The following is a 568,936-nucleotide window of genomic DNA, read 5'->3' on the forward strand; positions in this document are numbered from 1 at the left end:
TAGTTGTTAAGCACATACTATGTGCAAAGTACTGTTCTAAGCGCTGGGGGGATACAACATGATCAGGTTGTCCCACGTGGGGCTCACAGTCTTAATCCCCATTTTACAGATGAGGGAACTGAGGCACAGAGAAGTGAAGTGACTTGCCCAAAGTCACACAGCTGTCAAGGGGTGGAGCCGGGATTAGAACCCATGACCTCTGATTCCCAAGCCCGAGCTCTTTTCCACTGAGCCACGCTGCTTCTCACAAGCGCTTAGTACAGTGTTCTGCACATAGTAAGTGCTCAATAAATAATACTGAATGAATTCACCACAGCACTCCCCAACCCCTCTGTGCTTATGCACCTCTCCATAATTGATGTATTTATGTTAATATCTGTCTTTTCCTCTAGACTGTAAGCTCCCTGTGGGCAGGGAATATGTCTTTCTTATTCTACTCTCCCAAATGGTTAGTACAGTGCTCTGCACACAGTAAGCACTCAATAAATATAATTGATTGACTGATTAAAGCCCTCCAGACATTTTGCTCTTCTAATGCAGATTTTGGGGCACCCTGCTCAGTCCTCCCCAAATTCCTGCACCCCTATTCCTGCCACCAACCTAAAACTAAAGCCCAGGTCCCTCCTCGAAGGCACTGGGATCATCGAGGACTAGCCAACTAGTCCAGAGTTGGAATAACAGCCTATAGAAGCAGCGAGGCTTAGTGGCAAGAGCCCGGGCTTGGGAGTCAGAGGACGTGCGTTCTAATCCCAGCTCCGCCACCTGTCTTGCTCTGTGATCTTGGGCAAGCCACTTCACTTCTCATGCCTCAGTTACCTCATCTGCAAAATGGGGATTAAGATTCCAAGCCCCAGGTGGGACAACCTGATTACCTTGCAATTACCCCAGAGTTTAGAACAGTGCTTGGCACATAGTGAAAGCTTAACAAACACCATAATGATAAACTCTGCTTGGAGAGGTAGCTTGGGGCAGTGGAACATGTGCTGGTCTGGGAGTCAGAGAACCTGGATTCTAGTCCTGGCTCTGCTGCTTTCCGGCTGCGTGACTTTGGGCAAATCATTTTCCCTCTTCCTATCCTTACCTCCCAGGGATGCTGTAAAGACAAAAATGACTTCAGAAATTAAATTTGAAAGTGCTTTGGAAATAAGAAGTGTTGTCTAAAATCAAGGTCCCCCTAAGGGATCCCCCAACCCCCTTTCCCTACAGCCCTTAAGTTGACATCTTTTTACTCGGTTCTCCCCTTCCTGTGATTTATTTTCATATTGCTCTCCCTAGCTAGATTATAAACTCCTCGAGGGCAGGGATACTAGCTCTGTTGTACTTTCCCAAGCACTTAGCACAATGCTGTGCACAGAGTAAGCCCTTGATAAATACAACTGTTTGCCAATTTCTGTATCCTAGAAATTGGATTTATTGCTGGGCACTTCTATAATAATATAATCATTCTTTGACACACCAATGAAATCTGTTTTTGCAAGAAATTACTACATATTATATAAAACTATAAATTATTTATTTATATTGATGTCTGCTTTCCCCTCTAGAATGCAAGCTCGTTGTGGGCTGGGACTAAAACTAACCGACAAAGACTGAGTCCCCCCCTTTCCCTATGCTCCCCTTCCCCTCCCCATCACCCCGACTTGCTCCCTTTGCTCTACCCCCTTCCCCCGCACAGTGCTTGTGTATATATGTACATATTTATAATTCTATTTACATTAATGATGTGTATACATCTACAATTCTATTTATTTATATTGATGCTATTGATGCCAGTTTTCTTGTTTTGATGCCTGCCTCTCCCCTTCTAGACCGTGAGCCCATTGGGGGCGGGGATTGTCGCTATTTGTTGCTGAACTGTACTTTCCGAGCACTTACTATAAGTGCTCTGCACATAGTGCTCAATAAATACAACTGAATGAATGAATGACCTCTATTGTACTGTACTCTCTCAAGTGCTTAATACTGTGCTCGAAACTCAAATACCACTAATTGAAGACTCAGGCAACACACAAATGCTAAAATTGGGCATCAAGTAAACAAGGAGTGGCCTTTATAGGATTGGGGATACTATCCAAGACGGGGGCCAGCAACCCATGGCTCTCGAGCCCTAGTGGCTCTTCCCGATCCCAGATACGGCTCTTGAGCCAGGCACCCATGGGACCACCGCCTCGAGAGGAGGTGCTGGAAGTGGCTGGCTCACACCGCCCCTTCAACCCAGAAAGGGGCAATTGGAGCCGAGAGGGCTCCACTCCGGGACGCTCACCATCCAGTGTGGGGACCTGTGGGGTTCCCGTCGTCCTCACCAGTAGGCCGGTAGAGTGGGAGCTGCCTTCACCTCACCCTCACTGTCCCAGCACCTGGGCAAGAACAGCCCCCAAGTGCTGGGCTTAACCAGGGCAGCAGTTTTGTTACAGGCGTCAAAACAAGTAAACTGGCATCAACAGCATCACTATAAATAAACAGAATTGTAGCTGTATACAAATCGTTACTATAAATAAATAGAATTATAAATACGTACAAATATACACAAGTGCTATGCGGGGGAGGGGGTAGAGCAGAGGGAGCGAGTCAGGGTGATGGGGAGGGGAAGGGGAGCAAAGGGAAAGAGGGGTTTAGTCTTCATTGGTAGGTCTTTGTCCCAGTCCACAATTTGCTACTGGCTGGAAAGATCCACTTTCTATGTGCACCGCAGTGGCACAGGAAATTTGGGGAGGGGGAAGGATGAGATGGCAGGCACAACTCTGATACGCACCCTCCCCATTCTCAAATGAAAAGAACTAGGAATTCTTCCCTTCCCTTTTTCACCTCTTCCATGGCCCCTTCTGTTTAAATAGTATGAATGGCTCTTTGCACATCAGATGCTCAAATATTTCATTTTGTTTGGCTCTTCTGCACAAAAAGGTTGCCAGACTTTGATCTAAAGTAATAAAGGTAAGTTGGGCCAAACCACTTTAACTTCCCTCTATGGTAAAGAGGTAGGTCATATATATAGCTCCTCAGGGTCACGCCTTAAGGGTTTCCAGTGCTCTCCCAGTCTCGACTACGGGAGAATCAGGCAGAGGCCTACCCATTCCATTCCTAGCTTGGGCAGCAACTAGGAAGTTGCAGGCAATCTGCTACAAGTCAAAACTCACCTGTGCCGGGCAGCAGCAGCAGGGAAGAGAGACGAGGGCACAGACTCGTTTACTGCGTGGAAGGAGCCGATGGAAAACCAATTCCATATTTTTACCAAGAAAACTCTCTGGATCCACTCCCGGAACGACGGCAGATGGAGGTGGGGCACTCTGGGAGAGATGTGTCCAAGGCGTCGCCATGGGTCGGACACGACTTGACAGTGTAAGACGACAACAACATATATAAAAGGGAAAAGCAATAGAAGGAATTTATCTAGATTTCAGTCAGGCTTTTTGATTTGGGACATGACAGACTTACCCACGAGTCTCTTTAGTGCAGGCCATCTTTAGTGCGTGCCCGTTTATGTCTATACATCCTCAGCACCCATGTACACATATGTTCATTTGAGCACCGTATTATCCGTGTCCATGCTCGTAACCATTTTTAGGTCTGGCTCCCCTGTTAGAGTGGAAGTTGCTTGTGGGCGGTGAACTCATTTTGTTCTAGAGAAACAGCATGGTTTAGTGGATAGAACACATGCCTAGGAGTCCAAAGGACCTGGGTTCTAATCCTGGCTCCACCCCATGTCTGCTGTGCGTCCTTGGGCAAGTCGTTTAACTTCCTGGGCCTTAGGTACCTCATCTGTAAAACGAGGACTAAGACTGTGAGCCCCACGTGGTCACGGACTGTGTCTACCTGATTAGCTTGTATCTACCCTAGTGCTTAGAACAGTGCTTGGCACACAGCAAGCGCTTAGCAAGTACCATAATTATTATTATTAGGCGTACAATTCAAAGCACTGGGTAGGTGCTCAATGAATACCATCATGACAACTAATGTATTATTCATTCAATTCATTCAAGCTTATTTTATTGAGTGCTTACCGTGTGCAAAGCGCTGTACTAAGCACTTGGGAAAGTACAGTGGAGTATACAGTATTACTGGTATTACAACTGAAGTATGCTTTAGACCAGATGGTTTCTCACTGCTGGGCTAGTCCCCAAGGAGGAAGGAGAGAGAGAAGGGCCCAAAACATGTGCCATCCCCTAAGAGGTAACCCGCCATCACTCTCACTTCCAGGTCCACACCACTACACCTCCTCCTCCAGTTTTCCACTCAATTAAATTTGTTCAGTCGTATTTATTGAGCGCTTACTGTGCACAGAGCACAGTACTAAGCGCTTGGTACCACTGACTGATGGATGTCCTGAAATCCCCACGCAGGGGCAGGGGCAGGCGGACAGGAAGAGTGCTGGAGGGGCTCAAAGTTGGAAAAAAAAAAAGGACTCCAGGGTCACAGCTCTGAACCGGAAATAGCTCCACCAGGTCCAGAAATCTTAAATATTGTCAATCAATTCCATCCCTGCACCGTTAATAGAAAAGAGCATTAAAGAAATATGAGTTTTGCCTCACATGACTTTGCCTCACTGGCAAAACTATCTGTCCTGCGTGATCTATAGAATCAACTTGGAAAAGGGTCTGGAAGAACCATCTAGAAGATGGGCTAATTCCTCTGATCCCATTTTGGTTTTCCAAAATACAAGCACTTTCACCTCCAAGAGATGATTCTCTTCCAAATGGTTCTACCGCCTTGGTAAACGTTTATTCTTCACCAATTTAAAATAAGAGGGACCTCAAATCTACTTTCAGAGAGTTGAAATCGTATCCTTTTTGTCATTCCCCAACAAGTTTAATTTTGTAAATTTTATGGATCACCTGGGATATACTGGCTGCTTTGTATGGTGAGGGTGGCAAATGAACCAAAAATAAAATTAGAAAAAAATTGATTTATTAAGTGATTGACAAGAACCAAATGATTTGATAAATAATACAATTAAGAGTGCAGGAAAAAGCATTCGCATTGTTACAGAAACAAGTAACCACATTGGCTTAAAGACATCGGTCTCTTTAGAAAGACCTCAGGTGTGCTCCTTTCAGAACATGACACAAATACTGGCAAATCTTATTTCCCCATTTCTACAGATACATGATTCTTCCGAATATACAAAGTATCAAATATAATCGTACATGTAGCAAGAAATTAAACTGAGATCCCTCTCAGAGAAAAATCAACAGCATTAATTAGGATGACCTCATAGTGAGGTATCGATCCAAACTAAAAGCAGCCTCAAACATAAACCCTTGAAAAACATCACGTTAAGTGATTCCACAAATGCGTGCCGAGCCCGGTGTCGCTATACCTCCTTCTTCTTCAATATTAGCGGACCCACGTTGTCTCCTGTCAATTCATTGTGTTTGTTGTGCGAACCGTCGCAGGCAGGAAACTGGAGGGTGAAAAAGATCTGAATGGTTATGTCAATCATGGGATCTAGTACACTGTCAGTTCTGCTAGCCATTCTGTTTCCAGAAAGCCACCGGTAGGGTAATTCTCTGAAAGATGGCATCAGATGCAAAGCAAGGATCTGTGAGCCAACCTTCACTGCACTCAGATGCGAAATCTGTTTCTGCCACTCTCTCAGAGGCCCCCTTTCCAATCACCAATAAAACCAAAGCAATTGCATGGCAAGGTTTTTGACTTGAGGCCTCAAATAGTCATGTGACGTCGACTACAACAAGGGGACGGTGGAGGCTGAGTTACTGCACTTCTTCGTCTTTGGAGAAGCAATGGCAAATACCGAGGGTTTACCTGGAGCAAATGCACTGCGCTAAATACTTGGAAAAGTAAAGCAGAAGAAAAACACATTTCCCCTGGCCTCGAGTAGTTTCCACGTGGCACAGAGTGTGACGGGAGAGGGGAATCCGTGGCTTTCCACTCTTTTTTTAATCAATTCAGAGTTGCTCCCTGGGGAGTTTCTGGATCAAAAGGTTGGCCCAGGGAAGACTGCCAAGAAGTAACTTCAAATTTAGCAAAAAGGCTTGGAATGTTCTGGGCCCTCCACTAAGGGAGCCTCCAGAAAAATGTGGGTCATTCTTCTGGCTGAGATGAATTCTCAGGCACCCATGGCCTCTAAGGTACGGCCTCTAACCGACATGTGGCTAGGATTTGTCTACTATGTGCATATGTGTCTAGGATGTGTTGTGTGTCTGGGAATCACAAAACCTGGGTTCCAATCCCAGCTGTCAATCACCTGCTGTGTGATTTTAGCAAGTCACTTAACTGCTCTGTGCCTCAGTTTCCTCACCTGTCAAAAGGGATTAAATATCTCTTCTCCTGCCTACTTAGCCCTATGTCAGACAGGGACTGTAGCCGATCTGAGCAGTATGGTCTAGTGGAAAGAGCACGTGCCTGAGAGTCAGAGGATCTGAGGTTTAATTCCGGCTCTGCCACGCCCCTGCTGTGTGACCTTGAACAACTCAACTTCTCTGTCCCTCAGTTACCCTCCTACTTAGACTGTGAGCCATGTGTAGGACAGGAATGGTCCGATCTGTTATATTGAATCTTCCCCAGGGGACAGAGTAAGTGCATAACAAACACCACAATTATCATCTCCTAACCCCCCGCACTTAGAATACTGTTTAACATACAGCAAACACTTAAATGTAATAATAATAATACGGTGGATTTCCGAGCAAGTCATGCGGTAACCGGAACTCAGAGAAGCTGGGAGATCCCGGCTCAGATTGCTCTGGGCAGGAAACAATGACAGTTCGCATAGGGACACAGCAAAATATTTCCAAAGTGTAGCTTTGACAGCTCACAAAAGAGCAAGGGCAAAGCATGTGTAGCATGCTACGAGTTTAGATGCATGTGTTTCCAAAGAAAGAAAGAAAGCATAATGACTATATCATGGAATAGGCATTTTATAGTGACATGGTAATCCCATATTTTTAGGTTTCTGGCCAGTCAGACATTGCCGGACTTGCCTGCCCTTGCTATACTCTTTTGGATTTCATTCATTCATTCAATCTTATTTACTGAGCGCTTACTGTGTGCACAGCACTGTACTAAGCACTTGGAATGTACAATTCGGCATCAGATAGAGACCATCCCTGCCCAACATGGGGCTCACAGTCTAAATGGGGGAGACAGACAACAAAAGAAAACAAGTAGTCCAGTGTAGATATCATCAAGATAAACAGAATCATAGATATATACACATCATTAACAAAATAAATAGGGTAATCAATAACATATACAAATATGTACAGTGCTGTGGGGAGGAAAAGGGGGAAGAGCAGAGGGTGGGAGAGACTCAATCAATCAACAAATCATATTTATTGAGCACTCACTGAATGCTGAACACCACACTAAGCCCTTGGGAGAGTACAATCAATGAAAATATCAATGTGGAGTGGCCTAATGGAAAGAGCACGGACCTGGAAACTGGGTTCCAATACCAGGTCTGCCAATTGCTTGCTGTGTGACCTTGGGCAAGTCGCTTAACTTCTCCGTGCCTCAGTTTCCTCAAATGTAAAAGCAGGATAACTGTTCTCCCTCCTACTTAGACTGTGGACCCCATGAGGGACAGGGACTGTATCTGACTTAACTTGTTCCTAGCACAGCAGTTATAACAGTGTCTGACACATAGTAAGTGTTTAACAAATACCATAAAAAACAAATTTCCTCCCATTCTTCTATTTTGACTGAGAAATTTATTTTGGGCACTTTACATTCCCATTTATTTCTGGTCTAAGTATCTAATGTTTAAGAAAAAAACTAATCAACTGTAATTCTAAAGAACTAAAAAATACAAATGTGCAATTTTTCTATCCTCTTTTATAGACTGTAAGCCCCGATTAGACTGTAAGGCCGTCGATGGGCACGGATTGTCTCTATCTGTTGCCAAACTGGACATTCCAAGCGCTTAGTACAGTGCGTGCAAATAGTAAGCGGTCAATAAATACTATTGAATGAATGAATGAATACAAAAGGGTCCAGGCCAAAGAGAAAACCTTGTGAAACATATATTAAAAATAAACTCTTAGTTTTCCTTGATTTAGATAAAGGCCAAAATATAAAGTAGCTATAAAGGTGGCTAGTAAAAAAAATACGTGGGCCTGGGAGTCAGAGGACCATTAGTGCTGGTTCTGACATTTGCCTGCGGGGTGACCTCGAGTAAGTCACTTAACTTCTCGGTGCCTCAGTTCACTTATCTGTAAAATGGGGATTCAGTTCCTGTTCTTCCTATTTAGACTCTGAGCCCTTGTGTTTCCCCTTCTGGGAGTGTCTTCTTGCCCCAGGGGCAAGAAGGAGGTCCCCTTTCCCCATATGTCAACCACTGATTGACTGTACTATTTCCATTTGAAATTTTTCGAATACGAGTTCCTCAGTTTACTTCCACTTTGATGAAGAGAACGGAGTTTCGGCCACCAAGGGCCAGTTATAATACTTTATAGCTAAGTCCCATCCTTGTGGACATCCATTCAACCAGAAAATATCAAACAATTCCAAGTATTTACCGAGGCATTTATTGTGTGCAGAACACTGGACTAAGCACGTAGGCGAGTACAGCATAACAAGAGTTGGTAGACACGTTGTCTGCCCACAGTGAGCTTACAGTCTAGAGGGGGAAGCATATATTAAATCTGAGAGAAAGAAGAAAGCACAGGGTAAGGATATGTCCATAAGAGCTGTGGGGCTAAGGGTAGGGTAAATCTCAACAGTTTAGAGGGAGAAGCAGCGTGGCTCAGTGGAAAGAGCCCGGGCTTGCGAGTCATAGGTCATGGGTTCGAATCCCAGCTCTGCTACTTGTCAGCTGTGTGACTGTGGGCAAGTCATTTAACTTCTCTGTGCCTCAGTTACCTCATCTATAAAATGGGGATTAAGACTGTGAGCCTCACGTGAGACATCCTGATTACCCTGTATCTACCCCAGCGCTTAGAACAGTGCTCTGCACATAGTAAGCGCTTAACAAATACCAACATTATTATTATTATCAAGATGGGCTATGGCAAAGGTTTGTACCACTGTGATAGCAGATTCGATGGAAAAGCAGGGCTGGATTCCAGAGATGTTCTGAAGGCAGAACCAACAAGATTTAGTGACAGACTGAGTGGGTTGAATGAGAGAGATGAGTGTACGATAAGGCCAAGGTTCCGGGCTAGTGAGTAAAGGGAGGACAGTGGTGGTGTTTACAGGAATAGGAAAATCAGGTGGGAAGATAAGGAGTTCTGTTTGGGACATGCTAAGTTTGAGGTGACGACCGGACCTTAAGTAGAGAAGGCCTGAAGGCAGGAGGAACTGCGAGACGCAGAGAGGGAGAGAGGTCACTGGCTGGAGCTACAGACTTGCAAATCGTCCCCACAGAGCTGGTAGTTGAAGCCATGACAGTGAGTGAGTTCTCCAAGGGAGCGGGTGTAGATGGAGAAGAGAAGGAGACCCGGAACTGAGCCTCGAGGGCCTCCCACAGATGGAGGGTGAGAGGCAGAGGAGCCTGGGGATGAGTGGCCCGAGGCATAGGAGAACCAAGAGAGAAAAGTATCAGAGAACCAAGGAGATGTTTCCAGAAGCTACTGAGAGCTCACCTCCTCCAAGAGGCCTTCCCAGACTAAGCTTCCCCTTTTCCCTCTGCTCCCTCTCTGCCCCCCATTCATCTCCCCTCAGCTAAGCCCCCTTTTACCCCTTTCCCTCTGCTCCTCCTCCCTCCCTTCCCCTCCCCTCAGCACTGTGCTCATTTGTATATATTTTTATTACCCTATTTATTTTGTTAATGAGATGTACATCCCCTTGATTCTATTTATTGCTTTTGTTTTAATATGTACATCCCCTTAATTCTATTTATTGCTATTGTTTTTGTCTGTCTCCCCCAATTAGATTGTAAGCCCGTCAATGGGCAGGTATTGTCTCTATCTGTTGCCGAATTGTACATTCCAAGCGCTAAGTACAGTGCTCTGCACATAGTAAGCGCTCAATAAATACTATTGAATGAATGGAATTTATTGAGCACTTATTGGGTGCAGAGCATTGTACTGAGTGCTTGGGAGAGTTGGTAGGCATGTTCCCTGTGTCCAAGTAGCTTACACTGTTACAGTGTAGACAGGGAGATAGATATCAAAATAAATAAATAAATTATAGGTATTTCCTCAGTGTCATAGGCAGCTGAGAGGGCAAGGAGGGTTAGGGTGGAATAGGGGGGTCACAGGGGCAAGGAGGAGGGCCCTTATTCCCCCGGGCCACGATTTTCTTTTGCTTAGAAAACGTTGCTCGACTTCCTGTCCAATAAAAATCCTCCCTAGATTCAGAGACTAACGTGGAGCCAGCCCTACAGGAGTTTCAGGCGATTTGAGATCCGATGGAAGAAATGGGTCTGAGTTCTCTACGGGCTGCCAACGTTGCCAACCCGAAACGGCTTCAAGATTCACAGAGGTTCAGATGTGATGCTCTCCCACCGTCTTAGACTGGGGAGCCCTGTGTGGGGCTGAGACTGTGTCCGATCTGATCGTTATGTGTCCTTCCCAGCCCTCAGTATGACGATCAGCCTGTACTAAAGGGCGTAATAAATACCATCATCCAGAAAATCTCTCACTACAGGGAACGACACCAAGGGATTCGGGGTTGCAGTTTAGCCCGCATAGCCTAGAATTTCAACATTCGCACGTGGAAAATGACCTCTTACCGTTTTAGAACGCCAACACCTGCAGTAGGCCGCTTTAGTGAGACACAGATCCTCAATGTTGATTTCATTCACTACTTTGGGGTTTTCCTTCTGGATCTTGAGATTAATCAAGCTGTCTTTCTGTTGCTTCTTCTTGGGGAGGAACGGACGGACCGCGAGATAGCCCAGCAGTGCAAGTACGCCCAGGAACGGCAGTAACCGCAACCATTCTGAAACTAAGCACGTATGGAGACATTAGGGTTTACCTCGCTCTGGATGGGACGCAGAGAAAAACAAAGAGCCTCAGCTCCCCCTCGGTCTTATCATCACTGCGATCACGATACTTGCTTACTGTGTGCCAAGCGCTGAACTAAGCGCCAGGGTAGATACGGGATAATCGGGACGGATACGGTCCCCGTCCCACGTGAGGTTTGCAGTCTAACTTTAAACTTGGCCCCGAAGCTGGACAAGGAATACTATTCCCCTGACTTTTCCGTTCAAGTGACTCATGAGTCAGACTTGTAGTAAAGAAACCTAAAATAAAACATATAGGACCGCTGGTTCCATCTGGGACTCGTCACAGATAAAAAGGCACAATAAAATAGCAAGTATTACCTTAACCTACTGAATACAAATTACTCCCCTCCCCTCATTCCTGCTTTCAATTCTCTGATTCCTTTGAGGATCAAGTTACCCTGACTTTAAATTCAATTCTGGAATGGGTCTGGCTCTATTACTTGCTAGCGCTGATGTGAGGAATTTGAGAGAAATATTACACCCGGGGCCAGTCGAAGGCTCTGGCGAATCCTGAGTAATGGGGTCGCAAGGCCGGATCCATCGGTCAATAAGCAGAGGTCTTCGTTGAGTGCTTACTGCGGTCAGAACACAGAACTAAACATTTAGGAAAGCGCAATACAACAGAGTTGGCAGGCACAAACTCAAACTCTGCACCTCTTGACAGGCGGGTGTGTTGGTTTCCTTAGCCTTAAGTGGATACTTAAGAGGGCAATTTTAGACAGGGAAGGCGATGGATAGAGGGGAAGCGGCAAGGTGTAGTGGATAGAGCACGAACCTGGAATCAGAAGGTCATGGGTTCTGATTCCGGCTCCGCCATCTCTCTGTTGCATGGCCCTGGGCAAGTCACTTCACTTCTCTGTGCCTCAGTCACCTCATCTGTAAAGTGAGGATTGGAGACCGTGTCCCCCATGTGGGACAAGGACTATGGCTCAGTGGAAAGAGCCCGAGGTTGGAAGTCAGAGGTCATGGGTTCGAATCCTGGCTCTGCCACTTGTCAGCTGTGTGACTGTGGGCAAGTCACTTAACTTCTCTGTGCCTCAGTTACCTCATCTGTAAAATGGGGATTAACTGTGAGCCTCACGTGGAACAACCTGATCACCCTGTATCTACCCCAGCACTTAGAACAGTGCTCTGCACATAGCAAGCACTTAACAAATACCAACATTATTATTATGTCCTTGTACCCACTCCAGCGCTTAGTACAGTGTCTGGCACATAATAAGCGCTTAACAAATACCACAATTATTATTATTATTATAGAGCAAAGGCGGGAGCCAAGAACCAAGTTAAGGTAAAGTCATGTTAGCACAAACAAACAAACCACAGTTTTAAATTCCTCTGGAGACCAGCTCTGGGGTCAGTGGGGCTCATGACCTAGTGGCTAGAGCACAGGCCTGGGAGTCAGAAGGCCATGGGTTCTAATCCCGGCTCCGCCATCTGTCTGCTCTGCGACCTTGGACAGGTCACTTCACTTCTCTGGGCCTAACTTCCCTGTTCTGTAAAATGGGCATGAAGACTATGAACCCTGTGTGGGAACAGAGACTGTGTCCAACCTATCTTGTATCTACACCAGCACTCAGAACAGTGCCTGGCACATAGTAGGCGCTTAAAAAATACCACTATTATTACTAGGATGATGATGATAACAATAAGAATGATAATGTGGTTTTTGTTAAGCATTCACTATGAGCCAGGCAGTCTACTGACAGCTGGGATAGGTCCCACCTAGGCTCAGAATCAAAGGAGGAGGAGAGGTACTGAATCCCCATTTTGCAGATGAGGAAACAGAGGCACTGAGAAGTTAAGTGACTTGCCCAAGGTCACACCGCAGGCAAGTAGCAGAGTCGGCATTAGAACCCAGGTCCTCTGACTCCTGGATCCAGGCCCTTTTCCCTAGGCTACACTGCTTTTCAGTCAAACAGTGGAATTTATTGAATGCCTTCTGTGTGCAGAGCACGGGACTGGGCACTTAGGAAAGGCCGACACAACAGAGTTGGAAGGCAAGATCTATGCCCTCAGAGAGTTTACAATCTAGCCAAGTGATAGATATTAAAATAAATTATGGGCAGAGGGGAAGCAACATAGTATAAAGATAGACAAAAAAGTGCTGTAGGGGTGGGGATGAGTATCCCAATATTGAGGGGGTAAGTGGTCTCACCTCTCTGGCTTCCAAAATAGTCCAAGAAGAGAATGAAAGGAGATAAAAACTAGATGCTTTTATGAAGCTTTTCAACTCTCCTCCTTCATGATAACAGTAATAACTGTGGCATTCGTTAAGCACTTACTGAGTGCCAGGCACTGTACTAAGCACTGGGGTAGATACCAGATAATCAGGTTGGTCGCAGTCCCTGTCCCACCCAGGGCTCACAGTTTAAGTACGTGGAGGAACAGGTATGGAATTTCCATTTTTTGGATGAGGAAACTGAAACATGAGAGAAGTTAACTGACCCCTCCATGTTCACGGAGCAGGTGAGGGACAGAGCTGGAATTAGAACCCAAGTCCTCTGACTCCCAGGCCCCTGCTCTTTTCATTAGGCCTTACCTAGTACTCCCAGAATCACACACGCTTGTCTCTAAAATTGTCAATGCGGCTATTTTTGGTATAGAGTTGACCGAAATCTACAGATCAACTGGATCAATCAATCAGCTGTATTTAATAAGGATTTCCTCTGTGCTGGAAGTTTCCGGGGGGATCAGAGATGCAGTGCATGGCTCCTACGCTTCCTGAAGAAGGGGAAAAAACGATGCATTCAGATGAAGGTTTGCAAAATAGTAGTTGTTTTTGTATACCTTCACTTAAGCATCTCCCTCAATTATCTGAAAATAAGTATCATTATGGCTGGTATCATTTTTTCCGGCTGAGCTCTCAAAAATTCCTTCAGTCATCCACCAAGATGCACACCTGGCAGATTGGGGCCCAGAGGCACGGTACTTTTCTTTCTCTTGAGTCTGATCAAAGAGCCAAGGGTTTCCCAAACCTCCTTGATAATTCCCAACCCTGAGACCCAAGGAAGGTCTTCCATTTCTTGACCAGTCCGACAATTTAAATTTTTTAATTAACAGGCTACACATCACTGCTGCACGTCAATAAAACAATCAGGTGACCCCTATGCGCGAATGGATTTCCGGTCATGTGGCACCCATAGAGAAAAAGCAAACAAACTTGATTTATTCTGATTCCGCTGCTTGTGAATATTTCGGTCTCTCCTGTTGGGGGGTATGCTGCTGTGGACAGGGAACGGGTCTTTTGCTTCTCTTCCACCGTTCCTCCTGTAGACTTTTCATGGGTAGGGATCGTGTCTGCCAGCTCCCAGATGCTTAGCCCCCAACACAGTAAGCCCTTGATAAATTCCGATGACGGATGGATTACTTCCCAAATGAGTGCTTAGCACAGTGCTCTTGCATTCGCTAGGAGGTCAGCACTACTCCATCCAATGGGTTCGATAAACCCAGAAACCAAATCTGAGTATTCTGTTCCAATTTTTCTACAGAGTGGCTAACCTAGCTTCCATGACCACAAAGTAAAATTACTGTTTTCAAAATGATTTCAGCAATTGCTAGGCTGCAGATAAACTTGGGATCCCTTTGCATAACGAGTCTATAATGTTATTCCAAAGTCATTCAATAAGGAGAAGCACCATTATCTGTTCCAACAAAGTGATAATTTAGAAAATAGCTGCCTTAGGCGGGCTATTTTTAAGAGGAACTAGTCGTCAAGTCCAGCTTAATAACGTAAGATCTTTGAGGGAGGAACTATTCATCTTATGAACTCGGCACCTGATGGGCCACAACTAATTTAAATTGGTGTTTGGTTGTATTTGATTTATCTCAGCGCTGGCTTGCAGTGGCCGTGAAATGGCGAGATAAAAAACAGGAAAAGAAAGAGGATTTAAGATGGAAATTTACAAGGTTTTCTGAGTAGATGTGAGTCTATCCTTTAATAACAAAATAAATGTACTTCTCAAGTCGCTATGGAAGCACTTATTTGATGTATGCACAAGTTGCTGAGGAAAAATATTTATGTTGATAATTTCTGCATGATAGGTTTAAATCTTATGCAAACGTAGTTTTTAAAATGAATTTCCGTTCCCATTTAAAAAAAATAAATTTCCAAGCAGTAAATGTATAACAGAGGTACTAAATGCTGAGGTTGGTCGATGAATATGAACAATACTCATTGAATAATCCTCCATTAATATACCGAGGCAATTACAATCAAACGCTTCGATAGTTACTAACAAATCAGAGAAAACGATCTTGACAATATGGGCCCCCAAACAGTATCAGCTTCTGATAAAATTCTACCAAGATGTCTTGAGTTTCATGAAACGCTGTTCTAGTTGATGAAAAATCTTTCACTGCATATGACCTTCTCAGTCCACGAGGCTTTATGATAATAAGCTCTTAAAGACTATCTGTTGTCTATTATCCCCGACTCCTTCTAAATAAGTAACGGGTTCATAGATTCTGAGCCTCTTCATAGATTGTGAGTCTCTTGAGAGACAGGATCTGTGTTTAACTCGGTCAATCGGATTTATCGAGCATTTACTGTGTGCTAAGCACTGTACTAAGCACTTGGGAGAGTATGATACACAGAGTTGGTAAACCCCATTCCCTGCCCACAATGACCTGATAGTCTAGGGGAGAGTCTTAATTTCCACCTGTATACTCTTTCCCTATGTTTTCTGCGCATAGTAAGTGCTAATAAATAATATTACCACTTACTAAAACAAACAGCTTATGAAATGTTAATGTGCTCCAAAGTATATTTGGTATCACTTTGGTTTCTGCCGTTCAATGTTACAAAAAAAATCCAATCCAAAAGAATTCTGAAGCAGATACAAATTTGGCAGCTGATTGGGAAACGAATAAGCATTTCCCATGAGAAAATGAGAATTAGTGGGAAGGGGCTGAAACTGTAAAACCCTATCAGGTAAGCGCTTGAGGGGCTCCCTCTCCCCTGTGCTCTGAACAGAGAGAACACCCAAAAATAAAATAATAGACATGGAAGAGAGCTCGGGAAACCCTACTGACTTAGAAGAAAGCTGTGATGTCTGGAGGAGAGCTTCTGTAAAGTCAAAATATTAGCTACACCAAGCTCCTAAAAGATGATGCCACATTCTCCCATTCTGCCTCATCCTTACTGAGGAAAACTATTTGACTTTTAGCAAAGATAAAGAAAAGCTGTTCTTTAGACTAGATAAAGATCATCTCTACACTCAAACACAGTTGGAAATCATGCCCGGCAGTGAATGCAGAGTCACCATGACAGAGTACGTTTCCGGAAAACCACTCTTTCTAAATAAGGAAGGAAAGGACTTATGTGGCAACAACATTACCATGACAAGGGAAAGAAAAAAAACTGGTGTAGCCAGAATTTTCACGTTCTAATTTTAATTGATTCCTTCCATACACTTGGACTTTGCAAACCCAAATCTAGTTTCGTGACTGCAGGATAGGTTTTAATGCCCATGTACTGCCAGCCGCCTGTTCAAGGGGGTAAAACAAAAGCAAAACTTAAAATTTTCAATTCTCAAATAATTAGTTTTTGGCCCCGGAGTCATGATGACTTGCTTTCTAAAAACTGCAAAGTTAAGAGTAGAAACTATTCGAAAAGACTTAGCCTGAGTACAGATTGTTCTATTTGGAAGACTCAAATCTATCTTCAGAAAGAGAAAAGGCTTACAAAGAAGCAGTGTGGCCCAGTGGAAAGATCGTGGGCTTGGGAGTGGGAAGACCTGAGTTCTAATCCCAGTTCAACCGTTCACTGCTGTGTGACCTTCACTTCACTGTGCCTCAGTCTCCTCATCCGTAAACCTCCTGTGGGACAGGGACTGCTTCCAACCTGATTATCCCGTACAGTATCTGGCACATAAAAGGTGCTTATCAAATGCCATTAAAAAAATAGTTTTTGCACCTTTTACCAATTTATTGAGTCCAGAGTATACTGGTCACTTTCCCAAAGTTGAGGAGCACTAAAACTCCTAGATTTGTTAGATCGTGCCTTTATATTAAGGGTTGTTTTACCTATTTTTACCTATTACAAATAATATAAAATCTGTATATATTTAAAAGACATATGAGTTTGGCTAGTTATAGTTTCGATATTTAATCTTTACATGTTATCGTTCTGTCATGCCTACCCTGCTCTCCTGTAACACTTGTTTCATTAGTTTGGGCTAATTTTAGTTATTCCTCCTGCCACATCAGTCTATTTTGGTATAACAGGTTACAAAAAATAGCGTATGTAGATTTAGAGGAGGAAGAAACAGTTCCAGCCTCTGCCTCAGTCTTACGGTATTATACTAAACACACGTTCCACACTGTGTGAGTTATTGACACCTTACAGAATTCAGTGCGATAAAAACAGCAATGAGTGGTAAAGGTGTAAAGCATTCTATTTGTGAAGTTCTGTTGGAATCGGTTTCCTAAAACAATTTTTCCACAGCACAAGGTCCTGCAAAAACACAACCCTTATATTAGAGTACTCCTTGTATATAACAAATCCTGCGTTTATTTTTCCAATGCTACTATGGAAACATGCAGTTAAGGAACTAAGACATTAGACTCCCCTCAAAAGGAAACTTCAACATAAGGATTCTATCATTTGAATATTCAAAATGCATTACTACAACCTTAAATAAATCTGTAATGTATTTTCATGTCTGTTTCCCTAGATAGATTGTAAACTCCTTGGGGTCAGCGATTGTGTCTGCTAACTCTATTGTTCTGTACTCACCCAAGTGCTTAGTTTTCAGTGCTCTGCACTCAATAAATGGTTCAATAAATACCACTGATTGATTAATGTTAAACGAATAACTTTTTTCATGTGTAACAGTGCAGACAGCTTTATTTACGGTACATCTCCTCCAAAAGGTGTTCCCTGACTCAGCTCTCATTTCCTTTCTTCCACTTCCTTCTGTGTTGCCCAGATTTGCTCCTTTTATTCACCCCTTCTTCAGCCCCACAGCACTTATATGTCTGTAATTTATTTATTTATATTACTGTCTGTCTCCCCCTCTGTTGTATCGTTACATTGTACTCTCCCAAGTGTTTAATACAGTGTTCCGCACACAGTAAGCACTCAAAAAATGTGACTGATGGGACAGACTTGAAAGCTAATATCCCCGGAAGCCCAAGATCGCAAACCTAGATGAAGAAATTGATTTCAAGTGGTCTGTGTCATGCTTCTCTACGCTCTCATCCCTCCCAGTCATTACCCTGCTAATGTTCTGTCCTGGAAAATGAAGATACTGAGTAATAGATTTTCTAAAACTTTAGCGAAATGTAATAAAGTAAACTCGATGAGCCCTATCATCCACCTGATTGGGGTGGGAGCTAACGTAAAGGTCCATAAGGTGAGCCTCCAGAGACAGGGGAGAAAATCGCCATCCTCCCATCCCCCATACGCGCTGAGCTCAGGCCGGGATGTTCAAGCATCACGAGCCACAGTTGGGAATAGGCCACAAGGACCCGAATTGCCAGGGAGGGGCCACCAAAAGCTTAGCTCGGAAGTTTCTGCCACCCAGCGGTTATTTTTTCTGGCAGCTGGACAGAAAAATAAAAAGTTCCAATTATTTCTCGTCAGTTGTTGCTTTCCTCTGCCTCAGCGGCCACGGATTTCATACAGTTATTTTAGTTTCGGGGGTGGGCCGAGAACTGAGATGAGCAGAAGCCTAAAGGGCCCAGCTAACAACCCTCCCATTAACAAAGAGGGGAGAAAACCCCATGACTGCAATCCGTTTCTCCAATATGGCTGATGGATTTAGACAGAGAGATTTTTCAAAATAATAATAAAAAGGGACAAATATGATTCGGTGAGTTTGTTCACTTTGGCATTCAGTCATAGCTGTATTTATCAAAAATGGGCAAGAAAGCTACAGCTGAGGACCACCAAAACAATGGTAAAGGAATTTATGCTTCAGGCACTTTTGCAGCTCCTGAGTCAAGAGACAAGCACCCCTAAAACAATGAGAGTAGTCATTGCCAAATGATGGCGCTCAGGGAATTCGCAGAGACAAAATCCTTTCTGCAAAACTGAAGGCAGAATATATTTTTGTTAGCTCTTGTACGCTTTGACTGGAAGCTCCACTGCTAGAGGATGAGGCAATGCATTGATAATTCTCCTTGTAATTTCTACTTCCGCAGCACAGAACTTATTTGCTTGATGCTGTGGAAAACTTGCTGTTAAACAGCAGCGTGAACTGTACAAGGAGGTGCCCATCTCGATAGCTGTTAGACACTCCCTGGGGAGTTTAGGCAGATTGCAATTAATATTTCGTTGGATATTTAAAGGAATTCTATCTTGGGGAAAATGCCAATAATTACTACACGAAATTTTGGCAGGGAGAGATTTCACATTTTTAGGGCTTAGGCTTCCAAAAGTGTTTCCCTTTCCTCAGGCTGAGAGTTTCCAAACTTCCAAAACCTGTTACTCACCCTCTCCTACCTATCTCTGCCACCAAAAAACCCTCATATGAGAAAAGGGGTGATTGGTTCTCCTGACTCTTTTGAAGAGACAAGAGTAATCACCTGCCCTTGAGATCCAGATGGACAGGCAAACTGAGAGGGCCAGGAAGGAAATGAGATGAGCCAGGGGAGGTCCTGGGAGGGAGGCCAGCAGGAGATGGCATGAGAGCTGTAGCCATCGTGGGGAAGGTACCAGCCTCTGCCTTAAATTTATGCCTAAAAGTTTTCCTTTACAGTGAGCCTTTGTGGGAGATCGTAGGTAAAGAGGAAGCACTCCTGCAGACACAAATCAAACCATAATTGGGTTGGATAACGAAAGATCTACCCTGATGAAGGGGTTTTTATCACAATTAATACTATTTATCATGATCATTATTATTATTACTTTTTAATGGCATTCATTAAGCACCGTGTCCCAAGCACCAGGGTAGATACAAGTTAATCGGGTCAGAGACAAAGCATTCCCTCAGACACAAATAGAACTGAAATCAGGTGAATAATGAAAGATCTATCTGGTCAAGGGGCTTTTATTCATTCATTCGTATTTACTGAGTGCTCACTGTGTGCAGAGCACTGTACTAAGTGATTGGAAAGTACAATTCAGGAATACAATCCCTCCCCACACCGGGCTTACAGTCTATTATTATTACTTTTTAATGGTATTCGTTAAGTGCTGTGTCCTAAGCAGTGGGGTAGATACAGGTTGATCAGTTTGGAAACAGTTCCTGTCCCACATACCTTCTCAAAGGTCACCAATTTTCTCCTTTTTGCCCAATCCCATGGCCTCTACTCTATCCCAGTCCTCTTCAACCTCTCAGCTGCCTTCAGCGTTGTCAACTTCCCCCTTCTCCTCGCAACATTATCCAACTTTGGCTTCACTGACACCGTCCACTCCTAGTTTTGCTCCTCTCGCTCTGGCCGCTCATTCTCAGTCTCTTTTGCGGGCTCCTCCTCTGCCTCCAACCCCCTAACTGTGGGAGTCTCTCAGGGTTCAGTTCTGGGTCCCCTTCTATTCTCCATCTACAACTCATTTCAATGGAGAACCCATTCACTCTCACCATCTCTATGGGGATGATTCCCCGACCAACATCTCTGGCCCTGATCTCTCCTTCTCTGCAGTCTACCATTTCCTCCTGCCTTCAGGACATCTCCAACTGGATGTCCCGACAACATCTCCAACGTAACATGTCCAAAATAGAACTGGTTTTTTTTTAATGCTATTTGTTAAGCATTTACTACGTACCAGACACTTTACTAAGCGCTGGGGGAGATACAAGCTAATCAGGTTGGACATAGTCCCTGTCTCACATGGGGCTCAGAGGCTTAATCCTCATTTTACAGATGAGGTAGCATCTCTCACTCTAGGCTTCAAGGCTCTCCATCACCTTGCCCCTTCCTACCTCTCCTCCCTTCTCTCTTTCTACCGCCCACCCCGCACGCTCCGCTCCTCTGCCGCCCACCTCCTCGCCGTCCCTCGGTCTCGCCTATCCCGCCGTCGACCCCTGGGTCACGTCCTCCCGCGGTCCTGGAACGCCCTCCCTCCTCACCTCCGCCAAACTGATTCTCTTTCCCTCTTCAAAACCTTACTTAAAAATCACCTCCTCCAAGAGGCCTTCCCAGACTGAGCTCCTCTTCCCCCTCTACTCCCTCTGCCATCCCCCCTTTACCTCTCCGCAGCTAAAGCCTCATTTTCCCCTTTTCCCTCTGCTCCTCCACCTCTCCCTTCCCATCCCCACAGCACTGTACTCGTCCGCTCAACTGTATATATTTTCGTTACCCTATTTATTTTGTTAATGAATTGTACATCGCCTTGATTCTATTTAGTTGCCATTGTTTTTACGAGATGTTCTTCCCCTTGACGCTGTTTAGTGCCATTGTTCTTGTCTGTCCGTCTCCCCCGATTAGACTGTAAGCCCGTCAAACGGCAGGGACTGTCTCTATCTGTTGCCGACTTGTTCATCCCAAGTGCTTAGTACAGTGCTCTGCACATAGTAAGCGCTCAATAAATACTATTGAATGAACAGCATGGCTCAGTTGAAAGACCACGGGCTTAAAAGTCAGGGGTCATGGGATGTGATTCTGGCTCCGCTACCTGTCAGCTGCGTGACTTTAGGCAAGTCACTTCACTTCTCGGTGCCTCCGTTCCCTCATCTGTAAAATGGGGGTGAAGACTGAGCCTCACGTGGGACAACCTGATTACCCTATATCTACCCCAGCGCTTAGAACAGTGCTCGGCACATAGTAAACACTTAACCAATACCATCATTATTATTATTATGAGGTAACTGAGGCACAGAGAAGTGACTTGCACAAGGTCACACAGTAGACAAGCGGCGGACCTGGGATTAGAACCCAGGTCCTTCTGATTCCCAGGCCCAAGCTCTCTCCACTAGGCCACACTGCTTCTCTACTTATTTTCCCACCCAAACCCCGTCCTCTCCGACTTTCCCAACACTATCGACAGCATCACCATCCTCCCGGCCTCAGAAGCCCGTAACCTTGGTGTCATTCTTGATTCACCTCTCTCTTTCGACCCACATATTCAATCTATTCCCAAATCCTGTCGGTTCAACTGTCCCGACATTGCTAAAATTGCTAAAACATTGAGCAGCAGTGTGGCTCAGTAGAAAGAGCCCGGGCTCGGGAGTCAGAGGTCATGGGTTCAAATCCCGACTCAGCCGCTTGTCAGCTGTGTGACTTTGGGCAAGTCCCTTCACTTCTCCGTGCCTCAGTTCCCTCGTCTGTCAAATGAGAATGAAGACTGTGAGCCCCACGTGGGACAACCTGATCACCTTGTACCCTCTCCAGTGCTTTGCACATAGTAAGCGCTTAACAAATGCCATCATTATTATTAAAAACCCGCCCTTTCCTCTCTGTCCAAACTGCTACTTCGTTAAACCAAGCACTTGCCCTAGCCCACCTTGATTACTGCATCAGCCTCCTCACTGACCTCCCAGCCTCCTGTCCCTCCCCGTTCCAGTCTACCCTTCCCTCGGCTGTCCGGATTAATTTTGTACAAAACCGTTCAGTCCGTGATTCCCAACTCCTCAAGAACTTCCAGTGCTGCCATTCCAAAGCCACAGCAACAGTAACTCCTTAACAGCAGCTTTAAAGCACTCAATCACCTTGCCCCATCCTACCTCTACCTCCCCGATTACCTACTACAACCCACCCCACACACTTCACCTACTCTCTGTACCTCTATCTCGCCACCAACCTCTTGACCGCTTCCTGCCTCTGGCCTGGAACGCCCTCCCTCTTCATACAGGACAAATCGCCCTCCCCATCTTCAAAACCATATTACAAGCACATCTCCTCTTAGAGGCCTTCCTCGACAAGGTCCTCATTTCCCCTTCTCCCACTCCCTTCTGTGTTGCCCTTGCACTTGAATTTGCACCCTTTATTCACCCCTTCCTCAGCCCCACAGCACTTAGACTGTGGGCAGAGGATACGTCTGTTATATTGTTGTGTTGTGCTCTCCTGATCATTTAGTACAGTGCCCTGCACGCAGTAAGCACTCAATAAATTTGAATGATTATGTATATATTGGCAATTTATTTATATTAATGCCTGTCTCCCTCTCTAGTCTGTAAGCTCACTGTGGTCAGGGAACGTGTCTACCAATTCTGTTGTACTGTACTCTCCCAAGCACTTAGTACAGTGCTCTGCACCCAGTAATCACTCAATAAACGTGACCGATCGATGAGGCTCACGGCCTAATAGGAGAGAGAACTGGCATTGAAAGCCCATTTTGCAGGGGAAGAAACTGAGGCACAGGGAAGCTAAGCGACTTTTTATTTATTATTATCGTTAATCACATTTATTGAGCACTGTACTAAGCGCTTGGGAGAGTACAATATAACAAACATTTCCTGCTCACAATCTAGAGAGGAAGACAGACTAATATAAATGAATAAATAGATAAATTACAGATATTTACAGATTATATATATGTATATATATGTGTGCCATGGGGAAGGGAGGATGAATGAAGGAGCAAGTATGAGCGGCACAGAAGGGAGTGGTGGAAGAGGAAAGGAGGGCTCAGGCAGGGAAGGCTTCCTGGAAGAGATGTGCCTTCAATAAGGCTTTGAAGTGGGGGAAAGCAATTATCTGTCTAATATGAGGAGGGAGGGCGTTCCAGGCCAGAGGTAGGATGTGGCTCAGTGGTCGGCGTCGAGCTAGACGAAATCGAGGTACGGTGAGAAGGTTAGCACCAGATGAACGAAGTGTGCGGGCTGGGTTGTAGGAGGAGAGCAGGGAGGTGAGGTAGGAAGTGGCAAGGTGGTTAAGTGTTTTAAAGCCAGCGTTGCGGAGTTCCTGCTTGATGCGGAGGTGGACGGGCAACCACTGGAGTTTCTTGAGGAGTGGGGAAACACGGTCTGAACGTTTCTGAAGGAAAGTGTTCCAGGCAGCAGAATGGAGCGTGGACTGGAGTGGAAAGAGACAGGAGTCAGGAGAGTCAGCAAGGAAGCTAGTACGCTAATCGAGGCGGGATTAGATAAGTGCTTGCATTAATGTGATTGCAGTAGCCCAACATCACACCTGCCCCAAGTCACGCAGCAGAACGCAGCAGGGCTTCTAATCCCCAGGCCTTCGGATTCCCATGCCAGTGCTCTTTAATAATCATCACGGCATTTGTTTCGTGCTCACTCTGTGCTAGGCACTGTACTAAGCTGTGGGGTGGATACAAGCAAATCGGGGTGGACCCAGTCCCTGTCCCACGTGGGGCTCACAGTTTCCATCCCCATTTTACAGATGAGGAAGCCGAGGCCCAGAAAAGTGAAGTGACCTGCCCAAGGTCACCCAGCAGACAAGAGGCAGAGCCGGGATAATAATAATAGCAATGGTATTTGTTAAGCACTTGCTATGTGCCGAGCACTGTTCTAAGTGCTGGGGATTAGAACTCGTGACCTCCGCTAAGCTATGCGGCTCCTCAAATAGGATGGAAAATGAGCCTGGAACTGTCAGCAGAGGATGGGGTGGCTCCAGGAATGTCAAGCTGCCCCTTTCCCTCTTTCTCCTTCTGCTGGTCCCTCTCTGACCTGCCCCTCATCTGGCCTCGGTCCTCTTGAGGCCAGCGGCAGACGAAGAAGGCGCCAGAGTGGGGAAGGGGGCCGCCCATCAGTTCCACTTGGTCAGAGTCTCAGGAAACGGCAAGGGCCGGAGTGTCTGGGGAGAGGGACAGAGACGGGAGATATCTGCTGCGGCAGAGGAGCGTCTCCACACCTCCTCCGGGCTTAGAGTCACCCCGTACGCAGCTCCGGCTCGGCTGAGCCTGGCATCTCGCCTGAAATGTGCATCCCCAAGGGAAACCAAGGACAACCCCAGACCCAGACTGGATGTAGTGATGCCACGGGATCGGGCCCATAGCCACTCCAGCTGGGACTAGACAGTAACGCCCATGCTCCGCCACGCCTGGGATCCTCCCCACACCCTTCCACATCTGGCCCCGCTCATCACTCTTTGCCTTTTCCTCCATTTTCTCCTTCTGCCTCTGCTGACCCGGGTCTCAAGTGGTCAGTGAAAAAACCCACCATGGCTTAACAGCAGGCTCCGCCCTTCACGCACCTGCTGGTCCTCTTGCCCTAAGAGGGAGACAGACCCCGGACATGGGAGGATTGTCAACAAGGAACTGCCGGTCAATTTTATAAACAACATTTCTATTTAACATCTGTCTGTGGATTTCAGGGAATCTGTGGGTAGTGGTATGCAGTACACTACCATTAATAATAATAATAATGTTGGTATTTGTTAAGCGCTTACTATGTGCAGAGCACTGTTCTAAGCGCTGGGGTAGACACAGGGGAATCAGGTTGTCCCACGTGGGGCTCACAGTCTTAATCCCCATTTTACAGATGAGGGAACTGAGGCACAGAGAAGTTAAGTGACTTGCCCACAGTCACACAGCTGACAAGTGGCAGATCTGGGATTCGAACTCATGAGCCCTGACTCCAAAGCCCATGCTCTTTCCACTGCGCCACGCTACATTTCTTGATTTGCTGGACTTTTCACTTAATTATTTAATGTAACATAAACGCATTCATGTGCTCATCTGTAATGGATTGAGCACACAATTTGGGTAATCTGGCTAAAAAATAGGATAACTGGCTTTGATTCCTGAACAATCTCCCATTTATAACATTGTTTTTATTAGAAAATTGGTTTTTGCTTTTATAACATTTCTACTTAAGATGCAGCTAAATCGTAAACTTCTTGTGGGCAGGGATGTACCTACCAACCCTGTTGACTCTCCCAAGCACCCAGTACTGTGCTCGGCACACAGTAATCACTCAATAAATACCACTGATTGAAAAACTCATCGATCACATCCAAGGCCTTCCCGTACACCTTTTCGCAGAGCCCAAGGGCAGAAAAATATTGAGAAAAGACAACACGCAGACAAAAAACAAACTCATATCCAGGCAGTTCTCACAGGAAAAGAGAAGCTGACAAGTGGTACTTTGGTTTGATTGAGCCCTGAATAGTCACACATACATGTGTGACTAGCATGTAAAGTATATTTATTGAAATTTTTTAGAGAAAGCCAAAGAAGGGGCTGTTCTGACACTTGGATTTACTTTAAACTCTATAAGTAAACTCAGAGGACAGGTTAACTATGGGACTAGGTGTCAGCAACAATTTTTCAGATAAAACTGAAAGATAAAATAATTTCATATGTATTCCTAAAATAAATTAAATTCATCATTATCGAGCACGCACAGTGCACCTGGGTCTGAACAAGTGGTTATGTTTTGGGGTGGTTTTTTTTGGTGTGGTACTTTAGCGCTTATGTGTGGCAAGCTCTATATTAACCACTGGGGTAGATATAAGATAATCGGGTTGGAAATAATAATGATGGTATTTGTTAAGCCCTTACAATGTGCCAAGCACTGTTCTAAGCGCTAGGGTAGATACAAGGTATTCAGGTTGCCCCACGTGGGGCTCACGGTCTTAATCCTCATTTGACAGATGAGGGAACTGAGGCACAGAGAAGTGACTTGCCCAAAGTCACAAAGCTGATTAGTGGCGGAGCCGGGATTAGAACCCACAACCTCTATCAACCTCGTGCTCCTTCTACTAAACCACGCCACTTCTCTTGTAGTCCCTATCCCATGTGGGGCTCCCAATGGGGGAGGGAGAAGGGGAATTTTATCCCCATTTTACAGATGAGGAAACTGAGGCCCAAAGAAATCAAGTAACTTGCCCAAGGACACACCACTGGCAAGATTGGGCAAGCTAGGATTAGAACTCAGGTGACCTGATTCCCGGCCCCAAGCTCTTTCCATTAGGCCATGCTGCTTCGCTGATATATCTGGATTTGCTGACGAGGTTTTTCCAGACCCAGAAGGGGAGTGGTGTAGGGAATCCAGAGGTGCTTGGCTGAGGTGGGGCCTGGTTGGCTGGCGGCTGCTGCAGAGCAAAGAGCCTAGGGATTGGAGTTGGCTGCAAACTGGAAGCGCAATGAGACTTGAACCCCCTGGGCTGGGCTGTTCCCATCTCCCTGCCCCGTCCAAATCCTTCTCCTCTCTCCCTCCTCACCAGGTTCAATCAATCAATCAAGGGTATTTATTGAGCGCTCACTGTGTGCAGAGGACGGTACTAAGCACTTGGGAGAGTACAATAAAACAGAGTTAGTATTCCTTGCCCACAATGGGCCTACAGACAATAATATAAATAAATCCATTACAGATACGTACTTAAGGGCTCTGGGGCCCAGCGAGGGGTAAATAATGGGTAAATAAATCCAAGGCTCCTATAAAACCACTCCCTCCACCTTTTGAGTAAATGTCCTTCTTAAATGGTGATTAGAAGGAGATTTTGAAGAGAGAATACCTTAGCCTTATTCAAAGATATATGGCCTAGTGGCAAGAGCAGGGGCTTGGGAGTCAGAGGCTGTGGCTTCTAATCTCAGCTCTGCCACTTGTCTGCTGTGTGACCTTGGGCAAGTCACTTAACTTCTCTGTGCCTCAGTTACCTCATCTGTTAAAAAAATTGGAGATTGAGTCTGTGAGCCCCACAATGGACAACCTGATTACCCTGTTATCTACCCCAGCACTTAAAATAGTGCTTGGCACATAGTAAGCACTTAGCAAATACCATAATCATTATTATTCCTCACTCATTTCTGTTTATTTCCACCCATCCTTCCTTTCTTGAGATGTAGAATGAGACACTGAAAAATGACAAGAGTAAATAAGTGGGTCTCCACCACTGAAGTACGAATGCTCACATCAGTGGGACTCAACAAACTCCATGATGGGTCATGAACATAGTTTCCTTTTTATATCAACACATTATAAGGAACATCATCCCCATACCCACTCTTAGCACATAGGTATTTTATTTATTTCTATCCTCAGTAGTTACATATAGGTGAATATTTTTAATTGGACTCCTATCTGTAAATTAAATTATTCATTCTATTTCACCTTGATATACTTGGATTACTTCCTGTTTTATCCTCCTCTGCACATTAATTTGGGCCTATTGGTGAAACTGTGAACTCCATGATGGGTCAGAATATCTTTTGCTTCTGTTCTACTCTCCCAAGTGCCCAAGTCCAGTGCTTTGTACTCAGAAAGCATTCGCTATACATCCACAGTTGATGGATACTGGGAAATGGTTCATTATTTTGGAACCCACTTTTGACGTCAACAGTCAAGGACTACAAAACAGTTCGCTGCAATTAGAAATGAATAAATTCCAAGGATCATGACACCTGCTGGCTTCCTTAGTTCAAGTGCTCGCTGAAGATTATAAATGAAAAAGTGAAGTCTAATCGTCATAAGCAGTAGAAAGGAAAATTCACTCGAAAAAACTACTAGCAATGTGAACCTTCCTTTTGCAAAGTCACCTCCTTCACCAGAGTGGGCGGATTTGCAAACCAGAAACCAGCAAACAGAAAGGGTGACATGGGGCTTATCTTGATCCATGTAGCAGTTGTCAGGTCCTCCACAAATTTAACTCTAAACAGGGTTCAAAAGCTATGAAACTGTTTCATCATCATCAGTGGTACTTATTGAGCACTTACTATGTGCACGGCACTGTACTAAGCTCTTGGGAGAATACAATAAAGCTTCACCGTGGGCTTTAAAGCACTCAATCTCCTTGCTCCTCTCCCACAAGCCAGCCGGCACACTTTACTCCGCTAATGCCAACCTTCTCACTCTACCTCCAGGGACTATCTGGCCACCAACTGCTGGCCCGTATCCTGCCTCTGACCTGAAATGCCCTCCCCACCTCATATCTGACAATTACTACTTCCCCCTTCAAAGCCTTACTGAAGGCACATCTTCTCCAAGAGGGCTTCCCTAAGGACTTAACTGTCCTTTCCTCTTCTCCCACTCTCTTCAGTGCCGCCCCGACTTGCTCCCTTTATTCATCCCCCCTCCCAGTCCCAGAGCACATCTGTACATATCTGTTCTTTATTTATTTAATGTCTGTTTCCTCCTTTAGACTGTAAGGTCACTGTGGGCAGGGAATGTGTCTGATATGTTGTACTCTCCCAAGTGCTTAATACAGTGCTCTGCATATAGTAACTGGCAGATACATTCCCTCCCACACCAAGCTTATAGTCTAGAGAGGGAGACTGTCATTAATATGAATAATTTATAGATGCTTGAAGGTTGAGTCTCAAATTCAGGGAAGAATAAGAGCTATGTCCTCGCAAACTGATGCGCCTCTAATAACTTGGCCTTGGTGGGTCTCTATGAGGCAGAAGAGATTTTCTTCCCCTTTCCTTACCCCCACCTATCACCTCCTCTCCTTTAGTACTTTTGGTGACATATAGTGGCATTCAACAGAGGATTTAGGGAAGCAGTGTCTGCTGTATCGGCACTCAAATCCATTGATTAGGGACTGCCTTCATTTATTCACTCGTTCAATGGTATAAATTGAGCGCTGTGTACAAAGCAGTGTACTAAACGCTTGGGAGAGTAAAATACAGCAACAAGCACAATCCCTGCCCATGACAAATTCACAGTCTAGAGGGGGAGACAGACATTAATATGACTAAAGAAAGAAATTACAGACCTATTCATATGTGCTGTAGGGCGGGGAGGGAGGATGAATGAGGGGAGCAAGTCAGGGCGATGCAGAAGGGAGTGGGAGGAGAGGAGGGCTTAGTCAGGGAAGGCTTCTTGGAGGAGATGTGCCTTCATTAAGGCTTTGAAGTACCGGAAAGCGATTATCTGTCTGATATGAGGGAGGGTGTTCCAGACCGGAGGCAGGATGTGGGTGAAAGGTTGGAGGCAAGATCGAGGTACAGTGAGGTCAGCGTTAAAGGAACTAAGGTGTGCGGGTGAGTTGTAATAGGAGAGTAGCGAGGTGAGGTAGGAGGGGACAAGAGGATTGAGAGCTTTAAAGCCAGTGGTGAGGAGTTTTTGTTTGATGCGGAGGTTGATGGGCAACCACTGGAGTTTCTCGAGGAGGGGTGAAACACAGCCTGAATGTTCTTGAAGAAAAATGATCTGGGCAGCAGAATGGAGTATGGACTGGAGTGGGGAGAGACAGGAGGCAGGGAGGTCCAGCAAGGAGGCTGATACAGTAATCAAGGCAGGATAAAATAAGTGCTTGTATTAATGTGAGTTTGGATGGAGAGGAAGGGGTGGATTTCAGCGATATTGCCAAGGTAAAACGGACAGGACTTAGTGATGACTCGAATACGTGGGTTGAATGACAGAGAGGAGTCAGGGATAATGCCAAATTTACAGGCTTGTGAGAGTGGAAGGACACACAGGAAAGGGAGCGAGAAGATGGAGTTTGGGTGGGAAGATAAGACGTTCAGTTTTATCTATGTTAAATTTGAGGTGACCGGAGGATATCAAGTAGAGATGTCTTGAAGGGAGGACATTGAGAAGCAGCGTGGCGCAGTGGAAAGAGCACGGGCTTTGGAGTCAGGGCTCATGAGTTCAAATCCCAGCTCTGCCACTTGTCAGCTGTGTGACTGTGGGCAAGTCACTTAACTTCTCTGGGCCTCAGTTCCCTCATCTGTAAAATGGGGATTAAGACTGTGCGCCCCACGTGGGACAACCTGATTCCCCTGTGTTTACCCCAGCGCTTAGAACAGTGCTCTGCACATAGTAAGCGCTTAACAAATACCAACATTATTAAATGCGAGACTGCAGAGAGGGAGAAAGATCAGGGCTGGAAATGTAGATTTGGGGATCATCCGAATGAGTTCTCCAATGGAATGGGTGTAGACGGAGAATAGAAGGCCACCCGGAACTGAAACTTGAGGGACCCCCACCATTAGGGGATGAGTTGGAGAAGGAGCCCATAAAAAGAGACCGAGAATAAGCGAGATAGGAGGAGAACCAGGAGAGTACAGCCTCAGTGAAGCCGAGTACGGATAACGTTTCCAGGAGAAAGGGGTAGTGGACTGTGTCAAAGGCAGCTGAGTGGTCGAGAAGGATTAGGATGCAGCAGAGCCCACTGTACATTCTGCACCTCAACTCACTTCTCTCCTTCTACAACCCGGCCAATGTACTTCGCTCCTTTAGTGCTAATCTTCTCAATGGGCCTCCATCTCGACTGTCTCGCCCCCGACCCCTGGCCCACATCCTGCCTCTGGCCTAGAACGCCCTCCCTCCTCAAATAATAATAATAATGATGATGGTATTTGTTATGCGCTTGCTATGTAGAAGCGCTTGAGAAGCTAGAGAAGCGCGTGGCTCAGTGGAAAGAGCATGGGCTTTGGAGTCAGAGGTCATGGGTTTGAATCCCGGCTCTGCCGCTTGTCAGCTGTGTGACTGTAGGCAAGTCACTTAACTTCTCTGTGCCTCAGTTACCTCATCTGTAAAATGGGGATTAAGACTGTGAGCCCCATGTGGGACAATTCCCTTGTGTCTATCCCAGCGCTTAAAACAGTGCTCTGCACAGAGTAAGCACTTAACAAATACCAACATTATTATTATGTACGATGCACTGTTCTAAGCGCTAGGAGGGTGGGGGGAATACAAAGTAATCAGGTTTTCCCATGTGGGGCTCACAGCCTCAATCCCCATTTTACAGATGAGGTCACTGAGGACCAGAGAAGCAAAGTGACCTGCCCAAAGTCACACAGCTGAAAAATGGCCAAGCCAGGATTAGAACCCATGACCTCTGACTCCCAAGCCCGGGCTCCTTCCATTGAGCCATGCTGCCAATGACACTCCCCCCTCTTCAAAGCCTTACTGAAGGCCCATCTCCTCCAAGAGGCCTTCCCAGCCAGCCTTACTTTTCCTCATCTTTCACCCCCTTCTGCGTCACCCCAACTTGCTCCCTTTGCCCTTCCCCGGCCTCCTGGCCACTATGTCCGTATTAGCATTTTATTTCTTTGTATTGATGTCTTGATCGATGTATTGACTGAGAAGTAGCGTGGCTCAGTGGAAAGAGCCTGGGCTTGGGAGTCAGAGGTCATGGGTTCTAATTCTGGCTCTGCTGCTTGGGCATTTTTCTGGTCCTCAGTGACCTCATCTGTAAAATGGGGATTATGACTGTGAGCCCCACGTGGGACAACCTGATCACCTGGTATTATCCCAGCGCTTAAAACAGTGCTCGGCACAAAGTGCTTAATAAATACCAATGTTATTATGTCTGTCTCCCCCCACTCTAGACTGTGATCTCACCGCGGGCAGGGGATGTGTGTTGTCCACAGGAACCGACCGACCGGCAGCCAGGCCTACAGGAGCGGAATGGACAAGGGTGACTCCATCTTGGCGAGTCCGGGCCTTCCTTCCATTTTACGATCCCCTCCAGTTTGTGAAATGAAGATAACCACCACATCCTTTTGAGTCCCACGTGAAGAATCCGTGATCACTTCACGCTGTTAACCGCCGACTGCAGCCACTAATTGTCGACTGCACATCTGTTTTCCTCCGCAAAATGGGAACTGAACCCAGAGCCGATGGCCAGCTCCCCCATTCCTCCCTTCCTCACGACCTGGCCGCACGCTTCCATAAAGACAAGGTTCTGAGGGCGGCTGGGGGCTGCACGCCACTCTCCTCCTTCTCTGCATCTTTCGATCTATATGATGTTGGTATTTGTTACGCGCTTACTATGTGCAGAGCACTGTTCTAAGCGCTGGGGAAGATACAGGGTCATCAGATTGTCCCACATCAGGCTCAGTTAATCCCCATTTTACAGATGAGGTAACTGAGGCACAGAGAAGTTGTGACTTGCCCACAGTCACACAGCTGACAAGCTGACACGGCTGATATCACCACATGGGATAATCGATCCCTACGATGGGAATTGCCGATCTTCACTCTGACACTGTCGGGTTATTTTTCGAGGACGACGCGACCGCTTAGCACTGTAATAGGTGTGTCGCCGCACACGGCAAGGGCTTAAGAGAGAAGCAGCGTGGCTCGGTGGAAAGAGGCCGGGCTTGGGAGTCCGAGGTCATGGGTTCGAATCCCCGCTCTGCCACTTGTCATTGGTGTGACTTTGGGCCACTCACTTAACTTCTCTGGGCCTCAGTGACCTCATCTGTAAAACGGGAATTAAAACTGTGAGCCCCACGTGGGACAACCTGATCACCTTGTATCCCCCGGCGCTTAGAACGGTGCTTTGCACGTAGTGAGCGCTTAACAAATACCACCATTTATTTAATAAATCCGCAAGAAGGAGCGGTGTCCGTCAGAGGCGACTGTCTGCAGGCGGCCTGGCGCTCTCCCTCTTCCCCTCCTTCCTCCTCCTCCCCGCGCAGTTCGCAGCGAGGCCGCCGGGCAGGGTCAAAATCCGCTGGCCCCCGGCCCGACGGAGGCTCGGAAGCCGAAGGGAGGCACAATCAGCTAAGCGCTCTGCCGTCTCTCCGGCATGGCCTCCAATCTCCTCAGAAGAGCAGGCCCCGGCCCCTTGGCCAAGGCGTGCTGCGCGCCGGGACGCCGCGTAAGGCCACGTGACGTGACGTGACGTGACGTAGCGACGCGCGCGGAGGCGCCGCTCCCCCTTCCCTGCCTCCCTCCCTCGGGTCAGGGTCGAGCCGGTTGGGGCGGGAAGGCGGGAGAAGGAGCGGGGGCCGGGGCGGGGTGGTTTCCCCCCCGCCCCCGGCCTCATTCCGTTACCTGTAAGCCGGGCGAATCCGGCGATGCTCTCGGGGACCGGGAGCCGCTTGAGGTAGGCGGGGAGTTGGACTTTGACGATGCGGGCCACGCTCTCCAGCACCATGGCGGCCGCGGCCGTTGCTCCGCTCCCGGCCCCTCGGCTCCCCGGCGGCTACGGCGCCTGCGCGCGGCTGCGGCTCGGCGGGGCCACCCGGGGGGGAGGGGGCGGTGTGGAAAGGGAGGGTCGCGGGGCCGCCACCGCGCCCCCCCCCCCCCGCCGTGGGGGATTGGACCTGCCCGCTGCTGATTGGCCGACGGGCGCGTGACGCGAGGAGGCTGAGCTCGCGCCGACCGCGCCTTTTTCTCCGACTTTCTTTCGCCTCCCAATCATTCATTCATTCATTCGTATTTAGTGAGCGCTTACTGCGGGCAGCGCACTGAACTAAGCGCTTGGGAGAGTACGATTCATCCAAGCGCTTAGTACAGTGCTCTGCACATAGTAAGCGCTCACTAAATACTATTGAATGAATGAATGGAGAAGCAACGTGGCTCAGTGGAAAGAGCCTGGGCTTCGGAGTCAGAGGTCATGAGTTCGCCCCCGGCTCTGCCACTTGTCAGCTGGGTGACTGTGGGCAAGTCACTTAACTTCTCTGTGTCTCAGTTCCCTCATCTGTAAAATAGGGATTAAAAGTGTGTGAGCCCCACGTGGGACAACCTGATTACCCTGTATCCCCCCCAGCGCTTAGAACAGTGCTCGGCACCAAGTAAGCGCTTAACAAATACCAACATTATTAATGAATACCTTCAGCGTGGCCCAGTGGGAGTCAAAGGTCATGGGTTCTAATCCTGGCCCCGTCACCTGTCAGTTGTGTGGCTTTGGGCAAGTCACTTCACTTCTCTGGGCCTCAGTTACCTCATCTGGAAAATGGGAATCAAGACTGTGAGCTCCATGTGGGACAACTTAATTACCCTGCATTTACCCCAGCTATTAGAGCAGTGCTCTGCACATAGTAAGGGCTTAACAAATACCAGCATGATTATTATTACTATAATGGTCCTTGGGCAAGCCACTTAACGTCTCTGTGCCTCAGTTCCCTCATCTGGGGATTCAGATCGTGAGCCCCACATGGGGCAATCTGATGACCTGGTATTTACCCTTGTGTTTGGCACATAGTAAGCGCTTAACAAATGCTATAATTATTTAGGCTGTGAACCCGTTGTTGGGCAGGGATTCATTCAGTCGTATTCATTGAGTGCTTACTATGTGGAGAGCACTGAACTAAGTGCTTGGAATGAACAGTTCACCAACAGAAGACACATCTCCTCCATGATGCCTTCCCAGACTAAGCCCCACTTTTCCTCATCTCCCAATCTGTTGCTGAATTGTACATTCCAAGTGCTTAGAACAGAGCTGTGCACATAGTAAGCACTCAAATGCAGTGCAATTCAAATAATAATTGAATGAATTGTTATTATTGCAATCTAGGTGCGGGGAGACAGATGTCAATACAAAGAAATAAAATGACAGATTGCATATAAGTGGTGTGGGGCTGGGAGGGGGGAAGAGCAAAGGGAGCAAGTCAGGGCGACAGAAGGGAGTGGGAGATGAGGAAAAGTGGGGCTTAGTCTGGGAAGGCTCTTTGGAGGAGATGTGCCTTCAATAAGGCTTTAAAGGTGGGGAGTCATTGTAATGAAAACAATATTATTCTAATTATATAATAATAAAGCACATAGTACAGGGATAGCAAATCTGGCACAATCCCTGGCCCGAAGGATGTTTACAATCTAAAAGGGATTGTACTAAGCCCTGTGGTAGAAACAAGCTAACCAGACTGGACACAGCCCGTGTCCCCACATGGGGCTCACGACCTTAATTCCCATTTTACAGATGAGGTAACTGAGGCACAGACAAGTGAATGGTTTGCCCAAAGTCACACAGCAGACCAGTGACGGAGCTGGGATTAGAACCCATGTCCTCTGACTGCCAAGCTCAGGCTCTTTCCACTTAATTGTAGGAAGGGAGCCCCAGGAGGCCCCATGCCAAACCAACCCCTCTCTTACCCTCTTGTGTCCAGGCTTGCCTTATGCAGATTCATTTCTTTTTGAGGAGGACGTGACTTTAATTTTCTGGAGGCGTCAGCTAGACACACTTCGGCCGTGCCCTTCGTCTAACGGTGAGGGTCAAGACCTCTATAAGCGGCCTTCAAACAGCCTGGCGTAGCGGATGGAGCACGGGTCTGGACGTCAGAAGGTCGTGGATTTTAACGTCGCCTCCTCCTCGTGTCTACTGTGTGACCTTGGGCAGGTCATTTCACTTTTCATTGCCTCAGTTACTTCATCTGTAAAATGAGGATTGGGACTGGGAGCCCCATGTGGGACAGGGTATGGGTCCAACCCAATTTGCTTGTACCCACCCCAACGCTTAGCACACAGTAGATGCTTAAATACCTCGATCATTATAAACCTTATCATCTTTCTGCCTAGGTAATACGGAGGTAATTGAGTCTTTTCTGTGGAGACTGCGGTCTAGCCTAGTGTCTGCGGCAGAGGTGACTTGATATTGCCTCTTGCATTACTAAGACTTGTCTCAGTGTGGCATTCTGGTGGATTGCTTAATCTCTTGCGGGTCCCCACGTTTCAGCTATTCAAAACAAACCAGGGCACCCCAAGGAGGGTTTCACCGTCTGCTTGAATGTGTTTGTGACCATAGGACTTTTTAATTTCATACCTTCAGAACTGTGAAGCAATCCTCCCGGTGGTTAATAGTCTTTGTAATGCAAATTAACGATCAGGTACAGGTGACACAATGACCTGATGAAAGGTCTGATTCCGTGAATGTACAGAAAGAGAAAGTTTCTTAGCAAAAAAAAAAACTGGAGTTGTGATAAAAGGACTCTTGTGGTTAATCCACAAGGAAACTGTTTCATCTGTGCATGAAATATTTACACTTTATTGCATCTGTTGGGCATTTTGTATAAGTCATCCTACTAAGCACAGCGGGAAAGTACAGGGATATCAAATCAGGCACAATCCCTGACCCAGAGGAGGTTTACAATCTAAAAGGGATTGGGGGTTGGTGGGGAGGACGGGCAACAGACTTACATGGAAAGCGTCATATAATAAAGTGAAAACATTGTGACGGCAAAAACCACGAAAGCCGTAGTATGTCACTGTAGAAAAATAGGCAGGATCATCGTCACTGGACCAACGGTCCCATCTTAAACAACATTTCTCCAGTCGTGAAGGCATGTTACAGCTGGGTCTTATGCCCTTCCTGCAAGGCACAGGATCCCCACAATGGGTGGGGAAAGGTGGGGTTGTTTGTCAAATCCCAGGGCTCCTACTTTCCGTTTGCTTTTGTATTCAGTGACCTTGACCCTGAATTTTTGCCTCTACCCGTTGCCTGGACCCTTTAAAGCACTTGACAGTCAACACCTCCCACCCCCAGCCTAACAGCACGTTTGTACCTAATTTATATAAATGTCTTCCCCTCAAGACTGTAAACTCCCTATGGGCGGGGGATGTGTCTACCAACTCTCGAGTTGTACTCTCCCAAGCATTTAGTACTGTGCTCTGCACAGAGTGAGTGCTTAATAAATACCATTGATTGACACCCCTAATAAATAATAACATTGTCCCTAATAAACCTGATTTCCTACTGCAGCCCAGATGTCACACTCTGCTCCTCTAGCACCAGCTTGCTCACTGCACCTTCTTTTTGTCTTTTTCACCGCCGACCCCTTTCCCGCATCCCCGCTCTGGCCTGGAACTCCCTCCCCCTTCATAAACAAAAGACTACCAATCTCACCACATTCAAAGCCTTATTAAAATCACATTTCCTCCCCAATTAAGCCCTCTTTTCCCTTACTCCTACTCCCTTCTGCATCACTTATACACTGAAATCTGTACCCTTTCACCCCTGCCCTTCAGCTCCATAAGATATGTTAATGTCTGTCTCCCCCTCTAAGCCTGTAAACTCGTGGGCGGGGAATATGTCCATCAAGTTTGCTATATTCCCAAGCGCTTAGTACCATGCTCTGCAGTCAGTCGTATTTATTGAGCGCTTTCTGACTGTGTACAGAGCCCTGTTCTAAGTGCTTGGGAGACTATAGTACAACAGAGTTGATAGGCCCGTTCCCCTTCCCATGATGAGCTTACAGTGTAGAGGGGGAGAGAGGCATTAATATAAAAAAATAACTTATGGATGTTAATTTAAGTGCATTGGGGCTGAGGTTGGGGTGAATACCAACTGGCTAATACTAAGTGCATAGATAACACAGAAGGGAGAGAGAGTCAGGGAAAAGAGGGCCTAATCGGGAAAGACCCTCTAGGAGATGTGACCTTTAGAAGGCTTTGAAGGTGGGGAGAGTGGTGGTTTGGCATATATGCATAAAGTAAGCTCTCGATAAATACCGTTGACTGATTAACGCACCTCCCCTTTTCACAACTTCTCCCTCACTGTCACCCTAATCCCCGAGGCCTGTAAGCTTGAATTCTTCTTCAACTTCTTTCTCCGTAACCTCCTTCCCAGATGCCACTTCCTCTCCCCATTCCCACAACTCTAGGTCCTAATCATGGTGCACCTGGACTACAACAGATTCTCCCAACTCTCCCCTTTCCAATCTCTTCTTCTGCCCCCAGCAACAAGACTAATCTTCCTTCTGAGCTGTTCTGATCACGCTTTCGCAGAACCTCACAGTGGCCTCCGCTTGCCGCAAATCGAGTCAAAAACTCCCGCGAGGAGCTTCATCCATCCACTGCTCTGCTCTTTATAATAATTGCTATCTGCTCTTTTTTATAATTTGTTAAGCACTTACTATGTGCCAAACACTAAGTCCCTTCATCTCTCATCTTTTGCCTCGGAGCCACCATACTACTTTTTTACTCATTTCCATCAATTAGATCTATTGTATGCTCCCAGGTGCTTAATACAGTGATTTGATGATGATGATGATGGTATTTGTTAAGCACTTACTATGTGCCAAGCACTGTTCTATGCACTGAGGTAAATGCCCACATGGGGCTCAGTCTCAATCCCCATTTTCCAGATGAGGGAACTGAGGCGCCGAGAAGTGAAGTGACTTGCCCAAAGTCACACAGCTGATAGGTGGCGGAGCCAGGATTAGAACCCACAACCTCTGACTTCCAAGCCCGTGTTCCTTCCGCTAAGCCACGCTGCTTCTGCTTCTGCGATCTGCACACAGTACGTGTTCAATATTGCATTGCTTGATTAAGCACAGGTTGTCTTCAAAATTCTACTCAAGACTTAAGAAGCCTGCCCACACTGACCCCGTCTAATTGCCGTCATTACAAACACTTCACCAAACCCTTCAGAATTCATAGCTGCCCATGTTGAGGTGCAGTTCGTTCCGTCCTCTGGATTTATATGTCAATAAATACTAATGGTGTTCAAGAGTACTGTTCAGGTTGCATTTTGCCCTCCCACCTCCCCCACACCTCCCTCTTCCTGAACCATCAAGATCTTCCCATGGGGTTCGGGGACCATCTGATGGTCAGAATGGAGAACTAAAATGACATTTATGCGATCATTGGTCCGCTGGCAGTCAGGAGACCTGGGTTCTAATCCCGGCTCCACCACATGCCTGCTCTGTGACCTCGGGCGAGTCACTTAACTTCTCTGTGCCTCAGATTCCTCGCGGGGGTGAAGTCCCTGTTGTCCGTCCCATTTAAGAGGGTGAGCCCCACATGGTACATGGACTATGCTGGACCTGATGATTTTGTATCTACCCCAGTACTCAACATAATGCTTGGAGTATCTGGCACACAGTAAACGCCTAACAGATTCCACAATTAGTCGAGATGAGGAGAAAAGGCCCAGAAGCTTCTAGAATGGAGAAACAACTCAGTTCTCCCAGAGGGAAAGCTCTTCGGTATGGATGCCGTTCACCTAATGCCCTCAGTTGGAGCACAGCCGATTATGGGGAGGATTCGAATAAGGAGGAGGGGGATAAGAAAACGGGAGGAAACCCAGAGAGCCACGAAAAGACAGGCGTCTGGAAAGCAGATGTCTGCAGGAAAAGCTAGGAGGCAGCCGGGAGATGGGCCAGGAAAGATCCTGTTCTCTTTCTGGCCACAGAAGAACTACTAAGGGGTATAATAGGAGTGGGTTCAGAGGGTTGGCAATCCCTAGGTGGAAGTTAGGAACATGTATATTAGTCCAGGGAGAGCCCCTGATGAAGCAGCGTGGCTCAGTGGAAAGAGCACGGGCTTGGGAGTCAGAGGTCATGCGTTCGAATTCTGGCTCTACCACTTAGCTGTCACTGATAAGTCACTTAACTTCTCTGTGCCTCAGTGACCTTATCTGTAAAATGGGGATTAACTGTGCCCCCCCCCCCCCGGTGGGACAACCTGATTACCCTGTATCTACCCCAGTGCTTAGAACGGTGCTCTGCACATAGTAAGCGCTTAACAAATACCAACATCATTATTATTATCTAGTTTAAGATTCTGTTGTAAAGTTACTGTTTCAACCTTTAGCAACATAAATACCGACTGTCTGTTTGTAACCAGAGTGAGCCTGAGCCATCTGTGCATGGAACCCACAATATTGCAAACTTGCTATCACAAGGGCATCTGTGGGACGTCCGACATTCCTCCCAGCTTCAGCAGCCGCCCAGCTGGTCAGTCGGACAGGCCAGCTGAACCTCAGATGCTCCCTGGGCCGTTTCGGGGTCCCACCTTTAAGATGGGAGGGTGAGCATTCTTGGGGTGCACTGGTTCCTCCCCTAGCTGGCAATTGCTGGGGGCCCAAGGACCCTGGCTCTATGATGACCTCAAAAGTAATGGAAATAACCGAAGGATATAGCAAGCATTTGAACGGTAAACCCCTTTTACATTAGAGACCAACACTTACCTAAAACACACATGAAAGAGAACAGATTATGCTTTTCCTTTTCTAGTGAAGCAGGTATTTCAATGGCCTTAAACCACATGTCAGTAGCTGTTTTGTGAAGTGGGACCAGAGAGACTAGGATCGATGTGTGAAAAAGCGTTGCTGTGTACTCTCGGTTCTTTCAGAATGCACGTTTCCCCGCATTTTGCAGGATGAGCGCGCTCAAGGACTTTGGGAACATCCAACAACATGCACCTTATCTGGTTAGAACACGACGTGATGTCGAAGTGAAACTGGTGGTCTCATGAGGTCAGAGGAGCAGTGTGGCTTAGCGGAAAGAGCCCGGGCTTGGGAGTCAGGTCATGGGTTCTAATCCCGGTTCTGCTGCTTGTCTGTGCAAGCCACTTCTCTGTGCCTCAGTTACCACTTCTGTAAAAGGGGGATTGAGACTGTGAGCCCCACGTGGGACAACCTGATTACCTTGTGTTTACTCCAGTGCTTAGAACAGTGTTTGGCACCTAGTAAGGGCTTAACAAATGCCATTATTATTGCTATGATTGTGGCATCAGTCAACATGAGTTTGACTCACCAACCTGAGGAAATGCATAAACAGAATGAGAAGCAGCGGGGCACAGTCAATAGAGCACAGGTCTGGGAGTCAGAAGGACCTGGGTTCTAATTCTGACTCCACCATTTGTCATCTGTGTGAGCTTGGGCAAATCATTTTACTTCTCTGAGCCTCAGTTACCTCATCTGCAAAACGGGGATTCAAACTGTGAGCACTGTGTGGGACAGGGACTTCAACTGGATTACTGGATTGCCTCAGAATTTAGAACAGTGCCTGGCACTAGTAAGCACCTAGCAAAAACCATGAAAAAATAGAATAGTCCCTTGCTATTTGCAGAGTATTGGTAATACTGGTGGTCTTGATAGTAGTATCCATCTACACTTACTCCCTTGAAGAACTCATTCGCTCCCAAGGCTTCAACTACCATCTCTATGTGGATGACACCCAAATCTGCATCTCCTCCCCTGTTCTCTCTCCCTCCCTCCAGGCTCACATGTCCTCCTGCCTTCAGAAGATCTCTACTCGGATGTCCTCCCACCACCTTAAACTCAACATGTCCAACACAGAGCTCCTTATCTTCCCTCCCAAACCCTGTCATCTCCCGAACTTTCCCGTCACCGTAGACGGCACAGCTCTCCTTCCCGTCTCTCGTGCCCGTCACCACGGTGTCATCCTTGACTCTGCTCTCTCATTCACCCCACACATCCAGTCCGTCACCAAATCCTGCCGGTCCCACCTTCAAGACATCGCCAAGATCTGCCCTTTCCTCTCCATCCAAGCCGGTACCATGTTAGTACAATCACTCATCCTATCCCGCCGATTACTGCATCCCTCCCAACCTCCTGCCTCTCCCCACTTCATCCATACTTCACTCTGCTGCCCAGATTATCCTTCTACAGTAACGCTCAGGTTATGTCAGCCCCCTTCTCAAAACCCTCCAGCAGTTACCTATTTACCTCCGTATCAAACAAAAACCCCTCACTAGTGGTTTTAAAGCCCTCCATCACCTTGCCCCCTCCTACTTCACCTCCCTTCTCTACATCCCAGCCTGCACACTCTGCTTCTCTGGTGCTAACCTTCTCACTGTGCCTCCATCACTTGCCTGTCTTGCCACCGACCACTGGCTCACATCCTACCTTTGGCCAGGAATGCCCTCCCTCCTCAAATCCACCAGACAATCACTCTTCCCCCCTTCAAAGCCCTACTGAAGACACACCTCCTCCAAGAGGTCTTCCCAGACTAAGCCTCTTTTTCCCTCAGCTCCCCCTCCCTTCCACATCTCAACTTGCTGCCTTTGCTCTTTCCCCGTCTCCCTGCCCCACTGCACTTTTGTATGTATACCTATATCTGTAATTCTATTTATGTATGTTGATGCCCGTTGACTTGTATTGACATCTGTCTCCCCCACTGTAGACTGTGAGCCCATTGTGGGCAGGGATTGTCTCTCTTTCTGAATTGTACTTTCCAAGTACATAGTACGGTGCTCTGCACACAGTAAGCACCCAATAAATATGATCGAATGAACGAAATGGTTAGAGAAACTCCTGTGAATGAGGTGAAATGACAGATACCCCATGCACCCGACACATAGTAAGCGCTTAACGAATACCGTCATCATTATTATGATTGTTAGAAAATGTATCCTACAACTCCCAGCCGGCCGGGCTTTCTGGGTGGCTTGGAGAGGTGGCCAGCTGGCCGGCCAGCGGCCAGTGAGGTGGGACTGTGGCTACTGGTGACCGGAAAAAGAGGCCAGGGCCCCTGCTACTTCCAATGCCGGGGGGCTACTGATACGGTAAGTCCCTAAAGGATGGGGTGCTGTCAATCAATCGAGGGTATTTATTGAGCCCTTACTCTGTGCAGAGCATGGTACTGAATGCTTGGGAGAGGACAGTAAAGTTGGTAGACATCATCCCTATCGTCATTAGTAGCAGTAGTATTTATTGTGCATATAATAATAGTAATAATAGTGTTATGTGTTAAGTGCTTACTATGGGGCCAGACACTAAGGTACTGAGCGTTGGGGTGGCTACAAGCAAGTAATAATAATAATGATAGTAATGGTTTTTGTTAAGTGCTTACTATGTGCCGGGTCAGCGCTGGGGTGAGCGCCCGCAAATCAGGTTGGATACAGTCCCTGACCCACAGGGGCTCACACTCTTAATCCCCATTTTACAGATGAAGTAACTGAGGCACAGAGAAGTTTGATGACTTGCCAAAGGTCACACAGCAGACAGGCGGCAGAGCCAGGATGAGAACCCATGACCTTCTGACTCCCAGGCCCATGCTCTATCCACTGTGCCAGCCTGCACCTGTAAAATGGGGATTAAAATGGGGATTAAGAATGTGAGCCCTATGTGAGACACGGACTGTATCCAACCTGATTAGCTTGTATCTGCCCCTCTCTCTTGCTTAACAGGTACTATTATTATCCTTTTTTTCAGTGGCTTGAGCCAAAGTAGCCAACAGCACTTAGGAGGTGCTTGGCCTTCAAATTCTCTGTGTGCAGGGAGAGGCCGTGAGACCTTGTGTGTTGGGGCCAGTGAATATTAAGTGTGGCCACTGACTTTCTCATTTATCTCAGTTCACTAATGTCTGGGGTGGATAAAAGTTCCTTTCACCAGCTAGATAGATTTTCTTCGGTCTCTATTGTTATTTACCTCCTTTCTTCTCTTCCCCTTGTTTTTTTGAAACTGGTGACGTGAGGCTTTATTCTGGCCATACTGCATTCCTGCCAGGCAGACTCCCATTTCAACCAGTTTCTTGCCCAAAACAATATTATCAAGCTGTATGGATTACCCTGTATAAATTATTCTTTGAATAGGAATACAGTAAAGTTGGCAAGAGTCTAGGAAATCTGCACCAAGATTTTTAGCCAAAAATAATTCCCCTCACAATATTAAAATGAGAGAGAGAGAAAAAATGTGTTGTAGGGTTTTGCACTTAACGTCCGGGATATGAAAAATAAAGCTGTCTTGTATGTAATTCCATTAAGTTATGGGAGTCTTCAATAAATCAGAACAGGTTAAAGATTCTAACTTAGGAGGGAATAGGTTTCCTTTACGATGAGTATTTGAATAAATGAGTATGATTCTAGAGAAAGGGCAAAGAGAACAATCACTAGGGAGTGTTTGGGAGAGGGGGGATGGGGTAAGCTTTCATATTATATTTTGTAATGGTGTTTGCTAAATGCTTACTATGTGTCAAACACTGTTATGAGCACTGAGGTACATACAAGTCAATTATGGTATTTGTTAAGTGCTTACTATGTGCCAAGTTCATCAGGCCTAACCCAGTCCCTGTCCCACATGATGCTCACAGTTTAAGCGGGAGGGAGAACAGATATCGAATCCCCATTTTACAGATGAGGAAACTGAGGCACACAGAAGTTGCGACTTGCCCAAAGTCACAGAGCAAACGATTGGCAGCTGCAAACTGGGGAATTAAGACTGAGGGCCCCATGTGGGACATGGACTGTGTCCGATCTGATTGGCTCCTATCTACCCCAGTGCGCAGTTCAGTTCCTGGCACATAGTGAGCACTTAAATACTGTTACAACAAATAGGGCAAGAAGGGCTGGTATAGGTGATGGGGACCAAGAGATGGGAAGTCTCGCGTAGAGTGAAAGGACGGTTTGGGGAGATGGGGAGTATGGGAGAGAAAGCAGGTTAGGTGGTTGTAGTCTGAGAGATTTTTAATGACTCAATCTCCAATGGCTCCTTCCCCTCTGCCTTCAAACATGCCCACTTCTCCCCCATCCTAAAAAAACACACTCTTGACCCCACTTCCCCTTCCGGTTATCGCTCTATCTCCCTACTACCCTTCCTTTCCAAAATCCTAGAACGAGTCGTCTACAATCGATGCTTAGAATTCCTTATCTCCCTTTCTCTCCTGGACCCCCTCCAATCTGGCTTCCGTCCCCTCCACTCTACCGAGACTGCTCTCTCTAAGGTCACCTGTGACCTCCTTCTTGCCAAATCCAATGGCTCCTACTCCATTCTAATCCTCCTTGACCTCTCTGCTGCCTTTGACACTGTCGACCATCCCCTCCTCCTCCATACCTTATCTCACCTTGGCTTCACGGACTCCGTCCTCTCCCGGTTCTCCTCTTATCTCTCTGGCTGGTCATTCTCGGTCTCCTTCGCAGGCGCCTCCTCCCCCTCCCATCCTTTAACTGTTGGAGTTCCTCAAGGGTCAGTTCTTGGCCCTCTTCTGTTCTCCATTTACACTCACTCCCTTGGTGAACTCATCCGCTCTCACGGCTTTGACTACCATCTCTATGCAGATGACACGCAGATCTACATCTCCGCCCCTGTCCTCTCCCCCTCCCTTCAGGCTCGCATCTCCTCCTGCCTCCAGGATGTCTCCACCTGGATGTTGGCGCGCCACCTAAAACTCAACATGAGCAAGACTGAGCTCCTCATCTTCCTTCCCAAGCTCGGTCCTCTACCAGACTTCCCTATCACCGTGGATGGCACGACCATCCTTTCCGTCTCTCGGGCCCGCGATCTCAGTGTCATCCTTGACTCGTCTCTCTCGTTCACCCCGCACATCCTATCCATTACTGAGACCTGCTGGTTTCACCTTTACAATATCTCCAAGATTTGCCCTTTCCTCTCCACACAAACGGCTACCTTACTGCTATGGGCTCTCGTTATATCCCGGCTAGACTACTGTGTCAGCCTTCTCTCTGATCTCCCTTCCTCCTCTCTCGCCCCGCTCCAGTCTATTTTTCACTCCGCTGCCCGGCTTATCTTCCTGCAGAAACGATCTGGGCATGTCACTCCCCTTCTTAAACACCTCCATAAACCTCCGCTCCAAACAAAAACTCACTCTAGGCTTCAAGGCTCTCCATCACCTTGCCCCTTCCTACCTCTCCTCCCTTCTCTCTTTCTACCGCCCACCCCGCACGCTCCGCTGCCGCCCACCTCCTCACCGTCCCTCGGTCTCGCCTATCCCACCGTCAACCCCTGGACCATGTCCTCCCGCGGTCCTGGAACGCCCTCCCTCCTCACCTCCGCCAAACTGATTCTCTTCCCCTCTTCAAAACCCTACTTAAAACTCACCTCCTCCAAGAGGCCTTCCCAGACTGAGCTCCCCTTCTCCCTTTACTACCCCTTTCACCTCTCCGCAGCTTAACCCTCTTTTCCCCCCATTTCCCTCTGCTCCTCCCCCTCTCCCTTCCCATCCCCTCAGCACTGTACTCGTCTGCTCAACTGTATATATTTTCATTACCGTATTTATTTTGTTAATGAAATGTACATCGCCTCGATTCTATTTAGTCGCCATTGTTTTTACAAGATGTGCTTCCCCTTGACTCTATTTATTGCCACTGTTCTCGTCTGTCCGTCTCCCCCGATTAGACTGTAAGCCCGTCAAACGGCAGGGACAGTCTCTATCTGTTGCTGACTTGTTCATTCCAAGCGCTTAGTACAGTGCTCTGCCCATAGTAAGCGCTCAATAAATACTATTGAATGAATGAATGAATGAGAGTGGGATTTCTGATTTCAGCACACTGTGGGTGTTTTTGCAACTAGCTTTGTGGGGTCTTTTCTCCCCGATTTGGGGAGAAGGGGCTGCAGAGAGATCTCAGTCTCATCGGAAAGTGACAGGTGGAAGGGTCAAGATGTTTTGGAAATCCCCAAAATGGATCTTGCATCATCCGTGGAACCGACCAACCGCCATGGAACTGTGGCATAGTGGAAAGACCATGGGCTTGGGAGTCTGAGGATGTGGGTTCTAATCCCGGCTCTGCCACTTAACAGCTGTGTGACTTTGGGCAAGCCAGTTAACTTCTCTGTGCCTCAGTTACCTCATCTGTAAAATGGGGATTAAGACTGTGAGCCCCATGAGGGACAACCTGGTTACCTTGTATCTCCCCCAGCACTTAGAACAATGCTTGGCACATAGTAAGTCCTTAACAAATACCATCATTGTTAACCAACTTGACTTCTCACAAGGGAAATTGAAGTTCTTGGACTTAGCTTGAAATCTGCCCAGGACTTACATTTTCTCTAGAAAGCCTTTAGACTACTTTAGGCTGTTAGCTCCTCCCTCTAGACATTAAGCTCTTTGTGGGCAGGGAATATGTCTACCAACTCTGTAGTACTGTACTCTCCCAAGAGCTCAGCATAATGCTCTGCACACAGCAATTGCTTAATAAATACCTTTGATTGAGTGCTAAAGTTTATTTCGTGGGAGGTTGGGAGAAAATTAGCACTTCACTTATCATTAGCTGTTCAGGGAGCAGTATTTCTGACCATTCCGAAGGGTGGACAAAAGCAGATACTTGGAAAATGAACAGTGCAAAGACATAATGAAGCACAGTCTCCAACAGTGTGGCTCCTGGGAGTCCTGCCCAGCTACCCACCAGCCAGATAGGCAATAATCAGGAGAGGGTGCTTTCCTTGAGCAAAGGCTTTGCCATGTCCAGGATACCAGGAAGCAAACTAAGAAGTGGGAGAAGCCCTGTCCGGACCAAATGGTTTAGTCCAACATGGACCTATCTTCGTGGCAAACAACAGAGAAGGGGACTATTGGTTACATGTCCCTTCTTTTGGCCACACTGAATAGATCTTTCCCTCAGTAGAGTCACCTCCAAAAATGTTGGAAACCAGTGATGTACGTAGGCAGGACCTCGGGAGTTGTCTTGGGGAAGACATTGGATTGCAGCGAGTGCTATCATTCACAAATCCACCTGTGATTGTATGCCACCCCAATGCTTAGAACAGTACTCTGCAAACAGTAGGAAGCACTCAACAAATACTATTCCGTACTAGGAGTAATTGGTGAAATTTGATGACATTGTTCACCTGGCTTGCCCCTGATGACACGGTCTACCCTGCTGCTCTCTCCTTTGGACGTCTCTTCTTCTCCCACTCCCTGGGAGACTCACTGGGAAAGGAGGAGGTGTTGGCTTCCTTCTTGCGCCCCAATGCTGCTTTCACACCATCCCTCCTCCCCCTTCCTTCCCCTCCTTTGAAGCCCATATCACCCTCCTCTACCACCATCTCCAGATTCTTGTAACTGTCATCTACCGCCCCCAGGTCCCCCCCTCTAACTTCCTAAACCATTTTGATCCCTTTCTCACCTTCTCTCTTTTTCCATGCCCACTCTGATCCTTCGAGATTTGAACATCCATATAGATGTACCCGGTGACCCCTATGCCCGCCCTCCTTCTATCAATCCTGAACTCCTCTGACCTCCTGCTCCACCCCACCTCCCTCATCCACCAACTTGGACACATATTCATTCATTCAATCGTATTTATTGAGCACTTACTGTGTGCAGAGCACTGTACTAAGCACTTGGAAAGCTCGGTTCAGCAATAGAGACAATCCCTGTCCAATCCGGGCTTACTGTCTAGAGAGGGGGAGGCAGACATCAAAACAAGTAAACAGGCATTATATAGAATTATATTAATTATATATATGTAACATATATAATTATATGTATATATAATTCTATTGATTTACACATCAAAACAAACAGGCATCAATATAAATAGAATTATACATATATACATCAGTGCTGTGGGGAAGCGGGGAGAGCAAAGGGAGCGAGTCAAGGTGATGCGGAAGGGAGGGTCAGCTGAGGAAAAGGGGGCTTAGTCTGGGAAGTCATCTGGGAAGAGGTGCACTTTCAGTAGGGCTTTAAAGGGGGAAGAGTGATTGTGTGGCAGATTTGAAGAGGGAGGCCATTCCAGGCCAGAGGTAGGACGTGGGCCAGGGGTCAGCAGAGGAATAGGCGAGATCCAGGCACAGTGAGGAGATTAGCAGCAGAGGAGGGGACTGTGTGGGCTGGGCTGTAGAAGGAGAGAAGGAAGGTGTGGTAAGAAGGGGCAAGGTGATGGAGAGCTTTGAAGCCAATAGTGAGGAGTTTTTGCTTGATACAGAGGTCGATAGATAACCACTGGAGATTTTTGAGGGGGGGGTGACATGCTCTGAACGTTTCTGTAGAGAGATAATCTAGGCAGCAGAGTGAAGTATGGCCTGAAGTGGGGAGAGGCAGGAGGTTGGGAGGTGAGTAAGGAGGCTGATGCAGTAACCAGTCGGGAGAGGATGAGTGATTGTACTAACGTGGTAGTGGTTTGGATGGAGAGGAAAGGGTGGATCTCGGCAATGTTGTGAAAGTGAGACCGGCAGGATTTGGTGACAGATTGGATAATTGGGTTGAATGAGAGAGCGGAGTCAAGGATGACACCAAGGTTATGGGCTTGCAAAATGGGAAGGATGTTGTGCCGTCCATAGTGACGGGAAAGTTTGGGAGAGGACAGGATTTGGGAGGGAAGATAAGGAGCTCTGTTGAGTAGGAGGTGGTGGAAGGACATCCAAGTAGAGATGTCCTGAAGGCAGGAGGAGATGCGAGCCTGGGGGGAGGGAGAGAGAACAGGGGAGGAAATGGAGATTTGGGTGTCATCAGCATAGAGAAGTGAGTTCTCCAAGGACTGAATGAGTTCTCCAAGGGAGTGAATGTAGATGGTGAATAAAAGGGGACCAAGAATTGACCCATGAAGAACTCCTACAGTTAGGGGATGGGAGGGGAAGAGGAGCCCACGAAGGAGATTGAGTGAACGGCCAAAGAGATAATAATAATATAAGGTTGGTATTTGTTAAGCGCTTACTATGTGCAGAGCACTGTTCTAAGCGCTGGGGTAGATACAGGGTGATCAGGTTGTCCCACGTGGGGCTCACAGTTTTAATCCCCATTTTACAGATGAGGTAACTGTGGCCCAGAGAAGTGAAGTGACTTGCCCACGGTCACACAGCTGACAAATGGCAGAACTGGGATTCGAACAGCAGGAGAGGACGGAGTCAGTGAAGCCAAGGTTGGATAAGGTGTAGAGGAGAAGGAGAAAGCACTTACCAAGCCTGATCTTCCCTCATCAGAGTTTTGTCTGTAAGGGATGAGATTTCTTTTTTCCATAATATCCTAGTTAATAGGTTAAAAGGAGGGCATTTCCGGAAAACTAAAAGGTAACAGGGTTTGTAGGAATCCAGTGGGCACCTGCATGATTATATCATTTCATTGTTCATTCATTCATGTTGGTTTTTTTTTATCATTTCAGTTCTCTCTCAGAGGAGATTCGAGAGGGATTAAGGTATCTCCCACTCGATCTCATCATCTCTTTCTGCTGCACAATCTCAACCCTCACCAACTCCGAAATCCCTCTCTCAGATCACAACCTTCTCACCGGTCTCACCTTCACAACATCACTAAGATCCACCCTTTCCTCTCCATCCAAACCGCTACCAAGTTAATACAGTCACTCATCCTATCCCGACTGGATTACTGCATCGGCCTCCTTCCTGAGACCCCCCAACCTCCTGCCTCTCCCTACTTCAGTCCACACTTCACTCTGCTGCCTGGATTCTGTCTACAGAAACGTTCAGGGCATGTCACCTGCCTCCTCAAAACCTCCAGTGGTTGCCTACCAACCTCCGTATCAAACAAAAACTCCTCATTGTTGGCTTTAAAGCTCTCCATCACCTTGCCCCTTACTACCTCACCTCCCTTCTCTCCTTTCACATCCCAGCCTGTACACTCCGCTCCTCTGGTGCTAAACTGCTCACTGTGCCTCAATCGTGCCTGTTCCGCCGTTGACCTCTGGCCCACATCCTACCTCTGGCTGAAATGCCCTCCCTCCTCAATACCACCAAACAATCACTCTTCCCCCGCCTCAAAGCCCTACTGAAGGCGCACCTCCTCCAAGAGGCCGTCCCAGACTAAACCTCCTTTTCCTCAGCTCCTCCTCCCTTCCATGTCACCTCGACTCGCTACCTTTGCTCTTCACCCCCTCTCCCCACCCCTACAGCACTGATGTATATATGCATATATCTATAATTCTATTGATTTATATTGATGCCTGTTTCCTTGTTTTGATGTCGGCTTCCCCAGCTCTAGACTGTAAGCCTGTTGTGGGCAAGGATTGTCTCTCTTTATTGCTATATTGAACTTTCCAAGTGCTTAGTATGGTGCTCTGCACCCATTAAGTGCCCAGTATATATGACTGAATGAATGAATGTTCAGCAGTTCTAGACTGAATCTTCATAACTCTTCCACTAGGGAACCAAAAAGCAGCCTTCCTCCATTCCTCAACTTAAAATAAGTGAAATTGACTAGAAACAAAAGTGAAACTTGGGTAAAGCAATTTTACTGTTAAGCTCAGGAAATGAGGTCTGTAAATTTAGAACAGCCATGGCAAAAAAAAAAAGATCACTTTTAATACGATATGGTGCCAACACCTTTGATGTCACACTATTAAGATTACAATCTTAAATTAATTTCTGAATATTTATGTCTTTTCTCTTTCCCAAAGGAAATCATTGACTCTAAAGCAGTAGTAATAAATGATAAAATGTTGAAATGTTCACATTGTTTAAATGCCTAAGAGAACTGAGAAGACATGTCCTCTTATCCCTTAAATGCTTGTCTTAAGAGCTTCTTGAGCAGGAGAGTTGTCACGTCTAGACCACTCGATCCCTTAATGCTGGTTGGGAACAGAGCCTGGGTCTGGGAGTCGGAAGGTCATAGGATCTAATGCCGACTCCGCCACTTGTCTGCTGTGTGACCTTGGGCAAGTCACTTTACTTCTCTGTGCCTCAAGTCCCTCAGCTGGAAAATGGGGATTAAGACCATGAGCCCTATGTGGGTCAGGGACCATGTCCAACCTGGTTATCTTGTTTCTACCTCAGCCCTTAGAACAGTGCCTGGCACATAGTAAGCATTTAACAAAAGCCATTATTATTATTATAACTCAGTGCTAGCCCAAAAGGGCAGCTCAACCTCCAGTTCCCCTCCAACCTCCTCACCGGATATATGTTCTCTTTCAGTGACAGATCCATAAGTAATCAGTCAATTAATTCATCAATCATGTTTATTGAGTGCTTACTGTATGCAGAGCACCGTACTAAGTTGTTAGGATAGTACAGCATAACAGAGTGGGTAGACACAATCCCTTACCGAGATGACCTTACAGTCTAGAGAGGGAGACAGCTATTAATAAGAATAAATAACTACATTAGAGATATGTACTGTGGGGCTAAGGGAGTGGTGAATAAATGGTGCAAATCCCAGTGCAAGGGAGACACAGAAGGGAGTAGGAGAAGAGGAAATGAGGGCCTAGTCAGGGAAGACCTCTTGGAGGAGATGTGTCTTCAGTAAGGCTGTGATGGTGGGTAGAATGATCGTCTGTCAGATACGAAGAGGGAGGGCATTCCAGGCCAGAGGCAGGAAGGTGGCAAGATAGATGAGATCGAGGTACAGTGAGTAAGTTGGCATTAGGAGAAAGAAGTGGGCGGGCTGAGTTATAGTAGGAAATAAAGGAGGCAAGGTAAAAAGGGGGCAAGGGGATTGAGTGCTTTAAAGCCAATGTGAAGGAGGTTCTTGAGCAGTGGGGAAATGTGGCCTGAACTTTTTATAGAAAAATGATCTGGGCAGCAGAGTGAAGTATGGACTAAAGTGGGGAGAGACTGGTCAGCAAGGAGACCGATGCAGTAATCAGGTTGGGTAGGATAAGTGCTCGGATTAATGTGATAACAGTTTGGATGGAGAGGAAAGGGTGGATTTTAGCGATGCCGTGAAAGTTGTACTGACAGGATTCAGTGACAGATTGAATATATGTGGGTTTACGAGGAGTCGAGGATAACACCAAGGTTATGGGCTTGGAGACAGAAAGGATGGTGGTGCTGTCTACAGCGATGGAAAAGTCAAGGGGAGGATAGGGTTTGGGTGAGAAGATAAGGGGTTCTGTTTTAGACATGTTAAATTGGAGATGTCCATGGTACATTCAGTTAGAAATGTCCTGAAGGTAGGAGGAAATGTGAGATTGCAGAGAGGGAGAGAGACCAGGGCTGGAGATGTAGATTTGGGAATCATCCACATAGAGATGGCAGTTGAACCCATGGAAGCAAATGAGTTCTCCAAGGGAGAGGGTGTAGATGGAGAATAGAAGGGGACCAGAACTGAACCTTGAGAGACTTCCTCAGTTAAGGGGTGGGAGGCAAAGGAGGAGCCCGCAAAAGGGGCTGAGAATGAGCAGCCAGAAGGATAGGAGCAGAACCAGGAGGGGAGTGTCATTGAAGTCGAGGTAGGATAATGTTTCCAGGAGAAGGCGGTGGTCCACAGTGTTGAAAGCAGCTGGGAGGTCAAGGAGGATTAGAGTTGAGTAGAGGCTATTGTATTTGGCAAGAAGGAGATCTTTGAAAGGGCAGTTTCTGTGGAAATAAGGGGGTGACAGCCAGATTGGAGAGGATCAGGAGGAGGTGAGGAATTTGAGGCAACTGGTGTAGAAGGCTCGCTCAAGGAGTTTGGAGAGGAAGGGTAGGAGGGAGATGAGGCATTAGCTGGGGGACGGGACAATGAAAGAAGAAGCCATGGGATCAAAGGACCTATTTTTTAGGGTAGGGTAGACGTGAACATGGTTGAAAGCAGTGAGGGAAGAAACCATGGGAGAGAAAACAGTTGAAAGAGAAAGGAGGGGCCAAGGGCTTTAATAAGGCGGGAAGGGATGAGGTTGGAGGTGCAGGTGGAGGGGGTGGATTTTGAGATGAGGCAGATCTCCTCTTGAGATACTGCACTGAAAGATGAAGAAAAGTTGAAGAAGGGTCAGGAGGAGGGAGGGACTGGAGTGGAGCAGGGGAGATTTTAGGGAGCTCACACCTGATGTTTTCAATTTTCTCAAGGCTCATGGCCATGTCATTAGGGGCAAGAGATGGGGAGGCAGGGGAACAGGGCATTTGAAGAGGAAGTTATATGTCTGAAACAACTGGGGAGGGCAGGGGGCTTGGGAGTCAATAAGGATAGAGAAGTAATTTTGCCAGGCAGAGGAGAGGGCAGAGTTAAAGCATGGAAGGATGAACTTAATGTGGACGAGGTCGGCCTGATATCTGGATTTCTGCCAGCAGCGCTAAATGGCTCTTGCACAGGAGTGAAGGAATCGGGCAGTGGAGGTGATCCAGGCCTGTGGGTTAGTGGTACGAGATTGATGAAGGGATTGGGGAGCGAGCAAATTGAGTTCAGTAGAGAGGGTGGTGTTGAGGGTGCCAATTTGGAAGGTAGTTTGGAAATGGAAACTAAATGGGACATGATGACTTGAGAAAATTGGATGGGATCCAGGTCTCTGTGGGGGAACAGGACATTTTTGCGGGGAAGGGGTGTGTGGGGGAGAAGGCAGATGAGGATAGTGAGGAGTTTCTGTTTGATACAGAGATGGATGAGCAACTACCGGAGGTTCTTGAGGAGTGGGGAAGTGTGGACTGCATGTTTCTGTAGAAAAATGACCAAGTCAACAGAGGGAAGTATGGACTGGAGTCAGGAGAGACAGGAGGCAGGGAGGTAGGTGAGGAGGTTGCTGCACTAATCCAGGAGGGATGATTCTTGGATTAATGTGGAGGTAGTTTGGATGGGGAGGAAAGGGTGGATTTTAGTGATGTTTTGAGGGAGCAGTGGAGCCCCACCCCTTCCCCTGACTGCAGAGGGAAGGTGACGGGAAGGGAGAGAGAGAAAGGGGGAAAAGGGTTGGTTTTTCCAAATCTTGCTCTCTCCCTGTATTTCAGATCAGTCTCTTTCATCTTTCTGGATCAGCTCTTGTTTCTCTGTGGGTCTGTCTCACCTGTCTTGTCTCTCTAGACCCTTCTCTCTCCTCTTTTGCTCTGACTCTGTCGCCTTCTAATCTGTTCTGTCTCCAAATGCTCAACTCTGATGGTGTCTCTGCAGTCACTGGGTCTGCCTAGGCCCCAAGGGATCTCTTGGGGAGGGGATTCTTTTCATTTGTTACCCCGGTTCCTCTTAAGCTGAACCTTCTTGCGTGTGTGTCCCCGTCCCTTGGGTTTAAAGATGGCTATAGTGGTGGTGAGAGTCTATCAGTACATCCAAGTGTGACTGATAAAGAGAACAGCGGTCATTTTCATTCAGTCGTACTTACCGTGTGCAGAGCCCTGTACTAAGCGCTTGGGAAATTCCAATCGAGCGATAGCGAGAGATGATCCCTGCCCAAGGTTGCTTTGTCTTGCTGTGGGCCCCAACCATCCTTGTTATGCCACGTCCTCAGAGGTTTTGCCTCACTGTGCTTTAGAAACATTTCCTCTTTCCTTCCTGTTTATAGTTCCACTTTAGATTACCCACAGCAGCTGCTTGGCTGTTTTGTCATCTGTTCCTCGTACGTGTATCATCCAGGGGAAGATGTGATGCAATAAGCATTTCTTAGCTACTGCCGGCCTGACTGAGTCCCATGACCTCATTGTTTGTGTCCTTACCTTGTGGTGGGCAGACCTGATTTTAGGGACAGGCGGCCATGCGGTTCTTCTCTCAGGGACAGGCTTTCGTGGAAGCGTTTGCTGTTTCCGGGCTTCTTTCTTTCCCTTTCCTTCCTCCCTCCTGCCTAGTTTCTTACAGCCCCAGGTGTTTGGTGGCCCAGGGCAAGCTGGGATTTTGTGGCCTCAGTTGCAGGACGTGGTATGTGGGAATTAAAAAAGTAAAACTACCTGCCGCTACGATAGGTCTGCTCCTTAGATCAACCCCCCTCCCCAGACCCAGCCTGGGGTGGTGTTGGACCTCAGAGACAAAGCTTGGGGGCTCAGTTATGAAAAGGGCAACTACTGATATAGTGGATAATTTTGTTATTTAACACCCCATCTGCCTGTGAAGGGAGGGTAAGTGGGCCCGGTTGTTCCTGTTGCTTTAATCAGATAATAATAATAATAATAATAATAATTGTGGTATTTATTATGCACTTATTATATGCCAAGCACCGTACTAAGTGCTGGGGTGGTTACAAGCAAATTGGGTTTCGACACAATCCCTGTCCCATATGGGGTTCACAGTCAGTCCCCAATTTACAGATGAAGTAACTGAGACACAGAGAAGTGAAGTGACTTGCCCAAGGCCATATGTGGCAGAGCCAGGATTAGAATCCAGGTCCTTCTGACTCCCAGGCCCGGGCTCCAGCCACCAGGCCACGCTGCTTCTCAATGCTGGTGCTACATTTTATCTGTAAGTTTCCTAAAGGGCAGATTGCCCTCAGCCCCACAGCACTTAAGTATGTATCTGTTTTATTTTACTGTCTGATTCCTGCTCTAGACTGTAAACTCCTTGTGGACAGGGTGCCTGCCTACCAATTCTGTTATATTGTAGTCTCCCAAGTGCTTGGAGTACAGGGCTTGGCATACAGTAAGTGCTCAATAAATTTTCCAACTCTTCGATATATCACTATACAGTGGCGTCCTAGGTAGCAGATTCCAATGGCACCATCTAGTTGGTGTCACCACTGGAGATCTGTGGCTAGGAATACATAGCTGAGGTATTTTCCAGGAGGATCGTCAGCCTATATCGCTTTGCAGATTCTGACAGTGGCTCATAATCACCCTCATGTCTTTAATGTGTTTTTAAAAAACAGGCATCATTGCATCGGGGCTCCTTTATGATTCATACCGATATGCTGTTGACCCAGGAACTTTACGCTCTTCTCATCTTTTGATAAGTTCGAGTGGTTGGCTTTCATGATCGATCAGTTGATCTGTGACATTTATTTAGCTTTTACTGTAGGCAGAGCACTGTTTTAAGTGCTCAGAAGAGTACAAGAAGACAGGATTAGCAGATATGTTCCCTGCCTCAAATGAATTTACAGTCTGGAGGACGAGCCTACGGTCTAGAGAGGAATTCCATTCCCTTTCTGGTGCTGATACTCTTAGCCTTTTGGATAGAAAGAGTTTCCCAGAGGATCAGAATTATACTGTGACATCAACTAACAAATTCCTTGTTCCTGGCTAGAATAAGATATAGGTCTATTCTCCATCTACACCCACTGCCCTGGAGAAGTTATTCACTCCCATGGCTTCAACTACCTCCTCTATGGGGATGATTCTCAAATCTGTCTCCAGCCCTTGACCTCTCTCCTGTGCTGTCTCTCATATCCCTGTTGCTTTCAAGACATCCCCACTTGGATGTCCTGCCAACACCTCAAACCTAACATGTCTACAACGGAGCTCCTTATCTTCCCACCCAAACCCTGTCCTCCTGATTTCCCCACCACTGTAGATAGCACCACTATTCTTCCTGTCTCACAAGCCCGGAACCTTGGCATCCCTTGACTCCTCTCTTTCATTCAACCCACGTGTTCAATCCATCACTGAATCCTGTCAGTTCAACCTTCACGACATTGCTAAAATCTGCTCTTTCCTCTCCATCCAAATTGGTACCACATTAATCCAACCATTTATCCTCTCCTGCCTGGATTACCGCGTCAACCTCCTTGCTGGCCTCCCACCCTCCTGTCTCTCCCCACTCCAGTTGACACTTCACTCTGCTACCCAGATCATTTTTCTACACAAATGTTCAGTCGATGTTACCCCACTCCTCAAGAACTTTGGGTAGTTGCCCAACCACCTCTGCATACAACAGAAACTTCTTCCCACTACAATCCAGCCCACACACTTGGCTGCTCTAATGCCAACCTTCTCACTGTACCTTGATCCCGTCTATCTCGCCACCGACTCCTCGCCCACCTCCTGCCCCGACCTGGAACACCCCTCCTCCTCGTATCCGACAGGCGATTACTCTCCCCCGCTTCAAAGCCTTACTGAACTGCACATCTCCTCCAAGAGGACTTCCCCCCCTAAGCCCTCATTTGTTCTTCTCCCCTCCTGTTTTTGTCATCCTGATTTGCTCCCTTTTTCACCTCCCCCTTCAGCCCAAAGCACTTACTTACATATCCGTGACTCATTTCTTTATATTAATGTCTGTGTCCCCCCTAGACTGTAAACTTGTTGTGGGCGGCGAACGCATCTACCAACTCTGTTATGTTGTTACATTGTACTCTCCCAAGTGCTTAGAAGAGTGCTCTGCACACAGTAATTGCTGCTCAATAAATATGATTGATCGACTGATAGTTCACAGTCCTTCTCTGCATCCATGGTGGAAGATGGATCCAAAAGAACCCCTCCACAGATGAGTGAGGCAGTTATATCGTCATGGGATCTTGGTAATAGTAATACTAATTACAGCTACTATTACTAATTACTACTAATACTAAGAGAAGCAGCGAGGCTTAGTGGAAAGAGCCCTGGCTTGGGAGTCAGAGGTCCTGGGTTCTAATTCCGACTCCGCCACTTGTCAGCTTGTGTGACCTTGGGCAAGTCACTTCACTTCTCTGGGCCTCAGTTACCTCATCTATCAAATGGGGATTAAGACTGTGAGCCCCACATGGGGCAACCTCATTGCCACGTGCCCACTCCAGCACTTAGAACAGATATTCCATCATTCATTCGTTCAAACGCATTTATTGAGCGCTTACTATGTGCAGAGCACCGTACTGAGCGCTTGGGAAGTTTGATTCGGCAACGGGTACCATCTTCATTATTATCATTACTGATGATATTCTTCGAGCGCCCACTTAGGGGCATCATACTAAGCACTCAATCAGTTCTCCCATTCCTACCTAACCTCATTCCTCTCCCACTGCGACCTGCCTGTGTACTTCACTCCTCTAAACACCAAGCTACCTGCTGGACCTCAGTTTCATCTCTCTTTCTCACTGTCAACCCCCAGCTCATATCCTTCCTCCTGCCTGAAACTCCCTCCCTCTTCACATCTGACGGATCACCACTCTCTCCATCTTCCAAACCCTACTAAAATAATATCTCCTCCAGGAGGCCCTCCCTGACTAACCTCTCATCTCCCCCCGACACTGTCCTTCCCTTCTGTGTTGCCTATAAATTGACTCTTTATGCCCCTAAGCACTTTGATACTCCTCTCCCCACCCACATTACCTATCTAAATATCTCTGTACTCTGCTACTTCTGACTGTAATTTAGTTGTAAAGCCTGCCTCTTTGATAGATTGTAAATTCCTAGAGAGCAGGGATTGGGCCTACCACCTCTATTTTACTCTTTCTAATAATAATGTTGGTATTTGTTAAGCGCTTACTATGTGCAGAGCACTTTTCTAAGCACTGGGTTAGATACAGGGTCATCCGGTTGTCCCACGTGAGGCTCACAGTCTTCATCCCCATTGTACAGATGAGATACCTGAGGCATAGAGAAGTTAAGTGACTTTCCCAGTCACACAACTGACAAGTGGCAGAGCTGGGCTGTGCACACAGTAAGCACTCAAAAAATACCACTGATTGATTGATCGACTCTGCCAAGAACCCTGACCTTACAATGTAATAAGGGAAATAGATCTACAAAGCAGGTTGCCTGTTTACTTGTTTTGATGTCTGTCTCCTGGTGTGGGCAGGGATTGTCTCTATTGCTGAATTGTACTTTCCAAGCGCTTAGTACAGTGCGAGCCCAATAAATGTGATTGACTGAACGGAATGAATGAATGAAGGAAAGTAGGTACAGATAATGGAGGAGTAGGAAGAACAAAAACCAGAAAGAGAACAGAGTGATTATGAAAACTAACCTCCTGAACCTATCAAAAGATGAAAAGAGAGCGAATCAGTCAAACAATTAAAGATATTTATTGGGCACCTAGTATGTGCAGAGCACTGTATTAAGCATCTGGGAGAGTACAACACAACAGAATTAGCCGACGCCTTTCCAGCCCATAACGAGTTAGCCTTTTTGGGTCACCCGGAGGTTCTCCCAGGTCAGGACTCGCTTTGGAAATGGTCCCCAGCTTTCCAAGGGTGTAAGGTAGGGGTTTCTGCCCCCGTCCCCCAGTAGGCACACAGCAGAGCCAGGATGAGAACCCAGGTCCTCCGACTCCCAGATGGGGATTAATGGGGATAATAATGATTTCCAGTGGGCGACACTACATATGCCCTTAAAAATAAGTGCTGAAGATGGGTGAAAGAACCTACCTGGTAGAGGTGTCTTCTGGGCTGATGGGACTCGGGGGGTAGGATAGAATCAGAGGAGTCTCGCCTTCGACCCCTGCTCCGACCCTGGAAGGACTCACACACGAGCAGCACGGTGAGTCTTTCCCAATCCGTCCCTTGGTGGCCGGCTGTGGAGGCCCATGGCATCAGGGAGAAGAAATCCATCTCTTTCCTCTGTGACATCAGGAAATTCATTGGCCCCCGCTCCGTTTCGGGCAGATCTCGCACACCCGCAGCCTACCGTCTCAATTTTCAGACATTGGGAAGGCCATGGCTTTGGCAGCGGCTGGGATTTTTGTGACTCTTGGACTGAGCTGCAGGGAGCCCAAAATCCTGCTCCTCTAGTCACCTACTGCTCTTGCCGTTTTTATCCTCGTCTCCTAGCTTTTTTGTTTTCACCTTTCCATGTTATTATTCCTATGGTAACGTCATTTGTTAAGCCAATTTGTCAAGCGCTGTTCTAAGCACTGGTTAGATCTAAGCGTTTCAGGTTGGATACAGCCCCTGTCCCCCACAGGCCTCGAAGTCTAGTTGGGAGAATGTAGGATTTAATCCCCATTGTACAGATGAGGCACTGAGAAGTTAAGTGACTTGCACAAGGTCACACAGCAGTCAAATGGCAGACCTGGGATTAGAACCCTTGTCTTCTGACTCCCAGGCCCGTGTTATTTTAAGTAGGCCAAGCTGCTTCTCACGTGCGTCTGCTGCCGACCCCTATCCTTCTGGCTTCAAGACTGTGAACATGGAAGTCAGGAACTGTGTCATCTGGGCCCTTTCTTTCCTCAGAGCTTAGTACAATGCTTTGCATACAGAAGGCGCTTAATAAACATTGTTATCACTCTACTACTTCTCTTGCTGAATTTCTCTTCCCTGCCTTTGTGCCTACTCTCCGGCTTTTCCCTATTCCCAGTCAGTCGATACTATTTATTGAACACCTACAGTTTCCAGAACTCTGTATACTAAGCACTTCAGAGAGTGCAATAGAGGTGAAAGACATGCCCCAATAAGGGGGAGGAACATTTACTGGTAGGAGGAAAAAGGAAATGTAAAGTCGATAGGTAAAGAAATGAGTGCTTAAATAGAATCCATAAAGGCTAAGAGAGTCATAAGGCACCTTAAGCGCACCTTAAGCCATAAATGCAAAAACATCAGCACTTTAACCAACTGATGATCCGGTGATAATAACTAAAATGGGGAGAAAAGTCACTAGACTATATAGAATTGGAAAGCAAAGGAACAGTGAACAGTAACTGGGCAAGTCATCTGAAACAGAATATTTTACTGACTAAATAAGAGAAAGACTTCTTCAGTGCATCCAGTATCTCAATAGCAGCACCTTATTGGCTAATCCTGGCTAGATTACTGTGTCAGCCTGCTCTCTGATCTCCCTTCCTCCTCTCTCTTCCCGTTCCAGTCTATTCTTCACTCCACTGCCTGGATCATCTTCCTGCAGAAACACTCTGGGCATGTCACTCCCCTTCTTAAAAACCTCCAGTGGTTGCCTATCAACCTCCGCAGAAAACAAAAACTTCTCACTCTAGGCTTCAAGGCTCTCCATCACCTTGCCCCTTCCTACCTCTCCTTCCTCCTCTCTTTCTACTGCCCACCCCACAAGCTCTGCTCCTCTGCTGCCCACCTCCTCACCGTCCCCTGTTCTCGCCTATCCCGCCGTCGACCCCCGGGCCACGTCCTCCCGCGGTCCTGGAATGCCCTCCCTCCTCACCTCCGCCAAACTAATTCTCTTCCCCTCTTCAAAACCCTACTTACAGCTCACCTCCTCCAAGAGGCCTTCCCAGACTGAGCTCCCCTTTTCCCTCTGCTCCCTCTACCCCCCCTTCACCTCTCAGCAGCTAAACCCTCTTCTCCCGCCTCTCCCTCTGCTCCTCCCCCTCTCCCGACCCATCTCCTCAGCACTGTACTCATCCGCTCAACTGTATATATCTTCATCACCCTATTTGTTAATGAGATGTACATCACCTTGATTCTATTTATTTGCTATTATTTTAATGAGATGTTCTTCCCCTCGATTCTATTTATTGCCATTGTTCTTGTCTGTCCGTCTCCCCCAATTAGACTGTAAACCCGTCAAAGGGCAGGGACTATCTCTATCTGTTACCGATTTGTACATTCCAAGCGCTTAGTACAGTGCTCTGCACATTGTAAGCGCTCAATAAATACTGTGTATCAGTGGTGATCATCGATAGTATTTATTGAGCACTTGCTTTATGGAGAGCACTGTGGTAAGCATTTGGGAGAGTACAGTAGAGTCAGCAGATATGATCCCTGTCCTCAAGGAGTTTACCCTCTAGGGAGGGGGAAACAGACTCCAAAATAAATAGCGAGATTTATTTATGCTCTAACGGATGCAAAATTTTACTCCTGTGGGTGGTGCTTAGTGCTGGATGGACAATTTTGTGATATTTTCCTGCCTGCGTCTTTCATTCATTCATGGTCGTATTTACTGAGCGCTTACTGAGTGCAGAGCCCTGTCCTAAATGCTTGGAAAGTACGATTCAGCAACACATAGAGAATTCCTGCCCACAGCGGTTGCAAAGAAGGTCTGGGTTACGATGATGATTAGGATGATGATGATGATGATGGAATCTCTAGTCAGAGCAATGAATGAGCCTCCATCCTGTGTCCTCAAGGCCAAGAACTGGCATGGAGGATTTATCAGAGTGTTAGTGGTTTGCGCAATGCCGTCTACACTCTCTTTTTCCCGCCAGGCATCCTCCCGCTGGGACATGGGGCACATCGTGCAAAGAGGCCCCCCTTTCCCAGACTAAGATCCTCTTTTCCTCTGCTCCCACTCCCCTCCCCATCGCCCTGACTCACTCCCTTTGCTCTACCGCCCCCCCCAACCTGCCCGCAGTAAGCGCTCGGTAAATACAATTGAATGAGTTAATGATAAAACTGATATATCCCGAAGTGCCATCTGAACTCATCTGATAGTGGAGTGAAACTCTGGGGGAACAAAGACCCTGTGGAAGAAACTTCACAACAACATCAAAGCAAGAAGCGGCATTATCTGGTGAATAGAGGCATAGGCCTGGGAGTCAGGAGGACCTGGGTTCTAATCCCAGTTCTGCCACTTGCCTGCTGTGTGACCTTGGGCAAGTCACTTCCTTTCTCTGTGCCTCAGTCACCTCACTGGGCTTCATATGGGATGTGGACTGGATATCTATGCCAGGGCTTAGAAGACCTAGCAAGTGCTTAACAAATACCTTAACAAAAAAAAAAAAAATCAGAAACCTTTCGTCTCTACAGGGGATAATGTCCCTCGGGGAGTTCTCTGGCATCGTGCCTACTTGACAGCCAATAAGAATATGGGCAGTGCTAGCAGACGGTATTACAGGACTAGTTGGAGTAAAATTGGCAGACCATAAATAGTATTATGGGGTCTGTGGTTTCCTCTCCTCCCTCTCCCTTTCGGCCACCCAGGGGAGATTAGAACCTGACATAATGGGCTTAAAGCGAGGGGAGCCCCTACTGTCAGATACACTCCACAAATCCAGAGCCACTTGATTCAACTCTGAGCATCTGAGAATGTTCCATACCCAATTTTTCTCAATTTTTCTAATTCTGGTTGATGGCAGTTAAATGGTGTATTCCTGTATTTCCTGCCTTGACCTCAAGTGTTTTCCACCTACCCAGCTCAGGTCGTGCCCCTTGACGGTAAGCTCTTCTGGCATTTCCCTCCTATTTAGACTATGAGTCTCATGTGGGCCAGGGAATGTGTCCACCTGACTAACCCGTATCTACCCCAGCGCTTAATTCAGTCCTTGGCACTTAGTAAGCACTTAAATACCACAATGCCATCCTGACGGGATGCTTGGGGCGGCACTTCTCTGTGACTTCTGAATTTTTTTTTAATGATGTCTAAGTGCTTAATCTGTTGCCAGGCACCGTACTAAGCACTGGGGTGGTTACAAGATAATCAGGTTGGACAAAGTCCACATCCCACATGGAGCTCACAGTCTCAACCCCTATTTTTATAGATGAGATAACTGAGGCCCAGAGAGGTTAACTGACTTGCCCAAGGTAACACAGCAGACAAGTGATGGAGCTGGGATTAGAACCCAGGTCCTCTGACTCCCAGGCCTGTGCTCGTTCCACTAGGCCATGCCGCTTCGCTCTACGTCAATCAGTGGTATTTATTGAGCTCCTACCGAGCGCTGAGCTAAGCGCTTCGGAGAGCACAACAATAGCAAGACCCTTATCTCCTGCCTCCAAATGTACAATCTACTGGTGGGGAAACAAACATTTTCTTTTTTCACAGATAGAGTGAAAGTTGAAAGAAGAACGAGTATAAGCAGGACACAGGACCTACACTTCGGACAGAAACAGAAGTGGATGGACAGATAAATATATATTATATAAATGATTAAAACGCATGGGCATACAAGTGATGAGGCTGTGATTAAAGTATGGAAGTAGAAAGGGAGAGCGTCGGTCTTTTGAAAGTAGGGTGTCAGGGAAGCCTTCCTGGAAAAGGTGGGCTTTTAAGGATGCAAAGAGCTGTGGCCTGGTTGATTTAGTGTGGTCATCGACATCATTATCAGTGATGTTTATTGAGCACTTGCTCAATGTGGAGCACCGTTCTAAGTGCTTGGGAGAGTACAGCAGAGTTAGCGGACACGCTTCCTGCCCACAGTGAGCTTATAGTCTAGATGGGGAGATAGACATTAACAGAAATAAATACATTTCTGGCAGATTTAAGACCTGTTAGCTTTTTTATAGTCACTTAACTTCTCTGTGCCTGAGTTACCTCATCTGTAAAATGGGGACGAAGACTGGGAGCCCTACGTGGGACAACCTAATTACCTTATATCTACCGCGGTGCTTAGAACAGTGCTTGGCACATAGCAAGTGCTTAACAAATACCATCAGTATTATTATTATCATTATTGCAGATGTCTTAATGCATCTGTGTCAATCTGTGGGGATTCTTCTCCTACACATGCCTCATCCAGGTTTTAAGGATGATCTTCTCATGCTCTTTAAACTTTTTGGGGGGACACTTTATGTCACTGAAAAATACATAATAGGCTAATTGATTATAAGACTCAAATATCCCTATGGAGGCCCACTGGATGCTGCCAGGAGCCACAAAAACTGTTCTTTACCTGACTGGGAACCAGCCACCCTGTACCCCATATAAGAAACTTCCTTGAATTTTCAAAATTTGAAGTATGCTTCGACTAGGAAAAATACAGGTTTTTGATTATCTACAACACATTAAAAAATAAATGAAATGATTAAAGGGACAAAAAAAATCCCCAGCGTAATGTTGCCGGAGTCAACAACGATGGAATACGTTTTTTGGTTCGAGTAGTTAAATAGCTAGTCACCGCCAGCTCAGATCTAAATTATCAGTGCTCACTAAACATTTCATTTTCATTAAAGCAATCACCAGCTGTGCTCATCCCCGCAAAGATTATATCTGTAAGGGACAGGAAGTGCTATAAAGGGACGGTCAGGAGACAGGAAGAAAATGACTAAGGTGGAGACAAAGGCAGAATCAGAAAATATAGGACGAGGCAGAGTAAGAAAAAATAAACTAGCTATTGTGGGACCTAGAAATGGGTGATTCTAGACCAAACCCTTCACTCCTACCTCCTCGTTACAGATTTGGCTAGTCATATGCATGATGAACAAAAGCTGTTTTTATTTTCCGATTGGGAATTCGGCATACTCTTAGTTCATGTCTTGGTATACAAGTACTAAATTATTGCCTGATTCATTCAATCACATTTATTGAGTACTTACTCTGTGCAGACACTGTACTAAGCACTAGGGAGAGTACAGTACAACAATAAACAGATACATTCCCTGTCCGCAATGAGCTTAAAGTCTCCTACTATCATCGCAGTTGACCCTAAGCGACCGCTTAACAAAGGCCGTCAGCTGAATAACTCCCCAACCGGCTCAGACTTAAAGTTATTAGTAGGGTAAGGGAGCTGAGCAGACAGTAAAGAAGCTCGCTTGCTACGGTTATGGTGAGGTTAAAAATATAGTTTTCTTGTATCAGCGATCTTACACAAATATTAAGGCAAAATTATTAAAAGGCATAAAGAGATTGTGTGAGTGTGTGAATAAAATTGTCCGTTGCCGTAGACGAAAGCTCCACTGATGGTGAAATTTAGCAAGGAACGTGCATGAGATTGAAAATCCCAGTCGATGCAGGATCAGTAGTCCTGGCCACAGTATGGGCATACAACAGCTGTTCCTGATTGCGTGCTCATGCCTGATGTTTGCAGCATCTGGTGCTGTTTTGCTTTTTACCTCCTTATCTCTCGCTCCTTACTTTTACTCCAAAAAGAACTGCTGCTTTCTTGAGAGCAGTGCATCGGGCTGTTCGATCCTTGGCAGTTGGCTCCCAGTTTCCAACTGGGATGCAGGATTGTCTGAAGCTTTGTTTTACTGTGTCCTTGAAATGTTTCCTATCAACCAATAAGTTGTATTTACCGAGCGCTTACTGTGTGCAAAGCGCTGTTCCGAGCGCTTGGGAGAGTACGCTACAACTCGATTCGGTTTTCTACTTCCGCGTCCATCATTGTGTTGGGGCTGCCCAGGGAACAGAATCTTGCCACGGTGGGTTGCTGATGTGAATTTTTGGTTGAATATAGGGGTTCAGTGGTGCAGTTTTTCTTTTGATTGACCGACAGTCCACACCAGGGAGTGGATTGGACGTCGCTCAGTGGAAAGAGCCCGGGCTTGGGAATCAGAGGTCATGGGTTTGAATCCCGGCTCCGCCACTTGTCAGCTGTGTGACTTTGGGCAAGTCACTTCACTTCTCGGTGCCTCAGTCTGTAAAATGGGAATTAACTGTGAGCCTCATGTGGGACAACCTGATCACCCTGTATCTACTCCAGCGCTTAGAACAGTGCTCTGCACATAGTAAGCTTTTAACAAAAACCAACATTATTATTGGACGGGGCATCCTGGGCCCCGCCCCGGCCGGTCGGCCAGTCGGCAAGTCAGCCAGGCCATCTCATAGTAGTATTCCCAGAATCTTGATGAAGCTTCCAAGGCAGCCAGATTTGCCGAGTAATTTCCAGAGCCTACGATTACCGACGGTATCAGATGCCTTCATTGGATCTGCGGCAATCTTAGAGAGATCTCGGGCCTGCTCTCTGTACTTCTCCTGGAATGACGATGTCCCCTGGGATGTGATGTAGATGTAGATCTCCACAAATAAACCACTGCGTCCTGGGGCTTTTCCATTTTTCCCAGCCCTGTCTGCTGGGATAACTTCCCCACCGGCGGGACGGTGCCGTGTCTTCACATACCCAAAGGTTTTGCGTGTTTTGTGGGGCTTTGTCTTCGGAAGCAGAACGTGTGTAGAGGTGAACGATGAGCTGTTCTTGCTGTCTCTTCAAGAGTCTTTTCTAATCTGTGATGAGACTGGACCTGGCTTGGCACATAGTAAGCGCTTAACAAATGCCATCATTATTATTATTATTCCCTCTTCGGAGGCACTGTGCTACTGCGCTAGTCTACCGGGCCACGTAACGTCTCGTAATAATATGTAGAAGTTTTTGGTTTCGTGGCAAGTCATGACACGGGTTTCTGAAAACCTCACTCCTGTGGGAATTCTCAGATGCTGCTCGTACAGTTAGATCGATCGATCAATCAATGGTATTTATTCATTCAGTCTATTGAGCGCTTACAGTGTGCAGAGCACTGTATGAAGCACTTGGGAAAGAACAATAAATGGTGAAATCATGCTTACTATTTGTGGAGCACCGTTCTAAGCCCTTGGGAGAGTACAACAGAGTTAGCAGACGTGCTCCCTGCCTGTGATGAGCTTACGGTCTTGATGTTTCACATCGTTTATCAAGATAAACAAGGATCGTAAGCTCCTTGAAGGCAGGGATTGTGTCTACCAACTCTACTGTATATTTTCCCAAATGCCTCGTGTGGGACGTAGACAGTGTCCCACCTGATTAGCTCATATCCACCCCAGCACTTAGTAAGTACTTAACAGGTCTCGTCTTATGCCGTCGAGTCGTGTCCGACCCATAGCGACGCCGTGGGCACTTCTCTCCCAGAAAGCCCCAACTCCATCTGCGATCGTTTTGGTAGCGGATCCATGGAGTTTTCTTGGTAAAAATATGGAATTGGTTTACCGTTGCTTCCTTCCGCACAGTAAACTCTAGTCTCCGCTCTCGACTGTCTCCCGTGCCGCCGCTGCCTGGCACAGGTGAGTTTTGACTTGTAGCAGGTGGCCTTCCACTCGCTAGCCACTGCCCAAGCTAAGAATGGAATGGCTATGCCTCTGCTTGGCTCTCCCTCCCATAGTCGAGACTGGTAGGGGACAGGAAACACTGCAGGTTCGACCCTGAGAGGAAACCTAACCAGTACCATAAAAAAATACAGAAGCCACAGAGAAGTAGGGACTCGAGAGATTAGTCAGGGAAGGCTTCGTGGAGCAGCTGTGACCTTAGTTGGTCTTCGAAGATGGGGAGAGTGATGGTTTGTCAGATATGAAGGAGGAGGCCCTCCTTCCAGGCAGGAGGGAAGGAGGGCTTGGAACTTCGACATCTCTTCACGGTTATCGGTCTGGCTGCCACCTCAACCTCAGAATGTCTAAAATTGAACTCATCTTTGTTTCCAAGCCCTCTTCTCCAGCTAACTTTCCCATCCCAGTTGACCATAACACAACCTTTCCCATCTCTGTAGCCCGTCGACTTGGCCGTACCCTTGACTCTCAGATTCAGGCTACCAACAAATCCCAGTGTCTTTTCCTCCACGACCTTTCCAGAATCCACCCCTCCTTTCCCATAGAAACTGCCACGAAGCTGGTCCAAGCACTTGTCATCTCCCAGCTTCTTTACTGTCGCCATCTCATTGCTAACCTCCCTGCCTGCAACAGACCAAAACCCTCCCGTGCTACTTCTGTACTTTAATCATAATACTTGGATTCATATACATTTTATTCTTTTATAGGATAGTTGTATATTTACCCATCCATCCAGTTCTGTTTCTGCCTCCTGCTTATATCAGTTCTTCCTCCAACTTCAGTCTTATCTGTAAAAGACTTTTGGTCTGTTTGCCCCAGTTGATGCTGGGAACAAAGGCTTTCCGATTGTTGCGCTCTCCAAAGTGCTTTGCCTAGTGCTTAGTAGGTGCTCGATAAATGCCACTGATTGATTGATTGACCTGTGCTCTGTCCCCTAGGCCAGACCGCTTCTCTACCTAAAAGGTAACGGTGTGATTTCAGGCAGTGTGAAAAGGAAGTAGGATGGCATTCTGCCCCCTTCAAACTAATCTGTGATGAGACCGAACCTGTCTTCCCTCTTCAGAGATATCGTGTTGGTGTCCCAGGCCACGAGCTGTCTCATAATCATGTGTAGAAGTTTTTGGTTTCATGGCAAGTCGTGACAGAGGTTTCTGAAAATCTCACTCCTGTGGGAATTCTGTCCGGCTCTTCTCAAAGATGGCGCCACAGCTTCTCTCCCAGATGACAGGTCTCTGTGCTGCTCCAAGATGAAGGCCGGATGGAAGTTATCTATTAGCAGGCAGAGGGTGGGGCCTCAAGGGGGCTCGCTCAAGGAGGGGTGGTGGTGGCGAAGCACTCTTCGGCCACAGGTCGGGGTGCTGTCACTGTTCCGTTGAGCGAGCACATCGCGAGCCGTGACGGTGCCGTGTGGAATGTGTCGAGGGGTAGCTGTCTGGCCCTGTCTCACAAGCCGGCCCCGCTCGTAGCCTCTACCTCTTTCCACCAACCCTGTCATACGGTACTCTCCCAGTAAGTGCTCAATAAGTACAATTGATTGATTGATGTCTTTCCCCACTCTGTTAGCGTCCTGCTGGGGCCATCCTCTCCCTCTTTTTTCTTTTCCACTGTGTCCTCTCTCCCCGTCCTTTGTGCCCTTCCCTCCGCATACCCCCCGGCTCACCCCACCCCTGCTCTCCGAGCCCCCATTCAGTCAATCATTGACTGAATGATTTTGGCGAGGCAGGAGGGGTGAAGTTAGGAATTATTTCTAGCCCGGTCCTGGTCCCGGATCTTCGGTTCAACCTGGCTGCGGTCCCGGTCTGCGCCGATCCATCCGAGGGAGGCAGCCGTCCGATTAGGGTCCCGTTGGATCGGGGAAGCGGCCCAGGCTTCACTTGTAGGGAAGCGTACGCAAGCGTACACGGTTGTTCTCCTGGGCCAACTGGACCCACCACCCAGATACGAATCTCTTGCCCATGCGGAGAAGGGTTCCGGCCTCCCTGCCCCGACCCTTCGGCAAACCCAGGGACCACCGTGTGCATGCAGATACACGATCTAGCAACGCACCTTCGCAGAATAAGGGCGCGGAGTGACATCGATCAACCAACCAATCAGTGGTATTTAATGAGCACTTCCTGTGAGCAGTGCCCCATTTACAAATATAACACTGTGTTACCACCCAGACTGATTGACTTCTCCCATTTGAGTTTGTTAAACGGAAACTCCAGAATGGCCTCGAACAGCTTTGGCAATAAAAAGTCCTCTAGACCGTGAGCTCATTATGGGCAGGGAATGTGTCTGCAAATTCTGTTGGAACGTACTCTCCCCAGCGTTTAATACAGTGCGTTGCCCGCAGTGAGCGCTCAATAAATGTGATCGAATGAATGAACGAATTGCTGTGTAACCTTGGGCAAGTCACTTAACTTTTCTGTGCCTCAGTTTTAAATCCTACTCCCTCCTACTTAGACCGTGAGCCCCGTCTGGGTGAGCCCCTCCTAGACTGTAAGGTCGTTGTGAGCAGGGGATGTGTCTGTTTATCATTGTAGTGCACTCTCCCAAGCATTTAGTACAGTGCTCTGCACATCATACATGCTCAAAAAATACAACCGACTGATCGGCTGACCGAGGTTGAGTCCAACCTGATAGACGTGTATCTATCCCAGCGCTTAGAACGGTGTTTGACACACAGTAAGCACTTAGACCATTAAAAAAAGGGGGTGGGGGGAATTTGTCTGACCAATTTATCTACCCCAGCACCTAGTAAGCGCTTAACAAACACCACCATTAATATTATTACTCATGAAGAAGAACTCCAGTTTTGCCATTGGTGAGGAATAGACTGGTGGTCAACCGTCTACGCAGAGGAAGGGAAAATAGCAATGGAGAAATGCCTGTGAAAAAGATCTCACTTGGAGAACATATTTTCTAAAATGAATTTTACAAAACCTATTTTCCAATCTGTTGTCCTGCCCTCCCCCAGATTCTCACCTAACTCTCCTCTTACTCTCTTGCTCTCTACTTGCCAATAGCAGAGGTGGTCTTGAGCTAGATACAAGGAAAGTATCTCGGAAGAGCCCGGGCCTGGAAGTCAGAAGGCTGTGGGTTCTCATCCCGGCTCCGCTACTTGCCTGCTGTGTGGTCTTGGGCAAGGCGCTTCACTTCTCTGCGCCTCAGTTACCTCATCTGGAAAATGGGGAGTAAGACCGTGAGCCCCATGGGGGACAGGGACCCTGTCCGACCCGATTTGCTTGTATCTGCCCCGGCGCTTAGTACGGCGCCTGACACAAAGTAAGTACTTAACCATTATTTTATTTTTTTTTTTAATGAATTGTATCATTCCAGCCTGTCTCCCTCTTTTAGACTGTGAGCCTGTCATCGGGCAGGGATGGTCTCTATCTGTTGCCGAATTGTACATTCCAAGTGCTTAGTACAGTGCTCTGCACACAGTAAGCGCTCAATAAATACAGTCGAATGAATGAACGAATGAATTGGTGAAGCAATGATATTCTGTTAGCCACCGTGGTCTTCGCTTGCCCACGTTGGCCAGCTGTTTTTCAGGATTCAATCAGTCAATCTGTGGTACTTATTGAGCGCTTACTATGTGCAGAACACTGTACTAAGTGCTCAGGAGAGGATGATCCAACAGAATTAGCAGAAACATTCCCTGCCCATAACAAGCTCACTGTCTAGAAGGGGAGGCAGACCTTCATAGGAATAAGTAATTTATAAGACATAATTTAAAGATACGTTCATTTGCGCTGTGGGGTGGGAGGTGAGGTGAATATCAGATGCCCAAAAGGTCACAGATCCAAGCGGGTAGATGATGCAGCAGGGAGAGAGAACCGGGAGACAGATGGGCGGCCACTGAGGGAGATGATGATGATGATGATGATGGTATTTGTTAGGTGCTTCCTGTGTGCCGAGCACTGTTCTAAGCCCCAGAGTAGATACAAGGTGATCGAGTTGTCCCTCATGGGGCCCGCCGTCTTAATCCCCATTATACAGATGAGATAACCGAGGCCCAGAGAAGTTAAGTGACTTGCTGACAAGTGGCCACACTGGGATTAGAACCCACGATCCTTGACTCCCAAGCCTGTGCTCTGTCCACTAAGCCCCGCTGCTTAGGAGTGGGGAGACCGTGGACTGAATTTGTTTTAGAAAAATGATCCATACAACAGAGTGAAGTAGGGACTGGAGTGGGGAGAGGGAGGAGGCCGGGAGGTCAGTGAGCGGGCTGATGCAGCAGTGAGGGTGAGAGAGGATCAGCGGGGTAGCCATTTGGATGGAGATGAAAGGGCAGTTTTGAAGGTAGAACCAAAATTAAATGCGGTGGGGGGGGGGGAGAGGAACGAGAGAGATTAAGGCGAGGACGACGCCAAGGTTATGGGCTTGCGAGACAGGGAGGATAGTGGTATTGTCTATGGTGATAGGAAAGAGAGGGGGAGGACAGGGTTTGGGTGGGAAGATAAGGAGGTCAGTTTTAGACATGTCTAATTGGAGGTGCGGGTGGGACATCCAGATAGAGATTGCCAGGAAGGAGAGAGGTCGGGACTGGAGATGCAGGTTGGGAATCTTCTGCGAAGAGATGGTAGTTGAAGCCGCGGGAGCTGACGAGTCTTCCGAGGGAGTGGGTGTGGACAGAGAAGAGCAGGGGACCCGGGCCTGAACCTTGAGGGCCGCCCACTGAGGGCCGCCCACTGTCAGAGGGCGGGAGGCAGAGGAGGAGAGAAGGAGCAGTCGGAGAAATGGGAGAACCAAGAGAGGACGGTGTCAGTGAATCCAAGGTTGGATAGAGTTTCAAGGAGGAGGGCGTGGTCCGTAGTGTCGTAGCTAAGAGGTCTAGGAGGATTAGGGTAGAGTAGAGGGCGGGTGAGATTGGGATAGAGTAGAGTAGATAGATGGCAAGAAGAAGTCACCGGTTCCCTTAGAGAAGGCTCTTTCTGCGGAATGAAGTGGGCGGAGATGAACTTGGACAGTTTCCACGAACCACCTCATCTCGGCTCACCTCAATGGGGCCCTCCCTCCGGCACTGGTGGCTTCGAAACCCGTCACTCTCCTTCCCCTCACCCAGTCTTCCCTCTAGACTGTAAACGTCTGGTGGGCAGGGAGAGCATCTGTCAATTCAGGTGTACTGGACTCTCCCAAGAGCTCAGTACAGTCCAAGCGCCCAATAAATACCGCCGACGGAGCGATCGAAAGAAAGGCCAAGTCTGTAGAGCCGATCGGCGTGTCCCCAGACCCATCGGGGCGCGCATCCGAAACCCAACTTGCTCACTGAACAACAGGCACAGGTGGGCAGACAGAACCTGGGCTCTGGTAATACGTAATATAACAGAGCAGAGAAGGGAAGCGGCGTGGCCTGGTGGAAGGAGTCTGGGCTCGGGAGTCAGAGGACGTGAGTTTGAATCCCGGCTCCGCTGCTTGCCTGCTGTGTGACCCTTGGGCAAGTCACCTCACATCTCTGGGCCTCAGTTCCCTCATCTGGAAAATGGGGATTAAAGCTGTGAGCCCCAAGTGGGACAACCTGATTACCTTCTATCTACCCCAGTGCTTAGAACAGGGCTTGGCACCTAGTAAGCGCTTAACAAATACAATCATTATTATCAGCGTGATATACTGCCCTCGAGCCGGTGAGATGCTCCATCTGCTCCCTTTTTTGAAAAAGCGACATTTTTCATACATCCCCTTGGTGGGGTTTAAGAGGAAATAGAAACGTTATCATCAGTCGCAAAGAGCCAGCTTTCTAATGACAAAAAAACGCTCTCTGAAACGTGTTATACTGGACCCTGGGATTTGACAAGTATGTGAACGCTTGAAGTCATAATCCGAAGGTTCTAATCCCATCTCCGCCCTCGTTTGCTGGGTGACCTTCTCTGGGCCTCAGTTTCCTCATCTGTTAAGTGGAGATTCAATACCTGTTCTCTTTCCTACCTAGACTGGGAGCCCCCTGTGGGACAGGGACTGTGTCCCCCCAATAAACTTGTATCTACCCCAGGGTTTAGAACAGTGATCGACACAGAGTAGGCGCTTAAAGTGTTTAATCTGACACATGGCAAATGCTTAACAGATGCCATCATTATTATTAATTTTATTATTAATACCGGGTAACCTCCCAGAACCCCGTGGTTGCATTTTGAGACGGTGCTCGTAACGTGAAACTGCAATCTGAGTCATCAGAGGAACTAAAATTAAGGGATTAGGTTCTCTAAAGTCTCACATTTTTCATAATTAAAAAAAAAATCGGGCAAATAGTCCAGGACAATCTGTACTGAAAATGGATGTCATTTAGGTGTTTATCTGGGCCTGCTTGCCAGCTTCCATATCTGTGCGGATTCCAGACAAATGGTTACTTGGGGAACAGCAACCACAATCCATTGGCCCTAGGGGGAAGGAAACCTGCGGGGAGGGGGAGGGTGGGTGTTTTCTAAATTTCAAAATGACCGCTCCAAGATTTTTCTGTCCTTCCGGGTGTGTATCTTTATCTCTCTTTGCCTTTTGTCTGTCCGAAGGTATGAGTCTTCCTCAACATCTGGGGGCTCCATCTCCACGTGCTGAGTTTAGTCTCGCCTTTCTGGCATCGCCACCCTTCACTCGATCGATCGATCGGTGGTATTTTTCGAATGCCTACTCCGTGCAGAACCTCTTACCAAGCTTTTGGAAAAGTTCAACCGAGAGGTATTGCCAGACCCGTTCCCTGCCCGAAAGGAGCTTGCCCGTATGTTCTCCTCCTGGGTCCCCCGCCCGACCTGGAGGCCGGATCCGAATCGCGGATCTTGGTGGAGGGAGTCTCGGCGCTGGAGAAAAACTGACACCAGCGCCTGGGACCGGATCGGTACTAGACAGGGGACAGACCAGCTGTTGTAAAACTGGACGACCGGCTAGTCTGTGACCTCCTCTTCCTTCCTCCCTCCCTCCGTCACCCTGGTGCCCTGCCATTCTGCGGGGTGGACACGAATCATTGTTTACGGAGGCTCTTCTTCGCCACGGTATGGAGGAGGCGGAGTCTCCCGCTTGCGATCAAACCCGACTTCCTTTCGGAAGTTTACGGACAGATCGAGACCGTGCCTTTTTTGAAAGCATCCCCCTGATCCTCGAGAAGTTTCCGTGAAAGAGTACCGTGTACATTTTCTCTGTGGATGTCTTCCACTCGCACCAGCGCGATGCCGGATTAAATATCGCCCTAAAAATCAGCACCGGCTCCCCGATGGAGGGGCTACAAAGTCTTCGGCGGGTACCGCTGCCCGGAATAAAAGAGACGACGACCCGACCGCATCATCGCTACGACGTTTCTCTAGGCCATCCGTGCTCGGCGGCGCCGTCCTGCATCCGGCCCGCCACTCGAGCGTGCAGGTGCCCTTCCGATCGCGGTCCGACGGGACGCGTCTATGACACGGTTAAATATTTCAAACGTCTGCAGCCCCGAACGTCCGAAGGAGTATGGACTCATCCTCTTACTCACCTCTAGGATCCCGCCCGACCCGACGTGCGGGACTTTACCGGGCCCGGTCACCTCGTTCGTCCGGGTGACCCCGGACGAGCCGCCTAACCCCTCCGATCCCATTTCCATACCCTTAAATCGGAGACGGTCATTCTCACCGACCTCCAAGGCGTGTTATGAGAATCGGTTAACGCTCGTAAAACTCTTTGAAGAGGAAAACAACCCCCGCCATTAAGTCACCACACCAAAGAGTTGTGCACAACGTCATTTTAGCAGTGATCTCACCCTCCAAATCCGGGGTGGTCCATTTGGAAAGGGTCTCATTTCAAGGAGGGGAGACACCGGGGGCCCGCGAGTCGACCGGACGGGGATCGGAGAGGGAGGGGGGCGGCGTGTGCTTCGGCAACTAAAGTAGAGGGTGGACGAGTTGTGTACGGACGCACGTCCGAAGGCTTCCCCGGTGGCTCGGGGAATCGTCGGCGGTTTCATCCCGTCCGCGGCCCGGCGGGCGAAGGCGGTGCGGCAGAGTGGCGGGGCCCCGGCCTTCCCCCGGTCCTGTGGGTCTGAAGGGCCCGGGGGGCCGGGCAGGAGCCGTTTGGGCGGGCCCGGCCCACCTTGCTCTTCACGCCGGTTCTACGTTAGGGCCTGCGGACCGAGGTCCGCCCGGGGGTCAGAGGTCAGGGGTTTCAGCCTTGGCGCGCTTGGCGAAGTGATCACCCATTCATGCATTCGATCGTATTTATTGAGCGCTCACTATGTGCCGGGCACCGTACTGAGCGCTTGGAATGGACGACCTAGCCCAAGGGTTCCCGACCCCCCACCCTCCCGCTGGGCGCGGAGGGCTTCCGGGCCGGCTCCGTTGGGCCGGGGCCGGTCCTGTCCGGCCGGGCGCACGTGCCCCGGGAGGAGGTGGAGGAGGAGGAGGAGGAGGCGGCGGCGGCGCCCCCGCCCCTTCCCGGCCGCTCCCGAAAGCTCGCGAGAGGCGGGAGGATCCCGCGGCCCTAAAGGGCCTCGATCGGCCGCCCCCCCCCCCCCACCCCACCCCCCGCCCCTCCGTCGATGCGGAGCGGCCGCCATTGCCTGCCAGCCGCCCACCCACATCTCGCGAGAAGCCATCTTCCTCCTCCTCCTCCTCCTCCTCCTCCACCACCACCACCGGCACCACCAAGTGAGACATAGAGGGGGCCGCTGGGCCGCCTCCCTCCTTCCCTCCCTCCCTCCGTCCCTCGCTCCGTGCCGCCGCCCTTCCCCGACCGGGGCCTCCTTGCGCCGGTGGCTGGTGGTTTGGGCCTAGCGGCCGTCGCCCCCGTCGTCCTCCCCGGGCCGCCCAGTAAGGAGGCCGCCGCCGCCCGCTCCTCGGCCTTCTCGCGGCCCCGTTGGCGTTGGCGGAGGGATACGCGGCGGGGCTGGGGCCGGGCCGCGGGCGGGAGGGAGGGAGGGGGGAAGGGAGGGAGGGAGGAGCGTAACGTGGCCGCTGGCAGTAGTTGGGAACGGGCGGACATCTTGTGGCTGAGTGGTGCGGGAGCCCCGTAGGGCCGGGGAGCCGCCAGCCGCCGCGCGGGGAGGAGGCCCAGCCCGCAGCTCCACAGAGGCCCCGGCCCCTCGGTGTAGGTGGGAGGGATCGGGGAGGCCGGCGGGACGGACGGACGGACGGACGGCCGGAGGGAAGGACGGACGACAGACCCGGCCGGTGGGGGGAGGCCCAGCGGGGCTGGGGGAAGGACCGGCCCGGTCCGGCCGGGTGGGGTCGGGGACGGGGAAGGGCGGGCGGGGCTCCGGGGAGGGGGAGATGATGGGGAGGAGGATGATGATGGCGGCGGCGGGGGCTTCGCGGAGAAACCCCGGGGGCGGCCGAGGCGGCGGCGGCGGCGGCGGGCTGCGGGCCTGGCCCCGGGGCCCTTCTCCCTCCCCCTGGCCGCCGCCCGGTCCCGGGGGCGGAGGGGCCGGTGGGTCGGGGCGGGGGGTCCCCTCGGTCGGGGGGCGGGCGGGGGGGGCCGTTGGGCGGCGCGGCCGCTCTGACCCGCTCCGTTTCTGCGCAAGGCGGCTGTGTCGGGCGGAGCCGGTGAGCGGCGCGGAGCCGAGCCGAGCCCCCGGGGAGGAAGCCCCCCCCCACCGCCCGCCCCGCCGGATAATCCCACTTGGGCCCGGCCCGCCCCCCTCCCCCCACCCGGCGCCACTCAGCGGAGCCGAACGGAAGACCACCGACCATGGCGCTCAAGCGGATTAATAAGGTAACGGGGGCGGGGGGGGAGGAAGAAGGGGAGGGGGGGGCAAATCTAGGGCTCGGCCTGGTCCGGCCTCGGGCCTCCCGGGGGAGGGAGGGAGGGAGGGAGAGAGGGAAGGAAGGCCTTGTTGTTTTTAGGGGGGGAAGGGAGGGGAATGGCGGGCGGCTGGGGGCCGAGGCCGGGAGGGAGGGAGAGGAGGGGCGGCGCAGGGGGGTGACCGGGACCCGCTGGGGAAGGTCTGAAAACCGGGGGAGGGGAGGGGAGGGGAGAGGAAGACCGCTTGGCACAATGTAGCCCCCGCCGCCGGGGGTCGATGGGGGGCACCGATGGGCGGGGGCGGGGGGAATCGGGGTGGCCCGCCGGGGGGTCGCCCGCTCCCATCATTTTCTTGCCTGGAACTTGTCTCCCGCATTGTAAGATGGCGGCGGCTGGGCCCGGTCGAGCTTCTTTCCGGGAATCCCTTTGGGCCGATGACACCGGGGATCGGACGGGGAGGGGGTATGGGGATGTGTATTTAGATACACACACGTGTATATATATATATATATACACATGTATATACACGCACATATGTGTATATGTTATATGCATATTATATGTATATATGCTCGCACCCCATCGTTAGCCCTCGTCAGGCTCCTCGCCGAGCCCGGGCCTTTCGGGAGACTTCCCGAGCCCAGGAAAATCGCCATCTCGCTCCCCCCCTTCCTTTTCTTCTTCTTCTTCTTCTTTTTTTTTTTTTTTTTAACTTGTCCGTGCGTGTGTGCCGCGCTCAGTATTCGGTTCTTGCACAATGGAGCAGGGTGGAGTATTTACAGCTAACGTGCAAAAAATGTCACAGCGATGGACTTAGTCTTCCCAGAAACTAGGCGGCCAGAAAAAGGGGGCCGGAGAGAAGTTTGGACCGGATTTTGATTTCTTTTTTGCGGGGGGGGGGGGGGGGGGCAGCCTTGGGCGAAACAAGGAATTAGAAAACAGAGCCGTGGCAGTCCGTCGAAATCTAACGTTCTGGATCCCGACAGGGACGTTTGAAGGAGAATCATCCGACTCTAGGCCGTGCGGGATCCACGCCGTTAGGTTTTGAGATTGTGAGCCCCGTGAGGGGCGGGTATCTCGGGTGGGTACCGAGCCCTCGGGACGGCCCTCGGCCCGAGATTCGCCACCTTGGCGCCGTCGACGGACCCGCTCTTTCCGGGGGCCGGTGGGTTGGGCGACTCTGACCCTCCGTCGTTCCCCGTCCGATTCTGTCCCGGACGGAGAAGGGGGCCGTGCTCAAGTGCGGCAAGGCCTTCTTTCCGGGGTGCTCGAGGGAGAGACCCGGTGTCACCGTTTTTTCATAACGTTGAAACGATTCCTCCGGAATTAGCGGTTGAGTGCCGTCGACCCCGGGAGAAGAAAAGTTCAGATCCTTGAGCGGAGGGAGGCGTCGATGGAAATATAACTCTGGTGGACGACGTCCCCGATCCGCCCACCTTTTAGTGGTCCTCCGGACCCCGTGAGCGGGGAACGGGTCTGCCGATGCCGCCGTGACGCTCCCGGGAGCTTCAAACGGCGCTCTGCGTGTAGCGAGCGCTCGACGAGTCCGCCCGATCGATTGGGCTTTCTAACTTTGTGTCTTGGAAATAAAGAAAAATAGGCCGCAGCATATCGACGCTTGCTTGCATGAGGGAAGCGTTGTAGTTTGTGATTCCCTTTGTGAACAGTACCTGTGATATTTGGGTTTTTTATGATGGCCTTGAACCGATATTGGAAAAGGCCCCACTTTTCCTAATAACTCTAACACACTTATTCACAATTAACAATTCAATGCTGGAAAGTATGCCACGTGTTGCAGGCCGTGAAGTCAACTGCAGAACTGTGAAGCTCGATTTTTTTTTTTTTTTTTTTGAGCAAATCACTTTTGAAGTAGTTTAAAATGTGAAATGGGTGAGGGCGACGGCTCATCTTTTTATGGCATTAAAGTGCTTACTATGTACCGGGCACTGTATTAATCACTGGGGCAGATAGAAGAAAATAAGTCCAACCCACTCCATGTGTCATGGGAGGCTCTGGCTCACTCTCTACACAGCAGATAAGCGGTAGAACCAGGATGAGAACCCAGATCCTGACTCCCAGACCTGTGCCCTCTCCAGTAGGATATGCTGTGTTCTGTATTATATAAGAAGCTGTGGTTCACACAAATATATTTTCAAACTGGGCACTTAATAACTTAACTCCTTACTTTGTCTAACTTGAAGAGATCTACTACATTCTTTTCAGTGCTGTTTCATTAGGTACCTTTGTGTCTTTTGTGTTGTGTAAAAATATTCCTTTTTGGGGTTTTTTTCTTAGACCTCTCTATGTATCTTCTCCTCTGGTGAATGCAAGCCTTTAATTGACCTCCTGTACAATTGTGTTACCACCATGACTTTGAAACTTCTGCCCCAAATTTGCCCATATTACCCCTACCACTTGTTTCCCCAACTTTTGACTCAGCAGGAAGTACGTACTCATCTCCCTTAGTTTTGATTGAGAAGCGTAGTCTTCTGGGAAAGCCTTTGGGCTGAAATCAGAAACTCCTGAATATGTTTTTAGCCCCATTACCTTGAATTTATGCCATTTTTTTGCCTATTTCCCTGCTTCAGGTTTTTTTTCATAAATAAAATTGGGATGTGCTTTTTAAAAAAAAAACAACACAAAACAAAACCAAAACGAAGTAGCGAGGGGAATGTAATAGGCAACTTTTACGTGAAGGGCCTTTGTTGTTTTAAGGCAACTTTTACGTGAAGGGCCTTTGTTGTTTTAAGTGCCGAAACCAGTTATCTCGGGTGTAGCTTTAAAACCTTTGTGGGTCCCTCTGCCTTCCTGGTGGGAGGCTGTGAAAGTTGATCTCAGGGGTGAGCATTATCTAGAATGTTGTGCCCCTTTTTTCCCCCTCCCTGTAGAAAACAATCTGCACGCTCTTCTTCTGTGCACGTTCAGCTTTACGTTATGCAACGTGTACTGATCATTTGAGACCATGTTTAATGAAACACCAATTTTTCTTAGTAGAGGGAGCTTATGGAATTTTTGTTGAGGTGACTTTGTACTGCTATCTCTTTAGGTGGAAAAAGAAGAAAATAATTCCATCAACAGCTTTTCCTCTTACCGTTGTTTAGGATTTGTGGCGTGAGCAAATGACAAGATCTTAGATTTACACACTTGCAGACCTAAAGCTTATAACTCTAAGGTTACCAGTATAATAGTGCCGTGTTTTAACCAGAAAGTGTGTTTCTAATGTTTATCATTTTTCAGTCAGACATCCTGGAAGTGGGAACTATAAAAAAGAAAACTTTCTTTCATGGTTTTAATTAGGAAGAAACCCTATCAACAGGAACACTCATTTTAGTAGGGTCAGTGATTTAAATGTTACAAATAGAAATCCATTGACATATTAGCTACTTGCGATCCTTTGGAAGCTAAATGGAAAAAAAAATTCTTGCCTCACCAAAATGCTGCCCAGCTGTTGAGTGGCAGTCAGGTTCTTGCAAAACCCGAGTTAAGGGCCAGCCACATCGTAGGACTCGTCTTTTCCGCGTGTGTTCTCGCAAACCATTTCTTCCGACACGCAGCCGAATCCAAACGCTCAAGCTGCTGGATGGACGTGCCTCGTTTCTCTGACAAGGCTCTAGCAAAAATGGGCAGTTAAAATGCCTGTTAAGGGGAATCGAGTGTAGAAGGTTGCGCGTTTTAAGGGGTAGTCTGGTGTTCGTTTTAAAACACGCTACAATTGGTGTGTGTTTCAAAGACCTCTTCGTAAAACCACTTAGGCAAAAATGGCTGCCTCCGGGGACCATTCTCTAAAATCCACTCCACATTAAATGTGCTAATTCTGTGAAATGAATTTTTTTAAATTCGACACAATTCATGCAAGCTTTTTTTCTTTCTTTTTGATCATGGTTCTGTGCACCCGTCGGGTGCCACGCACCTGTACTAAGAACTTCGGGCAATTATACAGCAGAAGCGAGGCAGTCCCTGCTCTCCAGGAGTTTATACTCCAATGGCGGGTTGACCTGCAGGTGGGAAGCCAAGGGGATAACTGTCGTTTTTATCGAAATCGAGGCAGTTTACTGGGAATTTGCTCTTTATGTTCAACTTCAGGGCCCAGTTTTAATGGAGGATTGATTTGCCCGGATAAAAAGTTCATGCAAAAAAGTTAAATAAATAAATTTACATCCCGATCATTAATGGAATTTGAGGACCCGCTTAGGCAGAGCGTTGTATTCAAACTTTAGGGTATTCCAGAAGCAAAAGACACGGTCCCTGTCCCCTTTTTGCAATCTTAATCTAATCATTACACCCTTTTCTTCTCTCTGGTAACCTTTTCGAGGCTTTCCTCTTGTGTGCCTTTTTTCCTACTCACTCTATATCGTTCCGGCTCTCTTCCCTATTTCCTGTGTAAACTTCTCCAGCCTGAACTTTGTGTTTTGACCCTTCAGAATCCAGTTTGTACTCCCTTCACTTGAGACTGCGCCCACCAAGATCTTCCAAAGCCTCCGATGATCTCTTCTCCATATAATCTTTCTTGACCTCTAGGGCCTTGGCCGTTGTTGGGCCATTTCAACTTTTTAGGCCTTGGTTTCAGGCCAGTTCTATCCTGCGCCTTCTACGTATTCTGACTGCCCTTTTGCCAGCTTGTCGCCTTGGCCTTTAAAACTGAATTCAGGGTCTCTTAGCTTTGCCTGACCCTCTTTGGGAAACTCATCTCCCGGAGTGGTCTAAACTCCCACCACTGTGGAAGACCCCTAAGTCCTTTACTCCTGACCTCTGCTTTCCAGGCTTCAATTTCTCCTGCCTCTGGCAGCCCGAACTGAAGTCTTTCTCCCTTCTAAATTCTCCCCGCGCTCTCATCTTACCACGTTAACAGCATCACCGCCTTTCCCAGCTCCACTCGGGTGGTTTTTTTTTTTGACTCCTCTCTCCTGCTCCTCCCCTCCAACCCATTACTAAATCTTGACAAGTGTGGTCCCGTAAAACTGTGTCGGTCTGTCCGTTTCTTTCCCGTCAAGGCTCTACACTCCATCCTATCTTCCCTGCGAGATTACTTCAGCAGCTTCCTTGCTGGACTCCCTGCGCTTTCCGGAGTTCTGTCCTCTGGTCTGGGGAAAGAGCACCGCTCAGGAAACCTAGGTTCTAGTCCCAGTTCTACCTGTGGCTGGCAAATGTGGACGAAGATGACAAATGAACTTCATGATGTGCTGCATCCCTGCCCGCCTCCTCGCTCTGAGCCCTAGCAGGGAAGAGAGGGGCCGTGGTGCCATACGAGCCATGCTTAGCACTAGGAGCAATTCCTCTGCACGGTCCCGAGACCTCGGGACTCGGGAGTCAACCATCTTTCCTCCCGGCAGACTCCCACCATCCCTTACCCAGGGAGGATCACCCTTATGCAATGTTGATCGTATCACACCACTCCCCTCAGCCCAGCTTGGTTCCATAGTTAGGATGGACCTGGACTGGATCTCCAAATCCGGTCTAAAGCCGTGTCTCTGGGCAGGCAAATAACTAGATCCTGTGAAGGTCAGGGGACTGTCTAGTCTTAAAGATCTCAGGTATTGAAAACTCTCTGACGTCTTGGTAGCCTGTGGTTTCAGGGTTTCATCACCCTTGATAGAATGCTCCAACAAGAACTCTCCTGATTTCCTCTTAGTGTAATAAAGGGAGAATTGGTCAGCATCTTCCTTATAAAGAAAATCCCGGCTGTCTTCTCGACCTGGGTCTTTCGAAAGTGCAGTGACTGACACTGGACAAATTATTCAAAGCCTTGACAGAGCGTACTCTTGTGTTTTTACTTCAGACATTTTGTAACTATGCATGTTCAGTATTTTACCCGTATGACTTCTGGCTCTTTTTTTTTGTAACAAATTCTCAACCGTCGACTTCTAGCCTCGCCAGCTGGCCTCTGCTGCTTGGTTCTCTTTGAGCTAACCTTCTGGCTGCCTCAGTCAACTCGTGCATTTTTGTCTGTAGCTGTTTTTTTATTATCGCTGTTATTAATTATTATTGTCTTGCTCTTCACAACCAAAAAGAAAAGTTTCCCTGGCTCCAGCCCTGGAAAGCAGTAGCTTACCAGATGGATGAGGATAGAGCGATTTGGTGCTACGACCGTAGACTGCACCCATTCTCCCTGCCAGATGTCTGGGAGTGTGTGCCGCTGGGCACGGGGAGGGGGACTGAGGGTGGAGGGTGGCTCGGGGCAAGCCGTCGCTTCTCCTGCCAAAGGGTGACCTAAGCGCACGGTCCGCCGACGGGAGGCCATACTTCTCCCGTTAACCCTCGATGCTCGAGCAGAGCTCGCCAAAATGGCAAGGGGACAGAGAAGGTTCACTACGTCTGTTCTTGGACGTTGTGTGCAAGAGTTGCAGAGAGATGACCTATCAGCAGGGACGTCCGCTACATTCTTTGGCTTAGCAAGGTCACCCACTCAGTTTTTGCCATACTACGTTTTTCCCCCGTTATACTCGGGCTAAACCCTATCAGGAAATCGGGAAACGTTCCTCTGACGAGGTGAGCCCATTTGGTCCTGACCGTGCTGTGTTAGTGGGAGAGAAACTAACTGTGCACCTGCGTGGTGTCCCACTGGGAGAGCGCTCCAGCGCATGGTTTTGCAAGAGCTCAGCTCTTACCCTGTAGCTGAACTGGATGTATTTATCATTCCCCTTAGCGCACAAAGAAGGCACCAAGTTAATACGGTTCCTTTGTTTCTAATTCTGTGAGCGTTTCTATAATTACAATGGAGCATTTTCCACACCAGGGCCTTAACAGCAATTTTCTTTTTTATTTTGGAGCCTTTTGCTCTGGCGGTATTAGGTAGAAGAGAAATTAATATTAAGTCTTGGAGTAAAGCATCGTGTCTTGTAGGAAAGGCAGAGAGGGATACTTGAAGGTGGAAAAGAGTATAAGCTTGGCATCGGCAAGGTTTGATGATTGTATTTTTAAGGAAGGATGATGTTGTTTTTTTTTAAAAAAAAAGTTTATATAAATAAGATTGAGTGACTCAAACACTCTAAAGTGCAGTGAGCCTCAGATGTTGAGCAGGAACTGAATAATGCCGTTGTCTTCCTACCCTCTTGCTTGTTGGGCGTGTCGTCTCCTGATCCCTGGTGTGGCAAGTGTCATTCAGAGCCATCCTGGCAACAATTGGAGCTGGGATTTCGCAAAATGGCACTTTAGCCAACTCAGGTTTTCCGAGGCCTGGTTGGGGATTTGGGTGATCTGACCCCTTGTTTCTCTCGGCAGCCTGCTTTTTAAAAGTGCTCGTGCACACTAGAGATTGAGCAGAGACTAACTCCGATTCAATCAGCCGTTTGGGAACTCTGGCAAAAAGTTGGAGGGATAAGGCCGTTAGCATGCTTTGTTATGTTGCTATCCACAGTATCTGGGAACTGATCGGCCTTCCTACTTTGTACCCTTTGTAATATATAATCTATTTTTTTTATATCTAGTATATATATTATATATTTGAAAGTCCTCCCTCCCCCTATTCAGGAAGTGTTTTTGTTCTGGTGGTGCTTGACTAAATGAGTTTATTTTGCCCTGATGCTCTTTCCGGTGCTCTGTTAGGACGTAGATATAATGGCCCTTCTGAATAAAGCTGGGGGGGAGGGGACAGGGTTCAGATGGAGCATCACCCTGATCTCTCTCTCCTCTTTTCCCAGCAGAATCTCAAGAGATCTGTCTCATATCAAAATCCATCCCCTCCACCTGTACTGCTCACTTGTCCCGTCACTTCTTCCCTCCCTGATGGCCATTTTCCGCTGTTCACTCTGCAGTGGCTTGTCGTGTCGTGGCCCCCCCCCCCCCCGCTTTCAAACATGGTCGTGTCTTCGGTATCCTTAAAAAAAAAAAAAGAACAAAGCAAAAACTAAAAAACCCTCCCTTGACCCCACGACTCCCTCCAGTTGTCGCCCCATGCCTCTCCTGTTCCTCTCCAAATTCCCTGAGTGAGTCGTCTGCCCCCACTGTTTCCACTTCCTCTCCAATCTGGCTTCTTTCTCCTCACTCCACAGGAAGTGCTCTCTAAGAGGTCACCTGCGACGGGCCAAATCCAACAGCCTTTACTCTATCCTAATCCTCCTCAACCCTTCAGCGCTGAGGAATGCTCCCTCCTGGACACGCTCTGCGACCTTGGCTTCCCTGACACTGCCCTCTGTGGTCCTTCTATCTCTCTGGCCACTCTCTCTCCTTCACAGGCCCATCATCTGCCTCCCATCCCCAAACCAGAAGACCCTCGAGGGTCAGTTTCTGCATCCCCTTCTGTTTTCCCATCTGCATTCACCTCCACAGCTTCCAACTACCACCTCGATGCGGATGATTCCCAATGCTACAGATTCAGCCCTGATCTGTCTCTTCTGCGGTCTCACATTTCCTCCTGTCTTCAAGAAATCTCTACTTGGATGTCCCGCCAACCCCTCAAACTGAACATGTCCAAAACAGAAATCCTCATCTTTCGTATCCAAGCCACATCCTCCCCTTGACTTTCCCATCAGAGTAGACAAAACTACCTTCCTTTTTGTCTCTCAAGCCCATAATCTTGGTGTTATCCTTGACATTCAACCCGCATATTCAGTGTCACCCACTCGGCTGCATTTGAGTGCTTACTCTGTACAGAACACAGTTCTAAGTACTTGGGAGACTACAGTATCAGAGAGTTGGTGGACACGTTCCCTTGCCACAGTGACTTCCTGTCTGTTCAGCCTTCCAAAATTGCTGAAGTCTTGCCTTTCCTCACCATTCAAGCTGCTACCAAATTAATCCAAGCACTTAGATCCTATCCCTCCTTGAAGACTGCATTAGCCTTCCCACTGACTCCCTTCTCTCCCGTCTTTCCCCATTCCAGTCCCATACTTAACTCTGCTGCCCGGGTCGGCTTTCTACAGAACCGTTCCCTCCGTGATTCTCCACTCGCTAGCCTCCAGTGGTTGCCCATCCACCTCCCCATCAGACAGAAACTCCTTAGCGTTGGTTTTAGAGCCTTAAATCACTTTCTCCCCTCCTACCTTACCTCCCTGATTTCCTATTACAAACCAGCCCGCACACTTGGCTTCCTTCTCCCAATCTTGCCTATCTCGCTGCCAGCTCCTTGCGCGTGTCCTGCCTGTGGCCTGGAACGTCCTCCCTCTTCGTATCTGACGATAAATCTCCCCGCCTTCAAAGCCTTATTAAAAGCACAACTCATCCGAGAGGCCTCCCCCTGACTAAGCCCTCATTTCCTCTTTTCCCACTCCCTTCTGCGTCACCCTTCCCTCAGCCCCACACCATCTAAGTACATATCCCTAATTTATTTGATTTCTGTTTGCCTCCCCCTCTAGACCCTAACCTCTTTGTGAGCAGGGAACGTCTCTACCCACTCTGTTGACCTGCACCTTGTAAGTGCTCAGTACAGTGAGCACCCAGTAAGCTCTCAATAAATACGATTGATCCCTTGTAGTCTCCGGATTGAGACTCACCGATAAGAGCTTTACCTCAGGTGAGGTGGTTGTTTCTCTTTCCGTGGTCAGAAATGGGATCTAGGTATCGCCTCTGCACTGTAGAGGTTTTTTGATTTGTCTAATGCTCGCTTCCTACGCGGGGCGAGACAGCTGATGGAAGAGGAGGAATGCCTGGGCCCTGTTTTTAGATCCCTGGGTGACCTACCTCAAAGTTGGGAATGGGACCTGGGTCATCTCCGAGTTTGGGCGACCATGTCAGTGGAAACCCTGTGAGTAACATGAATGTACTTGAGGTGGAAGATCCCGAATTTTCACGTGTCTTATCTCCTTCCGTTCCTCTTTCAGGGTTTATTCCCCAGAAGTGCCTGGAAGTGTCAGATGAAGTAGTACCCTGGAGTGGCCTGCCAAATTTAGCTCACAAATTCTCGCTAACCTCTGACGAGAGTCTCTCGGTAGTTGAAAGACTCTGGGTTCCCAGGGAGGTAGGGAAGGGAAACGACATTCCTCTTCCTTAGGACTCCTGGCTCTGCCTCAAGCCTTGCTCCCTGAAGTATGCAGGGAATTAGGAAGATGATGACCCTGGAGGCATAGTCTTGCTACGGGGTTTGCAGATTTCTCTCTTGTTTGCTCCGCTGTGGTCACTCACTGCCAGTTGTAAGCTACAGAAGTGCTGATGCCGTGCTAGTTTTCTACAGCAGGCCTTCCAGCCTTGCTTCAATCCTTTTCAGAACTCAACAGGTGCAGTAAGTCGACTTGACCGTCGTAGCAGAGTTGACTGATTACGTGCTTTGCCCAACTTAACGGAAATCTTAACGCCTCCCCTTCAGTTGGGAATATGTCAGCTGGTTTCTTCCAAATGTCCTGAACCCCTTCTTGTATGGGTATTGTGTTTTGGAGCACCTCCAGCAGAAAAACCTGGAGAGTTCAGTTAGGAGTGTGCCGAATTTAAAAAGTTTGATCTAAATAGCTCCTTTGATTGGATTGTCCTATAGTATTAGATCTCTTTTCTTCTATAGTTCCAGACTCCCACCCTCTTTTTTCCCCTTCCTTGCCCCTTGACTGTCACAGGAGTCTTTTGAAGTTCAGACCAGAGATACGTAGAGTTGATGGAAAGTTCAGTGTTTTGAGGTTGTGAAGGATTTCTCTGTGCCTAGTTCTTCCCTTTTATTTCTATTCTGTTTTAATTTTAATGTTTAATGTATAGGAAATAGAGGTTTGGCGTCTGTGACAGATAATAATAATAATTATGGTGTCTGTTGGGGAAGCTGCGTGGCTCAGTGGAAACAGCCTGGGCTTCGGAGTCAGAGGTCATGGGTTTGACTCCCGGCTCTGCCATTTGTCAGCTGTGTGACTGTGGGCAAGTCACTTCACTTCTCTGGGCCTCAGTTACCTCATCTGTAAAATAGGGATTAACTGTGAGCCTCACGTGGGTCAACCTGATTACCCTGTATCTAACCCAGCGCTTAGAACAGTGCTCTGCACATAGTAAGCGCTTAACAAATACCAACATTATTAAGCACTTACTATGTGCCAAGCACTGTTCTGAGCAGTGGGGTAGATAGAGTAATGATCAGGTTGTCCCACGTGGGGCTCACAGTTTTAATGCCCGCTTTACAGACGAGGTAACTCAGGCACAGAGAAGTTAAGTGGCTTGCCCGAGCTCACAAAGCAGACAGGTGACGCAACAGGAATTCAAACCCACATCCTCCGACTCCCGAGCCCGCCCTCTTCCCACTAAGCAACACTGCTTAAATATTTTCATTATGTAGTTAGCTAGTGTTCATTCTGTTAATGTACACTTCCTATTAGGGTGCAGGTTCCTGTGTTTAAAACGAAACTCCTGGAAATAATGTCAAGGTAAAAAGTGAGATCTTCCAAACTGGGAAATGGAAGGAATGGGTAAAATACATGTTTCTGTCCTTGGTGACATCCTCTAGTCTGTCAGCTTGTTGTGGGCAGGAAATGTGTTTGTTATATTGTTGTGGTGTACTCCTCCAAGTGCTTAGTCCAGCGCCCTGCACACAGTAAGTGCTCAGTGAATGTGACTGATTATCTTTCAGTGCCGAAGAAACATCTATCCTTTTTTGAAAGGCCTACAAGCAGGGAGCGCTGCAGGAGGTTCAAAACGCTCTGCTCAGAATTTAAATGAGAATTCCCTCCAGAAAATCTTTGTGAATGGGTTCAGTCTTGGTCTATTGGAGTACTTGTAATTAATTCCAATAATAATAACTATGGTATTTAAATGCTTACTTATGTGCCAGGCACTGGGTTAGGCACCAGGTAATCAGGTTGGGCCCAGTCCCTGTCCCATGTGGGGCTCACAGTCCAAGGAGGAGGGAAAACAGCTATTGAATCTCATTTTATAGATAGGAAACTGAGGCACAAAGTGAAGTGACTCTTTTGGCCCAGGTCCCATGACAGGCAGGTGGTGGAAAGGGGATCAGAACCCAAGTCCCCCAATTTGCGTGCCTGTGCTCTTTCCATTGGGCCATGCTGCTTTCCATGATTCTGTCTAAATTGCTGTATTTTAAAATTCCCCGCCTTTAGCAACTTAAGCTCTAGGCTGAAGAACATGAAGTGCACTCTGCCTTTGGGAATTAGCTTGCCTGTTTTATGGGGTAACTATTTCCCTCTTGCCCCAGAGTTGGACTCAGTTTTGCTTGAAGTCCACTCTGAGGATTAAATCCTTCAAATACTCCTGCTTTTGATGGTGAAAATGAATCCCTCCAAAATGTATAAACCCTCACATGCCCAGAATATCATCCTGTGTGTTCAGAGGAAAACTACAGCAGTCCTACGTAAAGCTTTCAAATAGTAACGGCTCATCTGATCAATTGTTAGTAGGTTCTGCTAAATGCAGCTGAAGACTCGTCCTAGCTATGAAGAGGGAAAGTGCTTACTTTGGGGAGTCCGCATTCTCTTGGGAGACCAATATCGTATGTGTAGAGAATTGGGAAAATTAAATGCAACTACAGTGGCCTAAAAAGCAACGGGAAGCACTTACTCCCTTCTCGGTGGTAGAAATCAGTCTGTGGAACCCACCTTGGTCATTAGGCCTTGAGAAACCCGCTCTTTTCCTAGAAGAGAAGCTCGGTTCCCCGTTCTCTGCTCTCCTGGGGCTTTTAGACTCAGGGACCTCTGCCAAGACCAGCACAGCCAGGTGGGGTGTGGGGGAGAGCAAGGAAGAGAAGTGGGGGCGGGAGTCTCCCCGCTGCCCTCAGTGACTCGTGAGTCCTGTAGCTTTAGACTGGGCCCCTCGACCCTTTGCCCTGGCTCTTTTAAGGGCATCCAAGGGAGCTTCAACCCACTTTGAGGATTACAATTCCATGAGGCATCTATATTTTTAAGGTGTGTGTGTGTGGAGGGGTGGGTGCTATCTTTTTATTTTCTACGTTCAGAAATGAATAATACTGTTCCCAAAGGTCGAGGGAAGAATTTTACACCAGTTGTCCAAAACATGACTTGATGGGGAATGACGTATTTGCAGATGGCATTAGAATAGCGTTTGGATACACTTTTGGGGGAAATTTTAGTTCTAAAGACAATCCTGTTTTTCCAATACTAGATACTCATTAACTAGCAACCTGCACATATATCGAAGGCTTCCACACCTGTCCTTCTTGAACCAAGTGTGGTTTATACGTGGATGTCAATCTTTGAATCAACTATTTATTGAGCGCTTGTTGCCTGCAGAGCACTGTACTAAGCGCTTAGCAGAGTGCACTATAACAGAGTGGGGAGACACGTTCACTGTCCGCAACCAGCATACAGTCTAGAGGGATGTCTGTATAAACGTCTGGTTTTCAGCCCTTCAGACATTAGGCTTTATCCAGAAGTATCTACTCAGAATGCTCGGCCGATAACTTATCAGTTCCACCGTAGCATTATAGGGTAGGACAGACTAGAGTCAAAATGATAAATCCTGGTTTCGTGTGTAGAAGTTTCACTTATTTCCAGGTCTCTAACCTTCAGATTCCATCGGAAAGGAATCGAGTTTTATATGTTAACTGTACTTTGACCTCACTGACCCAGTGACTCGCCTCTTCTCCTTTACTCGATTTTCCAAACCTTCATGTTCAGGGCCCTTGGAGCATCTGTATACGATAAGGTTCGGCAGACTTGAAAGAGCATCCTGTTTGGGTCTGGTGTGGCACGTGGTGGCACGTGGCATGTTGAGGCTTGACTTGGATGCATGGACATCTTTTCCACCCAAAACGATCAACTTATCAACTGGTTCTCATTCTGGTTCAGAATGGGATTTGTGGCTTCTTTGTACCCTCTCGGTTGTTTTAACTAGGTCTATTCCGAAATTCTTCATTTGATGGTTTTAATTTGGAAGCCTGGGATACTTGTAATTGCATGAACAATCCAGAGGAAGTAGAAGGAGGGGAGTTATCAATTTTTTTTTTTTAAGTCATTTGGGGGGAAATTGCTTGCACTTTTTATAGTCAGTGGTCAATTACATCCAGCCCAATCCAAGCTGAGCCCTGGGTCAGAAATACGTGGCAGCCCAGCTTAGTTATCCATTAGGATTGTGCCACCTTCTGTGTGGGATGCCTTGGGTCTCTTAAGTGGTGTTGAAGGAAGCAACTGCCCATCTGCATCAGTGAGGCACTGCTCCATCTCTCCAGCCCTCTAAATGGGACAGGCAAGAGGGTGCTGGGTGGGGGAAGGAGGAGATGCTGAACTGACCTTATCGAAAATAAGCTCTCTTAAAGGGAAATCCTGAGGGGAGGGGGCTAATGACATTCAAAGACCTGAAGAAATAATAATAATTGTATTTAAGTGTTTACTCTGTGCCAGGTATGGTACTAAGCACTGCGTTGAGTACAGGCAAATCGGGTTGGACACAGTCTCTGTCCCACATGGGGCTCAAAGTCGTCACAGAGCAGATAAGGGGCAGTGCAGGGCTTGCAAGTACATATATGTATATATTTTTTTCTTTCTGACTCCTGTGCCCAGGCTCTATCTACCAGGCCACACTGCTTCTCAGAGCAGGAAAGTAGGGGCACGCGCAGAGTGCCGTTGGAATTGAAGCAAAAGTCCTAGAAGAGCTGTGAGAGTGGGGTTGAGGATTAGCGTGGAATGGGAAAACTAGGAACAAGCACAACAGCATTAGTGTTTGAGAAATTTAAGAGGAGTGGTGTGAGGTTCCCTTCAGTGGGGCCAGGAACGACAGTTAGGAGCACAGGCTAGAACAAGGAATAGTGCAGGGGCTAGGAGGGCTTTGAGGCTAGCAGTAACCAGGCTGATGTCCTAAAGCAGTAACTGTTGGGTTAATAATAATGTTGGTATTTGTTAAGTGCTTACTATGTGCAGAGCACTGTTCTAAGCGCTGGGGTAGATATAGGGTCATCAGGTTCTCCCACGTGAGGTTGGGTTCTGGGTCTAATGAAAAATACGGTTTCTGACCAGAAGGGAACTGCCCCAAATCTTTTTTTTCCCTTCTTCACGTACCCAGAATTGGGGGAGAGCAGAGTGTGGTCCTAAGAATCCATCTATATCTCGAAATCAATCAATGGATGCATTATGGGTGGTACAGTAAAATCATTCTGATAGGAAATCTTCACCGGTGTTATTTGAGGAACGGATTCAGGCTGTGACTTAGAGAGGTGCTTTTTAGATACGATCTTAACTATCAGGGCCCTCTAGTATTCATGTCGGTCAGTGGGTTCGTTTGTGCATTTTCTTAATGTCTTCAAGAAGTCCTCCTCCAACAGCGAGTTGGATGGAGGAGCTGCGTTTGGTTTCGGAGGGGACGTTGAAGTGTGTTTCGGGCTCTTAGTAGGTGGGGAGGGGTGGAGTAATACCGGGGGATGAACATTCCAAGGAAGGGTGGGGAGGAGTTCTTGGTTTGTCTCCAGCCTTCTTTCCTGTCCTTTTAATAATCTAGATATATCCTAAGCACTTAAATGTATCCAGCACTGTTCTAAGCACTGGAGTAGGTACAAATTAATCATGTCTCTGTCCCACAGGGGCTCATTTTGCTTGTGCTTACTTTTTGTCTGCATTACAGTGCAGGGCTTTCGTGTGTGTGTGTGTGTGTATATATATATATATTTAATTTGAGTCCTGTGGTCTTGTTTAATCTACATATCATCTCCTTTCTTCAATACATAAAATAGAACCAAGCCATTCCTGGGCTGGCAAGAGCCAGCCCTTGAATGTCTCAAAGCCTGAGGTGCTGGGGCCTCCAGCCCTCTCACCCCCATCTGATCCCGTTGTCAGTGCTGTGAAGTGGTGACAGTCTCTATTCTAACACAGTCGGCACAACACTGCACGTTTTGGCTAGAACACGTAGGGAACGTTCACCCGACAACACAAGCGTGTTTGGCTACAGCTTGCCGCGGTGTCGGAACAAATGGCTTGCGCTCGTGTGGGTGGTGTTAGGCACGGTCGATTCTTACAGTGCCAGGTGTCCTTAACCCAGGGCTCTAAAGTCATATAGGAAGAGTGGGGATATTAGAACCTGTAGATTAAAGGGTAAATTTTGAAGTAATTCAAAAATGCTAACTACTGTCTGTTTCTCTTCCATTAACCCACACAAGCAATAACAGCATAGTCATCAAGAGCTATTCATGTCGCCTCCATAATTAAAATTGCTAAAACGAACCCCAGTGGCCCAAATAACCCCCTGCTTCCCCTCCCCTTACCCCCGAAGGACAGGTGGTAATTGCACCCTAGCAGTTGGGCCCAATGGTAAGTCTTTTACTTCCTAGTTTTTCCGGTAGTATCGTAGATAAATCAAGTGCAGCTTTAATGCAGTGTTCTCTCCCTAGCCTATAATACTCAAATTTAGAGCCAGATGCTTACAGAGTGGAGTTTCCAGAATAAGCTCTTTTCGGGACAGTTTTCATTAAATAAGTTCTTCAGAAATTAAATCGTCAGAACTATTCTGAATTTAGTTCGGAGTTTCGAAAATAAAGTCGCTGCTCTGTTCATTGACTCTTGACCATTTAGATCACTGTGGAAAAAACATTCCCACTGGCATAGTGGGTGTCGTCTATACGTGACAGTAAGTTACGGTGGAGTACCTGTTTTAAAGGAATGTGGAGAGTGAAGGTGGGGAGCCCATTTTTGAAAGGAGGACAAGGAGGGTCAAGTGCTCCCACAGCTGGGGGGCGACGGGTCAAGGAAGAGCTCAGTAAGGAGAGCCAGCGTTGTCAGTATTTGAGCACCTACAGAGCGTGCCGAGCGGTGACCTAGTTGCATTGGGCTGTGCCACGGAAAACAAGGTCCCTGGGGTTTTTTTGAGGAGTTTCAGAGAGGTAAGCTGAAATAACTAGTGGATGTGAGATTGACGGCTTAAATGGTTCCGATTTAAAAGGAAAGTAGACTCTGACAGGTATGCCCACGAGGACAAAAGGGTAGACCAGAATCGGGGGCAAGGTGGAATTCACCTTAAACTGTACAATACGGTTTGAGGAGTGGGGACTCCTACAAGCCTCTCACCCCCAGGTTAGTGGGGCAGACTGTGAAGAATCCTTTGACCCCACCATGGCCAGGGAGGAAATTCCACGTTGTGCTCTCCCCCGCTAATCCCGCCAAGCATGTCGAGGCCTGCGAGGCTCCACAGGACAACCACCGGACTCTATGCCAGGACTCTCCTAATTGAGGGCCTTAGTAGATGTTGCTTCCAGGACTGTTTTAGAAACGGGGCGGTCTCACACTGCACCATCCCTGTTTTTAAATGGCTCTGGCAGAGAGGGCTGCTCTTCTATAAGTGGCATCCTTTAGACTGTAAGCTCGTTGTGGATGGAAAATGCATCTGCTAATTGTGTTGTATTTTACTTTCCCAAGCGCTTAGTCTAGTGGCCTGCACATAGTAAGTGCTCAATAAATACCACTGGGGGGCACACTGTCATTGATGGTATTTAAGCACTTACTGTGGGCAGAGCACCGTTCTGGTAGAGAATTTACAAGTGGAATTTAAACCTGGTCCCTGACCCTTCCGGATGCTCTCCTCTATCAGCCGAGGAGGGAGAGAGGGGCGACCCGGACCGGGCCGGAGGGAGGCTTAGAGGGGAGTCGTTGCTACACACATTCACTGTGGGGAGCAGAGGTCTGAGACTGACTCTTCGCTCCTGGTCTCCACTTATTCTTGGGCCTGTTTCCCAGAGACGTGGGCTGAGGGAATGTAATATTTAGCTCCCGTCTCCAGTTCTCGTGTTGTGTTCCCGAGCTCCCGTGATGGCTGCATTTTTTTTGATGGAGTGCTCGGTTAATCAGTGGTATTTATTGGACGCTTAGTGGGGCAGAGGACTGTACTGAGGGCTTGAAAGAGTACAATACAACACAATGGGTAGGCACATTGCCTGCCTATGTGCAAGGAGCTATCGGGAAAGACTGATTATCTGAGCCAGTTGGGGCTGAGGATCATTCATTCATCATCATTCATGAGGATGGCAACTTTTGGATGAACAAATTCCAGTGGAGTTTGGTTATCCAAAGCCGGCGGGATCTGACTTTAGATTGAACAGTTCTTTTAACTATCAAAATGAGCCTTGGATTGGCTTTTCTCCCTATTGTCAACTTATCTTTTTAGTCCTGGGTTCCTCCCTTTTTGTCTGGTTCCACTCCCACTCCATCAGTACAGTGCTCTGCACATAGTAAGTGCTCGGTAAATACTGTTGAATGAATGGGTGAATCAGGAATAGCAGCATGACCTAGTAGAAAGAGCACGGGCCTGGGCGACCGAGGATCTGGGTTTGAGTCTTGGCTCTGCTACTTACCTGATGTGTGACCTTGGGCAAGTCACTTAACTTCTCTGTGCCTCAGTTCCCTCATCTGCAAAATGGGGATTCAGTATTCTCCTTCCTAGTAGACTGTGAGCCCCAGGGGGGACCTGATTATATTTTATCTATCCCAGTGCTTAGTACAGTGCATGGCACATAGTAAGATGAACAAATTCCACTTCGAATTCTTGCTGTTACTACTTCCCTTTCCCAGACCCCCACATTCTCCACCGCTGATGTCCACGTGGTCCTTGGCCCCCTTCTGGAATCAGTCAGTGATCAAATGCTTGATGTGCAGGACATTCAGTAGTATTTATTGAGCGCTTACTACGCACTGTACTAAGCACTTGGGGAGTACAGCATAACAATAAACAGACACATTCTCTGCCCACAAGAAGCTGACAGTTTAGAGCCTTTGACAAAGCACGTGGGAGAGCGCAATACAATAACAGAGTAGGTAGACGGGATCGCTGCCCAGAAAGAGCTTATGGACTAGAGAAACAAGTTAGTTCACTTATTTTTTTTTTCCCCTGGCCGGCAGTATATATTAAGATTGTCTAACGAGTTATTTCTTTTTCTTGATAGGAACTTAGTGATTTGGCCCGTGATCCCCCAGCACAGTGTTCTGCAGGTCCAGTTGGGGATGATAGTAAGTGTTTTCCAAACTGAATTTACTTTTTTGTTTAAAAATCAACTAGTGCATTTTCAGATAACCAGAGTTGTTCCCCCCCCCCCTTTTTTTTCAGTGTTTCATTGGCAAGCCACGATTATGGGACCCGTGAGTATTGTGAATCTTTTTAAATGCTAACTTTAATTTGAAATCAAATATTGGTTCGGCTAAAATGCTTTATGCCTGCCTAATTCTTGGTGTCAGTGCAGTCGTCGTGTCACCCGTACAGTTAAGCGATGGTCATATTAGTCCTGAAAGAAACAGGAAATAATTTGGAAACTTCATCATGGGATTTTTGATTCCGTATTTATGAGTGTCATCGGTTGCTAGGGTGTGTCACCTGGATGAATGACACATCTCTCCACCTGAATCCAAATGACCTTTAATGCATTGCAAAGCCACAGGGCCACCTGGTATTTATAGCAATGCAAATTATTTTAATGGTTTGGGTCCAATTCAGGTGAGTCAGGTGTTGCTCAAAGAAGTGACTCCATTCCATTACTTAGTAGCCATCCCAAATTGAGGTTACAGGCAGGTTTGGATAAATCTTTACTGCCTTTAGTTTAATACAGAAACACTGCATCAGGTATATTGCAGGTGACTTTTGGAAGGATTGTCTGCATTCTAAAATTCATTTTAGCAGCAGTCTGAAAAGTGACTGGTGAACTCTTAAAGCCCAGTTCAAAGGAAAAAGTCTGTTTAAGCTGGGGGCTGAGGGAAATGGGATGGTCGCCGTATCTGGGCTCTTCCGGCTAGCCCTCTACCTTTTGAGTAACAAAGGCACATGGGGTGAGTAGCTAAGATTCCTGTTGGAGACTAGCCGATGACACTGTTAATTCTTAATCTATTTTGGATGTTGCAAATTATGCAAAAACACTCGGTTCTTCCACAGTGCGTGTCTTCATTGTGCATTCTGGACAGATTGCTGGTAGGAAGTTAGGAAAACTTGATCCGACATGGGTCTGTCTAGGTAGAACGCACTGTTGTGCCCCAAGGAAACGGTTGACAACAGGCACGTGGTGTATGCCCTGGCGAGAGCTCTACAACCCCATTTTCCCCCAGTGTTGGATCTGTCAAGACTGCAGCTCCCTCATTAGGGGAAAACTGAGGGTATTAAATACTATAAGGACGACAAACGTCTGCCTTCTTAAGAAGAAGGTAAAATATAGTCAGGGCACAAACTCAGCCGAAAGTACTGATGATGAATCAGCTTCGTCCCCAGAATGAAGATTTGGCAGCTCTCCTTGACCATGCCATCCTACCGCCGGACAAAAACCGAACCATGTAGCCGACTTGGGCAGAGCTTGGGGAGGGAAGGTGCACGAGGACGATGAGGAACAGGGTGGTAGAGACGTCTGATGGAAGGGAAAAACAGTGTGCCTTAGCCAGGCAGGGGACTGACTAGATTGGAATGAGATAGTAGAAATAACATTAATTGTGGGCCGGGAAAGGAGAACACAAGTATGTGACACGAAGAGCTTTCGTTCTCGGAGGCCTGTCCCTGGGAGGAGGAATGGAGCGTTCCTATTCGGTTCCTATCTCCTACTACCCGGGTTCTGTTTCCAAGCACCCTTGGGAGCTGCATTTCCTTTGGAGTGCCATAAATGCGAAAGATGGCTGGTGAATTTTTATGACCTGTGTTCCTGGGAATTAATTTGGGAAAGGCATGTCAGAAGAGGTGTGTTATCAGGAAAGTTGTGAGCGTGGGGAGGGTTGAGGTCTCTTAGATTTGGGGAGAGGGAGATTAATGTGTGCCAAGCACTGGGGTAAGTGAAAGATAATCGGTTTGGACACGGTCCCTGACCCACATGGAGCTCACGGTTGCATACTAAGATTGGAAAGCTTGGCTGGAAAAAGACAAGGCTGAATCTGTCAAGCAGAGACTGAGATCAGATAAAAATGAGCTTGAGAGATGAAAATGAATTTGATTAAATCCCCCTATCAAAACTTTACTCAATGCCACAGTCTTTTTCTCCTAAAGCAGCGACAGTGACACAGTCTTTTGATGCAAATGACACAAAAGGATTCCTCAAACGATCTCTCTTGGAGAGAGCTCAGTGCCAGAGCCCACTCCAGGGGTGGCCAAGGTCCAAAAATGTATGGTAGAGCATGTGTCTACCAACTCTGTTAGTGTAGTCTCCCAAGTGCTTAGTACAGTGCTCTGCACATAGTAAGGGGCTGCTTGGGCCAGTCACTCTGGAGGCAAAGGCACTGCTGCAGCCCTCTCCGTGAAAGACGGTTTTAGGAATCTTTGTCTTTCCTTGGCACTAAATGACTGCCCCGTCACTGCTTTAGGAGAAGACTGGCATTGAGTAAACTCGTGATACAGGGATTTCATCAAATTCATTTTCCGTATCTCAAAACTTGTTTTTATCTGTGATGATCTCGACGTGGGCTTCACTGATTCAGGGTGTTCTTTGTCTTTGCCAGCCAAGCTTTCCAGTTGGCAACCTCAAGGCTTAAACCTGTGCACCCCACGTGGGGCAGGGACTATGTCCAAACTGATTACGTTGTATCTATCCCAGCGCTTAGTACAGTGCTTGGCATAAAGTAAGCACTTACCAAATGCCAGGAAAAGCACAGTAATAAAAGTGCCATTTTAAAAAGCGTAGTTTCTTAGAGCTCCGACCCAAATCACTCTCTCCTGGAGGTTTGCCTTGAAACCCTGCCATGAGTCTCCTCTTGGAAAACATCTCTGGTCCACCTTCACTTCTCCGGTTCAGTCCTAGCGCCAGGTTACACACTGTGCCCCGATCTCATCTATTTCACTGCTGACCCCTTGCCCTAATCCTTCCTCTGGCCTGGAACTCTCCCCTGCCTCCAGTCCACAACACGCCTGACCTCACCTCACCTTCAAAGCACATCTCCAAGAGTACTTCCATGATTTCCCCATCCCCCTTTTCTTTCCTAATCATCTATGCACCATAGAATCATCCATACCCTTTGGGCATTTGGTATTCACACCACCCTCAGCCCCCCAGCACTTAGGTACATACCTGTAAATTATACTAAAGTCTGTCTCCCCTTCTAAGACTCCAAGCTCATTGTGGGCAGGGAAAGTTTCTACCCATTTTGTGGTATTGCACTCCCAAGCACTTAGGGCAGTGCTCTGCACATAGTAAGTGCTCAGTAGATATTATTGATGGACTAACAAGTACTGTGGGAGGTGGGGGGAGGCCTCAGCAAGGAAGTTTTCTGGAATCAGGGAAATCATATCATATTGTTTAGCTTTCATTTTTTCACATTTAGCGTGCCCACAGCTATTTCACCAACGGTGGCCTAGTCAACTGTGAATAAATCTCCCGAGCAAAGGATATGCAGAGAGACTTCATTCCTGTGGGAGGGGATAGATTGATTCAAAACTCTTATCTCCAGTTAGGTGTCACTGCATATGAAAGGTCAAATTGCAACTGGTAGTCATTCACTGGGTTTAGAGCCCATCCGTCCCCCCACCCCCACCTTGGAGTGTTTCTTGAATAGAATGAACCTGGCTGTTCCACCAAATGAACTCAAAATGCCTGACAGTTTTTTGAAATAACATTGAATTCCACATTTTAAAAAAGAGCATCAACAATGCACAGCCACATTGCTTGTGCTGTAGTCAGAATCCATTTATATTTGGGAATATTATTGGTTTCAGTTGCTTTTTTCAGGAACCATTACTTCAGTGCATGCACTCTTTAGTCCAAGTAATATCTATCAGTGGTATTTATTGAGCACTACGAATGTGCAGAGCATTGTAGTAAGCACTTGGCAGACCTGTTCCCTGCCCACAAGGAGCTTGTACTAGAATGGAAGAGTAATAGAATTAGCAGTGCTCTGGACTTTTCTCTTTCAATTTAGCAACACTGATTATTATTTTTGTGAAAGCAAGCTAGTGAGTTGCAGAACCAGAAGATGCATGTAGTTGTGACGAATCAAGTGTGCACGTCCTCAAATTCAGATTTTTGGTACCAAGCTTTGGACCTAGCATTTTTATTAAGATCAGACCAGTCTTTCATTATCCAGAGCAAGCCAAGGATAATTTTCCCAATTACAGTGATTGAGGGAAGTACATCATCTCCTTCCTGCCTCTACATTTTGGTGCTTTAGCTTTTCCTGAATTGGAAGCAGAACTAGTGGAAAGGGAATGGAAATGGAGTAAGGTGGGGGGATCGTCCAGGAATGCAGCTCCCCCTAAGAATTTTTTTTTTAATTGGAGTAGTGCAATTAAGTGAAGGTCCTTCCCCTAGGGGGGGAAACAGTCTGCTTTCTTTACAGGGATTTTGGCTCCTGTAAAGGGAACAACATTCCACTTGACTCCAAGGATTCAGTAGTTTTAAGATATGCATTTTTGAGTCCCCCCCAGTTTTTGCCCCTCAAATTTTCTTCTCGTTTTTAAAAATTCTAAATGAAAACAGATGCTCTGTTCCCAGAGATCCCTGTAGTTATGATCTAATTTTGTTTACTGATATTTGTTCCCTGCGCTCTCCCTCCACCTTGGGTAAGCCTCACTCTTCTCTTGCCTAAAATAAACCCAACTTAGCTCACTCTTCTTTTGCCTAAACTAAACCCAGCTTTTAATTTTTTTTTAATTTAAAGCATTTAATTTTAAAAGAAAGCCTGCTCTCCCAAATAAGTTTTTGTTTTAAAGCCCTACAAATCCATAGTGTTCCATATCTTGTATAGTCCATTTGGGCTCTCCCTGCCCCTTCCCCTACAAAAAAACCTTAATAGTGTTAGATGTGATTTTCCTTTTTTTCTACAAATGTGCAGTATTCCCATTTGTGGTATATGGCTTGTATCTAAAGGAAAATCTATCTCTAGAATTTGTAGCTTTACCAAGTTTTCTCTTTGAAACCTTGGAGCTGCCTTTTTCAACAAAAGGAAAGGGGGACTCTGCCAAAGTGCTACCCACTAAGTGGCCATTGTTCAAAAGCAGCCAACCATAACACTCGATAATATGCCATGCAGAACCAAGTTATCTCATACCACAGTGTTTAAAATTTAGCCTTTATCATGACTGAAGTAATTCCTGTCCAAGGCTGAAGCCTAAAAAGATGCTGATTTGTATGGTGTCATTAATCTGATATTGATTACGCACATATTGATTGAAGCAACTGCTAATAAACTTGTTGAATAATCCTTAGTTATTTCAAAATCCTCCTTTTCCTTTCATTTTTAATCATCCGGGCTTTTATTATAAAAAATAATTTTCAGCCCTCTACAGTAGTAGTCTTATGTTTATTTTATTAAAAAACCTTGGATTGAAAAGGGCCATGGCCTCAAACATGTTTTAATGTTTTCTTTCACAAGTGTTACTGGTAATTCTGTTTCAAGATGCCAAAAGATGATATTTCATTCATTCAATAGTATTTATTGAGCGCTTACTATGTGCAGAGCACTGTACTAAGCGCTTGGGATGAACAAGTCGGCAACAGATAGAGACAGTCCCTGCCGTTTGACGGGCTTACGGTCTAATCGGGGGAGACGGACAGACGAGAACAATGGCAATAAATAGAGTCAAGGGGAAGAACATCTCGTAAAAACAATGGCGACTAAATAGAATCGAGGTGATGTACAATTCATTAACAAAATAAATAGGGTAACGAAAATATATACAGTTGAGCGGACGAGTACAGTGCTGTGGGGATGGGAAGGGAGAGGTGGAGGAGCAGAGGGAGAAGGGGAAAAAGAGGGTTAAGCTGCGGAGAGGTAAAGGGGGGATGGCAGAGGGAGTAGAGGGAGAAGAGGAGCTCAGTCTGGGAACGCCTCTTGGAGGAGGTGAGTTTTAAGTAGGGTTTTGAAGAGGGGAAGAGAATCAGTTTGGCGGAGGTGAGGAGGGAGGGCGTTCCAGGACCGCGGGAGGACGTGGCCCGGGGGTCGACGGCGGGATAGGCGAGACCGAGGGAGGGTGAGGAGGTGGGCGGCGGAGGAGCGGAGCATGCGGGGTGGGTGGTAGAAAGAGAGAAGGGAGGAGAGGTAGGAAGGGGCAAGGTGATGGACAGCCTCGAAGCCTAGAGTGAGGAGTTTTTGTTTGGAGCGGAGGTCGATAGGCAACCACTGGAGTTGTTTAAGAAGGGGAGTGACAGGCCCAGATCGTTTCTGCAGGAAGATGAGCCGGGCAGCGGAGTGAAGAATAGACTGGAGCGGGGTGAGAGAGGAGGAAGGGAGGTCAGAGAGAAGGCTGATACAGTAGTCTAGCCGGGATATAACGAGAGCCTGTAACAGTAAGGTAGCCGTTTGGGTGGAGAGGAAAGGGCGGATCTTGGCGATATTGTAGAGGTGAAACCAGCAGGTCTCGGTAACGGATAGGATGTGTGGGGTGAACGAGAGAGACGAGTCAAGGATGACACCGAGATTGCGGGCCCGAGAGACGGGAAGGATGGTCGTGCCATCCACGGTGATAGAGAAGTCTGGGAGAGGAGCGGGTTTGGGAGGGAAGATGAGGAGCTCAGTCTTGCTCATGTTGAGTTTTAGGTGGCGCGCCAACATCCAGGTGGAGACATCCCGGAGGCAGGAGGAGATGCGAGCCTGAAGGGAGGGGGAGAGGACAGGGGCGGAGATGTAGATCTGCGTGTCATCTGCATAGAGATGGTAGTCAAAGCCGTGAGAGCGGATGAGTTCACCAAGGGAGTGAGTGTAAATGGAGAACAGAAGAGGGCCGAGAACTGACCCTTGAGGAACTCCAACAGTTAAAGGATGGGAGGGGGAGGAGGCTCCAGAGAAGGAGACCGAGAATGACCGGCCAGAGAGGTAAGAGGAGAACCAGGAGAGGACAGAGTCCGTGAAACCAAGGTGAGATAAGGTATGGAGGAGGAGGGGATGGTCGACAGTGTCAAAGGCAGCAGAGAGGTCAAGGAGGATCAGAATGGAGTAGGAGCCATTGGATTTGGCAAGAAGGAGGTCATGGGTGACCTTAGAGAGAGCAGTCTCGGTAGAGTGTAGGGGACGGAAGCCAGATATTTGGGAAGCGAGGGTTGTTTTAGGAAGTTGACTGGGTTGAATTTTTTTTTTCTAGTTTCAAAGTAGTTTCTCATCCAGGTTCTACTTATTACGTATTTTGTATCTTGAAGTGTTTCTCCATAGGCATTTGGGAGAACTTGGTCTGTCAACATGATAGTCTGAAATATTGAGAAACGGGAGTGTGGATGACATAAACACAAACCCACAAATTATTTTTAGCCAATAATTTAACCTCCTATCCCTACATCTCTTACCAGAAGAATTCAGCCTCTGAATATTGTCTGAGGATTAACTTTCCCGTGTCAGCCATTCCCTTTTTATCTATTTTAAATTAGCTTCTGATGCAAGTACTTTTACCAGAATTTAAAAAAACCAAACCCTAAAATAGCTAGATTTGTTTTGTTTTGATTTTTTCATTTTTTTCAAATTAGCTGCTAGGTGACACATTACTTCATTGGTCTCCAGCCCTAAACTTGGTTTTTACTAGGTAAAATAGGATTCCATCGTTGGTGGGTGAAATTTAGTCAGTGAAAGAATTTCATCATGACACTTGACTTTGTTAGTCTAACCAGCTTTGCCTAAATCTGTTCAAGGGAACACAAATGGTGCGGTAGACATTTTTGTGAATCCCTGACACATCACATACTGGGATACCCAGAAGCAGCTCCATCCACAATATGACTAGTGCTGACATTTCTTGATCTGCTGCAGTTGTGTCTAGAGGCTTATATTACAATTTCCAGTCTTTCCCCTCTCCCCCCACCAACACACAAGTGCCTTTGTAACAGAAATAAGGGCAGACAGGTTAAGTCTCGACAGGATTCCTACCTCTCCCAAAGAGGCTGTCTCTACAGAAGCCAAAGGCAAGAATGCCAAATAAAACAGCTTGGCATGTAAATCTGGTACGAGTGCCAGAGATTGTTGATCCTCTACAGGCTAAAACTTAGGTGTATTTGTGCCATTTCTAGGAATAGGATAGAGTTGTCTTGAGAAGCACAAAAAATTGGACTAAAGAACTTTACACAGACCTGCCCCCTGACCCAGGGAGAATAGTGCTGCCTTCCACGCAAAGTCTGCGTGCGGAGACGGTTTGGATACTTCTGTAGGCCAACCACGAAAGCATGGCTTTCCCCCATTCCTCTTGGAAAGAGGCAGGCTTGGCAGGGTTTCACACCAGATTCCAACCCACACACAGGTCAACGTAGGTTCCGTGTCACTAGCGTGGAACACGCAGAGGTTTTTACACTGCCGATCTGGGGAAGACCTAGGAGGAAATGAGTGAGGCTCTCCATAGGACTGTTACCACTCTTACAAGTGAACTAATACCAGATAATTGTTGGGTTTAAGGGGTCAGGGAGCAGGCTGGGGCCTAAAGGACTCTGGAAGTAGACAGAAGTCACTGGGGACCTGAGATAGGTCTCGCTGAGTGGTAGCTACAAGATGGTGTACTGTCGAGGTAATATGCATGCCAGTTCATCTAGAATTAAAATATATTCAACGTAATGGCTTTTAAGACTAGTCAAAGGATCCCAGCCCACAGCTACCGGAGAAAGGCACCTTAGATTCATTACGGCTGACAAGCCGTGGCTAGGTTTCTTCTTCATTCCCCGTGCCACTCTTCCATTCACCTCGTTACTCTACTCCAACCCAGCCCACACACTTTGCTTCTCTAATGCTCACCTTCTCGCTGTACTTTGATCTTCTCTGTCTTGCCACCGACCCCTTGCCCACATCCTATCTCTGTCCTGGAACGCCCTCCCTCCTCAAATCCAGCAGAAAATCCTTCCTCTCTTCAAAGCCTGATTAAAGGCACATCTCCAAGAGGACTTGTCTGACTTCCCTCTTCTCCCACTCACTTCTGCGTTGCCCTGTCTTGCTCCCTTTATTCATCTCTTTCCCTCCCCCGCCCCCCACCACCACCGCCAGCCCCACAGCACTAATGTACATATCTGTACTTTATATTAATGTATTTCTCCCCCTCTTGACTGTAGGCTTTTTATGGGCAGGGAATGTGTGTGCTTATTGTTATGTTGTACTCTCCCAAGTGCTTAATACAGTGCTCGGTACCTGATTCCATGCTGTTGAGGCTGACTTTCCCCGTTCTTAGCTTTTGTGAGGACCAGAGATTGTTTGTTGACTTCCCTGAGCTTCCACCAAAGCTTCTCAGCTTCTTTCCCCAATCTGTCAGCGCTTGGATTGAGAGTATTGGAGAAAGGGAGGAAGCCGGAAAGCAATTACACTATCGTGGCTTTGAGCCTAATAGACCATTTTGGCCCAGAGAGCGACCCCATTGTGGTAATTACTGAGCCCTTAGTATGTGTGGAGCACTGTATTAAGCGCTTGGGAGAGTACAGTACAGCAGAATAGCAGTCACGTTTCCTGCCTCTAACGAGCTTACAGTGTAGAGGGGGTTTGCTTTATTACTTCCAAAAGCTGGAAGCCTCCAACGGTGACAAAGAGCCAGTGGAGCAATGTTGGCTCTGAACCTTGAACCGTCAAGGTGCTGATCATTTGAATTCTTTGGGGGTTTTGGCTTAAAAAAAATGGCAGTGTCCAGAAAACTGATTTTTTAGTTTGGCACTACTAATTTGTTTTGGCAGGAATAGCATCTTGAGGTACGTTAATGTAAAGGAAAAAATGTAGCGTTTGGTTAGGCTGCTCGTATTGGACTTTTGATATGGAGTAGTTTTGAATGCTTAAAATTGAGGTTAAGAAATGGGCATATTCTCAGCTCAGCCGTCATACCTGCTTTTGCTAGGAACTTTGGCTAGAGTTTTTTGAGGATTAGGGTACACTCATCTTGGCAAGCCCGTTTGAACACATGTGTATAGCATTAGTTCCAGCGAGTACTGAAACATGATTTATGAGGATGTACATATTTGTTGCTCATTAAAACTGTTTGAAATTTAACTGTTAATTTTTTTTTTAACAGAATGACAGCCCATACCAAGGCGGTGTATTCTTTTTGACAATTCATTTTCCCACAGACTACCCCTTCAAACCACCTAAGGCAAGTGTCTTTCTAGACTCTCAGCTGTCATGTTTCATTTGTTTGCGCTTATAAGGCAGATTTGGGAGAATCACCCCTCTGTGTATATTTGAGTGTTTCTAAAACCTTTTCAGGTCTTGGTCTCAATGTTCTGCACTAGATTCGTGCAAAGTGATGTCATTTAAGGTTCAAAAGAATCTGGGGTGATTTTAACTCTTTGTTTTGAAATAAACATTTGGGATAGTGGGGACATGAACATTAATTAGCGTGCCTGGAGACAGCAGGTAAAGTGGTTAGATGTGAGCATTAGGTCAGCCCTTCTTCCCCCACTGCTCTCCAAGCCAGAGGTCCCCTGCGTGCTGTCTGTGAACTGGGAACTTGCGATGAAGTGGACAGCAACATTCGTTTGATTGTTCATACTCATTTAGAAGCCTCGAACAGCCTGTCTACCCTGGGGGGGGCGGTCGGAGAAGGTGTTTGGTTCCCCATTCTCTATATAGTTATCTCTACAGATATGCCCGTGTGGATGGGGGTGTATATTCAAAGATGTGCACCTGTCACTGTGCAGCCCAGAAAACAATCTACCTGCTTGGATACGGTCTAGCATTACTGAGTTCCGTGGGCCGAGAACAGATCTTTAACAGAGAACAGTTAAAATGCTTATAGTGCATTGTCCCAGGCACTTAGAGCAGTGCTCTGCACAAAGTAAGCATTCGATAAATGCAGTTGATTGAATAGAAAAATTAGTCAAGTGGATAAAGTGGTTAAAGTGTGTAAAGATTTTGGCCGCATGTGCAAATGACGTCTCTTATTTTTAGAGTGAATATTACGTGGACTAGCATTCACACAGATTCTCTTTGAGCCAAGATCTTAAAGTAGTCTTTTGGGTAGGTCCAAAAAAAAAAAAACCTACAAAGTTTTCCAAACCCCTCCCGTGTTTACCATGGTCACTGATAGCAAGGAGCATCTGTAGCCAGGAGGAGTACAGTGTAGTGGAGCAAATCTACCATGCTTCTTTTCATTATTAAGAATTCCAAGTTCAGTTCAGCTGGGGAATTTCAGGCCCTGGGCAATTTGCAGATGCGCCCGAAAGGCATTCCTGTTGAGAGGACTAAGAGGTTTTACTTGCTTTAAAAACTGTTAAAATTGAAGGGTTTGTTGTAAACCTAGTTTTAAAAATCTAAATGCGTTTTCATTTAAAATCTGTCTGAGGATTAGAAGTGAACTTGCTTACTTTTTCTAATTTGTTGTAGGTGGCATTTACAACAAGAATCTATCATCCAAATATTAACAGTAATGGCAGCATTTGTCTCGATATTCTAAGATCACAATGGTCTCCTGCTTTAACTATTTCTAAAGGTAAAAAAGTAAAAAAAAAAAAAAAAGCTACACGTTCGTTTTTTCTCTGTACTGCTCTTGGGGTTTTTTGTTTTGTTTTTTGGTTTGTATTTGAGCTGTAGTCTAAATTGAACAGATCATCAGATGTGAAGACTAATCTGGCTTCTCACTTTATCCTGCTTTCCCTCCTGGCTAGAACTTTGCATGAGCTGGAAATTTGGATTTTAACCTGGGTCTCTTGCCAGTGATCCTATCCTGTCTTGGTCCTGCTGTGTCGTCCCCTAGCTCTGAGCACAAGAGGCGTTTTTGGGGTCTCGGTTTGAATTTTAACAGGCTTGATGGTTCAAAGTCTGACCTGCCAGAATCTTGAATTTGAGACCTTCCCAGCCATCAAGGGACATTGATGTTTCGGCTTCAAATGTGGCTACTGCTTTATTTTCAGGTCCCTGCGTGTTTTTGACAGATTGTAATTTTACTGGCTCTGTCAGATCACATGCCTTCCCAGCAGGGCCCAGAGCTCAGACAGGTTGCCCTGGGATGGGAGGAGGGAGAGCATAAGACCACCGATTCCCTGGACAGCCCCTGCTAATTTGGGGTGAGCAGACAAACGGGAACACGATCCATGGCGAGAAATGTTTTTCTATGCGTGATTGGGGCTGAATTGCAACAAAAGGGTAACTGGGGCATTGGCTACCTTAAGCCAAGTTATTGAATCAGATATTAACACAGGCTGTATTGCCACCCTTCAGAAGCAACAAGTTCTGTGGTTTCTAAGGCCCACATTCTCTGCCACCCAAGCAGTGAACGAGGGGCCATAGTGGTGGTAAGTATCGAGAGGCAGTGGCACGGATGTTGCTGAAACCCAGCAAATCCCGAGAATCATGAGTTGCCTGGTGTGCCTCCTACCCTTTGGCATGGAGGCCAAGCCAGCCAGCCCAGTACTGCTCTTATACTGCTCATGGTCGCTAGGCAGAACTTAGGGGAGGCTTGAGAGTTCATTTCACATGTACTAGTTAGGAAACCCTCCCTTGACCCCGCAGCTCCCTTCAGTTACCACCCCACCTCCCCTCTACCATTCCTCTCCAGACATCTTGAGGGAACTGTTCCCACCCACTGCCTCTCCTCCTTGACCCCTTCCGGTTGAGCTTCACTTTGCTGAAACTGCCCTCTCAGAGGTCACCATTGATCTCCTCCTTGCCGAACCACACAGCCTCTACTTCATCCTAATCCTCCTCGACCTCTCAGCTGCCTTAAATGCTGCGGACCACCCCTTCTGGAAACATTACCCGACCTTGGCTCCGCTGACCCTGTCCTCTCCTGGTTCTCTCTAGCCTCTCATTCTCAATCTATTTTGCAGGCTCTTGCTCCACCTCCCACCTCTTAACTGGGAGATCCTCAAGGCTCAGTAGTGGGTTCCCTTCTAATTCTCCATCTACACCCACTACCTTGGAGAACTCATTTGCTCCCATGGCTTCAACTATCATCTCTTTTGTGGGTGATTACCAATCTTCATGATGCTAAAATCCACCCTTTCTTCTCCATTCAAACTGCTCCTGCACTTATCCAGTCCCTGCTTGACGAATGCACCAGCCTTTTGCTGACCTCCCTATCTCGTTTCTTCCCCACTCCAGGTCATACTTCACTCGGCTGATCATTCTTCTAAAAAAAAAAAAAATTCAGTCTGGGTTTCCCTACTCCTCAAAAACCTCCGGTGGCTTTCCATCCACCTCCGCGTCAGAGATCAAACTCCTTACCATTGGCTTTAAGGCCCTCCGTCACCTTACCCCCTCCTGTCTTATCTTGCTGGTTTCCAAGCCAGGGTCACCCAGCTGACAGTCCTAGCACCTACCTTCTCATCGTACCTCAATCCCGTCTAGCGCACCACCACTCTCTTGCCAGGAAATACCTCCCCCTTCATATCTGGCAGACCATCACTCTCCTTACATTTGAGGCCATGTTAAAATCACCTCTCTCCCAAGAGGTCTTCCCAAATAAGGGAAGACCTTATTCCCCGTTTCCCCATCTCCCTCTATGTTCGGCATCACCGCTGCACTTGAATTTGTACCCTTAATTCATCCCACGCTCGCCCCACAGCAATTACACATCTGTAATTCATTTTAACGTGTCTCCTGCCCCCTCTAGACTGTAAGCTTCATTTGGGCAGGGAACGGGTCTACCAACCCTGTAATATTGAACTCTGCCAAGTGCTTAGTACAGGACTGTACATATAGTAAATGCTCAATAAATACCATTGATTGAAAGAGAGGATCATAGAGGTAAGTTCTTCGGGCAGTCTCATTTCTCCTGGCTTGGAGTGAAATAAATTAAAAACGCCATTCCCAGAGCCACAGTCTTAAGGGTAATCAAAGGAAAATCTGCGTAATCAATCAGTAGTATTTACTGAGCACTAACTCTGGAGAGCCACAGTATACTATGTCACTGTTTTCTTCAAAGGAGGTTGCTTGAAATTGGAACACTTGAGAGAATAAGGAGTCGGAAGCATTTTCTTAATGAATTTTGGTTTTATCTGACTGTCAAATGAAAAATAGTATTATTGGTAAAAGAGAACTGAAGGTATTTTTATAGTTAACCAGTAGAACTACCCCGTCGGGTTTCCTTCCTGGAATTGATAAATTCACGAGCAGCTTTCAGAATGTAGTCTTTTGAATAGACAAGTATAGGAGGGTATTATGCAGTTTTTTTTTTATTCCAGTCTCTAACACAGTGACTACTACTACTGGTTTTAGAGAGGTGCTGTATTCAAAGACAAGAGTGTTTAACTTTTATGTTCTGTCTCTGCGTCATTTGTGACTACAGCTGTGGGGTCTTCAATCTCTGAATCCTAAAAGTCTAACCTGTAATTTTTCCTATATCCCGATGCTTGCAGGTTCGGTTTACATTTGAAAACACTGTCTTATTTTTGTTGTCTTGTAGTTCTTTTATCCATTTGTTCACTGCTATGTGATCCAAACCCAGATGACCCCCTAGTGCCAGAGATTGCACGGATCTATAAAACAGACAGAGACAAGTAAGTGTGAAGTGGTGTGAGGACAATAAACTTGTACATTTTCGGTGTAAAATGATTTTGTTAGTGGTGAGTCGTTACGGTCACCATCTGCCACAAGGACATGATTCTGGCATTGGAAAAATCACAACTGGTACGTGCAGGACTCTTGCAATGAAATGGAATTTTTATAAGGTCTTTCTGGAATCTTTTAGCCTCGTTGCAGCAATGTGTTTTTTTCCAGCAGGGTGAAATTTAGCCGTTCATGTTACCATCCACTAATGATAACCTAATTTTTTAATTTTTATTTTAAGGACGTAGGGATTAGATAAAAAAAAATAGTAACATGTTTAGTAGATCACCTGTTTACATAGGTGGTATCCTTATAATTAGTTTTTGCGTTTTGTTTAGGGAATTCAAGTTATCACCAGTGTGTGTTTTGCTACAATTAATAAAAGTATACTTGTTCAATTAGGTACAATAGGTTAGCAAGAGAGTGGACAGAGAAATACGCTATGCTGTAGGGTAAGCGTATCTTGCACTCTATTGTGCATTTTAACAATGGGAACTGCCAGCACTTGAGTGCTGCATGCTTTAAGGCACTGAATTAACTAACAAAAGATAATGGATGCAGCAGTTACTGAACCTGAACATTTAACAGCTTGATCTGGGTTTAGTGTGAAAGCATATGGGGTAGTCATTGATCGCTTGCAAATATCCTTGCATGGCAAAACAAATATAGAGCAGCAGTATTTCCTTCGGTATGGATGTTTTATGTAGCTTTTTATCAAACTGGTAAGTTTTCCAGAGCTGCAGTGGTTTCGCCCTTCTTAAGTCCAGAGTTTTAACAGATTAAAAAGTGCAATACGAAGCTCATTCCCAGGCAAGAATTAGATTTAGTTTTATGTACGGAAGAAATTAAAAGTGTGTAATTAAACTGAATTTTCATTACTGACAAGCATGCGTTAGTGTAAATTGTATGGGCCTCTCTACTTGTGTACCAGTATGTCTTAAAAAGTTACTTTTAAAAAATAGTGCTGATGTAGTTATTCTAAATCATTTTGAAGTTTGGAAAATTAGTTGGACTACACATTTCCGTTTTAAGGTCATCACAGTGTAGTAGGAGGTTTATCGCATCTGCAGAATCCTATCGACCTAAGACCTTTTACAGCCAGTTCGTAGTACGGTAGGGTGATTTTGGCTGAACTTCCTTGGAGTCGAATGGGTTCAGGGTATTTAGTGTTCCTAGAACGAGTGAATTATATCCCCCCCATGAAGGCACATCTTAAATGGTTTTGCTCCTGATAAATGAGGGAGAAATCACATGCGCACAAAAACATACATCTGAAGCTGTCCTCTAAGGGTCAAAGAGGACATTAGATGACGGGGTGTGTGTGTCGGTCTGGTAATAACAATTGGTGAATTTTGCTGCATGTCAGGTTGAGAAATACAGGGAACAACAGAAAGACCGAAATGTTGTTTCTGAAGTCCCGCAACACTTGTCATGATGTCTTAGGTCCCGCAGTTACGTAACGTATTGCTAGTGGCCAGCTGTCCCCTTTCTAGGGAAGCTAATATGGTTCAGAAAAATACTCCTTTTGGAATTTTGCTTATTTCAGGGGTGTCCTGTCCCCCCTCCCCCCCCAAGAATGGACCACTTGAATTAGAGCATATTACTTCATTCCCAGTATGGGTTTTGCCAGACCCACCGAATAATAATGATGATGGCATTTAAGTGCTTACTATGTGCCAAGCACTGTTGTGAGCGCTGGGATAGATACAAGGTAATGAGGTTGTCCCACGTGGGGCTCGTAGTCTTAATCCCCGTTTTCCAGACGAGGTGACCGAGGCACAGAGAAGTGAAGCGACTTGCCCAAAGTCTCGCAGCTGACAAGTGGTGGAACTGGGGTTCGAACCCTCAACCTCTTGACTCCCAAGCCCGGGCTCTTTCCACTAAGCCACACTGCTTTCTCCTGTGTGGGAGGAGTAAATCTAATTTCATCATTTGGAGAAAGCGGACACTTTTCCTGCCGCCCAAGTAATTTAAATAATTTTTTTTTTAGAATTTTGCCAAGTGGGAACTTCTCAAATAAAATTCTTCTACATTATTTACAGGTACAACAGAATATCTCGGGAATGGACTCAGAAGTATGCCATGTGATGCTACCTTAAAGTCAGAATAACCTGCATTATAGCTGGAATAAACTTTAAATTACTGTTCCTTTTTTGATTTTCTTATCCGGCTGCTCCCCTATGAGACCTCATCTTTTTTAATTTTATTTTTTTTTTTTGTTTCGTTTTGTTTACCTCCCTCCATTCATGCACATGCTCATCTGAGAAGACCTAAGTTCTTCCAGCTTTGGACAATAACTGCTTTTAGAAACTGTCAAGTAGTTACGAGAGACCAGTTGCCCACGATTCAGAATTTTTAAAAACGGAGCATGTGTTAATTATGTGGCCAATGTCTTCACTCTAATTTGGTTATGAGACTAAAACCATTCCTCACTACTCTAACAAAAGCTGAAGATACCATCTGAGGGGAAGGGAATAGACGCTCAGTTGTCACTTCCAGAGAAGCAACATTTCTGTACCCCGCATCCATCTCGTTTAAGCCTTCCAGTGTTAGAGATTTGAGGCCCTTTGAAATACTTTACACTCATAACTGATAATGGCTGGAGAATTGGTACTGAATTTATAGCATCAGCAGAACAGAAAAACGTGATGTATTTTATGCATGTCAATAAAGGAATGACCTGTTCTTGTTCTACAGAGAATGGAAATTGGAAGTCAAACACCCCTTGTATTCCAAAATAGGGTCTTGAACATTTTTGTAATTTTCATTTAAATTTTGTTAGGAGGCTTGGAGCTATTAGTTAATCTATCTTCCACTACACTGTTTAATATAGCACTGATTAAAATGATGCAAGTTGTCAATGGATGAGTGATCAACTAATAGCTCTTGCTAGTAATTGATTTATTTTTCTTCAATAAAGTTGCATAAACCAATGAGTTTAGCTGCCTGGAGTAATCAATATGGGAAACAAAATCTTTTGTAAATGCAAAGCTGTTTTTTTTGTATATACTGTTGGGATTTGCCTCATTGTTTGACATCAAATAATGATGTAAAGTTCAATAGAGTGACTATTTTGCCATGTTCAGTTAAAATGCTCAGTCTGTTGCAGGCTGACACATTGATCAGCCTGGTGTATGCAGAATTAATAAGCTAATCTGGTAGCGTAGCTTTTTAGTATGCTGCACCTGACCCTACGGGCCCAAAGTTTGGGGATGGACCTGGGCTTTTGTGGGTGCTGAATTGGGTGCATTGTGGGGGTGCTAGATGGCCAGGTGTGCTCTGTTTGCTGACTGAGAAGTTTTACTTCACCTTGTACCCTTGAGAGCTAAAAGATCTTAACGTGGGAGAAATAATGGGGCAAAAATTGCAAAATAAAGTACTGTTTTGGTGTGGGAGTTGTCCTGAGGCTGTGTTGAAGTGACTTTACTATGTGGGATATTCAGTATCCATCGAAAAGGATTTGTTCTGCTATTTACATTAGTAAGCATTTTTAATGCATCAAATATATCTCTCATTTCAGGTGACTTTAACGTGAATGAATAAAGAAATTGCTATTGGATATATATATATTTTTTTCTTTTGGTTTGACAAATGCTGTCTATGCCAGTTTAACTTCTGTAGCAACCAGGGCATTATCAGTTGTCATTCTCTCCACCATCCCTCCTGATTTCCAACATGTAGTTTTACTTGTTTTTTTATCCCTCCAATTTTTTTTGATGTCCACTGCTTTAATGGTCCTGTACTATCACCTACAGTGCATCTGTGACTTCTCCAGCACCACATTTTGCACTGCTTACAGTTATGTGCAATCTGATTCCTTGTCTGAACACAGATGTGGAAAGCTAGATGTAAAATAAATGTTAAACCTTAATTTTTATAAAAATTTGAATATGTAGTTTGGATATGGTTTATTTATTAAGGTTTTTTAAAATGGAAGTGAAAAGCATGTTTTCGAACAGTCTCTAGTTTGCTAATTCTGTAGGAAGCATGATTTTGGAAGATCCCTCATCTTAAAATGGAACCGTTTACCGGTCTTGTCTCCGTTTACCATGCTGTAGATTGCAATTCTAAATTTGTAGCTTTATCTGGCAGTATTTCAAAAACTAAGAGAAATCTAGGTGTTCCTTCTTTTTTTAAAGAATGAATATCCTCGATCAGTGAGTTCAAGCATTTGCGAAGCTAAGTCGCAAAACCCGGCTTGTAAGAAACCGCCTTATTTTTAAAATGGCAAGTGCTTGGTGTAAGATGTCAGACCTTATTCAGGACATTTTTTCCATGTGATTGTGAAGAGCTAATTTGATTCCCCCCCCCCCAACCCCGTGCCAAAAAAAAATCTCAAATTTTTGTATTCTTGTGGTTGGTGTATTTCCGGGCTATCGGAAAATAGTGGTAGACCCATGTGCTGGCACCAAAAAATGGCACCTTCCCCCCTTTATGGTGCTGTGCCTCTCTCAAGGTATCATCTCTCCCCTCCCCACCTATTCCCCACTGGCTTGAATTAGTTCACTTAAACATCAGTCACTCCTTAAAGAATCCATATAAGATTTATGTAGCATCTCTTTTTCAAGTAGATCATAGAAGGGACTGGCTGGAAGGAATCCTAAGAGGTCAGTCAGTATTTAGTGCTTACTGGGTGTAGAGCACTGTTCTAAGCACTTGGGAGAGTACAATATCACAATATAACACATTCCCTGCCCACAATGAGCTTACAGTCTAGAGAGCATTTACTCTGACTCCCTGCCTTTAGGCAGATCAATAATTGCAAGTGGACAGTTTCTCAGTAGTAAAAATGAGCATGGTGGGGTGTGTGCACACCCGTTTAGAAATACCATGTACTCTCAGCTGGGATCTAGACAACTTTCACATCCACTAACCCTAGGGCATTGATTTATCTTCTCTGCTCTAGTTGTGTGTGTTGAGGGACAGTTGTGATCTTTAGTGATTGCTAAAACCAGTGTTTGTGGAATAAATTCACTTTTCTTCATTTGAACACCTCTAGAAGTAGACCCCGTACTTGAGTAGCTCATTTCCCACAAACGCACGATCTGAAAGTAGTGACACGTTTTGCTATTTTCTTCATTTCTTTGCTCTTAAACACCAACTGGTGGTGCGAATGCCAGGTGGAAATCTGAGGTAAATGTGAAATAAACTCACTCAATAGCTTTTCTTATATGCAATATACTAAGAATAAGGGTTTTGTGGCATACTGATTATAGTTTGTTTTCCTAAAAATTGAGATCAGAATATTTTAAAGATGCTATCGTGCTTCATACGGGAATTCTGTTCCAACTGGTCTTTGTCACTAATTCTAATTCAGTTTAAAATGGTTTCGTGACTTTACTTCCCATTTTGGCTCCATGGAAAGTCTGGAGTGAGCTAAACAGATGAGAAAAATCATTGGGTGTACCCAAAACTGAAAGTCTGAATCATGTTTACTAATGGTCTCAGGAGTAATGAAACTGTTTTTGGCATCAATACCACACATTGTTATCTAAAAGTACAAGCACTGTAAATGCTGCGTTATTCATTTTGAAGTATGACTCAAAATTAGATTTGTTTTGTTAATGGACACAAAATAGGGTTTCTCAATCTCTGCTAAAAGACTCTTTATATTACATTTTGAGTCAATATTTGCTTTTACCTGATTTTATGAAGGACTAACAGCAATCATCAAAACCTTGTCTTGAGAGTAGTGCCTGCAGAATTGTAACCGAGTTGATCTTAAAAGGAATTGTGACTATCATTAAAACAACATCCTTGAAAACAGACACCTGTCTTGCGCAGTAATTCCATCTGACAGATGGAACCCAGAATTGGACAAAGTTCACAAGTTCATTAATCAGTGAAGAAAGTGAAACTGGACTTGTACTCGTTTTGAAGCGTTCAAGCCTTTTGGTGTTAAAAACTTGCTTTTCCTTTGTTTCACAGTAACAGTACCTATTAAATCTGCTTTCCTGGGAGAATATACGTGGGTGAGAATTACACAGTCCCTGGTGTCCCCAAAGGACTCCATCTAAGGAAACGTAGGGTAATTATATAGCAGCTGTATTAAACCTTCTTTGCTGGCTACATTTCGTCTGTAGTGTTACTTTTGTTTAGCATCTACCAAAGTGGGTGTCTGATATTCAGTGTTTCTAAACGGTTATCACAACTCAGCTGTAATTGTGAAATGAAGTGGAACTGAAATATTATCATTGGGAGAATACGGTTTTTTCCAACGTGGGAATCGTAAACGGACCCATTCATTCAGCCCGTTAAAGACAGGTTTTAGGGAGAACTTGATCCCGCACGATGGTCGCTGGCATTTACGGAAATTAAATAGACTCGGATGTGATTAAATTTAGGAAAATTGGCTTTTTACGTGAAGCAGCAGGGAATGAACTTTCAAATCCCTTTGGAATGGATATTTTGGGGGAAGGAGTTGTAGTTGGAGACACTGACATTCACGTATGGATCCATGTACTCCACCACTGAAGTGGAGAATTTACACTTCCCCAAAGCAAAAACTGAGGTGATGGCCCATTTCCATGTGTTAAGACTTTTTATAACTGGTATCCAATAACTTCAGGTATTTTATTTCAAACAAATACGTAGTTTAAGATTCCCATGGAAGAAATCCTTCACCTAGGAATTGTCAATCTAAGACTTGTATTATGATGTGCAGAGCACTTGGGAGAGAGTACTGTACAACAGAATTAGCAGATACATTCCCTGCCCGTAAGGAGCTTAATCAGATTTGTCAGATCAGTAAAGTGTCTAGATTCATGAGTTCTTGCTACTAATAAATAAAAAATACACTATATCCTACTTTGGTTTGCTTCCTCTCCCTCCCCTATGGGTTTTTTTTTCTTTTTTAAAAAAAGGGCTAGGGTTAGTAGAACTAAAAATAACCGCTCTTTGAGCTGCCTTCCAAATCGCCACTTTCGAGAAGGAGCGTGGCTTAGGGAAAAGAACAGAGGCTTGGTTGCTCTACCACTTGCCTGCCGTGTGACCCGGGGCAAGTCACGTAACTTTTGTGCCTCGGTTTTCTCATCTGTAAAATGGAGTTTTAATACCTCAGTTTTCTTCCTTCTTAAGTTGTGAGTCCCATGTGGGCCTGGGACTGTCCAACCTGATAAATTTGTATCTGGCCTAGCACCTAGAACAGTGACACATTAAGCGCTTAAATACCATAATTAGTATTAATATTTATGGGCAGTGTGGAGACATAGGCAATAAAAGATGCCTCTTACTGGTAGAATCAGCCCTGGTTTCGAGGTCAGGGAGCTTTGTTTGATGGCCTGGTACCTGGCTTTGCACCCAGTAGGTTGTTAGTGCTGTAGATTGAACCCTTGGCCTCAAACCAGTGCTTACTGGGAGAAGGGCAAGGAGATAAGTTAAAAAAAAAAAAAAGCCAGCCACAGCTCCCTGGCTTCAAACAAATCACCTGAGGGGAAAAAATGAGGCTCTCAACCTGTTCCCCCTCCTCATCTCACTCTTAAAGGAGCTATGACTGCTTATCGGACAGCCCCCTTCTTTGGGTCATAGGAAGGGTTGGTGGGTGAGGGTTGTGGAAGGGTCTTGGGTTTTGTTCCAGGAAGAGGACTCAGGTCGTCATAAAATAGGCTCCAGAAGGTGTCACATGAAGATGTGGGAGCAGCAGACCAGGTGGTGCTTACGGCTGCCAGCCTACTCCCACCTCCTGCCTCCCCACCAGGTGGAGAGGGTATTTTGTTCATTCCAGGTGGTGGTCTGGGGAATCTTTAAGTGCACTGTGGGGCAAAAAAGCAAGATGAGCACTCCACTTGGTAATTAACAGAGCTCTTTCCCACTGCACGAGGATCCACTAGATTGGTACACAAGCTGCCCTTCCCCAACACCCATGTGTGTTGCCCTCGTGCCAGAGAGAGTTACGATGGTCACAGTGTTCCTCTTTTCCTTCCTCCTTTTTTATGATATTGGAGAGCTTACTATGTGCCAGGCACTGAAGTAGACACAAGATAATCAGGTTGGACCCAGTCCCTCCTACACCTCCTGATCTTTATCCCCATTTTATAGATGAGGTAACTGAGGCAACAGAGAAGTTAAATGACTTGTCCAAGGTCACATGGTGGAACCAAGATGAAAATTCAGGTCCTTATGAGTCCATCCCTACCCTGCTAATATTTTGACGTGCTTCTGGACTGCAGTTACCAGTGGCACCGTTTGTCTCTTAACATGCGGAGAGACTCTTAAAGGCTTAGTACCTGTGGGTAATCTCACCCTTAAGGCAACAATAAACATGCATAAATTCTCCTTTATAAGTAAAAAAGGCTGGTGCTTCCTACACAGTGTCCTGATGACTGTTACCAGGAGCCTGAAACAATATGAATTTTAACTCAAAGATTTTTTTATTGTCACTATTCTACTTTCTTTATACTACTAGCCCTTTTTCCCCCATTTGTTTAGTTGCCTTAAAGCCTCAGAGTGATTCAGTTTTTGGGGGGGTATGTAAGTGCTTACTATGCGCCAGACACCCGGCTCTGCCACTTGTCAGCTGTGTGACTGTGGGCAAATCACTTAACTTCTCTGTGCCTCAGTTACCTCAGCTGTAAAATGGGGATTAACTGTGAGCCTCACGTGGGACAACCTGATTACCCTGTATTTACCCCAGCGCTTAGAACAGTGCTCTGCACATAGTAAGCGCTTAAATAACATTATTATACAAGATAATCAGGTTGGACACAGTTCACATCCCACATGGGGCGCTCAACCTCACTCCCCATTTTCCAGAGGCACGGAGAAGTGACTTGCCCAAGGTCGTACTGCAGACAAGCAGGGGAACAGGACTTAGAACCCAGGTGCTCCTGACCTCAAGGCCCATGCTCTATCCACTAGGCCACTCTGCTTCAAATCTTGGTGGTATACTCAAGTCCCACTGGCGGTGCTCGAAACCATCTTTTCTGAATTACAGAACAGGGCGTGTGCATCGAACTTCACGCCTAGGGACCTGACATGCTCAGATGAACTCAAACTAGCTCCGAAGTTATCCACATACAGAACGTCTCTTCTCCCCGCACACCTGATGGGCACATGAATTTTACCTTTTTTCTTTCCAAGCTTGTAGTCTGCCTTGGATCTGCACACCTGGGGATCTGAACAGGCTGTTGCACAGGCAGCCCAGCAGTCTTCAGCCCTGTTGAGTGTGAGGAAGTGCAGTGTGGTGGACAGGGTGCCACTGAACCAGAATGGCCCTTGGCTTCAGTGCCATAGTATGCTGGAGGTCACCTTGGGGTGACCTTAACCATGTTGCACCTTCTCTCCCTGCCCATTGACCCTGATCTGGCTTCAGTTTGGTTTGGGGAGGCTCGATTCCAGACCTGGAGCAGGTGCAGGAGTCTCCATCATTTAGCCTCTCACGTCCATCTTACTCCTTAATTCCATTTATCCTCTAGGCAGCGTTTGTTAGAAAGTAACAGCATATGACAGGAGTGAAATGTGATATGGCCACAGGCCTCCGAGCCCTTTCGTTCTGCTCTTGTGGGATCCAGAGAGAAACCAGTGGGAAAGGTTTCTTGGAAATTGATTCTGGAAGTTAAACTCCAAGCCCCTGGATTACTACACTAGTTTGGCAAACTGAAGCATGCATCTAGAAGCCTATTAGCAAGGTAAAGTCTAGTTAATTTATTCATCAGGGGCAGTATGGTTTCTTTTACATGTCCTGGTTCTAAAAAACAGATATGTTATCTGGCCTGTCAGGGTCTGAACTGGAGGAGTCTAGAGAAATTTAAGAGGCCAATGAAGAGGGCTTGGGGGTTGTTTTGGCCCAGCCCCATTTCTCCCCCTGCTCATAATAATAATGTTGGTATCTGTTAAGCGCTTACTATGTGCAGAGCACTTGGGTAGATACGGGGTAATCAGATTGTCCCACGTGAGGCTCACAGTCTTATTCCCCATTTTTACAGATGAGGTAACTGAGGCACAGAGAAGTTAAGTGACTTGCCCACAGTCACACAGCTGACAAGTGGCGGAGCGGAGATTCGAACCCATGACCTCTGACTCCCAAGCCCGTACTCTTTCCACTGAGCCACGCTGCTTCCCAATCTCAGGCTGCTTAGATCTCACTGCAGGAAGGAAGTGAACGCTTACATGGAGTCCATTCCTGAGCTGGTGTTAGGCTGCCCTTCTGCATTGAGGTCTCTACTTACTATGGTGCTCTGTGGGTCATGTCAGTCAATTGTATATGTGTGCTTACTGTGTGCAGAGCACTGTACTAAGCACTTGGAGGAGTACGTTATAACAGATTCCCTGTCCCCAACTAGTTTACAGTCTGTGAATATTGGATGTGTAAAATTTGGAAAGGCCAAATGCTAAGACACTGCGGATATCTCGTATTCTGACTTGGGCTCCCTACTCCTCTCTCTTTTGTGCTGACTCTCTAACTCACCCAACTAGGAGGATGCCTCTCAAATCAATCCCAACTCTGGTCCACCATCCTGCCTTTTTTCTTGGCTCCAGGACACTTCCAGGTAGATTTTTTTGCCAACCCCCGAAACTCACCATGGCTAAAACCGGAACTTTTCTTCTTTCCACCTAAACCTACCCCCCTCTTAACTTTCCCATTATACTTTTTAACACTCTCAGCCTCCCTTTCCCAAAAGCTCACAATCTTGAAGTGATTTTTTACTCCTTGCTGTCTTTTAATCAGTGGGTATTTAAGAGCTCACTATGTGCAAAGCACTGTGTTGAGGTACCTACAGTACAATGAGATCAGACAGTACCTCCCCCACATGAGGTTTGCCATCTAATGGGGAAGGAGAATAGGTCCTGAATAACCATTTTAAAGATGAGGAAACAGGCACAGAGAAGTTAAATGACGCCCAAGGTCACATAGCAGACAAGTGATACTGCAGGGATTCATTCATTCATTCAATAGTATTTATTGAGCGCTTACTATGTGCAGAGCACTGTACTAAGCGCTTGGGATGAACAAGTCAGCAACAGATAGAGACAGTCCCTGCTGTTTGACGGGCTTACAGTCTAATTGGGGGAGATGGACAGACAAGAACAATGGCAATAAATAGAGTCAAGGGATTAGAACCTAGGTTTCTTGACTTCCAGGCCTGTGGTTTTTCCACCTAGCCCTGCTCAATTCTCCACATTCATTCATTCAATAGTATTTATTGAGCAGTTATTATTTATTCAATAGTATTTATTGAGCACTTATACGCAGGGCACTGTACTAAGCACTTGGAATGTACAATTCAGCAACACAGAGAGACAATCCCTGCCCAATGACGGGCTCACAATCTAATCGGGGGAGACAGACGGCAGAGCGAAACAGAATGAAACAGATCTATGCCCAGATCTATGCCTTCCTCCCCAGCCAAATGGACATCACCCTGGTTCTAGCTCTCACCACCTCCTAACTAAACTCCTGTACCACCTCCTCTCTGGTCTCCCGGCCTCCATCCATTCCCCGCTTCGGGTTGTCTTTCTAAAAGGTTGCTCGGTTCATGCCTCTAATAGTGACCATCTGCCGTACTAACAAACCTCTCTGCTCGCAACCTCCTTAAATGCCTGCTCTTTTCACCCACTCCTCTCCAGCTCACATTTTCCCCACTTCCCAAACTCACCTCTCCATCTCCTGCTCTTGCCTCTTCCCACCTCTGGCCCCTTGATCATTCGCTCCTCAAGCCTGGAACTCCCTCCCCATTCAAATACTCCAGATCATAACTCTTCCCAGCTAAAAAGCCCTCCTGAAACGCTACCTCCTCCAGGAAACATTCCCTCATCAGTCACTCTTTTATTGAGCGTTTTTACTGTGTGCAGAGAAGTGCTTGGGAGAGTACAACACAATATAACAGATATACTCTCGCTGAACTTCACCTCCTCCTGTCATGTTATTTCCAACATCCAATTTAGCGCTTAGGTTTAAAAATAATGGTGGCGTTTTACATTAAGCACTTACTGTGTGTTAAGCACTAGGCTAAGTGCGAAGGTAGATACAATATAATCAGTTCAGATACAGTCTGTCCCACAAGGAGCTCCCAGACCAGATATTTAATCCTTATTTTACAGATGAAGATACTGAGGCACAGATCAGTTGAGTGTATTCACCAATCTAAGTGCTCTACCCAGGTAGCCTCCAAACTACCAAGCAGCTAAATATCAAGCTCCTGGAGAACAAAGACAGCCGCAAGAAACTCTGCAGCCATAAAATATAGTCCTGTCGGAACAAGAAACAACCCCTTGCCTAATATAAACAAGGAATGGGCATTTCTTGGTGATACTGTCTACCAGCCACCTGGCAAGAGAATGGCCAGCCCAAGTTTCCAAGACTGGGTCAGTACAGATGTCTCTGAGATTGAACTTGGTCTACTTACCGCACACCAACAACTGCATCTACGCTACCTTGCTGCATTTATAGAAAAGGGAGGCTTTCGGGAGCCTGTACTTTGCCATGCAAACAAGCTGAGGAACATGTGGGACAGGTGCTGGGATGCCAAAGAGGAAGAGAGAAGAGGCTGTGCAGACCATTATGAAACCAAGAACTTAAATATATTGTGAAGGATGTCATATGACCATGACTGTGCTATTATGGCACTTCTGAAGATTGCAGCTGGCTCCGGCCTAACCCTGAACCTTTCTCCTAGCTCAATCCCAGTTATATTGTGACAAAGTTTGAAGTCGGGCCGGGAGACCCCTCCCACCTCCACTGGGAGTGATTCTTCCCGGCCTTTACAATTTTAAAAGTTGCACTCTCTCAGGACCAGTGTGACAACCGGTTCCACTGGCCCCCCTTCAGGAGAGAGAGAAGGCCAGAAGAGTCACTGGGTGATGCCATTCCCTGAAGCAAATGGCAAACCAAACAAAGAGAAGGATTGGGGAGGAGGTAGAGGCAGGTTGGGAAGTAGAAAGAGACCCTTGGCCACGTTGGGGTGAGGGGAAGTGAAGCCCGTGGGGCTGGGAGAACACAGGAAGCGAATGGGGCATGGGGAAGGATTGGAGAGGATTCCTGGAGGGTTGGAGTCTAATCAGTCAATCAATCAATGACATTTATTGAGGGCAGAACACTGTACTAATTGCTTGGGAGAGTACAATGCAACAATCAGCAGAAACATTCCTTTCCCATAATGAGCTTAGAGTTTAGAGGGGGAGACAGACATTAATATGAAAAAATTCATAATATATAATTTAAAGATATGTCCATACGTGCTGTGGGGTTCGGGGGGTGGGGCAAATATCAAGCATGCAAAAGTCACTGATCCAACTGCAAAGACGATACAGAATGGAGAGCAAGCTGGAGAAAAGAGGGCTTAATTGGGGAAGGCCTCTTGGAGGAGATGGGATCTTAATAATGATTTGATGGCGGAGAGAGGGACAGATTGATTGGTGGTCTGCCGTACACGTAGGGGGAAGGGGTTCCAGGCTAGGGGGAGGATGTGGGAAAGGGGTTGGCAGCAAGATAGACAAGACTGGGGCATAGGGAGTAAGTGGGCACTAGAAGAATGGAGAGTGCAGGCTGGGCTAGGCTGTAGCACATCAGTGAGATGAGTTGAGGTAATAATAATAATAATGTTGGTATTTGTTAAGTGCTTACTATATGCAGAGCACTGTTCTAAGCACTGGGGTAGATACAGGGTATTCAGATTGTCCCAAGTGAGGCTCACAGTCTTAATCCCCATTTTCCAGATGAGGTCACTGAGGCAGAGAAGTTAAGTGACTTGCCCACAGTCACACAGCTGACAAGTGGCAGAGCTGAGATTCGAACCCATGCCCTCTGACTCCCAAGCCCGTGCTCTTTCCACTTAGCCACAGGCTGCGGGGAGCTAACTGACTGAGTGGTTTAAAGTCAATGATAAGGGTTTTCTGACCAGCCTGAGGGGGATAAGAATGAGGGCCCTAGGACACCTACAGAGGGTCCTGGAGGAGGGAAAAGTTTTAGATCCAGGGATAGCTGGTTACCTTATTAAGAATGTATTCAATATTTTAGAGATTCCAGATCTTGGGGGTCTGCCCGCGGTAGGGACTGGGGCAGAAGCACCAGGGGCCAGGAAGACAGGTGATATGGGGAGGTGTTGGCCTGCTTCTTGCCCCACGATACCATTTTTGCACCTTCTGCTCCCTCCATCCTGCTTTCTCTTCCTTTGAAGCCGATGTCATCTGCCGCTGCCCCTCACTTCAATTACCAGTTGTTGTCATCTGTCAATCATTGGCAATTACTGAGCACTTGCTCTGACAGGGGACTGTACTAAGCTTGGGAGAGTACGATACTGTTGGTAGACAAGATCCCTGCCCCCAGGGAGCTTATGGTCTAGTGAAGACAGACACTGAAATAAATTCTAGGTAAGGGAAGCGACCTAGTAAAATGAGAGGTACTTAAATGCGGTGGGGGTGGGGAGAATACTTAAGTGCTTAAGCGGTGGGACGAAGTGCAGGAGTAAGACAGTAGGAAGGGAAAATAGGGTGGAGGGGCTGTGATGAGCATTTAGTCAGAGAAGGCTTCATGGAGGAAGTACAATCTGCCCCACGGGGCCCCTCCTCCATATCCAAGTGAGTCTGAAAGTTTTTCTCACCTTTCTTCTCTCCTCCTTGGGGACTTCGGTAAATCCACTTGAGTCTCCCAGACTCCCACTCTCCAGTGGCTCCTTCCCCACTGCATTGAAACACGCCCGGCGCCAACCATCACCACTACCATATAAACAACTCAGATGCACGTCCCGCCGGGGGTAGGACGTCCCCCTCCCCGCCTAACTGTTAAGGTCTAAGCACTGCCCAGCCGAACGGCATGGGGACAGAAATGGCACAGTACTGTATTTCCTCAGATAAAGCGGAAGTGAGCAAGACAGTCTCTCTCAAAGACTCACGGATGCAGTCTCCCCGTCGGCAGCACCGTCTTCGAACCTGGAGGTGGAAGTCTCGGGCATGGACGTGCGTGCGGCTGCATCAGGGGACGGGCGGCAGGAGCTGCCTTTCCTGCCGCACCGGAGAGGCCATCTAGTTGCCTCTGGATGGGCTGTACGGATGGCTGGGTGCCTCCTCTGCCTACGTGCCTCTGTTTCTCTTTTCCTCCTCTCTCTCTGCCTCTCCCCGTTTCCCCCGCCCCCGTTATCTGGACCAGTGGCTTTGCCCTTTCCCAATCTGAGCCCCAGAAACCACGACGACACCAGTCATGGCGTCGGTCAAGCACGTATCGAGTGAGCGCTTAGCTACGTACAAGCTACGGATTGGACCCCATCCGTGTCTCCCACGGGGCTCCCCCATCAGAGGCGGAGGGAGAACGCATATTCGATCCCCGTTTTACAGGTGAGGAAACTGAGGCTTAGATACATTTAGTGCCCTAAGGTCACAGAGTTGCCGAGCGGTAGGGCCGGGCTTCAGATCCACACCCCTTTACTCAGGCCCGCGGCCTTTCCGCTAGGCCGCGCCGCTCCTTTGGGGATAGAGTCGACCCGCAGCTGAAGAGCGCTTGGCCCAGTGCTCTGAACGTAGTAGGCGCTCAAGAGAGACTATTGAATGAGTGAGGGGAATTAACAACGTGTCCCGATCTTCGTCCAAATCATCTGAAAGGTGGGAGACGGAGCATGGGGGGCGGGGGGAATGAACAACACAGGGGAGGGTGTTGGGCCCTACTTCCTGACCTTGGTGAAGGCCACGGAGGTGAGGCGGAGGGAGGGCCTTTCCCCACCGGCCGCCATTCCCTTCGCTTTTCAAATAAGGGAGGGCGAGGCCCCTTCGCTTTTCAAATAAGGGAGGGCGAGGCCCCTGACGTGGGGCCGCCCTCGGGGGCCTCACGAGGCGACGAGGCCCGTCGCCCGCCTCGGGAGCCCACGTGACGGGCCGCGCGCGCAGGCGCACGTGATGGGGGGAAGGGGGAGGAGGAGGAGGAGGGGCTGGCCGCGCGTGCGCAGGCGCACGTGATGGGGGAAGGGGGAGGAGGAGGAGGAGGAGGGGCTGGCCGCGCGTGCGCAGTCCGAGGCCCTCCGGCCCGAAGCGGCGCTTGATTGGCAGGGCGGGAGCCGGGCATGCGGTTGCTGGCGCTGCTGGTCCTGGGGGTCTTGGGGGTCCTGGGGGTCCTGGGGGACCCGGGCCCCCCCCCCCAGCTCCAGCCTGCGGGGCAGCTGGCACCTGAGGAACGCCAACGGCTCGGTGGGCCTGGGCGGGGAGGTCCCCGGCTGCGTGCACACCGCCTTATCCCGGCAGGGCCTCCTCCAGGTACCGTATCCGCCACCCGAGGCCAGTCCGCCCCCTTCTCGTCATAATGCCGTGTGTTGAGCGCTCACTCTGTGCCAAGCGCTGCTCCTTCATCCAGTCAGTGGGATTTGGTGAACCCTTCCGCTGTGCGGAGCGCTGGACCAAGCACTTGGAAGGGACAGTTCGGCAACCGGGGCGATCCCTGCCCAGCCAAGGACTGGCACTCTGTTCTAAGCGCTGGGGTAGTAATAATAACGTTGGTATTTGTTAAGCGCTTGCTATGTGCAGAGCGCTGTTGTAAGGGCTGGGGGTAGATACAGGGTCATCAGGTTGTCCCACGTCAGGCTCACAGTTAATCCCCATTTTACAGATGAGGTAACTGAGGCACAGAGAAGTTAAGTGACTTGCCCACGGTCACCCAGCTGACAAGTGGCAGAGCCGGGAGTCGAACCCATGACCTCTGACTCCGAAGCCCAGGCTCTTTCCATGAGCCACGCTGCTTCCCCATTTTGAAGGAGAAGGGTAGATTGAAGGTCATCAGGTTGGCTCCAACCCCATTTGATAGATGAGGTCGCTGAGGCCCAGAGAGGAATCATAATAATGTTGGTACTTGTTAAGCACTTACTGTGTGCTGAGCGCTGTTCCAAGCGCTGGGGCAGATACAGGGTAATCAGGTTGTCTCACAGGCTCCATCCCCATGTAACAGATGAGGTCACTGAGGCTCAGAGAGGAATCATAATAATGTTGGTACTTCTTAAGCACTTACTATGTGCCGAGTGTTGTTCTAAGCGCTGGGGTAGGTACAGGGTAATCAGCTTGTCCCACGTGAGGCTCATAGGCTCCATCCCCATTTGACAGATGAGGTCACTGAGGCACAGAGAAGCAGCGTGGCTCAGTGGAAAGAGCCCGCGCTTGGGAGTCAGGGGTCATGGGTTCTAATCCTGGCTCTGCCACTTGTTAGCTGTGTGACTTTGGGCAAGTCACTTCACTTCTCTGGGCCTCAGTGACGTCATCTGTAAAATGGCGATTAAGACTGTGAGCCCCACATAGGACAACCTGATTACCTTGTATCCCCCCAGTGCTTAGAACAGTGTTTGGCACATAGTAAGTGCTTAACAGATACCATTATTATTATTATGAGTGACTTGGCCAAGGTCGCACAGCAGAAAAGTGGCGGAACCAGGATTAGAACCCTCGACCTGATTTCCGAGCCTGGGCTCTGGCCACTAGGCCATGGTGCTTCTCAGCCTTCTCTCTCCTCAGCCTGGCTTAGCGGCTAGAGCCCAGGCTTGGGAGTCAGGGGTCGTGGGTTCTAATCCCGACTCCGCCTCTTGTCAGCTGTGTTGCTTTGGGCAAGTGCTTAGAGAAGTAGCGTGGCTCTGTGGAAAGAGCATGGGCTTTGGAGTCAGGGCTCATGAGTTCGAATCCCAGCTCTGCCACTTGTCGGCTGTGTGACTGTGGGCAAGTCACTTAACTTCTCTGTGCCTCAGTTCCCTCATCTGTAAAATGGGGATTAAGACTGTGAGCCCCACGTGGGACAACCTGATTCCCCTATGTCTACCCCAGCGCTTAGAACAGTGCTCGGCACATAGTAAGCGCTTAACAAATACCAACATTATTAAGTCACTTCACTTTTCTGGGCCTCAGTTGCTCCATCTGTAAAATGGGGATTAAAACTGTGAGCCCCACAGGAGACAACCTGACTACCTTGTATCTACCCCAGCACTTAGAGCAGCACTTGACACATAGTAAGTGTTTAACAAATATTGTAATTATTATTATTATATGTAGAGTGGGGATTGAGACTGCGAGCCCCACGTGGGACAACCTGATAACCTTATATCTACCCCAGCATTTAGAGCAGTGCTTATTATTATTGTATTTGTAACGCGCTTATTATGTGTCAAGCACGTGTCTAAGCGCTGGGGTAGATACAGCGTAATCTGGTTGTCCCACGTGGGGCTCACAGTCTTAATCCCCATTTTACAGATGAGGTAACTGAGGCACAGAGCCGTTAAGTGATTTGCCCAGAGTCACTCTTGGCACATAGTAAGCGCTTAACAAATACCATCATCATCATTATTATCTGCCTGCCCTCCCCTCCTCCAGCAGTTGACAGTTTCACGAAGATTGACTTCTTTTCAAGGAGTTATCAACCAGTCAGTCAACGGTATTGATTGAGCAAGAACCCGTGTCAGAAGTCACAGGTTCTGATTCCGGCTCTGCCACTTGTTTGCTGTGTGACCTTAGGCGAGTCAGTTTACTTCTCTATGTACCCTATGTACACTGTGTACCCTCCCAAGAGCTGTCTGCTCTTCACTAGAACTCGGCTGACACTACATCTTATAAGGAGTTTTAGTCACCCGATTTGCTGTTCTGGCTTCCTAATTGGTTAGTGGCCAAAATCCCCTCCAGGAAAGTGATAAACACCTGCTACTAGTTCCTGGTCCAAGTCCCACACTCACCATTGGTATTCCTTCCCCTCCTCACCTTAGAAAACCACTGCTATATTTATTAAGAACTCTAATCATGCCAAGCACTGAACTAGGTATTGGTTGGATACAAAATAATCAGATGTAACAGAGTTCCTGCCCCATATGGAGCTCACAGCCTAAAGGAGGGAGAGAACGGGTATCTAATCGCGGCTCCGCCACTTGTTAGCTGTGTGACTTTGGGCAAGTCACTTCACTTCTCTGGGCCTCAGTGACATCATCTGTAAAATGGGGATTAAGACTGTGAGCCCCACATAGGACAACCTGATTACCTTGTATCCCCCCAGTGCTTAGAACAGTGTTTGGCACATAGTAAGCCTTAACAAATACCATTTTTATTATTATGAGTGACTTGGCCAAGGTCGCACAGCAGACAAGTGGCAGAACCAGGATTAGAACCCCCGACCTTCTGCCTGCTTTCTGCCTCCCAAATACTAGTGGCAGCAGAAAAATTTTCCTTTTTGCCTTTGTTACTTTTGCTTTATGGCATTTATTTTAAGAACTTTGTGCTAAGTGCTGGAGTAGATACAAGGTACTGTGACTCTGCCCAGTTCCGTTTGGGGCACACAATCTATTTAAATCCCATTTTACAGAGGCTGAGAGAGGTTAAATGCCTTGCCTCAGGTCACACAGGCCCCCAGAGGGGGGCCTGGAGGCCAAAGAGCACTTTGGTTTCCCCTGTGCCCCTCACTTTTGCTTCAGGAACAATCAATCAATCAATCAGTTGCATTTATTAAGCACTGACTGTGTGCCGAGCACCGTACTAAGCATTTGGGAGGGTTCAATATGCAGGGTAGGGTATAATAGAACAGCCAGGTAAGGTAGGAGGAGGCAAAGTGATGGTGCTTTAAAGCCAGTGAAGTTTCTGTTTGATGTGGAGGGGGAGGGCAACCACCGGAGGTTCTTGAGGAGTGTGGCCTGAACGTTTTTTAGCAAATGATCTGGGCAGCAGCGTGAAGTATGGACTGGAGTGTGATTTGAATCCTACCGGTAGACCAGCTGGTAGAATTGGGAAGAAATGAAAGCAGGTGATGAGAAGCAGAGTGGCCGAGAAAGAGCACGGGGGTCTGGGAGACAGGAGACCCATTCTGGTTCTGCATTCGCCCAGGCTGACGGAAGTGGATTCGGATTTGGAGCAGCCGTAAGGAGTTGAGGAGAGTAGCTCTGGTGTCTCTCTTGGAGCAATCAAAAATCAGCAATCCATCAGTCACATTTACTGAGGGCTTACTGTGTGCGGAGCACTGTACTAGCTGTTTGGGAGAGAGAAGTGCAAAAGAGTAGGTAGACACAGTCCCTGCCCTCGAGGAGCTTCCAGTCTAGCTGCCGTAACTGAGACACTCCTGAGGTACAGCCTGCTCTGGTGAGAGTCTTGTGCTCAAAGCACAAGCTGTCACAACTGTCTATTTGTAGCTGAATTGTGCCTTTCAAGCGCTTAGAACAGTGCTCTGCACACAATAAGTGCTCAGTAAATACGACTGAATGAATGAAGAAGTGGCAGCCGCTGGCCAAGAAGCCTTCATGTTAACGCCGTGCTCCTTTTCTCCTCCCTCCTTTTCCCTCATCTCTGTAAAGGCTTCCTCCTCCTCCTGCGTATACGTTCAGTCAGTGATTTTATGTATTTACTGTTTGCAGAGCACAATACTAAGCACTTGGGAAAATGCAGTTAAATATAGTTAGATACATTCATTCATTCAGTCGTATTTATTGAGTGCTTACTATGTGCAGAGCACTCTACTAAGCCCTTGGAATGTACAATTCGGCAACAGATAGAGACAGTCCCTGCCCAATGACGGGCTCACAGTCTACCTGCTCCTGTGGAGCTTAGAGTCTAATAACATTCATTCATTCATATTTATTGAGTGCTTACTGTGTGCAGAGCACTGTGCGAAGTGCTTGGAAAGTACAGTTCAGCAGTAGAGAGAATCCCTGCCCACAGCAGGCTTACAGCACCGAAGGGAGGAAACACACAGCAAAACAAGTAAACAGGAATCAATATCAATAGAATTATAGCTATATACACATCAAAACAAGTAAATAGGCATTAGTATAAATAGAATTATGGATATGTACATATATACACAAGTGCTATTTGTGCTATGGGGTGGGGAAAGAGGGGTAGAGCAAAGGGAGCCAGTTGGGGTGACATGGAGGGGAGAGGGAGCTGAGGAAAACGGGGGCTTAGTCTGGGAGGGCCTCTTGGAGGAGGTGCGCCTTCCATAGGGCTTTGAAAGGGGGGTAGTGTGATTGGTGGATTTGAGGAGGGAGGTAGGCTATGGGCCAGGTATCGACGGGTAGGATAAGCGAGAACGAGGCCCAGTGAGGAGGTTAACACCAGAGGAGCGGAGTGTGCGGGCTGGGATGTAGAAGGAGAGAAGGGAGGTGAGGTAAGGTGGGGCAAGGTGATGGAGAGCTTCGAAGCCAAGAGTGAGCAGTTTTTGCTTTGATAACATTTATAATAATATTTAAGTGCTTACTATGTGAGTGCCAGAGGTCAGCAGGCACCTTACAGGGCTTACTGTGTTCCTGAGAGTCAGAGGACCTCAGTCAGGGAAGTGTGGCCTGGTGGATAGAGCATGGGCCTGGGAGTCAGAGGGACCTGGGTTCTAATCCTTCCTTTGCCATTTGTTTGCCGTGTGACCTTGGATAAGTGCTTAACAGGTACTATTATTATTATTATTGTTATCTTTTGTACTGTAGTATTTCATTGTGTGCTTAGAACAGTGCTCTGCATGCAGTAAGGGTAAAGTATGGCAAGCTCATTAATCAAGTGTTCTTCAGAATATATTTTCTTGGCCTTTCTTGGCTTCACGGACTCCGTCCTCTCCTGGTTCTCTTCTTATCTCTCTGGTCGTTCATTCTCAGTCTCCTTTGTGGGCTCCTCCTCCCCCTCCCATCCTCTAACTGTTGGGGTTCCTCAAGGGTCAGTTCTTGGCCCTCTTCTGTTCTCCATATACACTCACTCCCTCGGTGAACTCATCCGCTCTCACGGCTTCAACTATCATCTCTATGCAGATGACACACAGATCTACATCTCTGCCCCGTCCTCTCCCCCTCCCTACAGGCTCGTATCTCCTCCTGCCTCCAAGACGTCTCTACCTGGATGTCTGCCCACCACCTAAAACTCAATATGGCCAAAACTGAGCTCCTCATCTTCCCTCCCAAGCCCTGTCCTCTTCCTGACTTCCCTATCACTGTGGATGGCACGACCATCCGTCCCGTCTCCCAGGCCCGCAACCTCGGTGTCATCTTTGACTCAGCTCTCTCGTTCACCCCACACATCCAATCCGTCACCAAGACCTGGCGATCTCACCTTTATAATATTGCCAAGATCCGCCCTTTCCTCTCCACCCAAATGGCTATCTTACTGTTACAGACTCTCGTAATATCCCGGCTGGATTATTGTGTCAGCCTTCTCTCTGATCTCCCTTCCTCCTCTTTCTCCCCGCTCCAGTCTGTTCTTCACTCCGCTGCCCGGCTCATCTTCCTGCAGAAATGCTCTGGGCATGTCACTCCCCCACTTAAAAACCTCCATTGGTTGCCTATCAACCTCCACACGAAACAGAAACTTTTCACTCTTCAAGGCTCTCCATCACCTTGCCCCCTCCTCCCTCTCCTCCCTTCTTTCTTTCTTCTGCCCACCCCGCACGCTCCGCTCCTCTGCCGCCCACCTCCTCACCTTCCCCTGTTCTTGCCTATCCCTCCGTCGACCCCGGGCCACGTCCTCCCGCTGTCCTGGAATGCCCTCCCTCCTCACCTACGCCAAACTAATTCTCTTCCCCTCTTCAAAACCCTACTTAGAGCTCATCTCCTCCAAGAGGCCTTCCCAGACTGAGCTTCCCCTTTGCCCTCTGCTCCCTCTGCTCCCCCTCTATCCCCTCTTCACCTCCCCTCAGCTAAGCCCTCTTTTCCCCCCTTTCCCTCTGCTCCCCCCCTTTTCCCCTCCCCTCAGCACTGTGCTCATTCTCCCAATTGTATATATTTTCATTACACTATTTATTTCGTTAATGAGATGTACATCACCTTGATTCTATTTATTGCTATTGTTTTAATGAGATGTTCATCCGCTTGATTCTATTTATTGCTATTGTTTTTGTCTGTCTGTCTCCCCCAATTAGATTGTAAGCCCGTCATTGGGCAGGGACTGTCTCTATCTGTTGCCGATTTGTACATTCCAAGCGCTTAGTACAATGCTCTGCACATAGTAAGTGCTCAATGAATACTATTGAATGAATGAATGTAATAATTCTTTGCATTTGCTTTCTGGTTTTTTGTTTTTTGTTTTTTTTAAAATTTTGCCTCATTCATGTACTCAGAATGTAAGCTCCTGAAGCAGGAGGAATGGTTTGTTTTGAGTCACTTCATCTCATTTCTAACAGGGCATTCGTGCCAGGCTACTTAAACATTCTATGATAATGAATGTCAGACCGATTCAAGTTGATAAGGAAGTGTGCAGTAGTGTAAGAAAAAGAGGATGAAAAGCAACGTATAGGTGGGGAGACTTAATGAAAAGTGAAGACCCAACAGTGAGAATGTCCACCGGAAGATTCTTTGGGATCAGTTAGCTTGTCATCGAAAGATGAAGACTGTAAAGGGGCAGAAGGAATTGATAATACAGGAGGGGATGAAAAAAATCGTGACTCTGTGGCACCCATTTCAGGGAAAAGATCTCTCTTCCCAGGCCTCCACTCTAGCTGCTGAGTATTTGTGGAAGGAAATGTGTTCAGCTGTGAAACTGCTGGGTGAAGTTTTAGATCATTACTAAATCTCCAATTTCCCCTCCCTCTTCTCCCCCATCAGGCAATCATTTCCATTTAGATGAGATTATGTGAATTTATGTTGAAATGAAAAACCCACCTTCTTGCTGCAAAGTAGTCACCAAAATTAAAATTTTTATCCACGAGCCTACTTAATTTCTTTTCTCTCCAAGCCAGACTAATACACTTATCAGCATTCAGTAAGATGAAATCTGCAGAGATTTTAGTGAGGATGGGCCCTTTTGGTAATTTTCAAGATTCATTATTCAGAGAATTCATGCTGACTTCCCTGTACATTCCAAGAATCACTGAGCCCTGATCAGCCTCCCGGGGGAATATGCATTTAGTTGTATTTATTGAGCGCTTACTGTGTGCAGAGCACTGTACTAAACACTTGGGGAAGTACAAGACAGTAATAAAGAGAGACAATCCCTGCATAGACATCAATACATGTAAACAGACATCGATAGAAAATAAAATTACAGATATAGTCCCCAAAGACTTTAAACTCCCTGTAGGCGGGAATCATGTCTACCAACTATTGTACTTTCCCAAACACATTGTACAGTGTCCTGCACACATGAAGGGTGCAGTAAATTTCATTGGTTATGCAATTCAGTTGTGGTCATTGTGTAATTTGAAGAAGATGATGCTCTTTTTTGCTGTTGGTTGCTCTTGTTTCTGTAAGAGAGTCTCATTTTCAGTATCTTCTCTTAGTTACTTTCAATTCTCGGTACTCCTGGACCAAAAAAAAGGTGGCAGTCATTAACCTGAGATGCTCTAATGAATCAGTAGTATTTACCGAACACTTAGCACTGTGTAGAGTATTGTATTAAGTGCTTGAGAGAGTATAATAATAATGCTGCTATTTGTTAAGCGCTTACTATGTGCCAAACACTGTTCTAAGTGCTGGGGTAGATAGGAGGTAATTAGGTTGTCTCACTTAGGGCTCCCAGTTTTAATCCCTATTTTGCAGTTGAGAGAATTGAGGCCAAGAGAAGTGAAGTAATTTGCCCAAGGTCACACAGCAGATAAGTGGCGGAGCCGGGATCAGAACCCACGACCTCCGACTGGGAACTCCATGCTCTTCCCACCAAGCCAAGTCGACAAGACTTCTTCTCTCCGAGAATTTCTAGTCTAGAGGTGAAAACAGAGTGAAGTAAACTATGGGAAGGGGGAAATAATAGAATGTAAAGATAGATTCAGCGACGTGGTGGAGTGGGGATGTGAGCCCCCAGGTACTTAGGTGATGCAGAAGTGCCGAAGTGACACTTGGGGGTTGAATAGGATATGGAGTTGAGAGATTGATCAGAAAAGGCCTCCTGGAGGAGATGTGATTTCCGAAGGGCTCTGAAGATGGGGAGAATGGTGGTCTAGCAGATATGAAAGTGGAGAGGGTTCCAGGCAGAAAGAGGGTATCTGGAAGGTGTTAGTCATAGCAGAGAGAACAAGGCACAGTGACTACTTTTTGAGAGGATAGACAATTTTGATCTGGAGTATAGTTGGAGTGGGAGAGGAGTGAGGATAAGTAGAGAAGCAGCGTGGCTTAGTGGGAAGAGCACGGCCTTGAGAGCCAGAGGTCGCGGGTTTGAATCCCGGCTCCGCCGCGTGTCAGCTGTGTGACTCTGGGCAAGTCACTTCACTTCTCTGTGCTTCAGTTCCCTCATCTGTAAAATGGGGATGGAGACCCTGAGCCCCACGTGAGACAATCTGATTACCTTGTGTCTACCCCAGTGCCTGGCACATAAATGCCATCGTTATTAAGTAGAGGGGAGAGAGGCGATTTAGTGCCTCGAGGCCAAAGGTCAGGAGCTTCCGCTTGATGCGGAGAAGGATGGGCAACCATTGGAGGATTTCAGGAGTTGGGAGATGGATCCAGAATGATGTTTTAGGGAAATGGTCTGGGCAGCAGAGTGAAGTATGGACTGGAGAGAGGAGGAATTGGCAGCCGGGAGATCTGAGGAGGCTGATGCAGGAATCGACTTAAGATATGGCAAGCGCTTGGACCAGCGAGGTGGCATTTGGATGGATAGGGCTGGGTGGATTCAGGAGATGCTGTGGAAGAAGAACTGACAGGATGGAAAGGGACAGAGAGAGAGGAGTTGAGGATAATATGATACATTATATTAATTAATGTAATTAGTGCTAATTAGTGAGGAGCCTGATGGAATAGTCTAAGCAGGAAACGATGAGTGATTGGATCAGTGTGTTAGCAGTTTGGATTGAGAGGAAAGGACAGTTGGGACAGTATGTTCTACTCCATCAGCCTCCTCACTAATCTCCCTGCATCCTGTCTCTTCCATCTCCAGTCCGTGCTCCACTCTGCTGCCTGGATCATTTTTCAAAAAAAAAAATGTTCAGTCCCTATCTCCCCAGTCCTCAAAAACCTCGTGCGGTGGCCCATCCACCTCTTCAGCAGCTTTGAGGCACTCAGTCAGCTTTCTCCCTTCCGCCTAACCTCGCTGATTTACTACAACCCACCCACACATTCCACCCTCTGTACCTTGATCCCATCTATCCTGTCACCGACACCTTGCCCAGGTTCTCCCTTGAGCCTGGAACTTCCTCCCCTTTCATATCCACCACTTGTCCCCACCTTCCAAACCTTCCTAAAAATCATACCTCCGTCAAGAGCCCTTTCTTGACTAATCCCTCTATTTCCCCTATAAACCCTCCCCTCTGGGTTAACTACGCAGTCAGATGTACCCCTTAAACATTTTAAGCTCTATGTTGCTTAGGTAAATTATGCTTCCCTTATCCCTAATCTATTTTAATTCTACCTCCCTCTGTAAACTTCCTGTGGGCAGGGATTACATCTACCAACTGTGTCGTACTTTTCCAAATGCTTAGTACAGTGCACACAGCACTCAGTCAATATCACTGACTGATTAATTTGGCAGTGTTGTTGGGGAAGTTATGCGGAGGAGAGGACTTGGGTGGGAACTCCTGTGAGCTTTTAGAGAAATGGGGGACAGAGGAATAGCTGGCAAAAAAGCCTGAGAAAGATCGGCCTAATTTCTAATTCTTCTTTGTTATTTTTACGTATTCAAAAGCAAAGAAAATATTTGAGGGTCATCTTTGGAGAGGCAGCTTGGCAGAGTGAGAGAGCTACGGTCGGAGAAGTTGGAGATCCCGGGTTCTAGTCCCAGTTCTGACACCCTTCCGTTGTATGGCCTTGGGCAAAGCCTCCTCATGCCAAAGTTTCCCCAGCTGTAAATTGGAGACAATAACTGAACCCTACCTCACTGGGATGTTGTGGGGAGTAAATAAAAATAACAAATGTAAGGTGCTTTGGTAATAAAAGCACCAAATAAAACCCTCTTTATTCATATTAACCCTACTTAAAGCTCACCTCCTCCAAGAGGCCTTCCCAGACTGAGCTCCCTTTTCCCTCTGCTCCCTCTACCTCCCACTTCACCTCTCCGCAGCTAAACCCTCTTCTCCCCCCTTTCCCTCTGCTCCTTCCCCTCTCCCGTCCCATCCTCTTAGCACTGTACTCATCCGCTCAACTGTATATATCTTCATTACCCTATTTATTTTGTTAATGAGATGCACATCACCTTGATTCTATTCATCTGCTATTGTTTTAATGAGATGTTCTTCCCCTCGATTCTATTTATTGCTATTGTTCTTGTCTGTCCGCCTCCCCCGATTAGACTATAAGCCCGTCAAAGGGCAGGGACTGTCTCTGTTACCGATTTGTACATTCCAAGCGCTTAGTACAGTGCTCTGCACATAGTAACCGCTCAATAAATACTATTGAATGAATGAATGAATATTAATGTCTGTCTCCCCCTCTGGACTGTTTGATTCATATTAATGTCTTTCTCCCCCTCTAGGCTGTAAGCTCAATATGGGCAGTGATTGTATCTGTTAATTCTGTTGTATTGTTCTCTCCTGTGTGCCTGGTGCTAATCTTCTCACTGTGCCTTTTTCTCACCTGTCCTGCAGCCTCAACCCCTGGTCCATGTCCTACCTCTGACCTGGAACGCCCTCCCTCCTCCAATCCTCCAAACCAGCACACTTCCCCTCTTCAAAGCTCTATTGAAAGCTCACCTCCTCCAGGAGGCCTTCCTGGAGGCCTTCCTCCCCCTTTTCCTGTGCTCCCCCTTCCCTCCCCATCACCCCCACTCGCTCCCTCTGCTCTCCCCCCCAGCTCCACAGCACTTGTGTGTATATGTACATATTTATAATTCTATTTATTAATAATGTGTATCTATAATTCTGTTTATAATAATGTTGGTATTTGTTAAGCGATTACTATATGCCAAGCACTGTTCTAAGCGCTGAGGTAGATACAAGGTAATCAGGTTGTCCCATGTGAGGCTCACAGTTAATCCCCATTTTACAGATGAGGTAACTGAGGCACAGAGAAGTTAAGTGACTTGCCCACAGTCACACAGCTGACAAGTGGCAGAGCCGGGATTCAAACCCATGACCTCTGACTCCAAAGCCCAGGCTCTTTCCACTGAGCCACGCTACTTCCCCTGTTTATATCGATGCTGTTGATGCCTGTTTACTTGTTTTGATGTCTGCCTCCCCCCTTCTAGATTGTGAGCCTGTTGTGGGCAGAGATTGTCTCTCTCTGTTGCTGAACTGTACTTTCCAATCACTTAGTACAGTTCTCTGCACACAGTAAGCGTTCAATAAATAGCATTGAATGAATGAATGCCTAGTACAGTGCTCTGCACATAATAAACGCTAAGTGAATACAATTAATTGACCTCTGTCAACTAAAATTGGTGGGAATGCTTGGTTCATGTTTGTAGGAAGGAAAATGTTTTGTTAGTGACTAGTTATGATAGTAAGCGCTCAATAAATACGATAGAATGAATTTAGTTCTGTGACACTATTTCTGTGTCACGGAACTAAATCCGTTTCTGTGTAAACATCTGCTTCCGCAATAGGGCAAGTGGTGTGGTGACACGGCAAGAGAACCCAGATTGGAGCCCGAGCTGTGCCGTTAGCCTGCCATGTGACCATGGGCGAGTTGCTTAACTTCTCTGTCCCTCAGTTTCCCCATCTGTAAAATGGGGTTAAAAATACCTACCCTGTGTCCCCACCCCACAGGGGTGTTGTGAGGGTTGAAATGAACTAATTAAAGTGAGAGCACTTTGGTAATAAAAGCGCTCTAGGAAACTAAGGTATTCCCTCTAGTGAGCTCGTCGTGGGCAGGGCTGTGTCTGCTTGTTGTTCTTTTGTGCTCTCCCAAGTGCTTAGTACAGTGCTTTGCACACAGCAAGGGCTCATTAAGTATGACTGAATCCTTTCTGTTGACAGGATCCCTACTACCGGTTCAACGATCTGGAATACCGCTGGATCACCTTGGATAACTGGACCTATAGTAAAGTGTTCAAGACTCCTTTTGACATTGGGTATGTAGTGATATGATTTTGAGTCCGAAGTTAAGACATGTTTTCAGCTTGATTATTTTGAGTACAGAATTTAGGAGCCTGGTAGAGTTGCCCATAACTTCAACGTACTTAAAAACCACATCGGACAGCAGAGCACCATTTTGCGCTGAAGTTTCTGTTGCTTTTAAAAGCATGTTTCTCTCTGCCTCCTCCCCTCGCCTCCGTCTGTAATTTACCAGTTATTGCCTTCTCAGTACTAAGAAGGTAGTGACACACGGATGCTTGGTATCGCTGAACTGTTGAGGCTTAACTGCATAGTAATAATAATAGTGTTATTTGTAGAGCTGTGTGTGCCAGACACTGTATTAAGCACTGGGGGTCGGTACGAGTTAGGTCGGACACAGTTCCTGTCTCACGTGGGGTTCACAGTCAGAGTTGGAGGGAGAACAGGTATTGAATCCCCGTTTTTCAGAGAAGTGAAGTGACTTGTCCAGGGTCACACAGCAGACGAGTGGCAGAGCCGGGCTTAGACTCCAGGTTCTCTGACTCTCGCAAACCTGTGCTCTCTCCACTAAGCCATGATACATACTCTAACGTGTGTGTCAGCGGAAAGACCGCCATTCTGGGTATCAGGAGACCTGGGTTCTAGTTGGGTCACTGCCCGCTGGGGCGACCCCAGTGTTGGTGAAAGGGCTTCCGCCGGTAATCACCTGGACTCTCCCAGAAGGTGGATGGGTCCAGGAGGAATCCAGAAAATTAGCTGGCCACCACAGGCGGTGAAAACTGCAACAGCTTCCCAAGCGACCGCCTGCTGGGTTACGGCGCAGACGCCCTCTGAAGTGGTTACTCTGGCCATATAGGAGTCTTGCTTGTTAAAAACAACAACAAAAAACCCCTCGTATGGTCTTCTCGGTGTGTCACCACCTCTCCCGCCTACCTGCTCGTTGTCCTGCAGGAACATAATGGGCAGGGACGAGAGAGGGCGTGGGGCAAGCCCCTAGCAATATAATCGATTCCTCCGCACGGGTTCCTGGTCCTGAAGTCCCAGGATTGAGGCCGACCTGTGTTTCCCGGTGGAAGCCTCCATCCTTGTGATCTGGGTTTGCTGTTCTTTTCATCTGGAGCTGAATGACCCTGACTGGGGTATAACTTCTTTGGAGGTTTATTCAGTCTGTAGAAAAGCTTTCTGGGGTGAATAGTGAGTGTGGTATTTATGCTCTCACTACGTGCTAAGCACAGGGCTAGAGACAATACATTCAGATCAAGTAGTGTGGGGTAGTGGAATCCTGGCTGTACCTCTTGCTTGCTGTGTGACCTTGGGCAAGTCTTTAACTTCTCTGGTCCTCAGTTTCCTCAGCTGCAAAATGGGGATTCAAATACCTGTTCTTCCTCCTTGACTGTGAGCTTCATGTTGGGTAGGGACTGTATTTGGCCTGTTAACTTGTACCACGAGAAGCAGCGTGGCTCAGTGGAAAGAGCACAGGCTTGGGAGTCAGAGGTCATGGGTTCGAATCCCGGCTCTGCCACTTGTCAGCTGTGTGACTGTGGGCAAGTCACTTTGCTTCTCTGGGCCTCAGTTCCCTCATCTGTAGAATGGGGATTACATGTGAGCCTCATGTGGGACAACCTGATTACCCTGTATCTCCCCCAGCGCTTAGAACAGTGCTCTGCACATAGTAAGCGCTTAACAAATACCAACATTATTATTATCTACCCCAGTGCTTAGAAAAGGGCTTGACACAGCAAGTGCTTAACAAATATCATTAAAAAACCCTCAAAATAGCAACACACAGTCTCTGATCCACTTGGGGCTCACAGTCTAAAGAAGGCAATCCTCAACGTAAGACCTCTGGAATGACAGAGAATGGCACTTAAAAACGTTTCTAAATGTACACCGTCTTTTATCTTCTAGACTGTGAGCCTGTGGGCAAGGATTGTCTCTCTCTGTTGCTGAATTGTACTTTCCGAGCGCCTAATTCGTTCTCTGCACACAGTAAGCGCTCAATAAATGCAAAGCTTTGGCTTTACTACACAGCCTCCTTTAATGGCTCCAGGGGTGAGGGAGGATTATGGCCATTTTACTTACGATGAAATGAACCTGGGTATCCTATCTTGGAACCTCTCCCACTCAATGTAGGTGCCTTAATATTGTGAAGCCAATTAAATTGTGTACTCAACTGGTGACTGGTAATATTAATTTACCAAATGCATATTAAAATATAACAATATTACTAATCTATAAATAAGTGCTCAAGTTTGGGTATTCCTGATATAAGTAAAGTATCCGGTCTGGGAACCAATTTCCTTTTTAGGCCCCTATTCTTATGAGAAAATTGATAGTGATTTATGTGTTGACTTGACACATTTTCCAGGAAGCAGTTGTCATCGGGGTGAAGAGCGCCTCTGTCCAGATTATACTCATCATTTTTAATGTTCCTTTACTATGTCCTCAGCAAATGGCAAAAAGTGAATTTGGTTCTTGAGGGCGTCGATACAGTGGCACAAGTCCTGATGAATAATGTCACTATTGGGGAAACGGACAACATGTTCAACAGATACGTAAGTAAATACCGGCTCCCAAACCTGCACCCACGACTCCTGGTGTGCTGGCTGACTGGATCGTGGTCTAAGATGTGCACTGTGAATGGAGAGCTGTCCAAGTATTATTTGATTCTGTAGCCTCTAAACCATATATGCATTCCTTGAGGACAGATCACAAGCCCTTCTCCACATTCATTATTCCTCATCCCACATTTCCCCTATGCAGACTTCAAAGACGACCGGGTCTTCATGGACTAGTGGATGGAGCCTGGGCCTGGGAGTCAGAAAGTCATGGGTTCTAATCCCGGCTCCACCACTTGTCTGCTGTGTGACCTTGGGCAAGTCGTTTCACTTCTCTGGGCCTCAGTGACCTCATTGGTAAAATGGGGATTGAGACTGTGAGCCCCATTTGATTTACTTGTATCCACCCCAACGCTTAGTACAATGCCTGGCATATAGTAAGCGCTCAACAAATACTGTAATTATTATTATTATTGTAATTGAGCTCCTGGCCCTTCCTCTCTTTCTGTGTCCCATCCCCTGCCTTCTGATCTTTCCGATCTGTGTGGTTGTCTTAAGGGACAGAGACAGAGGCGAGAATGTCATAAGGAAAGAGGGAGAAAGATCCCTGTACTCCCCCCATCTTTGACTGCGGGGGACAGAGACAATGTCCAATCTGATTATCCTATATTTCTCCCAGTGCTTAACACAGTACTTGACACTGAGTAAGGGCTTACAAATAATATTAGTAATAATAATAATAATAAAAAGTTGAAAAGTCCCATTCCCTAGTACCTGTATCAGTGCCCTGCATTCTGTAGAATCGTCAGGATAGTTAATTAAATTACCGTTTAAGCTCCACAGCACATATCCTCATTCTCTACCATTTCTCTATGAGTAACTTCTTTTAGTGTCCGTCTCTCCCTCTAGAGTATAAGCGCCTTGTGGGCAAGAAGCATATCTATTAACTCTGCTGTATTGCTCTCTCCCAACTCTATTGTGGTGGTCTCTTCAATGCTTCTTGTACAGTTCTTGTACCCACAGTCAACACTCAATAAATGCTTCTGATTTGAAAAATATCGGTGATCCTTTTAGTTTGATCTTAATTCCCGAGAAACTGCGTGGCCCAATGGATAGAGCATGGGCCTGGGAGTCAGAAGGACCTGGGCTCTGCCTGTGTGACCTCAGGCAAGTCAGAAATGGGCGGGAATCAGGCCTCATGAGACTTGAGTGGCAACAGCTACAGCATCCTCAGGTGCTCTGTCTGCTGTCGAGCGGGAGGGAGAAGTAAGTTGCCCTCTGTGTCTCAGAGCCGCCTTCCCCATCCCCGGGAATCCCTCCCATCCTGTTTCAATCAGCACATCCTCTTTCCGGTACTTTCCTCCTTTTTCCTTTCTGGGTATGCTTCTTTCCCACTCTCTTTTCAACTCACACCAAGCACCTAATTTCTGCCCAGAGTTCAGTGAATACCTGCCTGCCTACCTGTGACCACTAATCCCTTTTGGCCCACTGCCCTGATAACCCAAATCTACAGCTCCCATCTCTCCCTCTCTGCAGTCTCGTATTTCCTCCTGCCTTCAAGACATCTTTACTTGGATGTCCTCCCGTCACCTCAAGCTTAACGTATCTAAAACAGAGCTCCTTATCTTGCCACCCAAACCCTGTCCTCCCCGTGACTTTCCCTTCACTGTAGATGGCATTACCATCCTTCTTGTTTCACAAGTCCTGTTCCACACCACTAACCGAGCCATAACTCACTTATATTAAATGTGTCTCCCCCAACCAGAATGTAAGCTCCTTAAGGGCAGCAAACTGTTGCATTGTACACTCCCAAGCCTTTAATATGCTGCTTTGCACATGGTAAGCGCTCTTTCTCATTCACCTCATATATTTAACCCATCACTAAATCCTGTTGGTCCCACCGTCGCATCATTGCTAAAATCTGCCCTTTCCTTTCCATCCAAATGGCTACCACATTAATTCAATCGCTTTTCGGGTCCCGCCCCCATTATTCTATCAGCCTCCTTGCTGACCTCCCAACCTCCTGTTTCTCCTCACTCTAGTCCATACTTAACTTTGCTGCCCGGATCATTTTTCTGCAGAAACATATAGGACGTTTCCCCACTCCTCAAGAAACTCCAGTGGTTGTCCATCTACTTCTGCTTTAAACAAAAACTCCTCATCATTGGCTTTAAAGCACTCAATCCCCTTGCTCCCTACTACCTCACCTCACTACTCTCCTACAGCAACCCAGCCCGCACACTTTGCTCCTCTAATGCCAACCTTCTCACTGTACCTTGATCTCCTCTATTTCGCCGCCGACCCCTGGCCCACATCCTGCCTAGGGCCTGGAATGCCCTCCCTCCTCAAATCTGACAGACAATTAATCTCTCCCCATTTCAAAGCCTTACTGAAGGCACATCTCCTCCAAGAGGCCTTCCCTGACTAAGCTCCACTTTTCCTCTTCTCCCACTCCCTTCTGCGTCGCTGACTTGCTCCCCTTATTGATCCCCTCCCCTCCCAGCCCCACAGCACTTATGCACATATCTGTAATTTATTTATTTATATTAACATCTGTCTCCCCCTCTAGACTGTAAGCTTGTGGTCAGGGAGTGTATTTATTGTTGTACTCTCCCAAGCGCTTAGTACAGTGCTCTGCACACAGTAAGCACTCAAATTCGATTGAATAAATAAATAAATGAATACACCCATGGCCTCCAATCCTACCCGCCCTCCAGGAACCTCATCCGTCCGACCACAACCCAGAGAAGCAGCACGGCCTAGTGGATAGAGCATGAGCCTAGGCATCAGAAGGACATGGGTTCTAATCCTGGCTCTGCCACCTGTCTGTTTTCTGACTTTGGGCAGGTCTCTTCACTTCTCTGTGCCTCAGTTACCTCATTTCTAGAATAGGGATTAAAGCTGCGAGCTCTGTGTGAGACAGGGATTGGGTCCAACCTGATTAGCTAGCCCTTTTTTGGGCAAGGATTGTCTCTATCTGTTGCCAAATTGTATATTCCAAGCGCTTAGTACAGTACTCTGCACATAGTAAGAGCTCAGTAAATACTATTGAATGAATAATATCTACCCCAGCCTTTAGTACTGTGCCTGGCACATAGTAAGTGCTTAAATGCCATTAATAAATATATAAATCTCTGTGCCTCAGTTACCTCATCTGTAAAATGGGGATTAAGACTGTGAGCCCCAGGTGCCACCTGGACTGTGTCCAACCTGACTACCTCGTATCTACCCCAGCGCTTAGTGCAGTGCCTGGCACACAGTAAAGGCTTAACATACCATTAAAAAAATTGCAGAATTTTAATAATCTTTTCTTTTGTATTTAAAAAGCCTGTTTCCTAATTTTGACATATCCATTTTAGGGTTTTATTGATCAATTAATGTTTTTGGGTTTTTTTGAGTGCTCAATGTTAGTGGTATTGCCAACCTCTTGATTTACTATAGAGCCACCGGCCAAATTTGAAGAGCATCAAGTGACCCCGAAATCTAATAGAAACTAGAAGATGACTTGATTGTACTGTGCCCTATTGCTTTGAAAAGTACCATGTCTGTAATATCTGCTCTCTTCACTTGTTGCTCCCTAACATCTCCCTTCTGCCTCCCACCCTCCCCAAACCTAACTTTGAGATGCACCTCACTCTTGACCCTCTTACCTTCATTTCCTTGCTCTTGCTGTTCCTCCATTTTGGAATAATAATAATAATGCCGGCATTTGCTGAGGGCTTATTATGTACCAAGCACTGTTCTAAGCATTGGGAGAGATACAAGGTAATCAGGTTGTCCCAGGTGGGGCTCACAGTCTCAATCCCCATTTTACAGATGAGGTAACTGAGGCACAGAGAAGTTAAAGTGACTTGCCCAAAGTCACCCAGCTGGAACTCCCCTCCTCTGCGAATCTGACAGCTCCCACTGCTTCTTATGTTCGAAGTCCTCTAGAAAGTCCACCTCCCCCAACTTGCTTTACTTGATTAATTCCCAGCACACCAAGTCATATCAATCAGTGGTAACAGTTGAGCTGCAGTGTTCAGTGCCTTGTTCTAAGCACTGGGGAGAGTCCAATCCAACAGAGTTGGTGAACATATTCCCTGCCTGCGTCGAATTTACAGTCTACAGGGTTGACAGTTATTAATATAAGTAAATAATTTACAAATTATTCAGTCAATTGTATTTATTGAGTGCTTTCTGTGTGCAGACTACTATACTAAGCACGTGGGAGAGAAGGAGCTTGGGGTAGTGGGTAGAGCCCACGCCTGGGAGTCAGAAGGTAGTGGGTTCTAATCCTGCAAGCTACTTCACTTCTCTAGGCCTCAGTTACCTCATCTGTAAAAGCGGGATTGAAACTGTGAGCCTCACTTGGGACAACCTGAATACCTCCTATCTATCCCAGTGCTTAGAACAGTGCTTGGCACAAAGTGCTTAACAAAGACCATTATTATTATTGAGTTCGTAAGAGCTGGAGATGACTGGGTTTTAATATTAATCTCATCTCTTCAGTAATCAATAGTAATTGAGCACCAAGTCAATTGTATTGAGCGTTTACTGTGTATAGAGCACTGTACTAAGCACTTGGGAGAATACAATAATAATAACGATGGTATTTGTTAAGTGCTTATTATGTGCCAAGCACTGTTCTAAGCACTGGATGAGATGCAAGGTAATCAGGTTGTCCCACGTGGGACTCACAGTCTTAATCCCCATTTTACAGATGAGGTAATTGAGGCCTAGAGAAGTGAAGTAGCTTGCCCAAAGTCACACAGCTGACAAGTGGCGGAGACGGGATTAGAACCCACAACCTCTGACTCCTAAGCCTAGGCTGTTTCCACTGAGCCACATCACTTCTCCAATATCATTATACCAGACGCATTCTCTACGCACAACAAACTTACAGACTACAGGGGGAGGCAGACATTAATATAAATAAATTACAGATATATACATAAGGGCTGTGGGGCTGGGAGGGGTTGAATTAAGGGAGTAAGTCAGGGTGAAGCAGAAGGGAGTGGGAGAAGAGGAAAGGAGAGCTTAGAGAAGGCTTATGGAGTGTGGAGCAGCACATATATATTTTGGCCCATTCAGTTTTATCTTTTGATTACTCTAAATTCTTTTCTATTTATCACTCCTATTAGAGTGTGTTCTTGTGTTCGTTGCGGTGCCCCATGTGGGCCGGGGATTTGTCACTGGCCGTTTTGTACTTTTCAAGTATTCAGTACAGTGCATCTGCTCCAAGGGGGTGCTCAATAAATAGTACATTTTATGGTATTTGTTGAGTGCTTACTTTGTGCTGGACACTGTACTAAGCACTGGGGTAGATACAAGCTAATCATGTTGAACTCTGGCCGTGTCCCACATGGGGCTCGCAGTCTAAATCCTCATTTTACAGGTGAGGTAATTGAGGCCCAGAGAAGTTGGAACTTGCTCAAGGTCACACAACAGAGAAGTGGCATAGCCAGGATTAGAACCCAGGTCCTCTGATTCCCAGGCCTGGGCTCTATCCACAAGGCCATGCTGCTTCTCTACCACTATACTACTAGAGATCTCTTGTCACTTTCCCACAGCTCTGTGTGCTTTTCTGATTTATCATTTATCTTCAGAATCCATCTTTTCAGTGACAGAAGTGCAGATTTGCTTGCTTTCTAGGAATTTGACTGAGATCATTATCTTCGTGTGATTTTTGACATTTCCCCCAGTACATTATTACTAGTCCCGAGTATAGGACATGCCCCTTAGGTTGGTCATTTGTAGAGAGCATCATCACCCCGAAAAGAATATACTGAAATTCCATTTTTGCAGGACGTGCATGTACTGGGATGGGAAAAATGAGTCCTGTGGATTTCTGCATGTTTAGTAATCTTTAGAACAGAATTGAGGGAATTCCAGGAACCCACATAGTCATTGGGTTCCACATAGTCACTAACACCAGCTGTGTCTTCCCTGCAACTCACGGCCTTAAGGCATCCAGATAAAATTCACGCATCTTCTTCCCCAACCAACCAAGACAACCAAATTTCGACTTTTGTAGGAACAACTGTCGGAACAACAAGAATTGCCCTCTGGGATTGTTTCCTGCAGATGGGAAAGTTAGTCCAAACATTGAGAGCATTCTATTCAATAAGTGGTGAAATAGATGTGGATGAATCAAGAGTGGATTTACTGAGTGCTTACTGTGTGCAAAGCAGTGTACTAAGCACTTGGGAGAGTACAATATAACAACAGACACATTCCTACCCACAATGAGCTCACAGCCAGAGGGGAAGATGGACATTAATATGAATAAATAAATGGATAAATAAATACAGATATATACATATGTGCTGTGGGGATGGAAGGGAAGATGAATGAAGGAGTAAGAGCATTGTAGAAGGCAGTGGGAGAAGAGGAGAGGAGGGCTTAGTCAGGGAAGGCTTCTTGGAGGAGTTGGGCCTTCAATAAGGTTTTGAAGTGGGGGAGAGCAATTATCTGTCTGATAGGAGAAGGGAGGGCATTCTAGGCCAGAGGTAGGATGTGGGCGAGAGGTCAGCGGCAAGATAGATGAGATAGAGGTACAGTGAGAAGGTGAGCATGAGTGGAACGAAATATGTGGGCTGGGTTTTGCTAGGAAAATAACGAGGTGAATTAAGAGGGGCCAAGGTGATTAAGTGCTTTTTATCCACTGATGAGGAGTTTCTCTTTGATGTGGAGGTGGATGGGCAACCACTGGAGCTTTTTGAGGAGTGGGGAAACTTGGTCTGAACGTTTTTGAAGGAAAATGATTGGGGCAGCAGAATAAGTCAGATAAGTCAGGTCCTTTGGCATAGCAGTCTTTCTCATGTTGCTTTTTTGTTTTCTTTGATGCAGACCTTTGATGTCACCAACGTCATCGGGGACGTCAACCTGATAGAGCTCCGTTTCCAGTCGGCGATTTCCTATGCCGCCCAAAAGAGCAGGGCTCATGCTGGCTACCGCGTGCCCCCAGAGTGTCCACCCCCTGTGCAGAAAGGGGAATGCCATGTTAACTTTGTCCGGAAGGTAATGCTCTCAGTCTCAGACCCTTCTTGGGCTTTCATCCTGGGACCTGGAAGCTCCAGTGACATTTCACTGCTGGGAGCTGGTTTGGCTGCAGTGCAACCTCCACATCAAGCAAAAACTCCTCACTGTTGGCTTCAAAGCTCTCCGTCACCCTGTTCCCTCCTACCTCACTTCCCTTCTCTCCTACATCTCAGCCTGCACACTCTGCTTCTCTGGTGCTAAACTTCTCACTTGCCTCTTTCTCGCCTGTCCCGCTGTAGACCTCTGGCCCACGTCCTACCTCTCCAGATCCTACCTCTGGCTTGGAATGCCCTCCGTCCTCAAACCTGCTAAACAGTCACACTTGCCCCCTTCAGAGCCCTACTGAAGGCTCCCCTCCAAGAGGCCTTCTCAGACTAAGCCCCCCTTTTCCTCAGCTCTCCATCCCCTCCACATCACCCCAACTCTCTCCCTTTGCTCTACCCCCCTTCCCTGCTCCACAGCACTTGTGTATATATGTACATATGTATAATTCTATTTATATTATTACCTGTTTACTTGTTTTGATGTGTATATATCTATAATTCTGTTTATATTTATGCTGTTGATTCCTGTTTACTTGTTTTGATGTGTATATATCTATAATTCTATTTATTTATAATTCTATTTATATTGATGCTGTTGATTCCTGTTTACTTGTTTTGATGTCTCTCTCCACGCTTCTAGACTGTGAATCTGTTGTGGGGAGAAGCAGCGTGGCTCAGTGGAAAGAGCACGGGCTTTGGAGTCAGGGCTCATGAGTTCGAATCCTAGCTCTGCCACTTGTCGGCTGTGTGACTGTGGGCAAGTCACTTAACTTCTCTGTGCCTCAGTTCCCTCATCTGTAAAATGGGGATTAAGACTGTGAGCCCCACGTAGGACAACCTGATTCCCCTATGTCTACCCCAGCGCTTAGAACAGTGCTCGGCACATAGTAAGCGCTTAACAAATACCAACATTATTATTATTATTATTGTCTCTCTCTGATGCTGAATTGTTCTTTCCAAGTGCTTAGTACAGTGTTCTGCACACAGTAAGCGCTCAATAAATACGATTGAATTCATTCAGTCGTATTTATTGAGCGCTTACTGTGTGCAGAGGATTGTACTCAGTGCTTGGGAGTGTACAATACAACAGTAAACATTCACAATCCCTGCCCACAGTGAGATTACAGTCTGGGGGGGGAGATAGACATCAATACGAATAAATGTCAGATATGTACATAAGTGCTCTGGGGCTGGGAGTGGGAAAGAGCAAAGGGAGCGGAAGAAAATGGGAGAAGAGGAAAAGGGGGCTTAGTCTGGGAAGGCCTCTTGGAGGAGATGTGCCTTCAATAAGGCTTTAAAGGGGAGGCGAGTAGTTGTCTGTCAGATTTAAGGAGGGAGGGTGTTTCAGGCCAGAGGCAGGACATAGGCAAGGAGTCGGCGGTGAGACAGGTGAGATCGAAGCACATGGAAAAGGTTAGCTCTAGAAGAGCGAAGTATGCGGGCTGGGTTGTAGAAGGAGAGTAATAATAATAATGTTGGTATTTGTTAAGTGCTTACTATGTACAGACCACTGTTCTAAGCACTGGGATAGATACAGGGTAATCGGGTTGTCCCATGTGGGGCTCACAGTAAATCCCCATTTTACAGATGAGGTAACTGAGGCCCAGAGAAGTGAAGTGACTTGCCCACAGTCACACAGCTGACAAGTGGCAGAGCCGGGATTTGAACCCATGACCTCTGACTCCCAAGCCCGGGCTCTTTCCACTGAGCCACACTGCTTCTCGTATTGAGTAGTGAAGTGAGATAGGAGGGGCAAGGTGGTGGACTGCTTTAAAGCCAATGATGAGGAGTTTTTCTTTGATGTGGAGGTGGATGGGCAACCACTGGAGTTTTTTGAGGAGGGGGTGACATGTTGTCCTGGGGACGGGTTCATTTGGCAATCGGCTTGGCGAGGAAGAGAGAGAGAGAGATCAACCGGGTATGGAATGCCTGAGTTCTATACAAAGTTTATTCCACGAGGAGAATTGAATTACTTGATTATTTAGATGCAGCCAATTGAACTTCCCTTTTGGGAGGAATATGATTATTTGGTGATATTAGAGCTTCCCTAATGGGAGGAATATACTCGTATGTTACTCGCACGTGGCAGACACCCAGGTCTCACTCAGGCGAAATTCACTTACGGGTTGTTCGCACGTGATGAGGCGGCTAGCTCTAATCCACAAGTACTTCCCACTCGGGAGGAATCCACTTACGCGTGATAGGCCCATGGTGAAGTGCCTGGCTTCCAGCCCCCGAATGTTCAGCAGGACGGGACATTCACCCATCCCACGGCTCCTCACTCGGCGCGGGCAGAGCGGGCTTCTCACGCTCTGGACAGAGGCGACCTGCAGCCGACTGCTGCAAGTCTTGATCCTATGCACAGAAGGTTAGGGACTGCAGGTATGTATCACCTGTTCTCTTAGGCCATTCCAGCCTCCAGCCTCAGTTTACCCAATCTCTGCCCTCTCCCTTGCTCCATTCCTAATCTGATTGGCACGGAGATGAGGGGCACCTTCTGTATTCTGGGTTGGGCTGTCAATCTAGCAGTTTTGGTTGTGGGCGCATTATCCCACCCTCACTTCCGAGTTCCGCCTGCTGGCTCAGGAGGTCACGAGATAGCATTTGACCTTGAAGATGGTCAGTACCCCAGAGTCACCTTGGGACACATGTCCTGAACGTTTTTGCGGAAAAATGATCTGGGTAGCAGAGTGAAGAATGGACTGGAGTTGGGGGAGACAGGTGGCTGGGAAGTCAGCAAGGAGGCCAATGCAGAAATCCAGGAGAGATCGGGTGAGTGATTATATTAACAGGTTAGAGTGTGGATGGAGAGGAAAAGGTGGAATTTAGCGATGTTGTGAAGGTGGGACTGACAGCATTTAGTGATGGATTGAATATTAATCATATTTTTTGAATGCTTACTGTGTGCCAAGTACTGTACTAAGTGTTTGGGAGAATACAGAAGCAGTGTGGCCTAGTGGATAGAGCATGGGCCTGGGAGTCGGGAGGTCCTACGTTCTAATCCCGCCTGTGCCACTTGTCTGCTGGGTGACCTTGGACAAGTCGCTTCACTTCTCTGTGCCTCAGTTACCTTGTCGGTAGAATGGGGGTTTACGACTGCGAGCCCGATGTGGGACAGGGACTGTGTCCAACCGATTTGCCGGTATTCCCCCCCAGCACTTAGTACACTGTCTATCACATTGTAAGTGCTTAACAAATGCCATTATTTTTAGAATTGTTATTATTATTATAGTCCCACAGAGTTGGTAGACACGTTCGCTCTCCACAGTGAGGTGCACTCTTGGAAGGACGATAGGTATTAACATAAATAAACTACAGCTCAGTTCATAAGTGCTGTGGGGCTGAAGGAGAGGTGAGTAAAGAGAACAAATCCAGGTGCAAGGGCAACTCAGAAGGGAGAGGGAGAAGAGGAAATGAGGGCCAATTCGGGGAGCCTTTTGAAAGAGATGTGTTTTTAATAAGGTTTTGAAGGTGGGGAGAGTGATCGTCTGTTATATATGAAGAGGAAGGACATTGCAGCCCAAAGGCAGGGCATGGGCAAGAGGTTGGCAGCTAGACTGAGCTCGAAGTAGAGTGAGTAGTTTGGCATTAGAGGACTGAAATGTGTGGAGTGGACAGGAGAGCAGAGAGGTAAAGTACGAGGGGGTAAGATGATTGGGTGCTTTAAATCCGATGGTAAGGAATTTCCATTTGATGCGGCGGTGAATGGGCAACCGCTGGAGGTTATTGAGGAGTGGGGAAATGTGGACTGAATGTTTTTGAAGAAAAATGATCAGGGCAGCAGGTTGAAGTATGGACGGGAGTTGGGAGAGACAGGAGGCAGGGAGGACAGCAAGGTGGCTGATGTAATAGTCAAAGTGTGCTAGCATAAATGGTTGGATTAACATGGTAGAGGTTTGGATGGAGAGGAAAAGGTGGATTTTAGTGGTATTGGTGAAGATTGAATTGACAGGATTTAGTGAGATTGAATATGTGGGTTGAATGAGAGAGATGATTCGAGGATAACGGCAAGGTTATGGGCTTTTGAAACAGGAAGGATGGGGGTGGTGTCTACAGTGAGGGGAAAATCAGGGAGAAAACAGGGTTTGGGGGGGAGGATAAGGAGTTCAGTTTTAGACATGTTAAGTTTGAGGTGTCGGTGGGACATCAAGGGAGAGTCGTGCAGACAGAAGGGGCAGAGAAGGCTTTCTAAAAATTGGTACAGTTTTGAGAGGGCAATTAGAGTCCTTGTTTTTTTCCTTAATATTTTTTTTTCTTTTCTGAGTGTCATGTGGGGAAGAGGACAACCTAAGCAGTAGAAGAAAAATAGGCAGTTTATGCAGCCTTGCAGATCACCCCAAGCATTCCTCAGGCCCATAAAATCTTTCTCAGGCTGTAAAATTTAATAGTAATAGTATAGAAGTAATATATGCAGACCACTGTACTAAGAGCTGGGAGAAAATGCATAGTTGGGAATTGACCACGGTTCCTGGCCTCAAGGGGCTCACAGGCTGAGTTTAAGTAGGGAAAAGGGATTGGAGACGGATACAAGAGGACTGATGGAACATTGACCCACAACATTAACCAAATGACAGAATTGGCTCCACGTCTTGGAGGTCACGGAAGAGTCCGAGAGCACGCGGGAGCGAGCCAGAAGTGGGGACCCTCGAGTGCGGGAGGGAAGGTGGCGGTGACATGCTGCTTTTCTTGGCAGTGATGGAAGAGTCCGAGAGGGCGCCGGAGCAGCTTTTATCCCCGGCCTGGAGGGCGTGGACCAAGCCGGGAGCGGGGCTCTCGGGGACAGGAGGGAAGGCAGAGACAGTTACATGCTGCTTTTCTCGGCAGCGATGGAATAGCGTCTATTTGTGTGCCTACAATTACTTTCCTTCCCTGTCATTTAGTCGTATCAGTCCATCTCCTGCAGTTCCCCATATGGGTAGACAGTTTCCACAAAGCACAGTTTTTTCCCAGGAACTTGACAGGAGAAGCAGAATTTAGCCCTCATTTTGGGCTGACTTCTGTTCAGTTCTGTGTCCCCTTCTATTCTCCATCTACACCCACTCTCTTGGAGAACTCATTTGCTCCCGTGGCTTCAAGTACCACCCCTGTGTGGATGATATCCGATTCTACATCTCCAGCCCTGATCTCTCTCCCTCTCTGCAGTCTCGCATTTCCTCCTGCCTTCAAGACATCTCTACTTGGCTGTCCTCCTGTTACCTCAGGCTTAACGTGTCCAAAATAGAACTCCTTATCTTCCCACCCAAAACCCCGTCCTTCATCTGACTTTCCCATCACTGTAGATGGAACTGCTATCCTTCCTGACTCCCAAGCCCGTAAACTTGGCGTTATCCATGACTCCTCTCTTCCATTCAACCCACATATTCAGTCCATTGCTAAACCTCTCAGTTTGACCTTCAAAACTTCGTTAAAATCTGTCCTTTCCTCCATCCAAACTGCTACCAAGTTAATCCAGTCACTTCTCCTATCCCTCCTATCCCTCTCAGCCTCCTTGCTGACCTCCCAGCTTCCTGTCTCTGCCCACTCCAGACCATACTTGACTCTGCTGCCTGGATCATTTTTCTGATAAACGTTCAGGCCACGTTTCCCCACTCCTCAAGAACCTCCAATGGTCATCCACCCACCTCTGCATCAAACAGAAACTCCTTACCATTGCTTGAAAGCATTCAATCACCTCATCTCTTACCTCACCTCCCCACTCTGCTGTTACATCCCAGCCCGCACTCTTCGTTCCTCTAATGCTAGCCTTCTCACTATTCCTCGATCTCATCTGTCTTGCTGATGACCTCTCGTGCATATCCTGCCACTGTCCTGGAACGCCCTCCCTCCTCAAATCCAACAGACAATTACTCTTCCCCCACTTCAGTAAGGCCCATTTCCTCCAAGAGGCCTTCCTGACTAAGCCCTCTTTTTCTTTTCTTCAGATCCCTTCTGCATCACCTTGACTTGTTCATCTAGCCCCACAGCATTTATGTACATATCTGTATTTATTTATTTTAATGTCTGACTCCTCCTCTTGACTATAAGCTTTTTGTGGGCAGCGAATGTGTTTATTATGTTGTTACATTATGCTCCCCCAAGCGCTTATTACAGTGTTCTGCATGTGGTAAAGTGCTCAATAGAAACAGTTGTTTGATTGACATAGGTGAGTGAGGGATTTTTTTGGGGCCTGGAGCTTGGAGTTGCCGGGTAGACTTTTATGACTTGATTTTGGCTCTTCTCAGCCCCAAACCTTTAACTGTTTTTTGCCCTGCTTGTTGGAAGCCCGGTGTGTACATGAGAAACAGCGTGGCTTAGTGGAAAGAACATGGGCTTGGGAGTCAGAGGTCATGGGTTCTAATCCCGGCTTCGTCACGTCAGCTGTGTGGCCTTTGGCAAGTCACATAACTTCTCTGTGCCTCAGTTCCCTCATCTGTAAAATGGGGAGCCCTACGTGGGACAACCTGCTTACCTTGTATCTACCCCAGCGCTTAGAAAAGTGTGTGGGACATAGTAAGCGCTTAAACAAATAACAACATTATTATTATCACAGGGCTGGAAATTCAGCCAAAGAACTCTTTTGGGGGTAAGAGCACTGACTTTACTCCCACAGCTTGAAACATATAGGGGGCTTCAGCTTCCACGAGCTCAGGGAATTGGCCCCGAGGGGCTTGTATCACGTGAGTCTGAGCCAATTTGCCTTGCTGATTTAATATGATTCTTACGGGGTAATTTTAACAGGAACAACTGGCCTCAGGGTTCATTGTGAGGTTGCAGATGCATCTTGCCAAAACATTCTTCAGTCGAGTGGGAACTGTAGGTGTCTCTAGAATATACCGGTAGCGTCATCAGCTAAAGAAATCCCAGTACTCATTCATTTCTGAGGTGCCGATGAACATGGGCCGCGGAGGTCATTTATAAAGCACACACAGTGCCCAGAAGGGATGAAAAGTTAGAGAGGGTTCTTGGCTCGTGGAAGTCTTTATCCTTCTCCGTTACACCCAGCTGTTAGAGGGCTTGGGGTAATGCCAAGGGGTTACCATCTTGGCAGGAAAAGGCACATAGGGACAAATCGAGAAGCAACTCAGCCTAACGGAGAGGGCACGGGCCTGGGACCTGGGTTCTAATCCCTGCTCTGCCCCTTACCTGCTGGGTCGCCTTGGGCAAGTCACTCCACTTCTCTGATCCTCGGTTTCCTGTAAAATGGGGATTCAGTATCTGTTCTCCCGCTTACTTAGACTGTGATCCCCCTGTTGGGTCTGCATATACTGTATCTGCCCCATCACTTATGTGGTGCTTGGCACGTAGTGCTTAATAAATACTAAGATTATTAAATCCCATCCTTTGAACTTAGCAATCTTTTTCTGAAGCTTAGAGTTTTGGCCTTAAGGACATGATTTTTGATTAAAAGCCTGAAGGGTGCTCTTTTATCTGTTGCCTATCTTTGGCCCCTTAGCTTGATAGCACATCGATTTTTTTTCGCTCTCCTCTAACTACATCCCTCCGCTCTTCAAAATCCTCTTAAAAGACTCCTCCTCCTAGAGACATTCACTGCTGAATTCCCCCACCTTCCTGATCATGCCATCAGATTAACCTCCTGCATTTGTCATTTATTTAACCGCTAATTTGTGTTTTGCACTGTAGCTGTTCTCTTGTTCTTTTACCTAGTAATTATTTGGAAGTTTGGGTCCTCTTGACTTCCCCATTTGATTGTAAGGTCTTTGAAGGACTTCATCTGTATGCTCCCTAATACCTTCTTCAGTGCTCTGCACACAGGCTCTTACCAATTATGACTGATGATGAAAAGAAAGAATGGATGAACATGGTTATTTTCATCACCAGCGGGGCTGTCTCTAGTGGGAGGCAGTATGGTCTATGGAAAGAGTCACGAGACCTAGGTTCTAATCTTGGCTCTTGTCACTTGCCTGCCGCGTGACCTTGGGCAAGTCAATCAATCAGTCGTATTTATTGAGTGCTCACTGAGTGCAGAACACTATACTGAGCAGTTGGGAGAGTACAGTTTAAGGGAGTTAGTAGACACATTCCCTGCCTATGAGGAGCTTACAATCTAGAAGGGGAAGACATATGTTCATATAAATAAATAAATTACCAATATGTACCTAAGTGCTGTAGGGTTCATTCAGACATTCAGTCATAATTATCAAGAGCTTATTATGTGCAGAGTACTTTAATAAGCACTTGGGAGAGTACCATACAAGAATAAAGTCACATTCCCTGCCCACAGAGGGTTTACAGTCTAGAATGGGGGAGACAGACATTAATACAAATATAAAATTAAAGATATGTACAAAAAGTTGTGGGGCTGGGAGGGGGAAAGAACAAAGGGAGAAAGTTGGGGAGTTGTAGAAGGCATTGGGAGAAGAAGAAAGGGGGGCTTAGGGAAGGCATCTTGGAGGCGTTGTGCCTTCAGTAAGACTTTGAAGGAGGGGAGAGTAATTGCCCTTTGGATTTGAGGAAGGGAGGGTGTTGCAGGCCAGAGGCAGGACATGGACAAGGGGTCAGCGGTGAGATAGACGAGATCGAGGCAGAATGAGAAGATTCACATTAGAGGAGTCAATTGTGTGGATTGGGTTGTGGTACGAGAGATGAGTTGAGGATAACGCCAAGGTTACGGACTTGTGAGCCGGAGGATGGTGCCATCTACAGTTGTCACTTAATTCCTCTGTGCTTCGATTCTCTCATCTGTAAAATGGGAAATAAATGCCTGCCTTATCTCCTACTTAGATTATTAACCCCATGTGTGACCAGGGACGGTGTGTGATCTGATTATCCGGTCTCTACTCCAGGGTTTAGTACAGTATGTGGCAAAAACCACAATTATAGTAGGGCCCAGGGGTCAGGGCAAGTCATTTGACACCCGGCTGTTGGCTCAGAGGGTAGCCTATGGAAATCAATTTAAAAAACTGGGATGTCTTTCCAATGGAGTGGTTCCATCACCCTTCCTCCTCCTCCTCCCTCTCCCCCACCCCAGTTCAGCCTTTCAGTTCATTCATTCTAGAGATGATTTGATCCTTCCTTGATTGCCTCCGTCACCCTCTGACATGGGACAGTGCCCTTTAGGTGAGAGATCTGGGCAATTACCCCAATTCACCTTGCCCTAGGATTGGTCCTGATCACCAATATGGTGCTTACTGCATATGCGCAGAACACAGCATTAGGTGGGTGGAGAAAGACAGAAGAATGGTAAGACATCGACCCTGCCCTTGAAGGAGCCTACAATCTAAGCTTTCCCCTGAAGGCTTAAATATGTGGGTTGGGAGTGAAATGCAATTTCCCCCCTTCTTTCTTTCTGAAATTAGTCACATACCATAGTTATCAATCAATCAATCAATGGTATTTATTTAGCACTTATTATCTGCAGAGCACTGTTCTAAGTGCTTGGGAGAGTACAGTACAAAGGAATTAGCAAACATGTACCCTGCCCATAATAAGCTTACAATCTAGGGGGAGGAAGCTGACATTAATATGAATAATTTACAATAAATTATTTAAAGATATGTATGTAAGTGCTGTGGGGTAGGGGCTGGGATGAATATCTAAATGTCCAAAGGTCAGTGATCCAACTGCATAAACAATGCAGAAGGGAGAGTGAACTGGGGAAATAAGGGCTTAAGCAGGGAAGGCCTCTTGGAGATGATGTGACCTTAATTATTCTTTGAAAGTGGAGAGGGTGGTGATCTGGTGTTTATGGAGGAGGAGAAAGTTCCAGGCTAGGGGAAGGATTTGGGAAAGGGGTCGGCAGCAAGATAGTAGCGACAGGGAGTAAGCTGGCCCCAGAGAAGCAGAGTGTGCGGGCTGGGCTGTAGTCGGAGATTAGTGAGGTGAGATAGGATGGGGTGACTGAGTGCTTTAAATCTGATGATAAGGAGTTTAAATTTTATGTGGCGATAGATGGACTGCCTTTGGAAGTTCTTGAGGATTGGGGAGACATGGACTGGACATTTTTACTGTTAGGTGATGTATGCAGCAGAGGCTGGAAATAGTAGATGCAATAGTCAGAGAGGGATAGGATGAGTGCTTGGATCAACATGGTAGTGGTTTGGATGGAGAGGAAAGGGTGGATTTTAGCAATGTTGTGAACCTAGAACCGACAGGATTTGGTGACAGATTGAATATGTAGGTGGAATGAAAAAGGTCCGTCGAGGACAAGGCCAAGGTTATGGGCTTGTGAGACGAAGGGGATAATAGTGTGGTCTACAGTGATGGGAAATACAGGGGGAGGACAGGGTTTGGGTGGGAAGATATGGAGTTCAGTTTTAGACATGTTTAATTTGAGGTGTCAACAGGACATCCAAGTAGATATGTCTTGAAGGCAGGAGGAAATGTGAGATTGCAGGGAAGGAGAGAGGTTGGCGTGGTAGATTTAGATTTGGGAATCATCTGCATAGAGATAGTAATTGAAGCCATGGGAGTTAATGAATTCTCCCAAGAGAGTGGCTGGAAAAAGAGACTAGAAGGAGACCTAGAACTGAGCCTTGAGGGACCCCGTACTGTCAGAGGGTGAGAGGCAAAGGAGGAGCCAGCAAAAGAGACTGAGAAGGAGCCGTCAGAGATAAAGAGGAGAACCAAGAGAGGACATTGGCAGTGAATCCAAGGTTGGATAAAGTTTCAAGGAGAAGAGCGTGGTCTACAGTGTCAAAAGTGGCTGCGAGGTCTAGGAGGATTAGGATGGAGTAGAGGCTTTCAGATTTGGTGAGAAGGAGGTCATCGGTTACCTTAGAGAGGGCTGTTTCTGTGGAGTGAAGGGGCAGAAGCCAGATTGGAGGGGTTCTAGGAGAGAATTGGAGGATAGGAAGTGGAGGCAGGGTGGAAACAACTCTCTCAGAGGTTTGGAGAGAAATGGTAGGAGGGAGATAGGGTGATAATTGGAGGGAATTGGTGGGGTTAAGGGAGGGTTTTTATTAGGATAGGGGATACATAAACATTTTTGAAAGCAGTGACGAAGAAGCCGTTAGAGAGTGAACAGTTGAAGATAGCAGTCAAGGAGGGAAGAAGGGAGGGGGCGAGTGTTTTAAAAAGGGTTGAAGGGTTGGGGATACATAAACATTTTTGAAAGCAGTGACGAAGAAGCCGTTGGAGTGTGAACAGTTGAAGATAGCAGTTAAGGAGGGAAGAAAGGAGGGGGCGAGTGTTTTAAAAAGGGTTGAAGGGTTGGGGTCAGAAGCACAGGTGGAGAGGTTAGATTCAGAGAGAAGATGAGAGATTTCATTTTGAGTGACTGCAGGGAATATAGGAAGAGTTGAGTAGTGGGGAGGAGGAGGGGGGATTGGAGAGGAACAGGGGAGATTTTAGGGAGCTCACATCAGATGGATTCAGTTTTCCCCAGGTCACTGGGGGAAAGAGATGATGGGGATGGGGGGGACAGGAGGTAGGAGTTAATTGTCTGGAGCGGCTAGTGGGGTCAGAGGGTATGGGAGTGAATGAGGAAGCAGAAGTAGTGTCGTCGGGCAGTGGAGAGGGCCGAACTGAAGAAGATAAGAACAAATTTAAGGGGGACAAAGTCAGAGAGAGAGAGAGAGGCTGGATTTCCTCCAACAGCCCTCTGCAGCTCAGGCACAGGAGAGGAGGAAGAGTACTGTGGAGTTGATCCAGGGTTGTGGGTTAGTGGTACGAGACTGGCGGAAGGGCAGAGGAGTAAGAGAGTTCATTTCGGTGGAGTTGAGAGTGTCAGGAGAAGGTAGTTTGGGTATGGAGACAAAATGCCTGTAAAATACTGGAGAACGGAAGTCTCTGTGTAGGGGGAAAGGACAGATTTACTGGGAATTGGTGTATGGGAAAGCAAGCAGGTGAGGAGGATGTTTGTGGATATAGGAACTTCAGAATCAATGAGGGTGGAGATTATACAGTTACTGGAGATTATAAAGGCAAGTGTGTGTCCAAATTGGTGAATGTGTGAGGTGGGGTAGAGCAGGAGGTCCTTGGAGTAGAGGAGTGAGAGGAGGTGAACAGTCGAAGGATCCCTGGGGACATTAATTGAATATTGAAGTCCCTGAGGACCAACGTAGGGAGGGAGAATGGGAGGAATGGGAGAAAGGGATCAAAATGGTTCAGAAAGTTGGAGATGGGGCTTGAGAGGGGCAGTTGCTGACTGTGCCTAGTAGTTGGAGTGGGTGGTAGAGGCAGATGATTTGGGCTTCAAAGGAAGAGAAAGAAAGGGATGGGGGAAGTGGGATGGTGTGAAAGTGGCATGGGAGAATGAGAAGGAAGCCAGCTCCTCCCCTTTCCCAGGATTCTGAGGGAGTGGGAGAAGATGAGGCACCTCCCCCCCCCACCCCCAGAGAGTGGCAGGGGAAGTTGTCATTTGGGGAGAGCCAGGTTTTAGTGATGGTGAAGAGGACAGGTCGATGATGGAAGAAAGCTTCACCATAATAGATCAGGGCTTCCACAGGCCACACTTCGCTGAGACTGTAGGAAGGGTGCATGGGTTGGGGATGGGGTAGGAAGGAGTTGAATTGGGGGTGAGTTGGTGAGGGCCAGTGCGGTGGGAAGGAGGATGAGGGTTGGAGCTGGGACAGGATGACAGGGATGGGAAGGCACAAGGGGAGGGGAGGCGTTGGATGGGAATGCACTGAGGGGGGCTGGCCTTGGGGGCGGGGGATGAGGGTTGTTGGGCTCACAGGGCAGGGGAGGGGAGATGTTGGGACGAGGGCCTAAGAGAAAGAAAGTTCAGAGCTGCAGCAGCCCATCTCTAGACCAAGTGACCCGCGACTCAGCCGCTCCCAGCTGGGGGAGAATCCACAAGTTCCGAACTGCCATTCGGGAGTCATTAAAGCCTCTGCGTGGGTGTGAATGGACAAGCAGTTCTAGCGGTCCGTAGTTATTAATGGGTGACTGTTGATATGCTATCTCCCTCGTGAGTCGCTGTCCTACTTGTTTGGCGGGCATGTGTGCGGAGGGGTGGGGGATGGTGGGGTGAGGCACTGGCGGTTCCTTCCTCCTGCAGTCCCTAGTCCCCAGGGCACAGACTGGGGGAGGGAAGAATGAGGGTGCTGGGGTCCACTCCCTCAGTGTAGGTCTAAACCCCTAGTGTAAAGAGGGGAGAGGTCAAGAAGGACTGGGGTCTCTTAATAATAATAATAATAATAATTGTATTTGTTAAGCACTTACTATGTGCCAAGCACTGTTTTAAGCTCTGGGGAAGATGCAAGGTAATCAGGTTGTCCCACATGGGGCTCACAGTCTTAATCCCCATTTTACAGATGAGATAACTGAGGCCCAGAGAAGTTCAATGACTTGCCCAAAGTCACACAGCTGATCCCTCTGGGCAGTCCCAGGCCTGCAGGGGGCAGGGCTTGGGGGGGCAGGTGATGACCTTCCTCTTAGCTCAGTCCTCAGGCACCCATGGGCAGTGGGTGACCCTTCCCCTCAGGTGCGATCCTAGACCTCTGGGATGAAGGGAGGGGTAGTGGTGCTTAGCATCCCTTCCCTCCGATCCCAGGTTCCCTGCGGTGAAGGGAGAGGCAGGAGGGGGTGGCGGAGACCTTCTCTTGCCTGTTTTTCTTCTATTTTTTGGCCTGTCACTTGCTGAGCAGGCACTGGGGTGGTCGGTAGCCCTCCTTTCAACCTTAAGCCTCCTTTGTGAGGGGCACTGGATGGGGAAGGGCATGGGGGGAGCTGGAGATCCTCCTCTTATTTTAGTTTTTGCCTCCTGATTTACCGAGTGGGCTCTGGGGTGGATGGCGGCCCTTCTCTCTGGCACAGTTTTAGGGGGTGGAACCAAGGGCTCGGCGTCCCTTCCCTCGGAGAGATTCTAGATCGCGGGTCAGGCGATCTAGGGAAACCCTCTCTTTGCTTCAATTTTCGGCCCCGTCTTGCCAAGTGGGTGATCACGGCCCTCCTCTCTGGTATCATTTTAGGCCTCTGAGATGAAGAGAAGGGGGTGGAGGGCTCAGGGACCCTTCCTCCTGGCATGCTTCTAGACCCCCTGAAAGCGGGGAGGAGGCAGCGACTCTTCCCCTTGCGCCTGGCTCTGGAGGGGCTGCCCCGCCTTGGGTCTCTGGTACTGATGCTGCTGTCTTTCACAGTCCGACCGCCATTCCTGCCTTCGTGCACCTTTTATGCCCTGTTATGTAGGGAATTAACAGTAGAATTCACTGGGCACTTCCTGTGTGCAAAGCACTGAATAGAACCCTTGGAAAAATGCGATAATATTAGTATCCCAGAACTCTGCCATCAAGGAGCTTACCACAGAGTTGCAGTGTGGCCTAGTGCAAAGATCACAGGCCTGGGAGTCAGGAGGCCTGGGTTCTAATCCTGGCACTGCCCCCTTGTCTCTTTGTGACTTGGGGCAAATCGCATGACTTCTGGGCCTCAGTGTCCTCTGTTAAATGGGGATTTAAATATCTGAACTCCCTTCTTTTTAGATGTGCGCCCCGTATGGGATAGGGACTGTGTCTAATCTGCGCTTTACGTGGTAGTTGGCACAAAGTTGCCACTTAGCAAATACCAGAGTTAATATCTAAAGGGAATCAAGAGAGTTTTGCTGAAAGTGAGAATCCGGCCTAGGGTAGTGGTTGGGGCAGTTTGTCACACCCTGATATATAGTCAGCCCTTTCCTCAATTTTAGTTTGTTAGTTACCTTTTCTTTTTTTTTCTGAGAGTTGCTAGATTATCCAGTTCTACGGTTCACGGTTATAAATCCAGGAAATTAAAGCTTTCCAAATTGTGTAACACTGGAAGAGATATGTTGTCTCCACTTAGAAATCAATGTTGGAAAAAAGAGGTACATGAACAGCTGTAGACTTATTATAGTGCTGGAATGGCTGCGGGTGACTTTTAGACCATGTCGGACTGTATAACTTAATCCGAGAAGGCTTGTGGAAGTACCCTTTTTTTTCTCTCTGAAAGGAATTAAGCAGTCATGCTTAAAGGTTATTCAATAAAATACTCAAAGTGATTTTCATTCCAGACTCGTGAGTGCTGCATGGAATGGAGAATTTGAACATGAACCAATTTAAACATGGTGATGCTGTATAGCTATTTTGGCTCCCTCTTTTCCCCTGTAATAGAACGCTGTTTATTCATGCCTCGGGATAAATATCCAGTGCAGGGTTGGGGGGTTGGGGGGGGCGAAGAAAAGCCTCAGTCTTTATGGAAACAGAGTTGTCAAAACCAAAATTTCCCAATTTGGATAGGGGTCAGTTGCCTTGGCGGGTTTCTGTCATCTAGTTGGAAATGAGCGAGCCTGTTAATTCAATTTAAAACCAAAAAAACCCCCAAAACAAAGAAGAAACCCTCTTTTCAGGCTAAACGGTTTTCTAAGAACTGGATGTCCCTGCCATTGAACTTGATGTGCCAGGGTTGGTGTCCCAGAAGGAATCCTTGCAACTCGATCAGTCAGTGGATTTCCAGTTAACAGAGGGCTCTCTAGCCCAGCATCGAGTCTGCCTTGCCTCTAGTTTGTCAGTTTCTAAATTTAGAAATGAGGGTCCTTGCAGAAATCGGGACAGAGGGCTGCGGAACTGTCAGTTGTCGAACTCGAGGTTGTGCTCCCAAAGAACCTTCTGTTATAGAAAACTGCATTGCAGTACTCACATGTGACTGATGTTTGTATAAACCATTCAGTGGTATTTGTTAAGAGCTTATTTTGTGGGAAGCACATAGTGAGCACATATCGATAGGACTCAGTCAGATCTGACCCAGTAGTCCCTACCCGACATGGGGCTCACAGTCTCAGGCGGCAGGAGAACAGTCATTTAGATCCTCATTTAACAGTTGAGGAAATTGAGGCCCAGTGAATTTAAGTGACTTGCCCAAGATCAAATAGCAATCGGCAGAGCCGGCATTAGAAGCTAAGTGTCCTGACTCCCTATTCTGTACTCTTTCCACCGGCCCACGCTGAAATCCTTGTATTCGGACAGACCCATATTGTGGGGAAAATGCCTCAGATTCCTTAACAGCTTCTAACTAAAATATATAATGAAAATTCCCTTAATGGCAGAATTGACTATATTTGTAGTAAGGGAAGTGGAAAGTGGTAGAGCCAGGTTTCTCAAACTACTTGGGAATACAGTACCCCGAATTTCTGGGTTTAAAAACAATCTTTGCATTTAAATGTTATAACAATCCAAAATAGGAACAGAGATAATTCAGGATGGAGGGAAGGTAACAGCTGGATTTTTATTTGATTAGCTCCAATTAAGAAACCCAAACAAACTGTAAACTATGGTACAACTCGAGTTTTTCATTGGGACATTCAAGTTATATACAGAAAACATGTGACTTAAAAACATAAACCCTGTTTAAGAAAAACTACATGCCCAGAATTCATTCATTCATTCATTCAGTAGTATTTATTGAGTGCTTACTATGTGCAGAGCGCTGTACTAAGCGCTTGGAATGTACAATCTGGCAACAGATAGAGACAATCCCTGCCCAGTAATGGGCTCACAGTCTAAACGAGGGAGACAGCAAAGTGAAATAGAACAAAACAAAACAAGACAACATCATCAAGATAAATGGAATCATGGAGATATACACCCCATTAACAAAATAAATTGGGTAATAAATAGTATATACAAATATACACAGTGCTGAGGGGAGGGGAAGGGGGAAGAGCAGAGGGTGGGGGGAGGAGAGGAGGAGCAGAGGGAAAGGAGCTCAGTTTGGGAAGGCCTCCTGGAGGAGGTGAGCTCTCAGTAGGGCTTTGAAGAGGGGAAGAGAGTTAGTTTGGTTAGTTAGTCCAAATATTAATTTTTTGTTTTTTGGGATTGCAGGAGCAGTGTTCATTTAGCTGGGACTGGGGTCCTGCCTTTCCCACTCAAGGCATCTGGAAGGATGTTAGGATAGAAGCTTACAATATTTGCAACCTGAAGTACTTGACTTTTACTCCCTTTTACGGTAAGCCAAGAGAATGTTCTATCTTGTTTTCTTCACTGGATGTCCAGACCAATACTTATTATGACTTTGTACTTTTATAGTGATGAACATTCTCTAACCTTCCCGTCTCCTTATCCTTATCCCTACTCATTCGTCGATGAAGAGCTAGCTGACAGTTTTTGTTTCTCGTCTGGAGACCTGAAGTTTTAAGCCTCTTGCTCTAGGCCATGTGAAGACTTGTAAATGGAGGTAGATCTGTCAGTATTTGTTTAGCACCTACTATATAGAAGGGCTGGGGATGATGATGATGGCATTTGTTAAACGCTTACTATGTGTTAAGCACCGTTCTAAGCTTCTAAACTCTGGGGTAGGTACAAGGTAATCAGGTTGTCCCACGTGGGATTTACAATCTTAGTCCACATTTTACAGGTGAGGTAACTGAGCCCCAGGGAAGTTAAGTGACTTGCCCAAAGTCACACAGCTGATAAATGGCAGAGCCGGGATTAGAACCCACAACCTCTGACTCTCAAGCTCGAACTCTTTCCACTAAGCCACGAAAACAGTAAGGGAGTAAACAGTAGGTTTACAGTTAGGATCGGTTTCCCAAATCAGAACTATCAGGCTTACATTTCTACTTCAGGCTAGGTGTCAGAGCTGCTTTCTAAAGAGATGGCTTCCTCTCCATCCAAACTGCTACCTTGCTGGTACAAGCTCTCATACTATCCCAACTGGATTATTGCATCAGCCTCCTTTCTGATCCGCCATCCTCCAGTCTCTCCCCGCTCCAGTCTGTTCTTCATTCCACTGCCGGGATCATCTTTCTACAGAAACATGATGTCACTCTCCTCCTCAAAAACCTCCAGTGGTTGCCTATCAACCTTCGCATGCAACAAAAACTCCTCACTCTTGGCTTCAAACTATCCATCCCCTGGTCCCCTCCTACGTCACCTCCCTTCTCTCCTTCTCCAGCCCACCCCCTACACTCCACTCCTCTGCCGCTAACCTCCTTACGGTGCCTCATTCTTGCCTCTCCCGCTGTCGACCCCTGGCCCATGTCCTACCGCTGACCTGGAATGCCCTCCCTCCTCACAGCTGCTAAACTAACTCTTCCCCTCTTCAAAGCCTTACTGAGAGCTCACTTCCTCCAGGAGGCCTTCCCAGTCTGAGCCCTCCCTTTTCTTCTGCCCCTCCTCCCCTCTCCATTCCCCCTACTCCCTCCCTCTGCTCTACCCCCTTCCCCTCCCCACAGCACTTGTGTATATTTGTAAATGTTATTTATTGCTCTACTTATCTTGATGATACTGATGCTGACTACTTGTTTTGTTGTCTGTCTCCTCCTTTAAGACTGTGAGCCTGTTCTTGGGCAAGGATTGTCTCTATCTGTTGCCAAATTGTACATTCCAAGTGCTTAGTACTGTGATCTGCACACAGTAAGCGCTCAATAAATACGATTGAATGAATGAATGAATTACATGTGGATCTTAGGCTTTCAGGTTCCATATCTGAGAATCCCATGAAATCACCCTTTTGCTTTTCCTTGCCTTACCACATTTAAAGGTGAATTTATTTAGGATATTGTCAGTGTCTTGAGAGCAAGGCTTTTTTTTTCTGTTTTTCAGAAAGAAATAAGGGGAAGTAGGGGAATGAGGTCGTCCTCGCTTTCTTAAGTGTGGATGGCTACTGCAAACCTAATGAAGTGCTGTGATTGAGAGCCAAAGAGCAGGGTTGGTGATAATAACTGTACAAGGGTTGATCGCCTCAAGGAGCAGATTATTAGGGTGATGTTTCTTTCTTGATCTGCTAGCTACATTTTATTTTTGACTTTCCTGGGCCCAGTAATGGTTGTGGTAACTGTCCCCTACACTCTTTTTAACAGGAGTTCAAAAGTTAACACAACCAGGAAAGGCTATGGGTTACCTGGTGTTGTCCTTTCCAACCTCTATCTGTGAATAAAGATATTGTAGTGAACTAAAAATGGAAGCGGGCAGTCATTGGATAGCTTAAGATTTCCAGAAATAGCCTTGCGCCGGAGCCAGAGGGAGCTGGAAGATCTGCAGAAAGCGTTTGTGCTGAGGAGCGGGGCAGAGCCGTCTCGGCCAGCTGTTGGACTCTTGGCTCGCGTCCACACCCGCCAGACCAACATTCTCACCTGGAACTGGGGTCCAGCGTTCCCTAAGGATCGGTTCTGGAAGAGAATAAGCAAACAGTGAGTCAGCAGGACAATCCCTCTAGTCACTTGCCACATGACTGTAGCATTTGACGAACACACACTCCCCCACTCATTCTTTCCCTTCCCCCGTCTCTTTCTTTTCCTCCTCCCCACTCTTCCCCTTAGTCCCGCCTCTCTTCCCCCCTCCTCATCGTCAGTGGTATTTATTGAGCGCTTACTGTGTGCAGAGCAGCGTGGCTCAGTGGAAAGAGCACGGGCTTGGGAGTCAGAGGTCATGAGTTCGAATCCCGCCTCTGCCACTTGTCAGCTGTGTGACTGTGGGCAAGTCACTTAACTTCTCTGTGCCTCAGTGACCCCATCTGTAAAATGGGGATTAACTGTGAGCCTCACGTGGGACAACCTGATGACCCTGTATCTACCCCAGTGCTTAGAACAGTGCTCTGCACATAGTAAGCGCTTAACAAATACCAACATTATTATTAACATTATTAACTAAACATTTGGGAGAGTATAGTGCAATAGAGTTGGTAAGCACGTTCCCTGCCCCACATCTCCTGGGAGTCCAACAGTTAGGATCCTTCTTGGCATTCAGAGCTGCAGAAGGCTTCAGGTTCACAGGGCTATGAACAGGGCCAGGATTAGAACCTAGGTCTCCTGACTCCCCGTATTGCAGCCAATTGCGTGTTCACCCAGCCCACCACCTTCATGATTTGTAGACTTCTCTCGTGACTTTCTCACTCTTCCTTTGTCCAGCCTATCCTCAGACACATAGTCTGCTCCTTCCACCACGGAGGTCATCTTGGTGACCTTCTCTGTAACATCTCCATCTCTGGTCAATCTTGAGATGTGGTGCACGTAACTTCCCAGTAGTCCCGTGGTGTGCTTACCGATGGCAGAACACTTTTGGTTTGGTTCTCCTATCACTGTTGAGGAGATCACTCAGTCAGTCAATCAGTGGTAGTTCATTCATCCATTCAATCGTAATTCATTCATCCAGTCATATTTATTGAGCGCTTACTGTGTGCAAAGCACTGTACTGAGTGCTTGGGAGAGTACAGTACAACAGACGGACACATTCCTGCCTACAACAAGTTCCCAGTCTTGTTGTTGAGCTCTTACTCTGTGCAGAGGTAGGAAGAGCACTGAAAGCTATCTGGGGAGACAGGAATAGAGCTGGTGGGAAATAGTTTGTCTGATAAAGAACAATGTTCTTCCCTCAGATGGGAATAAGTGAAAAGACCTTGGCTGTTGGTATTTGGCTATTGGGAGAGAACTTGTTGTTTAAAAACAGTTTAATGAGACATCTGGAAAATGCACTCTTATGTCAGAGGTCCTTGGCAGAATGATGAATAAGAATTGAGGTATTTGTTGAGATTGTACTATGTGCCAAGCACTGAACTGGTGCTGGGGTAGATAAGTGAAACGGACACAAGTTCTGTCCCATGTGGTGCTCACAGACTAAGGTGGAGGGAGAACGAGTGTCTTAGCCCCATTTTTACAAATGAAGAAACTGGCGCATAGAGGAGTTAAGTGACCCGTGTAAGGTTATATAACAGGCAAATGATGGAACTGCGATTAGAACCCAGGTTTCCTGGCTCCCATGCTGCCTCCCAAAGACAGAACAGACAGGACAGAAGCAGAAGACAAATAGGAATCAGTTATATGTCCATTTCAAAAGGAAAAGATCATCTGCCTACTTTTTTTGTTTACTTTGTTTTATGTTTTGTGTAGTGGTCTGCAAAAACAAAATCAGACCATGGTCCTGGGAGTCAAAGGTTCTAATCCCGGCTTTGCTCCTTGCCTGACTTGTGACCTTGAGCAGATCACTTTTCTGGTCCTCGATTTTCTCACCCACAAAATGGGGATTCAATCTTACTCTCTTCTACCTAGACTGTGAGCCCCATTTTGGACAGGTACTGCATCCAGCTTGATTATCTTGTGTTTATCCCAGTGCTTAGTACACTTCTTGGGACATAGCATACCATAATTATTATTATTGCCAATAATCAGTCTCTTCAGTACAGTGGCAGAGGCGAGGTCAGGCAGGAGTGATTTGTGAAACTTTAGCCTTGGCTTCTGGGATGGTACCTTTATGAATGAGTCCTCTTCTAAGTCAGAGAGGTGGTTTGTGGCTGGTGCAGAAAGCTCCAAGGCAAGAAAAAGCAGTGTCCCTTAAGTGGACCTCAGGGTCTGGGAGAAAAATCTTGAGGTCCATCAAGTGCAGGAGCATTTCTGCTAACACTGGTTGGGTTCTAGACAACGCCCCAGAGAAGTTCTGGGAAGTTCTGTAATCTTCAGCCATGTCTCCGTATAACTCTGATTACGTGATCCTGGTGTATGGTGTTTAAAAATCATTTCCAAATGTGATCTTCATATTTGAAGAAGACCCCATTGATGGTGAAGTTCACCCCTTTGAGTTCATTTATATTTATCGAGCGCTTACTGTGTGCAAAGCACTGGACTCAGTGCTTGGGAGAGTACAGTACAACAATAAACAGACGCAGTCTCTGCCCAGAACGAGCTTACAGTCTAAAGGCAAAGAGACAGGCATTAATATAAATAAATTACAGGTATGTACATAAGTGTTGTGGGCCTGGGAGGGGAGAAGAACTAAAGGAGCAAGTCAATGCGACGCAGAAGGGAATGGGAGAAGAGGAAAGGGGGCTTAATCAGGGAAGGCCTCCTGGAGGAGATGTGCCTTCAATAAGGCTTTGAAGGTGGGGAGAGCAAATATCCGTCGAATTTGAGGAGGGAGGGCGTTCTAGACCAGAGGCAGGACGTGGGCGAAGGGTCAGTGGCGAGATGGAGGCACAGTGAGAAGGTTAGCATTACTGGAGTGAAGTGTGTGGGCTGGGTTGCAGGAAAGTAGCGAGGTGAGGAAGGAGGGGCCAAGGTAATGGTGAGGAGTTAAATGGTGAGGAGTTTTTGTTTGATGTAGAGTGGATGGGCAACAACAGGAGTTTTTTGAGGAGCCAGGTGACGTCTTGAACGTTTTTGTAGAAAAATGATCTGGGCAGCAGAGTGCAGTAGGGACTGGAGTGGGGAGAGGCAGGAGGCTGGAAGGTCTGCAATGGGGCTGATTTGGTAATCCAGGCGGGATAGGATGAGTGACTGTATTTACGGGGTAGCAGTTTGGATGGAGAGGAAAGGGCAGATTTTAGCAATGTTGTGAAGGTGGGGCCGACAGGATTTAGTGATTTATTGAATATGTGGGTTGAATGAGAAAGAGGGGTCATGAATAATGCCAAGGTTACGGGTTTGTGCAACGGGAAGGATGGAGGTGCTGTCTACAGTAATGGGAAAGTCAGAGGGAGGACAGGGTTTGGTAGGAAGATGAGGAATTCGGTTTTGGACATCTTAAGTTTGAGGTGACATGACGACATCCCAGTATAGATGTCTTGAAAGCAGGAGAAATGTGAGCCTGCAGAGAGGGAAAGAGATCAGGGCTAGAGATTGTAGATTTGGGAATCATCTGCATAGAAGTGGTAATTGAAACCAGGGGAGCCAATGACTGCTCCGCGGGAATGGGTGTAGATGGAGAAGAGAAAGGAACCCAGATTTGAATCTTGAGGGACTCCCTCAGTTAAGGGGTGGGAGTCAGATGATGAGCCCACGAAAGAGACAGAGTGAGTGGCCGGAGGGATAGGAGGAAAATCTAGGAGAAGACAGAGTCAGTGAAGCCAAGGTTGGATAATATTTCCAGGAGAAGGGGGTGGTCGACAGTGTGGAAGGCAGCCGAGGGTAGAGGAGGATTAGAATGGAATAGAGGCCATTGAATTTGGTAAGAAGGTGATCATTTGTGGCCTTTGTGAGGGCGCATTGTGTAGAGGGAAGGGGACGGAAACCAGATTGGAGGAGGTCAGGAGAGAATTGAAGAAGAACTTGAGACATTGGGTGTAGACAGTTCACTCAAGGAGTTTGGAGGGGAATGGTAGGAGGGAGATGGGGTGATAACTGGAGGGAGCTGTGGGATATACATGTTTGAAAGCCATGGAGAAGAAGTCGTTGGAGAGTGAGCAGTTGAAGATGGTGGTAAGGGAGGGAAGAAGAAAGGGAGCAAGTGTTTTGATAAGGTGTGAAAGGTTGGGGTTAGATTCACAGGTGGAGTAAGTGGGTTTTGAGAGAAGGAAGATCCCCTCTTGAGATACCACTGTGATAGATTGGAGAGTTGAATGTGCAGGAGGAGGGAGGGACTGGAAAGGAACAGGGGAGATTTTACGGAGATCATACATAATGGTTTCAATTTTCTCAAAGTATGTGACCAGGTAAGGGCAAGAGATTGGGGGGTGGTTGAGGAGGGAGTTAAGCATCTGGAACTGTTGGTGAGACTAATGGTCGTGGGTGTCAATAAGGATAGAGAAATAATTTTGCCAGACAGAGGAAATAGAGTTAAAGCATGCAATGATGAAGATGAGGCTGGCCTGACATCTAGATTTCCGCCGTCAGTGCTCTGCGGCTTGTGTACAATAGAGAAGGAAGTGGGCTACGGAGGTGATCCAGGGATGCAGGTTAGTGGTATATTTGAAGGGACAGGGGAGCGAGTGAGTCGAGTTCGGTAGAGTGGTGTTGAGTGTGTCGATTTGGTCATCGAGAGGAGGAATGGTATGGAGGCTAAGTGGGGCATGATAAAAATGTTGGTATTTGTTAAGCGCTTACTATGTGCAGAGCACTGTTCTAAGCGCTGGGGGAGATACAGGGTCATCAGGTTGTCCCATGTGAGGCTCACAGTTAGTCCCATTTTACAGATGAGGTAACTGAGGCACAGAGAAGTTAAGTGACTTGCCCACAGTCACACAGCTGGCAAGTGGCACAGCTGGGATTCAAACTCATGACCTCTGACTCCCAAGCCCAGGCTCTTTCCACTAAGCCATGCTGCTGATTTGACAAAATTGGACGGGGTCAAAAGATCGGCGGTCTGCGTGGAAGAACAGGACATATTTGCAAGGAGGAGGTGTGTGGGCGAGAAGGCAAGTGAGAAGGTTGTGGTCAGTGGGATTTGGTGAGGGTAGAGATTGTACAGTGACTAGAGATGGTGAGATCAAGTGAGTGTCCAAGTAGGTGAGTTGGTGAGTCCCCAAGTATCAATGTAGGGATGGAGAAAGATGGAATATGAGAGAGAGCAAAATGGTTCAAAAAGCTGGAGGTGGGGCTTGGTGAGGCAGTAAATGACTGTGACTAGTATCTGGAGTTGGGTAAGAAGTGGATGGGGGCTTCGAAGGAAGGGAAAGAAAGGGATGGGGAGGTGGAATGGTGCGGAAGTGGCACCGGGGAACAAGAAGGAAGCCGATTCCTCCCCCTTCCCCAGTGTGTCTGGGGGAATGGTTGAAGATGAGGCCCTCTCTAGAGAGAGCAGCTGGGGAAGCTGTGTCACCTGGGGAGAGCTAGGTTTCAGTGATGGCAAGGAGAAACAGTGAACAGGTAAAGCAAGAAGGGAAGCTTTCTCATGATGGAACGGGCGTTCTGCGGCCTACACTTGGCTGAGGCTGTGGCCAGGGTGGAGGGCAGGGTACAGAGGGAGAGGATGGTATGGAGAGTGAGGAGGGGGATGGGAGTGAGCCGATACGTTGGCGCTGAGAAGAGGGGACAGGGATGGGTTGACTGGAGGGCTGGGACGGGGTTCATGGGGAGGTCAGGGAAGTTTAAGGGTTGTAGATGAGGTTATCAACTGCAATAACTGCCTAATCGGGTGGTTTCCTGAGTGAATTGTTGAACTGTGTGTGGGTCCTTGAGAGTGAAGAGGTGAGAGTTTAAATGTGTGTCCCTGGTAAGGCTTAGTTTGCCAGGAAAGCCACAAGGTCAGAAGAAGCTTTTGTTTTACCCTCAGTGAGTCAGAGAACATGTGAATAGCATTTGACTCTTATCTGCCCCGCTTTGTTTTCTTTCCACCCTCTCTTTTTACCGATAGTGAGCCTTGCCAGGGAATGGAGACTTCTGATAGAGTCTATTTTTGACGTCGTGAGTGCAGAGCCGTTTGGTGGTCAAGTGACTGTGAACATGCCTCAGCTACAGACCCAGCAGACTTACGACATTCAGCTCCGCCCCAGGGAAACCAGTGTGGAGCTGCTCTTGAATGTCAACAAGGTGAGGGGAGCCGGTGGGGTGGAGGCCTGTCCATATTTATAATTTATTCTCTGTCTCCCTTCCATTCTAAACTCCTTGTGGGCAGGGAAGGTTTCTACTAACTCTGTTATATGGTACTCGTCCAAGCGTTTAGAACAGTACTTCACACACACAAATCGCTCAATAGCTACCATTGATCCCTAGCTGCCAAATGATTTATTTTTGGTTTCAAAGGCTGGCGAAGGTGATGCCCCTTCAGGTTTGTTTTCTTCCCCTTTACATCACACCTTCATGGAGATAGGGGAATTGTGCTCTTGCTCCAAATGGATCCTATTGGATCCTATGGATCCTTCAAAGATTAGCAAGAGATGGAGGTAGTGTGAAGAATTTAACAGTCTCTGTATATGGATTCAGAAAACACAATTATCTCTTTAGTTTCCTGTGGCATTGGAGACATGAGCCTCAGTGACTGGAAGATGGGCTGGAAGTATTTTTTTTTTTTTTAAAGAAAAAGGAGTGTTTTTGGTCCTATTTTCATTAGCCTTTACTATACCAATATAAACTTCAGGATTGGGATGAAGAGGTTTTCCTAGAGAGGGATAGGTGGGCAAGACAGGGGCTCTATCTGATCTGACTGTATATCTACCGATCTGCTTGTATCCACCCCAGTGCTTAGTACAGTGCCTGGCACATAGTTAAGTGCTTAACAAATACCATTATTATTATTATTATTACTATCTACCCCAGTGCTTATTAAGCGGCATAATTGCAGCACTTACACTCATCTGTGATTTATATTAATGTCTGTCTTCTTCTCTGTAAGCTTTCTGTGGACAGGGAACAGGTCCAATCCGTCACCAAGACCTGCCGGTCTCACCTTTATAATATCACCAAGATCCACCCTTTCCTCTCCACCCAAACGGCTATTGTTACAGGCTTTCATAATATCCTGGCTGGATTACTGTGTCAGCCTTCTCTCTGATCTCCCTTCCTCCTGTCTCTCCCCGCTCCAGTCTATTCTTCACTCCGCTGCCCGGCTCATCTTCCTGCAGAAACGCTCTGGGCATGTCACTCCTCTTCTTAAAAACCTCCAGTGGTTGCCTATAAACCTCCTCACGAAACAAAAACTTCTCACTCTAGGCTTTAAGGCTCTCCATCACCTTGCCCCCTCATACCTCTCCTCCCTTCTCTCTTTCTACTGCCCACCCCGCACGCTCCACTCCTCTGCCACTCACCTCCTCACCACCCCCCCTTCACGCCTATCTCGCCGTCGACCCCTGGGCCACGTCCTCCCGCTGTCCTGGAATGCCCTCCTTCCTCATCTACGCCAAACTAATTCTCTTCCCCTCTTCAAAACCCTTCAAAACTTAGAGCTCATCTCCTCTAAGAGGCCTTCCCAGACTGAGCTTCCCCTTCTCCCTCTGCTCCCTCTGCTCCCCTTCTACCCCCCACTTCACCTCCCCTCAGCTAAGCCCTCTTTTCCTCCCTTTTCCTCTGCTCCTCCCCCTCTCCCTTCCCCTCCCCTCAGCACTGTGCTGGTTCGCTCAATTGTATATATTTTCATTACCCTATTTATTTTGTTAATGAGATGTACATCACCTTGATTCTATTTATTGCTATTGTTTTAATGAGATGTTTATCCCCTTGATTTTATTGCTATTGTTTTTGTCTGTCTGTCTCCCCCGATTAGACTGTAAGCCCATCAATGGGCAGGGACTGTCTCTATCTGTTGCTGATTTGTACGTTCCAAGCGCTTAGTACAGTGCTCTGCACATAGTAAGCGCTCAATAAATACTATTGAATGCATGAATGAACAGGTCTACCAACTCAGTCGTATTCACTGAACACTTACTGTGTGGAGACCAGTGTACTAAGCGCTTGGGAGAGTACAGTATAACAGAGTTGGTGGATATGTTCCCTGCCCATAACAGGCTTAAAGTCCAGAGGGAAAGACAGACATAGAAATAAATAAATTATGGATATGTACATCAATCAGTGGTACTTAGTGTATGCTTACTGTGTGCAGAGCACTGTTCTAAGCGCTTGGTAGAGTACAGTATAACAGTAAAGTAGACACACCCCTGCACACAACGAATTTACAGTCTAGAGAGGGCTGTTGTATTATAATAATTATGGTACTTGTGAAGTGCTTACTGTGTGCCGAGCATTGGGGTAGATACACAGTAATTATGTTGAACACAGTCCCTGTCCCACAGTGCACTTTCAGTCTAAGTAGGAGGGTGTAGGACTTAATCCCCATGTTACAGATGAGGAAACCAACTTGCCCGAGGTCACATAGCAGACAAGTGTCAGAGCAGGAATTAAAACGCAGGCCCTGTGATTTCCAGGCCCATGCTCTTCCCACCAGGTCACGTGTATAGAACAGTTGCTCTGCATGCAGTAAGTATTCAGTAAATACCATTGATTGATTGATGATGGAAAACCTGGAGACTTTCTCATTGGACCCTGTGGAATAAATCTATAAAGTACAGTGAACAGTGTGATCTGATGAGTGGGTTTTCTTTTGGAGTGAGATTCAGTACCCTGAGCCTAAGGTGAAGGGCTGAGGCAGCCCGTGATATGGCTCCACAGGGGTCACTCAGGCAGTCTTCTCACTCTGCCTCCATCTCATCTGCCTCAACGCTGACCTCTTGCTTACGTCCTCTCACTGGCCTGGAACTCCCACCCCCTTAATACCTGACAGAGAAGTACCCTGCCCTACTTCAAAACCTTAATAAAATCACATCCCCTCTAAGAAGGCTTCCATGACCAAACCACTCCATGTTTACCCCACCCTCATGCCATGGCACTTCCCCTTTCTGAAGTTTATTTTAACATCTGTCTCCCAGTCTAACCTGTAAGGTTCTTGTGGGCAGAGATTGTTTCTACCAACTCTATCATGTAATGCTCTCTGCTCACAGTAAGCACTCAATAAATTGTTGTCTTATGCTGTCGAGTCATCTCCTACCCACAGGGACACCATTAGTTAATTAGTTGTGAGCTACTCCACTTTCTCTTCTTCTCTTTCCTTGTGTCTCTGTTTAGGGTCAAACAAGATTTAGGACATAAATGTCTGATATGTGGCATTCTAGAATCTGGAGACTTGGGGCATTAGTTCCTTTCACTTGTAAAGTTTTATCACTTGTCATTCACGGCTTAACTTGGTATTGTTTTCCTGGGGGCAAAGTTCAAGAACGGCACCCCAGTGTACTCAAACCCCAACAGAAGCACTGTCCTGTCCCCTTCTCTGTCTAGTCCCACCATGACTTTTCCCCAAAGCATGTTGCACAAGTCAGATGAAAGTGCTGTAAACAAAGGGCAGGTGACTTTTTCTGTTTTGAAAATTTACCTAGATCCCATCTTGAGAACAGTCTGTGTGTCTTTTTTTTCCCCCCCGCAGAATGTTTCAGTGGAGTCTTGGTGGCCCAGTGGACACGGAAACCAAACGGGTTACAAAATTTGGGTTGTTTTTAAGCTAGAAGGAGGCTACAGGATTGAAAAGGAGGCTAAGGTAATGGAAGTGTTTTTCATTTATGCAAATGTGTCTTGGGTAAAATTTTGCTTCCCGGGTAAACTTGGTGGCCGTCAGAAGGCCATCAGGAGCTCAGAAGAGGAGCCTGGCTCTTGGCTGGCAAACCGTCCAACTCTTCACGTCTGGAAGGAGCATAAAGCCAGCACCCCAGAAGACCGACCTTTGAATTAAAAAAGGTTTTCATGAAAACTGTAGGAGGTTTTGTGGATAGAAAAAAACAGAACCCCTCCTTAAACATTTTTGTATGTGACTTAATAACCTAATGCCTTACAGACTGAATTGGCTCTGGTCAGTTGGGAGTTCGCTAACACTTCAAGGAATTCTGTTGATAAAAGCATTCTCTAGTTTTTGAAAGAGGTCATTCACTTAAGCTTGCAAACTCCTCATATTTTCTTTCAGGGAAGAAGTCAAACATGAAAAAGCCCCACAATTTAATGGAAAGCCCAAGGCATCAGGTGGTGTAACTTTACCCATCCCAGCGTTCACGGTGGGGAGAGTCCAGAAACACTATGTTTTTGCTTATGCCCAGGAATGTAACTCCTGAGGAATCTTTTAAACCTGTATAATGGCAGAGGCAACCACCTTAGGAGCTGAGCTTTGCATGTCCAGAGGGCTTGAGGCTGGACTGGAGGCTATGTGTAAGGGAGGGCCTGGCAGGACAATTTGCTCTGACAGGCTGAATCATAGGTTGCAGCTTTTTGTCAACAAGTGCAGAGACTGAGAGATGGTGGAGCCAGGCAACAGGCTGGGGTTGTTGGGCCGAGGGGGGGCAGATGGACTTTAAAGAGCTAACCCTGGAGGGTCTGGTTTAGGGTCTTTCAGCTTCATTCAGAAGCTTTTGGGGCTTTAATTAATCCTCCTCCCTCGCCTTAGACTGTGTAGGGCAGGGACTGTGTCCAACCTGATCAGGTTGAAGCTACCCCAGTACTTGGCATGTAGAAGCGCTTGACACATACCGTAATTACTTGCCCGAAGAGCTCTGAAGGCCAAAACAGTGGCTTCATCCCGTGGCTGGAAACCCGAGGGAGCATCGGTTCCTTTGGTGCTGTGTAGATGACACCAGTGGTCTGGTTAGGTGGCATTAGCACTGAGCGCCTCCCTTGACTCTAGAGGAACATCCTCACGGTCGGTCCTGTGTCCCTTAGTGTCACTGTTGCCTCGAATTGCTGCCTGGCCACGGCTTTTCCCCGGAGCAGTGTGCCCCTCCAGCTAGGGGAGTTGGGCCGGAGGAGTGGAAATTCCAACCCGGGGAGAGGGCGGCGGTTTGAAGCTGGCTGTACCAGTGCACTGAAAGTGACATGACAGTTTTGTAACGGTCCCCCGGGCCCCCCACCATGCTTCTTCATCCAGTTCTGGTTAGAGCATTTGGAAGTCAGTGGTCCTTCTGTGTATTAAAGAGGTTGAGGTTTTATTTTACCTTTGCTTTAAATGGTGGTGAATTTAGGACCAGGTTTACCAAGTACGAAGGGAAGCAAAATGTATGCATTATCTGGTCCTGACAGTCGATCCAAAGTCCTCTTCTCTTTCCCCTCAAAACAGTCTGCAGCTTAAATGGTACAGATAATTGCCTCAATGCTTCCATTGAGCTATATTGTACTTTCCCATGTGCTTAGTACAGTACTTTGCACACAGTAAGTGCTTGATAAATACCATTGGTTGTAATAATTGTGACACTTGCCAAGCATTGTACTAAATGTATTTATATTCATGTCTGTCTCCCCCTCTAGAACTGTGAGCTCCATGTGGGCAAGAATGTGTCTTTGTGTTGTTATATTGTACTCCCCAAGCGATTAGTACAGCGCTCTGCATACAGTAAGTGCTCAATAAATACGATTGAATGAATGAATGAATAAATGCTGGGGTAAATAGAGCTCTGCCTGAGAGTGAGAACAGCCATTTCATTCCCATTTTACAGCTGAGAAAACACATCAGAGGTAGGGCAAGTCAATCAATCAATGATATTTATTGAGTGCTTACTGTATGCAGAGCACTGTGCCGAGTTCTTGGGAGAGTACAATACAATGGGGAGACCTGATCCCTGCCCTCGAGGGGTTTAGCAGCCTAATGTGGGAGACAGATTTTAAATTACAGATGAGGGAAATAGCAAAGTATAGGGGTATATACCTAAGGGCTGTGGGGCTGAGGGGTAATATTAAAAGGTTTAAGGGGTATTCGCCCGGGAGCAAGAGTAACCCAGAGGCGAGGGTGAATAGGGTGGGGAGTGGAGAGTTGGTCAGGGAAGGCTTCTTGGAGGAGGTATGATTTTTGTGGGGTTTTGACAATAGGGAGAATGATGGACTGATGGATACTGCAACCCCACACTGTCTAGTGAATTCAACTCTCTTGCTCCCCTGTCTCTCTACCAATCTCATAGCACTAACCAGCAGGGCCGGATCACCTCCGCAATCTGCTTCGTCCACTTCTATGCTCGAGCTGTGGGGCATTCTTGGCAGAAATCCAGGCATACCTGACCTCCTCCAGTTTAAAATCATTTTCACCCGCTTCAGTACAGCCCTCTCTTGTGGCTGACAACAATACTTCTCCTTCCTAATTCAGTCCCCTACCCATTGCCCCCACCAGTTGTTCCAGACATTTAACACCCTCCTCAAACCTCCTGCTTCCCACCCCGCTATCATCTCTTTCCCCTAGTGACCTGGCCACTTACTTCATCAATTTAATTGAAACCATCAGTCATGATCTCCCTAAAAATCTCCCTTGCTTCTCTCCAATCTCCCATCCTCCTTTGCCCTCTTTAACTCTTCCTCTAATCCCAGCAGTATCTCAAGAAGATATTTCTTGTCTTCTCTCTAAATCTAACCCCCATCCTGTGCTTCTAACCCCATCCCTTCGTACCTTATTAAAATACTCACCCCCCTTTCTTCCCTCCTTGACTGCCATCTTCAACCAGTTCACTTTCCAATGGCTTTTCCCCTGGTTCTTTCCATTATGCTTATACAACTCTTATCCTAAAAAAACTCCCTTGACCCCTCCAGTGACCACCCTACCTCTCCCCTACCATTTCTCTCCAAACATGAGAGTATTTTACACCCACTGTCTCTACTTTTCTCCTCTAATTTCCTCCTTCATCCCCTCTAAAATCTGGCTTTCACCTCCTTCACTCCATGGAAAAAGACCTTTCTAAAGTAATCAAAATCTCACCAAAATCTGACAGCCTCTACTTTATCGTAACCCTCTGGACCACCCCTTTCTGAATTTTTTTTATCTAACCTTAGCTTCACTGACTCTCTCCTCTCTTGGTTCTCCTCTTCTCTCTCTGGCCATTAATTCTCAGTCTCCGTTGCGGGCTCCCCCTCCCACCCACTAACTGTGGGGGCCCCTCAAGTTTCAGTTCTCGGTCCCCTTCTATTCTCAATCTACACTCATTCCTTTGAGAACTCAGTCACTCCCATGGCTTCAACAACCATCTCTATGTGGATGATACCCAAATCTACATTTCCTCCCCTGATCTCTCTCCAGGCTCGCATCTCCTCTTGCCTTCAAGGTATCTCTACTTGGATATCCTCCCATTATCTCAAACTTAACATGTCCGAAACAGAGCTCCTTAGCTTCCCTCCCAAACCCTGTCCTCTCCTAGACTTTCCCATCACTGTAGATGGCACATCCATCCTTCCTGTCTCACACGCCCATAACCTTGGCATTATCCTAGTAATAATAATAATAGTGGTATTTGTTAAGTGCTTACTATGTGTCAAGCACTGGGGTAGATACAAGGTAATCAGGTTGCGCCACGTGGGGCTCGCAGTCAATCCCCATTTTACAGATGAGGTAACTGAGGCACAGAGAAGTTAAGTGACTTGCCCAAAGTCACACAGCTGACAGTGGCAGAGCTGAGATTAGAGCCCACAACCTCTGACTCCCAAACCCGTGCTCTTTCCACTAAGCCACGCAGCCGCACATCCAATCCATCACCAAATCCTGTCAGCCTCACCTTCACAACATCACTAAAATCTGCCCTTTCCCCGTCATCCAAACTACTACAATGTTAATACAGTCACTCATCCTATCCCACTTAGATTACTGCATCAGTCTCCTTTCTGACCTCCCAACCTCCTGCCTCTTCCCCCTCCCCACTTCAGTCCATACTTCACTCTGCTGCCTGGAATATCTTTCTACAGAAACATTCAGGACATGTCACCCACCTCCTCAAACATCTTCACTGGTTGCCTCTCTACCTCTTTATCAAACAAAAACTCCTCACCATTGGCTCTAAAGCTCTTCTTGCCCTTGCCCCTCCTACCTCACCTCACTACTCTCCTACAACCCAAGCCACCCACTTTGCTCCTCTGGTGCTAACCTTCTCACTGTACCTCCATCTCACCTGCCTCACTGCCGAACCCTCGCCCACGTCCTACCTCTGGCCTGGAACACCCTCCCTCCTCTAATCCAACAGACCATTACTCTCCCCAGCTTCAAAGCCTCTGATGTCATGGGCACATCTCATCTAAGAGGCCTTCCCAGTCCAAACCCCACTTTTCCTCATCTCCCACTTCCTTCCACATCGCCCTGACTCGTTCCCTTTGTGCTCCCTCCCCTCCCTACTCCTCAACACTTATGTAAATATCTGTAAATTGTATTAATTTATATTGATGTCTGTTTACTTGTATTGATATCGGTCTCTCCCCCTCTAGACCGCGAGCTCATTGTGGGCAGGGAACGTCTTTTTATTGCTGTATTGTACTTCCCCAAGCACTTAGTACAGTGTTCTGCACATAGTACAGAGAAGCAGCGTGGCTCAGTGGAAAGAGCACGGGCCCTAGAATCAGGGCTCATGAGTTCGAATCCCAGCTCTGCCACTTGTCGGCTGTGTGACTGTGGGCAAGTCACTTAACTTCTCTGTGCCTCAGTTCCCTCATCTGTAAAATGGGGATTAAGACTGTGAGCCCCACATGGGACAACCTGACTCCCCTATGTCTACCCCAGCGCTTAGAACAGTGCTCGGCACATAGTAAGCGCTTAACAAATACCAACATTATAGTAAGTGCTCAAGAAATAGAATTGAATGAATGAATAATCCTCCTCAACCTTGTGTCTTCGACACTGTGGATCACCCTCTTCTACTTGATACTGTATCCAATCTTGGCTTCACTGACACAGTCTTCTCTGATTTCACCTCTGACTGCTCATTCTCCATCCCTTTTGCAGGATCCTCTTCTGCCTCCCACCCTCTGACAGTGGGGGGTCCCTCAAGGCTCAGTTCTGCTTCTCCTTCTCTTCTTCATCTTCACCCACTCCCTTGAAGAACTCATTTGCTCCCATGACATCAACTATGTGGATGATTCCCAAATCTATCTCTCTTATTACGAGACCTTTCCTCCGCAGTCTCGCATTTCCACCTGCCTTCAAAACATCTTTACCTGGATGTTTCACTGACACCCCAGACTTAACGTGTCCAAAACAGAACGCCTTATCTTCCCACCCAATCCCTGTCCTCCCCTTGTCTTTCCTGTCATTGAAGACAATTATGCTATCCCTCAGTCTCATAAGCCCTGATCCGGCATTATCCTCAACTCCTCTCTGTCATTCAACCCACATATTCAATCTGTCACCAAATCCTGTCGATTCTATCTTCACAACAGTGCTAAAATTTGCCCTTTCCTCTCCGTCCAAGCTGCTGCCATGCTGATCCGAGCACTTTATTCTTCTGCCTCCCCAGTGACCTCTCTGCCTCCTGAGTCTCTCCCCACTCCAGTCCATACTTCACTCTCCTCCCCAGGTCATTTTTCTAAAACAACATTCAGTCCATGTCTCCCCACTCAACCCCCTGTGGTTGCCCATCCACCTCTCCATCAAACAGGAACTTGTTGCCATTGGATTTAAAGCACTCCATCACCCTGTCCCCTCCAACCTTATCTCACTGACCTGCTACTTCAGCCCGGTCCCTACGTTTTGCTCCTCTAGCGCCAGCTTGCTCCCTGTATCTTGAACTCATCAGTCTCACCGCCCACTTTTCCTCATCCTCCCTCTGGCCTGGAATTCCCTTCCCCTCCATAGATTCCAGGCCACCACTCTCCCCACCTTCAAAGCAATATTGGAGTCACATCTCCAAGTGGCTTTTCCCTATTTAGCCCTCTTTTCCCCAGCCCCCTCTCCCTTCTGTGATGCCTGTGCCCTTGGATCTGGGACCTTTGGGCATTTGCTATTTGCTCCACCCTCAACCCCAAAGCATTTATATGTGTATCTTTAAGTTATGTATAATAAATTATTTATATTGATATGTCTCCTCCTTCCCCTCGTTGTGGGCAGGGAACGTTTCTACCAACTCTGTGTTATTATACTCTCCCAAGTGCTTAGTACAGTGAGAAGCAGCGTGGCTCAGTGGAAAGAGCACTGGCTTTGGAGTCAGGGCTTATGAGTTCGAATCCCAGCTCTGCCACTTGTCGGCTGTGTGACTGTGGGCAAGTCACTTAATTAATTAATTCATTCATTCAATAGTATTCATTGAGCGCTTACTATGTGCAGAGCACTGTACTAAGCGCTTGGGATGAACAAGTCGGCAACAGATAGAGACAGTCCCTGCCGTTTGGCGGGCTTACAGTCTAATCAACTTAACTTCTCTGTGCCTCAGTTCCCTCATCTGTAAAATGGGGATTAAGACTGTGAGCCCCATGTGGGACAACCTGATTCCCCTATGTCTACCCCAGCGCTTAGAACAGTGCTCGGCACATAGTAAGCGCTTAACAAATACCAACATTATTATTATTGCTCTGCACACAGAAAGCACTCAATAAATGCAACGGATTGCAAGTGAAGCAGCGTGGCCTAGTGAATAGAGTAGTGCCCTGGCAGTCAGAAGGTCCTGGGTTCTAATCCTGACTAGATGTGCGACCTTGGGCAAGTCACTTCACTTGTGTCTCAGTTACCACATCTGCAAAATGGGGATTTAGACTGTGAGCCCCATGCAGAACAGGGACTGGGTCCAACCTGATTAATTTGTATCTACCCCATTGCTTAGCACATAGTAGGCACTTAAAAAATACCATTAAAAAATTGACTGCAATCAGATCAGAAACAGTCCCACTTAGGGCTCACATTCTAAGATGGGGGCAAGTACAGGTATTTAATGCCCATTTTACAGATGAAGAAATTGAGACATGAAGATTAGTTCAAGGTCATATAGGAGACAAGTGGCAGAGGGGCAGGATTTGACCTCAGTCCTGTGCTCTTACCACTAGGCCACGCTGACTTTTGCCTGATCTCTAAATCCTGCAGTGTGAAGCTGCAGCAGCTTAAGCATATGATGTTTGTCAAGAGGCGAAGGAGATCATTGAATTTATGGCTTGTTTCTGAAGGGTGAAGTTTGGAGATGGTGGTGCTTGCCTTCTGATTCTGGAGTCATTGCTCTACGTTGTATTCAACAGCAAGAAATCATTAAGATATAGAGAAGCTAGTAGAATCTAAGAGAATATGTCTCTGTGAGGTTCACCAATTGAAAATTAATTTTCAATCCAGGCTGAGACACTTAATGAGATTTTGGTGCATTTAAGTTTGAAACTCTTCTCCGTTATTCACCCCAACCGCCTTCGAGGGAGGAATGAGTTGGGTTTAAAGAGGATTTATTTGGAGAGGACAGCTTACAAGTAACTGTAGATTCATTCTTTTGATGTTTGATTAGGCTAAATCCAAGCGCGCTTTCATTATGAGGGTTTTAAAATCCCATAGAGAAAATGTAGGGACTTTGCAAATGTTAGGTTATTTTTAGGTAAATTTAGAAGAGATGAAAAAACTTCTGCAACAAAAGCTTTCAGAGAAGACAGGTCAAACTTCCAGGTATTTTCTCTAGTTGATTTACAGGATAAACAATAGAAGATAGGTCCCATGGGGAGTCTGGTTTAAATGTTCACTCTACAGTGTGTGTTCTCTTAAGGGTCTATAGGCCTTCCAGGACTGGAAGCTTGGAAGCTTGGTGTGGTTAGATTACTGTGCCCTGTCAGTACAGTGCCCTGCACACAGTAAGCGCTCAATAAATACGATTGAATGAATGAATGAGTTTGACCTGGAGGCCAGGGAGTTTGGTGTGGTTATAGTGGGATCTGCCGGCTCAAAGGCTTGGTGTGGTTAGATTCAAACTGGAGACTGAGGGGCTTGGTGTGGTTAGGCTGGGACTTGGAGACCTGACATAGTTAGATCAAGGACTGGAAGCCTTGGAGATTTTGATGTTCCCAGACTGTTTCCTTCAAGGAGCTTGACCTCCTCCTGCAGTCTCTTTTGCTTACTAGATCCTTAACCCTCCCCTGCTTTGGCTTCTGCTTATTGAGTTTCTTTCCTCCTCTTACCTGGCCTCAGGCCCACTGACACCTGAGAGTCCCCGATGCCCATCACAGCTAGCTCAATCAGCCTGAACAAGGTGCTCAGAAGAGCTCAGTGGTTTTAATGACTTGATTTTTGGGTGGGGGTGACGGAGCAGTGAAGCTGTGAGAGTAAATATTTGGCCCACTGAAAATTTTCCCAGCTACATATTCGTTCATGACATCACTTCAATGTAATTCTTCCTGATGGGATTGCCGGGCTGGCCCTCAGCGGAGAGGTCGGTGCCCTCTTGGGCTTTGTATTGGAGGTGTCCTTCCAGCCCCTGGCAAACAGAAGCTCCTCGATGACTGCTTCAGGGACTTTAACGCTCAGTTTGTTGAGCTGGGAATGTTTCCAGAAGTGTTGGAAGTGTTTAACATTTGGGTTCTTAACGCTCCCATATGGTTGAAAAACTAGATGGAATGAAACTGGGTCAGGCAACAGCTATCAGCCTATTAACTTTTCTGGGCAATCTGTTCTGTTTCCTAAATTCAGTCAAATAATGCTTTGGTTAGGTGGGTGATAGGAGTCTTAATGTTGTTCCAGACATTTCCCTGGGACCTGTCATGGTGTTTGCTGTTTCATACTAGGCCGTCTCCCTCTAGACTCTAAGCTCGTTGTTAGGCAGGGACCATGTCTACCAATTTTTGTGTATTATACTCTCCCAAGTACTTAGTAGTGCTCTGCACCCAGTAAGCACTCAGTAAGTACGATTGATGGATAGATTATGGTTGAGAAGTTGGAAGGCCTGGTTTCCGGTCTCGTGTCTAGTCCCTGTTTGCCTGTGACCTCGGGCAAGTCACTTCACCACTTTGTTTCCCCACACTTCTCTCTTCATACTTCCCTGGGGATGTTGGGGGATAGAGAATGTAAATAATTGTCTTTTAAAAGTTCCTTCGTAGCTTTTTTATTTTGTTGGGCAAGCCGCCTCCGTTTTCCCCACGTCTTACTCAATCCCTCTTGTCATTGCACCATTTTGATGGTCGATTTTGCGGTTAAAATCTCCACTCTGGACAACTCTCTTTGGGGCCCATAAGAGGGACCACTATGTTAAAAAGTTCACAGTCACTTTCTTTAGGTCTGCGGTGCTTAGGTTTATCGACCACAGTTCTTCTCCCAACTTGGGGGCGCACTAAAAGGCACCTCAGGCCAGTTGTCCCCTCTCCTGCTCACTTCAGTATTTGACTTTTTTAAAGAGTGCCCTCAACGTGGGAAGTCAGTGTGGCCCCGTGGAGAGAGCATGGGTCTGGGAGTCAGAAGGACCTGGGTTTTAATCCTGGCTCTGCCAATTGCTCGCTCTGTAACCCTGGGCAAGTTCACTTCACTTCTCTCTACCTCAGTTTCCTCTACTCTAAAACGGTAATACCTATTCTCCCTCCTCCTTAGACTTTGAGCCCATGCGGGACAAGGACTATGTCCTATCTAATTAATTTGTTCCTATGCAGAGTGTTGAAGAGTGTTTGATGCATAATAAGTGCTTAACAAATATCATTTAAAAAACAAACAAACAGGAAACACCTGTCATCCCGGTCCTCCCCAATCAACCACTGGGAAGCAGCCCACACCAACTTTCTGCCTGCCTCACACTTGGATTTCCAAACTTTTTTTTCATCAACAGGACATTCCATTCCTCTTTCCTTGCTTCCCCCTCAAGCTGCGCCCATCGTTCTCTGCATCTAATGCCGCTCCCGGACATTGTAAACTTGCATACTGTAAGCTTGGCTGAATCTATGAGAGGCAGTGATATCTAGTGGAAAGAGCACAGCCCTGGAATTCAGAGGACCTGGGTTCTAGTCCCAGCTCTGCCATTTGTCTGCTGGGGCAAGGTACTTCTCTGCCTCAGTTACCTCATCTGAAAAAATGGGGATTAAGATTGGGAGCCCAGGCTCTTTCCACTAAGCCACGTTGCTTCTCCTCTGCCCCTCTTGCCCTGTATTCCTGAATGTTTCATTCTCCCCCCTCTTCCCTCCTGCCGCCTCCCTCTGCTGGATTTCCTTAATAGGGGCCCCTCTTATGTGTGGCTTTGTCCTCCCATCTAGGTTTTTGCCCTTCTACCTCATAGTAGGGATAGAAAAAACAGTTATTCAATGAATGCCCAGTGGTGCAGTACATTGAACTTCCTTGGAAAATGCAAAACAAGCAATTGACATGTTCCCTGTCCACAAAGAGCTTATACTTCAACGGGGGAGACAGACACAAAAGTATTTTTAGGGGGTTTGAAAATAAAATCATCAATGAACTGGAGTCATCTCTCCGTTCTCCTTCTCGCTTTTGTCTGCGGGTGGGAGATCATCTCTTGAGATGCATGTGGGAAGTCTGCGAGCAAGGATGGGAGACTGAGGAGTTGATGGAGAGCCTTATGGGGGAAATCCCACCTAATGGGTTCAATTTTGTAGATCAAGTAGGTGGCAGGGTGGTCAGCGGCGAGAGTTGATTTCCCTGGACCCACCTCAGAGGGACAGAGAATGCACTACACATTTTAAACCATTGTTTCCCGAGCCACCAACCTATTTCATCTAGTGTGTAAGAAGACCGTGACTGGCCCTTATTGGATGGGACAAAGCTCTTCCTTCATTCATTCAGTCATATTTATTGAGCGCTTACTATGTGCAGAGCACTGTACTAAGCGCTTGGAAAGTACAATTCGGCAACAGCTAGAGACAATCCATACCCAATAATGGGCTTATAGTCTAAAAGGGGAAACAGCAAAACAAGTAGACAGGCATCAGTTGCATCAAAATAGATAAATAGAATTATAGATATATACATATCCTTAATAAAATAGAATAATAAATAGATACAAATATACACAAGTACTGTGGGGCGGGGAAGAGGGTAGAGCAGAAGGAGGGAGTCAGGGCAATGGGGAGGGGAGGAGGAGCAGAGGAAAAGGGGGGGCTCAGTCTGGGAAGGCCTCCTGGAGGAGGTGAGCTCCCAGTAGGGCTTTGAAGGGGGAAGAGAGCTATTTTGGCAGATGTGAGGTTGGGCTCTTCTGAGCCAGCTAGGAGGAACTTGTCAGGATTGGCCAGGACTCTCTCCAAGGATGTCTCTGTTGTGAACAGGACAAATACATAAAGGATACAGGCTTTCCCTGAGTTACAGGCCTTTGCAACCCTACAAAAGTTGGGTTGTCCACTCCATGCTGGGATATAAACCCTCTGAGATCTGGAGAGCTGTAGTGGACTCCAGTGGACTCAAGCGTTTCACAATGTGGAGAATAGAATTGTTGACAGTTAAGCCTAGTGGAAAAATGAGAATAATTTTGGAAGTTGAGGGAACTGAATTCTAATCCCAGCTTTGCCATCAGCTTACTCTGGGACTCTGGGAGGATCGCTTTATCGTGCCTCTGTAAAATAGGGATAATAACTAGCTGTCCCTTCCTTCTAGGGGTGTTCTGGCAATGGAAATAATGGATGGGGAAAATAAAAACTCTTCACAACCTCAAGGTATTATTGTCAATAGGTCTTTTAAAAACTTGGCTTTAAGCCTTGGTTAAATGCACTTTTGAATCGTGCTCTTTGGCACATTGTGAATCTATCCAAGACCACTTATGAGGCACAGTAATGGCTAGTGACTGTGACATAGAGCTTCTTGTTAGTAGGACTTCTGCAGAACACTGGGGACCCTTGACATCAGTCTGCTTCAATGCAGGAAAAGTCAAAAGCAACACAGAATTAGCTCATAAAATCAGACATCAAGGTCTTCAAATGGTTTTCTACCAGCTTATCTGTCACTTCTTTTCTTAAAATCAGAGGTGAAAAGAAGTCGGGAGTATCATCTGGAAAGCTGTTCCAGGAAAGCAGTGCTGGTGTGGACACCCCAATATGAATCATATTAAAGCAGATGTATTTTTGTGTTTTAGCCCCTTCCCCTATGGTGACAGACCTCCCTCTACCAGGTTAAAGGGGCGCTAGCTTGTCTGATGGGAGTCTCTGGCCCGGGGATTCCACGGTGGCATGGGGGCCGGTGTGTCCCTTGCAGGTTTGGGGGCTCTTGTAGTTGCATGTGTGAAGGAAGGAATTGATCCTGATGTGCCCAGTCCTCCATCCGCTGCTGGCATGAGGCCCGGCTGCCATGTGTTGGCGGTGGCCAACATCGCCAGTAAGGTCATCGGCCCCCACAGCCAGCTCAGCTTGTCCCCAGATGGAATGTGGGTGCCAGCTTGGGCTAAGGGACCGGAGAAGGCCGACCGGTGCTTCTGTTCATTGTGTGTGGGGGGGTCAGGAAGTGGGGAAGGGTCAGAGTCACTTCAGGGGACCTTTCAGGGAGGACAGTCAGGGGGGCCAGCCTTCCCCGATGGCAGGGCATGGCTGCCCGTCTTGCCCTGAGTTTGGCTGGAGTTGCTCCGGGGAGGGGCCTCTATTGTCCTCACTGAGCGACAAGTCTTCCCAGAGTGGTTCCAATCCTTGCTCCCCATGCAATGCCCGCTTACCGCTGTAACCGTTTCTAAATAATATTACTTGCACCACTGCTTAAAAATTCACTTGCAGTTTTCTTCTTGAAAACCCCAAGGGTGCCTGGCATTGTTCCACGGCAGGAGAATTGGGTCAAGCTGATTTCTTCCTTTTTTCTGGGCCCGCTTTCCTTGGTTCCAACTGAAGAGCTGGGAGAAAGATCAGAACTGGATGACACGGGTCTCGGAGAGATGGGTTGCTCTCAGCAGCATCCGTTACTCATCGAAGAGGAGAGGGTGAAGGGGACCCTAAGACCACTCCCCAAAGGGTGTTGGCTGGGCTGACAGGCTTCTTTAGCTCTCATATCCGAACCTGGTGAAAAGGTCAAAGCAATAAGAAACACTGGCTCACCTCCTTATATGGTCTATGTGTAGATTCTCCCAACTTTACAAAAAAACTGTAAGCCTTAGTGGAAAGAGCCCTATCCTAGGAGTCTGAGAACCTGGATACTTACCCCCGCTCTGCCATTTGCCTGCTGTGTGACTTTGGCAGGTCACTTAGCTTCTCTGTGCCCCTGTTTCCTCATCTGCAAAATGGGGATTAAATTCCTGTTCTCCCTCCCCACCAGACTTTAAGCCCCATTCAATCAGTCATGTTTATTGAGTGCTTACTGTGTGCACAGCATTGTACTAAACACTTGGGAGTCTGCGTAGGTCAGTGCTCTGCACATAGTAAGCAGTCAATAAATATGAATGAATGAATGATTGTGCGCTATATACCAATGTAACAGACACATTCCCTGCCCACAGTGAGCTTGCAGGCTAGAGAGGGAGAGAGACATTAATATAAATTAATTAGTAATAATAATAATAATGGTATTTGTTAAGCGCTTACTCTGTGCCTAGGACTGTTCTAAACTCTGGGGTCGGTACAGGGTAATCAGGTTGTCCCACGTGGGACTCACAAACTTAATCCCCATTGTGCAGATGAGGGAACGGAGGCACAGATAAGCAAAGTGATTGCCCAGAATCACACAGCTGATAAGTGGCGGTGCCGGGATTAGAACCCACGACCGCTGACTCCCAAGCCCGGGCTGTGCCACTGAGCCACGTTGCTTCTCTAATGCGTAATGATGGATATGTACGTAAATGCCATGGGGCTGAGGAGGCGATGAATGAAGGAAGCAAATCAGAGTGACACAGAAGGGAGAGGGAGAAGAGGAAATCAGGGCTTATTCATGGAAGGCCTCTTGGAGGAGATGTGTCTTCAGTGAGGCTTAGAAGTAGGGAGTGGAACACTATATGAGATTTGTCCATTTTGGGGGTGAGTTATCTAGTCCCAATTTGCTTTTTTTAAAAAAAATCAATGATCATATTCCTTTGCCTGAGTTTTGGACAATCTGACTACCATCTCTACGCAGATGACACGCAGATCTACATCTCGGCCCCTGTCCTCTCCCCCTCCCTTCAGGCTCGCATCTCCTCCCGCCTCCAGGATGTCTCCACCTGGATGTCAGCCCGCCACCTAAAACTCAACATGAGCAAGACTGAGCTCCTCATCTTCCCTCCCAAACCCGGTCCTCTCCCAGACTTCCCTATCACCGTGGATGGCGCGACCATCCTTCCCGTCTCTCGGGCCCGCGATTTCGGTGTCATCCTTGACTCGTCTCTCTCGTTCACCCCACACATCCTATCCGTTACCGAGACCTGCCGGTTTCACCTTTACAATATCGCCAAGATCCGTCCTTTCCCCTCCACCCAAACGGCTACCTTACTGCTACGGGCTCTTGTTATATCCCGGCTAGACTACTGTGTCAGCCTTCTCTCTGATCTCCCTTCCTCCTCTCTCGCCCCGCTCCGGTCTATTCTTCACTCCACTGCCCGGCTCATCTTCCCGCAGAAACGATCTGGGCATGTCACTCCCCTTCTTAAACACCTCCAGTGGTTGCCTATCAACCTCCGCTCCAAACAAAAACTCCTCACTCTAGGCTTCGAGGCTGTCCATCACCTTGCCCCTTCCTACCTCTCCTCCCTCCTCTCTTTCTACCGCCCACCCCGCACACTCCGCTCCTCCGCCGCCCACCTCCTCACCGTCCCTCGGTCTCGCCTGTCCCGCCGTCGACCCCCGGGCCACGTCCTCCCGCGGTCCTGGAACGCCCTCCCTCCTCACCTCCGCCAAACTGATTCTCTTCCCCTCTTCAAAACCCTACTTAAAACTCACCTCCTCCAAGAGGCCTTCCCAGACTGAGCTCACCTTCTCCCTCTACTCCCTCTACCACCTCCCCCTTCACCTCTCCGCAGCTTAACCCTCTTTTCCCCCCATTTTCCTCTGCTCCTCCCCCTCTCCCTTCCCATCCCCTCAGCACTGTACTCGTCTGCTCAACTGTATATATTTTCTTTACCCTATTTATTTTGTTAATGAATTGTACATCGCCTCGATTCTATTTAGTTGCCATTGTTTTTACGAGATGCTCTTCCCCTTGACTCTATTTATTGCCATCGTTCTCGTCTGTCTGTCTCCCCCAATTAGACCGTAAGCCCGTCAAACGGCAGGGACTGTCTCTATCCATTGCTGACTTGTTCATTCCAAGCGCTTAGTACAGTGCTCTGCACATAGTAAGCGCTCAATAAATACTATTCAATGAATGAATGAATGAATGAATGGTAATTTCCCACAGTTGAGAGGCGGGAGCTAGGTAGGTTAGGAATAAAAAATTCCTTGCATCCGGAGCTCACATCACCTGGTTATTCTGCAGAGCAGCTGCTGCTGCTGCAGGGAGAAATTTAAGAATGTTATTTACTTACGAGGCAGGATTCTCTTTTAAACCCTTTTATAATGACAGCCATAAATCCTGTCTGAGAGACTGGGATCAGCTGCTTGGCACTCTGTGGGTTTTTTTTTTCCCTTTTGGTCTTCTCTTTCAGAAATGAAAAATTCAGAAGCTGGTGGAGTGCCTATGTGGCTTGCAAAGACTGTCTTCTGCCCAAATTGTAATAATAATAATATTTGTTAAGCACTTATTTCATGCCTTGCAAGCATTATGCTATACACTGGGGTAGATTCAAGATAATAAGGTCAGATGGTCCCTGCCCCACACGGGGCATTCTGTCTAGTGGAAGAACAGGTTTTGAATCCCCATTTTACAGGTAAGGAAACCTAGGCACAGAGAAGTTAAATAAATGACTGCCAAGGTCACATAGCAGGTAGCTCACACGGCAGAGAAGCAGCATGGCCTAGTGGCTAGCGCACGGGCCTGAGAGGCAGAAGGACTGGGTTCTAATAACGGCTCTGTCACTTGTCTGCTGTGTGACCTAGGGCAGGTCATCTAACTTCTCGGCGTCTTTTACCTCATCTATAAAATGGGGATTATGAGAAGCAGCGTGGCTCAGTGGAAAGAGCCCGGACTTTGGAGTCAGAGGTCATGAGTTCGAATCCCAGCTCTGCCACTTGTCAGCTGTGTGACTGTGGGCAAGTCACTTAACTTCTCTGTGCCTCAGTGACCTCATCTGTAAAATGGGGATTAAGACTGTGAGCCCCACGTGGGACAACCTGATTCCCCTGTGTCTACCCCAGCGCTTAGAACAGTGCTCTGCACATAGTAAGCACTTAACAAATACCAACATTATTATTATTATTAGGACTGTGAGTTCCATGTGGGAGATAGCCTTTGTTCAACCTGATTATCTTATATCTACCCGTGCTTAGGATAGTTCCTGGCATGTAGTAAGCGCTTACATATACCATAAAAAAAGAGCGGTGGAGCTAGGAATAAAACCCAAGTGATTTGATGCCCAGTCTGCCTCTCACAGAAGACCCCTCATTTCATTTAAAACATTCTAATCCAAGTTATTTGTCTCTTTGGAACTTGACCACCTTGTCTGGATATGAGTTCCTTTCAAGTGGCCATTGGTTTCACTGGGGCTGTTGGGCTGCGGGGAAGGGGAATAGGTAAATATTTTTCTAACCAATGTCTTCAACCTAGACTTTGCACCTAGTGGGAGATGAATAGAAATTATTCCTACTTCTACTAATTATAATAATGGAATTTATTAAGCACTTACTATGTGCCAAGCACTCTTCTAAGAGCTGGGGTAGATACAAGGTAATTGGATTCATTCATTCAATAGTATTTATTGAGCATTTACTATGTGCAGAGCACTGTACTAAGCGCTTGGAATATACAAATCGGTAACAGATAGAGTCAGTCCCTGCCCTTTGATGGGCTTACAGTCTAATCGGGGAAGACAGACAGATAAAAACAATAGCAATAAATAGAATCAAGGGGATGAACATCTCATTAAAACAATAGCAAATAAATGAAATCAAGGTGATGTACATCTCATTAACAAAATAAATAGGGTGATGAGAATATATACAGTTGAGTGGACGAGTACAGTGCTGAGGGGAGGGAAAGAGACGGGGGAGGAGCAGAGGGAAAGGGGGGAAAAGAGGGCTTAGCTGAGGGAAGGTGAAGGGGGGGCAGAGGGGGAGCAGAGGGAAAAGGGGGAGCTCAGCCTGGGAAGGCCTCTTGGAGGAGGTGAGCTCTAAGTAGGGATTTGAAGAGGGGAAGAGAATTAGTTTGGCGGAGGTAAGGAGGGAGGGCATTCCAGGACCGCGGGAGGATGTGGCCCAGGGGTCGATGGCAGGATAGGCGAGAACAGGGGACGGTGAGGAGATGGGAGGCAGAGGAGCGGAGCGTGCGAGGTGGGCAGTAGAAAGAGAGAGGGAGGAGAGGTAGGAGGGGGCAAGGTGATCGAGAGCCTAGAAGCCTAGAGTGAGAAGTTTCTGTTTCGTGCAGAGGTTGATAGGCAGCCACTGGAGGTTTTTAAGAAGAGGAATGACGTGCCCAGAGCATTTCTGCAGGAAGATGAGCAGGGCAGCGGAGTGAAGAATAGACTGGAGCGGGGAGAGACAGGAGGAAGGGAGATCAGAGAGAAGGCTGACACAATCCAGCCGGGATATTATGAGAGCCTGTAACAGTAAGATAGCGGTTTGGTGGAGAGGAAAGTGTGGATCTTGGCGGTTGTCCCACGTGGGGCTCACAGTCTTAATCCCCATTTAACCAGTGGCCTTAAGGTACTCTGTCAGCTCACTCCCTTTTTCCTATCCACTGTCTTCTCCTCCTGCACCCCATCCCGTGCTTTCCTTTCCTTCCAAGCTCACTGGGCCTCGTTTTCTACTTTTCCACCTCCGTACTTTTGAATCATACCCTTCCTCCTACTTGGAGCTCTGTCCCCTCTCAAATTTGCCAGACTGTTCTTCTCCCTGTCTTCAGAGCTCTCCTGAAATCTCAATTCCTGCAGCGGGTGTTCTCTGGTTAATTGAGTTTCTTCAGCTTACCTCCTAAAGAGGGTCACACTTCCCCCCATTCAAAGCCCTACTGAAGGCTTCCCAGACTAAGCCCCCCTTTCTCTCTGCTCTCCCTCCCCTCCCCATCGCCCTGACACACTTCCTTTGCTATACCCACCCTCCTTGTCCCATAGCACTTGTGTGTATATGTACATATTGATAATTCTATGCATTTATATTAATGATATGTATATATAATTCTATTTATATTGATGCTCTTGATGCCTGTTTACTTGTTTTGCTCTCTGATTCCCCCCTTCTAGACTGTGAGCCCATTGTGGACAGGGATTGTCTCTCTTCATTGCCAAATTGTACTTTCCAGGTGCTTAGTACAGTGCTCTGCACACAGAGTGCTCCTAAATAACATTGAATGAATGAATAATGGAAAGAGCATAGGTCTGAGCCTCATAAGATTTAGTTTTAGTCCCAGCTCCACCACCTGCTTGTTGTGTGACCTTGGGCAAGTCACTTGATATCTCTGGCCCTCAGTTTTCTCATAATGTTAACTGGGGATAAAATACCTCTTTTCCCTCCCTCCCTCTTAGGTTCTGGGTTTCAGGTGAGACGGGAACTGTACCCGATCTGATTATCTTTTATCAGCCTGAGCACTTAGCACAGTGCTTGGCACATAGTGATTGCTTAATAAATATCATGATTATCATTACATCCTCCCAGCTGTCAACTGAGCGTTCTTGCACCACCTCAGCCCTCTTGCACCTCTGACCTCTCCTTGCATCTTTGTATATATCAATTTACATATCCGCAATTCGAACTCTTCTTTTTACTATTTTGTAAATTATTTCATGTCTCCCTCGTTAAATTGTAAGACCCTCGTGTTCAGGGATTGTGTCTTCTATCTTTATTGCACTTTCCTAAATTTTCTACAATAGATGTTCAAGAAATACAGTTAACTGATTGCTGGGAAGTGCAAGGATCTGGGGGGAGGTTACCATCTGGAAAAAATACCGGTTTTAGGGAAAGGTGCTTGAATGTGGACTTAATTTGCAGCCACTGCTGAAGTGAAGTTGTTAATGTTAAGTTCTTAGTCAGTGGTAATTATTGGGCACTTACTATGGGCAGAATACTGTACTAAGTGCTCGGGAGAGTATGATACAACAGAGGTGGTAGACATATTCCCTCCGCACAAAGAATTTAGCGACTAGAGTGGGAGGTAGGCGTTAATATAATTTCTAGATACGTACATAAGTTCTGTGAGGCAGAGTGCGTGGTGAATACCAAATGTCCGAAGACCCAAGTACATAGGTGATGTAGAAGAGAAAAGGGAGACATATTAATTTCTGGCTCCCCCCAGTAGACTCTAAGCTCATTAAGGGCAGGGAACGTGTTTGCTGATTCTCTTGCAAGCGCTTAGTACAGTATAAGTACATAGTAAGCTCTCGATAAATATGATTGATTGATTAAGGCTTCTTGCAGGAGATGTGTCCTTAATGTGGAGGCAGGGAGAATGGTGGTTTGGTGTATAGAGAGAGGGAGGACATTCCAGGTCAGAAGGAGGATGTGGGAAAGGGATCGGTGGTGAGACGGGCAAGTCTGGGGCACAGTGAGCAAACTGGCACTGGAGGAGCAAGGAGTAGGAGATCAGTTGGGTAAAGTAATAATAATAATAATAATGTTGGTATTTATTAAGCGCTTACTATGTGCCGAGCACTGTTCTAAGCGCTGGGGTAGACACAGGGGAATCAGGTTGTCCCACGTGGGGCTCACAGTCTTAATCCCCATTTTACAGATGAGGGAACTGAGGCACCGAGAAGTTAAGTGACTTGCCCACAGTCACACAGCCGACAAGTGGCAGAGCTGGGATTCGAACTCATGAGCCCTGACTCCAAAGCCCGTGCTCTTTCCACTGAGCCACGCTGCTTCTCCAGTGTAGAAGAGCTTCTACTTCTACTTCTTCTTCTACTACTACTACTACTGCTTCTCCAGTGTAGAAGAGCTTCTACTTCTACTTCTACTACTTCTTCTACTTCTCCAAAGTAGAAGGGGGTGATCTGATTGAGTGCTTTAAAGCCAATGGTAAAGAGTTTCTGTTGGACACAGGGGTGAATGGGCAACCACTGGAGGTTCTTGAGGAGTGGGGAGGCGTGGACTAAACAGGTTTTTAGAAAAGTGATCTGGGCAACGGAATCAAGCGTGGTCTGGAGTGGGGAGAGCTGGGAGCAGGGAGGTCAGTGCAGGGGAAGACGAAGTAGTCAAGGCTGGGTATAAGTGGTTGGATCAGCCAAGTCATTTGGATGAAGAGCATGGATTTTAGTGATGTTGGGAAGATAGTGGTGACAGGTAGAATATGTGGGTTGAATGAGAGAGTGGAAAGAGCACAGGGCTGGCAGTCACAGGTCCTGCTTTCTAATCCCCGCTCCGTCACTTACCTGCTGTGTGACCTCGGGCAAGTCATTGACCTTGCTGACCTTAGTTCCCTCATCTCAGGGATTCAATTTGTATGCAGAGAAGCAGCGTGGCTTAGTGGAAAGAGCAAGGGCTTGGGAGTCAGAGCTCCTGGGTTCTAATCCCATCTCCGCCACTTGTAAACTGTCACTTTGGGCAAGTCACTTAACTTCTCTGTGCCTCAGTTACCTCATCTGGAAAATGGGGATTAAGAGTTTGAGCCTCACGTGAGACAACCTAATTACCTTGTATCTACCCCAGCACTTGGAACAATGCTTGACACATAGTAAGGGCTTAACAAATGCCATCATTATTATTATTCTCCCTCCTATTAGACTGTGAACCTCATGTGGGACCTGATGATCTTGTATCTACCCCGGTATTTAGTACAGTACTTGGCATATGCTAAATGCTTAAAATACTACAACTATTATTATTATTATTACTATAATGCCAGGTTATGGGCCTTTGTGATAGGGAGGACAGTGATGGGAAAGATAGGGAGGACAGAGTTTAGGTGGGAAGATTTTGCACGTGTTCAGTTTTGGATGTGTTTGGTTTGAGGTGTCAGTGAGAGGCTTCAGAGAAAGAGAGGGCAAGGTTGGAGAAGTAAATTTAGGAATCAACCTCCTAGAGATGGCAGTTGAAGTTAGAGGAGTGAATGAGTTCTCCAAGGGAGTGGGTGGAGATAGAGACTAGAAGGGGACCCAGAACTGATCCTTGAGGGACCCCACAGTTAAGAGAGAGAGGCAGTCAGAGGAGGAGCCTGAAAAACAGACTGAGTGGCCAGAGAGATAGGAGGAGAACCAGGAGAGGACAGTGTCGGTGAAGCCAAAGTTAGATAATGGTTCCAGGAGAAGAGGGTAGTCCTCAGTTTGAGAGGTCAATTAGAATGAAGTAGAGGCTGTCTGTTTTGGTAGGAAGAAGGTCATTGATGACCTTAGAGATTGCAGTTTCTGTGGAGTGAAGGGGTTGGAAACCAGATTGGAGGGGGTCAAGGACATAATTGGAGGAGAGTAAGTGGAGGCTGCGGGCGTAGACCACTTTCTCGAGAAGTTTGTATCCCTACCTCAAGAGTCCATCTGGCCCCAGCATGAGAGACATGTCAGCTGCAGACCCCTTATAGCTGGGCAGAGTGGAGGAAGTGAGAGATGGATTTCTCTGGGCTCCAGCAACAGCCGGTCTGGCAAATTGGGCTCCAGACGATTCCCTCGTCCTTGAGATGAGTTCACCTGGAAGTTGACGAAGAGTGGCAAGAGGTTAAACTTACAATGAGCCCTTAAATAAAAATATCATTCCTCAGGAAAACTGAGGGCCGAGGACCCTTGGGGTCTCTCTGGGAAACCGGAGCCTCTTTCAGTGACTTCGGAGTCAATTTCATCTGGGATGGGGGTGGGGAGGACTTCCGAAACGTTCAACTGAGATGTAAAGTGGGTTGTGGGAAAGGGAATATGGTGATACTTTTTTCACCTTGTTCCAGAATTTTGTTCCTGAAGGCGAAGCGTGCATTGTGTCACTGGAGATTTGTTGCAAATTGTTTTTCACGTCAAGTGATGGTAGAAAGGTAAACAACTCTTGGCCATTTTCCAATTAAAGTGGAGGGAAGTATGTCAATAGCTAGTAGTAATACATCGTACCTTGTTCCAGATGTTAGGTGCCTGATATTACTGTCGGAGTTCTTGAAAGCACAATATTTTCATTTACTGCCATTTTCCCAGGCCCAGCTGCCAAATTTAAAGTGGTGACCTTCTGGCTGGGAATGTTGAGACATAGAACATGTGCAAAAATCTTTCTGAGTCATCCTGCATGATCGTCTGAAATCAGTACTAAAGCTTGGGGCACGCATTCTTTTCCACTTCTGGCGGCCCCTCAGACCTTTCAGGGTGGGCTCCTGCACTTTATACTCGTCTCTACCTTCCAGATGCGTGCAAATGCACCTGTGGGAGTTGCTGGTCAACCTTGGCGAGTTACAGCAAGAGAGTGGTCCGTGGGGGAGGTCAAAGAGTTATCCCACAGCTGGGATTTTTCTCGAGTCTGACGGGTCTCTGCCTTTGTCTTGTCCACCGATGGGTTTTAATGTGTCCTGTGTTCTCTCACAATTCTCTGACTGTTCAATTGGTGGATGGGCTAGCAAACCCGGTGGGCTTTTTTCTAGGGGACATAGTGGGGAGATTGTAGGGAGCCCATCCCTACCCCCAGTCCTCCCTCCTCGGTCTGAGTTACCCGATGGGACTGGGAAGATGAAGTGATCTTATCCCAATTTCTGGTCCCCCTGAGACAGAATCTTGACCCCATGATGATTGCTCAGAAAATTGGAGTGACTTGTCAGGGTACATTGACTTTCTTCCTGGTTGCCAAAGACCCAAGGAAAAGGTCTCCCCGTCGCCTAATTCTTGGCAGATGGTGGCCGGGGAAGGGGGGGATATTGAGGTGCAATCTCTGCATTTTCCCTGATACCCTGGGATCTCACTGTCTTCCAGAAATGCCAAGCCACTCCCTTCTCTGTGGGACCTGGCTTACGCCACAGTAAAGTTGGAGCCTCTTTCGGGGCAGCAAGATAACTGTGGGAATTAGACTGTTTATTTGGAAAACTAGAGAAATACTGAGACCGCTGATGAGAAGCAGCATAGGCTAGTGGAAAGAGCACAGGCCTGGGAGTCAGAGAACCTGGGTTCTAATCCTAACTCTGCCACTAGCCTACTGTGTGACCTTGGGCGAATCACTTAAACTTCTCCGTGCCTCCATTTCCTCATCTGTAAAATAGAGCTTAAATACCTGTACTTTCTCCCTCTTTTTTATGTTATTTGTTAAAGGCGTGCTATGTGTCAAACACTGATCTAGGTGCTGGGGTAGGTACAAGTTAATTGGGTCAGACACAGTCTGTCCCACATGGCTCACAGTCTAAGTACGATGGAAAACGGGTAGTTTTTATAGTAGAGAAAAGTGAGGCACAGAGAAGTTCAGTATCTTGCCCAAGGTCACACAGCAGATGTGTCAGAGATGGAGAACTTGGGTTCTCTGACTCCCAGGCCTGTGCTCTTTCCACTTGGCCCTGCTGCATCTCCACATAAGCCCATCAGCTATCTCTTGCACTTCAGTCAATCAAATGTATTTTTTGATTGCTTTCAGTGCGCAGAACACTGTATTAAGGGCTCTGATGATTACAACACAACAATATAACACACATTCCCTGTGCACAGTCAGCTTGCAGTCTAGAGGGGGAGACAGACATCAGTGTAAATAAATAAATACATACATAAGTGTGGGTGGAGGGGAAGGGTGAACTAAGGAGGCAAGTCAAGGCAAGAGAGAGGGAGAAAAGGAGATGAGGGCTTAGTTAGGAAAGGTCTCTTAGAGGAGCTGGGCCTTGAATAAGGGTTTGAAGGTGGGGAAAATAAATGTCAGATATGAAGAGGGAGGGCGTTAGAGGCCAGGGGCAGGAGGTGGGCGAGAGGTCAGTGGTGAGTTAGATGAGATGGAGATAGAGTAGGTTGACACCAGAGGAGTGAAGTGTGCGGGCTGGGTTGTAGAAAGAGAGTAGTAAAATGAGGTAAGAGGGGGCAACGTGATTGAGTGCTTTAAAGCCGATGGTGAGGAGTTTCTGTTTGTTGCAGAGGTGGATTGGCAACCACTGGAGGTTATTGAGGAGTGGGGAAATGTAGCCTGAATGTTTTTATAGAAAAATGATCCAGGCAGCAGAGTGAAGAATGAACTGTAGTGGGGAGAGACAGTAGGCAGGGAGGTCAACAAGGAGGCTGATACAATAATCAAGGTAGGATAGGATTAATGCTTGGATTAACGAGGTAGCATTTTGGATGGATGAATCAATCAGCGATATTTATTGAGGTCTTATTATATGCAGAACACTATTCTAAGTGTTTGGGAGAGTACAGTACAAGAGAATTAGCAGACACATCCCCTGCCCCTAATGATCTTACAGTCTAGAGGGGGTGACAGATATCAATATGAATAACTGATAATAAATAATTTAAAGATATGAACATAAGGGCTGTGAGGTTGGGTATGGGGCGAATATTAAATGTCCAGAGGTCACAGATGCAAATGCATGAACGATGCAGAGAGAAGAGCGAACTGGGGAAAAGAGAGCTTAATCAGGAAGGCCTCATGGAGAAGATGTGACCTTAATTGTACTTTGAAGGTAGAGGGAATGGTGGTCTGGTGTATATGCAGGGAGAGGGTGTGGGGAAGGAGTTGGCGGCGAGTCGGGACACGGTGAGTAAGCTGGCACCAGTGGAGCAGAATGTGCAAGCTGGGCTGTAGTAGGAGATTAGTGAGGTGAGTTAAGATGGGGTGACTGATGGAGTGCTTTAAAGCTGATGGTAAGGAGTTTAAGTTGGGTGCAGAGGTGGATGGGTAGCCATCGGAGGTTCTTAAGGATTGGGGAGACATAGACTGAACATTTTTGTTGATAAATTATCTGTGCAGCAGAGTGAAGTATGGTTTGGAGTGGGGAGAGACAGGAGGCGAGAGGTCAGTGAGGAGGCAGGTGCAGCCCCCCAGCAGCACTTGTGTATATATGTACATATTTATAATTATAATTCTATTTATTTTTGTTAATGAAACGTATATATCTGTAATTCTATTTATAATGATGCTACTGATGCCTTTTACTCGTTTTGATGTCTGTCTCTCCCTTTCTAGACTGTGAGCCCGTTGTGGGTAGGGATTGTCCCTATTCGTTGCTGAATTATACTTCCCAAGCGCTTAGTACAGTGGTCTGCACACAGTGAGCACTCAATAAATACGACTGAACGAATGAACAGTAGGATAGGTTAAGTGCTTGGAGCAGCATGGTAACAATTTGGACGGAGAGGAAAGAGTGGATTTTAGCAGTATTGTGAAGGTAGAACGGACAGGATTTGGTGACAGATTGATTGTGTGGGTGGAATGAGAGAGATGAATCTGGCAATGCCAAGATTATGGGCTTGTGAGACAGGGAGGATAGTAGTTTGTCTACAGTGATGGGAGAGATGGCGTGGACAGGGTTTGGGTGGGAAAGTAAGATGTTCAGTTTTAGGTATAGTCAATCTGAGGTGTCAGACATCCAAGTAGATAATAATAAATAATAATAATGATGGTATTTGTTAAGCGCTTACTATGTGCAAGCACTGTTCTAAGCTCTGGGAGAGATACAAGGTAATCGGGTGGGGCCACGTGGGGCTAACAGTCTTCATCCCCATTTTACAGATGAGGTAACTGAGGCACAGAGACTTTCCCACACAGCTGACAACTGAAGGAGCCGGGATTAGAACCCACGACCGCTGACTCCCAAGCCTGTGCTCTTTCCACTGAGCCACGTTGCTTCTCTAGATGTGTCTTGAAGGCAGGAAGAAATGTGAGATTGGGAAGGAGAGAGGAAAGGGCTGGAGATTTAGATTTGGGAATCATCTGCATACAGGTGGTAATTGAAGCCATGGAAGCGAATGAGTTCTCCAAGGGAGTGGGTGTAGATGGAGAATAGAAGGGGACCCGGAACTAAACTTTGAGAGACCCCACAGTTAGGGGGTGGGAGGCAGAGGAGGAGTTCTCGAAAGAGACTGAGAATGAGTGGTCAGAGAGCTAAGAGAACCAAGAGAGGTCAGTGTCAGTGAATTCATGGTTGGATAAAGTTTCAGGGAGAAAGGGGTGGTTTAGGAGGATTCGGATGGAGTAGAGGCCTTCAGATTTGGTGAGAAGGTCATTGGTTACCTTAGAGAAGGCTATTTTTGTGGAGTGAAGGGGATGTCTCTCTCCCCCTCTAAACGTAAGCTCATTGTGGGCAGGGAATGAGAGTACTAATTGCAAGGGAGAGTAATAATAATAGGATATTTGCTAAGCACTTACTATGTGCCAAGCACTGATCGAAGCACTGGGGGGGGGGGGGGGAATAAATGGTAATCAGGTTGTCACACGTGGGGCTCGCAGTCTTAATCCCCATTTTCCAGATGAGGGAACTGAGGCACAGAGAAGTGAAGTGACTTGCCCAAAGTCACACAGCTGACAAGTGGCGGAACTGGGATTAGAACCCATGACCTCTGACTCCCAAGCCTGTGCTCTTTCCACTGAGCCATGCTGCTTCTCAGAAAGTGGAAGGTGGGGCCTGAGGGGCAGCAGAGGACATGACTAGAAATTGGAGTGGGTGGTAAAGTTGGATGACATGGGCTTCAGAGGAAGGGAGAGGGATGGGGGGGGGGGGGTCTGATAGTGTGAAAGTGGCATTGGGGAGCTAGAAGGAAGCCGACTCCTCCCCCTTTCCCAGTGATTCTGAGAGAGTGGGAGAAGATGAAGCCCCCTCTAGAGAGAGCAGCCGGGGAAGCCGTATCATCTGGGGAGAGCCAGAGTTCAGTGATGTGAGGAGGAGTGGTGATTGGGTCAGGAACAGGTCGGTAAAGAAGGGAAGCTTCCTCATAATGGATCGGGGGTCCACAGGCCACACTTCACTGAGGCTATAGGAAGGGTGTGTGGGGTGAGAGCAGTGGGCAGGGTAGAAAGGGATTGAATTGGGGGTGACCTGGTGGGGGCCTGTGGGGGGATGAGGGGCGGAGCTGGGAGAGGATGACAGGGATGGGGTGGCATAAGGGATGGGGAGGGGTTGGATGGGGAATGCACTGGGGAGGGCCGGCCTAGGGGCAGGAGGGTGAGGAGGAGAAAAGGAAGGCAAATGGTGGGGCAAGGCCTAAGAGAAAGAAAGTCTTGCAGCAGCTGATCTGTAGACCCGATGGATGGCCCATGGCAGGTTTCTCTAAATAGGGGGTGACTCATTGTGAAGGTGTGAATGGGTGAGCAAGTCCTTAGTTGTTGATGGGTGACTGTTGACTCGTTGTTAACCCCCTGGTGAGTACCCGTCCAGCCTCTTGGGCCAGGTCGGGTCGGTGTGCGGAGGAGTGGGGGGTTGGCGATTGCTTTTCCTCCTGCAGCCCCTAGTCCTCGGTGCACAGTTGGGGGTGCAGAGTGGGGAATGAGGATGTTGGGGTCCCCTCCCCAGTGTGGTTCTAGGCCCCTGCTGCACAAGGGGAGGGAGGGGCCCAGGGTCTCTTCCCTCTGGGCAATCCCAGGTCTCCAGGGTTGGGGGCTGAGTGTGGCAACGACCCTCCCCTTAGCTCAGTCCTCAGTCTGCGTGCCCCCATCGACCATGGCTGAGGGGAAGGCTCAGAGGGCTCAGCTTCCCTTCCTTCTGGGGGAACTTCAGGCCCTCGGAAGTGGGGTTGGCGAAGCCCCTCCCCTTGCCTCAATGTTTGTCTCCTGTCTTGCTGGGTGGGCCCTGGGGTGGTCAGTGGTCCTTCTCTCGTGCACCTCCGGGGTGAGGGGCTGGGGGCTCAGCGCCCCTTCTCTAGGATAGATCCTAGATCAATGGTGTGGGGGGAGACAGAGCCTCTCCCCTTGCCTCAGTTTTTGGCCTCCCCCCGGTTTGCCAAGCGGGCCCTGGATAGGTGTGGCCTTTCTCTCTGGAGCCATTTTAGGCCTCCATTGTGAGGGTAGAGGGTGGAGGGCTCAGGGTCCCTTCCCCCCAGGGAGATTCCCAGGTCACCGACCGGAGTGGGACAGAGGCCTTCCCCTTGTCTCAGTCTTCAGCCCCTGGTTCGCCCAGTGGGAGCTGGGTGATTGCGGCCTTTCTGGCATCATCCAGGGTGACGGGGAGGAGGTGGGGGAGCAGGACCCTTCCCCTTTGTGTGTGGCTCTGGAGGGGTTGCCCTCGGCCCTCCGATGGCATCGCTGCCCTTCCGCCTTCGCCTCCATCTTGCCTAGAGAAGGATGGAGAGGAAAGGACGGATTTTAGCGACGTTGTGAAGGTTGACCCAACAGAATTTAGTGATAAATAATAATTATGGTATTTGCTAAATGCTTACTGTGTGCCAGGCACTGTACTAACTACTGGGGTGAATACAAACAAATCGGCTTGGAAACGGTCCCTGTCCCACATGGGGCTCACAGTCTCAATCCCCATTTTACAGATGAGGTAAGTGAGGTACAGAGAAGTGAAGTGACTTGCCTAAATTCCCACAGCAGACAAATGGCAGAGCGGGGATTAGAACCCATGACTTTCTGACTCCCAACCCATGCTCTAGCCACCAGGCCATGCTGCTTCTCTGAATGAATATGATTGATAGGTTGAATATTTGGGTTGAATGAGAGAGACGGGTCAAGTATAACACCAAGATTGTGGGTTTGGGAGACAGGAAGGATGGTGGTGCTGAGATGGGAAAGTCAAGGGTTGGTCAGGGTTTGGATGAGAAGATGAGTTCTGTTTTTGGCATGTTAAACCCTTTTGGACTATGAGCCTCATGTCGGGTGTAGACTGTATCCGACCTGATTATTCTGACTCTTTCCCACCTGTTTATCCTGACTGAATCCCAGGATTTAGTACAGTGCTTGGCATATAGTTTAACCAATACCACAATTATTATTATTTTGAAAGTATTGAGGAAGAAAATAGAATTGCTTATTCCATCCAGAGAGAATTCTATCATAAAACTTGACTGTTTTGAGTCAACAACTGACTACTTGTTTTGTTTTGTTGTTTATCTCCCCCTTTTAGACTGTGAGCCCATTGTTGGGCAGGGATTGTCTCTATCTGTTGCTGAATTGTACACTCCAAGTGCTTAGTACGTTTGCTCTGCACAGAGTAAGAGCTCAGTAAATACGACTGAATGAATGAATGAACAATGAATGAGTAAACTTTATAAACTCTTATTCTATATCGAAAACTGATCCACATCCACTTTGCATGTATGTTTCTACCTTCAAAGGACTTTAGTTTATTCAAAAGATATTCAGTGTGATTGAAAAGCAATTCCCTATTTTTAAAGAATCTTAGAATGTAGTATGGCAGATAAAACAATTCAAATTGTAGTTTCTCCTTAAATTTAAGGTGTCTAGAAACATAGCCTTTTCACATTTTTCCACACATGCCTTCCCTGCAATTTGTGTGTTAGCCCCATCTCCCATTATGCTAACCATGCCATATTGAAAAAATCAAGAAAACAATTAATTGAAGCAGAAGTCTCAACATAAAATATTCTCCGAAATACTAATCAATTAATTTTTTTAAAATCTGATCCATAGCACGTCTTTCTTGTTATTGTACTTGTTCGACATTTACTGTATGCCAGACACTGTACTAAGAGGTGGAATAAATTCAAGATAATCAGGTTGGGCATAGTTCCTCTCCCACATGGGAATCACTGTCTAAAACAGAGGGAGAAAGATTTAATCCCCATTAGATGAGGAAACTGAGACACAGGGAAGTGAAGTGACTTGCCCAGGGTCACACAGCAGATAAGTGACAGAACTGGGGTTAAAACCCAGTCCTCTGAATTCCAGGCCCGGGTTCAAAAACTGGGCCGCGTTTCTTTCCTTCTGATTCTTTCTTTTTTCTGTTTCTTTAAAAACAGTAAGTTTTTTGTCAATTTCGGTTTTTTTTAGCTTTAAATGCTCTGATAATTTTAATTTTGGCTTTGGAATGCTCATTAGCAGTTACTTCAGGTTGATACTAAGCTCACAATCCCACTCTTATTTATATTTTGATTTCAAAATGGTGCTTTGATTAACTTCCAGCTTTCTTTGAACACCAGGTTTATTTTCGGACAGTGGAACTTGTACAGGAACCCATTCCTGGATCTCCTGGTCTCAGCTTTTACTTCAAAATTAATGGGATTCCCATATTCATCAAAGGGTCTAACTGGATTCCAGCTGATTCCTTTCAGGATCGAGTGACCCCCGAAACGTAAGACAATCAGTCAGTCAGTGGAATTTATTGAGCCCAATTGTGTACAGAGCACTGAATTAAATACTTGGGAAAGGACAGTACAACAGAATTGGTAGACATGTTCCCTGGCCACAGCATGCTTGCAGTCTAGACACTGAGACGGACATCAGTATGAATACATTTATATATGCAGATATATACATAGGTGCCGTGAGGCTGAGGGTGGGAGGGATGCCAAAAGACAGAATTCTCCCAGTCTTTTTTCCTCAGAGTATTTACCGAGGGTGTCAGCTTTCCATTTTTGAACATGGCTGGGTGGAACCTGAGAGTGAGGCAGGGAAGAAAAGAGGAAGGGAAGCTGAAATTTAACTTCACGACCATGAACCGAACTTGACCTTTAGTGAATTGATTTTATTCTGGAGAACGAAAGAGGAAGGACCCTCAGAAAGTCGTCATGAAAAGTATTGGAGTAGGCTAAACGAATTGAGAAGTTTGAGCGGAGTGCAGAAACTTCTGCATATCTGCTGTGTTGTGACACTAGGGCACTAGGGTGCAGTCACTTTGGCTGTAATTGGGTCCTGCAAGCTAAAAGGTCTTCATGAAAATTTGGAAGTGTGACTCCCTACCACTGCCCTGCTAATTGCTGGGCCCCACTGGACCCCAGTAGGAACACTATGGGCAGTGAGTAATGCTGTGGAAACCGCAAAAATCGATTCCTCTTTGTAGGTTCTTGGTTCTGAAATCTGCACCAAATCGTGTCCATCATTCTCATTGGGTGCGCCACCATATTTTAGTGCAATCAATGGATCGGTTGCCCTAAACTAGTTTTGGATGATGATGAACATGTGATTGTCCATAGGTTGACCTGGGGAAATCATGTTTTCAAAGTTTAAAGAGGTTTGGGATGTGTTTAGTGTAAACTCGTTGCCATTAGTTGACTTAAATCAACAACTCTGTAATGTACTTTCCCAATGCTTGGTACAATGCTCTGCTCTCGGTAAGTGCTCAATGAATACGATTGATTAATAAGTGCTTTACATTATTTTTTCTAGTAACATATTTATTTTTGTAGTCTCAGGGCTAAAAGATTTGCTCACCAGGTTCTCTGCAGACCCTGGCTTTGGGCTTGAAATGAGGCAGTAATAATAATAATAGAATTTAGTATGGTGATATTCCCACTAAGATCATTTACAGGGCATAATATATTCTTTATGTGCTTACTCTGTACCAAGCTCTGAACAAGAGCTGGCTGGGTTAGGTACAAGATCATCAGGTTCGGCACAGTCCCTGTCCCACATGGGGTTCATAGGAGACGGGAGAACAGGTATCAAATTCACATTGTACGATCGAAGAAACGGAGGCACAGAAAAGTTAAATGACTTGTCCAAGATCCCACAGCAGACAGATGTCAGATTAGAACCCAGGTCCTAGGTCTGCTGTGCTCTTTCAACTAGACCATCCTGCTTTCAAACTACTTCCACACCATCCGTTAGTGAAGTTGGTGTCTCCAACAGAGAGCAACTGGTTTGGGCACCAGATCAACATTTGATTATATTTTTCCTGGGCAACAGCAGGATGCAGAGTGAAGAGGCAGGGAGGAAGGCTGGCGTTATCTATCAATCATCAGTGGTATTTATTGAGTACCTATGCTATGGAGAACACTGTATTACGTGAGAAGCAGCGTGGCTTAGTGGAAAGAGCCCGGGCTTGGGAGTTAGAGGTCATGGGTGCTAATCCTGGCTCTGCCACTTCACTTCTCTGTGCCTCAGTTACCTCATCTGTAATATGGGGATTAAGACCGCGAGCCCCATTTGGGACAAACTGATAACCTTGAATCAATCCCAGTGCTTAGAACAGTGCTCAGCACATAGTAAGTGCTTAACAAATACCGTTATTATTATTATTCTGAAAGTATAATAATAATAATAATGTTGGTATTTAAGCGCTTACTATGTGCAGAGCACTGTTCTAAGCGCTGGGTGAGACACGGGGGAATCAGGTTGTCCCACATGGGGCTCACAGTCTTAATCCCCATTTTACAGATGAGGTAACTGAGGCCCAGAGAAGTTAAGTGACTTGCCCACAGTCACAGCTGACAAGTGGCAGAGCTGGGATTCGAACTCATGATCTCTGACTCCAAAGCCCATGCTCTAAGTACAATGCAATAGAGTTGGTAGACATGGTCGCTGCCTACAAGAAGCTTACAGTGGCGAGAGGGAAGTAAGGGAGATTGGCATTGAAAGAAATTACAGTTGGGCAGAATGACGGAGCATAAGGAAGGTACACAAGTGCTGTGGAGCAAAGGGTGAGGTGAATATCAAGTGCTTAGTGGGTAAAGAGCCAAATGCATCATTATGGCAGAAGGGAGGGAAAGTAAGGGAAATGAGAGCTTAGTTGGGCATTTGGTCCATCAATAAGTAACTCCACATCAAACAGAAACTCCTTGCCATCAGCTTTAAGGCACTCAGTCGGTTCTCCCCCTCCTGCTTTACCTGACTAATCCCTTACTACAACCGTGTGTGCACACTTTGTTCCTCTAATGTCATTCTCCTCGGTGAGCCTTGATTTCCTTCCTCTATCTCGCCACCGCCGCCTTACCCATGTCCTACCTCTGGTGTGGAACTCTCTCCCCCTTCATATCTTACAGATCCTTCAAAGCCTCCCTGAAATCATACCTCCCCTCCACTGGAAGAAAAAAGGATGAGGCCAGGGTAGAAGGGGAAGTAAAGGAATCCAGAAGAATGGAAGGAGAAACATGGAGAAGCAGCATGGCCTAGTGGCAAGATCATGGGTCTGGGAGTCAGGGGACCTGGGTTCTAATCCTGGCTCTGACAATTGCTTCCTTTGTGACCTTGGGCAAGTCACTTAACTTCCATGTGCCTCATTTCTCCTGTTCAGTCATTCATTCAATAGTATTTATTGAGTGCTTACTATGTGCAGAGCACTGTACTAAGCGCTTGGAATGTACAAATTGGTAACAGGTAGAGACAGTCCCTGCCCTTTGACGGGCTTACAGTCTAATTGGGAGAGACAGACAAAAACAAAAGCAATAAATAGAATCAAGGTAAGCCCCATAAAGGACAGGGAATGTGTCCAACCTAACTTGTGTCCACTCCAGCGCGCAGAGCGGTGTTTGAAATATAGTAAGCATTTAATATACCATAAAAAAGGAGAAGGAATAGAGAGTTGTGGGTGGTTGTATTTTTGGGTTGACAGCTAGTTTTTCCACAATATTTCCAATGACTTTCCGTGGTATATTGCGGAGGGTTACAAATTTGTGGGCATTTTCAAGGTTTGCAGTTTTTACCCAGGCTGATGTGTTTCTTTTGAGCTGTCCACTACATGCAGAAGCTCTAGATTTAAGAAGTTGATTGGGTTCTATCTAGTTTTTTTAATCCATTATATTTATTGAGCACTTATCGTGTCAGAGCATTGTACCAAGTCTCGAGAGAGTATAATGCAATATAACTGTATAATGTAACTGCCCACAGTGAGTTTACAGCTTAGAGGGAGATATGGCATATTTTAATGATATAGTAAAAAAAAATGTAGATTAAATATTGTTTGGCCATAACACTACGACATTTACTATGCATTTTGATTAGAATGCTGTTAGAGAATGTTTTACAGACAAAGTGAACCCATTTAGTGTGACTGGGTAGGAAAATAAAGCATCAGACATTGAATGTTACAAGTGTTTCCCTCAACGTGGGGTTTAGCAAAAATGCAGCTCCTGAACAATGAAAGTACTGGTATTCTTGTGAGATGTTTCAGAATCACTTAGCCCCATTCTTACTGAATCCTTTTCTATTATAGGTTACAGCTCCTTTTGAAGTCTGTTGTGGATGCCAACATGAATGCACTGCGAGTCTGGGGAGGCGGTGTTTATGAACAAGACATATTCTATGACATCTGTGATGAACTGGGAATAATGGTATATATGTTTTCTTATGTTGCTCAGGTGACCAATTTACTTTTCGTAAATCTGATACCGTTGCCGATGCTGTGTAATTCGTCCTTTGTTTTGGGTTACCTGACTGATTTTTCTACAGCTGTTTTGTTTGAATGAGGGTGATTAATCTAAGAACACGGTCACGCATATTGGAAAAACATCACATCTATGTGAAGGGAAAGGCTACCGAGACTAACTGCCCTACTGGTTTCAGACTGTGGCAAGAATGGGTGGGAGTAAGTGAATCAGATAGAAGGGTGTGAAAAGGTTTGTGAATTGGCCTGTGCACATCGTTATTGATGAATCTAAAGAAATTCCCAGCAAGTAAATGATCAAAGATGAATAAGGATATTTTTTTCTGTATGAAAATTAAAGTTTATTGATCATCAAAATCAAGCAATACATCGCCGTTAGCCTTAGGCTTATAAATTGAGGATTGGATTTAAGGGGTGGGGAAGAGGGTAGAGGGTTTAGGGTTAGCTAAAAGGTTCAGTGATTGGATTTAGCTGATTCCTGAATAGCAAGATTTCATGTTGGGTTCAAAGTGTCAGTGATTGGGGTTTGCTTGGTGATGACTTGTAGAGGCGCTGGACAAACCTATAGTGTTTGTGAGACAGTTCACCATGTCCTTGGGTGGACTGTCTCCTCCAGTAAAATTCCCGGAGGACATCTATGGATGGATCCCCGCTAGGAAATTTGCCATATGGGTTCCCGAATAAATCCCTCTAGGTATTGGTCTATTTTTGCGGGGTCATCCTCCATTTTATCTTGGAGTCTCTCTGACTTGCCCTCATGCTATCCAGTTCATCCCCCCCACCTTTTATTTTTTTTGTCTTCTAAACGTTGGCCTAGTGGGAAGAGTACCAGTTTGGGCATCAAAAGGCCTGACCCTGCCACTTGTCTGCTAGGTGAACTTGGGCAAGTGATGATGATGATAATGTTGTCTAAGCACTTACTGTGTGCTAAGCGCTGGGCTAAGTACAAGATTATTGGATTGGACACAGTCCCTGTCTCGTGACTCACAGTCCGAGAACTGTTAAGTCACTTAACTCTTCTGTGCCTGTTTCCTTATCTGTAAAATGGGGATTCAGTACCTGTTCTCCTTCCTTCTTTGAAAATGAGCCCTATGTAAAACAGGGACTAGGTTTGGTTATGTTATGATCACCCAGGGCCATTAGTACAGAGCTTGAGTGAATGCCTAACAAAAGCTGCTGTTTTTATTATTATTGTCATTACATTATCTCCTGAAACTTGCAGTGTCCAGCAGTGGACTTAATTACCTGGGCATGTTTTGATCCTGACAGGAGCCTGGGATTAACCCATCCATCTGCCAGTTAGATGTCTGGTGGGTAAACATGTGAGGTGGCTAATTCTGGCCCCTCGTTTCCCTCTCAAAGATGAGGAGAGAGAGAGGAAGAGCCGCTAGCTTCTTTCCCTGCTCACCCCCACAGAGTGGGCCCAACCGGGAATGTGCCTGGCCTCGCCAGAAAATCACCAGGTAGACATTCTTTCTTGAAATGGGCAGATGCAAGTTCTGCCCCGTCTGTGCAGTAAGGTATCTGTGTGATGCTTAGCTCTTTCTCCGAAAATCATTTGTGAAATGTTTGGTTGGAGCCTGGATAACAATAATAATAATAATTATGGTATTTGTTAAGCACTTGCTTTGTGCCAGGCACTGTACTAAGCTCTGGGGTGGATACAAGCAAATTGGGTCAGACACAGTCCCCGTCCCACATGGGGCTCGCAGTCTCAATCTCCATTTTACAGACGAGGTAACTGAGGCACAGAGTAGTGACTTGCCCAAGGTCACACAGCAGACAAGTGGCGGAGCCGGGATTAGAACCCATGACCTTCTGACTCCCAGGCCTGTGCTGTAGCCACCATGCTATACTGCTTCTGCATGGCTAGCCGCTAGCCGTTCATTAAAAACAAAATGTAGCGGGCCAGTGGGTGGGAGAGATCCATTTTCGGGTCTTTCAGCTTCTGGTCTGATTCTCTGTTCTCAGCAGAAGGACTGCTCCATAATTGAACTGTAATTTATGCAGGTGGGTTTTTTTCCGGCAGAACCGAAATCACTCAATCAGTTAATGGTATTTGAGTGTTACTATGTGCAAAGCACTGTACTAAGCCCTTGGGGGAATGCAACACAACAGAATTAGCAACAAGTTCCCTGCCCATAATGTCCTTACATTTTAGAGGAACTCTTGGCTTTAATTTCAGAGGATGATTTCTTAAAAACCATGGCATTTTTATTTTAATTAAATACCGCACTTCTAATGATCAAATTTCAAAAGTTACCAAATCAGTATTCGTAATGAGAACTTGTGAGGAAATTGGGACTCTAGTTGTAATAGGGGACTGATTACAAATCTCAAGTATTGAGAAAAGTCTAGAAGTTCTCTTCCCCAAGCTCAGAGGAAACTCTGACTAAAATTAAACTTTTTTTAAAACTAGGTATTATTATTTTTCTGTCTTCCTTTCCATCCAAATAGCCTCCACCATGCCTGAAGCTCTTGTCATTCATGACAGGACTACTGCGTTGGCCTTCTCATTGGTCTCCTTGCCTCCAACCTCTCTCAATCGGTCAGTGGAATTTGACCACCTACTTTGTGCAGAGCACTGTACTAAGTACAATATACCACCCTGAACGCGCCCGATCTCGGAAGCTAAGCAGAGCCGGGCCTGGTTAGAACTTGGATGGGAGACTGCCTAGGAATACCGGGTGCTGTGTCTTCAGTGCTTAGAACAGTGTTTGGCACATAGTAAGCGCTTAACAAACGCCATCATTATTATCCCCTCTCCTTCAGGCTATACTACATTCTGTGGCTTGGATCACCCCCCATAATGCAGTATAGCACCTGTCTCTCCCCTCAGAAGTCATCACTGATTGCCCATCTCCCTTGGCATCAGACAAAACTCCTGATCATTTCCTCCAACTATCTCCTTCTTACATGTTACCCTCTCTACACGCTTCTCCTCAGCTCGTGCTCTCCCTCTCCTTGGTTCATGCTAAGAGGCAGTGAAGGGGCGATCTATCAAAGAATGGTATCGATTCATTTTTTTTTATCCCCAAGACAAATCCCCATTGCTCTCACCTCAGCACTTTTGCACTGCTTTAGTAATTTGGTTTTTTTAATGACGTTTAAGTGCTTACTGTGTGCCAGATACTGTACTAAGCACTGGAGTAGTTACAAGCTAATCATGTTGGACACAGTCCATGTGCAGTGCTCTTGGGAGAGTGCATTAGAGCAAGTAGACGATGCCTGACCTCAATGAGTTTACAATCTAGTGGGGGAGAGAGTGACTAAAATAAACTACAAGTTTGGGGGAGGCAATCGGCCCATAAAAATATGGATCTCAGTGCTCTGGGGGATGAGCTATGGTCTAGGCCTAAGCACGTAGAGAGGATGGACTCAGGTGCACAGGTGATGCAGGAAGGAGGTGAAGTAGGGTGGGGCGGTGAGAGATTAGTTAGGAAAGGTTTCCTGGCAGAAGTGTGATTTTTAGTAGGGCTTTGAAGATGTAAGTCAAGAACAAGCCACAGTGAGAACATGAGTTTGGGAGGAATGGAGAGTGCGAGTTGGAATAGAGCAGAAGATGGTACAAAAGAGAAATTAAGCTATTGAAGTGCCTCAGAGTCAGTGGTCAGTAGTGTCTTTTAGATTTAAAGATGAATGGAAAACTATTGGAGCGTTCCAAGACAACCCTTGGATCACACGTTTCCTACTGCCCGGACCTCCTTCCCCCTTCCGATCCACCTGACCTTAGTTCTCCCCATCTTCAAAGTCTCTTTGAGTTCCCACCTCCTCCAAGAGGCCTCCCCCAATTCATTTTTTTTTCTCCCCAAGACAAATCCCCATTGCTCTCACCTCAGCACTTTTGCACTGCTTTAGTCATTTGGTTTTTTTAATGACGTTTAAGTGCTTACTGTGTGCCAGATACTGTACTAAGCACTGGAGTGGTTACAAGCTAATCATGTTGAACACAGTCCATGTCGCACATGGGGCTCATGGTATTAATCCCCATTTTACAGATGAGGAAGCTGAGGCACAGAGAAGTTATGTCACTTGCCTGAGTTCACACAGCAGGCAAATGGTGGAGCTGGAATTAGAACCCAGGTCCTTTTGACTCCCAAGCCCATGCTCTCTACTAGGCCACGCTATCTCTTTATATATGCTTTTGCGTACATAAGTTTTACATACTTTACTCTCTGAGCAGTTTTTCCTCAGATATATTCTTTAAAGTGTTTTCCTTATAATAATAATGATGGTATTTGTAAAGTGTTTACTAAGTGTCAAGCACTGTTCTAAGCGCTGGGATAGATACAAGGTAATCAGGTTGTCCCAAATGCGACTCATAGTCTTAATCCCCATTTTATAAATGAGGGAACCGAGGCCCAGAGAAGTGAAGTGACTTGCCCAAGGTCACACAGCAGACAAGGGGGGGAGCTGGGACAAGTGGCAGAGCAGGGATTAGAACCCGTGACCTCTGACTCCCAGGCCCGTGCTCTATCCGCTATGCCATGCTGCTTCTCAAGCATATAAAACTATGCATATAAGTGGTACGATCAGCCGGAGGGTGAGAACCCAAATGTTTGGGTGACACAGAAGTACTGAAGTTTACTTTCCCAAGCTGTCAGTGCAGTAATGTGTAGACAGATGGCTTTCAATAAATATTATTGATTGATAAGACCTCCTGTGGTCTCATGGACTTGGACACTTGATAAAAACTAAACCAAAATCTGTGAATTTTGCTGTGTCTGCGGGCTTTGAAATCTCATTCCTTCCAGAGGGCAACCCTGTTTACCTTCTCGTAGTCCTTCTCTCTTACTTTCTGTCTTCTCTGCTCCATTGCGGTTCTAGCCTTTGAGGATCAGGTGTCGGGAGCAACTGACATGATAAATAAGACCTTCCTCTTCTAAGCCCCTTCAGGATCCATTTGCAGGAGAGAGATTTCCACTGAGCCAGTGTGAAATGAAAGATTATTTAAAGAATTTTTAAATGAACTGAAAAGGAGCTTTTCGATAGTCACTCATCTCTCTCTCTTTCCTTTTAGATATGGCAAGATTTTATGTTTGCCTGCGCTCTGTACCCAACTGACCAGAGTTTCCTGGACTCGGTGAGAGCAGAAGTGACTCACCAGGTATCGTCTGTGTAATCTGCCAAAGAAATCGGATTCTCGTATATTAGTTTTGTCTCTTTATAACTCCCTGGGTCCTGTTGCACTTTCTATTAAAGCTTAAACCTCAGAAATTGACATAACTCATTGTGCAGGCAGGTAACTGCCTTAAGTACAAAAATGTTACATTTCAGATCAATGTTGTGTTCTTGCTTACACTGGTGGTGGATGTGTTTTGTTTGTCGTTTGTTTTTCCTTAAGATCATAAATGCGTTAAAAATATTTTCAACCAGTAAGAGTCGAACAAGGCACATATAGTAGGTTGAAATGGATTACTAAGAGTTTCAGCTCCTTTTTGGCATTGTCGTTTGTGACTACAAATGGGTGTGCAAAGGTGATCTCAGTGAATCATAATTTTACCCCTGACCAACCAGTGTCGCTTTAAAGGAAAAAAAAACCAAACAGGGATGCAAAAACATCACTTAGAAGAATTTTTCTAAAAGGGGTTGCAGGCAAATTCGTAACCATTTTAAAGAATGCACGCTGAAAAGGGTTGAATAGTATTTCTGATGTTGCCGTAGGGCAGGGGTCGGGAAGCCTACAGCTCTTGGACGATTGCAGACATGGCTCTTGGCTGGCTGGCTTGGAACTGTGAGGGTGACACCTTTAATTCTTCCTCGTGGTTTTCTGGAAATGAAGTAGCTTGCCTGCCTCACCCCCTTCGAGCTGGAAAGGAGCCAAGAGGAAGTCAAGATGGCAGCTCCTCTCCTTGGCCTCTGCTGGCAGGAGGTATCCTCTGGTGAGCTAGAGTTGCCCTTGCCCTCCTCTCCTCACCCTCCCTGCCACTCCCACCCCAAGGTTCCGGGCAAGCAGCAGTGTGAAGGCCCTCTGTGGTTTATCAGGCTTGTTGGAGTATCCTTGAAAAAGAAGTCATGTTCAGCCCAGAGCAGTAGGGAAATGAAGTAAGGAAGACGCATAACCTGTAGGATCTGCAGGCAGATGACGGTTTCTGATGGAAGATGCCCGTTAGTGAGAATTCGTGAGAGAAGCAAGCTGCCGAAAGGCCACTTGTCAAATAGAAGAAGGTTGACGTTTCTCTTTTTTTTTTGGTTGATTTTTATTTCTGGAAGATATCTTTTTTTTGTCTTCTATTGAATTTTAGATCAGAAGGTTGAAATCTCACCCATCTATCATCATTTGGAGTGGGAACAATGAGAATGAAGCAGCAATGGCACAGAATTGGTTTTCTCTCCCACCCAGCGAAATGCAGACCTACATCCGAGACTACGTGACGCTTTACGTGAAGAATATTCGGGAGTTAGTCCTGGTGGTAAGGCTGAGCGCGACTTTGGGACTCATTATTGGTAATGGAAATATGCCTCCTGTGATGAGGGGAAGTGGTTAATTTAGAGAGGACATATGCTCCAAGTGGGTGTCCTTGGAGCAAATGGAAGTCAGAGGTCTTCCTTTGAAAGAAAAGGCGGGGTAGGGTGTTATTCCCTTTAAATCATTCGGAAAAGAAACTTGGTTGTTTTGACCCGTAATAAAAATGTCTTATTTATGATATAAACTAGCATTATATAGATAATAGTAATGTAAGCTGTTACTGTGTGTTAAGCACTGTTCCAAGTGCTGGGGTAGGTAGAGGTTTAACAGGTCAGACACAGTCCCTGTCCTGTATAGGGTTTGTGGTCTAAGCAGGAGGGAGAAGAGGTATTGAATTCCCATTTTACAGATGAGAAAACTGAGGCACAGGAAGTTAAGTGACTTGCTCAAGGTCCTACTACAGGCAAGTGGCAGACCTGGGATTAGGGTCTTTTCCCCTTTTCCCTCTGCTCCCTCTGCTCCCTCTGCTGCCTCTCTGCCCCCCCTTCACCTCCCCTCAGCTAAGCCCCCTTTTCCCCCCTTTCCCTCTGCTCCTCCCCCTCTCCCTTCCCCTCAGCACTGTGCTTGTCCACTCATTTGTATATATTTTTATTACCCTATTTATTTTGTTAATGAGATGTACATCCACTTGATTTTATTTACTGCTATTGTTTTTGTCATTCTGTCTCCCCCGATTGGACTGTAAGCCCGTCAATGGGCAGGGATTGTCTCTATCTATTGCCGAATTGTACATTCCAAGCACTTAGTACAGTGCTCTGCACATAGTAAGTGCTCAATAAATACTATTGAATGAATTAGGACCCAGACCCTGACCCCTTTGTTCTTGTTTTAGCCCTCGAGTCGTTTCCGACCCATAGTGACACCACGGACACATCTCTCCCAGAACGCCCCTCTCTCCATCTGCAGTCGTTCTGGTAGTGGATCCATAGAGTTTTCTTGGGAAAAATCTGGAAGTGGGTTTACCATCGCCACCTTCCGCGCAGTAAACTCGAGTCTCCACCTTCCGCGCAGTAAACTCGAGTCTCTGCCCTCGACTCTCTCCCGTGCTGCTGCTGCCCAGCACGGGTGAGTTTTGACTTGTAGCAGATGGCCTTCCGCTCACTAGCCACTGGCCAAGCTAGGAATGGAACTGGTAGGCCTCTGCTTGACTCTCCCTCCTATAGCCGAGACTGGTAGAGGACTGGAAACTCTCCCGGTGCCACCCTGAGAGGGGTCCTGACCCCCAGGCCTACGCTTTTTCCACTAGGCCACATTGCTCCTCATTATTATTATCATTTGTTGAGCAAAGCACTGAATTAGACCCCAGGGAAGGATTCAAGAGGATAATTCAGACAGTCCCTGGTCTACCAGGGACTCAGTCTAAAGGAGGGGCTAGGGAGGAAATGGTGTCAAGTACCCAAGGAAAGGATAATGTGAAAAAAAGAACAAAAACAGTGAATTAGCCTTTGACAGCGTGAGGTGTGGGTGGGGTACATAGCTACTGGCATTCTTTGTTCATTTCCCTTATTTCACCCTCTCCTCTGTGTCGACTGTGTTCTTGGTATGTACCCTTTAAACCCTTCGATACCCCGCCCCTTACAAAAATAACCTTATACTCGATTTCCTTTTTCTCTAATTTATCGTACTACCTCTCTCCTCCTATAGACTATAAGCTCCTTGTGGGCAAGGATCACATCTACAGCTCTATTTTATTATACTTTCCAAGCACTCAGTGCAGTGGTCTGCACACAGTAAGACCTTCTAGACTGTAAGCCCGTTGAGGGCAGGGATTGTCTCTCTTTATTGCTGAATTGTACTTTCCCATTAGTACAGTGCTCTGCACACAGTAAGCACTCAATAAATAATAATAATTATGGGATTTGTTAAGCACCTACTATGTGCCAAGCAGTCTTCTAAGTGCTGGGGTAGAGACAAGGTGCTCAGGTTGTCCCATGTGGGGCTCACAGTCTTAATCCCCATTTGACAGATGAGGTCGCTGAGGCCCAGAGAAGCTAAGTGACTTGCCCAGAGTCACCCAGCTGATAAGTGGCGGAGCCAGGATTACAACCCATGACCTCTGACTCCCAAGCCCGTGCTCTTTCCACTAAGCCACGCTGCTTCTTCAAATTAAATGGGATTGAGTGAATGAATGAATAAATGCCACTGATTGGAAATTTTCAAGTTCTTTCTTCCCCACTGTGTGTGGAGATCCTTAGTTCGACATCCCAGCGTTTCAGATGTCATTTACCAAGTGAATAAAGCACCTACTATTCTGTATCGTACCGTAAATTCTTAACTGTCAGGGAATCAGCCCCGCAGTACTTACGTGCATATCTGCAAATTATTTCTATTAATGTCTGTCTCCCTGTCTAGACTGTAAGTTTGTTGTGGGCAGGGAATGTATCTACCAACTCTGTTGTATTTTCATAGTAGTAGTAAGCGCTTAATATGTGCAAAACACTTTACTGAGTCCTGGAGAAGGATACACAGATGAGAATTAGACATAGTCTGTCCCCCCCACAGCCCCGGGGGCTCTCAATCTTTTGTATTCATTCATTCATTCGATAGTATTTATTGAGCGCTTACTATGTGCAGAGCACTGTACAGATTTACCGATTTGTACTCTTCCAAGTGCTTTGTACAGTGCTCTGCACAGACTAATTGCTCAATAACCTTTGAATAGAGAGATAATGGGAATGATTATTTTGAAAAATAGACTATTCTAAATTATCTGGTTAGTAATTTTCAGAACCGCCAGTAAAAATGTGTACTCATTCAATAGTATTTATTTATTCATTCATTCAATAGTATTTATTGAGCGCTTACTATGTGCAGAGCACTGTACTAAGTGCTTGGGATGAACAAGTCGGCAACAGATAGAGACAGTCCCTGCCGTTTGACAGGCTTACAGTCTAATCGGGGCTAATCGGGGGAAACTCAAGCCACAAAACTTGGGTTTCTTTGTCTGGGTCAGAGCAGCTAAAAAATGCGCAAGGCAAAGAAACTTTACATGTGGAAGAGATTTGAGAAAGGGGCCTCTAAGGTTTTGACTATTTGAGCTTTAACTTCATTCATTCAGTAGTATTTGTTGAGCGCTTACTATGTGCAGAGCACTATACTAAGTCCTCGGAATGTACAATTCGGCAACAGGTAGAGCTATTTAACTTCTAGGTAACAGCTCCCTCTCCATGTGCTACTGACTTCATTTACTTAAAGTCGAGAGAAATCAAGACAATGCAGGGACTAGCTGGGGAAGCAGTATGGTGTAGTGGCTAGAGCACGGGTCTGGGACTCAGAAGGTCATGGGTTCTAATCCTGGCTCCGCCACTTATCTGCTGTGTGACCTTGGGCAAGTCACTTCTCTGTGCCTCAGTTACTTCGTCTGTAAAATGGGGATCGAGACTGTGAGTCCCACCTGGGACAGGGACTGTGTCCGACCAAATTTACATGTATCCACCCCAGCAGTTACAACGGTTCCTGGCACATAGTAAGTACTTAACGGATGCCATAATTTTTATTAGTTTCTGCTTTTCTATGTCCAGTTTCGGGAACTGAAGGGTAGAAAATCTTTCAACTGAGCTCTCCACCTTCCTGGCCCCGGGCTCTGGTCCCCATCAGCATGATGCTTGACTTTGTTTTGAAAATTGGCCGGGAACATTGCAGGAGGGGACTTGAAGTATTTTTTTTTTCTCTTTTAAAACTTATATGAGATCTGACTTTGTTTTACAGCCTATAGTTTTGAAGGTTTAGTAATCTTGTTGAATATTTTCAAATTTATCTCATGCCCTGACATAATCTGTGCTCTCAAGGACACAACTCCGTGTCAGCAGAAGTACCGATGGAGCTCCGGACTGTGCAGAAACCTCAAACCGGTGGCGTTTTCAGACCTAGGTCAAAGAAATAAAAGCACCAGGTTGTTGAGGCAGTGTAATGCCCTGGCTGGGTCACATCTACGGATCGGGGGTGCTCTAGCTTGGAGGAGAGGCTGGTCCCAGTAAACCTAGTGGCCATGGCCCTGTATCATACCATGGCTGAGAGTCCCCTTTGCAGAGTGCAGAGGTTGGACCCCTTTGGGATTCCATCCAGCCCTTAGTTCCCACTGGGATTAAGTTCATGGCTTTCAGCCCATCTGTTCCCTGCCTGCAAGTGGAAGGAAATATTTTTATGTATTACTCTACTAAGTGCTTGGGAAAGTACAATAAAGTTGGTAGACATGATCACTGGCCTCAGTGAGCTCACAGTCTAAGGCTGGTCTGTCTCCAGTCCCCTGTCCCCTCTTAGATTTGCGAATCCTCCCATTCTGAGAGACAGGGACTGTGTCTCATTCCCACCAGCGCTTAGTACGGTGTTCTGCACCCACCCAGTAAGCCTTCATTAAATACTATCACTGCCAGGCCTGGGATGAAAACTTTTAAGCACTGATTTTCCCTTTGCCATAGCCCCCACTGCCAAGGTCTGTATTTCTGCCATAACACTAGAGTTCCTCCCCCTGTAGGAGGAGGACGTTGAGGACTCCAGACCGAGTGTGCGGTCAGGGAGGAGTCTGTAGTCCCCCAGGAGACATACTCTAGATTCCGCCAGAATGGCATTTGTGATATCAATCCATCAGTGGTATTTGTTGAGTGCTTACTGTGTACAGAGCACTGTATTAAGCGCAGTGCAACAGAGTTGGTAGACATGATCATGTGCCCACAAGGAGCTCACAGTCTAGAAAGGGGAGATGGACATTAACATAAATAAATTACGGATATGTACATCAATACTGCGGGATTGAGGGTGGGGGTGAATATCAACTGCTTGAAGGGTACAGATCCAAAAGCATAGGTGACCTCGAAGGAGAGCGAGTCGGGGAAAAGAGGGTTTGTTTGGGGAAAACCTCTTGAAGGACATCAGGCGATCAACTCATGTATTGAATGCTTACCGTATGTGGAGTACAGTACTGAGCACTTGAAAGAGCAGAGTATGACAGAGTTGGAAGACATGTCCCTTTTGCACAATGAACTTACGGTCTAAGAGAGGGAGAGGTGATATTAATGAGGCTTTGAAGGTGGGAGAAGTGGTGGTTTGGCGTATACGGATGAGGCGGAAGGAAGTTCCAGGCCAGAGGGATGACGTGGGCAAGGGGTCAGCAGTGAGATAGATAAGTTCAAGGCACAGTGAGCATCCTGCCGCTCGAGGAGTAAAGTGTGTGAATTGGGCTGAATTAGGGAATCAGTGAGATAAGGTAGGAAGGGGTAAACTATTTGAGTGCTTTAATCGGTTAATCCATCAGTGGTATTAATTGAGTGCTTAGTGTGTGCCAAGCGCTGTATTAAATGCTGGGAAAGTACACTAATAAAATTGGTACATGTGAATCCTGCCCAGCAGGAACCTACAGAGGAGCCTGCAGCCTAGGATTATGCTAGGCCACAGGCCCGGTGTGACATATATGATGTCACGTATGTCATCTTCTTGTCGGGTGTCTGTGAGAGCCATCCAGGGCCTCCACCCTAGCCGAGCCCTACGGCCAGGCCCAGACCACCTTCAGCTGGCTTGGCTCCACCTCAAGGGGAGGGAGTTATGTCGACCTGCCTCTGGGATTGGAGTTCCATTGGGCTTTGCGAGTCATGGACTTCTTGCGCCTCGGTTTCTGCTCTCTAAAATGAGAGTGCTTCTCTAGCACTGTCATTTCCCGCTCCACGTGGAGTGTTCTTCGTTAGAAGGTTTTGATGCCCTTGGCTTGAAGGTAATGGAATTCCTGGTGGCAGAAGAAATAATGCGGATTACCGCTCTGCAAATGCAATGAACCGGGATTTTCATTCTGTGATGTAAATGGGGCAGCCATGTGCTTCTGAATTGTGAACCTAGTCCTGAGCTGAGTTTGGCCATTTCAGGCTTCCTTTTCCCTCTCTGAAGAATGGAAAGTATAACACCCAACTCCAGGGGAGATGATGATATTTATATACCTCTTAAACCTCTTGGTTTGTGTGCTAAAACGAAGGCCACCCAATTGAAATTATTAGTATTTCGAACAGAACGCTAGCTGTCGGAGGTGAAAGACCATAATAATTCCATCCCTGCTCCTTCGTAGTAATAATGACAATTATTTCTCTGCGGCACTGCAAGCCTTCTTTTGTATGATCTTTTTCTCAGGATAATATCATCTAGCCATGTTATCTCCCTGAAAAACATACATGTATGTGAAGTTTTCCCGAGTGGAGGTTCTAGAATGGAGAGGCAACACACAGTTGAGTCAGAAGTCATGAGTTCTAATCTCGGCTCCACCACCTGGCAGCTGGGTGACTTTGGGCAAATCGCTTGACTTCTCGGGGCCTCAGTTACCTCATCTGGAAAATGGGGATTGAGACTGTAAGCCTCACGTGGGACACCCTGATTACTCTGTATCTACCCCAGCACTTAGACAGTGCTCATTATTATTAATTTTAGTTGGGTGAATTATGCCTGATTCCATGACCCATAAACAAGCAGGAAGTGTCCTTAAGGCGGGAGATGATTTTTGATTTTCCGGTGTTCAGGTAAAAGTTAGTTGATTTTTATTTCTCTCTTTCTCCCTCTCTCTCTCTTACTCCTTCTCTCACCTTCTCTTTCTTTCTGTCTCTTTCTCTCTGTCTGTGTCTCTCAGGGAGATAAGAGCCGTCCTTACATCACGTCCAGCCCCACCAATGGAGCAGAATCAGAAGAAGAAGGCTGGCTCTCCAAGAACCCCTATGACACTCATTTTGGGGATACTCATTACTATAACTACAGCAGTGATTGCTGGAATTGGAAAATGTTCCCCAAAACGCGGTTTGCCTCTGAATATGGCTACCAATCCTGGCCATCCTTCAGCACGTTAGAAAAGGTAAGCCGGGACTTCATTAACCAGAGCAGCTTTGTGAACATCTTGGATGACACTTGAGCAGGGAACATTGGACACATGAAAGGCTTATTGTCTATTTAATAATGTTGGTAATTAAGAGCTTACTATATGCCAAGCATGTTCTAAGTGCTGGGGGAGATACAGAGTATTCAGGTTGTCCCACGTGAGGCTCACAGTCTTAATCCCCATTTTACAGATGAGGTCATTGAGGGACAGAGAAGTGAAGTGACTTACCCACAGTCACACCACTGACAAATGGCAGATCTGGGATTCGAACCCATGACCTCTGACTCCCAAGCCCGGGCTCTTTCCACTGAGCCACACTATTTAGTTGGAAGGCGGCAAGTGGTCGTTTTCAGGTACGGTCTGCTCGAGGAAGCTAAGAACTCCTTCCGTCGTAGGAGCTGTGGCTGTGTTGCCTAGTGGAAAGTGCAGGCCTAGGCAGGCAGAGAACCTGGGTTCTAATCCCGCTCTACGACTTGCTTGCTGTGTGACCTTGGGTAAGTCACCAAACTTTCCTGTGCCTCAGTTTCTTCATCTGTAAAATGGAAATTCAATATAATAATAATAATGGTATTTGTTAAGTGCTTACTGTGTGCCAAGCACTTGTTCTGAGAGCTGGGAAAGGGAAGCAGCGTAGCTTAGGGAAAGAGCACGGGCCTGGGAGTCAGAGGTGGTGGGTTCTAATCCCGGCTCCGCCACTTGTCTTCTGTGTAACCTTGGGCAAGTCATTTAACTTCTCTGTGGCTCATTTACCTCATCGGTAAAATGAGGATTAAGACTGTGAGCCCCACATGGGACAACCCGATTAGCTTTATCTACCCCAGCTCTTAGAACAGTGCTTGGCACATAGTAATTGCTTAACAAGTACCTTTGTTTTTATTATTATTATTATTATAGGTAATCAGGTTGTCCCACCTGGGGCTCACAGTCTTACTCCCCATTTTACAGATGAGGTAACTGAGGCACTGAGAAGTTAAGTGACTTGCTGAAGGTCACACTTCCTTCTACTTAGAATATGAGCCCCATGTAGGAGAGGGAGTCTGTTGGACTGATTAACTTGTATCTGCTGCAGGGCTCCACACACAGTAAATGCTTAACAAATATCACAGTTGTTAATTATGGTTATTTGCCTGAACCAAAGAAGCCCAAATCTCTGTTCTTCTAGCCACAGTACAATATGGCTCTTATGTAATTTTATATTTATCCCCATCCTTGTCTTCTGATGTTCTTATGATTTTAATGTTTTCCTTCTGTGTAGCCTGGCAATCTTCTTTCCCCCCTTTTATTCTGAGACGGTGAGTTCCCAAGTTCTTTAAGGGGCCTGGGACCTTGTCTAATTCTCTCTTGTTTATTCTTTCCCAGTTCTTAGTACAGTGCTTTGCCCCCAGTAAGCACTCATGGTCAATCTTCCCTGCTGCAGTCTTGTCATTCTCACATCACCTTCAGAATTGAATAGGTTTCCCCCATTTCCCATTTGACGGTGTGTTTCTGAGCTCCTTAAGTCAAGGAAAAGATCTCGATTGATTGAAGTTCTAAGTCCCAATAGATGCTCAAGCCTGATTTAACCTCCCACCTAAAATACCTACCTCTGATTTCCAGTTTGCTATTAATACCATTTCCTCCTCACGTGGTTTAATCAATACCCTGATGAATCGAGTCCAGTGGTTCCCAAAGACAGAGGGAGGCAATTGAGAGCAGTAAGTGAGTTTTTCTCTTGTATGGTCATGTTCCTGGGATTCCAGTGAGAATTTCTCCTGCCTGCTTTATCGTTTGTGATGGTGTCTTGTGTTCATATATATCCTTTTTCACTCCGACCCTCTGTCCACAAAGATTCTTCCTGAGAGGAATATGCCTTCCCAGTGTTGATACAAAGTGCTGAGAATTTGTTTTTAGTATCACATTCTGACATGTTCCAATGTCATTTACCTTTCAGTGTCAGATTTTTATTACACGGTAAAGATGTGATTTATGACCTAATGTCAAAAGTTGCTGTATGGGAGGTTGTAGGTATTCCATTCAATGTGTTGACGAAACAGTATTCACCCTGAAAGCATTATCACTGTGGGGTCTTATTATATCAGCAAGATGGAAAGAATGCTGCAGTCAACAAAATCAATAGAGTGCATTCATGTCGTCGTCTTTTTTTTTTTTTTAAAAAAAAGAGAAGATAAATTCAGCCCTTCAGTTTTATTAGGGTTTTTTCCATTACCCTATGTCAAGAGTTACTTCTCTTTTGTGAATGTTTTCCGGGGTGGATTCTACAGGCAGACTCACAGTACGTTTTACTGCTGTGGCCAGGTGCTACCAGTAGCATTAGTAAGACTAGGATTGAAGTGGCGGTTAGGAACAATTTTGTATTTTGAAAGGGAAATTAGCTTTTCAGATCCTAGTAACAATAATAATAATAATGTTGGTATTTGTTAAGCGCTTACTATGTGCTCACTGTTCTAAGTGCTGGGGTAATAATAATAATAATGTTGGTATTTGTTAAGCGCTTACTATGTGCCGAGCACTGTCCTAAGCGCTGGGGTAGACATAGGGGAATCAGGTTGTCCCACGTGGGGCTCACAGTCTTAATCCCCATTTTCCAGATGAGGGAACTGAGGCACAGAGAAGTTAAGTGACTTGCCCACAGTCACACAGCCGACAAGTGGCAGAGCTGGGATTCGAACTCATGAGCCCTGACTCCAAAGCCCGTGCTCTTTCCACTGAGCCAGGTTGTCCCACGTGGGGCTGCCAGACCAGCAGGAATCCTGAAAGGTTGCAAGCTAGCTGACTGTACGTGGGCTTCAGTGACTGCAGTGGCTACTAAATCTGTTGGATCTCAGCAGTTTGGCACTATGCCACTTTGGCCATAAATAAAGCTGCCTGTAAGATACCAAAAATTCTTGGAGTCATTCATTCATTCAGTAGTGTTTATTGGGCGCTTACTATGTGCAGAACACTGTACTAAGTGCTTGGAACGGACAGCTCGACAACAGAGACCATCCCTGCCCAGTGACGGACTCACAGTCTAAACGGGGGAGACAGACAGCAAAGCAAAACAGAACAAAACAAAAACAAGACAACATAGAGTAGAGAAGCAGCATGGTGTCGTGGCTAGAGCATGGTCCTGGGAGTCAGAAGGTCATGGGTTCTAATCCTGACTCCGCCACTTGTCCTCTGTGTGACCTTAGGCAAGTCATGTCACGTCTCCATGCCCAAGTTACCTTATCTGAAAAAGGAGGATTAAGACTGTGCGCCTCATGTGGGACGGGGACTGTGTCCAACCTGATTATCTTGTGTCTGCCCCAGTGTTTAGAACAGTGCTTGGCTTAACAAATACAGTAATTATTATTATTATTACATCTTGCAGCAGGCCACGCCCCTGTCCGCTTACTAGCTAGTTGCCCTTTTTGCCTCAGCTGACATAGCACTCAGAGGTGAGAGAATGCTGCCCCTTCTAATCCTCCCCTTCTCTCTTACCCAGCTCTATCCTGCTCTCTCCTCTGCCTCCTCCCCGCCCCCCCGCCCTAGAACCCCACTTTACCAGCGCCACCCCTCTTCCCCCTCCCCCCTTCCCTCTTCCCCACCCACGCCCCATCCCAGTCCTCCTGTCCCACCGCCACCCCTCCCCCCCCCCCCCGTCCAGGGCCCCGCCACCTCCTTCCCATCCAAACCCTCCCCTCCCTCCGCTCTCTCCCCTCCCCCCCTTGCACCCACAGCTACTTTCAAGTTTGGCCTCTGGAACCCCTGCTCCATTACAGGTAAACTACCTTTGATCCATGACCTGTTCCTTTCCCGCTCTCTCCTCCTCACCCTTTCGGAAACTTGGCTCACTCCTGAAGACACGGTCTCCACCGCTGCTCTCTCTAGCGGTGGCCTCTCCTTCTCCCACTCCCCAAGACTCACCATAAAAGGAGGAGGCGTCGGATTCCTCCTCTCACTCCATTACTGCTTCCGCACTATTCCTCCTCCCCCTTCCCTCTCCTTCCCCTCATTCATTCAATAGTATTTATTGAGCGCTTACTATGTGCAGAGCACTGTACTAAGCACTTGGAATGAACAAGTCGGCAACAGATAGAGACAGTCCCTGCCGTTTGACGGGCTTACAGTCTAATCGGGGGAGACGGACAGACAAGAAAAATGCCCTTCAAAGCCCACATCATTCGCCTCTACCACCCCCTCCAGATTCTTGTAGCTGTCATCTACCACCCTCCCGGTCCCACCTCCGACTTCTTCAACCACCTAGACCCCTTTCTCACCTTCCTTCTCTCCTTCTCTCTGCCCACTCTGATCCTCGGAGACTTCAACATCCACATGGATGTACCCGATGACTCCTCTGCCGCCCGCCTGCTATCCCTCCTCCACTCTGCCGACCTCCTGCTCCACCATACCGCGCCCACTCACCGACTCCGTCACACCCTCGATCTCGTCATCTCCTACCGCTGCACTACCTCCTCCCTCACCAACTCTGAAATCCCTCTCTCTGACCATAACCTTCTCACTTGCCTCATCTCTCACACTCCCTCCCCCTGCAATTCTTTGCTACTCCCCCACAGATAGCAGCGTGGCTCAGTGGAAAGAGCACGGGCTTTGGAGTCAGGGCTCATGAGTTCGAATCCCAGCTCTGCCACTTGTCGGCTGTGTGACTGTGGGCAAGTCACTTAACTTCTCTGTGCCTCAGTTCCCTCATCTGGAAAATGGGGATTAAGACTGTGAGCCCCATGTGGGACAACCCAATTCCCCTATGTCTACCCCAGCGCTTAGAACAGTGCTCGGCACATAGTAAGCGCTTAACAAATACCAACATTATTAATGCAGGTGGTACTGTGTAAGCCTCAGTCAATCAGTCATATCCAGAGCTTAGAACATTGCTTGGCACAGAGTAAGCGCTTAACAAGTACCATCATTATTATTATTATTAGATTGAGCGCTTACTGTGTGCAGAGCACTGTATTAAGTGCTTGGCAGAGTACAGTATAACAATAAACAGACCCATTCCTTGCCCATAAGGAGCTTACTGTCTAGAAGGGGAGACAGACATTAATATAAATAAATACATTACGTCTGTACACACAGGTGCTGTGGGGTTAGAAGGGGATTAATAAAGGGAGCAGGTCAGGATGATGCAGAAGGGAGTGGGAGGAGAGGAAAGGAGGGCTTAGTCAGGGAAGGCCTCTTGGAGAAGACGTGTCTTCAATAGGGCTTTCAAGAAGGGGAGAGTGATTATTGGTTGGGTATGAGAAGGGAGGGCGTTCCAGGCTAGAGGCAGGCGTGGGTGAGAGGTCTCAATGAGGTAGACGAGATCGCGGTACAGTAAGAATTCATTCATTCAGTTATATTTATTGAGTACTTACTGTGTGCAGAGCACTGTACCTAAGCGATTAGAAAGTACAGTTCAGCAACAAAGAGAGACAGTCCCTGCCCACAACGGGCTCACAGTCTAGAAGCGGGGAGAGAGACATCAAAACAAGTAAACGGGCATCAATAGCATCAATATAAATGTATAGAATTATAGATATGTATACACATCAAAACAAGTAAACGGGCATTAATATAAATAAATAGAATTATGGATATGTATATATATACACAAATGCTGTGGGACGGGTGGGGAGTAGAGTAAAGGGAGCGAGTTAGGGTCATGGGGAAGGGGGAGCTGAGAAAAGGGGGGGCTTAGTCTGGGAAAGGCCTCCTGGAGGAGGTGAGCCTTCATTAGGGCTTTGAAGAGGGGAAGTGTGATTGTTTGGTGGATTGGAGGAGGGAGGGTGTTCCAGACCAGAGATAGGACGTGGGGCCAGGGGTTGACGGCGGGACAGGCGAGAACAAGGCACCTTGAGGATGTGAGCACCAGGGGAGTGGCGTGTGCGGGCTGGGCTGTAGAAGGAGGGAAGGGAGGTGAGGTAAGAAGGGGTAAGGTGATGGAGAGCTTTGAAGCCAATAGTGAGGAGTTTTTGCTTGATATGGAGGTTGATAGGCAACCACTGGAGATTTTTGAGGAGGGGGTTGACATGCCCAGAACCTTTCTGTAGAAAGATAATCCGGACAGCAGAGTGAAGTATAGACTGAAGCAGGGAGAGGCAGGAGATTGGGAGATCAAAAAGGAAGCTGATGCAGTAATCCAGTCGGGATAGGATGAGTGATTTTACTAACGTAAGTGTGTATGGAGAGGAAAGGGCAGATCTTGGCAATGTCGTGAAGGTGAGACCGGCAGGTTAGAGGAGCGAAGTGTGTGGGTTGGGTTGGAGTAGGAGAGTAGTAAGGTGAAGTAGGAGGGGGCAAGGGGATTGAGTGCTTTGAGTCCTCATCACTTTAGTCAATTCCTCTGAAAGATTCTTGGTAATAATAATGATGATGATAACTGGTATGTAAGTGCTTACTACTTGCCAAGCACTGTATTAAGTGCTGGGGTAGAGTTTGTGCAGATTGGACACAGTCCAAGCAGGAGCGAGAACAGACATTGAATCTCCATTTTATGGATGAAACAAACCTAGAGACTCTAAGGGACTTGCTCAAGGTCACACAGCAGGCAAGCGTTGGAGCCAGGGTGAGAACCCAGGGCCTCTGACTCTCGGGCCCGTGCCCTTTCTTCTACTACGATTACTACTAATTATGGTATTTATTAAGTGCTTACTATGTGCCAAGCACTGTTGTGAGCGCTGGGGTAGATACAAGGTAATGAGGTTGTCCCATGTAGGCCTTACAGACTTAATCCCCACTTTACAGATGAGGTAACTGAGGCACAGAGAAGTTAAGTGACTTGCCCAGGGTCACACAGAAGACAGCGGTGGAGCCGGGATTAGAACCCACTACCTCTGACTCCCAAGTGCTTTTTCCACTAAGCCATGCTGCTTCTCGGTCCTGAGGTCATGAGGGCTCGACGGGGGTGTTCTGTTACCAGTTCCGATGGGGCTGGTGAAGGATCTGGGTGTTAGCCACCTAAAGGTCTCACTCTCAATCCCTGATCTCATGTGGTCCTTTCAAAGAAAATGAAGAAAATGAGGTACCTGAGGCCCAGAGAAGTGAAGCAGTGTGGCTTAGTGGAAAGAGTTCAGGCTTGGGAGTCAGAGGACGTGGGTTCTAATTCCTGCTTCTAATTCCGTGACCTTGGGCAAGCCACTTAACTTCTCTGTGCCTCAATTACTTCATCTGTAAAATGGGGATGAAGACTGTGAGCCCCATATGGGACAACCTGATTACCTGGTACCTACCCCAGTGCTTAGAACAGTGCTTGACTCACAGTAAGCACTTATTATTAGTGTTACTTGCCCAGGATCACACAGCAGACAAGTGGCGGAGCTAGGATGAATAATTATGGTATTTGTTAAGCGCTTGCTATGTGCCGAGCGCTGTTCTAAGCGCTGGGATTAGGACTCATGACTTTCTGACTCCCAGGCCCGTGCTCTATCCACGATGCCGTGCTGCTTCTGTAATCAATCAATCATTTATTGCACACTTACCCTGTGTGAAGCACTGGATCGATCACTTGGTAGATATGTTCCCTGCCCACAATGAGCTTACAGTGAGTTTCTTCACACTGGTTTTCATTTGGCCCTGCAGTCTCAGGATCGGGGCTTCTTGCCATTCTTGGTATTAAGACTTTCTCTCCTCCCTTCTTTTCCCTTCTTCCTTCTTCCTCCATCATCTTCCCCTCCCCCCTTCCTGTAGCATCCTTCCCCCCTTCCTCCCTCTCCCCTTCCCTCATCCTCCTCTGGCGTTCTTCTCCACTCCCTTCCTCCGACATCCTCGCTCTCTCCCTCCCTCCATCTCTCTCTTCTCTTCCTTCCTTTATCATGCGCCCTGCAACACCAAATCTCCAATCCATCATCCTCCTTTCTAGGTTCCTTTGAGTCACAGTACCGGAAAGGCTTTTTACTCTCCAGAAAGATTAATGGAATTGGTCTTGGTGGCCTTTTAGCGTATGTTCACAGGATTGATATATTTCTCATTTTCTAATCACCAGTGGTAGATTTCCCAGTTAACCTGATTGGCTCTGGCCCAGAGGTGCAAAATTTTTCAGAAGTGAAGGTAAAAATCCCCAAAATATTTTAACTGATGCAAAATGCCTCGATGTGTTTTTTCAGGTGCAGATTTGGGCTCTGAGAATTATATGAGCGCATCGCAACATAGCAACCGTTTTTCATATGGCCATAGGGGCATAAAAGTGATTTTTGCCTCATTTGCATGCCATTTAAGAACGAAAGACTTTAGAACCTTCTTATTTTTTAATGAAAGAATAGGTTGAGTAGAGTTCAGAATAAAAAAAGAAAAACTCTATTATTATTACTATTACTATACTTGCTAAGCGCTTACTGTGTGCCAAGTACTGTTTTAAGCACTGGGATAGATAGAAGTTAATGAGTTTGGACACGGTCCCTGTCCCATATGGAGCTCACACACTTAATCCCCATTTTACAGATGAGGTCACTGAGGCCCAGACAAGTTAAGTGACTTGCCCATGTTCACATAATCAATTATCAATCAGCAGTATTTACTGAGTGCTTATTCTGTGAAAAGCACTCTGTTGAGAGCTTGGGAGAATATAGTAAGAGTTAGTAGCTATGATAAGGAAACAGACATTAAAATGAATTATAGGTGGGGGAAGCATACGTGGATGCTAAGAAGGGATGTGAGTAAATTCTTGGGGGACAAGTTAGGTTTCAGTAGGAGCTGGGGAAATATAGAGGAGGAGGGAATGAGCCTTTAATCAAGGAAGACCTCTTGGAGGATCTGGGATTTCAGCCGGACTTTGAAGATGGGGAGAGCAGCGGTCTGCCCAACGTGAAGTGGGATGGAGTTCCAGGCAGAAGGGAGGGTGGGAGCAACAGGTTGGTGGTGAGAGAAATGAGAATGAGGCACAGTGAATAAGATGGCTTGAAAAAGATGGGTTGCCATGGAGTCGTCATCATCGATTTTCTATGACACTGTTGTGTCATTTCAGAAAGGAAGATGAATTTAAGTAAATTCATATTGGAAGGGAACATTTTAAAAATTTACTCAGAAAAATGTAAAGGATGGTAGTAAGGCTAGGTCTATGAGTGGCAAGGGACTAAAATCTGCTAATTGCCCTTTTTTTATTTTGGAACCTGACCTGTAAGGGGTTGACAACACACAATCCCTCCCTATTTCCTCACCGAGTTGGGTGAAGCCTGCCAATCATTGTGCTCTCAATGCTCTGAATTCTAGAGAGACAAACATCTCTTAGCTCCTTGAAGGTCAAGATCACAGCTGTGAATCCTATCCTGTCAGCCATGGGGAGATAGTTTGTGAGCACGTCTGAGGAGCGAGTGGAGAGAGGAGGGAGAGGTGTATTTATCCACCCAAAGTGGGGCAGAAGACATTTTAAGTGTTAATTATAATGTTTTAAATAGACCAGTTAAATACCTTTCTGTAAGCCTATGGCTTCTAGCTTAATTTTCCTGCCAATTTTTAGTGGTGACAGTTTGGAAAATAGATTGGAAACCGAGGAAGAGATGGTGCGTGTGTGGGGAAACAGAATGCTCAGAATCAGTGGGGACGACTCGCAGTTCTTTGGGTGATTTTTGCATTCATCATTCTCTGAATTTTGAACAGTATATTCTGCTGACACCCTCCTGGTTCACTCGACCTCCTCTATTTCCTAAAGGTCTCGATTGCTGAGGACTGGTCTTACAAAAGCAATTTTTCACTCCATCGACAACACCACAAGAATGGTAATGACCAGATGCTCTATCAGGCTGCTCTTCACTTCAAGCTTCCTCGAAACCCAGATCCGTTGCAGAGGTTTCAAGACACCATCTACATCACTCAGGTAAAGCTGCCCCCGCCGTGGAAGAGGCAGGGTCTCGTAGATTATGGTAACAGAAGTCCATTAGAGATGAAATGTGCTCGCTCTTCTTTTCAGGTGATGGTTTTCTTCAACTTCCCAGAAGTTTGATTAACCTAATGGGGGGCCTCAGACTCAAGATAAAATTAAAAATGGAAACTTCTGCCCTCCTCCATCTTCTGTGCAGCAGGGTAAATAGATTCCATTACAGAGTAGCCTGATGGTATCAAAAAGTTAATGAGTTTGTAGTAATAATAATAATTCATCATTATGGTATTTGTTAAACGTTGATCGTGTGCCGGGCACTGAACTAAGCAAATCGGATTGGACGCAGTCCCTGTCTCGCAGGGGCTCACAGTCTCCATCCCCATTTTACAGATGAAGGAACTGAGGCCCAGAGAAGTCAAGTGACTTGCCCAGGGTCATCCAGCAGACAAGTGATGGAGCTGGAATTAGAACCTGTGACCTTCTGTCTCCCAGGCTCATGCTCTGACCACTTCGTCATGCTGCTTCCCTTAGAGGTTTTACCAGCAATACGGTGTCTAGTGGGAGTGAATCCAGTGGTTTGAATCCATTTTGGTTTGAATCCATTTCTATTTTATAACAGTTTTCTTTAGCTGCTAACCCTTCCCTCCCAACTGCTATTCAAGCTCTTGGGTTGGAGGCCTTGACTAATTCGCATTAAACCGGTTTCCTTCAGAAAAGCAGCATGCGTAGTGGCTAGGCCTGAGGCCTGGAACTCAGAAGGTTATGGGTTCTAATCTCAGCTCTGCCACTTGTTTGCTGTGTGACCTTGGGCAAGTCACTTCTTTGTACCTGTGTTACCTCATCTTTCAAAATGGGGTTTGAGACTGTGAGCCCCATGTTGAACAGCGACTGTATCCAACCCGATTTGCTTATATCCACCCCAGTACAGTGCCTGGCACATAATAAAAGCTTAACAAATACCATTATTATTATTATTATCATCATCATCGTCGTCACCTAGCTATTTTCATGCTCAGACTCTGAGAGGTAGTGTAGCATCCAGCGAGGGGGACCAGAATCGTGGCAATTTACTTTTCCATATTCTTTGCTGGGCTTGACCCCTCTGTGTCCATCTCCTGGTGAAACTGGTTTTTCAAAAAAGTACTCAGCCTGAGCTGATCTGAAGTAAGTCTGAGTTTTTCTCGGGGACCAATTGTCCACTCTGCACCTACCTCCTGTCTTCTCACCCCTACAGTCGCCTCTGGATTGAAATTCATTCAGTCGTATTTATTAAGCGCTGACTGTGCGCAGTACTGCGTACTGTGTGGTGAAAGCCACAGTGCTGATCTTTCAGACGGCCAGGAGTCGGTGTTAGTGTAAGTCGTTGGACGGTAGGGTTTGAGAGTGGGATTCCTTTCCTGAAAGGAGGCTAATGAGGTAGAGATGCTCGTCTTTTGCAATTATCTGATGAAAAAGATTTCAAGAAAAAAAAAATTAAAAGTAGTGCTCAAACCTACTGATGTGTTTTAATGGTTCCAAACCCAAACTGGAGATATTAAGAATCATTCGGTAGGTCATTGGTTATATAATTTCTTAATGAAATGACCTATCCCACCTTGATTATTGTATCAACCTCCTTACTGACTGCCCTGCCTCCTTGCTGGCCTCCCTGGCTCCTTTCTCTCCCCACTCCAGTCCTTACTTCACTCGGCTGCCCGGATCATTTTTCTACAAAAATGTTCAGACCATGTTTCCCCACTTCTCAAAAACCTCCAGTGGTTGCCCATCCACTTCCGCATCAGACAGAAACTCCTTACCATCAGCTTTAAAGCACCCTTGCTCCCTCCTACCTCACCTCACTACTCTCCTACTATAGCCCAGCCCTCATACTTCTCTCCGCTAACGCTGACCTTCTTACTGTACCTTAATCTCGTCTAGCTCCCCGCCAACCTCTGGCCCACGTCCTGCCTCTGGCCTGGAACGCCCTCCCTCTTCATATCTGACTGTCCCCTTCTTCAAAGCCTTATTGAAGGCCCATCTCCTCTAAGAGGGCTTCCCTTACTAAACCCTCCTCTCCTCTCCTCCCACTCCCTTTTGCATCTCTTTGACTTGCTCCCTTTATTCATCCCGTCTCCCAGTCCCACAAAAACTTATGTACATATCTGTAATTTCATTCATGTATAGTAATGTCTTTCTTCCCCTCTAGACTGTAAACTCACTGTGGGCAGAGAATGGATCTGTTATAGTGTACTCTCTCAAGTGCTTAGAGTAGCCCTCTGCAGACAGTAAGCGCTCAATAAATACAACTGACTGACCTAATTTTTCACCTGAAGGGTTCTCAGCTCATTCCTTTCTGTTTGAGGGGTGAGGCTGGACAGCTGTTGTTTTGCACCAACAGCTGTCGTTCCTTCTATTACTGGTCCTTTATGATATTCTATACTCTCTCCTCCTATCCCCTTCCCCGCCCCCAGGAATCGACACAAATCACTTCTCTCCTTTTTGTTAATTTCCATTGGGCTACATTATTTGGGAACCGGATTTGCAAAAGGAGTTACGTATAATTTTTAATAGTTTCTCTGTAGAAAATCAGAACTATTGTGAAATGTGTTTTGGCTCTAAACTGGAATTATCCTGGTACAAAATAATGGATGTGAGTTAGAACAGCCCTAATTCAATACCCTGTTTGGTGAATTTTTTAAAAAAACAAACAGTGGGCCTATTTTGACCCTGAGTTCAATTCCGGATGACATGAGCTATTTCAGGCACTAATACTTTGTAGAAACAACATTATTTCATCTGTTTATCAAAAATAGGAGCCTTCCACACCCACCTGTCTATATTGTCAGTAAAATTCTAGGTAAAAGCTTCTACAACCAAACCGATAAGTTCTAGAACATTCAAAATGACAGCTCAGTAATAGTAAAATAATGCATTTAGAAATAATCAGGTCTGTCGTCCCTTTTAAAAGAAATAAACCCAAGAGTTATTTTGTAGGATTGTGATCCAAGTTACTTTGGTAATTTAGTAATTAAAGCAAGCATGAAGATATTTAGTAAATTACAGTTTGTGTTGCATACAGTGGTGAAGGCCCCTGGCTATGCCCAAAGACCATATATTAAGCAGCGTAATTACAATGAGAATGAACAGAACATAAAATTAAAGACCTTTAAATCAAGTTCATGATTTAATTGAAGGGGCTGGCAATGTAGTGAGGAAATTATATAAAGTCCCCACATTGATATTAATCGGTGCTATTTCCTGCGCATTTACTGTGTGCACCGCGTTCTACTAAGCGCTTGGGAGAGTATCCTGCAACAGAGTCAGTAGACGTTCCAGGTTTGTTGGGAGGGGGGAGGGAATACCTCCACTCTAGTAGCACCTATCCATGTTGGAGAAAGAGCAGATTGCCTGGGTTTTTCTTGCCCTTGGTGGGTGTTTGGTGTTCAGGAAATAATCCGGAAAAGTTGTGATGCTATAGCCCAGGATTCTGCTGGTAGGGCAAAGTGTATGCTAGTCCCTGGATACAGTGGCTCCCCCTGGTGGGCCCCGGGGTATCTAGCAATGAGAATCTGGTACCGAATTGTACACTCCAAGCGCTTAGTACAGTGCTCTGCACATAATAAGTGCTCAACAGATAATGTGAACGAATGAATGAATGAACTCCCTGGACCCCAGAGAGAAGGGATCTCTCTCTGCCTCACACTAGGTGGGTGGTTTTCTGGCTCCCAGGAGGTTAGGGACAGGGCCAGTGGAGTGAAGATTGGCCCGCCCGCACTGTGCCCTGCAGGGGTAATAATAATACTATTGATACTTGGTAAGCGTTCACTCTGTGCTCGGCACTGTTCTAAGGGCTGGGGTAGATACGAGTTAGATTGGATACAGTCGCTGTCGTACATGGGGCTCACACTCTTCATCTTACAGATTAGGTAACAGAGGCCTAGAGAAGTGATTTGCCCTAGATCACACAGCAGACTGGTGGCGGAATGGGGATTGGAACTCATGACCTTCCAACTCCCAGGCCCATGCTCTATCCACTACGCCATACTGGTCAGGAAGCCCTTCCTCAGTCCCTCCACCTCCACACTGAGAGCCAACACTCCTCATTGACAGTGGTGCAGGCTATTTAAGCATGATATTTTAGTGCTTACTATGTGCTCAGTGCTGTTCTAAGCGTTGAGGTAGATACAAATTAATCGTGTCGGTCACAGACCCTCTCCCACATGGGGTTCAAAACCTAAATAGAAGAAAGTGGATAGAGCACGGCCCCAGAAGTCAGAAGGACCTTCTAATCCCGGCTCTGTCACTTGGCTGCAGTGTGACCTTGGGTAGATCACTTCAGTTCTCTGTGGCTCAGTTACCCCATCTGTCAAGTGGGGGTTAATAGTGTGAGCCCTGTGTGGGGCAGGGACTGTGTCTAACTTGATTAGCTCCTTTCTACCCCAACGCTTAGTACAGCACCTGGCACATAGTAAGCGCTCAACAAATACCATAAAAAATATAAAGAATGGGTATTGAATCACCCATTTACAGTTGAGGAAACTGAGGCCCAGAGAAGTGAAGGAGCTTGTCCAGGATCATCCAGCAGGCAGGTGGCGGAGCTGGGATTAGAATGCAGGCTCTCTGACTCCCAGATCTGGACTCTTTCCACTAGATCAAGCTGCTTCTGGGGTGAAAGTGACCGTGGGAAGAAAGGGGTGGCTTCAGGTACGTCCGGCAGTCACCCGATCCCAAAAGGTAAATTTATATCATCAATTTGCCAAGTGTCAGTTTGGCACTTATGTGTTCGCGGTACTGTACCGAAGGCTGGGACAGGGTATACAGGTGACAATTCGACCCGGCCCTCAAAGGGCTCACAGTTCATAGCATGTGGTTCAGCCGCTGGAGCTGGAGGCGGAATCAAGGGGAGCTGCTTTCCTGGCCTTCAGCCACAGTAACGCCGCCATGCGCCTTCGGTCTTCTCCACCAACTCAGGTGATGCAGGCCCAGTGCGTGAAGATGGAAACAGAGTTCTACCGGCGCAGCCAAAGCGAGCTAGTGGATGGGGAGGGGCGCACCATGGGAGCGCTCTTCTGGCAACTTAATGACATCTGGCAGGCTCCTTCATGGGCTTCCATAGGTAAGCCTTTCGGGAAGCATGACTGGCCGAAACCAGAGGTGGGCCTCTGGGCACCAGGAGGGGATTAAGACTCTGAGCCCCACTTAGGACAACCTGATTATCTTATATTCATTCCTTCATTCAATATTCATTCATTCATTCAATAGTATTTATTGAGCACTTACTATGTGCAGAGCACTGTACTAATATCTACGCCAGTGCTTAGAACAGTGCTTGGCACATAGTAAGTGCTTAAATACCATAATTATTATTATTGTTATTAGGAGGACCTGACTCTTTTCCTGACTCTTTTCCTCTAAATCTTGCCGGATTTGGAGGCCCTTTGGAAAAGAGGGTACTTCATCTACACGAAGCCTTTTCCCCCTTCCCTCCCTCTCTCCCTCCCTTCGTGCTTTCTGGCCTCCCGAGGCACTCCCGAGGTAAAGGCCGCTTCCTGAGAGGGAAGTGGTGCACTCCGGAATTTGGGGTTGTCGAGGAAGAACTAAGGAATTCTCTGGAGCGGGTGACCCAAACACCCTTCGTCGCCCGAATCGGGGGTGGTCTCTGGGCAGCATCCTCATCCTACGCCTCTCTGTCTGCCTGACATCGGTGAGGGGAAGCAGTCAAGAGTCCCATATGGGTGGACGTCTCATCCTAGCGGTGTCAAGTTATTGTCTTTTGTCTTACTGATTATTTGGTCCATACCTGCCCAAGAAATACTATCTCTGTTCCTTTCTGCAATTACACATTAAAAACCACTTTCAGCCTTGGAAATGAGGGAGGGGGAGTGGACGGGGGCACAGCGTTGATCGATGGGGATGGCGAGGGGTTGTTGGTGCACTAGATTCATTCGTTCATTCAATTGTATTTTTTGAGCGCTTACTGAGTGCAAAGAAAGCACCTGGGAGAGTATACTACAGCAACAAACAGACGCATCCCTGCCCACAACGAGCTCACGTTGTGCTCAAGGTAGAGCAGTGCTTGGGGCTGTGGGGCCTAGCTATAGATGCATGAAGCCCCTTGTCCAGTATGAGGCAAAAATTTACCCTGGCTTCTCTCTTCTCACTCTGGACTTTGTAGACCAGGCTCCAAGGCCAAACTTGAACTCTAGAAAAACTTCTGCTTTTAAAAAATTCCCTAAGTGCATATTTTTAAGCACTTGACAGACTATCGCATATCAAAAAAGGGAAATGGGCTTCTTGTCAGTCATTTCTGGGCAGGTTTCCCGCCCACGTAATCACTTTCTGTGCTGTAATTTCCCCCCCATTTCTTGGGGGAATGGCATTATTTTTCTTAGAAAAAAATCAAAATGCATTAAAAAAAACATTTGCATCAGGTTATCATAAAGGCCGTGGTAAAACTCTGAAAAGAGGTAGTCCCTTGGTTAGGAGAAATTCATCTTAATTTGCATTTGGCCTGGCTTTTAATTATCCCTTCTTTGCAGAGCACTCTGGATTGAAGTAGATGTAAAACTTTGATAAGATGAATAGGACCCATCACGAGATTCTCTTGAAAATGAGAGAAATCAAAGACCCAATTAGATTGAACATTTTAAATTGGGAGGGAAAAACATTTTTTGGTGTGTGAGAGCCGTTTAGTCTCCTTGGGGTGAGTGGCAAGATCAGTCAGTATCAACGGTATTTTTTTAGGGCCTCCATCAGGAACGTCTCCAACACGAGAGGCAGGTATATATGTACACACAGACACACTCTTTATGCAGAATTCCTGCTCTGTTAAGTTCTGTCCAGTGTTAAAAAAAAACAAAAAAAGAGTTCTGTTATTCCCTGAATTTACAAAAAAGGGATGAGTGGTGATTACAAGTTGGAGAGTCGTCATGGCCTAGGAGGTAGAGGCTAAATCTGGCTTTGCTACTTGCCTGTAGGGTGACCTTAGATAAATCACTTCCCTGTCCTCAGTTTCTCATCTGTCACATGGGGATTCCATACCTGTTCTCCCAGCTCCTTAAACTATGAACCCTAATTGGGACAGGGATTGAGGCTGATCTGATTTTTCTGTATCTACTCTAGTGCTTAGCATGTAGTAAGTTCCAAAAAAAAAGAACTTTATTATTATTGTTATTATATTATTATTGTTATGTTTTCCTTCCAGGTCCATAGAGCAGTGTGTGGGAAGCAGTGTGACCTAGTGGTTAAAGCTCAGGTGTAAAAGCCAGAGGACCTGGCTTCTAATCCAGACTCCACCACTTAAATGCTGTGTGACCTTTGGCAAGTCACTTAATTTTTTGGTGCCTCTGTTTTCTCAAAATGCAAAATGGGAATTCAATACCTGTTCTCCCACCTACTTAGACTGTGAGGTCCGTGTGGGATGGGGGCTGAGTCTGACCTAATTAACTAATTATCTAATCAGCACTTAGAAGGGTGCTTAACACATCATAAGCACTTAACAAATACCATAAAACCACTACAGAAAGTTAGGTCCCCTCTTGGCTCCGGCTGCAGCTACCAACAGATAAAGTGGTATGAATTTCATAACCTTGAAAATTTCTTCAAATCCTCATCAGACTGTAGAAGATGTACTTGCCCTCTTTTTTGACTTAAAATGATCAGGTGGGAGTGTCAATGCAAAAACTTAATAGTCTAGATGATCTTTGGATCCAGTGAGTACTCATTACTGGCATTGACCAGAATTTCCGCCTCCACCTTCTACTAAAATCCTCCCTTTCCTCTCACTCCAGATTGCTCCCAGGCTGATCCAAGCACTTCTCTTATCCCACCTTGATTTCCGCATCAGCTTACTTCCTGACCTCCCTTGCTTCCTGTCTCTCCTCGCTCCAGTCCATAGTTCAGTCTGCTCCCCGGATTATTCTTCTACAGAACCGTTCAGTCCATTTTTTCCTACTCCTCAAGGGCCTCCAGTTGTTGCCCATTCAACCTCACATCGAACAGTAACTCCTCACCAAAGACTTTAAAGCACTCAGTAACCTTTCCCCCTCCTACCTCACGTCCGTGATTTCCTACTCCAACCCAGCCCGCTCATTTCACACTTCTAATGCCACCCCGCTCGCTCTACCTCAGTCTCGTCTAACTCGCCCTCGATCCTTTGCCCACGTCCTACCTGTAGCCTGTAACTACCTCCCCTTTCATATGTGGCAGAGCATCCCTCTCTCTACCTTCAGAGCCTTATAAAACTCACCTCCAAGAAACCTTCCCTTCCTTCATTTCCTTTTTTTAAAAATGTTATTTGTTAAGTGCTTACTCTGTGCCTAGAAACAAGCTAATCCGTTTTACCCACTCCCTTCTTTACTGCCGTCGCATTTGGATTTTTGCACACCCCTCCTGCAGCCCTGAAGCACTTCCGTGCAAATATATCATTTATTCATATTAACATTGTCTCGTCCTCTCTAGAAGTTTTTTGTGGGCAGGAAACGTGTCTTCCAACTTTATCATAATGTACTTTCCCAATTCCTTAGTGTAGTGCTCTAGCAGTATCCAGTGTAAATGTCGGTAATTTTGTTTGTGGTATTTGTTAAGCGCTTACTGTGTGCCAGGCAGTATCCAGTGTAAATATCGGTAATTTTTTTTGTGGTATTTGTTAAGCGCTTACTGTGTGCCAGGCACTGTTCTAAGCTCTGGGGTAGGTATAAAGTAATCAGATTGGACACAATCCATGTCCCACGTAGGGCTCACAGAAGCAGTGTGGCTCAGTGGAAAGAACATGGGCTTGGGAGTCAGTGGAAAGAGCCTGGGCTTGGGAGTCAGAGGTCATGGGTTCTAATCCCAGCTCTGCTACTGGTCAGCTGTGTGACTGTGGGCAAATCACTTAACTTCTCGGTGCCTCAGTTACCTCATCTGTAAAATGGGGATTAACTGTGAGCCTCCTGTGGGACAACCTGATGACCCTGTATCTCCCCCAGCGCTTAGAACAGTGCTCTGCACATAGTAAGCGCTTAACAAATACCACCACTAGGTCATGGGTTCTAATCCCAGCTCCGCCACTTGTCAGCTTTGTGACTTTGGGCAAGTCACTGAACTTCTCGGTGCCTCAGTTACCTCATCTGTAAAATGGGAATTAAGACTGTGAGCCTCAAATGGGACAACTTGATTACTTTATATACCCCCCAGCACTTCAGAACAGTGCTTGGCACATAGTAAATGCTAAACGAATACCATTATTATCATTATTATTATTATTATTATTATTATTAATCCCCATTTTTCAGATGAGGGAATGAGTCACAAAGAAGTTAAGTGATTTACCCAAGGTCACGTAGCAGACAAGTGGCAAAGCCAGGACTAGAATACAGGTTCTTCCTATTCCCAGGCCTGTGGCTTATCCACCAGTTTGTTTACATTAATGTCTGACTCCCCATGTAGACTGTAAGCTTTTTGTGAGCAGGTAATGTGTCTACCAACCTTGTGATATTATACTCTCCCAAGTGCTTAAACAGTGCTGTGCAAAAACAGTAAGTGCTCAGTAATAGTAATACTTATATGGTATATGTTAAGTACTTACTGTGTGCAAGGCACTGTACTGAGCACTGGGGTAGATACAGTTCAATCAGGTTGGACACTGTCATAGTCTCAACAAATACGATTGCTTTCAACATGCTAAGCGCTCAATAAATATGAATTGTGACCTCTCAGCTTTCACCTCCACTTCTGGGATTGAGGAGCTCCAACAGGCTTCTCGCATCATCATTCTTGTTATAAGGGGAAGGATTCTGAAGCACAGAGAAGGTCACACCGGGTGACAGAACCAAGAGTTTTCCATCCTTGGCCAGTGCTGAGTTTTGATGCCTTATGAATGTATCCAGGGAGCTGTTGAATTTAAGTAGTAATTTTCCTGCCTCTTTCACAAAGTGAGCATGGGTGTTTAACTCCATTTTGTGCCTTTGGTTTGCCTATTCAACATTACACTTTTCCGGGGACTGACATGGGAGCTACAATAGAAGAAGTTCTGAGTCTCCTTCTATTCTCCATCTATCCCTTCTGCTCTCACGGCTTCAACTGTGCAGATGATTCTCAAATTGATCTCACTAACATCAGCCTCTCTCCCCTACAATCTTGCATCTCCTCCCGCCCCCAGGACACTTGTACATGGATGTTCTACCAACACCTCAAGCTCTGCATGTCCTAAGTGAGCTCCTCACCTTCCCTCTCCGCAACTTTCCCATCACGGTTGACACTGCCACCATCCTCCCTGTCTCACGAGCTGTCAGCCTTGGCATGATCCTTCAATCCCCTGTTTCTTTCAATCCACCTGTCAGTCACCAAATCCTGTCGATTCCCACCTTCACAACATCTCTAGAACCCGCCCCTTCCTCTCCATCCAGACTACCATGCTGGTCCAAGCACTTGTCGTATCTTCTCTCAAGTATTTCATCAGCCTCTTTGCTGACCTTCCTGCCGTCAGCCACTCCCATTTCCTGTCCATTCCTCACTCTGCTTCCTGGATCATTTTTCTAAGACATGGTTTTATACAGGTCTCCTCGAGCCTCAGAATCCTCCAGTGGTTCCTCTTTCCTTTCTTGCATCAAGCCCCTGACCCTTAGCTTTGACACTCAATGAGCTCTCTTCCCCCCTCAGCGCTTAGAACAGTGCTTGGCTCGTAGTAAGTGCTTAACAAATGCCATGTTATTATTATTACTCATCCTTGCTTCTCTCCCATTACTCCTTAGTTCATATGCTTCACTCTACTCAAATCATCCTACTCACTGTGCCTTGTTCTCCTCTCTCCCCTCCCTTGCCTTATGCTCACACCTTTTCTTTTGCCCGCGATCCCCTTCCCATTCACATCCAGCAGAATCCCACCCTCCCCATTTTCAAAGTCCTTCTGAAATCACCCCACTATTGCCGTCCCTTTTGAACCTTCAGCATTTCTCCTATTCATGTCTGCCTCATTTCTTTCCCCTGCCCATCCCACAATAACACCAATGCTTTTATATTCAGACTCTTCGCCTAGCTGTAATTTAGTCAACCGTATTTATTGAACGCTTACTGTGTGGAGACCACTCTACTAAGCTCTCGGGAGAATCTTGTCTCATCTTATGCTGGCTAGTCGTCTCTGACTCGTAGTGGCTCCATGGACACATCACCCCCGGAATGCCCCGCCTCCATTTGAAATCGTTCTGGTAGTGTATCCATAGAGTTTTCTTGGTAAAAATACAGAAGTGGTTTACTATTGCCTTCTTCCGCACCGTAAACTGGATTCTCTGCCCTCGACTCTCTCCTATGCCGCTGCTGCCGGACCCAGTTGAGTTTTGACTTGCAGATTGCCTTCCACTCGCTAGCCACTGGCCAAGCTAGGAATGTAATGGCTAGGCCTCTGCTTGACTCTCCCTCCCACAGCCGAGACTGGTAAAGTACTGGAAACTCGCCAGGTGTAATCCTGAGAGGGGCTGGGAGAATAAACAGAACACACTCCCTGCCCACAATGATCTTAGTCTAGAGGGAGAGACAGATATTAATATAAATGAATGACAGATATGTACCTAAGTGCTGTGGGGTTGTGAGGGGGAATGAAAAAAGAGAGCAGATGAGAGTGATGCAGAAGGGAACGGGAGAAATCTTTTTCCTCCGCTAGGTTGCTAACTCTTTGAGGGCAGGGATCATGTCTACTTAACCCTATTGTACTCTTGAATGGTATTTATTGAGTACTTACTCTCTGCAGAGTATTAAGCACTTAGAAGAGTATTTTAGTGGAGTGCTCTCCCAAGCACTTAGTACAGTTCTCCGCATATAGTAGGCACTCGGTAAGAACCACTGATTGAGATAATTCAAAAGAGTTGGTAGGCAAGGTCCCTGCCCTCAAGGAGCTGACAATTTATTGGAAGAAAGAGACATTGAAATCAATTGCAAATAGTTAAAGGTAGGGGAAAGGGCAGGGTGGAGGGATATATGTATAAGTACTGGGGGGTGGGGGGAGTGTCAGAGTACTTCAGGAGTACAGATGCTAGTACAATTAGTTCAGGTCTGTGCACAGAGTGAGACCTCTAAGTATTTTTTACTGATAGTATTAATATTAGAAGCATTTAATTGAGCATCCACTTAGCGTGGTACACGTACGTACTAGGCACTTGGTAAATATAGGGTAATAAAGTGATAGATTCCCTGCCCACAGGGAGCTTAACGGGGGAGACAAATGTCAAAATATTTCCAATGAGAGCAGTCAGAATCAATAATTGAACACCCATAATAATAATGGTATTTGTTAAGCACTTATTATGTGCCAGGCACTTTACTAAGCTCTGGGGTGGGCACAAGCAAATTAGGTTGGATGCACTCTCCGTCCCACCTGGGGCTCACAGTCTCAATCCCCATTTTACAGATGAGGTAAGCGAGGCATAGAGAAGTGAAGTGACTTGCCCAAGGTCGCACAGCGCGTGGAGCCGTGGTACATACATTCCAGTGGTCTGTGAGGAAGCACTCCAGATTTAATCATTGATGATGGGAAAGTTATCTCCGGAAAAGCCAGGGCTATGGATGCAGCTTTTTGTTTAACGTCAGTTTGTCTGATTTGACTTGGATGCTATATAGACTTGAATTTACATTCCATGATTACGATACTTCTTAAGTACTTGCTGTGTGCTAACCACTGTAGTAAGAACTGGGGTAGATACAAGATAATCGGGTGAGACACGGTACCTGTCCCACATGGGGCTCACCAGTCTAAGTAGGACGGAGGAGGATTTAATCCTTGTTTTTACACGTGAGGGAACTGAGGCACAGAGAAGGTGAGACTCGCCCAAGATCACACAGCAGACAGATGTCAGAGCCAGGATTAGAACCCAGGTCTTCTGACTCAGCCTGGGCTTTTTCTACTGGACTATGCTGCTTCCCTTCAGACAGAGATACGGAGAAGGCTTAGAAGTGTTAACCTTTGAAAATGATCAATCAATCGTATTTATTGAGTACTTACTGCAGGCAGAGCGCTGTTCTAAGCACGTGGGAGAGTACGATGATGCTCGGCATCAAGTAACTTCGAAAACACTCCCCTATCTTGGCAACGTACGCTGTGGCATCTGTGATGAATTTTGCTTCTGCAATTTGGGAGGATTGGAAAGGAAGTTGATGAAATAATCTGCTTTATGCAATAGCTTGCTGCCTCCTGAAAGTGTGAGTAAAAAGTTAGTGAGTCACTTGAATTCTGTGGGAACTGAGCAGCTATGAAAAGGCAATGTGAGGGTTTCAAAGTGAACCTTCAGTGGATCGTGGGATCCTTAAATCCATTTCAGAGTTTCAGGCCCCTCTTTACCATGATGTTGGCTGGAGGGCTTTACCATTCCTGGAGGGCTTTGTGCCCCTTCACTTGTATGCTGCTGACGCCACCCGATTACTCACGATGCACCCAAACCCTGCACACTCGAGGTCCAGAGCTACAGGGCTTCTAAGCAGGAGAGGGTGGTGGGTGGCCCTGAGGCTTCCCCTCCCAGCCACAGTGGGCTCTCTCCCAGGTTGGGCCCCGTGAGGATCGTCTTACATCGGAGCAGATTTCATCGAGCAGGGTGGGGTTTTTTTTTTTCTGTTCTGGTAAAGAATGGAAGAAATCCGCAAAGCAAAATTGCTCGTTCCATCCACATCCGATACTAAATCCTTGCAAATCCTGGTTTTCAGATGGAGCTGGTTTGGGACTTGCGCTAAGTAGGAAAGTATTAGGCTCGAATGCAATTTAAAGATTCACAGACATGAGCAAATGAGGAGAGTTTACCCAGCTTAATTCATCTAGTTCCGTCGGGTTTTCCGACATCTCCTAGGACTACGGCATTGAGTTTTCATTTCTTGTAACTGTCCCTGCTCTCTCTTCCCTGGGTTCACATTCCTCTCTCCCTCCTTTTCAGAATATGGAGGTAAATGGAAAATGCTTCATTATTTTGCCCAGCGTTTCTTCGCCCCGCTGTTGCCGATCGGCTACGAAGATGACAACGTGTTGTACGTCTCGGGCGTGTCTGACCTCCACGAAGACCGCAAGCTGATGCTTACTGTAAGTTTCTCGGCGTCGCTCTCTCAGTTTCACTCTCAGAGAAGGCTCTTCTCTCCGGAAGGATGAGTGAGGCAGACTGGAGCGTGGACCCAGGCCCCCTCCCAGCCTCTGGATAATCACTGGTGCCCTTCCGCCCTGCCCCCCTTACAAAGGGACGCAGGCACATTTTCTTTGAGGCAACTTTTCTGAGTTTTCCCAGGGGTTCATTGAGTCGGCTGGGCACCGGGACTGGCTCTCCCCAGGAAATTAGACTCGGAGAAGATTGGGATGGAATAGATCTGTTAGATTTGGCAAGGGTCATTGGTGACCTGGGGTCAGGCGGTCTCAGTTGAACGGAAGGGGTACGGACCAAATCATAGAGCGTCAAAAAGAGAGTTGAGAAGTGGAAGCAGCGGGTGTTCAAAATGTTTGGACAGGAATGGGTGGGAGCTGGATCCAGAGCAGAGTTTTTAGGCTAGGGGTGAGGTGGAAGTGTTGGAAGGCATGGGGGAAGGACCCTCCTCGGACAGCGAGCGGGTGAAGGTGGCGGTGCGGGAGGGAAGAAGAGTGGGGACAACAGAAGAGGGAACGGGATCGGGGGGTAGATTTTGAAAGCAAGCAGGAGAGCTCCTCTGACGAGCTGGCCGAGAAGGATGAGAGAGTGGCAGTGGGGGTGAGAGGGAACTGGGGAGGCCGGGAGGCTTTGGGGAGCTCTAGCCTGGTGGCTAGATCTTGTCAATAGTTGGCGAGTTCATCAAGGAGAAGGTCTGGAGGTTCAGGATGGAGTTAAAGGGATGGAATAGACTAGTCGATGGGAGTGGGAGTTGGCGAGGGAGAAGTAGCGTTACTGAGAGGAATCGGTCGATCGGTGGTATTTATCGAGCGCTTCCGGTGCGCCGAGCATTGTACTGGATGCTCAGAGAGGAAAGCTTTTCGACAAAGCGGATGAATTTGGCCCAAGTTGGCCTGGTGCCCACATTTATGCCAGCAGCAGCAGCAGTCAGTAGCATTGAGTGCAGGAGGGGAGGACGCATTCCAGGGGACTGACCCGGGGCCGAGGGCTGCAAGACTGACGGAGGGACAGGGGGTGAGGGAGTGGAGTTTGGTGGAGAGGGCCTGGTCGAGGGTGTGGATTTGAGCATCAGGCGAGGGGAGATCGAGTAGAGAACGAGGCAAGATGAGTGGAGCGTGAGTGGAGAGCGGGAGGTCTGGAGGTCTAGACCTCGGAGGTCCCTGGTGAGAAGACGAGGGTAGAAGTTTGTGGTCGGACAGTGGGGGGGGTCATATTTGTTGAGGTTAGAGGTTGTACGCTGACTGTTGATGCTGTGGGACCCAGCACCACCGTGTGTCCACGTTGGCGGAGCAGGAGGTCAGCGGAATTGCAGTGCGAGAGGAAGCGGGCCACCGAGAGGTCGTCAGGAGCCTCCACGCGGTGATCCCTGGGGATTGGTGTAGGAGAGGAATGACCTGATTATTTTGCCCAATTTTTGACTTATCTGGGGTCAGGCCCCACAGAGTGGTCAGCATTAGGCTGGGCCACATCCAGGCATGTGGAATAAGATGGCTCGTGTATAATTCGTGTCATTCCCATATTTGCATTTTCCTAAATAGACCATGCCGTCTAATTGGGAGATTTTCAAGGGAAAATTGGAAGGTTATAATTATTTGAATTATCCCTATCTCTTTGTCTTTTCTCACTTACCTCCATCCCTGATTCCCTGCACTAATATGGGGAGCTCCATGCCCCCCAGGCAGGAGCATTATGTATGTCTTCAAACTCTGTTGCTTCCCCTTGTCTGTAATTTATTTTAGTCTCTCCCCTGCTAGAGTATAAACTCTTGGAGGGGAAGAATTGTATCTATCCAGTCTTTTGTACTCTCCCATGGGTCAGTGTTCCGCAGAGAGTGAGCACTCAATACGTTCTGTTGATTCAGTGAGTGATTGGGGAAAGGTCCACTGTGCCTGAGAATAGTAACAGAGAGCGGCAGCACCATTGCAAGCTTCCTTTGGGAAACAGGAACTCAGAACTCTCCTGTTGCTTGTTTCTCGTGCCTCTCCATGTCTGGAAAGTAGCTAGTATCCATGAAGAATATTATCCTCTCTCTGGCATCTGGGCTGCTGATTTTCAAGATTTATCGGTTACAGGTCTGGTTTTTTTTTTCCATCGCCAGCATCATCACCCTCACCATTTATGATTCTTCAGCTGTAGGTGGAGCACCATTCTGGGTCTTTGGGAGCAGATTGTAAAAGGAGAAAACATGTTACCTGTCCTTGAGGGGCTTTCAGTCCAAAGTGGGAGACAAACAGGCAAGCAAACAATCAGTGGCATTCTTTGAGCACTAACTGTGGGTAGATCTTACGGTGAGAACAAAAGGGACCATGCGGGTAGAAGCGGAGGCAGAAATAAGCTAAAAATGAATAACAGGAAGAAATAAGTTGACATAAATTATTATTATTGGTGGCAGGGTATTTAAGCATGTACTATGTGTCGAGAACTGTACTGGGCACGTGGGAGAACAATTTGATAGAATTAGCAGACACGATGCAAGTTAATCGGGTCCCCCACAGGGCTCACGGTCTGTTAGGAGAGAGAATAGGTATCGAATCCCCATTTTGGAGAGGAGGAAGCATACAGAGGAGTGAAGTGATTGGTCCAAGGTCGCACAGCAGCCGAATGCCGGAGCCAGAACCCAAGTCCTCTGACTTCCAGCTCCGTGCTCTTCCCATCGGGTCACGCTGCTCCCGTGACATGCACGTAATAGAGAAGCAGCCTGGCTCAGTGGAAAGAGCCCAGGCTTGGGAGTCAGAGGTCATGGGGTCTAATCCCGGCTCCGCCACTTGTCAGCTGTGTGACTTGACTTCTCTGTGCCTCAGTTAATTAATGGCTGAATGAATGAATGGCTGAACGAATGAATGAACGAATGAGCGAACGAATGAATGAATGGCTGAATGAATGGCTGAATGAATGACTGAATGACTGACTGGCTGAACGATCTGTAAGATGGGGATTAAGACTGTGAACCCCACGTGGGACAACCTGAATACCTGAAACAGTGCTTGGCATAGAGTAAGGGCTTAACAAATACCATCATTATTATTATTATTATTATTACATAATGGCCAACAGGGATGAATCTGAGGTGGAGACTAATCAAGGACTGTATCCTGGAGGTAGTGGTGTTGAAGATGGGGAGGGACACGGTTGGGTGGTTGGGCTTCTCCAGCAGTCCTTTCTCCAGGCCGCTTTTCCTCTTGCTGAGTTCCGCAGAGGCAGAACCACCTCTCCTCCTCCTGGGTCTTACCCGCTGTAATCTCGGAGCGCGGGGACAATGACGGGCCGTTTCCTCCGCAGGTGAGCGTGCATCGGTGGAGCGGCCTGGAGCCCGTTTGCACGCACACGACGCAGCCCCTCGTGGTCGGGGCTCGGAGCGCCACCCGGCTCTACCGGGAGCCCGTGGCCCGTCTGCTGCAGAGGTGTGGGAACTGCACGCGGGAGAGCTGCGTGGTCTCCTTCTCGCTGGCTGCAGACGGCCAGCAGTCCGGTCCCACCAACCACCACTTCTTGTCCTCCCTGAAAGACGCCGTGGGGCTGGAGAAGCCCCAGCTCAGGGTAAGTCAGCCCAACTGCCGGGGTTCATCTCTAGCGGCTGCCCGCTTGTCACCGGCAGGGACGGGACCTGGGGCACGGGAGGCGGGGAGGTGCCCGGACCCAATCGAGGAGGGGTTTGGCCTCGTGGGTAGAATGCAGGGCTGGGATCGGGAGCCCTGGGTTCTAATCCTGTCTCTTCCACCTGCCTGCTGTGTCACTTCACCACTCTAGGCCTCAGTTACTTCCCCTGAAATACCTGTCTCCCCTTCCCCTTAGACTGCGGATCCAGTCTAAGGACAGGGACTGTTTCCGTATTGATTCTGTCCCAGCGCTTATCTTAGTGCTTGGTCTGTAGTAAGTGCTTAATAAATACCACAATTCTGTAGTTGCTACAGTGTGACTTAGTGGAAAGAGTCCGGGCTTGAGAGTCGGAGCACACGGGTTCTATTCCCAGCTCCGCCACGTGTCTGCTGTGTGACCTTGGGCAAGTCATTTGACTTCTCCGTGCCTCAATTACCTCATCCGTAAAATGGGGATTAAAAGTGATAGCTCCAGCTGGGACAACCTGATCACCCTGTATCTACCCCAGCGCTTAGAACAGTGCTTAGCATATAATAAGCGCTTCACAAATATCATCGTTACTATTATTATTACTACAAGGGCTAGAGATGGAGAATCAGTATTGGAGCTCTGGAAACAAGGATTGCCCTGAATTTCCCCTGTGACTTCAGCCTGTGTCCCCAGTGGAGCCGAGGGGCCCAGAGGGCCAGTGCAGACTCGGTTGCCGGGGTCTCCCGTCCCTCTTTGTTCAGCGTGTGGGCCCCTCGCTCTGCCTTGGCTGCCCCTTGGGCTTTAGCGGACTCTGAATGTTAGGCCCCGATAAGAGGGAAGTTAAATGTGATTTGTGAGATGATAGTAGGTTATTTATTAAGCACTACTACACACCTACTACGTGCTGTGGAAGATGCAGTGTTATCAAATTAGACTTGACCCTCGCACGGGGCCTACGATCTACCTTGTCGCAGTTTTAAAGATGAGGCACCCGAAGCCCAGAGAGGTTAAGGGACTTGTCCACGGTCTCACAGAAGGCCGTTGGTGAAGCTGGGACTTGATCCTGGGCCTCGTGTCCACCCAGTACCGCGCTTTTTTCCCTGGTCCACCCGGCCTTTTCCTGGAGGGTTCTTACTAAACCGGTGCCCGAGGAATTGAAGGTTGTCATCGACCGACAGTTCGCGCAGTGGAAGTCTGAGACAGGATGAGAAGGGTGGCCCTCTCTCCTCACTCACTGCAATTTCCATCTTGCCGCAGGCCACAATAGTCCAGCAAGGTGATGCCTTCGTCTTTGATCTGCAGACCAGTGCCGTGGCCCCGTTCGTTTGGCTGGATGTGGGCGGTATACCGGGGAGATTTAGTGAAAATGGCTTTCTCCTGATCGAGAGGAGGAAAACCGTGCTGTTTCACCCTCGGAAGGCCACCAGCGTCGGAGAACTGGAAAAGTCTCTTCGTCTGATTTCACTGACAGACACCTACTAGTTTCTCTGAAGACGGACGCTAAGAGGGAGTGTGAAAGTCTCCAGAGGAAGGGACTTGGGGAATGGAGAGAGAGAGAGATGGAGGAATCCGGCCCGACAGATGATGGTCCTCTGTCTTTCCGGGTCCTGTCGAGCAGTGACGTTCAAGATCCGGCGTTCACGGACTGGTGGAGAGGCTGGGTCAAACAGATAATGATGATGATAATGATGGTATTTGTTAAGCGTTTACTATATGCCTGGAAAACTACGCATACTGTGTGCCTGTACTAAGCGCTGGGTGCTTGCAAGCAAATTGCTCGTCGTGGGCAGGGATTGATTCTCTTTATTGCTGTATTGTACTTCCCCAAGCGCTTAGTACTGTGCATTGCACACAGTAAGCGCTCAATAAATACGATTGAATAAGTGAATGAATGGATGAAATCGGGTTGGACACAGTCTCTGTCCTGCACGGGGCTCACTGTCTTCATCCCCATTTTTACGGATGAGGGAACTGCGGCACAGAGAAATAAAGTGACTTGCCCAAGGCCACACAGCACACACGTGGTGGAGTCGGGTTCAGAACCCGTGACCTTACGACTCCCAGGCCCGCGCTCCCTCCGTTAAGCCGATGGACGCGTGGTTGGCTGAGGCAGAGTCGTCGTCCGACGGATGCTGAGAAATAATGACCCGGCAGAAATGAGGGAGCCGTTGGGTTCGTGTTTGATTTTCCTCCATGTGATTTGTCCCAATCCCGCAGGCAGACGTGGATGTTTTCTACTGCAGGCCGGGCTCAGAGCTGAAAAGGCCCACGGGATCGCTTTCGGACAAATAATTTCCAAAGCGTTATGAGGTCTCTCAGGGATTCGTCTGTGGTTTAAACTGTTGCTGAGGGAGGGGTGGACCCAAATTGGAGATCTGAGTTTTAAGCACATACTAAGGGACAGTGCTGCAAAGACTGGGCAGCCCAGAATTTAAGTGGCTATGTTTTAATATGTTATGAGCCTTGAAAAATCATCCAGTAAACGAGTGAAGTCTTCTTCGAGCCCAGGTAGCTTTTTTTTTGTATAGTTTTGATATCTCTGTTCAGGGGAAAGCCGAGAAGGGTGCCTTTGGGCCGGAAGGGACCTCAAGAGGTCGTTAGGTCCAGCCCCCTGCCAGCGGATGAACGTCTGGACCGCCGACCCGTTTCTGGTCTCATCTAGATGGCAGTGGGGCATGTGACGAGTTCCGTGGTTCTGCCACCCTCAGCTGGGGCAGCTTTTCTCTATGAAAGCTCGCCGGGAAAGCCTTCTTCCTTGGGGAAGGGGGATCGGGCTCTGTCCTTTAGGAGAGAGTTTGGACACCCTGATCCGGGAGCCCCTTCCTAAAGAAATGCCGTCAACGTTTGAGCTGATTCATTTCCAGGGATCGTGACTTTGGTACTGAATTGAGCGAATTTCCGGGGAATGTCGGGGAAATGTAATGTTGGCTTGTGGTTTCCCAGTCTGCTTGACTCTCGCCTTTGTCCTGTTTCTGAAGCCAATGGGTTTTTTTAATGGTCCTAACCAACCACTTACTCTGCGCCAAGCATTGTACTAAGTGCTAAGGTAGATCCGTGATGATCAGGTTGGATCAAGTCTCCGTCCCTCATGGAGCTCAAGCTGAGAGGGAGTAGGTTTAATCCCCTTTTTACAGATGAGGAAACTGAGGTTCAGAGAAGTGAAGGGCCTCGCCCAAGGTCTTGCAGCAGGTGAGTAGCGGAGTTGGGATTAGAACCCAGGTCCCTCTGCCTTGGAAGCCCGGGGTGGGAAGGGGCTCATGAAAATTCCCGGCCCAGCCTGGGTTTCGCTTCAACTTGCCCCTCTTTTCCGTCACCTTCCTGAGGGTGAATCGGAAGAGTCGGGTGAATCGGGCTAGAAAAGCCGTGTGGCCTAGTGGAGAGATCACGGGCCTGGCCGTTAGAGGTCCCGGGTTCTAATCCTAGCTCCACTACTTGCCGGCTGTATGTCCCGGGGCAAGTCACTTCACTTCTCCTTGCCCCAGTTTTTTCCTCACAAGTGCCCCGCCCGCAGTAAACGCTGAACCATAGCTTTACGTATTATGTGGTGTCTTCCCCCATGCTCAGCACCGAGCTCGGCATACAGTAGAAGCTTAACCGATACCGAAGGTGACTATGAAATCACAGAGACTTAATTATACCCGGGCTACAACCCAGCAGGTTACTCTAGGAGCTGTATGTGTACATAATGGTTTTATTGAGCACTTCTATGTGCCAGACACTGTAATGATACATATGGCATTTGTTAAGGGCTTACTATGTGCCAAGCACCGTTCTAAGCACTGGGGTAGATACAAGATAATCGGGTTGTCCCACGTGGGGCTCCCAGTCTTCATCCCCATTTTCCAGATGAGGTCACTGAGGCACAGAGAAGTGAAGTGGCTTGCCCAAGGTCACATGAGTAAGTGGAAGTGCCGGGATTAGAACCCAGATCCTCCGACTCCCAGACCCGGCCTCTTTCCACCGCTGCTTCCCGGGACGGAAGTCAGCGTTCTTCCGTAAACCGTCGGCAGCGTCGCTGCCTCTGATCGCCATGGATACAGGCGGACAGTCCTGGCACCGATGAAGCCATTTTTCCAAACTGGCTGTGTACAATCCGGCTTTGAGGGGTGACGTGGAGGGAAGGAAAATACATCATCTTAAGAACCGTTGCGAAGAACAAGTCAGCTGCGCAAGGACGAAACCCTGGAAGGAAGCGAGGGGGAAGGGGGAGACGGGGTGTTGTGGAGGGTGGCGTGCGGCTCCCCACCCGCACCCCCAGGTAAAGAGCGAAGGGACTGTGCTACCGGACGCCTCCCGGCGAGCCCCGCGGCTTCAGCCGCCCCGGTCCCATCCCCGGGCTCACGAGACCCGCAGCTTGGGACCCCCGCCTTATGGAGAAGCGTCGGTCTGCGCCGGATCCCGGCCGAGCCCCGGCTCGCCAGCCGGAGAAACGCCAAAGCGTTTGCGAAAAACCAGCGTGGCTTAGTTGGAGAGGACCCGGGCCTGCGAGTCCCACTTGCCTGCTCCGTGACCCTGGACGAGTCACCTCGCTTGGTCAGAGGTTGCGGGTTCTAGTCCCGGCGCCGCCTCTTGTCAGCTGTGTGACTTCGGGCCAGGCACTTAACTTCTCGTTCCCTCATCCGGAAAACGAGGATGAAGACCGTGAGCCCCACGTGGGGCAACCTGATGACCTTGTATCTACCCTGGCGCTTAGAACGGTGCTCGGCATGTAGTAAGCACGTAACGAACACCAACATTATTATTGTTCTCTGTCCTTCAGTTTCCTCAGCGTACAGTGGGGTTTTCAATACCCGTTGTCTCTCCTACTTAGACGGGGTCTGACCTGACTTGTATCTACTCCAGTGCTTAGAGCAGGGCTTCACACATAGTAAGCGTTAACAATTACCACTTTAAAAAAAAAAAAGGCCGTCCCTAACAACGGGTTGTTGCAGACACTTGGTTTGTCGATTTACAGCCCCAAGAGATAAACGAAGCAGTGCGGTTAGAGGAAAAAGCACAGTCCTGGGAGTCGGGAGACTCCGGTCCCAATCCCAACTCCGCTTCCTACCTGCTGTGTGACACCGGGTAAGTCACCGAACTTCTCTGGGCCTCAGTTTCCTCATCTGTAAAATGGAGATTCAAAACTTGCTTTTCCCTCCTACTTAGACTGTGAGTCCCAATGCGGGACGGGGCCTATTTACGATCTGATCATTTCATATCTACCCCTGTGGCTTTTTAGTTCGGCGCTTGGCACAGGATAGGTGCTTAGCAAATAGCAGAATTATTATTACTGCTGCTGCCGGTAAGGCATTGCCAAGAAAGGGGACATGACTTCCCCCCAACTTGTTTTCCCTTCCCATTCTGCCTCACGTAACACCTCGGAAGCTGGTTTACGGGCACGGGCCGGCCAGCGGTGCTGGCGGAGGGGGGCCGGCCCGCGGCCAGCACGGGTTTCGCCGCTGCAGTTGGCGAGGCGGCCCGGGGGCTCCCAGCCGAGCGGGTGGTGCCGAAACTTGTAGCCGACTGGCCGGGGCTGCCTTTGGGCCTGTGGATCGGCAGTTAGTTACCACGGTGACGCTAATCCAGAGGGCTTTCCTTAGTTATAATGATGAAGATGGTGGTGGTGGTATCTGTTCAGCATTTACTATGTGCCAGGCACTGTACTAACCAAATCGGACGCACGGGGCTCAGTCTTCATCCCCAACTGAGGCCCAGTGAAGTGACTCGTCCACGGGCAGGCGGCAGAAAAACGACAGAGGCGGGTTTAGAACTCAGGTCCTTCGGATTCCCTGACCCGTGCTCTAGCCGCTAGGCCCCGCCGCTTCGCTGAATGGTTATAGGATGGGCGGGACGGGGGCGGGCCGGGGCCGGAGGGGTCGAGCCCAGCTCCCCTCTACCGCCAGAACTCCTCCTCTAGCCGGCGAGGAGAGAGACTCCATCGGCGGGATTTATCGAGCACTCAACAGGGGCCCGAGTGGTCCGCTCAGCACTTGGGAGGGTGCAGTGGAGTAGATTGGCACGAGGCAGAGCCACGGGAGTGGGCGGTCCCCTTCGTATGCCACCGCGGGCCACAGACAAAATGGCGACGGCTGTCGGCCGTTCCCCTTGCCTCGAATACCGGGAGAGTCGACCGGTCGGGCCTCGTTCGGGCCCAGTTGACCACCTCAGACCTCGTGCGTGCAGTGCCCCGTCCAGTTGGGATCTCGATGCCCTGCTCCGTTTACATCTCGATCCCCCGCTCTGCTTCCAGTAGTCGTGCCACCCCCGACCCAGCCATGACATCCTTTTTTCACGTCGTGCCTATGCCATTGGATCATCTTGCAGGAATTGACCTAAAGGAACTCAGAGCGTCTGGATGGAGGCTGGTGGCGGTGGCGAGAGGCGTCCTCCACCCGGCGACGCACGGGTACGTTGGGTGGGGGTGGGGGCGAGGGGTGGGAGGGGCAGCGTCTAGGCTGATGTAATAATGATAATTTTAATAATTTAATCACTTTGGCGTTCGTTAAGTACTCACTATGTGTTCTAAGCGCTGGGTAGATCCAAGGGGATCAAGTTGTCCCACGTGGGGCTCACAGTCTCAATCCCCATTTTCCGGATGAGGGAACCGAGGCCCAGAGAAGTGAAGCGACTTGCTCAAGGTCCAACAGCTGATAAGCGGCGGAACCGGGATTAGAACCCACGCCCTCTGACTCCCGAGCCCGGCCTCTTGCCGCTGAGCCACGGTGCTTCTCTACGAGAAGAGTCAGTAGCCGTTAGAGTCCAGGAGGCTGGGGATTTGGGGGCGTGGGGGACTTGGGCCCAGAACCCCGACTCCTCCTCAATGGTCAGGACCGCCCCCCTCCGGTCCCGGTCTGGGTTCGGCGTCTGCAGGTCAAGTGCGAGCAGGGATCGTGGCTGCTTACTCTGTCGGACTCTCCCGGGGTCTCGGTACAGTGCTCTGCACAGCGTAAGCCCCCCCGTAAGCACCGACAGATTGTCATCCAAGTTCACATCTCGTGGCTTTGTCCCCTCAGCAGAGCCTTCGGTGACGCTCCCGGCTCAAAGCGGAGTCACAGAGGCCCCCCGCCACAAGCCCCCGGCGGGAGGGCCCGCCGACTCCCTCGGACGCTCCAGACCTGGCTGTAGGTGTCCGAGGACAGCGAGAGACCGAGAACGAAGCTGCCTCTCTTCCCGCATCCGTCAGGTGGGTTAAATGATTTTGGCATCTGTCAAGGGCTTACTATGTGTCAAGCACTGTTCTAAGCACTGGGGTAGATACAAGGGAATCGGGTGGCCCCACGTGGGGCTCACACTCTTCATCCCCATTTTACGGATGAGGTGACCGAGGCACAGAAGTTTAGCGGCTTGCCCGAGGTCACAGAGCAGACAAGGGGCGGAGCCGGGATCAGAACCCATGGCCTCTGACCCCTATGCCCCGGCTCTTGCCATTAAGCCACACTGCTTCTCACGCTGCTTCTATGTGTTTCTGAATTGTACTTTCCAAGCGCTCGGTACAGTGCTCCGCGCACAGTATGCGCTGAATAAATACGGTCGAATGAATGATGAGGGCACTTGTTCAGTCCTCACTGCGTGCCAACCACCGTATTAAGCACTGAAGTAGGTACACGGTCCCCGTCCCTCACGCGGCTCACAGTCCGAAAAGGAGGGAGAGTAGGTATCGAATCCCCATTTTACAGACGAGGAGGTCGAGGCCCGGAGGTGGTCACAGAGTGGGCAAGTGGCGGAGCCGGGATTAGAGACTTGGGCTTCACTGAAAACATCGGGGTTCCCTCCCACCCGCCCCCTTGAAGTGCCGTTTTTTTTTCCGTCTCGAAAGCGTCTCGACCGAGTCCGCCTCTCGATTCCTGTACCAAGTGGAAGCCGGATGGGCCGCGGGGCCGTCACTCGGCCCGGGCCTCTGTCCCCGGTTCCCCGGGGCTCCCCCCGACTCCCTCCCCTCCCAGGTCTCGGGGCTCCCCGTCCGAAAGAGAAGACGTCGCGGCCAGTGAGAAACGGGATGGCGGACGGGAAGCCGGTAGAGACGCCGGGGAGGCCACGCAAGCCAGTCAAAAGGTTTCTTAAAAAATGTCTTAAGGTGATCTCACGGTCCCGGAACAGGCTGGCCCCCACCTGCCTGGTTCGGGCGGCGGTGGGGTGGCCTCTCCGCTGATGCTGCATCCCCGCCTTTGTGTCAGCTGTTGGGTGGGAGGACCACGCGAGTAGGGGGCGAGGAGGAGGGGCGGCGGATTTCAATAAGAGAGCCTCGTGGTGCTCGCGCGCCACAGTGCGTCACCTGCGTGTGCCGTCTTCTGTCCAAGTTGATGGGGGTTCCGTCCCAGCTGCCGTGGTGGATGTCGAGGAGCTGGACTTTCCTCTAGAGCCCCAGCTGGAGGGCCCGAGGGGGCTTTCTAGGCCCCGGCCGGACCCCTCCTTTCTCTGATGGCAGGGATGGGGGAGAGGGGGACGAGGTGGGACCGAGCTGAGTCGAAGGGCTCGTGGACTGGGCGGGGGAGAAGGGGCCAGAGCTCTTCGGGCGGAACGGCGGCCGGATGAGCTCTCGGCGCCGCCGTCGGCCAGATCGAGGACGCCTTCAGGTGCCCCCGTACTCCACGGATGCCCTGCCCCAGAGACGCACGTCCATCTGTAGCCGCGGAGGTGGGGCCGCAGGGACGCCGGGGGAGCCGGAGGCGAGAGAAGAGAGGCGCTGCGGCTGGCCGACGGGATGCTCGGCCCCCCCGAATGGCCCGGAATCATCGAAGGGGAGAACCTTTTGAGTTTGCTTATTCTTTTATTATAAAAGTAAAATAAAAAATAGCATTTATAAAGCAACCATTTTTCCTTAAAAGATTTTGATCTAAAAAACATTATTTACAATAGTAAAATGCAGAAAGAGGGGAAAAAAGTCCCATTCTCAGCATCGATTATAGCCATGTTTAAATATTCACTGAAATATACATAATCCTCTTCTGAAATCACCGGGACGACGACGGTATCTAGGATCGCGTCTGCCTCGGTCCAGCGGGGAGACCGCGCCGTGGGCGGCCGCCCCGCTCCGGATGCGCCGCGGCGGACCCGGTGGTGGACGGAGGGTTGGGGGCGGCGGAGGGGGCGGCGAGAAGGAGCGGTAGCGGCGGCCGGGGCGGGAGAGCCAGGCCCCCCCCCCCCCCCGGCCTCGGGGACGCGGGCGGAGCCGGGACGGGAACCGCAACGGGCCGAGCCTCGGCGTCCGGAAGGGCGGCGGACCCGGCCGGAGGCCGTCGGCGGGCCCCCCCGCCCCCGGCCCGCTCGGCCCTCACCGTGTCCGCTTAAACGTTGCCTTCGACTCCGCGCTCCTGGCCGAAGTCGCGGGGCCCTTTGCCGAGCGGGAGCGCCGAGCCGCCCCCGCCGCCGTGCAGGGGTTCGGAGCACGTGAAGCTGAGCTTGCGGAAGGAGGTCTCCACCCCGCTGTCACAGACGCTGTCCTCCTGGACCGTCAGGCTGCACAGGGCCCCTGCGGAAGGACAACGCCAGACGGTCACGCGGCGCACCCGGCCTCCGGCTCCTCCGCGTCTGCTCCCGCTTCGCCTCCTACCGACTACTATCGCTGTGTGCCGAACGCCAGACCGGCGCCGCCCTGACCTTACACGGCGCCTTACGCAGACGTTTCGTTTCATCCATCTTACGGATGAGAAAACGGAGACGCGGAGGTGAAGCCGGCCAGTCAGTCGACTGTAGCTGAGTGCCTACTGTGTGCAGAGCACAGCGTGCGGGAGGAATACCATACAGTGGACTAGGTAGACCTGATCCCTGCCCTCTAGGGGCCTTACAGGCTAACCTGAGAGGCGGTTAAAAAATAAATTACAGACGGGGGAAAACGGCAAAATGGGATGAACGGTAAAGTGTTTAAGGAGTTCAGGCCCGAATACATAAGTAACCCAGAAAGCAGGGTGAATAGGGTGGGGAGTCGAGAGGCTAGTCACGGAAGGCTTCTCGGAGGAGGTAGGCTTTCATAAGGCTTTGAGGTATGACGGCGGCCACCCTCAACAGCACCCTCTCCACTGAGATAGACTCCCCCGTCCCCCCGCCGACCTCCCAGAGCTGACCCGCAGCCCCAGCTCGCCTCCACGGTCCGCTTCCCCTTACGCTTCGGCTGCAGGGTGTCGCCGGAGGAAGAAATCCGGACGGCTCTCTGACCTCGTCCACCTTAAATTCGTTTTTCACCTCCTTCGACTCGGCCAACTCCGCTCCCCGCCAAGACCGCTCCTTCCTAATTCGGTCCCGTGTCCGCCGTCCCCGCCAGTCGTTCCGGGCATTGAACACCCTCCTCAAACCAGGAGGGTCCATCTGCCCGCACCATCTCTTTCCCCTACTGACCCGGCCACATACTTCATCAACAAAATTGAAACCGTGACGCTTGCTCTCCCTAAAAATCCAATCCCCCCCCAAATCCTCCTCTGCCGTCTTCGACTTTCCCTCTATGCCCTGCATTATCTCAAGAAGAGATCTCTTGCGTTCTCTCTAAAATCACCCTCCCCCACCCGTTCTTCTAACCACATCCCTTCATACCTTATCAACTGGCCCCCTTGCTTCCCTCCTCGACTGCCACCTTCAACCATTTACTTTCCAATAGCTTGTCCTCTACTTCTTTCAAATATCTTACGTATCTCTTGTCCTAAAAAATCTCCTCCCTTGACATCCCCCCCCCCCCCCCCCCCGGTTATCAACCCATCTCCCTCCTCCCATTCCTCTCCAAACTTCTTGAGAAAGCTGTTTAAACCCGTTGGCTCCACTTCCCTCCTCCAAATCTCTCCTCGATCCCCTCCAATCTGGCTTCCAACCCTTTCACTCCTCAGAGACTGCCTTCTTTACGGTGAGCGATGACCTTCTTCTCACTGCTCTGACAGCCTCTGCTCCATCCTAATCTTCGACACCGTAGACCACCCCGCTTCTCCTTGAAACGTCTTCCAACCTCGGTTTCGCCGGCACTCTTCTCTCTCCGTTCTCCTACCTCTCGGACGGCTCCTCCCCGGTCTCCTCCGCGGGCTCTTCTGCCTCCCGACCTCTGACGCCGGAGGTCCCTCGGGGCTCGGTTTTGGGTCCCCCTTCTATTCTCCATCTCCGCCCGCTCCCTTGGAGAACTCCTTCGCTCCCAAGGCTTCAACTACCGCCCCTGCGCGGACCATTTCCAAACCTACATCTCCAGCCCCGTCCTCCCTCCTCTGCAGTCTCGTATTTCCTCCTTACCTTCAAGACATCCCTACCTGGATGCCCCATTGACGCCTCAAACTTAACACCTCCGAAAGAGAACTCTGTATCTTCCCATCCAAACCCCGTCCTCTCCATCACTGTAGAGAATACCACTATCCTCTCTATCTCGCAAGCCCCTATGTCTGACATTATCCTCGACTCATCTCTCTCATCCAACCCACGCACTCAATCTGTCGCCAAATCCTATCACTTGTATCTTCGCAACAGTGCTAAAATTTGGCCTTTCCTCTCCATCCAAACTGTTACTGACCCATCCTATGCCACCTTGATCACTTCATCTGCCTCCTCGCTGAGCTCCCCGTCTCCTCTCTCTCCCCACTCCAGTCAGTGTCTCCCACTCAATCACCTTGCCCGCCCACCACTGTATCAAACCGAAACTTGCCACTGGTTTTAAAGCACTCAATCAGCTTGTCCCCTCCTACCTTAATAATATTTAATAATAATCATAATAATGGCATTTGTTAAGCGCTTTCTATGTGCCAGGCACTGTACTAAGCGCTGGGGTGGATACAACCCAATTGGGTTGAACACAGTCCCTGTCCCACTTGGTTTCGTTCCCCATTTTACGGACACTTGCTCTATCGAGAAGCGGCATGGCGTAGTGGATAGGAGCACGGTCCTGGGAGAAAAAAGGTCATGGGTTCTGATCCCGGCTCTGCCACTTGTCCCCTGTGTGACCCTGGGTACGTCCCTTCACTTCTCAGGGCCTCAGTTACCTCATCTGTAAAATGGGAATCGAGACTGTGAGCCCCACGTAGGACAGGGACTTGTCCAACCCCATTTGCTTGAATCCACCCCAGTGGTTAGTATAGCGCTTGACACACAGTAAGCATGTAATAAATACCATAATTATCATGATTATTCTTCTATCCACTATGCCATACTGCCTTACCTCACACTGGCATCTTAGTCCAGTCCAGCCTGGACTTTGTTCCTCTGGTTCCAGTTTGCTCACCGTGCCCTGAACTCATCTATCCCACCACCGACCCCTTTCCCACATCCTCCCTCCGGTCCGGACCTCCCTCCCGCTCCGTACAGGCCAGACCTCCACTCTCCCCACCTTCAAAGCATTTCTAAGGCCACATCTCCTCCAAGAGGCCTTACCTGATTAATAATAATGTTGGTATTTGTTAAGCGCTTACTATGTGCACAGCACTGTTCTAAGTGAATAATAATAATAATAATGTTGGTATTTGTTAAGCGCTTACTATGTGCAGAGCACTGTTCTAAGCGCTGGGGTAGACACAGGGGAATCAGGTTGTCCCACGTGGGGCTCACAGTCTTAATCCCCATTTTACAGATGAGGTAACTGAGGCACAGAGAAGTTAAGTGACTTGGTATTTGTTAAGCGCTTACTATGTGCCGAGCACTGTTCTAAGCGCGGGGGTAAACATAGGGGAATCAGGTTGTCCCACGTGGGGCTCACAGTCTTAATCCCCATTTTACAGATGAGGGAACTGAGGCACAGAGAAGTGAAGTGACTTGCCCACAGTCACACAGCCGACAAGTGGCAGAGCTGGGATTCGAACTCATGAGCCCTGACTCCAAAGCCCATGCTCTTTCCACTGAGCCACGCTGCTTCTCAATTGCCCAGAGTCACACAGCTGACAAGTGGCAGAGCCAGGATTCGAACCCATGACCTCTGACTCCAAAGCCCGGGCTCTTTCCACTGAGCCACGAGTGCTGGGGTAGATACAGGGTAATCAGGTTGTCCCACGTGAGGCTCACAGTTAATCCCCATTTAGCCTTCTTTACCTCAGCTTCCTCCCTTCTGTGTTGTCTATGCTAATGTATATATATTAAATTAGGTAATATACATTATTCCTATTAATGTCTATCTCTGTCTCCCTTTCTAGGCTGCAAGCTCAATTTGGGCAGGGAACATGTCTACCAGCTCTGTACCGTACTCTCCCAAAGCTTAGTACAGTGCTTCGCACATAGTAGGTGCTCAACCTAATGCCACCGATGATGACGACTGCCAGATATGAAAGGGGAGGGAAGATGCAGGTAAGGGGTTGGCTGGGAGAGACAAGAGTGAGGCACTGTTGAGGAGTTTGGCAAGTAGAGGGAAATGTGCTGGCCGGGTTGTAGGTGATTAGTGAGGTGGGATGGTGGGTGGGCGGGTGGGTGGGTGTTGTCTCTCTCTCCCTCCCTCCTTCCAGCTCTCCTCAGACTCCCCGTTTCTGTGCCCCCTCCACTAGGCTGCACCAGACTTGAGGACTCGCTCCACTGAGGTGGCCAACACTCTTCTTCCCCTCCTCCCCACATGCACTGGCTCCAGAATCCCAGGAAAACCGAACGGGGGGCAGGAGGAAATGCAGGGGCGAAGGCAGAGACTTGACCCTCCCTTGTCTGGCGAGAAGAGAAGAAATGTTTGGTAGCAGCAGAGGAGGGCAGAGTTTTGATGGGTCGTAGCCCTGTTCCTTTTCCCTAGAGTGGAGTCAGAATAATAATTATGGCACTTCTTAAGTGCTTACTATGTGCCGGGCACTGTCCTAAGCACTGGGGTAGATACAAGAGAAGCAGCGTGGCTTAGTGGAAAGAGCCTGGGCTTGGGAGTCAGAGGTCATGAGTTCGAATCCCAGCTCTTCCACTTGTCAGCTGTGTGACTGTGGGCAAGTCACTTCGCTTCTCTGTGCCTCAGTTACCTCATCTGTAAAATGGGGATTAACTGTGAGCCTCACGTGGGACAACCTGATGACCCCGTATCTACCCCAGCGCTTAGAACAGTGCTCTGCACATAGTAAGCCCTTAACAAATACCAACATTATTACAAGATGATCCCTGTCCCACATAGGGCACTCAGTCTTAATCCCCATTTTACAGACGAGGGAACTGAGGCCCGGAGAAGTTAAGTGATAAGTGGGGGAGCCGGGATTAGGACGCATGACCTTCTGACTCCCAGGCCCGGGCCCTATCCACCAGGCCAGGCTGTTGCTTCTAATCAAGACCGGCCTCTGGCCTCCCTAAGAGGGAAGTGGGGGCAGAGGTGGGCGTGGGGCAGTTTAGGGGCTGTGGGCTCACTACTGGCTCTGCCCTGGGTTGAACCGGGGCCCCGGTCAAGGCCGGCCCAGGGAAACCCCTCCCAAACTGCCACGGGCCTGGAAGTCGGAAGGATCTGGGTTCTAATCCCGTCTCCGCCGCTTGTCTGCTATGTGACTTTGAACAAGTCATTTGACTTCTAGGTGCCTCAGTTACTTCATCCGTAAAATGGGGATTAAGCCTATGAGCTGCATGTGGGACAGGGACTGTGTCCACCGTGATTAGCTCATATCTACCCTAGTGCTTAGAATAGTGCTTGGTACACAGTAAGCGCTTAACGAATGCAGCGTGGCTCAGTGGAAAGAGCACGGGCTTTGGAGTCAGAGGTCATGGGTTCAAATCCCGGCTCGGCCACTTGTCGGCTGTGTGACTTTGGGCAAGTCACTTAACTTCTCAGTGCCTCAGTTACCTCATCTGTAAAATGGGGATTAAGACTGTGAGCCCCACGTGGGACAACCTGATTCCCCTGTGTCTATCCCAGCGCTTAGAACAGTGCTCGGCACATAGTAAGCGCTTAACAAATACCAACATTATTAACGAATGCCATCACCGTCATCCCACCTGCTGCCGGGCAGCTCAGAGCCGTGCGTGAGGGTGAGTGTGTCCACGTGCTCCGCTGCTCCCCGGGCTCTCCCCTGCCATCTCTGATTCCTGATGGGGGTCAGCGGTCCTACCGGGGGCCGACCATCCCAACTAGGGGCAAAAGAACAGGGACTTCTAGGCTTTATTCTGCCCTGGAAATATTTTTGCCACAATGAGTTGGGTATGGATCATTAAAGCAAAATTTTCCCTTCTGAGAGGGGACTGCAAGGATATGAATGAATTTTTTAGTCCATACCTGTCTGCCTTGAGCTGAGCAAGACAGGCGGCGGGAGATGAGCGGTGGACACACTGTGGGCAAAGCACAGTACTAAGAGCATAATTTGAGCCGATGAGAATGGGACCCAGCTCTAGCAAAGTTGGGGGCTTTGAAAAAGGGCCCCTAAGGAAGCAGTGTCACCTGGTAGGCAGATGATCGGAATCAGTGAAGTCACTTCGCTTCTCTCTACCTCAGTTTCCTCATCTGTGAAACGGGCATCAGAAATTTTGTTCTCCCTCCTACTCAAACGGGAGTGGGAGTGTGTACCCCAGCCCTTAATGCTTAATAAGTGTCACAATTATTATCGTTATTGAAATAAGATGCTTTGACTAGCAGCATGACCTAGTGGGAAGAGCCCAGACCTGAATTCTAATCCCACTCTGCCACTCACCCACTCCGTCACCTAGGGCAAGTCCCTTCTATCCCTCAGTTTTCTCATCAGTAACATGGGGGCGAAATGCAGTTCTCCCTCTTGCCGAGACTGTGAGCCCCGTGTGGGACAGGGACCGCGACTAATCGGTCTCAGTTCTATCCTAGGGCTGGGAAGGCTGCTCGCCCCGAAGTACGTGCTTAACAGATACCCCGATTATCATTAGCTGGGTAGGCTCTCCCAGATGCCATTTCACTGCCGCATTTAGTGGAAGGATCATCGGGGTTGGGGGTGAGGAGACAGAGAAGACAGCTGTGGACTCAGGTGAACTGGGAGCTAAATATGACCCAATCGTGGACCGATTTGGATCGTGGACTTACTACTCCCTTTATTCCCTCCCCCAGCCTCGTGGCATTTATGTACATAGCTGTCATTTATTTATATCAGTGTCTGTCTCCCCCTCCGGACTTTAAGCCTGTTGTGGGCAGAGAATGTGTCTGCTTATTATTGTTCTACTGTACTCCCCCAGAGCTTTAGTACGGTGCCCGGCTCACAGTACGCGCTCAATAAATGCGACTGACCCGACTGACCGTTGGCCCCGGAAACCCAGTGGTGAAGTGTAAAGTCTAGGACCTGTGGGGGCAGGGCTAGGCTTGCCTTCCTTGGCTCGGTCACCCCTCCAGAAATGTTTGCTGGAGTTTCCCCTCGCTCCCGAACCCATGCGGTGGTTAGAAACGTGCTCCGTGGCAATGACCGAATTGGGGCCGAGAAGGCTCCCGTGACCGCCCGGCTTCTTACGCTGACCCCCGAGGTGTGGCGATCTAACCCTGGACCCCAGAATGACGGCAAAGGCGGGGAGGCAGCAGGCTGGAGAACGGCTGTGCTCCCCGGGGCCGGAAGGCACGGAGGGGCCTCGGCCCCCACCCACACGTGCCACGGCTGAGCGGTGATGGCAGGGATTTGCTCGTTCCCTGCCGGGACATCCTAGATCAGCTTCCCCCTTCCCCTTACCGATCTGCTCTCTCTCGGCGGTGGAGGCGGGTGGAGGCGTGGCCGGCTCCCGATCCGGGCCGGCGGATGGATCGCTGGCAGCCGAGAAGGCCTTCTGGATGACGGCGACTGCTTCCGTGTAGCCCATTTCTCGGAGAGCATCCACCAGCTCCTTTATCGTGCCCCCGGAGACCTGGGGAGGAGGGAAAACCGGAAGGGCCATCTCTTGGGAGGAGAAAAACCACAGCGCCTACACGACTCCGCTTCCCGAGTACCGGACGGACTGCGTGGCCCCTCATACAAAATGTCGCAAACACCCAGGCTCCTATCAATGCCTCCAAGGACTGTACTTTTGAGACAACTTGACTTCAGTAGCATGTTTTTTCAAACTAGGTGCCATACGCATGCAGAATGGAAGCGTTAGTGAGAATGCCGGGGAAAGGGGTGAATGAGAGTAAGCACACAAACACCCTCTTTGAACTCAATTTCCTGTTTCACCTCAGACCGCTCAGGAAATTCATTGGAGTTCATATACAGAGAAATGCCGAGGCAGCAAGACTCCAATTAGATCGAGGCACTCCCGTGTCTGTTTCCTTTTGCACCTTGAGAGTGTGAGTTGCTGCTGCCTTCCAGCAAGAGGAAATGCTTTCTTGATGCGGCAGGGCAGTCCTGGGTGACCCTGGGTGAGGATTTTCTGGGAACCCGGCCTTAGCTGCCCCCGAAACACACACACACACTCTCTCTCTCTTTTCCTCCCCTCTCCGTCCCCCAAGCAGCTGTCTGACTGATCTTTGCTCATGTGGACACACCCCTAGCCTCACATCTGCCTGGTTTTAAGGGCCGAGAGCAGCAGAGAGCAAACAATCAATCAGTGGTATTTACTGAGTGCTTTCTGTTTGTAAAGCCCTGGACTTAGATTCCTTTGTACATATCTGTAAATTATTTATTTATATGGTCGGTCTCTCCACCCCCGCCCTCCCGGCTCCCTCCCCCCGCCACCAGCCCCCAAGACTGCAAGGAACTTGTCTCCCACTACCGTTGTACTGTACTCTCCCAAGTGCTCAGTACGATGTTCTGCACACAGTTAAGTGCTCATTAAATACCACTGAATGCCTCGAGCAGTTTCTCAGCTGCCCCCGGGGCGGACCACTTTTCAGGCGAACAGTGGTGCCGGCTCTAACGGACAAATACCATCTCTGACAACCTTTAAAATATCTTGCCCAAAAATCACTCTGAAGAAGTTTTCAGGATTTAAGATGCTGAGAGGATACTTTACTAAGTTATAATTTTTTTTTCCAGAGATTATGCCAGTTTTGGGCTTCTCATATAGCGAGAAAGATAATATACATATAAAATATGAAAATATAAACTATATATACATATATTTTAATCAGAATGCCAACCGGGGTGGGGCAGGGGTGGTCTCCCGCAGACTATCAATGATATTCACTGAGCACTTACTGTGTGCACAGCACTGTACTACGCGCTTGGGAGAGTCCGATACAATAAACTGGCACCAATTCTCCCAAGACGTTGGCTGGACTAGGCTGTCGGATGGCTAAGACCGGGCTGCCATATTCCCGCTACCACGCTACCTGCGTCGGGGAAGGGAATCCCCGCTCGGGGCAACCTGGTGTTCTGATTTCTACCCAATGTTCTATGAAACAGTAAAAAGGATCCCAGCAACCTGTGAGAGAGTTTAGTGGTGGCCCAGAGCTCAGGGCGGGTGAGGGAGAGGAGAAGGAGAGCAGTGGTGATATAACCTGCTTCTGATGCTCCTCTCCCCGCCCGTCCCCGACTTTCCCTCCGGCCCCAGGAGAAGCAGGGAGGATCCGCTTGGAGAGGGAGAGCACGCACCCTTCCTCTCCTCAGCAGGGACCCGCTCAGATTGCGGATCCCACGGGGGGGGACAGGGATCTTGTGTAATTCCCACCTGCTTATCTTCTCCCAGCATTTAGTACAGTGCTAAGCACTACACTAATGCCCCCGCCGCTTTCGGCGGTTAAAGGCCGCGCGTTCCTGAGCGTTACCTCGTAGTTGTCCAGTAGCGTTTTGGCGGGAGCAGGACTCAGTCGGAAGGCATTATTAAGTATCCCCAGGCCCAGTTTCTGGGCTAGGGTCGACCAATTTTTGTCTGGATCGGGTATTTCTAATAACGTGTAAAGCTGCAGTTTTACATCTTCCGTTAGCTGTTTCATGTCTCCTGGGGGGAAACGAAGAAGAAAATACGTCAGTCGTGAACCACAGATTCTGCTCTGAATGATTAATTTTTTCATTCCCTTCTCTCTTAAGAGTGAAAGCGATCAGCCCACTGGACTGAAGTGCTCAACCCTGCTGCGCCCCTGCGATGGGAGTTTTGAGCAAAGGAGATCAAATCTGACGCTCTCTGTGTCCTCGTGGATTACAAATCAGAATCGGAGGCTGCAGATTTTTTAACCGTGCCTGAGGGAGTTTTTTTTTCTCTTTCTTTTTCGTTGGGGCGGGGGAGGGGACGTTGAGGGCAGATGTGTATTTTTCACATGAAATGAAAGGAGACAGTGACGGCGAATGACGTCTCTTTCTGGCGCCACTCACCTGGGACCAGTAAATCATCGGCAGTCAGCTTGCTTTCATACGGCTTGCCGTTCAGTATGTCGTAGACCTGTTGAGGGGAGGAGGGGTGTGAGAGTATTCACGTATTAACGGGCCCGTCAGGGCAGAGCTGTTGTTTTTGTGGTTAGACAAGCGGAGCGGTGACTTCCGTTACTCCCCTCTGAGAGAGCCCTTCTCCCGGTAGCCTTAAGGGCCCCGTTTCCGGGGGCGTGGGCAGGGGCCCGGCCGAGCACGGAGTCCACGAAGAGTAGCTCGATCCGGGTCAGAGTCGGGGTGGGCTTGGCAGAGGCGCTTCGAGGGAGACTGTCTGCGGGATGAGGTCAGTCCCTCTGCCCCTCTCGGACACACCTCGGGCCAAGCTCGTCACGAAGGAGTACTCCCGGGAGGCAAGGAGACGCGGGAGTCTGACCACAACCTGCGACGGGGGATGGCACCTCTGGGCGGGCGGGCAGTCCCCCACAGCCACGCGCCACCAGGCTCCACCGCTTCCCTTTGGGGAGCCCAGCTGGATTCTGCCCGTGAGGTGGAAGGGTGGGGCGCGGGCATCGTCACAAGCGGGGCTGCTGGGAGCCCGGTGGGCCTTCACTGCACGGGCAAGATCCCTCTGCTGGGGATCACCATGACCCCAAAAACCCCGTGAGCCTCCGCGGGGCTCCGAGGAACCCACTTCCCCCAGGAAAGCCCGTTCCAAGTGAAAAATGGGGTTCGGGGATTCCAATTTCCCCTTCAACTGGCACCTCCAACTGGGCGCTCTTCTGGTGCTGCTGCTCTTGAGAGGCCCGTGGGAGGGGCCGGGGCCGGAGCTAGCTGATCCGGGAGAGATCGTGCTCAGATCGAAGAGCATGAGGAAGCAAGAGAAAACCCGAAATGTTTCACAATGACGCCAGGAGGGGAAAGTGATTGACTGAAATCCCGCCTGTAGCTTTAAAATCCCCTTCACTACTGCAGAGCAAGCCAGGCCATGAGATTCAACCTCTCCCCGCAAGGCCAGAGACAGGCCCATCTGCTGCTCTAGGCGGGGCTGTTGCCTTCAACTCAGGCCCGCCCTCCCTTCCAGCAGAACACAGTGTCCCCCAGAATCTCGGCAGCCTTGACCCTCGGGGGCAGCTGTGGTTTTTCAAGATGGCACGGTTGTTTACGGCTTGGATTTCTCAACCCAGAAGCGGAAGGTCTCCAGGTTGGGAGGGGCGGCCGGCTGGAAAAATCAGTCCCGCATCCCAGGCGCCGCGGTTCGGCCGCCCAAGACACTTGCCTGCCAGTTGGCCGCCATGTCCAGCGGGGTGGTACCCGGCACTATCCCTTCGTCTTCTCCATCCTCTTCCCCCTGTTCCTCCAGGTCAAAGAGAGGCTCGAAGTTCTCCACAAGAGGGTCTGCGCCTGAGGATGACACGTGGGCTCCGTCAGCTACAGAGCGCCCGGTCCGGACCTCACCACCTGCTACGGCTCCCCGCAGCTCTTGCCGCACCTATAGCTAAAGTGCAGCGCACGGTTCGGCCAGCGGCCCGGGCACCCGAGAGATGGCCGCTCCACTTGGGCCTTATTTGCTAATGGGTTACGGCTATGGAGACCATTTCTGGGAGCCCTTTAACCGGGCGGCTTCCTAACCTCCGCCTGCCTCTGCCCCAGAGAACGCCGGGTTGGAGGTTTCGTTCTCAACGATCCGTTTCCTCTCCCTGACCCGCAAATCCCATTTCAAGTGGTTTCAGGTTTTACTTGCCACACCAGAGAAGCAGCGTGACTCAGTGGAAAGAACCCGGGCTTGGGAGTCAGAGGTCATGGGTTCGAATCCCGGCTCTGCCACTTGTCAGCTGTGTGACTGTGGGCAAGTCACTTTACTTCTCTGTGCCTCAGTTACCTCATCTGTAAAATGGGGATGAAGGTGAGCTCCATGTGGGACAACCTGATTACCCTGTATCTCCCCCAGCGCTTAGAACAGTGCTCTGCACATAGTCAGCACTTAACAAATACCAACATTATTATTATTGATTTGCCCGGTTGGTGCATATTTAACAAACCGATGAAAGGCAATCTGTATTTTTTAATTGACATAGCAAGCACGTCGAGTCACGCGTGTGTCTGTGCCCACCCCCCCACAACACAGGCTCAAAGAAGATGTCACTCAGTAAAATGCACCTATGGCATCTATGGTCCAAGAGAGGCCGGCGTGGCAACTGCAGGCCAAGAGGAGACCCTGACAACTCCACTGGGGCCGCTGGCTTTGCCAGTCCCATGCCCATAAGCCTCTGGCAATGCCAGGGACCCGTGGACCTGAATCAGGATCCCAAGAACCCATTCCAGTCTTGGGGCAGCCTTCCCAAGACTGGGTCAAGCCAGACCTCTAGGTCCAGGAAACACTGGTGGGGGGTGGGGGTGCGGGAGAGAGGCGTGAAGACATTCTGGTTGGTTCTGGCAGGAGATTCGTAACCTCCTACCCACTCCCCTTCCCTCCCGCACCACCTGCTTCCTGGCTGGAGGTCTTTCCGATAGACTCCCACTGATTCCAGGATAGCTCTGAGGCTCAACCGCATTTGCTTTTTTTGGTTGATTTTTTTTGTAGTATTTGCTAAATGCTTTGCTATGTGTCAAACACTGGGAGCCCCATCTGGACAGGGACTGTGTCCAATCTGATAAACTGGAATCTTCAGCATTCAGAAGAGTGCTTGACGGAGAGTTTAACAAATACCATAATAATAATCTTCTTGTGGGAAGCCCACAAGCACCTCAAACTTGGGCGTGGGCCGGGGGAGGCAGAGGATCTGGGTTCTGATCCCAGCTCTGCCAGTTTCCTGCTATGTGACCTTGGGCAAGTCATAAACTTCTCTGTGCCTCAGTTACCTCATCGGTAAAACGGGGATTAGGACTGTGAGCCCTGAGCAAGACAGGGACTGTGTCTAAACTGATTACTTGTATCTACCCTAGCTCTTAGTGTAGTGCCTGGCACATAGTTAAGCGCTTAACAAATAAAATAAAAAAAATTGGCATGTGCAAAACTTGAACTTCTCATCTCCCCCCCCCCACCCCAAACTTTTCTCCTCTGCTCTCATATTTACTGACATCATTAACCTCCCTCTTACTAATGAAGTTTGAAACCTTGCTGTCATCATAGCCTCAATCCATCAATCCATCAGGGGTATTTATTGAGTGCTTACTGTGTGCGGAGCACTGTCATTCTGGTCTCACATCCAATCTACTGCCAAAATGTACCAAATTCTCCTCAGAGACATTTTCCAGCTCTGCCCGTCCCTTTTGATCAATCCATCGAGCAAGGGTATTTACTGAGCGCTTTCTCGGTACAGAGCACGGAACTCAGCACTTGGGAGAGTCCAGTCCAGTGAGTAGACATGATCCCCCACCCTCCAGGAGCCGTCAATCTAGCGATCTGAAGGAAGTTATGGATCCCTCTCCACCCCTCCAGTCAGTAACCTACTCATCATAACCCGACTGTGGACTATTGTATTGGCCTCCTTGTTGCCTCCCGGCTCTTGGTTTCTCCCTGCTTCAATCCATACTCCACCTTGCCACTTGGATCATCTCCCGAATCGTCGCTCGACACACATCTCCCCTCTCCGCAAAACCCTCCAATTGTTGCCTATCTTCCGCATCCAGGACCGGTTTATCAGCCCGAAGGCCCTCTGCATCTTTTGCATCTTTCTCATCGCCTCCCCCTACTCTCTACTCCGCCGTCCATACTACCGGCCCACCTCACTATCCCCTGCTCTTATCTTGTCCGCCTCTGGCTGCTTGCTCACGTGCCTAGGACCTGGAACCGCCTGCCCTCCCTCCCCCCAACCACACCCCGGAGTTCTCCGGCCCCCCACCTCTAAAGCCCTCCTCAAATCCCATCTCCTCCCATGAGACGACCCCATCTGATTATCAGCAACCCGATTCCTATCAACCATCAGTTGGCCTTTAGCTTTACGAACTTATGCCCGTCCTCAGCACTTGTGGACACACATATATTTTTTATACAGACCAAGCTTTTGTGGGTGAGGAGCGGGTCGAATCAACAGTATTTACTGAGCACCTACTGCCTGAGGAGCCCAGAACTGAGCACTTGGGAGAGAACCCCAGAATGAGAAGACAAGCCACCTGCCCTCGAGGGGAACAGACCCTAAAATGAATTACAGATTGAAGGAAGTAACAGCACTATGAGGAGGGGGGTGTGCTCTAGTGCTAAAGTGGCACAGAGGTGCTGAAATGGCAGTTGGGGATAGAAGATGGGGACAGTATGAAACTCCTCAGCACCTGGCTTTAAAGCACTCAATCACCTTGCCACCTCCTACCTCACCTCACTACTCTCCTACTGCAACCCAGCCCGCACACTTCCCTCCTCTAATGCCAACCTTCTCATTGTACCTGAATCTCATCTACCTCACCGCTGACCTCTCGCCCACATCCTGCTTCTGGCCTAGAACACCCTCCCTCCTCAATTCTGACAGACCATTACTCTCCCCCTCTTCAAAGCCTTATTGAGGGCACATCTCCTCCAAGACACCTTCCCTAAACCCTCGTTTCCTCTTCTCCCATTCCCCTCTGCATCGCCCTGACTTGCTCGCTTCATTCATCTCCCCACTCCCAGCTCCAAAGCATTACATACGTATCTGTAATTTACTTATTTATATTAATGCCTGTCCCCGACTCTAGACTGTAAGGTCGTTGTGGGCAGGGAATGTGTCTGTTTATTGTTATACTGTACTCTACCAAGTGCTCTGCACACAACAAGCGCTTAATAAATACAACTGAATGAATTGAAGATGGGGACAAGAGAAGCAGCGTGGCTCAGTGGAAAGAGCATGGGCTTAAGAATCAGAGGTCATGGGTTCTAATCCCGGCTCTGCCACCTGTCAGCTGTGTGACTTTGGGCAAGCCACTTCACTTCTCGGTGCCTCAGTTACCTCATCTGTAAATCAGGGATTAAGACTGTGAGCCTCACGTGGGACAATCTGATTACCCTCTATCTACCCCAGCTCTTAGAGCAGTGCTCAGCACATAGTAAGCGCTTAACAAATACCAACATTATTATTATTATTAATAGGAACTCATCTGGGGAGGAGCTAGGATTTCAGAAGGACTCTGAAGATGGAGATCGCGGTGGTCGGCTACATGTGAAGGGGGAGGGAGTCCTAGGGAATGAGGAGGCTGTGAGCAAGGAGACATTGAGGGGTGAGGATGAGGTACAGTTGCGTAGGCTGGCTTGAGAGGAGTAAAATGTGTGAGCTGGGGTGTAATGGGAGGAGAGTGAGGATAAGCCAGGGGTAGAAAGTGGATTCCTGATGGTCAGGAATTTCTCTTTGAGGTGGCGATGTTTGACCAACCACTGGGGAGGGTTTTTGAGGAGTAGGGAGATGTGTGCAGAATGACATCTTAGAAAAATGATCCAGGCAGCAGAGTCTGGAAGTATGAAGTACGGAAGGCTCACACTTCTGTTGCGACTCTCCGGCACTCAGAGCAGCACCCTGCACATAGTAGGCACTTGATAAAGCCATTACTCCTACTGCATCTATTACCCTTTTGTAGTGACACAATGCCTTCCCCCAAAGCGCTCGAGACAGGGCACGCCAAGCTTTGCTCAGAGTCTGGTCCAGCCCCAGACCCAAGTTTCGGTCGACATAAATCAAGTGATGACCACAGGGGTCTCCGATTACTTGGGATCTAGGCAGCTTCTTTCTCTCTCATTTTCACTCTTCCCTTTAGGCCAAGGACACCTGGCAAAGACTCTTTCCGGGCCATTATGCAGTGTCCTAGGAGACGCACGTTGAGTTTTTGCCCGATCCAAGGCCCTTCCGGGCTCACAAACACCCATGCGGGTGTCCCCCTCTGCTCTTCCCTTCCCTTCGTTCCGCTCGGCGCGCCTAGGGAACGGTGCAGACGGCGGCTCACCTGCTGCTTTGAGGAGAGCGCTCAGCTTGGTGGAACCTCTCCCAGCTGCTATGTGAAGTGGCGTGGTCCCATCGTAGGTTGTGCTGTCCACGTAGGCATCGCCCTAAAATCCCCCCCGGTGGGGAAAGAAAAGGGAAAATGGGGACAAAGCTCTTTCGGGTTCAGGGTCAGTACAGCGAGTCCCGGGACCCTTCCAACAGCCAGAGAGACTCTCGGGGATTATCCGGACCCACCCAAAAAGGTCAAGAGCGGAGTCGCTGGAGAAATCCACCACAGACAGAGCTCCGGAGGGCTGGGGAGCGGGAGGCCTGACGCAGAGTCCCACGTGGAAAAGAACAGGCCCCTGAAGCTACCCCGTCCTGACAGAGATCTCACCTCCAGCAGCAGGCAGCCGGCCAGAGAGACGTTCTCTTGCTCTACGGCCAGATGGAGGGCCGTGCGCCCCGATTTTTGCTCCTGAGCATTGACGTCGGCTCCAGCAGCGATCATCAGTCTGAGGCACGTCATGCTGTTGGTCATCATGGCCAGGTGAATGGCATTCAAACCTTTGGCACAAACAAACCCTGGGTTGCACGCCTGCCCGGCGGTGGCCCCCTCTCCCCCGGGATCGGCTTTTCGCGCAACGGGGCAAGTGGCCGAACAGAAGGGAAGCCCAAAGAAAAGCCTGGTTCCAAATCCGAGGACCGACAGAAACCCCTGCTGCTGCAAATGAGGCTTATAGCCGTTTCCTTTCGCTCTACCCTTAGCGGAGACAGAGAGTGGCCCGTCACCGCTCTGAAGGCCAGCCTTTCGTATTCCTCCAGGCCATAAGGAGTTGATCTCCCAGCCATCTCTTCTCCAGCCAAAGGGGCCACACCCTTAAAAGAACAGCAGGCCTTCAGGAACACCGCCAAAGAGAGCAGCCAGGAAGGGAAACAACTCTCCCTCCGCCCACTTGGCCGGCAGAGACTCCCTTTCTCGCAACTGAATATGGTCATGAAGCGGCAACCAAAAAATGGGTCGCGTCCTACCTTCCCCGTTGAACTGGTTGATGAGTGGTGGTATTTTCTCGTGCTTAAGCAGAATACTCAGAATTTGGTCGTCTCCTTCCTTGGAAGCTAAGTGTAAGGCTGAGTTGCCAAGGCGGTCCAGGAGGCTCACGTCCGCTCCAGCCCACAGCAGGTCCTCCACCACCCCTGCCTGCTTAGTGATCACTGCCAAGTGTAATGGGGTCTGGAAGAGGCAGGGAGAGAGGTGGGGATCGTCTGAATCCAATAGGAGAAAGAAAACCGTCCACCTGACGTTCTCGATGAGGGACAGGGCTGCTGGGCTATATGGCCGGTGTTCCCGAGTCATCTTTGGCAACGCGCAGACCCTTTCTTACTACTTCATTTTTCACCAGGAGCTGATGGGACAACTATTTTTCCTCTTTCGAAAGGGAGAGGGGGAGAAGCGGCTTTTTGACCCAGAAATGGATCAGGCCACACAATCCCTGCACTCGTCTCTCGACTTACCTGGGCTCCCAGTGATTTGGAGGCATATCTAGGACCGGATCTCAGCATCCTAGAACCCGGGAGGGAGCCTGAAACTCCTGGGACCCCTCTGCTTCGAAGAAATTAAAGCGATGACACGTTCGTCGTGCCCTTACAAAATCAGAGGGCAGGTCTGCCTCCTGAGAAATGAAACGCTAATCCCGCAATCAGCTTTCAAAGAATTGAGATCACCAACAAAGGGCAGAAATGTTTTCATTTAAGCCAAATGAGACGATTTCACAGAACCCTAAGAGGGAAACCTAGCCTTGCTCAAGGCTACTATTTGCATACTTTCCACTTCGGTGAGCAAATATTTGCTGTGACACCAAAATGGGGCCAGGGCCACAACATCCTGTTCTACCCAGCGCAGATTAGGCTGCCGGACTGACGACATGGAATGTGTTGCCTTCGGAGGGAAAAATCTGGCTCTGACCATCTAAGGTGGACAGTTCTCTGAGCCGACTGTTCGGACTGATATCCTGGGTGGATATTTTAAATCCCCTCTGTGACGCCAAACAAAACGCTCCGGTTAAAATTCCGTTAAAGCCGGGGGACAATGCAAATGAGTGAAGATGGAAAGGTTGTTTCGATCCCCTTGCGTGGAGCCTTAAGCGTTCGTCAAAGCGGGTTCACCGTGCAACCACATAAAAGCCCTCCGGATGGGTAGGCCTTACATGAACCATCGCTGAAGACGGGTAACCTGAAACCCAACTTTTAAACACCGGGGAGCAAGGACGTTACCGTTCCTGAAACCGATGTATCACGATGCTGCGGGTTCCCCGTATTTCTCGCAGTTCATTAAAGGAATTCAAAGGGAGCTCTGGTTGGGGAAACCTGAAAGCTGGCTTCACCACTGACCTGCTGTAATTTTAGCCAATCCTTCAACTGACCCTGACTTAGCTCTTTCATCCACACCACGTGACACTAGGATGATCAACCCTATCTTTTACTTCTTCGCGGGGATAGCCTGAGGATTAAATGTGCCAAAGGATGTTAAAAGCACTTCTGAGCATCTTCTCGACCATGCGGTGTCAAAACCAAAGGTCTTACTACACTGCCGTGACGTTGTTACCAGTGGTCCAGGGGGCCACTGGGCACACGGGGTGCCGGCTGTGGAATAACACTGGCCCGCCCAGGATGGGCAAGGAAGTTATTTCTGGAACTGGTCGGGGAGAATGATCACACAGACCGGCATCCGAACCAAAGATCTCTCAAGGAAAGGGTTTCTGCCCACTATCAACAGAAGGCGAAGGAATTTCCTCCGTTCACATCAGCACAAGAGGAATTTTCTTTGGGAAGAGATTCCCACAAACGATCATCAAAAGAAAAGAGGAACTTGGAACATTTCTACCAAATCTGTTCTATTATATCAACCAATCATATTTACCTAGCACTTACTGTGTGCAGAGAACTTAACTGAGCACTAGGGAGAGTACACTATAACAGAGTTAATAATAGTGAAAATTAGGGTATTTGTTAAGTGCTTACTATGTGCCAGGCATGGTACTCAAAGTGATTTGGACACAGCCCTTGTCCCACGTGGGGCTCTCAGTCTCAATCCCCATTTTTACAGACAACTGAGGCGCAGAGAAGTGAAATGACTTACCCAAGGTCACAAAGCAGACAAATGTAAGTTCACTGTGGGCAGGGAATGTGTCTGCTTATTGTTGCACTGTATTTTCCCAAGCGCTTGATTTAGTGCGCTGCACACAGTAAGCATTCAATAATTACGACTGAATGAAATACAACTGAATGAATGAAGTGGAAGAGCCAGGATTAGAACCTATGACCACGACCCGTGAGTTGGTAGATACATTCCCTGCCCATAATGAGTTTATGGTCTAGATGAGGAGATTGTACTCTTCCAAGCGCTCACTGCTCTGCACATTACTAAATGCTCAGTAAATACCGCTGATTGAACTTGATCATCCTGAAGGACACTTTGATGGACTGGGAATTAAGGAGAGGAGTCTGGGAAGCATTTGGGAGTTGGAATTTCTTCAGCTATAAAAAAACACAAGGCTTAACTGCCAAGGTGGGCAGCTACCAGATAATGCTGGGATGGGGCACATGAGACCAGAGGGGCGCTTTAAAAAAGGGGATCTGTCATAAACCACGACCCCGGTGTGTGACTCCCTTTGGTAATGGTTACCTAGTGGGCCGGTCCTCTTACCCGAGTGGGTAACAGCTAAGGAGAGGGTAAGACTTATTTTATAGTTGAGTCAGAGACGAGTGAAACGATCCAGCCACTTACACAGAGGCGAGTGACAGTCTGAAAAAAAAAAATCTATTACTTGACAGGCTTCAAGAAGCAGCATGGCCTAGTGGATAGAGCCCAGGCCTGGGAATCAGAAGGATCTGGGTTCTAATCCCAGCACTGCCACTTGTCTGCTGTGTGACCTTGGGCAAGTCACTCTTCTGTGCACCTGTAAAAATTGGGATTAAAATTGTGAGCCCCATGTGGGAAAGGGACCGTGTCCAAGCTGACTGGCTTGAATCCACCGCAGCGCTTGATACGGCGCTTAAAGAAACATCACAATTATTATCATCATCATTATCAGGGCCTGCTTTAAGCAGTAACGAAATCTCTACCATTGGCGATTCATGGGATAGTCCACTCAGAGCCCAGGTCACTGAGCTTCACTGAGTTAGTCTGGGAAACGGCAGAGCCCAGTGCATAGGCTCGGCACCTGCATTCTAAGACCCGCTCTGCCATTTGTCGGCTGGATGGCCTCAGGTTAGTTACTTCAATTTTCTGGGTGCCTCAGTTTCCTCAGCTACAGAATGGGGAATCAATATCTGTTCTCCTTTGTGTTTAGACTGGGAGCCCCAATGGGACTGGGCCTCTACCTGGCCAGATTATCATGTATCTACCCACCCCGTCCCCACCTTGGTATAGCACTTGACATGTGTTAAGAGCTTAATAAATACCATGATTTTTTTACTAATTATTAATATCTTGCTGTAGGAACAGAAATGTTCTCTGATGCAAGTCAATCGAGCTCATCTGCTGATGCTTTTTCCCTGCCTGATTTATTGATGCTTGCGCACTCCTGGGAACAACACTCACTCAAAAGGTACAGAAGCAAAATTCACTGCTCAAAAATATTTTCAACGGAGAGGAGGAATAACCATCACAAGTTGTCATCGAGGCTCCGCAACCGCTCACCACCATTCGGACCCTTTGCTTCTCTTCCTTCCTGCTCCCTACTTTCTGGCCTTTTACCTCTTTGTAAATATTTGCCCTGAAGGACGACTGGGGCAAAGCAATCGATAAAGCAGGGGTACTTATTGAGCGCCTCCTGTGTGCTGAGCACAGTACTGAGCACCTGAGGAAGTAAACTACCATGGAGTTGGTAGACGTGATCTCTACCCGCAGGGAGCTTACAGTCTACAAAAGGAGAGAGACATTCAAGGACATGAGTGATAAGGCCGGGACCTGAACCTTGAAACTGCTGCAGGTATGTCTGCTTAATAAAGAGGGCGAGGACGAGGTAGAAACCCTCCCTAGAAGCTTCCGGCTGCTTGTGCTCGTCGCCGTGGTGGCCCAGGGCCGCCTGCGGGCAGCTGGCATCTGAGGAATGTCAACGGCTCGGTGGGCCTGGGCGGGAAGGTCCCCGACGGCCTTCACGCGCCTTATTCCGGCAGGGCCTCGTCCAGGTACCGTATCCGCAACCCGAGGGAGCCTGCCTGCCCTCTTTTCTCTCTGCTTAGAGGGCAAAGCCACCTCAGCGTGGCTCAGTGGCTAGAGCCGGGGCTTGGGAGTCAGAGGTCATGGGTTCCAATCCTGGCTCCAGCACTTGTCAGCTGTGTGACTTTGGGCAAGTCTCTTAACTTCTCTGTTACTTCGGTTACCTCATCTGTAAAACGGGGATTAAGACTGTGAGCCCACATGGGGCAGCCTCATAACCTTTTATGTACCCCAGTGCTTAGAACACTGCTTGGCACGTAGTAAGCACTTAACAGTTATCATCGTTATCATCATTATTATGATTATCTGCCTCCCCCCAGCAGTAGCTGGCTGTTTCACGAAGAATGACTTAGTTTTAGGAAGTTATCAACCAATCAAAGGTCATGGGTTCTAATCCCAGCTCCGCCACTTGCCTGTTGTGTGATTTTAGGCCAGTGAGTTCACGTCCCTGTGCCTCAGTTACCTCTATAAAATGGGGGTTGAGACTATGAACCCCATGTGGGACAGGGACCGTGTCCAACTTGATTGTGTTGTATCTACCCCAGCGCTCAGAACAGTGCTTGGACACACAGTAAGCACTTAAATACCATTATTATTATTATTACTGGGGAGAGATCACTCTGCTAAGCTCCCTCTAGACCATGAGCTCCCTTTAGACTGTGAGCTCTTTGTGGGCAGGAATGTGTCTGCTTGTTGTTATATTGTACCCTCCCCAGCGCTTAGTACAGTGATCTGCACGCAGCAATAAATACAGTAATAAATAAAGCAGTCAATAAAAACGACTGAATGACTGAACCGGGCCCACACTTGTCAAGGTGTAACTCTGGAAAGTGTTTCTTTATGAAAAATATCTCCATTTCTGAGCAAGATTTGCCTGGGGCAAAACTAAGTCATGATGGCGAGGACTGCACTGGGTAGACCACGCTCATTTTACTAGTCTCATCTCAGAGCCCACGTCAGGTAGTCTGATGCCCAAATTAACAAGGGGATAGAATTTAGGACTAGTTTAATCCCAAACTCTCGCTGCTGCTGCTGTGCAGGGGTGGGAGGGGTTTTGGCGAAGCTCCAGAGAGCAGGCAGGCCACTGGAGGCCTCAGGGAAGCAGCACGTGACAAGCGTCTCCTGGGCCACAGCCTGGGACGGGCACGAGTTTGCATGTTTTCCAACCAACTGGCCCGGAACCCAAACCTCCGAGACTATGATAAAGAAAGTCCTTTACCAACCTCCCCTTGGTCTGAGCAAAGACGGAGCTTTTCACACACGTTTCTATCATTAGGAAGCGAAGGTGTGCATTTTGCACTGAACATACACGGCCATTTTTAATCTTAACCGCTGCATCGCAAAGTCATAGTTCAATGTTTTTCAAGAGGGGCTGAATGGGGAGAAGAAAGGGAGTAGGGGATCTGCTCAAGCAGATGGCCTAACGTAACTTATGCACAATTGGTTGAAAGCATTTTGGCCCAGTCGTTCCCGTTCTAAGACACGAAGACCATTCCCCTGGCACCCTGGGAGTGTTTCATGGATACGGTTAAACACTGTTTCAAAACAAAAATAGAATACCTATTGAATCACCATAGCGAATCCGGGCACAATTGGGCCCCTGACCCTATTTCACAGCGGAAATAAGAGGGGGGGGGGAGGAACTTTTTGAACTCAAACTGCAGGAGCTGAAACGATAAACTACTTGAGAGGAAGGCCGCAAGTAGCGGTGAAATGAATTTCCACAGCAGTGTGATCTAGTGGGAAGAGCACAGGCTCTGCAAGTCCAGAGACCCAGGTCCTTATCCTGGCTCTACTACTTGCCTGCTGTGTGACCTCGGACAAGTCCCTTAACTTCTCAGCGCCTCTATTTCTCCATTAGTACGATGGCACTACGATACCCGTTTTCCCTCTCCCTTAAACCACAAGCCCCATGTGGGTCAGGGAGACTGTCCAACCTGATTACGGTGTATCTCCCGCAGTGTAAACATAACGTTAGCTACACAGCAAAGTGCTCAACAGAGAGATACAGTTCATCTGAAAACGGATCAACATCAGGTCTAAAAGAGAAGTGTACTGGAAAGAGTCAAACGCCTGGTAGTCACGCTCTGACACACTGGCTAGCGTCCAGTTGGTGCACGGGGTCAAGTAAGCAATCCTCCAACGTGGGTTGTAAAGTCAGATTCCAGCATAGCTCCCAGAGTGGGTGAGGGGGGTGGCCCACCTCTCCCATCTCCAGGGTCAGAAGTGACTAATTCCTGGACCTTGGGTAGCCTCTGAGCAATCAGTGGAGTAGGCCAAGGCCCCAAACTCCAGGAGGTGTCCCTAACCAGCTAGAAAGCACACCCCCTTACCTGGTAGAGGTCGTTCCTCATGTTCACGATGTCATCAGAAATCAAACCAGCTATCACTTCTAAGAGGTTCCTCACCAGTTCATCATGAAGGTGAATGATTGCTAAGTGCAAAACACTGAAATTTAAAGATGGTGATTAGTATTAATAATAGTCATTATGATGATTATTATAACAACAATAACAGTGATGGATTGATGAGAAGAGGCTCCCGTGCATTGGTTTTTAGAATCACAAAATTCCAAATCCAGATTTTTGCAGATAATTGAGGGGACCGCTAATCACGCTTTCTTCCCCGCCCCGCCCCCAATGCCCCTCCCCCAGGCCTAAAGCTTGGGGCTTCTCCAGTGGTTCTGTGCTGGGAATGTTCACTATACCTGTGTATGGAGAGTCCTCAGATGAGTCCTGAAGCAGTGTGGATTGGGGGGAAGGGAGAGGGGGGTGAAAGTTGGGAAGTATAAAAGTGAGAAGACAATAAATTTGCACCCTCTAATTTAGCCGGGTTCCTCTGAAAATACATATTCCATTTTGTGAATTAACATGGAGAGATCTAGGAAGACGTAATATGGTGTTGCCTGGAAAAAGGTTTCAAACTGCTGTCGTGGCTCAAAATATTGAACTTTAAGAAGAGGTCTGTACAGGGTTAACGTGTTTGACATTTGGGGGTGGCATGATACATGCACACCACTAAATATGTCATACTTTCAAAAGCTGCCTAAAGAATTTCCATAAGATTCTTTTCAGAAGTAGACTATTTCCCCCCCTGGGGTTTTCCCCATTATCAAAAATTTTGATTTCTTTTCTTCATTGCCATCTAGGCGATGACTAATGAGCCACAGGATTCTGATTGTTAGCTGAAGACGTTCAACTCAAGGAAATTGCCTCCTCGGATATCTGTAACCACCAACAGCTTCCTCTTGTCTAAACCGTTATAGATTTCTCTCTCCCTGACTTCCCCCGAATTCCTCCTCTGAGCTCCAGAATACTACCGAAGAGCCACACCTCTTTGCAAATGTCCAAGACGTGCCTGCCCCTTCTCCGCCCATCTTAAACACAGTTCTGTGAGAAAAATCCACCCAAATCATGCTGCAGTCCAGGGACGTGAGGATGGAGGAAAACACCCTTCAGAGAAATTCCAGCTCCACCAATCAATTGATAGTTTATACTCACTGCTTACTGGGCAGGGAAGGGTACTGAGTGTTTGGGAGAGAAAACAATCCCTGCCCTCAATCAACTGCTAAGATTTAATTGAGAGTTCACTCTGTGTACTGAGTATTTGAGAGAATCAACTGAGTTATTAGACGTGATCCCTGGCCTCAAGGAGCTTACAGTCTAACAGGGGAACGATTTTGGCTGCGCCTCTCTACATCCAGGGCCTAAGCTCCCTCTGCACTTTCCGCCCGCTGCTTTCCCTAAACGAGAGGCACTGTCTTCCACAGCTGCTATTTCTACCTGGCAGAGTTGGGCAGCTCCATGAATTCTGGGTTCCCCTCTCAACATTTCTCCTTCCCAATCAGTCGGGACGCTTTCACCCTTGAAGTTTCAAACTGAATTCGAGTTAATTACTCAATCCTGATTTAAAACATTCCCCTGCATACTCTACACCATGCTACTCAGAAATATTAATAGCTCAGTCAGTTGTATTTATTGAGCGCTCACTGTGTGCACAGCACTCTACTAAGTGCTAGGCGAGCACACCGTAACAGGCCCATTCCCTGCTCACAATGAGCTTACAGTCTAGAGGGATTCATATAGTATATATGAATAGGCTATAAACAGGTGAACTGTTCTGAAGATACATATTTTTTAACTATTTCCTAGAGAGATTTATTTTTCCACTAAAAAAGGATATCTGAAAGAGAACGTGTAGACTGTAAGCTCCTTGTGGCAGGGAACATGTCTAGCGACTATGCTGGATTGTACTGTCATAACTGCTCAGTACAGTCATGGGTTCAAATCCTGGCTCTGCCACTTGGCAGCTGTGTGACTGTGGGCAAGTCACTTCACTTCTCTGTGCCTCAGTTCCCTCATCTGTAAAATGGGGATATAGACTGTGAGCCTCACGTGGGACAACCTGATGACCCTGTATCTACCCCAGCGCTTAAAACAGTGCTCTGCACATAGTAAGCACTTAACAAATACCAACACTATTATCATTATTATTATTACAGTCCTCTGCATACAAGAAGCCCTCAACGACACTGACTGGTTGATCGACTGATTGACGGATGTGCCCGCCGTGGGGTGCTCACTAATGCCAGCTTAGTAGAGTGCCCCGCACCCAATAAGTGCTCAATAAAGACCCTTTATTTAAAGACTGCTGACCATGAAGAAGAGGAACTAAAGAGAAAGAAGAGGACGAAAGACATGGTACGAGTGGGACCTACAGCATGACAGATTTGTCATCTGTACAGGAAGCCAGAAAACTCCAGTGACAGGACTGTAGGAAACTTTTAACAGACTGTTTTTCTGGGGCCACATTTAAGAATTATGTCAGTGATGAGGACGATGAAGTGAAAATCAACAGACTGTAAGTTCCCTGTGGGCAGCGATCGCGTCTACCAACTGTGTTGTACTTTCCCAAAGGCTTAGGACAGTGCTCTGCACCCGTAAGTGCTCATTAAATACCACTGATCGATTGCAAGACAAAAGGTTTCGAGTTAACGCTGAGACCTGTAAATCTACACTTCACCTAACCCGACGGGCAGGTACCCAGGGCAAGACAGAGTTGACGGTTAAGGAGGGGATCAATCGATGGCATTTACTGAGCCCTCGGGAGGGAGCTCACGCTGTGAGCTGTTGGAGACACATTGTGACGCTGGGGTGGGGATGGATGAGGGCCATTAGTGCCAAATTGAATCGCGTGGGGGCTGGGCGTACTGGCCAAGTCTGGGCTGCGGCCTGTCCAGAGGCTTCCCCGATTCTCCTTCCTTTACCCACCTTCTCCTTCAGGTACCCAGACTCCACCTGCCTCTCCAACCTCAACCCAGGTGGTCTTCCTCTCCTCAAGGGATGGAGGACAGGGCGGCAGAGGCCAATGTCCCCACCTGCCGGGACGTATGCCGGATGTGCAGCGGAGACTGGATAAGCTCTGTAGCATCCAGCCCCCCAAAAATCCGATAAATCGTCCATCCCATTCTACCTACGGGTATCCATGAGTGTTGGCAACAAAATGGAAGGTCGAGTCAGGTAAGGAAATGTATTTTCACCGCAGGTACAGAGTGGTGGTCTGCAGGTCTGGGTCACGGTATGTTAAATATTCCCCAAGCCTGCAGACCACCCATCTTGTACCCATCTGGGTACTAAAGATACCCAGCTCCATAGCATGTGCGTGGGAAGGGCTAGCGAATTCACAGCGCGTGAGGTGAATCCGTGAATACCATCTGGGCTCTAGGGTGAAAGTTTGCTAAGTGACGACAGCTGGCTGTGGGGGCCGAAGAGGCGGGGTGGCGACCAGAGAGAGAACAGGCCGTGGGGACCACCGCAGCCCCCAGTGTGGATCCAGCCAATCCTGAGTAGGCCAAATCCTGAACTGTTATACTTGTGCCTGGTGTCCAGGGTAGAATCACCATGGCATTCAACTGAACACAATACAGATTTAGTAACTCTCAATAAAGATCCAGGAATGGACTATCTAAGCAACTGGGACATTTATATATTTCTAACTTCCCCTGGGAGTCAATGATAACGCTAATGCCCCAACCAAATATGACCGCGGCCTCGATCCAGGCCCCGGAAGCAGTAAAGCACATCAATCCCTTCTTCAGTGGGCATACATAGGTGGTGTGCTAGTTATCCGTATTAGCTGAGCACGAAAATCAACTCTTCCTCTAGCTTTGGAATCTCAGGGTCGGGACGAGCCCTCCATTACCACCTGTGGTGTCAGCAGCACCCAGACACTGATCCTCCATCTTTAGATCTCGACCTTCCTCAACTCCCAGCTGGAAACCGGTCCCCCTTGTTCTTCGTTGCCGCAAGCCAGGCTGGACCGCCAGCTGCTGCCATCTCCAGAGCTCGGCTGAGGTTGTGCCTGACAGTATTACCGAGGTACCCGTTAAGCGTCTACTATGTGCCACACACTGGGGGAGATACAAGTTCATCAGTTTGGACACCGCCCCGTCCCCCAAGGGGTTCACTGGCTAAGTCGGAGAGAAGAATCCCTACTTTATAGGTGAGGAAACCGAAGCACAAAGAGGTTGGGTGACTTGCCCAAGGTCAAACAGCAGGCAACTAGTGGATAGAGCACGAGCCTGGGAGTCTGAAGGATCTGGATTTTTTTTCTATTGCTTTATTTTATGGTATTTGTTAAGCACTTACAATGTGCTAGGCACTGTACTAAGCGGTGGGGTAGATACAGGATAATCAGGATAATCAGGTTGGACACAGTCCCCGCTGTCGGGCAAGTCACAATTTCTCTGTGTCTCAGTTTCCTCATCAATGATACTGGGATAAAATTCCTCCTTCCTCTTAGACTGTGAGACCTGTACGGGACAGAGATTGGGTCTGATCTGCTTCTTCTGGGTCAACCCCAGTGTGCGGCCCACATCAATATTATTATTATTATTATTATTACATTCTGCCCGGTGAAACTGTGCTGTTAACTGATTGCATTCCATGTGCAGATATTGGAAGCCCAGTACCATTGATTTCTCTTATTATCGTCCTAAAAACAACATCCAGTTCTACTAAACCATGGAGGCTGCACTCTTGAAATACAGAAATTATGATGTTATTCTTTGACTTCTCCTGAACTGCAAAATCAACTTTTCTATGGTGTTTTTTTTGTGCTTACCACGGGGCAGCATTGGGGAAGATTCAAGCTATTTTGTGGACACTGTCCATGCCCCATGTGGGGCTGACAGTCTCAATCCCCATTTTACAGATGAGGTATCTGAGGCACAGAGAAGTTCCCAAGGTTTCACTGCAGATATGCAGCGGAGTTGGGATTAGAACCCAGATCCTCTGACTCGCAGGCCTGGGATCGAGCCACTAGGCCACAGTGCTTCTCTTTGCTTTGCAGAATCGCACTGCGGTCAGAGAGTAATCCCTTAAGTACAAGGTTCGTCACGTCTTCATCAGCGAACCCCGAACAGGGTTGCCAGGTGCCAAGAAGGATTTTCACCAAAAGTATGACTGTAAATGACTGATTTTCTAACTTTTTTACAGATGCAATTTTATAGCTATTAATTATTATTATTATGGTATTTTTTTAAGCTCTTACTATGGGCCAGGCACTGTTCTAAGTGCTGGGGTGGATACAAGCAAATCAGGTCCCTATCCCACGTGGGGCTCACCGACTCAATTCACATTTTTCAGAACTGAGGTTCGGAGAAGTGGCCTGCCCCAGGTCACACAGCAGACAAGCGGCAGAGCCGGGATTAGAACCCATGACCTTCCGACTCCCGGGGCCAGTGCTCCACCTGCCACGCCATGCTGCTTCTCCACCCAGAGCCGCTGATATCAAGCAGGAAAGAGCCGGTGCTCCTGGGGGAGCAGAGGGGTAGCGGGCGTCCAGCTGGCAGCGGTCAGTCGGACCCACAACCATCTCCGCACTGAGGGACGCGATGCCGTCAATGAGGAGCCGGTGGCAGATCCCCTGGATCCTTCCGGTGGCCATCCCGGTGCGGAAACCTCCCGTATTTACGGACCACTGCAAAATATCTTTGTGGGGTCTATGGACGCGACCAGGGGCAATTCATTTTTATGGATGAGCTATGACTTTTCAGACGGTTGGCAGGTTGGGAACAGGAGGAATCTGGAGAGGGTCCTGCGGGTTCACAACACTGACGGAACCTACTTCGTGCTTTTTACGTCGAGGAGCACAAGCGGCTGCCTAAACCATTCACCCCCTCCCTACTTGTAGAGGATTTCCTCTCGTCTGGCAGGCGGAAAATGACGTCAGTGACAACACAATACGGGCGCTTGGCACACTCGAGCTATTCCTATGCAGTTTTCCAGTTCAGTGAGATTCAGTTATGCTTTTCTCAGCTCTGAAATGCTCAAAAATCATCCTGGCAGATGTCGCTACCACTGTGATGAGCCTGTCTAGATTCTCGTAAAATCTTCCGTTTTTCCCTATGTGGCAGATTCACGGAAGAGAGCGGCATGCTGCTTCTGTTTTAGAACCTGGTACGGGGTCATCAGATGTTCATCAGTGTTTCCAGGGCTCTGAGGCTGACAACCATCAGAAAAGCTTATGCCTAAATGCCATTTCTCTTGAGATGAGACACCTCTTGACTCGAGTAAACACAGTACCTATCTCTAGAAGGAAGGCATCCTTCCTGATGAAGTTCGGTTTTGCTCAGGGCTGTATCACAGACTGATTCTGAGCCGATTATTTATAGGCAGGGCAGGAGAGAGCGCTCCCCTGCAGAGAGAGGATGGAGGAGATGAAGACAGAACCTGTCTGCTACAAATTCTAGGCCAACACACTAGGGACCACGTGGAGTGAGAGAGACAAACGAGAAGAGGATTAAAACACCACAAATCCCTTCTCCCTCCTACCTTACCTTACTGATCTCCTACGACAACTCAAGCCGCACACTCCTCTAATGCCAACTTCCTCAATGCCTTTGATCCTGTCAGTCTCGCCAACTCCTTGCCCACGTACTCTCTCTGGCCTGGAACTCCCTCCCCCATCGTATCCAAGAGAGCACCACGCTCCCCATGTCCAAAGCCCTACTTAAAGCCAAATCTCCTCCTAGAGACCTTCGTTTCCCCATCCTATCTACCCTCCCCTCAGTAATGCTCCTGGGTCTGCATCTCTTAAACACTTTCATACTCACCCCTTCCCTTCCAGCTCCACCTCACTTACGTAAATATCCTCCTACTCTGCTGCTTCCCCTATCTGTAATTTATTTTAAGGTCTGTCTCCCCCTCTAGACTGTTAGCTCCTTGAGGGCAAGGTTCGTGTCTACCAACTCTACTGTACTCTCCCAAGTGCTCAGCTCAGGGCTCTGCACACAGCGAGCATTCGGTAAGTACCACTGACTGATTGATAAGAGCTGCTAGAAGTCTGAAAAGATGAAGAGCAAAGTAAAACTCGGAGTCCAGCTCACTTAAATCCAATGTTCTATGTTTGCTACGTACACGAATCCACCAATCAGTCGCCTCCAGGGAGAAAAACCTCCATTTCCCTCTCTGTCCGGGAGATGAATTTTTCTCAAGCCTCTCTCGACAAGGACTGCCTTTAAAGCAAGCTCTGAGGACTGAGGAAATCTTTGATGTGCAGTGGCGAGGGAGTCACAGTCGACGACCTCATCCATCTGCCTTTCCTCTTCACCTCAACTTTTCTTTCCCAACCCCCTCCTCTTTTAGGCACCTTCTCTGTTCAGCTTCTGCCCAGTCCATCAGTTACGTTACCCTCTTACCTCTCACCGTTCACCTCGTTTACGAAACCTCTGGACTTACTTGTCCCCGTTGTCATCTTGGACGGCTGTGAGATGGCGCTGGACGGCCAACAGCATCTTCACATCTCCCGTCACGGCGTAGTCAAAGAGAGCATTAGCGTGATGCTTGGCCAGTTTCATGGCCTTCTCCCAAAACAAATCACCTGCAGAGCAATCATCCAATTATCCTTAACAACTAGACTGCAGCTGCCTTAACCTACTTTCCAGGCGATGACAAACGCCAACCGGCTTTGCCAACCACCTTATTCTCCGCGCTTTTAAGGGGCACGCCCTTGTAGCTGAAAATGTAGCTTCAAATGTTAGCAGATCATTCATGTTAGAAACAGCAGTCCGGAAACATCCGATACCCGGCCAAATCATTGCGTGTGGGTGGGTGTTTGTGGGTGGGGGGGAGGGGAGATTGCGACTTCTTGCTACCAATCAATACTATTTATTGAGCGCTTGCTGTGTGCAAAGCATTGCAGACAGCAGCATGACCTAGTGGAAAACGCTGGTAGTCAGAGGACCTGGGTTCTAATCCTGGCTCTGCAACTTGCTTCCTATATGTCCTTGGGCAAGTCACACAATTTCTCTGTGCCTCAGTAATCTCATCTACAAAATGGGGATAAAGACTGAGAGCCTCATGCAGGACATGGACTGTGCCCACTCTGATTAGCTTGTATCTAACCCAGCGCTTAGTGCAATGTATGGCCCATAAGCGCTTAACAAATTCCGTAAGAAAAAGAAAAAAGACCGTGAGCCCCATGTGGGAAAGGGACCGTGACCGACCCGATCAACTTGTATCCATTCATTCATTCGATCGTATTTATTGAGCGCTTACTGTGTGCAGAGCGCTGTACTAAGTGCTTGGGAGAGTACAATATTACAATAAACACACATTCCCTGCCCACAGAGAGGTTACAGTATACACCACAGTGCTAGGAAGAGGGTCTGGCACATAGTAAGCCCTTAATAAATACTATAAAAAAAAAAAGCTCTGGGGAAAGTACAATGCAGGGGAGACAGACGTTAAAAGAGATTAGGGATGGGGAAATAGGAGAGTACATGTACACAAATACTGTGGAGCTGGAGTACCAAAATGCTTAGGGAGTACAGAGCCGAATGCACAGGGATGCAGAAGGGAGGGTAGAAAGGGGAGATAAAGGACTTAGTCTGGGAAGGTTTCTTGGAGATGTGATTTTTGGAGGGTTTCGAAGGTGGGGAGAGTGGTGGGCTGTCAAATACGAAGGGGAAGATTGTTGAAGCAATATTTTCCAGAGGAGAAACACAAAGACCGATTAGAGCCAAAGGACTAGGCAGGTCTCAAAGCAGGAAGGCCTGACTGCACAGAGCACTGGCAGGAAGACAGAATGCTCAGGTTCCGGTTCCAGCTCATCCTCTCAACCTCTCTTTAACCTTCCTGAGGGTCCATTTCTCCATCCACGCACTCGTGGGAAGAAAGGCTCAATGACTGCCAGGTGCCATTAAATTACTAACTGTCATTCCAAAGGAGAGTGCCTAACATCCTCCAGACCTACTGCTCCAGAAAGAATATTTAAGTTCCCCAAATCCCCGTATGCACAACTTTGACACAGGGTTAAAAACGAATGGGTCCCAAACACATGAGACGAGGCTCATCCTCCCGGAATCAAAACGCAGACCATGAGGATCATCTCATCCCCAGCCTAGGAGGAGTGGCCTCTGCTTTCTTCCCTCCCTAACAGCCATCTTCAACTGTTTGCCCTCCAATGATGACTTCTCCACTGCTTTCAAACATGCCCATGTCTTCCCTATCCTAAAAAAAACCCTCTATTGACCCCACAGCTTCCTCCAGCTGTCGCCACATCGCCCTCCTACCTTTCCTCTCGAAGCTCCTTGAGCCAATTGCCTATACCCACTCTCAAATTCCTCTCCTCCAATCCTCTCCTTGACTCCCTCCACAGAAACTGTGCCCTCAAAGGTTGCCAATGAACTTCTTGCCAAATCCAACGGCCCCTACACCATCCTAATTCTCCTCGGCCACTCAGCTGCCTTTGATGCTGTGGGCCACCCCCCTTTCCCGGAAACATTATCCAATCTCGGCTTCACTGACTGTCCTCTCCTGGTTCTCCTCCTATCTCTCTGGCCGTTCATTCTCAGTTCCCTTTGCGGGCTTCTCCTCAGTCTCCCCGTCCCGCAACTGTGGAGGTCCCTCAAGGTTCAGTTTTGGGTCCCTTTCTATTCTCCATCTACACTCTTGGACAACTCATTCTTTAACTTTAACTTTAACATCCTTTAACTGTTGGAGTTCCTCAAGGGTCAGTTCTTGGCCCTCTTCTGTTCTCCATTTACACTCACTCCCTCGGTGAACTCATCCGCTCTCACGGCTTTGACTACCATCTCTACGCAGATGACACGCAGATCTACATCTCCGCCCCTGTCCTCTCCCCCTCCCTTCAGGCTCGCATCTCCTCCTGCCTCCGGGACGTCTCCACCTGGATGTCGGCCCGCCACCTAAAACTCAACATGAGCGAGACTGAGCTCCTCATCTTCCCTCCCAAGCCCGGTCCGCTCCCAGACTTCTCCATCACTGTGGATGGCACGACCATCCTTCCCGTCCCGCAGGCCCGCAATCTCGGTGTCATCCTTGACTCGTCCCTCTTGTTCACCCCACACATCCTATCCGTTACCAAGACCTGCCGGTTTCACCTCTACAATATCGCCAAGATCCGCCCTTTCCTCTCCACCCAAACGGCTACCTTACTATTACGGGCTCTCGTTATATCCCGGCTAGACTACTGTGTCAGCCTTCTCTCTGACCTCCCTTCCTCCTCTCTCGCCCTGCTCCGGTCTATTCTTCACTCCGCTGCCCGGCTCATCTTCCCGCAGAAACGATCTGGGCATGTCACTCCCCTTCTTAAACAACTCCAGTGGTTGCCTATCGACCTCCGCTCCAAACAAAAACTCCTCACTCTAGGCTTCAAGGCTCTCCATCACCTTGCCCCTTCCTACCTCTCCTCCCTTCTCTCTTTCTACCGCCCACCCCGCACGCTCCGCTCCTCCGCCGCCCACCTCCTCGCCGTCCCTCGGTCTCGCCTATCCCGCCGTCGACCCCTGGGTCACGTCCTCCCGCGGTCCCGGAACGCCCTCCCTCCTCACCTCCGCCAAACTGATTCTCTTTCCCTCTTCAAAACCTTACTTAAAAATCACCTCCTCCAAGAGGCCTTCCCAGACTGAGCTCCTCTTCCCCTTCTACTCCCTCTGCCATCCCCTTTACCTCTCCGCAGCTAAAGCCTCATTTTCCCCTTTTCCCTCTGCTCCTCCACCTCTCCCTTCCCATCCCCACAGCACTGTACCCGTCCGCTCAACTGTATATATTTTCGTTACCCTATTTATTTTGTTAATGAATTGTACATCGCCTTGATTCTATTTAGTTGCCATTGTTTTTATGAGATGTTCTTCCCCTTGACGCTGTTTAGTGCCATTGTTCTTGTCTGTCCGTCTCCCCCGATTAGACTGTAAGCCCGTCAAACGGCAGGGACTGTCTCTATCTGTTGCTGACTTGTTCATCCCAAGCGCTTAGTACAGTGCTCTGCACATAGTAAGCGCTCAATAAATACTATTGAATGAATGAATGAACTCATTCGCTCACACGGCTTCAATGACCATCTCTATGCGGATGATACCCAAATCTGCATCTCCAGCCCTGACCTCTCTCCCTCTCTGCAGGATCGCATTTCCTCCAGCCTTCAAGACAACTCTACTTCGATGTCACCTCATGTTTAACATGTCCAAACTCCTTATCTTCTCACCCAAACTCTGTCCTCCCCTTGACTTTCCCATCACTGTACATGGCACCATCCTCCTTCCTGTCTCACAGGCCTGTTATCTGGGCATTATCCTTAACTCCTCTCTCTCATTCAACGCACATATTCCATCCATCACTAAATCCTGTCGGTCCCACTTTCACAACATCGGTAAAATCCGCCCTTTCCTCTCCGTCCAAATTGCTACCACATTAATACAGTCACTCATCCTATCCTGCCTGGATCACTGCAGCCTCCTACCTCTCCATACTTCACTCTGCTGCCCGGATCACTTTTCTAGAGAAATATTCAGAATATGTCACCCCATTCCTCAAAAAACTCCAATGGCTCCCCATCTGCCTCTGCAGCAAACAGAAACTCCTTGCCATTGGCTTTAAAGCCCTGCATCACCTTGCCCCCTCTTACCTTACCTCGCTACTCTTCTACTATAATCCAGCCCGCACACTTCGCTCCTCTAATGCCAACCTTCTCATTGTACCTCCATCTCGCCTGTCTCGCCGCCGACTCCTCGCCCACATCCTGCCTCTGGCCTGGAACGCCCTCCCTCCTCAAATCCGACAGATAATTACTCTCCCCCACTTCAAAGCCTTACTGAAGGCACACATCTCCTCCAGAGGGCTTCTCTGACTAAAGCCCCCCATTTCCTCTTTTCCCACTCCCTTCTGCATCACCCTGACTTGGTCCCTTTGTTCTTCTTTCCCAGCCCCGCAGCACTTATGTACATATCCGTAATTTATGTATTTATATTAATGACTGTCTCCCTGCTTCTACACTGCAAGCTCGTTTTGAGCCGGGAATGTGTCTGTTTATTGTTGTACTGTACTCTCCCGAGTACTTAGTACAGTGCACTGCACACAGTAAGCACTCAATAAATTCAACTGACTGAATGAATGAGGGCTTGGCCCTCGGGGTGGGCCCCGGAGGGATTTAAGAAGCAGTGTGGATTCTCATCTGCCTTGGTTAGATTAGCTGTAGCCCTTGAGTCTACCTACTCTGCTATACTGTACTCTCCCAAGTGCTTAGTACAATGTTCTGCACATAGTAAGTGCTCAATAAATACAGCTGATTGACCAACTTTTAGCTCAGTACTTCCCAATCAGGCTGTGACCCAGCTAAGTGTCCAAAGTCACACAGGTGTGTCACAGGGGGGTCCGCAGGTGCCATTTTAGATGCCTACGGGAGGATGTATGGCCAGGCCTGAATACTTCCTGAGCAATTCTTCTACAGTAGTTGAACCCATTACCCCAAATTCATCATGGGGATGGGGATGACAGACAGAGAAGCAGAGGCGGTTAAAAGAGGCTGGATCTGGATTGACACAACCACTCTGACACCAGGAACGGATGACTCCCACACAAGCCTAGGCTCTCCCTCTTTCAGTTAGTGAGATTTTCCCTGCCTTATCTTTATGCATTCAGGTTGGTCGGTGGGGCCTGGGGTAAGGGGTGAGGTTGTGATCTATGAGATCAGCATCCACTTAAGAATTTCCACATGCTGAAAGGTAGAAACAGAGGCACCCGCTTCCTACATGGGCAGCATTTCAAGATGATCTGGCTTTCGGGAACTGTCTCTGGGACCTTTAGCCAGGTTTCAGATCAAAAATGATTCTGCTCTCTGTGCATGGAGACCGTCTACCATGTCGTGTCTACCAACTCTGTCGTCCTGTACTTTCCCAAGTGGTTCCCCAAGTTCAGTGCTCTGCTGACACAGGGATCGCTCACTAAATACCGATGATCGACCGATACACGAATGAGGCTGAAGAGACTAACGTTGAGAAACTAGCAGTCTTTTCCCATTGAACACACTCCAAATGATACATCACCATCTTCACGTTAGAACATCTTAATCATCCTGTTTCTGTAAATTCTTATCCGACACGCCCTATTAAATTTCAGTCGCATTTTAGACCACTCACCTTGTAACCTACAATCCTCTTCCTCTATCCCTACTGTGCACGTCAAAGTCACCTCATCTTCTTCACTGCCCCTGGGTTTATCGTCTTGCTTTGTGGTTTCTCTCGTTTTCCCAGCAAGAGTCACCGCATCTTTTTTGGCTCGCTCTTCACGGCCTTCGTGGTCTTGCTTAGCCGAGGCATCTAACGTTCCTAAAAATGATTGTGAAACACCGATCCTTTCTTAGGATGATCAGATACACAGAATAGAATCTACTCTTTCATTGAGGGCTAGAAAAGGGAGAAGGAAAAATCATTTCAAAACTCTTTTACATTTTTGAAGTTATTTAAAATTTTCAGTTCCTGAAATTTGCAATCCAGATAGCTCTTGAGTGGGAGGAGAGGGGAGTGGGGTCTCTTCTGCTAGAAAGAGGTGGCTGCAAACCACTTTTTGGAGTTCCTGAGTTCTTCACACGGCTCCTTCCCCATTTATAAATTTAAGTCGGGAGAGCAGATGGGGCTTTGATTTTTTTTTTCCCCTCTCACCTGAAGTTGTCGACATGCCATTTCTAATCCCGGGTTTGGGTTCTACCACTGGGTCTATCATGTGCCACTCCCCCCTCAAGTGGGCACGCCAGAAAAGGGGTAGCGAGGATGACCACCTGGCTGGAAAAAGGTTCAGCTGTTGAGCTCTATTCCTCTGTACTGGATTCTAGAGAAACTACGTGGCTTAACGGAAAGAGTTTGGACGCCAGAGGTCGTGGGTTCTAATCTCGGCTCTGCCACTTACCAGCCGTGTGACTTTGGGCAAGTCACCTCACTTCTCTGCGCCTCAGTTACCTCATCTGTAAAATGGGGAATTAGACTGTGCGCCCCACGTGGGACAACCTGATTACCTTGTATCTACCCCAGAGCTGAGAATAGTGCTCGGTACATAGTAAGCCCTTAACAAACACCATCATCATCATTATTATTATTACTGTTATTCTCCTAAGCACTTAGTACAGTGCTCTACACCCAGTAAGCACTCGAGAAATATACCACTGAGTGGACTGCTGAGTTTCTTTCTTCTTTAGCAGAATAAGTACATTCTTAGGAGCCTACCCGTGTGCGAAACAACATCCATACCATGCTTCATCCCGGCACTGGACTTGGTGGCGCCAGGGTGGAATGGAATCCCACCATATGACGGAAAGCCGTACGGAGAGAATCCATATCCTGAAAAAAGGGAAGTGAAATGCAACAGCTGCCGTTATCTTTTTCATGAAAAGCAGCAAAAAAAAAAAGATTCCCCCAAATACCCATAAAGTAAGATGACGAATGTGCTGGGGCAAGGAGACACCGGCAGTTCAACTGGTGTCTGAGCTTCAGATGGCAGAAGCCATTCTCCTTCTCCTCGTGCACTAGCTCCCTATGCTTTAGGGGCAAAGAAGAATCGCTTGTGCCCCACCTCAGTGAACACCAGAAAATCAGTAGTGGGGAACCCACTATCCTCCTCCCTCTCCTCCTCTTCCTCCTCCTCCTGTCCCCGGCATGGAGCCAGAGGTGGAATCCCCATTTAATTCCTGCTATAGTTCCATCCTGGCCTTTCCAGCTCCTGATCGGTGGGGTAGGGTAACTCTGACTTTCCCCCCGGCCAAAAAGCTTTGGGGACGAAGCCCATTCTTTCCCCTCTTGGCATCCATCCCGTGGTGGGCAATTCCCCTTCTGCATCCCTCCTGGCCCAGAACAGACTTGATTTTAGTCTCTGAGCTAACCAAGAGCTAAACAGAGTGTTCTTGGGCAGGCAGTGTGAAGATTTTAATCCAGTTCTGGAATCCATAAGGAGAGACTGGTGGTAGAAAGCAAATCTACTAGCAGCAGTAGTTGAACAGTAGCAGGAATAATGCTATTTATTGAGCATCTTCTCAATGCAAAGCACCCTACTGAGCACTCCAGAATGTACATTTACTCTCCCCATCTTCAAAGCCCTATTGAAGGCACATTTCCTCCAAGAGCCCTTCCTGGACTAAGCCCTCATTTCCTCTTCTCCCACTCCCTTCTGGGTCCGCTCTGACTCACTCGCTTTATTCACCACCTCCGCCCCCGGCCCTGCAGCATTTAGGTACGTATTTATATTAACGTCTGTCTCCCCCTCTAGACTGGAAGCTCGTTGTGGGCAGGGGGTGTGTCTGTTATACTGCATTGTACCCTCCCAAGTGCTTAATACAGTGCTCTGCACACAGAAAGCGCTCCATAAATACAATTGATGGATTGATTACATTCCCTGCCTAGAAGGAGCTTACAGAATGATGGAGGAGAAACACACAATTATATACAAATAGTAGAAGCGGTAGGAAGAACATGCCAGAATGAAATAGCATAATAACTGAACATACAAATGATATATACATAGACGGCCATAAATACATAAGTGATATGGAGGGGCTGATGCAGTGATATGACTCGGGGTGTTGGGAATTCACTGGGAAAGGTTTCCTAAAGGAGGTGAGGCTTTAGAGTGCTTTACGAGAAGCAGCGTGGCTCAGTGGAAAGAGCATGGGCTTTGGAGTCAGAGGTCATGAGTTCGAATTCCAGCTCTGCCACTTGTCTGCTGTGTGATCTTGGGCAAGTCACTTCACTTCTCTGTGCCTCAGTTACCTCATCTGTAAAATGGGGATGAAGACTGTGAGCCCCACGTGGGACAACCTGATTCCCCTGTGTCTACCCCAGCGCTTAGAACAGTGCTCTGCACATAGTAAGCGCTTAACAAATACCAACATTATTATTATTATTCAAAGATGAGGAGGGTTGAAGTCTGGTGGAGTTCAAGGGGGAGAGAAGTCCATGTAGAAAGAAGAGTGGGATTAAAGGATCAGAGGTGGAAGAAATGAGAGCAGGGTACACTTAGGAAGTGAGTTTGGGAGGAAAAGAATGCAAACCAGGGAAGAGCCGGGGAAGAGGACTGATATGTAAGATAGAGAAAGCTGTGGACAGCCTTGAAGCTAACGGTAAGTAGTTTTTGTCTGCTGTGGAACCTTTAGGCACTTGATATTCGTTTCACCCTCAGCTCCACAGAACTTATGCACACAGGCCTGATTTATTTCTTGATATTACCATCACCCGCCCAGACTGTGAACTCCTTGTGGGTAGGGAACTTGGCCACTAACTCTGTTGTATTCTCCCAGGGCTCTGCACACATTAATTGTCAATGGATAGCCCCGACTGATGCGGCAGGAGATGGGCAGGCTTTGTAGGACATATTCAGGCAATGTTTTGGAGGAAAAATCACGAAGATTTAGCAGTTGATCGCATGTGAGAGCTGAAGGACAGTGAGGAGTTGAGGACGGCGCTAGGTTTGAGGGCTTCTGGAACAGGGAGGATGGAGAGGTTATTGAGAGATTTGGGAAAGTTGAGAAGAGGGCAGGATTTATGGAGTGCAATGTCTAGTTCAGCCTGGGACAGGCTGAATTTGGGAGGCCTGTCGTCCAAGTGGAAGGTCACTTGATGCAAGATTGAATAGCAGGAGAGAAGTTGGGGTGAAGAGCGGTGCATTTGGGAGTCATCCGAAGGAACAGCCTTAGCCACACAATCAGATGAGCGTCATGAGAGAGTTGGAGTTGGGTGAGAGTTGGGGCCCTGTGGGGTCCTCCCACCTAAAGGGCAGAGATCGACGCCCGGTATTCATTCCACACCTACTGGGCACTAGACACTGTACTGAATCCTTGGGGGAGTACAAGACAAGCCACCCGATCCCCGACTTGGAGGCGCTTACACAGTAACCACACAAAAATAGCGAAGCCAGCGAATGAAACTGAGACGAGGCAGTTGGGGAGGCAAGAGGAAAATCCCCTATAGAATGGGATCTCTGGGGTGAAAGGCCTCAAGATCTTCTAAGAGAAACGTTCGAAAGGTTGGTTGATTGAACATTCCACAGCTTACCGATTCGACCTCAGCCCGTTCTCTCTGATGCAGGAAAAGGACAATCCACGCAAATCCAAATATTATCGTTCAAATAGATTCTTTTGGAGCTTACCAGGACCCGCACCTCCACTCCCTCCTCCTCCGCCACCTCCATACATTCCGCCGCCTCCAGCTCCGGCACCACTTCCACCACCAAAACTATCGGAAAAATTAGGCATTAGCTTCTGCCGCTTCCTTTGCACTTCCTCTTTATCTGAATTTGGAGGGGGATGGGTGAAGGAGGAAGAAGAGAAACCACAGGGAAAAACGATCGAATCAGTTCCACTCTCAGGCATAAACAGGATTCTGGTCTTGACTGGATTTTTAAAGAGTTTAAAGAGAAACAGAAAGCACTAAAGGAGGAACACCTTATATTTCAAGAAGGGTTATATTCACTCGAAGGGGGATCAAAACCAAAACATGTTCTCAGGGAGACCACAAAAACACCCCCCCACATCCTCCCATCCATCACTGTTACAGAACCGCTGACCTCCCTAACGATCCCCTACGTTCCCATTACACTGCTAAAATTAACGGGAGACTTCGGGGGTAAAATATAAAAGCCACTGGGAAAGAGATAGGGTTTTGGGGGTGTGCTAAAATACTCCTTGAGTCCAACTACTAAAAGGAGCACGGGCCCGGGAGTCAAAGGACCTGGGTTCTAATCCTGACTCCATCGGTTGGCTACTTTGTGACCCTGGGTAAGTCACTTAACTTCTCGGGGCCTCCATTTCCTCATGTGACAACTGGGGATAAAATACTTGTTCTATCTCCCTCTTAGGCTGTGAGCTCCATGCGGGACAGTGACTGTGTCTGATCTGACTGTCTTGTAGCTCTCCGTCACTTAGGGAAGTACGTAGCAGATAGTAAGCATTTAACAAATCTATTATTACTTTCATTATGTTATAATAAATTATAATAATAATTTTAAAATCCAGAATGGTATTCTTAAGACTGCTTGGACTATAAAGGCAGGGTGTCAAAGGAGCAATGGATTCAGTATCACAAGACCCAAAGGTAATGGGTGCTAGATGAAGAAATTTAGGTTAACAACTGAAAAAGTGACAGCTCTATTTTTTTTTTTTTCCAAAGAATAGCCTTTTCCCCACCCCAATCCATATATATTATGACTTAATCAGTCAACTGTATTTATTGAGCACTTACTGTGTGCAGAACATTACACTAAGCACTTGGGAGAATAGAGTATAACGCTGTTCACTGCTCATAATGAGCCTATAGTCTATGCTACCGCCAAAGGTAACAAAATGCAACCAAAATCTGGGGATGGAAAAAAGAAAAAAACCCAGCCCAAATACGATTACCAAATTAGGTCTTTCTCTCTCTCGCAACCTTTGGTCAGATAACTTTCACTGAGTTCAGAAAACGGCAAACAAAACAAAATGAATTTGAGAACGTGTGAAACTTATGAAGTCCACAAAACTGTTGCAAGAAGGAAACACCGAAGGATACGCATGTAAAACAAAGGCAGCACATACTTAATGTGAATTTTATAGAGCAGGCTGCACTTGAAAGCTAAATTCAATATTGTAAACACACCAAAGTAGATGTGATATCTCGGTGGAGAAAGGAGGCTCCTGCTTTAATCAAAAAATGCAGGAAAGTATTGATTATCCAAATCAATTGGCCTCGTAGGTCCTCCAGATAATCAAAGCTTTGAACCCCTGCCTGACCCCCGTGACCTGTCTAGTGAGAGTTCTCTCCCTGCCCCTTGATCCCCAGAACAGATGAAATGCTAACAGGATTAGCAAGTGAACTGTGGCCTAAATCCTTCCCTCCCTTTTCCTTCCCCAAGGAGTGGAGGTTGGTGATAGGGGAAGTTCTTGCGTTGGGCCTGATAGAGATGCTTTATTTGGTCGGTTCGCCTTGGATACAGCCTCCCTTCTCTTGCATTTCCTCTTTCCAATCAATCAGTGGTATCTGTTGAACCCTTACTAAGTGCAAAGCACTGTGCTACGTGCTTGGGAGAGTACAACAGCGTTGGTAGGCACGATACCCGTCCACAGGGAATCTGCAGGCTGGAATGAGAACAGGAAATACCGTTGTGGTCGGTAACCAGCCCACGCTTAGTGGCTTCCTCTGCTGAGCTAGCTGGGCGGGAGATGGTTCAAAGCCGGGACTTGATGGAAGCCAGAAAAGGCCAGGTTTACTGTCTCTGGTGAAATCAGACAGTAAAGCATCGGCCAGTTCGAGGTGTCAGCCTTGAATCCCACTGCCACTCAACTTCACAGTCTGAGCTTTAAGAGGCAGGGATTTCTTTAGCCTACAGAGTAGGAATACTACCATGATTATTACGCCGTACTGGGTACACTCAAAACTATCTTAGTGGCCTAGAAAAGTTAGCATCCCTCCAAGAAGTATGAAATTCCCTGGCTTTCCCAGATGGGATTGGGTCTGTCCCCTCTCTAGGATATAAGCCGCTCTGTGGATTTGGAAAAAAAAAGAGGCACAGAGAGGAAGGGCGCTTCCCACTCCATCATCAGGGCTGGAACTTTAACCCATTTCCGTAGCTTCTCCACTTACTGATAATAATAATAATAATAATAATGATGATGGCACTTGTTAAGCGCTTACTAGGTGCCAAGCACTGTTCTAAGCACTAAGGGGGATGCAAAGTAATCCGGTTGTCCCACGTGGGGCTCACAGTTTTAATTCCCATTTGATAGATGAGGGAAGCACAGAGAAGTTAAGTGACTTGCCCAAAGCCACACAGCTGACAAGTGGCGGACCCGGGATTAGAACCCATGACCTCCGGCTCCCAGCTCTTCGCACTGAGCCGTGCTGCTTCTCTACGTCTTTCCTCTAATTTAAATGACAAGATTAAAAACAGCCATCAACAAAAGGCTCTGAGACAGAAATTGCCAAATCTTGCCAGAAGAGAGAACAAACTAGGATTTCGCTGAATTGTACTTTTCATTAGCTTAGTGAGGTGCTCTGCGTGGAGTAAGCACTCAATAGATACGAATGAATGAATGAATGAATAACAACAACTGTGATATTTGTTAAGCCTAGCACTGAGGTAGATGTGAAATAATCAGGTCCCACATGGGGCTAAAATTCTAACGATCAGGGAGCAGAGGTTTGGAATCCCCATTTTGCACAAGAGAGACCTGAGGCACAGAGAAGTTAGGCCATTTGCCCAAGGTCCCACAGCAGGTAAGTGGCGGAGCCGGGATCAGAAGCCAGGTCCTCTGATTCCAAGGCCCGTGCTCTTTCCACTAGGAACGTCTCACGTTATTTCCCTTGGCAAGTCAGACAGAAGTCCGTTGGTAATAAAGACAGATATTTTGGCAGGTCATCCTTTCCACCACCACAGGGCACTACGTTAAAGATTCGATGACAAAAACTTTACTTGACCTAAAATACTTCAATCAACAGATAATACTTATGGAGCGCTTACCGGGGGCAGAGCATTATACTGAAAGTGTGGAAAAGTAGACACAACCCCTGCCTTGAGGACCTTACAGTCTAGTGGGGGACAGCCTGTCTCGGAGAGGTGATGCTCCCATCACTCTGTGTCGGTTTTGAATCACGGGAGCCTATTGATAACATTTGAGCTAGGCACTGACTCCATATCCAGTTAATAATAACGCTGGTATTTGTTAAGCCCTTACTATGTGCCAAGCACTGTTCTAAGCACTGCAGGAGATACAAGGTAATGAGGTTGTCCCATGAGGGGCTCACAGTCACAATCCCCATTTTACAGATGAGGGAACTGATGCACAGCGAAGTTAAGTGACCAGCTGATAAGTGGCAGAGGCGGATTAGAACCCTCAACCTCTGACTCCCAAGCCCGGGCTCTGTCCACTGAGCCAAGGGGAGAAGAGCAGGCCTCAACTGCTTGTCTGGGGAAGGAGATCCAACATATATTCCCAGCCTTGGGCTTTGCTTAGGAGCTCCAAGGCCAGACTGCGGTCACAGAGCAATTCCACGGAAATGAGCGTCCCAAGTCCTCACAGTATTAGCATTCATTCCCTGTCCACCTCGAGCTTACAGTTTAGAGGGGGAGACAGACATTAAAATAAATACATTATGGCTGTAAGTGCCCTAGGCTGAGGGAGGGGTGAATAAAGGACGCAAATCCAAGTATAAGGGTGATGCAGAAGAGAGAGGGAGAAGAGGAAATGAAGGTCTAGTTGGGGAATAATAATTGTACCTTTTGGCAAGTGCTTACTACGTGCCTAGAACTAAACTAAGCACTGGGGAAAATAATATAATTTGAATATTATAAATAATACAATACAAAATATAGAATAATATAAAATAAAAAATACTATTATGGTACTTGGTAAGCGCTTCCCATGTGCCGAGCACTGTCCCGAGCACAGGATGCAAGGTAAGCAGGTTGTCCCACGTGGGGCTCACAATCTTAATCCCCATTTTCCAGATGAGGTACTCGAGGCCCAGAGAATTTAAGTGGCTTGCCCAAGGTCACACAGCAGACAATTGTACATGCCAAGCGCTTAGTACAGTGCTCTGTGCATAGTAAGCGCTCAATAAATACTACTGAATGAATGACGTGGCGGAGCTGGGAGTAGAAGCCACAGCCCAAGATAATCGGGCCCCGCATGGGACTCACAGTCTAGGTAGGAAGGAGAACAGGTATCGAGTCTCCATTCTGCAGATGAGGGAACTGATGCACAGAGAAGTGAAGTGACTTGCTCAAGGTCACACAGCAGACAAGTGGCAGAGCTGGGATATTATCCCAGGTCCTCTGACCAGGCTTTTTCCATTCTGCCATGCTGCTTCTCATCCAGGATATGTCGAGACTCTTTGTCCTGGGCAGGGACTCTGCCTGTCTGTTGTTATACTGTACTCTCCCAAATGCTTAGTACAGTGCTTTGCACATAGTAAGCGCTCAATAAATACGGTTGAATCGAATGAATGGTGGTAGTGTTGTGATTGCTACTAATCTAGAACCGAGAGGGTTGATAAACCACAGAAACAAAACCCACAGTCTCTTGCCGTTGGGCTGTTTTTGTGATTTCCTTAATTTTTCACTTTTCCAAACTAAAAAAAATCTCTTCAAGAGGCTACCAGAACAGATTCAACACAAGCCTTTCGGCCACATCTCAGACTTTAACACGGGTCTTGGGAGGATCTCTGTTCTGGAGATGCGATTACCCTCAGGAAGTTTTCCTACTTGACCAATTCAAGAAAATGAATTACCTTTGATTTCCGGGTAGTACAGAAAAGGTTTTGGTTCACTGGTTTCCAGATCAGATTTGCGCCGGAGCTGGACAAACACTGAAGCTGGTTTGGTAATATTAACATCTTTGTACTTTGGTGTTTTGAAGACAATGGCGAACTGAAAGATATACACAAAGAGAAAAACTACTTTAGCTGGACTCAATATTTAACGCGACACTGGAATATGTCTATGATTATCTCCAGCTGTACAGCTGGCCTGACACGCACGTCTCATGTCTTTTCCGGCTGGCATGCAGAACCATTATGACCCCCGCCTCGCAGTGTCCTCTCTCCTTGTCCCAAGATGGTCACGGGCCAGCATTCGAAAGGAATGTTTTGCAAAACATTTCAATTAAGGCCTACAAAATGCAGGGCAAGTGGGGCATTTTCTTCATTTTTCAAGGTTTTGACTATTCCCATTCGCTTGGAAAAGGAAGAGAAGCCACAGCTAACACACGGACAGACAGGTTTTCTCCTTCTCGCTAACCTCGATGATTTCTTTCGGAATGCCAATGAAGCTCCTGAATGCCCAGATGCAACGAAAACTGGGTGGAAATCATCCGCTTGGCACAGAGTAAGCGCGCGCAATAAAAACGATTAAATCAATCTGCACGTGACCACCTGTCGAAAATATGCCTTTTCTGTGGAAAACTGATCACTGTCTCCAGAAGATTTCACTGCACCTCCTAGAGGAATACTGTTGTTAATTTGGACACATAAATTTCACAACTGTGTGGGTGTCTCATTTCCTCTTGATCCAGGAAGAGCAGATACGTGAGCCTGGAGGTGGCTGGTTTTGCCACTGAAGTGATGGTGTGCTGACAGATTTCTGGTCTCTGGGAAAATGGTTGAGCTGGTGCTCTGAGTTCTACCGAGCACAGCTAGGGTGGAGAATATTTTTATCTTCTTAGCCACGACACCCAACCCTTGGGAGGCAGTACGGTCAGTTGGAAAGAGCACAGAGGTGGGAGTCAGGAGACTAGCATTCTAGTCCTGGTTCCCCATTCTACTTGCTGTGTGACCCCGGGTAAGTCACTTACCTAATCTGAGCTCTGTTTCCTCATCTGTAAAATGCCCGTTCTTCCCTCATTCCCAGACTGTGAGCCCCATGTGGGAGAGGGACTGTGTTGAAGACTCCGATGACCTTGTATCTGCATCACCGCTCAACTCAGAAGAGTGGCACATGGTAAGCGCCGAACAAATGCCATTATTAATATCATTATAATCCTCATTGAAAAGATACTTCACAAAAAGATGAGGTGTCTTACCCAGGATTGGTTTTCTAGTAGGAGGTGGTAGAATTTCCCATGAGTAACTACCTCTTGGGAACCTACCTGACACCTTCTTGCATAACTCACTGGTCATGGCCTTCTTGGAAAACTTTTATGGTTTCTAGAAACACTTCCTAATGTGGGTTAAATAAACGTTAATGATGTACCAATTTATTACCAGGACAAATCCTAAGGCACAAGACACAAGGCGGAAAATACTGAATGGCAACTAACCTGTCTGTGAACATCTGTGGGAGAAAAGTCTCCAAATCCTTCCCAAATGCCACCATTTTCCTCCTCTTCATAAAAGCGAATTTGGATGTCGTCTACAAAAATGTGATTAAAAAGCAATTTTACGAAAACATGGTCAAATGAAGATTTTATCCAGATCAATCATAGTTATTGAGCACTTACTGTGTGCAGACCACTCTACTGAGTGCTTGAGAGAGTGTAATATAACAGAACAGACAAATTCCCTGCCACTCAACAGGCTTACAGGTGAGAGGGGGAGACAGATAGGAATACAGATACATTTACGGATATGTACGTAAGTGCTGTGGGGCTCGGTGCGGATAAAGGGGACAAATAAGGGAGTGGGAGAAAGGAATTGAGGGTTTGGTCAGGGAAGGCCTCTTGGAGGAGATGTGCCTTCAATAATGCTTTGAAGGTAGGAAAAGTAATCGTCTGTTGGATATAAAGAGGGAGGGCATTTCAGGCCAGAGGCAGGACTCGGGAGAGAGGTCGGTGAGATAGGCGAGATGGAGGGACAGTGATTAGGCTGGCATTAGAGGAGCTGGGCTGAAGCTGAAGGGCAGCACAATGAGGTAGGAGTGGGCCGGGTGATTGTTTCAACTCAGATGTTCCTACCATTCACTTATACTTTTAGACTTTATTACAGAAAAGGAAATCATCTCCCCTATCACTGAGGGATGCTCTGAATCACATCTGCCGTGACCTAGTTAATCCATTAATACTGTCAAAGTTTAATTCGTTCACTCATTCGATCGCATTTATCGAGCGCTTACTGTGTGCACAGCACTGCTTGGAAAGTACAATTCGGCAACAAATAGGGACAATCCCTACCCAACAACGGCCTCGCAGTCTACAAGGAGGGAGACAGACAACAAAACAAGCGGGCAGGCGTCAATATAAATACACAGATTTATAGATCTATACACATCATTAATAAAATAAATAGAATAACGAATATGCACATATATACCCTAGGGCCGTGGGGCCGGGAGGGGGGTAGAGTAGAGGGAGAGAGTTGGCGCGATGGGGAGGGGAGGAGGAGCAGAGGAAAAGGGGGGCTCAGTCTGGGAAGGCCCTCCGGGAGGGCATCAAAAAGCATGTTCTTATTTTAGTACTATTTCCTTTTCTTCCCCTTCCTTCCCTGCTTCTTCCGCACTCTATGCTTTACACATCAGAAATGAAAATCGCACTGGGCAGTGAGAACTCCTGCAGAGAGTTTAATTAAAATCAATTCCATCATATACAAATAATCACTGAAAACAAGATGCAATCGGTGATTTCACTGCTTTCAATTCAACTCTAGAAAAGGGCGCTCCTAAAAACAGGATGGATGTCAGGGAAGGCACACAGGGGTCCTCTGAGCCACCTGCTGTTACTGTCAGAGATCAGAGTTGGGACTGGACGGGTCGCTGGACACATCCAGTAAAGGATACTCTTTAAGAGGGCCTTTATGCATGGGAGCTGGGACACAAGTGATCCAGACTGAGCTCAAGGTGGGCAGGGAACGTGACCAACTCTGTTGTACCGGACTCCCCCGAGTGCCTGGTACTCTGTTCTCCATAAATTCTACGGACTGATTGATTGTTCAGACATAAAAGCCCCCAGCTGTGATTCTTTCTGGGGCACGAGGCAGAAGCAGGCTTGGTACAAGACAAGTGAACAACTGCTCTACAGAATCCACGGTCAGAAGAACACGTCTTGTACTCATGAAATAGCGGCCAACTGCATTTTGCCGTTCTCTACTACTGGCGGATGCCCCCGACTTGTCCCACGGAAGCGGGCAGGGCTCTTACCTTTCTGAACCTTGTCACAAAGAAGGTAGATCTCTTCCCCGCCAGTTACACATCCAGCTGTCCTGTCCATTCTGACAATCTTCAAATTGGAAGCATTGGGGGCTTCTGATGACAGACGGGACAGAACTCGGCATTATAGTTTACCCCGCTGTTAGACTGGATTAAAAAACCACCACCAGAGAACGGAGGCAAAACCCTCTCCAAAGAAAAGTCTAACACATGCTAAGAAGTATTCTGCTAAACAGCTCATTTACTTCTCTGAAGAAACCGGCACTTACGAAGTGTTCAACTGCCTCGGAAAACTCAAAGGACACAACATCAGGGCACTAATTTTCACCAGGGAAGAAAGGACATTAGTTGCTACTGACTCTTTAACACAGAGGAAAGAGACTGACTCTATTCTCAGTCCTACAAGGGGTTGGTTGGGAAAGGCAGGGATAAAAATCAAGCCATCCGATTTTTGAGTCCAGTGCTTCTGGTTTGCCCGGCACACCTCTGATAATGGCAAGAAACGTGGTTGCCGTTCTTAATAAAATGAAAATGGAAATGCTATTTTTACACACGAAATTAGAATTCAGTGTGGTTAGTTGCAATGGAAACAATATGGAGCTTCCTTCTTTGTCCACCAGCTGCGTGATACGGTGTTCTTTAATAAAGGTATTTACAGCTTTTTAGAAACCTCTAGTTTCCCTCAAAAATACACTTAAATCATGAATGACATACTCTTGAGTAATTACTACCAGAGGCTGGAAGTTTTATGTTCAGATTTAAGACCTACAGATTTTCTGGGAGATTTCACCCTCTTTTTTTTTTTTTAAACCAAAAAAGGGTGGTAAATGTTACATTCTTGACCAAAAGTTTCAGTTACTGAAATGCCGAAAAGTATAGTCACATCCTCTCCAATCTCTCGCCTTATTTTTCGAAGAGCACAATATAGTATTTCCAATGAAATATAAGAAAAGCAAAATAATTTAGTAATACTTCTAATAACTTCCTATTTCCGAAGAACATCTGGATGGCTCTTTCATCTTTAGAGGGCAACGACCACCCACCCCACCAAGTTCTTTCCTGGCAGCAGCTGAATTGAAACAAAAAAATGGTAAAAGACCGATAGGAAGATGGTTATGAGAAGCAACCGTGCCTAATGGAAAGAGCATAGGCCTGGGAGTTAGAAGACCTGGGCTCTAATCTCATCAAGACCTCTTAATAATAATAATAATGATAATTATGGTATAGATCCAGGCTCTAATCCCAACAATGCCTCTTATTAATAATAATAATGATAATTACAGTATTTGTTAAGCACTTAATATGTGCCAAGCACTGGGGTAGATACAAGATAATCAGATTATCCCACGTGGGACTCACAATCTTGATCTCCATTTTACAGATGAGGCAACTGAGGAACAGAGAAGTTAAGTGATGTGCCCAAGGTCACACAGCTGACAAGTGGCAGAGCCGGGACTGGAACCCACGTCCCCTGACTCCCAAGCCTGTGATCTTGCCATTAGGCCACACCGCTTCTCTTGCTTGCCCCGTGGCCTCGGGCAAGTCGCTTATCTTCTCTGGGCCTCGGCGTGAAAACGGGGGTTTGTGAGCTCCATAAGGGAAAGGGGCTGCGTCCAGCCTGATTACTCTGTATCGACCCCAGCTCTCAGTATGGTGCTGGGTGAAAAGGGAGCATTTTTCAAATACTCTGACTAACCAAAGTAATAATAATGTTGGGATTTGTTAAGGGCTTACTATGTGCAGAGCACTGTTCTAAGCGCTGGGGTAGATACAGGGTCATCAGGTTGTCCCACGTGAGGCTCACAGTTAATCCCCATTTTACAGATGAGGTAACTGAGGCACAGAGAAATTAAGTGACTTGCCCAAGTCACACAGCTGACAAGTGGCAGAGCTGATATTAGAACTCATGACCTCTGACTCTCAAGCCCAGGCTCTTTCCACTAAGCCAGGCTGCTTCTCTAATCACAAAAGTAATCACCAAAGCCACTCTGGAAAGCATGTACTCACTGCTGTCAAAGATTGCATCTGAAACCACTGGCTCCAACCTTCTTGTGAAGCTGCCCGTGCTGTCCGGAAGAAAGGCGGTGAACATGAGCCGTACCACGCTGAGATCCATTTCTTTGGTCTGCTGGAGGGCAGCTTGGCGGATAATTTCTTTTTCTCGCTCTAGGATCGAAGAGTTCAGCTCATTATTTCCCACACGGTGTTGCCCTGGAAGACCCTGAGGCAGAAGGCTACAAAAGCAACTGTAGGCACGGAAGCAAACTGTTCCCGCTGACCCTTCCTTGAAGTAAAATTTGGATGGTGATTTTTAGCATCCTCAATTTTTAATACCAAACCTACCGGCAATATAGGTTTCATATCTATTTCCCGAAAACTAAAGGGTGCCCACGAAATACTGTAGTCAGCGGACTTTGAAGTATTTATGAACTTGGTATTTCTGACTTCTCCGTTTATGGAGGGAGAAAGCACGACTAGGGAGAATCTGCCAGAACTCACTGTCAATCCACTGGCAAATGACTCAGTGTGCAGAAAGCCAAATGCCTCTTCGGAGCTAGTACTTACCAGTTAATTGCCTTTCTCCTCCACCTTCTGCCGGTAAATAGTTGAGCTCCGGGTGGACTAAGAGACCAGGATTATATCCCCTGATGCAGGCATCTGTCATGCGTGTTTCCAGTGTTTCATAGACCTTCTTCTTTGTCACATGAAGTATACCCAGGTTGGCAAACCTACAAAGAAATACTATGAATGAAAGCCCGACTGGAGGTCGGTGCCTTTGAAGTCAACTGAAATTCTCTTTAACTGACCTTTGTTACAAAGGAATGTAAGAATCATTATACTCCAATTGGAGTGTTTTCTATTTCTAGAACATGCAGAGTTTCAGCCCCAGAAAAGAGATTGCTTGAAAGCCTTCGCCTTCAGTTTGCCCTCATCCATGGTTTCCATCCAATCCGTCTCCAAATCCTGTCGGTCTCACCTTCACGATATCGCTAAAAATCCGCCCTTTCCTCTCCATCCAAAATACTACCACATTAATACAATCACTCATCCTATCCCACCTAGATGACTGCATCAGCCTCCTTTCTGACCTCCCATCTTCCTGCCTCCCCCCAATCCAGTCCGTACTTTACTCCGCTGCCTATGTTATCTTTCCACAGAAACATTCAGGACGTCTACCCCTTCCTCAAAAATCCCCAGTGGTTGCCTATCCACCTCCGTATCAGACAAAAGTTCCTCGCCATTGGCTTTAAAGCAGCCCATCAGCTCGCCCCCTCCTACCTCACCTCGCTTCTCTCCTTTTACAACCCAGCCCACACACTTTGTTCCTCTGGTGCTAACCTTCTCACTGTGCCTCGATTTAGCCTGGCTCGCCCCCGACGCCTGGCCCACGTCCTACCTCTGGCCTGGAACGCCTTCCCTCCTCAAATCTGCCAGACAATTATTCTCCCCTCCTTGAAAGCCTTACTGAAGACCCATCTCCTCCAAAAGGCCTTCCCAGACTAAGCCCCACTTTTCTTCAGCTCCCACTCCCTTCTGCGTCACCCTGACTCTCTCCCTTTGCTCTTCCCCCCTCCCTGCCCCACACTTATTTATATTGATGTTTATTTGTATTGATGTCCGTCTCCCCGACCCCTAGACTGTGAGCTCGTTGTGGGCAGGGATGTCTCTCTTTACTGTTGTATTGTACTCTCCCAAGCACTTATTAAAGAGCTCTGCACACAAGTAAGCGCTCAATAAATATGACTGAACGAATTTACTGAGTGGTGAAGGACCTATTTCAAGACATGCCTTACTTTGAGTTAGTTGTATTAATGCTGTTATTGTTTATGATGACTGGAGCTACCTTCTGCAGGCGGCAAGATCTGAGAATACAGGATTCATACCTATACTGCAATATCTCTCATATTACGGTCCTGAGCAGCCCATTCAATTGTAGCCCTCTCGAGGCCAGGAACCACATAAGCAGCATTTATTATGTGGTCCCCATTACTTAGTACAATATAATAGAGAAGCAGCATAGTTTAGGATAGAGTACTGCCCTGGGAATCTGAAGGACCTGGATTCTAATTACAGCTCTGCCACTTTTTTTTTTTGGTAAATGGTATTTAAGTGCTCATTATGTGCCAGGCACTAAATACTGGGATAAATAATCAGGTATTCAGGTCGGACACAGTCTGTGTCCCACATGGGGCTTAAAATCTTAATCCTCATTTTATGGATGGGGTAACTGAGGCCCAGAGAAGTGACATGATATGCCCGAAGTCACAGAGCAGACAAATGACAGAGGTGGGATTAGAACTCAGGTCTTTCTGACTCCCGGGCCCATGCTCTATCCACCAGGCCACATTGCTTCACCTTGTCTGGCTCAGTATCTTCATCTGTAAAATGGGGATTAAGACTGTGAGCCCCATGTGGGACATGGACTGTGTCTAACCTGATTAACTTGTATCACCCTAAGCGCTTGGTACAGTGTCTGGCACACCATAAGCGCTTAACCAAGTACCATTAAAAAAAAAAAAGAGAAGCAGCATGGCCTAGTGGCAAGAGCACGGACTTGGGAGTCAAAGGACGTGGGTTCTAATCCTGGCTCTGCCACTTGTCTGCTGTGTGACCTTGGGCAAGTCATTTAACTTCGCTGTACCTCAGTTACTTCATCTGTAAAATGGGGATTAAGACTGCGAGCTCCTTGTGGGAAAACTGATTAGCTTGTATCTACCCCAGTGCTTAGAACAGTGCTTGGCATGTCCTAAGCACTTAAATACCATTATTATCATTATTATTATTATTTCACTTCTCGGTGCCTCATTTACCTCATCTTTAAAATCGGGATTAAGACTATGAGCCCTGTGTGGGATGAGGAGTGCGTCCAACCCAATTATCCTATATCTATCCCACACTTAGTGAAGTGCTTGGCATATAATACACACTTAAACACAATTATCATTACGCGATTACTAATAGGTCTCTGTTGCAGAACTGTACATTCCAAGCGCTTAGTACAGTGCTCTGCACATAGTAAGCGCTCAATAAATACTACTGAATGAATGAATAGGCACTCAAATACTGATGATGATGAAGAAGCATCCAGAGGAGGCAGAGGACCCGGCAACTATGAGAGATGACAATTCTGAAAGGAGTAAAGATTATTCATTCATTCATTCATTCAATAGTATTTATTGAGCACTTACTACGTGCAGAGCACTGTACTAAGCGCTTGGAATGTACAATTCGGCAACAGATAGAGACAATCACAATTCTTAGTGGGGAGGGTAGCTTGAGTCTCCCTTTACTGTCAAACCGGTGCACACTCCCCACTAGTTTCGCTAGGACAGGCTCAAACGGCAAAGAGAAAACCAGAAAACAAAAAAGAGAAATAAAAAGACAGAAGTGAAGCTAGCAAAAAAAAAAAAAATCCCAACCACATTGGCTGTGATGTTCCAGCGAGTTGAAAACTTTAATGCATAGATTCCAGCGTGCTTAAAAATGGAAACTAACTCTTCTCATTTCATCATCCATGCTGAGGGAAGGGCGATAAATAGAAATAACAAAAAGAAATATTTTAAGAATTTGAGGGATTACTTCTCATAATTCCCCGATATTTTTTATGCCTGCCACCCCTCAAATGCAGGGCATTTTTCCAAACTCGATTCCCTAGTCTAGAACAGTGCAAGAGTAATCTGACAAATGTTCCACATGTAAAACGGTACACTTGTCAACATGCTGAGGCTAAACAATATTCATCAGCGATAAGAAATGTTTATGGTGAATTTACTCATGGAACTTCAAAGGTTTTGAAATACGAATTTAGTTCTAGTGCAATGTACTGACTAGCATTTCTCTGGAAAAACCTTGACATTATGAAGAAAGATGGGATAGTTTAGAAAAACCGGTTTTTTTAACTGGTTTAGCAAAAATCTAATCCTAAAAGCTAAACCAGAGGGTCGGGGGCAACATAAACACATTAAGGTTTGGATGAAATTCCATCACCACAGCTTGTGATAACTCATTTCTTTTGCAAGAGTTTGCTGCGGAATCAGGAGATACCATTTCCAAAAGATCTTCGGACCGGCTCGATGTGGGGCTCTCTGATACGGAGCTGGAACTGAGATAAAATCATGGCTGGGTGCCCCGCCAGGATCCCTCTGGTGACCGGGAAGAATTTGTTTCGTTAAGTATCCTTGCCCCCAAGGGCTCTCTGCTAAGGTGTCGGCTCCCATTTGGGACTCGGATACGTAAAACCATTAAGTTGTTTGAATAAGGCTACGTTAATTCCTCCAGGGCTTTGAAATTGGAGTATCTAGGGTGCTGGGGTTCTCTTTCTCCAATCTTCCTTCTTTCTCTCTCCCATCCTTCCCTCCTCCTCTTTCCGCCTCTCCTCCCCATAGCTACAAACCCAAGGTGGAGTTAGGGGGAAAATTAAAGACCCAAAGGAAACAGAGTCAAATGGGCCCATGAGAGCACAAGGGAATCTGGAAACCTAGGAAAGAGCCCTGACCCTTAATAATAATAATAATAATAATAATAATGTTGGCATTTGTTAAGCGCTTACTATGTGCCGAGCACTGTTCTAAGCACTGGGGTAGATACTGGGTAATCAGATTGCCCCACGAGAGGCTCACAGTCTTCATCCCCATTTTACAGATGAGGGAACTGAGGCACCGAGAAGTGAAGTGACTTGCCCACAGTCACACAGCTGACAAGTGGCACAGCTGGGATTCAAACCCATCACCTCTGACTCCCAAGGCTGGGCTCTTTCCACTGAGCCATGTTGCTTCTCTATGACCCATGAAGAGCTGTAGTTGGCACCTTGCCTTAACAACTTGTTAAACTAAATGTGCTTTGGATATTGCTTCCTTTGATCCCAACCCAACAGAAGACAGGGTTCTTGCAAAGATAGGCCCCGCAGGGGCCCCAATTGAGATATTTTCTAAGAATGGAATACAAAGGAACTGTAAATTGATAGATGAGAATAATTAGGCGTAAGAAGCTCGATGTAACGATCAACTGGTATAAAAGGTTGGGGGAAATGCCTATCATTATGGGGACACTGAAAGGAAGGCAGTGACAGCCCGGACCCCAGGGACATCTTGGCTCAGAGGGGAGGGAGGACGCCCATGTCAATATGGCCCTTAACGGGACTGATCATCCCGCGACAGGAAAGTCTCATCGCCCGCGGGTTAGAAGTCTTATATGGTGCCAGACATCTCATCACCCCCAGTGGATCCGCTGCGTTTGCTGCTTTTTTGTATGCTATCCATTGTGCTTGATGGCTTTTTCGGCATGTTAATAAATGTTTTCTTACTGTGATAATGAATACTGCGGTTGACTCTGGCAGCAAAGCTGAGGCACGAACCCACCCCCACCACAATGCCCTCCCCTCCCCTCGCCGTCCCTAATTGACCCTATTGAGACATAACACCCCGGCACCCGATTCATTCATCCGTTCATTCAGTCGAATTTTTTGAGCACCTACTATGTGCAGAGCACTGTATGAAGTGCTTGGAAAGTAAAATTTGGCAACAGACAGAGATGATTCCTACCCACCCCCATCCTCTCCCTCTATCTCCCCAACTTGGATTACCAACGGAGGACCTCGGGATACCTAGGACGATGCTCTGCAGCTGTGGTACTTTTAGTACTTTTTGACAGAATGGCTTATCGAACCAAGATTTTTCTGCCCCGCGCCCAGTTGGTCAATCCCTTTCTCTCTTCACAGCACACACCCGGCAGACAGTCTCTTACCCTACAACCATGTCCTTGGGTCCTGCGGTAACTGTGCAAATCCCATCCTCACAGTGTTTACCCACCAAACTGTGGGCATGTAGGTGGACGTTCTTCCCATGCGTGACCAACTGGACGATGACTTTAGCGGGCCCCACGTAGTTGCAGATCTGTATAGGAAACAATTTGCAGACAGTCATATTGGGGGGAAGAGCATTCCCCAATTCTTCCATCACGGGATGTCCAAATCGGGTAACGGATGCCCATGTCTGGTTAATAATAATTATAATTAGGGCATTTATTAAGTGCCTACTATGTGCCAGGCACTGTACATACTTGTGTGTAGCCCCCTCACTAGATTGTAAACTCCTTGAGGACAGGGATCATGCCTAGTAGTAACCCTATTGTACTCTCCTAAGCACTTACTACAGAGCTCTACACACAGTGTAGGGGCTTAATAAATACTACTGACTGATTGCAATCCACCATACTAAGCACTGGAGAAAGTGGAGAGAATGGAAAAGCAAGACAGGTTCCTGCCCAAAAGGAGATGACATGACATCAGGAGAGGCACACTTAAAAATATTTACAGAGAGTGGGACCAGATTGAATAATTTTACGTACAATTGTATACGCATACAAACACACAAGAATCGGGGATGGGTATGAATACGTTCATAGGTATGAGACGCTGGCTGTTGGCGTACTGAGAATTATCGAGGGAAGGCCTGTTGGTGAAGGTGAGCTGTCAGGAGGACTTTGAAGATGGGGAGAGCTGAGGTGTGGGAGATTTTGCCGCAGGAGGAAGGGGCGTCAGAGGTGGGCTACGGGAGGGTGAGCATGGACTGTAGTAAGTAGGGATCACGTCTACAGACTCTACTGAACTTTACTCTCCTAAGCACTCAATTCAGTACTCCGCACAAAGTAAGCTTTGGCCGTTTCTGCGGATGGAGAGGCAGCGGTGAGTGACGTTTTGGGATGATGGTCTAGGCAACAGTAATGAGTATGAACTGAAGAGGGTTGAGTCTGGGGGGCCAGTAAGGAAAATCAGTTATTTGGGTGGCGAGGAGGGGGTGAGCCCTGGAAATGGCTTGGAGGAAAAACTGGCATGACTTAGCAGATGTATGGATGTGGTTGCTGAATGCCTGCTGAGTTGAGCGTGATGCCAAGATTGGGGGCTTTGGGACAAGGAGGTGGCACTGGGCCGCAGGAGAAATGGGCTATCATCTGTGTTGAAAGTGGCTACATGGTTGAGGAGGAGTCACGGAGCACAGCCCGATGAACTTGGCTATGAGGTCACCAGCGACTTTGTAGAGAGTGGTCTCGGTAGCCCGAAGGGAGCGAAAGATTCACTGAAGTGGGGCAAGAATGGGGGTGCAGGAGAGGAACTAAAGGTATGGGCAACCTTCTAAAGGAATCTGGGTAGGAGAGGCGGGAAGGAGATGGGGCAGTCGCTGGAGTCGACATGGGATGCGGAGAGGTGTTTTTTTAATGTAAGTGAGATTTGAAGGCAGAGAGGAAGGCGCAAGCTGAGAATGAAAGGTTGTACACAGGAGGTAAGGAATTGGAGGAGTGACAGCCAGTGATTCCAAGACATGAGAAAGGATGGGGTCAGAGGCACAGGTAGAGGGATAGATTTACTGAGCAGGTAGGAGATCTCCTCTTGAGAGGCAGCTGTAAAGGAGGAAAAAGAGGAGGAGTAAAAAAGCAAAGAAAAGGCGAACAAAAGACTATAGGGATTTTACACCTCAGACTTTAAGCTCCTCCAAGGCAGGAATCACGCCTATCAGCTCTGCTGTATTGTACTCTGCCAAGGTATAGTACAGTGATGATACTAATAATAATGGTATTTATAAACGCTTACTATGTGCCAAGCACTGTACTAAGCGCTGGGGTGGATACAGGTAAATCAGGTTGCACAAAGTTCCTGTCCCGTGCGGGGCTCACCGTCTCAATCTCCATTTCACAGATGAGGTAAATGAAGCACAGAGAAGTGAAGCGATGACCAAGGTCACAGAGCAGACAAGTGACAGACGCAGGATTAGAACCCATGACCCTCTGACTCTCAGGGCCATGCTCTATCCACTGCTCCATGCTGGCCTGCACTCAGCAAGTCCTTGATATATTCCACTGATTGATGATTTCTCATTAACAGGAAAATAGTTAGGGAGGCATCAGGGTTTAGAGAGGGAGGTTTGGGGGGGCTGATTAAAAAATGGTACTTGTTAAGCATTTACTACGTGCCAGGAACTGTATTAAGCGCTGGGGTAGATAAAAATTAATCAGGTTGGACACAGTTCATTCCCATGTGGGGCTCACAGTCTTAACCCCCATTTCACAGATGACGAAACTGAAGCCCAGAGAAGTTAAATGCTTTACCCAAGGTTACACAGCAGACAAGTGGGGAAGCCGGAATTAGAATCCAGAAGAGAGCTAAACTAGTGACATAAGTCGTGGAGGTTTCGGTGAGAGAATCAATGGGAGACGAACGGAGGAGCTGTCGAACACAAGACAGAGTTGAACGGTAATGGTTTGAAGTGAATTTAAATCCCGTTAGCCGGATTTTCACCAGCAGTGTTCAGCTGCACGGGTGCAGGAGTGCAAGCAGCGAAATGCAGGGGTGATCCAGAGTTACAGCTGAGAGGCTCACGAGTGACGGAAGCGCGCGGGACAGAAGGGGTTGAGTTGGGTGGAGAGGTGGGGTTGAGGGCTTGGATTTAGCATCAAAACTTGAGAGAGAGGGCAGGAGGGACGTGTTAGCCTGGGGCAGGTTGAAAGAGCCCATCACCCAAGGCCACAGGGGGGAAAAGGGACAGAATGTGTGGGCGAGGCGGCTGGTCAGAAGGCTGTGGTCCGAAAGGGGTAAATCAGAGTTGGTGAGATTAGAGCACTGTTCCCAGAGAGGGTGAGATCTACTATGAGCTCCCCTTTTAATGGTATTTGTTAAGCACTTACTATGTGCAGCGTCGGGGTAGATACGAGCTAATCGGGTTGAACACGGTCCATGTCCCGCATGGGCTCATGGTCTTAATCCCCAATTTCCAGATGAGAAACTGAGGCGCTGAACGGTGAAGTGACTTGCCCAAGTTCACCCATCAGGCGAGTGGAGGAGCTAGGATTAGAACCCAGGTCCTTCTGATTCCCAGGCCCGTGATCTATCCACTAGGCCACGCTTCTCCTCATGCCTATGTGTGGCAGAAATGTGGTGGACCAAAAGGTCCCAGAGGGTGAGGACACGGGTGGCCGGGAGATAAGGGGGGATCTTTGAGCTAGAGGTCGAAGTCTCCAAGGATCAGAGTAGGGGACTGGAATGAGAGAAGAAATGAGAAAAATCCACCGAAATCGGTGGGAAACGGGGACATATGAGCAGGAAGCTAGTAAGGATAGTGAGCTGCAGTGGGGGCAGAGGTGGATGTTGAGGGATTTAAAGGTAAAGATGAGAGGGGGAGGGGAGACAATGAAGAGACGTTAAAGAGCACAGAGGAGGTGTAATTTAAAGCACTCATCATCTTTAAAGCACTCGATCCCCTTGTCCCTTCTTATATTACCTCACTGATTTCCTTCTGCAATTCAGCACGCTCACTTCACTCCTCTAATACCAACCTACTCACTGTACCTCAATCTTGTCTATCTCAACGCCGACCCCTCTCCGACATCCTGCCTCTGGCCGGGAACTCCTTCCCCTTTCATATCTGACAGACCCTCGTCGACATCCTGCCTCTGGCCGGGAACTCCTTCCCCTTTCATATCTGACAGACCATCACTCTCCCCACCTTCAGAGCCTTATTAAAATCACGTCTCCTCCGAGAGGCCTTCCCTAAGTCCTCATTTTCCCTAATCCCTCTCCCTTCTACATCGCCCTTGTACCTTTTATTCACCCCACCCTCAGCCCCACAGCACTTATATCCAACATGGCTTAGTGGAAAGAACATGAGCTCAGGAGTCAGAATACACGTGTTCTGATCCCGGTTCCGCCACTTGTCTGTTGTGTGACCTTGGGCAAACCACTTCATTTCTCTGTGGCTCAATTATCTCATCTGTAAAATGGGGATGAAGACTGTGAGCCCCATGCGGGTTAACCTGATTAGCTTGTATCTACCCCAGTGCTTAAAACAGTGCTTGACACATACTGAGCACTGAATAAATACCATCATTATTATAGGTCCAGATGCAGACAACTGTAATTTAAATGCCTATCTCCCCCTCTAGACTGTAAACTCCTTGTGAGTACGGAACATGTCAACCAAAACCGTTATATTGTATTCATTCAATCATATTTATTGAGCGCTTACAGTGTGCCGAGCACCGTACTAAGCGCCTGGGAGGTACAATTCAGCAACAGCTAGAGACAATCCCTGCCCAACAACGGGCTCACAGTCTCTCCCAAGTGCTCGGTACAGTGTTCTGCACAAAATAACTCCTGAATAAATACGACTGATTGACTGACTCCTCCCTTCTTTGCCCACGGGATTGGGGATTGGGGGGAGAGGGGAGAATGAGGGGCTTCCGGAAGAGAGTGCGAATGACAGGGGAAATGATGGCATCAAAAGAGAACCAAGTCTGATGGAGGGTGTTGGGGGAAGAGATGGAGGGGAAGGAGGAGGGAAAAGAGGGAGAGGAGGAGGAGCAGGCCAGAAACAGTGATGAAGGGTTATTTGCCCAGGATGCTCGAAATGGAGTTGCCCAGGCCGTAGCGGACTGGAGTAGAGGTATCGATGGCCCTACATACCCTCTGTACACTTAATTTGGCACCCTGCACAGGGCTTGGGTTCAATACCCATTGATTGAAGATGACTTTGGAATTTTGTTGTCCCCAGTGAATCTGTATGTGGTAGCCTCTAAAAAACTCCCCTAATTAGAACGGTAACAACCCAAGGGGCTGATCTCAGGGTGAGGGGAGCGACAGCCGCCAAAGGGTTGGCACGTGGGAAAGAATCCATTTGCTTTGTCCCCAAAGCTCTGGGCGGGGTGGGCAGCCGTAGTTGGCCTGCCCCAACTCTTGGAGCTGGCAAGGGCCCAGAGGTGGAGTCGAGACGGTGGGTACACCCCTTGCCCCCATCCGGCGGGAGGAGGAGGAGGAGACAGGAAGAAGAGGTCACTGCTCCCACAGCTTCTCTGTTCAGCAGCAGTCATTGGGGCTGGAAGCGAAAGGTTTGTCAGGCCCCCGCCGTGAAGCCCCGGGAAGTAATGGCCGTCTACCAGATCCAGCCCGGCCGATCTGCCCAGGAAACCGGTGGACCCAAGGGAGGCGTGGCGTCCCGGGGGTGGGAGGGCACACCCCGTGAGGCGACATAAGCTCGGCCCTACTTTCAGGCCAGGATCCACGGCGGGGCAATGGCGCTGGGGTGCTTCTGCAGCGGGGGTAGAGGCAAGAGAAAGCTCTTGCGGCCAGCCCCAATGCCCACTGAGGACCAGAAGGGCGGCGGGAGTAGTGGCGTCTTCCTCTTCTCCTGCTGGTGGTGGTTCCTGCCCCCAAAGTGCTTGAGCAGCTCCATGGGTTGTGCCCTACTGCCCCCGTGGCTCCGGAACGGTAACCCTCACCCCGCCCACGGGGGATTCCCCGGGGCTGCCTGGGCCCAGAGGGAGGGGGTGAGGAGAGCACTCGGCATTTCCTCAGAGGGCTTGAGGGTGAGAAGGAGAGGAACCTCTGACGTCCAACTGAAGCCCAGAAAAGGACCGATAGAGAAGGAGGAGGAGGAGGGGAAGGAGGTCAAGGGAGAGAGGAAAAGGGAGCAGAGGGGAGAGAGGAAGAGGAGGAGGAAGAGGAGAGGGAGAACAGAGAACAGCATGGGTGAATATCATTCCCTTCCTCTTCCTGCCCCTCTTTCTCTCTGAAGGAAACCTCTTTCCTTCTCCTTCTTCTTCCTTTCTCCTTCCTTCGAAACTGCCTCCTCCCACCTCTTTTCTTATTTTTTTCCCCTCTTAACCTCCCTCTTTCCCCCAATCCTGTCAAAGCTCCACCCCCAAGCATGTTCAGCTCCATGCTCAAAATGAAAAGTTGGCACCCTCAATAACAATTCGGGGGTTTCTTCACTTTTGGAAAGTGGGGAGAAAAGGAGATTTTAATGGTATCGATTAAGCGCTTATTATATGTGAAGCGCTGTTCTAAGCACTGGGGTAGACACAAGTTAACAATTAAGTTGTTCACAGTCTCTGTCCAACATGGGTTTCACAGACTAAGTAGGAGGAAAAACAGGTATTGAATGCCCATTTTACAGAGGAGGAAAAAGAGGCAGAGAGAAGTTAAGTGACCCGCCCGAGGTCACACAGCAGACAAGTGACAGAGCTGGGATTAGAACCCAGATCTTCTAACTCCCAGACCTGAGCTCTTCCCACTGGGTCATGCTGCTTTCCCATTGTATTGGAATGTTTTGGGATGAGGAAGTATTTTATCTTCCTTCATTCCTCAGAAATACTTTCAGCCACACCCTCAGGCATTTTCAATGACAATTTAGGGGATTTATTTTGGAGGTGGTGGTGATAGGAAGAGGAATGATATGTACACATCTGTTCCGGCAACTCGGTCTTCCTCCTGCCCTCCAATTTTGCATCCCCAATTTACAGATTAGGAAACTGAGGCAAAGGGAATAATAATAATAATTCTGGTATTAAAGCGCTTACTGAGTGCCAGGGACTGTACTAAGCGCTGGGGTGGATACAGCACATCGGGTTGGACACAGTCCCTGGCCCATGTGGGGCTCAAAGACTCACCCCCCATTTTACAGACGAGGAAAGTGAGGCTTGCCCAAGGTCACACAGCAGACAAGCGGCAGAGCCGGGATCAGAACCCATAACCTTCTGACTCCCAGGCCCGGGCTCTATCTACTACGTCATGCCGCTACCCATTGAAGTTACCTTCCCAGAGAAGTTAGGTGATTTGCCCAAGGTCAAACTGCAGGCAAGGCAGCAAAGTCAAAATTAGAACTCAGATCTCCTGACTCCTAGGTCAATACTCTTTCCAACGGAATTTGGAATTTTTTTTTGGCTTATTTCCCTATCTAATCCTGACTCAGCGGGGGCAGTCGATTCACTCCCACCTTGGTGAAATGGGCCCGTGAAAACCACGGCAAGGATGACTTGATGGATTTGACATCGGGCAGCCTCTCCATAATACTCTTCAATAAGATCGGCATGAGAATATTTTACATACCGATATCAATCTCTAAGTAGGAGGTATAAACCCTGCTTCATCAGAGATGGGCCACTTTCTATCGAATGAGTCACAAGTTCTGAAGGAAAGCGTTTGTTGGGGTCAAACAAAAACCTCCCCCGAATCACTTTTTTTTAACCATCACTTCTAGATCTGGTGGCAGCAAGAATGAGGAACTGGATCATCTCTGAGGTGGAGAACCTGGAAAGTTTGTCAGTGACTCAATGTGCTGCTTGATCCATTTGAAAGAGTCCAAGGTAGTACAACATCATTTGGTCTTCGCCGGCCAAACCACAGTGAAACTCCATAGAAGGCGACTGGCTTTTGTGGACTTTCCAAAACAATAACTGAAAGCAGAAAGTTGAACTCTAGGGAGAAACATTTTTCATGGTTGTACACACAGTCTTTATACTGTTCGGTGAGGAGGAGGTGGGAGGTTTCTAAAATGTCAGCCGGTCCCACGGATATTTATTAAGCAAAAACGGGGAGGAGACTAGCCACGGTTCTACACTCTGGCCCACATTTTCTCTGGTGTGAATCAAGCATTACGCGGTGGTCATAGAAGTACAAATTTAAGCTTTCAACTCCCTTTCTAAAAGAGAATAACCCTGTCACCTCTTCCTCCAACTGCTCCACTATGCTTTGAGCCTAACGGCGCTTGATATTCACCCCACGACATTTAGTAATTTATCTAAAGGGGTCCGGGGCAGGCTAGAAAAGCATGGGGCCCAGTTAGAAAGGAAGCTTGAGAGGTCCAAAGACTGCAGGCCGGGGAGCAGGGGGCAAAGGGAGCTGATATATAAAATGGCAAGAGATAGGGAAGAGTCTTGAAGCCGACAGCAAGGAGACTGTGGGTCACAGACGAGGAAATGGGCGGCCTTTGAGGGTTTTGATAAGTCAAAAGATGTCTGCCAAGTGATGTTTCAGGAAAATAAACTGTGCTGATGCCGTAGCACATGGATGTAACGTGGGGGAACACACACGGAGAGAGGCTGGAGGTAGGAAGACCAGTGAGGAGGCTTCCTGTTATCCTACCACGACATGCTGAGTGACTGAATAATAATATGGTATTTTTTAAGCGCTTACGGTGTGCCGAGCATCGGGGCAGATAGAAGATAATCAGTTTGGACACAGGCCCCGTCCCACAGGGGCTCACAATCTAAGTAGGAGGGAGGACCGGTGCTGAATCCCTATTTTACGATGAGGAAAATGAGGCACGGAGGAGTTAAGTGACTCACCCAAGGTCACCCTACAGGTCAGTAGCAGAGGCAGGATTAGAACATAGGTCCCCTGACCTCTAATCTTGGGCCGCAATGCTCTTTAACAAGCGCTGTGACTGGGTGGAGACTTAGCAGATGCAGGGAATGTTTTGGAAATGTAGCATTCAGAGGTTGATTCAACGTGAAAACTGACAGACACTGACAAGGTCCCCAAGGATGCGGCTTTCAGGGCCGGGAAGACGATGTCGGCAGAGTTGCTATCGACAGAGATTGGAAGGTTGAGAGGAGGACAGGGCTTGCGGAGGAGAGATGCGAAGTTGGGTTTCAGACAGGTTGAATTTGACGTGCTGCTACGTGAGGTGACGGCGTGGTTAAGAATGGGAAGTTGGTGGACGGGGATGTAGCGAGATGGAACGGAGAGGGCGCAGGAAGAGCCGGCCAAGGGGTTGGGGAGGAAAAGTATCAGGTACTATCTAGGTGCAGCTCTCACAGTACTCTAGTGGATCCGTAGGCTGGAGTTTTCTCCTCCACTCGTAAGAGTTTACTAGAGGCTGGCCCGAGACTTTGCTCAGAGCAAGTACTGGTTAAACGCTGACCATCAGAGATGATGCAACTGAGTTTCCTATTTTCGTGCACCACAGCAATAACCTCAACATGTCATAGTTGCTTCTGCCTAGGTAATGTGTGAGTGAGCATTCTTTGCCGTGGAGGGAATGAAGAAAGAGCACGGGCCCGCAAGTCAGAGGACGTGGGTTCTAATCCCGGCTCTGCCATATGTTCGCTGTGTGACGTTGGGCAAGTCACTTAACTACTATGTGCCTCGGCTACCTCATCTGTATAATGGGGATCAAGACTACGGGACTGTGGGACAGGGACGGTGTCCAACCTAATTACCTTGAATCTACCCCAGCATGTAGAACAGTGCTTGGCAGGCAGTAAGCGCTTAATAAATACCACAATTATTATTATTACTACTACTAATAATAAAATCCTTAAGAAGGATCTCATTTGTTAATTGGCCAGTGGTGGGTGGTGGTCGCGATGACCAGAACGATGGGAAATGATGGGCAAGCCCCAGTCCTGAGGCTTCAGGAACAACAAGTTGCGAGGAGAGAGGGGAAAGTCGAAATGACGTGTCAGACTCCACCTGACCTACATGCAATTTTATTGCAAGACTAAACATTCCACACCACCTTATTTTTTTTTTTACTTTTCTAATACCCCAATCCCTTATATTGTATTTACTATTGTGGGCCATACTTAGCAATGGCTCAGGAAATGTACGAGGGCATAGCAGTGTCTGCTGCTGAGGAGATCTCACAGAGATTTTCAGTTCAGAGACGGCACTCGGGGGGCCGCCCCGGGCCACAGACTTCATACTGCAAAAAGAGCAGTGAAGTGGTGCTGGAGGAGACCAGGTTGAGAAGGGCCAGGGGGTTGAGCGAGGTAACCTCTCTCGTGGAGGTCACCACTCCCGTGTCCACCCTTCTTCAGTCAACTCCAATGCATGCCTTCACCAAGCCCCGTCATGTCATGGGTTCTTTCCCGACATTTATTTATTAAGGACAGTAACAGAAACGACACCGGCAACATTAATAGTTGAGTCTGTGAAGCACTTAAAATGTGTAAAGCATTGTACCGACCACTGGGGTAGGTACGATTCAATCGCATTAGACATAAGGCTCGCAGTCTAAGTACAGATGGAGAATAGGTCCTGAATCTCCGTTCTACAGGGGAAATGAGCCCAGAGAGTTACAGTGACAGTCCTAAGTGACAAAGGAGGGAAGGGTCAGAGCCAGCACTAGAATCCAGGTCCCCTGGTTCGCAGGCCCGTGCTCTTGTTGCTAGGCCGGGTCGCTTCTGCACGCAATGTTCTGCATGCAGTCGGTATTTAGTAATTACTATTACGGTTACAGCCCTCACCCTGCCATAACAAAGCCACTCTCCTTTTTTAAGGAGAATGGACAACACGCCAGCTTACCATGACCCATCATCACTATTAGAGAGACGAATCGAGTCTCGTTCTTCCGATTCTGCCCCATTCTACCGACAGGAGGATAATCTTTCCACCTCCTCTTCCCTAACCCTAACCTACATCGACTGCAGGTCCGTATCAGTCTCTTGGCATCGTCCCTGTGGTCTGAGCAGCCCCTAAATGGTTCACGCCACGTGAACTTGGTGCTAGAAAAAGTGCGCTATTATTCCTGAGTATGAACGGTGAGGAATAGCATATCTTTTCAGAAATTCAGACTCACAGGGATGAAAACCCACTGTAAAGTGTCATTTTCAAACCCAAAAGACCTTTGTGTGTGTGTGTGTGCACATGTGCATACATATTTTAGCAGCCAAGAAATTCTGAGAGACCCCATGCTAAGAATATATTATTCAAATATACACTTATGATGATATATTATTTAAATATATAAATGTTTGTTATATATTTATATAGATATGTACCTATACACATAAATTATATATATATTGATCTATGATTTATTCTTAGTATGGGGTTGCTCAGAATTTCTTGGCTGCCATGACGACCAGCCAGATTCCCTTAGGGGTTTTTGGCCAACACCTTCTGATGAATAACCACATGCTTGATGTAGTTTTCTGAAATAGAAGTAATGGAGATATCAATTAACACCTATGGCCTGGGCCAAAGTGAAATATTTCCCTCGGAGTGAAATAATGATGGCTACTGAGAGAAAGTACATATTCTCCTGAGCCAACAAAAGTGATTATGGATTCTCTGAGGGTAGAGTCTAAAGTTTTCTGTTTTACCCTGTAGATCAAACTGATAAGATTGGGATTGGGCCAAAAGGAGAGTTTGTACCATAAGAGTTTGTAGGCTTCTTGCCGTCAAGAACTCTCTTTTGTACTTTCGTTGCATCCCCCTAGGCCACCGATACAATAATAGACAAGGAAGTAGAAAGCCAAATCAAGATGGCTAGCACATCCTTTTGGGAGATGGTCAAACAAGAGTGTGACAGCACTGTGGAATCAGATTCCAGACCAACCTACAGGTCTTCAGAGATGTGATGTGGTCCAACCCCCTTTCTGGGCCGTGAGACCTGGATCACACACAGGTGTCACCCTATTCTGCTCCGTGAGCAGATCCACCAGCGAAACGCACGGGCCCGACTCGATAGCAAGTGGCAAGATCAGATCACGGGCAATGAAGTCAGTTTCCTAGCACAGTTGGCTCACCTTAACCCAGTTATGCCGGGTGGGGTGTGTGAGGAGAATGAGTGACAGCAGGATAGCCAAACAGCTACTGTATGGAGAGTAGAAATTCGGAAGGCAAAAGAACAAGGAGGGCAGTGGAGGCATTTTAAGGACATGGTAAAAACAAAACCTCAGGCAATGCTACATCGCAGCTGCAAACTGGGAGTCGATTGCGGATGACAGGCCCATGTGGCCAACTGCCATTAGGGAGTGCCTTGGAACAAGAACTTCATGTGGAAAGACAGAAAAGAAGGCAAAAGAGAAAACAGCGTCAGGCACTGCAAATATTAAGCACACCACCACAGTAAGAGACGACCTTTCTGTGTCCTTCCAGCGTGGCCACATTGGCCTTTTCGCCTACACACGCATCCTCATAGGTGATCTCTACTTCACGTATCCCTACAGAAGTTTGCCACGGATTCCGTTGTCCTGCTGGATATCAGTTACGAGAAAAACCTCCTACTGTTTTTTTCAGCCCTGTCAAGTAAAGACAGTGGTTTAGGGCAACTTAGGTCTCTCTGATTTTAAAAGTTATCTCAAATTGCAGGTGTCCATCCTGGGGTTGACTGTGAAAGGACTGTTTTGCAAAAGTACTAAGGCATTTAGGAGTTTGTGAGATCAGAAGACTGGGGAAACATCAACTTTTCCTCAACTGAGGCAGAGTAGTGAAATCTCTCGGTTCTTCAAAAACCCCTGGATGGGTGAAAGTGAACTGAAAGGCAGTAGATTCAGATAAGTCAGAATGATACTGGGTGGCGGGGAGAAAGAAGTCTCTATAAAATAATATGGCCCAATTAGTCTCAACTCCCTTCAATGTGCTTATCATTTGTCCTCAGGCATACTGCAATTTTAGTACAATTTTTCAGGTAGCATCTTGTGGCAGAGTATTTCCCAAAAGCATTTAGGACGTAATACAATGCTCCCACTGAAAGGACACTTCTATTGGCCACTCTATACATTTTAGATCACTAGAATGAACTCTCCTCCTGCCTTCAGGACATCTCTATTTGGATGTCCACCTGCCACCTAAAACTCAGCATGTCCAAGATAGAGCTCCTTATCTTTCCCTCCCAAACCCTGTCCTCTCCCGAACTTTCCCGTCACTGTGGATGGCACAACCATCCTTCCCATCTCATAAGCCCAAAACCGGAGTGTCATCTTTGACTCCGCTCTCTCTGGCTCAGTGGAAAGAGCATGGGCTTTGGAGTCAGGGCTCATGAGTTCGAATCCCAGCTCTGCCACTTGTCGGCTGTGTGACTGTGGGCAAGTCACTTAACTTCTCTGTGCCTCAGTTCCCTCATCTGTAAAATGGAGATTAAGACTGTGAGCCCCACGTGGGACAACCTGATTCCCCTATGTCTACCCCAGCGCTTAGAACAGTGCTCGGCACATAGTAAGTGCTTAACAAATACCAAATACCAATCCGTCACCAAACCCTGCCAGGCTCACCTTCACGACATCACCAAGATCTGCCCTTTCCTCTCCATGCAAACCATTACCACATTAGTACAATCACTCATCCTATCCCGATTGGATTGCCGCATCAGCCTCCTTTCTGACTTCCCAACCTCCGGCCTCTCCTCCAGATTGACTTTCTACAGAAATGTTCAGGGCATGTCAACCCCCTCCTCAAAAATCTCCAGTGGTTGCCCATCAACCCCCATATCAAACAGAAACTCTTCACTATTGGCTTCAAAACTTTCCATCACCTTGCCCCTTCTTACCTCATCTCCCTTCTCTCCTACACCCCAGTCCGCACACTCTGCTCCTCTGGTGCTAACCTCTGCACGGCGCCTCGTTCTCGCCTGCCCCGCCGTCGACCCCCGGCCCACGTCCTACCTCTGGCCTGAAACACCCTCCCTCCTCAAATCCGCCAGACAATCCCTCTTCCCCCCTTCAAAGGCCTACTGAAGGCTCACTTCCTCCAAGAGGCCTTCCCAGACTAAGCTCCGCTTTTCCTCGGCTCCCCCTCCCTTCCGTGTCACCTTGACTCGCTCCCTTTGCTCTTTCCCTCCTCTCCCCGCCCCACAGCACATACGTATATACGTGTATATGTATAATTCTATTTATTTATATTGACGCCTGTTTACTTGTTTTGATGTTTGTCTCCCCCCTTCTAGACCGTAAGCCCACTGTGGGCAGGTATTGTCTCTCTTCGTTATTCAATTGTACTTTCCAAACGCTTAGTACAGTGCTCTGCACAGAATGAACGAACTCTGATGAGGGATCTTTTAGAAGATCAACTAGAACTTACAACTGGCAGAGTTTACCACAGGGAAAGATTTTTTGGGTTCAATCCAGCTTCACCTGGGGCTAGGGAGGCACCGTACAATTTGGGATTTTGCCCAACCAAACCCTTCACTTTTTTTCTTTAACAGCAGTGCTAGTCTGGCAGAACAGACATGTTGACAAGCTTGCTACCCTTCTGAATGGCCTTGGGGCTCTAGACACACGAGCAGCATGCAAAACGTTACTGCAGTACGGCTGGGGTAACATTCACGAGGAAAGCGAGTGCAGGTTTAAATGCTCTCCTCCTGGTGAGCAGTCTTTCTCCCTTTCCTCCTCAATGCCTGCTCACCAGTTGGCACGGGTCCCAGGAAACAGAAGAAGGGCACTGTGTAACTAACTGCCTGAGCTTACCTGAGCCCGGTTCGGCGCCAGCCTGATTCCACCAAGAGGCTCAGGGCCTCAGGGCCCTCTAGGATCCCAGGCAGGACTCAAGCAGCTAGTGCCTGATGAAAGTGAGTGGTTCAAGTACTTGAGACCTAGCAAACCTTGTCCCAGTGATCCATTCCCTACGCCTTTTTAAGAATCGTCAGCCAGCCTGGTACAAACGGTCCTCTGCATGCCACGGTGAGTAATCTACATCAAATAGAGGTGTACCCCATGGGACGACTGTGATGTGTTCTCCGAAAATCTGAATGTGTGGTGAAGAGCTATATTGTGGGGTACATTTTCCCAGAGAATTACATGTTGTAAATTGAAATCTATCAGTCAACAGGATTTTGAGAGCACTTCTCTAAGCACCTGGGAGAGTATAATACAGCAGAGCTAGTAGACACGATCCCAGCCCTCAAGGAATTTGCGGTCTAATGGGGGACACAGACATGAAAATAAACTACAGATGGGCAAAGTAGCAGAGTATAAAGGATAAGGACTTAAAGATCGGGGGTAGAATGTCAAAGTGCTTAAGAGATACAAATCTAACTGCATAGGCAATGCAGAAAGAAGGCCCAAAGGTTGGGAAAATGAGAGGTTTGTCGGGGAGGCTTCTTAGAGGAGATGCGATTTTTGTAGGGATTTGGAGATTGAGTAGTGGTCTGTCACATTAAGGCAGAGGAAATTCCAAGCAGGTGGGAGAATGTGAGCAAGGGGTCGATGATGAGAGAGACAAGATTGATAGAGTGAGTGGTTTGCTGTGAGACGAGCCAAATGTGTGGGCTGGGTTGTAGTGGGAGAGGAGTGAGGTTAAATTGGAGAGGAAGAGCTGACTGTACAGAATTTTAATCTGATTCAGGGATGGGTGGCGCGGGCAAACAATGGACGTTTCTGAGGAGGGGAGAGATATGAGTAGAACAGTCATTTTGAAAAATGATCCGGGCAGCAGAGTGTAATATGGACTAGAGGGTGAAAAGGCTGGAGGCAGGGAGGTCAGTGGGGAGGCTGATGCAGTAGTTGGGGCGGGATACGACGAGGGCTTGGACAGTAGCCGAGAAGTCTGGATGAAGAGGATGGGGTGGATTCTACAGGTAGAACCGACAGGATTGGGTGCCAGACTAAATATGAGGGTTGAATGAGCAAGATGAGTCGAGAACAATGCCAAGATGGTGATGAAGCCATAACTTTTCATCTGTTCTGGTATTTGTGGATTCAGACAATATCTTTCACTCGTCTCTCAGCTTGACAGTAACCTGGGGTAAAGCATCAAGCCCTAATGGCTCTATCTCTGGGTTGGATGAGCCAAAGAGAGACTTTAACCTGGGGCATGCCTGGATGGGCTTTCTGAGATTCTACCTATCCTTGGAGTCCCTGAATAGCTCCGCTCTCTTCATGTGTGCTCATGAAATAAACATGCCAGGTTGAACTATTTTCTTACACAATTTGAAATCAAGACATGAGAGGGAGCGAGTTTTCCCCCATTTAACCAAACTTGAGAGTGGTTGTGGACAACAAAGCTGCAGTAAGCACTTTGTTCAAATGTGAAAAGAGTGGAAGATGTATTGGAATTTTACATTTCTAGAAAATGAAATGTGTCTTGATGTCTGATGTGGCCAAGTCATCGGGTGCCATTTCAGAAAATGAACTGTGAGCGAGGTTGAAAAAAATATGGACCGCAAAATCAGTAAATATTTAGAAACACCTGCATCCGTGCACAGAATACACAGGTCACACTGTTCTGCCTAACTGAAAAAGATACTTTGCAAGGATTACTAAAATAAATCACCAGCACTAAATGCTGGTAAAACCTACTGGCTAGTTTTACTGATCTCTTGTGTGGAGGACACTGAATGCACTGATAACTGAAATCCACAAATTATCCCTAATCATCTTAAAACCTTTTTATTAGTTACTAACAATCAGTAAAATTAACTTGAGTTTCAGCACCTTTTATTTCCTCCTTCTACCTTTAGGTGAATGGGTTAATGAGTTACAAAATAGAGTGCTGACAAAATGCCATTAACAGAGACGAGAAAGGGACTCAGGGAGCCTTCCAAAGCCAGATTGGGTAATCAGACCCTGAAGTAGCAAGCTGATCATATGTACTTCAAAAGAGCGAACTCATTAGATAAAATGACATTTTAAAGAGGTAGGGAGAAAAATGCTTATTCTGAAAATACTTACTGTTACTAGTAAAAAAAAAAAAAATGACTGATACTTTGTTCTTAAAGAGAGAGGAAGAGCTGGGTGGGGGAAATAACTGGAGTGAAAAGGGGTTTGCCCATAATCAGATGTTTGAATTCTGAAGGTTTGAAATGCAAGGTTCTTAATTTGTTCAGAAAAACCAATCCCTAAATTTCACAGTGAAAAGATAACCTTAAGTAAGAGTTCTGGAACAAATACTTTTATCAAAGGCAATAATCTTAAACTGTTTTCATTACAAGGAGCTGAAACACAAAAACCACATCAGTTTCTCTGAAAATAGACTGGGGCTTAAAAAAGAAAGAGGAATGATGGATGAAAAACCTTTTGGATACGATCAAACACCCAACTTTTCCAAAGGCTGGAGATCCTTAGAGAAATGGAAATTTGAGCAAGTGGATCCGTTCCAAACAGGAACAACTCCAGCTGTCAGTCAGTCCATGACTCAGCAGAAGCTTCGGGATCTACGGAACAGCCTTTCACAATGTTCCAAAGAACTCCGGTGATTCCAAGGAGGGGAACTCGCGCTCGCATTCCCTATCAAAATCTTAGAGTAAGAATAAATTCCACCTGATGCTATGATACTCTTATCTGCCTTAGTAATTACGTATTATTATTACAGTATTTGTTGAGCGCTGACCGTGTGCCAAACACTGTTCTAAGCGCTGGGGTCGACACAGGGTAATTGGGTCGTCCCACGCGGGGCTCACAGTTTTAATCCCCATCTTCCAGATGAGGTCACTGAGGCACGGAGAAGTTGAGTGGCGTGCCCAAGGTCACACAGCAGACAAGTGGCGGAGCCAGAATTAGAACCCACGTCCTCTGAATCCCAAGCCCGTGTTCTTAATTCTTTCTTTCTACACTGATCAAGATCTTTAGGGTCGTATTTATTCTAACACTTCATAAGGATCAAATTCGCTGAAAGGAGATGGTAAAAGAACAGTAAACAACGGGAGAACTCCATGATCTATCATCGGCTATGGTATTTACTGACCACCTACTATGTGCAGACCACTGTACTAAGTGCTGGGGAGGGTACAATCTGATACCGGAATGAACACTGGTCCACCAAAACCCGCAGTCTGTTTCCAAAGTAGCAACCCACCAGTCAGAGAAATGGTGGATAGCTGGTGCTCGTGGACACTGATGCTAATGTCAACAAATTCCTAACTCTTCCCTCCAATTAACCAACCTTCTGACATTTCTCTAGCATCCCTAAAATTTCCCAACACCTTATTAGAGCCTTCTCAAACGCTCACTTATCCAAATCCTTCTTGAACCTCTGGAAGTTTTCCCGCCTGCCCAACTTCCCGTGGCAGTGAATGCCACAGGCTTACCACCTGCTGTGTGAGAAGGCTCTCTCTCGAACTGTGTGCTCGACAATATACGAAGAAGATAAAAATGGAAACCAACCCCTGTTGACAAGGAGCTCATGACAAATCGGAAGGTGAATAGCTCTTACAGATAATGTACCGGGGCACCATGTTGGTGTCACTCTCTCATCTCCCTCCTGGTTTCTCCTCCCCAGTTCAGTGACGGGAGAAGCTCAAAGTTCTGAAGGAGCAAAAGGCACCAATTGACCCGTCCTCCCCTCGTCCCGATGGCGCGTGGATCTGGGAGAGAGATGGGGGAAGCCAAGCCTTGGGGTCTCCAAGCAGCCCAGCCCTAGTGATGAGGGGCTCGGGACTGACTCCAAGCTTCACCCACCATTGGCTTCTGTGGGCGTCTCGGGGTCGGGGGGAAGGGAAAAGGTAGGGCCTAGGCTCTGAGACTGTAAACTCCTTGTGAGCAGGGAACATGTCCACCAAACCTGTTGTAGTGTACTCTCCCCCAAGCCCTCAGTACAGTTTTCTACACACAGTAAGCACCCAATAAATACCACTTGATTGATGGAGATGGGTGTCACAATTTCAAACTTAGATCTTTTCAGCTCCTGATGATCTGGAAGTGCTTAGCCGTTTATCGGTCAATGAAAAATCGAGTTTGCATTAAAGACAGTTGCACTTTTTAACAAGGAATCAAGAAGTTTGATTGTCACTGGAAGGCAGCCAATTGACTGTTCCTTTCTTCAGAAGTAAAGTATGAGAATAAAGAGCATTTCAATTATATTCTCCTGAGATTTCCTGTGGAAAACCCCTTCTAAATTAAGAGAATTTCAGATGAGTATAACTGGGAAATTTTCTCTATCTTATATTTTTACCATCCGATCGACTATGTTACAGAAAACCGATAAGGCAAAATAACAAAAGGCTCAGGAGTGTCAGGCTGAAGCTAAATATACCATACCAGCCGTGCAGTAAGATTTTAATGAAAACACAGTGGCGAAATTTCTCAGGAAAAGACAGAGAAGGGAAAAATGCCAGATTTTCTGACATGTTCTAGCACAACTTCACTCCAACCAGCGTTTTTGGAAAATGACATACTTCTTGCCTGAAGCCTCACTTAACAGTGATAACATGCAGCGCCTAGTCTATTCATGTAGATTAGAGTGTGAATGCAGGAAATAAATACCAAAAGAGAGTTTCCATTATTGCTCTTCATTGGCTAGTCACCGCGAGAGAGTAGTTGCTGAGGGTGAGAGTGGATTCTGCACTAAGTGAGGGAACGATTTCCCCCGAGAATTACGAGGGCATCCCTGCTTTTCACTAGCACCGTGGACCCTGGCTGCAAGCCTCACTGGGGGCCCATCTGCTTTCTGTCTTCAGCCACTTCCCTCACAGCTGGACCACTTTCTGCAGTTGGGCGGCCGGGGCTGAAAATAACCCGGGAGGAATCGCGACTCAGCTCCGCCAAAATCCGTGACCCGTGCACGCTTCTTTTCCATTGCCCTTTCGGCCAACAAGGGGTCCAGGCTGGGGAGGGGCGCAGGCCTCTGTCCCCAGACCCTGCTTTCTCTGTCTAGCCCCTCTCCCTCTGCCCTGAGGCTCTGAGCCATTCCCCCTGCCTACCTACTCTTCACCCGTCTTATGCAACGCCTGCTTGCAGACGCCGCCTTCCACCCCCTTCCGGCCTCCTGCGCGATTATCCCTGCTTGCCCGTGCATCCACCTTCCACCTTCTCACTTTCATTCATTCATTCATTCAGTAGTATTTATTGAGCGCTTACTATGTGCAGAGCACTGTACTAAGCACTTGAAATGTACAAATCGGCAACAGAGACAATCCCTGCCCATTGACGGGCTTTACAGTCTAATCCGGGGAGACAGACAAAAACAGTAGCAATAAACAGAATCAAGGGGATGTACATCTCATTAAAACAACAGCAATAAATAGAATCAAGGGGATGTACATCTCATTAACAAAATAAATAGGGTAATAAAAATATATACAAATGAGTGGACGAGCACAGTGCTGAGGGGAGGGGAAGGGAGAAGGGGAGGAGTAGAGGGAAGGGGGGGAAAGGGGGCTTAGCTGAGGGGAGGTGAAGGGGGGGCGGAGAGGCAGCAGAGGGAAAAGGGGAAGCTCAATCTGGGAAGGCCTCTTGGAGGAGGTGAGCTGTCAGTAGGGCTTTGAAGAGGGGAAGAGGAAACCATCGGGCCGGCCGGCCGGAGGCGCCGGGTTGAATCCTGCGGGTGTCAGGAGTATTTACTGAGTGCTTACTATGAGCAGCAAATTGGCCTAGGTGCTTGGGAGGAGAGAAATGAATTAGCAGACGTGATCCCTGCCCTCTGTGAGTTTCCGACCCTGGTAGGGAGGAAAGGCACGGCTAGGAAGAAGCGACACTGTATTACGAAGTGCGTGTAGGAGCTGCGTAACAAACCCATTCACCACAGCTGCTGCTGATAAAGCTTTTTTTTTTTTTTTTAACTTTCACTTACGAAAATAGTCACTGTGTAGATAATCCAAAATCTGCCACATTGTCCCTTCTCAGCCAGCGAACTGGCTTTCAAGGTCAAGGGAACAGAGGCTCTCAGTAACCTTAAAGGTTTTTCAACTTAGTCCCTTCAGTTTGGAACTGCTAACAGAGGAACACGACCAGCTGAAATGGTACTTCCAGTCCCCAAATCTGACAGGAGGGATAATAAATTAGAGCCTAGCCAAAAGACAAGGAGCAGGAAGGAGGAGAATTAACCCGTCCACGAATAACTTTATTATGTATTAGCTCCCGGGAGCCCTAAAATGGATTTTTCTGTCCCTCTCAAAATTTAGGCGAAGAAGAAGTTTTAAATAAAGGTGTCTTGGGCAAACAGAAGCCTGATAAAATACAACTTATTTTTTTATTCCAAAACGATGAAGCTGCCGTACGACTTCCGGGGGGAAATCACCGTTCGGTCCTCAATGTTGTCTGAAACTCCACTTTAGGCCACAACTCAAGGTCTTTATTGGTAGCAACCCCCCGAGTTTGACTCTCCCATATCTGGATGGCTGGGCGGCTTTGTGGGGCTGCCCGGCTGTGAGGGATCTGAGGCTCACAGCCCAAGAACTAGGCTGGCCATCAGTGAAAGGTCCAATCGACCTTCTTGCATGGCAAGAGAAGGCAAAGACACCCTGGGGAGGGAGGTCATTCTTGGAAACACTTGGAAGCAATCCCAAAAATGGTACAGAAGAGCTACTGGGCTCCTGAGCAACAGACTAAGAGAAGCAAGGTGCTGAAGGGTCAGGGGAATTGCTATGGGCATTTGAGGAGGGTTCTAAGTAAATCAGACACCCCCTGAACCAGGTTTGAGAGGTAAGAAGGAGGTTTTGCTCATTGGAGAGGAGATTCGGGGGCAGGGAAGGTGGGCAGGGCAGAATAAGTGTAGGAGCTTTAGCGGTGGTATTCTGGGGGGGTTCAGACTAAAGAGTGGAGAAGGGGGAGCTTCCAAATACCCCACACTAAGGGAGGAAGCAAGAAGAGGGCAGAGAGGGATTAGCAAATCTGCGATCCAGGGGGAGGGTCTACGTGGGGACTGGTGCAGCCTCCTCGAGTCTGGCCCTCCCCCCATGATGTGCGATGCTTCCCATCTCCACGCAGGTTTGTCGGGCTCTGGGAGCACCTGGCGGAGGGTTCGGCTAGGAGACGGCACCCAACGCTGGTGACTCTAGACTCTGTGAGGGCCGGGAGGCAGTGTCCAGAGGAGTGGGAGATGGCCTCGCCCCCCCAGATCTCATGGGGTCAGGCCGCACCCTGCGATCCAGGTCTGGACATGCCGGCACCGTGGAGACCACGGCAATGGGGACACTCGGATTCTACTCTCTAGGGAGAAGGGCAGGAGGAGGGAGCTGTACTCCAGCCCTTTTTCTCTCGAAAACCTAACGGGTGCATTCTGAGGACTCTTTCCTTGTGGGCAGGGAATGTGACTGTTTATTGTTGTACTGTTTATAGTGCTCTGCACAGTATAAGTGCTCAATAAATATGACTGAACGAGTGATTGAACGAAAGTGGGGAGACACCGACTCCTGCTGCTCAGGGCTGAGCAGAAGGACTGGGGCTAATGGCTTGCTTTCCATTCAAGGCAGAGAAGAGAGGGGTCCCTCTAGTCCAGCCAGAGGAGAGTCTTTGGGACCTAAGAGGCAGAGCTTCCTGTTCCTGCTGTTTTGGGGGTGGAGGGAGGGAAGGAGTGGGGGTTGGAGTTTGATGTAATGGTACCATGAGTCTCTTGAGGGAGGGCTCCACAAATTGAAGAGTCCCGGGTCTGTAGGAAACTTAATCTGACCCTACTGGGGACGATGACTGCCAGAAGAAGCGAAAGCTGAAAAGTGTTGTGCAGAGAACGGAAGGGTGTTCCATGTATTTTATGTTCTGAGGATTTTACTCCAGAAAGAGGTGGACGGCCAAGTCGAGGACTGGACAACGGAGAAGATGCTTCCTGAGCTTAAGTCCTGGATCATTACAGCAGGGCACAGTTTGTCATCCACACAAACCATGATAAAGTCTCAGATGATGTCAACTTTGCCTCACACAACCCTAGGTACCTGAAGTTACGTGCTCTTCAAAATACAAAGCAACCAAACTCATTATTATTAGATAACAAAAAAACAACCCAAAAGATCACAGAACTCACAGTCCCTACATTGAACGTGACGGTGATGGAGACTCCCTTTAAAAATGACAGGCAAGTCCAAGAACCTGCACAAAGGAATTGATGATACTAGTGATTTACCCAGTAGGCTCACATCCTCTTGTTCCTATCAGTCATGTTCCCATCCAGTCAGGGAGAGTATTCAAGACACAAGGCAGGTACGGGTGCAGAACATTGTGAGGGGCACCTGAAGATTTTTTTTTTATGCGTCAAGGTGGATCTACAACGAAAGCATCCTCACCACGATGTCAGAGGAGTCCCAGACGGCCGTGAACCAGCAGGCAGTTGCCTTGGCAGCCGCTGCGGTCTCGCCTCCCACGTTACCCAGTTCCCCTTCGGGATTCCTGCTGGGCACATCCACCTCTCAGAATGCCCTGGGTGGTTTTTCGGTCAGAAACCGTCACCATGGATGGCCTAGCCCCAGCAGATAGAACCAGGGCTAGAGTCCGGGTCTCCTGGTTTTCTGAGCTAGGCTCTTTCTACTGGATCAACAGTACGGGACAATCACACTTACAACTCAAGAAACGATTATTCCGGTTCATTTAATGAAGAAGCTGAGGCCCAGAGTAGGTAAGGGGTTTTCCCAAGAAGTCAGCGGCCTGACTACACTGACTCCATGGCTATGTGCTGCGGGCCTGGGTAACTGTACTTGGCCTAGACAGTAGCAAATTCGGGAGGCGAGGCAATATCTATTGGCTTGAATTGATTTTTATTCAGCATTAAATCAGATCGTCGAACCGAAGAATTTAACGACTGCTCACACGCTAATGGTCAAAACCAAATGACTGAAACGGGTCCAGTCCCAAACCAAAGTAAAGGGTTAGGCTTCTTCCTGTGTGCTAGAATAATTTAAGTGTTGTGTGGAATCTACACATTTATCGACTACAGGCTTAGTAGACGTATTCTTAAATACACAGGGAGATAGCTGGATCATTTAGGGTCACTTTAACTTGGAAGTTGGAGAGCCGAGAAAACAAGCCAGGAATGATCGATAGTGAAAAAATGCATTTTCCTTTGGATGAAAAAGGATTGGGCCCCAGCAACCAACATGCAGGTTGCATATAATTCCTCTATCAATTAATAATAATAATGATGATAATAATAATCATTTAAATAATAAGAATGGTATTTGTTAAGCGCTTACTACGTGCCAGGCACTACACTATGCACTGGGTTGGATACCAACTAATTGGGTTGGAGCCAGTCCCCATCCCATGTGGGGCTCACAGTCTCAATCCCCATTTCACGGATGACGTAACTGAGGCACAGAGAAGGGAAGTCACTTGCCCAAGCCCACACAGCAGACGAGTGGCTTCTTCCACATCCCTATCAGCCACACATCGTGTTTCCTGGGAATGCAAATTAAATTCTACGAATTACTACCAAGATTCAGGTATACTGTTAATGAGAATAGCCACAAACAACTATTAGTGTGTGGGTAAATGGGACTAGAGCACAGGTCAGTGTTCTGTACACAGTAAACAATCAATTCCATTAATCGTTTAAGATCGCTGTGAATCATTCTATCCCTTTTCCTATTCTTCCAATTTACATATAATAGAGAAGAAACAGTTGGGACAGCCAACTGTGACTTTATCATCTTATTTTCTTCTACTAAGACTTCACAATCCACTTATCTATTATATCATCTGACAAACATTTCAGATAATGTTGGTATACCACATCTTCCTTACAACTTTTGTCTAATGAAAAATAGCATCTTTGGCATAAAACTCTCTGAGACGTATCAATGAGAAGCACTTGCGGGCTAGTGGATAGCGCACGGGCCAGGAGTCAAAAGGACCCGGGTTCTAATCCCGGCTCCACGACTTGTCTGCTGTGTGACCCTGAGCAAGTCACTTAACTTCTCTGTAGAATGGGGATTAAGACTGAGTCCCATGAGGGACACGGATTGTGCCCAACTCCATTAGCTTGTAGGTACCCCAGGGCTTAGTTCAGTGACTGGAACACAGTAAGTGCTTAACAAATACCCTTCAGAAAATCCTCAAAGAAATTCATCTTTTTGGCATGTAAAGATTTCCTTCTAAATACAGCAACACACACAGTGGGGTCAAAGCCTCAGTGTGTCGCCTGTACATTCAGCAGTTACCCACCACACCACCTTTGACATCTGTAAGAGCCACATTATTGCAGCTGAAAAGTACGAGTACAGAAGGGCCTTTTACCAAAATGGATACAAAGCGCCAGCACCTCAACTCAAATCATTACTAGGAAGCAGATGATCCCACTGAGATCATTCACGCTTCCAAATGACCAGAAAGCAGACCATCTCTCTCTAAGTCGTATGACGTCTGGTTTCACTGGGTTGTCACTGATGACTAACTATTCTGTTTTTTAGTGTCCTCGAGAACTTATGAGTTTCTTTTCTTTTTTTTTAAACAAGAAGGCACTCACGCCACAATTTACTTAGTTCCAACTTAGACAAGGGATCAATCAACTATATTGAGCACTTACTGTGTGCGGGGCACTGTACTAAACACTTGACACAACAATACGACGGACACGTTCCCTGCCCACGATTAAGTCTAGAGGGGGAGACAGATGTAAATATCAATTATGGATATGCTCATAAGTACTGTGGGACTGGGAGCAGTGGTGATGAACACGGGGAGTAAGTCAAGGCGATGCAGAAGGAAAAGAGGAAAGGAGGGCTTCGCAGGGAAGGTCTCTTGGAGGAGATGTACCTTCAAAAGGCTCTGAAGGTGGGGAGAGTGATTATCTGTCAGATATGAAAAGGGAGGGCGTTCCAGGGCAGAGGCAGGATATGGGTGAGAGCTTGGCGGCGAGATGGATGAGATAGAGGTACAGTGAGTAGGTTGGCATTAGAAAAGCGAAGTGCGTGGGCTGGGTTGAGTAGGAGAATAGTGAGAAGAGGAAGGAGGGGGCAAGGTGATTGAATGCTTTGAAGTCAATGGGGAAGGGTTTCTGTTTGATGTGGAGGTGGATGGGCGACCACTGGAGGTCCTTGAGGAGTGGGGAAATGCGGATTGAAAGTTTCTGAAGAGAAATGATCCATGAGGCAGAGTTAAGTAAGGACTGGACGGGGGAGACACAGGAGGCAGGGAGGGGTCAGCAAGGAGGCTGATACAGTAATCAAGGTGGGACAGGAGAAGTGCTTGGATTAAGTTGGTAGTGGTTTGGATGGAGAGGAATGGGTGGACTTTAGAGATTCTGTCAAGGCTGAACCTACAGTAACCAGTGACAGACCGAATACGGGGGTTGAATGAGAGAGGGTCGTCAAGGATGACGTCTGGGTTACGGGCTTGTGAGCCAGGAAGGATGGTGGTGCTTTCTAGAGGGATGGGAAAGTCAGGGGGAGGACAGGATTGGGTGGGAACATAAAGGAATTCTGTTTCGGACGTACGATCCTGAATATGATACGATCCAGGGATAAGATCCTGAATCATGCCCACTCATCCGGAATTCTGATAGTTCCTTATCAACTGGGGAATAGCAATCTGTTTGCCGTTGCCATTTGGGTGGTTTGGCAATTTTCCCAATTGTACAGGGAAGTGGATACTCAGAGATTGGCCCTGCGGGTTGACTCCCAGGGTATCAGTTCCTTGGGGAAAATCCTAAAAACTCACTTATGCTTTGCACCCTGCCGACTTCCCTCTAGACTGTAAGTTTATTGTGGGCAGGGAATGTTCATTCATTCATTCAACTGTATTTATTGAGCACTTATTGTGTGCCAAGCACTGTACTAAATATTTGGGAGACAGAGACAATAGACAGACACATTCCTGCCCACAGTCTAGAAGTGGAGACAGACATTAATATAGATACATTACAGATATATGCAGATATATACATATGTGCTATGGGATGGGAGGGAGGATGAATGAAGGGACAAGCAAGAGCAGCATAGAATGGAGTGGGAGAGAGGAGAGGAGGGTTTAGTCAGGGAAGGCTTCTTGGGAGAAGATGGGTTTTCAATATGGCTTCAAAGTGGGGGAGAGCAATTATCTGTCTGAAATGAGGAGGGAGAGCGTTCCAGGCCAGAGGTAGGACGTGGGCGAGAAGTCAGCAGAGATAGATGAGATTGAGGTACAGAACATGTCTATTGTTATATTGTACTATCCCAAGCGCTTAATACAGTACTCTGCACACGGTAAGGGCTCAATAAATATGATTGAATGAATGAATTCCCTGCTCACTAAATTCACCATGCCTAGAGATGAGAGAACAGGTTGATGCTTCCCAGGAGGCTAATCGGCATGGCCCCAGTCATATTCTACGTGCATTAATGTTCACAATCTGTTTTCGAGCAGGCACTTGGGCAGCAGGTGAAGAGAAGGGGAAGGGTAAGACAAACTTCAGATTCTTAGTAACCGACCTCGAAGTTAAAGGAACAAAATATAATAAAATGGGACACTAAGCCTCTATTATGTTGGCCTCCATATCTGTACTATTTACAAGATCGGTAGATTCAGAGACTTTGGTTCTCCTTTCTCTGCCTATAAACATTGAAAATACCATGACAGGACTTTTTAACACCTGTACGTACTTAATTTGTTCATCTCAAATATGTATTTTATCCATCGATGGTATATTGAGTGAAATACACAGAGCTTGGGAGAGTACAGTATAACAGAGTTGGCTGGGAGAAGCAGCGTGGCTCAGTGGAAAGAGCACGGGCTTTGGAGTCAGGGCTCATGAGTTCGAATCCCAGCTCTGCCACTTGTCGGCTGTGTGACTGTGGGCAAGTCACTTAACTTCTCCGTGCCTCAGTTCCCTCATCTGTAAAATGGGGATTAAGACTGTGAGCCCCACGTGGGACAACCTGATTCCCCTATGTCTACCCCAGCGCTTAGAACAGTGCTCGGCACATAGTAAGCGCTTAACAAATACCAACATTATTATTATTATTATTATACACGTTCCCTGCCCACAACGAATTTACAGTCTAGAGAATTTTTGGTAAGTAATGGTACTTGCGAAGAGCTTTTGGTGGGCAAAGCACTGTTTTAAGTATTGGGAAAGAAAGATATGGTCCCTGGCCCCAAAGGGACTCACAATCCAAGAAGGAGGAGAAGAAATAGACATGTAAGGAAAGGGAGACTTTGTACTTCAGTTGCTATGCCGATCTTGTGGATCACGAAGCATCTTTTCGTTGGCACACAATGTCGATTGATATTTTGCCCTGTTTACCACTGACAGCAATCCAGTAGAGTCAAGAACCTCTTTTCTTCTTCCTGGATAACTATTATCCAGCAATGATGTTTTAACTTTTATTGAAACGGTTCCTTGCTTCTTTTTTCCTCCTCTTCCTGCTGCTGATTCATGACAACATTTTTGGTGGAAGTGGATTTCTTCACCATTTACATGAGTAAGAGCTTCCGGGCAGTCTTCATTTCACAACCATTCACTCTCTAGGTCAACTTCTTTAGGCCGTATCTAGTTCTTGCACTTTCCTTTCCAATTCTGCAGCATAATTAACCAATAGAAGGAGCTCATCCCCAAAGAAGAGGTGCTCAATATCAATACTGATTCCTTCTCTCTTGAATCTGGGGAATGGCAACTCCAGTGAGACTGGGTTGTATTCCCTAACTTTTCCCAACAGGTTTCTTTTCAGGGGTTGAACATTTGAATTCTAGCAACCAACTACCACTCATCTTCCCTAGGCCATCTACGAAAGTCAAATCAACGCTATCCTGTAGTTGACAAATACGAAACCAACTTGAATCTGGTATTCTCAGCATTTTTCTATTAGCTGGCCAAAAGTGGATACTGTAGGAAGCTGAGTTACTGACTAGCATCTGGCTTCTTTTATGCTGGTTCCAAGTCATTCTTCATGTGGTTTGGTACAATTCTCCTGAGGCTTTGCTTATTTAAGAGAGGTGTCACTGGATGGAGGTTTTAGGATTTCAAAAGTTTCTTTTATTTATCAATAACACTGTCTTTGATCTCTTCCTCGCGGCCGAAGCGCACCTGTTCACGATTAATAAACTGAATGTACCATCTCTACGCAGATGACACGCAGATCTACATCTCCGCCCCTGTCCTCTCCCCCTCCCTTCAGGCTCGCATCTCCTCCTGCCTCCGGGACATCTCCACCTGGATGTCGGCCCGCCACCTACAACTCAACATGAGCAAGACTGAGCTCCTCATCTTCCCTCCCAAACCCGGTCCTCTCCCAGACTTCTCTATCACCGTGGATGGCACGACCATCCTTCCCGTCTCTCAGGCCCGCAATCTCGGTGTCATCCTTGACTCATCTCTCTCGTTCACCCCACACATCCTATCCGTTACCGAGACCTGCAGGTTTCACCTCTACAATATCGCCAAGATCCGCCCTTTCCTCTCCACCCAAACGGCTACCTTACTGCTACGGGATCTCGTTATATCCCGGCTAGACTACTGTGTCAGCCTTCTCTCTGACCTCCCTTCCTCCTCTCTCACCCCGCTCCAGCCTATTCTTCACTCCGCTGCCCGGCTCATCTTCCTGCAGAAACGATCTGGGCCTGTCACTCCCCTTCTTAAACAACTCCAGTGGTTGCCTATCGACCTCCGCTCCAAACAAAAACTCCTCACTCTAGGCTTCGAGGCTCTCCATCACCTTGCCCCTTCCTACCTCTCCTCCCTTCTCTCTTTCTACCACCCACCCCGCATGTTCCGCTCCTCCGCCGCCCACCTCCTCACCGTCCCTCGGTCTCGCCTATCCCGCCGTCGACCCCCGGGCCACGTCCTCCCGCGGTCCTGGAACGCCCTCCCTCCTCACCTCCGCCAAACTGATTCTCTTCCCCTCTTCAAAACCCTACTTAAAACTCACCTCCTCCAAGAGGCCTTCCCAGACTGAGCTCCTCTTCCCCTTCTACTCCCTCTGCCATCCCCTTTACCTCTCCGCAGCTAAAGCCTCATTTTCCCCTTTTCCCTCTGCTCCTCCACTTCTCCCTTCCCATCCCCACAGCACTGTACCCGTCCGCTCAACTGTATATATTTTCGTTACCCTATTTATTTTGTTAATGAATTGTACATCGCCTTGATTCTATTTAGTTGCCATTGTTTTTATGAGATGTTCTTCCCCTTGACGCTGTTTAGTGCCATTGTTCTTGTCTGTCCGTCTCCCCCGATTAGACTGTAAGCCCCTCAAACGGCAGGGACCGTCTCTATCTGTTGCCGACTTGTTCATCCCAAGCGCTTAGTCCAGTGCTCTGCACATAGTAAGCGCTCAATAAATACTATTGAATGAATGAATGAATGAATGAATGAATAAATAGACCATCGCTCGCTTTGAGAAATATCAGAAATGACTGCATTCATCATACCCAATCTTGTTTGGACTACCGTGAGACCTTTTCCAGATGCACTGTCAGAGCATCGTTCCTTTCATTATGTTGTTTTCCCAATGAAGAGATAATTATCAGGAAAGCAACTGACTGGGTTCTTCCAAGCTCACCAATACGGCATTTTGGGTCACTCTGTCTCTGTCCTCCGACATTAACGTTCCTCTGTCCGAACTTCTACTTCAGAAAATCCAATAATGTCCTTATCCCCTGAATTTACTTGGGTTTGAACACCTCTCTGTTCAACGTGCTGTGACGTCTAATGGGTCACCACACCGCATCCTAATCCTTGACGATAAATCCCAACGTACAGGTCTGCCTGGGTTGTCCTACTTTACCAAGAAATAGTTTATCAGTTGTTTCCTAATTTTGCATATGCCCATGATACTTGCTTTAAACCTTCTTCCTTTTTTCAATATAGACAACTCAAGCACATCTGATGACGGTTCCTTTACGTGCTATATAGGGTTTGAGTATATACAGATTGCTATACACAGCCCTCCACTCTCTCCCTTTTTAAAGCCCTGCAAAAGTAATATCTCCTGTGAGAAGCCTTCCCTGACTAACCTCTCATTCATTCAGTAGTATTTACTGAATGCTTACTGGGTGCAGAGCACTATACTAAGCTCTTGGAAAGTACAATTCAGCAATTTAGACAATCCCTGCCCACAACAGGCTTACAAGTCTATTTCTCCACCCCTAACTGCCCATTCTTCTGGCACGTGGATCTCTACCCCTTAAACGCTTCGCTTCCCACCCCAACCTCAGCCCCACAGAACTTTCATTCACATTTTTATACTCTACTTCCTCATCTGTAATTTATTTTAATGTCTGTCTCTTCCGACTAGATTGTAAGGTCCTTGAGGGCAGGGACTTTGTCTACTAACTCTCTTGTACCACACTCTCCCACAGTAAGTGATCATGGAATACTACTGACTGATCCTCCAGACTTCATCTGTTTCAGTCCATATAATCCCAGATGATGGGTGTTACTTAGACTGCTGAAGTTTGCTCCTGTTTTCGGAAATTTATGCTACCTGCTCCTGGTGGGGTGCTTTCGGTCAACTTTTTGAAGCCGAACATCTGGGCTGTAAACTCTTGTTCCTTGTGGCTGTAATGCCGCTTCCACTTAAACCAATTTGATCCTTAAATGAAGGTGGAATTACTAAACTCACTACTATCGAGGACCCTCGCTTGACACTCTCATCACTTAGAAGTCACGATCAGAACGTGTACGGGCGAGTACATCCATTCACACCCATACCAACAGTGAGGAAGGGCAGGGGAGAGGGGGTGCTTACTACATTGCTCTGCACACCGTGAGCACTCGATACCCACGACTGACTGACCGGTGTCCTAAGGAATGTCAGCAGAGGGGTGTTATACAAGGGTAAGTAATAATACTAATGATTATGGTATTTGTTATTAATAATAATAATAATAATAATAATAATAATCTTATTTGTTAAGCACTTACTATGTGCAAGGCACTGTACTAAGCACTGGGGTGGATACAAGCAAATTGGGTTAGACACAGGCCCTGTCCTACGTGGGGTTTACAGTCTCAATCCCCACTGTACATATGTCCTAGGCCAGGGTGAATGCCCTCTTAAGGGAGCTGCAAGGACAGGCGTCACAAATCAAAAGACGAAACAAGCACGAGTAGGGGAGCGGGGGTTCTAAAGCAGTGAGGGAAGTGTGTCCCGGGGCCTAACTTTGGACGAGGGTGTCCAATCAGTACAGAAAGAATTGGAGGTGAGACTGTAACCTCCTTGGGGGCAGGAAACCTGTGTCTTGCTACTGCCCTAAGCACTTCATTCAATCGAATTTATTGAGACCCTACTGTGTGCAGAGCACTGTAAAGAGAGACAGTCCCGGCCCATGACGGGTTTACAGTCCAGAGGCATTTAGGGCAATGCAGTGCTTAGGCCTGGGCTTAGCACTCAACGGTCAATAAACCCCATTAGTTGATTGACTTTTTAGACTGTGAGTCTCTTAGGAGCCAGGTACTGTGTCTAATTCTTATCTGTATATTTTTCCCCAATGCTTAGTACAGTGCTTGGCACACGGTAGGCATATAATAAATACAACAACCTTGGCAACTTGGAAAGAAACGGGAGGAGCAAGGGTTGTGCAGAGATTTAGGTGTCTCGGGAGGCGAGTGAATACCCCAGAGCCAAAGAATATACTCTAAAATGAAAGTGTTTGTTTCACAGTGGGGGAGTCTGCAATGGAACAGGATAATTAAGTGCAGAAATACGCTAAATTCCGCTAGATTTTACTACACATTTGGATAGAACACGACAACAGAAATAAGGGACTGGACTTTGGAAAACCTGTGCCCGTCCGGACCGGGTACAATACAGCGTTCAACATGTTGAATGCTGAAGATATTGCAATGCAGGACTTCCTTAAGAAGAGGTTCTGCAAGAAAGGCACCCTGGCATTATAGGAGAATGGAATGTATACCCCTAGGCCTAATTTATCCCGTAGGATTGAGGCAGAAAGCCGAAAGAGGTGGGACTCGAGGTTCAGATTGACTGACTGACCTACATAGGCATCAGCCTAAGAGACAGACTTCAAAAAACCTGAGAGATACAAACAAGCAGATAGCTGGAGAGGAGACTGAGGGAATATATTTTTAAACAACATGAATCTTCCGTGGGATCTGTTAGTTTTTCATCATTGGCCTAGTTCTAAAAAAGTGCGCTGGTGCTGTGAAAATGGGAGAATTATTATCTACATCCAGGTGCTCAATTTCTCTTGAGGATGGTGGTGATCAAGAGTATCATGAAAAATCATTTATTTGAGAAAGTCTTGATTTTATGAAAGATGATTTGGTTTTATTTAGAATGGAACGCTCTCATCCTCCTGCCAAACCAGTGTTTAAGAATTTCAATCTCACAAGAGATTGTCTTTTTTTTCTGGGAAAAAGAAATATTTAAGAAATTTGCCTGAGGAAAGAAAAATCTGAGAAGGTCAGTAGGAAGAGTTTGCCTACGAAAATGAGGTTAAGAAACAGCCTTGCAAATTGGTTGTTTCCAGAAGCCTGCTATACACTTAACTACTTTATACTATCACTTTCAAAGACTTACATTTCTCAGTTTTGATCTATTCTGGAAGACTTCACCAATGGAAGCTCACATCTCCACTTATCCCACTGTAAGGAATTCTTAAAGTTCAGCAGTCGACAAGGCCATGTTAAAAGTCTTCGAAAAAGGATGACATCTTTGCTATAAGCCCACATTTTCACAAAGCCCTCGAGAGCCCCCACCTCCTCCAGGATGTTTTCTCCGATTAATTTTTCTTCTTCCCAGGTCATATCTTCCCAACTACCATTTCAGCACTGATGCGTTCAGAGCTACCTGAAGCACTTCTGAACAAATCAATCTGCATTTTGTATGATTTAAGTGCTTATACACTGATCTAGCCTTTCGTTCTCTTCCTCCCAACTGTAAATCATTTTGTGGCCGCCTATCCCCTTAGACTGTACGCTCCTTGAGAGCAGGGATCAAGTTTTGTACTTCTATGAATTCTTCCAAGCACATAATATAGTGTTCAGCACATAGTAGCGCTCAAATACCAGACAACAGAGTTGTACAGAGATCACAGTTGGAAGACGATGACGCTGACGGTAAGCTCCAGGTCTATTAACTCTATTGCATTTTCCTTTCCCATGAGCTTAGTACAAGGCTCTGCACACAGTAAGTGCTCAATAAAAACCACTGATTGACTGGACTGATTGATGGTGAAACTGCGTCCATGTTCTGAGCGTCTTTGCAAGAAAATCTCTTGCACACTTTGTCCAAGAGTAAATCTTTTCTGGGGACTGATTTATAAACGACGGTATTCAGTTTGTAAATGATACAAGCTCCTTATTTTCTCTTTCTTGTATACACCGCTTGGCTTATGTAATAGGTTGGCAGTATTCTTACCAGAGGACAAGCCATGGAAGAGGCAAAAATTCCACGTCATCGCTTTCAACCTCCAACCCTAAATCTCGCATCATCCACACCTCCCGTACTGAGACTTTGGGGGATATTTCTCTAAACAGAAAGGGTCCCTTCGGACAGAAAAGGTACTTTCACGTATAAGATTTGTACTGATCTCACGGAAAGAGTTTTCTTGGCAAAATGACGATCACAGCTAAATCAATCAATAGTATTGACCAAGTGCCTGTTGTGGGTAGACCACTGAAAGCTTGGAGAGCACAATAGCTAGGACACTGCCCTCAAGTAGCTTCCACTCTAGTAGGGAAGACAGACACAAAATAATATGCAAATAGAACTGGATAGGTAGATGAATTAGAGCTTAAATAGTAAGGTAAGAAAACTGATAAGTACAGAAGCGCTGAAGCAGCAGTTGCGGGGAAGAAGATAATCATGGAAGACTTCCTGGAGGAAACAATTTCACAGGGGCTGCCGGATGCAAAGGGGAAGGAGTTCCCAGCCGACTGAGGGAAGAAGAATGGGCGCGGGTGTTTTTAGAAAATGAGAGGAGATGGCGTCTGCAGCACAGATTGAGTGGGTACACTTGGAAAGCAGGGAGATCTCTTGAGAGACAGATGGAAAGGATGAAACTGGATTGCAGACAGGGTTGAAGAGTGAGGGAGAGATTTCGGGGGAGCTCATGTGACTTTTAACTACTGCACAGCACAGAAAATACAGTAAAGTTGTGCTCTAAAGTATTTGAAATGATCCACTATTACTGCTGTCCATTTTTAAATTATTTAGCATTACGATCACGACATTTGTTAAGTGCTTGCTATGTGTCAAATATTATCCTAAGCGCTAAGATAAACGCAAGTTAATCAGGTCAGACGTAGTCCTTTTCCCACATGGGGCTCCCAGGCTAAGCAGGAGGAAGAACAGGCACTGAATCCCCATTTTACAGATGAGGAAACTGAGGCACACAGCAGGTGACAGTCCGAGCAGGGACTAGAACCCAGGTTCTCTGACTCCCATGCTCATGCACTGCAAAGGATCTCTAATGGAACGTAGGCCACACAGCTCCTCATCTAGATGTTTAACTGGGAATTTTACTGCTCCTGTTGATTATTTCTGGTTTTTCTTATTACCTGAGTAAGAGTGAGTTGTTTACTTGGACCATTACATTAAAAAAGATTGCTACAATCTGAGTTACACATCAACAAAACGTCTGAATTGGACAAGTTTCTACAAGACGGAGAGGTTGTTCAAGGACACAACCTTGGTTATAAGAGATTTCAGGGCAGGCTTTAAGGTTGACCTTGCCGGCATTGAACCACTTGCTATCTCTGAAAGTGGGATTTTTTTTTTTCCTCATCTCAGAAACATCCCGGATGTACCAATCCAAACTTTTCCAATGAATGACCACCGCTCGGCATGAGGAAGCACAAAAATATCTCTGGAAAAGACTGTCTGGAAAAAATAATTTATGCTACGCTAACAAGACAGACAGTCAAATGAACAATCCAGGAAGTGATGAATAAAACTGGATTTCCCAGCATAAATATTACACCTCTGCTTAAAAAGGAAGACATGGAGAATCCCAAACAGGCTCCCATTAGTGAGTCTGTATACTGAGCCCTGAATTTAAAATTACTGCCTCTCATGGAACCAAGCCTTGACACTCATAATTTTTCTCAGTTGACGTGATTATCCGTTCATCCCCTGGACAAACCATCAGAACCAAGATCATGAATTAGATGGGAAGGTTTTTTTGCCCTGCTCAATATGAAACGAGGACAGTGAGGGCTTCTGAAACTCCACTGAATCTCTTCCATCTCAAGATAATTTTCCTTTGAAAAGAGGCGCAGAGTTTGATGAAACTCAGAAAAGACTATGGAGAAAAGAGGCAAGTGAAACATGCCTTTACTGGTATACCTTGTTGAGTCAAAAACAGGCAGGAACTTGTCATGGCCTTGAGGAAGTTCCATGTGTTTCTTTGCCAACCTCTCCCATGAAGGTGTTGCCATCTAGGCATTAGTTCTGAGGAAATACTAGATGCTATTAAAAGGAATGTCCAAGAGAAAAGCTTTACAGGGGGTACTAGATAAAAGATTGAACAGAAAAAGGCTTTCTTTTTAACCATAAGAGAGTAAAGCTAAATATTTTAAATTTAGTTTTCGAAACAGAACCTGTCCGGTGGAATTTTTTGATCGGTAGCAGTTAACTACATGGCATATTGTGCTGGATCACAATATGAGACTCAAGTTGGGGAAAGAAAAGGTCATCAGGTTGAAGGGATCTCTAAAAGAAATGCTTGCTATAAAATAGGTAGGGGGAACTACTAAATGCTAGTGCCGATCGATATCTTAAAAGGCGCAGGGGAAGATCACATAGGCTATTGTCTCTTTCTCTATCAAAAGCCTCCAGGTTTGCTTATGTTCTCTCTCAAAAGTTAGATATGCCTTTCGAGAAAGAGGAAAATTAACTAGAGTTTTCACTCAAGCACCAATAGCTCGAATAAACCCGTAAGATGAATATCTTTGGAAGCATGATCCTGCTTTTTGGATGCAAAGGGTTCAGAGGTCAGTTTTCTGCTAAGATAGAAAACTCTTATTTGATATTGAGCGGCTCGGTTACACCCAGTATCTTGTTCTAGTCAATTAAAACAGATCTGCCATTTCACAAATTCTCAAGAAAAAGCTCACGTATGTGCTCTTTATACCTTTATGTGCACTTTCACTTTCTCTTTTCTTGATAATTTTAACAAAACGCCAAACAGAAACGGTATTGTCAAAGTAACATAGTTGAGATTTCATGTGCGCAAAAGCTTTATGAATAGACACTATAAAGAGAAAGACCCTTTAGATGTCATCAGAAAATCCCAAGTGATAACTGGATTATATTTTTCCCTTTCCTTCTCTCTATCATTACTCAGCGGTCCGATTATCTAACTCATGAGAAGTGAGTTACCAGAGGAAGAGTAGCTGAAATATTAGCCCACAGATCCTCAAAGATATTGCTCCAAAAGTTGGAAAATACAAATATCCAGGAAAAATGAGTTCTAACGCTAAGTAAAGAAGCTGCACCTTTGCAAAAATTGAATATGACGTGGTCTTTAAATGATCGCATACATAACACCTTCATGAAAAGGATAAAGGTAAACGTACCGCAATATGTAATTTCCCCTTTCTTGCGACAAACAAGCACAGTTAAAAGATCAGGGTACTGAGGACACCTTCTATAACATTACTAGAAATGCACTGCCAGAGGGTATCAGAGTTAAATTCACAGAAAAGGCCAGAAGAACCTTGAAACTCATTCAACACCCCAGACTCTGCCACAGGAAAAAGATGATTGAATTTGCCTTTGGGGATAGGAAACTGGGAGCCAGTAACTCCCAAATACTTTCCCATTCCCTCAAAGAGTCCTATATTTAAAATGAAATTGTTTCCTTGAGCTATATTTAAAAATTGCTAGTGCACTCTGTAATAGGAAAATAATAACCGTTTGAATAGTCATTTTAATACACTGCGATTTTCTCCTTTTCTTTATTGTCTAAGATACTAAAACAGCTATCCAATTCTATAGATTACTATGGACATTATTCTGGGAGGTTTAAAAGTCAAATCAAAATGACAAGTTTGGGGAATTATCTTTGGCTCTTCTCTGCGGTCAAATAATTGACAACAACCAGCCTGAGAGAGAAAAATAGACCTATAAAATGAATATTGAGCGATCCTGTCACTTGGTGAGATTGACACTGACAAGAACCATTAATCGATAGTATTTATTGAATACTTACTGCGTGCAGAGTATTGTACTAAGCACGTGGGAAAATACAGTACAACAGAGTCGGCAGACACGATCCCAGCACATAAGGAATTTATAGACAGGAGGGGGAGATGGAACATTAAGCCAAATTACCGATAGGGGAAGTGGCAGGCTATAAGGATATTTACATAAGTACCGTGGGGGTTGGGTGTCAAAGTCTTTATGAGGTACAGATCTAAGAGCCTAGGCATTGTAGAAAGGAGGGAGGGGCGGGGAAGGCCTCTTGGAGCAGAAATGATTTTCATGGGGCTTTGAGAATGGGGAGAGCGGTGTGTTCTGTTGGATACGAAGGGGGACGGAGTTCCAGGCCAGAAGAAGGAAGATGTAGGCAAGGGATCAGCAGTGAGCTAGATGACACTGATATAGAGTGAGTAGGCCAGCATTTGGAGGACCAAAATGTGCTGGCTGGGTTGTGGTAGATAAGTGAGGGAAGGGAGTAGGGCAAGAGCTGCTTGTCTGCCTTAAATCCAGTGGAATGTAGTTTCTGTTTGATGAGAAGATGAACGGAAAACCACTGGAAGGTTTATAGAAGCAGCATGGCCTTGTGGAAAGAGCATGGGCCCGAGTCAGAAGGACCCGGGTTCTACTCTCAGCTCCGCCACTTGCCTGCTGTATGACCTGGGGCAAGTCACTTAACTTGTCAGTGCCTCAGATACCCCAGCTGTAAAATGGAGATTAAGACTGTGAGCCCCATAGGCGACATGGATGGTGTCCAACCTGATTAGTCTGTATCTATCCGGGTGCTGAGCTCAGGGCTTGGCACATAGCAAGCACTTAAATACCACTTAATAAAAGGTGGGTGGGGAGATGTGAATTGAACTTCTTTTTAAAAAGGATCCTGGAAGCAGAATGTAGTGTGGACCGGAGCAGGGAGAGACAAGAAGCAGGTAATTCAGTGAAGGGGCTGATGCTACAGTAATAGTGAGGTAGGATAAGAGCTTCCATCAGTGAGGATACAGCTGGGGTGAGGAGGGAGGGGTGGATTCTAGAGATGGTGTGAAGGTAGAACCGACAGGGTTTGGTGACAGACGCCATATGATGGTTTAATGAGAGAAGATGAATCGAAGAATACGCCAAGGGTATGAGCTCGAGAGACAGGAAGGGAGGGAGGCAATATTGTCTACGGTGATGGGAAAGTCAGGGGGAGTACAGAATTTGAGTGGGAAGATGAGAATGAAGATATTCTGCTTGGAAATGATTATATTACTAGATAAGACAGCAATAATTATTCATTTTAAAAATCACTGAACACACTAAGAGAGTGTGCAAGAGTAAGACCAATTTTACTTCATTTCTATTCTTAATTAATCATACAGATAGGATTCTATCATCACTCCATCCCTCACCTCGGTTTCCAATGATGCCAAAGGAATATTTCTCTGTATTTTAAGTCGGTATCTGTGACCACTGCATGGGGGTATTTTTATGGATCCTAGAAAAGTTTCTGCTTGTGCTTGGGGAAGGGGAGTGGAGGGAATATACCAAGAATTCAGAAAACTGAGGTAGTGATCAGCAACCCCCCCCCACCCCCACACACACAAAAAAAACAAACAGAAAAAACTTACTTTGACTTGAGGGTATGATTTTTTGTTCTTCTCACTAGAAGCACCTGGAAGACCGCCATGGGATGGTCCTTCACAAACATAACGGAAACGAAATCCTCTCTGCAAAAGGGAAAACATAAGAGACTTGAGAAATACTCCTTAAAAAAATACAACATATGAAATTGAAAAAAGTAATCTGACTGGATACTGGCAACCCAGGCTTGCATGCCAGTGGATGGCACGGACTTCTGCCTCTAGCACCCCTGCCATCCTGTGCCATCCTTGGGGAAGCAACGGGCTGTAGTGGATAGACGACGGGCCTGGGAGTCAGAAGGTCAAAGGAGCTATTGCCGGGTCCACTTGTCTGCTGTGTGGCCTTGGGCAAGTCACTTCAGTTCACTCTGTCTCTACCGCATCTGTAAAATGGGGTTTGAGACTGTGAGCCCCACGTGGGACAGGGATTGGGTCCAGCCCGATTTGCTGGGATCCACCCCAGCACCTGGTACAGTGCCCAGCACATAGTGAGCGCTTAACAAATACCACAATTATGATCATTTTTACCTCTCCCAATCAATCTTTCAGTTGTATACATCGAGCGCTTACTGTGAGCACTTGGGTGAATACACTGCAAAAGAGTAGGTAGATATGTTCCCTGCCCACGAAGGGCTCTGAGATATTGTTGGGGGCAAAAGACCCAGGAAGGAGGGTGGAGTTGACAGATGTTTGGATGGTGGAAGCTCAAAAGAGCCATAGAAGCGGTGGCTTCTGACTGGCAGATGGTAGGTTGAAACTCCACCCGCGTATTCTTTAGTGCCCCTTATCCACTCCCGTACCTCCTTGCAGAAACATAGCCAAGAGGAATATTTACTACTAAAGTATTCTCTAGATACCAACAAGGAGTTAAGCCAAGTGGAACTGACCCTCCAATCAATCGACGGTATTTGAGCACATACTGTGTGCAGAAGCTTGTTACGGGCAAAGGTTGTGTCCGCTAATTTAGTGTGGTACTAAACTCTCCCAAGCTCAGTAGAGTGTTCTGCACCTAGTAAGCACTCAGTAAACACCACTGATTAATTGCAGAACACTGGGCCAAGTGCTTGAGAGAGTATAATGCAACAGGGTTGGTAGACAGGTTCCCAGCCCACAAGACCCTTAGAGTCCGGGGCGGGGAAATGGGGGGGCCCTTATTCCAGGATCTCATTCACTTTCAAAAAAAATTCTAAATTTTTGCAATCTTTTTAATTACCAATAATCAATCAGTGGTATTTTTTGAGCAATCTGTGCAGATCACTGCATTAGAGTTGGCAGACCTGTTCCCGGCACGCAAGGAGCTTACGGTCTAGAGGAGGAGTTTACCATCTAGAGAAGGAGCTTTCCTTTACTCGCAGAGCATTAAACACTTTGATATTCACCCCACCGCCTGGCCCGACAGCACTTTTGGACCTATCCAACTGTCATTTAATTTGACGTCTGCCTCTCTGGTGCGTAACCTTCTTGTGGGCCGGGATCGTGTATACCTACTGTACCGTACTGAATTCTCCCAAGTGCTTAGTACAGTGCTCTGCACACAGTAAGCGCTCAAACTCCAATGACTCAATTAAAGGGGAAACACACACATCCTGGGCAACTGTAGAAGTGAGAAGCAGCATGGTCTGGTGCAGACAGCATGGGCCGGGGAGTCAGAGGACTTAGGTTTCCAGCTCCTCCACTTGTCTACCTTGAGATCTTGGACAAATCACTTAACTTCTCTGTGCCTCAGTTACCTCATCTGTAAAATGGGGATTAAGACTCTGTTAAAATATTAAACCATAATGACTGTATTTATGAGTTGTACGCATCATGAGGTATGCCTGTACCTTAAACCACTACCTTGCTCATAGGTCGATAAAATTGAAAGGATCGGGCGTGATCTCCCTATAATCTCCCCTGCTCCTCTCCGATCCCACCCTCCTGCCCCCTCTTCAATTATTCCATCCTTTCCATCAATCTCTCAAGAGGCAATCTCCAGCCTTCTCTCAAAAATCCATACATTGTTTCACCCATTATCAAAACATTCGCTCTCTCCCTTCTTCCCTCTCTGCCTTGATGATTTCCTCCTAGAACCCAAGCTGCACGCTTTGCTCTTCTAACTCCAACCTACTGTTCACTGTGCCTCAATCTCAACTATCTGGCCAATGACCCCTTGCCCGTTTTCTCCCTCCAGTCTGAAACATTCTCCCTCTTCGTATGCAACACTCCACCACTGTGCTCTCCTTCAAAGCCTTAGTAAAATTACATTTCCTCTCCAAGAAGGCTTTCCCAATTAAGCTCTCCATCAATCAGCTGCATTTACTGAGTGCTTACTGTGTGCAGAGCACTGTACCGCTTGGGAGAGTTGGCCCTGCCCACAACGAGTTTTCAGTCTAGAGGAGGAAATCGACAGGAATAAAAACTATGGATCTGTACGGAAGTGCTGAGGAGCTGAGGGAGGGGTGATTAAAGGGTATGAATCCAAACGTGAGGGCGACAGAAAGGGAGTGGGAGAAGAGGAAATGAAAGCTTAGTTGGGGAAGGTCACTTGGAGCTGTGCTTTTAATAAAGGTTGAAGGTGGGGCGAGTGAATATCCGTCGGATACAATGACGACATCTGTTAAGTGCTTACTCCGTGCTGGGCACTTTACTAAGTGCTGGGGAAGATATGGAGAGGGAGAGAGGTCCAGACCAGAGGCAGGGCACGGGTGAGTGCTCGGTGAGATACATGAAATCAAGGTCTAGTGAGTAGGTGGGTGTTAGAGGAGTGAAGTGTGAGGGTTGGACTGCGGTAGGTGGCCAGAGAGGCATTATGGCCTAGTGGCAAGGCTTGGGAGTCAGAGGTGGTGGGTTCGGATCCTCCGCCACATGTCTGCTGGGTGACCTTGGACAAGTCACTTCATTTCTCTGTGCCTCAGTGACCTCATCTGTCAAGTGAGGATTTGAGACTGTGAGCCCCAGGTGGGACAACCTGATGACCTTGTATCTACCCCAGTTTAGAGCAGTGCTTGGCAGACAGTAAGCGCTTAACAAATACCATCATCATCTGCAGCAGGAAATCAGGGAAGTAAGGTAGGAGGCTGATTTTCCCTACTCATCCTCCCTCGTCACCTATGCATCTCTCAAATATTTCAATGCTCACCTCAGTCCCACATCACCTATACATATCCTTATACTTTCCCATTTCCCCTCTCTGTAATTAACTTTAATGCCTGCTCTGCCCTCTAGACTATACGTTTCTTTAGTGAAGATATTGTGTCTACCAACTCTAATGTACTGTACTTTCCCGAGCACTTAGCACAGTGCTCTGCACACAGTGAATGCTCAATAAATAGTACTGATTGACTGACGACCTGGCTCGTTTAGTTTGTGAGGGTGATTATTTTCATTTTACATATCGGGTTCACTAATTTGATATATCATGTTTGTGTGTGCATGTGTATGTAAGTTTCTCATGAATTTGGGAGCATTTTTGTGGAGTACACGTATTTGTACATTTATACACATACATATATATATAGGAGAAACAGCATGGCTCAGTGGAAAGAGCCCGGGCTTAGGAGTCAGAGGTCATGGGCTCTAATCCCGGCTGCGCCACTTGTCAGCTGTGTGACTCTGGGCAAGTCATTTAACTTCTCTGTGTCTCAATTCCCTCATCTGGAAATCTCATTCAGATTAATAATAATAATGTTGGTATTTGTTAAGCGTTTACTATCTGCCGAGCACTGTTCTAAGCACTGGGGTAGATATAGGGTCATCAGGTTGTCCCACGTAGGGCTCACAGGCTTAATCCCCATTTTACAGATGAGGTAACTGAGGCACAGAGGAAATGAAGTGACTTGCCCACAGTCACACATACTACGTGCTTGGAGAGGGAGAGATAGGTTACTATCCGAACGCCCTGAGGTGAAGTACTCAAGTGCATAGGTGACAGTGCGGAGGAAAATGGTGTTGGGAATTGTGAGCTCAGTTAAGGAGAGCTTTGAAGTTGGGGACAATAATAATAATAATAATTATGGCATTTGTTAAGCGCTTAACTATGTGCCAGGCACTGTACTAAGTGCTGGGGTGGCTACAAGCAGATGGGAGAAGCAGCGTGGCTCAGTGGAAAGAGCATGGGCTTTGGAGTCAGGGCTCATGAGTTCGAATCCCAGCTCTGCCACTTGTTGGCTGTGTGACTGTGGGCAAGTCACTTAACTTCTCTGTGCCTCAGTTCCCTCATCTGTAAAATGGGGATTAAGACTGTGAGCCCCACGTGGGACAACCTGATTCCCCTATGTCTACCCCAGCGCTTAGAACAGTGCTCGGCACATAGTAAGCGCTTAACAAATACCAACATTATTTAGTGGTTATACCCTCCTTCAGCACTTCTGTATGCACCTCATACTTCTCTATGATTACTTCATTTGCCAATATTTTTATTTCTGTCCTCCATTAGGGTGTAAGACTTTTGTGAGCAGGCCAGACGGCTTCTACTCCTGCTGCACTTTCTCAAGCGCTTGGATGAGTGGGTCCTACCCAGGGAGGGTCCAATAATCTGCCGATGGATGATAGTCCCCTAATGCTTACTCTGGGCAGAATCATTTATTAAGCACTTGGGAGAGCACTACAGACTCAGGAGACATGATCTAGTTCCTCTCAGGGCACTGACAGCCTAAATACCTTTCTCATCTAATTACTTATGATACTTCTTTTTTGGACATCCTCTTATTTCTCCTCATCATTTTAGCTGCATGATAACCGAAACTAGACCTAATCTTCCGGCAAGAGTCGGTCTATGCAAATGAACCCCAAATCGACCTCTCCAGCCCAGAACCTCTCTCCTTCTCTGCAGTCTCACATTTCCTCCTGCTTTTAGCACACTTCCACCTGGATGTCCCGCTACCACCTCAAGTTAAATACGTCCGAAACAGAATGCCTCATCTTCCCATCCAAACCCTGCCCCCCTCCTGTCTTTCCCATCACTGTAGCCAACTCTGCCATCCTCCCTATCTCACGGGCTCTTAACGGTGGCATTATCCTCGCCTCACTTCCCCCTTTCAGCTCATAATAGGCAATCTCTCACCAAATCCTACCGGTTTTACCTTTACAATATCGCTACGATCCACCCTGTCCTCTCCATCCAAACTGCTACTGTGCTGGTTCGAGCACGTATCTCCTGTCATCGGCCTCTCCCCGCTCTGCTGCCAGGATCATTTTTCTAAAGATGCGTTGAGCCCACATCTCCCCACTCCTCAAGAACTTCCAGTGGTCGCCCATCCACCTCCTTATCATCGGCTTTAAACCACTCAATCAGCTCACCCCGTCTTGCCTTCTCTCACCGACTTCCCGCTACCGCCCAGTTTGCACTCAGTTGCTCCTATAATACCAACTTTCTATAACCGTTGTACTGAACTCTCTTCTCAAGCAATCAGTACAGTGCTCGGCCCACGGTAAGCACTCAGATACCACTGATCAATTGGCAGAACCTCGATCTTGTATATCTTGCCATCGAGCCCTAGCTCCCAACCTTCCGCCGGCTTGGAATTCCTTCCCCTTCATATATGACAGACCGCCGCGCTCCTCACCTTCGGAGCCTTATCAAAATCACATCTACAAGAGTCCTTTACTGAGGAAGCCCTTTTCCCCAACTCCCTCTCCCTTCTGCATCACCTATGCATTTGGATTTGTACCCTTTAAGTACCTTATATTCACCCCATGCCGAGGCCAACAGCACCTCCCCCTACACCTAGTGTCCTCTCCCAACCTAGTATCAGCTACACACGTGAGGATCCCCTCCATTTTTTGTGCTAGTCCTGAATTCGGATGAAGAAGAGTACTGGCTTCCCGTGGGTCACCACTTAATCAATTCTCCTAAATTGCTGCTATTGACTACCTTCTGAATTCCCCGCAATAATTGGGACAGATGTGGAAAACACTGAGAAAGTCCAGCATTGTTCAGAGTTGTTTATAATTATATGGGCCAGTGCACTTGTTTGCATCTTAGGACTGAATAGCACTGCTTGGTGAAACCGAACTTCCTAAGCTTTGAACTGCTAGAATAATAAAGATGATGACCCACTTACAATACCTGAAACTGTTCTATAAACCACAATGGGGTTCCATTAGTTTTTTTTAACCCAGAGGGCCTATCAGAGAACCACTGCCAGCCATATATGCACCTGACCACTACTTCCAAGCTCGATGAAAATTTTACAAGGGATGAAATCAGAAGTCTTTCTCAACTCTAAATAAATTACGCTAAATGGGGCTCGTGTCTACGTGGCCTATTACATTATGGCAAAGAGGAATCAGTGAATAAGAAGAATCAGTTTATTGAACATTTTTTTTTTTTAATAAACTCAGACTCTCACCAGTCTGGTTGCTTCCCACCGTACTCTAAGACTGCTAAAATAAGATTTCTTAAACCTGATTTCATTTATCCCATTGACTCCCTTGGGATTCTGAATTTGATCATCTTACATTCACTGGCTTTAACTTTTATTGTCACTTTTATTTAGCAGGCAGGCAACACAATTTAGTTTAGTGTCTTAATTTATGTTCCCCATTGGGTTGGATTCTCTTCCCATTCCTACAGCAGCCTGGAAAAATTTTCTTGAGGGCATGCCCCTCGGTGGAGTTTTTCCAGGAATGAGGAAGGGTACGTAACTGACTTGCAGACACTGATTCTATCTTGTGTGACACTTATGGGAGGGGAGACAAAGTTTGGTGATCCGAAACCTCTGCATCCCCCACTTCAGAATACGTGAGAAATACCACGGCCCAAAAGACAAATGCCTGAATATTCATTTTTCTCACTCTGATCCTCCTGCTCCTCCTTTATTCCCCTTTCCCTTGTCAGGTTGAGGCACGATACCCTTGAAAATGTTTCAAGCTGCTGAGTGAAGCAACAGCATGACTGAGTGGAAAGAGCATGGACGTGGGGACCTGGGTTCTAATCCTGAATTTGCCAGCTGCCCGCTGAAAGACTACTTTGGGCAAGTCAAAAGCCACACAGTCTAGTGGTCAGAGCACGGCATAGGAATCAGAAGGATCTGGGTTCTAATCCCAGCTCTGCCTCGTCTGCTCTGTGACTGTGGGCAAGTCACTTCACTTTCTCTGTGCCTCAATTCCCTCATCTTACTTTGGGCCACCTGCTGGAAAGGTAAATGATGGGGAAAGATAACTGTCCCATGGAGTAAAGGGAGGAGACAGCTTAGGGGGAATGGGAAAGTTCACATGGGAGGGGAGTGTAGATGCAGGAGAAGATAAATCAGTGTAAAGATCCTCAAGCAAATGCACCCCCAGGTGTGCCCAAACATTTGTTTTCTTTATGGGTTTTGGCTAAGACGTGTCAGGGAACTAGGGAACGCTTGTCTGACAATGCAAAACTGTTCCGATACAGGATGCCGCGGATTGCAAGAAATGGTTTGTAGGTATGCACGTGTGTGTGCGGGCACGGCGTCGCACATGGAGTGCTGCAGTGGGAATTTCCTTTCTGGAGAGTTTTGCAAGAACACAACTCCTACATTTTAGTAGAACTCGGTGTGCACTTATATAACAGAATCTTTGTACATTGCATTCAAATCCCTTCTAAAAGCCACCCTCCTCCAACAATTAATTTCCCAGCACCCTGAGTCATACCGTTCCCTCAGCCAATTGTAGTACTTATAAACTTATTTACACCCTCCATTAGCACCCAAGTGTGTATATATACACACACACATAAACACTTACACATATATCTGCCCAATATATTTTGACCACTCTAGCTGTATATTTTTTATGTCTGTCTCCCCATTAGAGTGTAACCTCCCTGTGGGCAGGAGAGTGGTCACTTTACTTCTCCACTTCTCAAGAACAGTGCACCACAAAAAATAGGTGCTCAATAAAGGCTTCTACCACTGCTAGTGGTGAATGAATCTGAGTATTACATCTCTGTTTTGAGTATAGGAATGCAAAAATATTGGAATAAACATATGAGGCCCAGAAAAGCATCTCATAATATTTACTTAACAGTTGAAAATTTTACAATCTATTATCCTTTTAATTTTGAGCATTAAAACACACTCTTACCTGTTTAGGTTGCTCTATTATTTGAAGGTACGGGCCATCTGCTAAAACAAAATGTAAACAAGAAGGTTATTCTAGTATGCGGTGGAACAACCATGCAAATAAACATCAAAAAGACATTTCTTGGATCTACTACAAATTAACTGCCTTACTAGGAATACATGGCTACTCTCAGATTACCACAGTAAAATGAATCTGGGTGGGGAAAAGGAAACAGGAAAAACTGTTCTTGTCCTATCACACTGTATGCTTCTTCAAGGAGGGCAGTGTTTATCCTTTACCTTATGCTCCTGTGCCTAGCAAGGAATAAATATTTGCCTGTCTGCTAAGTACTAAATTGATGATTTATGGTTAGCTTCCAGAAGAAAATATCTTCCCAGGTGAATGAAATAAAAACGCCTAGTGCTAGCTATTCTGATGTACGAGGCCAGGATTTTCCACGGGTTCCTTACCTCAGGCCCCACCTAATCTTGTGGAATCAAGCTGGCCGTATATAGCGGCAGTTAAGGGGAGCACTATCAAGAAGAGTTATGAAATCTTTTCTGGGAGATTTACAAAGTGAAGGATTTCCTTTTTTTGAATAGGCTGAAGACACTCTCACCTACAGCTTCTTTACCTTGGGGAGCCTGTGTAAACTCCAAGGCAGTAGAGATTGGAGTGACTTTCTTTCCCTAACAGAATCAGGCTCTTAATTGCCTACATAAGGTATTCCATTTTTAAGTGAGATTTTCATACGACTGGAGCCAAAGACATAATTAAAATAATTAATTAAAATAAATGTATATTCATGAACATTTGGAAAGGGAAGAAAGGGCATTAAAAGGGTGTTTTATGGGGGTATTAAAATATATAAGATCAAAGGAGACTGTCTCTCCTTCCTTGCCACAGCCCAAGGAAATAAAAATCAATTCAATAAAATTTTATAGCGCTTTCAGCGCCCTCGGTCATAAAGGCACTTTAACCGGTAATGCAAGGTTTATGCTCTCGCTTCTGTAATTTAAAAAAGACCCTGTGTTAATGGTCTAGTAAGTATGCCACTGGCCTCTTGAGGTTCCAGGAGATATTACCTGTAGGCTACCAAGATTTCACGGCCAATGCTGAGTTTCCCTGAGCTCAAATCTGCCATCTCACAATTTAAATCTGAAATGATTCTGGTGAACTGGTTTGAATCATGCCACGCCTTCTCCAGTGGACAGGCAGATGTAACAAGGCAAGCTGGCAAAGATTAGGATGCCGAGAGCCTTTGTGACTCCACTTCAAACTCTGTCTCTTCAAAAATTTTTTGAATAAAAAAGCGGTTTGGGCTTTCGCCTAGTCAATAGTATTTGAGAGCCCTCTGCTTGCAAGGCGCTCTGCTAAGAGCTGTGGAAAGAATAACAACAGCAGCACTTGCTAAGTACTTACTATATGTGACAGAGACTGTGCTAAGCACTGGGCTGCGGGCAAGATAATTAGACTGGACCCAGTCCCTGCCCTACTAAGGCCTCACAGACTAAAAGGGAGGTAGAATAGGTATTTAATCCCCGTTTTCCAGCTGAGTAAACAGAAGCACCGAGAGATCGAGCGGCTTTTTTGAGGTCAAATAGAAATCTAGTGGTGGAGCTGGGACTAGAACCCAGGTCTCCTGATTGCCAGTCCTCTGCCCTTTCCATTGGGCCACACTGACATCCCAGGAGTCCTCCTAACAAGCTGACAAGCACAACACGGATACAAAAGACAGAAAACGCAACACAGATGCACAGGCTTAAATAATGCATATACAAAATAAAACAGGACAAAAATGGCAGAACACGAGTCCACAAAGATTTACATCCAAGAGTAGAGCTCCTCGACTGATTCATGTGACTGGAATCATACGGGGTTAGCCTGAGAAGGCTCTGCAGAACAGGTGAGCCCTTGGTTCGGCTTTAAAGAAGGAAAGGGAAACAGTGTGGCAGAGAGGAAGGGGAAACACATTCTAGGAAGAGGGACTGGTATGTGCCGGTGGGCAGGCAGGGGTGTATGGTGCAGGAAACAGTGAGAAGGTTGGCTTGGGAGGAGCAGAGTACAAGGAAATAGGTAGTGAGATGCAAGATAGGAGGGCAGCTACAAGTAGGCTGTTAAGAATCAGAAAGAGGGGCGGGGAGGAAGCCATTTAATATAGGGCCTCAAAAAAAAAAAAGCTATGGTTAAATACGATTTGAGCTAATCAACAACTGGGAGCTATTTTCTTTCTTTTCCGTACGCTAAAGTGTCGTCCTTTTTTTTCGAGACTCTTCCTCCAAGAAAATGACCAGCAGAAAGCTTTGAGACACAGAACACCACCTACATGTCTGATATTATTCAATCTTGATCTTTAAAGCCCTCAATCTCTCAGTTTTCCCTTTCGGTATTTTCTCTGGCTTCCCCCACCCCCCGCCCAATCTTGTCATCACTGCCTCCTTTCTTTAACGTTGTGTCTGTTTGGAGCCACTCTAGTCTACAAAACTAAAGAGTTGGACGATAAATTTTCCTAATCCCTCTGATTCGGAATTAAGCTGAGCCCTTGTAACCATCCCAGATTTCAGAGTGGCCATTTGTCCAGCTCAGAACACCACAAACTTATGGTCCTGCTGAAAACAGATATCTGATAAAATATATAAAAATATCATCTTCATATTCACTGGGGGGGGGGGGGGTAAAAAAAATAAAAAAATCAGTTTAATCCTTACAAAAGACTTTTCTGGTCTTTGAACTTGAAAAGGAAATTAGCGTAACTGAATGCATAAAAGCAAAAAAGCAGTAGTTTTTATGAAAAAGTCCCTAAATTCCCAGCTGATTTTTAGATCATCAGCACCCCAACCCTCTGGTGCTTTTCCCTTGCTTTCAAATGCAGTTTACAGTTTGGGATTTGAAAGACCTTCTGTTCCTCAAACTAAAATTAAAACAAACATATTTCCATGAGTAAATTTGTAAAACAAAAACCCTACAGGAGAAAATGTAGGTGACTTTATATGACTTTGTCTTAAAAAAAAATTGACTATGTATCTGCATTAAATGACAATGGATGAGCAGAAGGAAGCTATGTAGAAATTATTTTCTGAGGAAACATTAATGAAAAAGTCACTAACAGAGAAGTCTTCTGAAAATGATGGTACTTGACCCACTTTGGCTACTTCCAGTACTGAATGGACAGAAAGGAGCAATTTGCCAATTTACTGAAATTGCTCTGCATCCTTAGTTTCAATCCTATTATAAACTTTCCTTTCACTTTCGTTCATATGAGACCATTTAGTGTAGCCTTAAGGAAAATGTGTAATGCCCAATTTTCTATTGCTTTAGAAACTGCAAAGAAAACCATTTCTAATCAATAGAACTGAACCTTGACAGGAAAACTATCAAAAAAAACCCTCCCTGGCTACTTTGCCAATTTTGAAATGACATCAGTACCTTTTCACAAAACATAAGGCAATGAATTCTGAAACATTCTACTGCTGTATAGGTTTTTTTTTTTCAGATCAGAAAAATTTTTCAGAAGAAATTAATCAGTGGAACTTAACAGGAATGACAACTTTGACATGGTATTAACATTTTCTCCATATACTCCACATTCTTCAAATTTGAAGTAATCAGACAAATACAGTTGCTCAGTAGATGTTATCTTGTTAACATTAAGCCAAATTAGATAAGAGTCATATGAGGGGAAACTTTCAAATTGGTTAAGACTGGAAAATGAACCATGGTGATTAGGAACTTTTAATAATATTTAAAACGCGCTAACTAAACTAGCAAACACTGTCAGACTGTTTTTTTAAAAAATTTTGACAAATGCAGACTAATCAAGAAAAATATCTAACAGAAAAATATAAGCATTTTATATATCTTTCTCTCAATATTGCCCATGAAAAGTTCAGCTGCAAGACAAACCTCTAAACTTCAGCTGTTTAGTGACCCATTTAGAAAAGACAGGGAAGGGAGGCTGGAAATGAGGGGGTTTTCAGCTATAGTGTGGGGTAAAAAATTACGTCAAAGTAATTTCTAAAACAAGAAGCTCTAGTCATAGAGAATCTGTTGAGACGACTTTGATATTACATTCATCTTGTTAATCACTCCTCTTTCTATAACTTTAGCTTTAAACAGTAAACACCCAAAGCAAAATTCTACCCCAGGTTGCCTGGTGAATGGTGTCCAGGGCATTAGAGGGAGATAGATGGACACATCTTCCAAGGACAAAACTGAGGCCCTGCATTTGTAATATGCATCAATGTTGAGAGAATGGTAACACTCTTAATAGAAGCACTGGATCTCAAATTTCCCAGGAAGCTCAGAAGCCACCAAAGCAGCAAAACATTCATTCAAACACAGGAAACTGAACTAGGACTTAAATGGGCAAGATCTTACAGGATCATGGATTTAATTCCTCTTTTCTAATAGACAAGGCACACAGAGCCAAGGAATTTACCCTCAGCTGCTCAAGGTAGAGGACTGTCTGTCATCTTCCCCCCTTCAGACCTGGAACTGAACATAAGGTAGACTACAAGGAGAAGCATGTTGAACTAAAAAATGAAGGGGAACATCTTCAAACACAGTTTATAAGAGAACTGTTTTTGTTTTTTACAGTTGGACAAAGACAGCTAAAAAGGAAAGAAACACATCACTTGAGAATGTCATGTAAACTGCACTATGCCGAGTATTGTGATGTCCCACTGCAGGACAAATTTGCTTAACAAAATAGTCTTCTGCTATAGGGTTTAAGAAATCCAAACACTTTTGGGAGGCTGGAGGTGGATTTCAGATAATTGTAGGACTTTATAGAGTTTTGAGGGAGAGGTAGATTTTTTGGGGGGGGAGGGGAAGAGAGGTGATGCCTAGGACTCTCTCTCACCCCTCATCTTAACTTATTCATTCTCCAGTTCAAGGTTTCACCAGATAGGTTGCTCAGAGCAGATGGTACAGTGTGGAAGAAAGGGGAGAGAGAGAAGGGATTGGGACCAGGAAATAAAAAGGTGAGCATAAAAAAGGCCTATTTTACCAACAGTAAATTAGTGAGCCTGGAAAGAGGGAGAGCAAAATATATGTAATAATAATAATAATTATAATGGTATTTATTAAGTTCTTAGATACAAGATAATCAGGTCAGACCCAACCTCTATTTGGATGCCCCATCAACTTAGTACTTCCAAAAGAAAACGCTTCATCTTCCTACTTTGACCTCGTCCGCCCATGAGCATAGCCTTATCTTCAATTCATCACTCTCATTCAACCCGCGTATTCAATCTACCAAATAACAACAATAATAATGATAATGATGGTATTTGTTAAGCACTTACTATGTGCCAAGCACTGTTTTAAGCACTGGGGTAGATACAAGGTAATCAGGATGTCTGACGTGGGGCTCGTAGTCTTACAGATTAGGTAACTGAGGCATAGAGCAGTTAAGTGACTTGCCCAAAGTCACAGAGCTGACAAGTGGCAGAGCCGAGATTAGACCTCTGACCTCTGACTCCCAAGCTCGTGCTCTTTCCACTAAGCCACGCTGCTTCACAAATACAATAGATTGATTAAATCCAGAAAGATGATGGGACAAAGTAATTGAGGGTGGGATATGAGCTAGCCATGGTGGGAGAAAAGGCACATTTTCGCTTTGGGCTTTGTATTTACTGGTGGGTGGGAAGGACAAGCCTGAAAAAGATGCCACACTATACCTTGTGAGGTGACAAAAATGAATATTTTCAGTGGGTATGGATTTCGTTCATTCAATCATAGTGAGCATTTACTGTGTGCAGTAAGTATTTGGAAGAATAGAATTCAATTGAGTAGGCAGACACAATCCCTGCCCACAATCCCTGGGCCTGTGGGGAAGGAGGTGGGGAGGGCAACGTTCACTACAGGAAAAAAAGGCAGGATTGGAATACAGCTTGGACATAGTGCAAAAAAGGAGTCAAAGACCACCCTGAAATTAGACCCTAAATTATCAGTCAGGATAAGATGCCTCCAGTGGAGAAAATATTAAAGGGGTTTGTGAGACAGCCATACAGCAGGGAGTCCACATGCAGAAGTGGAATGAGGGAAAGATGCAAGGCTTGAAAATTTACAAGTGGTCTGTGATGGCATTAAAACCCTAACACTTCATTGGTTAATTAAAAACAAACAGGTGTGTAGGGGCCAGTAATAGGGGATTGGCATAAAATTATTTCGTTAGAAGGAATAAAAGGATGGGTTGATAGATGAGAATGAATTCTGTGCTTAAACAGTCCACGAAACAATAACGCTTCAAAGTGTTATGGATGGCTGTGAGACCCAAAGCAATGAAGTGGTAGTTGGGAGGATACGACCTGGGGAGACGAAAAAATCAATCAGCAAAAGCCTTGGAGGTGGGATTTCAGAAGGGCTTTGAAGGTGGGATCCAAAGGCATAAGAAAATCCAGACAGGGGATAGAAGGTATAGACTTGGGGGCAGAAGCAAGAGAGGTGAGAGTAGGGGACAGTGGAAAAGAATGCTTGGGATTGGAGCCTGGACTGGAGATGAGCAGGCAAAGAGGGGAGATAAGTAAGGAGAGAAAAGGGAGTGTGCCTTGAAACCAACAGGCAAGAGTATTTTGCTTGATGTTTTTTGCATGAATAGAGGTAAATTCATGAATAGAGGGAGTTGAGAAGGGGAGATAAACAACGGAACGGCATTTTGAGAAGACAAGGCTCGTGAGGAATGAATGTACCAGGGAACAGTTTTGTGCAGGTGAATTTTTTTGTGATGAAATTTGGGTATTTTAAGACAATCTAGCTCTCTGTACTCCAGAAGAAAAGTTCATACTCAAAATTCGGTGAGCCTCAATTCAGTACCAGTTGAAACAACTCTTGAGTTTCAAAAAAAAAAAGACAGCTTGGAGACTTATAAATCATGAAAGACAAAATTCAAAGCCATCCTTGAAAAGGACAAATAAATATAAATGAAGTGGACCAAAAGATATTTTTACCTGTTGTAAGTGGTAACTCTGATGAAAATCCTGAATTATTAAGTATGGCACTTATTCCAATATTGAAGTGCTCCATAGGAAACATCTGCGAGAGAGAAATTTTCAAAGTTAAATTCATACATCCTGGAGTACAAAACAATGACAGTACAAACTAAGAATTTCTTCTGGGGACATCTTAATTTATTAGTCACCTGAAAGCCTTTTAAGAGTAAATGCACACCATAAAAACATACCGAAAATGTTCGTGGAAATTATTCTAATTAGGGTTAGGTAACATTTACTATCTAATTTTTTCCTCAAAACTAGGCTGTACTGCACAAATAGATCTCGCATTCATTGTTTAATGATAACCAAACCATAAGTCTGGCTGCAACAGCTTGAAGTGGCTCAGACTGCATTTTTTAGATTCTAAGCATCCTGAGGTCCAGAGACGGTGGCTCATTCTTTCCCAATGCTTAGATCAGTGCTCTCCATACCGTAAGAGCTTAATCAATATTAGTTCTACTTCCAGTCTTTTCTTCTATAATACTGGAGCTTTGATCCTAACAGAAAGCTCCTGGTACAGGATAGGCTCCTTGACCACTATTACGTGTGTGTGTGCGTGCACACAGACCCATTTTTTCCAAAATCTCACTGCACCCTCCCAGAGAATTGTATATTGTCAGAAAAACACCTCTGAATGTCCTTACAGCCTTCTAATTTAAAACACTGTAGGCCAAACGACAAGAACTGAGTACTCTGAGAAGAGCAGTGCTCTCCATTTCCCGAGTCTGGAGTGTAATTTACAGTTTCAGATCTCAGATTGTCTTTAGATGTTGTAGCCGGCAAGACACTAACCCACAGTAACTATTTTGGCCTGAAATAAATACAACTAAAGGATGCTCCCTACTGTCAGATGCATCTCTACTAGGACTCTAGTACGGGTGGGTAAACATTTAAATGATCTTTTTTAAAAGATCTGCAAGGCTCATGTGTTTCTTCTGGAAGATTTATGAATGAGTAAGGCTCAAGGGAGATGATCAATATACAACGTATTGCTGCGCGGGTGAAGTTCCGAACTGATATCTTAGTTTGCACGTTCAATTTTCAGTTTGATAAAGAGAACCAATATAGCTAAATCAACACTTTGGTGTTCGGGTCGGCCGCACCCTCAGCCCCCGAACCCCTTCCACCCCATGGCACTTATGTACACAGTCTTACTTCATTTATATTAATGTCTATCCTCCCGCTTGAGACTGTAAGCTTCTTGTGGAGCTACCAACTCTGTGGTACTCTTACTCTTCCAAGCACTCAGAACAGTGTACTGCCCACAAGGAGGTCTCAGTAAATACCACTGATTAACTGAATGCCATCTGCACAGTGTAGCCTAGCAATGCCGTGGCAGGTAAAATGAGTCAATCTGAGTGACACGACAGCTACTCAAGTCAGGTCCCTGCAGCTCCTTCGAGGTCTGACACATTCCAGGTAGAACGAGGGTCTTCAATAGCTCCACTGCCCATCTTCAGACGGGGAAAGGGTTGGTTTTAGCTGCCTCTCTAGCCGATTAAGTTGTTTTCTCCGGAGCCCACTTGAAGTCACTCCAAATGGAACGTGGATAGCAGGAAACATGATTTTATTCACTGCGTATCTGTTTCCGTGGTCAGGGCCTGTTTATACATGCATATGTGTGTCTAGATTCAAGGGCTGGATTAATTCAAGGGCTCCCAGGGCTGAGACCCAGGAATCTTGGGTTTAGGAAAGGGAGGGAGTGAGGCCACAGACATGCAGCAGGGGAAGTGTGGTGAAGAGGATCACCCTCACCTGTCCTCTCTTCCCATTCTATTATCCCAAAAAACCCTTGCCTGGGAAGGGGAGGACTTGGCTAGAACGGTAGAAGCTGTGCCAGGTGCAAATTAATGGACCCAGGGAGGCAGCTCCAGTGGCATAGGTACCGGGACACAATGACACTGGGCACCGCATGAGGGCTTTGCAAAATCCAGCAGCACTGGGCCCACGGAGTAATCGCTGGACACCCATATTGTCTCCCATCCAAAACACGGAATGAACTTCGATCCTGGAGCTTCAGGACCGAGGGCCGGCACCAGAGGATGGACTGTAATGCTGGCCGCTGGGGGCAGAGCCACTCACATTCTTTTTGGCCCTGCCAGTCTTGTTCTCACTGGGTGAGTAAGTAGAAAGGGGTGCTTTGCGAAGTTTGATCCAAGAAATTTATTTTCAAAACCTATTCAGGGCCAAAGTGACCACAGTAGTTGCTTTGACCCATTTTGGTTAAGTCCTTTGAGGATTCTCGCTGAGCCTGCCAACCATATGAGGCACTCTAGGGAGTTATCCGGTCAGAAAACCTCACCACTGATGGTCTACTCTCAACAGACTTCTGGGCTGTTCACTCCTCCTCTCCCGGGCAGTGTCTGTTGTACTTTTCAGGCACACCTGTATGTGTGAACACACACAGGATTTCAAATATTTCCTGGGGAACATTTCTCTCTGAAAATACCTGGGTTAATTATGAGTTGCCCTCTAAGCCTTCTGGGAGTTTTCCCAGGAAAACTCAATTTTCCCGAACCTTTCCACTATCTTGATCTAACTCCACAGTTAACCATATGTCTTTCTGAACTTTAACTGACTTTAGGAGGGGAGAAGGTATGAGTCAGCATCACTGAGGGCCCTGAACAAATGCCCAGTTGGCTTATTGGCTAAAGCAGCCTGGAGGGAGAGATATGAAAATCTACCAGAGGGAACACTTCCTGCTCCGACTCACCGCAGCTGGTCGGGCCCAAAGACCTGCAAGACAAGCAGCTACATAGAGTGAGGACTGATTAAAGGAGAGGATGGCTCGGGAAAGGGCCACATTCGGGGTCTGGGTGAGGTGGAGCTCCTCACGGGGCAGCTTCTTGAGCTGTTCGATACTTACTGACAGGCAATAATTCCAGTGTTTTCTTAACATACTGAACGGCTCCCTCACTGCAATAATTAAAATATCTTCTTGACATACTTAACAGCTCCCTCACTACAAGAAAGGTCTAAGAACTGGAAAACTCATCAAAAACCGGGGCAGGGTTAGGGGGGGAATGAAGCTCCCTTAGTCCCAGGGGTGGAAAGACAGTCTGCTACAGCTAACGAGTTAGAAAATGTTCCACTCCCTTTGCTGATGAAGAAGCTGCTGACATTAGAAAAAACTTCAAGATGAAAGTTTCTCCAGTTGCTTTTATTCTTGTGTTGGTAGAGAGGACAAACTTTTGTTGGTAAAGAGGTTTCCTGTGCACAGACAGGAAAACATGGTTTTCAACCAAGCAGAAATGCCTATGAGCTAGGTTAGATGTTAGCTTTAATTCTCAGAGACAGGACACTGAAAGTGAAAGGTAAAACAAAGGTTTTGACATTTTGAATAGCCAAACATCTGTCAGACAAAGAAAACATTCCTAGATCTACCCCCATTTTACTTTCTTTCTAAAGTGAAATTACACATTTTCCCTGTAAGGACACACCCTCCCCAATTGAGAGTCTGGTGTGGGGGAGGGGACCTCACATGGTCTATTTCAAGTCACTGCCTACTTTAAGAAGCAAAGAAAAAAATTAATTTTGCTTTACAAAGCCTGAATTTTGATCCCTTCTTTGGAATGGATTTCCTGTTAGGTGTAACTCCTCTAGAGTATAAAATGGGAACAATAATATAAGCTTCAAAGGCAACGAAGAGTACTCCATCTGGGGGAAAGTGCTATTATTATTTGTCCTTGCACAGTTCCCTAAATATATTTTTAAAAAAGAGACAAACACTACTGCTTCTTTCAATGTTTAAACTGTACCTGAATCTCTGATCCTCTCACCTTTTAAAAAGAATTTAAGGAAAATCTTACCTGGGGTCTTTTCCCTGACCTTTTACAACCGACCTATTACATTCTGTAGGAAAAAAACCTGAATTCAGCAGAAACACATTCTTCATTTGAGAGAGCTTGACTCCACTGGTAGTTCTGCTGATTTGGAACAGTCAATTAATCAATTACATTTATTAATGTGTGCAAAGTGCTGTTCTAAGCACTTGGGAGAGCACAATACATTACGGTCATTACGGAAAAATATAAACAAAAAACTTAGTCAAGAATATTTGGGAACAATTTAGGTACGAATGATGATAGCACTTACCGGATCAGACACTCCCAACATATAAGGATCCTCTTCTGCCATTTTGGAACTAAAAATAACGATTGAAAATAAAAGAATCATAAGGCTGAAAGGGGTTTTGAGAACACAGCTATTCTAACCTCCCACCTTCAGGCAAGACCGTATCTAAAGCAGCCTAGACACAAGAAAAGATATAGTTATTTTGAAAGATGACCAAATAAGGAGATGTTCAGTCTCTCTTGATCACATATCGCCAGTGCTCAACATCAGGGAAAACCTTCATCCGCTCAGAGTCAGGTCTGCCATGACACGGGCGGCGAGTTCCTGAAGAACCTCACATTCATGAAAGTCTGTACTCTTCTGACACCACGTTGAGCCGTATGTAGACACAAGGTCAGAAGAGAGCTGTTAAATGGGCAAACGCTTTCCCTCCGAAACTTTCCCTCCGAAACGGGTAATCATTAGACGGCCCCGGGGGAGGTGATGTCTGCTCTGGAATGCCAGCATCTCAGGTCTCTGACATCACCTGAGAGATTCCAACCTGGGTCAAAAAGACCCAAAATAATGGTTTTTTGGCCTTTTGGTTCTCTGAAGCCTGTCCCTTCCCAGTATCCAACCCAAACTCAATGATGGCTTGCCAGATGGGTGAAGGCACAATGGTGTCTACTGCTACAGAAGTCTCAGAGGTGTTCTGCCCTGTGACCACAGACTGTAACCCAGTCACCCTCACCAGCCATTTTGCAAAACGTACAACGGGGTATTGGGATGTCGGGAGAGAACTTATGGACAGATAACACAGTGCAAACCGTCACCACTACTGCAAAAACAACTCAAACACGCCTTTCCCCTCTTAGCCAACGGTACCCGAGCAATGCTCATCTAAATGGCAGAAGGTCTAAAGAGATTTACTACTCTATTTTTGTAGATAAAATGTGCACGCCTGAAAGAGATTTCTCTCTCAAAGACACCCAATCACGGACCCAGCTTCACCATCGTCAGATGCAAACTTCCAGATGGCTCTACTGGAGTCGGAAGGTAGCAAATCTCCATCCTCTGCCCAAACCCTTCGGGAACAGCTGGAACGTCTCATGTTTTAATTCTGGGACAGCTAGGGAGCCCGGGTGGGTGCCGCCGCATCTGTGCCTCGGTTTCCCTTCCTCTTCCCCCTCCACTGTAGCCAAGGGAAGCAGCTAGCATTTGCCATCTTCCCGCCACCACAGGCCCTGGCTACGGAAAGGTTCTGTGGGAGCTGGGCAACGGGGATACGAGCTGAGATCACTTGCCCTTGGAGTTCCCCACCCCCTCACTAGACACCAGGCATTCTGCCCCCCCCGGGAACCAGCACTGACTTCATCCTGTCTTGCCTTCTACCACCCTGGCAGGAGAGAGAACAACACCTGCAGAATGAGGCCTCAACAAAACCTCAGGAAGTCAGGCGGCCACTGCAGTGATAGAGTGACCACGGGCGTGCCTTGGATTCTGAGCCATGGGGCGCCTGAAATTCTGTTCCTCTAGCCCTAGCACCCTACTGATCTTGTTTTTTATTTTATTTACCCTTGTCTTTCATGTTGTTCTACTGCTATATCGTCTCAATGCTTTTTATTTCTCCAGCCCACTCTTCCGCCGTTATACGGTTAGACCGTGACCCCCCGGAGAGGAACTGTGTCTAATTCCAACTGTGTATTTTCTCCCGGTACTTAGTACCGTGTTCTCTATTCATTAAGCACTTCCTAAGTACAACTACTGAATGATGTTGAGGGGCTGGAAAAATGTGGTGCTAAGGTAGAATACTTAAAAGATGATGACTTCAAATGAATGCTGTTCCCTCAATGTACCCTCAGCTGTGTGACCTTGGGCAAGTCACTTAACTTCTCTGTGCCTCAGTTACCTCATCTGTAAAATGGGGATTAAGACTGTGAGCCTCAACGTGGGACAACCTGATTACCCTGTAACTACCCCAGCACTTAGAACAGTGCTCTGCACATAGTAAGCACTTAACAAATACCAACATTATTATTATCCCAACTTTCAGACTCATTTTCTCTCTCCTGCCCTATGTTCCAGTTATATTTCATTTTCCTATACTAGCCCAGGACCTCCTACTTAAATCTCCCAAAGGCACTCCAGGCTCTGGCCGTACCTACTCCGTCAAAGGCAAGGTTGCATAAAGAGAGTTGTGCCAAATCAGTAATTTCTCACTTGCTATCTAGATTTCATTCCTTGAAAATGATAAAGCTTCCCTAGCCTTCTCTTCTCCAGACATAAGAACCCTAGTCTCTCTATCATTCCTCATATGATGTACTATAACCTTTCCACAGCCTGTGGATCTGCTTTGAATACTCTCCATGTTTTCCACATCTGGTTTATAATGCGGCATTCATAACTTCATTCATTCCATCGTATTTATTGAGTGCTTACTATGTGCGGAGCACTGTCCTAAGCGCTTGGAATGTACAATTCGGCAACAGTTAGAGACAATCCCTGCCCAACGACGGGCTCACAGTCTAAAAGGGGGAGATAGACAACAAAACAAAACAAGTAGTCTGGCGTCAATATCATCAAGATAAATAGAATCATAGATATGTACACATCATTAATAAAACAGAGCAATAAATAATATATACAAATATGCACAGTGCTGTGGGGAGGGGAAGAGGGAGGGAAAAGGGGGAATGGGGAGGGGAGGAGGGGCAGAGGGAAAGGGGGGCTCAGTCTGGGAAGACCTCCTGGAGGAGGTGAGCTCTCAGTAGGCTTTGAAGAAGGGAAGAGAGTTAGTTTGGCGGATCTGAGGAGGGAGAGCATTTCAGGTCAGCGGTAGGACGTGGGCCAGGTGTCGGTGGCGGGACAGGCGCCAACGAGGGACCGAGAGGAGGTGAGCGGCAGAAGAGCGGAGTGTACGGGGTGGGCTGTAGAAGGAGAGAAGGGAGGTGAGGTAGGAGGGGGCCAGGTGACGGAGAGCTTTGAAGTCAGGAGTGAGGAGTTTTTGTTTCCTGCGAAGGTTGATAGGCAACCAATGGAGGTTTTTGAGGAGGATGAGTGACAGGTGCAGAGCGTTTCTATAGAAAGATGATCCGGGCAGCAGAATGAAGAATAGACTGGAGCGGGGAGAGACAGGAGGATGGGAGATCAGAGGGGAGGCTGATGCAGTCACCCAGTTGGGATATCATGAGAGCTTGTGCCAGCAAGATAGCAGTTTGGAGGGAGATGAACGGGCGGATCTTGGCGATATTGTGAAGGTGAGACCGGCAGGCGTTGGTGACCGATTGGATGTGTGGGGTGAAGGAGAGAGTACAGTCAAGGACGACACCCAGATTGCGGGCCTGTGAGACGGGAAGGACGGCAGTGCCGTCCACAGTGACAGGGAAATCAGGGAGAGGACAGGGTTTGGGAGGGAAGATAAGGAGCTCAGTCTTGGACATGTTGAGTTTTAGGTGGCGGGCAGACATCCAGGTGGAGATGTCCTGGAGGCAGGAGGAGATACGAGCCTGGAGGGAGTGGGGAGAGACTTCTCCACTGTGTAGTTTAACATCACGGTTTGGATTAAGTGATGTTAGAGAATTAGAAAATGTTCTTCTTACTATGCCTGTCTGTCTGGAGAGAACACAATGTGATGCTGACAGCCCTGCCATCCTTCCTGTCTCACAAGCCTGTAATCTTGGCATTATCCTCATTCATTCATTCACTCAATCACATTTCTTGAGCGCTTACTGTGTGCAAACCATTGTACTAAGTGCTTGGGAGAGTACAATACAACAGACATATTCCCTGCTCACAACGAGCTCACGGTCTAGAGGGAGAGACAGATACTAATACACATAAAGAAATAAATTACAGCTACATGCACAGGGGCTGTGGGGTGGGGAGGGAGGCTGAATTAAGGGAGCAAGTCAGGGTGATGAAGAAGGGAGTGGGAGAAGAGGAGGGCTTAGTCAGAGAAGGCTTCTCGGGGGAGGTGTCCTCGACTCCTGTCCTTCATTCAACCAATATATTCAATCCATCACTAAATATCCTGTCGGTTCCACCTTCACAACATCGCTAAAATGTGCCCTTTCCTCTCCATCCAAACGGCTTCCATGTTAATACAATAATAATGATAATGTTGGTATATGTTAAACGCTTACTATGCATCAAGCACTGTTCTAAGCGCTGGGGGAGATACAAGGTAATCAGGTTGTCCCACGTGGGGCTCACAGTCTTCATCCCCAATCACTTATCCTATCCCACCTTTACTACCGTAACCTCCTTGCTGATCTCCCAGCCTCCTCTCTCTCCCCAGACCAGTCCGTACTTCATTCTACTACCCAGATCATTTTTCTACAAAAACATTCAGGCCACGATTCCCCACCTCTCAAGAAGCTCCAGTGATTGCCCACCGACCTCCGCGTCAAACAAAGACTCCTCACCGTTGGCTTCAGAGCACTCGATAACCTTGCTCCATCCTGCCTCGCCTCGCTACTTTCCTACTACAACCCTGCCCCCACGCTCTGCTCTGGTGCCAACCTTCTCACCGTACTTCGATCTCGTCTATCGCACCACTGACCCCTCACCCACATCCTAGCTCGGGCCTGGAATGCCCTCTCTCCTCAAACCTAACAGACGATTACTCTCCCCCTCCTTCAAAGCCTTACTGATCTTCCCCCCTCCCAGGCCCACTTATGTACATATCTGTAATTTATATGTACTGACATCTGTCTCCCCCCTCTGGGCTGTAAGCTCGTTGTGGGCAGGGAATGTGTCTGTTTATTGTGGTATTATACTTCCCCAAGTGCTTACTACAGTGCTCTGCACACAGTAAGTGCTCGATAAATATGACTGGATGAGTGAATCTCCTCCAAGTGGTCTTCCTTACGCCCTCCTTCCCTCTTCTCCCACTCCCTTCTGCATTGCCTTGACTTGCACCCTTTATTCATCCCCCCACCAGCCCCACAACACTCATGTACATATCTGTCATTTATTTATATTAGTATCTCTCTCCCCGCCTAGAATGCATCCTCACTGTGGGCAAGGAATGAGTCTGTTTATTGTCCTATTGTCCTCTCCCGTGCACTTAGTAAAGTGCTCTGCACATAGTATGAACTCAAAAAATAGGACTGAATGAATGAATGATTGTTGGGAGGAATGGTTTTGTGTTCGTATATATGAAGTGCTGGTCCAAGCACGTACTTAAACCCAAGTTTTCTTTAACCTGGGGCTTGTCAAGTCCTTCGGGTTAAAGGAGGCCTGAGTACATTCTAAAATGGGCTTGGCTAGTGACAATGGGAGGATGATTTCATGGGACGCAGGAGGTACTCTCTTATTCAGAATCGTGGCATTTGCGTCAAGCTCTGTACTAAGCGCTGGGGTCGACGCAGGTCCCACACAGGGCTCACAGTCTAATTAGGAGAGAACTGGTACTGAATTCCCACTATGCAGAGGAGGGAACTGAGGCACAGAGAAGTTAAATGTCACACCCAAGATCACACAGCAGACAAGTGGCAGGTCCTCTGACTCCCAGGCTTGTGCTCTTTCCACTAGGCCACGCTGCTTCTCATTCAGCGCTCAGAACAGTGCTTGGCACATAGCAAGTTCTAACAAATACCATAATAATTATGATTACTTATACATTCATTTGAATTTCCTGTTGGGTTCTCAGTCATATACCCACCTGATAAACACTATCCATTTTTCAAGAGACAAAATTAGGGTACTATCAAGAATCATAGACCACTTTTATTTCTCTTTTGTAAATTCTCCTCAACATCTGGCCCAGTGCTCTTCATTAAGGCTGTCCTTAGTACGTGCCGTTGAGACTGATGATGAGAGCGAGTCTTAGCTCTTTCTCTACCAACTAGATCTCTGAATCCTTTATTTGGTAGCATAGACTTACTTGCAAAGGGAAGTTTGGCCTATCAATCAATCATTGGCCTTTATGGAGCACTCATTATGAGGAGGGCACTGTACTAAGCACTTAGGACAGTACCATACAATAGAGTTAGCACAAGGTTCCCTGCCATAATGAGCTTACAGTCTGGAGAGAGAGACAGACATTGATATGAATAAGTAATTTACAATATGTAATTTAACGATAGGTAGACAAGTGGGGTTGGGGGTGGGGCGAATACCATATATCCAAAGGTCACACATCCAAACGCACTGACGACGCAGCAGGGAGAGTGAGCTGGGGAAAGGAGGGCTTAATCTGGGGAGACCCCTTGGAGGAGATGTGATCTCAACAGTGCTCTGAAGTGGGGGTCTGGCATATATGGTCTGTGGGTGTCAGCTCTGGATTCTGTGGTTTAAGGAAGATTCTCAGCAACATTCCGATCTAATTACATTTAAATTACCTTAACAGCAAATTATCTTTTATCATTTGGCATGAGAAAAGGAAAAAAATGCCAATTTCTCATGGGAAAAATACTGGGTTAATCTGTGGGTTCACTTTGCATGAAATGCACAAAAACATGCACAGACAGGGAAGTTAACCAACTGAATAATGAACTACTCATTGGTACATACAACATCCTGGATTCAGTCTAAGGTTTTAACCCCAGGTTTTGAACTTTATCTTTATTGTTGTAATTAGGGTGGAGTCTAGATGCACACAGAGACAAGTACCTTTCTTTTTTTTTCTTAAATGGTCTCTGAATGATGCCATTCAGTTGTCTCAGTGATTAACCTACTAAGTATCAAAAGAAAGGCTCTCTAAAGGTTGGGGCTCCCCGTTGTTATGGGTGTGAAGTATGACTAAGTAACATGAGTAGCAATTTCCCTGGAGAAAAATGCCTGACGTATTTAATGGGAAGAAGGAACAGCCCTGGCATTTGGTTAGGTCGGAAGGGGCTCACTGTAAAACGAGGGCCATGATTTCACGTAACATTGGCAATGGCCGTGTCCACTTTCAAATTCCCTGAAGAGTTCCTCATTGAAAACATCCATTCATATATTGAAGATGAAAAGCCAAGAATAATAACTAATGTTTGTGATAGCCAAGCACTGTACTAAGCGCTGGGGTAGATACAAGATGATCAGGTCCCACGTGAAGCTCACAGTCTAAATGGGAGGGAGAACAGGTACTGAATCTGCGTTCAGTCAATGACAGAACTGGAGGCACGGAGAAGTTACCTGATTCGCCCCAGATCACACAGCCTATGAATGGTGAAACGGGGGTAAGAATCTCTGACTCCCAGGCTCATGCTCCTTCCATTAGGCCACGCTGTATCTCCCTGCCAGTGACTCTAAACTGCCAACTGTAGGCTAAAAATCTAGATTCCTCCTAGCTTGGATCTAGCTGCCAAAGGTGGAAAGGGATATGTTTACTTTCCTGCACCTATGTGATATCTTGACTTTGATGTTGCCTTGATATGCTCCACAAAAAAATATTTGGCTCAAAACAAGGGTCTGACTGGAAACTTTCACTTAAAAATGAATAAAATTGCCTTTAATTCAAGGCATTGTCGTAAAATAATCACCAGTGCAAAAGCTACCAATCGTTTACTGGGTTTCAATAATGGGTGACACTCTACAAACAAAATTAAATAATTCTCTGCCTGAGGTTACTCTAGAGATCATGTGTCCACCCACTAGGCAGTACAGTACAGAGCCTGCTGAGAACTGGAGGTTCTCTTTCTAAGGGGACGATAGCAACTATCGGAAATACTTACTTTTTTTCTAGTTAAGAGTGACTTTAATAATAATCATCACGATTGTCGAAAGAATACTAAAGGAATTAAGAATCTCTTGAGGAAGATGACCCACGGAGTAGAAAACAAGCAGGTTTTAAAGTGTAAAATTTCACAGGCACAGATCGTTGGAGTCCCTAAAAGCATGGCACAGAAAGATACTCTGAGGAAAGTCCCCTTTCCTCACCCCTCCGACTTCTCCCTCCCATTCAACATTCCTAGCCTTGCCTCTCTGAAAGGATGGAGAAAAAAAAGAGAGAAAAGATGAGCAAATGCTGAGCAGACTGGAGCCTAGTGGCCAGTGCTGACTTCCACAGATTGGCTGCGTGAAGCCTCAAGACGTCTCGGCTCAGATTTGTAAGCCTTAGGAAGAAAAGACATTATTTCCTGCTGCCAGCATGAAAACGTACACCTTCTCCGGTGCTTCTCCTATAGAAAAATCATATTTTAAAAATCAATTTAAACTAAAGGCACTTAGAAGATAGTAGAAGCAGCATTTATGGAACACCTACTGAATGCTAACCACTTTGGAAAAACATTAGAAGCACAACACACATTTCCTGCCACAGGGCTATGTTTTATAAGCCCTAAAAGATCTATGCATTATATGTGCTTTCACGCTGTTTGGGAATTAGGGATGTCCTTCTGACAATGTGCATCTATCGGGACAAAATGTGACGCACTGCTGGAAGAAATGGTTCCGGGAAAGTGTAAAGAGTTGGTCAATTTGTACGTACTGTAATGCAGGTTCTCCATAACTTGAGGTATTTCAAGAATATAAGCTCCGACTTATATGACAACTCAGTTCAAATCTATGTAACTGTGTTTAAGCTAAAAGTTTCTCTCCTGGTCCTCCATTTCTCTCCACCTCTGTCATGTAGCAGGAATGCCTCAGCCACAAATTCTGACCAAAACACCTCCAGAGCCACATAGGGTTGAGAAGACCCCATGCCATCATAGGTAAGCTCGTTGTGGGCAGGGAATGTATCTGTTTATGGTTATATTGTACTCTCCCAAGGGCTTAGTACAGTGCTCTGCACAGAGTAAGCGCTCAATAATACGACTGAATGAATAAATGAATTAATGAATTCTAAGTCATCCAGAGACCTCACCCAGTTTCTTCTGCAGATGCTAATGCGGGCTGAGTGTCCTCCAAATTGCCACCAAAGCAAATGCCTCACTGACGGAGCAAAGGAAGGGGCAGAAGCAGGGAAAGGGCAAGCCCACAGATGCTCCTCCCTGACCTTGCCTCCTTCTTCACTCCTGGCTCGGGGGAACTGTATGCAGACACGAGCATGACAAACATTCTCCCTCCCTTCCCTACTTCCTCTCCTCCTCCCTCCGCAGCCCTCTTTCCCTATCCCTTTTTCTCCTTTCCCCGTGCCGCTCCAGCATTCCCCCACCTCCTTCTTCGGCTCCCAAATCTCTTCCCCGCTTGCCTTGCCCTACGCCATCGAGTCTCACCGACCCATAGCGACGCCATGGACACGTCTCTCCCAGAACCCCCGGCTCTCCAACTGCAATCGCTCTGGTAGTGTACCCTTAGAGTTTTCTTGGGAAAAATACGGAAATGGTTTACTATCGCCTCCTTCCGTGCAGTAAACCTGAGTCTTCGCCCTTGATTCTCTCCCATGTCGCTGCTGCCCGGCACAGGTGAGATTTACCTCTCCCATTTTCCTCCCTTCCCCTTTCACTTTCCCCTCCTCACCTTTCCCAGCTCTGCTAGCAGCACCAGCCACTGCTTTGAAGCAACCACGTATTCTCCCTCCTCGAGCGGGACAGTGGCCGTGTCCAATATAATTAATAAGTATCTAACCCAGGGCTTAGAAAAAGGCTTGGCACATAGTAAGCGCTTAACCAATACCACTGTCATAATTATATGCTATCCCACACCACGAGGCGGGGTGCGGGGGAAGAGACATAAATTGTATGGCTCTTGGTGTTCTTCTCAAATTATTTCATTCCATTTGGCTCTTCTTCACCAAAACGTTCCTAAATCCCTGCTCTTCCAACTCATAAGCAGATGAAGTCCTAACAGACCTTGTTCTAGTCCTAGATGAAGTCCATAATCTTGGAAAGAGAACGAATTTCTTGTGGGTAATTTCATTCTAACTCAGTTCTTCCTGCCAGTTTTAGGAGGATTCTCTTACAAGCTATTTTTACTGAGTACTGATAAAATATGGTGTCCGCATTTTTTTTGGTACGGTAAAGTGTTCCTTTCCAGATGGATATTTGGTAGGGTAAAGTGCTCCTTTCCAGATGGATATTTTCTCATATAGGCAACATTAAATTGTGGGTCATAAGTGAAGCTACAGTTGAGACGCACAATGAACAATGGTGTTTTTTCTTTATCTGATTCCCAATATTTGTTCTTTTATTCTATTTTTCTAGGGTAATCAGGATTAAGACGGGCTTACTTTTTACACTGCTCCAAAAATAGCATTTCATAATCAGAGTCTGAAAAGCACTTCAAAGTCAAATCAATTCCTCCCCTACACTTCCTTGTTTTAATAAAAACAACATCCTTTAAAGATGGAAAATGGTTGCCGTAGAAGTTGGCTAATATTCTTGCTTTTTTGATGCTCTTTTTGTTTGCCAGAAGAATGGAGGATAATAAATAGACTTAGGGTCATACTCAAAAATGTATGCAGAATTCATAAAAGCATTGGCACAAATCAGTGCCTAAGAACATTCCCTAATGTGAAAACTCCTCAAATGAAGGGTGATCAAACTGTTCAGATCTTTCCAAAAAAAAAGTGATACTTAACACCAACTCCTGCTCATATTTAGTAATGATCTACCAGGGTACAAATACAGTAACATAGTACTCTAAAACCCTACTGATGTTCTCAGGCAACCATTTTGAGGCATGAACTTATTGCCAAGAATTAAAGGGGATTAATAATACAGAATGTTACATCTCTAGAAGTACAAAAGCGCCATCCTTGCAACAGTGACCATGCTTTTCTTTGGCAGCAGAGTGACTAGGAAACATTCCAGCATAATGAGGTGCACCGTTTATAAATGTGTAAAGGTATTACAGCATTTAATAATTTTTCATCGCAGCTGATGGAAGATTAATAGGATATCCATCTATTTTCTACCTGTGCTAACCCTAAGGCATCTTTCATACTTCCCAGAGAGGTGATTTTTTATTGATATTTTAAATGAGTTAGAGAGAATATGAAGAGACGAAAAGCAACTCGGGCTTTTGAACTCCCCTTATAATGTTATCCCATTTACAGCTAAACAACTGCAGATTGAAAGAAAGAAAAGATCCAAGTCTGACTATCTTCTTGGCTTCCGGCTCTGTCACATGTCTGCTGTGTGACCCTGGGCCAATCACTTAACTTTTCTGTGACTCAGATATCTCATGTGTAAAATGGGGACTAAGTGGACCCCGTGTGGGACAGGGACTGTGTCCAACCTGATTAACTACTCCGGTGCTAGAACATTGCGCTTAACAAGTACCATAATTATTATCATATAAGCACATTCCCCACCAATTTTCTCATCCTCCCTAATTGTCTCAATAGAACCTCTCCCGTCTTCCCTTAAAATTTACGCTCTCCCCCTGCGCCTTCCCTCCCCCTTCTGCTTTCAACATGCTCCATATCCCCTCCCTTGAGACCACTGCAGCCTCCAGGAAGCACCCCATCTCCCTTCTTCCTACCGTTTCTTTCCAAACTCCTCGAACAAGTTGTTTACACCTACTATCTCCTCTTCCTCTGCACCAACTCTCTCCTTAAACCTCTGCAAAGTGGCCTCTCCTGCTCCACAGAAACTGCTCTCTCCCAGCTCTCAAACAGCCTCCCTCTTCCAAATCCAAGGGATTCTATTACATCCTTATTCTCCTAAACCTCTCGGGTTCCTCTGACCCCGTGAACCACTCCCTCCTCCTGCTTTCGCTGCCACTGTCCTCTCCCGGTTCTCCTCCTACCTCTCTGGCTGCTCCTCGGTCTCTTTCCCCGGCTCCTCGTCCGCCTCCTCCCTTCTGTCCTTGAGCTCCATTCTGGGTCCCTTTCCCATCTCCATTTATATTAATTCCCTTGGAGAACTCATCGGGTCCCACGGCTTCAAATACCATCTTTACGTGCATGGTTCCCAAATCTACCTTTCCAGCCCTGACCTCCCTCTCCAAACTCTCATTTCCTCCTACCTCCAGGCCATCTCTTCTTGGATGGCCACCCAACACCTCAGACATAGCATATCCAACACAAAACTCATCTTCCCACTAAACCCTCTCCTCCCACCAACGTTTCCCATCGCTACTGACAACTCCATCAACAGAAGCTCCACCACCTTAATATTACTATTGACTCATTTCTCTCACTCAACCTACATAGTCACTCACCAATTCCTGTCGGTTCTACCTTCACAAAACCTCTAGAATCCACTCCTTCCTCTCATCCCAACTGTTGCTGCTAGGCTGGCCCAAACATACTGATTGCTTTAGCCTCCTCACTGAACTCCCTACCCCAGCTTCTGCCTGCTCCAGTCCATACTTCTCTCTGCTGCTGGCCTCCTTTTTCTAAAAAAACTGTTTTGTGCCCATCTTCCCCATTCCTCCAACACCTCCAATGGCGGTCCTTCCATCTCCATATCACACAGAAACTCCTGATCAGCTTTAAGGCCGTCCAGCAGCTCTCTCCATTACCTATCCTCCCTCCGCCTTACCTATCCTTGCTCCCCAACCACTACGACCCAGCCCATATATTAATACCAACGTACTTCTCGTGCGCAGAGCACTGAACTAAGCTCTCAATAAATAATAATAATAATAACGATGGCATTTGTCAAGCGCTTACTATGAGCCAAGCACTGTTCTAAGCGCTGGGGAGGATACCAGGCGATCAGGTTGTCCATGTGGGGCTCACAGTCTTAATGCCCAGTTTACAGATGGGGTAACTGAGGCACAGAGAAGTTAAGCGCATTGCCCAAAGTCACAAAGCTGACAAGCGGTGGAGCCGGGACTCGAACCCATGACCTCCGGCTCCCCAGCCCGTGCTCTTTCCACTGAGCCACGCCGCTTCTCTAAATACAACTGATCGACTATTCACTGAACATGTATGTGACTTCTGCTTGGAAAAATTCTAAATGCCTAATGTCTACAGATAATATTGTGTTTTTTCATGCTCTGGGCTTGGGTGGGGACAAAAATTAAAGAATTTTCATTTGGAAAACTTTTTCTGTTTGGGATACCGTACAATAGTACAGTTGTACTAACAATAGTACTTGTTAAAGGCCTTAGTTCGGGGAGGAAGTAGATTTTAAAGATTTATAAATTGGGGTTTAGGATTATGACAGTTTCCTTCCCATCTACCCACCCACCCGGAGCTAATGACAAAACCCTCTTCAACTCAACCAGTGTGATTTTTCTCAGAGGTCCATGAACAGGTTGATCTCAAAAAGAACCCAAACGCTGAATTGTGATACCTCTTTGAAGGAGTTAAAGCAAGGTGACATTTTACTTTCTTGGGCTAAGACTGGGCTGGGCAGGGCCTTGAATGGTGAAAGCACTGGTATGTATAATAACAATGATAATGTTGGAATTTCTTAAGCGCTTACTCTGTGCCGACCACTGTTAGGTGAAATCTCTGTTTGCTTAACAGTCCAACTAGAACCTGAGTTTAGCAGTAAAGGCGGCCCAATAGTCCTGCATCTGAGTCCTTCTATAAATTAATCCTGGCATCGCCTTTTGGTTTGTCAGATCTTTGGTTATTTGCAGCATTGCTGATTGGGATCCCAGGGCCCTAATGATTTTTTTTTCTAGTTTGTTTCCTTTATTAAATGGCATCAATCAATCCACAAAATTATTTATTTATTTATTGAGCACTTAATGTGTGTACTTTACCATAATAGGTGCTTAAGAGAGTAAAATAGAGATGTTTACACAAGGAACTTAAAGACTAGAGAAGGGGACACACATTAAAATGAATTATTTTTATTACTACTAGAAGGGACTGGAGTTGTTTCTCATTCATGGCGACTCCATGGATATACTTTTTCCATAACGTCCTGTCCTCTGCCATAATCCGCAACCTTTTTAACGGTTCTTCCGTTATCGTTGTTATGGTCTCTAGCCACCTAGCTGTCGGTCTGCTTCTTCCACTCTTCCTAGCATTAATGCCTTCTCCAGGGAATTAGTCCTTCTGATTACGTGTCCAAAATATGCTAATTTAAGTCGTTATTTGGCCTTCCAAAGACCACTTTGGCTTAATTTGCTCTAAAATCCATTTGGTTTTCGGGTTCTAATTGGGATATTAGGCCAACAGAGAACCCTGAGGGAAGACAGGGTTATGGTGGGACTTACAACTGTAGTATTTTTTAAGCACTTACAACGTGCTAAGGACCGTACTAAGCCCTAGAATAAACACAAGATAATTAGGTTGGACACTGTCCCTGTCCCAAATAGGGCTCACAATTTAAGTAGGAGGGAGAAGGATTTAATCACGTTTTATAAATGAGGGCACTGAGGCACAGACGATCCAAGTGAGTTGCCCAAGGTCACACAGCAGGCAAGTGGCACAGTTGGGGATAAGAACCCAGGTCCTCCGCCCCTCCGGCCTGTGCTCTTTCCATTAGGCCACACGGCTAATAGAAAGGCGAGGAGCTCTGTTTTGGACAAATTACCTTGGAGGTATCGGTGAGATACACACCCAAAGGCAGATGGAAATGAGAGACTGCAGAGGAGGAGAGAGGAAAGGGCTGGAGACGTAGATTTGGGGATACTAACGGTGGAATTTGTTCAGCGCTTACCATGTGCCAAGCACTGTTCTAAGCGCTCACCACGTAGAGATTGGAGTTGAAGCCATGGGAGCGAATGAGTTTTCCAAGGGAGTGGGGGTAGATGGAGAATAGAAAGGGGCCAGAACTGAGGTTTGACGGAACTCCACAGTTTGAAGGTGGGAGGCGGAAGACTGGACTCCATTCCTTAAAAATGGAATTGTATCTTGAAATTTGCTTTGTATCCCTTTGCTGTCCATCTAAACCGCTTCCACATTCATCCAAGCAATTATCCTACACCACCTCGATTATCGCATCAGTCTCCTTGCTGACCTCCCTGCCTCCTGTCTCTCCCCGTTCCAGTCCGTACTTCACTCTGCTGCTCAGATCACTTTTCCACAATACGTTCGATCCATGTTTCGCCACTCCTCAAGAACCTCCTCTGGTTGCCCAGCCACCTCTGTAACAAACAGAAACCACCTGCTTTGGAGCACTCTATCACGTTGCTCCCCCCCCTTTCACCTCCCTGCCCGCACACTTTGCTCCTTAAATGCCAACCTTACTGTAACTCGATCTCATATAGCTCAATGCCGACCTCTCGCCCACATCCTGCCTCTGGTCTGGAACGCCCTCCCTCTTCATATCCGACGGATGATCGCTCTCCCCAGCCTCAAATTCTTATTAAAAGAACATCTCCTCCGAGAGGCTTTCCCTGACTCATTTCTTCTTCTCCCTCTCCCTTCTGTGTCACACTTGGGCTCAGATTTGCACCCTTTACTCACTCTTCCTTCAGCCCCACAGCACTTATGTACATAGTCTTAATTTATTTATATTAATGTCTGTATCCCCACCTAGACTGTAAGCTCATTGTGGGCAGAGAACGTGTCCACCAATTCTGTTATACTGTACTTTCCCAACTATTTAGAACGGTGCTCTGCATACAGTAAGTGCTCAATAAATGATTGATCGATTAAATGAAAGTTTTGCCCAAAGATGACCACACAGTTATTAGGATCCATTCCAGAACCACCCCTTGACATGAAGACTGAGAACTATAGACAAGTGAAAATGACTATGTAACTCTCTACCTCCCTCTCTCTTTGCCCTTCCTCTCTGCCCCTATTCCCAGGAGCTTTATCCCAACCTCAGCCATTCAAACTCGTCCCTCGGCCCTACCCCGCCCCGCCCAGGCCCCACAACTGCACTGTGCTCCCATATTTATTTTCTTCTTTTAAGCAAATCTTACTAAACAGCTGCTGTCACAAGTCTAACCACTGATTTTGCCCTCTTTCCCTTTCCCACTAGTATAGGGGTCTTTCGGCTCTGGCCAAAGCTGTAGGAATGGGGACGGGGACAAATTGGGCAGGATGAGAGCACTGTGCTGTCCCAACAAATCCTGTCCCATCGCATCCCTGTGGTTTTGACCCCAGTGGCGAAGTGGGACTTGAAGCCGGGAACGAATAAGAGGAGCCAGAAGGAGCTGTAGTCTTACTGGGGCCCAGAAGGGTGGGCACGCTCAAGTTTAGGGTTTGCAGACGGGGGACAGAAATGCTGCTGGAATCAGGGGAATGGGAGGAGTTGGGATGAACTGGGAGGGAACGGACTTCCTGCAATAAATGGATGGAATTTTGGGGGGGAGGAACTCGTGCGTGCTGAAAAAGCATTCCAGCACGCCTCATAACCAGTGGTATTTATCGTGGACTCACTGGATGCACAGCATTGTTCTAAACACTTGGGAGAGTAGAGTATAACAGAGTCGGCAGGAACGCTCCCTGCCCACAACAAGCAGGAAGTATCCTTGGACTACATCAATTGTGCAACACACCTTAACTGAGCTTTTCACCTTCTCTCCTTAACCCACTCCTCCTCCTAACTTTCCCATCTCGGTCAATAACGTCGTCGCTTCCTTCCCTGCCCCGGGAGTTAGCAGTCTTGCCGTCACGTTTGACTCCTCACTGTCTTTCAGCTTTCACATTCGATCAACTGTTCAACAATCAGATCAACAGTCTGTTGCCAGACTGTCCATTCCAAGCGCTTAGGACAGTGCTCTGCACATAGTAAGCGCTCAATAAATAATACCGAATGAAGGAATGAACTGATAAATCTCACCAGGTGTTTCTGTACTGATTGATCGCACCTCACTCTTGGTAAAGTTCATCGGGGGCAGGGACTGTGTCTGTTTATTGTTGTATTGTACTCACCCAAGTGCTCAGTACAGTGCTCTGAATACAATAAGTGCTCAATAAATAATGACTGCTTCTCTCCATTGTGACCCCTTGCTCACACTGCTGAGCCAACATCCAACACTGCCAGGCCACAAACCCTCCTAAAACCCAACTCCTCCAGGAAGCCTTCCAGTAATTCAATACATCCGGGGCGCATCGACCCTAGAGCCAGCCTTTTACGCCTACGTATTTTAACCCCGTCCTCGGCACATATGCGTATATGCATAAACAATTATTCATTCAACTATTTCATTCTGTTTATAGTGGCCTATTACCTCTTGCATCCTTATTCTTCCTCCCGCTCTTTTTGCAAAGTATTTGTTTGCCTCCCCCCACTTGATTACAAACATCCAGAAGGCACAGAACCTATGTCTTATTTTTACCGTAGTCACTCAAGTGTATATTTTAGTCCTTTGCTCTCCGTATGTATTGATCCATAGTATTTATTGAGTGTTTGTTGCTTTCAGAGCACCTGGGAGAGTACGATCCCGGCGATAAATATCGGTGATAGACTTACTGATTGAGGGGAGGTCCAAATCCAAGGTAGGCCTGTAGAACACTAGAGAACCTGGAATTTCATTCCATAATTTCTACCCAAATAAACCCACTGGATAAGAACGATGCTGGAGCCCCTCTGCAAGGATCATAAATCCATGTTCTGCCCTGGCGCAGGCCCGATCTCTGCAGAGCCCCAGACCACACGTATGGAGTGGTCCAAGTCAGAGAAGATATGGGCTCAAGCTGGCTCCCGGCTCACTTCTCGGGGACACTGCCAAGCAGCGGTTGGCCCAGCAATGTCGATGTAGAGGCCGCGATAACCCGGGGGGCAAAACCATACTCTCCCAAGTGCTAAGAACAGTGCTCTGCACGTAGTACACGCGCAATAAATACCATTGATTGAAGAACACTGAACTTCTCTTGGTTCAGCCTAGTCTCCCTGCCAATGCCCCAACACACGCAATAGCTATCCTGGCTTGAAATGGCAGAATAATAATAACGATCGTGACGGTATTTATTAAACGCTTAATAAATTAACGCTTATCTGCCAGGCACCATACTAAGTGCTGGGGTGGATACAAGCAAATCGAGTTGGACACGGTCCCTGTCCCACGTGGGGCTCACAGTCTCAATCCCCATTTTTCAGATGAGGTAACTGAGGCACAGGCAAGTGAAGTGAATTGCTCAAGGTCACACGACAGACAAGTGGCAGAGTTGCTTCGGAAAGAAAGGGACACTCAGGGCGCCAGAGGGATTTCTGAAAGCGGCCCGAGGCAGGAGACCTCAACCGGGCCATGCCCACGCGGGACTCTAACCTGCAAATCTCTAAGAACGATAATTGTGATATTTGTTCAAAGCTTATTAGGTGCCAAGAACCGTGCCAAGTATTAGGGTAAAAACAATATAAGCACATGGCGCAGTGGATAGGGCATGGGCCTGGGAATCAGAAGGTCACGGGTTCTAATCCCGGATCCGCCACTTGTCTGCCACTAGTACAGTCCCTGGCGCATAATAAGCACTTATTAATAATAATAATAATAATGATAATAATTGGTAACTATGATATTTGTTAAGTGCTTACTAGGTGCCAGGCACTGTACTGAGGACCGGGGAGGACACAAGCAAATCGGGCTGGACACAGTCCCTGTTCCACCTAGGGCTTCCAATCTTAATCCCCATTTTACAGATGAGGTAACTGAGGTTCAGAGAAGTGAAGTGACTTGTCCAAGGTCTGGCAGCAGACAAGTGGCGGGGCCGGGATTAGAACCCATGACTCTGTGACTCCCAGGCCTGGGCTCTAGCCACTACGCCACGCTGCTTCTGCTGCTTAACAAATACCATGAGCAGATTGGACAAAGTCCCTGTTTGAGATGGGGCAGTCTAAGGGGAAGGGAGAACAGGGAAATTGGGAATAAGATGGATCATATAAGATCATCCCTCTTTAAGATATAGAATATCACATACAATCATATAAGATCATCCCTCTTTAAGATCATCCCTCTTTTACCAATGAGGACACTGGCAAGACTGTCAATTTCACCAGATCGTAAACTCTACTGTATTCTTCCAAGCATGGTACAGTGCTTTGCACACAATAAGTACTCATTAGATGCCACTGCTTGACTGAATGAGGGCACAGAGAAATTAACTGATTTCCCTAAGGTCGAACAGTAGGCATGTGGAAGAGACAGGATTAGAAATCAGGACTCCTGACTCTCAGTCCTGTCCTCTAGGCCACACTACTTCTGGCTTTCGTGGCTTAGTGGAAAGAGCCGGGGCTTGGGAGTCAAGGTCGGGGGTTCTAATCCCGGCTCCATCGCTTGTCAGCTGTGGGACCCTTGGCAAGTAACTTAATTTCTCTGTGACTCAGTTACCTCATCTGGAAGATGGGGATGAAGACTACGAACCCCACACGGGACAACCCGATTACCCTTGTAACTACCCCAGTGCTTAGAACAGTGCTTGGCACATAGTAAGCGCTCAACAAATACCAACATTATTTATCAGTGCTCACCATCTTGACTACTCTCACCTGACTATACAGTCCTCCAGCAACCGACGCTCTGCACATAGGAAGCGCTCAATAAATAATACTGAATTGAAATACTACTGAATGACCCAGTAATATTTCCTGCACTTTTACTCTGTGCGGAGCACTGTGCCAAGTATTTGGGAGAGTACAACAGAACTGGTAGAGAAAACCCCTAACCTTGAGGAGTTGGCAATCTAGCGGCCCCTCCGTCCTGCTTCTCCGACACCGGAGCTCAAGCTCCGACCCCTGCAGCCGCCAATCTCCTTGACATCTGGCCCCATCCTGCCGTCGGGCAGGGCAGAAACGGCAGCCCTCGAGACCCCTCGGCCACTTCGGACCACTGGCCCTGGGCTCGTTGTGGCAGTCAGCTGTTGGGGTGAACGTTGGCCGCTGGACGGCCCTACCTGAGTGGTGAGGAGCAGGGAACTGCTGCAACTTCTGCACATTCTCTTCTTGTCATCGCCTTTTCGAATCGTCTGTCTGGTTTTTGTCATTTTCCCTTGTCCTCGTGCCCGTCCTTCCCATCTCATTCTTAGATCGAGAGCCCTTCGAGGGGGCCGGGGACCTTGCCTGATTTTCAGCCATGTACTTTGCCCAGGGCTTAGTTCAGCACTTTGCACAGAGCAGGGGCTTAATAAATACCGTCACTAATAACTAAGGTAGCGTTTATCTGTCGAGAATGACAGATGAGCGCCGGTCCTGAGAACCTGGGCAAAGTCGTGCCGGGGCCCAGTGCGCAAAAGGGGGTCATCGGACAGAGGTTCAGCATGTGAAGTGCATGCAAACAATTTTTTTTTTATGTGCAGGACCGAATTACAGCAAGAAGGGACTGCAGCCCGGTACGGAAACGGGACCAGAGTCCCAGACCCGGCAGGTAGTCGCCTCGGTCGCCACTGCCAAGGCCACATCAGCAAGCTCTTTTTTTTCCAGATTTTTGCAGGACCCGTTGACCTCGTGGTCCGTCCAAGCGGCTCTTCGATTAGAAATCTCTGTCGCTCCTGGCACAGCTCCAAAAGGCACTTCCCTATTTGCAGAACTAGGATAAGAGCCCAGGCCGCTTCATTTCTAAAGCGGGGCTACCATCTCTGTGTGGCTGGCTCCCAAAACATGGTGCACTGGATAGAGCATGGGCCTGGGGGTCAGAAGGTCACGGGTTCTAATCTCAGATCTGCCAATTGTCTACTCTTTGACCTTGGACAAATCACTTCACTTCTCTGTGCCTCAGTTATCTCATGTGTAAAATGGGGACCGAGACTGTGAGCCCCTCGTGGGACGGGGACTGTGTCCAACCTGATTTGCTTGTTTCCATTCCAGGGATTAGCACGGTGCCTGGCACACAGTAAGCGCCTAACAAGTACCACAGTTATTGTCAATCCCGATCTCTCTCCCCACCTTCAGGTTTGCATTTCCAAATTGATTTTCCATGGAAAGCTCAAGCAACGCACCTAAAATTAAACTTCTCATCTTTCTTCCCAATCCCAGTCCGTCTAACTTCTCCATCTCTACAGATGACGTCACCGTTGTCCCTCCCTAGCCAGGAGCCCGCAACCTTGGCGTCATCCTTTCGGCGTCTTTCGGCTTTCATCTAAGGTGATCGTTCCTCCAAACATTCTCTGCATTTGCTCCACCCTTCCTCTTCACCTAAACCACCAGCACCCTGAGTCAGGCTCTTGTCATATCACTATTTGACTGCCAGATCAGTCTCTTCACTGGTCTCCCAGATGCTAACCTCTTCCCAATTCATTTTCTATTGCAGGGATCTACCTGGGTCATCGCCCTTTAATGTCCTTCAGCGCACATCTTGCCATTCCTCCTAAATCTCTGCTGGTCTCCACCTGCTTCATCAGGCAGAAGCTTTTTGAGTTTCATGTCCTCCCACTTGCTTTTTCCATCTCACATACTGGCTTTTTTCATACCTTCCGTTCCAGCTCGCACACTTCACTCTTTCCAAGTTCACTTAAACCCTCTGGCCCTCGACTCATCCACCTCTGACCCCTTTCTCAGGCCTTGCTCCTAAGCCCAGAACTCCAGAAGCCACAGACCACAGTTCTCCCCATCTTCAAAGTCCTCCTGAAATCCCACCTCCCCTAAGAAACAGGATTCCTCGAGTTGTGTTCTTACCACTCGACCAACAGGGTAATGAGGAGGAAACTGGACACCAGAGTACAATTCATTCGCCACTCTGTGTGGCAAAGAAGGCAGATTTTTCTTAAATGAGATGCAGCATGGCCTAGTGGAAAGAGCTCGGGCCCGGGAGTCAGAAGGACCTGGGTTCTAATCCCGGCTCCACCCCTTATCTGTTGTGTGACCTAAGCGAGTCATTTCACTTCTCGGTGTGTCACTTACCTCATCTGCAAAATGGGGATGTGACTGTGAGCCCTAAATGGAACAGAGACTGTGTTCAACCTGATTAACTTGTATCTACCCCAGCGCTTAGTGCTGTGCCTGGCACATAGTAAGTGCTTAAATACCATTTTAAAAAAAGGTATGTTGAGGTATAAGCAAAGGATGGTACTGTGAAGGCAGAGTCTGCTCACTATCCATCAAATGTGATCATGGATTACTAATTTTAACAGTTGTTGAAAGCTTAGAGTTTTCACTCTCTCAAAAATATGCAACACTTTGCCCACTTTTCAGGGAAATTATCATCAAGTAAAACACCTTCCTTCCTCACCTTAAATTATAAATCACTAAAGGAAAGGATAATTTTGAGAATCCCTGTTCACCCGCTGATCTATTTTTCTACATGTGACCAGATACAAATTTTGCTAATGACTTCGTGACTGCTGCGATTTTTATCAATGCTTTTATCTCTCCTCTTGTCTTTGAAAGCAAAAGCTAACAAAGATTCTTGTTCAAACAGTAAGTAGTTGGCCTAGTTAGCCAGTGTGCGAAATAGAAGAGAACACAGAACGAGTTAGAATAAAACACCCGGCATGCAAGGCAAATTGGAATCATCCCTAGTTTAGAATTTTAGCTTTAGTTTTGTATCATTGTGCACCAAAAATATTGGCAATGGACCAGCTGTTTTCTGGTTTCAATCTAATTTTATGAAGACTACTCTTTGGTTTTTTTGTTCCTTACTTTTCTCCTAGCTTTTGGGAGAAGATGGAAAAGTCTCAACCAATCCTAACTAAATCTGTCTGAGGACAGCAATCGATGATGCCTTACTAAATGGGTGGAGACATAATGGTGTCTACTGCTGTTGAGGACTCACTAATAACAACAATAATAATGCCAATAATGGTTATAATAACAATCATTAAGCACTGCTGGGGTAGATACAAGATAATCAGATTGGATGCTGTCCCTGCCCCACATGGAGCTCATAAGAGGGAGGGAGAATGGGTATTTTATCCTCATGAGGGAACTGAGGTACAGATTAGGTACGTGACTTGACCAAGGTCATGAAGGAGACTGGCGACAGAGCCGATATTAGAACCCAGGTCCTTCGGCTCCCAGGCCCGAGGTCTTTCCGCTAGACTGGAGGGACCAGTAGTGCCTACCACTGAGCACACAGGAGGTTCAAGCAAGAGTACGTAGGCAGTTCAGCACAAACAGTCACAACTACTGCGGAAACAGTTCACGGCCCTTTTCCTTTAACCTCAACCAGTGCTGCTCACCTGAAATCCAGGGGGACTCCCAAAGACACTCTCGCTCATGGATGCTGTGTACAATTAACAGCACCACCTTCGAGGCCAAGGACAGCCCTACTGCTATATTATTATCCTCTGGACTAGCCAGTGATCAGGTGGACAAAATGCTTTAAAGTGCTAAGAAACTTAATTAAGAATTTTGAAATCCTCTCCATTCTCAAAGTAACTATAATAACCTAAGGAAAGCTATCTTATTCCATTCTTTAAAAGTCCCAGGCAAGGAGAGTCTACAAGATGGGTGTGAGGAAGGGCTTCTTTGCAGCAATTTTGGGATGGACTGCAGATCTGAGTAAGAATGTTGGGCACCGGCACACTTAAACACTCCCGATCCTTGCTGTACAGCCTTAAGACAAAAGCAAAACAAAACCTCCAGTTCAGTCTGTGACCTAGCAGGAAGACTTCGGGCCTGGGAGCCAAAGGACCTGGGTTCTGATGTCAGCTCCGTCGCCAGCCTGCTTCATGACCTTGGGCAAGTCACTCAACTCTCTGTGCCTCAGTTTCCTCACAAGGATAAAATACCCCCTTCTCCCCTCCTTTTTTTCCCCACATGCATGCAGATTCTCATGGGGTATTTGAGACCACACTATGTTTGGAAAGCATTCAGAAGTGACGTGCTAAGTGTTTAATGGAAGGAGTCTCCGGCTTCCAGGTCCAAAGAACACCTACTATGTGGGAGAGTACAACAGTCAGTAGACAAGATCCGTACCCTCAAGGAATTTGCAATCTACTGAATTCAACCCATACCTCAAGATCACCAAAATCTATTGTCCACTCACCTAAATAAAAAGTTCCTAGTAGCAAGTAAAAAAAAAAAATAATAACCTAGCCCTTGTACCGACCAGTTCAACCACTAATTATATCAACATGTCAAGTGTTTGTCCAGGAAATGAAAGTCCTACTTTCTGTTAACTATTTAGACTCACTTGGAACCTTAAAAAATGCAAGCCTATGAATTTTCAGGAGAGAGGTTCTTGGACCATCTGACTTTTCAATGAGGTCACTAAAATTAATCAACTCTGCAAAACAAGCAATTCTATCCGATTAATTTTGATTTTCAGCTTTGGTGATCAAGCAATCAGTGGTATTTACTGAGTGCAGAACACTCTGCTAAGAGCTTGGAAGATTACGATGGACTTGGAAGACACGATCCCTGCCCTCGAGGAGCATACGCTCTCGCTAGCAACGGCCGAGGATTTGATTATTACGTTTCATGCAATCTCACCAACAAAGGTGAACATTTAACCAGTAAAATACCAAACTATTTCTCAGGTAAATTTTCAAAACATATCCAGGCATGTGAAGGAAATTAAAAAAAAAAAAATCCCTACCTTAATCTCTAGTCTGTCTAATGTGCTTGTCTAACTGCTGAGGAAAGACAAAAGGCAAAAGCCACTGGTCTTGTGGTCCCTGGCAGGAGGGTAATCATAGTCTATTCCCCGACTCTGCTCCCTCTGCAAAAGGGGGAGACAGCAGCAATAAGTCAGAGGCATCAACTGAAGAGTAACAGTCTCCTCTGTAACAGCCAATATCGTCCTTCAACTTCCTCTATGGGAAGGAACGCAGGCAACCCAGCTTAATCCCTTCCCTTAGGGGCTGGGCTGCTAGAGACTCATCCCCTCCCCTCCGAGAGGTGAGCCGCCTGCCGTCACAAGGACCTTCACCCTGCCTCCCCAAGCAGGAAGGAAGGGCAGGTGACACTGGGGTGGAACATAAAAATATTTCAACCATCCTTGACTTTGTTATACCTGAACTAGAAGCAAGAAAGATAAAGGGCTGGGTTTGAGATCTACAATTTAGGTTTTGTCGGGCTTTTCTTCCACCTGTTTAGGTTTTGCATATTTCCAAGCATCTAGCACAATGATAAGTACAAATCAGGTGCTTGAATATGGTGGATTATTACACAAATACTTCGGTGTTGTGACTTAACAAATACCACTGTTTTTATTATACACCATTTCATAAATTCTTCACAAGGGAGGTTGTACCGAATATATTTTCACGAAATGTGGAGCAGAAGTCTGTTTAATAAATCAATCAATGGCATTTACTGGCCGCTTACTGCCTGCAGAACACTACAGTAAACACTTGGGAGACTACAATGGAACGCAATCGGTAGACTCGCACCCTGCTCCCTTGAGCACACCAAAGACCAAGGTAACTGGATAAATTTGATATCACTGGTCATATTGGTCGTCTGCAAGGAAGTGAATATTTTAACAGGGGCTATTTTTGGTAGCAAATTCTATCCGGGGCCCACATCTACAAAGCACCTTGGCTTAGTTGGAAGAGCACGGGCTTGGGACTCGGAGGCACTGAGTTCCAACCCAGCTCCACCCACTGGTCTCTTCTGTGACCTTGGGCAAGGCACCACTTCAACCTCTCTGGGTCTCCTCATTTGCGAAGTGGGGATTCATTACCTGTTTTCCTCCTACTTAGACTGTCAGCCCCAGGTGGAACCCGATTATCTTGTATCTACTCCAGTGCTTGCCACAAAGTAAGTGCTTAACAAACACCATAAATATTATTATTATTACAGGGTTAAACTACTCCCTCTCCAGGGGAATGGTCTTGGGATATGCAGGCAGGAGAATACGGCAAGTCCCTGTAAGGAAAGGCCAGGTTTCTTCCAAAAAAAGACACCGTTTGCATGACCTCAGTGTTAAGATAATTAAGCAAAGCCCTACCAGACTGAATTGTGATGAAAATCACTGTAGCCCAAACCTCTAGACTCAGAGGTGAGCAAATTAGATGTCATTAGGATACTGGTGGAATCTATCTTGCCCTATGTAAACATGACTCTCTTAGTATTTAATTAACCCTCCAGGTATCTTTTTATGTTTTTTTTTACTTAAGGGATCAGTTTAGATTGCTTTTACAATCCTCTAATCTCATTTTGGTGATTGTAGTAGTCTGTTTCCTTTTTTGGAAGACATTACTATTGAAATTATGGTTTCAGTGGTACAGGTATCCTTACTTAGCCACAAAGAAACTATACTTTCTAGTACTGCAAGACTCCTTACAATTTAAAACTACTTCATTTTCTTGCCCTGCTATTGCTATAAAATCTTGAAGTATAATGTCGAAGAAAAATGGCTTTATGAGAACCAACTGCTTCTCTGCAAGAAAAATAACCACTTCAGAGGCAACAAGGAATCAGACAGTAAATGTTCCTTGCCCCTGCATTAAATGTTATTCCTCTGCGATCAGAATACAAGTCCCTAGAGGGTACAAATCGTAAGTTGTGATGTGTAATACTTAATACACATTCTGTTCAGTGATCACTTACAAATGATTAACGAAAAACACGAGAAAAGTCCATTCAGCCTCCAAGAGTGGGATCATCAACTCCTACAGAAGAATACTCACTACATGTTTTCTTCAACAAAGCAGTTTGTTCCCTTTATTCAGCCTTTGCTACATCACCTAGGTTTGGTTTGTTTCAACAAGAGTTGGTTAGAGTATTTTGTCTCCATGTTCCTAAAGGCTAAGCAATTTGGCAAAAGGTGGACTTTCTTTTCTCTTTTATAACGTAATGGGGACGTATGTAGTTGGACAGTGCTTCCCCGGGAAACTCCAATCTCACCTTGGTTCTACTGACTTATTTCCTCATTTCCTTTTACCTCTCTGGCCTCTCCTTTTCACCACCCCCTTTTTTTTTTTGACCCTTTAACTGTGACTGTTCCTCAGTACTCTGTTCTGAGCCCTTTCCCTTTTCACGTTGCCTGCTCCCATGACTTCACTTACCACTGCCATGAGGAGAGCTCCCAAATCTACCCTGCTGATCAAAAACTCTCACCTCCTCTGCCATCTCATGTTTCCTTTTGCTTCCAGGACAGCTCTATAAGGATGTACCACTGACAGGTATATGATAATAAGATTAAAACTCCAACTTACTCTGTGAGCCCCATGTGGGACAGGGACTGTGCCCAACCTGATAAACTTGTGTTTAGGCCAGTACTTGGAACAGTGCATGGAGTCTAGTGGGTGCTTAGTACCATAAAACAAAAAAAACCCAAAAACCTAAAAAGTGAACTCCTCCACTCTACCTTCCCATCAATCAATCCATGGCATTTTATTGAGTGCTTAAGAGAGCACTGTAGTAGGGGTTTAGGAGAGTACGGTACAACGGAGTTGACAGAGCCATTCCCTGCCCACAGTGAGCTTACAGTTGACCACCCTCCTCTCCATCTCTGAAACCTCTGGCATTATCCTTTACTCCTCCTCTTTCAACTCCCGTACTGAATCCATAGCTAAATCCTGTCATTTTTTTCTCTGTAATACTTCCCAGATCTTACCTTTCCTCTCTACCCAGGTACCTCTGATATCCCAGCCTGACAGCTGAATCCCTGACTTTCCTGCCTCAAATCTCTTTCTAGTCTGATTTTCACCATGCTGCCCGGGTCATTCATTTTAAACATCATTCTGCACACAACTCCCAACTCATCGAAAACTTGCAACAGTTACCCGTGCCTCTCCATGTCAAGGGGAAACTCCTGGTCATCCACTTTAAGGAGCAGCTCTTGTCCTCACATTTATCCACTCTGTTCCCCCACCACAGGTGGGAGTCCTCCACCTCCACCGCAGCCCTCCAACTCTGACCTCAACACTGTCGCTCAGGCCTGGAACTCCCTCCTCCTTCAAATTCACCCTGTCACGGCTTTCCCCATTGGCCTCATTTCCCCATCCGCCCTCCCTCCTGTGTCACCTATGCACTTGGACTGTGTATTGTTTAAGCACTTTGATATGCCAGGCCCACAGCACTTATGTACATATCCCTTTACTCTTATTTCCCCTAGCCTCTAGACGGTGAGCTTGTGTGCAGGAATGTGTCAGTTGATATATACTATGATATAATATAATATATGATATAATATGATATATTAACAATATATTATTGTTGTTCATTCCAAGCGCTTAGTACAGTGCTCTGCACATAGTAAGCGCTCAATAAATACTATTGAATTGAATGAATGCTCTCCCAAGCGCAGTACAGTGCTTTGCACACAGTAAGCACCCAATAAATACAACCGAATGAATGTATCTGCAATTAATTTAAATAGTCATCCTCCCATAGCCTGTAAGCTCCTCATGGGCAGGGATCGAGTATACCAATTCTGTTGTATTTTCCCAAGAACTTAGTACAGTCAGGGCTTGGCACAAGGTAAGTGCTCACTAAATACTATTGATTCAAAGCCTTTCTGATATTTCATCTTCTCCAAAGGCCTTCTGTGACTAATTCTGTCTTCCTCCAGTCAAGGAATAGGAGAAGGAGGAAGAGGAGGAGGAGAAGGAGGAAGAGGAGAAGGAGGAAGAGGAGAAAAAGAGGGAGGAGGAGGAAAACAAGAGGGAGGAAGAGGAGAACAAGAGGGAGGAGGAGGAGGAGAAGAGGGAGGAGGAGGAGGAGAAGGGGGAGGAGGAGGAGAAGAAGAGGGAGGAGAAGTAGAAGAAGGAGGAGGAGAGGGGGGAGGAGAAGTAGAAGAAGGAGGAGGAGAAGAAGGGGGAGGAGAAGAAGGGGGAGGAGAAGAAGGAGGAGAAGGAGGAGAAGGAGGAGGAGGAGAAGGAGGAGGAGGAGGAAAAGGAGTAGGAGAAGGAAGAGGAGGGGAAAGGAAGAGGGGAAGGAGGAGGAGGAGAAAAAGGAAGAGGAGGAGAAGGAGAGGGAGGAGAAGGAGGGGGAGAAGAAGGAGGAGGAGATGGAAACGGGAGTGGAGGAAACAGAGGAGGAGGAGGAAGAGCAGGAGGAGGAGGAGGGGAAGGAAGAGGAGGGGAAGAAGTAGTAGGAGGAGGAACAGGAGCAGGAGGAAGAGGAGCAGAGGGAGGAGGAGCAGAGGGAGGAGGAGGAGAAGCAGAAGGAGGAGGAGGAGAAGGAGGAGGGGGAGAAGGAAGAGGAGGAGAAGGAGGAGGATCAGAAGGAGGAGGAGGAGGAGGGGAAGGAAGAGGAGGAGCAGAAGGAGAAGGAGGAGGCTCAGAAGGAGGAGAAGGAGGAGGCTTAGAAGAAGGAGGAGAAGGAGCAGAAGGAGGAGGAGGAGGAAAAGGAGGAGCAGAAGGAGGAGGAGGATGAGGAGAAGGAGGAGAAGAAGAAGAAGGAGGAGGAGATGGAGAAGGAGGAGAAGAAGGAGAAGGAGGAGGGGGAGAAGGAAGAGGAGGAGAAGGAGGAGGATCAGAAGGAGGAGGAGGAGGAGGGGAAGGAAGAGGAGGAGCAGAAGGAGAAGGAGGAGGCTCAGAAGGAGGAGAAGGAGGAGGCTTAGAAGAAGGAGGAGAAGGAGCAGAAGGAGGAGGAGGAGGAAAAGGAGGAGCAGAAGGAGGAGGAGGATGAGGAGAAGGAGGAGAAGAAGAAGAAGGAGGAGGAGATGGAGAAGGAGGAGAAGAAGGAGAAGGAGGAGGAGGAGAAGGAGAAGGAGGAGAAGGAGGAGGAGGAGAAGAAGAAGGAGCAGAAGGAGGAGGAGAAGGAGGAGGAGGAGGACAAGGAGGAGGAGGAGGAGAAGGAGAAGAAGAAAAGTAGGAGGAAAAGGAGGATGAGGAGGAGGAGGAGGAGGAGGAGGAGGAGGAGGGGAAGGAAGAGAGGAAGGAAGAGAAAAGGAAGGAAAAGGAGGGGGAGGAGGAGGAGAAGGAGGAGGAGAAGAGGGGAGGAGAAGAGGGGAGGAGAAGGAAGATGAAGAGAAGAAAGAAGAGAAGGAGAAGAAGGAAAAGGAGGAGAGAGAGGAGGAGATAAAGGAGGAGGAGAGAAAGGAGGAGAAGAATCCATTAGTCCTGTAGAGCACCCCCCCCCGTATATATCATTTTACATATCCTATTACCTAAGCATTCATTCATCATCTACCTATCCTTCAGTCTGAAAATTATTTTTGGGTCTGTCTCCCTCGCCCTGATCCCGCTTTGACTGTTGACTCCTTGGGGGGGCAGGAATTATGCCTAACTAACCCTACTGCACTCTCCCAGGCACTTAGTACAGTGTTCTGCAAACAGCAGGCAGTCAGTAAATACTACAGACTGATTTTTGATTCTGCTTTTTAGGTAATGATCTTAAAGTCTGCTCTAAGAGTCACCCCATTTTCAACTACCACACTCTAGGTTGTCTGTCCGTTGTTCTCTGCCACCTATCCTTAACTATGCCCCAAACTGTGGTCTGGTTTCCTTAATTTTAAAATAGTTTATTCTCCTTGTTTATGGATCCTACTCTTTCACTCATCCTACAGCAGGTATTTGAGTCTCCTAGTGCTGTCCATTCACCTCACATATCTTGCAGAGGGAAAGAGTATTGATACAAGCACTCCTGGACATTGATGGCATTCCAGAATCTCATTTTCTATAATCCTCTGTCACCATTTAAGTGGGGAAGATACTGTGTCAATTGTCTATTATGGTCACTGGACATGAACCCTCACGAGCCCAGGTCTCACAGCCACAGACAGCCTGAACACTACAACTGTTGGAAGTTTGATGCCACTTAGGTGCCAAACTCTGGCAGTTTCCCAAAGTCACAGTGACTCTCAATTTATTTTCACCTCTGTTTATCTAGTCTTGAGCCTCTGCTGTTGGGTTCAGTAACATGGGGACATAGACATTCATTCAAAAAAAGAATCACAGAAAGAAGAGGTTTGGCTAGGATCAAACTTTCTTCAAAAATGTTTATAAATTATCTGATTTCAAGCACCGGTATCTACTGAAGTAACCACAAATAAAATGCCACTAAACTCTACTCAGAAGCTAAACGGCCTGAAAATTGTCTTTCTATACTACCCTCTAAAATAATCTCCAATGTGGTTGTTAAACCTTGAATGTTTTTTCTCTTTATTGGTTATCCCATTTTATACTTCTAATGAAGAGCAAGAAAATCACTTTTTACCAAAAACTTCTTTTTAGTTAAGACCAAAGCACTAATTACTTCTGGAGACTGCTAACATCAGAGAAATTTTTAAGCACTGCGGTTTTGCTCCATTTTTCTAATTCAAAAATAAATTTTAAATCTGACGGACGGTGTCCGAAGCAGACAGGCACAAAAGCTTTAAACTTTCTACATAAATGTTCTTGCCAGTCGGACTTTATCCTTACTGTAGAAGATATCAGTCAACTGAAATACCAATTCTGTTCTGATCCTTTGGATAAAATTCCTCAATTGGCTTGGGAGATTAATCACCAAGAGCTGGATTAATATTAAACAACCCATTTGATGAAAACTTTTATATCAGCCGCTACAGATTTAAGTCTCATTAGTAAGATAAAGGAAAACAAATGGGAAACTTATTTGACCTCCCCCCAGATCTTTTTATATTTTAATCGACTGGCCCATCTCATCTGCTTTAAGGCAGTCAATCAGCTCACCCCCTCCTACCTCACTGAGTCCGCTGATTTACTACCACCTAGCCCGCAAGCTTCTTTCCTCTAGCGACCACCTACTCTCTATACCGTGATCTCATCTGTCTCTCCACCAACCCTTTGCCCCCGTCCCCCTTCCGTCCTGGGACTCCCTCCCGCTAACAACCAAGCCCTACTAAAATCACATCTCTGCCAAGAGCCTTCCCTAAGCCCTAACTTCCCCTATTCACCTTCCTTTCTGTGGGGATCTGTCCCCTTTAAGCACTTGTTCACCCCACCCTCACTAGGAGTCTAGTAAGCTCCTGGAGGGCAAGGATCCCGGCTACCATCTCTACTGTACTTTCTGAGAGCTCTGTTCTGGGAGCAAGCTTTCAATAAATGATTGATCGATCGATCAATCGATCATACCAAAACAGAAATACATGCTTTGTAAATCCAAGATGAAGGTAAATTAATCCAAGATGAAAATAAATTTGACTTTGGCATTTTGAAACTCCTGGCAGATATTCCTTTTTAACTAAATTGCTGACCAGATATTATTATCACTTAGAACGCTCTAACAAAACAAACAAACCAAAAAAAAAACCAAACCAGGAAAAGTCAGTGATTGCTTCATCCCTCCAGTGGGTTTTTTAATCCACAGAGCTGAAACAGTCAACTTCACATAATACTTTGACCTCTACCAGGGGAATAATTCTTCTAAATTAAGCTTTAAAAAACGTCGGATTCTGAAGTCTAAAAGCAGGTACCGTTTATCATAATGACACATCATGAAACCCCTGATTAACATAAATCAAATTTAAACTCATTAAATTCTTGGGTAGGACCTCAATTGTATATGTATATATATATATATATATATATATATACACACACACACACACGTATATATGTGTGTGTGTATATAGGACAACAGTTTCTCACACTGAGACAGTGCAAATTTCAAGGACTGATGGGGTCATGAGAAATATCACTACGCTTTGGGATCTACAAAGTCCAATTTTAGACTAAAATTGTCTTCCCAATGACGACTCAGTCATTTAAAAAAGGGTTCACGGCAGATTTTAAGAGGTTAGAAGCATAAAGGAAGTGCAAAGATCAAAGTACTTACAAAGAAGAACTTGTTTTTTCACAAACGCTTTCATGATTAATAAAAAATTATATTTGAAAAACACTCAATACATGCTACTTGCTTAACACAACCATTCCAAAGTACACAATACTAAAAGAGGGAACTTTACTGTTCTCCTAGCAAAACAAAAGGAAACCGTTTTGAGAGAAGCTACAACCAATTTTAAAACTGTTTCCACAATTTCGACCTTGCAGAGTAATGAAGTTCATACAATTTACAGCAGGTCTGCTTTTACCTTAAAAGAGTAGTTCTATATAAAATAGTCCACATGCTAAATCTTTCCATAAAACGAGAAGACATCTTGCCAGAATAATACCTACACCTCCAAAATGCCCTCCAGAACTTCTATATAAATAGGGTTTAGGGCATGTCCTCCCACAAAGTAACAGCAGGCATCTCTGCTTTGAATTTTAAACAATTAGATTACTTAAATACATACTTCGAGTGATAAAATTTCTCCCCTACCTGTCTTTGGAAACTCAAGCCTTCTTAAATTCTTGGCTGTTTTTAAAACACAGGAATTCTTCTTCCTCTTCAGTAAAAGGGATTCAACTACTAAAACTCTGACAACTAAAACTAAGCTCTTCCACTGAGCGGTAGAGTTTAAAACAATATTCTTCCACCTTGAAATGGGTTTTAGTTACTTAGAAGAAAATATCTACAGAAGAAGCCTGTACGGTTCCTTTGTTTTAAACACCTATTGAACACCTTGTCCCCCAATATTCGAAGTTAACAAGGTCATTAGCTTCTACTACGTGCATTTTTTTTCCATGACTAAACTATCACATGTTTCAGGAAGACATATTTGATTCAAGTAGGAAATTAATACCTATTGAATCTGAACGAGCCTGCTTTAATAAAGCAACTCAAATTCAACTCAAGATGAGCAATGAATTTTCCAAGGCAACTTTAACTTCGGGCTTGACGTACCCCAAATGAGTAAGTGATATTCTAACCGATGGAGATTTTGACTTATTGGACCATCTTTTCTGCCTTTTAGGGGACCCTTTTAAAATTAAAGAGAAGTCACCCTGCACTGTCTCCAGTCTACATCTAAATATATACAGTCTCTTTTCTGCATTTTAGGGAGCCCTTTTCAAAGTGAAAAGGACAACTCACCCTGCACTGTCTCTGTCTCCAGTCTACAAATACACATATACAGTCTCTTTCTGCATTTTATGGGGCCCTTTCCAAAGGGAAAAAGAGAGCCCAACCTGCACTGTCTCTTTGTCTCTCTCTCTCCAGTCTCCATGTACATATAAACAGTCTCTTTTCTACATTTTAGGGGAAGCTTTCCAATGTGAAAACGAGAACTCACCCTGCACTGTCTCTGTCTCTCTCTCCAGGCTACATATACATATATACAGACCCTCTTCTGCATTTCGGGGACCCTTTCCAAAGTGAACAAGAGAACTCACGCTGCACTGTCTCTGTCTTTCTGTCTCCAATCTATACATACATATGTACGGTCTCTTTGCTGCATTTTAGGGAGCCCTTTCCAGAGTGAAAGAGAACCCACCCTGCACTGTCTCTCTCTCCAGTCTACTGATATCCAGTCTAAACCCACACATACGCACGAGGACCTCTACTTTTTAGCAAGTAAATCGCCAACCGTTTATCCAACGAAGACAAGTGTCGTTCCTCTCCCCCAAAGCCTCTCTTCCTTGGGAGGCTGAACGGGCAGGAGGGCGAAACGGGGGCCGGTTTAAGAGCCAGTTAAGGAAGGAAGGAAGACTTTGTTGGGTGGCCCCCCACCCCGGGGTGCCCATGAACTAATCTCTGGGGCCGACGAGGCCCGCCCACCCGCTTTCGTTTCCCACCAGGGCCTGGAGGTGCAGTCCGTCTCCAAGCCGACAAACTGAGCGCTCACCTCCTCCGGGAGGCCTTCCCAGACCGAGCCCCCCCTCTTTCCCTCCGCTCTTGCCCCTTCCCCACTGTGCTCATCTTTCTATGTGATTTATTCCCCTATTTATTTTGCTAATGAGGTGTATAATCTCCTTGATCCTCTTTATCCTGATGATGTTTTGTGCTGTTTGGCTCCGCTGTCCGTCTCCCCCCTTTCGGATGGGTCTCCCTGGTGCCGAAGCGCACACTCCGAGCGCTTAGTCCAGTGCTCCGCACATAGTAAGCGCTCAATAAATACGACCGCATGAGAAGCGGCAGACGGACCAGGGCACCGACAGTCCCCGAGTTGGGAGAGGGGCAGAGGTGGCCCGAAGCCTCGCCCTTTCTGGAGCCCATCGAGAGGCCGGAGCCGGGGGAGGGAGGGACCCCGGCGCAGACACTGACACGCACACTGCGACGGAGGCCAGGCGACCATTTACGCCGCCGGGGTCCGGATGTGCCTCTCTTCCCGGGGCCCCGGACCCCAAGGAGGAAGTCCGGAGGCGCGATGGCACTGTTTCGACCACTGGAAGAGGCTCTTCCATCAGGGTGATGTGAATCACAAAAGTCTCTTGGGGAGACGGGGCGGGGTGACTTCTCTTTTCCACTTCGGAAAGGGCCCCCTAAAGTGCAGCCGAGGGGACGGCTCGGTCCCGCTTCATTTCAAACGGCGGGATATCGGTTCCACGAACAGTAGGTCTGGGGAAGTTCCTTGATTGCTACCTCGGTTGACAGTTTGCAGACCGTCCACGTCTATCGTACGCGCGGATCACACGGAGGGTTCCCCCCGCTCCGCGGCGTCCTACCTGTTTGTCGGGGGGTGCGGGGCACTGCAGGCCGGCGGGGAGGGGCGTGGCGGGGCGGGGCGGGACGCGGCGGGGGAGCGGAGCGGGTCCGGTGGGTCCGTCGATCGGTCGGTCGTCAGCGGCCCAGCCGCCGCCGCGCCATGTCCCGCAGCCGCCCAGGGGAAGAGGAGAAAGTGGGGCGGCCGCCAGCCCCGCCTCTGCCCGCCCTTCCTCCTCCTCGGGCGGGGCGGGGCGGGGCGGGCCGCCCGTCAGCCGTTGTCCTCCGCCTCCGCCTCCGCCTCCGCCTCCGCCTCCTCCTCCTCCTCCTCCTCCTCCTCCGCCGCCGCCCCGCCTCCCCCGGCCGAGCCCCGCGCGGCTTCTCACTTCCTGACTGGAAATTCCCGCTGACGCGGGACACGCGTTCACACCCCCCTCACCCCCGCCCCCCCCGCCCCGCCCTTTCCCGCGCAGGCGCCGTCGGAGCCGGGACTACTCTCTCCCTCTCTCCCTCTCTCTCTTTCTCTTTCCCCCTCTCTCTTTCCCCCCCTCCCCCGTTTGGACTGTGCCCCCCCCCCCCCCCCCATGTTTTGCTTTGCCGTCTGTCTCCCCCGTTTGGACTGTGAGCCCGTCGTTGGGCAGGGGATGGTCTCTAGCCGTTGCCCGATTGTACATTCCAAGCGCTTAGTACAGGGCTCTGCACATAGTGAGCGCTCAATAAATACGATTGAATGAATGAATCATTATTGTAAACGGGGTCCTCGCGAAGCGGTCATCAGGTCAGGCAGGCCGTCTGTGTCCCCCCCCCACCGCCCTGGGACTCACGGCCTAAAGAGAACAGAGAGCTCATCCAACAGGACAAATTTTATTCCATTTATTCAAACGTATTGATTGAGCCCTCACTGTGTGCACAGCACTGGACTAAGCGCTGGGAATGTACACTTGGGCAACAGATAGAGACGATCCCTACCTGACAAGGAGCTCACAGTCTAGGAGGGGGGACACAGGCAGCAACACAAAACAAGTAGTCTGGCATCACTACCCGCAAAATAGATCGTTAGAATCATAGATATAGACATATCATTAATAAAATAGAGTAATAAATATGTACAGATAGAAGCAAGTGCTGTGGGGAGGGAAAGGGGGAAGAGCAGAAGGAGGGAGTGGGGGGAATAGGGAGGGAAGGAGGAGCACAGGAAAAGGGAGGGCTCGGTCTGGGAAGGCCTCCTGGAGGAGGTGAGCTCTCAGTAGGGCTCTGAAGAGGGGAAGAGAGTTGGCGGACGTGAGGAGGGAGGGCATTCCAGGTCAGCGGTAATAATAATACTAATGTTGGTATTTGTTAAGTGCTTACTATGTGCCGGGCACTGTTCTAAGCTCTGGGGTAGATATAGGGTAATCGGGTTGTCCCACGTGAGGCTCACAGTCTTCATCCCCATTTTCCAGATGAGGTCACTGAGGCACCGAGAAGTGAAGTGACTTGCCTAGCCTAAAGTCACACACCTGCCAGGTGGCGGAACTGGGATTAGAACCCATGACCTCTGACTCCTCAGCCCGGGCTCTTTCCACTGAGCCAGGGGTAGGACGTGGGTCAGGGGTCGACGGTGGGTCAGGCGAGATGGAGGCCCAGTGAGAAGGTTGGGGGGGCAGAGGAGCAGAGCGTAGGGGGTGGGCTGGGGAAGGAGAGAAGGGAGGTGAGGTAGGAGGGGGCCAGGGGATGGACAGCTTCAAAGCCAAGAGTGAGGAGTTTTGCTCTACTCCATCCTGATCCTCCATGCCTCAGCTGTTTTCGACGCAGTGGATCAACCCCTTCTGCCACAGGTCTGCTGTACGGGCGACCCTGGGCAAGTCCCCCCTCCCCTTCAAAGCCCTTACTGAAAGCTCACCTCCTCCAGGAGGCCTTCCCAGACTGAGCCCCCCTTATCCTCTGCTGCTCCTCCCCATCACCTCTACTCCCTCCCTCTCCTCTAGCCTCCCTCCCCTCCCCACAGCACTTGTGTATATACGTGCATATTTATTACTCTATTTTATTCATGATGGGTATGTGTCTATAGTTCTATTTATGGATGCTACTGAAGCCTGTTCCCTTGCTTTGTTTTGTTGTCTGTCTTCCCCCCTTCTAGATTGTGAGCCCGTTGTGGACAGAAGTTGTCTCTATTTGTTGCCAAATTGTACTTTCCAAGTGCTTAGTACAGTGCTCTGCTCACAGTAAGCGCTCAATAAATACAATTGAATGAATGAAGTCACTTTGCTTCTCTGATCCTCAGTTACCTCATCTGTAAAATGAGGATTGAGGCTGTGAGCCCCATATGGGGCAGGGACTACACCCAACTCGACTTGCTTGTATCCACCCCAGCGCTTAGTGCAGTGCCTGGAACATAGTAAGCGCTTAACAGATACCATTATTATTATTGTTATTATTATTGTTATCCAACCTCAGCTTCACTGACTCCTTTCCCAGTTCTCCTACAATCTCCCTGGCCGCTCAGTCTGTCTCGCGGACTTCTCCTCTAATAATAATAATAACTGTGGTATTTGTTAAGCGCTTACTATATACCAGACACTATACTAAGGGCTGGAGTGGCTGCAAGCAGATCGGGTTGGACAGGGGGCTCACAGTCTCACTCCCCATTTTTCAGATGAGGGAACTGAGGCCCAGAGAAGTGAAGTGACTTGCCTGAGGTCACACAACAGACAAGTGGCAGAACCGGAATTAGAACCCACGACCTTCTGACTTCCAGGTCCTTGCTCTCTCCTCTGCCTCCCACCGCCCTGTCTGTGGGGGTCCCTTAAGGCTCAGTTCTGGGTCCCCTTCAATTCTACACTCACTTCCTTGGAAAACTCATCTACTCCCTTGGCTTCCACTATGGTCTCGTCGCAAATTCAGTTGTATTTATTGAGCGCTTATTGTGTGCAAAGCACTGTAGTAAGCGCTTGGGAGAGTACAATATAACAACACACAAGTTCTTGCCCACAACCAGTCTACATCTCCAGCCTCGACCTCTTTCCCTGCAATCTCAATTTAATTCAATTCAATTATATTTAAGCGCTTACTGGGTGCAGAGCACTGTACTGAAAGCTTGGGAAAGAACAATGCAGCGATAGATGGTGACATTCCCTGCCCACCACGAGCTCAAAGACTAAAGGCAGGGAGACAGTCATCAATACAAAGAAATAAAATTACAGATATATACATAAGTGCTGTGGGGCTGGGAGCAGGGGTGCGGGCTGGGGAGCAGAGGGAGCAAGTCAGGGTGATGCAGAAGGGAGTGGGAGATGAGGAAAAGTGGAGCTTAGTCTGGGAAGGCTTCTTGGAGGAGATGTGCCTTCAATAAGGCTTTGAAGGTGTGGGGAGAGTATTTGTTGAATTTGAGGAGGGAGGTCGTTCCAGGCCAGAGGCAGGCAGTGGGCCAGGGGTCGGCAGTGAAATAGGCGAGACTGGGGCAAGATTTGTTAGCGCTAGAGGAGCGAAACGTGTAGGCCCGGTCATAGAAGGAGAGAAGCGAGGTGAGTTAGGAGGGGACGAGGTGATAGAGTGCTTTAAAGCCAATGGTGAGGAATTATTTTGATACGGAGGTGGATAGCAACCACTGGAGATTTTTGAGGGGGGCGGGATGGGGGGACATGACATATCTTGAAAGCTTCTGTGGAAAGATGATCCGGGCAGCAGAGTGAAGGACGGAACAGAGTGGGGAGTGACTTCAGGGCATCTCTATCTGGATGCCTCAACTGCACCTCCAACTTAGCAGGGCCAAAACAGAACTTTTCCTCTTCCCACCCAAACTTTGCCCTCCCCCTTACTTTATCACCGTAGACAACACTGGCTGCCTCTCTCCCTGTCTCACAATCCCGTAATCTTGGCAATATCCTCGACTCATCTCCCTCACTCAACCCACGCATTTGATGTCCGTGACATCCTACCAGCTCTACCTTCACAACCGTGCTAAAATCCACCTTCTCTCTATGCAAACTGCTACTATGCTGATTTAGTACTTACCATATCCTTTCTTGACTTCCGTATCAGTCTCCTCATTGACCTCTCTGCCTCCTGTCTCTCCCCACTGTAGCAAAATACTTCATTTTGCTACCCAGATCATTTTTCTTAAAGCTCAGTCCACATCTCCCCACTCAAGAACCTCCAGTGGTTGCCCATCTGTCTCTGCATCCAACAGAAACTCTTCACCTCTAGTTTTAAAGCACTCTCCCCGCTCCTACCTCACCTTGCCAGTTTCCTACTACAACCCAACCCCCAAGCTTCAGTCCTCTAGCACCGACCTACTCACGGTACCTCGACCTCGTCTTTCTCACTGCTGACCCCTTGATCATGTCTTTTCTTTCCTGGAACTACCTCCTCCTTCACATATGACAGACCACCATACTCCCCACCCCCACAGCTTAATTGAAATAAGACTTTGAAATAAATTTATTGAAATAAGACGGTGAGGCAGAGGCCCTGCATCTGTAGAAGAAAGCTAGGGCCAGCGGGGGCATTTCTGTTCACCTCCTCTGGGCCCCATTATCTAAGCACTAATTCCTGGAACTATCTCCATTTCTTAGGAAGCAGCAGGGCCTAGGGAAAGCCCAAGGATCTGGGCACCAGGGGACCTGGGTTCTAACCCCAACTCTGTCCCTTGTCTGATGTGTGACCTTGGCCAAGTCACTTCATTTCTCTGGATGTCAGTTCCTCATTTGTAAAATAGGGATCCAATATCTGTTCTCCCTTCCGTTTAGAGGTGAGTCCCCCGCGGGAGAGGAACTGCATCTGACCTGATTACCCTGTGACTACCCCAGCGCTTAGAACAGTGTTTGATTCATGGTAAGCGCTTAACAGATACCATCGTTATTATTCTGTGTCGCCTATGCACGTCCATCTTTACTCTTACTTGATATTCACCCCACCGCAACCCCACAGCCAACGCAGCCGTAATTTATTTTAATGTCTCGTTCCCTCTCTAGACTGTGAGTTCCTTGTGAACAGAGAGGAGGTCTACCAGCTCTCTTGTATCGTACGCTCCCCAATGCTTAGTACAGTGCTCTGTAGGCAGTAGCTGCTCAATAACTATCATTGATTGATTCGTTGATCAATCCTCATTTTACAAATGGGGAAACAGAGGCCCAGGGAAGTGGTTACCTGCCCAAGGTCACCCAGAGGCGAGTGGCGGAGTCAGGATTGAAACCCAGTTTGCCGACACCCAGTATTGTGCTCATGCTGCTTCTCACCCGTGTTTTTATTTCTCGGGATCTGGGGGTTCACCCTATCCTGGCTTCCACTCAGAAGGTGCTGTTTTTCCATTCCTGTTCCCCTTCCAGACTTTTATTTTGATTATAGATAATTATAGCACCCATTTTGTTATAATGGGAAGAGACCAGATTAATCTGAGAAATAAAAAATGAATAACGATAATTGCTGTTATTATGGTGAATTAAGGATGATGGTACCGGGAGGAACACGGGAGAGAAACGCTGTCATGGATGAGCATCTCTCTAGATCTCGTGGTCGGGTGTCCAACTTGCAGGCAGGCCCTCTCCCCCACCTCCAGAGCTGGGTGGGGAGGAGGTGTGTCGAGCGAATGCTTCCTGGACGACGGGCCTGATGGCGATGATTGATGGTGACGATGCAGTGATGAGGAAGAGACCCACTGGAGAAGCGACGGTCCTAGGGATAGGCAAAAGGAGAAGCAACATAGCCCCGGGAGAAAGAGCACCAAACCGGGAGTCAGAAGATGTGGGTCCTAATCCTGGGCTGTGCGTCGTCAGGCAAATCACTTCATTTCTCAGCACGTCAGTTTTCTCAATTGTAAAATGGAGTTCAAAGGCCTGTTCTTTCTCCCCCTTAGACTGTGAGCCCCACGTGGGAGAGGGACTGTGTCTATCCTGTATCTAGCCCAGGACTTACGGTGCTTGGCATGTAATAAGGACTTAATAAATGCCATTTAAAATTATTACTATTATTATTGTTATTATTATAGTTATTATTATAATGCCTAGGGTGTCAAAGCCACCCAGGGAAGGAAAGCCAGAGACAGATCCCATCTATGGCTATTATCCAGCATCATGGCTATTATCCAACATCATCCAACCTCAGCTTCCCCGATGCCGTCCACTCCTGATTCTCCTCCTATCTCTCTGGCTGCTCATTCTCGGTCTCTTTCACAGGTCGCTCCTCTGCCTCCCACCCACTCACCTTGAGTGTCCCTCAAGGTTCAGTTCTGGGTCCCCTTCTATTCTGCATCTACCCCCACTCGCATGGCTTCAACTACCACCTTTATGCGGATGATTCCCAAATCTACGTCTCCAGGGCTGATCTCTCTCCCTCTCCGCAGTTTTGCATTTCCTTCTGCCTTCAAGACGTCTCTGCTTGGATGTCCTATCATTTCCTCAAACTTAACGTGTCCAAAACAGAATTCCTTATCTTTCCCCACAAACCCTGTCTTCCCGCTGACTTTCCACCTCTGTAGCCAGCTCCACCATCCTTTCTGTCTCACGAGCCTGTAACCTTGGCGTTATCCTTGACTCGCCTTTCTCATTCAACCCATGTATTCGATCTATCTCTAAATCCTCACGACGTTGCTAAAATCCGCCTTTTCCTCTCCATCCAAACTGCTATCTCATTAATCCAAGCACTTATCCTATCCCTCCTTCATTACTATATCAGCCTCCTTCCGGACCTCCCTGCCTCCTGTCTCTCCCCACTCCAGTGCACAGTTCACTCTGCTGTCCAGATCATTTTTCTGCAAAGATGTTCAGTCCATGTTTCCCCACTCCTCAAGAACCTCCAGTGGTTGCCCATCCACCACAGCATCAAAGAGAAACTCCTTACCATCAGCTTCAAAGCACTCAATCCCCCTGCTCCCTCCTACCTCACCTCACTACTCTCCTACTACAACACAGCCTGCAGCCTTCACTCCTCTAATGCCAACCTACTCACTGTATCTCAATCTCATCCATCTCATCACCAACCTCTCACCCACATCCTGCCTCTGGCCTGGAACGCCCTTTCTCTTCATATCCGACAGACAAATGACTCTCCCCTGCCTCAAGGCTTTATTGAAAGCACATCTCCTCCAAGAGGCCTTCCCTGACTAAGCCCTCATTTCCTTTTCTTCCACTTCCTTTTGTGTCATCCTCATTTGCTCCTTATATTCACCCCCTAACCTCACCCTCACAACACTTATGTACCTATCCATAATTTATTTTTGTTAATGCCTGTCTCCCTCTCTAGACTGTAAGCTTGTTGTAGGCAGGGAATGCATCTGTCATATTGTTATAGTGTACTCTCCCATTCGCTTAGTAAAGTGCTCTGCACACAGTAAGAGCTCAATCAGTAATATTGATTGATTGATTGATATGGCTACCACTGTCATCTGCTCACCTATCCCAGTAAAGGCCAGTATTTCAATTAGAACAAGTCCTCTGGTTCCCCTGGTGGAAAGAGAACTGGGCTAGGACACAGAGACTCAGACCCAATACAGGCTACCACTGACCATTTGTGTAACCTTGGGAAAAATCTCCTAATTTCTTTGCCTCAATTTGCCTATTTGTGAAAGACAAAAATATGTAAAAATAATAATAATGGTGGCACAAGGGATTTGCTTCAAATGGGGGGGGGGGGGAGAGGCATTAAAAAGATTAATAAATAGGACAATCAGAATTTTAAAGATTGACTATACCATCAATTATTCATATATATGAAAGTGCTGAGGTAGAGTATAGATATTTAAGTGCTACAGTGGCTGGTGACTTGATATGATTCAGGCTGTTGGAAGTTCAGTCGAGGAAGGCCTGTAAAAAAGATAAGATTTTAGGAGGATTTTGAACGTGGAAGAGTCGTGGTCTAACGGGTTCAAGGGAGGAGGGATTTCCAGGCCCGCGAGAATAGTATGAGGGGGGAATGGAGGTGGGAGAGTTAAGAGTGAAGATTGGCTTGGGAGGAAAGAAGACGCCAGCTGGGAGTAGCTGGAGAAGAGGCCAAAAAGTAAACCGAGAAACGCTGGAAGAGAGCCTTGAAGCCAAACATTGGGAGTTTTTACTAATGCAGAGGGAACTGGGGGGGAGAGAGAGTGATATGAAATGAGAGAGGCTTCAAGAAGATAGTTCAAAGAGAGGAGGAGGGAAAGGCTGGAGGCTGGGAGATTTATGAGAAAGCTGATTCACTAGTCTAGCTATGACATGACAAGAGCTTGGACCAAGATAGTAGCAGTTTAGGTGGAGAAGAATGGGTGGATGTGGGAAATGTTGCATGGGAAGAACTGGGAGGATTAAGACATAGCTTGAACGGTCACAGATGGGAAAGTTGGGAGTTTAGAAAAAAAGACGAGGACTTTAGTATTGGACATGTTAAATTTGAAGTGCTGAAGGGAAATCCAAGTGGAGGTGTCCTTGAGGTGAAAGGAAATGTGGAAATGTAGGTTAGAAGAAAGGTAGATTTGGGATTCATCCACATAGTGGTTATAGCCGGAGTCATATTAATGGCTCAATCAAGCAGTCGCTAAGTATTTATTGAACATTTACTGTGTGCAGAGCACTGTACTAAGGACTTGGGAGTTCGATAGAGGATGTAGACACGATCTCTACTCACAAGGACCTGACAGGCTAGAGGACGAACTCCCCTAGACAGAGGGCGTAGTGTGAAATTCAGTCATTCGATTGTATTTATTGAGCACTTAAAATGAATAGATCTTCTGAGACAGCAACTGAGAAGGATTAAATCTGAGGGCTATTTCAAGAAGAAGAGAGCGGTCCACATTGTCAAAGGCAGCAGAGAAGTCAAAAAGGATTAGGACAGAGTTAGAGTCCATCGGATTGGCCATAAGGAGATCATTGATGACCTTAGAGATTGCAGTTTTGGGTGGAATGAAGGAATTGAAAATCTGATTGAGAAGAGTCAAGGAGATAACTGATGGAAAAGAATGAAGGCCCTGAATATTTACGATCCATACGAGGAATTCAGATGGGAAAGCCGGGAGAGAGATGGGGTAATACCAGGAAGGAGCTGTGGAGTTGAGAGGACAAGGGGAAACTTGAGCTGAGGTTTCTAGGCTCATCTCTTCTGTTTTGTTGTCATGGATTCTAGACTTAGCCTCCAGAACAGGGGCTTCCCCTATAGGGATCTTTACCTTGCACCTCCTGTGACAACACGGGGAAGAGTAGGAGGTCTGGCCCAGACTCTCACTTATTATGGTAACACGTTTGGATCACAAGTCACCATCTTTTGAAGAAAGGAAGTTTTTCGTGAAAATGTCCATTCTTGCCACATAAATTCCTGAGGCTACAATAGATAGAGCACAGGCCTGGGAGTCAGGAGACCTGGACTCGAGTCCCAGCTCTGCCACAGGCGAGTTGCTTAACTTCTCTGGGCCTCACTTTCCTCCTCTGTAAAATGGGGGTAAGATAGATTGTGGGCCCAATGTGGGTCAGGCAGTGTGTTCAATTTCCTTGTCATCTAGGAGCTTAACAAATACCATTATGATTATGATTATGATAATATCAGTCACTACTATTCCAGACCAAAGAAACAGATATGAGGGAGCCACGTAGCATTTTCAATCAATCGATGGTATTTATTGAGCTCCTACTGTGCACTGTACTAAATGCTTAGGAGACTACAGTTGAGTAAGAGATATGTCTAGGGAGAGAAACTGCTCACCTCCCCAAGCCACTGTAAAAACTCAGAGCGTTGAGGAAATTGTGACTGCTTAGAAGAGAGTACTGTGCTGAGCACTGGGAGGATGGCTTCCTGGAAGAGCTGTGATTTGTGGATCAGGAGAGCCGTGATCTGCCGGATTTGAAAGGAGAGGTATTAGGATAGATTTGGGTGAATTAAATTTGGCTAGAAAGAGGTGACCTTGGAGAGAGCTATCTCAGGGGAGGAAACGAGACGATGGAAAGCCAAGAATGGAGTGGGAAGAGATGAAGTGGAGGCAGCAGAGTTTGGTGGACAGAGGAGGGTGATGGGGAGACAGTTGGGGAATGCACTGAGATCCACAGAAGTCTTTTTAGGATAGAGGAGATGGGAGTATCCTTGAAGGTCAAGGGGAAGGAGCCATCAGAGAATGAGTGTTTGAAGATAATAATAATAATAATAATAGTAATAATTATGGTATTTGTTAAGCGCTTAACTATGTGCCAGGCACTCTATTAAGCGCTGGGGTGGATCTATTAAGATGATCGGGTTGGACATAGCCCCTGTCCCATATGAGGCTCACAATCTCAATCCCCATTTTTACAGATGAGGTAACTGAGGTCCAGAGAAGTGAAGTGACCTGTCCAAGGTCACACAGCAAACAAGGGGCAGAGCTGGGATGGCAGTCAGGAAGGCAAGAAGAATGGGAGCAAGTAGATGTAAGTAAATATAATAATAATAATAATAATGATGTAGGTATCTGTTAAGCACTTACTATGTGCAGAGCACCGTTCTAAGCCCTGGGATAGATACAGGGTTATCAGGTTGTCCCACGTGAGGCTCACAGTCTTAATCCCCATTTTACAGATGAGGTAACTGAGGCACAGAGAAGTTAAGTATGAGTAATTGACAGGTACAAAAGTGCCCCAGGTGGTTTTACGGGTGAGCAGTTGTGCATGCATATGTCCTCATCGTTTGGCTATTCACCTGCCTGATGATAGGGTCCTGAAGTAAAATCATCTCCTGAACAATATGACTCCTTTCGATTCTTTGATTTCAATCCATAAATAACCACCAGGCGAAGGAATCCACACTTCTCTATCAATCAATTGATCAGTTGTATTTATTGAGCACCCACTGTGTTCAGAGCACTTGGGAGAGTTCAGTACAACAGAGTCGGTAGACATGTTCCCTGCCCACAACAATTTAGAGGGGGAGGATAGACTGTGAGCAGGGAATGTGTCTGTTTGTCGTTGTATTCTCACAAGCACTTAGTACAGTACTTTGAACACAGTAAGTCCTCAATAAATACGATTGAATGAAAGAATGACTATTCTACTACTGAACTCTCCCAAATGCTTAGTTCAGTGCTCTGCATTCAGTAAGTACTCAATAAACTTTGCTGATGAGTGACCGGAAACTCCCCCTTGCTAATGAGGAAAGATTGTTTCCACAGGAATGTAGACTCACATCAGAGTATTACCACCATATGGCTAGTTGAGCATGATTTCAACTTCTATGGAAGGCGTCCAGGTTCCCAAAAACCTAATCCAGTGCTCCGCACACCAAGGGTGCTCAAGAGATAGTAACGACTGACAGACGACGAACAAAGAGGAAAATGGTGGAAGGACAAGCTGGAGAACCTGAAGCTGGTAGCATAACTTTAGACAGGTAGGAAACCGGATAGGATAGAGCCATAGAACCTATAAAACTAGTGGGAAATTAAGGACAAGGTACTCCTGACAATCTTCTGCTCTAGAAGAGGGGCGATTAGAAAGGAAAAGGGATCTTCTTACCAGTCAGCCGTGCGGTTGGTACAGTGGGAAGAGCACTGCTCTGGAAACCAGGAGATCTGGGTCTGATCCTGGGTCTACCTGTTGGGCTATACCCAGAGTGGAAAACACCTCAGGTATTACCCAAGGAGATCAGACCTGACTGGAATCCTGAAAAATAGCCGGTTAGCGTGGAAGGCGAAAACCACAGCAGCCCACAATGCCACCACTTGCTGGCCTGCAATATTATAGCCCAGCGTCACCACTATGCTATGGTCACTTTGATCGGGATTGGGCCAAACCTCCATCACTGTAATCAGTATCTTCCCACAGGTTCTTAGTTCTGAAGTGTCAGGGTCAGGTTTTGTCTATTATTCCTGATGGGAGACTCCATCCTGAGGCCTATAATATGCTTCTGGTGCTAGTTTTAGGATTAATCAATCAATCAATAATCACATTTAATGAGCACTTACTGTGCGCAGAGCACCGTACTAAACATTTGAGAGAGAACAATATGACAGATTTGGTAGATTTGTTCCCTGCCCACAACAAGCTTCAGCCTAGTGGGGGAGACAGGCATAAATATAAGTAATTATAGATAGGAGGGGTGAATAAAGGGTGTGAATCTTGTTGCAAGGATGACACAGAAGGGAGTGGGAGAAGAGGAAGTGAGGGCTTAGTCACGAAAGGCTTAGTCAGGGGAGGCCTCTTGAGGAAAGGTACTTTTAATAAGATTTTATAGGTGAGGAGAGCGATCATCTGTTGGGTGTGAAGAGAGAGGGTATTCTTGGCTAGAGGCAGCACATGGGCGAGAGGTCAGTGGCAAGAGAGATGAAATCGAGGTACAGTGGGTAGTTTGGCATTTGAGGAGCAAAGTCTGTGGGCTGGGTTGTTGTAAGAAATCAGGGAGGTAAGGTAGGAAGAGGTAAGGTGATTGAGCGCTTTAAAGCCTACGGCAAGGTGTTGCTGTTTGATGTAGAGGCAGATGGGCAACCTCTGGAGGTTCTTGAGGAGCGGGATAACTTGGTCTGAATGGTTTTGTAGAAAAATGATCTGGGCTTCAGAGTGAAGTGTGGACTGAAGTGGGGAGAGACAGGAGGCAGAGAGGTCAGTGAGGAGGCTGGTGCAATAATCAAGAAGGTATAGGATAAATGCTTAGATTAACCAGGAGAGGAAGAGGAGGATTTTAGCCATCCTGTCGACAGATTGAATATGAGGGTTAAATGACAGAAATGAGTCAAGGATAACACCGAGGTTACAAGCTTGTGAGGCAGGGAGGATGGTGGCGCTGTCTACAGTGATGGGAAAGTCACAGGGAGGACAGGGTTTGGGTGGGAAGATAAGGAGTTCTATTTCGGACATATTAAGTTTGAAATGTCGGTGGACAGTCGGCGTAGAGATGTCCTGAGGGCAGGAGGAAATTCAAGCCTGCAGAGAGGGAGAGAGAGCAGGGCTGGAAAAGTAGATTTGGGGATCATCCACATAAGGATGGTAGTTAGAGCCATGGGAGTGAATGAGTTCTCCAAGGAAGTGGGTGTAGACGGAGAATAGAAAGGGATCCAGAACTGAACCCTGAGGGACTCCTTCAGTTAAGGGGTGGGAGGCAGAGGAGGAGTTCTCGAAAGAGACTGAGGATGAGTGGCCAGAGAGCTGAGAGGAGAACCGGGAGAGGGCAGCGTCGGTGCCTCATAAAAATGAGCTGAGAATTGAGAGATTTCCCCATGATTGATCTCAGGATATCTCTCCTTAACCAGACATGGAGCTAGGAGCAACAGGAGGAGTGTGGCCTAGTAGAAAGAGCATGGGGCTAGGTTCTAATCCTAGCTCTGCCAATTGCCTGCTGTGTCACCTTTGGCAAGTCACTTAACTTCTGTGTGCCTCAGTTTCCTTAACTGTAAAATTGGGATTAAAATCCTGTTCTCTCTCCTACTTCAGCCATTCATTCATTCAGTCATATTTATCGGGTGCTTACTATGTGCAGGGCACTGTAGTAAGTGCTTAGGAAAGTACAATACAACAATAAAGAGTGATAGTCCCTGCCCACAATGAGCTCACGGTCCAGAGTGGGGGAGACAGACATTGATACAAATAAATAAAATTACTGATATGTACGTAAGTGCTTCGGGGCTGGGACGGGGGAAGATCAAAGGAATAAATATTATTTGGGGGAGGAAATGTGTCCAACCTGATTATCTATCCCAGTGCTAAGTAAGTGCTTAGCAAATACAACTAAAAAACAAAAACAAAAACCAGGGTGGCGGGGAGGAGGAGGAGTAGAAGATGTTAGCGTTCAGAACATTAGTAACTGTAGATCCTGCGCAAATCAAAGAGATGTAACAGAGTGATATTTGACATCAATGGATTACATCAATTCACAGCATAATATATTCCAATTTTAAGCTTCCAAGGAAGTGTATTGTTAACGAGTGATATCATCTCAGTTGATTATATGGGGTGGTTATGCAATTATACTTCCGTTTGTCAATTCCTGAGCCTGGTGCTGACATTCTTTCAAGTAACAATGACTTCTTTCACAAGCAACTTCAGGCCTGCAATGTCAAAATCAGTCATCCCATAAATTGTTCCAAACTGACACATTAGAGCCTCGGCTTGAGCTTGATAGCCGCTCAGGCTAGGTTTACACATAAGCTTCGCTGTGGAGAGTTTGTCATTATCTCACTTCAACCTGGAGGGTTTCAGATGATTGCTTCTTGTCCAGAAGTTTTAAAACGCCCTCAGTAAGAATTGACATTTATTTATGGATGTGCGTGAACTTCCATGGCATCTTGATTCTTTGATTTTCTAAAAAACACTCTTCAGGATATATTTGTACCTGGCTTTTTTCAGACATGAATTCTCTAGAAAACCCAGTACTGTACTGTATCCTCCAGCTTATACGACCCTGCTTTCTTAGGAGAGAGCATAACGGCGACCTTCTGAATAGCTTAAGGAGGATGCTTTTTGGCAAGATCAATAGAGAGTAGCTGTGGAAAGCAAAGTAGACTCAGAGGCTTGGTAAAGGAGAGTGAGAAGGATGCCGTGGAGCACGGGAGTGGGAGTTGGGACACCCGGTTTTAAACCTGGCTCTGTGTATGTGGTGGTGGGAAAGTCACTTAACCTCAGTTTCTGTAAAGTGGGATGAAATACCTGTTCTCTCACCCACTTAGTCTGTGAGCCTCGTGTGGAACAGACACCGGCGTTGGAGCCGATTACCTTGTGTTTAGCACAAGTGCTTGCCGCGGAGGAAGAGCCTAATAAAGACCATCATTAGAAAACAGTGGCAGATCCTTCGTTTTTGCGGTCGCTGCGGCTCCAAACCAACGAATCCCCAGATTTTCATGCTCACACTCTATTCTCCAATTTACCAGCAATTTAAAAAGCGTGACTATTTGGCAACAAGCAGCTCTGTGGGAGGAGAAGGGCTGAACCAGTGGCTTGTTGTGACTAAACAATCTCAGCTGTGCACGCATGCACCAACATCAGAAAATGGCTTAGCTGCATTCCACCGCAGGCCCGGGGTTGGCCGTTGAGGTACGGCCCCGGTGCCGGTTGGAACAGGCTTTCCCTGCTCGCCTGTAATATTTCCGTACCCAGAACTGGCTTTCTACATGCAGTTCACCGTGTCAAAATGGCTTTTGAATATTTAGAGTTTTTATAGTTTGAAAGGTTCCAGATTTTGAAGTTTTGGGACCAGGTTTCACCACCGTAATAAAATTAAAAAATAATGGTATTTTGAAAACTCTTACTCTGCCACAAGCACTTTGCTTATTATTATTATTATTACTATTATTATTATGGTACTGGTTAAGCACTTACTACGTTCCAAGCACTGTTCTAAGCGCTAGGATAGATACGTTAGTCAGGTTGGACACAGTCCCTGTCCCAAAGAGGGCTCATGCTCTTAACCCCCATTTTCCAGATGAAGTAATTGAGGCCCAGAGAAGTGAAGTGATTTACCCAAGGTCACTTAGCAGACATGTGGCCGGGTCGCAATTAGAACCCATGACCTTCTGACTCCCAGGCCCATGCTCTATCCACTGAGTCACACTGCTTCTATTGTAGATATGGTAGAGTCAGATTGGACCCAGTCCCCGACCCACGGGGAACCCATAGTCTAAAAGGGAAGGAGAAGAGGAATTTTACCACCAATTTACAGAGGAGGAAACTGAGGCACAGAGAATCGAAGTGACTTGCCCGAGGTCTTTTACCAGGGATTAGAACGTGGGTCTTGTGACTCCCATTCCCATGGTCTTTCTGCAGTTGGTTCATTCGGTCGTATTTATTGAGCGGTTACTGTGTGAAGAGCACCGTACTAAGCTCTTGGAAATTACAAGTCAGGAACAAAGAGACACAATCCCTGCCTACAACGGGCTCACAGTCTAGAAGGAGGGAACGCACATGTATTGAACAATTACATCAATTATTTACAATCAATTACAACAATTGTAATTGTTGTAATTACAGCAATTACAATCATTATTGATATTGTTATTCTTCTTCTTCTTCTTATGTTTCCTTAAAATAATCCTGGGCTGGTAGTCCAGCAAATAGGAAGAAATATACTTAAAAAGAGCAAGATGGGGAAACCAGGGAGAGAACACTAGGCTACTCTGATTCTCCACCAGTGTGGAAGGGAACAGTTTGGGTACCTGTGTTGACAGTGATCGACGCCAAGATATTGAACTCCCGCCTCAAAACGCTGGTCCCCCCGCCCCAACCATCTCTTCTCCCTAATGGCCTGGCCCTGTGCTTTATTGATAAAATAGAAACTTAACAGGCAAGATCTTCTTCTTAACAATAATAATAATAATGATGGTGCTTGTTAATAATAATGTTGGTATTTGCTAAGCGCTTACTATGTGCAGAGCACTGTTCTAAGTGCTGGGGTAGATACAGGGTAATCAGGTTGTCCCACATGAGGCTCACAGTTAATCCCCATTTTACAGATGAGGTAACTGAGGCACAGAGAAGTTAAGTGACTTGCCCACAGTTACACAGCTGACAAGTGGCAGAGCTGGGAATCGAACCCATGATCTTTGACTCTGAAGCCCAGGCTCTTTCCACTGAGCCACGCTGCTGCCCCTTAAGTTAAGTGCTGACTATGTCATTCATTCATCGTCAGTGCAACACACTGTACTAAGGGCTTGGGAGAATACAGTACAACCACAAACAGGCAGTCCGTGCCCATAACGAGCTCGCGGTCTAGAGGGGGAGACAGACATTAATATACATAAATAAATGAATAGATTACAGATCCGTACATCTGTGCTGTGGGGTTGGGAGGGAGGATGAATGAAGGGAACGAGTCAGGACGACGCAGAAGGGAGTGGGAGAGGAGGAGAGGAGGGCTTAGTCAGGGAAGGCTTCTTGGAGGAGATGTGCCTTCAATAAGACTTTGAAGTGGGGGAGAGCAATTATCTGTCTGATATTCATTCATTCAATCATATTTATAATAATAATGATATTGTTGGTATTTGTTAAGTGCTTACTATGTGCTGAGCACTGGTCTAAGCACTGTGGTAGATAGAGAGTAATCAGCTTGTCCCATGTGAGGCTCACAGTCTTAATCCCCATTTTACAGATGAAGGAACTGAGGCACCGAGAAGTTAAGTGACTTGCCCAAAGTCACACAACTGGCAAGCAGCTGAACCGGAATTTGAAGCCATGACCTCTGACTTCCAAGCCCATGCTCTTTCCACTGAGCCATGCTGCAGCGCTTACAGTGTGCAGAGCACTATACTGTGGGCTTGGAAAGTACAATTCAGCAACAGATAGAGACAATCCCTGCCCACAACGGGCTCACAATCTAGAAGTGGGGAATATAGTCTTCAGTGAGGAGGGAGGGCATTCCAGGCCATAGGTAGGGTGTGAGTCAGAGCTCGGTGGCGAGATAGACGAGGTTGAAGTATAGCGAGAAGGTTAGCATTATGTGCCAAGCACTGTTCTAAGCATTAGGGTAGATACAAGGTAATCAGGTTGAGCACAGTCTCTTTCCCACATGGGCCTCAGTTTCAATCCCCACTTTACAATGAGGTCACTGAGGCTCAGAGAAGTGAAGCGACTTGCCCGAGATCACACAGCAGAGAAATGGCAGATCTGGGGGTAGGACCCATTACCTTCTGACTCCCAGGCCCGTGCTCTACCCATTTCACCATGCTGCTTCTCTTGTAGACATGATCCCTGCCCACAGGGAGCTTGAAGTCTGGGGGGGGAGATAGACATTAACATCAATAAATAAATTACAGATATGTTCATAAATGCTGCAGGATGGCGTAGTGGCTAGAGCACAGGCCTGGGAATCAGAAGGTCATGAGTTCTAATCATGGCTCTGCCACTGATCTGCTGTTTGACCTTGGACAAGTCACTTTACTTCTCTGGGTCTCAGTGACCTCATCTGTAAAATGGGAATTGAGACTGTGAGCTCCATGTGGGACAGGGACTGTGTCCAACCCCCTTTGCTTAGTACAGTGTCTGGCACATAGTAAGTGCTTAACAGATGCTATTATTATTACTATTATTACTGTGGGGCTGAGGGAGGTGTGAATAAAATGGGCAAATCCAAGAGTAAGGTTGATGGAGAAGGGAGTGGGGGAAGCTTCACATCATTAAAATCTGCCTTTTCTTCTCCAGCCAAACTGCTATTATGCTGTTCAAAACACTTATCCTATCCCACCTTGACAACTACATCTGGCCTCCTTGCTGACCTCCTGGCCTCCTGTCTCTCCCCACTCCAATTCATTCGATCATATTTATTGAGTGCTTACTGTGTGCAGAGCACTGTACTAAATGCTTGGGAGAGTACGATATAACATAAAACAGACACATTCCCTGCCTACAATGAGCTTACAGTCCAGAGGGGGAGACAGACATGAACATAAACAAATCAATTACAGATTGTGCTGGTACTAAGCTTCTCATTGTGCTTCGATCGTGCCTATCTCAACGCTCACTCCTCGCTCATGTCCTGTCTCTGGCCTGGAGCACCCTCCCTCCTCAAATCCTAAAAACACTCTCCCCCACTTCAAAGTCTTAATGAAGGCACATCTTCTCCAAGAGGCCTTCCCATACTAAGCCCCCCTTCCTCTTCTCCCACTCCTGTCCTAACTTGCTTCCCTGGCCCACTCCTCCCCATCCCAGCCCCACAGCATTTATGTGCATATCTGTCATGTACTAATTTGTATTGCCGTCTGTCTCCCCCACTCTAGACTGTAAGCTTGTTGTGGGCAGGGAATGTGTCTGTGTATTGTTATATTATACTCTCCCAAGTATTTGGTACAGTGCTCTGCACACAGTAAGTGCTTAATAAATACAATTGAAGGATTGAATTAATATGTACCTAAGTGCTGTGGGGCTGGGAGGTGGGAAGAACAAAGGGAGCAGGTCAGGGCGATGCAGAAGTGAGAGGGAGAAGAGGAAAGGGGAGCTTAGTCAGGGAAGGCCTCTTGAAGGAGATGTTTCTTCAGAAAGACTTTGAAGGAGGGAGGGCGTTCCAGGTCAGGGATAGGATGTCGGCAGCGAGCTAGACGAGATCGAAGTACAGTGAGTAGGGTGGCATTCGAGGAGCTAAGTGTGCAGGCTGCGTTGTAGTAGGAGAGTAGAGAGGTGAGGTAGGAGGGGGCAAGGTGACTGAGCACTTTAAAGACAATGGTGAGGAGTTTTTGTTTGATGCAGAGGTGGATGAGCAACCACTGAAGTTTTTTTGAAGAGTGAAAAACTTGACCTGGATGTTTCTGTAGAAAAATGATCCCAGCAGCGGGTGAAGTATGGACTGAAGTGAGGAGAGACAGGAGGTTGGGAGGTCAGCAAGGAGCCTGCTGCAGTAATCCAGGGAGGTTAGGATGAGTGATTGCATTAATGTGGTTGCCGTTGGATGGAGAGGAAAGGACAGATTTTAGTGATGTTGTGAAGGTGGGACCGACGGGAATTAGTGATGGATTGAATATGTGGGTAGAGTGAGAGAGAGGACTAAAGGATAATGTCAAGGTTATGGGCTTATGAGACAAGAAGAATGGTGGTGCCATCTACGGTGATGGGAATGTCAGGGGGAGGTCGAAGTTCTGGTGGGGGGAGACAGTGAGTTCTGTTTTGGGCATGTTAAACTTGAGGTGATGGGAGGACATACAAGTAGAGATGTCTTAAAGGCAGGAGGAAATGTGAGACTGCAGAGAGGGAGAGAGATCAGTGCTGGAGATGTAGATTTGGGGAATTATCTAAATAGAGATGGAGGTTGAAGCCATGGGAGCGAATGACCTCTCCAAAGGAGTGGATGTAGATGGAGAATAGAAGGGGACCCAGAACTGAACCTTGAGGGACCCCCACAGTTAGGGGCTGGGAGGTAGAGGAGGGGCCCACAAAGAGACTGAGAATGAATGGCCAGAGAGATAAGAGGAGAACCAGGAGAGGACAGAGTCAGGGAATCCAAGCTTGGACAATGTTTCCAGGAGAAGGGGGTGATGGACAGAGTCGAAGGCAGTTGAGAGGTCGAGGAGGATTAGGATGGAGTAGAGGCTGTTGGATTTGCCAAGAAGGAGATCATTTATGACCTTTGAGAGGCTGGTTTCTGTGAAGTGAAGGGGACGGAAGCCAGATTGGAGGGGGTCAAGGAGAGCATTAGAGGAGAGGAATTTGAGAGAGGAACTTGAGACAGCAGTATCAGACAATTCATTGAAGGAGTTTGGAGAAGAATGGAAGGGGGGGGGGTGATAACTGGAGGGAACTGTGAGGTCAAGGGAGAATTTTTTTAGGATAGAAGAGACATGGGTGTGTTTGAAAGCAGTGGTAATTAGGCCACTGGAGAGTGAACAGTTGAAGATGAGTAGTAATAATAATGTTGGTATTTGTTAAGCGCTTACTATGTGCCGAACACTGTTCTAAACGCTGGGGTAGATACAGGGTAATCAGTTTGTCCCACGTGAGGTCCACAGTCTTAATCCCCATTTTACAGATGAGGTAACCGAGGCACCGAGAAGTGAAGTGACTTGGCCAAAGTCACACAGCTGACAGGTGGTGGAGCCGGGATTAGAACCCATGACCTCTGACTCCTAAGCCTGGGCTCTTTCCACTGAGCCACGCTGCTTCTCTAAGTTAGGGAGGGTAGTAGGGAAATGTCTGCCTTCCCCTCTAAGTTGTAAGCTCATTTGGGCAGGGAACACGTTTACTATTTCTGTTGCATTATACCCTCCCAAGCACTTAGTAAAGTGTTCTTCACATGGTAAGTGCTCAATAAATAACACTGATTGATGGATTATCCTATCCTGCAACGATTACTGCATCAGCCTCCTCGCTGACCTCCCTGCCTCCTGTCTCTCCCCACTCCAGTTCATACTTCACTCTGCTGCCCAGATCATTTTTCTAAATACCAGTTCAGCCTCCCCATTTCTCAAGAACCTCCAGTGTTGCCCATCCACCTCCGAATCAAACAGAAACTCCTAATTGTCAGCCTTAAAGCACTCAATTAGCTCCCTGATCACTTACTACAACCAGCCCACGGTCCACGCTCTGTTAATGCCAACCTTCTCAATGTATCTCAGTTTCATCCAATTCGCCACTGACCCCCTTGATCATGTCCTCCCCCCTTTCTGGAATTCCATCCCCCTTTATCAATCAGTGATATTTATTGAGTGTTTACTATGTGTAGAGCGCTGTATTAAGCTCTTGGCAGAGCACAATAGAACATGATTAGCAGACGTTCCCTGCCTATTATGAGTTTACGGCCTAGAGGTATATATGCAAGAGACCACTACTTTCCCCACTTTCAAAGTCTTATTGAAATCACATCTCTTCCAAGACAACTAAGATGACTAAGAGGACGAAGTCCTCTTTTCTGTCCCTTCTGCATCAACTATACACTTTGGTCTGTGTCCTATAAGTACTTGGTATCCACCACATATCCACTTGTCCTAGGCCGTCGAGTCGTTTCCGACGCATAGCGACACCATGGACACATCTCTCCCAGAACGCCCCGCTCTCCATCTGCAATCGTTCTGGTAGTGGATCCATAGAGTTTTCTTGGGAAAAATCCAGAAGTGGTTTACCATCTCCTCCTTTCGCACAGTAAACTCGAGTCTCCGCCCTTGACTCTCTCCTGTGCCGCTGCTGCCCAGCATGGGTGAGTTTTGACTTGTAGCAGATGGCCTTCCGCTCTCTAGTCACTGCCCAAGCTAAGAATGGAATGGGTAGGCCTCTGCTTGACTCTCCCTCCCATAGTCAAGGCTGGTAGAGGACTGGAAACTCTCCAGTTGCGACCGTGAGAGGGTCCATATCCACTACACAGCACTTATGCACATATCTGTAGTTTATTTTAAAGTCTGCGTCCCCATCTAGACTGTAAGCTCCTTGTGGCAGGGAATGCGTTTATCAATTCTGTTGTCTGGTACCCTCTGCATACGCTGCTCTGCACATAATACACACTCAATAAATATCACCAAATGATCACTTGATGGATTGATGTTAGACAGTGATGATGGCCTATTCCCTTCAGTTAATGCCTGGACCTGAATGGGTAGCCCCAAAGTCTGGATATGTTATGTCCTCTTGGAAGACTCTACTCGTAATGCTGCGTAAATAACTCAGTGCTCTCTTTGAAGCAGCGTGGCTCAGTGGAAAGAGTATGGGCTTTGGAGTCAGGGCTCATGAGTTCGAATCCCAGCTCTGCCACTTGTCGGCTGTGTGACTGTGGGCAAGTCACTTAACTTCTCTGTGCCTCAGTTCCCTCATCTGTAAAATGGGGATTAAGACTGTGAGCCCCATGTGGGACAACCTGATTCCCCTATGTCTACCCCAGCGCTTAGAACAGCGCTCGGCACATAGTAAGCGCTTAACAAATACCAACATTATTTGAAACTATAAGAATGTTAACAAGTGGCTTCACCACCTGTCTGCTGTGTGACCTTGGGCAAGTTACTTAACTTCTCTGGGACTTGATTAGTTTATCTGTAAAATGAGGATTAAGACTGTGCCTTCTATGTAGGGGTGGACTAGGTCCTACCTGATTATTTTATATCTACCCCAGTGTTTAATAAAGGGCCTGGCGCATAATAAGCATTTAACAAACGCCATTAAAAAAAAAACAAAGCAAGATAAAAGCACCATCCTTCTTGCCTCACAAGGCCATAACCTTAGCATCCTCGACTCATCTTTCTCATTCAACCAACATATAATAATAATAATAATAATGTTGGTATTTGTTAAGCACTTACTATGTGCTCAGTACTGTCCTAAGTGCTGGGGTAGATACAAGGTAATCAGGTTGTCCCACATGGGGCTCACAGTCTTGATCCCCATTTTACAGATGAGGTAACTGAGGCACAGAGAAGTTAAGTGACTTGTCCAAGGTCACACAGCTGACGTGCAGCGGAGCCAGGATTAGAGTCCATGACCTCTGACTCCCAAGCCTGGGCTCTTTCCAGTGAGCCACGCTGCTTCTCTGCAATCACCAAATCCTGTTAGTTCTCACTTGACAGCAAGAAGCAGCATGGCTCAGTGGAAAGAGCACGGGCTTTGGAGTCAGAGGTCATGAGTTCAAATCCCAGCTCCGCCACTTGTCAGCTGTGTGACTGTGGGCAAGTCACTTAACTTCTCTGTGCCTCAGTTACCTCATCTGTAAAATGGGGATTAAGACTGTGACCCCCACGTGGGACAACCTGATTCCCTTGTGTCTACCCCAGCGCTTGGAACAATGCTCGGCACATAGTAAGCGCATAACAAATACCAACATTATTAACTCTAGAACCCCGCTTATTTTCCCCCCAAATAACTGAAAATAAAATAAATTGTCCTCATCATCCAAACTGCCACTCATTGTTTGCTGCCTCAACTACTGTACCAGCCTTCTCACTGAGCTCCCTGCCTCTCCTCTCTCTCTCCTCCAGTCAATACTTCACTTCACATCGCTGCTTGGATTGCTTTTCTTCAAAACTCTTCAGCCCATGTCTCCTCACTCCTCAGAAACCTCCAATAGTTGTCCATCCACCTCTGCATCAAACAGAAACTCCTTACCATTGGCTTAAGGCACTCACCCTCCTATCATACCTCACTGATTTGCTACAACCCAACCCACGCATTTCAGTCCTCTAATGGCAGCTTACTCACTCCACCTCGATCTCATCGATTTCGCCACCGACCACTTGCCTACATACTCCCTCCCCATTCATATCCCACAAACCACCAATCTTTCATCCTTCAAAGATCTACTACACTCACATCTCCTCCAACAGGCCTTCCCAGACTAAGCCCTAATTCCTTCCATTCACTCTTCTTTCTGTGTCACCTGTTTGTACCACTTAAGTGCTTAATACTCACCCCACCTCATCCCCCCCAGCATTTATGTAAAAATTCTTGTTCTCTGCCATTTTCCCTATCTGTAATTTCTTTTCAGTGTCTCTCTCCCCATCTAGACAGTAAGCTTCTTGAGAGACGAGGCCATGTCCTTCACTCTACTTTATTGTACTCTCCCTAGCACTTAGTAGAATGTTCTGCACATAGAAAGTGCTCAATAAATACCATATATTGATTCGTCTGTATTCTGTTGGTTGTTGAGAAGCCACCCATTATTTTATTACTGTATCTCTCTGCAAGACATTTTTACATATGAGGATTTGGTGAATTCATAATCATCTTAAATTGAATTAATTACAGCTTTCAAAAATGGGACTAGTAGCCCTTTTGGATTATTTCTAAACAAATGTGCCCTTCTTAAAAATTTGATTTATTCATATTCTTTTACAGTAGCTTCTAAAATAAAGTAGTAAGAACCTATATGAATTTTCAAAAATGGAAAGATGATAGATTAAACAATTATTTAGTGGGGCATAATAGCAAAAGCCATCTGTTGAACAGATTCACAATTTTATAAACCTTTGTCTTCTGGGGAACAAATATTAAACTGTAAGTCTATTCTTCGGAACCTTGAGTCATTTCAGATAATGAATGATTCATTTTTGCTATTTATTTGTTTACTTTATGAAGGATAAAGCTCAAGATAGATTTTTTCTATGCCACAAAGTGCAGAAAATGAAGCATCACGTAGGACCTTAGTATCCAAGCCTTGAATTTCTATATTTGAAAGCCAAAAATACATTGTAAAATCCAGGTGGAGGTAATTGTTTGGGGGGAAAAGGGGACTCTTGTAACATAGAATTCTGTATTTCCCTTTTTAAGTTATTCCTCCCATACTAATGGAAAAAATGGTACTCTTTTCCAAGTAAGGCAGATTTTTGATCATGAATACATAACGTATGAGGTTTTCCCTTTCACCCATGATACCATAATTCCCCCACTCCACCACGACTCACAGTGTTTGTTCCTCTCAATCTATGGGCCCTGTTCTTGTCTCCCCCACTGCCAACCTCTTGCTCATGTCTTCCAACCTCTTGCTCATGTCCTCCCCACTGCCTGGAACTCCCTCACCCTTCGCATCTGGCAGAACTCAGCTCTCCCCATCTTCAAACCCTTTTGAGATCACACCTCCTCCAGGAAACCTTTCCTGAATAATTTCCTCCATGTGCCTCCAGCTGCTTCTTCAGCCACTCCATTCCACTGAAGCATTTGAATTACAACTCCCACGGTACTTAGGTACAGATCTCTAAATTCTAAATTATTTATCAATCAATCAGTAAATGGTATTTATTGACCGCTTACAAGGTTATTCATGTCTGTCTCCCCTCTAGATTGTAAATTAGTTGTGGGCAAGGAACACGTCTGTCAAATCTGTTGTATTGTACTCTTCCAAGTGGTTAGTGTACTGCTCTGCACGTAATAAGTGCTCAATAAGTGCAACTGATTGATTGATTGATTTACTCTGTAACTATATGACTCCCATCTATAATTTATTTACAACTCCTCCTACAAATAATAATAATGATAACAATAATTGTGTGGTTTCTTAAGCACTTTTTATATGCCAAGCACTCTTCTAAACCCTATACTAATAAGGTCCCATATGGGTGTCACGGTCTAAGAAGGAGGGAGAACCAGGATTGAATCCCCATTTTGCAGATGAGGGAACTGAGATACAGAGTTCAGTGACTTGCCCAAGGTCTCGTAGCAGGGAAGCGGGAATTAGAATCCGGGTCCTCTGGCTCTCAGGTGGATGCTTTAATCCACTGGGCCATGCTGCTTCCTACCAGGTCACCTACTAAAGTTAACTTTTCCACTCTTTGTTAACCAACAGAGTTCTCCAACCATTGGATCCCCCACATCTCCTGTGGTGCATTCCTGGGGAGGAGACCAATCCCTGATGGAGGAGATCAAAGAAACACCTTTGCACAACAGTTAGAGTGCTGGGAAACTCATGACCCGTTTGGATGAAAACAGCCCTACCAGGAGTGAAGGCCACAGATGGGATAGGATCCTTTAAAAGGCTTTCAAAATGGCTGGCAGGAGGGAGAAAGTGTAGGGAGTATGGGCTAAAAACCCCCCTGATATACAGGGGCTGGTTTTCTCTACACTTCTCAGAAGCTGCCATGACAGTCTGGAATGTCAATATGGGAAAACCTACCTTCCTGGGAAGGGGATGTGTGCTGGGGGGAGCTTAGAGGTCTCCCGAGGACAGTAAGAGGGCAAGTAGGGCACGTTCATTTGGGGATTATTTTCAATTAAACCCTTTCATTTCCCCAAGCAAAGCTTTCAGGTGGCCTCTTGCCCGAAACGCACAGTGTCCGCTTTCCGTTAATCAGATCACCAAACTTGGCCCTTGTGGTTTTGATCCCCGGTGGCTTTAATAATAATAAAATTTTGTGAATACAAGCAAATGGGGGTGGACACGGTCCCTGTCCCATGTTGGGCTCACAGTCTCAATCCCCATTTTAGAGATGAGGTAACTGAGGCTCAGAGAAGTGAAGTGACTTGCTAAGGCCACACAGCAGAGAAGTGGTGGAGCCGGGATTAGAACCCCTGACCTTCGGACTCCCAGGTCCCAGCGCTTAGAACAGTGCTCGGCACATAGTAAGCGCTTAACAAATACCAACATAACATAATAATATTTATCCACTATGCCATGCTGTTTCCCTAAACATTACTTTAAACACTACCTGGTAAACCATGAATCACTTAACCAATTGATCAATCAATCAGTGGTATTTATTGAGACTACAATACAGTAAGTTGGTAGACATGATCCATGTCCACAAGGATCTAATCTAGAGGGGGAGACAGACATTAAAGTCAACTCAGATAGGGGAAATGGCAGAGTATAAAGATAAGTATAGAAGTGCTGTGAGGTTGAGGGTGAGGTGAATATCAAGTGTTTAAGGGGCATAAATCCAAGTACATAGGCCACACAGGAGAGCAACAAGGGGAAATGAGGGTGTAGCTGGGAAAAGCCTCTGGGAGTTGACAAGTTTTGGGGAAGTTTTCGAAGGTGGGAGGTTGGTGGTCTGCCAGATATGAAAGGGGAGGGAATTTAGCAATTTTTGTTGTCATCCTTTCCAAAATATGGTGTCGATTAAATCCCGACTATGGTTATTTTTTATTTTTGGTGGTGGGGGCGGAGAGGGCGGCGGTGGATATGATTCAACCACGATCACCGAAACCTTCACAGAACTCTCAAATGGGTCTTGGTTGGAATATTTAAGTCCATATTTTTCTTGGCTCTTTTGAAATACAGGATAGCCAATTTGGTTGTAATTAGGTGTCATAGTCCTATGCAATTACCATTTCACTCTCACCAAGCAAGAGCTTCTGTGTCTAATAAGCAGGGAGGAATCCAAAGGTAATGAACCGTTGCTTTTGTTTTGGTTGTTATCACTATTAAATTGTTGTATTTGCTGAATCTGCCCTGAGATTTCTTTTCCTCTGTACATGTCAACAACTCCCCGCTTTTTGGGAGCCTCCTTTGGGCCAGGAATCTTATCTGTATTAATATCCATGTTCTCTTCCCCCAGGCCTTAGTGAAGTGCCCTGCTCAACAAAAGCCTGTAACAAAATGTTATGAATATGTAAAACTAATGATTTTCTCCAGGTCAGGTTGTAAATGATAAATATGACCAAAGGCGTATTTAAAAAGAATGAGTCAAAAATAATAAAATCACAAACCGATGATCATTTGCTATGATTTATAAGCAGTGAGAAAGCTTTTAATCAGAATGAACTGCCCCTTTTTTTGGAAAAGAGAAAGAATGGGAAGTGTGTGGAGAGAAAATAAGTACGATTGAATGAAAGAATGCAAAATATTGCTAATATATTTATTTACCATCTGGCCCAGATTTTCAGGGTGACATCAACCAACCAATGTCAGCCAATATTTATTGAGTGCTTACTGTGTGTAGATCACTGTACTAAATGTTTGGGAGATAGTAATCCTGTTGACTTGGTAAATAGAATCCACAATGACCTTACAGTTGAGAATGGGGAGACAGATGTTAAAATAATGATAATGATGATATTTGTTAGGCGCTTACTCTTTGCCAAGCACTGGGAGACTGTGTACAAAAGTGTGGTGGGTCTGGGGCCAGGCTGAATACTGAGTTGCTTAACAATTCATTCATTCATTCAATAGTATTTATTGAGCGCTTACTATGTGCAGACCACTGTACTAAGCACTTGGAATGGACAATTGGGCAACAGATGGAGACCATCCCCGCCAGTAATGGGCTCACGTTCTAATCGGGGGAGATGGACGGCAGAGCCACACAGAAGGAAAGAAAAACAAGACAACATTATCAGGATAAATAGAATGAAGGGGATGTACATGTAATTGGAGAAGCAGCGTGGCTCAGTGGAAAGAGCATGGGCTTTGGAGTCAGGGCTCATGAGTTCGAATCCCAGCTCTGCCACTTGTTGGCTGTGTGACTGTGGGCAAGTCACTTAACTTCTCTGTGCCTCAGTTCCCTCATCTGTAAAATGGGGATTAAGACTGTGAGCCCCACGTGGGACAACCTGATTCCCCTATGTCTACCCCAGTGCTTAGAACAGTGCTCGGCACATAGTAAGCGCTTAACAAATACCAACATTATTATTATTATTATTATGTACACCTCATTAACAAAATATATAAATAATATATAATAAATAATATACGCAAACACACGAAGAAGCACCTAGGTGATGCAGAAGTGAAGGCATAGTATTTTTTTTACTTAAATTCAAGATCTCTGCATCTACGAACTCACAAAGACTTAAAATACACACACACACACACACACACACGGACCCGCACACATATGGTTGGAATATTTGACCTGCCATTACTGTTTTCCAAATGACTGGGCTGTCAATTAAAACTACTCTCGGTTTTGAAAGTCAAATGAGGTGACTTAGGCAAACCTAATGTTGCAAAACCTACCTGGATTCCATTTCTGTCTCAGCAGAGTTAATGATAAATGACCCGTTGGTGATTTCAAGTTAGAGGGATTGCCCTGCAGCACTTTCTGTTGATAGTCTGCTTAAAAGGAATGAAAAGCCTCAGGCTGAAGGTGTTTCAGACAGGATATTTGTACCTTGAGATTGCTTCTTCTCCTTGATTTGGGTGCTTATCCAGGCTACAGCTGCAGCAAACAAGCATATCCATTCAATCCTGTCTAGTCTTCTTGGACTTGGGGAACTCGCTGAAGACCCACAAGCACTGTGGGGCAGGGTTGGGAGGTGGGGTGGAGAAAAACCCGTCACCTACCTGGCAATCAGGTGATTGTACTGACATTGGGATTCCTGAGCTAGCCTCAGAATTGAAGTGAGTGACCTCCAGCTCCAAAAACATCAGGTTCTGGCTGATGGTATTTAATATTCATTTACATGACTTAGTGGATATCATGACTCAGTGGGAGCCAGAAGGTCGTGGGTTCTAATCCCCCACCTGCCACTTGCCTTCTGTGTGACCTTAGACAAGTCATGTCACTTCTCTGGGCTGCAGTTCCCTCATCTGGAAAATGGGGATTGAAACCGTGAGCCCAATGTGAGACCCAATCCGATTTGTTTGTATCCACCCCAGGGCTTGGTACAATGCCTGGCACATAGTAAATGCTTAACAAATACCACAGTTATTATTATTATTATTGTAGTCAATCAGTGGCATTTATTGAGAGCTTACTGTGCACAGAGAACTCTACTAAGCACTTGGGAGAATATAATTCAACAGAGTTGTTAGATACATTCCCTGTCCACAAGCAGCTTACAGTCTAGAGGGGGAGATAGTCATTACAATCAATTATGGATCTGTACATGAAGGCTGTGGGGTTGAAGGTGGGTAGGAGGATAATAATAATAGTGGTATTTGTTAAGTGCTTACTTTGTGCCAGGCTCTGTACTAAGCGCTGGGGTGGATACAACCAAATCGAGTTGAACACAGTCCCTGTCCCACGTGGGGCTCACAGTCTCAATCCCCATTTTCCAGATGAGGTAACGGAGGCCCGGAGAAGTGCAGTGACTGGCCCAGGCTCACACAGCAGACAAGTGGCAGAGCCGGGATTAGAACCCTTGACCTTCTGACTCCCAAGCCCGTGCTCTAGCCACTACACCATGTTGTTTCTCACGAGCAAATAAAACCCAGCAAACACAGTTATGTATTTGAGCTCTAAAATAAAGTTTCTGCAACAACCAGTCAGTCGATCAATGCTATTTATTGAATGCTTACACTGTGCAGAGCACTGCACTAAGCATTTGGGTGAGTACAATACAATAGAGTTTATAGATACAATCCCTGCCCCCAAGGAGCTTACAGTCTAGAGGGGGAAACAGAAATTTAAATGAATTATGGTTACGTACATCAGTGTTGAGGAGCTGAATGTGGGGAGGAGGATAAAACCCAGCAAACACTGATATATTTAGGGTCCAAAATAAAATTTCTACAAGAATCAATCATGTTTATTGAGTCCTTACTCTGTGCAGAACACTGTACTAAGTGCTTCAGAGACCACAACACAATATAATTGGCAGATACAATCCCTGTCCACAAGGAGCTTACAATCTAGAGGGGAAAATTCCATTTGTAAAATATTCTTGGTCTGTGCAGCCAAAGCTGATTTCTATCAATAGTACCTAGCAGTTTTTGAGGATGATGAATCACGGCAGTCAAGTTCAATGATAACTTACTATGACTGTTATGGATAACCTTCATATCATAAAACATAAGATTGATATTGTGTGTTCTGAGCCTCCTGCAGCAGTCCACAAAAGAGTTAAGGCTGATTCAAAAAGGACAATTTAGCGTTTTGTTGCAGGTCCTTTGGTGACTTCCCATGTGTAAATTAAAAGTAGAGTCTGAGTCACTTATTAATTTAATTCTCATTTGCTTGTTAATTATGACTAGGTTGATGGGACTAATTTTGATTCGAGGAAAAGGTTAGCTTGGTTTTAAACTTGGCTCAAGTTCCAGTAAGATTTCCAGTTTAGAAAAAAATGCTGGAAAAAAAGTTAATTGTTCCCTTTCTCAAAATTAACGAGGAGATGTCTATCGAAGCTTATTTGTTCCGGACTTTTGTGCTAGCTTGAAAAAAGCAGTTTGTGCCAGCCATTAATTGAAGCCAAGATCCATCCCTAGAAATGTCTGGGGCCTGAAACAACCCTTATATCCCTGAAGGGAGGATGATGTGATGGAGGGCTGCTTCCTCTTCCCATCTCTTCAGTCCAGTGTCCATTTTCCTCTCTATTCTCTTTTCCCGCTCCCATGGCCAAGTTCGAACCCAGCCAGCAGAAGATGGGCAATCTTGTTTTTTCTTCCGCTTGCATGACCAAGATTGCAACCTTGATAACTGGGGAGATATTAGAACAAATGATCTGACATCCATTTACAGTCACCTAGAAGAGCATGAAATACTAAGAAATACGCAACATAGTTTGGCGAAGAGTAGATCGCAACAGGCAAACTTAATCCCTTTTCATGAAAGAAAGTCGGACCACTCAGACAAGGGGGAAGCAACAGATATAATCTGTCTCCATTTCAGGAAGAGGCTTTGATTCTACATGATTTACAAACTAGGATAGTATAGTTTTAACATATATACATATGTCTCGTCATAAGAGTAGAAGCAAATATTGAATGTCCACTTGGAGTGGGGCTCTGTACTGGACATTTGGGATGTACAGGGTAATACAGTTGACATGTTCCCTGCTCCAAAGGAGCTTCCGCTCTACTGGGAGAGACAAATTTCAAACTATTTGTAACCACAGGGGTCAGAATTAATGTAGTGAGCAGCCATAACTACACATATGTACCTGCACATACACACCCTTTGAGACTCCTCATATGAGATCCATCCATAAATATATGTGCTTGTCCCTGGTAGAATTTTCCTCTACCCCGTTACAAGAGAGTAGAACTTCTCTTCTAACTTCTTTCCCAACTGTGGTGAACAGTGATTTCCTAAGAATTTCCTAAATTCTAAGAGAAGCAGCGTGGCTCACTGGAAAGAGCACAGGCTTTGGAGTCAGAGGTCATGGGTTCAAACCCTGGCTCTGCCACTTGCCAGCTGTGTGACTTTGGGCAAGTCACTTAACTTCTCGGTGCCTCAGTTCCCTCATCTGTAAAATGGGGATTAAGACTGTGAGCCCCACATGGGACAACTTGATTCCCCTGTGTCTACCCCAGCGCTTAGAACAGTGCTCGGCACATAGTAAGCGCTTAACAAATACCAACATTATTATTATTATTATTAACTTCTCTGTGCCTCATTTACCTCATCTGTAAAATGGGGATTAACTGTGAGCCTCACGTGGGACAACCTGATTACCCTGTATCTCCCCTAGCGCTTAGAACAGTGGTCTGCACATAGTAAGCACTTAGCAAATACCAACATTATTATTATTATTGTTAGAGTAGACACACACCCACACACCCCCACACACATGGCAATCCTTCATCTTCAAAGATGACACCACTGATGGTAAGGTTCTATTCGGTTGTGTGAATTAGACCGAAAAAACCTGTCAGCAACCCTGTTTTCATTTACAGGATGGATCCTTTGGCCTTAATATCCTGGCTCAATTTTCAGCCTGTCTCTTGGCATCTCAACTTTTGAAGTAATTGTGGTCTCCGTTAAATGCTTCCTATACATGAAACCACCTCTCAGGGTCGCACCTGGAGAGTTTCGACTAGGAGAGGGAGGGTCAAGCAGAGGCCTCTCCATTCCATTCCACTCCTAGCTTGGGCAGTGGCTAGCAAGCGGAAGGCCATCTGCTGCAAGTCAAAACTCTCCCGTGCTGGGCAGCAACGGCACGGGAGAGAGTCGAGGATGGAGACTCGAGTTGACTGTGAGGTGGGAGGCAACGGTAAACCACTTCAGTATTCTGACCAAGAAAACTCTATGGATCCACTACCAGAATGATTGCAGATGGAGGGGGAACATTCTGGGAGAGATGTGTCCATGGCGTCGCTATGGGTCGGTGACGACTTGACGGCATAAGACGAGATGATATGTGAAATACTGGGGTAGATACAAGATAATCACATTGGGCACAGCCTCTATCCCACATGAGGCTCACAGTCCAAGATGGGGAGGAAAGATAGGGATTTAATTCCTCTTTTACAGAGGAGGAAACTGAGGCACAGAGAGGTTAAGTGACTTGCCCAAGGTCACACAGCAAGCAAGGGACCGAGCCCTGGCTCTCAGATCCATGCTCTTAATAATAGTAATAATTGCTATTGTTTTTGTCTGTCTGTCTCCCCCGGTTAGACTGTAAGCCTGTAAGTGGGCAGGGATTGTCTCTGTCTGTTGCCGAACTGTACATTCCAAGCACTTAGTACAGTGCTTTGCACATAGTAAGCACTCAATAAATACTATCGAATGAATAATAGTATTTGTGGTATTTGTAAGCGCTTGCTATGTACCAGGCACTATACTAAACACTGGGGAGGATACAAGCAAATCATGCTGGACACAGTCCCTGTCCCAGGTGGGGCTCACGGTCTCAATCCTCATTTTACAGATGAGGTAACTGAGGCACAGAGAAGTGAAGTGACTTGCCCAAGGTCACACAGCAGACAAGCGGCAGAGCCGGGATTAGAACCTCTGACTCCCAGACTTGTGCTTCGTCCACTGCTCCATGCTGCTTCTCTTCCCAACATGTCTACCAACTTTTTTATATTGTACTCTCCCAAGGGCTTAGTGCAATGATCTCAGTAGATATAATTGATTGATTGATGGATGGATGGATAGGCCACATTGCTTTTGGAAGGCCTTGCTCCAGGAGAGCAATATCTCTCATCATCGCTGTGTGCCAAGCTGATCTATCTTCTGCGGGTATTCCCCCGACCGTCCATGATTCCTCCATTTAGGGCACTACGTTGCCCACCATTGTTGAGATGTCTTCCCTAGGTCTACCCTTTATTCTGACCTTCTGGCTTTCGTGTGCCCCCTTCAAATCACCCTTTAACAGATGCTTAGGTATCCTGCTGCCATCCGTCGCTTGTGCGTGCTCTGCCCGGTGGAGCCGTGATGCTACGATGACTGCTGCTTTCCTGGACCTCTTTACTGGTAAATCTTCTCTCCTGCTATTTGATATTGAGCATGAATTGAAGATGGAGCCAGTGAAACTGCTCTAGAAACCGGTCTAGGTCTCCTGGATATCACAACCGCTAGTCCTCTAACTTACGATAGACTGACGGGCTGCCTTGCACGGTTCATTTGCCCTCTGGAAGGCAGGGGACTGGATCAGATGACCTCTGGTAATGACCCCTTCCGGCTCTAATTTGTTACAGTTTCTGAGATGTAGTCAGATCTTTTTGAAAGACTTGTCCTCTGAAGCTTTTCTGAAAGACTTGTCCTCTGAAGGGTATTAGAGCATGGTTTGCCCTGTGTCACAAATAACCCCCAAATAACAGAAGGCTAAGTAAGAGTCAATGAACGATAATAATGACATTATTATTTTGGCACTTACTATGTGTCAGGAGCTGTTTCAATCCCTGGGGTGGATACACGCTTCTCTGGTTTACACAGTCCTTGTCCCACATAGGGCTCACAGTCTTCATCCTCATTTTACAGATGAGGTAACTGAAGCACTGAGAAGTGAAGTGACTTGACCAAGGTCACACAGCAGACAAGCGGCGGAGCCAGGATTAGAAACCAGGTCCTTTGGACTCCTGGGCCCATGCTCTCTATGCTCTTTTTTTCCGCGACAAGCTCAAGTTAAGCAGGGTTGGGGAAATCCTTCAGCAAGAATGACTCTACTGAAAGTCCATCGGTGTTTTCCAAATTTTCCAAAAGCAAGTAGAGTCTAGGGTTGGGGAGTTAGGATGGGGAAATGCCAATCTTTAGATTGTTGGAATACGGACATGGCCAGGCAGTATCAAAAAGGAATGGGGCCACTTGAAGTGAGGCTTAAATTGTTCAAACGAGATACCTATTTATAGTTGCAGACGGTCGGGACGCAGTGTGATCTAGTGGAAAGAGCAAGAGCCTGGGACTAAGAGGACCTGGGTTCTAATTCCGGCTCCACAACTTGCCTGCTGTGTGACCTCAAGCAAGTCATTTTACTTCTCTGTAAAATGGGAATTAAATCCTGCTCCCTCCCACTTGGACAGTAATCCCATGCGGGACAAGAAGTCCGTCCAATCTGACTATCCTGTATCTACTCCAGTTTTTAGTACAGTGCTTGGCGTATAATAAGAGCTAAGCAAGTACCAGAATTATTATTATTGTTATTATTGTTATTGTTACTCATCAACCAGATTCTGCCTGGAGTCCTGGTGTCTGGAATGGCAATCAGCATGGCCTACCATGTCCTGTCCTAGGAGTCAGGAGCCCTGGCTCTGCCCGTTGCTTTCTGTGCGGCCTTGTCGATGTAGCTTAACTCTTCTGTGCCTCAGTTTTCTCATCCATAAAGCAGGGATAAAATTCATTCAATTGTATTTATTGAACACTAACTATATGCAGAACCCTGTACTAAGTGCTTGGAAAGTACAATTCGGCAACAAATAGAGACAATCCCGGCCCACAGTAGGCTCACAGTCTAGAAGCGGGGAGACAGGCATCAATAGCATCCATATAAATAAATAGAATTATAAACACACACCCTTAAAATAAATAAATAGAATTATAAAAATGTACATCTATGCGCAAGTGCTGTGGGGCGGGGAGGGGGGTAGAGCAGAGGGAGGGAGTCGGGAGAAGGAGAGGGGAGGGAGAGCAGAGGATAAAGGGGGCTTAGCCTGGGAAGGCCTCCTGGAGGAGGTGACATACCAATCCTCCCTCCCTTTTAGAATGTGAGCCCTGTTCAGGGTAGAGACTGTGTCCGGTCTGCTTCTCTGGTGTCGACCCCAGTGCTTGGCACACAGTCGATGCTTAAAAAATACCATCATAAATGATCTCTTACCAAATGTTTGGGCTGGCAGAATTGCTCCACTTTTGCTGCCCCATCCAGACATCTAGAAGATAATAATAATAATAATGATATTTATTAAGCGCTTACTATGTGCCAAGCACTGTTCTAAGCACTGGAGTAGATACAAGCTAATCAGGTTGTCCGCTAATCAGGTTGTCCCTCGTGGGACTCAGAGTCTTAATCCTCATTTTACAGATGAGAGAACTGAAGCCCAGAGAAGTGGCTTTCCCAAAGTCACACAGCAGACAAGTGGCGGAGCCAGGATTAGAAACCACGTCCTCTGACTTCCAAGCCCGTGCTCTTTCCACTAAGCCACGCTGCTTCTCATATTCTCATATTTGTAGTCACAACCATTCCACTTCCCTCCCTCACTCAGCAACCTACGCGCCCGCACACACAGACTCATTCACTCAAATCCCACACAATTTAAGCTTTTACAGATTTCACCCCAGACTGAGGAACTTTTCCTTGGAAGCGTATATAGATATGGCTAGTGAATGTACGGGAGCCTCGGGGGGCGGCTGCCCAGATCATTCAATCGATTCATCAATTCATCAGTGATATTTACTGAGCACTTACTATGTGCCGAGAGCTATACTCCGGAGTTCAGTTGCCACCAAAGTCTTCCCAATGTCCTAAAATCCACTGAGGCCTCTCGCTGCTGGAGTTTAATTCCCTTGTTGCTGTGCAGTCACAGGACACGAAGGGAGTGAGGACTCTGGTTGGAATGAGGGCAGGACAAATGTCTGGAAAAGCAAACAAGTGGCAGGAAGCCCCTAGGCTTGGAGGGGGTCCTGCTCCCCTCGATGTGGCCTAAATTTGGATTTTTCATTCATTCGATCATTGATGATGATGACGGTATCTGTTAAGCCCCTACTATGTGCCAAGCACTGTTCGAAGCCCTGGGGTAAATGCAAGGTAATCAGATTGTCCCCCCCGCCGTGGGGCTCGCAGTCTTAATCCCTATTTTCCAGATGAGGTAACAGGTGCAGAGAAGTGAAGTGCCTCGCCCAAAGTCAAACAGCGGCTAAGTGGTGGAGCTGGGATTAGAACCCACAACCTGTGACTCCCAAGCCCGGGCTTTTTTCACTAAGCCAGCCTGTTCCCACTCTCTGAAAACAGTAATTCATTCATTCAATTGTATTAATTGAGCACTTACTGTGTGCAGAGCACTGGATAAAGTGCTTGGAAAGTACAATTCAGCAACAAATCGAGACAATCCCTGCCCATAAGGGGGGTGCAGTCTAGAAGGGGGGAGACTGGCATCAAAACAAGTAAACGGGCATCAAAAGCATCAATATAAATAAAAAGAATGATAGATATATACACATCATTAATATAAATAAATAGAATTATGCATATGTACGTATAGACACAGGTGCTGGGAAGGGAGGAGGGCGGCATGGCTCAGTGGAAAGATCCCGGGCTTGGGAGGCAGAGGCCATGGGTTTGAATTCTGGCTCTGCCACTTGGCAGCTGTGTGACTGTGGGCAAATTACTTCACTTCTCTGTGCCTCAGTGACCTCATCTGGAAAATGGGGATGAAGACTGTGAGCCTCACGTGGGACAACCTGATTACCCTGTGTCTACCCCAGCGCTTAGAACAGTGCCCTGCACATAAGTACTTAACAAATACCAACATTATTATTATTAGAGCAAAGGGAGCGAGTCCAGGTGAAGGGGAGGGGGACCAGAGGAAAAGAGTGTCTTAGGCTAGGAAAAGGGGGCTTAGTCTGGGAAGGGGGGCTTAGTTTTAGTTTCCAATGCTGCCGCTCGCCTTCCCTGCCTCTGAGGGAGGCCTGGATCAAGTTGGAGAGGCTCCGTAGAAATGGGAGCAGCAAAGCTGAGTGTGAGGAGCGGTTATCCCAGCTATTCCGCCCTTCCTTTGGCTTTGTCTGCGAGGCAAGGTTTCTCTGCCCTCTGCATGTAGCCTTATAGTTAAATGGGAATCATTTGAAGATCCCTATTGCAAACAAAGCATTGTTAATTTTCTTTTTAATTAAAAGGGGAAAACTGAATTTGAGACGAAATAGCTGCATGATCCCAGCTCACGTGAAGAGCAGGATTGAACAAATGATTAGTTGATTTATTCTATCTCGATCACCCAAGTGGGTAACCTAGGCCCAAAGACAAATGTTGGGGAACTTAATTAACTGGTTGGACTGTCTTCATGACCTCTATTGATGCTCAAAGATACCGAATGCCCCTTTGCCAACCCTTTGCCATATGAAACATTAGTTCTGTTATTCTGATTTTGCAATGTAGTGTACTGATGCTCCGTGTGGGCAGGGAATGTGTTTGTTGTTGTATTGCACTCTCCCAACCACTGAGTCCAGTGCTTGGCACACAGTAAGTGCTCAGTAAATGTGAATGAATGAATGAATGAATGATGTCACTTGGCACAACCAATCAATCAGTGGTATTTATTGAGTGGTTGGAATGTAATAGTATTTTAAAAGAATTTACTATGTGCCAGGCACTGTATTAAACACTGGGGTAGTCCCTTTCCCACATGACGTTCACATTCCTAACCCCCACTTTGCAGATGAAGTAACTGAGGCACAGAGAAGTTAAGTGATTTACCCAAGGTCATGCAGCAGGTAGGAGGCAGAGCTCAGATTAGAATCCAGGTCCTTGGATTCCCAGGCCCGTGCTGTTTGGAGCGGGGCATGGCTTAGCGGAAAGAGCCCGGGCTTGGGAGTCTAATCCCTGCTCCCCCACTTGTCAGCTGTGTGACCTCGGGCAAGTCACTTCACTTCTCTGTGCCTCAGTTCCCTCATCCGTAAAATGGGGATGAAGACTGTGAGCCCTAAGTGGGACAACCTGATCACCCAGCGCTTAGAACAATGCACATAGTAAGTGCTTTACAGATACTAACCTTAATATTATCTTCCACCCTAGTAGGCCACGCTGCTTCTCTACTGTTTGTGCAGAGCATTGTACTAAGCCCTTGAGAATGTATCATACAACAGAGTTGATAGACATAGTCAATGGTATTTATCAATTATATTTACTGAGCGCTTACTATGTGCAGAGCCCTGTACTAAGTGGTTAGAAGAGTACGGTACATTAGAACTGAGCAAGCACAGTACAACACGGTTCCTGTCACCCAGAGAGAGGCAGACATTAAAACGGATTAGAAGATGGGTCAGGCCCCCAGCAAGTATTCTCTAACCGGAGCCATTAGGTGCCCCTCCCATGTCTCTAAATAATGATAATGGCATTTGGTAAGCGCTTACCATGTGCAAAGCACTGTTGGAATATATAATACGGGGCCCACTTCGGAGCCATGGCACTAGGCAGCAAGAACCGAGGTGGAGAGGGACTGGATGTTTAAGATAAAAATATTGGACCTGGAGGCAGACCAGCTCCACATAGGGAAGACCAGCTGAAAAACAAGTGTTCTGATAGAAAACTGGATGAATGGTCACTCTAGTCTACGTGGGACATTTTTACTGATAAATTCTCACCCCTCCGTGGCTTTTCTGGAAAGAACCTGGGCTTCATGGGTTCTAACCCCGGCCGCACCACTTATCAGCTGTGTGACTTTCGGTGAGTCACTTTACTTCTCTGTGTCTCAGTTACCTCGTCTGTAAAATGGGGATTAAGACTGTGAGCCCCATGTGGGACAACCTGATAGCCTTAATAATAATGTTGGTATTTATTAAGCGCTTACTATGTGCCGAGCACTGTTCTAAGCGCTGGGGTAGACACAGGGGAGCCTTGTATCTACCCCACTATTTAGGCCAGTGCTTTGCACATACTAACCACTTAACAAATACCATTATTATTATTATTATCTAGACTGGGAAGACCCACCAGAGAAATGCTTTTCTGGAAAGAGCCTGGGCTTGGGAGTCAGAGGTCATGGGTTCTGACCCTGGCCGCACCACTTATCAGCTGTGTGACCAATGGGCAAGTCACTTAACTTCTCTGTGCCTCAGCTACCTCATCTGTAAAATGGGGATTAAGACTGTGAGCCCCACGTGGGACAACCTGATTCCCCTGTGTCTACCCCAGCGCTTAGAACAGTGCTCTGCACATAGTAAGTGCTTAACAAATACCAACATTATTATCTATCAGTCAATCATATTTATTGTGAGCTTACTTTGTGCAGAGCACTGTACTGAATGCTTGGGTGAGTACAATATAGCAGAGTTGGTAGACATGATGTCTGCCCACAAGGAGCCTAGTCTCTAGAGGGGGAGTTGGACATTAATATGTCAATCACAGATAGGGATGTAAGTGCTGTGGGGCTGAGAGAGGGGCGAATAAAGGGTGCAAATCTAAGTTCAAGGGTGATGCAAAAGGAAGTGGAAGAAGAGGAAATGAAGACTTAGTCACGAGGCCCCTTGGAGGTGATGTGCTTTTAAGAAGCCTTTGAGGTGCAGAGTGTGATAGTCTCAGATATGAAGGGGCAGGGAGTTCCAGGCTGTAGGCAGGATGTGCTGGCTATGGGTCAGCTGGGAGATAGATGAGATTGAGGTTCAGTGAGAAGACTGGCATTAGAGGAGCCAAGTGGGCGGGCCGGGTTATAGCAAGAAATCAGGGAGGTAACGTAGGAAGGGGTGAGGTGACTGAGGGCTTTAAAGCCTATGGTAAGGAGTTTCTGTCTGATATGGAGATGAGTGGGCAACCAATGGAGGTTCTTGACTGGAGAAACATGGACTGATCTTTTTTCAGAAAAATGATCCGTGAACCACAATGAAGTATGGGTTGAAGTGGAGAGAGACAAGAGGCAGGGAGGTCAGTGAGGAGGCTGATGCTGTAATCAAGGTGGGATGGGGTAACTGTTTGCATTAACATAGTAACAGTTTGGATGGAGATGAAGACGTGGATTTTAGCCGTGTTCTAGAGGTTGAACTGACAGTACTTGCTGACAGATGTGTGGAATGAGAGAGAGGAGTCGAGGATAACGCCCAGTTTACAGGCTCGTGAGATGTGGAGGATGCTGATGCGAAAGTGCTGGGAAAGTCACGGGCAGGGTGGGTTTTAGGTGGGAAGATGAGGAGTTCTGTGTCGGACCTGTTAAGGTTGAGATGTCGGGGAGACATCCAGGTAGAGATGTCCGGAAGGCAGGAGGAAATACGAGACTGCAGAGAAGGAGAGAGATCAGGACTGGAGATGTGGATTTGGGAATCATCTTCATAGAGAAGGGAGTTGAAGCCGTGGGAGCAGATGAATTCTCCAAAGGAGTGGGTGTAGATGGAGGATAGAAGGGGAACCAGGACTGAACCTGGACGGACTCCCACAGTTGGGGTGAGAGACTGAGAAAGAGCAGCCGGAGAGTTAGGAGTAACCTGTAAGCTCCTTGAGGCCAGGAAATGTACCTATCTACTCTGTTAGAATGTCCTCTCTCAAGTGCTTAGAATCGCACACGGTGAGGGCTCAATAAATACCACTCACCGATCGATCGATTGATTGTCTGATGTACCATCCTCAGGGTCAGCAACCAAGTTAATGACGTCAAGCATTCTTCAAACAGGGAAATACCAAGGAGGGGGAAAATGCAGCTTCCTGCTAGTTGTTGTTTTCTCTTTGCCAAGAAAGGACAGAGCTGACTGAAGAGGGAAACCCGACTACTGTAGTCACGAATCTTCAGAATTTCCAGCACCCTCCAATGGTGCACTGAGAGTAGTGGGGAAGTTTTTCCCGAGCGGGTTGCGGGAAAGGGAAATCTAAGCAGCTGGACTGTTCCCCTTGAGAAACACTCTTAACCCCGAAGAAAAGATCGAGGGTTGCCTGAACAAACCCCACTCCCCAAATTTATTTTCCAAAAAATATTTTTGTGAACCAACCAACGTTCTTTAACTCGGAGGGAACAAAGAGTCATGAGGGTGGTTGTTGGCAGAGTTAAGCTGAGACAAATAAAAACACCATCTGTTGATCCAGTTCAGCCCTCAGCATTATCTCATCTGAGGACGTGGGGAGTTGGAAGAACTTTTTTCACAGAAAAATAGCTACTTCAATGTGGCAGAACATTTTAAACTGGCTTTTGAATCTGCAAAAAAGAATTCCTTATACTGCACCCCTCAAATTGCAAATCAAACAAAATTTTTCATCTGTGAATTGATCATATTTTAATATTTTAAACAAAAAGTTCAATCTCTGTGTCCTCTAAATAGCCTTTCTCACTTCTTTTTTCAACAGAATTTAAGAGTTTTTCCCCTCTCAGGGTCGCACCTGGAGAGTTTCCAGTACTCTGCCTGTCTCGGCTACAGGAGGGAGTCAAGCAGAGGCCTAACCGTTGCATTCTTAGCTTGGGCAGTGGCTAGCGAGTGGAAGGCAATCTACTACAAGTCAAAACTCACCCATGCTGGGCAACAGCTGCATGGGAGAGAGTCAAGGGCGGAGACTCAAGTTTACTGCGAGGAAGGCAGCGACGGTAAACCACTTCCATATTTTTATGAAGAAAACCCTACGGACCCACTACCAGAACGATCGCAGATGGAGAGCGGGGCATTCCGGCAGAGATGTGTCCTTGGTCTCGCTATGGGTCAGAGACGACTTGATGGCATAAGACAAGACTTTTAAAATCATCCAACCCAATTATCATGTACCTATCCCAGTGTTTAGTACAGTGCATATAGTAAGAGCTTAGCAAATACCAAAATTATTTTCAATTCCCTCAGCATCGAAAAGCTGGTTTAACCGAGAAGCTATGGCCACCCCATGGTAGAATGAAACGGACAGCACCAGATTGAGAAGCGACATTTTCCCCAGCTGTTCTATTCTCAAGATCTGGGGGTGGCTCACGGCAGGGCTATAGACACCTGCATTAGAGTAAGGGACGTTAGTGAAGCTGCTTTCGTCTTCAAAGCCTCCACCCTCATTTTCCTCTGAAAAGTGGGGAATGGTGGCAATCTGAGCATCCAGTCTCACCCAGATCACCAAAGGGATTCATTAGGAGCAAAGAGGAAAAAAAATAAGGATTTTATTTGGGATGAAAATCTTGGAACACCAAGAGGGCCATCAGTCAATCAGACAGTCGATGATATTTACTGAGCACTTACTGTTTGCAGAGCAAGTTCTAAGTGCTTTAAAGAGTACAGTAAAACAGAGTTGGTTGATATGCTCCCTGCCCACAACAAGCTTATAGTCAGAGTGGGAGACAGACATTCATTATTATTATTTTTATTATTATTAAGTGCCATCGAGTCGTTTTCTATTCATAGCGACTCCATGGATATACTTTCTCCAGAACATCCTGTCCTCTGCCATAATCCACAACCTTTCTAACGGTTCTTCCGTTATTTTTGTTATGGTCTCTATCCAGCTAGCTGTTGGTCTGCTTCTCCCTCTTTTTCCCCAGACTTTTCCTAGCATTAATGTCCTCTCCAGAGAATTAGTCCTCCTGATTATGTGTCCAAAATACACTAATCTAAGTCGAGTCTTTTGGCTTATCAAAGACCAGTTTGGTTTCAATTGCTCTAAAACCCTTTTGTTTGTTTTTGGGCAGTCCATGGTGTTTGCTGAAGCTTCCTCCAGCACCGCATGTCAAAAGAATAGGTGTTCTTTCTATCCTATTTTTTCACCGTCCAGCTTTCGGATCCAAATATTGTCACTGGAAACACCGTAGGATTGACAACTTTTATTTTTGAGGCAATAGTTACATCAACACATTTCATGGCTTTTCACAGAAACAAATTATGGGTATGTACATAATCAATAAATAATAAGCAATCAATAAATGCTACTGTAATACTGCTAGTCCTGCTACTAATATAATGACTGTTACTATTATTAAGGGGAAATGTAGGCATGGGATTTGAAGCAGCTTCTCTAAGGGTGGACCATCTGATCTAGACTCCGAGTAATAATAATAACTGGTGGTATTTGTTAAATGTTCTCTGGGTGCAAACCACTGATAGGAACATAGGATAATCAGACTGGTCCCACACAGGCTCACAGTCTAAGCGAATGCAGGGAGAACAGGCATCTCCATTTTATGGGTGTGGAAGCTGAGGCACCAAGAGGTTAAATGGATTGCCCAAGGTCACACAGCAAGCAGATGGTGGAGCTGGGATAAGGTCCTGAGGTCTGAGGCCTATTGCTTTTTCCCTGAGGTTATGCTGTTTCTACAATGGGTCCAAAATTACAGTGAGGATTCACAAGGGAACTCAAGTCAGAATTAACAATTAATTGTGCTGCTCCTTTTGGAAAAAAAAATAGTTTTGGTAATGTCATCAGAGTTATTCCATCACCTCATTTATATCTTCAAAAGCTTTCTCTTCTTTCTTTTGCAAGGGGCAGTTGGGGTGGGGGCGGAAAGAGGGAAGTGAAAGGAGGAAAGAGACAACATTACCTGTTCTGAAGTGGAAGCTTAATGTAGTGTTTAGGGCTGGCAACCTCCTGCTGGTTTCGGTTTTCTCTTCTTCTGGAGTCTGTGGATTAGGAGTGATGGTGGTTTCCTAAGAGAGCCAAGGAAATGTGAACAAAAAGTGATTTTTCAGCCCAAAGAAACTTAGTCATTTATAAGAACTTTCACCTAATCCCCCTTTGACATACGGGCAAACCGGAGCCCGGTCAGATTGAGTGATTTGCACCACAGCCAAGAGCTTGTCTGCTGCACAACTAAAGGACACGCCAAGCCTGCCATTGTCAGGGCAGGGCCCCCCATTAAATCAGAATTTCCCAGCTTGGGGATCCCAGAGCAGCTGGCCCTGAACCATTAGGATTTTTGGGTGCGTGGGCACTTGGAAGCGGGTTTATAATGCATGGCAACATGCCCATTTTTGCTTCTTCCCCACTTCCAACCTAACCTAGTACCTAGTAGTTGCTTAATAAGTACCATTATTATTATTACTCTAAAGCAAAATACCTCATATAAACAGCATCGTATGAGAAGAAATCAGTCAGATAATGTTGATCACATATTAACTCAAAGCAGAAATAGTATCGAGAATAGTTCTTGTTCCTTACATAAGTATCTCATTTACATGTAGCCAATAGCATGGAGCATTAAAGGTGTAGGAAAAGAGATGTTCACAGTAATATTAATGACTAAAGTACAGTGCTCTGCACACAGTAATCAATCAATCCATTGTATTTATTTAGCTCTCTCATTCACCCCACACATCCAATCCATCACCAATGCCTGCCAGTCTCACTTTTAAAATATTGCCAGGATCTGCCCTTTCCTCTCCGTCCAAACAGCTATCTTACTGGTACAGGCTCTCATAATATCCCGGCTGGATTATTGTATCAGCCTTCTCTATCTCCCTTCCTCCTGTCCCTCCCCAAGCCAGTCTATTCTTCATTCCGCTGCCTGGCTCATCTTCCTGCAGAAACGCTCTGGGCATGTCAGTCCCCTCCTTAAAAACCTCCAGTGGTTGCCTATCAACCTCTGCACAAAACAAAAACTCCTCACTCTTGGCTTCAAGGCTCTCCATCACCTAGCCCCCTCCTACCTCTCCTCCCTTCTCTCTTTCTACCGCCCACCCCGCATGCTCCGCTCCTCTCCCGCCCACCTCCTCACCATCCCTCGGTCTCGCCTATCCCGCCGTCGACCCCCGGGTCACGTCCTCCCGCGGTCCCGGAACGCCCTCCCTCCTCACCTCCGCCAAACTAATTCTCTTCCCCTCTTCAAAGCCCTACTGAGAGCTCACCTCCTCCAAGAGGCCTTCCCAGACTGAGCTTCCCCTTTCCCCTCTGCTCCCTCTCTGCCCCCCCTCCGCCCTCTGCTCCCTCAGCTAAGCCCCCTTTCCCTCTGCTCCTCCCTCTCCCCTCTCCCTCCCCTCAGCCCTGTGTCATTTGCATATATTTTTATTACCCTATTAATTTTGTTATTGAGGTGTACAGCTCCTTGATTCTATTTATTGTGATTATGCTGTCTTGTTTTTGTCCGTCTGTCTCCCCCGATTAGACTGTGAGCCCGTCAATGGGCAGTGTTTGTCTCTATCTGTTGCCGAATTGTACATTCCAAGCGCTTAGTACAGTGCTCTGCACATAGTAAGTGCTCAATAAATACTATTGAATGAATGAATGAATGAATATTGAGCACTCACTGTGTGCAGAGCACTGTCCTAAAGCATTTAGAAGAGTACAGTATAACAATATAAGAGACATTCCCTGCTCACAAGTTTTCGGCCTAGAGGGGGAGACAGACATTAATATCCATAAATAAATTACAGATATGTACATAGGTTCTGTGGGGCTGAGAGTGAGCACCACTGATGGAGTGACTGATTAATTCCCCTATCCAACAGAAGAGTTACGATGAGCCATTATGATTTCACCTAGAATAAAAGGAAACAAGAAGGGGAAAGCAGCATGACCTAATAATAGTAATAATAATGGTATTCGTTAAGCACTTACTATGTGCCAGTCACGGTTCTACATACTGGGGTAGATACAAGATAATTGGGATGGACACAGTTCCTATCCCACTTGGGGCAGTCTTAATCCCCATTTCACAGATGACAGAACTGAGGCCCAGAGAAGTGAAGTGACTTACCCAAGGTCACACAGCAGAGAAGTGGCGGAGCTGGGATTAGAACCCACGACCTTCTGACTCCCAGACCCGTGCTCTATCCACTAGGCCACGCTGCTTCTCTAGTGGAAACAGACCTGGTGGAAAAAGCACAGAGTCATGGGATTTGGGTTCTAATCTCAACTCTGCCACTTTTCTACTCTGTGACCTAGGGCCAGTTTCTTAACTTCTTTGTGCCTCAGTTACCTCGTCTGTAAAATGGAGATTAAGACTGTGAGCCCCATGTGGGATGTGGATTGTGTTCAATCCTATTATCTTGTATGTCCCCCAGGTCTTAGTTCAGTGCCTGGCACATAGTAAGCGCTTAACAAATACAATTAAAAAAAAAAAAAAGAGAAGAGATTGACCCATAACTCATTCTGGGCATATTTATCACTAGTCCACCTCTTTTTAGACAATTGTCAGAGGAGAAAGAGACAAAATGGAAGCCCGGGACACTGAGTGTCTAAAAGAAGAGGGAAAGTGAAAAGGGTCCCGGTCCATATTAATGAGCATGCTGACCTCTCCCTGAGCTCCTTCCCAACAAAACTGCCCAACAAAGAAATTCCCAGTGATTAATTTCATCGAGAAATATCTCTCAACTCCTAATCAGCCTATGAAGAAGCACTGCAGGATGTCTTCTCACTAGCCAAAGCCTCCACGTTACTAATCACTCTTTGGTTCCCGAAACAGCCACATCAGAAGGTAAAATGGTCTACTTCTGTAGGAAATTCTCAAAATCAACAAACTAAGGCACAAATCAAAGTTCAGTAGCAAGGACGCATAAAGTATAAGCTCCCCGTGGGCAGGAAATAACTAAGAAAAGCCCAGAATTGCAGTAATCGCTTTTCTCAAGAGAGACTAACAGTTAAAATCATCTCCCCAAAATAACTATCTGGTCACATACCAGAAGCTTTTGGAAAATGAAAACTACTCATTTTCCATCTGGGACACATGTCCTCGTGGTGACTACTAGTGAAAACTTGAGTAATGAATTTTCTTCTACCAAGCACACTCGATGAGGCAAGATTAGCAAGAATATGAGACCAAAAATGGCTTAAGGGGGAAAAGTGGGGGGAAAATACCAACAAGGAAAATTTGTAAGGAGGCACTGATAGCTGAAATACGCTTGAGCGGAATAGCCAATTAATCAATAGCATTTCTTGAGCACCTTTGAATTCAAAGCACTCCCCCTGCTGATTTTGTTTTTATTTTGCTTATTCGTCCATGTGGTGCTTTAATCTTTCATCATTCCCGATGTGTCTGTTTCCCATCCTATCATCCTATTTATACGTTTAGATCGTGAGCCCCCGAGGGACAGGGACCAGGTAGAGCTTAATAATAAGGACCAGGGAGAATACAATAGAAACGAACCCATGTCCCCAGCTCTCAGAGCACTTTCAATCCAATATACTAAGAATATTAGTTCTTCTTCTTACTTAAACTGTGAGTCCCATTTGGGACAGGGCCTATTTCTGAACCGATTAATCCAGAGCCTAAAATGGCACTTGTCGCTGTCTAAGTGCTCAACAAATACCATAATAATAGTAGCATACCCAGAGTACGGCCACACTGTGGACCTTCCCTTATCCCCGGCTCCTCCCCGCAGCCCCTCCTCCATGACTTCATTCATTCACTCATTCGATTATTGAGCGCTTACTGTGGGGAGGGCACCGTACTAAACGCTTGGAAAGTCCAAGTGGGCAGCGGAGAGAGACAACCTTATCCAACAGTGGGCTCACCGTCTAGAAGGGAATAAGAACGATGGTATTCGATAAGCGCTTACTGTGTGCCAAGCGCTGTTGAAAGCGCTGGGGGAGAAGATACAAGGCAATCAGGTTGTCCCACTTGGGGCTCACAGACTTCATCCCCATTTTCCAGATGAGGGAACTGAGGCCCAGGGAAGTGAACAGGTGGCAGAGGCGGGATAGAACCCACGACCTCTGACTCCCAAGCCTGGGCTTGATTTCACCCCTTCTACCACTGCAGACATAAGGCTAGGAACAAAACATTTAGCAAAGTCCTCCCCCCAACCAAGTTACTAAGGGAATAGACCCATTTCTCATTGACTCCATAACTCAATTAGTCCTTGAGGATGACGTCACTGTGGAGGTGACGGGGACACCTTGCTCTTAGCGCCCCCTGCCGTATCACATCCCACTTGTAGTGGACGGAGAGAAGATGGAAATAGTCGACAATTTTTCTCTCCTGGGATGCCTAATCAATAGTAAAGGAAAGAGTAGCCAAGAAATACGCCGAAGATTAATATTAGGAAGACTCGCTATGAAGAGCCTGGAAAAATTCGGGAAATGCGCTGATGTAACTATTGCCAAGAAAAATAAAATACAAATTGTCAACTCTATGGTGTTCCTAGTGACAACATACGAATGCGAAAGCGGGTCAGTGAAAACACAGGATAGAAAGAACGTCGCTTCTTTGGAAATGTAGTGTTGGAGAAGGCTTTTGTGAATAATAATAATAATAATAATGGTATTTGTTAAGCTCTTACTATGTGCAGAGCACTGTTCTAAGCGCTGGGGTAGACAAGGGAATCAGGTTGTCCCATGTGGGGCTTGCAGTCTTAATCCCCATTTTACAGATGAGGTAACTGAGGCACAGAGAAGTTAAGTGACTTGCCCAAAGTCACACAGCTGACAAGTGGCGGAGCCGGGATTTGAACCCATGACCTCTTCCTCCAAAGCCCGTGCTCTTTCCACTGAGCCACGCATGGGTTGCCCCAAAGACAAACAAATGGATCTTGGAGCAAATTAAACCAAAGTGGACTTTGGAAGGCCAAATGACTCGACTTACATTAGTATATTTTGGACACATAATCAGGAGGACTAATTCTCTGGACAAGACACTAATACCAGGAGAGGTCCAGGGAAAACATGCAAGAGGCAGAACAGCAGCTAGACGGATAGAGACCATAACAACGATAACGGAAGAACGATTAGAAAGGTAGCAGATTATAACAGAGGACAGGACGATCGGGAGAAAGTATTACGTGGAAGAGGCAGAACAGCAGCTAGATGGATAGGTACCATAACAACGATAACGGAAGAACGATTAGAAAGGTTGCAGATTATAGCAGAGGACAGGACGTTCGGGAGAAAGTATATCTACAGAGTCGCTATGAATTGGAAACGACTCGATGGCATTTAATAATAATAGTAATAATAGGGCAAGGATAGAAGAAAACCTACCTCTTCCACCATCCACCACTGCCATCTATTGTGACCTAGTCCTTTTACTTGAATCCGATTGCTCAAACCGTTTGAGTCTTCCCACACTCTTTTTCCTCTGGTGCTTCTGAACTCTATCCAGATTTCTTCTCTGATCTTTCTCCATTCTTCCTCCGTATTTATTATCATTTTGTGTAAACCTTTCCACCTGAGTGAGTTTCATCGTCTGTCGGGCTTTACCCTGAATTACACGTCTTTATAATGGTGTTGGCTGTCGTTAAGCAGCGTGGCTCAGTGGAAAGAGCCCTGGCTTGGGAGTCAGAGGTCATGGGTTCGAATCCCGGCTCTGCCACTTGTCAGCTGTGTGACTGTGGGTAAGTCACTTAATTTCTCTGTGCCTCAGTTACCTCATCTGTAAAAAGGGGATTAACTGTGAGCCTCACGTGGAACTACCTGATTACCCTGTATCTAATGCAGCGCTTAGAACAGTGCTCTGCATATAGTAAGCGCTTAACAAATACCAACATTATTATTAAGCCCTTAGTAAGGGTGCAACACAATGCTGGATACAAGATAATGAGATCTCTCCTGCTCTGCGGCTCTGCATTTCCTCCCACCTTCAAGACATCTCTACTTGGATGTCCTGGGAGTCAGAGGTCATGGGTTCGAATTCCGGCTCTGCCACTGGTCAGCTGTGTGACTGTGGGCAAGTCGCTTAACTTCTCTGTGCCTCAGTTACCTCATCTGTAAAATGGGGATTAACTGTGAGCCTCACGTGGGACAATCAGATTACCCTGTATTTACCCCAGCGCTTAGAACAGTGCTCTGCACATAGTAAGCGCTTAACAAATACCAACATTATTATTATCTCAAACTTAAAATACCCAAACTGAACTCCTTATCCTCCCACTCAAACCCTGCTCTCCATGTGATTTTTCCCATTAATGTAGACAACACCACCCTTCCCCCAAATAATAACTGTGATATTTGTTAAGTGCTTTCTCTGTGCCAGGGACTGCACTAAGCATTTGGGCGATACAAGCCAATCGAGTTGGACACAGTCTCTGTTACACAACAGGCTTAATCCCCATTTGAGAGATGAAGAAACTGAGGCCCAGAGAAGTGAAGTGACTTGTCCAAGGTCACAAAGCAGATATATGGCGGAGTCGGGCTTAGAACCCATGACCTTCTGACTCACAGGCCCATTCTCTATACGCTAGGCCATGCCGTTTCTCACAGGTCCGTGATCTTGGCATTATCTTTGACTCATCTTTCTCATTCAACTGATATATTCATTCTATTAGTTCTCTCAGTTCAACTTTCCTGACAGCTAAAATCCACCGTTTCCTCTCCATCCAAACCGCCACCACATTAAACCAAGCACTTATCCTATCCTGCCTTGATTACTGTGTCGGCCTCCTTGCTGACCTCCCTGCCACCTGTCTCTCCCAGTCCAGTGCATAGTTCGCTCTGCTGTCCGGATCATTTTTCTGCAAAAACGTTCAGTCCATGTTTCCCCACTCCTCAAAAAACTTCTAGTGGTTGCCCATCCATCCCTGCATCTAACAGAAACTCCTTGCCATTAGCTTTAAAGCATTCAATCACCTTGCCCCCTCTTAGGTTAGCTCCCTGATTTTTTATTACAACCCAGCCCACATACTTAGCTCCTCTAATGCCAACCTACTCATTGTACCTCAGTCTCCTCTATCTCGCCGCCGACCTGTTATCCACATCCCACCTCTGGCCTGGGATGTTCTCCCTCTTCATATCTGACAGGTGAATACTCTCCCCACCTTCAAAGCCTTCCTGAAGGCACATCTCTTCCAATAGGCCTTCTCTGACTTAAGCCCTCATTTCCTCTTCTTCCACTCCCTTTGCGTCACCCTCGAACTTGAATTTTTTTCCCTTTATACACCCCTCCTTCAGCTCTCCAGCACTTATGCATATATCTGTAATCTATTTAATTGATGTTAATGCCTGTCTTCCCCTCTGGACTGTAAGCTCATTGTGAGCAGGGAACGTGACTACCAACTCTGTTTTACTGTACACTCCCAAGTGCTTAGTACAGAAGCAGCGTGGCTCAGTGGAAAGAGCCTGGGCTTGGGAGTCAGAGGTCATGAGTTCGAATCCCAGCTCTGCCACTTGTCAGCTGTGTGACTTCACTTCTCTGTGCCTCAGTTACCTCATCTGTAAAATGGGGATTAACTGTGAGCCTCACGTGGGACATCCTGATTACCCTGTATCTACCCCAGTGCTTAGAACAGTGCTCGGCACATAGTAAGCGCTTAACAAATACCAATATTATTATTATTATTATTACAGACCTCAGCACACAGTAAGTGCTCAATAAATACTACTGATTGACTGATTGTTCCTATCCCCCACTGGGCTCATGGTCTAGGAGGGAGAGGGAACAGATATTTTATTCCCTATGAACCACGTGTAGGACAGGGACTGTGTCCAATTTGATTATCTCGTATCTATTCTAGAATGTAGCATAATGCTTGGCACACAGTGTAGGCTAAACAGTGGCTTAGTGGAAAGAACACAGGTCTGGGAGTAACAGGAGCTGGGTTCTAATCCTGGCTCTTCCACTTGCCTGTTGTGTGACCCTGAGCAAGTGATTTATCTTCTCAATGTCTCCGTTTCCTCATCTGTAAAATGGCGATTCATTACCTGTTCACCCTCCTACTTAGACTGTGAGCCCCATGTGGGACAGGGAGTGTGTCTGATTTGATTATCTTATATCTGCCCCAATGCTTAGTACTGTGTTTGGCACACGATAAGCACTTAAAAATGCCATTATTATCAACAAATACAATAATAGTAATTGCTATTGTACTTAAGCAAGAACTTAAGCGACTTGCCCAAAGTCACCCTGTAGGCAAGTGGTAGAGCTAGCTGGTTCTAGAAACCAGGTCTCTTGGCTCCCAAGCCCCTAGTCTTCCCACTGGGTCATGAATATGTATATATACATATATATATATGCATATATAAAACCATTATATATAATAATGGGTTTTGTTCAGTTCTCTTCTTTTTTTCCTTTGCCATTTAGTGTGATTGGAATTGTTCTAGTTAGCATTTCATCAGAACTAAACACTTCAGTTTCTAAAGCCTGTCACATCCTACCAATAAATCAATTAATGGTATTTACTGAGTCCTTACTGTTTGTAGAAACTGTGCTAAGCACTTGGGAGAGTACAGTTCAACAGAGTTGGTAGATATGTTCCCTGTCCACCAGAAACTTTCAGTCTTGGGGGAGCTAATTCTTTTCTCACCTTTGCTTTTCAGTGTCCTTAAATTGCTTGAGGGTGGTGATGAACTCCAAATGCATATTGAATGGGAACTTTCATCTTGAAATGAAGGAAGCAAAATTTCAGTACCTAGGTATAGGCAAATGTAGTATTGGTCACCAACTGAAACACTGTTTTAAATTTTTAAAACCTTTGGGTTTCTTTGGACCTAAAATTTAATTCCAGTTGCTAATCAAATCCTTCTCTGAGGTTTGGGATAGCAAGTCTCAACAGCTTCCGAGATAGCAACGGATTTACCTCGGAGGAATTTTGTGTCTGGTTAGATTTCTGATCGAGTTTCTGATTTCTCTTTTACATTGGAAAAAAAAAGTCTTTGATTGTCCTTCATTAATCACTTTTTTCAGATGATTTCAGCTGGACAGTGCCTGTTGGGAATGAGCTTTCTTATTCCGTGACTCAGGAAATTGCCAGGCCCACAGGACAAGCTAAAATTGTGGCATTTATTAAGCACTTACTATGCACTAAGCACTGGGATAGATACAAGATAATCTGACCAGACACAGTTCCTATCCCACAGGGGACTTGCAATCTAAATGGAGGGAAGAGCAGGTTTTTTATCCCCATTTTACAGTTGAGAGAACTGAAGCACAGAAAAGTTAAGTGATTTGTCCAAGGTCATACAGCAGACATATGGCAGACATATGGCAGAAAAGCAGTGTGGCTTAGTGGAAAGAGCCCGGGCTTGCAAGTCAGAGGATGTGGGCTCTAATCCTGGCTCTGCCACTTGCCTGCTGTGTGACCTTGATCAAAGTTAGGTGGTTTGCCTCAGTTACCTCATCTGTAAAATGGGGATTAATAATAATAATGATGTTGGTATTTGTTAAGCGCTTACTATGTGCCAAGCACTGTTCTAAGCGCTGGGGTAGACACAGGGGAATCAGGTTGTCCCACGTGGGGCTCACAGTCTTAATCCCCATTTTACAGATGAGGGAACTGAGGCACCGAGAAGTTAAGTGACTTGCCCAAAGTCACACAGCTGGCAAGTGGCAGAGCCGGGGTTTGAACCCATGACCTCTGACTCCAAAGCCCATGCTCTTTCCAGTGAGCCAGCTGCTGTGAGCCAAGCATGGGACATCCTGATTACCTTGTATCTACTCCAGCGCTTAAAACAGTGCTTGGCACGTAGTAAGCGCTTGACAAATACCATTATTATTATTGTCATTATTATTATTATGGAAGAGTCAGAACTAGAACCCAGGTCTCGTGACTTCCAGTCCCATGCTCTTTCCCAGAGGCCACACTGACATCTTTTTTGGGATTTGTTTTATGGACAATTTCCCCAGCTTTGACTGTATCTGTTATTTCAGTAAAGAGGCACCATTCAAAGGCATTTCACCGGGAAACAGGACCACCTAAAAGAAAGGGCCTATTCCCCTGACATATTCAGTGGAACAAGAACCTCAGTAGAGGAAAGCCATAAACTCTGACCAGGTGTACCCAGTAATCATCCTAATCATAATAAACAGAAAGTGTTTTGCTAAATGAGTCAGCGACTCAAGTGTGAGAGAAGCGCCGTGGAAGGTACATTGAGTCTTCTGCTCTATCCAAAAACTTGAGTGGAGTGGTTTAATAAATGGGGGCTGCATGGATGCGCTTCACACAGACCCTGGAAGCAATTTACTATCCTGGCAGGGTCTGGATCAATATCAAGGCCTCCCAAATGTATTTTTTTAAATAGTATTTGTTAACCTCTTACTATATGCCAAGCCCTATACTAAGCACTGTCAGATTTTATTAATAGTAATACTACTAATGATATTAATTATGGTACTTAAGTGCTCACTGTGTGCCAAGCACTGTTCTAAATGATGGGGTAGATACAAGTTAATCACGTTGGACATAATTGGACATAAAATTGGACATAATAATGATAATACTGATAATTCCGGTAGTTGTGCTCGGCACTGTTTTAAGTGCTGGGGTGGATATAAGCAAATGGGGTTGGACATAGTCCCTGTCCCACATGGGGCCTACCTTCTTAAAATCCCCATTTTAGAGATGAGGTGACAGGCCCAGAGAAGTTAAGTGACTTGCCCAAGGTCAGAGAGCAGACATGTGGCAGAGCCAGCATTAGAACCCAAGTCCCTCTGCCTCCCAGGCCCGTGCTCTAGCCATTGAACCACACAGCTTGGGGCAACCCTGTCTGGGCAGGAGACTGGTGACCAAGGCGGCATTCTCTGAAATGCATCCAGGTTCACAAGCAGGGCCCGAGAGTCACTCGGACTTTCAAAGTTTTAGTGCTTGTTTGAGGCAAAGCTGCAGAGAGGAAGAGTTTAGAATCATGAGACCTAGGAATCACTTGCAACAGGTGAAGCTCATTCATTCATTCATTCATTCAATCGTATTTATCGAGTGCTTACTGTGTGCAGAGCACTGTACGAAGCGCTTGGGAAAATAAAATACAGCATTGAAGAGAGACAACACCCACAGCGAGCTCACAATCTAGAAGGGGGGAGAGAGACATCAATACAAGTAAACAGACATCAATATAAATAAAATGACAGATATATATGTATACATATCTGTCATTTATAAATATATATAAATTATAAATATGGCATTTATAAATATATATGTAAATATAAATATCTGTCATTTATATATATATAAGTGCTGTGAGGTGAGGAGAGTGGGGAAGAGCAAAGGGAGCGAGTCAGGGTGATGCAGAAGGGAGTGGGAGATAAGGAAAAGTGGGGCTTAATCTGGGAAGGTCTCTTGGAGGAGATGGGCCTTCAAGTAAGGCTTTGAAGTGTTGAGGGGGAGTAATTGTCTGGCGGATTTGATGAGAGAGGGCTTTCCAAGGCCAGAGGTAGGACGTAGGCCAGGGGTCGGCGGCGAGACAGGCAAGAACGAGACACAGTGAGAAGGTTAGCGGCACCAGAGGGACGGCGCGTATGGGCTGGGATGTAGAAGGAAAGAAGGGAGGTGAGGTAGGAGGGGGCAAGGTGATGGACAGCTTTAAAACCAATGGTGAGGAGTTTTTCTTCGATACAGCGGTTGATAGGCAACCGCTGGAGATTTTTGTGGAGGGTGGTGACGTGCCCTGAACGTTTCTCTAGAAAGATACTCTGGGCAGCGGAGTGAAGTAGGGACTGAAGTGAGGAGAGGCAGGAGGTTGGGAGGTCAGAAAGAAGACTGCTGAAGTAACTTCTCTGTGCTTCAGTTATCTCATGTGTAAAGTGGGTATTAAGACTGCGAGCCCCCAGACTGTGTCCAGCCTGATTAGGTTGTATCTACCCCAGCGCTTAGAACAGTGCCTAGCACATAGCAAGCGCTTAACAAATACCAAAATTATTATTACTACTATTATTATTCTCTGTGCCTCGATGATTCCTCATCTGTAAAATGGAGAATTATCTTCCTTCCAATTTAGACAGTGAGCCTCTTGTGGACCAGGGATGGCTTCCAACCCGATTAATTTGTATCTACCCCAGCGCTTAGAACAGTGCCTGTAACGTAGTAAGCGCTTAACAAAACTCTGCTTCATCTTTAACCTCATCAACTCTGCCCTACCACTTTCTGATCGCAGTCTTCTCACTGCACCTACCTGTAAAATTCGGTTCTCGCTCCTTATCGCCGCCATCTGAACTCCAGACCCATATCATTTCATCTGAATTCCCTTCCATCCTGAAGTGCAAATGTAATAGTAATAATAATAATGGTATTTGTTAAGCGCTTAATAGGTGCCAAGCACTGTTCTAAGAACTGGAGTAGATACAAGGTCATCAGCTTGTCCCACATGGGGCTCAAAGCCTTAATCTTGCCCGAGGTCACATAGCGGATGTGGCAGGGCCGGGATTAGAACTCATGACCTTCTGACTCCTAGGTCCGGCCTCTGTCCACCACACCATGCTGCTTCTCGTGGTATTTGTTAAGCGCTTACTGTGTGACAGGCCCCGTGCTTTGCTCTGAGGCAGATACAAGATAATCAAGTTGGACCCAGTCCCTGTTCCACATGGGGCTCACAGCTTTAGTCTTCATTTTACAGATAAGGATTAGCACAGAGAAGTTAAGTGACTTTCCCGAGGTCACACAGCAGATAAGTGACAGAAACACTTCTCTCATTGATGTACAATCCTCCCAAGTTAAAAGATGTCCACTCTATACCCCGAGTTCCCCTCCAGCTATCATCCCATTCTCCTTCCCCCATTCCTGTCCAAAGTTGTAGAGCAGGTCATATACACCTGCTTCCTTAATTTCCCCTCCCCTAACTCTCTTCTCCACCTGAAGCTGAAGTCTGGCTTTCGACACCCTCACTAGATTGAGAGTTCTCTCTCTAATGTCACCGATGATCTCCTTACAGTTGAATCCACCGAGTTCAACTCCATCCTGCTCCTGTTCGATCTCTCTGCAGCTTTTGACACCGTGGACACTCTCATCTTCTCAAAACACAGAGGGTTTGCCGTGTGCCAAGCACTGTGCTAGTTACTGGAATAGGTGCAGCACAATCAGACATAGTCCCTGCCCCCATGGGGGTCACCGCCTAAGAGGGAAGGACAGTGGATATTTTATCTCCATTTTATGGATGAGGAAAATGAGGCACAGAGAAGTTGAGCGACTTACTCCAAGCCACACAGCAGGCAGTGGCAGAACCAGGATTGGAACCTTGGTCCTCTGACTCCCAGTCAATCAACGGTATTAATTGAGTCTTTATTGTGTACAGAGCACTATATAAACACTTGGGAGAGTAGAGTGCAACTAGATCAGTGGACCTGTTCCTTGCCCACAAGGAACTTAGAGTCTAGAGGGGGAAATGGACATTAAAACAAATTAAGGATATGCATGTAAGTGTTTTGTGGGGCGGAGGGTGGGGTGAAGGGGTGAAGAGTACAGATCAAAATGCATGGGTGATGCAGAAGAGAGAGAGAAAAGGAGAAATGAGGGCTTATTTGGGGATGGGCTCTTGAGGGAGATGTGATCTTAATAAGTGTAGGTCTGATTTTAATAGGGCAGACCTACATTAACGAAGTTTTAGTAATATCACTTGAATTTTTGCTTTTTACTTTGTAACTGCAATTCTTAAATCTTGCAGTCAATCAACCAGTGGAATTTACTGAGCACTTACTCGTGTGCAGAGCACTGTATTAAGCACTCGGGAGAGTACAATACAATAGAGTTGGTAGCCATGATCCCTGACGATAATAATAATAATGGTATTTGTACTAAGCGCTGGGGTAGATACGAGCTAATTGGATTGGACACAGTCCCTGTCCCACATGGGGCTCACAGTCTTAATCCCATTTATTTTGTTAATGAATTGTACCCTATTTATTTTGTTAATGAATTGTACATCGCCTTGATTCTATTTAGTTGCCATTGTTTTTACGAGATGTTCTTCCCCTTGACGCTGTTTAGTGCCATTGTTCTTGTCTGTCCGTCTCCCCCGATTAGACTGTAAGCCCGTCAAACGGCAGGGACTGTCTCTATCTGTTGCCGACTTGTTCATCCCAAGCGCTTAGTACAGTGCTCTGCACATAGTAAGCGCTCAATAAATACTATTGAATGAATGAATTTGACAGTTGAGGTAACTGAGGCACAGAGAACAACACTGTTGGAAACAATCCCTTGTGGCTGTCCCTGTCCCAGTCTAAGGGGGAGGGAGAGTAGGTCCTGAACCCCTATTTCAGAGTTGAGGAGAATAAGGCACTGAGAAATTAAGTGATTTGCAGACAGATCACGTTATCATGTTACACAGAAAAGCAACATGGCTTAGTTGAAAGAGCCCGGGCTTGGGCATCAGAGGAAATGGGTTCTAATCCCAGCTCTGCCACTTGTCTGCTGCGTGACCTTGAGCAAGTCACTTAACTTCTCTGTGCCTCAGTTCCCTCATCTGTAAAATGGGGATTAAAAGTGTGAGCCCCATGTGGGACAACCCCATTACCCTGTATTTATTCAATCCTATTTATTGAGCACTGTACCCTCTATCGACCCCAGCACATAGGAAGCTCTTAACAAAGAACATTAGTATTATTATTATTATTATTTTAGCTAGGAGATTACTGCTGCCTACAGCTCAACTCATAGAATTGCAATATCCAATTTGTCGGGCTGGAATTCTGCTGTGGAAATAGAACTGTACCACTAGGTGTCGGTACGGATTTAGAAATCAGAGCCTGACCTTCCTAATTTTGCCAATGAAGGCCCTTCTGGTTTAAAATGTTTTAGGATTAATTATTCATCGGTATACACACGAGTTATACATCAGCAAATACACAGAAATCAGCGTGGCCTAGTGTTTAAAGCACGGGTCTGGAAGTGAAAAGGACCTGGGTTCTAATCCCGGTTTTGCCACTTCTCTGCTCTGTGAAATCGGGCAAGTTACTTAACTTCTCTGTGCCCCAGTTACCTCATCTGTAAAACGGGGAATAAGGCTGTGAGCCCTCGTGGGACATGGACTGTGTCCAACTTGATTATCTCGTACCTTCCCCGGAACTCGGAACAGTGCCTGGCACATAAAAAACGCTTAACAAATACCATAAAAAATTTCTCTCCTAATATCTCACTCCCCACATTTCATCATTTAGGCCAGGGCGTGGAATTTCCAAGCTTCCACATGACAAGAAGAACGACGGGTTGTGCAATTCCAGGCAGGGAGGATAAATCGTGAGAAGATCGACTGATAATCATAGTTGTGGTTTGGGTTCGGTGCTTTCTCTGTGCTAAACGCTGGAGTAGGTACACTACAGTCAAATCGATCACAGTCCCTGTCCCATATGGAGCTCACAGTCTAAGAGGGTGGGAAAACAGGTATTTAACAATATCTGTTGAACAACAGGGACACGAGTACATGATGTACACAACCACGATTTAGTTATCTTTACCTTTTTCTATTTTTTTCAGTCTTTTGACTTATTTTCTTAAAACATTCCTGGGTGAATCCTATTTGGCATTTGTGCATTCTGCCTCCCCCTCTTTCTTCCTCCCTCCTTGTCTCCTTCCCTCTCTCTTTCCATCCCTCCCCTATGTACTCCCCAAACACAAAGTATGGGAAGCATCGTGGTCCAGTGGAAAGAGCCCGGGCTTGGGAGTCAGAGTTCATGGGTTCAAATTCCGGCTCTGCCACTTGTCAGCTATGTGACTGTGGGCAAGTCACTAAACTTCTCTGTGCCTCAGTTCCCTCATCTGTAAAATGGGGATGAAGATTGTGAGGGACAACCTGATTACCCTGTATCTACCCCAGCGCTTAGAACAGTGCTCTGCGCATAGTAAATGCTTAACAAATACCAACATTAACATTAAAGTACAGTGCACTTCACCTGTTGGGTTCTCAATAAAAAGCTACTCTGGGGGCCTAGTGGAAACAGGACTGGCCTACTGAATCAGGAGACCTGGGTTCTAATCCTGGCTGGGCCACCTACCTGCCGGCTGCACTTGGGCAAGTCAATTAACTTCTCTGGGTCTCCGTTTCCTCATCTGTAAAATGGGAACGAAATTACCTGTTGTGTCTCTTGTTTAGGCTGTGAACCACATGTAGGACTGTGTTTGCCCTGATTATTTCTGTGCCTCAGTTCCCTCATCTGTAAAATGGGGATTAAGACTGTGAGCCCCATGTGGGACATTAACTCTATCCAACCTGATTAGCTTATGTCTACCCTAGAGCACATTACAGTTCCTGGAACATAGTAAGTGCTTCATAAATATATATATTTTAAACCACAATATTTATTGTTACTATTACTTCCTGCTTCTTCCCTTCCTCCTCCCTCTCCTGATTCTCCTCTGTCTCCTTTCTCTCCTCCAATCCTCCTCTCTCTCTCTTCTCTTCTCAGTCCATGGAACAGAACCCAAACCACGTTCGATGAGAACCAAGAGCCTCAAACTCACGTATAAGAAGATGATATCAATGGTGGCCCCAAATCCCACCTGCTCTAAGAAGAAGAAAGTAAAACAACCCAGATGAGAAACAAGAACCCTTTGTACTCGGACACTGGGGAAACACACTCAATCTAGCAGAAAAATAAATGTCTGATAGTAAAAATAATGGATCGAGACGAAGAGCCTTTATAGATGAGCAAAGCAGATTGGGTCAAGTGCAGGAAAATTCATTTCTCTGCCTAATTTTGCAGTCATCTTTATGAGGACATTTAATGTTACTGGCCCCAGCCTAGTTCACTATACCAAGGCGTGAGAAGACCACTTTTCTTCAACACTTCGAGCCTGGAAAAAGTTTGGCTGAACCCAAGTGGAAGGAAACGTCGAATGAATCAATACTACTGGGATAGAACCTGCAAGGGAATCCAAGCATTGTAGAACTGGGAGTGGAAAACTCTTTCTGATAAACCTTTGCAAAAAAATAAACTCCAGATGCTCAATAAATAGTATCTGAGGGCTTACTGTGTGCAGAGCACTGCACTAAGCATTTGGGAGAATACAACAGGAACAGAGTTGGCAGAGAAGTATTGTACCTTAGCAGAAAGAGACTGGGCTTGGGAATCAGAGGTCATGGATTCTAGTCCCGGCTCTGCCACGTATCAGCTGTGTGACTTTGGGAAAGTCATTTCACTTCTCTGTGCCGCAGTTCCCTCATCTATAAAATGGGGATTAAGTCTGCGAGTCCCACGTGGGACAACCTGATTACCTTGTAACTACCCCAGCGCTTAGAACAGGGCTTGGCACATAGTAAGCGCTTAACGAATATCATCATTATTATTAGACACGTTCCCTATTCAGTTATGCACCCGATAACTTACTTTCTAACACCCCCAATTCACAAACACCCAATAGGAGTCATCCAGGAATGGTTTAAGAAAATTAGAAATCAAAAGAATGACTGGGCCTCTTCTTTACTTTATTCTAAAATAGGGAATCCCTTGAAGACCAGGGACCCTGTCTAATTCTCACCTGTGTACTCTCTCCCTCGTTTTAGTTCTCTTCTTTGCACACAGAAACCACTTAATAAATATGACTATTAATCAATTAACGAGTGCCATTTACTGAACACTTCCAGGGTGCAGATCCTGTAGTAAGCGCTTGGGAGAGTACAATGCTGAGAAGCAGCGGGGCTCAGTGGGTAGAGCCCAGGCTTGGGAGTCAGAGGCCTTGGGTTCTAATTCCGGCTCTGCCACTTGACTGCTGTGTGACCTTGGGCAAGCCACTTATCTTAGCTGTGCCTCAGGTACTTCATCTGTAAAATGGGGATTAAAACTGTGAGCCCCATGTGGGGCAACTTGATGACCTTGTATCTACCTCGGCGCTTAGAACAGTGCTCGGCACATAGTAAACACTTAACAAATACAATAATTATTATTATTACTACAACAGAATTGGAAGATACAGTCCTTGTGCATTAGGAGGTTTAGAGTCTTCCTCTAATAATAATAATAATGGCATTTGTTAAGCACTTACTATGTGCAAAGCACTGTTCTAGACGCTGGAGAGGGTAGAAGGTGATCAGGTTGTCCCATGTGGGGCTCACAGTCTTAATGGCCATTTTACAGATGAGGTAACTGAGGCACAGAGAAGCAAAATGGCTTACCCAAAATCACACAGCTGACAAGTGACGGCGCCGGGATTAGAACCCACTGCCATCTGACTCCCAAGCCCGGGCTCTTCTCAAGTTGTGATCCACGTAGTGCAAAGGGATGATGTCACTGTGCACTAAGGTTGTTTCATAGCAACAACTGTTGCTGCCAGGAGAGACGGGAAGAGAAAGGGTGGGGAATTGGGACAGAAGGGAAAAAGGTAAAGGGGGGCATCAGCAGCTAGCCTGGCCCCTCACAGAAGCTCCATGGAGTGGTTTCTCTGCCTCGGGGGGCCCTGGGGTACTCCCCACTCACACCTCACCTACTGAGGACTCTTCTCTCCCTCGCTCCATTCCTGCTTCCACTCCCTGCTGCAAGCCCCCCTTCTCCTCTCCTCCCCAATTCCCATCCTCTAAGATTTCCAGCTGCATATGGGCCAAGGAAAGTGTCTAAATCCCCTCTCTCCCAGGTCTTGGTTTTGCTGACAAGGCATTCACAAGGTTCTTCTGCCCTCGCTGATCTCACCTCCTCAGTTTTGTTTACCGGCTTCTCTTCCACCCCTCATCCCTTAGCCGTGGGTGTTCTCAAATATCTGTTCAGTTCACTTGCTGTTTTCCAAACTGTTCTCTTTATTCCTCTCAAAATAACCTTCTCTCTGTCAGTCGCTCACAATTCTTCTGCCTTTGTCCCTTCCCTCACACTCTTAGCCTGGCTTGGAACTCCCTCTCTCCCCAAATTCAGCTGGCTGAAGCCCCTCCCCTCTTCCACCAGTATTCAAAGCTCACCTGAAATCCCATCTCTCCCATCATTCCTTCCCTAAGTAAATCTAAGGATCCCAAAGTCTACATGGGCCTAGGGGCCACGGGACCTGAGTAGTAATTCCAGCTTTGCGATTTGCCTGTTGTGTGACTTTGGGCCAGTCACTTGACTTCTCAGTGCCTCACTTTCCTCCTCTCTAATATGGAGATTCAATACGTATTCTCTCTCCCTCTTGGACCATGAGCCTCCTGTGAGACAGGGAATGTAGAGGATTGGATTATCTTGTATCTACACTAGTGTTTAGCATAGCACTTAGTAAATGTTCAACAAAAACTATAATAATAATTATTATCACTATTCATAGGTTTACAAACTTATTTATAATACTTATACTAATAATAATCATGATGATGATAATAACGATATTATGCCTGGCACTTACTGTTTGCCAGGCATTGTTCTAAGCACTGGGGTAGATAGAAGATAATTGGGTGGGACCCAGTCTCTGTCCCACATGCAGCTCACGGTCTTAATCACCATTTTACAGATGAGGCAACTGAGACACAGAGAAGTTAAGTGACTATCCCAAGGTCACACAGCAGACAAGTGGTGGAGCCGGGATTAGAACCCACGACTTTCTGATTCCCAGGACTGTGCTCAATCCACCAGGCCATGCTGCCATACCCATCCTCAGCACTTTTGAACAGATGCTCATTCAGTGAGTAATTCTGATTGCTAGTGAATACTGCCTTTCCCATCAGAAAGAAAGCGCTTTGAGGGCAGGGAATGCTTCATTTGCTTATTTTATATTTCCCAAGGGCTTAGTACAGTACATTGCATCTAGTGGGTGTTGAATAAGATTCTTTATTGCTAATATTACTACTGGGGAAACTACTTCTACTATAGACAGGCACAGTTCCTGCCTTCACTGAATTCCAAATTTAAAAGAAGGGTCAGGCATGCGCAAGTAGAAAATAATCCAACATTAACGGAAAGGGATTGCAAATGTACACAACAATTAATAAAGAACAGCAGACACAGGTCAAACTGTCAATATCCACACATATATGTGTACTCGTATATACCTACTCATATATGTGTAATCATATATAATCTACTCACAAATGTGTACTCAATCCCCCCTCCATTCATTCATTCAATAGTATTTATTGAGTGCTTACTATGTGCAGAGCACTGTACTAAGCGCTTGGAGCTCATTGTGGGCAGGAATGTGTCTGCTTGTTGTTATGCTGCCACCCACCTCTCTGGCCTCGCCATGTCCCTCCTCCCCTCCCTCCCCCCTCCCGCCCCTTCCTATCCTCGCCTTCCCCTTCCCCTCTCTCGCTCAGCTCTTTCCCACTCTCTCCTCTGTCTCCTCCCCTCCTCCCCTCTCCCGCCCTAGAACCCCACTTTACCAGCGCTACCCCTCTTCCCCCTCCCCCTACTCTTCCCCCCACCAAAGCCCCTCCTCACCCCTTCCCCCCTTCTCTCTTCCCCACCCACGCCCCATCCCAGTCCTCTTGTCCCACCGCTACCCCTCATCCCCCTCTCCCCGTCCAGGGCCCCGCCACCTCCTTCCCATCCAAACCCTCCCCTCCGCCCGCCCTTCCCCCCCTCCCCCCTTGCACCCACAGCTACTTTCAAGTGTGGCCTCTGGAACCCCCGCTCTATTACAGGTAAGCTACCTTTCATCCATGACTTTTCCTCTCTCGCTCTCTCCTCCTCCTCGCCCTTTCGGAAACGTGGCTCTCTCCCGAAGACACGGTCTCCGCCGCCGCTCTCTCCGGCGGAGGCCTGTCCTTCTCCCACTCCCCCAGACTCACCGGTAAGGGAGGAGGCGTCGGCTTCCTCCTCTCGCCCCGTTGCCGCTTCCGCACTATCCCTCCTCCCCCCTCCCTCTCCTTCCCCTCCTTCGAAGCCCATATCATTCGCCTCTACCACCCCCCTCCAGTTACTTGTCGCTGTCATCTACCGCCCTTCCGGTCCCACCTCCGACTTCTTCAACCACCTTGACCCCTTTCTCACCTTCCTTCTCTCCTTCTCTCTGCCCACTCTGATCCTCGGAGACTTCAACATCCATACGGATGTACCCGACGACTCCTCTGCCGCCCGCCTGCTATCCCTCCTCGACTCTGCCGACCTCCTCCACCATACCGTGCCCACTCACTGACTCGGTCACACCCTCGATCTCGTCATCTCCTACCGCTGCACTATCTCCTCCCTCACCGACTCTGAAATCCCTCTCTCTGACCATAACCTTCTCACCTGCCTCATCTCTCACACTCCCTCCCCCTGCAAATCTTCGCTACTGCCCCACGGAGACCTCCGCTCTCTCGATCCCATCCGTCTTTCCAATAGCATCTCTCCTCACCTTGCCGCCCTGTCCTCTCTTCCCACTCTCGACGATGGGGTCTCCGCTCTCAACTCCACCCTCTCTACTCATCTCGACTCTCTCGCCCCCCTTTCCCTCCGCCGCTCTCGCTCCACTAACCCACAGCCCTGGATCACCTCCTCCGTCCGCCTCCTACGCTCCTATGCTCGAGCTGCTGAGCGCTGCTGGCGAAAGTCCAAGCACCGAGCCGACCTCACACACTTCAAATTTATCCTTTCCTGCCTTAACTCTGCCCTCTCCTCCGCCAGGCAAAGCTTCTTCTCCTCCCTCATCGACACCCATGCCCGTCACCCCCGCCGATTGTTCCGGACCTTTAACTCTCTCCTTAGGCCCCCTGTTCCTCCCCCTCCCCCATCTCTCACCCCCAATGATCTGGCCACCTATTTCCTCACGAAAATCAACACGATCGGGTCTGAGCTCCCCAAAGTCACCCCTCCGCCTCTCCCCTCCCCCCCACCGACCCCCTCCCCTACTTTCCCATCCTTCCCTGCAGTATCCTCAGAGGAGATCTCCTCCCTCCTCGCAAGTGCCACCCCCTCCACCTGCGCCTCGGACCCCATTCCCTCTCACCTTCTTAAAACCATCGCCCCTGCCCTCCTCCCTTCCTTAACTTCTATTTTTAACCACTCAATCTCCAAGGGCTCCTTCCCCTCTGCCTTCAAACATGCCCACGTCTCCCCCATCCTAAAAAAACCCGCTCTCGACCCCACTTCCCCCTCCAGTTATCGTCCTATCTCCCTACTACCCTTCCTTTCCAAAATCCTACAATCGATGCCTAGAATTCCTTAACTCCCATTCTCTCCTAGACCCCCTCCAATCTGGCTTCCGTCCCCTCCACTCTACCGAGACTGCTCTCTCTAAGGTCACCCGTGACCTCCTTCTTGCCAAATCCAATGGCTCCTACTCCATTCTAATCCTCCTTGACCTCTTTGCTGCCTTTGACACTGTTGACCAACCCCTCCTCCTCCATACCTTATCTCACCTGGGCTTCACGGACTCTGTCCTCTCCCGGTTCTCCTCTTACCTCTCTGGCCGGTCATTCTCGGTCTCCTTCGCCGGAGCCTCCTCCCCCTCCCATCCTTTAACTGTTGGAGTTCCTCAAGGGTCAGTTCTTGGCCCTCTTCTGTTCTCCATTTACACTCACTCCCTCGGTGAACTCATTCGCTCTCACGGCTTTGACTACCATCTCTACGCAGATGACACGCAGATCTACATCTCCGCCCCTGTCCTCTCCCCCTCCCTTCAGGCTCGCATCTCCTCCTGCCTCCGGGACATCTCCACCTGGATGTCGGCCCGCCACCTAAAACTCAACATGAGCAAGACTGAGCTCCTCATCTTCCCTCCCAAACCCAGTCCTCTCCCAGACTTCTCTATCACCGTGGATGGCACGACCATCCTTCCCGTCTCTCGGGCCCGCAATCTCGGTGTCATCCTTGACTCGTCTCTCTCATTCACCCCACACATCCTATCCGTTACCGAGACCTGCCGGTTTCACCTCTACAATATCGCCAAGATCCGCCCTTTCCTCTCCACCCAAACGGCTACCTTACTGTTAATAATAATAATAATAATAATAATGTTGGTATTTGTTAAGCGCTTACTATGTGCCGAGCACTGTTCTAAGCGCTGGGGTAGACATAGGGGAATCAGGTTGTCCCACGTGGGGCTCACAGTCTTAATCCCCATTTTACAGATGAGGGAACTGAGGCCCAGAGAAGTTAAGTGACTTACGGGCTCTCGTTATATCCCGGCTAGACTACTGTGTCAGCCTTCTCTCTGACCTCCCTTCCTCCTCTCTCGCCCCGCTCCGGTCTACTCTTCACTCCGCTGCCCGGCTCATCTTCCTGCAGAAACGATCTGGGCATGTCACTCCCCTTCTTAAACAACTCCAGTGGTTGCCTATCAACCTCCGTTCCAAACAAAAACTCCTCACTCTAGCCTTCAAGGCTCTCCATCACCTTGCCCCTTCCTACCTTTCCTCCCTTCTCTCTTTCTACCGCCCACCCTGCATGCTCCGCTCCTCTGCCGCCCACCTCCTCACCGTCCCTCGGTCTCGCCTATCCCGCCGTCGACCCCTGGGTCACGTCCTCCCGCGGTCCCGGAACGCCCTCCCTCCTCACCTCCGCCAAACTGATTCTCTTTCCCTCTTCAAAACCCTACTTAAAACTCACCTCCTCCAAGAGGCGTTCCCAGACTGAGCTCCTCTTCCCCCTCTACTCCCTCTGCCATCCCCCCTTTACCTCTCCACAGCTAAACCCTCATTTTCCCCTTTTCCCTCTGCTCTTCCACCTCTCCCTTCCCATCCCCACAGCACTGTACTCGTCCGCTCAACTGTATATATTTCCATTACCCTATTTATTTTGTTAATGAATTGTACATCGCCTCGATTCTATTTAGTTGCCATTGTTTTTACGAGATGTTCTTCCCCTTGACTCTATTTATTGCCATTGTTCTCGTCTGTCCGTCTCCCCCGATTAGACCGTAAGCCCGTCAAACGGCAGGGACTGTCTCTATCTGTTGCCGACTTGTTCATCCCAAGCGCTTAGTACAGTGCTCTGCACATAGTTAGCGCTCAATAAGTACTATTGAATGAATATTCTACTCTCCCAAGAGCTTTGCACACAGTAAGCACTCAATAAATATGATTGAATGAGTGAATTTTTTATTTTGACCATTCTAGTTTAAAATGTTTTTATATTTGTCTCCCATTAGAATGGAAGCTCCTCATGGACAAGGAATTTTCACAGTGTTCCTTCTCCTCTTTCATCTTCCTCCTCCTCCTCCTTTTTCCCCTCCTCCTCCTGTTTCTCTTCTTCCTCCTCTTTTTTTCTCCTCCTCCTCCTTCTTCCTTCTCCTTCTTCTCCTTCTTCTCCACCTCCTCTTCCTCTTCTTCCTTCTTCTTCTCCTTCTTTTCCTACTTGTATGCTACATTTCCTAGACACCATTCTACCATATTTGGACTTAACCATAATCATCATCTTCATCGTCATCATCATCATCTTTATCATCATCATCTTCAATAGTATCTATTGAATATGTATTATAAGCACACTGAACTAGATGCTAGGGAAAAATTAAAGCCATATGAGCATTTTTTAGGTGCTTATTGTGTCCAAAGCACTCTACTAAGTGCATGAACCTAGATGAAAACAAGGACAAGTTATTGAAGAAATACACACAAATCTGTTTATGAAGTGACTATGGGGTTCTGAGATGGCTTTGGGAATGGCAAGATGAAATGGTTGAGATGACCTAGTGGGAAGAGCACGGATCTGAGATTCAGAGGACCTAGTTTATAATCTCAGCTCTGTGTGACCTTGGGCCAGTCATTTAACTTCTCTATGCCTTAGTTTCTTCATCTCAAAAATGAGGATTCAATGCCTGTCTCCCAGCTACGTCGACTCTGAGCTCCATGTGGGACAGCGGCTGTATCCAACCTGATTAACTTATATCTATCGTAGTGCTTAGAACAGTGCTCGACACATAGGAAGCACTTCACAAAAACCATAATGAAAAATACCATAATGATAACACTATTGTTCTCTATTTGGTTTCTATAGCTTAGTGTGGGGAGTACTCACCGAAGAAGGGTCAGCGGCGTTATTGACTTTCAGCTCTATCTTGCCCTGTTAAAGATCCAAACTGGCCCAGAATGCAGTGAGTTAGATCCGACATGATTCCTCAGGGCCTCAATCATCAGGTTTTACCCAAATGATCCAATCTCTGAGGCTGACCTAGTGGATCTCGGTACCCCATTAATTAAATGCTTTCAACTTAAGCTCAGTCATGTGTTTTTCTAATTTTCCAGTGCACAGACATTGATTTTTCTGAGTTCATATGATGCTATGGCTGATGAAACCTGCAGTTACTAAGAACCACACTGTAATGATTGCTGTCTCTCTAAGACTATTGCTCTAAGACTATGAAGAGCAGTGCACATTATACATCATCCTAGACATCTCAACCTACCATTTATCGTGACAAGGATTTCTTCTGAGGGTTTAGTAATAATAATAACAATAAAGTTGGTATTTGTTAAGCGATTACTATGTGCCAGGCACCAAGTGCTGGGGTAGATACAAGGTCACCAGGTTGTCCCACATGGGGCTCACAGTCTTCATTCCCATTTTACAGATGAGGTAACTGAGGCACAGGGAAGTTAAGTGACTTGCCCAAGGTCACACAGCTGACAAGTGGCAGAGGCGGGATTAGAATCCATGATCTCTGACTCCCAAGCCCGGGCTCTGTCTTTTAAGCCACTCTGCTTCTCTTGATTTCAGGTAGATTAGTGAACGAATTGCTTCCCTTCTCCGAGCTTCCGGATGCAAGATGTTTTACCTGCTGTTGGTACGAACTTTATTTCTACACATTCTGGCATTTAACATGAGAAAGTAACAATTAAAATAAATGAAAATGAAAATGTTAATTTATTAATTCAAATAAAGTCAAAATTAAGCTAGCATAAGGCTCTTCATGGTTTGTTTCTAAATGAAACCAGAACAGAATCATGGACCTATCTGAATGCCAGAGTAGTTTGGTGAAAGTTTAGATTAATTCAGAATTAAATAATTTGGAAACAGAGATCAAGTGGAAGGAGAATAGTGCTGGGAGTCAGGAACTCTGAGGCCTAATAATAGTCCCACCTTGGTCACTGGCTGGCTGGATGACCTTAGACAAATTGCTTAACCTCTCTGTGCTTCAGGTTCATATATAATGGGGATAAAGGCTAATAATACAATAATAGTATTTGTTCAGCACTTCCTATGTGCCAGGGAAGTGCTGGGATAGATACAAGGTAATCAGGTTGTCCCAAGTGGGGCTCACAGTCTTAATCCCCATTTTACAGATGAGGTAACTGAGGCACAGAGAAATTAAGTGACTGGGCCAAAGTTGCACAGCTGATAAGTCACAGAGCCGGGATTAGAACACATGACGATTGACTCCCGAACTCGTGCTCTTGCTACTGAGCCATACTGCTTCTCCAACCCAACCGCCCAGTACAACCCAGTCCAACCTAGTACAACCCAGCCCACACAGTTCAGTCCTCTAATGCCAACCTTCTCAGCATACCTCTATCTCATCAATCTTGCTGTCAACCTCTTGCCCACGTTCATTCATTCATTCATTCAATCATGTTTATTGAGCACTGACAGTGTGCAGAACATTGTACTAAGCCCTTGGGAAAGTACAATACAATGATAAACAGTGACATTTCCTGCCCACGATGAGTTCACCATCTAGAGTGGGGGAGACAGATAGCAATACAAGCGAATAAAATTACAGATATGTACATAAGTGCTTTGGGGTTGGGAGCGGGAAAGAGCAAAGGGATAAATAAAATTACAGGTATGAACATTAGTGTTTTGGGGCTGGGAGTGACACCAAAGGGAGTGGGCGATGAGGAAAAGTGGGGCTTAGCCTGGGAAGTCCTCTTGGAGGAGATGTGCCATCAATAAGGCTTTGAAATGGGGTAGAGTGGTTGTCTGTCAGATTAGAGGAGGGAAGGCATTCCAGGCCAGAAGCAGAAATGCGGGCTAGGGGTTGGCGGCGATACAGATGAGATGGAGGTACAGTGAGAAGGTTAGCACTAGAGGAGCAAAATGTGTAGGCTGGGTTGTAGGAGAGAAGAAGTGAGATGAGGTAGGAGGGGGTGAGGTGATGGACTGCACTGAAGCCAATGGAGAAGATTTTTTGTTTGATATGGAGGTGAATGGGCAATCGTGACCTTCTTCTGGCCCCCAATTCCCTCTCTCTTCAAATCCAACAGTCCATCTCCATCTTCAGAGCCTTACTAATATCACTTCCCCTCCAAGAAGCTTTCCCTGACTAAGCCCTCATTTACCCTACTCACTTTCCCTTCTGCATCACCTATGCACTTGGATCTGTACCTTTTAAACACTTGATATTCACCCCCCACCCCCCAAGCCAAAATATATTTTAGTAATTGTCTCCCCTACTAGACTCTAGGCTCCTTGTGAACAAGGATCATGTCTATCCAATCTACTGTACTCTCCTAAGTGCTTAGTACAGTGTTCTACACACAGTAGACACTCTGTAAATCGTTCCAGACAGGAGATCCCATTGTCAGCGAGTATTTCTCCCCTTTTGGTGGTAAAATCTGTGATCATTTTTGAAATATTTTTAAAAGGCACCGTTAACACCATGAGGGCAAATAGGTTTCAAATCTTTTAAAGACAGGGTGAGTGAGGAGACGGAGGTGGGAGGGTAGAGAGTGGGATAGAAGATTGGCTTGGGAGGAGCAAAGAGGCCTATTAGAAATTATCTCCCTCCCATTCATTCATTTGTTCATTCAATCGTATTTGTTGAGCGCTTACTCTGTGCAGAGCTAAGCACTTGGAAAGTACAATTCGGCAACATATAGAGACAATCCCTTCCCAACAACGGGCCGCCCACCTCCTTACCGTCCCCCGTTCTCGCCTATCCCGCTGTCGACCCCTGAGCCACGTCCTCCTGCGGTCCTGGAATGCCCTCCCTTCTCACTTCTGCCAAATTAATTCTCTTCCCCTTTTCAAAACCCTACTTAAAGCTCACCTCCTCCAAGAGGCTTTCCCAGACTGAGCTCCCCTTTTCCCTCTGCTCCCTCTACCCCCACCTTCACCTCTCCGCAGCTAAACCCTCTTCTCCCCCCTTTCCCTCTGCTCCTCTCCCTCTCCCGTCCCATCCCCTCAGTACCGTACTCGTCCGCTCAACTGTATATATCTCATCACCCTATTTATTTTGTTAATGAGATGTACATCACCTTGATTCTATTTATTTGCTATTGTTTTAATGAGACGTTCTTCCCCTCGATTCTATTTATTGCCATTGTTCTTGTCTGTCCGTCTCCCACGATTAGACTGTAAGCCCGTCAAGGGCAGGGACTGTCTCTATCTGTTACCGATTTGTACATTCCAAATGCTTAGTACAGTGCTCTGCACATAGTAAGCACTCAATAAATACTATTGAATGAATGAATGAATAAAAGTCCTATCCCCGATTGGACGCACCTATATTGATTAATTCACTGTTTCATTAGTTACACCCCATCTTCCGGGGATAGCGATTTCCAAGAGCTAATCTAACTTTTACAGCCTGTGAGCGGTGCTTGGAATAGATTGCAAGGTCTTGGTGCAGAGCTCGGTCGGAGCAGGGATTCAGCCAGTTTTAATAGGTCGACAAAGGGAGACAGGAAGGAAGAAAGACAGGAATTATGGAGGTCAAGTGAAATTAGAGAAAGTGACATCGCGAAGGAAAGAGGAAAGGAAAAAAATTCACCGTACTGACAGCAGAGGAGAAAGTCTGAGGTCAGAGCTCAAGGTAAAGCCAGTGTCTACCTCCAAAGCCTTCTCTTGGCCATTTTTTTAAAAAGTACTTGATAAACCCATATGGCTAGCTGTCATTTTTTAAAAAATGGTATTTGTGAAGTGCTTGCTATGTACCAGACACTGTACTAAGCACTGGGGTGAATTCAAGGTCAGGTATGATCTGTGTCTCACATGGGACTCACAGTTTTAATCCCCATTTTACAGATGTGGTAACTGAGGCACAGATAAGTTAAGTTTGTTAATGTCTGTAAGGGACACAGGGCTGGGAGTTTTGGACATCCAGGATCTGGTCTCGGAACGGCCACTTACCCGTTGTGTGACCTTGGGCAAGTTGCTCAATTTCTCTGTTCTCAGTTTCCTCATCTCAAAACTGGGGATAAAATACTTTTTCTCTGTTAGCATCCTCGGACCTTTTCAGCTTTCTGGATGGAATTTGAAGTTGCCTTATTATATACCTACAAATCCGGACCAAGATCAGTTATCCTATATTCAAAAGTATAAGAGAAGGAAAGTAACTGAGAACTCTCCTCTAAGTCAGTGATATCTGGGTCCCAGCGGCCATAATTGAGTGATTCTCCCAAACAAGGCAAGATTATAATGAGAATTGAATTAATAACACACATAGAGGGATCATAATTTAGAATACTGAGGTAGAAGTTTGCAAGGTAACTATATCTACTGACGGTTTTACAATGGCCATCACACAGCTATGCGGCTGGGCAAGGCAAGTGTTTAGTACGGTGCTCTGCACACAGTAAGCGCTCAGTAAATACCACGGCATGAATGGCTGTTAGCAGAACTCTGAAACTCAGGTATAAGCTTAAAGCATCCACAGTTTATGCTCCTGACCAAATTAACCCAAACTGACCTCCCTTTTTGTCCTGAATACAGCTTGGAGAGGGAGGAAAATACCCTGGCACAGAGATATTATTCTAGCTGGGTCTCAGAGGCAGAACTCATTCCTGTAGCCTGATTTGGAACGAGGTTCAAAACAACTAAATTCCCCCGCTCACCCCAAAACCAGAGTTCAGGTCGGTTCCTTGGTGATGGAGCTTTTCACCCTATTAGTCGGAAGCCAGTCCCTTCCCAGAGAATTCCAAATGCCTCTGGAGGGTGGGGGTGGGGGTGGAGGTGTGTGAGTCGGGGGTCTGGTCTGAACCAATCTGTGACCTGACAGTTTATAAAACCCACTGTGGGACCGGATCTCAGATTGATCGAAGTACCCTGAATCTAACCCAGTGCTTAGCACTTAATAAATACCATCGTTTTCCGTTATCTAGCCAGGATCACCAATATGGAATACGATGGCAATCTTTAAATAGCTAGAGTCCGTTATTAAGAGCCTGGATTATCAGACCGGGCATCATTAAACAATTTGTTCAGTTGGAAATAAATAAGCATTAGAAGGATTCTCGCTTTTCTACTTTCTCTTTTGTTGTGAGGAGGTTTTGCAACAGGAGGAGACCATGTTAACTTAAATTATGCTGTCATCAGTTGAAAGAGCCTGCTCACTGATTTCACCTTCTGCATTGTAGCTTTTTTCAAGATGTGATTACTGAGGACCTGAATCATTTCTTTACCGGCCGGTCAACGTTTTTCCACTGGGGAGAGCTGGGGCCTGTTGGATTCAGGGAGGAAGGGGGTCTCAAGCCAAGGCCCAGTTAGAAGTTTGGCTCGGAAGAACAAAGAGCGTTAGTTGTGGAGTAGCAGGTGAAGAGGGCAGAAAAATATGGTGAATTGAATTGGTAGAACCTCGCAGTTGATTCGGAACATTTTTTGTTTGATATGGAGGGACTCAAGAATAACAATAATAATAATAATAACAATAATGACGGTTTTTATTCAGTGCTTACTATGTGCTGGGAGAGATACAAGGTAATCAGATTGTCCCAGTGGGACTCGCGGTCTCAATCTCCATTTTACAGGTGAGGGAATTGAGGCCTGGAGACATTAAGTGACACAGTTAACAAAGTCACACAGTTGACAAGTGGCAGAGCCGGGTTTAGAACTCACGCCCTCTGACTCCCGGGCTCTTGCCGCTAAGCCACTTCGCTTGAGGAGTGGAGAGATGTGCTGAGTGACTCCGTAAGAAGACGATTCATGCAGCATGTGGTAGTATAGATTGGAGTGGGGGGAGGCTGAAGGCAGGGAGTGCGGCAAGAAGGCTGATGCTTGATGCGAGCAGACTTTGGCAGTAGGTTCAACGGGACTTTTGCTGGACAACGAAGGGTCAAAGATGATGTGGAGATTGCAAGCTTCTGGAGATAGTGGTGTTAATGACCAAGATGGGAAAGCTACAAGGAAGAGTAGGTTTAAGAGAGAAGATGAGAAGTTCAGATTTAGGTGGGGGAAGTGTGCAGTTTGCACCTCATGTAAACACCGTGTTAAATTTAATGTCCTGTGATCCCAGGTGAGCCAGATCGGTAGCCTCCAAGAAAGACCTAAATATTAACAAACCCATAGGGGTCCGGGCAATATGCTTCTAAGAGTAGAAGACAGTGGAACTGTAATTAGTAGATTAGGGACATTAAGTGGAAGAAGCTCTGATGTAACAGTCACCAAGCATAAGTATAAATCCTTGGTGGCTGGGGGAAGCCTGTCGCTGCTGCTCACTGTTCTCCTAAAGGACAACCGAGACATCCTGGGCAGGAGAGATCTTCTTCTCACCCATATTTGGCTACTCACGTCCTCTGAAGGGAAGGCAGAGACAGACCGGTCCTAAGAGACCTCTTGGCTGGGGGATATACCATTAAGAACCTGAACACCGGACAGGACCGATCATCCTGGGGTAGGTAATTCTCAATGTCCCTGCAATGAGGGCTTAAATAATGTCAGAGATCTCATTGCCCCTGAGTGGAGGGCTTAACAGAAACAAGATCCTTTACTGTTAATGTTTTCCCCTATGCTAATAAATGCTTTCCTACTGTGATTCTGAATATCATGGTTTATTCCATCTGTAAAACTGAATCACACACCCCGACCTCATCCCTAATGGACTCTGTTGGGACATAACAGCATAATAGGTTTGAAGTACCTTGGGATTATCCAGGTGGAGATGTCTTGAAGGCAAGGGGAGAAGCTGGATGCTGGGTTAGATAAGAGACAAATCGATCGATCAATCAATTGAATTTATGGAGCACTTCCTGTGTGCAGAGCACGGTACTAAGCATTTGGTAGAGTAGAATATAACAGTATACAGGCACGTTCCCTGACCACAGAGAGCTTGCAGTCTAGAGGGGGAGACAGACATTAATATTAATAATGAAATTACAAATACGTACATGAGTGCAATAGGGCGGAGGGAGGGGTGAATAAAGGGAGGAAATCTAAGTGCAAGGGTGACACAGTAGGGGAAGAGGAAATGAGGGCTGCTTGCGGGTGGGGGGGTCAGGATTAGAGAGGTAGATTTGGGAGTCATCCAATTTGATGTGTTGACTGAAGCCCTGTGAGCAAATGTGCTCCTGGAGAGAGCGAGTGAAAATAGTAGGGGACCCAGATCAGGGCTTGATAGAAGGGCCACAGTAAAAAAAGGAGCATCATTTAGAAGAGGCAGAGAATGAAATTGAGGAGAGGTGTCCAAGAGTGAGGAGGAGGAATTGGTTGGACTGTGTCAGTGCCGTTTTTGAAGCGTGAAGATCTCAAGTTATTTAAACTACCTCCCGTTTCTATGAAACTTGCTCCTTAGGAACAAAAAGGCATGAAGAAACTACAGCTTTGAAACTCCACATTCCAACAACAAGCTAAGAATTTTCAATCTTGCACAAGGTTTGACTGTGTTCCAGTTCTCTTCAATAAACATCCACAAAAGCTCTCTGTGTTGGGTCATCCAAACAAAATAAGGGCGAGAACAAATACATCTTCATGCACCTCTTAAAAGGCACTGGAAAGAAATGAAAACACACTGAAAGAAGCAGTATGAGGTTGGCCCTTTAGTTTGATGATTTTACTTATCCTGGACAATGTTTTGTATCTCTTTATTTGCACAAATGGTGTTGCTGCCCTACTGGCATCAATTTAGAGAAAAATCAACAAAAGTGAATCAGATAAATCAGATAGCTCCTTGTAACATCATAGCTCATTTTAAATTCAGTAAATCCACCCAGAAAACAAGAGAGCCATAAACAGTGCTCAGATCATCAATTTAACAGGATTGACTGAGCACCTACTGCTTGCTGAGCATTGAACTTTATCCATCAAGTGGTATTTATTGAATATTTACTATGTGTAGAACACTGTACTAAGCAGTGGGGAGAATACGAGACAATAGTGTTGACAGAAACGTTCTCTGTTTGGGATTGCTCTCTTTGAGGAACTGATAATTTGATGGGGAAGACAACAGTCAAAAGGGCACGAGGATACAAATAAATGATAATAATCAAAAGTATTCATGGGATATCTATTTGTGCAAAGCACTGTAACTGTAACAAAGCATGCTGCGAAGCAGCATGTCCTGGTGGAAAGAGTGTGGGTCTGGGAGTCAGAGGACCTGGGTCATTATCCTGGTTCTGCAACTTCCTTGCGGTGTGACTTTGGGCAAGTCACTTAAGTCTCTGTGCATCAGTTTCCTTAAGTGTCAGAATGGGGATTAGATACCTGTTCTCCCTCCTACCTAGACTGTGAACCTCATGTGGGTCAGGGACTGTGTCCAACCCGATCAACTCATATCTACCCCAGCCTTTAAAACAGTGCTTCACACATAGCAGGCACTTAATTTAGAGAAGGAGCATGGCTCAGTGGAAAGAGCACGGGCTTGGGAGTCAGAGGACATGGGTTCTAATCCCGGCTCTGCCACTTATCAGCTGTGTGACTTTGGGCAATCACTTAACTTCTCTGAGCCTCAGTTACCTCATCTTTAAATGGGGATTAAGCCAGTGAGCCCCTCGTGGAACAACCTGATTACCTGGTATCCCCCCCACCCCACCCAGCACTTAGAACAGTCCTTGGCACATAGTAAGCGCTTCACAAATGTCATTATTATTATTAACAAATACCACATCATCATTAATAAGACACTGGGAGCTTACAATAAATATAGGTGGCACGGTCCCTGCCTTTGAGGAGTTTACAGTTTTACATCAATAACAGATAAATGAATGGAAGTGCAGTTTCCCTGCACAAGATCACATAGGTTGTTAGTGACTACTAGAAGTCACTAAATAAATTCACTGGTAGACCAGATTCAGCTAACAGTCTCTATTAGAGAAGCAGCGTGGCTTAGTGGAACGAGCACGAGCTTGGTGAGTCAGAGGTCATGGGATCTAATCCCGGCTCCACTACTTGTCCGTTGTGTGACCTTGGGCAAGCTGCTTAACTTCTCTGTGCCTCAGTTACCTCATCTGTAAAATGAGGATTAAGACTGTGATCCCCATGAGGGGCTACCCAATTACCTTGTATCTATCCCAGTGCTTAGAACAGTGCCTGGCACATAGTAAGTGCTTAACAAATACCATAATAATTATTATTATTGTTATCTGTTGTACCAGATGGGAGATTCCATTATTGGAGGAACTGGTTCTCTGAGAATTGAAAATATTGGAAGAATGTTATTTGTTTGAACTCAGACATGAAGCAAACCACCAAATTTGCTTTTCCAAATATTATCCATGGCTTTAAAAAAACAACAACAACTGAGCAAAACTGGAAACCTAGTAAAAGTGTCTTAAACTTGATTTTCACAAATAGTAAGTGCTTAACAAATTCCATTAAAAAACCCCCAAGCCCCCTCCCTCTTAGTAAACACTTAACAAATTCCATTAAAACAAAACAAAAACCCCTCCCTCACTCCCACTGTACCTATCGATAATTTAATTTAATGTCTGTCTCCCCCTCTAGACTGTAAGATCCTTCGGGTAGGGAATGTGTCTACTAACTCTGTTATATTGTTCTCTCCCAAGTACTTAGTACAGTGCTCTGCACACTGAAAGTGCACGATAAATACTACTGATTGAAGAATTGAAGTATTGAAGGCCTGTAAGGACATTCTAAAATTTGTAAGCCTGCACACTGCTTCTTTTTAAATCCCTGTGGCCTGACATATCCAGCCGCAACAGTGGATAGAACGTGGGCTGGGGAGTCAGAAGGTCACGGGTTCTAATCCTGACTCGGCCACCTGTCTGCTGTGTGACCTTAGGCAAGTCACTTAGCTTCTCTGACCCTCACTTACCTCATCTATAAAATGGGGATTGAGAATGTGAGCTCCACGTGGGACAGGGACTGTGGCCAATTCAATTTGCTTGTGTCCATCCCAGCGTTTAGTACAGTGCCTGGCACATAGAAAGCGCTTAACAAATACCTTAATTATTTACTCTAAATGAACCCTAGGTGAATTTCACTGTCAGTGACATCTTCTTTAAAAATACAGGACAACTCTATGTGTAATCTTGAACGAGAATGATAATGGTGAAGGTGGATGATCAGGGAGTTTTGCTGAGGTTTAAAAAATTGCCAATTCTACCCCTTATGAATTGATTGTTTGATTCATTTTCCTTCCCTCCACCCCTTCCCACTTTACTGTAAACCTCACTGCCATTGTAACTCTATGATTAACTTGGAACTTTGGTACATTGGAAGAATTGAAGGAAACTGGAAGAAGGTGGAATAGGGCTTGAGTTTTCCTTTTGTCCTTTTCCGGTGATTCTGAAGAAATTCCAACTCCCCATTCTAATCAGTCCAAAGCCATATGAGGTCTGTTACTACCAGGCCATGTGCTGACAAGTCTGGAAATAAACAGGGAGGGAAGTTGGAAATTCAGACCTTCAAGGGAGGCCAAAGAAGGGGTTCCTACGAGAAAGGGGTTGGAATTTGCCGGAAACCTTATTCGCAGCCCCCTCCCCAACTCGGAGCATATTCCTGCCTATTTGAACAGGAGAGTTTGAAAAGAGTCCTGGGAAGAGGCAGGTGGAGGTTGGATACAAAGCCAGAAGTTGATCGCAAGGAATGAAGATGCAGTTGGCAGGGAGGTAGGTGTAGGCTTCTTCAAATTCCTTTCATTCCCCTTAAAGCTATGCGGAAAGGACTCAAGACCTTACCAAAAAAAAAGCCAGGGAAAAATGGAACGAGTAGTCTTTTTAATCTCGCTCAAAAATAATTCATAGGTTTTGTTAAATGTAGCCAACCACTTGATACCTCAAATGCTCCTAACATACTCCCAAACTCTCCTTCCGGGCCCACTTGGACAATTGGGCAAAACAGATTTGCTGGGCCATAGCCATCAGCACACTTGGTCCCTTAACCTCCAGAGTTTCAAAGGGGCCCAAAAAGGTCATTTTCACACTTCCTCAAATCACCATTTTGACCTGTCATGACTAGCTCATGTGCCTCAGTTTCCTCAACTGTAAGGTGGGGATTCTATACCTGTTCTTCATCCTTCTTAAATTGTGAGCCTCAGGTGATATAAGGACTATGTCCAGCCTGATTAAATTATATTCATTCATTCATTCAACCATATTTATTGAACGCTTACTGTGTGCAGAGCACTGTACTGAGCGCTTGGGAGGGTACAATAGACACAGACATATTCCTTGCCCATAACGAGCTTCTTGGTAAATGCTTCATAAATACCATAGTTACTATTATTATTATTGTTGTTGTTACTGTAAGTCCACTGAATTATTTAAGTCCTTTTATTCTTGATTTAACTGGTTACATCACTGTGGTCACTGAAGATCTTGGCCGTGACAATGAAAATTGTGGATTGTGATTGTTACAATAGAATATTTATCCCTCTGGCTTCTTATGGGGCAGTCACACCGCAGGGCCTGGAAGGAATGCAGAGAAACTCCTGGCTCTTAATAGGCCACTTTCCCTTAGTAGATCAAGGGTGTTTTGCAATTCAACCTGAAACAAGGGAAGCTGTGTTCAGCCCAGAGAAACTAGTTCCCAGAGAGGAGAAACATCTCTCTGTTCTAATTGTGTGCTCTCTCTGTGAGCAGGACCAGACTGCCTTTTCAAAGCCCGTTTCACACCACGAGATGCCCAAAGGGTTTGAATTCCTAAGAGAAAAACGGTAGGACCTAGTGGAAAGTGCGCGTGTTTTGAGAGTCACAGGACTTGGGTTCTAATCCCAGCTCTGCCAGTTACCTGCTGTGTTACTTTGGGCAAGAAACTTAACTTCTTTGAGCCTCAGTTTCCTCATCTGTAAAATGAGAATGAAATGGCTGCTTTCCTTTCTTTTTAGACTGTGAACCCTATGTGGGATGGGGACTGTGTCCAACCTAACTTTTATCTACCCCCGCACTTAAAAAAGTGTTTGCCAGTAAGCACTTTGTTGTCTTATGCCGTCGAGTCATGTCTGACCCATGGCGATGACATAGACACATCTCTCCCAGAACGTCCCGTTTTCATCTGCTATCATTCTGGTATCCATAGAGTTTTCTTGGTAAAAATACAGAAGTGGTTTAGCATCTCCTCCTTCCGCGTAGTCAACTCGAGTCTCCGCCCTCGACTCTCTCCTGTCGCTGCTGCCCAGCATGGGTGAGTTTTGACTTGTAGCAGATGGCCTTCCACTCGCTAGCCACTGCCCAAGCTAGGAATGGAATGGACAGGCCTCTGCTTGACTCTCCCTCCTGTAGTTGTGACTGGTAGAGTACTGGAAACTCACCACTTGCGACCCTGAGAGGAAAGTAAGTGCTTTACAAATACCCTATTAAGTGACCAGTTCCTTGCAGGGCACAAGATGATTTCTACCCCCAAGAAGAGCGAGACAGCACTTGGTTACTGTGTATTTGGTCTTCATCTTGATTTGCTGAAGGTCAACCATAAGGATCATCCTTCTTATCAGCAATATTCTATGGAAGGTTACTGGATGCAGGTCCCCAAAGAGAAGCAGCGTGGCCTAGCAGAGAGAGTACAAGAGCGAGTGACAGGAGATTTCGGTCCCAATCCCAGTTCCGCCGCACCGTTCCCCTGTGTGACAGGACGAGTCACTTAATTTAAAATAAAATGATGATATTGTTTGAGCGCTTACTGTGTGTCAAGAACTATTCTAATGTTTGGGTAGATACAAGCTAATCTAGCTGGACATGGGTCCCTGTCCCAAATAGGGCTCACGGTCTTAATCCCCACCGAACAGATGAGGCAACTGAGGTACAGAAATTAAGTGACTTGCCCAAGGTCACAGAGCAGAAAGTGGTATAGCCGGAATTAGAACCCAGGTCCTTCTGACCCCCAGATCCATCCACAAGACCATGATGCTTCCTGGTGCTCTGGGCAGCAACTCTAGTAGAGTGCTCTGCATTTCTAAGAGCTTATTACACTACTTAATTGTTCCAGGCCTCAGTTTCCTTATCTGTAAAATGGGGCTTAAATCACTTTTCTCTCTCCCTCTTAGACTGTGAGACCCAGGTCAGGCATGGACTGTGTCTAATCTACTTGTTATGTATCTATACCAGTGCTCGGTGCTCAGAAAGTCCTAGACAAATAGTACAATTATTATTAGCTCTGTGGGGCCTAAAATGGAATGAAAAGACACAGCCTTCCCTCACCAGGCCTAATAGAAAGAGCACGGACCTGGGAGTCAGAGGACCTGGGTTATAATCCCCGCTCTTCCGCTTCCCTAATGTGTGACCTTGCACAAGCCACTCAACTGTTCTGTGCCTCGGTTTCCTCATCTGTTAAAATAGGCTTAAAATATCCGTTCTTTCTCCTACTTAGACCATGAGCTCCATGTGGGAAAGAGAATGCACCAGTCTCTGTCGATATATATTTCAGTGCTTTGTACACTATCTGGCTGAAGCACTTGACAAATACCACATTATTACTGTGATTATTCCTCTCTCCAGTGCCTTGCCAGTCTCGGCTATGGGAGGGAGAGTCAAGCCGAGGCCTACTCATTCCACTTCTAGCTCGGGCAGTGGCTAGCGAGTGGAAGACAATCTGCTACAAGTCAAAACTCACCTGTGCTGGGCAACAGTGGCATGGGAGAGAATCGAGGACAGAGACTCAACATTTACTGCATTGAAGAAGGCGATGGTAAACAATTTCAGTATTTTTACCAAGAAAACCCTGTGGATACACTACCAGAATAGCTGCAGGTGGAGAGTGGTACATTCTGGGAGAGATGCATCCATGGAGTCGCCACGGGGCAGGAAGCATAAGACAATGACTATGATCACTACCTTATTATATGGTACTATTATATTATAGTATATGGCTCTGCGGGATAAAAAGAGACCCATGATGCTCAGAAGGGGCCATGCTATCCTTTGGGAGCAGCTGAAGCTCACCAAAGAGGCTTCCCCAGGAGGACCTCACTGTCCTGAAGGAAGATCGGGATTTCTGGGCAGTAGAAGGTAGCAGAAATGACCTGGTTTCCCCACAGTCGTGATGGGCCCAGCAGTGGTTTTCTGATGAAGCTCCAGAAATTGACCTCAGATGGCTATAAAGTGATAACCATCCTTGAAGAGGACATTGAACTCCTTTTCATAACAGAAGGAAATAAAAAAGAATCAACAGCCAAAAGGAAGGAGAGGCTTGAGGAGAGTTTAGGGAATTGTTCATGAACATTGCCCATTTAAACAGGCACCAGAAGGGCAAAATGAACAGTCTGAGAAGTGTCCTTAGAGCACCTCACTTTCAGATTCTCAAAGGCAATGATATGAATTTATTACGGAAAGAGCACTGGCCTAGAAGTCATAAGGACCTGGGTTCTAATCTCCGCTCCGCCACTTGACTCCTGTGTGACTTTGGTTAAGTCACTTAACTTTTCTGTGACTCAGTTCCCTCATGTGGAAAATGGGGATGAACACTGTAAATCCCAAATGGGACATGGACTGTGCCCCACCTGATTAGCTTGTTCAGTGTTCAGTACAATACAGTTCAGTTTAGTACAGTACAGTATGGTTCAGTACAGTTCATTACAGTGCCCTGACACAGAGTAAACACTTAACAGATATAGAAAAACCCTCCATTCTCCCCTCTGAAAGATAGTGCCAAGTTGACAGGAAAAAAGCATCATGAGAAGACCCTCGTCCCATTTTCTGGGGGCCCCACGTGCTAGTGAATCTGGTCGGTAGGAATAAAAAGAACATACTGTATTTTCTTTTATTTCTTTTTTGGTAAACTGAAGTTGATTCTTGGGGATCTCTTTGGAGTTTCTGTGGGAAAAATCCAAGAGACTCAGCCTTTCCCCTCATAAAATGAATGAGACAGGAGTTGGGAATCAAGAAGCTCCCCCACTTGTCTGCTGAGTGACCGTGGGCAAGTCACTTAACTTTTCGGTGCCTTATTTTCTCTGTCTGTAAAGTGGGGATAAAATATACTCCCTTCTTTTTAGAGTGTGAGCCCCTTGTGGGGCAGGAGCAGAAGGAGTCTGACCTGATTATTTTCTATCTACACCAGAGTTTGAACAGTGGCATTTAGTAAGCACTTTGAAAATATTATTATTATTAATATTCCTCTTTGTTCTCCTACTTCAACCCAGCCCACACACTTCGTTCCCCTAATGCTAACCTACTCACTGCACCTCAATCTCTTCTATCTCGCCACCCACCTCTCAGCCACACATCCTGCCTCTGGCCTGGAATGTCCCCCTTCTTCCTGTCTGACAGACAATCACTCTCCCCACCTTCAAAGCTTTATTGAAAGCACATTTCCTCCAAGGGGGCTTGCCTGACTAAGTTCTCATTTCCTCTTCTCCCACTCCCTTCTGTGTCACCCCTGCACTTGGATTTATTCCCTTTATTCATCCCTTTCAGCCCCGCAGCACTCTTGTATATATTTGTAATTTATTTGTATCATTGTCTCTCCCCCACATCTAGACTGTAAACTCACTGTGGCCAGGGGGAGCGCCTAACAACTCTGGTATATTGTACTCTCTCAAGTGCTTAGCACAGTGTTCTGCTCACCATAAGTGCTCAATAAATATGATTGATTGATAGATTGCTTGATTGATTATTACACGCACTCTCGTCCTGCCTCTGAACATTCGTTGCCAACCAGGGATAATAAAGACACGCCTGGACTCCCTGAGTTAGCCGACAGGGCGTACAAGTGTTGGAGCGTGCGAACTGCTGCATCTGATCTTCTGGCTGCCTTTCCCCAGACTGGTCAGAATGTTGTCTAATGATTTACGGTCTTCAGAAAGAAATGGAATCGTTTGAGCAGAGAGGCGGTGATTTACTTATTTGGGGATTAATCACCAGGGAGGTCATTCTCCCAGCTGGGAGCTAATGATTCCCAGACAGGTACATCACTGTCATTAACGGCATGCCAGCTCTGGACTTTGACAGCCATATCCAATGAAAGGGGAAAGCCAATCTAGGGGCTGGGATTTACTGCCAGGACACGAATTCTAGCTTATCCTTAGCGAACTTTAAAGTAGCGTATTCCCTGTCTACCAGCTCTGCTGTATCGTATCCTCCCAAGCAATTACTATAGTGCTCTGCATAGAGTAAGCACTCTGCGAATACCACTGATTGATTCCCTTAGTGGGAAAGATGTACTCAGAAGGTTGAGCACCAAGACTTTGAGAGGATTTCCAGAGCCTTTGGGGGAACTTGGAATCCCCTCTCATGCCTGCTAGTGGCCCCGATGCGGGAGGGGAGGTGGTAGAGGAGTGACTGGTAACTAGCTTGCTACATTGGCAGGTGAACTTAGAGAACAACTTACAGGATTCCCTCCAGAGTTGTTTAGAAACAAGTGTGCGAGCGATAAGGAGAACTGAGTCCTTTTTTCTCTCTCGGAAATCTACAGCGATAAAAACTTGCCCCTCCCCAGGGGTTAGCTTTTCCTTCTAGGTCAATCGATCAATGAATCAATGGATCAGTCAGTGGTATATAGTGAATAATTTCTGTGTGCAGGAGCTCTGTACTAAGCACAGTACCACAGAGTTGGCAGACACATTCCCTGCCCACAATGAGCTTACACTCTAGAGATCGCAGATGGTGATGTTTTTAGGGTGCTGTTAGTTGTCCCGCTCTGAATCAGTTGGATCATTCCACCATCACCTGCCCAATGCTTGGCTGGGCTGGTCCTCTGGGGAACATCATTCATTTGCCTGCAACCAGTCTCAGAGGGGGTGGAAATAGACGCACAGGGGTCTAGCAAAAACTTGAATTCTAGAAGGTAGCTTAAAATGGCTTCTGATCTAGAGAAGCAGCGTGGCTCAGTGGAAAGAGCACGGGCTTTGGAGTCAGGGCTCATGAGTTCGAATCCCAGCTCTGCCACTTGTCGGCTGTGTGACTGTGGGCAAGTCACTTAACTTCTCTGTGCCTCAGTTCCCTCATCTGTAAAATGGGGATTAAGACTGTGAGCCCCACGTGGGACAACCTGATTCCCCTGTGTCTACCCCAGCGCTTAGAACAGTGCTCGGCACATAGTAAGCGCTTAACAAATACCAACATCATCTAGGGTCCGGCATAGGAAGAGTCCTCCTCACAGCCTTGATGAGAGGCTGTCTGTGAACGTATGGATGCGCGCATGTGAACACATTAAGGAGAGGGAAGAGGAAGTTGGAGGAAGGGAGGCATAGCAGCATGAGGAACAATCAATCAACAAATGCATTGTATTCGCGGAGCTCTTACTATGTGCAGAGCACTGAACGAAACTCTCGGGAGAGTACAATATAACAATAAATCAGAGTTGGTAGACAAATTCCCTGCCCACAGTGAACTAACAATCTAGAAGGGGAGGCAGACATTAAGATGAATAAATGAATTAAGGTTATGTACGTGAGTGCTGTAGGGCTGAGGGAGCAAATCAAGGTGATGCAGAAGGGAGTGGGAAAAGAGGAAATGAGAGCTTTGTCAGGGAAGGCCCCTTGGAGGCCTTACTGAAGGGTTTGAAGGTGGGGAGAGTAATTGTCAGATATCAAGAGGGAGGGTGTTCCAGGCCAGAGGCAGGGTGTGGGCGAGGAGTCGGTGGCGAGATAGACAAGATCGAGGTACAGTGAGTAGGTGGGCTTTAGAATAATATGAAGGGTGTGGGCTGGGTTGTAGTAAGAGAGTAGCAAGGTAAAATAAGAAGGGTCAAGGTGACTGAAGGCTTTAAAACCAGTGGTAAGGAGTTTCTGTTTGAGGCAGAGGTGGATGGGCAACCACTGAAGGTCCTTGAGGAATGGGGAAACCTGGCCTGTATGGTTTTGTAAAAAAATGATTCAGGCAGCAGAGTGAATTGTAGGTTGGAGTGGGGAGAGACAGAAGGCCGAGAAGTCAGGCGGAGGCTGATACAGTAATTCATTCATCCATTCACTCAGTCATATTTATTGAGAGCTTACTGTGTGCAGAGCACTGTATTAAGTGCTTGGGAGAGTACAATATAACAGTAAACAGACACAGTTCCCGCCCACAGCGAGCTGACAGTCTAGAGGAATCAAGGTGGGATTTGATGGACAAACCTCATTCAAATCCACCCTTTCCTCGCCATCCAAACTGCTACCATAGATTTGAGTGATGTTTGGAGGTTGAACCAGTAGGATTTAGTGATATACTGAGTATGGGAGTTAAACGAGAAAGATGAGTCAAAGGTAACGCTAAGGCTTGAGAGACAGGAAGGATGGTGGTGTGGTCTACAGCGAATAGAAAATCAGGAGGAAGACGGGGTTTGGGCAGGAAGACAAAGAGTTCTGTTTTGGACACGTTCAATTTGAGGTGTCGATGGGACATCCAAGTAGAGATATCTTGAAAGCAGAAGGAAATGTGAGACTCCAAAGAGGGAGAGAGATCAAGGCTGGAGATGTAGATTTGGGAATCACCTCCATAAAGACGGTAGTCGAAGCCATGTGAGTGAATTCATTCTCCAAGTGAGTGGGTGTAGATGGAGAATAGATGGGGACCTAGAACTGAGCCTTGACCCCACAGTTAAGGGTTGGGAAACAGAGGAGGAGCCGGCTAAAGAGACAGAGAATGAGCTCCCAGAAAGATAGGAGGAGAACCAGGAGAGGTTGAAGCCGAGGTTGCGTAACTTCTCCCGGAGAAGGGGGTGGCTGACGGTGTCCAAGGAAGCTGAGAGGTTGGGGAGAATTAGGAAGTAGTAGAGGCCATTGGATTTGGCAAGAAGGAGATCATCTGTGACCTTTGAGAAGGAGGTTTCTGGGGAGCGAAGGGGACGGAAGCCAGGCAGGAAAGGGATCAAGGAAAGATTTGGAGGAGAGGAACTTGAGGTAGTGGATGAAAATAACTCGCTTATGGCTTTTGGAGAGGAATAAAAGGAGGGAGATGGGGGTGATAATTGAAGGGAGTCATGGGGTCAAGAAAGGGTTTTTTTAAGATAGGGAGATATGAGAATGTTTGAAAGCAGTGGGGAAGACTCTATTGGAGAGCAAACAGTTGAGAATAGTGTGATCAGGGTGGGAAGAAGTAAGGGGGCAAGTGCTTTGATAAAGTCGAAGAGATAAGTTAGATGCACAGATGGAGGGGGCAGATTTTGAGAGAAGATAGGATATCCCCTCTTGAGATACTGCTGGGAAAGATGGTAGAGTTGAAGAAGGGGCAGGTGGAAGGATGAACTGGAGAGGAGCAGAGGAGATTTTAGGGAGTTCACACCTGATGGTTTCTATTTTCTCAATAAAGTACCTGGCCAGGTCACTGGGGGCAAGAGATGGGAGATATAAGGGAGGAGAGGGTTTGAGGAAGGAGTTCAATGTCTGAAACAACTGGTGAAGACAATGGGCATGGGTGTCAATAAGGAGGGAGAAATAACTTTGCCAGGCAGAGGAGAGGGCAGAGTTAAAGAAGGCAAAGATGAGCTTGAGGTGTACAAGATAGGCTTGATATTTAGATTTCTACCAGCAGTGCTCTGTGGCTCATGCACAGGAGGGAAGGAATCATGCTGTGGAGGTGATCCAGGGTAATGGGTTGGTGTCATGAGATCGACGAAGGGATAGGGAAGCGAGTGAGTTGAGTTCAGTAGAGAGGGCGGTGTTGAAAAGGGAAGGTAGTTTGGGTACGGAGGCTAAATGGGGCATAATACTTGAGGAAAACTGGATAGGGTCAAAAAGTCGGTGTTCTCTGTAGGGGAATAGGACAGAATACTATTGAATGAAAGATTTATGGGGAGGAGGATGTGGGAGAGAATGCAGACGCGGAGGTTGTGATCAAATTGAAGGATTTCAGAGTTGGTGAGGGTAGAGATTGTGCAGTGGGTTGAGATCAAGTGTGTGTCCAGGTTGATGAGTGGGTGAGGTGGGGTGGAGCTGGAGGTCTGTGGAGTTGAGGAGTGATAGAAAGTGGGCAGCAGAAGGGTCATCAGGAATGTTATGTGGATATCGAAATCCCGGAGGGTCAATGTAGGCATGGAGAAAGAGAGAAGGAATGTGAGAAAGGGATCAAAATGGTTCAGAAAGTTGAAGGTGGTGCCTGGGGAGCTGTAGAGGACTGTGACTAGTATCTGGAGTGGACGATAGAAGGGGATGATATGGGCTCTGAAGGAAAGGAAAGGATGGGGGAGGTGGAGTTGTTCCAGCTTCACTGGGATGTGAGAAGAAAGCGGACTCTTCCCCCTCTCCCAGTGAGTCTGGGGGATTGGGTGAAGAATGAGACCCCCTAGAGAGAACAGCAGGGGAGACCGTGTCACCTGGGGAGGGCCAGGTGTCAGCGGTGGTGAGGAGGAGCAATGATTGGGTCAGAAACAGGTCAAGGATCAAAGGAAGCTTCCCCATATTGGAGCTGAGGTTCCATAGGCCACACTTGGCTGAGGCCGTCGGGGGGGATGCGGGGAGGGATGGTGAGGGATTGGATGGGAGTGAGCTGAAGGGGGGCGACACGAGGGGAGGGAGTTGAGACGGGACGGAGGAGGGGAGGTGGAGGCTCCACAAAGGACCGGAAGGGGGTGGATGGAGGGGGAGGAGGTGGGGTGCCGGAAAGTCAGGAAAGTTTAAGGGTTGTAGGTGAGATTATCAACAGCAATAAATGCTTCATGGGTGGTTTCCTGAGTAAATGGTTGAATCATATGCAGGTCCTTGGGTCCTTGAGAGTGGGCAGGGGATGTGTCTGCTTATTGTTGTATCGTACTCTCCAAAGCTCTTAGCACAGTGCTCTGCACACAGTAAGCGCTCAATAAATACGATTGAGTGAATGAATGAATGAAGAGGCAGCTGGGTTGATGTGAAGGCACAAGTCTGTCAAACTCTTCCTCTTCCTCTATTTCTTTCATTACTTACATGACAGCTGGTCAAAAAGACATCCAAAATTACATCTTGAGTAGGCGTGGCCTGAGACATGATTCTCCCTATTCAAAAAGAAATGTAGCTTTTTGTGGCAAGCTGCTAAATTCCTCTATGCCTCAGTTTCCTCATCTGTAAAATGGAGATTTAATGCCTGCTTCCCTTCCCCTTAGACCATAAGCCCCAGGTGGGACAGGGACCTGCTTATAATGTAACAACCCCAGCAATTAGAACAGGGACTGGCACATGGTAAACTCCTAACAAATACCACGATTATTATTATTATTATTATTATTATTATTGTTGTTAGTAAGCAGCATGGCAAAATGGATGAGTATGGGCCCTGGGAGTCAGAAGATCATGTGTTTTAATCCTAGCTTCACCATTTGTCTGCTGGGTGGCCTTAGTCAAGTCACTTCACTTCTCAATGCCTCAGTTACTGCATCTGCAGTGTGGAAAGTGCTCGGGCTTGGGAGTCAGAGGAAATGGGTTCTAATCCCGACTCCGCCACTTGGCTGCTGTGTGACCGTGGACAAGTCACCTAACTTCTCTGTACCTCATCTGTAAAAATGGGGATTAAAAAATGTGAGCTCCAGGTGGGATGGTCTGATTACCCTGTATCTACCCCAGCACTTAGAACAGTGCTCAGCACATAGTAAGTGCTTAAGAAATACCATAATTATGATTATTATCTGTCAAATGGGGATTATCATTGCGAGCCTGATGTGGGCAGGGACTGTGTCCAATCCAGTTTGCTTGTGTGACCCCAGTACAGTGTCTGGCACATAGTAAGCGATTACCAAAGGCCATAATGACTATAACTATTATTATTATAATACTTGGTACATAGTGGTACAATCTGACAGCTCCCATGTTTTCTGTCAGAGAGTCCTCTGTTTCTAAAGCTGAAGGTGCAGTTGGCATGAACCTTCAGTTTCATCTTCTGCTTTGTAGAGCCGGAAGTGGCTTGGACCACACGAAGCTCTTTCTGGGCCCTGAGACCCAGAAAGAGGCCATGGGACAACCAGAATGTGTTGCCCGTTTGCCTTCTTCCTGCTTCCACCAGATCCGGTTCTGACAGCCATTATGATAATATTAATGACAATAATAATAATCAACCAATGGTCTTTATTGACCACTTATTATGTCCCGAGCACTTGGGAGAGTACAACGGAATACAACAACAGTACCACAGAATTAGCAGTCACGTTCCCAGCCCGTAACAAGCCTACAATCTAGAGGGGGAGACAATAAGTGTTTACTGAATTCCAAGCACCGTACTTTTAAAAAAAAATTGTATTTGTTAAACTTTTATTTTGTGCCGGGCACCGTACTGAGTGCTGAGGTAGTTACAAGATGATCAGTTTGGACTCAGTCCCTGCCCCACACGGACTCATAGTCTGAGTAGAAGGGAGAACAGGGATTGAATCCCCGTGTTACAGATACTCCTCTCAGGGGTCTGTTGCTAATGGTCCCTCTCCATCGGGGAGGTAGAGGGTGTACCCTGCTCTCCCTCAAACCAGCCATTCCATCTCCTTTCTGATCAAGTTGAATCCCTCTGATTCCATTCTCCATCAGGAAATGTGTTCGATGCAGACTCTCTTAAGAAGTGGAAAGCCAAAAGAAGTGGAGAGTAAAATAATGAACAATAATGGGAATCATCAAGCTAATGGAGCCAGTCCCTGTCCCGCGTGGGTCTCACCATCTAAGCAGGAGGGAGAGCAGATATTGAATCCCCATTTTAGTGTGGTCTATTGGCAAAAGCATGAGCTTGGAATTCAGAGGATCTGGGTTTTAATCCCCGCCCTGCCCCTTGCTTGCTATGTGACCTTAGGCGAGACTTTTGACCTCTCTGTGCCTCAGTTTCCTCAAATGTAAAATAATAATAATGATGGCATTTGTTAAGCGCTTACTATGTGCAAAGCACTGTTCTAAGCGCTGGGGAGGACACAAGGTGATCAGGTTTCCCATGTGGGGCTCACAGTCTTCATCCCCATTTTACAGATGAGGGAACTGAGGCACAGAGAAGTGAAGTGACTTGCCCAAAGTCACACTTGACAAGTGGCTGAGATGGGAACTGAACCCATGACCTCTGCCTCCCAAGCCCGTGTGCTTTCCACTGATAAAATGAGGATTCAATACCCGTACTCCCTCCTTCTTAGACTATGAGCCTCATGTGGGACAAGGACTCTGTCTGATCTCATTAGCTCATATCTACCCCAGAGCTTAGAGTAGTGCTTGACACATAGAAAGGCCCAACAAATAGCATTAAAAATTTACAGATGAGGAAAATAAGACTCAGAGAAGTTAGGCGACTTGCCTGAGGCCACACAGAAGGTAACTGGCTGAACTGGTTACCTAGTTCTTAGGTAACTAGAACCTAGTTCTAGGCCCTCTGATTCCCACACCCATTCTCTTTCCACTAGGTCATACCACTTCTCTAAAACTGTATCTCCCCATTCCCGATTATATGCAGGTTAGCCGTGGGCTAATGGTTTTCGGTGAATGGTTTCACTTATTTGGTTCCACCAGTGGTATTTATTGAGCAGTTGCTGTGTGCAGAGCATTGTGTTAGGCACTTGAGAGAGTATAATACAGTAGAGTAGACTGGGGGAAACAGGCAATAAAATAAAATATAATAATAATAATGTTGGTATTTGTTAAGCGCTTACTATGTGCAGAACACTGTTCTAAGCACTCGGGGAGATACAGGGTAATCAGGTTGTCCCACGTGAGGCTCACAGTCTTAATCCCCATTTTTCAGATGAGGTAACTGAGGCACAGAGAAGTGAAGCGACTTGTCCACAGTCACACAGCTGACAAGCTGGGGGAAGCAGTAGAACATAAAGATAAGTAGGTAATTTCCGAGGGGTTGGGGGAAGGGTTTGTAACAGTATTCCTGCTTTATGGCACTGCACAACTACAGACAACGTGTTGTAGGTGGCTGTGCTCTGGTGATAACTTTGATAATGGATTTTATATTTATAATTGTTTCCCAAAGCTCTATACTCCCTCACTTAGATTGTAAACCCCGGATGGGCCTGGAGCTGGATTGAATGATTAATTGTGGGTCTTCTCCAGTACTTAGCACAGTGCCCATCCCTTAGTAAGTACTTTATCGATAGCATGAGCCATCTATCAGCTATTTCTCCTCCCTGGCCCTATGACCCAGCCAACACCACGGGCAAGACTTAGGTATCTCTCTCCATCACTGGCTCAAGACAACTAGTTTATAAGCCACGGTGTCTTGTGACTGCACAAGAAAACTCCTCTAGGGTTGAGATGGGGCCTACCTACTCTACTATCCTTTTCCAAGGGCTTACTCATTCATTTATTCATTTAATAGCATTTATTGAGCACCTACTGTGTGCAGAACTCTCTACTAAAAGTTTGGAAAAGTAGCATACAGCAATAAAATCTCTGCCCACAGTGAGCTAACAGTCTAGAGGCGGGGAGCCAGACATCAATACCTGTAAACAGAAATCAATATTAATAAATAAAATTGTAGATATACACACAAGTGTTGTGGGGTGGGGAGAGGGGGGAAGAGCAAAGGGAGTGAGTCAGGGTGACGCAGAAGGGAGTGGAGGTTGAGGAAAAGTGGGGCTTAGTCAGGGAAGGCCTCTTGAAGGAAATGAGCCTTCAGTAAGGCTTTGAAGTGGGGGAGAGTAATGGTCTGGAGGTTTTCAGGAGGGAGTGTGGTCCAGGCCAGAGGTAGGACGTGGGCCGGGGGTCAGCGGAGAGACAGGCGAGATGGAGGCACAGCGAGAAGGTAAGCACCAGAGGAGAGAAGGGCTGGGTTGTAGAAGGAGAGAAGTGAGGTGAGGTAGGAAAGGGTGAGGTGATGGAGTACTTTAAAGCCAATGGGTACTCCAGTACCCTCCACACACAGGAAGCACCCAATAAATACCAGTGACTGATTAATGATTGGTAGTAAAGAGGCCCCTTTCTCTCAAACTGGGGAGTAGGAGTGGGGGGTGGATGTCAGGTGTGGGAAATAATAATGCAGGTCATTGGTATCACATTCTCTTCCCCAACTCAGGGGAAACTGACCTTTAGAAGGTGGCTAATCCAGGGTCAGGCAGAGAAGGGTCAGGCAGAGAAGGGCTCAGCCAGAGTCTGAGGGACTCCGCGAAACTGAGGGACTGAGGGAAACAGACTTAGGCCTTGGCCCTGTCTTTGATTAGGCAGACTCCGTTGCCCGGTCTCTAGCATGTCTTTGGTCCATGATGGTACTTCAGGGAAAGTTGGGGATGTAGAGAAGAAAATTTAGGCATGTCCCAGGGTCTCTCCCTAACCATTAGGTTGGGTGTCAAGGAGAACAACCACCTCATGGTACTTCCAAGTTGCCATTGTTGGGGATGGGTCCCTGACCGGATGGATCATTGGTCTGACACACTAAATGGACTGTTGTTCTTTGGTGTTCATTTTCATGGGGAAGCAGGGTCCTGCTCTCAGGGGCCCATTTAAGGAGATGACACAATAACCACAGTGTCAATCCCGGTGGATTCTGACCTGTAGAGGCACAGGAGGAAATTAAATCTCAGCGTCGGCCTGTTAGAGGGAGCCCCTGCCTTCACAGTGGGACTCTGCACAGAAAACCACCAAGGTAAGTGATTAAGAAATCCCTCAAGCCTCAGCCACCTCTTCCAGGAGACCTGTTAGGCCATCAGGGGTGTCTCAATGACACCACTTGGTCTTTTCTTCAAACACTGAGTCTGGTAACATGTTATTCCATCTCCTCCGGAGGCCTAAAGTTTGGCAAGAACTCTCAGAAGCAGTTTGACCGAGTGAAAAAAAAGCACAGGTCTGGGACTCATAGGACGTGGGTTCAAATCCCAGCTCCACCACTTGTCTGTTGTGCGACCCGGGGCAAGTCACTTAATTTCTCTGGGCCTCAGGTAGCTCATCTGTAAAATGGGGATTAAGACTGTGAGCCCCATATGGGACATGGGCTGTGTCCTACCTGATTATGTTGTAATGACTCCAGTGCTTAATACAGTGCCTGGCACATAGTAGGCACTTAACCAATACCATGCGAAAAGAAGCTTATTTCCAGTCCCTTTCTGCTATAACAGATGGAAGCAGCGACACATTTCGGTTCTCTCATTTTAGCTCATTTTAAAGTTTGGGTTAAGGTGTACCAGTTTTGAACCGTAAAACAAATTCTGTCTTTGTACATGGTGTAATGTCTATCAAGTGAGGCATAAGCAGCATCCTAGCATCTGAGAATGGGGAAAGAATTTGTAGCGGCTACGTTTGGCCCATCGCGGAGGTATTTTAGAGATAAATTTTAAAGATGTGCATCTCTTTGTGTATCTGGATATGCATCTGTCTATGGGTTTGCATATATATCTGTGTGACTGTTATCTGAGAGCCAGTGTATGCGTCTGTGTATTCATACAGTCGTATTTATTGAGCGCTTACTGTATTCAAGGCACTGTTCTAAGCACTTGGAAAGTACAATTCATCAACAAATAGGGACAATCCCTAGCCAACACTGGGCTCACAGTCTAGAATACACCTATACATATAAATATATGTAGCCATTTGAGTCTCTATGTACATTATATATCTGTGTATGCATCTATGGGTAGACATATATAGCCATTTGTGTCTCTGTGTACGTGTCTGTGTTTATATATGTATCTTCTTCTGGGTCAGTGAATGTTTGATATAAAGTTGTTTGGGTGCCTGTGTATCAATCAATAAATCGTATTTATTGCATGTTTACTATGTGCAGAGCACTGTACTAAGTGGTGATTTTTTTTTTGGGTCTTTGCATATGTATATCTGTGTGTATTTGTTTGTATCTGTGTGTTTTGTGTAGGTCAATCAATCACTGCTATTTTATAGAGTACTACCGGTTGAAAAGTACTTTACTAAGCCCTGATGTTCATATTAGTTTGTACATCTGTGCATATTTCTGTGCATTTGAGTGTGTATTTGTGTAGCTGGGTATGTATCTATTATATGTGCACGACTGTATCTGCTCTTGTAGCGGTATATGTAAATATTTGTATTTTTTATATGTGAATTTGTTTATGTATCTGTTTATTGTGTTTGTTGGCTTTGGGAACTAAACCAGATATGTACTGCTAATAGTACAATGTATCAGTTCATCGGATGACCATTCTCATTCATTGTTTAAAAGTTCAGCCTATTCTAAATGTGGCGTCATAAGACTCTCCCTTCTGGTATGCTTTGACCCTCTCAATTTTGCTTAATTATTAAAAAAAAACAAAAAAGATGGACTACCGGAATACCCTGATTACAGTAAGTAACCCCACGATATATACGTCACAGACATACAGCTGCTGTTGATACCTCACCCCAGGTCACAGCCACTCCATGATACAGACAACCTGGGAATACACCTAGTTTTGTTTGACACCTGACCCCAGATTAAACCACCTCGCTTTCGTAAATACCCAGCCTATAGTGTTAGATGCCTTATCTAACGATAAGCGACTTTTTTTTAATGGTACTTGTTAAGCACTTACTATGTGCCAGATTCTGTTCTAAGCACAGGGGCAGATACAAATTAATCAACCCGAACACAGTCCCTGTCTCACATGAGTCTTTCACTCTAACTCGGACGGAGGAACATTTAATCCCCATTTTACAGAAGGGGTAACCGAGAGAAGTTAAGTGACTTGTGCAAGGTCACACTGTAATAAGTGACAGAGCCGGATTAGGACCCAGGTGCTTTGAGTCCCAGGCCCATGCTCTTTCCGCTAGACCTTGCTGCTTCTGAATCTGTTAATTTGAAAGAGAAACCACTGAGCACCTGATGCACTAAGAACTAATCAAGCAGTTTAAACACACATTAGCATGGCTTACTTTGTGGCTTAATGAAGGTTCGTTGTCTAATGGGTTACAGAGTGGGTGAGAGAGAAGAGATAAGGGGAGAGAGAAAATGAAGACATCCAAAAGGAAGGGGGTAAGAAGAGGAAAGAGAAAGGAGGAGGAGAGAGAGTGAGAAAAAGAAAAAGAGAATGAGAGAGGGAAAATTAGAAAGAGAGATAAAAAGAAGAAGAGAGGGGGGAGAGACAGAGAATGAGCAAGAGAAACAGAGAGAACATCTATGTTTTCATCTCAGAAAGTGATTCCAAGACCAGAGGTGATGGACATGGAAGTTACAACTTGGATAATGTAGCTGTGGTCCCCACTTTGCAATAATAATAATAATAATTAATAACAATGATGGTATTTCTTAAGCACTTTCTGTGTGTCAGACACTGTCCTAAGCAAATGAGGTTGGACACAGTCCCTGTCCCACATGGGGCTCACAATCTCAATCCCCATTTTACAGATGAGGTTACTGAGGCCCAGAGCAGTGAAGTTGGTATTTGTTAAGCGCTTGCTACGTGCAGAGCACTGTTCTAAGCGCTGGGGTAGAAACAGGGTAATCACGTTGTCCCATGTGAGGCTCACAGTTAATCCCAATTTTCCAGATGAAGTAACTGAGGCACAGAGAAGTTAAGTGACTTGCCCACGGTCACACAGCTGCCAAGTGGCAGAGCTGGGATTCGAACCCATGACTTCTGGCTCCCTAGCCCGGGCTCTTACCACTGAGCCAAGCATAGAAGACAATTGGTGAAGTGGGGATTAGAACCCATGAACTTCTGGCTCTCAGGCCTGTGCTCTAATCCACTAGGCCATGATGCATGACAGAGCTTCACCTCTGCACCCCATGTCTCCCCACTAGACTCTCCAAAACTCTAGACTGTAAGCTCGTTACAGGTAGGGAACACAACTGCTAATTCTGTTGTACATAATACATAGTCAACGCTCAGTAAATACCATTCATTGATTTATTGAACGATTCCAAGGCAATGCTGCACCGGTGGGGTTTTCATTAATCTCCACTTCCTTTAATCCACAGCCCATCAGAGCCACAGTCGTGTACGAGGCCACCAGCATTCGAGCGAGTGGTCCCCTTTCCTGCCTCGCTGTCTCTGCTGCTTGATCATAGTAGCTTCGTGCTCAGGTCAGTGCTCTGCACACGGTAAGCACTCAATAAATACAGTTGACTGGCAGCAGTGGGTGGGAAGGCTGCAGCTCAGGAGAGGAGCATGGTCAGCCTTCTGGGGAGCAGAGAAGCCGCCATCTTGACTCAATCATTCATTCAATCATACTTATTGAGCGCTTACTGTGTGGGAAGCACTCACTGTGCAAAACACAGACAGAACACAGAACGCTGAACTAAACAAGAAAACACAGATTCCCTTCTAGGTCCTTCCTGGATTAAAGGGAAAGGACAACTATTTCCTGTCCAACTTCCTGCTCAACTTGTTTCTGTGGATGGGCAACTAATGGTGCCTCCCTCACACTGCTGAGTTTGGGAGGTGATGGTTCCTATGAAGCACCTCTGCTAGAAACAGTAGAGTCAGGTATGTCTCAAGAGCCAAGGGTTGGCGACTTGGTGATGATAATAATAAAAACAATAATAATAATAATAATAGTGACATTTGTTAAGTGCTTATTTTGTGTCAGGCACTGTTCTAAGAAGCAAATTGGATTAGACACAGTTCCTGTCCCACTTGGGGGCTCACAATCTTAATCCCCATTTTACAGATGAGGTAACTGAGGAGCCGAGAAGTTAAGTGACTTTCTCCAGGTCACACGTGGTGCAGCTGGGATTAGAACCCAGATCCATCAGACCGTCAGACCTGGTATCTACCCACTAGATAACACTGCTTCTCCCCTGATGCTTCAGCAGAGGACTCCAGCTAAGAAAATCTCTCCCCATCTTTTCCCCACCTGAACTGAGGTAAGCAATCAGCAATAAATGGATTTTGGAGGAAATTCTACTCCATGTTTGCATCAGATTTGTTAGATGGAGATGAAATCCTCTGAGCGGGTAACCATAGAGATTGTTGTACCGGAAAGGCAAATTCATTTAGGAATAATCGAGGAAGATGTTGATAACTTAATTGCTTTAACAAAGATTAAACAACAATTTAGAGTGCCTGTCTACAGATCTATTTTGATACCCATCTCTCCTTTTAGACTGTAAGTTCCTTGTGGTCAGGGATCCTGTCTTCCAACTCTGTTGTAATGTACTTTCCCAATGGCTCAGTACAGTGCTCTGCACAGAGTAAACGCTCAATAAATACCACTGATTGATTAATGGATTAGTTGAGATGTTTAACATAGTGGTATATGGGGGCCGTTGGTCTAGTGGAAAGAGCACACTATGGGAATCAGGGGACATAAGTTTCAGTCCCGCCTCCGTCTTGGCGGCCACGTTCTCGATGGCGATGGTTTCTGACCGAAGATCCATCAAGGCATTCCATGTGGTGGACAGACCAAGCAGGGATCCCGCCGAAACACCTAGCTAATATGGGCAGCAGTGTCTGCCTTGGCATTATCCTTGACTCCTCTATCTCTGTCAGTTCACCTATTCAATCGATCACTAAATCCTGTTGGTTCAACCTTCACGACTTTGTTAAAATCCACCTTTTCCTCTCCATCCAAACAGCTATCAAGTTAATCCAAGCACTCATCCTATCCCACACTGATTACTGTATCAGCAAGGAGGCCTCTTGGCTGACCTTCCTCCTCCCTATTTCTCCCCACTCCAGCCCATACTTCACTCTGCTGCCTGGATCATTTTTCCACAGAAACATTCAGTTCATGTTCCCGACGCCTCAAGAACCTCCATGGGTTGCCCATTCACCTCCACATCAAACAGAAACACCTTGCCATCAGTATTAAAGCAGTCAGCCACCTTTCCCCTCTTACCTCACGTCTCTGTTCTCCTACTACAACTCAGCCTGCTCACTTCACTTCACACTTCACACTTCGCTCCTTTAAAGCCAACCTACCCACTGTATATCAATCTTATCTATCTCGTCGCCAACCTCTCACCCACATTTTGCCCCTGGCCTGGAAGGACCTCCCTTTTCATATCCACAGGCGATTACTTTCCCCACCTTCCAAGCCTTTTTGAAGACACATCTCCTCCAAGAGGCCTTCCCTGACTAAAGCCTTCATGTCCTCTTTTCCCTTCTGCCTCACACTGATTTGCTCCCTTTATTCACCTGCCCCAAGTCCCACAGCATTTATGTACGTATCCAAAATATATTTATTTATATTGTTGTCTGTCTTCCCCTCTACACTGTAAGCTCCTTATGTTGTGGTCAGGGAATGTGTGTGTCATATTGATGTGTTGTACTCTCCCATGTTCCCTCTCAAGGTCGCACCTGGAGAGTTTCCAGTCCTCTACCAGTCTCGGCTATGGGACAGAGAGCCAAGCAGAGGCATAGCCATTCCATTCCTAGCTTAGGCGATGGCTAGCGAGTGGAAGGCCATCTGTTACAAGGTAACTCACCTGTGCTGGGCAGCAGCAGCAGGGGAGAGAGTCGAGGGCGGAGACTCAAGTTTACTGCGCAGAAGGAGGCGATGGTAAACCGCTTCTGCATTTTTACCAAGAACACTTTATGGATACACTACCAGAATCTTTGCAGACGGAGAGAATGGGGCGTTCCGCGAAAGATATGTCTGTGGTGTCGCTATGGGTTGGAAATGACTCGTTGGCATAAGACTCTCCCAAGCACTTAGTCAGTGCTCTGCATGCAGTAAGCGCTCAATAAATATAATTGATTGATTGATTGATTGAAACCATTTTCTGGGTCAAAACCCCATGGCTCAGCCTTAATATTATGTTGTGCCTCCTTCAGCCATACCTGGGTCCTCCATAAGTCTCCACTTCATCATGGGATGGGAGTGATCATTCCCAGAGCTGTTCTGAATGGAGTCCCAAATTTGGGTAATCCCAGGGCTCCAAAAAGACTGAGACATCCCCATCAGGACTGGAAAGACCCTAAGGAGTGATTTTCTGGCTTACGGAAGTCTGATCTCTCCACGTGCTCAATTCCCTTAAAATATCTGCCCTATTTTGCCTGCACTGTGGATGGGGAATATATTTGTTTATTGTTATGTTGTACTCTCCCAAATACTTAGTAAATGGACTCCCAAATTTGGGTAATCCCAGGTCTCCAAAAAGACTGAGACATCCCCAATCAGGACTGGAAAGACCCTAAGGAGTGATTTTCTATCTTACTGAAGTCTGATCTCTCCACGTGCTCAATTCCCCTAAAATATCTGCCCTATTTTGCCTGCATTGTGGACAGGGAATATGTTTGTTTATTGTTATATTGTATTCTCCCAAGTACTTACTACAGTGCTCTGCACCCAGTAAGTGCTTAATAAATACAATTGACTGACTGACTGGGTAATTTGCTGCACCCCTCCTTGCCGACTTGCTTGTTCATTGAATCGTATTTATTGAGCTCTAACTGTGTACTAAGCAGTTGGGAGAGTACAATATAACAAAGAACACATTCTCTGCCCACAGCGAGCTCCTAATCTAGAGAAGGAGACAGACATCGATATACGTAAATAAATAAATAAATTACAGATATATATATACAGATGTATACAGATGTGCTGTGGGGATGGGATGGTGGATGAATGAAGTCAGGGTGACACAGAAGGGAGTGGGAGAAGAAGAGAGGAGGGCTAAGTCAGGGAAGGCTTCTTGAAGGAGATGTGCCTTCAAAGCATAAGGCTTTGAAGGCAGGGAGAGAATTATCTGACTGATACGAGCTTGTTGTACTCCGAGCTCCAGCAGGAACATGACTGAGAGGGATGAGGGAGTGCGAGTAGGCTGCACAAACCACTAGCACTAGAATCAATTCCTCCCTGCAGGGCCTCATTCTGCAGATTGCAGGCCCGAGACTCATCCATCATTCCTTCGGAGAGGCTCCATCATCATTATTGGACTGGGGGGTCGCTTAACAAAGGAGAGTCATTAGGTATGGAGGTTTTCCACTTCCATCGAGTCCATGGTTTCTCAATGGATTCTAAATTAAGGGACAACATTTTTATTCCCCCTCATTTATGTTTTCTCACTGATAATCCCCTCCCCAGCTTCTGATTTCAGTCATAGCTCTGGGTGTCAACAAGGTTTAGTCAGTGCTCTGCACACAGTAAGTGCTCACTAAATGTGATTGATTGATTGATTAATGCTTAATGGATTGATTGATTAAGGCTTGTTGTTCTTTACACTGTTAGTCTTGAACTGTTAGTACTGTTTTACATTTCAGTGTCCTGCTGATGAAAACATTTGAAGGTTTATTAGCTTTGGAGAGCTAATAATTTAGTCTGTATGCCTGGATCTCACTCCTTTAGATTGTAAAGTGGATTTTTTTATGGTATGTGTTAAATACTTATTATTTACCAGTCACTGTACTGAACCCTGGGGCAGATACAAGCTAATCAGCCTGGACACAGTCCATATCCCACATGGGGCTCAGAGTCTTAATCTCCATTTTACAGATGAGGTAACTGAAGCACAGCAAAGTGAAGTGACTTGCCTAAAGTCACACAGCAGGCATGTGGCAGAACCAGGATTAGAACTCAGTTCCTTCTGACTCCCAGGCCTGTGCTCTATCCACTAGGCAAGACTGCTTCTCTTACGAATTTCTCTATGAATTGTCCCTCATTGTTCCAATAACCTTGTATGAGGTAAACAACTCATTAAATCCATGACTATGCTGAGAAAAAATGAGAACAGGGGATAGACATGTACCCACATCTCTGTGTTTTCTTCAATAAAACAATCAATCAGTGGTATTTTTTTGAGTTCTTACTCTCTGCATAGCACTGTATTAAGCACTTGGGAGAGTAATAATACTGATAATTGTGATATTTGTTAAATGCTTACTAAGTACCACTCACTGTTCTAAGCACTGGGGTGGATATAAGTTCATCAGGTTGGACACAGTCCCTGTTCATGGAGAAGCCGAGTAGCTTAGTGGAAAAAGCCCAGACCTGGGAGTCAGAGGATGTGGGTTCTAATTCCGGCTCTGCCACTTGTCGGCTGTGTGACCTTGGGCAAGCCACTTAACTTCTCTGTGCCTCAGTTACCTCATCTGTAGTATGAGGATTAAGACTGTGAGCCCCACATGGGACAACCTGATTACCTTGTATCCACTCCAGTGTTTAGAACAATGTTTGGCACATAGTAGGCACTTAACAAATACCTTTATTATTCATTCAATCATATTTATTGAACCATTACTATGTGCAGAGCACTAAATGCTTAGAAAGTTTCAATCGCCATGTCAAGAACTGTTCTAAGCTCTGGGGTAGATACAAGTTAATCAGGTCCACCCCAGTGCTTAGAACGGTGCCTGGCACATGGTAAGTGCTTAACAAATACCTTTATTATCATTATTATTCATTCAATCATATTTATTGAGCGATTACTGTGTGCAGAGCACTGTACTAAGTGCTTGGAAAGTGTCAAACCCCATGTCAAGCACTGTTCCAAGTGCTGGGATAGATACAAGTTAATCAGGTTGGACACAGTCCCTGTCCCACACTGAGCTCACACTCTTAATCCTGATTTTACAAACGAGGTAACTGAGGCCCAGATAAGTTTAAGAGACTTGTCCAAGATCACATAGCCGACATACGGTGGAACTGGGATTAGAACCCAGCTCCTTCTGAGAAGGCGTTTACAGACTAGAGTAGGAGATACACATTAAATTTCATTAAGCTTAGGGGAAATAGAGTATAAGAATATTTACAGAAATATTTCATCACTCACTCACTCACTCACTCACTCACTCACTCACTCACTCACTCACTCAATCATATTTATTCAGCACTTACTATGTGCAGAACACTGTACTAAGTGCTTGGAAGAGTGCAATAGAACAGAGAAGCAGAAGCAGAGAAACAGCATGGCCTACTGGATCGAGTGTGGGCCTGGAAGTCAGAAGGCCCTGGGTTCTAATCCTGCCCCGCCACTTGTCTGCTGTGTGACCTTGTCCAAGTCACTTCACTTCTCCGAGCGTCAGTTCCCTCATCCGTAAAATGGGGATTAAGACTGTGAGCCCCATGTGGAACAGGGACTGTGCACAAACCACTTGCTTGTGTCTACCCTCGCGCTTAGCACAGTGACTGCCTCATATTAAGCCCTTAAGAAATACCATAATTATTATTAGTAGCATTAATTGTTAACAGAGTTGATAGATATGTTCCCTGTTCACAAGGAACTTACAGTCCAGAGTCAGAATTTATAGTACTGTGGTGCTGGGTTGAGTACTAAGGTACTTAAGGGGTTCATAGAATAGTGCTCGGCACATAGTAAGCACTTATTATTTGCAACCAAATCATAGCCGAGGGCACGGAGGGAAGGACAGGTGGGGAAATCAAGGCCTTAGGGAAAGCCTCTTGGAGGAGATGTGATTTTAGAAGGGTTTTGAAGGTGGGGAGAGAGGTGGACAGTCAGATATGAAGGGAGGGAGAGTTCCAGGCCCGAGGGAGGGTGTTGGCAAGGGGTTTGAAGTGGGATAGATGAGATCAAGGTACAGAGAGAAGGTTGGTGTTAAAAGAGTGGGGTGTGCAGGTTGGGGGTGAAATCAGCAAAGTTAAGTAGGAGGGAGAGAGCTGATGGAGATTATTGGAGATGATTGAGGAATGAATGATGTTTCAGTAAAAAGAACCAGGCAGCAGAGTGAAGTAAGGATTGGATCATGGAGAGACAGGAGTCAGGGAGGTCGATGAGAAGGCTGATGCAGTAGTCAAGGCGGGGCGTGATAAGGGCTTAGATTAGGGTGGTAGAATTTTGGTTGGAGAGGAACAGGTGGATTCTAGAGATGTTACAAAGGTAGAAGTGACTTGATTAGTGGCAGACTCATTGTGTGGGATGAATGAGAGAGATGAATCCAGGATAATACCAAGGTGGTGAGACAGGGAGGATGGTAGCGTCGTCTACAGTTGGGAAAGTCCGACGGAGGACAGGGTTTTGGTAGAAGAAAACTACTGCTGTTTCGATTTGGATCTAACACCAGTGAGAACCAGGCAAGTGAGGGTGTTCTGGAAAGTCCTTTAACTCTTTTTGTGTCTTAGTTTCTTCATCTGTTAAATGGTGGTTAAATTCCTGTTCTCTTTCCCCCTTAAACTGGAACTGGTTCTGATCTGATTATCTTGTATCTACCCCAGTCCTTGGTCACTCAATCAATCTATGGTATTTATTGAGCACTTACTCTGTGTAGAGCACTGTAATGACCACTACGGAGAGTTCCACACAACAGAATTAGTAGACACGTTCCCTGCCCATAACAAACTTAGAGTCTAGAAGGTGAGATGGCCATATATGAATAAATAATTTGAAATCTATAATTTAAAGATTTGTCCACAGGTTCTGTGGGGTTGGGAATTAAGTGGACAGACAAAGCGGAAGGGAGAGAGTGGTGGTCTGGCATATGTGGAGCGGGATGGAGTTTCTAGTCCAGGAGGAGGATGCGGGAAAGGGGTCGGCGATGAGGTAGTTGAGATCGAGGCATAGTGAGTAAGCTGACCCTAGAGCAGCCAGCTTAGTACAGTGCTTAGCTCATAGTAACAACAACAATGAAAGCAATTATGGTATTTGTTAAGTGCTTACTATGTGCCAAGCACTGTCCTAAGCGATGGGGTAGATACACGGTAATCAAGTTGTCCCATGTGGGGCTCACAGTCTTCATCCCCATTTTACAGATGAGGTAACTGAGGCCCAGAGAGGTTAAATGACTTGCTCAAGGTCACAAAGCAGACAAGTAGTCATGACCTTCTGACCCCCAGGGCTCTGTCCACTGCATCATGCTGGTTCTTGCCTCAGATATTATTATTTAAAGGATTCAAACTCAACATAGGCCTCAGCGGAATTTGCCGTTACTGGAAGTTTTCCTTGAGGGGCGGATTTTGAGAAAGTCTTTTCTACAGTTCTTGACACACAGGCTCTCCCCTAAGACACCGGATGAAACCTGGCTGAAAACTTTGGGCCCTGTAGAGTCTAATAAAAAAGACAGGGTTATTACCTTTCTAGAAATCATCAAAGGAAAAAAAAGATGTGAAGATTCAAAGATCAAGGCTATTGTAAAACACAACTGAACTATTCTTTATGTCATTGTCCTCAAGGCTAAGAACATTTATGAGATGATATGACTTTTTTTGATTACTCTACCTGGATTTCTGACCTTTTGATTGTTATGATAATTTTATTTCGGTTTCATTATCTCTTCATCCAGGCAGCCATGCCTGCCACAACTCTGTGATTAAAAGAATTGAGAGGAGATAGCATCCAGATCAGTAATTCACCCTTGCTCTGCTAGATTTGGGGAATGATCCAAGAGGTGATTTATTTTTTATTTTTACTTTTATTGGCCAGCATTTCCGCTGACATATTTGCGTTGGTTCAAAAGAGCCGAACACTTAAATGATCACTAGATCTCTAGCTCACTGTGGGCAGGAAACGTGTCTCCCAACTATTTTATTGTACTCTCCCAAGTGCTTAGTACAGTTCTCTGCCCACAGTAAGTGCTCATTAAATTTGTTTGATCGATTGATCTGTAGATTAATAAGGGCTTATTCTGGAGCTCCCCTTCCTAATTCTTTACCGGCTACGCCCCAGTGCGTGTTCTTTTCCTTCCGAGCGCACCTTCTCACTGTACCTCGTTCTCAACTCTTAGTTGGCCTAGTGAAAAGAATATGGGCCTGGAAGTCGGAGGACCTGGCTTCTCATCCCTGTTCTGCCAATTACTTGCTGGCTGACCTTGGACAAGTCCCTCTGGACCTCAGTTTCCTCAACTGGAAAATGGGGATTAAAATGACTGTTTTCCCTCCTACTTAGACTGTGAACCCCTTAGGGGACAGGGACTCTGTCTAACCTAATTAACTCGTACCTACCCCAGTGCTTAGAACAGTGTTCTATACAACCTAAGCACTTAACAAACATCACTGGAAAAAAACAAAAATCTCTTTCACCTCCACCCTCTTCCTCACACTGTGATCTCCTGGCCAGAAATACCCCACCACCGCAAATCTGTCAGACAACACAAGGCCCTCCCGCTCCTCTCCCGCCTGGGACAGAGACCACGGGGTCACATCTAATTCCCATCTATATTCTTTCCCAGTGCTTGATACTGTGATCTGCACCCAATAAATGCTTAATAGATATTATTAAGCACAATCCCTTCTGCCGTTGCTACTGATGTAGTGGATAGAACACGGGCGGGGAGCCAGAAGGTCAAGGATGCTAATTCCGGCTCCGCCACTTATCTGCTGCGTGACCTTAGGCAAGTCACTTCACTTCTCTGGGCCTCAGTTAACTCATCTGTAAAATGAGGAATAAGACTGGGAGCCCTATGTGGGACAGGTATTGTGTCCAACCCTACTTGCTTTTATCCACCCCGGCACTTTAGTACAGTGCCTGGCAGGTAGTAAGTGCTTAATAAATACCATAATTGCTAGTATTATTATTATTACAAGTATTACTAACACTAATACTACTAAGTAGTGGTAATTTTTAGATGGTGAGCCCTTCAAGAGACGGGGCCTCGTTTCATTCCCACTCATGTATCTTCTTCCAGAATTTAGTAAAGTGCTCTGAACACAGTAAGAGCACAGTAGTGCTTGGCACATAGTAAATGCTTAAAAAAAATTATCATTATTACTACTACTATCACAGCCCTTCCATTTTCACCCCCCACTTACCTGCTTTGTGAACTTGGGCAAGTCCCTCAACTTCCCTGTGCTTCGGTTTCCTCATCTGTAAAATGGGGATTCAATGCCTCTCGCCCTCCTGCTTAGACTGTGAGACTCATGTGGGAGCTGGTTATCTTTTGCTTAATACAGTGGGTGGCACGTAGTAAGAGCTTAAACAATATTATTATTATTATTATTATCTTCAAAACCTCCCCCAAATCCACCTCCATTAGGAAGATTTCACGAAGCCCTCCCAGAATAATGCATAAAACTCTAGTTGCATCCCCCTGACCCGACAGCAACGTTTGTCACTCAAGTATTTCATTCCTATCTTCAGCCCTTATCTACACTTGCACATTTCTAATGGGATCTTCCTTTGCATATTCAATTACTGCTTACTATCTCACCCTGATAAAGTTGAATTATTTCCTATCATATCTTCCTACTCAGATTATTTGTATATAGTTTTTATCTGTCTGGCCGTTCCCATTAGTTTGTGAGTAGGGGAAATATGCCTCACTTCTGTTGTACTTCCCAAACACAGTACAATGTCTCACACTCGATAGTTGCACAATAATAATAACAATAATAATGATAATAGCCTTGAAGTGCTTACTACTGAACTAAGCACTGGGGTAGTGATAAGATAAGCAGATTCCACATGGGGCCCATGGTCTTTGAATAGGAGGGAGACCAGGCATTGAATCTCCATTTTGTAGATGAGGGAACTGAAGCCCAGAGAAGGGAAGTGACTTGTCCAAGGTCACAGCAGGTACGTGGCGGACCTGCAATTAGAACCCAGGTCCTCTGACTCCCAGGCCTGTGCTCTTTCCACTAGGTCATGCTGCTTCTCAATAAATACAACTGACTGGTTGATTGATTGATTCTTTTCTGTCTGAAAGGAATAGTCTGGCAGAGGGGGAGATAAAGGAAGACAGCCAAAAACACAGTTTTACCATTTGTATTCAAGGAAGATAGCACTGTTGATGAAATTCGCCAATGGGTTCTCGGGTGAGTGAATCAATCGATCCATCGGTGGTATTTAATGAGCACCTACTGTGTGCAGAGCACTGTACTGTTCCCTCCTAGTTTGACTAATGAAACTCTGAGCCCCATATGGGACAGGGACTGTGTCCATTCTAATTATCTTGTATTTATCCCAGCGTTTAGTGCAGTGCAAGGCTCATGGTAAAGTAACCAGCATCATTACTAATTATTATTATGATTATTAATTCTTATGATTGTTGGGAGAGTACATTACAATAAGGTTGGCAGACACGAGGCCTGCACATGTCCCAACACATTGTGCTCAAAGACTTTTTGCCGTATTGTTGTGTTGGTTGTTTGCAGTGCTTGCTGGTAGGTTCCCTTTCGTCTCTTCGTCTCATGGTCCGTATGAAGCTTCTACTCAAAAAGAGCCATCGCTTTTTGGTTAGACTACCCCAGTGCTGCTCTACCTCGAACAACTGACTACCAGTTTTCAACAGAGACGCAGGATTGTGGGAAACCTTGTTTTTCTCTACCATTCCAAAAAGACCCTCCCCATTCCTACAGGGAGTAAATTACGATTTCGTAATTCAGAGTGCCTGGTGTAATTACGGAGAAGAAGAGACAGCACTGAGGAAGGGAAGGGAGTATTATAGATGGGGTTTGGGATTGAGCCAAAGCAGGATGTTGCCAATGAGATCAGAGGCGGACAGAGACAGAGGGAGGTGAGGGCTGGAGAAAGGGGTTGGAATGGGAATGGTGCGAGAGAAGTGGGGAGGTGAAAAGGCAACTACTTCAGGTCCGATCATCAAATTCCTATCTCCTGACAGTTGCCTTTTTAGCTCTGCTCTGGCCCACTCCCAGTTCCTTGCTCTTCCCTCCCACTGCTCCAAGTACAGAAGAGCACGGGGGAGATACGGAAAATACGGGAATGCGGAAAGCAAATTGCTGTCAAGAGTAAGTGGTCTTTAGTTAGCTGTCAGTGGTGCCGAACTGATTCTGAGTCAGAATAAAGGAGGCCATTTCTCAAACTGCAGCTGGGATCATGCGTGTCCTCACCGGCCCGCTCCCCGACTCCCCTGTTGAATTCTTGCTCTGCCTGGAACTTCTCTCTAGGCTTTCTAGTAACCCCTGGCTCACACTGAGTTTCCCTATAATGTGGGAGTTAAATTTATAGTGAATGGAAAACTCATATTATGATACATGCTCCTTGACTGATGGGAAACTCACTTTAGGGTATACTCTTGGGGCAGTCGGAAAACTCATACTATAGTATTCACTGTAAACCTGTGGAAAACTCACATTGTAATAATATACTCTGGACTGATGGAAAATTCGCTCTATAGTACACACTCTGCATTGACAGAAAACCCACCGTAGAGTACTGATTGAAAATCCCCCTTTTAGTACACACTCTGAGCTGATGGAAAACTCACATTATAGTACGCACTCTGGATTAATGAAAAACTCGCACTGTAATTTATGGTGGAAAAATTCCACTATAGAACTCATTACTCCACTCTTTCTCTTGTGATGTGATGTCAGAACAAAAAGTTGTATGCAAGGGCATGACATCAGTTCAGGAGCGGGTAGGTTTCTAATCCACTGTACATTCTATTATCTATTTTATTCATCGCTATTTTTATACCTGTCTCTCACAACCGGAATGTAAGCTCCTCGTGGGAAGGGGACGTATCTGTGCTTCTGTTATATTTTCCCATGCATTTAATGGAGTACATTGCTTTTGGGCAAATAATACACAGCGCTACTGCATTTCTTGTGGTGAGCCCGCAGCAAGCTGCCTTATTAGCAACTGTTTGTGATCCCCCGAACAACAACAAGGAAGAAACTCGCAAAGCCACTGATGGGCTCTACCTGAGACAGGTGATCCCAGGCCCATGGGGGTGGAACATGAAGAGAGGCGTGGCCTACTCGCCCTGCTCTACCCGGTAATGGGCCTGGACCAATCGATAACTGCCACATAGAGCCACAGCTGTGACTACTAAGGCAGATAAAAGGCGCTCATTTTGAATTCTGAAGAGGCCTACACGGAAATATACAGCAGCTATGCAGAGAAGCAAGCACTGAAGAAGCCAGAAGCACTTGGAAGCAGAAAGAAGCATCAGCAGAACAGGCCCCTTTGACCAGCGGACTGGTATTGGACCCTTGGTGGAGTGGAGTGAGTGAGAGTGTGGGTGCGTCACTCCCTTGCACGTTGGTAAAAAAATAAGTAAAAAACTTTCCACAGTAACCTTGGTGATTAGAGGCGTGGTTTGACCGAGGCTCCCCAGATCCAGTGCAGTCCTGGTTGGTTCACGCGAGGTGGCGATTGTAATACCTGCTCACTTTTTTACCATATTTGTTAAGTGCTCACTATGTATCGAGCAATGTTCTAAGCACTGGGGTAGTTAAAAGTAAATCAGGCCAGATGCAGTCCCTTCCCCTCATGGGGCTCACAGTCAAGTAGGAGGGAGAACGGGTATCCCTATTTTGCAATTGAAGAGACTGAGGCGCAGAGAAGTTCAGCCACTCGCCCAAGAACCCACAGCAGGGAAGTGGTAGAGCCAGGATTAGAACCCAGACTATCTGGTTCCCGGGCTCATGTTCTTCCTCCTAGACCACAGTGGTTCCCATTGCTCACTTCACATTACCCTTGCTTCTTCTGGTAGAGAATTTCTGAATTCCCTGATGCTTTTCTATACAAAATACCCAGTATAAAGGAATATCAAGAAAGAATTGAATGTATGGTGTGCTGAAAAATCTTTGAGGCACAGTTGTCTCCTTATTTTACACAAAAGATAAAGAAAGTAGGAAATTCTGACCCTAATCCTTGAGACTGGATTTTGTAAATCCAAGAGGGAAGAAGATTTCTGTCTGATGCCTCCTTGATCTGCCAAGTTGGGAACTGAATTCTTTGGCGGGTGCCCCGAAGGTTCAGATCAGAGAGAGAAATCAACCTAGGGGCAGGGTTACTGTGCCTTCCTAATAGTGTTTACTTCTGGTGAAGGGAGGAAAACCTTTAATCAAGGCTTCTTAAGGGACCCACTCCCTTCTGCCCATCCCTTGTTGGCTCCCAACATCTGTGATGGGATAAGGAAGGGGTTTATATCTGTCACATGGTGTTAAGTGTTTGGGGGAGGCCGGGCCGGGCTAGGCCCGGCAGCCCTGAGCCCTTTGGTGAGTTGAGGGACCGAGCTGGGCTCCCGCCTGGCGACTATTCATCATCTTATATATTTTGTTAATGAGGGGTACATCCCCTCGATTCTATTCATCCTGATGATGTCTTGTTTTTGTTTTGTTCTGTTTGGCTTTGCCATCTGTCCCCCCGTTAAGATTGTGAGCCGTCATTGGGCAGGGATGGTCTCCATCTGTTGCCGGATTGTACATTCCAAGCATTTAGTACATTTCTCTGCACATGGTTAGCACTCAATAAACACTATTGAATGAATGAATGTTTCCATTCATTTGAAAGCTGCTTAATAATAATTGTGGAATTCATTCATTGAGGTAAATATGAAATGATCAGATATCAACTTTGTCTCACATTGGAATCACAGGGGGAGAGTTAAAATAGACATTTAACCCCCAATTTACATTGAGGTCATTGAGGCACAGAGAAGCCAAGTGACTTGCCCAAGGTCCCCCAGCAGGCAGGGGGTAGAGCCACGATTAGAACCCAGGACTTCTGGTTGTGGGTTCTTCGCACCAGGCCACCTACTACTCCCACCCAGCTGCGGGGTTGGGATTGCCTCATTTAGCATCTGTATTTTCCCCAAGGGCCGAACATGCTGCTGAAAAATGCTCTTGATCCTTTTGGGGGGGGTTCTTTGTTCAGTTAATTTTTTTCTTTGCTCTCTTTGTGTGAACTATCGCAGGACCAGATGGCCCTAGAGCTGGTTATGATATTTTGTTCTCAATCGATTAATCAATAGTACATATTCAGCGCTTGCTCTTTGCAGAGCATTGTACTAGGTGCTTGGGAGAGTACAATAGAGTTAGTGGGCACAATCCCTGCTGTCAGCTATCTTGCCACCTAGCACTACGGACAAATCCTCAAATAAATTACAAGTACAGGGAAGCCATAGTTTCAAGATTGCGAGGAAAGTCACAAAGTATTCCGGCTGACGCCTCAAATCCTCTCCTGGTGACAATATACTCCCTCTTTCTGCTGTTGAATAGCATCCCACTCGGGAAATGGTCTTGTCTTATGCCATCGAGTCATTTCCGAGCCGTAGCGACACCACGGACACATCTCCTAGAACCCCGCTGTCCATCTGCAGTTATTCTGGTAGTGGATCCGTAGAGTTTTCTTGGTAAAATTACAGAAGTGGTTTACCATTGCCGCCTTCTGTTCAGTAAACTCGAGTGTTGGCCCTCGATTCTCTCCCACACCACCGCTGCCCAGCATAGGTGAGTTTTGACTTGTAGCAGGTGGCCTTTCACACGCTAGCCACTGGCCAAGCTAGGAATGGAACGGACAGGCCTCTGCTTGACTCTCCCTCCCGTAGCCGAGACCGGAAGCGTACTGGAAACACTCCAGGTGTCACCCTGAGAGGAGTGGGAAATGGTAGACACTGATTTTTAGGGACCAGCTATGAAGTCAATTTTTAAGGACAGATATGGAAAATTCTCGTTAGACAGATGGGCCAATTGGTCAATCAATCAACTGTATTTATTGAGCGCTTACTGTGTGCATATCACTATACTAAATGCTATACTCTAACAAAGTTGGTAGACATGATCCCTGCCCACAGAGAGCTTACAGTTTGTAGTCTAGAACTTGGTCTCAAAAGATCTGTGGGAAAACTTGGAAAGTGAGGATTTCTCAAGAAGACTGTTCTACACGGGAATCGTGGAATTCACTTAATTCTCTAGGCTCTGAATCGTATGATTATGTTTGTCTGTCTTTCCCCACTTGCATATTTTAAGGAGGCTCAAAGATAACAACAGACACTGGGCCCAAATCTCAAAATTCTCCCCTACCCTCCCCATTCCCCTCTCAGGGTCACATCTGGAGAGTTCCCAGTACTCTACCGGTCTCGACTACAGGAGGGAGAGTCAGGCAGAGGCCTATCCATTCCATTCCTAGGTTGGGCAGTGGCTGGTGAGTGGAAGGCCGTCTGCTACAAGTCAAAACTCACCCGTGCTCGGCAACAGCGGCACGGGAGAGAGTTGAGGGCGGAGATTCAAGTTTACTGCACGGAAAGAGGTGATGCTAAACCACTTCCGTATTTTTCCCAAGAAAACTCTAGGATCCACTACCGGAATGATTGCAGATGGAGGTGGGCGCTCTGGGAGAGACCTGTCAGTGGCGTCGCTATGGGTCGAAGACGACTCGAAGGCATAAGACAGATGGTCCTAATTCACTGTGGGATCCAGAGGTTTAATTATGAGTTATTCATTGTGATGAATTAGGCATTTATCCCAGTGATTACAGATTTAAACTCCTCTGGACTATAAGCTCCTTATGGGTGGAGATTGTGTATACCTATTTTATTATATTGTGCTCTATTGTATTGAGTTTAGTATAATGCTCTGCATTCAAGAAGCGCTCAATAAATATCACCATTGGATTGATGGGAGGAGTGCTCACTGCTTTAGGCTACTGGAACAGTAGATCCCAACAGTTAGAAGCAGCATGGCCTAGTGGATAGAGCACAGGTTTGGGAGTCAGAAGGATCTGGGTTCTAATTCTGCTTCTTCCACTGGTCCTCTGTGTGACCTTGAGCAAGTCCTTTAACTTGTCTGTGACTCAGTTCCCTCAGTAGTAAAATGGGGATTAAGACTGTGAGCCCCATGTGGAACTGTGTCCAAACTGATTACCTTGTATCTACCAGGGCTCAGAACAGTGCTTGACACATAATAAGTGCTTAACAAATATTATAATTATTAATTTGATTGTGGAACACCGCAACATCCCTCCAGAAATTTGGGGCATTGCCTGATTGATTTCCCCTTTCTTGGGGGTGGTATCTCCATTAATTAAGCGCTTACTACAGTGTTCTGCACATAGTAAGTGCTTAAAATTACGATTGAATGGATTAACAGAGATTGTGCATCCCACGGGGATGGTGAAATAAAAGCTGGTGGTCCTTGAACTGGGGACAAGGGTCATGTGACTACCCTCCTTCTGCCAAGAAGGAGCTTGGCACAGTGGATAGAGCACGGGCCTGGGAGTCAGAAGGTCGGGCGTTCTAATCCCGGCTCCACCACCTGTCTGCTGCGTGACTTTGGGCAAGTCACTTCACTTCTCTGGGCCTCATTTACCTCATCTGTAAAATGGGGATTGAGACCGTGAGCCTCACGGGGAACAGGGACTGTGTCCAACGCAATTCGCTTGTTATCCACCCTAAGTGCTGAGTACAGTGGCTGGCACAAAGGAAGCGCTTAACAAATATCATAATTATTATTATGAGTGTGCTCTGGACCCTCAACCCGTTTTGGATGTATTTCCACATATCGGAGTGGTGTGTTGGTGGACAAGGGGTTTCCCCCATGGACTTGAGACCCTGAGCAACCCCTGGAAGTACTTTCTGTTCACAGTCGATAGACGGCGTTACACAGGTCAACCACCATGGCATAGAGCAGTTCAGCTCACTTTCCTTAGGTTTCGTATTCAATTTTGCCTCGAGTCTGAAGCCCGGTTCTTATTTCTTCCAGTGGCACCTTCCTGACACGATAGAGTTCATGTGTAGAGACCCCAAAATAAAGCTAACAGAATATTCAATAGTTTCTGATGACCAACCTGATAATCTTGGATCTACCCCAGTGCCTAGCACAGTGCTTGGCATATGGTAAGTGCTTAGCAAGTACCAAATGCCATAATTATAGCAGTAGGAGGTCTTGTAAATTTGTATTTGTTGTAGATAGTTAAGTTCTGGAAGTCTATCAGATGGAGGTGCTCTTCCCTTGAAGTTTTGATCCAGTGAAAAACTTTCAGCCATTAGGTTTTGGGGTCAAAGCATGGAAAAGATCCCGCTGGTAATTATCTGTTCCACCTGTGATTTAATGATTTCATTACCTGTTTTTTGCTCTCTGGAAATAGTGGCTTTGTATGTTAGGGACACCCTGCAAGGAGCAAATTGAAACAATACAAATGGAGCTGAGATTTGATCATTATCTCCAAGGTATTTGAGTGCACTGTTCCCTTTCCCCAGGCCATCTGTGAGCTTGACCACATCTCCGAGGATATAAGCCCAGGAAATTATTTTCAAGCCTTATAAATGCACCTAAAGTAGGTGCTGTAATTACTGGTCAAAGGTGGGGCTGCCTTTTAGAGGCCAAGCTGGGAGAAAAGTAGTTTGGGAAATGCCAGATGAGGGAAAGAGATTACAATTTCTAAAGTATTTTCTAAGTGCATACTACGTGCTAAACGCTGTGTGTGGTACGAGACGATCAGAGAATACGCAGTCCCAGTTCCATAAGAGGCTCACCGTCTACGGAAGAGGGAAAACTGGTATTTTATCCTCATTTTACAGATGAGGAAATGGAAGCATAGAGAAGTTAAGTGACTCACCCAAGGTCACTCAGTAGGCAAATGGGACTAGAACTTGGAGTTTGTTTGACCCCTAGTTCTAGGTTCTTTCCATCAGGCCAGCTACTGTGATGGACTAGACGTTCACCTCGCAGCCAGCGTGGGGAGAAGTCTCCATTTCTAGGCTCCCCAGCCTTGTTCCAGGTGCGTGGGAAAGGCCCTGGGAGTCAGAGACCCTGGGATCTAATCCCGGCTCCATGACTTACTTGCTGAGTGACCTTGGACAAGTCACTTCACTTCTCTGAGCCTCAGTTCTCTCATCTGCAAAATGGGGATCCAATACCTGTCCTCCCTTCTCCTGAAAATATGAGCCCCATGTGGGACCTGATTATCTTGTATCTACCCCAGATCTTATTAGTAAGCTCTTAACGTGGCTCAGTGGAAAGAGCCCGGGCTTGGGAGTCCGAGGTCATGGGTTCGAATCCTAGCTCTATCACTTGTCACCTGACTGTGGGCAAGTCACTTAACTTCTCTGTGCCTCAGTTACCTCATCTGTAAAATGGGGCTTAAGACTGTGAGCCTCACGTGGGACAACTTGATTACCCTGTATCTAGCCCAGGGCTTAGAACAGTGCTCTGCACATAGTAAGTGCTTAACAAATACCAACATTATTATTATTAACAAATACTCCAATTATTCTTATTATTCTTATTATTCATTTGAAGAGGAACATCAGGCTCAAGGAATGCAAGGGGGGCTGACAGTTCCACCATAGGAGCAGAGCCCTTACCTTTATTTCTCCCTATCCTTTCCACCTTTGGGATTTTCAGGCTTCTAAGTAGGGGTAGACAAGAGGTGAACAAATATTGGACACAACTCCTACAGCCAGTATTAGACTTCCGGGAAACCTTTGTTATTCCACTTAGAAAGCTGGTTCACGATCTCCCCCTCCCACCCTCTCCTCCTAATGGTTTGCGCAGGCAGAATCTGACTGGTGGGAAAATACGCCCGATGAGTCCGCCTCACCCATTCAGAAAGGACCAGAAGGTTGTCCGTGGGTGGGAAGGAGGAGAGAAAGGGATCTGGAACCCAGGGAGGTCCCTATGGAGACTCGCGGTGTAGTGGTATTTAAGTGCTTATTATGTGCAGAGCACTGTTCTAAGCGCTGGGGTGGATACAGGGTGATCAGGTTGTCCCACGTGGGGCTCACGGTTTCAATTCCCATTTTACAGATGAGGTCACTGAGGCCCAGAGAAGTGAAGTGACTTGCCCACAGTCAGCTGACAAGTGGCAGAGCCAGGATTCGAACCCATGGCCTCTGACTCCCAAGCCCGGGCTCTTACCACTGAGCCACGATACTAGAGCACGGGTCTGGGAGTCAGAAGGTCATGGGTTCTATTCCCGCCTCTGCCGCCTGTCTGCAGTGTAACCTTGGGCAAGTCGCTTAACTTCTCCGAGCCTCAGTTACCTCATCTGCAAAATGGGGAGTAAGACTGTGTGCCCATGTGGAACGGGGAATGTGTCCGTCCTGATGACCTTGTATCTACCCCAGTGCTTAGGACATATTAAGCACTTAAAAAAAAATACCCTAATTATAATTATCTTCTAGAACAGAGAAACAAATCCCGCCCTGAATACTTGACCGCCCAACCCTGACCTGGCTGCAGAGAGAGACCCACCTTGCCTCTTCTCTCCTTCCCGCTCCCTCTTCTCTACCAGTGCCCAGACAAAGCCTGATATACTTGAGAAAGAGGATAAACACTTTGATAAGCCACCTTGAAGACGTCGATCTTTGAGGAATTGGCCAACAGGCGGATCTCTGGCCACAAAGTCAGATTGACTTGGTGGGACTCCCGATGGAAACTCTGTAAGATGTCTTTATAGCCAAATCTAGAGAGGTCCACTCTACTGCCATATTTCTTGACTTTTTGACTCCTCTGGCACTGTGGATGACTCCCTGCTTCTTGAAACACTAACACCTCTCCGTTTTGCGGATAGGTTCTTCTCCGACCTTCTTCCATCCCTTGTTTCTGGGTGTTCCTCAAGTCTTTGAGCTCCCCATCTCTTCTGGCTCTAAGCTTACCCTATTAAAAAGTTCATATTCTCACCTTCTCACCCCCAGCAGCTGACTTCCAGATCAACCTCTCCAGTCCTGTCCTCTCCCTGTGTATTCAGAGAAAATTTATGTCTCAAAATAAGATTGAGGAGAGTACCCTTGATTTTTTTAAATAGTAATTTTTTTTTAAATGGGATTTTGAAGTGCTTACTGTGTGCCAGGCACTGAAACGTCGGGGTAGATTCAAGCTCATCAGGTAGGACACACTCCATGTCCCCCCGGGTCTCTCAGTCTTAATCCCCACTTTACGGATGAGGTAACTGAGGTGCAGAGAAGGGAAGTGAATTGCCCAAGGTCACACAACAGACAAATGGCAGAGCCGTGATTAGAACTCGGGTTCTTGTGACTCCCAGGCCCTTGCTCTATTCGCTAGACCATGCTACTTGATACATTTTGCTGACGTTTAAGACCCTGGTCATGATTTACGCTTTTAAAAATAAGATTTTCCAGAAATTACCTCAGGAAAAAAATTCCAGAATTAAGCCAGCGAATTCCCCCCGAGACCATGGCTTCCGGTTTTGTCTGGTTAGGGAGGCCTGAGGAAGGGAATCCCCTGGACTCCCACCACCTAATCCAGCTCCAGAGAAGAACCCTGCTGGGCTGCCATCCAGACCCTTCTTTCAAACAACAACCTGATCTTGGCAGGAGAAATTCCTGTTCAGACTTTACGCAATCCTCTCCACCCTTTCCCAAGGTGGTTCGGAGAGCGGGGCTCGTCTAAAGCAAAGACCTTCCTCCTAATCCCTTGCAGACGTCGGAGAGTTAGGTTACTCCCCAGGCCGGCTAGTCACCTGAGAAGAGAGCTGCTTGACGATTACCATAATTTGGGTGTTGGGGAAGTGCTTACTCTGTGCTAAACGGCAACATCGATGGAATGCAATTAGAGCGAGCGCAGTCCCCGTCCCTACCCGTGTCGTCAAAATAGAAGGGAGAGCAGGTATTTAATCCCCATTTTACAGAGGAGGAAACTGAGGCACAGAGAAGTTGAGTGAATTTTCCAAAATCGTACAGCGGGTAAGCGGTGGAGCCGAGAATAGAACCTGGCTTTTCCCGACTCCCTTGGGCCCATCCACTCGGCCGTCCTGCCCGACTCAGGTGGAAAGAGGGTGGAGTTCAGCCCCAGGTCCAGACCTGTGGGATGAGAAGCAGCAGGATAGAGTGAAGGAAGGGTGGGCCTGGGAGTCAGAAGGTCATGGGTTCTAATCCCGGCTCTGCCACTTGTCTGTTGTGTGACTTTGGGCAAATCACTGCACTTCTCTGTGCCTCAATTACCTCATCTGTAAAATGGAGATTGAAACTGTGAGCACCACGTGGGACAGGGACTGTGTCCACCCCGATTTACTTGTAACCACTCCAGCATTTAGAACGGTGCTTGGCACATAGTGCTTAACAAACACCACAATTATTATTTTTATTATGGAGCAGGAGAGAGACTTTAATATAAATAAATACACGTGCTAGGAAGGATTCCCACCATTCCTATAGCACCGTCTTTGAATAAACCACTAGGACTGTTGGTATTTTTCTCTCTCTCTTTCTCTAATCTGGATTAATTTCTCATCCCTTTTCTCATTACTATGGATAACTGGATATGGATATGGAAAATTGGTTGTTTTATTACCCTATTTGGATAGTAAGAAAAAGTCTATCTGATTTATTTGAAGTGCAAGAGTAGCGACATCATGGCCTAGTAGATACAATATGAGCCTGGGAGTCAGGAGGACCTGGGTTTGAATCCCGCCTCCGGCACTTCTCCGCCTCGTGACCCTGGACAAGTCACTGAAGTTCTCTATGCCTCAGTTATTTCATCTGTAAAATGGAGATTGAGACCGGAAGCCCTAGGTGGCACAGGGACTGTGTCCAACCCGATTATCTCGTATCTACCCCAGTGCTTAGTACAGTGTTGGCACATAGTAAGAGTTTAACAAATACCTGTCCTCTCCCCCTCCCTTCAGGCTCGCATCTCCTCCTGCCTCCAGAACGTCTCCACCTGGATGTCGGCCCGCCACCTAAAACTCAACATGAGCAAGACTGAGCTCCTCATCTTCCCTCCCAAACCCAATCCTCTCCCAGACTTCTCTATCACCGTGGATGGCACGACCAACCTTCCCGTCTCTCGGGCCCGCAATCTTGGTGTCATCCTTGACTCGTCTCTCTCGTTCACCCCACACATCCTATCCGTTACCGAGACCTGCCGGTTTCACCTCTACAATATCGCCAAGATCCGCCCTTTCCTCTCCACCCAAACGGCTACCTTACTGTTACGGGCTCTCGTTATATCCCGGCTAGACTACTGTGTCGGCCTTCTCTCTGACCTCCCTTCCTCCTCTCTCGCCCCGCTCCGGTCTATTCTTCACTCCGCTGCCCGGCTCATCTTCCTGCAGAAACGATCTGGGCATGTCACTCCCCTTCTTAAACAACTCCAGTGGTTGCCTATCGACCTCCGCTCCAAACAAAAACTCCTCACTCTAGGCTTCAAGGCTCTCCATCACCTTGCCCCTTCCTACCTCTCCTCCCTTCTCTCTTTCTACCACCCACCCCGCACGCTCCGCTCCTCCGCCGCCCACCTCATCACCGTCCCTCGGTCTCACCTATCCCGCCGTCGACCCCCGGGTCACGTCCTCCCGCGGTCCCGGAACGCCCTCCCTCCTCACCTCCGCCAAACTGATTCTCTTTCCCTCTTCAAAACCCTACTTAAAACTCACCTCCTCCAAGAGGCCTTCCCAGACTGAGCTCCTCTTCCCCCTCTACTCCCTCTGCCATCCCCCCTTTACCTCTCCGCAGCTAAACCCTTTTTTTCCCCTTTTCCCTCTGCTCCTCCACCTCTCCCTTCCCATCCTCACAGCACTGTACTCGTCCGCTCAACTGTATATATTTTCATTACCCTATTTATTTTGTTAATGAATTGTACATCGCCTCGATTCTATTTAGTTGCCATTGTTTTTACGAGATGTTCTTCCCCTTGACCCTATTTATTGCCATTGTTCTTGTCTGTCCGTCTCCCCCGATTAGACTGTAAGCCCGTCAAATGGCAGGGACTGTCTCTATCTGTTGCCGACTTGTTCATCCCAAGCTCTTAGTACAGTGCTCTGCACGTAGTAAGCGCTCAATAAATACTATTGAATGAATGAATGAATGAAATACCACAATTATTATTATTATTATTGACTCAAATCCTCTGAGTGGAAAGAACACAGGCCTGGGAGCAGAGGACCTGGGTTTTAATCCCGGCTCTGCCACTTGCCTGCTGAGTAATCAATCAATCAGTGATATTAGTTGAGGGGTTACTTTGTGCAGACCATTGTACTAAGTGCTTGAGAGAGTGCAAAAAGCTGGTAGACACAATCCCTGATCTCAAGGAGCTCGCAGTCTACAGTGATCTTGGACAAGTCACTTAAATTCTCTGGGCCTCAGTTTCCTCCTCTGTGAAATGGAAGTTAAACACCTGTTCTCCCTCCTATGTAGTCTGTGAAAACCATGTGGTCCAGAATAATTTCTGATCTGATTACCTTGTATCTATCCCAGTGCTTGGCACATAGTAATTGCTTAAACCCCCCCCCCCAATTATTATTATTATTATTATTGTTTTTCTAACAATCTCTTCATTGCCCCCCTTACCATGGCATAGTGGATAGAATGTGGGCCCGGGAGTCTGAAGGTCATGGGTTCTAATCCTGGCTCCACCACTTGCCTGCTATGTGACCTTGGGCAAGTCACTTTACTTCTCTGTACCTCAGTTACCTCATTTGTGAAATGGGGACTGAGAATGTGAGCCCCATGTGGGACAGCGATTGTGTCCAACTCAATTTTCTCAAGTCTACCCCAGCGCTTAGTAGAGGGTCTGGCACATAGGAAGCACTTAACAAATACCATTATTATTATTATTATTGTTATTACCCAAGAAGTCCAACCCATTGAAAGAGTGTCCATTCCCAAAGATCCTTTCAGCCCATAGTTTCATGGAGACGGCTCTTGGCACTTTCTCTCCAGAGACTGTCCTAATCCTCAAGACTGTAATCTAGTTATGGGCAGGGAGCGTGTGCTAATTCTCTTCCCAGTGCTTAGTATAGTGCTCGGCACATAGCGCTCAATAAATACCACTGATTGAATGACTGAAGGAGAGGGGAGGAGGGATGAGAGGAGTCAGAGCACCTGGGTTCCAATCCCGACTCCACCACGTACTTGCTCTCTGACCTTGGGCAAGTCACTTAATTTCCCTGTGCCTCCATTTCCTCATCTATAAAATGGGGAACTCCAGACACATTTTTTATGATATTTGTTAAGAACTTACTTTGTGCCAGGCCCTGCCTTAAGTGCTCGGGTAGATACAGACTAACCAGATGGGACACCGCCCAGGTGCCACACGAGGCTTACAGTCTTAATCCCCATTTTACAGATGAGGTAACTGAAGCCCAGAGAAGTTAGGTGTCTTGCCCAAGGTCACACAGCAGACAAACGTCTCCCACTCCCTTCTGCGTCACCCTTGGATGTGCTCCCTTTTGTCTCCCCTCTCTCAGCTCCACTGCACTTACTAGTATATCTGCAATTCATTAATTTCTATTATTATTATTCTATTATCTTTTATTAATGTCCTTCTCACCCTTCAGACTGTAAACTCATTGTGGACAGGGCATGTATCTACCAACTCTCCCAACCTAGTACAGTGCTCTGCATACAGTAAGCGCTCGATAAATATGACTGATTCATTCATTCAGTTGTATTTATTGAGCGCTTACTGTGTGCAGAGTAAGTGCTGGGGAGAGTACGATAAGGTAATAAACAGTCACATTCCCTGCCTACAATGGGCTTACAGTTTAGGGTGGGGAGACAGACATCGATATAAGTAAATAAAATGACAGATATGAATATAAGTGCTGTGGGGCTGGTAGAGGGGAAGAGCAAATGGAGCAAGTCAGGGCAATGTAGAAGGGAGTGGGAGGTGAGGAAATGTGGGGCTTAGTCTGGATGGGCAATCACTGGAGATTTTTGAGGAGGGGGGTGGTGATATGTCCTTAACATTTTTGTAGAAAAATGATCTGGGCAGCAGAGTGAACTGGAGTGGGGAGAAGTAGGCGGTTGGGAGGTCAGCAAGGAGACTGATGCAGTAATCCAGGGGGGATAGGATGAGAGATTGCATTAAGGTTGTAACAGTTTGGATGGAGAGGAAAGGGCAGATTTTAGCTATGTTGTGAAGTTGGGACCAAAAGGATTTAGTGATGGTTGAATGTGTGGGTTGAATGACAGAGAGGCGTCAAGGAAAATACCAAGGTTACGGGCTTGTTTGACAGGAAGGATGGTGGTGCCGTCTACAGTGATGGGAAAGTCAGGGGGAGGACAGGGTTTGGGTGGGAAGAGGAGGAGCTCTGTCAAGTTTGAGGTGACAGGAGGACCTCCAGATAGAGATGTCTTGAAGGCAGGAGATGCGATTGAAGATGATATATTGAAATGTCAGTGCCAGGATTAGAATCCAGGGACTCCGACTTTTTTTATCGTATTCGTTAAGCAGTTACTATGTGTCAGGCACTGGGGTAGATATAAATTAATCAGATTGGACACTGTCCCTGGCCCACTTAGGGCTCACGGGTCTTAATCGTCATTGTATATAGGAGGTATCTGAAGCACAGGGAAGTGAAGTCACTTGGCCAAGGTCACACAGCAGACAAGTGGCAGAGCTGGGATTGGAACCTAGGTCCTTCTGACTTCCAGGCCCATGCTCTATCCACTAGCCCACACTGCTTGGCCCGTTCTCCCTTTTATTCATTCATTCATTCAATAGTATTTATTGAGCACTTGGTATGTGCAGAGCACTGTACTAAGCGCTTGGAATGTACAAGTCAGTAACAGAGACAGTCCCTACCCTTTGACGGGCTTACAGTCTAATCGGGGGAAAGGGACAGACAAGAACAATAGCAATAAATAGAATTAAGGGGATGAACATCTCATTAAAACAATAGCAAATAAATTTACTTAGAGTGTGAGCCAGGATGGGAATTGCGTCTGGCCTGATTATCTTGTATCTACCCCAGCGCGTAATAAAAGTGCTTGGCACAAAGTAAGTGCTTACAGATATCACAGTTATTATTATTATTGTTGTTACGGGGCGTGGACTATAAAGAGGAAGTACCAGGCCTCATTCACTCTGGGCTATCTTTGCCTCTCCTGTTAAACCTGACTAGACAGTTTCCAGAGAGAAAATGGACTTAAGCCTGGAATGGCCAGAAGAGTCCCTCCCCCCATGATAATATTGGTATTTATTAAGCGCTTACTATGTGCAGAGCACTGTTCTAAGCGCTGGGGGGATCCACGGTCATCAGGTTGTCCCATGTGAGGCTCACAGTTAATCCCCATTTTACAGATGAGGTAACTGAGGCACAGTGAAGTGACTTGCCCACAGACAGCTGACAAGTGGCAGAGCCGGGATTCGAACCCATGACCTCTGACTCCCAAGCCCGGGCCCTTTCCACTGAGCCACGCTGCTTCTCCCATGATGGGAGGGTGAGGTCACGTTTTCCACGGAGACCTGGCTCTCCTTAAGCCTCTGGGGCTGACCGGTCCAATTCTTCCATGCAGTCTTCCAGGAGTGGCCCCGGAGCTCAGAAGCTTCCGACTCCTGGTTCTAAGGTGTGGGTCATAAACGAATGATGATTAAAGCAGGGAATTTCATAGAACAGTAAATACCTCATACTTTATTACCCTAGTGATGTGTGAGTCTCCTTCGGAGAGAAATTGTCTTCCTTAAGGGGAATAAAGACAGGCTTGGAAAAGGGTTGAATTTGACTTCTCTTATTTTGGAAGCAGGTATTTTTCTCTTACACCAGAATGTCAAGGGTGTCTTGCAATAATAACGATAATGGTATTTGTTAAGCACTTACTATATATCAGGCTCTGAGGTAGAGACGTAGAGTCATATCAGAGTTACTATCCCACATGTGGCTCTCACTCTAAGGGGGAAGGAGGGCAGGATGGGATCCCCATTTTACAGAGAGGAAATTGAGGCACAGGAATGTCAAATTAAACAGCAGCTAAGTGATGGACTCAGGATTAGAACCCCCGGATCGGTTCCCAGTCCTGCATCGATGTTAAAAATGAATTGACAGATACTAAAGGAATCTCAAGTCCGTGTGAGAAAAAGCGCGACACACATGCATCATATTAGAAATGAGAAAGTGAAATGAAACACTTTATTGTGACATTTTTGCCTTGAACTCTCTGTATTTTAAAAATGAATGTTCTATTTAAACCCTTTTAAATTGCATTTTTTTTTTTAAAAGTGGCATTTCTCTCTACTCTGCCAACAGGTCATTGTGACTGCTCTAAATTTTACTTTTTCAGGGATTCTTTTGGGTTCATATTAAAGTTAGTAATAGTTAATATTTGTTAAGTGCTTACTACTCATTCATTCAGTTGTACTTACTGAGTGGTTACTGTGTGCAGAACAAAGTACTAAGCGCTTGGGACCGTACAATACAGCAATAAACAGACATAATCCTGCCCGTAATGTGATTACAGTTTAGAGATGGGGAGACGGACATTAATACAAATAAATACATTAGAAATATGTATGTACGTGTACATGACCTTCTCACCGCGCCTCACTTTCACCCGTCGCACCACTGACTCCTCGCCCATGTCCTGCCTCGAGCCTGGAACGCCCTCCCTCCTCAAATCCGACTCTCCCCATCTTCAAATCTTATTGAAGGCACATCTCCTCCCAGAGGTCTTCCCGGACTAAGTCCCACTTTTCCTCATCTCCCACTCCCTTCTGCGTCGCCCTGACTTGCTCCCTTTGCTTTTCTCCGCTCTCAGACCTACAATACTTATGTACATATTTTATTTGTACTGATGTCTGTCCCCTGCCCTCTAGACTGTAAGCACGTGTGGGCAGGGAATATGACTGTTGATTGTTCATTCATCCTTTCAATCGTATTTATTGAGAGTTTACTGTGTGCAAAACACTGTACTAAGCGCTTGGGAGAGTATAACAACAAAGAGAAACATTCCTGCCCACAGTGAGCAGGATTATTATTATTATGAATCCCCATTTTACAAGTAACTGAAGCACAGAGAAGTTAAGTGGCTTGTCCAAGGTCGCACAGCAGAATAGTGGCGGAGCTGGGATTAGAACCCAAGTCCTCTGAATTCCAAACCCGTGCTTTTTTCACGAAGGCATGCTGCTTGATAATCAGTCTTGGTCACATATGAATGAAGCTGCCGTGGGCTTCCAGGGGCTGGGATGACAGAGGTGGGTGAGGGGGCAAAAACTCAGGAGTCAGTCGCTGGGTCATGGCCCGTTGGACAGACCTGAAGCAGGCTTCGAGGCCCTTCCATCTCTAGAGCTGGTCCCGACGGCCTGTTTTCTGGTCCACTTCCACTTCCCCGTCCCTCCATTTCTGGCTGTTGCCCGCCTCCCCGGCCTGGCATCATTTAAGCCATCACCCACCCCTACATTTCAACTCTCATTAATAAAAAAATTCAGAAAACAACCCTTGTCGTGGAGACTTTTACTGCAGAAGACAGTAGGAGGGAAGAGAGGGGAGGACGGATCCATGAACCACCAAACGAAGATAGTGGCCAGGCATGCGGGGATTTGCTGGATTGGGTGTCATCTTGAGTATCTCAAGAAGTGGCCATCTTGATTGCACTGGGAAACCTCCTACCGTGTCCTGCTCTGAGGTGCCTGATCCATCCGAAGCCGCCCCTGTCAGGTGGTTTGTGGGTGACTGCATCTGTTCTCTCTGCTACAATAACCCACGAAAAAAACACTTTGGGATCCCCCGTGCCCTAGCGGCCAAAGCTTCTTTACCAACAAGGTAGGAGCAATCTTAGAGTCTCATGCTAAGGTACCTTCCAGACAGCTCCCCATTATTGTGTGCTGCCATCCCATCACGTGGCACGCGAAGCATCTGGGGTCCCTGCTCTGCCACGGCAGTGGGGTCTCCCCTATTCCACAAACACTGACCACAGAGCCCTAGTGGGGATGAACTTTTCTTTATATTTAAGGATTTAATCCTGATGATGATTTTAGTTTTGCAACACATCTGAAGTCAAACCTAAGATCGAAATGCCTCTCTCTGATGCTATGACTTCACCCACCGATTCCTGCGGAGACGGCGGTGCCGAGGGGTATGTGGAGGCCTGAGTTCTAGTCTTCCTTTGGCCTGTAGCGGGCAAGGACTGCACGTGCGCTTTGCGTGTGAAGCATCTCTGCCCGCTCACTCTGTTCCCTAGTGAGAGGTGACAGGAATGAGAGAACCGTAGGGGCACTGAGCAAGCCACTAATACTGTAATCCATTCCTCCACTTAGTTTCCCCGGGGGTGAAGTCTGAGAAACGAGGCTCGTCCATCGTCCCTGACTGGAGACTCCATTTTGGCAAATGGCCCTTTTATAGTCCAGCCCATCCGTGGATGTCCCGGTCCATCCAACTTCTCAAGATGGCTCTCTGGGTCTTCCCCGGAGAAGAAGCGGGAAGCGTCAGGGGAAAGGGTCTGGGAGTGGGAGTGAGGGGATTCTAGTCTGGACTTCCAATCTCAGCTCTGTCACTTGCCTCCTGTGTGACCTTAAGTCACTCAACTTCTCTATGCCTCGGTTTCCTCATCTGTGAAATGGGGATTCAATACTTGTTCTCCCTCCAACTTAACTGTAAGCCCCACATGGGACGAGATTTGTGTATGACCTGATTTTCTGGTGTTTAGTACAGTACTTCGCACAGAGTGAATGCTTGACAAATGTTGTCGTTATTATTCCCATTAGAGTATCGGGCAGAGCTGAGCTGATAGAGAAGCATTGTGGCTTAGGGGAAAGAGTACGGACTTGAGAGCCAGAGGTCACGGGTTCTAATCTCGCCTCCGCCACTTGTCAGCTGTGTGACTTTGGACTTAACTTCTCTGTGCCTCAAGTTACCTCATCTGTAAAATGGGGATTGAGACCGTGAGCCCCTCGTGGGATGACCTGATTACCTTGTATCTGCCCCAGTGCTTAGAACAGTGCTTGGCACATAGTAAGCACTTAACAGATACCATTATTATTATGACTGCTATTTTCTGCATTCTCTGTTACCGAACGTTTGTTCCCACTTATCTTTAAAGGGCTGAGGACTTCTTCCCCAGATGGAGAGTTTACTTCTCATTTTCCCCAGTCTTTTTCTGCAATTGGCTAAAAACCAGCTGATTTAATTAGTTGAATGCCACCCTATAATAATCGTGGTATTCTTTAAGGTTTTCTTTTTTTTTTGTCCTTTTCTTTAAAGAGGTCCATATTCTGGTGGAGAGTTAAGAACTAATTCCATCCTTAATAAGCTTGTTTAGGGACTTTTAGAGAAACCTGGACCTCAACACAGACTCCCTTTTATCACATTCTGCTACTGTTGGGGTCCGATAAAGAGGGCGCGGTATCCTCCTCCTTTCAAAACCGATAAAAAGCTAAACCCTGGATCAACCAGATCCCCTTTGTCACCACTGCACCACTTTTTGTTTGGTGGCTTAGTATCCGTGCCTCTCAAATGCCTCGCTTACGAATTCCCATCAGTCCCAAAGTAATAATGTCCGGCTTAGGTAAGATTCCTATCATCTAGTCATTCCATAACATGCTATAGGATCTTAGGTTTGGGAATGACTGAATAACGCAACGGAAAAAATAGATCTCGCGTAAATTGTTGACATTCTTGCCAGCGTAAGAAAAAGCTATATTTTCTTCTTGGTATTAATAAATAGCGTTGTGATCCGAATGAAAGTATTTATGTAACAGTGAAATGACTGCAAGGATATTTGAAGAGTGGTAAAGAACAAAGCGGATCTGAACTGCAAATTCACTCAAATAGAGATTTTTCCATGGTAATGATAATAGCGGAATTTAAGTGTTTAATATGTGCCAAGCGCTGATAGATACGAGAACCGGATTGGAAAGAGTCCTTGTCCCACCCAGGGCTCATAGTCTAAGGGAGAGGGAGTACTCTAAATCCTGTTGGCTCGACCTTAGTGACATTTAAAAAAACCGCCTTCTCCTCTCCCTCCACACTGCTTTCATATCAATCCAGGCAGTTATCCTATCCTAACTTGATTCCCGTTATCAGCCTCCTTGCTGACCTCCCTGCCTCCTGTCTCTCCCCGCTCCAGTACATAATACATTAGAGAAGCAGAGTGGCTCAGTGGAAAGAGCCCGGGCTTGGGAGTCAGAGGTCATGGGTTTGAATCCCGGCTCTGCCACTCGTCGACTGTGGGCAGGTGACTTCACTTCTCTGGGCCTCAGTTACCTCATCTGTAAAATGGGGATTAAGTGTGAGCCTCACGTGGGACAGCCTGATTACCCTGTACCTACCCCAGGGCTTAGAACAGTGCTCTGCACGTAGTAAGCGCTTAACAAATACCAACATTATTATTATTATTATTACACTCTGCTGCTCAGATCGTTTGGCTACGAAAACATTCAGGTCAGGTTTTCCCACTCCTCAAGAACCTCCAGTTATTCCTCATCCACCTCCGTCTCTAACAGAAACTCCTCACCATTGGCTTTAAAACCCTCAGTCGTCTTGCCCCCTCTTACCTCTCCTCACTACTCTCCTACTACAGTCCAGCCCTCGCACTTCGCTCCTCTAACGCTAACCTTCTCGACGTACCTTGATCTCGTCTATCTCGCTGCCGACTTCTTGCCCGTGTCCTGCCTCTGGCCTGGAACGCCCTTCCTCTTCGTATTCACTTGCCAATTACTCTTCCCACCTTCAAAGCCACCAGCAACTACCATCTTTGAACAGTAGCCCAGTGGACAGAGCACGGGCCAGGGAATCAGGGGGCCTGGGTTCCGATCCTGCCTGCACCACTTGACTGCTGTGTGACTTTGGGCAAGTCGCTTAACATCTCTATGCCTCAGTTCCCTCATCTGAAAAATGGAGATTTAGACTGTGAGTCCCACGTGGCTCATGGACTGTGTCCAATCTAATCAGCTTGTATCTATTCCAGTAAAGTGTCTGGCATATAAATATCGCTAAAAAAAGAGATTATTTTATGTCTCTCAGAGCTTGGTACAAGTGTCTGGGACTGTGTGTGTGTAAATATGTGTATTTGGTAGAACTAAAGGAGACTTAGGCAAGTTCTGTTAATGAAAAATCCAGATAAAGAGAATGGGCCTTAGCTATCTTGGACCAGCACTTGTTCTGTTTTATCAAAGCTTTGTGTTTTTGAAGAAATCATCCAGGCTAGGGCTTGGTTTGGCTTGAAAAATAGACATACAGTTAACTGGCTGTCCCCAGAATACACCTATGGAAAAAGCCCGGGCTTGAGAGTCAGAGGTTGTGGGTTCAAATCCTGGGTCCCCCATATGTCAGCTGTGTGCCTTTGGGCAAGTCACTTAACTTCTCTGTGCCTCGGTGACCTCATCTGTAAAATGGGGATTAAGTCTACGAGCTCCACGTGGGACAACCTGATAACCTTGTATCTACCCCAGTGCTTAGAACAGGCCTTGGACCATAGTAAGTGCTTAACAGATACCGTCATTATTGTTATTATTATTATTGTTATTATATTAAACACAGTTCCACAAGACTTTCTGGGTGCCCAAACATAAATTCAAACTCAACTAGTGCCAGTGCTGTTATATATACTAAAAGACTGAATTAAAAAGTTTTATTCTAAATAATAATTATGGTATTTGTTAAGCACTTACTATGTGCCAAGCACTGTATTAAGAGCTGGGATAGATCGATATAAGATAATCAGATAATGGGGCCCACAGTTCAGGTAGGAAGGAGAACAGGTATTGAAGCAACACGGCCTAGTGAAATGAGCACAGGCCTGGGAGTCTGAGGACCTGGGTTCTAATTCCGGCTCCACCGTGTGCCTGCTATGTGACCTTGGGTAAGTCACTTAACTTCTCTTTGCCTCTGTTACCTCGCCTAAAATGGAGATTAAGACTGTAAGCCCTGTGTGGGACGGGGACCGTGTCTCGTATCTAACCCAGTGCCTGGAACATAGTAAGTGCTTAACAAATACCATAAAAAACCCCCCTGCTTTTGCAGGCGAGGGAACTGAGGGAAAGAGAATTTAAGCGACATGCCCAAGGTCACACAACTGGGAAACGTTGGAGCTGGGATCAGAACCCAGCAAGGCCACATGGCTTCCCTGTAAAATCATTTACACCCAATGGCATTGGGTCATAATGTTAAGAAATTGCTTTCACTTTTATGCGTATATTTCTATTTAGGTGTGGCAAAATGCTGAGAAACAAAAAAAACAAATCCGAAAGTCATACCGAAAAGATCGCTAATAACAGCATTTACCCTATTCTAAAATAGCAGTGGCACACGTAGGCCTCGCAGTTTGATCAAGCCCTGCCGTTTCTAGAGGCCTTTGTACTTTAACCCAGGTCTGCCTCTGTGTACGTGTGTGCACGTGTGAGTGGGCCCTAAAACGAGAATCATCTGTTTATGATTGTATCCTTCGCCACCACAAAGCATCGCAATGGAAAAGGATCGCAAAGGTGACTCCGATTGCCACCAATCTGGATTTTCGGGTAATCTCCCTTAACTGCATTTCTCATTCTCTCGGGTCCGAGTACACTTCGCAGCACAATAAAATAGAGACAGCTAGGGCCGTCAAAACTATAAAGAGTCCTGGGACGGGAGGAGTCCGGGCTCTTGGTGGGAAGACAAAGGGGTGGGGAATTTTAAGATGACAATAATCCTGGGAACACAAGATCTCGAAGGAAGGCAGCAACTGCCAAAATGTCTGACATCTTTAGTCACCCACCCTTTAAACTGGGGCTCGGGGTTGATAAAGCTATTAACTATTATTTTAGCCAGGTCTACCCCAATCCAAACTGCTTGACAGTGACTATCTCTTCATACCAAAGGCTAATGGGAGGACTGAGGCTGCGGCTATTGATTTAAAAAAAGGAGCCCGCCAGCTGTATTTCTATTCCTTAGAATGTCAGGTATAAAATCTAGGAGGGGAAGGAAGGTCGATGATACATCAATTTAGCTCACTAGGTTTTTTTTCTTTCCTTCTTTCTGATGTGAAGGAATCGGAACCAAAGATTTTCAGTTCAGAAACTCTCCAAATAGAACTTTTGTCCTTTTTTCTTTGCTGGGTGGCCATTTGCCTGATTTATACAGTGTGGTTTTCTGTCCCCAGTCTGGTACTGATAAGGTACCAGATGCCCTTTATATACCTTCCTCTCTTGGTATCCTAAGGCTCGAAAGTGGCCCTCTTGTTTGCAGTGTTCCGGAGGGGAACATAATGGCCCTGAATTTAGAGAGGGGGTTATCGCTAATATATTGGTAATACCAATAATAAAAGTGATCATTGTCATAAGCTGATTATGTCCCAAGTACTGGGTTAGAGTCAATCAGATCAGATCCAATCCCTGCTCTGCCTAAGTAGGGCTCAGAGTTTAAAGGTGGAACGGGGAGCAGATATGTAATCCCCATTTTACAGATGAGGAAACTGAGATACGAGGCAGTTAAGTAACTCGCCCGAGGTCACGAGGCAGATAATAATGATTAATAAGAAGTGTGGTATTTGTTAAGTGCTTACTATGCGTCAAGCACCATTCAAAGTGCTGGGGTAGATATGAGATAATCAGATTGGGCAGAGTCCTTGTCTCACATGGGGCTCACAGTCTAAGTGGAAAGGAGAACAGATATTGAATCCCCATTTTACAGAGAACTGAAGCGACTCGCCCAAGGTCACGCAGCAGGCAAGAGGCTGAGTCGGGATTAAAACCCAGCTCTCCTGACTCCTCGGCCCGTGCTCTTTCTACTAGCCACACTGCTTCCCGGACTCCTCAGCAACAGACACATGGTTCTGGGGACTTTATCAAAAGGTTCTGTAGGACGACACTTTGTAGTCTTGTGTGATCGGCTTAGTACATATAATGTGATCTAAGTCAGTTACTTACAGGTGAGCAAAGAAGTGCCCTGGCATCTTCTCGGGAAACTTCTCACTCTGGGCTTCAAGGCTCTCCATCCCCTTGCCCCTTCCTACCTCTCCTCCCTTCTCTCTTTCCACCGCCCACCCCGCACGCTACGCTCCTCTGCCGCCCACCTCCTCACCGTCCCTTGGTCTAGCCTATCCCGCCGTCGACCCCTGGGCCACGTCCTCCCGTGGTCCCGGAACGCCCTCCCTCCTCACCTCCGCCAAACTAATTCTCTTCCCCTCTTCAAAACCCTACTTAAAGCTCACCTCCTCCAAGAGGCCTTCCCAGACTGAGCTCCCCTTTTCCCTCTGCTCTCTCTACCACCCCCTTCACCTCTCCGCAGCTAAACCCTCTTCTCCCCCCTTTCCCTCTGCTCCTCCCCCTCTCCCCTCCCATCCCCTCAGCACTGTACTCGTCCGCTCGACTCTATATATCTTCATTACCCTATTTATTTTGTTAATGAGATGTACATCACCCAGATTCTATTTATTTGCCATTGCTTTAATGAGATGTTCTTCCCCTTGACTCTATTTATTGCCACTGTTCTCGTCTGTCCGTCTCCCCGGATTAGACTGTAACCCCATCAAAGGGCAGGGACTGTCTCTATCTGTTACTGATTTGTACATTTCAAGCTCTTAGTACAGTGCTCTGCGCATCGTAAGCGCTCGATAAATACTATTGAATGAATGTTTCAGTGTTCATTGGAGCAATCAATCAAACTACTATTGATTAAATCAATCTCTCCTAACTTCTTGGGATAGGACAGTTCAACAGAGTAGGTAGATGGGATCCCTCCCTGCCCACAAGGATTTTACAGTCAATAGGGCAGTACAGATGGATTCTTAGAAATGGACCTTGTCAATCAATTGGGAGTATTTATTAAACACTTATTCTGGGCAGAGCACCGAGGAGCTGCCTTCTCCATCCACCTCAAGTTTGAAAATGCCAGCGATCGGATGCAAGGAGTGTCAAAGAACGTTTGTTACTCTACATGTTTTGGGAATATGTAATCCTAGTAGTAGCCTCACGTGGGACAACCTGATTACCCTGTGTCTATCCCAGCGCTTAGAAAAGTGCTCTGCACATAGCGCTTAACAAATACCAACATTATTATTATTAGTAACATTAATTCACTGGACGGCACGATTACTATCCCAGAAACCTTAGGGCAGAGAAATTCTCCTTCCTCCCCCTAAGACCTTCCTGTTTCTCCCGGGAGACAGCCTTGAGCACCGTGCAAATGAAGGTTTTCCCTAGAGGGCTTCCATTTCCCTTCCATTTTCTAATCCTTCTCTGCAAGACCAGCAAAGTTTGAGGCCTCTCTAGGAGATAAAGCAGCAGAAAAGCCATCTAAGGTTTATCGGTGCCAGCGTCTGGTTTGGCCCCTTTGATGTTTCTGAAGATAAATTGATTCTGTTTCCCAAATTCCTTTCTTCTGCTGGGAGTCCAACAAAGGCTTTCAGAACCTTCTTAAAAACTCAGCCATCTGAGGCAAAGTGTTGAGGGAGATTAGGCGTGCAGAGCACCTAATGGGAGCAACTTGGCTGTTCTGGATCGAAACCTTTAAAAAGGAAAAAAAGTTAATAGTTTAAAGCTCCGTGGATTTTTTTTTTTGGTCCTTTACTGCTTTAGTTGTGTTAATAGAAATGGGAAGAAGGCATAAACCAGCCAACCCAATACATTCTTTGTTTCCAGACAGTCCTGCGTCTCCTGATCTAAAGGGGAAGGCAAAAAGCTTCTTGAGCAGTTTTACTAGTTTAACCTATGAACCACAGGCCTGGAGTCAGAGGTCCTGGGTTCTAATCCTCACGAGTCACTTAACTTCTCTGGACCTCAGTTACCTCATCGGGAAAATGAGAATTAAAGCTATGAGCCCCACGTAGAACGTGGACTATGTCCAACCTGATTTTCTTGAATTCACCCCAACAATTAATTCAGTGCCTGGAGCATAGTAAGTGCTTAAAAAAAACCATAAAAACAACTTTAAAAACCACACTCAAACTCCAGTGGAAGGCCAAGATTGTCCGGGGTGAAGTCCTGGAGCATAGACGACTTTCTAGCCCTTATGTTATCAGTCAGTCAATCGTTTGTATTCACTGAGCACTTAAAGGAGCACTGTACTGAGCTGCGTGTGAGGAGAATGGATGACAGGCCCAGCGTGGCCTAGTGCAAGGAGCCCAAGAACGGGAGTCAGGACAGCTGAGTTTTAGTCCAGGCTCCATTGTTCAGAAGAGCACTTGACATATAGTAAGCACTCAGCAAATGGCACGGTTATTAAGAAGTTGGCCTTGTCAGCCGGCTGGACCTCCCGCCTGGCTCGAGCACACGCAGAAGAACGAGGGGAGGCAGTCTCAGGAAGAGGAAGGCACAGACGCCAGTCAACGATCGGGCACAGAGGAGTCTTGTTGGAAGGACCATTGAGAAGCCGTGTTGTCTGGTGGTTAAAGCCCGGGCCTGGGGGTCAGAAGGACCTGGGTTCTATTCCCCACAGGTCGCTTGTCTGCTGTGAAACCTTGAGCAAGTCACTTCACTTCTCTGGACCTCAGTTACCTCATCGGGAAAATGGGGATTAACACTGTGAGCCCCACGTGGGACATGGACTGCGTCCGACCCGATTAGCTTGTTTCTACCCCAGAGCTTAGGACCAGAGCGTGGCACACAGAGAGCACTGAACAAATACCATAAAAAGGACGTCGTCATCTAATCCTGGCACTGTCCTTCGACCGCTGTGTGAACTTGGGCAAGTCACTTGACTTCTCCATGCTTTAATATCCTCATCTGTGAAACAGGGATAAAATATCTCTTCCTCCTATTTAGGCCGCGAATACAATACAATACAATACTCTGAATACAATAATAAATGCCTGAATTATTTTAATTATTACTTCAGGGAGGAGTTGGGGAATCTGAGTCAGCCATTTTGGGGGTTAGGGTGGGACTATATGAATGAGAAAAGCAAAACGAATTGGGAACTGTGAGCATATTAGAGCTGCGGACATCTCCATTTCAGCCACACATATACAGGAACAGAATTTTTCCATCATGGACATGAAGAACAGTTTTATATAATGAATTGAGAGCCCACAAAGCTGTGATGGGACTCTACCTTAGTATATATATATATGATCAATTATATTAGTTGAATGAAAACCATCGATTGAGAAATACATTCATTGCTGTTGTAATGTGTATTTTCTAAGCACACTCTGTTTACAGTGGGATTGGGGTATTAGGGAACTTTCTACCAACAGAGAGAATTTGGGCTCAAACCGCGGTTTTACTAGCGAAACTGCTTCTGCACATTCAAGGGTGGATATGTGGTTTCAAATCAGGAAATCACCGTGTTGCATGTGTTCCTTGATGCAAATCTTTGCATGAATGCTAGCTACCCTTGAGTTATAAGAGAATTAGGTGCATGCCTGAGTTAATAAACCTTATTAGTAAGATTAGTAAATCTTAAATTCCTTCAGAGATAAAACTCATTCGATCATTCATTCGGTTCATTCGATTGTATTTATTGAGCACTTACTGTGTGCAGAGCACTGTATTAAGCACTTGGGAAAGGCAGTATGGAGAAGCAGCATGGCTCAGTGGAAAGAGCACGGGCTGAGTCAGAGGGCATGGGTTCAAATCCTGGCTCCGCCGCTTGTCAGCTGTGTGACTTTGGGCAAGTCATTTAACTTATCTGCGCCTCAGTTCCCTCAACTGTAAAATGGGGATTAAGACTGTGAGCCCCACGTGGGACAACCTGATCACCTTGTATCCTCCCCAGCGCTTAGAACAGTGCTTTGCACATAGTAAGCGCTTAACAAATGCCATCATCATCATCAACAATAAACAATGACATTCCTTGCCCACAATGAGCTTACAGTCTAGAGCGGGGGAGACAGACATCAAAATAAATAAATAAAATTACAGATATGTAACTTAAGTGGCATGGGGCTGTGAGGAGGGAAGAGCAAAGGGAGCAAGTCAGGGCGACGCAGCGACGCAGAAGGCAGTGGAAGATGAGGAAAAACGGGGCTTAGTCAGGGAAGGTCTCTTGGAGACGATGTGTCTTCAATAAACTCTGAAGGAGTGGAGAGAAATTGTCAGATTTGAGAAGGGAAGGTATTCCAGGCCAGAGGCAGGATCTGGGCTAGGGGTAGACGGTGAGACAGGTGAGATGGCGGCACGGTGAGAGGCTTAGCACTAGAGGAGAGAAGTGTGCAAGGTGGGTTGTAGGAGAGAAGCGAGGTGAGGTAGGAGGGGGTGAGGTGATGGACCGCTTTAAAGCCATTGGTGAGGAGTTTTTTTTTTCTTGATAAGGAGGTGGCAGTCCCTGGAAATTTTTGAGGAGGGGGGTGACATGTCCTGAATGGTTTTGTAGAAGAACCATCTGGGCAACAGAGTGAAGTAGAGACTGGAGTGGGGAGAGACAGGAGGCGGGAAGGTCAGCAAGGAGGCTGATGCAGTCATTCTGGAGGCACTGGGTGAGTGATTGCAGTGACATGGTAGCAGGTTGGATGGAAAGGAAAGGTTGAAGGTTAGCGATGTTATGAAGGTGGGACCGACAGGATTTGGTGACAGATTGAGTATGCGGGTTGAATGACACGGAAAAGCCAAGGATAATGTCAAGATTACAGTCTTGTTCGATGGGAAGGGTGTTGGTGCCGTCTACGGTGATGGGAAAGTCAGGGGGGAGGACAGGGAGGGACGATGACGATAGCTCTGTTTTGGACACGTTAAGTTTGACTGACGGGAGGATATCCAAGTAAAGTTGTCTTGAAGTCAGGAGGAGATGCAAGACTGGAGAGAGGAGAGATAATGTTAATTTTATTTCAGGCAACACTTTTATGTCCAAAGAGCTCTGCCGTAACTTATCTTACTTGGTCATCACAACCTCCACGTGAAGAGAATGGCTGGGGTCCTTATCCCCATTTTAGAGATGGAGAAACCGAGGCCTGGAGAGGTTCACTTTGAAGAGCAGGCAGGGGGAAAAGTTGGTATTAGAACCCGGAGCGTAATGGAACTAGACAGAGAGAGCTAGCTCTGCAATGGAAATGGTTGAATTTGTGTCAGCTGAGGTCTGGTCGATAGGGTGATTATATGGAATTCATTCCTATTAGCTGGCAGCTTGATAAGAGTATTCTTTTGTCCACCGATTCCAGCTGAGAAAGAATAGAAGCGTAGAGCTTTGTGTTAGTCAGATCATATCATTCTGCCAGTAGAGTTTGTGGTAGGGAAAAAGGTATTTATTAAGCACCTACTGTTTGCAATGGGAGAGTATGCACAAGTGGGAATTAGACATGTCCCTGTCCCTCAGGGTGTGGGATGGGGATTATTTTCCCTAAATATTATTGGTGACTTTTATGACTGGATACAGAAAATAGAGGTAATAGAGTTATCTTGGTGGCCGCCAAAGCTGACCCCGGGACTGATTAGAAATGATCCATTTTTTGGTTTCTCATTCGGTGAGAGTATTTTGCAGCACCCTTAGGAACGAATGCACTGTTTATCCTGAACCGACCAGGAAATGAAAAAGGTGTTCTAGCTAGGTTGTTATTCATAGTATTCATTAAGCACATTCTATGTGCCAAACTCTGTGCTTAAGCACTGGGGAAGATTCATTCATTCAATCGTATTTAAGTGCTGTGTGCAGAGTACTAAGTGCTTGGAATGTACAACTGGGCAACAGATAGAGACAATCCCCACCCCCAGATGGGCTCGCGGTCTAAAAGGGGGATGCAGACAGCAAAACAAAACAAGTAGTCATCAATACCATCAAAATAGATAAATAGAATCATAGATATATACACAGCATTAATAGAGAAATAGTATATAAAAATATACACAAGTGCCGTGGGGAGGGGAAGGGGGTAAAGCAGAGGGAGGGAGTAGGTGGAATGGGAAGGGGAGGAGGGGCAGAGGGAGAGGGAGGGCTCAGTCTGGGAAGGCCTCCCAGTGGAGGTGAGATCTCAGTAGGGCTTTGACGAGGGGAAGAGAGTTAGTTTGGCGGAGGTGAGGAGGGAGGGCATTCCAGGACAGCGTTAGGACGCGGGCCGGGGCCCACGGCGGGACAGGCGAGAATGAGGCACAGTGAGGAGGTGGGCGGCAGAGGAGCGGAGTGTACGGGGTGGGCTGTAGAAGGAGAGGAGGGAGGTGAGGTAAGAGGAGGCCAGGTGATGGACAACTTTGAAGGCACGAGTGGAGTTTTTGTTTCGTGCGAAGGTTGATAGGCCACCACTGGAGGTTTTTGAGGAGGGGAGTGACATGCCCAGAGTGTTTCTGCAGGAAGATGATCCGGGCAGCGGAATGAAGAATAAACTGGAGCCGGGAGAGACAGGAGGATGGGAGATCAGAGAGGAGAGGTAGATACAGTGCTAACAGATCAGGCAGAGTCCCGGTCCCAAATGGGGCTCGCAATCTAGGAAGAGAATAATAATGATAGTGGTATTTGGGAAGTAGTTCCTAGGGGCCAAGCACTGTACTAAATGCTGGGTTAGATAAAAGATAAGCAGCTTGGACAGAGTAATCTCTGTCCCACATGGAGGGAGAACAGGCTTTGCATCCCCAGTTACAGATGAAGAAACTGAGCCACAGAGAAGTTAGGGACTTGCCCAAGGTCACAAAGCAGACAAGAGGCAGAGAGGTCTCCAGTTTCCAGATCCCGTGCTCTTTGCAATGGGCCATGGTGCTTCCTCTGACACAGCCCCCCGTCTCACCTGGGGCGCACATTCTAGGAGGGAGGAAAAACCGGTATTAAATCAGCAGAAGCAGCGTGGCTCAGTGGAAAGAGCCCGGGTTTTGGAGTCAGAGGTCATGGGTTTGAATCCTGGCTCTGCCACTTGTCAGCTGTGTGACTGTGGGCAAGTCACTTCACTTCTCTGTGCCTCAGTTACCTCATCTGTAAAATGGGGATTAAGACTGTGAGCCCCACGTAGGACAACCTGATTCCCCTGTGTCTACCCCAGCGCTTAGAACAGTGCTCTGCACACAGTAAGCGCTTAACAAATACCAACTTTACTTTTTATTGAAATCCCCGATTTACAGATGAGGAAACTGAGCCACAGGGAAGTTAAGTGACTTGCCAAGGTCACGCAGCAGATAAGTGGGAGAGCCAGGCTTACAACCCAGTTCCTCTGCCCATCAGGCCTGTGCTCTTTCCACTAAGTTACACTACCTCTCTGTCAGCAGATCGATCTTTGACTACAAAGGACAGCTCCGTGTTTTATTATTTATATATATACGGGTATATAAATAATAAAACACGGAGCTGTCCTTTGTATATATTGGGCTGGGCTGGGTTGGGCTGGGCTGGGATGTTCTGGGCTGCACGTAGCCTTCAGACACTGAGTTTGAATGATACAGGCAGAATCTGGGCCCTTGTAAAAGTGTGGCATGGAGGAGAAGGTGCGGGCAGAGAGAGTTGGGAATTTTCCTCCATTGGAGGCAAAGGCACGTAGGGATTGAGAACAGAGTGGGTCGAGCAGAAACCTCACCGCTCTGTCTTTCTAAGAAAAAGGGTGGTGTGATCTCATTCCCCTCCAACTTCACGACGACTTCCTCCTTCACCCGAAAGGACAGAGTATGGGGGAGGGGTAGCACTAGAAAAGAGAAATATCTAGGGGGCATGGAGGGAAAAAGTTTCAGAAACACCGCTCCCGATGGATGAGTGGGAAACAGTTGCATTTATCAATGTGAACAGAGTTAATAATAATAACTGTGGCATTTGTTCAATAAAACGCCGCCTCTGGTACTAACCTTCTCACTGAGCCACGATCTCGCCTGTCTCGCCGCCGACGCTTGGTCCTCGACCTACCTCTGGCCTGGAACGCCTTCCCTCCTCAAATCCACCAGACAATTATTCTCCCCCACTTGAAAGCCTTCTTGAAGGCACATCTCCTCCAAGAGGCCTTCCCAGACTAATCCCACTTTTCCTCAGCTCCCACTCCCTTCTGTGTCACCCTGACTCGCTCCCTTTGCTCTTCCCCCCTCTCCCCACCTCACAGCACTTATGTCTATATTTGTAATTTTATTTATTTCTATTTATTTCCATTTAATTGTATTGATGTCTGTTTCCCCTCCTCTAGACCGTGAGCTCGCTGTGAGGAGGGATTGTCGCTCTTTGTTGCTGTATTCTCCCAAGTGCTTAGTACAGTGCTTTACACACAGTAAGCGCTCAATAGAAACGATTGAATGAATGAATAAATGATACTAGTTGTAATAGTATTTCCTGTAATAGTACTTAATAATAGTAGTATTTATTAAGCATTTAAGAGAGCAGCGTGGCTTAGTGGATAGAGCACCGGCCTGGGAGACTGAAGGAATTGGGTTCTAATCCCGGCTTCTCCGTGTGCCTACTGTGTGACTTTGGGCAAGTCACTTCGTTTTTCTGGGCCTCAGTTACCTCATCTGTAAAATGGGGATGAAGATTGTGAGCCCTATGGGGACAGGGACTGTATCCAACCTAATTAACTTGTATCTATCCCAGTGCTTAGAACAGTGCTTGGCACACAGTCAGCGCTTAGCAACTACTTACTATGTACAAATCATTGTACTAAGCTCAGGAAAGACTGAACATGTGAGAATGAGACACGATCCTTGGCCCTCAAGAGCTTTTCCATCTCAGAATCGAGGAACAGAGAGGACTGGCGGCCGACAGGTAAGTAGAAAAGAAAATGACAGGAACACGATAACGTCATAAAAGACTGGGACGGGGCTAAATGGAAGATACAAGAAGAACTGTAGAGCGCGCCGGGTAGAAGAGCAGAGTCTCTGGCTTTCTGCGGCTCGAAGTCCGACAGTCTCAGCCACAGCGACGTCCGGAGCCTTGGCCGTTTCGACTTTCCGCATTCTGCGGCCGTGGCCGCTGGTTCCGTTCCTCCTGCAGGGAGGGAGAGAGGCAGGTGGGGATCGAGCCCGAGCCGATAGATTAGGAGGTCGAGGTGCGCCTTCTGGGTGAGAGGAAAAGGAGAGGGGGGCAAACGGAAGAGAGAGGGAAGAGGCAAAGGGGAAGAGAGGGGAAGAAGGGTGACGGTCAGCCTTCAGCCGCTGCATCCACTGCCGTCTCCTGAGCTGCCTCTGCAGCCAGCTAGTAGGAACACGATGGAAGACTGGCAGGCAGCTGGACTGCTGGTGCCTGGCGAACTGCCCCGCGGGGGGCCGGTTCTCCCTCAGGGCTGCCCAGTGACCCTCCAAGGCTGAGGCAGGAAGGGCATTGCCCCTGCAGACTGAGGACTAAGTGACCGACTGCGCCGGCAGCTCGAATCCCGGCCCTCAGCACCCGGCCATCGGTCACAGGCCCGCCGGCCCAGAGCTCACGGGGAAGCGGCCGTCACCCTCCTCGACCGGCCCTCAGGACCCCTTCTCCCCTACGTAGGGTTGGGGATGTCAGTCGCCCCGGGCATACATCGACCCCTCTCCTGAAACATGTGAAAGTTTCAACTCAACGCTTTTTTTTTTTCAGTTTTTCAAGACACAAACGTGTCTTAAGCTAAAATCAGAGTAGGACAGATTCCAAAATTTGAGGACTCCCCTGCCTACGTGGAGACATCCGGGCACCCAAGCCCAACTTCCAGGTTGGACAGTGGGGCGGGAATTGGTGGTATTTAAGGAGTGGAACTATTAACTCAGTATTTCTGCTCCATAAACTGCTCCTCCTCTGATCTCAGCCCATAAGCCGATGGCTCTGGTGTCTATATTGGCCTTGCCCTGACTAATCTGTAAACTTCTCATGGGCAGGGAACGTCTGCCAACTCTGTTGTACTGTACTCTCCCAAGTGCTTACTACAGAACACTGCACATAGTAAGCACTCAATAAATACCACTGCTTGACTGATTTATTGATTGATTCATTCATTCAATAGTATTTTTTGAGTGCTTACTATGTGCAGAGCACTGTACTAAGCACTTGGAGTGTACAGTTCGGCAACAGTTAGAGACGATCCCTGCCCAATAATGGGCTCACAGTCTAAATGGAGGAGACTGATAGCAAAGCAAAACAGGACAAAACAAAACGAGACAACATCATCAAGATAAACAGAATCATGGAGATATACACCTCATTAACAAAATGAGGTTGATTAACGGAGCAACTCTGCTATCTGAGCAGGATCCAGGCCAATGACTCTGATTCCTCCTCCCCTAGTGACAGAATTGGCTAAACAGAAATTCCTCTACGAAGGGGCTCTGATGACTTGATCTTATATTTAATTTCTTGTGTTCCAAAAGCTTGCCGCCCATTAGAGCGCAAAAATAAACCCACCGGCAAACCCCCTTGCTTTTTTATGATTATGGTATTTGTTGAGTGCGTACTATGTGCCAGGCACTATACTAAGCACTGGGGTGGATACAAGCTGATCAGGTTGGACACGGTCCAAGTCCCACATGGGGATCACAGTCTTAATCTCTATTTTACAAATGAGGTAACTGAGGCACAGAGAAGTGACGTGACTTGCCTACGGTCACATAGAAGATAGATGGTGAAGTCAGGATTAGAACCCAGGTCCTTATGACTCCCAGGCCCGTGCTCTACCCACTAGGCCATGCTACTTCTGGCCAGGTATAATATCCTGGGGCAGTGGGGTTCCAGCCACTCCCCTCTGATTCCCCTCATCTCTCTCCACCACCCCGCTTTCTCTGGCAGAGCCCATTCTGTTGTATTCACGTTCTCTCCTCCTCCTCCTCCTCCTCTTCACTTGCTAGAACTAATAAACCAGAGGTCAAAAATAGAAAGGCAAAGCCAGTAATTAATATTGTGGTTAATGTTTCATCTCACTGGCTCTGCTGGGACTAGTATTGTCCAAGAATAAGAGACACAGTTTCCTTGAAATAGTCACGTCAGGGAAAAGTTGCCCTTGGCATAATTGAAATGTCAATGATCCCTTCGAATCAAAGATTGCTGCAGTTACAAATAGACTTGACACTTAGGGCTTTTCAAGATGTTCTTTTTTCACATTCTAGAAACCTTTCGGGGGGCCAAAAGGCAAAGAAATTGGCCTTGATAAATGAGATCAATGAAGCACCGAGAAGTGCCTCTAGACATTTGAGTCTAGGACCAAAAAAAAATTTCATCCTGCAACGGTTTGACTGAGAATACTCAAATTAAAACTGTACTCTTCAGAGAATAGTGAAAAAGAGAAAAAAAATAAAGAATCCCAATAGAGAAAAACTATTGCAAAAGCAGGTGGGCCTTTAATAATCCACTTCGCCATAAATTTTTCCAGGTCTTCTCCCCACTCATCACTTACTTCTGTGGGGAAAGTCCAAACAAGGGCAGAAAAGTAACTTCAAGATTTACACTTCCAGTCTGACGATCTGAAATCAAACCATTCTTTTTTAAAAAAATTCAGGTCTAGGGCAACAAGATGCCATTGTTTGGACATCAGCTAAGGTTTACGACCCCTTTTCTCAGGAGCCAGTTGAGAGATGTCTTCAGTTATCCAGGTGGGTTTCCTCCATAAATTAGTAGAAATAGAAGGAGTAGTAGGAATCTTCTGTTTTTGAAGATGCTGCTACCGAGGGAGATGTTTGGCTGTAGGGGTTACATGAACACACAAAGATGATCCCTTGCTGTCTCTCAAAATCTCTGTAAAGACAGACATTTTTCCCAGCACCCATACTTTCAGAAGCAGTGTGGTCTAGTGGATAATGCATACGACAAGCCCTGGGTTCTAATCCCAGCTCTGTCACTTGCCTGCTGTGTGATCTTGCTCGACTAGTCACTTACCTGCTCTGTGGCCTCAGTTTCCTCATCGTAAAAATGGGGCTACGATCCCCTGATCTCCCTTCCCCTTGGCCTGTGATCCCCAGGTAGGTCAGGAAATGGGTCTAATCTGACTAACCTGTATTGACCCCAGTGCTTGGCACATAGAAAGGACTTAACAAACACCACGATTATTATTAATGGTAGTTATTTATGTATTGATATTAAGTCAGAGAGGATCCATCATAGGGACCTGTCAACGTGTCAACCGTACGCCCTGTTGCCATCCTACCCCCAGCCTCCCCTGCCCTCCTTACTGCCTCTGCCCTCTTCAAACTTTCTCTCTCACCATCTTGGCTTTTAAGACTCCTTTCTTATTTCCTCATGGCTTCTCCTTCCCAACCATGACCACGGAGCTCTTTCCGTAAAGGGAGCTGGGGCTGTCAAGCTGAAACCAACGATCTGAAGCACTGAAACAGGGTTTAGATGCAGAAACATTGTAAATGCAGTTTGTCCCATCTAGAGATGTCTTAAGTCGAGGATTCCCTATAATATCGAAGGTAATGAGATACTAAGATGACTCTTCTTTCAAGTGAATATTTTGTTTCAGAAGCAGCTTGGCCCAGTGGAAAGAACGCAGGACTGGAAGTCAGAGGACCTGGTTTCCAATGCCTACTTCGCCAGTTGGGCAAGGCATTTAACTTCACTGTGCCTCAGTTTCCTCATCTTTAAAGTAGGGATTAAAGCCTACTCCCTCCTACCTCGGCTGTGAACTCCATGTGGACAGGGACTGTGTCCTATCTAATTATCCACCCCAGCAGTCAGTACAGTATTTATACATAGTGTTTAATAAGTAAAGTAATTTTGATTATTCAACTATTATTCGTTTAAGAATGAAACAAATGTTTTTTTACCAAGGTAGGAGTTTGCTCAGATTTTTGAACCAGAAGGAGAGAAGCCAACTTTTCTCACTCTACATTATCTTGTTGACCCTTTTTTTTTTGAAAAAAATTGATAATTACAATATTTTGATTATGCCGATTCCTTTGGATCTGAGGCTATCTTAGTCTCTATAATGCAGGGTACCTTTAGTCGGCAAGTGCCGATTGCCAGCGGAGAAGCAGCATAACCTAGTGGAAAAAGTGTGGACGTGGGGAGTCGGAGGAGCTGGGTTCTAATTCCGCTTCTGCCACTTGTCTGCTCTGTGACCTTGGGTAAGTCACTTAACTTCTTTGTACCTCAGTGAAACTCATCTGTAAAATAGGGATTAAGACTCTGAAGTCCGTGTGGATTATGGACTGTGTCCAACCTGATTGTCTCGTATCTACCCTAGTGCTTAGTAGAGTGCCTGGCACATCATCTTGCCCCCTCCTACCTCACCTCATTTCTCTCCTTCTACAACCCAGTGCACATACTTGGCTCCTCTGGTGCTGACCTTCTCACTGTGCCTCCATCTCACCTGTCTCGCCGCCGACCCCTGGCCTCCATCCTGCCTCTGGCCTGGAATGCTCTCCCTCCTCAAATCCATCAGACAGTGACTCTCCCCCCCCCTTCAAAGCCTTACTGAAGGCCCATCTCCTCCAAGAGGCCTTCCCAGACTAAGCCCCACTTTTCCTCATCTCCCCCTCCCTTCTGCGTCGCCCTGACTTGCTCCCTTTGCTCTTCCCCCTGCTCCCAGCCCCACACCAATTATGTACATATCTGTAATTTTATTTATTTGTACTGAAGTCTGTTTATTTGTATTGATATCATCTGTCTCCCTCCAACCCTCCAGACTGTGAGCTTGTAGTGGGCAGGGAGTGTAAGTGTTTACTGTTGTATAGTTCTTTCCCAAGTGCTTAATACAGAGCTCTGCACACAGTAAGCACTTAATAAATGATTGAATGAATGAATGAATGAATAATGATGGTATTGGTTGAGCACTTACTAAGAGTCAAATACTGTATTAAGCACTCCACTAAGCAGTTATTCCCCAGTAACACTGATAAAGCAGCATTGTCTAGTGAAATTAGCACCAGCCTGGGAATCAATAAGTGCTCAGTAAAAACAATTGAGAAACGGCGTGACTCAATGGAAAGAGCCCGGCCTTGGGAGTCAGAGGTCATGGGTTCGAATCCCTGCTCTGCCGCTTGTCAGCTGTGTGACTGTGGGCAAGTGACTTAACTTCTCTGTGCCTCAGTGACCTCATCTGTAAAATGGGGATTAAAACTGTGAGCCCCACGTGGGACAACCTGATCACCCTGTATCTACCCCAGTGCTTAGAACAGTGCTCTGCACATAGTAAGCACTTAACAAATACCAATATTATTATTGTTATTATTACAATTGATTGAGTCAGAAGACCTGACTCTGCCCCTTGCCTGCTCTGTGACCCTGCTCCCTCATCTGTAAAATGTCTTATGCCTTACCACATACCATATCATCAGTTTGGACACAATCCTCGACCCATATAGGGCTCCCAGTCTGTGGGAGGAGGAACAGATAGGTAGGAAGAAGGAAAACTGGATACATATTATATATTATACTTTAATCAATGCTTAAGTGAGGTATCTTAAGTAATGGATCGTGAGGAACGTAAACTCCTGGTGGACAGGGAACATATTTCCTAGTTCTGCTGTACCTCACCAGGCTCTTAGTGCGGCGGATTGTACTCAGTAGGTGCTCAACAACCATCAACACTAGTATTACCATTTCTTCTTTAGTCCCTGAAAAGTTTGGAGCACCTTTGATTTCAATGCATCGCACTGTGGGGGGCCCACAACAAGTTGCCTTATTAGTGATCGTTTGGGATCCTGGGACCAACAAAAAGGAAGAAACTGATGAAGGCTCTGATGGGCTCTACTTGGGGCAGGTGACTGCTGACCTGTGAGGGTGGAGGCTGGGGAGAGGCAGCGCTTTCTCTCTCTGTTCTACCCAGTAACGGGCCTGGACCGATCTGATGAGTGCTACATAGAGCCACAGCTGAGGCACCTAAAGCAGATAAAAGGCGCTCTTTCAAATCACAGGGCCCCTACACATATAGAGGACATTGGTGGGGGAAGGGTGCATGCAGAGAAGCAAGGAAGAAGTATACTGAAGGCAGCAGCACTTGGAAGTTAAAAGAAGCCTGGGCAGGATGGACTCCCTTGAATACAGACTGGTATTGGACCTTTGGGTGGTGGAGTGAGTGTGTGTATGTCTCACTCCCTTGTGTGTTGGTAAAACTAAGTTAAAAAAACTTCTCACAGTAACCTTGGTGATCAGAGGTGTAGTTTGACTTCTACTACTTGTCACTGAGGCCCCCCTGGTCCAGGAAGGACCTGGTTGGCACACGCAGGGTGTGCTTGGGACACCCATGAGCCCTGTTATATAATAATAATTATAGTATTTGTTAAGCACTTACTATGTGCCGCACACTGTTTTAAGCGCCGGGGTAGATACAAGATAATCAGGTTGTCCCACATGGGGCTCACAGTCTCAATCTCCATTTTACAGATGAGGGAACTGAGGCCCAGAGAAGTGAAGTGTCTTGCCCCAGGTCACACAGCAGACTAGAGTCAGGTCTGGGATTAGAACCCACGTCCTCTGACTCCTGAACCTGCATTCTTGCCACTAAGGCATGTTGCTTCTCTGTTGGTCCAATGGAAAGGGTACTGCTCAGGAAATCAGACCTGGGTTCTGGTCCTGCAGCTGGCTAATGTGGGTGAAGAATGCACACACGCTTTGTAATCCATCAGTGGTATTCATTGAGTGCTTACTGAGTGAAGAGCACTGTACTGAACGTTTGGGAGAGTACAGTACAACAGGGTTGGCAGACACATTCCCTACCCTCACATTCCCTTCTTGCCTGGCCACTCACGAACTGTGCTCCATATCCCAAAGCAAACAGGTTTGCCAGAGACGAGAGCGTGAATCAATCAATGGTATTTATGCAAGCCGCTAATCATTATTTTAATTAATTCCTCCGCTGCAGCCCCTCAGCCCTCAAAGCCAAAGCTTATCCGTTCATTTAATTGTATTAAGCACTTACTGTGTTTAGACCACTGTAGTAAGCACTTGAGAAAGTACAATTCAACAATAAACGGTGACATTCCCTACCCACAACCATCTTAGTCTATCCATCTTTTCTGATGGGACACCTATCGTCACTGAGGAAAGGGATACTCCCAAGTTTGGAAATTTCCATGGAAAGAGCCTGGATCTGGAAAGAGCCTGGATCTGACCTTATGCCTCAGTTACCTCATCTGTAAAATGGGGATTTAATGCCTATTCTCCCTCTTAGACCGTGGGACAGGCACTGGATCTTACCTGTTTGCCTTGTATCTACCCCAACGCTTAACACATTCCATAACAATTGTGAAGCAGCGTGGCTCAGTGGAAAGAGCCCGGGCTTGGTAGTCAGAGGACGTGGGTTCTGATCCCAGCTCCGCCACTTGTCTGCTGTGTGACGGGCAAGTCACTTTGCTTCTCTGGGCCTCAGTTACCTCATCTGTAAAATGAGGCTTAAGACTGTGACTCCCGCGTGGGACCACCTGATCATCTTGTATCCCTCCCCAGCATTTAGAATAGTGCTTCGCACATAGTAAGTGCTTAATAAATGCCATTATTATTAATAATAATCAAAGATGGTGAGCAATAGCTTCTAATTCTGCCATCAAGCTTTCCACTGCAGTATTTCCATCAACACAACTCACACTCCAGTTCAATCCCGCTGCTAACAGCACCACTTTGAACCTTAGGGCGTCTCTCCTATTTCCACCTTTGTTTCCAATTATAGTTCCTTTTGCCGCTTTGATCTCGTACCGCTAATCCATAGCCCTGGATCACCTCCACAGTCCGCCTCCTTCTCTCTGGCGCACGAGCCGCAGAGCTCTGCCGGCGGAAATCTAGATATCAGGTAGATTTCATCCACTTCAAATTTCTCCACCCCTGCTTTGACTCCGCCCTCTCTCATGCCTGGCAAAATTATCTCTTCGTCCTTATTGACGATCATGCCCCTTGCCCTCGCCAGTTGTTCCAGACCATTAGCTCCCTCCTCAAACCCCCTGTTCCCCTGCCTCCCCCATCCCTTGTCCCTAATGACCCGGTCACTACTATATTGAGAAAATTGACACTATGAGGTGTAATCTCCCTAAAATCTCCCCTGCCCCTTTCCAGCCCCTCCCCTGTCCCGACCCTTCTTTACCTCTCCCATCTTTTCCACCAGTACCTCTAGAGGAGCTCTCCTGCCTTCTCTCTAAATCCACTCTCTCCACTTGCAAACCCACCCCCGTTCCTTGAACCTTATCAAAATATTTGCCCCCTTCCCTTCTCCCCTAATGGCCATCTTCAATGGTTCACTCTCCAATAGCTTCTTCCCCACTGCTCTCAAACATGCCCGTGTCTCCCCATCCTTAAAAAACCCTCCCTTGACCCCACTGCTCCTTCCAGTTATTGCCCTCTCTCCCTTCTACCGTTCCTCTCCAGATTCTTTGAGGGAATTGCTTACACCCACTATGTCAAGTTCCTCTCCTCCAATTCTCTCCTTGACCCCCTCCAATCTGGCTTCTGAGCCCTTTGCTCCAAGGAAACCTCCCTCTCAAAGATCACCAATAGTCTCCTTGTTGTCAAATCCAATGACCTTTACTCCATCCTAATCCTCCTCCACCTCTCAGGTGCCTTCGACGTTGTCGACCACCCCCTTCTCCTGGAAACATCCAACCTCTGCTTCCCTGCCACCGTCCTCTCCTGGTTCTCCTCTTATCTCAGTGGCCGTTCACTCTGTCTCTTCATGGGCTCCTCTTCTACCTCCCATCCCCTAAGCTTGGATGTCCCTCAGGGTTCAGTTCTGGGTCCCCTTCTATTCCCCATCAACACCCACTCTCTTGGAGAACTCACTCTCTCCCACGGTCTCAACTACCACCTCTTTCTGGATGATGCCCAAATCTGCATCTCCAGCCCTGATCTCTCTCCCTCTCTGCAGTCTCACATTTCCTCCCGCCTTCAAGATAGCTCTACTTGGATGTCCTACTATCACTTCAAACTTAACATATCTAAAACAGAACTCCTTATCTTTCCACCCAAACTCTGACCTCCCCCTGATTTTCCCATCACCGTAGATGGCGCCACCATTCTTTTTGTCTCATGAGCCCGTAACCTCGACATTATCCTTTAGTCCTCTCTTTCACTCTACCCACATATCCAATCCATCAATAATTCCCGTCGGTCCCACCTTCACAATATCACTAAAATCTGCCCTTTCCTCTCCATCCAAATGGCTACCACATTAATCCAACCAGTTAGCCTATCCCACCTTGATTACTATATCAGCCTCCTTGCTGACCTCCCTGCCTCCTGTCTCTCCCCACTCCATAATTCATTCCGCTGCACAGATCATTCTCCTTCAGCTATGTTCAGGTCAGGTTTCCCCCCTCGGTAAGAAACTCCATCGATTGCCCATCCACCTACGCATCAAGCAGTAACTCTTCACCATTGGCTTTAGAGCACTCAAACATCTTGCCCCTCCTACCTCACCTCACTACTCTCTTACTACAACCCAGCCCGCACACTTCTCTCCTCTAATGCTAAGCTTCTCCCTGTACCTCCATCTTGTCTATCTCACCACTGATCTCTCGCCCACATCCTGTCTCTGGCCTGGAACGTCCTCCCCCCTTAAATCTGACAGATTATGACTCTTCCCTTCTTCCAAGCCTTATTGAAGGCCCATCTCCTCCAAGCGGCCTTCCCTAAGCCTCCCCTTTCCTCTTCTCCCACTCCCTTCTGCATTGACTTGCTCCTTTTGTTCTTCTCCCCTCCCAGCCCCACAGCACTTATGTACATATCTGTAATTTATTTATATTAGTGTCTTGTCTCCCCACCTCTATACTGTAAGCTCGTTGTGGGCAGGGAATGTGTCTGCTTAATATAGTGCTCTGCACACAGTAAGCATTCAAATATGATTGACTAATCTGATTAGTGTGGGATTTTGTGTTGACGGAATAAGCGCATGGTATTATGCATCCAGAGTATTGTTTTTTGGGACGCTGCATGCTGAAGTTCTTTAAATAAAAATAATCACCCAGAAAATAGATCCATCATTAAGCTTTTACTGGTGAGTTTACAGATTTGAAAATTCTCTTTGCATCTTAAGTAACTAACAAGCATAGCTCCAGTACCACAATCATTTGAATTGTATTTATTCTTTCACTCTTTGGTTGTTTCCCTTAAATCATTCAGATGCCAATCTTCCTCGGTATTTGAAACTTTTTTGATAAAATTGAAATCGTTCTGTATACAATCAACAATGTAGAAATCGGTTTCACTATATATAAAATGACCCAAATTGAATTTTACCAAATATTTTCTTTGTCTAATATTGAAATCATTCAGTCTTACTTGGAAAAACATAATAAGAATAATGATAATAACTGTGGTATTTAAGTGCTTACAATGTGCCAGGCACTGTCCTGAGCCCTGGGGTGGATACGAGCAGTAATATGCAACATGCTCAGAATATAAAAAAAATTATTGAATGTGACATCACTGACATGATACTGTCATTTAGACAGTGATATGTTTAATTCCAGATTTGGTAAATCTGATTTAATTTGGTCAGTAGATTATCTTTTCAAATATGGCAGCAGATTTCTTTTCTTATTTTTTGGGACTTCCAGAACAGCTTTTCTTAGCCAGCCTTTCAGATAATTACTTGACTATGTTAAGACTCAGTTCAAGAATCCAGATCCATTAATTAATTTGATTCTAAAATAAGGCACTTTGTTAGAGGATGGCAGGCAAGTGAAAATTTAGTTTTGTTAAGACAAGCAGCATGACTTAGTGGAAAGGGCATAGGCCAGGAAGTCAGAAGACTTTGGTTCTAATTCTGACTTTGCCTAATAATAATGACAATAATAACAATAGTAATACTTATTATTCATTCATTCCGATATTTATGGAGCACTTATTGTGTGCAGAACAATGCCAAGCACTGTTCTAAGCGCTGGGGTAGAAACAGGTTAATCCAATCCCACATAAGGCTCACAAAGTGGAGGGATAACAGGAATTGAATCTCCATTTTGCAGATGAGGGAACTGAGGCACAGAGAAGTGAAGTGACTTGCCCGAGATAACACAGTGGGTAAGTGGCAAATCTGGAATTAGAACCCAGGACTCTGGGGTCTTTGCTCTTTTCAGGCCATGATGTTTGGCATTTGTTTGCTGTGTCACCTTAAGCCAGTCACTTAATAATAATAATAATAATAATAATTATGGTATTGGTTACTATGTGCTGAGTACTGTTCTAAGCTCTGGGGTAGATACAGGGTAATCAGATGGTCCTATATGGGGCTCACATTTTTTAATCCCCATTTTTGCAGATGAGGTAACTGAGGAATAGAGAAGTTAAGTGACTTGCCCAAGGTCACACAGCACACAAGTGGCTTAACTTCTCTGTGCCCCAGTTCCCCCATCGGTAAAATGAGGACCAAATACCTGTTCTACCACCCGCCTAGACTGTGAGCCTTCTATGGGACAGGGACGGTATCCGGTTGCACTCTACCCCAGGGCTTAGCACGTGGGCAAAGCTCAACAAATAATGCAGATGCTATTAGTATTTTAGATCCGGACTTCTTCTTTATATTTATAAGGTCTACCCATGCGGTGTTTCTTGAAACGAGTGTCAAGGTGTAATCTAAAGAGTGGTGTAGTACTTTTTCGGTCCTTAAACAGTCGAGGTTACTCTTTCCTGCCTTGGCTGCGGGGACTAGGCCGGGCCAGGGTTCATTCATTCATTCATTCAATAGTATTTATTGAGCGCTTACTATGTGCAGAGCACTGTACTAAGCGCTTGGAATGAAAAAGTCGGCAACAGATAGAGACAGTCCCTGCCGTTTGACGGGCTTACGGTCTAATCGGGGGAGACGGACAGACGAGAACAATGGCGATAAATAGAGTCAAGGGGAAGAACATCTCAAAAACAATGGCAACTAAATAGAATCGAGGCGATGTACATTTCATTAACAAAATGAATAGGGTAATGAAAATATATACAGTTGAGCGGACGAGTACGGTGCTGAGGGGATGGGAAGGTAGAGGGGGGAGGAGCAGAGGGAGATGGGGGGAAAAGAGGGTTAAGCTGCGGAGAGGTGAAGGGGGGGCGGTAGAGGGAGTAGGGGGAGAAGGGGAGCTCAGTCTGGGAAGGCCTCTTGGAGGAGGTGAGTTTCACGGGGCGTGCGGGCTCCTTCCCCAACCTCAGCCAGCCCGGGGGTTCTGGCGGTGGAGGACCGGGAGACCGAAGCTGGGGAAAGGGCCGAGCGTCAAACACCGGGAAAAATCAGAGTGGAGCCGGGTGGGCAGGATTGGGATGGCCGGTAGGGGACCAGGGTCGGGGGAGGGAAAAGGATGAATTAGGAATTGCGTGTGTGTTGGGCAGAGAGCTGTCATAAGGGAATTGGGGGAAATAATTTTAAAAGCTCTGTTGCTTTCCCCTACCTGCAACTTATTTTAATGGCCATTCGTTGTGGGTTGGGAATATGTCTGTTATATTGTGTTGTCGTCTCCCAAGCACTTAGTACAGTGTCCTGCACACAGTAAGTGCTTTATAAATATGATTGATCTCCCATGGCTAGATTGCCACTTCCTGGAAGAGAGGGATTATATCTACTAACCCTATTAAACTCTGCCAAGCCCTTACTACAATGCTCTGCACCCAATAAACACTCATTAAATACCACCGATTGATAGATAGATGGGTTGTGGGCAGAGAACATGTTTTACGGTCCTATCGTACCTTACCAAGTGCTTAGTACTCAGCATCGCACTCAGTAGATAATAATAATGGTACTTGGAATGTGCCAAGCACTGTGCTAAGCAGTGGGATAGATAGACATAGTCCCTGTCCCTCATGGGGCTCACAATCTTATCCCCATTTTACAGATGAGGTAACTGAGGCACAGAGAAGTGAAGTGACTTGCCCAAGGTCACACAACAGACATGTGGGGGAGCCAGGATTAAAACCCAGATCCTTCTGACTCCCAGGCCTGGGCTCTGTCCACTAAGCCTTGCTGCTTCAATAAATTCCATCACTACTACTACTAATAATGATATTGGTTAAGTGCTTACTATGTGCCAAGCACTGTTCTAAGCACTGGGGGGGATACAAGGTAATGAGGTTGTTCCCTGTGGGGCTCACAGTCTTCATCCCCATTTTACAGATGAGGAAATGGGGCACAGAGAAGTGAAGTGACTCGCCCAAAGTCACCCAGCTGACAGGTGGCGGAGCCGGGATTAGAACCCACGACCTCCGACTCCCAAGACCGGGCACTTTCCGCTGAGCCACGTTCCTTCTTCTTCTTCTTTCTTCTTCTTCTTCTTCCTTCTTCCTTCTTCTTTCTTCCTTCTTTCTTCTTTCTTCTTCTTCTTTCTTCTTCTTCTTCCTCTTCCTCCTATCGCTGTTACTTCTACTAGCAGTCCCTGGGCCAGTCGATACCACGCTGCCCTGGAAGGGGTTCAAAGAAAGAGCCCGGACTTAGGAGTCAGAGGTCACGGGTTCTAATCCTAGCTCCGCCACCTGTCAGCTGTGTGACTTTGGGCAAGTCACTTCACTTCGCGGTGCCTCAGTGACCTCACCTGTAAAATGGGGATGAAGACTGCGAGCCCCACGTGGGACAACCCATTTCCCTTGTATCTACCCCAGCGCTTAGAACAGGGCTCGGCACAGAGTAAGCGCTTGAGAAATACCAACATTATTATTATTATTATTGATGGAAAGCTGCCAGGTGGAGAGGAGGGCGAAGGGAGTGAAAAGGGGTGGGGAGAGGAAGAAGGGGTGGGATTCCCTGGCCATGAGGAAGGTTTAACATGATAACTATTACTTGTACTGTTGGAAAAGTCTTTTCCCCTAACACGGAACTCTTGAGCCAAGGCGAATTTGATCCCTGGCACGTAGGTGATGTGGGTGAAAAAAGTTCCATACGTAAAATGAGAGCCTCAGCAGGCGACACCGTTCTTTCTGTTTGCACCTTTACCGCCGACCGGCTGGATTCCTGGACGAACCTCATCACCGCTCTGTAATTCATTTCCACCCACCGTAAAACTGGACTGAATTTTAACTACCAGGGTGACGGTGAGTAAAGAGCGAGCGAACGTTTCATTCCGCCGAGCGCTTTGAGCTCTCCGGATGAAAGGCCAGCCTAGCCCTATAAAGCGCTATCACGGTGACGACGGATGATTCAGAGGATCGGTTTATCCCCGGCCGACAGTCGAGGAGATCGGCCACTTGTCTCAACACGTACACCGACGTGCCGTTTGCCCTCTTCCCGAGTGAACCATCCCGGGGGTGGGCAGCCTTTCCTCCCTGCAGCTCTTCCCGCGCCAGTTGTTAAGCCAGAGGCGCTAGCTGGTCACTCGTATCTGTCATTCTCCGACCAAGCGGAAATGTTTCCCGCCACCCAACCGGAAGCCGGTGGGCGATTAGAGGTGGCAATGTTGGGGAGACTAAGGGGGTCAGCGGGGGGGGGGGGTCTCCCGAAGGCACTCATTTTTCAACACTGAGCGGAGGGGACCGCAATGGGGAGGTCATTTGGATGGTGGGACTGGACAGACCCAGCGAGGCCTAGTGGGAAGAGCAGGAGTCTTGGACTCAGGGGACTCGGGTTCTAATCCCGCCTCTGATCCCGTCGCGTGACCTTGAGCAAGTCACTTAAGTTCTCCGTGCCGCAGTTTCCCCACCCGGAAAATGGAAATGAAATACCTATTCTCCTTCCCCCTTAGACTGCTCCAAGCGGGAACTGCGACTGCTCCGCTTGTCGTATCCCAGCTCTGCCGTCTCTCTGCTGGGTGACCTCGGGCCGGTCGCTACACTTCTCGGTGCCGCAGTTACCTCGTCTGTAAAATGGGGATCGAGAGGGTGAGCCCCATGTGGGAGAGGGACTTGTAACCACCCCAGCACTTGGTCCGGCGCCCGGCACCTAGTAAGTCCTTACCAAATACCACAGTTATTATTATTATCTAGATATTATCATCTCAGCACGTCGTACGTGCTTTAATGATAACGGGGGAATTTGTTAAGCGCTTACTATGTGGCTCACAGTCACAATCCCCATTTTACAGATGAGGCAACTGAGGCCCAGAGAAGTGAAGTGACTTGCCCGAAGTCACACAGCTGATACGTGGCGGAGCTGGGAGTAGAACTCATGACCTCTGACTCCCAAGCCCGGGCTCTTTCCACCAAGCCACGCTGCTTCTCTAAATTACTACGTTCTAAGCGCTTGGGGGGATGCAAGGTGATCAGGTTGTCCCACGTGGGGCTCACAGTTTTCATCCCCCTTTTACAGATGAGGTCACTGAGGCACAGAGAAGTGAAGCGACTTGCCCAGAGTCGCACAGCTGGCAAGCGGCAGAGTGGGGATTAGAACCCATGACCTCTGACTCCCAAGCCCTGGCTCTTTCCACTGAGCCTTGCCAATTCTCAAATGGTATTAATAAATACCATCATCATTACTATACCGCCGGGCAGAGATGAGTTAATTACTTCGAGAGGGCTCTGAGAATAAAAGTTCTATACTAAACCATGGAATTTTTTCCCGGTATTAAGCACGTACTATGTATCAAACACCGTTCTGAGCGCTGAACTAGTTACGAGCAATGAGGTTGGGCGCCAAACCCGTCCCCAATGGGGCTCACAGTCCAAGTATGAGGGAGAACGGGAGAACCGAGGCACAGGGCAACGAAATGACTTGTCCAAGGTCACAAGGCCAGCAAGTGGCCGAGGGGGGGATTAGAACCCAGAACCTCTGCCTCTTAGGGCAGCCTTAGGGGCTGCGGCGCTACGCTGGCCAGGTTGCGGGGGAGTCTCTGCGGCCTAGGTGTGTGTGTGGGGAGCCAACAGTTATTTACAAGGAATTTTGTTGCACCTCCTGAGGTCATCCGGAGGCCAATGAAGGGACATCCATTCAATAGTATTTATTGAGAGGTTACCATGCGCGGAGCACCGCGCGAACCCGAGCACTCGAGAAGCAGCGTGGCTCAGTGGCAAGAGCCCGGGCCTGGGAGTCAGAGGTCATGGGTTCGAATCCCGGCTCCGCCCCTCGTCAGCTGTGTGACTGTGGGCAGGTCACTTCACTTCTCTGGGCCTCGGTGACCTCATGTGGAAAATGGGGATTGACTGCGAGCCTCACGTGGGACAACCTGATTCCCCCGTATCTACCCCAGCGCATAGAACAGTGC

At 46.8% G+C, this 568,936-nt stretch overlaps 4 protein-coding genes, 2 long non-coding RNA genes and 4 other non-coding genes across 18 annotated transcripts; 4 read left to right on the forward strand and 6 right to left on the reverse strand.

The window, feature by feature from the left end:
* Positions 1-4,885: 4,885 nt before the first annotated feature.
* On the reverse strand, positions 4,886-33,591 carry CISD2 (CDGSH iron sulfur domain 2). Of its 4 annotated transcripts, none has more exons than XM_029076527.2 (4): positions 33,427-33,591; positions 24,913-24,963; positions 10,631-10,845; positions 4,886-5,398 (listed from the first exon to the last, which is right to left on the reverse strand). In XM_029076527.2, the coding sequence occupies exons 1-4, from the start codon at positions 33,527-33,529 to the stop codon at positions 5,309-5,311; spliced, it is 459 nt and encodes a 152-aa protein (XP_028932360.1). In that variant the 5' UTR covers positions 33,530-33,591; the 3' UTR covers positions 4,886-5,308. The 4 variants fall into 4 exon arrangements, with proteins under 4 accessions (XP_028932360.1, XP_028932358.1, XP_028932361.1 ...); XM_029076525.2 differs by lacking the exon at positions 33,427-33,591 and adding an exon at positions 31,987-32,401; XM_029076528.2 differs by lacking the exon at positions 24,913-24,963 and having other exon boundaries at positions 33,427-33,588.
* On the forward strand, positions 33,314-36,553 carry LOC120638727. The gene is made up of 2 exons (XR_005660617.1): positions 33,314-33,478; positions 35,481-36,553. It is a non-coding gene; the product is annotated as an uncharacterized LOC120638727 (long non-coding RNA).
* A 40,218-nt stretch (positions 36,554-76,771) lies between these two features.
* On the forward strand, positions 76,772-116,802 carry UBE2D3 (ubiquitin conjugating enzyme E2 D3). 2 transcript variants are annotated; one of them, XM_029076529.2, is made up of 9 exons: positions 76,772-76,915; positions 77,349-77,539; positions 96,300-96,363; positions 96,461-96,492; positions 106,262-106,339; positions 107,572-107,677; positions 110,591-110,684; positions 111,136-111,185; positions 112,776-116,802. In XM_029076529.2, the coding sequence occupies exons 2-8, from the start codon at positions 77,516-77,518 to the stop codon at positions 111,182-111,184; spliced, it is 447 nt and encodes a 148-aa protein (XP_028932362.1). In that variant the 5' UTR covers positions 76,772-76,915; positions 77,349-77,515; the 3' UTR covers position 111,185; positions 112,776-116,802. The 2 variants fall into 2 exon arrangements, with proteins under 2 accessions (XP_028932362.1, XP_028932363.1); XM_029076530.2 differs by lacking the exon at positions 111,136-111,185 and having other exon boundaries at positions 76,781-76,915.
* A 9,492-nt stretch (positions 116,803-126,294) lies between these two features.
* Positions 126,295-254,217, forward strand: MANBA (mannosidase beta). Its single transcript, XM_029076539.2, has 18 exons — positions 126,295-126,354; positions 126,625-126,909; positions 139,415-139,509; positions 141,942-142,047; positions 148,882-149,052; positions 165,830-165,953; positions 174,008-174,183; positions 177,563-177,673; positions 207,720-207,871; positions 211,670-211,787; positions 216,861-216,947; positions 218,086-218,253; positions 224,911-225,129; positions 234,758-234,922; positions 239,876-240,020; positions 248,797-248,939; positions 252,271-252,528; positions 253,816-254,217. Exons 1-18 carry the CDS (start codon positions 126,295-126,297, stop codon positions 254,038-254,040), a joined length of 2,808 nt encoding a protein of 935 aa, XP_028932372.1. The 3' UTR covers positions 254,041-254,217.
* On the reverse strand, positions 219,385-219,522 carry LOC114815809. The gene has a single exon (XR_003763610.1). It is a non-coding gene; the product is annotated as a small nucleolar RNA SNORA7 (small nucleolar RNA).
* Positions 254,218-261,687: 7,470 nt separating the features above from the next.
* Positions 261,688-411,465, reverse strand: NFKB1 (nuclear factor kappa B subunit 1). Of its 4 annotated transcripts, none has more exons than XM_039913678.1 (24): positions 411,420-411,465; positions 376,511-376,559; positions 372,371-372,455; positions 365,442-365,479; positions 357,399-357,497; positions 318,332-318,480; positions 313,154-313,317; positions 312,596-312,754; positions 310,580-310,684; positions 308,769-308,860; positions 307,243-307,381; positions 302,129-302,269; positions 299,218-299,331; positions 298,138-298,326; positions 292,439-292,580; positions 285,032-285,146; positions 278,507-278,708; positions 277,872-278,041; positions 277,497-277,599; positions 272,869-272,993; positions 271,599-271,665; positions 271,055-271,227; positions 269,046-269,217; positions 261,688-262,006 (listed from the first exon to the last, which is right to left on the reverse strand). In XM_039913678.1, exons 2-24 carry the CDS (start codon positions 376,550-376,552, stop codon positions 261,822-261,824), a joined length of 2,970 nt encoding a protein of 989 aa, XP_039769612.1. In that variant the 5' UTR covers positions 376,553-376,559; positions 411,420-411,465; the 3' UTR covers positions 261,688-261,821. The 4 variants fall into 4 exon arrangements, with proteins under 4 accessions (XP_039769612.1, XP_039769613.1, XP_028932520.1 ...); XM_039913679.1 differs by having other exon boundaries at positions 299,242-299,331; positions 365,442-365,482; XM_029076687.2 differs by having other exon boundaries at positions 365,442-365,482.
* Positions 411,466-432,904: 21,439 nt separating this feature from the next.
* On the reverse strand, positions 432,905-433,042 carry LOC114815821. The gene has a single exon (XR_003763622.1). It is a non-coding gene; the product is annotated as a small nucleolar RNA SNORA7 (small nucleolar RNA).
* Positions 433,043-441,655: 8,613 nt separating this feature from the next.
* On the reverse strand, positions 441,656-464,067 carry LOC114815611. 2 transcript variants are annotated; one of them, XR_005660627.1, is made up of 4 exons: positions 463,973-464,067; positions 455,341-455,446; positions 447,027-447,078; positions 441,656-442,468 (listed from the first exon to the last, which is right to left on the reverse strand). It is a non-coding gene; the product is annotated as an uncharacterized LOC114815611 (long non-coding RNA). The 2 variants fall into 2 exon arrangements; XR_003763407.2 differs by lacking the exons at positions 455,341-455,446; positions 463,973-464,067 and adding an exon at positions 447,615-447,766.
* A 28,360-nt stretch (positions 464,068-492,427) lies between these two features.
* Positions 492,428-492,565, reverse strand: LOC114815795. Its single transcript, XR_003763597.1, has one exon. It is a non-coding gene; the product is annotated as a small nucleolar RNA SNORA7 (small nucleolar RNA).
* A 32,002-nt stretch (positions 492,566-524,567) lies between these two features.
* LOC114815709 lies at positions 524,568-524,705 on the forward strand. The gene has a single exon (XR_003763511.1). It is a non-coding gene; the product is annotated as a small nucleolar RNA SNORA7 (small nucleolar RNA).
* The last annotated feature ends 44,231 nt before the right edge of the window (positions 524,706-568,936 follow it).

This window comes from Ornithorhynchus anatinus, chromosome 12 (assembly GCF_004115215.2).
Source record: "Ornithorhynchus anatinus isolate Pmale09 chromosome 12, mOrnAna1.pri.v4, whole genome shotgun sequence".
NCBI lineage: Eukaryota > Metazoa > Chordata > Mammalia > Monotremata > Ornithorhynchidae > Ornithorhynchus > Ornithorhynchus anatinus.

Excerpts from the sequence above, each read along its gene's own strand:
- CISD2 (XM_029076525.2), bottom strand. The coding sequence starts at position 32,143 with ATGTGGTGGTTATCTTCATTTCACAAACTGGAGGGGATCGTAAAATGG. Across the intron at positions 24,964-31,986 it reads ACACACATCCCCTGCCCGCG|GGCAAGAGGACCAGCAGGTG; the intron begins GTGAGATCACAG and ends TCTCCCTCTTAG. Across the intron at positions 5,399-10,630 it reads GGTGTTGGCGTTCTAAAACG|TTTCCTGCCTGCGACGGTTC; the intron begins GTAAGAGGTCAT and ends TTCACCCTCCAG.
- UBE2D3 (XM_029076529.2), top strand. The coding sequence starts at position 77,516 with ATGGCGCTCAAGCGGATTAATAAG. Across the intron at positions 96,364-96,460 it reads AGGTCCAGTTGGGGATGATA|TGTTTCATTGGCAAGCCACG; the intron begins GTAAGTGTTTTC and ends CTTTTTTTTCAG. Across the intron at positions 110,685-111,135 it reads TATAAAACAGACAGAGACAA|GTACAATAGGTTAGCAAGAG; the intron begins GTAAGTGTGAAG and ends TTGTTCAATTAG.
- MANBA (XM_029076539.2), top strand. The coding sequence starts at position 126,295 with ATGAACAACACAGGGGAGGGTGTTGGGCCCTACTTCCTGACCTTGGTG. Across the intron at positions 142,048-148,881 it reads ACAACATGTTCAACAGATAC|ACCTTTGATGTCACCAACGT; the intron begins GTAAGTAAATAC and ends TCTTTGATGCAG. Across the intron at positions 234,923-239,875 it reads ACACCATCTACATCACTCAG|GTGATGCAGGCCCAGTGCGT; the intron begins GTAAAGCTGCCC and ends CCACCAACTCAG.
- NFKB1 (XM_029076687.2), bottom strand. The coding sequence starts at position 376,552 with ATGGCAGAAGAGGATCCTTATATGTTGGGAGTGTCTGATCCG. Across the intron at positions 272,994-277,496 it reads CGCTCTCCTCAAAGCAGCAG|GCGCAGACCCTCTTGTGGAG; the intron begins GTGAGCCGCCGT and ends TGTCATCCTCAG. Across the intron at positions 269,218-271,054 it reads CGCTACTGGACAACTACGAG|GTCTCCGGGGGCACGATAAA; the intron begins GTAACGCTCAGG and ends CCTCCTCCCCAG.